General features: G+C 50.0%; 22 protein-coding genes across 63 annotated transcripts; 9 read left to right on the top strand and 13 right to left on the bottom strand.

Moving 5' to 3' along the window:
- Positions 1-32,094: 32,094 nt before the first annotated feature.
- SUGP2 (SURP and G-patch domain containing 2) lies at positions 32,095-65,292 on the bottom strand. Of its 11 annotated transcripts, none has more exons than XR_012501600.1 (12): positions 64,884-65,015; positions 63,316-63,447; positions 58,888-60,495; positions 55,895-56,015; positions 47,104-47,591; positions 45,935-46,046; positions 40,592-41,109; positions 38,694-38,755; positions 35,655-35,791; positions 34,547-35,017; positions 34,260-34,353; positions 32,095-33,431 (listed from the first exon to the last, which is right to left on the bottom strand). XR_012501600.1 is itself a non-coding variant. In XM_074350353.1 (11 exons), the coding sequence occupies exons 1-10, from the start codon at positions 64,912-64,914 to the stop codon at positions 34,897-34,899; spliced, it is 3,330 nt and encodes a 1,109-aa protein (XP_074206454.1). In that variant the 5' UTR covers positions 64,915-65,015; the 3' UTR covers positions 32,095-34,694. The 11 variants fall into 11 exon arrangements, 6 of the variants coding, with proteins under 6 accessions (XP_074206454.1, XP_074206455.1, XP_074206456.1 ...); XR_012501601.1 differs by having other exon boundaries at positions 32,095-32,349; XR_012501602.1 differs by having other exon boundaries at positions 34,897-35,017.
- Positions 65,190-82,719, top strand: ARMC6 (armadillo repeat containing 6). Its single transcript, XM_074350364.1, has 8 exons — positions 65,190-65,329; positions 70,943-71,112; positions 72,233-72,315; positions 77,162-77,735; positions 79,460-79,605; positions 80,113-80,244; positions 80,611-80,748; positions 81,932-82,719. The coding sequence occupies exons 2-8, from the start codon at positions 70,986-70,988 to the stop codon at positions 82,142-82,144; spliced, it is 1,413 nt and encodes a 470-aa protein (XP_074206465.1). The 5' UTR covers positions 65,190-65,329; positions 70,943-70,985; the 3' UTR covers positions 82,145-82,719.
- Positions 82,720-87,359: 4,640 nt separating this feature from the next.
- On the top strand, positions 87,360-122,609 carry SLC25A42 (solute carrier family 25 member 42). 3 transcript variants are annotated; one of them, XM_074350366.1, is made up of 9 exons: positions 87,360-87,493; positions 106,840-106,953; positions 110,355-110,460; positions 112,167-112,192; positions 112,861-113,027; positions 113,391-113,507; positions 114,004-114,155; positions 118,187-118,275; positions 119,363-122,609. In XM_074350366.1, the coding sequence occupies exons 2-9, from the start codon at positions 106,873-106,875 to the stop codon at positions 119,552-119,554; spliced, it is 930 nt and encodes a 309-aa protein (XP_074206467.1). In that variant the 5' UTR covers positions 87,360-87,493; positions 106,840-106,872; the 3' UTR covers positions 119,555-122,609. The 3 variants fall into 3 exon arrangements, with proteins under 3 accessions (XP_074206467.1, XP_074206466.1, XP_074206468.1); XM_074350365.1 differs by lacking the exons at positions 118,187-118,275; positions 119,363-122,609 and adding an exon at positions 115,361-117,684; XM_074350367.1 differs by lacking the exons at positions 87,360-87,493; positions 106,840-106,953; positions 118,187-118,275; positions 119,363-122,609 and adding an exon at positions 115,361-117,684 and having other exon boundaries at positions 110,350-110,460; positions 112,167-112,269; positions 112,863-113,027.
- Positions 122,610-123,164: 555 nt separating this feature from the next.
- Positions 123,165-134,335, bottom strand: TMEM161A (transmembrane protein 161A). Of its 3 annotated transcripts, none has more exons than XM_074350361.1 (12): positions 134,257-134,335; positions 131,376-131,479; positions 130,685-130,765; positions 130,412-130,509; positions 130,143-130,299; positions 129,095-129,246; positions 125,574-125,634; positions 125,330-125,473; positions 125,114-125,227; positions 124,794-124,968; positions 124,576-124,672; positions 123,165-124,243 (listed from the first exon to the last, which is right to left on the bottom strand). In XM_074350361.1, the coding sequence occupies exons 1-12, from the start codon at positions 134,257-134,259 to the stop codon at positions 123,990-123,992; spliced, it is 1,440 nt and encodes a 479-aa protein (XP_074206462.1). In that variant the 5' UTR covers positions 134,260-134,335; the 3' UTR covers positions 123,165-123,989. The 3 variants fall into 3 exon arrangements, with proteins under 3 accessions (XP_074206462.1, XP_074206461.1, XP_074206463.1); XM_074350360.1 differs by lacking the exon at positions 134,257-134,335 and adding an exon at positions 132,702-133,554 and having other exon boundaries at positions 130,602-130,765; XM_074350362.1 differs by lacking the exon at positions 131,376-131,479.
- A 5,011-nt stretch (positions 134,336-139,346) lies between these two features.
- MEF2B (myocyte enhancer factor 2B) lies at positions 139,347-156,112 on the bottom strand. Its single transcript, XM_074350352.1, has 9 exons — positions 155,971-156,112; positions 143,377-143,459; positions 142,646-142,849; positions 141,508-141,642; positions 140,868-141,015; positions 140,562-140,695; positions 140,382-140,475; positions 140,102-140,213; positions 139,347-139,798 (listed from the first exon to the last, which is right to left on the bottom strand). Exons 1-9 carry the CDS (start codon positions 156,110-156,112, stop codon positions 139,573-139,575), a joined length of 1,278 nt encoding a protein of 425 aa, XP_074206453.1. The 3' UTR covers positions 139,347-139,572.
- A 4,120-nt stretch (positions 156,113-160,232) lies between these two features.
- On the bottom strand, positions 160,233-171,229 carry BORCS8 (BLOC-1 related complex subunit 8). 4 transcript variants are annotated; one of them, XR_006720802.2, is made up of 6 exons: positions 170,643-171,207; positions 167,818-167,930; positions 167,279-167,343; positions 163,806-164,206; positions 162,610-162,685; positions 160,233-160,658 (listed from the first exon to the last, which is right to left on the bottom strand). XR_006720802.2 is itself a non-coding variant. In XM_010972194.3 (6 exons), exons 1-5 carry the CDS (start codon positions 171,100-171,102, stop codon positions 162,652-162,654), a joined length of 783 nt encoding a protein of 260 aa, XP_010970496.2. In that variant the 5' UTR covers positions 171,103-171,208; the 3' UTR covers positions 160,233-160,568; positions 162,610-162,651. The 4 variants fall into 4 exon arrangements, 3 of the variants coding, with proteins under 3 accessions (XP_010970496.2, XP_010970492.2, XP_045364180.1); XM_010972194.3 differs by having other exon boundaries at positions 160,233-160,568; positions 164,096-164,206; positions 170,643-171,208; XM_010972190.3 differs by having other exon boundaries at positions 164,096-164,206; positions 170,643-171,205.
- Positions 171,230-171,296: 67 nt separating this feature from the next.
- RFXANK (regulatory factor X associated ankyrin containing protein) lies at positions 171,297-176,437 on the top strand. Of its 3 annotated transcripts, none has more exons than XM_010972187.3 (9): positions 171,408-171,689; positions 172,337-172,531; positions 173,761-173,841; positions 173,981-174,046; positions 174,303-174,403; positions 174,556-174,681; positions 175,069-175,135; positions 175,506-175,622; positions 176,213-176,437. In XM_010972187.3, the coding sequence occupies exons 2-9, from the start codon at positions 172,345-172,347 to the stop codon at positions 176,281-176,283; spliced, it is 816 nt and encodes a 271-aa protein (XP_010970489.1). In that variant the 5' UTR covers positions 171,408-171,689; positions 172,337-172,344; the 3' UTR covers positions 176,284-176,437. The 3 variants fall into 3 exon arrangements, with proteins under 3 accessions (XP_045364177.1, XP_010970489.1, XP_010970491.1); XM_010972189.3 differs by having other exon boundaries at positions 171,442-171,689; positions 175,542-175,622; XM_045508221.2 differs by lacking the exons at positions 175,506-175,622; positions 176,213-176,437 and adding an exon at positions 175,352-175,490 and having other exon boundaries at positions 171,297-171,689.
- Positions 175,939-177,995, bottom strand: NR2C2AP (nuclear receptor 2C2 associated protein). Its single transcript, XM_010972186.3, has 5 exons — positions 177,602-177,995; positions 177,325-177,415; positions 177,006-177,111; positions 176,862-176,929; positions 175,939-176,608 (listed from the first exon to the last, which is right to left on the bottom strand). The coding sequence occupies exons 1-5, from the start codon at positions 177,637-177,639 to the stop codon at positions 176,489-176,491; spliced, it is 423 nt and encodes a 140-aa protein (XP_010970488.1). The 5' UTR covers positions 177,640-177,995; the 3' UTR covers positions 175,939-176,488.
- A 121-nt stretch (positions 177,996-178,116) lies between these two features.
- On the top strand, positions 178,117-209,277 carry NCAN (neurocan). Its single transcript, XM_010972198.3, has 15 exons — positions 178,117-178,666; positions 187,680-187,759; positions 188,656-189,069; positions 190,723-190,897; positions 191,008-191,135; positions 191,712-192,005; positions 192,859-193,455; positions 193,654-195,126; positions 199,298-199,414; positions 200,736-200,849; positions 202,173-202,331; positions 203,680-203,762; positions 205,612-205,756; positions 206,505-206,687; positions 206,923-209,277. The coding sequence occupies exons 1-15, from the start codon at positions 178,617-178,619 to the stop codon at positions 207,054-207,056; spliced, it is 4,146 nt and encodes a 1,381-aa protein (XP_010970500.3). The 5' UTR covers positions 178,117-178,616; the 3' UTR covers positions 207,057-209,277.
- Positions 209,278-210,543: 1,266 nt separating this feature from the next.
- HAPLN4 (hyaluronan and proteoglycan link protein 4) lies at positions 210,544-218,287 on the bottom strand. The gene is made up of 5 exons (XM_074350350.1): positions 217,375-218,287; positions 216,272-216,389; positions 215,622-215,984; positions 213,738-214,070; positions 210,544-213,339 (listed from the first exon to the last, which is right to left on the bottom strand). Exons 1-5 carry the CDS (start codon positions 217,375-217,377, stop codon positions 212,948-212,950), a joined length of 1,209 nt encoding a protein of 402 aa, XP_074206451.1. The 5' UTR covers positions 217,378-218,287; the 3' UTR covers positions 210,544-212,947.
- A 370-nt stretch (positions 218,288-218,657) lies between these two features.
- On the bottom strand, positions 218,658-225,366 carry TM6SF2 (transmembrane 6 superfamily member 2). 3 transcript variants are annotated; one of them, XM_010972201.3, is made up of 10 exons: positions 225,157-225,366; positions 223,479-223,582; positions 222,976-223,073; positions 222,803-222,906; positions 222,313-222,395; positions 221,586-221,710; positions 221,305-221,406; positions 220,879-220,971; positions 220,103-220,222; positions 218,658-219,155 (listed from the first exon to the last, which is right to left on the bottom strand). In XM_010972201.3, exons 1-10 carry the CDS (start codon positions 225,249-225,251, stop codon positions 218,949-218,951), a joined length of 1,131 nt encoding a protein of 376 aa, XP_010970503.1. In that variant the 5' UTR covers positions 225,252-225,366; the 3' UTR covers positions 218,658-218,948. The 3 variants fall into 3 exon arrangements, with proteins under 3 accessions (XP_010970503.1, XP_074206452.1, XP_010970504.1); XM_074350351.1 differs by having other exon boundaries at positions 225,121-225,234; XM_010972202.3 differs by lacking the exon at positions 220,879-220,971.
- Positions 225,367-228,117: 2,751 nt separating this feature from the next.
- Positions 228,118-257,094, bottom strand: SUGP1 (SURP and G-patch domain containing 1). The gene is made up of 14 exons (XM_010972203.3): positions 256,937-257,094; positions 255,030-255,201; positions 251,517-251,617; positions 250,105-250,305; positions 247,975-248,098; positions 247,546-247,646; positions 246,453-246,576; positions 239,816-240,171; positions 231,560-231,666; positions 230,529-230,706; positions 230,025-230,131; positions 229,072-229,217; positions 228,600-228,729; positions 228,118-228,310 (listed from the first exon to the last, which is right to left on the bottom strand). The coding sequence occupies exons 1-14, from the start codon at positions 256,968-256,970 to the stop codon at positions 228,284-228,286; spliced, it is 1,908 nt and encodes a 635-aa protein (XP_010970505.1). The 5' UTR covers positions 256,971-257,094; the 3' UTR covers positions 228,118-228,283.
- Positions 257,095-257,277: 183 nt separating this feature from the next.
- MAU2 (MAU2 sister chromatid cohesion factor) lies at positions 257,278-286,624 on the top strand. Of its 2 annotated transcripts, none has more exons than XM_010972206.3 (19): positions 257,278-257,604; positions 267,497-267,514; positions 267,897-267,962; positions 268,759-268,854; positions 270,320-270,414; positions 272,202-272,229; positions 272,551-272,706; positions 273,868-274,014; positions 274,101-274,191; positions 275,310-275,413; positions 275,980-276,057; positions 276,410-276,475; positions 277,856-277,939; positions 279,002-279,051; positions 279,253-279,330; positions 279,544-279,655; positions 282,312-282,402; positions 283,212-283,339; positions 283,706-286,624. In XM_010972206.3, exons 1-19 carry the CDS (start codon positions 257,329-257,331, stop codon positions 283,778-283,780), a joined length of 1,839 nt encoding a protein of 612 aa, XP_010970508.2. In that variant the 5' UTR covers positions 257,278-257,328; the 3' UTR covers positions 283,781-286,624. The 2 variants fall into 2 exon arrangements, with proteins under 2 accessions (XP_010970508.2, XP_010970506.2); XM_010972204.3 differs by having other exon boundaries at positions 277,856-277,942.
- Positions 286,625-297,703: 11,079 nt separating this feature from the next.
- GATAD2A (GATA zinc finger domain containing 2A) lies at positions 297,704-390,231 on the top strand. 9 transcript variants are annotated; one of them, XM_074350343.1, is made up of 13 exons: positions 297,704-298,034; positions 334,047-334,135; positions 353,546-353,809; positions 375,473-375,605; positions 375,726-375,857; positions 377,109-377,198; positions 377,868-377,999; positions 378,167-378,334; positions 380,188-380,467; positions 382,853-383,151; positions 383,789-383,863; positions 384,164-384,359; positions 386,714-390,231. In XM_074350343.1, exons 3-13 carry the CDS (start codon positions 353,547-353,549, stop codon positions 386,842-386,844), a joined length of 1,899 nt encoding a protein of 632 aa, XP_074206444.1. In that variant the 5' UTR covers positions 297,704-298,034; positions 334,047-334,135; position 353,546; the 3' UTR covers positions 386,845-390,231. The 9 variants fall into 9 exon arrangements, with proteins under 9 accessions (XP_074206444.1, XP_074206441.1, XP_074206449.1 ...); XM_074350340.1 differs by having other exon boundaries at positions 353,541-353,809; XM_074350344.1 differs by lacking the exon at positions 297,704-298,034 and adding an exon at positions 309,819-310,018 and having other exon boundaries at positions 353,541-353,809; positions 382,856-383,151.
- Positions 390,232-393,151: 2,920 nt separating this feature from the next.
- Positions 393,152-394,787, bottom strand: TSSK6 (testis specific serine kinase 6). The gene has a single exon (XM_010972213.3). It carries the CDS (start codon positions 394,123-394,125, stop codon positions 393,304-393,306), a length of 822 nt encoding a protein of 273 aa, XP_010970515.1. The 5' UTR covers positions 394,126-394,787; the 3' UTR covers positions 393,152-393,303.
- Positions 394,788-394,815: 28 nt separating this feature from the next.
- Positions 394,816-402,584, top strand: NDUFA13 (NADH:ubiquinone oxidoreductase subunit A13). Its single transcript, XM_010972212.3, has 5 exons — positions 394,816-395,070; positions 400,339-400,417; positions 401,636-401,707; positions 402,104-402,173; positions 402,393-402,584. The coding sequence occupies exons 1-5, from the start codon at positions 394,848-394,850 to the stop codon at positions 402,510-402,512; spliced, it is 564 nt and encodes a 187-aa protein (XP_010970514.2). The 5' UTR covers positions 394,816-394,847; the 3' UTR covers positions 402,513-402,584.
- A 142-nt stretch (positions 402,585-402,726) lies between these two features.
- Positions 402,727-411,004, top strand: YJEFN3 (YjeF N-terminal domain containing 3). Of its 4 annotated transcripts, XM_074350337.1 has the most exons (7): positions 402,727-403,169; positions 406,600-406,708; positions 408,600-408,710; positions 409,101-409,214; positions 409,292-409,363; positions 409,671-409,905; positions 410,699-410,967. In XM_074350337.1, exons 1-7 carry the CDS (start codon positions 403,111-403,113, stop codon positions 410,902-410,904), a joined length of 906 nt encoding a protein of 301 aa, XP_074206438.1. In that variant the 5' UTR covers positions 402,727-403,110; the 3' UTR covers positions 410,905-410,967. The 4 variants fall into 4 exon arrangements, with proteins under 4 accessions (XP_074206438.1, XP_074206439.1, XP_010970513.1 ...); XM_074350338.1 differs by lacking the exon at positions 409,671-409,905 and having other exon boundaries at positions 410,699-411,004; XM_010972211.2 differs by lacking the exon at positions 409,671-409,905 and having other exon boundaries at positions 409,292-409,442.
- A 73-nt stretch (positions 411,005-411,077) lies between these two features.
- CILP2 (cartilage intermediate layer protein 2) lies at positions 411,078-419,886 on the top strand. 3 transcript variants are annotated; one of them, XM_074350334.1, is made up of 8 exons: positions 411,078-411,650; positions 412,680-412,775; positions 413,607-413,879; positions 414,439-414,594; positions 415,653-415,931; positions 416,298-416,406; positions 416,570-416,727; positions 416,975-419,886. In XM_074350334.1, exons 1-8 carry the CDS (start codon positions 411,587-411,589, stop codon positions 419,308-419,310), a joined length of 3,471 nt encoding a protein of 1,156 aa, XP_074206435.1. In that variant the 5' UTR covers positions 411,078-411,586; the 3' UTR covers positions 419,311-419,886. The 3 variants fall into 3 exon arrangements, with proteins under 3 accessions (XP_074206435.1, XP_074206436.1, XP_045364165.2); XM_074350335.1 differs by lacking the exon at positions 411,078-411,650 and having other exon boundaries at positions 411,683-412,775; positions 415,866-415,931; XM_045508209.2 differs by lacking the exon at positions 411,078-411,650 and having other exon boundaries at positions 411,683-412,775.
- A 10,899-nt stretch (positions 419,887-430,785) lies between these two features.
- On the bottom strand, positions 430,786-468,274 carry PBX4 (PBX homeobox 4). 3 transcript variants are annotated; one of them, XM_045508186.2, is made up of 8 exons: positions 467,985-468,274; positions 452,558-452,631; positions 437,225-437,472; positions 436,758-436,948; positions 436,369-436,504; positions 433,026-433,182; positions 432,547-432,653; positions 430,786-431,477 (listed from the first exon to the last, which is right to left on the bottom strand). In XM_045508186.2, exons 1-8 carry the CDS (start codon positions 468,125-468,127, stop codon positions 431,391-431,393), a joined length of 1,143 nt encoding a protein of 380 aa, XP_045364142.1. In that variant the 5' UTR covers positions 468,128-468,274; the 3' UTR covers positions 430,786-431,390. The 3 variants fall into 3 exon arrangements, 1 of the variants encoding a protein (XP_045364142.1); XR_006720774.2 differs by lacking the exons at positions 430,786-431,477; positions 432,547-432,653; positions 433,026-433,182; ... (1 more) ...; positions 436,758-436,948; positions 437,225-437,472 and adding an exon at positions 449,155-452,367 and having other exon boundaries at positions 467,985-468,050; XR_012501598.1 differs by lacking the exons at positions 430,786-431,477; positions 432,547-432,653; positions 433,026-433,182; ... (2 more) ...; positions 437,225-437,472; positions 467,985-468,274 and adding an exon at positions 458,254-458,310 and having other exon boundaries at positions 448,367-452,631.
- Positions 468,275-471,071: 2,797 nt separating this feature from the next.
- LPAR2 (lysophosphatidic acid receptor 2) lies at positions 471,072-477,628 on the bottom strand. 4 transcript variants are annotated; one of them, XM_010972215.3, is made up of 4 exons: positions 477,558-477,628; positions 476,122-476,188; positions 472,707-473,448; positions 471,072-471,981 (listed from the first exon to the last, which is right to left on the bottom strand). In XM_010972215.3, the coding sequence occupies exons 2-4, from the start codon at positions 476,134-476,136 to the stop codon at positions 471,668-471,670; spliced, it is 1,071 nt and encodes a 356-aa protein (XP_010970517.1). In that variant the 5' UTR covers positions 476,137-476,188; positions 477,558-477,628; the 3' UTR covers positions 471,072-471,667. The 4 variants fall into 4 exon arrangements, with proteins under 4 accessions (XP_010970517.1, XP_074206433.1, XP_074206434.1 ...); XM_074350332.1 differs by lacking the exon at positions 477,558-477,628 and having other exon boundaries at positions 476,122-477,551; XM_074350333.1 differs by lacking the exons at positions 476,122-476,188; positions 477,558-477,628 and adding an exon at positions 474,540-475,071.
- GMIP (GEM interacting protein) lies at positions 475,209-484,839 on the bottom strand. 2 transcript variants are annotated; one of them, XM_074350330.1, is made up of 21 exons: positions 484,680-484,837; positions 483,648-483,732; positions 483,128-483,203; positions 482,957-483,014; positions 482,528-482,653; positions 482,381-482,445; positions 482,164-482,271; positions 481,646-481,726; positions 481,399-481,569; positions 481,167-481,304; positions 480,636-480,823; positions 480,209-480,315; positions 480,057-480,134; positions 479,453-479,530; positions 479,227-479,381; positions 478,819-479,007; positions 478,571-478,708; positions 478,272-478,468; positions 477,558-477,945; positions 476,122-476,188; positions 475,209-476,009 (listed from the first exon to the last, which is right to left on the bottom strand). In XM_074350330.1, exons 1-21 carry the CDS (start codon positions 484,696-484,698, stop codon positions 475,639-475,641), a joined length of 2,883 nt encoding a protein of 960 aa, XP_074206431.1. In that variant the 5' UTR covers positions 484,699-484,837; the 3' UTR covers positions 475,209-475,638. The 2 variants fall into 2 exon arrangements, with proteins under 2 accessions (XP_074206431.1, XP_074206432.1); XM_074350331.1 differs by lacking the exon at positions 479,453-479,530 and having other exon boundaries at positions 484,680-484,839.
- Positions 484,840-486,389: 1,550 nt separating this feature from the next.
- ATP13A1 (ATPase 13A1) lies at positions 486,390-501,735 on the bottom strand. Its single transcript, XM_074350329.1, has 26 exons — positions 501,307-501,735; positions 499,039-499,128; positions 498,732-498,922; positions 497,283-497,355; positions 496,926-497,081; positions 496,753-496,822; positions 496,567-496,673; positions 495,854-495,983; positions 495,674-495,729; positions 495,027-495,153; positions 494,809-494,946; positions 494,609-494,729; positions 494,104-494,261; positions 493,621-493,796; positions 493,437-493,547; positions 492,265-492,390; positions 491,352-491,460; positions 489,625-489,824; positions 489,446-489,542; positions 488,811-488,971; positions 488,626-488,740; positions 488,344-488,540; positions 487,333-487,475; positions 487,043-487,154; positions 486,814-486,957; positions 486,390-486,728 (listed from the first exon to the last, which is right to left on the bottom strand). The coding sequence occupies exons 1-26, from the start codon at positions 501,697-501,699 to the stop codon at positions 486,618-486,620; spliced, it is 3,612 nt and encodes a 1,203-aa protein (XP_074206430.1). The 5' UTR covers positions 501,700-501,735; the 3' UTR covers positions 486,390-486,617.
- Between the last annotated feature and the right edge of the window lie 33,406 nt (positions 501,736-535,141).

The following is a 535,141-nucleotide window of genomic DNA, read 5'->3' as shown; positions in this document are numbered from 1 at the left end:
CACTTTTGGGAGGTAGGTCGGGGCCCGATTATTTTTGGCTGTGTTGTCCTTGAAGGCTCCACCATCCGCCCATGTGAAGGGCAGAAAGTGGGACAGAAAAATCACGGCCGCATCAGGAGGGACACGGGGAGACTTGACAGTCATGTTGGCCAGGAACTCCCTGTGCGGGGGGTTTTGGGTCTAAGGACTGAGGGTCTCTGGCATCCACTGGAGTGGCAAAACCTGGAGAGGCTGAGAATCATTCATCTCCATGGTGGACTGGTCTGGAAGCCTGTTTTAAATGTGACACAGTTGGTGGGAGAGGGCTTGGGTCGGGGGTAGTCAGACAGGCCTGTTTACAACTCCTGACTCCCACCGACTTGATGTGTATTCTTGGGCACATGACCTCCTCTCTTTGTACATTTCCTGAGTGATTGAATGGGGATAATAACTCACAAAGAGTGCTCTGGGCAGAGGGCACAGCATATGCAAAGGCCCTGAGGTGAGGATGGGCCAGGTGTGTTGGAGGAACAGCGGGAAGGCCAGAGTGGTCAGAATAGAGTGAGTGCGAAGGGCAGAGGGGGTGCTAAGGGCTAAGGGGATCACAGGAGTCAGGTGGGACCTCATGGGCAGTGTTGAAGTGTACGTGTTTCCTTCTGAAGGTACTGGGGAGCCATGGGAGAATTCAGAGTCAGAGAGGGAGGGATGTAATCAAATTTACACTGCACGCTCCAGATAGAGTTTCAGCTTTTAGGAGAGAACCAGGTGTCTGCTCATGTGCAGAATAAGGGCAGACCCTGACTTTCTCTGAGCCTGTTTCCCAATCCTAGTCAGAGTCCAGACGCTTTGGCAGCCCCCGGAAACACTGGACCCTCAGGCAGGGAATCTCCTCTTCCCCCAAGCTCCCAAATTCTGGCCAAGCAGCCTACATGGCCTCCCTCCACCTGCCCTCTCCTCCTACTCTCCTTCTGTGGCCTTGAAGGAACAGCTGTGGGAACAGAGAGCGGGAGGCCTTGGGGAAGGCTGCGTGGCGGGGCTCCGGGGGCAGTGTTCCTGCTTAGTGACAGCCCACATGGGGCCGCTGGGTGCCGAATGTTCTTGCAGGAACCCAGTGATTCAGATGCTGCAGTCTCCTCCCTCAGTCTGCCAGGGAAGGCTGTTCCTGGTCTCCAACACAGGTTAGAGTCAGGATTCACCCCTCCGGGCTGTCCCCCAGACCAGCATCCCCACTGCCAGGATCCTTTAACTGGCTGCATTGTTCACTTTCCTGCTCCAGCACTTTCCACGGCTCTCTTGGAGGCCTTAGAGGGAGAATGTAGCTTCTCATTGCCATTGGCCAAGCTGCTGGACCCCATCTCTGAACCTTTGCACTCAACCCCACCTATGGCCTAGAAAGCTGATTCCAATACTTTCTCCTCCAGGAAGCCTTCCCAGACTGTCTCCACTCCCCCAGCCCTAACCCCACAGTACAAGGGGGTATCTGTGTCTGGCTCTGCCCCAACCCCAGACTGGGGATCCCCCAGAGTCCGAACTTGGGTCAGTGCCTTTCAGGGACTCCATCATCTCCCAGTGTAGGAGGGCACAAAGGAGAAGGAGGATGTCTGCTGTGGCAGCCCAAGGCAGGACCTCACAGGCTGCCTCCTTGGTCCAACCCTCATTTCACTTTTTTTCTCTCTTATTTATTTATTAAAATTTTTTTTCTCACTTTATTTTCATAGACAAGGAAACTGAGGCTTAGGGGGCTTAAGCCAGTTCCCCAGATTAAAAGCTGGCCAAATGGAAAAGCTTGTCCTTGAACCTGGATTTGACAGGCCAGGCCCTGTCCCCTGCAGACTTTGGAGGCTTATTTACCCATAGGAGGGGGAGAGGGGCATTTACTTGCCCGCAGGTGGATTTGACACAATCTGGGCTCAGACATGAGGGTTCCAATGGCCAATCTCCATGGATGCACAAGGGGCTTCCCTGGGCCTCTGTTTCCTCCTCTTTAAGATGGGAGTTCTTCATTTGTTAACTCATATTTAACTACATGCTCAACACTGAGGGAAGCTCTGCCCTCAGAACACTCACAGCTTTCTGGTGGACAAAATGAATGACAGAGAACAGAGTAGGATGACTTCTGGCAGGATTTTACGAAGGTAAGAAAACCAAGCAAAGACAGGTGGTTGGCAAAGGCTGCTCTGAAGAGGTGGTGATTCTGGGAACAGCATGTGCAAAGTCCCTGTGGCTGGAGCAGGGTGAGCGGGCGGCACAGTTGGGAGCCAAGTGGGCAGGGAGCACCATAGGCTGGGTCACAGGGTGCCTTCTGATCCCCAGTGAAGAATGTGAACTGGGGAGCCATAGGAGGCCTTTGAGCAGGAGAGGGACAGGATTTGCTTTTCCATGTTGAGATAAGATTCACAGGGTTCCACATGGCAAATGGATGGAGGTGGAGGATTCTAATCCTTTCCTCCTCCGTTATCCTGGGCTGTGCTTGATAAACAAATGGCATTGTTATCAGCATTAGGGATGCTGGTATCTTTAGGGGTGGCCACAGGCTCCGAGCTCCTATCTCTCCCAGGATCTTCGGGAGGAAGCTCATCTCAGTAACTCCCTCTCTGCTTTGTCTGGCCTTCCTCTTTCTCTCTCTCAAAAAATCTTGACGCTAGCCCTGGTCTTATCACTGAAATCCCAGACCTTCTACAGGACGGAAACATCTGCTTTCCGGACCACGTGGGTCCTGCAGCCCCAAGGGAGGTCACAGAGGAGATTGCTTTGCCCTGGGCTGGAGGAGGGGGACCACTAAGGGCAAGAGAATGGGTCACACATTGGACACCAACTGCATCCACAGAGGAGACACTACTTGCAGGTTGCAGTCAGGGGCCCGGGTTCAAATCCTGCTCTGTCTTATTCTGGCTTAGAGGCCTGAGAGCAGCAGCTTCACACTTCCGGGGAGGGGAATCACGGTCTGGCCTGGCTTGTATTCACCTGGAACAGCATAAATGCTTGTTGATTGATGCAGCAGGAACAGCATAGCCTGCATGATTCACAGGACCCAGCGCACAAGGAAAATGCAGGGTTCCTTGTCAAAAAACTTCAGAACTTTAAGACTGTGACATCACAGAATTAAACTCAGAAGCCAGCCCCAAGTGAGAGCTTTTGCTGCCACTTTTTACAGCCTGAGAAACTGAATCTAAGAGAGGGAAGGGGACATGTCCAAGAGCAAGGGACCCACGGGGGCCCTTCTACTTCCCAGAACGGTGCTAAGTGTAATGAGTGTAGTGGGGGCAACTGGGACTCAGCCTCCTCGTCATCTCTTGGGGATCTGCAGAATTCTGGGAACTATGGTCCCCACTTCTCAAAATTCTTTAATTCTCTATTATAACAAATCCCAAACTGAGCACAGACAGGGGAACTCAGACCCTGGGGAAATGGTGTCAGTTTTGTCACATTTCAAGGTTTCTTGTCACGTCTTGGGGCCCAACTGGGATTTGTCTAGTGGCTGGGCTGAGTCCTTGGGGGTGTCTCTGCTGTTCTGGGGGCAACTTCCAGGGAGAAGAAGAGCAGATACAAGAGGGAGGAGGGGCTGAAGGACCCCCACAGGGTCTGCCAGGTGGTCAATACTTTGGAGTGGGCTGCCTTGTCTTATTCACCCACCCCCTCATCCACCTATTCATCCACCCACCCACCCACCCATCCGTCCATCCATCCACCCACCCACCTATCCAGCCAGCCACTCACCCATCCATCAATTCATCCACCATCCAATAAACCCACCTACTCACACATCCACCTACTCACCTATCCATCCACCCACCTACCCATCCATCTACTTACCCTCCCAGAGATGCAGGCATCATCCATGTTCCACCCCCAGCTCTTCCATCCATGCATGCACCCAGCTCGTCTTCCATTTCTCAACCTAGCACACTTCTACTCATTCTCCAAATCCCAACTCTGCATCCCCTCCTCCATGCAGTCCTCCAGATCTTTCAGACAGAGTACCTGGCTCAGGCCTGATCCTACAGAGAAGAGAGAAAATGTGTCTGATTTGGCATCCCCAGGCCTGAGGCCGAGGCTTCTTGGGGAACCAGCAGCACCAGCATGAGGTGGTTGGGAAGGAGAAGACCAGTGATTTAGAAATTAAACACTCCATGTGGGGTGCAACTCCCCTCATCAGTAATAAAGCCACTATCATACAAACCCTAGGCTTGGCCTGAGCCCATTCCAGGGAACAGAAGGAACTCCGGGGGCAGACAGCTTCTGCTGGCACCTATGTGCTATGTGACGTTGGACAAGTCACCTTACGTCTCTAGGCCTCAGTTTCCCTATGTGGAAATCTTTCCATCTCATCTTTTTTTAAAAGCTTATTTATTTTTAGGAGTGATAATTAAGTATACTTATTTATTTTTAGAGGTGGTACTAGGGATTGAACCCATGACCTTGTGTATACTAAACATGCACTCTATCACTTGAGCTATCCCATCCCCTCCTCTAGCTCATCTTAATTGCACATTTTCTAGGAGCCCAGCCCCTCAGACCCCAGGAGTTGGGATGTATCAACCCTACTTTCATTGAGAGGCCAGGAGGAGCTGGGCTGGAGGAAAGGAGGCGGGGCCAGGAAGACGGACATGATGAGGAGCAGGGAGGGGATGAGACACATACGCATGTTTCCTGGTGGAGCTAGCTTTATGTGTTCTCTCTTCTGATTGCCAAAGTAATATACTCAGTGTAAAAACAGTTTCAGAAAACACAAACAAGCATAATGTAAATAATATAAGTAGGTCCTTTTTTATAGCACTTAATTTCCTGAGTGAATTTTTATTATGCACCTGTGATGTGCCCGGTGCTCCTTGTTAAGTTAAAAAACACTGGCAAAGAAGGGCTGGCACACAGCGGATGCTTTGTAAATATCTGTTGAGTGAATGAAATTTTAAAAATAAAATCAATACCCAGAAGTCACTGTTACTAACACAGTGGTCGATGGTCTGTTTCACTTTAGATTTTCTTTCTTTCTTTCTTTTTTTTTCTCAGTCACAATGGCATTACACTGTACACCTGATTTGTCAGTCAAGACCCACTTTCCACACTGATCAACACCAGTCTACCCTCTTGTGTTGAAAGACTTCATCACTGTCAACCTGGGGGCTCTTTCATGATTTATTTTGTTTTGTTTTATTTGGAGGGGGAAATAATTCAATTTATTTATTTATTTAATGGAGGTATTGGGGATTGAACCCAGGACCTTGTGCGTGCTAAACATGAGCTCTACCACTGAGCTATACCCTCCCCCAACTTTTATGATTTATTAAACTGATCCCCTATGGTTGGGCATCTTGGTTACTTCCTCCAGGGATGCTTTTTGGGGCTAGCCTTAAAAGTGGAATCACACATTTTCAGGGTTTCTTATGGATACTTAGGGCCATACCAGCTTCCACATTTCTGTATGGGATATGCATATCTTATTCTGCTCCCAGAGGTTGTGGGCAAATGTGTCCATTTCTTTGAACCTCTGCCATTTTCAAACAAATATTAGAGACATTTATTTTGCAAGATGTGGACTAAAACTGAAGGCCCCCAAGGGGGAGGAATGGGGAGTGACTGCTCAGTAGGGATTGGGTTTCCTTTATTTTATGTTTTTAATTGAAGTATAGTTGATTCACGATGTTGTGTTAGTTTCTGGTGTACAGTATAGTGATTCCTATATATATTCTTTTTCATATTCTTTTCCATTATGGTTTATTACACGATATCGAATATAGTCTCCTGTGCTATCCAAGAGGACCTTGTTGTTTACCTACTCTATGTATAGTGGTTTGTATCTGCTAATCCCAAACTCCTAATTTATCCCTCCCCCACCCCCTTTCTTCTTTGGTAACCATAAGTTTATTCTCTATGTCTGTGAGTCTGTTTCTGTTTTGTGAATAAGTTCATTTGTACCATATTTTTTGGTTCCACATATAAGTGATATCGTATTATATTTATCTTCCTCTTATTTGCTTATCTTTGACTGACTTGCTTCATTTCGTATAATCATCTCTAGGTCCATCCATGTTGCTGTAAATGGCATTATTTCATTCCTTTTTATGGCTAAGTCATATTCCATTGTGTATATATACCACATTTTCTTTATTGGCATGGGGTTTCCTTTGGGGGAATGAAAAGTTCTGGAACTAGAAGAGGTGTTGGTTGCACAACATTGTGAATGTACTAAATGCCACAGGATTGTACACTTTACAATGGTTAATTTCATGTTGTGTTAATTTTGTGTCGTGTTAATTTCATAATTTTACATCAAAACCAACAAACAAAACAGAGGCTGCAACTGGGGTCTCTGGCTTCAAGAAAGCCCCCAAACCTCTGCTCAGATGTCCTCCAGGAAGCTTCTCCTCGCTACCACACCCAAGCCCTTGCACCCTTTCCAGCACTTTCCATCTGTCCTCTTTGCCTTCATAGCTCTCACCTGTCCCTGGTATTGCTTCATTCATTCATTTATTCATTCATTCATTCACTAGCCAAGCTGGGCATACAGTACATTCTCAGCAAATATTTGTTAAATAAGTGTTTATGAAATAATAGTCACAATCCAATTATTGCTGCCCTGCCCAATAGAAAGGCCAGACACCATATATGACAGAGGAATCTTAGCCAGGCAAGAAAAAGCAAACTCCACCCAGAAAGATGAATTCTAGGTAAAGAGGGTGGTGGCGGGGGAACTCCTGGGGAGTGGAGGTGGCTCACACAGTTCTCACCCCTCCCTGCTTCATTGTATTTTCCTAATTTCTGTCTTTATAAAAAGCTAGAGGGCAAATGAATCATGTGCATTTAATCATACAGAGTATAGGAAATGGGCAGAAATTTTTCCAGCGTGGCTCCCCAAGGTTGGGGAACAGGGAAAGAAAGTGTCCTTGGTGACAAGCTGGGGACCCCTGCCCGAGGGAGTGATCTCCGGGTCTTGAGTGGCTGGGCAGCAGGGCAGCTGAGGGCAGTGACCAGAGAGAGAAGGGTCACCCTCTCCCGTGGCTTGAGATGATACCCGCATTTGTCACCAAACACAAAGCCCAGGCCCTGGGGCTCCTTGATTGGTTTTCCTGGTACCTGGACAGCATTTACACTCTCTGGACAAAGCTTTTTTCTATTAAAAAAAAAAAAAGTCCCTGATGGGACTTACATGGAGGTAGCACAGGCGTCTCTCCAACAGGTATCCCCCTACTAGCCAGGGGACAACCAGACATGCTTCCCTGCTGGCTGCTCCAAATTAATCACCTCCTCCTCCAACCCCCCCCCCCCAAAAACAAGGATGAAGCAGGCTGAGGTGGGAGGGTCCCACCTCCACCCTGCCATTGCCAGCTGCAGGACAGTGTGTTCCTAGCCTCAGTTTGCTTGTGTGAAAAATGGGGATGAGCCCAGTCTTCCAACGACAGCAAACAGCACTTGGTGCCAGGCGGCCTGCATGCATGCAGTAGGTGCGCAATAGATTCTGGTAGTGGTTAAGTTTCATTGAAACCCCTCTGTGACCCCAGCTCAGCTCCCTCTCCTGCTCTTCCCTCCAGTTAAGTGAAATCAGAGCAGGTGCTGACCTCAGAACCCCTCTGCCCTCTTCCCACCACCACACCTTTGCCCACGTAGTGCCCTCTGCTTGGAATGCCCTTTCTCCTTCCGTGTTGCAGAACCATGCTCAGCCTTTGAGGCCACTCAGAGCCTGCTCCTGAAACAGGTTGTCCCTAGTTTTGAAGCCACTCAACACTTGTCAGTTATCGTGATGGGCTTATAGGAGAGTGGTTAAGGCAGCTGAGGACCCTGCATTCAGCGTTCAAATCTTAGTGTGCAGCGATGCCCTAAATCCCTTGCCTGTCAAATGGGAGTGTTCTATGCCCTCAGTTCCTGCTTCACTGGGCCAGTCAGGACCAGGGGAGGGAGGCCAGGCCAGGCAGATGCAGTGGGCAAAGCATGGGGCCTTGGAGCAGTAGGGAGGGGACTCAGGCCAGCCAGAGCTGGTAGTGGCCCCAGGCTACAAGCCAAAGCTACAGCTCTCAACTCTGTTAGGATGAAAGTGGGAAGTCTTGTGGGACGGGACTGGAGGGCTGCTGAGTTGCAGGCTGCCTCTGACCTCTTTCTGTGGCCCAGCAGCCTTAGGATGAGTTGGGCGAGTTGAAGTCCAAGGACCTATGGCCTCTTCTCTGGCCTCCTCCCAGGCCTCCTGGCCCCCAGTGGGCCCTACACATAGGGCAGGGACTTGAGGTGAGCAGGACTGAGACAGAGCCCCCTTCTAACACCTAAGGATGCTGGGGAGCCATGAAGGTATGGGAGCAGGGGCGGTCAGGCAAGCATGACCCTCCAGGGTGAGCCCAGGCAGGGTCTGAGCAGGAACCTGGGAGGCTGTGGGGACAGCCCACGGGATGGAGGCGAGAACTAAGGAGGGAGAATTGTCAGGACCAGAGGCCTGAGTGAATGTGGGTTTGGGAGGGAGAGGCATCAGGGGCTCCACCTGGCTTCAGTCTCAAGGGTCTGGAGTGGATGAGGAAGATGGCCTGAGACCAGGGATGCTTTGGGAACACATGGCACTGAGATTCAGGGAACTTCTGGCCTGAGATTCTGGGAGGTTGGTCCTTTCCCAGCCTGCAGCCCGGTAGATCATGTGGGGCACACAGTCACTACTCAGTTAATGTTTGCTGGGAGAAAGAACAAGAAGGCTGCCTGAATACACAGGGAGGTCCTGGCCCAGGGAGGGTGGTGGGCAGGGGAGTTTTATTCAGCATGCAGAGTCCTACAATGTGCCAGACTTAGGTTGAGGCTAAGATGCCATTGGGAGAGACCTGGGCCTGTCCTCATGGAGAACTGATCCAGTGCAGAAGATACAGTCAGAGAAATAAATGTCTAAGTTTGAATGGAGCTATTTGGAAAGAAAAGAACTAGTTCCATGAGAGCTTATATCAGGGGCCTAACCTGGACTGGGGAGTTGGGGGAGGTTTTTGGTGGATGAAGATCTAGGTGAAAGGGACAGGCACAGCAGGTGTTTCTGATAGAGGGTGTTGCATGTGCAAAGGCCCAGCAATGGGAATGAGGACATGTCAGTGTGACCAGAGAGAGGCAGAGAGTGGCCTGAAGTCACTTGGGGGTGGAACCATCGGGAGGGGCAAGATGGGGCAAGGTCTTGATGGGAGATGGGACTGGGGAGCCACAGGAGGATTTGGAGAAGCCCCCTGCAGCCAAAGTAGGAAGGAGGAGGTTTCAAGCACAGCTTGGGGCCTCCAGAAAGAGACTGGGGCAGCGTGAGTTGGGGTAGCGTGGGTGGGGGCATGGAGATGAAAAGAAGTGGACAGATGTCTTTGGGGTAAGAAGATACCTTATAGTCATCCCTCGATATCCATGGGAGATTGGTTCTAGGACTCCCCTTGGATACCAAAATCAGCTGATGCTCAAGCCCCTTATATAAAATGGTGTAGTGCTTGCATATAAGCTACACATATCCTCCTGCATACTTTAAGTCATCTCTGGACTACATATATTACCTAGTACAGTGACTCTGTGGTTCCTCCCACACTCCAGCTATGAGATGGAGAAAGGTGTGGCACTTGCAGCACCTCCTGCCTCACGTCCTGCAGCAAAGCTGCGTGAATGTGGTGGCAGTAAGGCCTCTCCGTGCCACCGAGTCCAACAGCCCAAGCCGTTGGAGCTGTGGCTGGTGTGAGAAACTGAAAACACACAAAATATACTTGGGCCAAAGGAAAGACAGCCCTTGTTCTTGGACAGGACAACTCAGCCTCTTAACGATGTCAATTCCCCCTAATTAACATATTAAAGTACAAAAGAATCCCAGTAAAAACACCATTTTTTTTTTTTCTGGATCTGAATAGAAACATGACACGGAGCAGAGCCAGCCTGGGCCCCCCTTGGCTCAGGAGGAACTCGGCTCCTTGCTCTGTGCCTTTGCTGGCAAAGTAATTTCCCTGAGCCTCTGCCCCCTGGTGTCATCCATAGCCTGTACTGGAGAGGCCCAGAGACGCATCACTTGGAAGACCCCTGCCTCAGCGGCCTTCTCAAGGCTGGGCAAATAGGGAGGCCTTTCTGGACCTCAGTTTCCCCTTCTGGGCTGCTGTGAAGCGCAGGGTCCTGTGGATGTTCCCTTACTGGGATGAGGTGGGATGATGACCCCAAAGCCCCAATTCCCCATCTAGTGTCCAATTTCAGGGTTCAGTTAGGACAGTGGGGGCCAGAGAGATGACACATAAACCTGGGGCGGGAGGAGGGAAGGCAGAGAGAAACATACGGAGCTCTACAAAGAGCCCAAAGGAGGCATGGAGGGTACCCATGGCTCCAATCAGCATCAGCTGTGGCCCCCAGGCCTCCTGGTTCCCTGACCAACCCAAGACCTGCTAGGGGAAGAGATGGCCTGCCTGAGCAGGGGGAGAATTAGGCCAAGAGGAGGAATGTTCTAGAGGCTGAGGGAGAGGAAAAATCTAGGGAGACTCCTAGGTATTTGGGTGTTGGATGTTTGCTGGAGCCACTCTCTGATTTGGGGAGGCTTGGGGGGTCACTGGGCCAGTCTGAGAGTGGCCTCGGAGCCTTATGTTCCCATCTCCCAGTGGATGAAAGTGCTAAATGTAGACATGAGATTGAACTTCCCCTTGGTGAAGTCACGCTGGACCTTCAGCACTGGGACTGAACACGCAGTCTAGATGTCCACCTTCCTTGCCTCAGAAGAAAGCAGGAAAAGGAAAAAAAGTTTAAAAGGTAGGGTCGGGGGAGCAGGAGACAGAGTGAGATGTTTCGCCATCCCCGCAGGAAGGAAGCAAGTTTGAGCTGGCCTGCGCCTCCCCACCCTACTTCCTCTGGCAAATGCTCTAAAAAGCCATTCCATTTTGCTGACAGGGCAAAGCGTGCTGGGCTGGTTGGCCGTTAGGACAGGCCCCCAGGGGACCTGGAGACTGCTCTGGGCTGAGTCAGATATTTCTGGGTTGAAATTTCTGCCCCAGCACTGGTTACCTATGTGAGCCGGGGAAATGGATGGGTTTTCAAGAAACTTCTCTGGAGAAACTGGATACCTACATGGGACAAACGAACCTGGATCCCTACCTCATGCCATACACAAAAATTCACCTTTGTTTCCTCTGCGCCTCTTCTGGGAGATGGCCCCCAGCTTGCAGAGCTGTGGTGGGACTGGGTCTCGGCATAGGCCTGTTGTGTAACTGACACTCAAATAATTACTGCCATTATTGTTATTATTATTATTTCTTTAAAATTCTATGAGGTACATGCATAAGGGCATGAACAACTGGAGAAATATGAATAAAATCTATCCATTGTATCCTGGTTGTGATAATGTACCATAATCAGGCAAGATGTTCCCACTGGTAGAAACAGGATGAAGGGTACCCCAGTTCTCTCTGTATCTTTTCTTTTTTTTCCCACCAGTTTTACTGAGGAATGCATACAGTTATCTGAAACTTGATGTCCGGGGAGGGGCACAAAGGAACTTGCCAGGTTGACCTGGGTGGTGGTTACCTGGGTGTGCCCATAATAAAAAAATTAACCAAATTAACCAAACTCCACACCTAAAATTAATGCACTTTACGCACATTCCTGGGGGTATACCCTACTGCAGTAATAGAGAAAAAAGAAAAAAATTTTACATTTCACCAAAAACTTGAAAAATATTATAAAAAATGTTAATGGGGGTTTAGTGGTTCATTTAAGGGAAAAAAATGAAGTAGACCTATGTGTATAGACATGTACATATATTCACAACAGAGTGTGAGAACAAAACAATTTCCAGATTAATAGGTAAAGTAGAATCACACTTCTATAAAAACAAGAAAAAATATATATAATTTCTGCATTTGTATATTTATACTTGGCAGGTATAAACTACTTGGAGGGATGTATGTCAAACTGCTCTCAAAATGGCATAGTGGGGGTTCTCTCTTTATTCATCAGGACTCTGCAAATTTGAATTTTTCACACTGAGCATATATTATTTTTGTATTTAAAATAAAATAACAAAAGTGAAACACATTTAAGAATTATTCTGGGCCACAATTTCCTCTTCTCTAAAATAGAGAGAAATAATAGCCTCTATGAGGATGGATTTGGTTTTGTCAGTCTAGCTCGCTCGCCTCTGGGCTAGACAGACTCTGGGGTGCTGTTCACGCTCCAGGGCTCCCTGTGGGATCAGGCTGAGGCTGGTGTCAGCTGGTCTCCTGCCCTAACTTGCTTTAGGCTGGGCTCTGCTGGGTGGGGCTGCCATCCCTTCCCTTCCTATTAGCTACCACTGTGTGTGCGTGTGTTTGTGCGTATCTTTGTTATGTGGTATGCACATCTTATTGTTGCAAGCAGAGGAAAGAAGTATAAAAATCAAGTTGTAAAAAATGTTCTGAATATGAAAATGGATATATATATATATGTATAACTGGGGCATTATGCTGTACACCAGTTGACACATTATAACTGACTATACTTCAATAAGTAAAAGAAAAGAAAAGAAAAAAAGTGTTCTGGGCACTATCCCAATCTTCACTGTGTCTTTGGAAGTTAGCACGATGATCACCCTTCTTATTGTATAGATAAGAAAACTGAGGCCCAGAGAGATGAAGCTACTTGTCCAAAGTTGCACAGCCAGAGCGCAGAGCTGGGACTTGAACTTGAGTTCTGTTTTGTTTTTTGATTTTTAAAATTGAAACATAGTCAGTTTACAATGTTGTGTCAATTTCTGGTGTACAGCATAATGTTTCAGTCATACATATACATATGTTCCTTTTCATATTCTTTTTCATTATAGGTTACTACAAGATATTGAATATAGTTCTCTGTGCTATGCAGTAGAAACTTGTTGTTTGTCTATTTTATATATAGTAGTTAGTATCTGCAAATCTCAAAATCCCAATTTATCCCTTTCCATCTCATTTTCCCCTGGAAACCATAAGTTTGTTTTCTATGTCTGTGAGTCTGTCTTTGTTTTGTAATTAAGTTCATTTGTGTATTTTTTTAGATTCTACATATGAATGATAGCATATGGTATTTCACTTTCTCTTTCTGGCTTACTTCACTTAGAAATGACAACCTCCAGGTCCATCCATGTTGCTGCAAATGGCATTATTTTATTCTTTTTTATGACTGAGTAGTATTCCATTGTGTAAATATACCACATTTTCTTTATCCAGTCATCTGTCAATGGACATTTAGGTTGTTTCCATATCTTGGCTATCGTAAATAGTGCTGCTATGAATGTTGTGGTGCATCTATCTTTTTGAATTAATGTTCCCTCTGGATATATGCCCAGGAGTGGGATTGCTGGATCATATGGCAAGTTTATTTTTAGTTTTTTGAGGAATCTCCATACTGTTTTTCATAACGGCTGCACCAAATTACATTCCCACCAACAGTGTAGGAGAGTTCTCTTTTCTCCACATCCTCTCCAGCATTTATCATTTGTGGACTTTTTAATGATGGTCGTTCTGTGGGTCCAGAGTTTTTGCTCATAACTGTTTGCTGTTCTTTGTCTCATGACTATTCATAGTATGAAAAGCCATAGAGTTAACAGAGCTCATCTCTGGGTGGAGGAATGAAAAGAAACTGTTCTGCCTTTGGTTTATCTGTATTTTCTAAATTGTCTGCAGTAGACCTGAAGTGTTGCATAGTAAGAAAAATAAATACTTCACTCTAAAATATAGAGAGTTCTTGTTTTGGAAATTATAGGTAATTTCTGTTAATTTTTTTCTTTCTGCTTATCTTGTTGGTTGCTTATTCTCCAGGAGAGTCACATTACTTGGATAAGAACAAAAATATAATAAGGCCATTTTTCAAATGCTGAGAGGCAGTACATGAAGTGCCAAAGGAGATTATCTTTGCACTGAGTGACTGTGGGAGAGGCTTTGTCTTTTTTGGTTTGTTTTCTTTTCTGCTTCTTTGATTCTCCATCAGGAAATTGTTCAACATTTTTATAATTAGAGGGAAATGATCATATAAAACTCTTGGGGTGAAGCAGTTACTCCAGGTGCACCTTCTGGTAGGGATTGACCTTGAAGATGGGTCTCAGCCCCTGGCCAGTTTGAGCTCCGGAGGTTGTGGGGGAGATGGATACAAGGACTCTCAAATGCTCCTGCCCCGTCATTCCTCTAGAAGCAGCAGTGAAGCTTCGGCACAGTAATGCACAGCACGGTGAAATTTTCATACTGGGGGAGAATTGGGAGCGGCCCCCAGACCCAACCCAAGAAGCCTGGTGAAGTAAATGTATACATGACAAACCATTGTGTGATAAGGGGAAAGCTGGAATCAAAACATTCCTTGGTAGGTGGGTGGGTATAGCTCAGTGGTAGAGCGCATGCACGAGGTCCTGGGTTCAATATCTAGTACCTCCATCCAAAAAAAAAAAAAAAAACCCAAAAGTGATATTAAAACAAAAAGAAAACACTTCTCACTTGTAGGAGACCACACCCAGGCCAGCAACACCCCTCCTGGGACTTGCCCCACGGAAAGGTGACACAACTGTTCTAAGCAGCACCATTCTTAGTCACCTCTACCAGAAACCACACAAAATGCCTAGCCACAGAAGGATGGAGACACTGCTTGAGGCATGCTATGGATGTTACACAGCCACAAAAAGGAGTCAACTGCCAACTTGCAACCACGTGGCTGGACGTCACAGACATTGCGCTGCAGAAGTGACGCTTCCATTTCTGTGAGAAGGCAAGACTAATCCACACGTGAAAATTGATCAATGTGACACCCCACCTTAACAGAATGAAGGATAAAAATCACATTGATGCAGAAAAGGCATTTGAACTCAATTGACGCAGAAGAAGCATTTGACAAAAATCTGACACCCTTCATGGTAAAAACATTTAACAAACTAGGGATAGAAGGAAACTTCCTCAATAGGATAAAGGCCGTGTATGAAAACCCCACAGATCACATCACATTCAATGGTGAATAACTAAAAGCTTTTCCTTTAATAGCAGGAACAAGACAAGTGTCCTAGTCAGTACGGGCTGCTCTAACAAAGTCCCATAGCCTGGGTGGCTTATAAGCAACACAAACATATTTCTCACAGTTTTGAAGGTTGGAAGTCTGAGATCAAGGTGCCAGCATGGTCAGGCTCTGGTGGAGACCTTCTTCTGGCTTGCAAAGGGCGCTTCTTGTCATGACCTCACGTAGTGGGAAGAGGGCAAGAGAGCTCTCTGGGGTCTCTTTATAAAGTCGTAAATCCCATTCAAGAAGGCTCTGTCCTCATGACCTGATCACCTTCCAAAGGCCTCACCTCCTAATAGCATCACATGGGGGTTAGGATTTCAACACACGAATTTGGGAGGGAGGCACGCTCAGCCTGTAACAACACGGATGTCTGCTTTCACCACTTTTATTCAAGTTAGTACTGGAAGTCCTAGCCAGAGCAATTAGACAAGAAATAGAAATAAAAAGCATCCAAGTTGGAAAGGTAGAAGTAAAATGATCTCTGTATGCAGACAACATGATCTTATATGTGGAAAACCCGAAAGACTACACACACACACACACACATGCAAGCCTGTTAGAACAAAGAAATGAATTCACCAAAGAGTCAGGGTACAAAATCAACATGTAAAAATCAATTGTGGCTTCTATGTATTAATAATGAGCAATCCAAAAAGGAAATTAAGAAAACAAATCTTTTTACAATAACATCAAAAAGACTAAAATACTGGACCTACTATAAAGCACAGGGAACTATATTCAATTTCTTATAATAAGCTATAATGGAAAAGAACCTGAAAAAATATATGTATGTGTATAACTGAATCGCTTTGCTATACACCTGAAACTAACATTGTAAATCTACTACACTTCAATAAAAAATAAAATTAAAAAAAGAATAAAATACTTAGGAATAGACTTAACCAAGGAGAGGAAAGGCTTGTACATTGAAAACTACAAAATTTTGCTGAAAGAAATTAAAGAAGACATAAATAGATGGAAAGTCATCTTGAGTTCATAGATTGAAAACTTAATATTGTTAAGATGACAATACTACCCAAAGAGATCTACAGATTCATTGATATTACTATGAAAATTGCAATATTTTTTGCAGAAATAGAAAAACCTATTATAAAATTCATATGGAATCTCAAGGGACTCCAAATAGCCAAAACAATCTGGAGAAAGAAGAACAAAATTAGAGGACTCAGACTTCCTGATTTCGAAACTTCCTACAAAGCTACAGTAATCAAAATAGTGTAGCACTGGCATAAAAACAGACAAATAGACCAGTGGAATAAAATAGAGAGCCCAGAAATAAACCCTAAAATACATGGTCAAACGATTTGCGTGTGTGTGTAAATTACAACTTTTTATTTCTGAATGTTGATTATTATTGTGACAGGAATAATACACAGACCATGTTTCTTATAAAGGTTAAGTCTCTCAGCAACTTGGTCAAATGATTTTGACCGAGATGCTAGACCATTCAAAGGGGGAAAAGACAGTCTTTTCAACAATGGTTCTGGAAAAACTGGATCTCCACATGCAAAAGAATGAAATTGGAACCTAACATCATGCACAAAAATTAACTCAAAATTGGGGTGGGTATCGCTCAGTGATAGATCACATGCTTAGCATGCACAAGATCCTGGGTTCACTCTCCAGTAACTCTATTAAAATAAGTAAATAAATATTACCTCCCCTACCCCCCCCAAAATAGCTCAAAATAGATCAGAGAGCTGAATGTAAAAGGAAAAAAACAAGAAAACATAGGACAAAATCTTCACGACGTTGGATTTGGCAATGATTCCTTGGATATGGCTCCAAAATCACAGGCAACAAGAGAAAAAATATATAAAATGAAATTCATAAAAATTAAAACCTTCTGTGTATCAAAAGGGAACAATCAAGAGAGTGAAAAGGCAACCCACAGAACGAGAGAAAAGATTTGCAAATCATATATCTGATAAGGGATTAATATGCAAAATATATAAAGAACTACAACTCAATGACAAAAAGACAAACAACCCAATTTAAAAATGGGCAAAGAATTTGAACATTTTTCTCAAAGATGATATACAAATGGCCAATAAGCACATGAAAAGATGCTCAACATCATTAGTTAGCAGAGAAATGCAAATCAAAACCAGAGTGAGCTATCACTTCACACTCATTAGGATGGTTATAATAAAAACAAAGGGAAAATAATGAGTTCTTGAGGATGTGAAGAAATCGGAACCCTTGTGTATTACTAGTGGGAATGTAAAAAGGTGCAGCTGCTGGGAAAAACAGTCTGATGGTTCCTCAAAACAGTAAACACAGAATCACCACGCGATCCAACAATTCCACTTCTTGGTGCATACCCAAAAGAACTGACAGCAGGGACTTGAAGAGATATTTGTACACTGTGTTCATAACAGCTTTATTTGCAATAGACAAAAGATGGAAGCAACCCAAGTGTCCATTGATGGATGAATGGAAACAAATGTGGGATATCCAGACAGTAGAATATTAGCCTTAAAAATGAATGAAGTTGTTATATAAAACAGATAAACAACAAATTTCTTTGGTATATCACAGGGAACTATATTCAATAGCTGGTAGTGACCTATAATGAAAAAGAATATGAAAACGAATATATGTATGTATATGTATGACTGAAGCATTATGATGTACACCAGAAACTGACACAACGTTGTAAACTGACTATGCTTCAATTTTAAAAAAAAGGAATGACGGGGAGGGTATAGCTCAAGTGGTAGAGCACATGCTTAGCATGCACAAGGTCCTGGGTTCAATCTTCAGTACCTCCTCTAAAAATTAATAATAATAATAATAATAATTAATAAACCTAATTACCTCCCCCATGGAAAAAAAGAAAGAGAAATAATTTTTAAAAATTTTAAACGGAATGAAGTTTTAACACATTCTGCACCACGGGTGAACCTTGAGAACATCACACTGAATGAAGTTAGCCAGTCACAAGAAGACAAATACTGAATGATTCCACTTAACATGAGGCACCGAGAGGGGTCAGATTCATACAGACAGAAAGGATGGTGGGTGCCAGGGGCTGAGGAAGGTAGGAATAAAGAGTTATTTAATGGGGACAGAGTTTCATTTTGGCATGATGAAAAGAGTTCTGGAGATAGATGGTAGTGATAGTTAAGTGAATATACTTAACTCTGCTGAACTGTACACTTAAAAATGGTTAAGATGGGGGAGAGGGCATAGCTCAGTGACAGAGAGCGTGCTTAGCATGCGTGAGGTCATGGGTTCAATCCCCAGTACCGATAAATAAAAGAACAGAAGAATGATTAAGATAGCAAATTTTATGCTGTATCTATCAAAAAAATTTTAAGGACAAATGCTTTGTGATTCCATTAATTTGAGGTACCTAGTATATTCATAGAGAAAGAAAGATAATTTACCAGGGACTGCGGGAGGCGGCAGGGAGTTAGTGTTTAATGGGGACAGTTTCAATTTGGGAAGATGAACAAGTTCTGGAGATGGATGGTGGGGTTGGTTGCACAACAATGTGAATGTACTTAATGCCACTGAACTGTGCACTTAAAATGGTTAAGATGATAAATTTTATGTTATATGTATTTTACCAAAGGACAAACCAAAAAAAAATAAAAGTAGTAATGTAACAGCAGTATGAGGGTTGAGGCCCTACTACGTGCTGCCTTGTACAGACTCACACAGCATCTCCTCACCAAGTCTGACCGTGGTTCCCACTGCTCAGGTAAGGGAGTTGAGTCTCAGTGACGTCCTATGTCCCTCAGTGGGTGAGGCAGAGTCCAGGCTGGGACTCTGCCCCTGGGGGCTCCAGCATGTGGATGTGCTGCCCCCGGGTCTCCCTGAGCCTATGATTTCTCATCTGTAAGATGAGGCCCCACTGGGGCTGCTGTAAGTTCTTATAGCACCGCGTCTTAGGCAAGATCCTTCCATGTGATCAATAAAGCCTCTTGTAAGAATGCTCGGGTTTCGAATTATCATCACCAGTCTTGCTGAGCAACTAAGCCTCAAAACTTCAGGACATTCCTGAGAGGAACTGATTTCTCTACTTTCATGTCCCAACGATCCCCTTCTCCTACGTGGGACTTTTAAGCCTTTTCACATTCCTTGGAGAAAAGTTGACAAATCTCAACAAACAGGAGAAGGATCCTAGCTTCTAAAAGAATCACAACTCCTTGAATTTAGTCCCAGCTGCAGAAGGGAGGGACATGCCTGGGGGCTGTGCAGCAGCAGGTGAAAGCTCTGAACTCACAGGTTCACATAGAAATGTAAAAAGTCCTCACAGGCAGAGATGGGACTGGACCGCAAGAAGGGGTCCAAGAGGCATCTGTCCTAACTCTGCTTGACTAAGCTAGCCAGATGCATGCCTGTGTGTTTGACAGTCTGGACCCAACATGGAAACCAAGAAGAAGTGACTCAGAATGTGATTCTCAAACATCTGACTACATTATTACTAGCATTAATGTTGGTGTGTGTACTGGTCTTTTCATTAAATAAGTGATGACGGGTGATCCATCTTTCATAGGTGATATCAAGGGCCTCCCAAAAGTCCCTTGGGCTCTGGGGGACAGAACTAGACACAGACACCCCCAGAGAGGAGTGAGGGCTCTGTTTGAGTGGTAGGAAGTGCTCCTGGAGGAGGGGCCATTTGAGTGGATTCTGAAGGGTGAATAGGAGTTCACCAAACAGAGAGATGGGGAAGAGCAAACCAGGCAAGGGAACAGCTTATGTTTGGAAAAGAGTGAGCAATGAGACAAAGCCCAGTTTGAAGAGCTCTGGAAAATGGGAAGAAGGGTTGGAATGTTCTCTTGAAGGCAACTGGGAGCCATAGAATGTATGAGAGCAGGGGAGGCCTGCAGCCAGAGTTGCATATTAAAAAGATCCCTCTGAAGTCTGCTGTGGAGGATGGGATAGAAGGAATGAGGGTGGAGGCTGCAGGAATGGCTCAGGCAAGCAATAGGAGAGGACCAGGGAAGCAGTGGGAGCAGTCTCTTTTTTCCATAATGACATCAAACTCTGGGGGGAGGGGGTGAGAAGAAATCCATGATTCCAAAGTCATGGTTTAAAGTGTATGAGATGCACCCCAATGTTCATAGCAGCATTAGTTACAATAGCCAAGACACAGAAGCAACTTAAATGTCCATCAACAGATGACTGGATAAAGAAATTGTGGTATATTTATACAATAGAATACTACTCAGTGATAAAAAAAAAAGAATAAAATAGTGCTATTTGCAGCAACATGGATGGACCTGGAGATAGTCATTCTAAGTGAAGCCAGAAGGGGAAATAAAAATACCATATGATATCATATGTGGAATCTAAAAGAAAAAAGAGACACTAATGAACTCATCTACAAGACAGAAACAGACTCATAGACATAGTAAACAAGCTTATGGTTACCGGGGGAAAGAGGGTGGGAAGGGATAAATTTGGGAGTTTGAGATTTGCAAATGTTAACTACTGTATATAAAAATAGATAAAAAACAAATTTCTTCTGTAAAGCACAAGATATTCAACATCTTGTAATAATAACCTTTAATGAAAAGGAATATGAAAATGCATATATATATGTATATACATGACTGGAACATTATTCTGGCTGTACACCAGAAATTAATACATTGTAACTGACTATACTTCAATCAATCAATCAATCAATCAATAAAAAGTGTATGAGAATGTTAAGAAGGGGCTGCAGGTCTTTATTTACTCACTCAACAAATGGTTACTGAGAGTCATTGATGTAGAATTTATGGATGTGGTAGTGATCATGGCAGAAAAAATCCTGCCTTCATGGCCCCCATACTACAGAGAGGGAAGCATAAAAGAAAATAAAATTGTTTCAGATCCTGGGAGGTAAAATAAATGATGTCATAGCAAATGACAATTGTGGAGACAGCTTCCTGGAAGAGGTGAAGATTAAGCTGAGCCTGGGGGATGGGGAGAAACTTGCCATGGGGAAAATGATGGGAAAAGCATTTCAAAGGAAACCACCAGTGCAAAGGCCCTGGGGTAGGAAGAAGCTTTCTGTGTTTGGGGAATTGCAAGATGGAGCCCGTTTTCCCTGCCAGGGGAAGGGGTGGTCTTTTCATTGGGAGCAGAGACAGGAGGCAGCCTTCTCTACACAACAGCTCCCCAGTTGTCCCACAGCAGGTGGGAGGCATTGGTGCCACAGACATTCAGGGGCAGGTCATTGACCTTGTGCAGCACAAGGAGGTAGTTTCTGGTATGGCTCCTGAAGGAGAGCTGAGGCCTGAACCCATAGTCAGAGCTCAGCATGATGGTTTAGCAACTCAAACTGATGCATCACAGGCTGATGTACCTGAAACCTCTTAAATTGGCCCCACCCTTAACCCCACAGTCCTTGGCCCAGGCCTTGACATTTCCTGTCTGACCCCAGCTCCCTGCTACCTGGGAGTGCTGAGAAACCTATAATAATCAGTGACAAGTTTTTCAGTGGTTGATTTATCTAACCATACTCCTCTCCTGCTATAACACCTACTTTGGCTCCCTATGGCCCTGTGGCAAAATCAAGATCCTTGTCTGGCCTTGGAGTTCTTGCCCTGGCTGACATCTCCACTGCCTTCCCACAGATACCCCACATGCCTGCCTTCCTTGCTCCACTTCTGGTTTCCTCCATCCAGATGCAGCTGGTCAACATGCCTCTTTGTACTCTCCTTTGTGGCTGGGGAACATCATGGAAGTCTTCTCATAGGAGGTGGCATTTTCATGGGTGGTTTGTAGTGGGGAGGGGACGTGGAAGCACACTGATAGTTAAAATTTATGTGTGAACTTAGCCAGACAATGGTGCCCAGTTGTTTGGTCAAACACTAGTCTATGTGTTGCTGTGAAAGTATTTTCTAGATGCAGTTAACATCCCCAATCAGTTAACCTTCAGGAAAGGAAGTTATCCTCGAGATTCTGGGTGGGCCTTACCTAATCAGTCGATGGCCTTAAGAGCAAGAATTGAATTTCCTGAGGAAAAAAAAGAATTCTCCTCAAGATTGCAACATAGGAAACCCCCCTGAGTTTCCATCCTGCTGGACACAGATTTCAGATTTACTAACCTGCACAATCACATGAACCAATTCCTTAAAACAAATCTGTCCATATATATAATATACATACATCAAGTAGATTACATTTCTCTGGAAACCCCTGATTGATACAGGTACCCAGAGGCCTGGCAGTGGATGGAGGCAAGGCTTGCTTTTTAGAGATTGTATTTCCTTAACAAAGAATGTCCAGAGGCAGGAGTTCAGCCTACCTTGGCCTATCCTGGCTAGACACAGGCCAGGCTCTTGGCCTTGGATGCCACCGAAGACCCCTGCAGGCCAAGGACATGCATTCAAGGCCTCAGATTTCATGGTCCTGGGCAGAAGTCGCCCTCAGCATGCTGACCCAGCCCACAACGCTTGACCAAAATAAACCCAGGGCAGGGTGCCATGCGATCAGCTCCCCCAAAGCCCCAAAGGCTGACTGGGGTCACAGATCTGGGTGTTGCCCGCTCCAAGGACAGGGCCGTCCTTGGCCCCAAAAGCCCTGAGAGGTGGAACAGTTGGCCTCAACGAGCAAAAATTTCATTTTGGAGAGACCCAGAAGTGGGGAGGTGACGGCTGACAACAAAGGGCACTTTCTACTCATGGTGCCCTCAGGCCTCTATGAGGTGCTCTGAAGTATCTAGAAGCCTCTGCAGTCCCCATCACAGATGAGCCAGTCAGGGCAGATTCCTGATTTCCAAGTCTGTAGGGTTCATCTACCCAACCCAGATGACTATTTGACTTCAACAGAGTTTAGTATAACCATTAGACATTTATTGTCAGTCCTCAGGATGTACCCAAGAGAAATAAAAACATATGTCCACACAAACTCTTGGACGTATGTGTTCACAGCAGCACTATACACAGCAGCCAAAAGGTGGAAACAACCCAAGTGTCCACCAATGGATGAATGGATGAACAAAATGTGGTCCATCCACCCAATGGAATATTATTCAGCCACCAAAAAGAATGAAGCGTTGATACACGCTAAAATGTGGATGAAATTTGAAGAGATAGTTAATGAGAGAAACCAGACACAAAATACTACATGTAGTATGATCCTATTTATATGATCTTATTTACATGAATTTGCCATAACAAACAAATCCATAGAGGAAGAATATAGATCAGTGTTTGCCAGGGGTGCAGGTAGGAGGAGTGGCAGTGACTGAAAGGGGCACAGGGTTTATTATAATTATTCATTATTTTATTTTTTAATTGAAGTATAGTTGATTTACAATGTTGTGTTGGTTTCTGGTGTACAGCAAAGTCATTCAGTTACACACATATAATTATTCTTTTTCATATTCTTTTCCATTATAAGTTATTATAAGATGTTGATTATGGTTCCATGTGCTATACAGTAAGACCTTGTTGTTTATCTATTTTACATATAGTAGTTTGTGTCTGCTAATCCAAACTCCTAAATTTATCCCTCCCTCCCTATTGTAACTATAAATTTTTTTTCTATGTCTGTGAGTCTGTTGGTCAATAAGTTCATTTGTATCATTTTTTAGATTCCATATATAAGTAATACAATGTGATACTTGCCTTTGTCTGACTTACTTCACTGAGTATGATAATCTCTAGATCCATCCATGTTGCTGCAAATGGCATTATTTCATTCTTTTTTATGGCTGAGAAGTATTCCATTGGGTGTATATACCTCATCTTCTTTATTCAGTCATCTGTTGATGGACATTTAGGTTGTTTCCATGTGTTGGCTATTGTAAATAGCGCTGCTATGAACACTGGAGCGCATGCATCTTCTTGAATTAGAGGTTTCTCCAGATACATGCCCAAGAGTGGAACTGCTGGATCATATGGTAAGTCTATTTTTAGTTTTTTAAGGAATCTCCATACTGTTTTCTGTAGTGGCTGCACAAAACTACATTCCCACCAACAATATAGGTGGATTTCTTTTTCTCCATATGGCACAGGGTTTATTTTGGGGGTGGTGATAGCATTCTAAAATTGACTGTTGTGATGGTTGTACCTTTTTGTGAATATTCTAAAAACCATTGAACTATATCCTTTAAATGGGCTAATTGAATGATATGTGAATTATATCTCCATAAAGCTGTTTTTTTTTAAATGTCCCCCCAAAGCTCTACATTTACTGAATACTCACTATATGCCAGTCACTGAGCTGGGTGCCAGAATAGAGCCCAGAGATGGAGACAGAGTCATAAACAGATGACCATAGTACTGGAGGAGTCTTCTCTTAACAGCACAGAGAGAGGAAAGATGTAGCACTTGTGTGGACATATGAGGGGTGGAGGAAGGAGTATGTGTGTTGGGTTTTGAAGGCTGAATAGGAGTTTGCCAAGTTGAAGTTGGGGGCTGAGGGTGAATTCAACTTCATAAACTCTAATAAACAGAATAAAATAAACATTATTTTAAAAATGAAAATGAGTACATCCTTATTTGTCTACATGAACTGAAGGAGTGTTTATATTCAGAGACTTTAGAACTCACCTTGAACCATACTTATCTCACCCAGGTCAATTTCTGAGTGACATTGTTCATGTCCATTGTCAACACAGTGCTGTAAATGGCATGTCAATCTCTTCATTCATCAGGAATGTGGAGGAATTGGTAAATTTGGCCGCCAGCTCTCCTCGTTGCTGTCTATGAGGATAAACAAAAGATCAAGGGCCAGGCCTGACTGAGACCCTCCCCCTAGGACCCGCCTTCTCTCAGCTAGGCTGGATTTTCTCTGGCCTCCCGTCTCCCAGTGTGGCCAGCGCATGGCTCTGGCAGGTGGCCACGAGAATGAGGAGGACCAGCATTCTCATCCAAAAATAAATTGTGGCCCTGAATGGGTAAACAAGAAACTAGGGCGGAGGAGGAGGCTGGGGAGGGGCTGAGGGGAAGGAGAGAATTGTGACTTTCCTGGGAAGATGAATGCAGCCTTCAGAGGCTGGCCTCCTAGTGCTGGGCTAGCAGCCATGTGATCTGCCTCTGCTGTGCCCCCAGCTGCTCCCAAGCACCTGACATGGTCCCTGCTGGGTCTTGACCGTTGAGCCTGATATCTCTCCCAATGTGGACCCCATCGTCCCACAAAAGAATCCTTTCCTTGCACTCTTAATGCGGATCTCACTTTCTATAAACCCAGTGTGACCTTTGACGTTTCACAGAGTGCAATACACTCCCTCCCTATGGCCCATTTTACAGAGGAGGAAACTGAGGCTCAAAGAAGGGGAGAGATCGGGCATTGGGATTCGGTGGTGAGGGGCCTTAGGGGTCCTCCTCAGGCCTGATTGATGGTGATTTTGAAGTGGGAAGCACCTGAAGGGGTGAATGTGCTTGGTCAAAAGCAGCTGAGATTGGTACAGCTCAGGAAGAAGGCTTGGGTTTCGACCCTGGTTCTGCCCACCTGTGGGCTACCTTCCTGCTGCTTCTGGGAACAGCATCTTGTGTGTATAGGGCTGATCCTCGCCCTTCTAAGTGAAGTCTCCCAGGCCTTGCCAAGCAGTGTATTTTGGCCCTTTAGCCACTGTGATTGGTTTGGAGAGAGGCGTATGCCCTCTGGCTAGGTCAGTAAAATGCAATCTTGGTGCTTCTGCTATAGATATCAGATCACAGAGCTCCTTCATATTGCTAAGTGGATACCTGTCAGCTCAGAGTTGCTTAACCTGAAGCTATCATTTTCAATCTCATTAATCAATCAGTTCCCTTTTGGCCTTATACAGTCAAGAGTTCTGATGGATACGGTCCTTATTAGTAGTGTGATATGGATTGTTAAACAACCTCTCTGGGCCTCAGTTTCCTCATCTGTAAAATGGATTGTGCTTCTCTAGGTTGAAAAAAGCATGTCTGGTGAGTGCCCTGTGCTGTCTGGTGTTATAAAAACAACTTGTTCATCGTGGGCTCCTCCTGACTCAGATATGGGAATGTTATTATTATTATTTTTATTTTGTTGTTGGTGGTGGTAGTGGGGTAGTAATTAGCTTTATTCATTTATTTTTTAATGGAGGTACTGGAGATCAAACCCAGGACCTCATGCATGCTAGGCATGCACTCTACTGCTGAGCTATTCCCTCCCCCATTATGGGAAGGTTTTTTGAGGGATTCAGTTGAGCTTGGCTATCCCTGCCCTCTGCAACAATTCATCAAGAACACTGAAGGCCATAAGGAGGGAGAGAGTAGACATCTTAGGCTGGGCGCTGGAGTCAGAGGTTCCAGGGTGGGCAGTGGGAGAGACGAGCCATTCCCAGAAGGGGCAGGCTGGCTTTGGATTCCTCAGAAGTGACTTCCCCCAGTCACATTGTCTGCAGCCCTGTTTCAGGTCATGGCCTGAGACTGAGGCTTAGTGAGACAGTAGCATCAAAGCACTGATGGAACTGCTTGAAAAATCCTTCCTGGTGAAGCCATTGGGTTGTTTTGCCAAACAACTGTCCAGCACACTGGGTCTTTGGCCCTGTGTCTCTTGGCCCACTTCCAGGCAGGAGTGGTATGCACATTGGCATGGAGGACATGATACCCTCGGCCCTGGCCTCTTGTATCGGTGGCTGGCCCCTGGAGCAGAGCCTGAGACGAAGATTTGTGGCCAGTAATTTTTTAAAAAATTCCATGAGGACAGGGAAGAAAAGATGTGAAGCAGGTGGAGAGAGAGGTGGGTGGGGGGGGAGAACAAGTAAGGGTGTGCATCCAGCAGAGTCCCTGGAGGGCAGCTTTGGCTCTGTCCTGCTGGGAGATCTGGAAATGCCTTATGCCATTGGTCAGGGCTGCCTTGGGGGATGTCAACTCAAGGCACTTCTGGCCCTCTGGTAGGCATGCAGGCAAAGGGTGTTCCAGCAGCCCAGGGCAATCACACAGGTGACTTTTGTTAAACAGAGAGAAGGATGGAGGGGTGTGGATGGAGCAACACAGTGCCTACTGCCCTTCCTGCCCTTCCAAGTTGCTCTTTTAAAAGTATACATTGGAGGTTACCGGGGAAAAGGGAGTGGGAAGAGATAAATTTGGGAGTTCAAGATTTGCAGATATTAACTACTAACTATAAAAATAGATTTTAAAAATTTCCTCTGTATAGCACAGAGAACTGTATTTGGTATCTTATAATAACTTTTAATGAAAAAGAATATAAAAACTAATATATATATATATATATATATATATATATATATATATATATATATATATATATGACTGGGACATTATTTTGTACACCAGAAATTGACACATTGTAACTGACTATACTTCAATTAAAAAAATATATCCATTGGAGAAGTCAGATATAAAAGGTCACATATTATATGATCCCATTTATATGAAATGTCCAGGACTAGCAAATCCAGAGACAGAAAGCAGACTGGTGGCTGCCAGGAGCTGAGGGATGGGGAATGGGGAGCGATTGCTGATGGGTATGGGGTTTCCTTTTGGGATGATGAAAATATTCTGGCACTACATAGAGGTGATGGTTGTCCAACACTAAATGCCATGGAATTAAACACTTTAAAATGGTAACTTCTACCTCATGTAACTTTTACCACAATAAAAAAAAGTATAAATAGGGCTATGCACCTGCTGTACTATGAAGCCTCCCATGGTTGCCTACTGCCTTGGGATAAAATCTGTACTGTCGCCCACTCCAGAAACTCCAACCCTCATCGCTTTCTCCTCTCTTCCTCTCCCTCCTCATCCTGCAGCTGAGATCATTTGTACCTCAGGGCCTTTGCACATGCCACTCCCTTTGCCTGGCATGCTCTTCATCCTTCAGGTCTCTAGCGAAATATTATCTCACAGACCAGACCATATGGCCCTTTATTTGTGCCTTGGATGTTTCCTTCAAACCACTGACTGCAGTTTGTAATTTCACTGTGAAGGAGCAGTTAGGTGTTTATCAAATATGTAGTAAATGAATGAGTGAGTGAGTGAATGAATGAATGAGTGAGTGAGTGAGTGAACCAACAAGTAGATGGACAGAGGCTACTGAGAGACTGTCAGAGAGATGCTGGAGGGATTTTCATGGCAGCCTACGAACAGCAATCCTGGAGGAAGCAATGTTTAATCACCCATTTGACACAGGAAGAGACTGTCTAGATTCACACCTGGTGCTTTTTTCTCCTAAGACCACAGCTGCCTCTGAAACAAAGACCGACGATTGCTGCCAGCACATGCTTCGTCATTTGTTACTTCCTTTGAATGTTCTTCAATGAGTTTTCTTTTCAAACTGCACGGGTGTGCACTCTTGGTGTGCCCGGGCACACGGCTGGGGACAGGGAGGGAAGAGCTTCCGCCCTACTCCCACCACTTTCCCAGATACTCAGTTTGGAGCAGACCCTTCTCTGTACATGGGGTATCTGCTTACATTTTACAAAATTTCTACAAAAATCACATCACACTTTTGCAATTTTATCCTTTCGGATTCTACAAAAATCACATCGCGCTTTGGATTTTGTCTTCTGGGACCGAACTCCGTTGTGAAAAGGTTCATCATATTTCACATTCAAAGGTTCCTTAACATCTTCCTACCTTCCCTCTATTTGCTTTGTTCCCAGGATTCCGCCTCACATCTGTGGACATCGAGAGTCATGCCCTGGGTTGACCTCAGTGGGTTTGCCCCATGAGGGAGAGGATCATGGCTTTTAAAGACATTGGAGTGTGGCACAACGCCCTGGAAAACAGCTTGGCAGTTCCTAACAAGATTTAATAGAGAGTTGCTATATGATCCAGTAATTCTACTCTTAGGTATAGACCCAAAAGAATTGAAAACAGATGTTCAAACCAAAACTTGTACATGAGTGTTCTGAGCAGCACTATTCACAATTGCCAAAAGGCAGAAACAATCAAATGTCCATCAACAGATGAATGGATGAACAAAACATGGTCCAGCCAGGGGTGGGGTAGAGGGTATATAGCTCAGTGGTAGAGTGCATGCTTGACATGCATGAGATCCTGGGTTCAATCCCAGTGCCTCTGTTAGTGGGAAATAAATAAAGATTTTTTTAAAATATGGTCCAGCTGTACAATAGACTATTACTCAGCCATTAAAAGGAATGAAGCACTGATACACACTACAATATGAATGGATCCTGAAAATATCATGCTGAGTGAAAGAAGCCAGACACAAAAGGCTGCATAGTATATGATCAATTTCTATGAAATGTCCAGAACAGGCAAATCCAGAGACAGAAAGCAGATTAGAGATTCCTAGGGGCCGAGGAAGGGAAATGGGGAAAAACTACTCTAATGGGCATGAGGTTTCCTTTTGGGGTGATGGGAATGTTCTGGAACCAGACAGAGATGGTGCTTGCACAACACTGAATGCATTACATGTCACTGAATTGTTCACTTTAAAATCGTAAGTTTTATGTTATGCGAATTTTACATCAATAAGAAACAAGACAATTGCAGTGATCCTCATGGAAGCCAGCAAGGAGGAAAGTGCTGTTCCCACCAACACAGGCAAGCACTGGGTACGAGCAATTCTAACATGTACTTGGGCTTGTAGTCAGCGAGAGGATGCTTCTTAGGTAATTATCGGCTGCCTGCATCGATCTCCTCCAAATCCTTTGCTCACACACACTCTTTTCAGCTGATGATCCAGGATGGGGTAATATCCATATTCTACAAATGAGAAAACTGATGTTCTAAGGCGTGAAGTGAATTTTCCAAGATCACCCATTGTGGCCCTTCCATCACATCATAGGGTTCAGGCAAGTACTTGGAAACTTTATTTTTAGAAGGAACAGGCCAACAGGAAGCCTCAATGATAGGATCCCAGTGACACAGAATGACAGAAACAGTACAGTGAACATTTGTGATCTTCGCAGCATGTTGGCGCTGACTCTCAGAAGCCTGGCACTAGATACTGCCATTGTCCCATTCTATAAATGAAGCAACTAAGGCTCAGAAATGTGGATCACTCGTTCCAGGTCACACAGCACAGGGAGGACATGTTAGGACCGAAGATTCAGACCCTTGGGTTCTGCTTTGCTCTGAGCTACCTCTGGGCAAAAGCAACTCATCAAGATGTGGACACTGAAATCTCGCAGCTGAAACCTCGTTTCTCAGACCTGGACCAGGAACTTGAGGAACTGGGAGGTGGCGAACCCACGAGTCCAAATTGCACAGCCTCTGGAGGAAAATCAAGAGAAGCTCAGCTCGTGAGGTCCCCCTCCTGGGTCTTGAAGGAAGCAGCTGGTGCCAGATTCATCTTGGAGCTGCGATTCCTGAGTGTTCAAGTCCTCAGGGCCGCATGGGCTTGGTGTGAAATAGAAATGGTATGTATGTATGTATGTATGTATGTATGTATGTATGTATGTATGTGTGTGCAGGTGTGTCTGTGTATATATGCATGTGTCTTTTGAGTCTGCACATGCATGTCTTTGTGTGTACATGCACACATGTGTAAACAGGGAGCTTCCAAACCAGATGAGACCAACTGGAAATCCAGGCATTTAGTGTGAGTCTGGAGTCAGACTGTCCCAGGCCTCAGTTTCTCCACTGGGGAATGGGCCAGCTTCTGCTGGATGTGAGGATTAGAGTCCAGAGAGGCCACTGATTATTGAAGATCTGTCACAGTCTATAGCCTGGGTTACAGGCTATGAGGTCTTTATTTTTTATGTTATTTTTACATAGGAGTGGGAAGGAGGGAAAACTTCTGTGCTTTGTTCTGCAACTGAGTTTTGCATTAAAAAAATCTTTTACGGAGAAAAGATACTTGTGTTGCTTGAACGTGCATGTTTGCACGTGTTACATGTGCACAGGTCACATACGTCCGTGTGCAGGCAGGCATAGCAAAGGCCTGCTTTAACACTGGAGCTTGCAGCTTCTCAGGCAGCACCCTCTGCCTCTCAGGGTCCTGGGGTGTCCAGAAGGCTTCTGCGGGGGGGGGTGGTGAAGGGGAAAGATGAAGGGAGGGGCCCTCCAGGTTGAGACTGGCATGTTCAGGTTGCAGGTAGCCATAAATGACAAGGGAGCAGAAATTTACCTTCCAAACTGGAAGAAATTCTTCCCAGACTGCGAGGGGAAACTGAGGCCTGAGGTGGAGAGACCTGCTTGAGGTCAAAGCCTGAATGGTATCCCAGGCTGGAGAACCCCACTCCACGTGTCCTCATCTAAGTGACCTTCCCCAGCCCCACGCAGGAATAAAGAGGAGCTGGGCAGGGGGGCTGCTGGAAGCTATTCCCCACTGCTGTTCACATCATCTGTGGTCTCCCAAGAGGGAGGGGGGATGGGGTTGGTCCCTGTAGGTTCTGAGTGACTTTCTCAGGGAGTGGCACTAAAGCCCATGGTCAGACACCCATGTCCAGGGCTCTCATAAAGATGAAGGCAAATGTGTGGGAGGATCTTGGCTGACAATAGCTCCCATCATGGTCATGTGGGTCCCTGTCACTCCTCTGCGTGTCCTCTGGGACACAGTGGGGAGAAGGCAGGTTCAGGGGTCCTACATCAGATTCCTAAGGGGCCCTGCCTCCTCTGTCCTCCTCTAACCTGACAAAGCCCCCAAAACCTCTCCTGGGCTCCTTTCTGCCCTGGGTACAACCACACTCTGGGCTCCTGCCCATCATGCCGTGCTCAGGTGGAGGCCCCACAGGTCCTGTAGGTGCCAGGCTTGCCAGCTGTGTGCTCTTTACCCTCCCTCCTCCTAGGGAAGGTCAAGGAGCTGCTGATGGAGGAATCAGACACAGGCAGGGCAGCACTGGGGATAGCATGGAGCTTTGAAGACGTCCCATGCACTGCTTATTCAGTCAGGGGGAAGCCCAAGTGGGCCTTGGTCTAACTCTGGCAGCTGGAACCCTGACCTGCAGATCAGTAAGGTCTTGAGGTGGGCAAGTGAATCACGGGTGGCTCAGGTAAGGCTCCTACGTCCCGATACCCTCTCAAAGGCAGATTTCTGTGCCCAGCAATAAACTCTCCTCCCCACAGAACAGGGTGCACCCATCCACTGTGCTTGGCCCTGATCACTACCCAGTCTCTGGCACCTCCTGGGCTTTCCCGGTGACCTACCAGGCCCTCCAGCTGTGGCAGGCCAGTCGGAGAGGCCCTGGTAGGCAGAAGGCGTGCCTGGGAGGCCGCAGGGTTTACGGTCGTGTTCCATGTGGGCACTACAACACCTACCACGCATTCTCCAACCAGTCTGATTTAAAAACACATCAATGGAGACCATGGAAAATTGGGTTTCCTCTACATTTATTTCAACCGCTAAATGATTAACAACATTCACAACTTCTTAGATTAAAAAAAAAGAAAAAAAAACTTCCACTTTGTAACATCACAAACATCTTCTAGGTTTTACCAAGGACCAAAAATGCTAAAATTCTCTATATATGATTTCCAGTGATGGAAACAAGGCAGAGACAGTAAGCACCCAAAGTGGCGAGTTAACACTTTCCGGATGCCTGTCGTCCTCACGGAAGAGACCCTGGAACTAGAATGACAGAAAAGACACTGTGACTTTGACAAGGCTATGCAACTGCACATCGCGCTCGCTTGCACGCCCGCTTCCTGCAGAATGGCCTCTGCTGGAGAGAGCGAGGGCAGGTGCAGAGAGCCAGCGCACTGGTCTCCCTGAGGACGCACCACCATGCTCCACCCCGGCTCCCACAATGCCTGCACTGCCTCAAAGTCAACTCCATAGAAGCATCACCTGAGTGCTCACAGGACTTTCCAGGCTCAAGAAGTAGGTATTCCCTTTGACATCTGCCAAAGGCTCACAGTGTCAGCTCAAAGCAAGACATCCCCAGGGGGAGGAGTGGCTGGAGGCTGTGGGAACAGGGCTCAAACCCTGGGAATTCCTAAAGTATTTTACTCATAAATAAAAGCAGAGAAAGCCAAGAATAAGCCCACTAAGACAAAGGGAATATGATAGTCAGAGCTATGCTTGAAAGGGCCAGAACCCACGCTGGGCAGGGTGCATGCATCACTTAGGGCCAACAGGTGCTCTGTGAAAGGCCACAGGGGACCAAGGCCCTGTTCTCAAGGTTCTACCACTGACCCACAGCCAACATGGAAGGCTACAGGAAGGATTAGCAGAGAGGAAAAAATGAACCTCGAAACCACACCACGCCTGCCGGCTGTTTCAATTCTGCTAAGGCACCTCCAGCGTGTTGTTGGCCATTAAGATCTGCCAGTTGCCAAAGCAACAAAAGTGACCAGAAACAAGCAGAACCCTAGGGACTACACCTGACATGAAGAAAGGCAGCATCAGGTGGGCACATGAGATGCTGACAGGCCTGTGACACTGTGCTGATGAGCGCAGGCCAGACAGACAAGACAGAACCAGAGGAGCCTGGGACTTCAGCCCAGGAGATCCGCGGCTTTGAGAAAGCAAGGATTTCTTAACAGCCAATAAAAGTGGCCAACAGGGTAACTCACTGCTGTGTTCCCCAAGCTTGCAGTATCAGCAGGATCCCAAGTTTTCCAGATTTTGGCACATATTTAAAACTTCAACACTGCTGCTTTACGAGGAAGGGTTGAGAGATTCCCACAGCCTGAGAATTTCGCATGTAGCTGCAAGAAGCAGAGTGCGGGAAGCTGGAAGGGGCGGCCATCGTATGCCTTCAAATAGCAAACAGCTGCAGAGCCCACCCCAAGAGGATCCTTTCTGCTCTGTACAAAGGCCCTAATAAAACAACTCTTTACACTGCCACATATGCAAAAAATGAAGTGTCTTGAAGAGTTTACACCTCCCACCCCTTTGTAGGAGACTCCATATGTGGTTTAGGGAAAAAAAAGAAAAACAAGTTTGCTTTGTGGATTCTAAAGAGACATGTAAATTTGGGGAAAGTTTCATCAGTGTAATGATTACTCCCCACTGAATATAGCTGCTGAATACGTTGCTGAAATTTCATTAAGTCTCTTGGGATGCATTTAAGAGATGAGACTCCATAAATAACACGTTCATTGAACCAAGTATCTCCACTCGTTCAAAGGGCTCCAGCACTCCAACTGACAGGCTGTGGGACCAGAGTATGGACTTCATTATTACTGATTTACGTTCCCTATTTAAATTTGAGAAGATATGATCTGTGATTGTCTGTTTCAGCATCAAGTTTGCTAACAGATCACTTTTAGAGAGCAACATGTCCTGGGACAGGAAAACCGACAGGAGGTCCTGAGCACTTAAAAGGCACTGGTGCTTTCAAGGGCAGCCCCACCTTCTGAGGGGAACCAGGGAAAACTTGGAGAGGACCTGCTGCCAGAAGCATTTGGAAGAGGGGGGAAAAGGCCAAAGCAGACTGATGGTGCATTCTCTTTTTTTAAGAAAAAGAAAAGCCAGCAGGTGGACCCTCTGCACCAGAAACTGCAGTTTGTTTTCCACGTACACACCAAACCTACTTGGGCACTGGTTCCAGGGCAGATCCGGGACAGATGTGGCGTTATAAGAGTAATTGCTGCTTCAAGCTTATCTTTTTTCACCAAAGGTTTTCATCTATTTAGGGAGAGAATGATTTTGTTCAAAACTGAGTTGGAAATTAAGGGTGGAGAGGGCAACTAAAAAGAGGAGAAAGATGAAGATACTTATAGGCCAAGAGCCCTTCAGAAGGAAAAGGATTTGAAGACCCTCAGAAAGGCATGAGGCAAAGTGGCATCCTCTGCTGTGCCAGCTTCGAGGTCACCCTTACACTTGCAGGACACAAGGCCACTCCCGTGGCAGCTTGTTTCCACAAGATGGCCACGTGCAGTCGAGCCTGGGAGCCCTGAGCTGAGGCCCCGCCATGGGTTGCACGCAGCTGCGCTTGGCAAGCATGGGGCTCGCTCCTTCAGGCAAACCTGGAAGGTGAGAGGTGGAACACATCTGCATCCAAACACTCCTTTTTTTTCCCTCATGGAATTTTTTCATTTTTTGGGGGGGTGATATTTTGATGTTTGGTTTTTGAGGAGTGGGGCACACCAACTCTTCTGGAGGAAGCTTCTCTGCGAACCAGAACGTCAGCTTAGGCAGTCTGCCCCACACACTAGCTCACACACATACCTATTTGTTGGCCCGTTTGTGTCTGTACATCTGCATCATCCTCTGACGGAACACATCAAACGTGTCTTCTTTGTGCTCCTGCCCGTCGGCACCCAACCCCTCCCCTTCTGAGGCAGTTCCCCTAAGGAGCAAAATGGAGAGTTAGCCACACCTGAGCCCAGAGTTGGCCACCAGGAGACCGAAAACAGCCCGAGTAGTCAGAGTGGGACAGAGGTATGAGGGACACATAACAGTGACAGCAAGGGAAAGGGAAAGTAAAGACACAATTCACTGTGGGGAACAAGGGGTACTCACCTGTGCAGGTGTGTAAAACTTCTGAGGGGCATGCTCAGAAACCAGCCCCCGATTATAGCAGAAAGCCTCCCCAGCAGGTGATAAGCTCAGTTTTAACTGAAATGCTTGTTGGATGTTAATGGGGCTTTAACTCTGGGCCATGTTCTACCCTGGACCCAGGCTAGTCTGCGTATGGGTTCTCGGAAAAGGGAAGCAAGTGGTTCTTAGTGTAACTACCCAGTATTACTACTCCGCTTTTAGGACAATAATGAACGTGGCCAAATGCCAGGGACCAAGTCTACTCAAGTGCAAGGAGCTGTGTGAACACCTGCATGTGTCAATGATCTGCTTCAAGCCATGTTCAACATGAGAGAAACCAAGAATCAGGATGACCAAAGGACTGAGGACAAGAATCCCACAGAAAGCCTCATCTCCCCAGGCACGCTGCCCATCCCCACCCTTGGCCCCCAGCACCCGCTGCATACACGCTGACGGGCTCCCTGATGCCCTTCCCACAGGAGCCCAGGCCGTGGCCCTCCTTCCAGCCCATCTTCTGTAGCATCTGGAACCCCAGGTTCTTGTCGGTCAGCTTCTGCTGGGTGAAATCAAAGTCCTTGGGTTTCTGAGGAGAGAGAAGAGTGGCACGTAGGGTGGAGTGAAGAACGAGGGTCTGCCCCAGGTTGCACCTGGACATGCCCCAGTACTAATACCCCTAATGCCTCCCTGACTCCCCAGACGCTCAAGATCAAGCCATGGTCACCTCCCCAGTTCCTGGCAACATTCCCTGGGTAGGTTGAGGCTGCTAAAGATTGGAGGTCACCCGCCTGAGGTGCCCCTACAGAACTGAGCTGGATCAGCCTCTTAAGGCTTCACCGTGACCACTCTTACTGCCGTGGTAAGACTGTGAGTTCAACTTCATGAGGGGATGTGGGTCCTGGCGCCAAGGAGTCAGTAGGAAGAACCCAGAGTGGAGACCTGGATAAATAGGGTGGCCCTGTGATAACCAGAGGGCACATCCCAGGCTGGGAAAACAGGGCACAGGCCTTGAGGCAAGAAGGCCCTGGAGTGCAGGAGTCAGAGTGGAGGCAGGACTGAGGCAGGAGGGGCCAGATAGGTGGTGGAGAGAGGCTGTGCAGAAAATTGGCTCAAAGGGTCCTTCCGACTTGACCCCCTGCCCCGTCACCCCATTGCTTCATTCATTCCTATGGGCTTCCAGAACTATGAACAGTGTGACTCCAGCCTGGAAGCTTCCCTGGATGCCTTTGGGCACTGCTCAGCAAACCTGATTGACTCATGTGTGTCTGTCTGTCTGTTCCTTCCCAGGTCTGGAGCTCTGAGAGCTTCCTAAGGACAAGGACTGGGTTTTACTTGGACTTGGGAGTCCATGTCTACCACAGAGCAGACCCCACTGGGAGCCAGTGCAGCTGGGCAGGACCTTACAGGTGCAGCGGTAAGGAGACCTGGAGGAGATCTGGGCTCCAGAGCTGGCTGTGGGAAGATAAGTTAAGAGGCCTGGAGGCCTCTAGAGGAGGAGCCTGCCTAGGATGAGCAGAGGGGACTTCCATTCAATCATGAATATTCATCAGCATCCACAGTGTGCTGGAACTGCTGGGCAGCTGGGGGCTCAGTCCCTGCTGCCTGAGCCCGTGTTTCTCTTACCGATTTACTTAACACTCAACACAGCCTGAGGAGACCAAGAGGGTCTTACACACTCCTGGGAGAGAGCCCCTCTGTCCTGATCAAGGCAGCTGGAGTAGCAGAGGGGGTCTGAGTAGGGAACAAATGTGGGAGGGGAAGAGGGTGGGGGAGGCAGAGGAAAGGCTGGCCACGGGTTCCCCAAATGTCAGGAAAGCCACTCAGGTGGGAGCAATGGGAGGGACAGGGATCAGCTCAGCCTGGACAGATCTCTGTGAGTTTTCAATTTGTGTCTAAGAATCACCCTGCCTGGTCTCCTGGGGCTGGAGAAAAGCCGTGCACCACGGGCCAGGCTGAGGTGCACACAGAGAGCTGCAGGGGAGGTCTCCTACCTGCCTGCAGTCACCCCCCCAAAAAAACACCCACTTTGCAGGACAGCGGCTACACACCAATTAACATGCATTTTGTTTAATCCTCAAGGTATCTCCTACCTGCATGGTAGGTATAGCTGCCCCACTTTACAGATGTACAAATGGAACTTCAGGATTCAAATGCCAAGATTAGGTGAGCCTGAAATAGCTGTCCCCTCACCAGGCTGCGCCTTCACCCAGGCCACCAGAAGGGTACCTGGGTGCTATCTCAGCTTAAAAGCCAGCACACCATTTAGGACCACAAGCTTCGGGCACAGGAAGGTCCCTGCTCCCAAATGTAACTGGGGTCACACTGATACTTCCTCTGGCCATTGAGACTGACACAATGCACTTGGGTCTGAGCCACTACACGGGCTTTCCTCCCAATCTGACACCAGTAGAGACCTCACCAGCTACCTTACTTACCTTCCTGATCTCTAATGATCTGTGGGATCCTTAGATGTCCCCACATATATCCCTGGTTACCTTGCTCAGCTTCACCTGCTCTGACAGACGTCCAATCAGCTGTTTGGAGTGTTCCCCCATCTCCTTCCAATGACATGCCCCCCAGAGGGACTCCCCATTTCAGTCAATGGCAGCTGCATCCTCCTAACTGCCCAGGCTGACAACCCTGGAGTCACCCTGGACTCGTGACTTTATCTGTTCCACATCCAACCCATCAGCACGTCCCACCAACTTCACTTGGTCTCCCGAGTCTGCCTGGCCCCCGATCCCACAGGTTGCTCTCAACACAGCAGCCAAAGTGGCCATGCCTTCCACTCAAATCTCCACCATGGTTCCCTGAGAGTGTCTCCCAGAAAAGGGGCCACAGTGCTGACATCCATCTACAGACCTTAAAGTGACCTGAGTGCTTGCACCTCTACTTCCTCACCTCACCACCCCCATCACTCCACTCTAGGCATAAAGGGCCCCTGCTGAAATATGACTGCCCTGAGGCTTCTCCTAGGCCCCCCTGGTTAAAGAGTACCCCTCAACCCACATTATACCCCATTTCCCTTTGACCTGCTTCTCTGCACCCACAGCACCCCGATGACTGGGTCTTGTACATTTCTGTTGCTGCCAGCCCTGCTCACTGCTGCCTCTAGGTGGGTAGATGGGCTGGGCACATAGGAGGTGCTGATCAGTTAATGAACACACACGAGCGCGTGCTCCACTTACTAGCAAAGTAGTGCACTCTTTTAATCACAACTGTAGTTCACTAAATCTGAACTTCTCAATGGTTGAGACATCTTGTTCATCTCTTCAGACTCACCCATCCATTAAATGGACTAATTACTCCCTCCTTGGACAAAGCAAAACAGTTTTAAGAAGCCCCTGGAGAGAAAAGGGTGTGTGTTGTGCTTTGTACATTGACACCTGGCCTGAAGTATGAGTATAGCTTAGTCACAGCCACAGTATCCTTTGAAACGCTGGCAAACTCTGACTACGTCACACGGGAGGACTCACAGTCATGCTCACCTTCTTCTTGGACACGGGACGACCCCGAGGCCTGTCATAGGCGATTCGAACTGGTTCATGAACTAGAAGACAAAAGAAATATACACACACACATATATATGCGCTTTCCCCAAGTTACTAAGAAAGAAAATGAGGGTGCTGCAGTTTTGGCTAAGAGCCCCTCTGCCGACAGAAGGTGGCTCAGAGCTGCACCACAACACCAGCCGTTTGGCCCTGGCTCCTCTCAGGAATCGTGTGACCCACAGAGCAGCACAGAGGCAGAACACCGCCTCAACTGAGGGCTGCCTCACTGTGGTAGAGTCTACCTAAGTGTGACTCCCACATTTATGATGAAGGACTGGAAGCGGGGATCATTTTCCATGTGTAGGAATATATTTTGTTTCAACAAATGAACTATTTGCAACACTGTGCCCTCCTTGTGTCTCTGGGACTGTTCCATAGGTAATTAAAGTCCACGTATAACTTTCCAGTAAAACAACTATGCTTTTCCTACAGAGCGCCAAATCACATTATTATTATAGTTATTATCATATTTACACATGTTATCACAGGGGAGATCAGCAGGTCTGGTATTGTCTCATCAATCACCCTATCAAGCAACTGAGAACTTCTAAAACAGAAAGAACTCCACGTTTCCCCCATGGAGACCATCTTAGCAGTCATTCTGATGTGCTACCACCCTTTGTGCTAAGTTCTGAAGGACAAGATTTTGGCAGAACAGTCAGCAATCCATTGCAATGCCAAGGTTTCTAAACACAAACCACGAGAACTGTTCCATCAGCAGGAGAAACTGACACTAGTGGGGGTGAATGTGATGGCCTCAATAACGTGAAACACACAGGTTCCACACACACGACGGGGCGCTGTTCACCAAAACTGCCTCACACACAAGTACTGAAGCATCAGCCCTATACATGAAACATGGCCCAGGCCTGGCTGTGTGGAGACACCTGGGTGGGCAGCGGGCAGCCTAATGAAAGGCAGCACATGATGATGCACCAACTGACATTCTAGAAAAAGCAAAACCACAAAGCCAGAAAGTGGCTGCCAGGGCTGGGTAGAGGAGGAGACCCAAGAGGAACACAGAGACATCTCTGGGATGGGCTCCACCTCTGCCGTACTGGGGGCGGTTCATGCCTATGTACCTTTGTCAAAACTCCTTGCACTGTCCACTTTTTGAAAAGGATGCATTTTGTTGCTAGTAAACTGTATCTCAAGAAGCTTGACCCTCCCAACACATGAGCAGGAGATGGCCTTCCATGGCCAAGGCAGGCAGAGCAGGGAGTGCACAGCTCCCACTAACGACTACCCGAGACTAGTCCTGCTCCACATCCTCCTGTCTCATCGTCACTACCCTGGGGCCTTTGCGGGGTTCAGAAAGCTGGGCACCCCTCAAGATCACAGACAGCAAATAGCCACAAGGTGACCCAGGCCCATTCCTTCCACTGCCAGGATTCCTCTGCTGGAATCTGAGCAATTATGTAAAATAACAAGCAGCATGTGGGGCGCCAAAAGCCAAATGCAGTGTCCCCCTAGAGTGCTGACTTTAGACCAACTAGAAATGTCAGTTTCTCATGACATTTTGGACTGGTGCACAAAACTAGTAGCACTATTTTAGGTTAAAAATTCAAGACCAAAGAACCCCATGTTGTGTTGGCCCAGGGGGGATTCTGAAAGGTAACGTCCACATTAGCCAAAGCAATCAGAGGCAGGAAGGGTGACAGGGGCCAGCTGGTCATCTCACAGCTGAACCTGGGCTGAAGGCCAGTAAATTCTTCAAAGCAGTCAGGCAACGTCTCCACGATTTTCCATGGCCCACAATCAAGCACCATGACTCCTCCTCAGGTGTTAAACAGAAGACCCTTCTGAGGGCGCTGTGCTGATGGCTGTGTACTCACCTTTTGGCTCCTGGATGAGACATAGTCTCTTGGGAGCCGGAATCATGCCGACCTTCAACGACTTGCTGCTGACCCTCTTCCGGGGAAAGCAGGCCCCTGAGGAAGCATGTGACAGGGCGGGCGCACCAGCAGGGCCATCCTCGGCCACTTCACTCAGGAGGCCATCAGCAGGGGGGCTGCCCTCAGAGCACTCGGACTTGGTAGACCCGCCCACCGGCCTGGAGGCCTCTCCAGGAGTGGGGACCTCCTCACCCCCCTCCTCATCCTCCTCCTCTTCGTCCTCCTCGTCCTCGTCCTCCTCAGGCATCACTGGGCTCTCCAGCTCGGCCTCATGCTGAGGGGGTTCATCCTCAAACTCTCCTTCCCCTTCCATGGGTTCTAGGGGGCTCTCCTGAGAATCAGCGCTCTCGTTGGCTTGGAGGGTCAGTGGAGATGATGTAAAGCAAATCGATGGGCACAGTTCAAATACTTTCTTTCGATAGAATTTGAAAGCTGAACTATTTTGGTCATGTAGAAACCTGGGATAAAGATGAAATACACTGGTTATGGTTAATCAGACGGTTCTCTGAACACTCCCATTCGCTGAAACTTCCAAATGGACTCAACAAAGCTGGAGGTGGGACAAAGAAGCAAATAACATGACCTCTTTCTGCCAGCTACAGTTGATGGTCAGCTGTGCAATGAGATAGTTTGAGGAGTATTAGTAATTTAACAAAGGAGCCAGAACGTAAGAGGCCTAACTGCTTTTCAGGGGAGGGAGGTGGAGGAACAAGGTATGCAGGGACGACCAGGGAACATGCTAGTATGAGCTCTAACACTACAGCCAGAAGATCCGACTTGGGCCTTACCTCATCTTTCTAATTACATCACCGGCCACTCTGGGCCTGCGTTTGCTCACTGTTCCTCCCACACTCCAGCTATGAGATGGAAAAAGGTCTGCCACTTGCAGCACCTCCTGCCTCACGTCCTGCAGCAAAGCTGCGTGAATGTCATGGTAATATGGCCTCTTTGCACTGCAGAGTCCAACGGCCTGAGCCACTGGAGCTGCGGCTGGTGTGAGAAACTGAAAACACACAAAATATACTTGGGCCAAAGGAAAGACAGCCTTTGTCCTTAGATAGGACAACTCAGCTTCGTAATGATGTCAATTTCCCCTAATTAACATATTAAAGTATAAAAGTATCCCAGTAAAAGCATCATTTTTTTTCTGGATCTAAACATGATTCTTAATTCATATAGAAACACGGTGTGATTCTTAAGTTCATACAGAAACATAAATATGCAAGAATATCTGGGAAAACCCTGGACAAGATCAACAAGGGGTCCAGCTCCAATGGATATTACAAGGTGTATGAAGCCTCTATAGTCAAAATAGCAGAAAACCGAAACAAAACAAAGTGAAAAAAACAGCATGGTACTGGTCCGTGGACAGACAGACCAAGAGAAAGGCCAGAAACACAGTATTTGATGAAGGTGGCCTCTCAAGCCACTGTGAAAAAGAATCTTTTAAATGAATAGTGTTGGGACAACTGGGCAGCTTTTTTAGAAAAATATTTAAGTTGGATCTATGCTGTACTTTTTGCTCCTAAATAACCACACAAAGATTGGAAATCTAAATGCAAAAACCAAGCCATACAAGTAGTGGGAGAAAAAGTATAAATGTCTTTATAATCTGAGTGTTGGGAGATTCTTCCTAACTGTAACTTAGTATCCAGGTGCAATAAAAGAAAAAAATTGATAAATTTGACTACATAAAACATTTCTGCATTGCAGAACATACCATAAGCAAAATGAAAGTTAAATATCCAATTAAGAAGGAAATAAATGCAATTACATTACAGGTAAACACTCGTAGAAACTAAGAATAAATCCAAAAAGCCCAATCGAGAAAAGGGCAAAGATTAAGAACTTCTGCCCTCCAAAAGACTGCTAGAATGAGAAAACAAGTCGCAGACTGGGAGAAAATATCTACAAATCACATATCTGATAAAGGACTTGTATTAAGAATATATAACAAGCTCTCAAAATTCATTAATAAGTAAACAAACAACCCAATTAAAAAATAGCCCAAAGATCCAAAAAGACATTTCACTAAAGAAATAAATGAGCACATGCAAAGATGCTCAACACAGTTATCTTCAGGGAAACACAAATGAGAACCACAGTGTGAAACCCCCTCCTCCACACTGGGAGGGCTAATGTGAAAAAGACTGACACTATCAAGTGCTGGTGAGGATGAGGAAGAACCAGAACTCTCATCCAGGCTGCTAGACATGTAGAACTGTGCCACCACTTAGAAAGGCAGTTTGGCAGCCAGCCTTTCCCTGACTCAGTATTTCACTGGAGAGAAATAAAAGCAGACCTTGTAAATAACTGCTCACAGCAGCTTTATTTGTAATCATCCCAGACCAGGAACAACTCAATGCCATCAACAGCTGAAGGAGTAAATAACTGGTCCAGCCACACAATGTGATACACAGCATTCAAGAGTGAACTATGGATACACACAACATGGCTGAATCCAAGTAATTATGTGGAGTAAGAAGTTAGACAAAAGGAGAGAACAAACTGCATTTACATATAATTATAGAAAATGCCAACTATTTACAGTAAGAGAGCACGGATCAGCAGCTGCCTGCAGGAAGGGATGACAAAGGGGATAAGGGAACTTTTGGGTCATGAATGTGTTCATCATCTTGATGGTGGTGATGGTTGCACAGGTGTAAATACGCATTAAAACTAATTAGACAAATATGTGAAGTTTATGGCATGTCAATTATACCTCAACAAAACTTTTTTCTAAGAGGATGAAACTTTTTTCAAAATAACAAAGAGCAAATGATATGAACAGTTTACATAAAGATATAAAAATGACACTTAAGTTTATGAAAAGGGGTTCAAAATTTTACTTAAGAAAAATGCAAACTAAAACTTCATTGAGAAAATGAGGAATGTCTCATAATCCCACTGGTTCAAAGGCACATCAAAAGGTGGGGGGAGTGCGGACAGGCACTCATGATACTGCTGGGAGAGTGGACCCAGGGAGGAAAACCTGCACTACCTATCAAAACTTAGTTTGCATTAATCCCCCTTCTGGAAGATACCCAATGGCCACAAACACAAAGCAACTGTGCACGAGGCTAAACAAGCTACAAGAGCGTGCTGAGTCACTACTGGGTCCCAGAAACGCTCCAGGAAATGTCAAGTTTTAAACTGTATTCTTTTTTTTTTTCCCTTGGGATGGAGGTTTAAATTTATTTATTTATTTTTAATTGAAGTACAGTCAGTTACAATGTGTCAATTTCTGGTATACAGCACAATGTCCCAGTCATACATATACACACATATATTTGTTTTCGTATTCTTTTTCATTAAAGGTTATTACAAGAAATTGAACATAGTTCCCTGCGCTATACAGAAAAACTTTTTAAAAAAAAAAATCTATCTTAAACTAAGGCATGCCTCTCTAGCACACTGGGAGCAGGTGTGGCTGCATGTGGAGGATGACACAATGGAACAGAGATGAGGGTATAGGTGGGACAGGCAGAGGGGAACTTCTAGATATGCTGTAAAGGGAAAAAATCAAGGTGCAGAAGAGTCTATTACACATAGACGACTACTTACTGGTGTAAGAACTATGAGGGAACATACATACACACACACACACACAAAAATGAATGAAAATGGTATCCCATTGATGGGTAGAGGGCATGAGACTTCTCTGAACTTACCTCTTCTAATTTTTACTTTAGAGCCACATAAATGCTGTACTTATTTTAAAAACTGTTTAAAAGGATGTGGGAAAAAAAGCACCCAAACTGAATTTCAGCAGAAACAAAGGAACCTGAGTGTGTATCAAATTGATGACAACCACAAACACAAAATGAATTAACTCAAGCAGCTAAGGAGCACCTTAGAGATAAAAATTTTCTAAAGGAAAAGAAAACACAAAATCATTTGGCCTTTACTAAACAGGTGTGCTGTTCGGTGAAGTCTTCTTCAAACTATTCTACAAGCACTGGGGGACAGAGTAAATCACCTTATCTGATGCTACTGTAGTTTCCTGGGGTCTCCATGCGGGAAAGGAGGAGAAAGTGCTATCTGAGGAACACTGCTCAGAAAAGGCTGTCAGAGGGTAAGGAATAACCCCAATCCCTGGCAGTGCCAAGTGCCCAGGATAATGCAGAGTTCTCTTCCAAACTGTAGTTTTCACTGGGGAAAAAAAGAGAACTGATGAAATGCTCCTGGTTGCCCTTCACTGAGGTGTCCCCTTTGCCTGGTCCTGCCAGTGTAAGGTCCCTCATACGTGGGCAGCCCAACTTTGAGGTCTGTAAGGCCCAGCAGCCCCCAGGTCTGTAAAAGGCAGAAGCAGGCTGAAGTCCAGCAAGGCCATCAGTGCTCCATGTAGCTGGTCTGAGTCCCACAGGAAGGAGGCAACCCCAGTGCATGACTCACTCAAGGTCCCAAACAAGCTAGAACTGCACGCTTAGTTACCGCTGGGCCCCAGAAATGCTCCAGGAAACGTAAAATTTTTACCTGTATTCTTAATTAAACTAAGGCACAAGTGTCTAGCATGTTGGAGCAGGGCAAGGGTCTAGATTCCCTAGCCAGCTATAGGATACAATCCACAGAGCACGGGAACCCCACTCACTTCAAGGGGAGCCCAGCAGGGTTATGGCTCAGTACCAGGAACACATGGCCCTAGGGGGCCTTCCCCTGAAGGAGAACCTGCACCCCACAGGCAGAGTGGGCTCCAGCCCTGGTTCTGTCACCTTTGGGCTGCGTAGCGTTGAATGGCCACCCTATCTGAGGAATGGAAAGGACAATGGTGCCCCCTCTTGGCACAAGGGTGCCAGGCCTCCACACGTGGAGATGCTTGTTGCTCACACCCAGACCAGGACCCATCCATCATAGTACATGAGCAGAACATTCTCATCCTGCCCAGAGCTGCCAGCAAGACCAGGGACAGTGTCCACCCTCCTCCTCAGACTCACAGGCAAGGACACACCCTCCTCTTTGCCTCCACACAGGTTCTAGGGAACATACTAGTCCCTCTGCTGAGGTGTTCTCTCCCCCTTGCCCTGGCAAACATCCATTGAGTCTTTGGATCTAGCTCCAACTCCCCTCCAGGGAGGCTTTCCTGATGCCCCAGATGAGGGCCAATCTCCCAATAACCCAAACAGATGCTTCTCCCTAACAGCCCTGAGCTCAGTGGAAGTGAAGTCATGATTTATCCTGGGCTGATCTGTGGGGCAGGAGTGCATCTGCCAGGCTGTCCTGTGGGCTTTCAGGACACACATGGGGTGAACACACTCAAGTCAAAGGGGCATGATGGGTACGTACCACAGGTCAGGGTTATCGGTGCTGTTTTCTATGCTGAATTGTTCAATCTCTGGTCCCACCTGAGCAACAAATTTAGCAAGTTTCTCCGCAGTCTCCATTGTTTTCACATCAACTACAAAACAAAGCAATTGTCATGTATCAGTTCTGAGCTGTCAATTCCCATGTGAACATTATGGGGCTGTGGAGACCGACTACAAAGACGGCCCCTCATTGCAGCCTTGCCCTTTGCCACGTGACTGTGCAGCTCTGTCCAGAAGAGGTGAACTCTCTTTTCTCTCCTTGAACTGGGGCTGGCCCGGGGACTCTTGCTGGCTGAGAATGGGACAGAAATGTGGAGACCAGGCTTCAGAGGCCTCAAGCACCCCACTGCCTCTCCAGGATGCTGAATCCTGACTGTCAGGTGAACAAACACAATCTGGCTGCTAAAGGGGGACAGGCATGTAGCCCAGTCATCCCCATCACCTCAGCTGGCAGTCCCAGGCAACTACTCTCTGCCTGCAAATGCATTTGCAGGCCCAGCCCAGCTGACTCGGAGCAACACCGGATGTCTCCTCTTTGAAGCCACAGTTTGGAGTGGCTCGTTACATAGCAACAGCTAGAGAATGAAGCTGTTGGGTAGATTTTTTCCCTCTACATTCCCACTTAGTGCTGAATGGAAAGCACAGGCCAGGGGGCAGGCCTGTTGTGGAAGGAGACGTTAACGGCTGGGAGAAACATAAGAAACTGTGGGTCAGATAACCCTGAGAAGGGAAATAGAGGGACCCTGGCAGGGAAGAAGAAGCAGAATGAGAACAAGGGCAGCCTTACAGAACATACATGGGCAAGAATAGAGAGAAATGGATCAAGGAGCTCAAAGGCCCAAGCATGGGCAGATGGCACACCCTGCTGGCCAACAGGATGACCTTGAACAGAATCACTGGGCAGCACCTCATGTCAGCTCCACACTCAGGACAGGAGGAAACATGCAGTGGGATTCTAGGGCTGGCCCCTCAAGAAAGCAAGGAGAGTGCCTCTGTGAGCACCACCCTGGCCAGGTTCCTTTCACTACTGCCTGCTGCCCAGCCCAGTGCAGCCCAGCCCACTGAAGCCATCCACCTCAGCAGAGACCCCTGGACGTTGATCAGTGTTGGGGCTGGGGCTCAGAGAAGGGGAAAGGAGTGAGAACTCACTGTCAGTAGACGGGCAGGGAGAGGAAGTCTGAGGGGCTTCAGAGACATCCACGCCTACTGGCTTCGGGCATGGATCTGAGGCTTCTGGGCTGGGGTCCCGAGGAGAGGGTCTGGCAGGATCTGGTGGATAATCCTTGGCAGCATCATTTCCATCTGGCTGAGGCAGCTTTCCCTGCAAGAAGCCTGGAGCCTGCCGGCCATGGTGTTTCAACCTGGTGCCTGAGGAGAGGAGGGTCTGGGTCCCGGTGGTTGCTCTCCTCACCTTCCAGCCCCGGAGTCCTTGAGCTCGAAGCAGCCCCCGCCGCCGACCCGGGAGGAGTCTCTTCTTGAGGCTCCGAACTGCCCGGGCATACAGCATGGCCCGGACTGCACACTCGGCCGCCATCGGCTTCTGATCTGATCCTGGCAAGGTCTGGCTCATTCGCTGCATTTCTGCCAGCTTCAGCTTGTAATATTTATACTCCAGACTATTGTCATCAGACAAAAACCTATATAACAAAACACGCACAGCAGGACATTTGTGAATACACCAGCACGACCAAATTGTTGCTGTAAACATATTTCCGTAAACCTTTTGTACTTGGTTACCTCCCTGCTTTTGGAGAGTCCCTGCCTGGCTCCAACAAGTACCCAGAGCTGGGCCCTGGCCATCCATCCTGCTCAGAGTGACTATGGGGGAACCAGGAGATATGATGGAGCACTGGTCGATTCCTCCTCAATTCCTGTCATCAGCAGCCATGAAGGAGTTTGCAGCTCCTGGTGGCCTCACGAACCAGTCACCCTGGAACCATGGAAGCACTGTCCTACTAGGGAGTGGCAAGCATTGTTCTTGGACACTGTTTCTGGGAGGTGATGCCCTTCAGATGGTGGACACTCAGTGATCTTTTAACTGAATCGAGGCCAGTGTGGCACTGCTGTGAAATCATGTGCCAGAGTCATAATGAGAACAGTATAGAAAAAAGGAGTTTGAGTTACAAGTACTGACACAGAGAGAGATCCACAGCATGGAGAGCAAGCTATAGAAGAATATCAACATCAATACAGACCATGTGAAACTGCACTGTGTACATACACATATATTTGCCTTTTTCACATACGCTGAAAGAACACAAAACAAACTTAAGAATTAGCTCTGAGGAATGGGTTAGAAAGGAGCATGGAGAGGGACTTTCACTTTATTTACTTTGCTGACCATTTCATTAGCACCTTCTTTCATCTCTATTAACTCTTCGCTTCTAGTCTCTGGCCTTTTTTCACCATTTCTTTCTAGCTTCATGAGTTGAATGCTTATCTTCGGTCTATTTCTGATAAACACACCCAAGGTCGCACTTTTCCCCCAGCTGTTGTTGCGGCTGCATTCCATATGCAGTGCTCTCCTTGCTACTTCCTTCTGAAGAGCTTTTAACTTCAATTCTAATTCTCTTTCATTCAAAAGTTATTTACAAGCCTGTTTTATTTTGGCTGTTGCTGGTTGCAACTTTTATGCATTGCATAAAGTGGCCCACGTAATTCCTTTCCTGGGATGTGCTGTATGTAACTTTCTCCATGTCCTCATTCATAACAAGTCTTTTGTGAATGTTCGTTTTCAGTCTGTGTTAAAGAATGAGTATTGTTTGGTGAATACAGCAATACTTCATGTGGCTTTCAGACTGCCTGATGTTGAGATCACATTAGATGAGGTTCCCAATTACCAATAACAGAAGCTGACTGGAAGCGAGGTGGCAGTGCACAGCAGGATGCTGGCAGCACCATGTGATGCAGCATGTCCCTGGTGAGCAGCTCCATATGAAGCTCCTGTTGATGCTCTCTGCACAATTAAGGTCTGGGTGGATGTGAGGAAACAGGCTGTGTGCTGGCTCCTCCACTGCCCTGGACACTCTGTTGGCCAACAGCAGCATCCTGCAAGATTGAACCCTAACAAGCAAGTGTTCCCACATAAGGGAAAGCTGATCAACACATGGTTCTCAAGTCAAACGCAGCCCCAGCAAGGCCACTCCTCATCCAGGGCAGAAAGCACAGTCAGTGCCCAGGTGACCTGGATCCCACAATGTAAGTCCCTTTCCCCTGGATGGTTCTGATGCCAAGTGCAGTCTGAGAACATGAGTCACAAATCCATCTCCCCCAGTTCTAATGGAGCACATCAAGAGCACAGAATACTCCCAAGCTAGTCTGCCAGGTTCAAATCCCAGTGTAGCCACTTATTAGCTGTGAGATTTATGAATTTTTCTATGCCTCAGTTTCTTCACCTGTAAGGGACAGGTAATAATAATAACCTACTTATGAGGCTTGAGTTATATACCTTTCATTTTAAGGAAAATGCTTTGAATACTGCCTGTTCAACAATTATTAGTACATCATCTCTATTCATTTATGACCATTCTCTGTATTCTAAATTTTCCACACCTTTATTTGGATGACATCTACCCATCTCAGGGAAGTATATTCAAGTCTCCTACCACAGTAAGGATTTCCAGTTCCTCTTATACTTCCAAATGTTTACATAGCTCATAGCCACGTGTGGTTCCAGCAGTGAGATTCCCAACCATTGAAGCTCATGATGACTTTCCCTTGTCAGTAACCTCTTTTTGCCCCTTTGAATGTCCTTCTGTTTTGTCTGAAGTAACATTTCCATATCTCCTTTCTCTTCAGTAGCATTTGCTTGGTATATGTGTTCCATCTTTGTGTTTCACTCCCTATGTTTTAAGTGACTCTGATGAGGAACCAAGAGCTGCTGCTCTTATTGATTGATTGATCTACAATGTTGTGTTTATTTCTGGTGTACTGCATAGTGATTCAGTTACAGATACATACATATATTCCTTTTTGTATTTTTTTCATTATAGCTATTACAAGGCATTGAATATAGTTCCCTATGCTGTACAGTAGAACCTTGTTATCTGTTTTGTATATAGTAGTTAGTATCTGCAAATCCCAAACTCTCAATTTATCCCCCCCATCCCCTTTTCCCCCAGTAACCATAAGTTTGTTTTCTATGTCTGTGAGTCTGTCTCTGTTTTGTAAAAAGTTCATTTATGTCCTTTTTTTAGAGTCCACATATAAGTGATACCACATGGTATTTCTGTTTCTCTTTCTGGCTTACTTCACTTAGTGTAATAATCTCTAGGTCCATTCATGTTGTTGTAAATGGCATTATTTTATTCTTTTTAAGGGCTGAGTAGGAGTCCATTGTATAAACATACCATAACTTCTTTATCTGTCAATAGACTTTTAAGTTGTTTCCATGCTTTGGCTTTTGTACATGGTGATGCTATGAACAGTGGGGTGCACGTATCTTTTTGAATTAGAGTTTCCTCTGGATATAGGCCCAGGAGTGGTACTGCTGGATCATAGGATACATCTATTTTTAATTTTTTAAGGAATGCCCATACTGTTTTCCATAGTGGCTCCACCAAACTACATTCCCACCAACAGTGTAAGAGGGTTCCCTTTCCCCACACCCTCTCCAACAGCTGCTGCTTTCAAACTTGAGTCTCTGGCTAATAAAGGCAGCATCAACCTGCAGAAACTTGTGTATTCCTAGTAAGGCTGAATAAATTCAAACTCTTGTTTCCTATCTGCTGCTCTTTTCTCTTCATTTTTTTTTCTTTTTTGACTTTTCATTAGACTGAGTACCTTTTGCTTTCCTCACCCTTTTATACTAGTATGGAAGTTCTAAATCCCATTTCTATGCCTTTAATGGGAATAAACATTTAAGCTCTTATTTTCTGTTACTGTCCAGAGTTACTCACTAGCTGTATCCTTATTCTAAACAAGCCAAGAGCCCTAGCATCCACTTCCCTTCTTCCCCTTGCATATTTAATATTTAGATAATGTGGGATTTTAGGGTTTTTCTCCCCTAGCATCAATTATTTAGATTTTTGTGTTCCCTTTGGGGCCCTTGGACAACCTTGCTGAGGCTAAACAAGATTCTTGGCCACCTATTTCTTTCTGAGTCTATAAACACGTGGACCTAGTGGGCTGTCCCTGGAGTGCATAGTCCAGGAAAGGTAAGGGTCATTCCAATCCCAGGGACAATCTAGAAGATGCGAGAAAACAAAGCATAACATGTTCCTTCAGCTCTACTCTTGCACTGTTGGGACCATTCTAGAGGCTTGTTGCTCCACAATGTCTCTCACAGAAAGCGGAGGATGTCTACTTCTTGGTGCTCCAGATGAGGAAGCAAAGTTTGTGTGGTATCTGTCTGTACTACGGACATGCTAGTGCACCAGAGAGGCAGGCCTCTTTGGCAAGAGGCAGCAGTCAGTTCTGCTCACAAGGCTTGGCTGTGAGGCTGTGAACAAACCTAAGTTCGCCCCTCCTCGTGGGGAGAGGGAGTCACAAATTCCTGCTGGACCTCGGAGGGTGGAAATAATAGAAACCCTTCTTACATCTGCTTCCTAAGGTCTGTCCTAACTAATAAAAAGAAACTATTATTAAAAAAAAAAACAAACCCTATTTTCGAGTTGGGAATCTCCTGATCGATGATAGAATTCCTCAAACACTGGGGAGGAAAGTAAGCTAAATCCCCATCTATCTTCATAGGGTGTCAACACTAGTGCATAAAACTGGTAGATCAGCAACCTAAACGTCTACTGACAGATGACTGTGTGTTTATACACACATGTGCACACAAGTGTAATGGAATATTAATCAGCCATAAAAAAGAATGAAACTGCCATCTGGAGCAACATGGATGGACCTAGAGATTATCATACTAAGTGAAGTAAGCCAGAGAAAGACAAATATCATATGTTATCATTTACACGTGGAATCTTAAAAAATGATGCAAATGAACTTATTTACGAAACAGAAAGAAACTCACAGACATAGAAAATAAACATAGGGTTACCAAGGAGGGAAGAGGGGTAGGTGGTATAAACTAGCAGTCTGGGACTGGCAGATACAAACTACTATATATAAAACAGATAAACAACAAGGTCTTAATGTATAACAGAGAACTAAATTCAGTATCTTAAAATAACCCATAATGAAAAAGAATATACACATGTATATATTTGTATAACTGAATCACTACATGAGAAATTAACACAACATTGTAAATCAACTATACTTCAATCAAAAAAAAACTCAGACTATACATTTAAAAAAAAAACCTGATAGATCAAGAAAAGGTAACAGGCTTATCATTTCTAGAGATACAGAGGTAACTATTAAAAGCAGCTTAAGGAATTAACAGTGACCGCCTCCAAGGAGTGGAATTGGCATGGGAATGGATTATGGTATAAATATTTGCCGTTTGTGATTAGTTTAATTGATTTGGCGGGGGGGGGGGGATCACAAACAAGTACTACTTTGACTTAAGAGTTCAAACATACACACCAAAAACCTAAGTTTACTAGTTTCTTAACATTGGTTTTTTTTTGCATCACATTCTTTCTCCTTATGGTCTCGGGGTAATTTCTCCTGAAGGAGTTCACAAGTGATCAATGCTCAAAGTTTAGCCCCCTAATTTATTCTTCAACCAGGTCTATTCTACTAGCTAACAACTGAGATTTTTAATTCAACAATGAGATTTTTTTTTGGCAGGGAGGGTGTAACTCAAGTGGTATAGTGCATGCTTAGCATACATGAGGTCCTGGGTTCAATCCCCAGTACCTCCTCTAAAAAAATAAATAAGCTTAATTACCACCCCCCACCAAAAAAAATAATTAAATAAAACAATAAATAAATAAAATATTAACAAATAAAATGTATTTAAAAATGAGATTTTTCATTTCCAAGATCCTTAATTGGTTCTTTTCCATAACAAGCAGTTCCTGTTTCATGGATACAATATATTATTTTCCATTTAAAACTATTAGTTACATATATGCATTTTTAGACAGTCTTCTTTTTCTTATAGTAACTCTGTCTTCTTAGGTGTCAGCTCTATTGAGTTTGATGATACTCCTTCATAATGCTGATTTTCCTCAAATACTTGGTTTTTAGCTCAATGCTTATTCTGATTTGTACACCCCTCCTACCACCACCACCACCACCACCACACACACACACCTGACTCTGGCTATGGTTCTGTTTGCCATCCCAGGCTGTCAGTGATCATAAGCCTGCTGGCTAGTGTGCAGTGGTCATGCCCCCAGTCCTCTCTGGATCTGCTTCCCCTTTAGCCCAATCATCTCAGCAATCACCTGGAAATTGCCCCTGAGTCTTCCAAGTCTAGATGACATCATACCCAGAGGATTTGGTTTCTGCTTTCATCTGTCAGTCTGAGGCTATCTAGCTTCCTTTCTTCAGCATGAGCACTGGTTAAGCCCACAGAGCCTGAATGTGAATCTCAGCTCTGTCCTTTACTAGCTGTGCATCCTTGAGGCAAGAGACCTCTTTTGAGCAAGTTTTGTCTGTAAAATAAGGATGACAACATATCTACCCCAAAAGGTTGTTTATGAGGGTTCAGACAGCTTCAATCAGTAAACTGCTTAAAATGGTACTACATGCACAGAAAACAAGTGTTTGCTAAATAAAAGTATTCAATAAAAATGAATACACATATGTTCATGTATGACTGAAGCATTATGCTGTACACCATAAACTGACACAACATTGTAAACTGCCTATACTTCAATAAAAAAATACATATACAAAGACAAAAAAAAGTATTCAATAAATGATACTGGAGCAATTAGGTTATTGGTGTTTTTTTTAAAAAAAAAAAACTTCTAAGTTACATGCTTATCTTATTCAATACATGAACATAATCTAGATGAATTCCAGAATTCTGCAAAAATAAAACCATAACAAGTTCCAACTCTTCTGGTAAATCATGCTGGTTAGGACCAAAGCCCTGGTACCATTACACAGAAATTTATACCTTTCAAGCACCTTTAGTAATTACAACAGCAAGAATAGTTTGGTATGGATACAATGTTGACTACATCAGACCTAACAGACCACTCAAAAAGAGGAACTACAACTACAAGTTCTATGAGTAAACACATAATCTCTTTAATTAACAAAAGAACATAAGGTCAAACATCACACTATGAAACTATTTTTAAGTCAAAACACTTCTGTGAGGGCACGGAACATGTATGGAGCGGCAGTGAGAGTGTCAACTGGGACAAATAACGCATGGAAAGGAACCTGATGATAAAGACCAGTGGTCTCCACCAGGAGCAACTCAGTCCCCCAGGGGACACTGGGCAATGTCTGAGGTATTTTTGACTGTCACAGCTGGGATGGAGGGTTCTACTGGCATCCAGTGGGTGGAAGCCAAGGATGCCCACGACAGTTCCCACCACAGAGAATTATCCAGCCTCAAATGTCAATAAAGCTGCAGCTGAGAAACAGACAGATCAAATGCCTCTAAAACGAGCTTTGCTTTTAAACCAACAATTTCATTCCCAGATATTACTGTAATAAACTGACAGAAATAAAAGCAAAACTTTGTTCATCATGTTATTAGAATGTAAAAATCCACCAATCAGCAGTGGTTTAAGTGTAGGGTACTGTGTATGAAGGAATAGTACACACTAGGCAATAATAAGGACAATTATGTTAAGTTTAAAATAGGACACAACAACTGAGCACACACTATAGGGAAAAAAATGGGAGAGCTCTGAGTAACTCCATCTTTGCCTTTTTACTATTCTCTATTTTTACAAATGGCATATGCCCCTTTGATCTTTTTTTTTAAGTTAACAAAGCATAAAACTTTTCCACTTCCATCAATATAATCTAGAGATAATCCTAAACACACATGAAAGTGTGACACATTAAGCTTTTCTAAGAAAAAAAATTTTAAATAGTGTACAATCAAAAACATTCCCAAAGACCAACAAGAGAGGAATGGCTAAATAAACTGATCACCTATTCTATGGATCAGTAAATGCAGCCACCTGAAATGTTTACAAAGAATAAAGAATATGAGCATTTTCCTATTATCTAAAAGAAGCAGGGTATATTGTATCACAGCTATGTTACACATGTAACACAACTATGTTAAAAACCAAACAGTCCCTAATGAGCAGAATGACTAGAAACAGACACCCAAAAATGTCAATGGACGTTACTAGGCACATGGGTGGCTTCCCCCAACTTTCTGTTCTTCTTTACTTTCTCTAATAAGCAAGTACTATATTTATGGTGAAAACTTTAATTTTAAAAAGTTGTTCTGTTCAGGTGAAGAGACAATAAGGCAAAAGGAAAAGACAGTTTAGCCAACAGTAGCAAGAAATCACAACTGCTGTGACATATTCCTCATCTTACACTTGCTCTTTGCGTGCACCTCTCATGTCATCCTCAAACCAGCACAGCAGGGACAAGGAGCTCCACACCCACACAAGAAGCCACAGGGCAGGTCAGCAGCAGGGCTGGAGGTTGAACCCATGTGAATCTGACCCATCCTCATGCACTCCCCACTGACTGACACCACCACTCAAAATAAGCATTCTCACCCTCGGCTCTGGACATCATCACAGCAACACAAAACATTGCTGTGCACTTTATGGGAGGGATTGAGAAGAGCAACATCAACTATCAGAAGTGCTCAGGAGTCCTTGGGAAAAAGGAACAGTGTCAACTGAAAAACTGTATCAATCAGTGAGGAATGGAGGTATAAAACTATATGGAGAGCCCCAGTATTTAACGTACAAGGAAAAACTGTCTTTTCAATGGATGTCTGAAGGGCTGTACCAAACCAGGAGTCTAAGTTACACATCAGAAGAAATTGATACACTTGGGGGTGTTACTGTTTATACAACCTACATAAACATGCAAATTTATTCTCAAAAAAATAATAAACAAACAAAAAAACAAATAAATAAATAAATACCAGTAAGCAGGGTCCTCCTTAAGAAGAGCTCTCTCTTTGGGAGACAGGCTGCCTCCGACGATTCGTGTGACCAGCTGGTCAATGGTGTCCACCACCTTGTGATCTGCTCGCTGGGGGACCGCTGGAACATACAGAAGAGCTTTTCTGAGAAACGCACTTAACCACACAGGGCCTGGGAAAACCAGGACAGAATCAGGGGCTTAGGACAGAACCTAAGCAGGCACCAGCAGCTGAAATCCTCGTTCCCAAGAGACAAGCATTCAAAGGAGGAAAGGGGCCTGTTATTCCAGAAACCAATATGCAAACTATCCTCTCAAAAGCTGTAACAGCATAATCACTAGGAGAGAAACAGTCACAAAGTTACAATGACTGAACAGAGCAATATATACACAGTCTAGTCTATAGAAGGAAATGATGTGTAGCAACTCCGTACCACCTTTTGCATATAGTTCAACTTGAATGTTCACAATATTAAGGGGAAAATAGAAAGATAAAATGTATCTAGGTAAAATAGATAAATAGCAAGGTCCTACTATGTAGCACAGGGAAATATATTCAATACCTGTGGTGACCTCTAGTGAAAAAGAATATAAAGGAGAATGTACATATATGTAGCTGAATCACTGTGCTGTGTTCCAGAAACTAACACAGCATTTTAAGTCAACTATACTTTAATTAAAAAAAGGTATCTAGGTATAAAATATGTAAAAAGTATACTAGGTTGCGATTTCCAATACGAAAGAAGAAAGAAAAGATACATAAATATAGACACATAGAAAAAAGATTAGAAGGAAATATACTAGAAAGTTAACAGAGATTATCTATGGGTGGTAGATTTATCAGGGATTTCATTTTTTTTGTGTGCTTTATCTATAAAAAATAAACACACATGTGTTTTGTAATCAGAAAACACACATAAATTTACAAAAAAAAAAAACCTTCCCAATTAAAAAAGTCAATGGTCCCAAGGTAAGCGTTGACAGAAAATACCTGCTGAACGTATGAAAACATTTTTTAAAGTGTGTATTTCCTCCAATATGACTTGTAATTTACAATGCCACCAGCCAACACAGAAGTGCATTATATTCTCAAATACTAAGATTGTTTAGGTTTTCTGATATTTGCTAGTTTTACTAGCACAGATGGTCTATTTATTCATTCATTCAATAAAAATCACCCTTGAACTGGAGAGGTTTCCCAGTTTGTTCTGTGGAATGGTATTTTAAACATCAGTATGAGTTCTTAACACAGGATGAGTCAGTCCTTCAACTGTAATGTTATCTCCCCTCTGAAACTGCTTTCCTTTTTTTGTTACTGGATCTCATTTTATAGAACTGCTATTTTTACATGATTCTACAAAAGAATAAGAGGTTCAAAGTCAGAAGCTTTCAAAGACAATGAAATTTTGTGGATCACTGCAACCATCTCTAGAGATGACCATAGTCAGAAAGTAGGTCCTAGCTTTGACGCAGCAATTATTCTGAGAACACCTCCTTTAAAAGAGGATTTTTTTTTTAATTTTAGTGAAAATAATAGTAATAATAAATTCAACCAAAGAAGCATCTCTAACAGAAATGTAAGTAGTGGTAGGGCAGTGCCCCATAAAAGATGGACACTGGTGCCATCTACCTGCTGACCAAAGAGTCAAGGCTTGCAGACACCAATTACATGAGAACCCAGCTCTGCTCAGCCTCAGAAGCCTCTAGTAAAAAGCAGCATGAAGCCAACATCAAGGGAGAGGCGAGGTAAATTTACATTAAGTCAAATCATGACGCAGCAAATGCTGTAGAAATACAGAAAAGTATGACAAGACTGCAGCTACAGGCAGGCCTGCATAGCAGCACAACCAGGGGATGGTGGTGGGAAACTTCAGGTTATGGGGGACTTTTCTGTCCTTCCTACAAAGTTCTTCAGTATCATTGTTATACTGACTTTCCACCACACTACTTTGGGGGTGTGGGGAAGACGGTCCTGCTTCAGCCCTGAGCCCCCTTCTGGAAAGCTCCCTGTCTGGGAGTAGGTGTGGCTGCCTATCCATGGCAGGACCTACTCAGTGCCTGCTACAGTCAGGGCTCCACTAGGGTGGAGAGGATTGAAGAGATTCAAGGAAAAATGAGACTCCCCCACTTGGCTGGGGCAGTGGAAGCTGAAAACTCTATCGGGGGAAAAGGCACTTCCTCACTGGCCACATGGCCACTATGTATACACTTAACCTCTAGGATGTCTGGGCTGTGAGAACATCCAGGGACCTAAGAGGGAGAGAAAAGGGACACCAAACAGCCAGTTGTTTCTATTTCTATTACCTTCTTCTTGGCCTTTCCCCTTCCCAGTAAGCCAACTGGTTAACTGCAGGTTACCAGGTATACCTAAGTATCTCTCAATCTCCAGCCAGTCTAGAAAAGTGAGTGAATGAAAATGTGCCTCCACAACCTGGATCAATCTAGCTGATTTCTGCCTGTCCCTCAAAACAGCTCAAACATGGCCTCCTTGACTCCCCAGGCCGGGCTAGACTGGGTTTTGTGATTTCCTTCCCTCACAAGCCTAGGGAATCATTAGGGACAGTGTCCAGCATTTACTCTCCTTTCAGTAAAACCTTGGCGGGGGTGGGGGGAAGGGAGGGAAAGGGTGCTATTAGAATAAGCTTCTTAACCTTGGCTGCACGATGGTACAAACACCCCAGAAAGTGCAAGCAAAATTGTGCACAAACACATGTGCATCTTCTCTGGCAAGGACCATAGCTTTTCATCAGATTCCCAGCCACAGTCTGTGACCCAGAAAGCCTATGGACTTCTGTGGCAGACAGAAGATTCCTAATACATGCTTATAGAATGAATGGCAGATGGGTATACTGGTCACTGTGAGTTTTCTACTAAAATTCTGATTTGTTTCAGCTGGCTAAAGAACTTCAATGTACAAATCTCAAAGCGAATGAGAGACATTATAAAACATGAAAAACAATCACAACAAATAGAAACTTCTGTTACTTTCCTTACCATCACTCAGACCACCCAGAGCCTTGGCCTGAATTTCGGGTTTGGCAGGAGGAACCGTTTTCTCCTCATCTCGAGTTGGCTCGGTTTCGGCTTTCTTAACCTGGAGTGGACACCCACTGCTGACCAGCCAGGCCTTCAGGTGATCAATGTACTCTCTTCCAAACAGAGTAGAGTCCTCGAAGTTTGGAAATGAGGCAGGAGAGGGAGCTACATCTTGGAGGCCGACAGCTTCTAAGATTTTCTCTTGCCGGAAAGAAGAGGCCAAGGAGAATGTCTGTCCCAAAAGGGCTAAAGACTTCCGGCAGAGAGAATTGGTGGTCTCCAGGGCAACAGCCAAGTCCAGAGGGTTACTGAGGGTCTTCATCTTGACACTCAGCTCGTAGGCATTGCAGGCCATGAGCAGTGGTGTGACACTCTTCAGAAGCCGGTCTTGAAGCCTCATTATGTATTTATCAAAGGGCTTTATGATTTCAAAAAAGCAATTTTTGGTCTTCACAGCACCTTTGTCTAAAAGCATGTTTAAAAACTCATTATCAACTCTGGGTGTTTTCAAAGCAGAGTGCTTTAAAAATTTGATAGTAAAAAAGCAAAAATCTCTGTGCTCTGGTTTTAAAGAACATTTGAATGAGGCAAGCATTTTAGCACAGGTTTCGGTTTCAAGTTCAAAGAGAGTCTGGAAAAGCTGGGAAAATTTAACATCATCTTTTATGGTGTGGAATCCTGCCCATTTGATTATTTCTATCCCAAATCTCGAAAAAACATCAGACTTATCTATGAGGTCGAAGCTCATCTTTCTTCTGGGGAGCCGAATATCCTTCAGATTAAGCCCCAAAGGGATTTTCTGAGTGGGGAATTGGATATCTCCTGTTGCTGGGTTTGTCCCCAGGGTCACATCAGGACTTGGGGTGGTTTTCTGGATTTGGTTAGTGCCCTGAGTTTTGGGAGTGATACGACTTAGAGTGGGTACCTTTTTGGTGCTCACATTTCTCAGTGTGACAAGTTTCCCGACTCCCGCTTTAGGCGTGAGCAGCCCTTGGGTCTCCCCCTTTCCTAGGAGGGCACCTTCCTGGTCAACAATGTTTAGACCTCGGCCTCTGCCCTGGACTTGGCCACCGGCCCTGAGCACAGAGTCTGCCTCCCCTGGACGGTCCACGTCATAATCCCGACTCTCTTTCTCCAAACACTCTTTCTCAATCAGCCTGGAGGAACCAAAGTCCCCCAGTAATGCAGAAGGGCCAAAACTATACTCCTGTGACCAAGAGGATTCTTGAGAAACTGCGTGGCCAAAGTCTTGTTCCCAAGAGCCACGGAGTGCAAACTTCCAGTCCTGAGAACGGAAATGTCCCAATTTCCGGTGGCCAAAGACCTGGTCTCGGGAATCAGGGTGGGAAAATTCCAGCTCCCGGCCACATTCTTTGCGAAAATAGCTGTCGTCACTTACTGAAGAGTTGCTTGATCTGAAGGAAGGTCCTGGAAATACATCACCTCTCAGGCCTTCTCTCCCAGTGTCTCGAGGATGAGCTACAGATCCCCCCAGAGTGTATCTGCTGTCACTGTGAATGTCATCATACATATCTGCTCTGGCTCTTGGGACTGTCCTTAGAAGCTCTGAAATAAACAATCCAAAAAGAAATACAAAGGTACTTTAGACCAGAAGTTGCAAACAGATGGTCCACAGTCCAACAGCCAGGAGTACTTTATCAGCCAGAGTGCATTTTAGAAATGCATATTTGATGCCAACATTTAAAATGTGTGTGGTTTCACTTAAAAATCTAGATTTACTACTTATAAAAACAGAAGACCTACAAGCACTGGGCCTGCATTTGCCCTGACAAGTCCATGGAGGCTGGGCAGCAGTGCCCCTCACTCACTCAGATCTCCTGCCCTGGCTCTGTTTCACGAGCCCTCTTTTGGACTCAGGGAAGGACGTGTGGTCCCCCCAAAAACCTGGACTTTATCGTGACCAGACCACTTGTGTATTTCTATTTCTATCAGCAGACAGGTTTTCTAGAGGCTGCCTGCCTTCCCCACTTCCTAGGAGGAACTCTCAGCCCACAGTGCCACTGAGGCAAGAGCCACATCTGACACTGCACCCACTACAGCTGGCTAGGCCATGGCCGAGCACCTGACCCAAAGTTGGCTGACAGGCTCCCTCAGAAAGGTCCAACACTCTGAAAGAACAGAGACTGAGGCAGATAAGAGGGAAGGCAGAAGCTAAACAAGCCACAACAGCAGAGGCCATAATGGAAACTGAACAGTGTGTGCTTTTGTCCTCTTCTGTGTGGAAATGAGGAAAATAGGAAACTATATTTGCATTTTCTCATTCATGCATAAACTGTACGAAGCTAGGAACAGAAGTGAACTATGGGCATATGGCAACAGTGGGTCTCAGGGAGACTTTGCACAGAGTGCCTTTCTTATTCTCTGGCTTTTGAATCAGAATCTACTACCTCATCAAAGTCAAATGAAAAGAAAAGTGAGCGAGAGAGAGAGATGCTAAGAAGTAGTGATGGGCCGAGAGGCCACAGGAAGCCAGGGCTTTGTATAAATCTAAGTCTTTTTGTCCAACAAGTACTTACTAAGCACCTACAGTGTATGGGCACTGAAGTTACAGCAGGGAAAGGAGACAACAAAGTCCCAACCTTCCTAGACCTGTTAGTTGAGTAAGGCAAACAATAAACAAAAAATTCTTCAGGTGCAAGAAAGCACCTATAAGAAATATCAAGCAGGCGGGAACATGAAGAAGTAAAGCCACTTTCAGACAGGCTGGTCAGGTGGGCAGCTCTGACAACAATGTACCTAAGCAGCAGAGGCCTGGTGTGAGAGGCTAGAAAGTGCAGTTATGGGGAAAGCCTTCCAGGTAAAGGGAATGTGAGGACAAAGCCCTGAGGTAAGAAGAGGAGGGGACAAATGTGGCCAGAATGGAACAGAAGGAAGGAGAGGCAAAGTGGTAAGAAGGCAGCACCTAACTCTGCTGCACACTGAAGTCCCTGTGGACCACCCCTCTCAACCAGGCATTCTGATTTAATTAACTAGGATGAGGTGTGACTTGGGCATTAGGGTTTTTAAAAGGTAGAGATGTTTCCAAAACCATCTAGCATCCTATTGGGTTCATAGCCTCCCCTTCCCTCAATCTTTCTTGAAGTAACTAAGGTATGTATTGGTATATGAGTCTCTAGGAAAAGATAAATCAAAATTTTAAAATATATATGTATATACACAAACGTGTACACATACATATACATATGTATATACATATACACAGATATTTGGATGTATATGTATGAAAACATGTAAGTGTTTAGGATTATATACATAGGGCTAAAAGAATTGAAGGATGCACAAAATACCACTGACACGGTTACTTCTGAAGAGTAAAAGCAAAAAGGCTTTTTATATCCTACTCTTAACTACTTAATTTTTCTAGTCTTTTGAAATAGGAATGTTTTTGTGTACCATTATATAATTTTTGAAAACTCAGAATCTGGAGACAGTCTCTGAGCTTCAGTTTCTCCAGGTCCAAAGCACTTAGACTCATTCAACCAATAAGGAGGAAGCCTCCTCCACAGCTATACTAGCACAACAGCAAGCAGCACAGGCCCAAAGCCTGGATGAGGCCAGCCCAAGGCAGAGGAGCAAGTACACAGTGTAAAATCAATGCCAAGGCTTACTAAGGTCTCCTAGGGGGAGGCACCTGTGAGCTGGGTCTTAGTGCCTGAGGGAATTAACCACACAGAGCTGGGATGAGGGATTCAAAACACAGTTAGGCACACTATATCACAGAAACATGAGGCCCAAGGCAGGGGATGAGGGCTAGGAGCCTCGTGTGCCATGGTGAGGGACCTTCACACTGTCCTGCAATCTTTGCAGGCACCATTTTTGATTCTGCTGGTATGATGTTTCAAAACTTTGCAAAGGAAATGTTTTCAGGCAGAGCCTACACTCAGCAGCTCCACAGCCCCTCTGCACCCCACGCTCTCCTGTCTTGTATACACCAGTTACCTGGCTGCTCCTGTACTTGTCTGAGGCTCTAAGCCCAAAATGGGGAGCCCCAAGAGTCCAAGCAGATCTGTGGGGAGGGCAGATTCAAGGAGAATGAAGCCAGAAGCTGAAAGACCTTTCAGGAGGAGATTCTGCAATAATTCAGGTAAGAACTAGTAAGAGCTCAAACCTGGGTAGTGATGGTGAGCCAGGAGATTTAAGAACCCTTCTTTAGGTGGGGGAGGGTGCCTAGGGAAAAGCAGCTCTGGATAATGACAATACCTCCTTCTATATAATGATTTGACAGGTGGACCAAGAGAAAATTTTATCTCCCCTTAACAAATAAGAAGGTAGGATCAGAGGAGTTGCAATTTGCTTACAGCATTGAAATCCTCCTGCCCTGACCCTAAACACATGCCTCAATCCCTCTACCCCCAAAAAATTTACCTTGAGCTTTAAACTGAAGAGCTTCACCTACAGCCTCACCACTGGGGTCCATATGATATCGGTTAGCCTTTTCTTGCAATACAGCATCAAAAGTCTCCTGTGTGATTCTCCTTGCTGCCATGTTTCTCTGACCTGTAGTGAGAAGGGGGAAAAAAAGACACTAAGAGTGACAACTAATGCTCACAGAGCCTGCTCTGTTTCACCTAATCCTCAAAGTAACAAGGCAGTAATCCATAATCTGGCACGGTACTTCAGAGGGAGGCAGAATTAATTTGAGGGGAGCTCTGCCCTCATGAACCTCAAAGGTGTGTGTTGGCTGAGGAGCAAGGCAAGCATGTTGAACCTGGACAATTTATTCTGCTTCTCGGAGCCTATTTCCTCAGCCTCTTAAAAGTAGCTCTATAAAAGCAGTTTTGTCTCCTGGGGTTGCTGGAGGACTGCATGAAGCAATACACGTAACTGAACACAACAGTGTAGGGGAGTAGGAGCACAACCCCTGCAAATGGTGGTTAGGAAAGATGTGATCTTTCCCATTGCTATTTTCCCGTTTCACAGAAGAGGCTCTGAGAGCTGACTTCCCTCTGAGAGAGGCCTCTCAGTGAGTGGGTGGAAAAATCCCTGACCAGTGACCAGCTTACTCTGTGTCAGGTCTTGCTGCAGGGGAGGGACTCCCACGATCCCATTCACTTCTTGGAAACAACCCAGTAAAGAAGTGGGTCCTATTATGAATGAAATGATACAAAACTGGAAAAGGGAGATTCAGGCTAAGTGACCCACCCAAGGTCATCCAGCCCAGACTGTAACCTGGCAAATAGGGCACTGGTAGTGGGGACAAAGCCCTGAGGGCTGAGAAGAAAGAGACTGAAAAGCAACATTGAGAAAGCCAGTGGCGGTGTCCTTAACCACCAAGATATCCCTTTCATCTTGAAATCCCAGCTTCAAAACCCAAACCTATCCCAGCCATATAGCTATTTCTTACAACCATCACCCTCTTTTCCTATCCTTCCGTCCTTTTCGTGGGGCGCCCCTTGTTCTCTGCTGTCGAAGGTCAGGGTCTCCCAGCCAGGTGGCCTGGGATCAATTCAAGCGACCTAATCTTTCTGTGCCTCCGCTTCCCCATCTACAGAATGGGCAGCTAATGGTGGGGGTTGCTGTGGGGATGGAGCCAGTTTAAAAAATGGCAAAAAGCCAGATACAGCGCCCGGCCGCCGTTATCGCCCCACCAGAGGGGCTGCTCCGGGCTCAGGTGGAATGAATGAATGAACGAATGAACGAATGAACCCCTCTGGGCGCGGCCCGCCTCCTCTTGGTCTCCGAGAACGAAGAAAAGGGGACGTCGGGCCCGGGAGGCCTAAGACCGCCCCCCAAGCCGACCCGGCGGGACGCGGCCACAGCGCAGCTCAAGGGCCGAGCCCGCTGCGCCATAGCGGGGACCTGGGATTCCTGGGATCAAGCCCAAGCCCCCCACTCCGGGGCCCACCCGTCGACGACGCCCGGGCCCGGGCCTCACCCCGAGCCCACCGCGCGCGGAGCCGCCCCCGCCGTCGCCGCCTCCTCAGGTTCCTCACCCGCCGCCGCCACCGCGCGAGGCGGGGACATGCAAATGAGTCAACGGTCTCCGCAGCGCCGCGCCGCGCAGGCGCAGGCCGCCGCCGAGCTCTGATACACAGGCGCAGACAACCGCCGCCAAGCCCTACTTGCGCAGGCGCACTGCCCCGTCTTGCGGGCGGACACTCCCGAGGCAAAAAACTTCTCTGCCGGGGGCGGCGGCAACGGGAAGCGGCCCAGAAAAGGAGGCTAAGACGCGGCCGTCGCAAATCTGTTGGCTCTCTCAGCTTTACCTGCACTCGCGGTCACCGTTGGTCACGTCAGGAGCGGTTCACGGGACTAAGGGAGGCCGAGGCGACGCGGCGCCAACGCGCCTGCGCGCGTACGGCGGCCGAAAGGGACCGAGGCGGCGCAGCCGGTGACAGCCGCGAACCCCACCCTTTCCCCACGTGGCCACGAAGACCGGGTGAGAAATGACGGCTGCCGAGCCCCGTCTCGCGCAGGGCAGGGAGTGGACGCCGCGGGGTTTGTCTAGTAGCTGTGGAGCGACGCTCGGGGACTTGGTTTTGGGTAATGAAAGACTATTACGGAAGCCGCCCGGGGACAAAATCGCCCACCATCCCTGGCCTTCGCTTTCTTTTCATTTATTCATTCATTCATCACCTATGTATGTACTGAGTGCCTGCTGCATGTCCAGCCCCACCCTAGGCCGTGGTGGGGGTGGGGAAGGTGCTTAACAAAACGGCCCCAGCTCTCATGCAGGATAAATTTCTTTGGGGAGGAGGCTAGACAGTAAAAGCAAATAGATGAACCCTTTCTCTCCATGTTGAGATAATGTTAAAATAATAAAAGAATGTGATGCGATAGGAGAGCGGGGGCTGCTTTAACCAGAGTGGTTATGATGACCCTTGGATAGCTGGGAAGAATGAAAAAGAAGTGGAGAAGCACAAGTGAAAGGGTCTAGGTAGGGAAAGTCCTGGTAAGACTTGAGTTTCGTTCTGAGAGCATTGGGAAGCCACTGCAGGATTTTGAATAGGTGAGTGAGGTGGTCTCTGTGCTTTCAAGTCCCCCTCTGGCTGTCTTGCAGAGAATAGAGGCACAGGGTATGGCAGGGAGAAAGCAGATGAGGCCCCCTAAACCAGGGTGGGTGTGGCAGATGGAGGAAGATGAATCATTGAGAGTCCTTTGAGTCAGGGCACCGTTTTCTTGATAAGCAAAACCATGGCTTAGAGAGGGAAGCTAGCTATCAGCTGGGGACCTTGATAACTCCCTTCCCTACAGCATGCCTTGGATGCAGTTTGGGGGCTGGTAATACTGTTTCTCTCCTCTCCTGGCCTAGGCCGTTCCCCAGGTGGCTCCCAGATGTCCATTCCCAGGCACCATCTTTCTCATGAACTCCAGATCTTTACTTTCATCCCTGCCCCCACCCCCTAGGCCTATGTTGGACCTAAGGGACTGGCCTAAGGGGTTGTTCCAAAGCCAGACACTGGCCTCTCCAGCTCAGGGATCTTAGGGCTGGACAGAGGGAGGTTCTTGTAGGGGTGGGGAGAGCTGAGAATACACAGACTCTGAGTGGCCAGGGAAGGTGTCCAGGAGGAGGTGGCTTGGAAGGGCTGGCCGAAGCTCTGCAGAGGACCGAGGTGGAGGGAAGAGGTTAATAAGACAGGCTAGCATGATAGGGTCCCTGGAGAAAAGGGGTTAATGAGACGGGATAATATGATAGGGTCCTGGCCAGGCCTCTTATTGTTTCTCTGAGCTTCAGATTCCTCATCCTTAAAGTAGGCACAATGACATTCCCCTTTTAGGACTGTACTTCTGTGATAAGGGTAGCCAGTCACCATTGGCCCACTTGGGTCTGAAGCACGACCAGGGTGGTAAAAGCAATGTCTGGTGGCAGAGCCAGGAGCAGAGTCCCTCCAGCAGCACCCAGACCAGAAGTTCCTGCCCCTCAGGTCTGGCTAGGACCACTCCATCACTACCAGCCCAGGCTCCCTGCTGAGAAGCTCTTTAGCTTGAAACAGAAACCCTTATTCTTTTCCTCTAATTTTGGTCTTGGAAATTCTTAACTATTCCTAAACAGACTCCCTGTTCTTCTGGGGAATAAAAGGCAGGGGTATCTGCAAGGGAGTGAGGTGAGGTGTTTGATGCCTTAGTCCTCCACCCCGACAATAAACTGGCCGAATTACCTCTCAAACAGCAAGAAGAGCAACTAGGTGATGTTCATTGAGCTCTGTGCCATTCCTGTTCCAAGTGCTTTGTAGGAATTGATGGGTTGAATTTTCACTCCAGCCCTATGATTACATTCTGTATTTGTTCCTGTGTCACACATGAGAGAGTTGACCAACAGTGAGGTTAAGTGGAGGGCCTGGGATTTGAGTCCCCCTGGCTGGCCCTGGAGCCTGTCCTCCCACCTTTCCCACCCCAGGCATCTGCACAAACACAGATGGAATATTCGCATTCAATGCTACGTCCACAGAGAGAAGCGAGGGCTTGAGTGGCTCATTTCCCACACAGCCCAATGTAGCACATTCCCATACCACTGCCCTAGCTCCCCCTACGCCTTTGTCCCTGTAACACACTTTCTGTGCTTTCTGTGATTCTGGAATGGATCCAGGACCAGAAAAAAAAAAACCAACAAATTGTTTTAAAAGACAATATTGTGACAATCAAGAAAGTCCATCATGTTATGGACTTTCTAACATCATATGTTCTAACATCATATGTTAGAAAATAGTATTGCATCATTGTTAGATTTCTTGTGTTAAATTTCATTTGCGCTGTGAATGTATAAGAGAGTGTCCTTTTCTTGGAAGAGTCATGCTGATATCTGTAGGAGGGAAGGGATCCCATGCCTGAAGCATGCTCTCCAACAATATACGTGTCACACACTCACATAGGCACACACTCACACTCACACTCATATAGAGGTTATCATGCAAAATGTTAACCATTGGTGAAGCTACAAGACCCTTTTGTATAGCCCCTAGATAGTGCTCCTTGTACTATTCTTGCAACTCTATTATAAGATTAAAAAATGACGGGGGAAAGATAGCTCAGTGGTAGAGCACATGCTTAGCATACGCAGGTCCTGAGTTCAATCCCCAGTAACTCCATTAAAAATAATTAATTAATTAATTAAAAGTGATGTATTTTAAGTAGAAATTTGATATAATTCCAAAATGGAAACATGGTATTGCTACAATAAACAAGGTAGATACAGTAAAACAAGTAAGATTTTAAAAGTTGTTAACCTCTGTTAGGCTCTGGTCCTGAGGCCTGTTTGCCCTCTTGTTAAAAAGAGAGTATGGCAAATATTAGATGTTAAACTGCTTGCACCCTGGGGACCTTCTTGTCAAGACCATTGGCTAGTTTACTGAGGGTTTTGCATTATTTAATTCTATGATGTGCCCCCAAACCCCCAAAGGAGAAGTGACTGCCCAAGGTGCTGGGTAATCTAACTACTGATCCTGTTCCCTGGCTTCCAGTGTGTGCCTGTGCTGGGTTTCATTTGGGGTTTGTTTTTTACTGGAAGAGTATTTTTTAAATTGAACTGTAACTTACATACCATAATATTCGCCCACTTAAAGTGTGCAATTTAGTGATTTTAAGTATATTCATAAAGTTGTATAATCATCACCACTAATTCCAGAACATTTTCACCACCCCAAAAGGAAGCCTTATCCCCATTAGCAGTCACTCCCCATTCCCCCTCTTCTTCACCTCCCCCAGCTCCTGGTAAGCCCTCATCTACTTTCCGTCTGTATGGATTTGCCTGTTCTAGACATTTCATATGAATGGGTTCATACAACATGTGGCTTTTTGTGTCTGACTTCTTTCACTTAGCAAGATGTTTTTGAAGCGCATCCACCTCATAGCATGTGTGTCAGGGCTTCGTTTTTTATGGCTGAATAATATTCCATTATATGGACTTCACATTTTGTTTATCTTTTCATCTGTTGATGGACCCCCAGTCCTTTTCACTGTTCTTGCGATTTATTTGTTGAAAACGCTAGCTGTTTGTCCTGTAGCTGAGGTTCCCCTCCCCAGCCCCTTCCATGGGGATTTTGCAGATCACATCCCTGTGGTATTGTCTGTCTGTCCTCAATTTCCTATAAACTAGTCATTAGCTCTACAGCCTCTCTATCCAGTATGACAGCCACTTACCACATGCAGCTATTTACATTAAAATGAATTAAAATTAAATAAAGGTACATATTCAGTTCCTCAGTTGTATTAGCTCCATTTCACCTGCTCAATCCCATATGGGACTGGCAGCTGCCACATTGGACAGCACAGAGGTAGAACACTCCTTCATCGTAGAAAGTTCCATTGGACTCACAGTCAGATTCAGGTCTGAGTTTTCAGCAAGATGACTTCACAGGTGCCTTTTATTCTTGTTGGGAGGTAGATGGCATCCAGTTTCTCTTTTGATGACATGGAATCACACAGTGGATGCAGGTACTGTCCATCTGTTATCAGGTTCCCCATCAGTTTTGCACCTCACGGTTTTGCAGCCCGTGGAGATCGTCATCTAGATCTGTCCTGTCTTGGTTGGTTAGCTGGATTTGTGGCAAAGAATAACTTTCCCTTGTCCTGTCTTTATAACCTGGTGTCCACTTGCATGAGGGAGGCAGGATTAATGCTGGATTCTTTATATGCCCACTTTCAGAAGAATGAGCTGTTTCTTTTAGTACTATTGTGAATACACAGATTTTGATTTTGGTATCTATTGGTTTTGTTTTGTTTTGTTTTAATGCTCACTTATCCCATCTTCCTTAGCTAGTAGGTGCCCTTTAGGGTAGTCTGAGTCCTTTGATGTGACCCCAGTGGCCTTTAGAAGCTTCTTTGCTTTCTGGCCTCACATGATGCTCCTGGCTCATTTGGCCCATTTCCTACCCAGACATAGACTCAACCATTATTCCAAGACCCCTGGCTTCTTTGGTGGAAAATGGTATATAGAGACCACAGCTGGTATTCAGGGTGCTCATTACTGCTGTGGTATCATTTCCTCCAGGCATTCTCAGTTCATATTAATAGAAAATTGGTTCTTTGTTTGCTCAAATGAAAATGCGTAATGATTCATCTTGTATTTCCAGTTCGAATTTAGGAGTTTTGAGTTTTTACTTCTTTGATTTTATATTAGAATCTTTTTTCTTTTATACTGGTTCCTAATGATACAAACACTACTACTTACTTGCTACATCTATAATAGTAGTTTCTGATAACATGATTACTGAAAATTGTTGAAGATTTTCTTTTGCGATTCTATCCTTAGAGTAGATCCCAATAAGAATATACCGTTATAAAAAAAAAAAAGAATATACAGTCATATCACTGTTTTAAAATTGCATTAAGTGATCCATGAAGATAAAATGTTAGATTCATTAGTTTCATTTTGCCCTTGAGTTTTAGGGATTGCTTTTATTTTTATTTTGGTTATTTTGGCATATTTATTTTCCTAATCACACAAAGCATTTATCTGAGTTCCAAATTCAAACCTGTAAAATGAAGTACTTTAAGACAGAATAATTCAACTTCTGTTCCTGCTCTCATCACCCTTTCTCTACCTCCTGTTACAGGTGACTATTTCTGTTAGCTTTTAATTTACTTTCATTTTTATTATTATTATTATTAAATTTTATTTTAAATCTTTATTGGTATAACTATATGCTATTGTAACGTTTTATTTCATTATGTAATTACATGTAAAGTCTATAACTGTATAACAGAGTAATATGTGAATAAATATGAGTAATACATATAATATTACAATCATGTAACATACAACATAATATTATTAAGATATTATTTTATCTTTATTATTACTACTTTTTACTATAAGGACATATGTTATATTAACATTCCTCATTTCTTAGATAAAATGTGGTAAACTACCTGCCCTCTTCTGTACTTTAGATGTTCTGTGGATGTTCGGATATCACCCTTTCCTGTGACTCAGGCTGTAAGAATTTTTCCAGGGTGGTTGTAGGCTGTGGCCCCTTGGTAGATGCTCCCTAAATGGTGGCCAGGTTCTCAGTTGCCTCTCCCTCTTGATGAAGCTTTCTTCTTACCTTCTTAGCTTGGGAGCAACTAGTGGATGTCCTTGGCCCCACGAGGAGAAGATGACGATGGCCTCCAAGCGTATCACCCAGGAAACCTTCGATGCAGCCGTTCGCGAGAACATCGAGGAATTGGAGATGGAGCCGGAGGAGGCAGTGAAAGAGGCTGTGGAGCAGTTTGAGTCACAGGGTAAGGCAGTGTGGCCCGGTCTCAGCGCTGCTGTGGCTCTTTGCCCGACAGTCACCTCCAGTCCGTGGCTCTTAACGTGCAAGAATGGTGTCCTGCCACGACCCCATCCCTCCTGGCATGGCAGCTCTGGGCTCTGCCCCAAGCAGGCTGGCCACACACTCCCACCTTGCTTGACACCCACCTTCTACTTGCCTGGACCTTACCCTGACATCTGAAGGGCTGGGTCCTTCAAGTTGGGTCTCATTTTAATTGTTGCTTTCTTGAAGAGACTTCTCTTGACCACCTCCCAAGAAACAGGGCCACCTGCCTCCCTGCCCCACCTGCACCCCAGCTTGAGTTCATGGAGGCAGAAGAGGTGTTGATGACCGGCCCATGGAAATAGGTGGCGTGCTCAAGCCAGGCCATGGAGGAGAGTGGTAAAGAGGGAGCTCTTTGCAATAGCATGAGCAAGGTTAGGAGACTCTGCCAGGCACAGTAGGGACTTCCCCTGCCCCATGACAGGCCATCGCAGGGGAGGAGGGTTACCTGACAAAGACAGAGGCAGGAAGCTGGGAATGAACACCCCACCTTCCCACTCCTCCTGCCCCTGATCTCAAGTCCAGCTTCCCATTGGCCAAATCCAGTCAGATGCCAGGGAGCAAGGGAGGCCGGGGATCCAGCCTTAGAGTTCAGAAGCTGGCATCCCGGGCACAGAGTAGGGTATAGACACTGGACAGGGGCTGGAGGACCATCTAGAAGTGTTCTGCACAGTAGGGGCTTCCTTTGGGGGTACCAGAGAGGGCAAAGATGCACCCAGGGTGAAGAACAGTGGGAGCCCCAAGGAAAGAGGTCATGGGTTCCCTTCCCCTCAAAGCCCACCAAACAGAATGTGTCCCTCACTGCAGCAATGGTGTATAGCCTCACTGCTCCTCTGTTCCCACTAGCTGGATGGGGCCAAAGCATTTGGGTGTGGCTGCTGGGCCCTGCCTGGGCAGGGAGCGGGGCAGGATGGGGAGCTGGGCAGATCTCTGAAGGCCCCCGAAGTAGGCTGGTCCCAGCAGAAGGGACTTGAGGTGTGACTCTGGCAGGCCCATGGGGGTGATGGCTGTCACTTGTTTCCTGACTCCCCCACCACCCACAGGAGTTGATCTGAGCAACATTGTAAAGATGACGCTGAAAGTCTCTGCAGATGGACTCCAGGAGCCCACACATGACGTCCTGCAGGTATGAGGGGGCAGCCCATGTTGGCCTTACATGCTGAGTCCCACATCACCTCTTAATTCTGTCAGGGGCATCTTTTCCCTGATTCCCACTGATTCCCAGTGGCAGATACAGACTCAGAAGGTCAGAGCCTGCCTGGCAAGCACAGGCAAGCCTGAGTTTGCAGCCAGGGCTCCCAGAGTCAACGTCTGAGGGCATCTCAGGGGTCGCCATGCTCTGCCCACCCACCCACATGCCACAGTCTGAGTTTGGAGCAGACGGCGTAGACAGGAGTGGATAGCACTCCAAGCCTAAGGGGTAGACAGTGTTCATTTTTGTTCTAGTGTTGGGAGCCTTGGGGTGGAGGGCGCCTTGGAGGAGCCTCTCTCCTACCTCCCAGTCACTGAGTTTGCTCAGAAAAATGGACAGGAATCCCAGGAAAAGAGAGTGGGATCATAGTAAGGCTGTCATTTACTGAGCACTGACTATTTACTGGCAGGTTACAGCCCATCCCCTTAGCACTTAAACTGGCCTGTGAGGGTGGTGATGTCATCCCTGGCTTTCTGGTGGGGAAGCGAAGGCCCAGAGCCTGCCCTTGCTCTCCAGTGATCCAAACAGGGAAAGCACAGCTCACAGAGGTTAAGTCCTTTCCTTAAGTTCATCCATCAAACTGGTAAGCTGTTGGTAAAACGTAGAAAGTTCTAGTGTTTATTGAGAACCAGCTGTGGACTTAGTTCTATGCCAGGCACTTTCCTCATGCTGTCTCAGTTATTTTCCCAAAGATACCTGCAAGGTTGGGCTTATTACCCCCATTTAACAGATGGTAAAATTGAGATCCAAAGAAAAAATATGATGCACTTTGCAGCAAAGAGCATAGGGGTAAAAGAGGAAGTTGGAGGAGACAGTCCTGGGTGTGAACCTAATTCTACTTCAGGGCAGTTGCTTACTTCTCCCTGTCCTCAACTTCCTCACTATCTCCTACCTTGCAGAGGTTTTGTGAAAATTATCTTGTTGTCTTTTGACTTTCTTTGCTACTGAGGATGAATATGTTTTAAATTGAGCCTCTCTCCTGGCAATTTTTCTATTGGGTTGCTCATGTTATTGATTTGTAGATGTCCTTTATATATGAAGGCTCTCAACAAAAATAGTCTCTAAGAATCAAAGTACTTCTTAAGTACTTGACATTGTGCTAAATTCTTAAAACATGTTATCTCAATCTATGATTAGTCCATTTTGCTGATCAGGAATCTGAGGCTTCCCAAAGATAAATGATTTACCTCTGGTGAGGGATAGAGATGTGTCCAGACCCAGGTCCCTCTCCCAGTGTAGCTAAGCTCAGAGAATGGCCCTGCTGCCTTCTACCAGCAGTACAGGAAACTCCTTGTTTGTTTACAATCTTTGCCCTTTTATTCTTTTTAATTTGACTTTTGAAATTTTATTTTATTTTTTAATTGAAGTATAGTTGATTTACAATGTTGTGTTAGTTTCAGGTGTAGAGCAAAATGATCCAGTTGTACATATGTATACATATTATATATATATATTCTTTTTTATAAAATTTTATTTTTCATTGCAGAAGAACATGAACACATTCTTGGCATAAAAGATTCAAACAATATTCAAGCATTTGTAGTAAAATCTGAAAGTCCCTGTCCTGTCCCTCCTACCAATCCCATTCTCACCTTCCAGAGGGGTGGCACCATGAGCATTGAAGTTCACATCCAACCAGAGAGAAATTAGAGAATTAGAAAACTCTAGTTCAAAAAGATACATCCACCCCAGTGTTCATAGCAGCGCTCTTTACAATAGCCAAGACATGGAAGCAACCTAAGTGTCTATTGACAGATGACTAGATAAAGAAGATATAGTGTGTGTGTACACACACACACACACACACACACACACACACACACACACACAGTGGAATACTACTCAACCATAAAAAAGAATGAAATAATGCCATTTGCAGCAATATGGATGGACGTAGAGATTATCATATCAAGTGAAGTAAGTCAGACAGAGAAGGACAAATATATCACTGATACGTAGAATCTAAAGAATGATACAAATCAACTTATTCACAAATAGAAATAGATTCACAGACATAGAAAACAAAAGGGGTTACTAAAGGGGAAAAGGATAGGGAATAAATTAGGAGTTTGGGATTACCAGATACAAACTACTATATATAAAATAGATGAACAACAAGGACCTACTATATAAAACAGGGACAACTATATTCAATATCGTATAGTAACCTATAGTGGAAAAGAACCTGAAAAAGAATAGCTATATATATATATATATATTTAAAAATTTTTTAGGGGGAAAGCAAATAGTTTATTTATTTATTTATTTGTTTGTTTGTTTAATGGAGGTACTGGGGATTGAACCCAGGACCTCATGTGTACTAAGCACACACTCTACCACTTGAGTTGTATCCTCCCCCTGTATATTTATATATATACACAACTGAATCACTTTGCTGCATATATGAAACTAACACAATATTGTAAGTTAACCATACTTCAGTGAAAAAAATGGTTGCCAGTAAAACTGGGATGAAGTCTGCAACTCTTTGAATAGAAACTAGTCCAGTTTTATATGTGAAAGTTCCAGAATAAAAGCCATCAGTCACAGAGACACAGAAAATGACCCCCAGGGTTGGTGGCCCAAGTCCCTGTCACCATGCTGACTTGTCACAGATGGAGCACAGCTGGCCCTACCACCTCTGCTTTAGCAACTGTGCTCTCCTCATCCAGTAGTGGGGTCTGGGGGAGTGACAGGCAGCACCTAGAGACCGTGGAGATGATGACCATAGCCAGCCAACTCAAGGACTGGGCTTTCTAATAAGATCCAAGACAAGAAGAGATTTCCTGAAATTTGACAGGTACTAGTGTGCAAATTTTGCTCATTTTCTTTGCCTTTCTTATCTGACTGAACATACAGTGGTTGTAACTCCAGTATTGTGTGTTCTCAGTGGCACTTGTATCACAAGCTTTTCAAGTTTCTTGCAGTATTTCTGCCAAAAGGCCACATCCTCTTTTTGGTTTTGGTTTTGTGGTTAAATATTCATAACATAAAATCTACCATCTTAACCATTTCTAAGTGCACAGTTCAGTGGCATTAAGTATATTCACATTATTGTGCAACCATCATGCCAGACTGAAACTCTGTCCCTGTTAACTAACTGCCCATCCCCCTCCTCCCAGCCCTGGCATCCACCATTCTACTTTCTGTCTCTGAATGCGACTACTCTACGGACCTCATACAAGGAGAATCATACAGTATTTGACCTTTTGTGACTGGCTCATTTCACTTAGCATAATGTCCTCAAGGTTCATCCATGTTGTAATATTTGTCAGAATTTCCTCCCTTTTTAAGGCTGAATAATATTCCATTGTATGGATATACCCTATTTTGTTTATCCATTCATCCATTAATGGACAGTGGGGTTGCTTCTGCCTTTTGACTCCTGTGAATGATGCTGCTGTGAACATGGGTGTACAGACATCTGAAACCCTGCTTTCAGTTCTTTGGGATGTATACTCAGAAGTGGAATTGCTGGATCTCCTTGTTTAATTTTTTGAGGAACTACCATACTGTTTTCCACAGCAGCTGCACCATTTTATATTCTCAGCAACAGTGCACAGGGTTCGAATTTCTCCATATTCTCACCAACACTTGTTATTTTCAGGTCTTTTGTGGGTTTTTGTGTTTTGTTTTGTTTTTTCTTAGTAGTAGTCACCATAATGAGTGTGATGGTGTCTCATTGTGGTTTTAATGTGCATTTCCCTAGTAATGTTGAGCATCTTTTCATATCCTTAGTGGCCATTTGCATATCTTTTTTTTTATTTGTTTGTTTTCCCTTTTGAGGGGAGGGGGTAATTAGGTTTTATTTATTTATGTTTTTAATGGAGATACTGGGGACTGAACCCAGGACCTCATGCATGCTAAGCACGCACTCTACCACTGAGCTGTACCCTTCTCTCTATGTATCTTCTTTAAAAAAAACATGTATTCAAGTCACACACTCTGGGGTTAACCTATTTCTTAATATTCTGTTTCGTCATAACGTATGCTCAGTAAAGTCCACTAGTCTGAGCTCAGCGAGGGTTGACCGAGAAGCATTCTTGTCTTTCATGGTAGTCGAGGCCAAATCAAAGCCCTTTGGACTGATGATGTCTGTAGACCCACCCTCACCAGAGCTGGATGCAAATGATACCTTAAGCTCCAGAGGTGCAGGCTCCTCTTGAGCTTGTGACTTTCATTATAAGTTTTTCCCCCAAGGGCTTAGAGTTGACTGTGGGTGAACCAAGTGTGTGTATAGTGTGGTTTCATTTGGCAGATGCTTGGTAAATATTTGTGGAGTGAATGAGAGAGACAAACAGGAGACATCTGATAATGTGCAAGGCCGGTGAAGGTGGCTTTCGCCTCCCTGGGAGAGCTGGCTGTTGGCAGGTGTATCACTTCGTTATGGCTGCATAACAAACAACCCAAAACAATAGCCATTTGGTTGTTTCTTGTGATTTGGTTGGGTTGACTGAACTCAGCTGGACAGTTCTTCTGCAGGTCTCACTTGGGTCCTCTCATGCCACAGCACCCAGGGCTAGAATGTTTAATACGCCTGCACTCATGTGTGTGGCTCCTTGGCAGGGACACAGAGGGTGGGGCCTCTCTCTCTACGTGGCCTCTCAAGCTCAGGGCTCCTAAAAGCACAGGTGCGGAAGCTGCCACAGCTGGAACTGGCCCCACCAAACTGCCACCACAGGCCCAGATCCCAGGGGAGGGAATCCCACAGGGATGCCACACTGTCCCCGTGGCCCTCTTTGGACTGAGCTGACATGGAGGATTCTCCCATGTCCTGTAGGCCCTGGATGACCTGCAGGAGTCTGTGGCCCACTCTGACCTGCAGGAGGCGTCAGCACACCTCACCCGCTTTTGCGAGCAGTGCAAGCAGCACAAGGCCTGCCGCTTTCTTGCAGCTGAGAAGGGGGCCTACCCCATCCTCCTTGCCACCTGGAAGTTGGCCGCCACAGGTGACCAAGGCCTCCTGCTCCAGGCCCTCAATGCCCTGTCAGCCCTGACTGATGGCCAGCCCGACCTCCTAGACTCCCAGGGCCTGCAGTTGCTGGTGGCCACACTGGCCGGGAATACCGACTCGACCAGTGTAACCTGTTCTGGGATCCGCTGTGTGCGCCATGCCTGCCTGAAGCACGAGCAGAATCGGCAGAGCCTGGTGAAGGCTGGTGTGCTGCCCCTGCTGACTGGCGCTATCACCCAGCACAGCCACTGTGCCGACGTGGTCAGGGAGGCTTGCTGGGCCCTACGTGTTATGACCTTCGATGATGACATCCGTGTACCCTTTGGCCATGCCCATGACCATGCCAAGATGATCGTGAAGGAGAATGGAGGCTTGAAGGTGCTCATTGAGGCTGCCAAAGGTAGGAGCAGATGTGGCAAGAGTGGGAATCAGGGCTTAGGACTGCTTCAGGCATGGCTGGCTCCAGGCTCCACTTGTCTGTCAGCTTGATCCCACTTGTGTGCCAGCCCTAGCAGAACAGTGTCCTTACTCCTGGTTGCTCCAGGAAAGTTCCAAGCCAGTACTCAATGGCCAGGACCAGGTCCCATGCTCATCTCTAGTGCCATTTGGGGAGGGGGCATGGCTCTGTCTAACAACACAGACTGAGAGAAGGGAGGACTCACCAAAGGGAAAAAAGAAGGGTACTGTTTCCTGAAGATGGGAAGTGTTGCTGGCACTCACCGTGGCTGCTCCCAGGTGGAGGTTTACACTTGAGTTCATACTTGGCCACAAATTCTTGTGCATGTCCATGTGCCTGACTCTGGGGTGACCCTGATGAGACAGCCATGGGAGGTCACAACACTGACATTTGGGCACCAGAACCCCTGCCCCCTGCCCACTGCATCCACTGGAAAAGGCCTGACTGGGGTCTGCTGCACAGAAGGTGCTAGAAGAATGAGTTCCCCTTCTCAGCCTAACCTGTGGCTCTGGCTCTGTGGCCAGGCCTATGTGCATGACTCTGGCCTTGTATATGGGGGAGATGGGCCTGCCTTGGTCTCCTCTCCACACCTCCGGAGAGGGTAGAAATGAGGCCTGACCATCTGCAAAATCAGGCTGCTTTTCCAAGGGAAAGTTTCCATCTTCCCTGTTTACGTATAGGAGCTCATATCAGTCAGGATGCTATGAGAGAGACAGAACCTTTAGGATGTGTATGTGTGTATACGAATGTGTATTTTTGTATATATGTGTATGTATATGTGTGTATATATGGGGGGAGCAGAGAGAGAGGAGAGAGATTTATTGCAAGGAGTTGGCTCACGTGGTTGTGGGGCTTTCGAGTCTGAAATCCATGAAGCGGGCCAGAGGCTCAGGCTGGAGCCAACACCTCAGTCCACTGGCAAGTTTCTTCCTCTTCAGGGAGACCTCTGTTTCCCTCTTGAGGCCTGCAGCTGATTGGATGCAGCCCACTCAGACCATCAAGGATCATCTCTTTTACTTACAGTCAGCTGGTCATGGATGTCACCACATCTAGAGAATACCTCCATGGCTCACCCAGATAGTGTTCATGGAGTCACTGGGGGCTACAGCCTGGCCAGGGGGACATATGAACTGATCATTACTGAGCTCTGTGTCACTGTGGCTCTCTGCATCCCCCCTGCCCCACACTCCCAACCCCCTAACTACCCCCTCATCAGCCTCAGTCGGGCCTCTCCTTGGTGCCTCTGAGCTCTGTCTTCAGCATCTGTGTTCAATTTTGCCCCAGTCAACTCTACCCATATGTCCCTCTGCAACTTCTAGGTGTCCTGTTGCACTTGGAAAGGTCATTCCCAACCCAAGATAACAAAAATAGTCCCGGATGTTTTATTATAGCACTATTATGGATTTCTTTTTTTAGTCAAGATCATCAGTCTGTCTGGAATTTATCTGGGACACTGTGGAGGGGAAGGCACATTCCTGTGTCTCCCCAAGGAGCCAGCAGGGGGCACCACAGGCCCAGGCAGCCTCTGGTGTTTCCTGGGGCCCTCCCGGTACAAGTGGCCACATGGCCAGGCAGAGGGGCCAGGCTTCCCGGGCAGAGCAGGATTCGAACCATGGCTGGTTCTCCCCCTCCTCACCCCGGTGGCTTCTTCTCCCCACTCCCTGCAGCATTTCCTGACAACCCCAGCATCCTGAGTGAGCTCTGCAGCACCCTGTCCCGCCTGGCTGTCCGCAACGAGTTCTGCCAGGAGGTTGTCAACCTCGGGGGCCTCAGCATCCTAGTGGCCCTGCTGGCCGACTGCAACGACCACCAGGTGGGCATCTGGAGCAGTATGAGGGAGCAAAGCCCTTGCACCTGAGTTTCAATTTGTCATTTCTCTCAGTCCCTGGGGAAGGCTCTGGGCCTCCCAGTGAACTCTGCCCCTTTGGGCCCCGGCCAGCCAGAAAGGCTTGAGTCAGAACACGCTGGCCCTGTCCACTGACCCCAGAACCAAAGTTCGATTTTCACTTCTCATGACCCATGAGCCACATGTCCCTTTCTGTATGTTGAAGGGGTGGTGTCAAAGTCATCCAAAAGCAGGTGGCCTGAACTCCAGGGTCCACCTCCCCAAGCCTCCCCTGCCTTCTCTACACAGAAAGTGATAAATAACCTTGCTGTTATATGCTACCTGCATGCCCCAGGGTGACCCCACATGTTGTCCAGGCAGCAGACATTGAAACAGCTCCAGACCCTCCCTTTAGACCCACCCTCAACAATCCAGCAACCAAACAGTTAGTGTCTGGGGCTGGCTAGGGGTGACCTATGTGTCACCTCCCTTCAGGACCTTGTGAAACAAGTGCTAAGTGCCCTGAGGGCCATCGCAGGCAATGATGACGTGAAGGATGCCATCGTCCGCGCCGGCGGGACTGAGTCCATTGTGGCCGCCATGACCCGGCACCTGGCCAGCCCCCAGGTACCCACCTTGGGGTTGGTGGGGGGCCACACAAGGTAGGGCAGCATGGCTGGAGTCCCATATCAGTATCTGTATCTACATAATGGCCTTTCCCATCTCCTGAAGCGGGGCGAGGCCTAGGATGAGGCCAGCCAGCAAGAGGCTGGGGGCAGGGTGACGGTGAGTGAGGGCTAGGGTGGGGTGAGCAGGGGGCCTGGGGTGAGACTATCACCCCTAAGAACTTGGTTGATGCACCCTGGCATCCTTTCTGGGTCCAGTACACAGCAGTCTGTCCAGGTGAGGTCACAGGGCACTCACCTGGGGAGCTGGTGATGATGGGGGGGTCTGTTTGCCTCCTCTCAGCCATCCTCGTGACCCATCCCACAGGTGTGTGAGCAGAGCTGTGCTGCCCTGTGCGTCCTGGCCCTGCGCAAGCCAGAGAACAGCCGGGTCATTGTGGAGGGTGGCGGGGCCCTGGCCGCACTTCAGGCCATGAAGGCACACCCGCAGGAGGCTGGTGTGCAGGTAAGCATGAGGGACAGGAGGAGGGGATGGGAGCCTGCTGGGCAGGTGGGGCAACAGGCTGGCATGCTGGTGGGGGAGGGGGCAAGGATGCAGGCCCTCTTTGTCCCTGTCCCATCTCCATTGTGACCCAAGCCCCAGGGTTTACTTCCTCCTCAGCACCTGAGGTCCTCTATCTACTTTCCCATCCTCCTAAAATGTGCTGAATTCTGCCTGCTGTTGTCTCCTTTCCTGTCCCTTTGCTCTATTTGTGTTTGTTCTTTCTCTTTCCTAACAGTCTCTTTAGAGGGATCTGGGGAGGAGGAGGAGTTGGAGGTACCAGCCGATGGAGATCTGCTGGCGTTTGGGGAAGGTTCCCTGCCCCACCTTGGGCTACTGCTTTGTGTTTTGCATGGTGGACCACTGTCCACACGTTGCTGAGGTGTCAGCAGAGCTGAAGTGTAGACAAGCAACGCACATGCCTGCCTGATACCCACACTCCTCCCTGCAGCAGCCCCCAGGGCATTCCCTGCCTCCCACCCTTCATCCCTTCCCAACCCAGGGGCCTCCTTGTGGGTCCTTAGACACACCAGGCTCAGTCCCACTGGGGGCCTTTGCTCTTGCTGGTCCCTCCTCCAGGACACTGTGCCCTTGGCTAGCCCATCCCCTTATCCATCCCTGACCACACTGGCCAGGCAAGCCCTCACACCTCACGTGCTTCTCACCCACTCTCTGACTGCCATGTTAGGATGCTTCTCAGCACCCATGCCCGGCAGATACACAGAGCACAAATGTTGGCTGAGTAACAGTATAATGGACAGATGGACCCTGGGCACAAGCCCGCTCTTCCCACTGTCTCCCTGCCCTTCTCCCCTGCAGTCCCTGCCAGGCTCTTGCCAGCCTCAGGGGATATTGCTCTGAGACTTAGGGTCCCATACCTGAGGGATCAGTCCCACCTGGCTACACCCTTGGCTATCCTGAGCTTCAGTCCCCTCACCTGGGAGATGGGGGGATTAGCCCTGCTCCCCAGGGCTGACAAGAGGATGAAGTGGGGACATGAGTCTAACCTGATGAGTCATAGCCTAGGCACCCACTGAATATTGGCTGCTCTCAGGTTGTGTTATGAGGACTTTGAGGTCAGAGTGGACTCCACCCCTGGGCCCCACCCGTCAGCTCACAGCCACTCACCTTCTACTCTCCCTTCTAGAAACAGGCCTGCATGCTGATCCGAAACCTGGTGGCCCGCAGCCAAGCCTTCTCACGGCCCATCCTGGAGCTGGGGGCCGAGGCACTCATCTCTCAGGCTCGTGCTGCCCACCGTGACTGTGAGGATGTGGCTAAAGCTGCCCTGCGTGACCTGGGCTGCCACGTCGAGCTCCAAGAGCTGTGGACTGGCCAGAAGGGTAACCTGGCACAGTGACCCCAGGCTCAGCCTGGGCCATGACTCTGGGTGAGTCATGTGACTCAGGAACGGTCAGGAGTGGAGGGCTGGGGCGCAGATGGGAATCCAAGTCCTGCCACTCTGCCCCTAGATTCCTCCCCCACCAAGGAGAGGTGTTTTCTGATGGGGACCAGGTATAAGCTAGGGGGTGGGAAGGGAGCATTAGTGAGGTGCCTCTACAGCAGAAAGCAGCCCCTGGGTCCCAGCCTCCCTTCACCCTGTTCCCCTCACCAGCTGACAGCATTGGCATCATTTGTCTTGCACTACCCAACCCTGCCGCCCTTTCCCAGTAGAAGAGCCCCCTCAGCATTGCTTGGGGCCAGATGTCTGTCTGAAATAGGGGAACCATTGCTGGCCAGTCTCAAAGCAGGGTAGGGATCCCACTTCTGTTCCTACAAGTCTGTTCTCATCCCTGCTACTGTTTTTCTCACCTGTAAAATGAATCAGAAATGCCTTGCTCTGCTGAACGGAGGTCAGGGACCAGGGCTCATTTGTCTCCAGGGGTCCCAGGCCAGCCAGTGGTGCCTGGTAATAAACGACTGTTGGTTGAACAATTGGGAGGTCTCTTCCATAGCATTGTGGGGCATGGGGGCTGCAGCCAGTGGCCTCAAAGAACAGAGGAGGGGTGGATGCTTGGGGAGGCCACACATTCACTGAAGAAAGCAAAGGGTTTTGAGAATAGCTTGGGATATATGATTTGCTGTTACCCTCAGAAGGGTGGGCTTCCAGGGCAATGGTCAGACCTGGGATCTGTGGGCACCAAGGTCGCTGTTTCTGAATGTGCATTGCCTTGGGAGGGCTAGAGCGCTCAACATGTAGCCCCCACTCAGCTCTGTGGCCTTGAGCTAGTGACATAACCTCTCGGAGCCTTGGATTTGATCCTCTGTAAAATGGAGAGTAGGGAGGGGATAGAGTCCCCTCTGAGGGGTGTTGGAGCAGAGCTAGGCACATGGGAGACACCCAATTGTCTAGCTTCAGCACCTGAGTCACCCCAGGAGAACCGTCCTGTGCTCTCCCACCTGGCCACGTCGAGGTCCTTGCTCACTGGATGGCTTGGGCAGCCCGCGTTCCCTCTCCGAGCCTCAGCTTCCCCATCTACAGGATGTGTATTGCTGTTGCTGCCCTCAGTGCCCACCCTCACATGTGTCCTGGGGGTTCTCAGGCAGTGGTTCCTGGCAGACTGCTTCCCTGCATTCACACTCGGGGTCATATTGTGGTCGCCTGGCAGCTCCTGTGGCCCACGTGGCCCAGTCAGTCAGGATAGCCTCATGCCCCCTGGCACCATGCCTGACACCTCTAGCCCACACACTGGGAGCCCCTCTCATCTCCTCTAGTCCCCACCCCCCTGCTTGTCATTAGTCTCCTCTAGACTGAAGAGTGTCTGAATTTGGTCCTTGACATCAGCTCAAACCCTTTCACAGAAGGCACCAGTTTCTATGGAAATAGCTGAGGGTGGGTAGGCATCACCCTGGAATCACCCCTCTGTGGTGTCCAAACCTCCCCCACCGCCAGCTGAGTGGGCCCTGCCAGCTCAGTGAGGCTGATGAGAACCTCTGACCCAGTCACTCAGCCCTGACTCCCATCATTGGGGACTCAGCCCACGTGTAGAAGGATCTCACATCTGCTCCAGGCTGCCCTAACTTGACTCTTGGCGTGGCCACCGGTGTGGCCTTGGGTCAGTCCTATGACCTTGGAGCAGTCCTCAGCCCTGTGAGCCTCCTGTTTCTTCAGCTGTCTCACAGGGATGGGTGCTGGTAGTCCACTTCGAAGGAAGCCTGTGGTGCCAGCCCCAGGTAATTCCTGCCTAAGCTCTGCTCTCAATCCGCCATTGCCCTCCCCATAAAACCCAACTGTCCTCCAGGCCCTGCCCACCTCCCACCCTCATCTTCTCCATGCTCCCCTTTGATCATGGTTCCAGTCAGACCAGCCTCCCCACGGCCCATGAGCTCCATCGGGGCAGGCTCCTGTCTTCCTGCTGTGCACCAGCTTCCCATAAATATTTTTGAATGTACACCTGAATAAATTAATAAGTACACAGGGCAGTTGGAGGGAAAGCCTCTGCCCAGCAGAGCCAGTCCCCTCCCAGTTCCCAGGCTCCTTCCTGGAGGGGTGGCTCCTGCTTATCAGTCCTTCCCAACTTGCCTGAGGGTGATTTAAGTGGGTGTGGGTCCAGGCCTGTTCAGACATCCCCAGTCTGGGTGGGGCCCCACCTCCAGCTGAAGACCCCACGTTTCACTGAGGTTGGCCATGCCTACATTCCAGTCCCTCCTCTGCCACCTCAGGTGAGCCTCCCCCTCCTCAACTGAAATTGGGCTAAGTGTGTTGCTGCACAGGGCCACAGCCCCCAGTAAGCCTGTCTCAGTGCCCCTCTAAAGAGTGCTTGGCACCCTGTCCTTGTTGATGACAGAAATGTGCGGAGGAGGAGACTGCTACAAGGGAGGGGCCAGCACATCCAGTTCTACCTCTACTGCTGTGTGCTTTTAGAGTGGTCAGACCTCTCTGAGCCTCTAGGAGGCTGAGTGAGGCTGCCTGAGTGAGGCAGATTGCCACAATTAGAAGGCTTGATGTCATCTCTGTTGTGTCCAGGATGTCAAGGATCTGTCCCTCCAGCCAGGGAAAGGCCCAGGGTCCTGGGAAAGGAACACTGTTGCTTTTTCACTGCAAACACATCTCTGAAAGGCATGGCCTGTGAGCACCATTTTCCAGATGAGAAACAGACTCACCGGCTTTTGAGGGCCTGGAGTGGGATGAGAACCCAGCTCGGCCTGCCTCCATGCCCCTCCTCTGTTGCCAGTGTTGCTAACCTGACCTTGGGCAAATGGCTCTGTAGCCTCGGTTGATTAAACCCTGTCACTGTGCCCAGGCCTGGCTCACAGCCGTCGTGTCAGATGATTCCTGGGATTCCCAAGAAATAGAGAAAACTTGGTGGGAGGTGGGTACAGAGAGTCAGTGTCCTCCCCAGGGAAAGCCAGGCAGATGGGGAAGAGCTGGGATCCCCCAGACACCCTCGCCAGGTACTGCAAGGTGCCCATGGTGGGGGGTATCAGTTGCTGATGCCAAGAGATACTGCCTGCCATTGTTGGAAGGTGGCAGAGAGGTTGGCTGGTGCCAGCTTACTGACAAGAGAACAGAAGCCAGGGCCCAGCCAGCGCCTCTGGCACCATCAGGAGAGACAACCCAGTGCTGGGCCACTGCCTGACCCCTGCCTCAGTCGGCACTGTCCCTGGGGGTACTGTGGAGCTTCCTGCCTCCCTCCCAAGGCCTGGCAGGTAGGCACTGCGGGTGGGGACTCCTCCAGTAGAAACATCTCCCTCTTTGGGTGGCAAACCACACCCATGGTTAGTCTATGTCCACAATCCATCAGATGCTATTTACAGAGAGGGAGACAGAGGCCCAGAAAAGGACAGTTTATCCAACACTCAGTGAGCACTCAATGGAGACCAACACAGTTGTCTTTTGCTTCCATTCATTTTGTTAATGCTCCCATCAACCCTGGGGACTAGTTGGAGAAACCAAGGCAGGGAGTTTGAGTCACCTGCTGAAGATTCTGTGGCTAGCAAGTCAAGAAGAGCAGGGATTCAAACCCAGCCCTGGGCCCTTCCAACAAGGAACACTTGTTGCATGAAGCTCAGTTTTCTCACCTTTAAAGTGGGCACCATCACCCCTATCTGGAAGTCAGGTCATGAGATGGCCTTTGAGAAGTGCCTGGCCCGGTGCGGTCCTAACACTCAGTAGGTATTCAGCAGACACAGCTTCTTCTTCTCCAGAGGGCAGACCACAGGTGGGAAATATTTGAGAGGAGACTCAAATATCAAGCGGGAATATCAGCAGTCGGACGGTAGCCTCAGGTTCCTGACTTCCACTTGTGAGCCCCAGGCATTTCCTCAACAGGGGCCCTTTGAAAAGTTATGGATTAAGCATTTAGCAGGGGTCTTGCACAGCCCTGAAACTGGAGACCTTATTACGTCCTAGCTCAGTCTTGCTCCCTCCTAGGATTTCCTGGTTCTGTACTTGATCTCCACCAGCCCCAGCCCACACCTAGAGGAAATAAGAGCCAGTATCTGGGAACATTTGTAATCCTTTCTGCTGGAGAGGTTAATGGAGTGCACTTGGTGAATCAGAGAACAGGGTGGCCAATGACACAATGAGACACTGAGGTGTCTCCCTATCGGCAAAGAATCCCATGACCCCACATCTTACAGAAAAGCTGGGGCTCACAGGCAAAATGTGACTTGCTGACAGTTAAATGCTTCCACCAGGTTAAAGCAAGTTCTGGAATATAAATTCTCTCAGGCGAGCAGCCCCAGAGAGGAAAAATCAAAGTGTAGGATTCATTGTCCCGTGAGGAAATCGAGGATCATAAGTGCCTTGCTTAAGGTTATGAGGTTGGACCTCATGGCACTGTGGTTAGGATTCAGTTAATTCATCAAAGTCTTAGCAGGGAGGTCCAGCTACAGGGATGTGGAAATTTTGATCCTGAGGAGAAGCTTGAACTCGCAGAAGTCAAACATTTCCAGAAAATCATAAAGCGCATTAGTAGGATTCCATCTATTTCCACGTCTTCGCACTACCCGGAGCTGCAGATGGCAGCTGAGTGACCTCCAGCGAGACTCTACCCTCTCCGTATCATTTGCAGGGGAATACAAGATAGAAAGAAGATGAAGAATTATCTACGAGTCCTTCGACTGTAGTCCTTCACGGCCCAGCTTGGAGGTCCTGCTTCTGCGCTTGGTGGCCAGAGAGCCTGACTTCGCCACAGTCTCAGGGGACCCTGTGCGGGACGTCCGAGGCCACCTCCGGCCACCGCGCTCAGGGCCAAACTCTGCAGCTCCTACGCTCCAAATCTTGGCCAGGGCGCACCGCCCATGGCCCCTGCGACTGGTCGCGAGGCTTGCCCATCTTTGGTTTTGCAGCCAATCTCCGTCACCCTCCAGGCTACGCCCTCCGTTCCTCTTGTGCCAGTCGCGCCAGCTTCCTCGGAGCCCCGCCCTTGCTCCCCGACGATTGGTCATTATGGCTGCCCGTTTTCTCCCAGGGCTCCAATCTTCACCTGCCCCCAGGCCCTCGCCTCCCAGCTCCTCTCATCCATCGGGACCACCCCCGGCACCCACAGTCTCTCCCAGTAGCCCCGCCTCTACCCGTGATTGATTGGCTTCAGGGGCTGTCCTTCTGTTTCATGCCCACCAATCTCTGCTGTCTCCAGAGATGATTGGCTAGAATCAGAGTCCGGCGAGGACCCCTCCCGCGGCGCGCGCCGAGGGTGCGCGAGGCGGGGCTGTGGTGGCTGGAGGTGGCGGCGGCGGCGGCGGCGGCGACGCGTCCCAGCCGGTGAGCGGGCGCGAGGGGCCCGGGGAGGGCGGGGTGGCGCAAGCGTCGGTGGGGCTTGCGCCCCTTGGGCCGACCTGGGGCGAGGCACAGTCTTGTCATGGCCCCGGGGCGGGGGCGAACTAGGCGGGGCGTGACAGCAGCATCGCGGGGACTGGGAGGTTAAAGCCCACCCCCCGAACCCTCATACCGCGCGTGTGGGGGTCCCCCACAGCCGAATCTGAGCCCTTCACTGTCAGCTCGCACACACCTAACACCACATCCCTTCTCGTTGACAGCTCCCCTCACACATCTGAGACTGTCCGCCTCGCTGACATTCCCCACACCCCTGGAGCCGTGCCCCTAGGTACCCCGCACAGTTGAGTCTACGCTCCCACATGCACCTGAGTCTGTGCCCCCATTTATATTACCCTTCACACACCTGACACCGCGCCTCGGCTCATGAACACCCCCACATCATCCTTCGATGATACCCTCACACCACAGAGCGATACACCACCAACCCCCCCGCCCCGTCCCCCGCGCCACCACACCTTGGCCTGCATCTACACACCCACACCTGAGCCTGTGACCCCAAACTCATCTGGACCAGTTCATATCTCCTCACTGACTTTTCTCACATCCAGTCCTGTGCCCCTCTCACTGCCCCCTCCCTTAAATAATCTGGGTCAGTGCCCTCAGGTACCCCCCAACACTTGCACACACTTGCCCTGTGCCCCTGACATCCCCCTCTCACTTGCACGCCCCTAGTCTGTGCTCCCATTCTTCCACAAGCGTCTATTTGTGACCCCTCCCCTCACCCTTTGCAACGCCCCTTCCCCCTCCCGGCTTCCAGCGTTTCACCCAAGCCTTGCTGTTTCAGGATCACTGCACCCTCCACCCTCTTCCAATTAGAGCCCACCCAGATGTTATGTTTTCATTTATGAAGGTCTATAAGATGATTTCTTAGCTAAGAATAATCCCATCGGCCAGACAAAACCGGAATTATCTCCATTTTACCAGCGACAAACCTAAAGCGACTTGAATTGGGGAGACTTTGCCCACCCCTTCCTGAGCATTGCCGACCGTTCTTTGCGAACCTCCCCCATTTTTGCCCATCTGTTATGTTTATCTCTGAGGGGTTGGCAGGGGAAGGGACCCCCACCCTCCCTGCAGCTGTTCCTCGGGAGTCATGACTTTGACTGGGTCCGGAAAGACTGAGCTGGAAGGGGCGGCCCCTGGTCGCTCTCTGAGCACATGTCTCAGAGCCCTGGGTCTGGTGGGGGCGGGGGCGCTGTTGGATCTGGGTTTCAACACCTAATATGCTGCGGCCCAGCTGGTCGGGTTGCCTGGGGGAAGTTGACTGGCTTCAGGCCTCTGGCTTCAACTCTTGCCAGTGGGCGGGGGTCCCTGGCTGAACCGAGAGAGCTCCTTGGGCCCTTGAAGCCAATAAACCACCGAGAGAATAAGGAAACACTCTTCAGAGTGAGAAAGCTAATGCTTCAGCCACTTAGAGATAAACTGCAAAACTGGAGTTTGGCATAATGCTGGGGATAAAGATTTTTCTGGAACTTTTCAAGTTCCCTGGAGTGTAATTTGCAAGTGTGCAGCATGGAAGGAGGCTGGTGGCCTTGTTGTTTTTTTAAAAAAAAGCAATAATATGTTGTTTCCTGTAAGGCTTATATAGTACTTCTTGCCCCCACGCTTGTCTGTCCCTGCAAAGATGGTGCTGGAATCTTCTGGAGGGTCACATCACCGTCAGCTTTTTCTGTGGAAACTGAAGCCATTGGAGTTTTCTGTCCAAATTCAAAAGGAGTCATTTAAAATGTGTGTGTGTGTATATGCATATGTGTAGATGTATATATGTATACACATACACACATTTTATATATACATATGTACATACATGTATGAATATATAAATAAACTTTGACAAGGTTATTGATGTGCATGGTAAAAAATAAATATCAAATAGTACAAGAGAGCATAACAGTAAAAACCAGACAGGTGTCTCTGTAACCTGTCCCCCACTGGAGGCCCCCATTGTTAATAATTTCTCCTGTCTTATAATGTTGCCTTCTAGAGATAGTCTATGGCTCTGTGGGAGGGGTGTATAGCCCCCCTCACCACCCCTTTTAAACCACTGGTAAATTTATCAGATTTTATCAGAAGGGTGGGTGATTTTATAACCAGTCCCTTACTGATGGCTGTTTAAGTTGTCGCTCATATTTTGCTTTCACAAACTAAGTTGCAATAAATAGATAGAAACTTGCATGAGCAAGTATGTAGTGAGCGTGTGCGGGGCTTCCAACAGTGCACAGACACTTCAAAAACCTCTCTGTCTTCATGGAGTTTAACATCCAACTGCAGCAACTTCCTAGGAGTGGCCAGGCCAGAGGGCATGTCCATGTAAAAGGCTACTGTTCCTCCAATGGAGGCTGTCATCAGTATTCTCTCAGTTGGGAAGTTGGAATGCTTGTTTCCTCCCCCAGAGGGCAGGACGGTTATTATCAAGTGTTCTGGTCTCTCCAACCTTCCTATCCATCTCTTGGGTGTTCTGGCCCGTGTGGTGGTGATTAAACATTACATTTCTGTCTCTCTTCCACAGTCTAAAGTTCAGTCCAAGAAATATTTGAGTCCCTCCTCTGGAAAGCTCTGAAGGAAACCTTGGGGTGGGGGGTGGAGGAGGCGGTCCTTTTAAGTGAAAGAGATATCTGCATTGCCTGGAGTCCCAGGAAGGGATATCTGAGATATTGGCTGTTGATTTTTTTTTCTTTTCACTTGGATCCAGCAAAAGAATGAGGGTGTCATGAGACTGAGACAAGTCAGATGTTAAATCTATTTGGGAAGCTATCTGAAGATTTTCTTGAGTTGTCAGCGATTTCCCACTGTTGGTCCAGGTCGGGGGCGTCACCAGACTGAGGTCGAGCCTTTTCCCGTGTGTCTTCCCATTTTTCTTCTTCCCTTCTATTTTGGTAATTTGACATTAGAGGACTATTGAGATGATCAGAGCTGTTACTTTGTTTGGGTTTTGCAAGCCAGCTCTTTTAAAAAAATGCATTGTATTTTTTCATCTTAAGTATGAAATACTTCATGAAAGTATGTAATGTGCACATGAAAAGAGAGTAGAAAGAATAATGAAACCGACACCCAGTGTAAGAAGTAGAATGTTGCCCCCACGGCCTCTCCCGGTCACTGTGCTATTTTTAAAATATGCTTGTCAACATTTGTTTTCTTCACTGAATACCTTTTGCTGCAGCAAAGTGCTTGGGTTCTAGGGTCTCAACCAAGATCGGGAAAAGCCAAGTTTTCTGTTGAAGCTCTGCCAGCAGGGCAGCCTGTGAGGTCCAGAGAAGAGTGCAGTGGCTTCAGAGCATGAGCAGGTCACTAGCAAAGGGGCAGGACAGCACTGGGTAGTGTGGTCTCAGAGTCCTGCTGTATTAGTGTTCTGGGGCTACCATAACACATTACCACAAACTGGGTGGCTTAAAACAACAAAAGTTTATTCTGTTGCTGCTGTAGAGTTCCGAAGTCCAAAATCAAGGTTTTGGCAGGTGCTGTATAGACTGAATGCTTTTATCTCCCTTAAAATTCACCTGAGACTTAATCCCCAATGTGATGGTACTAAGAGGTGGGGTTTGGGGGGGGGTTATTAGGTTGTAAGGGGGGAGCCCTCATGAATGGGATTAATACCCTTATGAAAGAGACCCAAGGGAACTCCCTTGCGCCTTCTGCTACATGTGGACACAGAGGAGTGGCCATCTGTGAACCAGGAAGAGCATTCTGAACAGATACTAGATATGCTGCCATCTCGATCTTAGACTTCTCAGCCCCCAGAACTATGAGAAATATATTTCTGTTGTTTGTAAGCCACCCAGCCTGTGGTATCTTTTTTTAAAAATTAATTAATTAATTAATTAATTAATTAATTTCTTTTTTTGGTGGGAGGTCATTAGGTCTATTTATTATTAATTTTTTTTAATGGAGGTACTGGGGATTGAACCCAGGACCTCGTGCATGCTAAGCATGCACTCTTACCACTTGAGCTATACCCTCCCCACCCCCGGCCTGTGGTATCTTGTCACAGCAGCCAGAGCTGACTAGGACAACAGGGTTGGTTCCTACTGGGGCTCTTTCCATGCCTCTGGTGGCTGCTAGCAGTCCATGAGTTCCTTGGCTTGTGGCCACATCACCCAAATCTCTGCTTTCATCTTCACACAGCCTTCTTCCATGTGTGTCCTCTTATAAGGACACTCATCATTGGATTTAAGGTCCACTCTTAATCTAAGATGATCTCATCTTGATAGCCTTACCTATACCTGTGAAGATCCTGTTTCCAAATAAGGCCACTTTCTGAGGGTCTGGGTGGAGATGAACTTTTGGAGACCTCTTTTAATCCCTACAGCTGTGAGGCCAGCATTCCTGTCAGGGCTTATCCAGCTGTCACTGCTGTTTCAGACAAGATGAGGCTGGCAGGGTTGTAGCACACTTCCCAGCCCCTCTGAAGGCCCACTGTGGGCTCCCTCACTCACCTGCCTCCCTGCTGGAAGATGGGGACATCTGCTCAGAGCTAGCAAGGTCCTAGACGAGTGAATGTTCTATCTTAATTTTGCCCTTTGCCACCCTTTGGCATGTGCTTACCGGACTATGAGCTTGGTCTTAGGTCATACCAGTTTTACAGAAGGCTGACAAGGCTTCAGGGGGCCTTTGCCCAAAGACACATAGGGAGAATGTGGGGGCGCTGTGACAGACCTCAGTTGTCCTGCATCCAGATCCCTGTCCTCCTTCAACTATGTCACCCTTAGCACCATGCTTTCCACCCACTATTAGACACAGACATTTATAAACCATCCTGGAATGCCACCACCAACCTCCAGGAGTGGCACTTGAAACTTTGCAACACAATTGTTCTATAATCCATAAATTTCTGTGTGCCACGGTCAGGGACAGGTGTGGAGGAGGCAGAAACACGGCTCAGAAGGTTAGGGGACACGGATGTGGATCAGATCTTCACCAAGTAGTTGGGGTGCTATAATTGATTGATCCTGAATAGAGGCTAGAGGTGCTCATTCAGGGGGCCAGGAAGACTCCCAAAGACTTGAAAGTCAGCAAGGAGTCAGCTAGGTGGCAAAGTGTTGTGAGCAGAGGGAACAAGTGAGCCTGGATGTTGTGGAACCCAAGTGAAGGCCGAGTGGCTGGGGAGCATGAGAGGGTCCTGAGAGGGAATTGGGTTGAAGGACCTGGTCCATGGTGCTGGTAAGAGAGGCAGGGACGGGCTCACATCAAGGCCAGGTTGCTATGACCAAGCCATGGTTAGTAGAGCCAGGTTCAAAGCCTCTGACCGCTTGTGCCTCCCCAACTGAGATGAGGACCAGAATGGGGAACTACCCCGTGAGTGGCTTTGAGGCTTCCCTGATGAAATGTGCCAGCAGAGCTCCTGACAGATGTCAGAGCCTCTAGGCTGTATACCTTTGCCGTGGCATGAGTTGGAAAAGTGAATATGTATGTTTCAATTAAGTATTAATTAGCCATGCTGACCCAAGACCTGCCCAGTCTACAGTATTTGTCAGCACAGCTAATCTTGCCGTTATCCTGTCTGAGAGTCTGATACCTGGGTCTCACTCTATGGTGGCTCTGATTTGTCTGGGGGCGGGGGAGGGGTGGTGGCATGAGTCTTGCACAAATGTCCCCAGAAATTCTGGGACAGGTGCTCCTGGAAATACCTGGCAGAGTGGCACAGAGCTGGGGGTTTTAGACCCTGCCCCTCCCCTGCTTTGGGCAGATTCCTGCAACCCTGAGAGGGGAGGGGATGGGGTAGAGCATGTGACTTGCAGCTTTGCTGGTCACACCTTAGCCAGTGGCTGATCTAACCTCTGTTAGTGATGGGATGCATAAGAGCCAGGCTTTGAAGAACCAGCAGGTTTGGGGCCTGTGAGCAGCCCCTCTAGTCTGGAGTACATTGGTCAGAGCCGTGTGTTGACCAGCCGGAATGTCAGAGTTGGAAATGCACTGCTGGCTGTAATGGGCAGTGGTGGCCACATGGCAGAGTGCTTGGTAGAGCTCAGGCATCTGGCGGAAAGACCGTCATTTGATGGGCAGTGGGATGCCGCTATCCAGATTTTGTTTAGCACTTTGGGGAGATGAACCTGGAGGAGGCAGAACTGGGGGCTGGACCCCATTGGCCAGTGCTCAGCCTTAGAGGCCCCAGCATGGGGGCATGTGGGCTACATGGTGAGATGTGGGAGCTGGGGAGGCCTGCTCCGTAGGGCCAGGTTTTGGCTTCACCTGACTCATTAGGGAGAATGATACTTACCAACACCAGTGACCCACTTGAGCAGCACCAGCCTCAGAAGATAGTGACAGATGAGGAAACTGAGGCCCAGGGAGGTTTAGTAACACATCCAGGGTCACATGCTGGGCTCCACCTTGCCACAACACCAGCTTGGCATGGCAAGGAGCCTCAGCTTGCTCCAGCTTGGGGAACGAAGCAGACTGATAGAAGAGGCACTTTCCAGCTGTTGGGTGCATGATGCCTAAAGGATAGAAGGACAGACAGCAAAAGCACCTGTCTTCAGGTGTATGCCTCTGGCTCTTTGCTAGGCATGGACACTAAGCTTGACCCTGGCCCTTGCCTTCCAGGGGTCCCAGGTTAGCAGGGAAGGTGGGTGGAAAGCAGCCCCTCACAACACAACAGAGAACTACAGAGTGCTCAATACAAGGCAGAGCACCTAAAATTGGGGAGGTGAGGCCAGGACATTTAGGATGGGCTTTGAAGGATGCAGAGGAGTTTGCCAGGCACAGGGTAGGGGCAGGGGGAGGGGGAGTACAACAAAAGCAGAGTTAATTCAAATAATTGAGTAAGTGGGAGTGCATGCTGCAAGTGTCAAGAACCAAAGGCTTTGGGGTAAGGATATTACACACATGTACCCCATTAGCAGAGAAGTATGAGTACCTTTGAGTGCCTCAGTTTGTTTTAGATCATTTCATGTGCAGTTGGCCACAGGAATTGGCAGCACTGTCTGCAAGGACCAAGGACGGTGATTACCCATAGAATGTTCTGGATCTTTACAGACGTGGATATTTGACCCATTGCAGCACCAGGTTGCAATGATTGGGACTTGTCTGAAAGGCAGACACAGAAGAAAATGCAGCAGCGAGAGACATGCAGCAGCCAGTTGGGTCGGGGTTAACAGGGAAGACCGTTATGTAAGATGCTTCCCCTTTCTTAGGCAGAAGTTAATGCCCATTAACTGGAAAAGAAAACAGCCTTTATCAACAGGCCGATAGGATGTTAATTGGTTTCCCTTTAATTTACTGAGAGATTACGGGATCTGTTCCATGGCTGCTTATAGACCCCGTCTCCTGAGAAACTGCCCCTTGTTTGTGCAAACATTTACCTTGTCCTCCAGGGTGAAACACACAGCTCTTCGGTGTCCCCAGCACACGCTGGCATGACCAGTGGCCCTGGTCAGGGAGTTGCCTCTGTGTATATTTGTGTGTGTATGTGTGTGTGTGTGTGTGTGTGTGTGTTAGGATGGCTGTGGACACGGAGTGGCTGCACTGGGAGACTCACAGGCTGCGCTACCTGAGATCCTGTGACCCCAGGTTCACATTAACCAGTGCTGGTCAGTAAGTTACAGTACTGCATTGCCCCCCATCCCCACCCTACTTCACTTGATTTTTTGTTTGCCGAGTGGAACAGAAGTAGCCTGTGAAAAGATGAACGTTTGTTATTTGGGGCTGGCCCCTCTGCACCTGGCCCCGGGTTCTCAGCCCACCCCTGGGGAAGACTCTGGCACCCACATCCCAGTCTATGGGTACTCATTAAAGGTACCTCGAGAGCCCACGATGAGACCGGGCCCACTGGGGCCACAGGATGCCATCATCTGTGGTTGGAAACACAGCACAAGGCTGGAGGAATGTCAGGGAAATACACAGTTCTGGGCTCTGGGAGGAGCAAGGGACAGAAACCCATCCCAAACCGGCTGAACTGAAAGAGGGCTTTGTGGGCTCCGGGGTGGAAAAGTCCACGTGCTTCCAGCATCTTCCAGGTTCTTTCGGCACCATTGGGTTCCAGGACACCCCAAGTCTGCACACATCTGCCTCCCCCTTCTGTCCTTGGCTCTGTGTCGACTGCCCTTAGGCCTACCCATTCTCCTCCCTGGAGAAGAAGGACTTCTCTAGCACCAGGGGCTCCCTTGAAAGTCCCAGTCTTTGAATCCAGCACCCTGGACCCAAGATTGTGAGCTCTTATGACCCAAGTAAGGTCACCCAGGTCACCCAAGTCACCCCAGAGTCAAGGAGAGGGTCAGCACCCCCTTCTCCAAGGTGACAAAGAGTGGAGTGGGTGGCTGCCCAAGGTGCTGTCTCCAGAAGGGGGCTGGATGTCCATTGCACGTGTGGCCCACCTTCCAGAAGCCTAAGCATCTCTGGACTTTTAGTCATTGCCCAAGTCATCAGCAAGTGTTCTCTCAGGTGGAGAGGAAGGTGAGTAGTAGCGAGCAGTACATGTTGTCCCCCAGGTGCTGTCAGAGTCCCCAGGGAATTAGGAACATGGTGCTTAGGCTCCAGGTCAGCTGGCCTGGGTGGGTGGGCAGGAAGGTTTGTTTCTGTTTTGTTTTACTGCTTAAAATTTTTTACTGCAATATAACGTACGTCCAGTAAAGTGCATTATATAGCTCAAGGAATTTTTACGTTTGTTCACACACAAAGCCTGATCAAGATACAGAGCAGTTCAAGTCCCCGGCTGGCTTCTCCACACCCCTTTCTTGTCATACCCCTCGAAGGTAACCCCATTCTGATCTTTATCACCACAAATGAGTTGTCTGTGCTTGAATTTCATTTTCAATTGTGATAAGATACATGCAACAAAATATGCCATCTTAACCTGTTCTGGGCGTACAGCTCAGTGGCATTAAGTACTTTCACACTGTTGTGTACCCATCACCAACATCCACCTCCAGAACTTTTCCATTTCCCCAAACCGAAACTCTGCCCCCTTTAAACACTGTAACTCCCCATCCCCTTCCCTCAGTCCCTGGCACCCCTCTACTTTTTGTCTCTACGGATCTGACTGCTCTGGGGACCTCATGTAAGTGGAATCAGACAGCATTTGTCCTTTTGTGACTGGCCCATTTCACTTAGCACAGTGCCCTCAAAGTTCATCCATGTTGTGGCGTGTGTCAGGATGTCCTTCCTCTGTGTAGATGGACCACACTATGTTACCGTGCTTGGATTTTATTTTTGGTACACAGTCTTTTGTGTTGGCTTCTCTCTCTCCACCATTATGTCTCTGAGATCTGTCCCTGTCATTGCAAGTGGCAGCAGCTTGTCCTGTGTTGTCACATGGTCCCCACTGGGTGACTGTACCACCTGTGCAAACTCATTCTCCTGTGGATGGCTGTTGGTGTTTTGTCCATGAGGCATGCTCATCGGCTGTGAGAGCAGGGTTCAGAGCTCCCACGTGACCCAGATTCAGCCCCAGGGTCAGTGAGGAGAGGCCCTGGGAGCAGTGTGCAGGGAGGGATTCTGGCTGGGAAGGGGCAGAAGCTGAGGTCCAGAGGTGCGAGGTCCGGCAGCAGTGCCGGGAGCAGGTGGGGGTGGGGAGTTCTGTGCTTTCCCACAGCAGAGCCTTCAGTGGCCCACGCCTGCATTTATTTCCCTGGTCAGCCTGAGTTCACTCCCCGGGGGACGTGCTGGGAAGCGGGGGCCTCCTCCTTGCTGTCCTGGCATCAGATCCCAGGACAGCCCCCTGCCTTGCCCTCCTCATCTCTCCATCCACACAGAGCTCCACTCAGTGTCCTCCCCGTGGGGGTCATCTGCCCACACTCCCTACCCTCTTGATGGTGCCACCTCCCCAGAGTGTGTACAGAGCAGGCACCCAGTCAACCTGACCTGGGGGGGGGGCGGGTGTAGCTCAGTGGTAGAGTGCATGCTTCTAATGCATGGGGCCCTGGGTTCAATCCCCAGTTTCTCTATTAAAATATATATATAAATAAATAAACCTAATTACCTACCTCACCCCCCCCCCCAAAAAACAGCTAACCTGACTCAGTTAACCTAGTAAGGAGGGTAGGGTCGATGAGGAAAGGGAGGCCCGAAGTGTGACCAGCCTCCTACCACCCTGGGATCCTGATGGATCAGAGAATAGCCTCCCAGGGTAGTTGGAGGGCCAGGGCTGTTTTTTCATGTAAGATACCCATCGCTTAAAATTTACCATTTTACCCATTTTAAAGTATACAATTCAGTGGCACATGCAGCCACCACTTCAAAAGGAACGTTTTCGTCACCCTAAAAGGAAGCCTTGTCCTTATTAGTACTCACTCCCATTTCCCCCTCCCCCAGCCTCTGGCAGCCGTCAGTCTGCCCTCTGTTTCAGTGGCTCTGCCTCTTGTGGATGTTTCATGTCCAAGGGACCGCACTACACCTGGCCTTTTGTGTCTGGCTTCTTTCACTTGGCATGAGGTTTTCAAGGTTCATCCATAGTGGAGCACATGTCAGTGCTTCATCACTTTTTCGGGCTGAATAATGGACCACATTTTATCTGTTCATTTATTGATGGACATGTGGGTTGTTTTCACCTTTTGGTGATTGTAGCTAGTGCTGCTCTGAGCATGGTGTGCAAGGATTTGTTTAAATATCTGTTTTCAGTTCACTTGGTACAGGCCTAGGAGTGGAATTGCTGGGTTACAGGGTAATTCTATGTTCAACTAGTTGAGGGGCCTCCAGACTGATGTCTGCAGCCACAGCAGCTCCATCGCACATTCCTAGTATATGAGGGCTCCAGGTTTTTTGGACAAGTTTAGGCAGACTTTGGCAGAATGAAGTCGAGATAACATGATTCTTCGTTTGGGCTCACTCACCCCAGGTGGGTGCTGCCACCAAGCGCAGCTCACAGGTCAGGAAGCCCAGGTCCCCAGGTGCTGGGGCACCTGCCCAAGGGCACTCACCTGGCAGCCAGCCTTGACCCCATGACTCTGCCTTCTGGATTACACAAGGAGATACTTCCCTGACAGGTGACAGCAGGGAGGCCAGGGTGTGGCTTTCCACTGCTGGATCCATGAGGAACCCCGGGGATAACCATTACGACCAGCCTTGGGGGGTGGAGGTGGGCAATGAGGCAGAGCATGGGCGGAGTGGGTAAGGGGAAACATCACCCCCAGACAAGACCTACACTGAGTGGTTTCCAGTGTGAATACACTGGATCTGTTTTTTGTTTTTGTTTTGGGGGGGTGGAGAACAATCGTTTATTAGTTTAAATGAGTCTTTACATCTTAATTGCAGCCAAACATATGTAAAATGTTGAGAGACTGAAAAGGCCAAAAATATAAGACATATTGATGTAGGTTTGAAGTTCCAAGCACAACTAAGTTCTCAGTTTAATGAAATGCCCCAAAGACCAGAGATTTAAAAGGCTGAATGAAAACAGGAAATGATTGTGCTTACAATTTGAGAGAAAACATCACTCCATTAATAAATTTACTAATTATTTCTTTTTTATCAACCTCACCTTCCAAAGTAGGTAATTCTTTTTTTTTTTAACATTTTTTTAATTAAGTTATAGTTATTTTACAATGTTGTGTCAAATTCCAGTGTAGAGCACAATTTTTCAGTTATACGTGAACATACGTACATTCATTGTCACATTCTCTTTCGCTGTGAGCCACCACAAGATCCTGTATATATTTCCTTGTGCTACACAGTACAGTCTTGTTTATCTATTCTACATTTTGAAATCCCAGTCTGTCCCTTCCCACCCCTTGACCCCCTGGCAACCACAAGTTTGTATTCTATGTCTATGAGTCTGTTTCTGTTTTGTATTTATGTTTGTCTGTTTGTTTGTTTTAGATTCCACATATGAGTGAGCTCATATAGTATTTTTCTTTCTCCTTCTGGCTTACTTCGCTTAGAATGACATTCTCCAGGAGCATCCATGTTGCTGCAAATGGCGTTATGTTGTTGGTTTTTATGGCTGAGTAGTATTCCATTGTATAAATATAGCACATCTTCTTTATCCAGTCATCTGTCGATGGACATTTAGGCTGTTTCCATGTCTTGGCTATTTTAAATAGTGCTGCTATGAACATTGAGGTGCAGGAGTCATTTTGAAGTAGGGTTCCTTCTGGATATATGCCCAGGAGCAGGATTCCTCGGTCATATGGTAAGTCTATTCCTAGTCTTTTGAGGAATCTCCATACGGTTTTCCTCAGTGGCTGTACCAAACTGCATTCCCACCAGCCCACTAGATCTGTTTTTAATTAAACTTAGGTGCCTTTTCTGTTTTGCCCTCACATCCTTCCTGGTGATGTAATAGGACCACAAGGTGGGACCAGAAGGCTTGATAACCTCTTCTCATTTGAGTAGCTCAGACTAGGGCATGGGCAAGAATCTGCCAGGGGTGCAGCCCTAGGAATAGGGGCCACCTGCCCTACTGGCCTCCTTCCCCTCACATTGGCCCCACCCAAGCCACTTCAGCCCAGAAAACAACCCCACCACTCCAGGGCCTCAGGCAGGCTCCTGAGTCTCCCTCAACCTCCCTGCATCAGACCCCATCATCTTACCTGAGTGACCCCGCGGGCCTCCCAGCCCTGCTCGCTCCCCCTCACTCCACCTTCCCAGTTCGCAATCTTTGCTCTCACTGGCTGACTCATTCTCCCCTGGGGCCTTTTGCACTCCTCACATCTCACTGCCTGGAATGCAGCACTTGCCAACCACTCCAGCCTCAGCTCCAGCACCCTTAGGGAGGCCAGCTTGGCCACCCAGTCTTGAATCTGGGCCCCCACCACTCGGTCCATCTCCCTGTTCGCTTCCTTCATGGCCTTTGACAGTTCAGCTCCCTGAATTGTCTCACTCGTTGCATGAGTGCAGGTGTGGTGCCTGTTCACTGCCAGGCCTCCTCTGTAGGATGCTCTGAGCACCTATCATTATGTGAATGACCGTCCTCCCTGGGGGCAGCGGTTGGGCTGCCGTCAGTACTGGCAGTCCTGGCATTTTCATCATCTCATGTCGACCTGAAATCGGCCTCCTTGTGACTACCCTGAGCTGTCGCACAGGGCCACCGCCCCAGCTTCCTCCTGACAGCCTGTATCGGTTTACCTTGGCTGCTGTAACAAACGTCCACACACCTGGAGGCTAAAAGCCACACAGGTTTGTTACCCTTCAGTTCTGGAGGTCAGAAGTCTAACACAGGTCTGCAGGGATGTGTTCTTAATGGAGATTCCTGAAAATCTGTTTTTCTTCTCTTTTCTGGCTTGTAGAGGCCACCTGCGCGCAGCCACCAGAGTTCCCTTCTACTGCCTTCAAAACCAGCAGTACAGCATCTTCAGATCTCTCTGAAATCTGCCTCCATCACCACATGCCTTCTCTGACCTTCCTGCCTCCCTTTTAAGGACTTGTGATGACATGGGGGCCATCCTGAGACTCCAGGACAGTTTCCCCATCTCAAGATCCTTAACTTGATCACATTTGCAAAGTCCCTTTTGCCACATACAGTAATATCCACGGGTCTCCTCGGCAAAGTGGGGAGATAAACCAGAGATTGTGACACCTCAGTCATTAGCTGGAGTGATTACCACCATAGCAGTCTCCGGCAAGGACGCATGCTTCCCCATCTGTAAAGCAGCCCCCATGCTCGTTGGTTAAAGCTGGCCGGATTAGAGAACACAGGGGCAAAGGGATTCAATAAACAATAGATGCTATCGTGCCATTGTGTCGAGCACCTGCCTTCACCCCATCCTCACCCCAACATGCAGAGGCAGAGGGTGAAGGCCTTGGCCCAGGACCCCACAGCTGCTGACCCCCAACGCCCTGCTCTGAGAAGGGGCCAAGGTCAGGGTGCACCTGCCAAGAAGGGTGCTGGTCTCCCCTCCAACTAGGCAGCATTAATCCCTCACACAGGGCTCCCATGACTGCTGGCATAGTTCCCCAGCTCCAGCCCAGGATGCAGAGACCCTGGCTCAGAGGCCCCAACAGGACAGGGAGGAGCCAGGTCCCCGGGCCAACCCTCCATAGCCACAGACATCTGAAATGTCTGGGATGTGCCAAAGGTTTCTCTGAAGCTCCTGGTTTTCTCAAAGCTTTAAAAAAATTTTTTTATTTTGAAATAATTTTAGACTTATGGAAAAATGACAAAAATAACTGAGAGTTCCTGATACCCTTCGCCCAGCTGCCCCCATTGTTAGCATCTTACACAATACAGTTATCTGAACCAGAACATTAACACTGATGCAGCAGTAAGAATTCATCTCCAGACTGAATTCTGGTTTCACCAGCTTTCCCTGTAATGTTCTCATTCTGGTCCAGGTGCCTATGTTGTACTTAGACCTTGTGTCTCCTTAGTCACCTCCGATCTGTGATGGTGCCTCGGTCTTTTCTTATTGTCCTTGACCTTCACACACTTGCTGAGAACTGCTCAGTCGCTTGAAGAGTCTGCCTCCTTGTGGTTTGTCAGGTGTTTCCTCATGATCATACTGGGGTTGTACATCTTTGGCAAGAATCCCGCAGAAGTGATGTTGTGTCCTTCCCACTGCATTGTCAGAGGTACAGTCTGTCACTATGTCCCATCACCAGTGGTGCTGACCTTGATCATTTGCTCAAGGTGGGGTCTGTTAGGTTTCTCTGCCCAAAGAAATTACTAAGTGTCTTGTGGACAGATGTTTAGAGACCACCTAAGTACCCCATTTCTCATCGTATTATCACTCCCCCATTTTAGCATCTGTCCGCCTGTGGCTCTTGATGGCAATAGGGAATACTGACATTTGCCTATTGGTGATTTTCTGTGTCCGTCACTCCTCGTACATTTCTTAAGTGAAATTCTACTATAAGAAAGAGCTATCTCTTCTCCCCTATTCATGCAGTTACCTGTGGGAATAAACTAAGGCAACCGAAATGAGAACAACAGAGGCTTGCTAGAGCCAAGGTGTCCGCTGCGTTTGGCTGAGACTCAAAGGCCGGCAGGAGAGAGGGAGACCGTTATGGTGGAGCATAGGCCCAGGTGCGCCTGTTGGAGGCTGTTGGTATAAGAAGCTGGGGGCAGCTGCCAAGAAGCAGTTGCCTTATGTGATTGGTTGTGAAGGGTATATTTTTTTCCTTCTGGTTGTCCTGAGTTGGAAACAGGAACAAAAATTAGGGAAAATTAGGGAAGCTGCAGTCACTGACCAAGTCCCAGCTTTTGGGGCCCATTGCTAGAGGAGTTGTGATTTACTTCCCTGGCTGGGTGCTACAGAGGTGGTGGGTCAGAGTTCCACTGTCACACATAGCCTGGCCATTGTCCCTCTGTATATTCTGTCTCTCTTATCTGAAGGTTTTTGGGGCTTTATTTTGTTTTGTTTTGCATTTTTTAATTGAGGTATGATTGACACGTAACATTACCATCATCCCTCAGTATCTCCAGGGCATTGGTTCCGGATTTACCCCTGGATACCAAAATTCAAGGGTGCTCAAGTCCCTTATTATAAAATGGCGTAGCATTTGCATATAACCTACGCACATTCTCCTGTATACTTTAAATCATCTCTAGGTCACTTATAATACCTAATACAATGTAAATGCTTTATAAATAGTTGCCAGTGTATAGCAAATTCAAGTTTTGCTTTTTGGAACTTTATGGGATTTTTTTGTTTTTTTCCCAATCCTCAGTTAGTTGAATCCATGGATGTGGAACCTGCAGATACAGAGGGCCAACTGTATATTAGTGTCAGGTTTACAATGTAATGGTTTAATATTTGTGTATATTGTGTACTGATCACCACAATAAGTCTAGTTAACATACATCATTGTACACAGTTACAAATTTTTATTTTTTGTGTGCTGAAAATATTTTTAAGGAACAATCCCAGTGCCCTCCCTTCCCCTAAAAAACCCTCACATAAATCCTAAGCCCCGTAAAAAAGAAAACAACCCTTACTTAAATCCTGTCCCCCCTACATTATTCTTCATGGACGCCTGTTCTCTCTGCACCACCTGAAACCAAGCCGGTGGCTCACTTTAGAGGTCCCTCAGCTTCTACTCTGGATTGAGGAATGTGCACTTGAACTTAAAAAACAGATTCTCTTTTGGAAGTAAAGCCACAGGGCAGCGGGTTCGGCAGAGTGATGGCCAGGGCGTCATTTGGGGTAAATATTAACAGACATAACCTCTAGCCACAGAGCCGCCACGGGGCATGGGATGTTCAGGAGCTGTGGGAGGAGAGCGAGCGCGGGTCTCCCAGGTGAACGGGCACCCAGAATGTGGGACTGAGAGGTGGGCTCCCAGCCTGAACGCGGAGACCCTCAGTGTGACAGTGTCACCAGCACGAGGAACAAGAATGCGTGTGTCCATCTAGTCCATGAGATCTAGGCAGTTGTGCACCAGACATACAGTGTCACAAGAGGTCAGAGATGCCAACAAAGGAGCTGAGAGAGGGCAGCAGGATGTCCCTACTGCTGGGGGTCCTGGAGGGACACTGAGGGCCAGAGCTCTGAGCTGTCCTCTGTCTTCTTTAAAAGATTGATTTTTTAGGGGAAAACATTTACAACTGGCCTAATTTAATGTTCCATCCCCTCTCCCTACCCTATGTACTATTTTATATAAATACATCTTTGAACTTGGGAGTGACTTACATTTTGAGAAGGCCGAGTGTGGGTTTTGAAGCAAAACCAAAGATCTGTGTTCCCCGCCCAAATGATGCCTACGAGGTACTGTCTGGGTTTCACCTTTTTCCAAAAGTCCTGGCCAGGTGTGCATTTGCTTGTCAAGGAGCAAAACTTGAGCAAGTGGCTGCCCCGATCTTACCCTCACCCTCGTCCCCAGCACCAGGCAGTGACTTGGCTTCTCCCCTTGAGCTCCTGACCCCAGAGAACACACAGCATCCTCTGCTGTGATGAGAGGCCCAAAGGCGACTCCTGGGCCAGGTTCCTCTGAGATTCCCCAGGGACCTCCTCCCCCAGTTCTGCCGGCTGCACCTCCTGTTCTAGGATTCACTTCTCAGTGTTCTGACTTATTCATCTAAAGGATATTATGTAAATAGCAGAGACTGCAGGGGAAGAAGTCAAGAGGGAGGAGGCTCCAGGTTCCCAGCACCAGCTGAGGCCACCTGCCATACCCTGGGCCTCACCCTCAGCCACATAGGCCATTGGTCACTATGTGACCAGTGAGGATCTCCAGATAACACCCGAAGGAGCCCATGTTCTTGGGCACAGACATGGGGGGCCCAACCTGGGGCTGTGTGTAGAGAAGTTCTGACTACGATGTCCCTACTGGTGGAGGCCACTGGTGGCCGAGGAAACCTGGTGACTGTCCTGAGCATGGATGCTGTGTGGAGCAGTGGGAGCCCCAATTCAGGGAGGTGGGGGCCTTTTTTTGGGGGGGTGAATTCAGAATCATGTGACAGTTTCAGGGAAAGGGGCCAGGAGGGAGCATGGAGGGGATGCCTTAGGGCAGTGGGAGGGGTTCTGACCAAGGAAGGGCCACGCGTGGGTTCGGTCCTCTCTCTGTTGTTAATGGATAGGTAAGTGGGGGGCAGGGAAATGCCAACTGCAAGAGAGTCTGTACATCCACAGTTAGGCTCCCGCCTATTCTTGTCTCCTCCCATGTCCAGTAAGTCCCCATCACTGTTGACAGCTCTCTATAAACAACTGGACTGTTTCCAGGTCTTTGCATCTGGACAGCATCCCAGCTGGGTCCAGGTAGGTCCCACTCATTAGTGACAGGCTGGGTGGTGTTCTCCCTTGAGGGCTGCTGTCACGTGTTCTCCCTGTCCCCCACCCCCTCCCCCACCCCCGTGGCTTCCCATCCAGACCTTCATACTTTCACTGGGACCAGCACCTGGCCATGGCCTCACTGGCCCACGAGGCTTCATGCTTACCTGTTGGGGGCACAGCAAGGCATTTGCCAAGTCACCTGCAGAGAGGCGCACCCAGTGGCCGCTCCCTTGCCCACTCGCCTCATCCACCAGTTGCGTTACTGTCCCTACACAGTAACAGATCAGCCCTGTCCTTGTGCACTGTCCCCACATGTGCCAACGCCCCCCACTGACAGTTAAACCCAACTTTCTCCTTATGAGTGCAGTCAAGTACCTGTCATATTTTTAAGTTGTTGCCTTCCTGGTAACTTGGCTGTTTCTTTGCCTTTTTTGTCTTGAATTGTTTTTGTTTTTGTTTTGTTTTTAACTGATTTGAAATAGCTCTTTATTTCCTAGGAAATTAGCCTTTGACCTGAGAGACAAAATCTTGAGCCCTTCCCCCAGGGCAGAAATCCCCTCTTGACCCTGCAATCCTGGAGAGCTGCCTGGAGGCTCCAGGCCCTGGTGGGAACAGCTTGTGGGCTGTGGCTGCCCCTTCTGCTCAGGGTTGAGGGGGCACAGGGCAACCCAGATTCTCCTCAAAGAAGGGCGTTTAGTCTTAGTTTCCTGTTGCCGCTGTGACAGATCACGACAAACTGGCTTAAGACAACAAAACTCTGGAAGTTCTGGCACTCAGAGTCCCCAGTTAAGGTGTGTGGCCATGCCCTCCGGGAAAGCTCTAGAGGAGGATCCTTCCTTGTCTCCTCCAGATTTTCTGCTCCAGGCGTTCCTTGGCTTGTGTTATCACTCCAACCTCTGTCTCTGTCTTCACAAGGCCTTCCCATTTGTGTCTCTTTTTTTGTCTCTTATCAGATTACTTGTCATTGATTTTAGAGCCCATTTTAGGTAGGAAACAGTCATTGGGTAATTTTAAAGCATGGAAACGGAGACCTCCAAGCATACTGGTGCCCAGCGGCATCTCAATGACACCAGGCCTTCACCCTTTTTTCCTTCTGGTCCCCTCCGTGCAGTTGGCTGAGCTTTACCTGTGCTTCTTCTGGGAGGTTCCGTGTGGGTTTCCAGGGAGGAATCCTCAAGTATTAGGACCCTTTACTGTAAGCTTGGCTGCAAAGAGCAAGCAGCCACACAGTAGGAAAAAGATTAATTTTCTTAAAGTATTTCTGTGGACAAAATCTCAGATCTAAGATGGCATAAGCCCAGAAGGCATTGGGCTCCAGGCAGGTGGGGCCCCTCCACACCCCACAGCCCTGCCTCCTACTGTGACCTTGCTGGCTGCTTAACCTGTCTGAGCCAATTTAGACGGTTGGTACTAGGTGAAAAAAACAGACGACACAGAGGCCTGTGTGTGAGAATCAAAGAGCCAATGAGAAAAGCTTTTGTAAACAATTAAGCTATCAGCGTGATCAGCACAGGGGACTGGCATCAGGATGCAGGCTTGGATGTCTTTCTCCTGCAGGGAGACAGAAGCCAGGTTAGGAGGAGTGTGCCACTGGTTGGCGCGTTGCTGGCATCACGGGATTTGAGGATGAGTCACAGGCCCCAGGCCGGTGGGGGAGGCCACCTTTTTACTTTGCTCCCTCTTGCTCCCCAGGACCGAGTCCCCACCGTCCTGAGCAGGCCTGGAATGGGTAATGGTGTGAAGGAAGGCGTGGTGCGTTTGCGTGAGGATGCTGAGTCCGTCCTGCCCTCATCTGTCTCTTCAAAGGCAAGTACCCCAGCCTCCCCATGGGCGTTCTCACCACGTCCCTCTTCTGTGCTCGCACCATATTACAGATCCCCCTACACACACTGAGGGCGAGGCTGTGGGGGATGACACAGGCTGCTTTTGATTCCATTTTTATAGCCCCATTTGTGCTGTGGATCCGGGTGGCCCACCACCTGGCCAAAAAGCCAAAACCTCACCCACATTTGGCTGGGATGTCAAAGGTATCCTTGTGCCCCTTTTCTGTCTCAGGTTTGCCAACACAAAAGAATTAGCCAGAGGTGGGGTGGGCCTCGGGGGAGGGGGCTGCGGTGAGGAGTTTGCTCTTAGCTCTGAGGTTCATCTGCGATTATGCCCTTCAGTTGAAGAAGAAAAGGTTTATTCCCTCATAAAGAAATTGGATCAGCCCTGTCCTTGTGCACCAGAGAAGCTGTTAGACGTTCTCCCAGCTGAACCTCGAACACAGGCTGACCTAGCCCCACAGAGAAACCCACTTTCACTGCCAGGCTGGCTCAGGTGCCTGCAAGCAGTGTTCAAAGTCCGTGGGCTCAAAGGCCAAAGCAGCATCATCCCCGAATTCCACGTCACCCTGTGGAGTGCCAGGTGGGCAGAACTGATTCTCAGGGCCAGTGTCTGGGTCCACCATCACCACACTGGGCGGTGGGGGGCGAGCTCCAGAATGGTCACCTCCATCCCTCACAGTTTAGTGAACTTCCCAGCAGAGTATAAGGGAGACGTAGCCTTCCCTCCATCGGCCGCTGGATGTGGATCTCACCAAGCAGATGTGCCCAGCAAGGGCCCCCATGCTGGGCATGTGCTGGGACGCACACAGCACTGGTTTTCCCCCGTGCTGGCTGGCATGACCCACATCAATCTTGGTCTACTTGGCCAGCCCAGTGCAGGGAGCTCACTGTGCCAAGTCCCATTTCTTTGGTTAAGGAGCCGGGCATCTTCTTGTGGTGTTCACATGGATCTGGTTTGTGGATCATCCGTTTCCTCTCCATCGGACTGCCTGCCTCATTCTTCACCTGCAGGATCTCTTCATATGATGGATATAGAGACACTGACTGTTTGGTGATGCCGATGCCAAGCTCGTTAAAGAATAAGCGGGGCTGTGGTCGTTTACAAATCCCTGGAAGGGCATCCAGAGGCGGCAGTGGTGGCCTCCTCCACTGAGCGTGTGTTGTGGGCTTACAGTGGGTCCCCGGAGCTCCACATCCAGAGTTTGGGTTTAAGGACATGTGTGTTCCCGATGTGCAGAGCTGGCCTGTGATTGTAAGAACCCAGACTGCACAGGAAGTAACCTGGTGAAGGAGATGGAAGGGACACATTGGCCCTCCTTCTAGTGCCCACGGGGTGCACAGAGGGAATCCTCTGCTCACAGTGGCTCGAGGTGAGCAGTCACCACACTGATTCACAGACAGGAGATTAAGGCAGAGGGCCGGTTGGGCCTCGGAGCTGGTGCCAGGAACACCACCGAGCCTTCTGGCATCTGATGTCCACACCCCTCAAAGCCAAAGGGACCAGACACCCAGAACCTTCCTGTGTGACCCAGAAAAGGCAGGGGTCCCCAATAACAGGCCTGTGTGAAGCAAGAAGATGGACCCCCATGGTGAAGCTCAACCTCAGAAGCTGTGGGAAGTTGTTTGTTGTTTATAGGGACAGGTGGGCTGGGCTGGTGGAGGGGACACCGGGGGCATTAAGGGAAAAGGGCCAGGTTGTGGGGCACATGGCCACTGCGAGCATCTGGGACACTTGGGATAAAATCTGGGACCTGGGCCAGGAGACAGCACCTCACTGTATCAAAGATGAGGAACAGGAGACCAGAGGGGCCATCCCGTCACTGTGGTTAGTCAGGACAGAGCCCAGACTCAGGCCAGGATTGTGGACAGACCCAGCCCTTCCCCCTGAGCCTCCTGCTGAGCTGAGCAAACGTGGAGGCCCAGTCTGGACGCCGGCGTTGCCAGCTGTACCCACCCAAACCTCCTCATCCCTCCCCGCTCTCAGCCGCCCTGGTCCCAGCCTCTGCTGCCTCCATCCTGGGCTTTGCTGGAGCTGCCTTTTCTCTGGTTACAGTTAAAACAGCCTGTTCCCCTTCACACTTCTCCATTTCTCTTTAGGCAAAGACCAGCCTCCTTGCCCGGCCCCCCATGCTCTGTGGGGTCCAGCCCCAACCAGATTTCATCTCTTTTCCCTGTCAGCCACCCTGCCCACTTTGTGGTCCCCCAGGGCCCCCTACCCCTTCTCACCACTGCCTCTGAGTGTTCCATTCCTCCCCGTCTCTCACACACACACCGCAGTTAGCTGCACCTCATCCTTCAACCTCAGCCCCTTACCCACTACCCTGCATTCTCCCGGAACCCTGAGCCCCCTCCTCATAGCCCCTCCGAGACCGGTGACTGCACGCATTTGTCTGAAGAATTAGTTCATGTCTGGCTTCCCCTGTGGACTGGCAGCCTGGTGGCGGGGGGAGGGGGGCTCGTACATACCCCTGCCCCTCACTGTGTGTCCCCAGGCCCTGAGGGCACCTGGTCCTCATGGACTTCGCAGATTCCTGGGATCACTGAGCTCTCTGCTCCTCACCACCCCTGCTCGCTGCCGAGTGAGGACAGGTGGGGACAGGTTCTGTGGCTGAGTCAGCAGTGGAATGGAGACACCAACTGGATGAGCCAGTGGCTTCCTGTGCAACGACTCAGGGCTCCATGGGCCTCAAAGGAAGAAGGGCTGTTTGAGCCAGGGCTCAAGGAGCCTCAGGAAGACCTGGGAAGGCACTGGCTCTGAGGCTGGCCGCAGATTCACACAGTGCCAGTCAGCCACGTCACTGTCACCATCACCCTCGCCTTGGTTGGATGAAGAGCCACAGACATCCACCCTAGAAGTCTTGATAGAAAACTGTGGAAAGAGGACACGCTGAACAGAGTCAGGATCTGCTTGCCTGATACCCCCTGCCCAACCCCCTGACCACAAGGATCCTTTGCCCTGAAACGCTGCAGCGTGAGAGTCCCTCACAGACAGGCAGTGGGTGGAATCAAAGCTTCCAAGTGGGACAGGCCAGGGGTGACTCTTGCGTTTGTAGTCGGTCCCATTTTAGGCTGTCTCTGAGGACTTGGAACCTCACAGAGCAGCCCAGCCAGTGCATTACCTCTTGTGTGGATGGTCCCTGTGGCTCAGGAGGCTTTCCCTGTGGCACACCAGGCTCCGTGGCCACTGGACCCACCACAGCTCACCCTGTGCCCCAGCATGCCCAGGGCCCAGCAGAGCTGTGTCACTCCAGCCACAATGTATCTGGCAACCCTGGACCAGGGGGAGAAGGAAAATGTTCCTCCTGGAAATTGTCCTCAGCAGAGCAGACACCTCTGCTCCCTCTCCAACAACAGACCGCATGTCCGTGTGTTTTCTTGCAGAGTGATCACAGGCAAGTTCTCCGCTCCCTCTTGTCCGGGGCCCTGGCTGGAGCTCTTGCCAAAACAGCAGTAGCTCCTCTGGACCGAACCAAAATCATTTTCCAAGGTAAATGCTGCCTGTCATCTATGCCATGCAATAGAGAAGCTACCAGGCAGTCACCCTCCTCCATGGGCCCCCAAACTGCACTGCAAATTGGTTTTTAAGATGCCTCTTTAGAATCCACTTAGATAAATCTGAAATATGTGTGGTTTACTGTACAGGAATTATACCACAATAAAGGTGTTTTTTAAAAAACAAAAATCAACTTAGAAAGTCTATTAATGTTTAGGACTGGAGTCACAATGTACCACAAATCAGGCAGCTTAGAGCAATAGGAATTTATTCTCTCACTTTCTGGAGGCCAGAATTCCAAATTCAAGGTGTCTCTAGGGTTGATTCCTTCTGGGGCCCTGAGAAAGTATCCTTCCTCACCTCTTCCAGCTTCTGGTGGCTCCAGGCATCCTTGGCTTATGGCCGCATCCCTCCAACCTCTGCCTTACCCTCTGTGTCTGGACCCTCTCCTCTTCTTATAAGCACACTGTCATTAGATTAGGGCCCACCCTACTCTAGTATGACCTCAGTTTAATTTAATTACATCTGCAAAGACCCTGTTTCCACTTAAGGTCACGTTCATGGGTGCTGGGGATGAGGACATGGACGTATCTTTTGGGGGGTCAGAGTTCACGAAACCATCTCCCTCCTTCCTTAGGGTTAAGCAAGCACAGGGTCCCCTGAAGATGAGGCCTTTTTGTCCCACAGATGGTGACCAGTGCCTGCACAGCGTCAGGCAGAAGGACAGTCACAACCTGGGACCCTTGCCCCCTCAGCTGTTTGGGAGGAGAGAACTGCAGGCTCGAGCCAGTCCCTCCCCACTTCCTCAAGCTGGTCCCCTAGCCTCTCTGGGCCTGTTTCCTCACCGTAAAACAGAAACATTGCTGTCCCCACAGAGGAGTAAGCTGCCATGGGAAAGGGCCGGCGTGCAGCTGAGCACGCACGCCCTCCATCGGCTGTTTTGTTACTGGAACAACCGCTCAGTGTAGCACCCCTCAGGGAGCTGTGTTTAACTTCGAAGACAGGAGGTGTGCACATGTCCACGCAGATGGGAGTACAGGGGTGTCCTGGGAATATGGCAGACACTGGGGGAGTGAGATGGGGGCATTGCAAGACAGAGACCCCTCATGGCTTGTGTTTCTGGGTCCTTGTGGCCATTGTGGCTCCAGCCCCTGGTGACAGAGCTCACCATGGAGTGGGGGCCGTAAGCCAGGCAGCCATAGACGGTAGGATATGGGGATTAGGGCAACCTGTCCCAAGCCTTGGAGAAGACGGGGCAGACCCCAGATGTTCTGAGGGAGCCAGAGGCCCTCGGCTGACCCCGGCGTGGTTAATGGCTGGGACACCTCCCCCAGAGGGGTTTGGTAGAATTGGAGTCCAGTCAGGTTGGGGGCTGCTGGATGTCCACCCCCAAGAGATGCATCCTTGCAGCTCCTGCAGAGAACCTCACTATCCTGGAGGGTCAGGTGGCAGCTGGACTCCCCTTCCTGGGGAGAAGTTGGTGTGCAGAGGGGCCTGGCCGTGAAGAGGGGAGAAGGTTCCTGGGAGGAGGGTGACTTTGCAAGGTTGCCCCCACCTCAGCCCTTGTGGGGGTGGGGGGCATCCCCAGGGGTTGCTCTCACTCCCCATGCTCAGACCAGAACCCTGCGGTGGGGGTCAAGCAGCCTGGGGTGTCCCATCCTTATATCTCACACTCTGTTGTGTTTTTGGTTTTTTTCCAGTGTCCTCAAAAAGATTTTCTGCCAAGGTGAGCCGCTAGGTCATGGACCCCGGCTCTGGGGCCTTCACCTTCCGCCCTGCTGGGCTGGCGCAGGCAGAGAAGGAAAGTGGTGGGGGTTGGGGAAATGCTTTTTAAGGTGCTTTTTCCCATTGGTTCCCCCTAGGCCCGGGCCAGCTCCAGGGCTGCTGCTGGGTGACCAGGCCTCTCCTGCCAGGCACCAGGGCCACGGCCACCTGTCTCACACCCTGAGCTCTGCCTGGACACAGCCCACCCTGGGAATTGACAGGAGACCCACCTATCCTGGGGGCAGTGGCAAGAGGACTTGACAGTCTAAACTCAGTTTTCATATCTGATTTATTTTTAAGCACAGAGCAGGTGTCATCTTCTTAGTAAAGGAAAAGAAAGTAGTTTTAAAAGCTAGACTACCAAACACCAACAACGTCCTCTGGGCAGGGCTGTCAGTCTACTTTGCAAATGTGGTTCCAGGCTCACTTTACCATTCCCAAGGCCAGAGGATTGGCTGGGGCGGAGGGGGTTGCTGTCATGCTGGGCCCAGAGAATGCGGGGGAGGGGATTAAGGCGAGGTGGGCAGGGGAGGTCCGGGCTCTGCGCTCTGCTAGCATGGGCGATGCTCGGGAGAGGCAGGTGGAGGCTGAGGGCGTTGACCTTGACCCTCTCCCCTGTTCTCCCCCCAGGAGGCCTTCCGGCTCATCTACTTCACCTACCTCAACGAAGGCTTCCTCAGCCTGTGGCGCGGAAACTCGGCCACCATGGTGCGCGTGGTGCCCTACGCAGCCATCCAGTTCAGCGCGCACGAGGAGTACAAGCGCATCCTGGGCCGTTACTACGGCTTCCGCGGAGAGTGAGCCACCCCCCACCCCCCAGCTCTGCCGCATCTCCCTGGTCTCCGGTCTTCCGCATGGTCACCATGTCGGAACTTCTCTGGTATCCGCGTCTCCCCGCAGAACCTAAGTCCCAGGAGGGCCAGCGATCCCAACTGCCCCAGAGCGGGTGGGAAGGGTGCACGTCATCCATTAACTCGTACACGGAAGGGACAGGAAAGGCAGCCAGGGGAATTTAGAAATGAAGTCCATTGAGACCCCCGCCCACCCCGCCCCCGGCAGCTCAGCAGCCAGGAAGCCGGGCCACGCCTGTTCTCCCATCCCTCCCCACCCAACCCTGTGGGCACCGGCCTCAGGTCTCACCTTCTCCCCACCTCTTTCAGAGCCCTGCCTCCCTGGCCCCGCCTCCTCGCCGGTGCACTGGCTGGAACCACAGCCGCTTCACTGACGTACCCCCTGGACCTGGTCAGAGCACGGATGGCCGTGACCCCAAAGGAAATGTAAGCCCTACCACGGTGACACTAACACTGGCACCAGGAGCTCTGTCTAGTGGGGCTCCCAGGTTGGCTGTCTCCATCAAGAACCCTGGGGTTTGGCTCCAGGCCTCCACATCCGACAGCAGATGAAGCGGTGCCGAGACTGCCGCCCGGACCTTGCCGGGTACCATGGGGCAGGCCAGGTGTACAGCTCTACAGCAGTTCCAGAAAGACAGTAATTGGATCTCTTAGCTTGGGGGTCAGTTTCTGCTTCCATCAAACCCAAAGTCTTCATGTTGAGTTGGGCACAGACATGTTAAAAATGCATCCGACCAAAAGACAAGGGCTGAGCACAGCAGAGTGATGCTGATGTTGAAGGTGGAGTATGGCCTTAGGCCGCACGGCCCCCTCCAGTGGCAAAACTTCTACCAGGGGGTTCTGTCAACTTCTGGCCCCCCTGAAGTGGGAGGAGCCGAGAATTAGAGAGTCTCAATCCCAGTTGAGTCTCAGTGTCTTGCAGGTACAGCAACATCTTTCATGTCTTCATCCGCATCTCCCGAGAAGAGGGGCTGAAGACTCTATACCACGGCTTCGTTCCCACGGTCCTGGGGGTCATTCCCTACGCCGGCCTGAGCTTCTTCACCTACGAGACGCTCAAGAGCCTACACAGAGGTGAGGGGCGGGGAGCCAGGGCAGCACCTCCCTGGTCACACAGACCTGGAGGCGGGTGGAGGCGGGTGGGGGTGAGGGGCACTAAGGCTTCTCTGGGAGGGGCAGGCTGGGGGCCCAGGGGCTGGATCAGGAGAAGATGTATCCAGCCAGCCCTGAGGAAGCTGGACTCAAGACCTTTAATGCCTCATTTTGAGAGCAGCCTTGTGAAGTCCAGTGTCACTCAGAGTGCTAGCAGCCACTGGTGCACCCAAACACAAACCGGGAAAAACCTACATGGAGAGGAAGTGTCCTCCGTTTCTTTTGATAATTTTGAGAAACTGGAAAAGTACAAACACCATAACCCTGCTTTGTACCTGTCGCTTGGTATGATCAGGCATTAATATTCTGCCTTATTTGCTCCAACATGTTTTCTGTTAAAATGTTTCACGTAAAGCTGAGGTTCCCTGTAACAGATCCCCAGCCCCCTCCGCATTGAGGCCTCCTTATTAGGGGTTGGGCTGCTATTTCGGGTTTCTGGTGATCAGCTGACATCCCAGGCGCTCCTCTCTGTGTGGGTGTGAGACCCTGTTTTTGGTTTTCCTCTCCACCCTCTCCTCTTCCAAGGGCTGCGCTTGCCCTGGGGTCCTCCCCCTGACCCACGTCATGCCCCTCGTGGTGCTGGCAGGTCCCTTCATGTTTTGCCCGTCTGCTGAGGGAATAAGTAGTCTCCCTGGTTTTTAAATCCTAGTTTCAAATTTACAACACATTTTTAAAGGACCCCTGTTGATCTGTTGCTGCTCCTTCGTCCTTCCTGCCCACATGTCCTCACAGCGCCTGTTTGGATGGCTCCCGTAGGGCTGGCCAGGTGGTGGAGAGGGTTATGGACACAAGTAATGCTTTCCTTCTTTGCTAGACCCAAAACAAGAATGACTGAGTATGAGCTCGTTCTGGGTCTCAGGACTTGGTTATATAATTCTCTGTGCTCTTCTGTCTTAAAATCTTTTACTTCTCAAATTTGATTACAAACAAGTGACCTGGAGGTGTGGGAGTAGTGAGGCCATGGCCCAGGTGGGAGGACCCAGGCAAGCTGGTTGGGTCTTGAAACGCACTGTGAGTGCGGGGTGCAGGGGTGCGTGTGGGTGCCAGCACCTGTGGGTGCCAGTGCGCCTTTGGGTGCGTGCCCCCTCCTGCCACCCTCACCGCCCCTCCCGCCCCTCCCCCTGCAGAGTACAGCGGCCGCCAGCAGCCCTACCCCTTTGAGCGCATGATCTTCGGGGCCTGCGCCGGCCTTATTGGGCAGTCAGCTTCTTACCCACTGGATGTGGTGCGGCGGCGCATGCAGACAGCCGGCGTCACAGGCCACCAGCGCACCTCCATCGTGCGCACCATGCACACCATTGTGCGGGAGGAGGGTGTGGTGCGCGGCCTCTACAAGGGCCTGAGCATGAACTGGCTCAAGGGTCCCATCGCGGTGGGCATCAGCTTCACCACCTTCGACCTCATGCAGATCCTGCTGCGGCATCTGCAGAGCTAGGGGCCAGTGGGGTCGGCTGCTTTCAAGCTTCAGTTGGCGGTGGACCGCTGACCCCTTCGTTTCTGAGCCCCGGGAGCGAGGATACGCTGGGTTCCATCCCGGGCCGCACAGATGCACCTTGTGGAACAGGCAGGGGTTGGGGGGACCTGGGCTCAGTGTGGACAGGTCTGACGGAAAAGCCAGTGGCCCTTGAAGTGCATTGTTGGGACTGGGGGGCCAGGGCTCCCATGCTTTGCTCTTCCAGCCTCAGCAGGGCTGGGGCTGCCCCCGGAGGTATTACCCTAAACGCCCTGAGTCATGAGTTGCCAGCACTGCCTCCTGGTGCCCTTTGTGCCCTTGGACAGGCTCCTGATTCTAGTGACCCGGTCCCCACTGGGCTCAGGGCCAGACCTCGCCCGCCCCTTGCTGTTCTGAGTCTCTGCTCAGGGGTGGGGGAAGCTCCAGAGGGTGTAGGGGAGAGGCCTGGCCTCCTGCCCTGTCCCCAGTGAGACCAGCCTCCTGCTGAGCTATGGCTGCAAATGCAGCCTCTCCCTCCCCTGTCCTGCCCACCCCGCCTTTGCTGTCTTCACCATTACTTCCCAGATGACATGATTCTGTCCCCAGAGCCTCCCACTGGGGAACAGCCTTCTCCCAAGAGTGTTATCCCTATCCCAGACTCAACCTAGGATTAGGTCTTCCCCTCTGTTCCCCCACACGCCCCCCACCCTGGTTTGTAATGTTCCCAGGAGGGTCACGCCTCCTCCAGTCAACAGGGTTTGAGGAATCGCAATAGGTTTAGGTCTGAGCCCCAAGCTAGGGGCATCTGCCTGGGTTGCCTGCTCTGGGCCCAGAACTTCCTGTCTGCACCCCACGGGCTGCACTAATGGAGGCCAGGGCTTGGGCCCTGACCCTCTGCCCTTAGGCACAGTGGCTCCTGAGGGAGGCTCATGGCACCTGGCATATCCCTGGCTCCCCACCTGAGCGGTTACTTGGCTGGGACATGGGACGGTTTGAGGCCCAATGGCATTGTCTGGCTTCCCGTGAATGGAATACACAGAGGCAGCTGGCAGCCTCGATTCTCCCAAAGTGACAGCCGCTGAGACAGCGCCTGGCCTGGGGGCAGGAAGCTCGAAGAGTCAGAGTGCCCCAAGGAGCTGGTCTCACAGAGGAGCCCCCTGGGGCCTGCTGGGGACTCCGAGACACCTGGTTCCTAATGATGTTTAGAGTTTGATTTTGGAGGGGTTTGTTTTTAAATTTGACTGGCCCTGGGTCTAGACACAATAAACCTTGATCAGGTCAGTCTGGGTCCAGGACCAGGGCTACCAGAGGGTCCATTTTCACAGTTGGCTTAGCAGCTATGATGTGTGAAAGGGTCCGAGACGGTGTGTTTGTAGCCACACACGAATTTCCAATTGTGATTTTCATTTCCTCCCTTCATTCTGCCCCATTTCTGTTTTTCATGCCTTAGTCCTGTGGGCGTGAGGACCGCTCTTTCTGTGCTGCCTGCACTTTTCCACCAGCCAGCCCCATCTTTGTTCCCAGGGGCCTGGGCAGCCTGTGATGGCTGTCCTGTGGGGTGAGCGTTCAACCACCTCCTCCCAGCCTTGCCCAGTGCTCAGGGGAGGCAGAGGTGCCCTTCACAGAGAGATGGGATGGGGACTCGAGGGCATCCAGGCGAGAGCAGCAGTGATGGAGTCCACCCCAGGCGGGTGAGACCAAATGGATGGTTAAGCAGCGCCCCCTGTTGAACTGCAGGCTGGGCCGGAGCAGGGAGGGTCCCTCAGGATGACTGGCCCTGGCGTGCCTCCCCGAGGTGGCTCCCAGCCAAATGGGCCAGTGTAGCGCTGCCCCTCCCCCCAGCCCTGCACACAGCCGGGCAGGGGGCCCCCCAGTAGTCACACTGCTCTCCATTGGTTGCCTGTCCTGATTTGCAGTTACATTTTGATGCCATGAAGACACTTTGTTTATATATAATGTTTATATATTTTAAAGATTTGTGCCAAGAGAGTATATTTAATAAAAATTAAAATGACTTTTTCTCCTGCCCATGTCTCTTTTGCTCTTACCCTCACCCTCCCCAAACCAAAAACAGGTTTGAAGTTATTTTGGCAGATTTTTGAACAGAGGCTTCAATAAACCTTTTTTTTTTTTTAATGTAACTGTTGTATGGATTGTTAAACCAGTTTATGATTTGCTACAAAGTGCAAACTGCACAGTTTACTATGAAAAGTAGGTCTGCCTCCCAGTTCCCTTCACAGGGGCTGTTACCAGTTTCTCCTGTCTCCTGGAGAGATCCTGCGTACACACACTTGTCGCTTTGGATGTCATTCTGGATGGGCTGTGTCCTGCTTCAGTGAGCCCTGCCCAGAAGTCCTATGATTTCTCTCTTCTGAGCCCCTTGTCGGTGACCTGCTGGGGGCTCTGCTCCACAACTGGCTGAGGCTTCGGGCCTCAGTGTCACGTCCTACCCCAGGGTGGCTGGCCTGGATGAGGCCACCAGAGAGCTCCCAGGGGCCACTGAGACTCGGTTCCTCTACAGCCCATTGTCCAGGACCACTTACAGGGGTCACCCAGCCAGAGGCGGACAATGGGAACCTCCCTGTGCTCGCGGGCAGGCAGGGCAGCCAGGTGAGCACTAGTGTCTGCGTGTGCGCATGCGTTTGGGGGGCTGTGTGTGTGTGCGCTCGCATGGTGGTACGGGGTGCTGGGTGGCTCCACTGAGCTTCCCCCTTGCTGCTCTGCTCTGGTGATTTCATCCAGTTTATTTCTTGCACATTGGTCCCTGACGTGTACAGGTCTCACTGTTTAGTGACAGTTTAGTGTTTTCCTGGAGGATGGCCTGTGATGAGATCCACCAATCCCTGATTGACAGGCAGCTCGGTTGTTAGTAAGTTGTTGCCATGACAACATGGTAGTGGCTCCTGGGGGCTGCTGAGCTCACCCCCAACATCCACCCCGATTTCTGGTCAGCCCCACTTCTCGCACCAGCTCCTGAGCCTGGGGGGGGGTCAACACCTCCCCATTTCCCACCACCACTGTGGCATACCCTAATATGCAGAGGTGGGCACTTGACCCCAGCTGGGCCTGTGACAATAAAGATGTTTGCTAGCCTCTTCCAAGGAGAGCTATGGGATGCAAACATCCTCTCCCACTGGTCCCAGGGGAAGAAACCCCAACTCCAGGTGGTTGTTGGCACTATCTTGTGGCTGCAAAGTAAGAACAAATCCCAGCACGAAGCTGCTCTACTGCAGAAAGTAGAGCAGAGATGAGCAGAGAAATTGGATTCTTGGTGACATTGTCAGGGCTGCTGGATTCAGCTTTACCTGAAGCTGAGCTGCCTCTCAACTTCCAGCAACATGTCACTTTATCCTCTATTTAAAACAGGGTTGAGTTTCCTGGCACTTTCAATAAATTTCCTTGTATGTGAAAATTTGGCATTTAGTTCATAAGCTAGTGTGCCTGTGGGGTAAGCTTCTAGGAACAAAATTGCTCAGTAAAGATCAAGGATATATTAATAGTGTAGCTTATGTTGCCAGTGCCAGTCCCAGCATTTATAGTTCCCGCCAACTGCTCTTCCCTGGAAGCCACTTTGACTCAGCCTGGGGGCTTCCCCACAGGAGCTAATGACTGTAGACAGCTGGAGGGTACGTGGTGCAGCCCCTTGCCACTGGGGTGGAACGACTCTCAGGCCGTGTGCTATGCTTGTGCCCCTCAGGTCTCCAGCAGGACCCAGTCTAGATTGCCTAGAGTCACCTGCTCATTGACGCCCCCTGCAGGGCTCCTTCCCTCCCCGTCTCACATCCTCACCTTCATCGCTGCTTCCTGGAGTCACCTCTCAGGTGAGCCAAGGGCCCTGAATCCTCAAGATAGGGTCATCTTTGGGGGGAATCTATCCAAAGAGAAATAGAAATGCCAGATACTCCTGCAAGGAGATGGTGTCCATTTACATCACATGCCTTCGCTGTCCGAGTTTCCTGTGGCCACCGTGACAAAGTACCTGGGTGGCTTAAAACAACAGAAATGTATTTTTTCACAGTCCTGGAAGGCAGAGGTCTAAAATCTTCCTTCTGAGGCCACAAGGGAAGGATGTGTTCTAGGTCTGTCCTTGACTTCTAGCTAGAAGTCTGTCTTCTCTGTGTCTTCTCCTTGTCTTTCTTCTGTGCAGGTTCATGTCCAAATTTCCTCTTATAAAAGAAAATTTTAGTGGGGAGTTATAGCTCTGTGGTAGAGTGTGTACTTAGCATGCCTAGGTTCCTGGGTTCAATTCCACAGTACCTGCACTAAATTAATAAGTACACAAACAAATCTAATTTCCTCCCCCTCCAAAAAAAAGATAAATAAAATAAATTTAAATTAAAAAAATTTTATAGTAACCTATAATGAAAGAGAATATGAAAACGAATATATGTATGTATATGTATGACTGAAACATTATGCTGTACACCAGAAATTGATACAACATTGTAAACTGACTAGACTTCAATAAAAAAAGAATGTCAGGGGGAGTTTATAGCTCAGTGTAGAGCACCTGCTTAGCATGCAAGAGGTCCTGGGTTCAATCCTTAGTACCTCCATTAAAAAAATAACAACAACAACAACAACAACAATAATAATAATAATAAAATAATAAATAAATCTAATTACCTCCTACCCAAAAAAGAATGCCCTCCCACAAAATAGTGGAAACCAGAAAAGAAGTTTGCATTAAAAACAAAAACAAAAAAATGTTTTTTTCCTCTTCTAAGGACACCAGTCTTATTATAGGATCAGGGCCCAACCTAACGCCCTCATTTTAACTTAATCGCATCTATAAAGACCCTACCTCCAAATAGTCACATTCTGAGGTCCTGGAGGTTTCGGACTTCAGCACAGGAATTTGGGGGAGAACGCAATTCAGCCCATAAGCACCCATGGCTGGTCACCAGTCTTTTTGGTCTGCCATAATCTGACAGGGAAAAAATGGCATCTCATGACTTTACAGTGCTTTTTTACTTGTTTCTCCCCTGAGTCCATCTGGGAGATCTGTCCTCATAAGCGGCACTCAATCTTTTGTGTTCCTACCACCTACATAGTTTCTCCCAGGTGACCTACTCATTCCCAGGTCAGCTTTTTGCCCTCAGATGTAATGCAGTGAGGGTTGGGGTATAGCTCAGTGGTAGAGCGTGTGCTTGGCGTGCGCAAGGTCCTGGATTCAATCCCCAGTGCCTCCAGTAAGGGAAAAAAAATACAAAAATAAGTAAAACCCAAGAAAGTAAGAAAGAAAGAAAGAGAGAAAGGGAAAAAGGGAGGAGGGGAGGAAGGGAGAACTCAGTGCCTGCCGCCTTTGCACGATTCACCCATGGGCAGGAATCTCCCCAGGATGCGTCCCTAAGGAACCCGCTGGCCATGGGGTCACCATTTCCAAATGCTGCCAAAACACACCCCAGCGAGACTGTGCAGCGCAGGCACTGACCAGCCACATGCAGAGGTCATGGGTGTGCGCCGCGCGACGTGGCGTCTCCTTGCTGCTTTGCGTTGCATCCTTCCATGATCTCTTGTAAGGCTGGGCATCACTCCGTGATTGCTGGCCATTTATTCTTTCTTCCCCCTTCTCTTAGTCGTTCTGTCTGTTGCAGCCCCAAATACCAGGCCTGGTAGGAGAGGCAAGAAATGTCCTCAAAGAATATGAACAGGAATTTTGTGAGTGTGTTGTGTTGCGCCCTAGAGGACAGGAACTGGTGTGATATGGTGGGCCTTGTGCCCCTCTGGGAAGGGGCAAATCAGGGTTCCCAGACTTGAGTCTACCCTGAGAGACTTTCTCCACGATGGGCAATGCAGGTGGGTGATGCTACTCAGGCTCTTGCTGCAAAAAAAATTTTTTTTTTTTGCAGAAAAATTTTAATATGAAGGGAGGCAGGTGGGAATCCTGGAGGGCAGCTGACCTCGTGCATGCTAAGCACGTGCCCTGCCACTTGAGGTATACCCTCCCCCCAACAAAAGGATCTTGCCCACCCCCTTTCATCTTCCATATTTCCCTCTGATGGTGGCTGCACCTTATTTTTCTCATTCTTACATTCTTTTTTAAATTATGAAATGCGTCACATGAGTCTATAAAGAGCCTATGTGGTTTAAAGCACAGCAGTGAGAGCCTGGGACCCATCACCGGTGATCCCTGCCTTGGCCATCCCATGTGTGCCCCTCCCCCATCGTGCCTACTATGCTGGTGTCAGTCACCCTCTTGCTTTTTTTCGTTTTTATAATTGGAGGTACTGGGAGTTGAACCCAGGACCTCATGCATGCTAAGCATGCACTCTACCACTTAGCTATACCCTCCACCTTGCTTTGTTTTTAAATTGTAGTATAGTTGGTTTTCAATGCTTCAGGTGTACAGCAAAGTGATTCAGTTATACATGTTATCTAGATAGAGGTATATTCTTTTTCAGATTCTTTTCCATTCTAGGTTATTACAAGATATTGAATACAGTTCCTTGTGCTCTACAGTAGGTCATTGTTGTTTACCTATTTTATATATAGTGGTGTGTATCTGTTAATCCCAAATTCCTAATTTATCCCTTCCCCTCCTTTCCCCTTTGGTAACTATAAGTTTGTTTTCTATGTCTGTGAGTCTGTTGCTGTTTTGTGAATAAGTTCATTTGTATCATTTTTTTAGATTCCACATATAAGTGATATCATGTGGTATTTGCCTTTCTCTGTCTGACTGACTTCACTTAGTGTGATAATCTCTAGGCCCATCCATGTTGCTGCAAATAGCATTGGTTTATTCTTTTTTATGGCTAAGCAGTATTCCATTGTATAAATATACCACATCTTCTTTATCCAGTCATCTGTCGGTGGACATTTAGGTTGCTTCCATGTCTTGACTATTGTAAATAGTGCTGCTGTGAACATTGGGGTGCATGCATCTTTTCGAATTAGAGTTTTCGTCTTTTCTGGATACATACACCGGAGTGGGATTGCTGGATCATATGGTAACTCTATTTTTAGTTTTGTAAGGAATCCTCTTGCTTTTCTTTATGGTGTTTCTACCTTCCTATGTGCCCCTAAATTACATGGTGTTGAGCTCAGAGAGCGGAGAACATGCACAGCCCTGGCTAAGCAAGCGAAGGGCCAGGTGGCCTGAGGCACCACTGCAGGAGGGGCTGTGCCCTGTGGGGTCAGCACTGTCAGAAAGTCCCTGGTGACTCCTGAGGTGCTGGGGAGATAGAGCAAGGAGACAACACGCCATCATCTCTGGTTCCTGAGCCACTAGATGTCACTGTTGTGTCCTTGTTGGGAGCTGGTCTTCATTCTGAAACTTCCCAGAGGTGTGCCTTGGGATGGGGCTTTTGTCACCCAGCCTCAGGCACCTGGAAACTTCTGGTCCCAGGAATTCCCTTATTTGGCATCCCTGGACCAGGCGGTCAGTTGTGGCCCTCTCCCCCTTAATTCCTTACTTCCAGAATGTTCTGCAGCCTCTGTACTTGTACTAGGGTTTTGGACTGGATGCAGCCTGATTCATGAATCATTGAATAAGCCAGTAAGACCTTTAAAATTTACTCAGTTGAATTTTGTTAAACATGTACAGGAGGCTACACACATGTGCACACACACCAGTTTCCCACAGCTGCAGGAAAATGCTGGAGTCAGTAATGACCCCTTATCCTCCCTCCCCTGGGTCACCATGGCCTCAACAGTGTGCCCATTTGCTGTGTGTGACCTTGATATGAAAGCAGTCCCCCTTGACCTGTGGCAGAGAGTGGCAGCCACGGTGGCCCCCTGCCCAGCACCATGGGCTCAACGCCTCCCTCTCCCCTCATTTCTCTTAGTTCTTGCCATTGGTACATTTCATCTCTTCTCCTTTCCTTCTCTCACTTCTTTCTCCCAGGCCTTTGCTTAGGGTCACCCTATGCTCTCCCTCCATTGTTCCCTTCACTCAGCACTGAAGCCCCCGATGACCTCCCATGGCCCCCACCCATTCTGCACCCATGTGGCGGGACAGCATGCAGGAAGCTGCCTCCCATACCACTTGGATCCAGTTTGTAAAAAGCGGCTTGCTCCTTTATTTGTTCGGAAGAGTCTCCTACCCCCACCCCCCATTCCTGCACTGCAGTCTAACGGGCACGTGCAATCTAGGAACGATGGCTGGCCCTGGGACCTCTGCGGCTGGGCCTGGGGAGTCAGTTTCTCGAGGCAGAAGCTCGGTGTCCAAGGAGGGCCACGGCTCAGGCACTGTGGTGAAGGAGACGGGCCAGCCGGTGCAGCAGAGACTCCCAGGACCGCCTTGCACCTGGGGACACTGAGGGGTGGCCTGCTCCCGCTGGTCCAGGACCAGACCTTGGGGCCGCAGGAGTGTCTGCAGGTAGCTAGGAGCCCACCAAGTGCTGGTGGAAGTACAGGCCGAAGAGGCTGGAGAGCAGTTGGCAGGCGGCGATCCACCAGATGAGGAAGGAGAGGACACCTCGGAGGAAGAGGGGTGTGAGCAGGCTGCCCAGGGCCCCGGCGATCAGGGCCGCCGTCTGCTGGGCCTCGTCCTCTTCGGGGCTGACCAGGCCATCGCTGATTGAGGACGGGGTGGGGGACAGCGAGGGGACCGGGCCCAAGCCCCAGGAGTAGCCGCCTGCGAGAGGAGGGTGGAGGCAGGGATGAGTGGAGGCACTGGCAGAGGCACATACGGGGTTTAGGGACTCCTCCACCGTTTCAGACACTCACCCGCCCTGCCCCAGGCTCCGCCTCCCGCTACCACCCCCACCCCCCACCCCAGGGCCCCAGGCTCTGCCCCCACCCCAGGCTCCGCCTCCGACCTCGCCCCATCACCCCACCTCCACACCCCCAACAGCCGGGCTCCCCCGTCACCCATCTATCTCCTGCCCTCCCCTCCATGCACCCACCCAACTCCAACTCCAGACCCCGCCTCAGGCCCCGCCCCACCCCGCCCCGGCCAGTTCTCACCCAGCGTCTTGAGCAGTAGCGTGCAGTTGAGGGTGAGGATGAGCGGCGTTAGGTACTGCAGGCTCACAACCGTCACGTAGCAGTACACCCGCACCACCTAGGAGGCAACAGCCGTGGCTGCAGCCGGGGGCCTTCTGGGCTCCGGGTAACCCCACGCCCGAGGGACCGGGAGCCCCAGCCTCAGCCCCCGGTTTCCTCCCGGGCCCGGGCGCCAGTACCCGCCGCTGGATCTCGCGGGCCTCAATGCGGCCCGCCTCCCTCCTCAGCTGCTCCACGCGGGCCTTGGCCAGGCACAGGTAGGCCTGCAGGTGGGGCCGGGTCACCCCCAGCCGTAGCAGGCACAGCGCCACCAGCACCCAGAGGCGCAGCGAGTCGAAGGCCGAGTCCGACAGCCTGCACGAAAAGGGGTGACAGGACTAGTGAGACCGCTCTCCGCCCCAGGCTCCTCCCCCAGGACCACGGCTCCTCCCGTAGTCTAAGACTGCAGTACCAGAGGGGCCCCAGCTGCCCTCTCCTCCCAGATCACTCCCATACGCACAGACAGAAGGACGTGCTCCCAAGGGGCGCCTGGTGCAGAAAGTCCCGTGCAATGGGCTTGGTCCAGAGCCACAGTACAAACAGCGGGGACAGGAAGCTGGTGTGCAGGAGGAACCTGGTGGCAAGGGTGCAGAGGGAGTAGGCTTGGGCATCCACCATTCCCACAGCCCCTCCCCTAGGCTCTCTGAACCCCCACCCACCCGGCCCTCCACCTAACTGCAGCATGGGCCGGTCTTCTGACATGGTCAGCGCATCATGGTGCGTCTGAGCCAGCCGCAGGCCTGGGAAGGTGAGGAAGGCGCCCAGCATGGAGCCCACCACTGCCAGCCCCACGCGGATGGCCAGCTTGGCCAGAGGAAGACTGGGGAAAAGAGAAAGGTCATGGAGCTCGCTGAGGCAGGTCAGCACCCTCCTTGCAGGTCACAGCCAGCTGCTGCTCCCCCTCCCTTCCCAGGACTCACGTCCAGTCCCAGCCCTGTGTCTTCAGAAGTGGATCCAAGTTCTGGGTCATACTGGCCAGGCCTGGGGAAGACACAGAGAAGGCAGTGTCCAGTAGAGCCCTGGGGCCTCAGAGCCTACTCTGTCCCCACTCCCAGACATCCTTTTGCTCCCTAGGTAGGAACATATTAGTGGCAGCCAGGCCCTGTAACAAGCATAAGGACAATTTTGTTCTCCAGTGATGTGCACCTCAGGAGAATGTGCCAGGCAGACACCCTTGACCGGACTGGGGGGACATGGGGGCAGAAGGCACTGAGCCTGAGCTTCCTGTATTATACCAGGAAGCTGGAGGGTCATGAAGGGCTCCAAGGAAGAAAACCAAAGTTCTGGAGAGAATTCTCAGTTCAGGCCCCCAGATTTTCCATAGAGTAAAAGCAAATAAACAAGAGCTCACAACCAAAATCACCAAACACACAAGTAAAGAAATCACCATGAAGGTGGGTCTGTAGGGAAAAAACAAGACAAGTTTAGACCCAAGGACCTCAGAAATTGGCATTATCAGTTCTGTGTGAAATGACTGAGGGAAATAAAAGCTGGAATCACAGAACGGGCGACATGAGACCACCTCAGGTGACCAGGAGGGTTTGCAAAGAAACCAGTTAAGCTCTTTCAAAGGGAAAATATAACTACTGAAATGATAGGTTGTTAAACAGCATATTAGAAACAGCCAAACCAGATTCCAACCCAGAGACAAGAAGATGGGAAAAATGAAGAGAGATTAAGAGATAAGGAGGACAGAATAGAAAGTCCAGTGTAAGTCAAGTCAGGGCCCCAAAGGGAGAGAGGAGAGAAAATGAAGGAGAAGAGATATTGGAAGAGAATGATTGAAGAGTCTGCAGAATGGATGATACAGACAAAGTATATCAAGTCAGATAAATACAAAGAAATCCATACCTACACACACTGTGGTTAAACCGCGGAATACCCAAAATAAAGAGATCACAAAGCAGCCAGAAGTTATGACAAATCACCTACAAAGGAAGGACAATTAAGCTGGCAGCCATTGTCAACAACAATAACAGAAGAGAAACAAATAGAAAGGGGAAAGTAAGATGGTAGAAACAAGGCCAAATATGTCAGTGATCACAGTAAATGTAAGCAGATTAAACTTTGAAGTTAAATGACACAGACTGTCAGACCTGATTGAAAATATCTAGATATACATATATTTTAAAGTAGATACACCTGAATGTGAGATCACTGTAAGGTTGAAAGTAAAGGGATGTAAAGAAGATATAATAAATACTAATTAAAAGAAAGGTGGTATTTTATATTTGAAAGTTGCTAAGAGAGTAGATCTTGAAAGTTCTCATCACAAGGGAAAAAAAGGAACTATGCGTGATGATGGATATTAACTCAACTTAGTGTGGTGATCATTTTTCAAAATACACAAATATTGAATCATTATGAGGTATATCTGAAACTGATATAATGTTTTATGTCAATTATGTCTCACTTTAAAAAGAAAGGAAGGAAGGAAGGAAGCTGGAGAGGCTATATTAATATAAGATAAACTAGACTAAGATGGAAGTATTATGAGAATCAGAAGGGGTCAATATATCAAGAAAAAATGGCTAATTTGCCAGGAAGGTTTAGCAATTTTAAACTTGTAAATACCTTGTCAATTATCCTCAAAATACATAAAGAAAACACTGACAGAACTACCAAGAGAAAGTGAGAGCTCCACCATCCCAGAGGGGAGGTCAACCTTTAAAGACTGATATGTCAGAAATAAAAGTTAGGAAAGACGGAGATTTGAATTTATTGGACACTTAGAGGCAAGGAATATATGTTAATGAAGAACATGTGGAGTACACTTACATGGTCAATTAAGCTATAACAAAGGAGGCAAGATTATACAATGGGGAAAAAACAGCCTCTTCAATAAATGGTGCTGGGAAAACTGCACAACTACATGCAAAACTCAGAGTGGACTACTTTCTCACACCATATACAAAAATAAACTCAAAATGCATTAAAGACTCAAATGTAACAGGTGAAACCATAAAACTCCTAGAAGAAAACATAGGTGGTATGCTATTCGATACTGGTCTTGGTAGTATTTTTTTGAACATGTATTCTCAGGCAAGGCAAACAAAAGCAAAAATAAACAAATGGGACTACAGCAAACTAAAAAGCTTCTGCACAGCAAAGGAAACTATCAACAAAACAAAAAGGCAGCCTATTGAATGGTAGACGTGGGTAATGAGTGTTTACATTATCTGGTTTTGTAATTTTTATGTGTTTGTGTGTGTGTGTATTCATTACATAATTTAAAAATTGAAAGGTGGGAAGAATTGGTGATGATAAAGCTCAAGTAGTCAGCAGGGCCATGTTGGCCATGGTGAGGATTTTTATCTTTACCCAAAGACCATCAGAGTCTGGTGTCAGGCAGAGAAGTGATGTAATCCAAATTGTTTTTTAAAAGATCATTCAAGAAATAGAGAAAGTCCAAAGAAAAAATATTTACAATTCCTATCACACGCAAAGACTAAGTACCTTAATATATAAAGGGCTCCTACAAATCAATAAAGGATCAAAAGTCCAGTAGAAAACTGGGCAAAAGAACAAAACTTTTCTGGAAGGGAAATATAAATGGCTCTTCAACATATGAAAAGATGCTCAACCTCACATATTCTCACTCATCAGATCACTCAAGACAAAAATGTCTGAGGAACACATTGGAGACAATGTGGGGAAATAGGCATGTTCACTGATCTCTTCCTAAAAGGCAATTTTGCAGCATTATTAAAATTATAAATGCACTTTCTTGCACAGGGTCACATGCACGGGGCTGTTCTTGTAGCAACATGATTTCTGTGCAACAGCATTTAATAGTGGAAAGACTTAAATAAGTCCATAACTCAAGGCCTGGTTAAATAATCACAGAAAATCTATAAAGTGACATATTGTGTAGCTGTTACAAAATGTAGTATCAAGTTACTGTTACTATGCTACTGTAACATACAAGGGACATAGCATCAAGGGACAGTAATATTTATTGTTTTTAAGGGAAAAAAAACAAGGTGTAAAGCCAGATACACTACTGTTTGATGAGAGTATGGGAATGTGGTGCCCTAGGTTTCCTCTGGGGAGAACCAGTGTGGAAGGGTGATTTTCATTCTGTACCTTCTTGTATTTTACCAATTTTATACCATTTACCTATTTCCTCCCCCACATTAAATTAGAATAGGTAAATATTAAATCACTCTGGCTGCTGGGTAGAAGACAGACTGGAGGGGAACAGAAGTGCCTGTGTGAATTTACAGCTGCAGGCATTCATCAGGGACAGTGAGATGGGGTGTCTCCTGTCCTCAAAGCCCAAGGGGGTTCCCAGGGTGGCAAGCACCCATGGAGACCTCTTGGGCCCCAGGAGTCGCCTTCTCACCTACTGTGTGCAGGTGGAAAAGCCACCTAAACTCCACTCTCACCAGCTTACACGAGAGAGTGAGGGAGGTGATTCCAGGACCCAGACTGCACATACCTGGCTCCAGACCGAGCTCAAGGGTCTCCTCCTGTACCACCTGCACCAGCATGGCCAGGAGTAGGAAGAGGAAGGCAAATGTCAAGCAGACGGAGCGCTCACCCCCCTCCTCCGCACTGAAGTACAGTCGGGTGACCGTCAGGAACACCTTGCTGGGGGCAGCGCTAAGGAGGCCTCCAGTGCCAGTGGTGACCCCTCCCCCATCCACCACCCCACTGCCAGTGATCCCCCAACCCCAGAGCACAAACACTGAAGTTCAGGTTTAGAATCCCAGGGAGCAGGGGAGGGAGCCAGAAGAGTGAGGCTCTGGGCAAGCCCAGGACACGAGGCTCACTGCTTTTGGGGCCTGAGCGAGGCCTCCAGCTGGGCCTCACCACACTGCCTGTGTTCAGTTGGACATGGCCACCAACTCTGTCTCTTCAGGGGGTCAAGCTTCCCTGACCCACTCAGCCTCCTTCACAGCTTGTGAGTTTCCCATTCCTCTGAGAAGCTAGAGATACAAGGCTCTATCTGCAATCCGCCCTGAGAGACCCCTGGGGCAGTGTGGGCTGCAAGGTGGGCTTCCCTTCTTTGCGAGCCCATCCCACAAGGGCGTTTTTCTCCGACTTGGGTCCTCAAATTCACAGTTTTGCCTCTGCTCTCTATGCAACTTAAAAAAATTGCAGAGGGGACCTCTCTTTGCCAGCCCCTACATCTGGGCTGAACTGGTGACTTGCTTTGACCAAGAGAATGGTTAGAGATGGGATGTCACGACTTCAGGCAAAGCCTCAGGAGGCCTGCAGTGCCCCCTCTTTCTTACTGGCCGCTGTGGTGAGGAAACTTGGTCCAGCCTCCTGGAAGGTGGGCCCACCTAAAGCACAGGGAAGGCAAACTCGCTGAGTCCGGCCCAGAAAAACAAATAAAATAGCGACTACTTTACCCCACCGAGTTTTGGGGAGGCTGCGACACAGCAGTCGATCACTGATACACCGATTTAGCGGGGCACAAGAAACCTTGGCTCCAGCCTCCGCACGCTCCCGCCTCCCCAGGCTCCCAGGAGGAAGGATACATAGAGAAGGCGACGGTGAGCAGACACCAGAACACCGCGATGTTGGTCTCCTTGGCCGGGCCCAGCGCATAGTAGTAGGCCTCTGTGAAGAGGTACACGCCGCCCGAGTACACGGCGAAGTCCACAAACCACTGGTACTCCAGGAAGAAGCGCAGGACTGCGGAGAGCACGCAGTCAGCCCTCAATAGCCCGCCCAGGACACCCCCCCCACCAGCCTCACCAGGGCATGGGCCAACGGAGGCGAGTTGGGGACCCAGTTGAGCTATTACCCAGGGCATCAACGGCTGTGAGGGGGCAGGTCTCCAGCTGGAAGGGGGTGTCCCGGGGCACAGACAACGGCTTCTCCTCACTATAGCCATTGGCCCACCTGGGGGGAGCGGGGTCTATGTCAGAACAGCATCCTCCATTCTCCATTCTCAGCCTGGGGTGTCCCTGATTCTCCAGTGCCCAGAGCAGTACCTGGAAGAGGGCAGGGCAGGCCCTGTGCCCTCGAGACCACTCCTGGAAGGGAGCCGCTCACCTAAGGCTGCGGGTTCACTCACCGCTCCTTCTTGCCTCTGGGCTTCTGCTTCCCCGCCAGGGCCCGAAGCTCTTCCTCGGAAGGGTGCTTGTACCGGAAGAGACTGAGGGGAAAGAAAGACAGGCAGTCAGGAAAGCTAGGGCACAGGGGAATCAAGGCAGTGAACCTCGAAACTTGGGACTGTAGTCAGAGGGAAGGCTGGCCCTGAAAAGCCTGAGGACAGGATGTGTAGGGGCCATCCAAGGCCAGGGTGAAGCCTGGGAGGTGGGCTGGGGGTGGGTTAGGGGAGTGCAGCAGGGGTCCTAGACACCCCTGAATCTGCTGGCTAGCTCTCTCGGTGGAACTGGCACATGCATTGTCCTGGAGAGAGAGTTCACAATTTCCACCAGACTCTCAGAAAGGGCCTGAGACCCACACCAGGACAAAAAGTTTCAGAAACAGATCTACAGCTAGAGAAGGGAGGAAGGGGAGCAGGAGTGGGGGAAGCAGCCACTCTTCTGAGTGTGGAGATGGTCTCACCGGTGTGTACAATCTGTCAAAATAGATCCAACAGGGTAATTCAGATATTTGCAGTTTACTGTACATCAGTCATATCTCAATAAAGTTGTTAAAGAAAAAACTCAGCATGCAGGGCGTGAGGTGGGGCCTGGGGGAAGCCAGGGAGCGGGGCACTTGGGGTTCCTCCTACCGCCCAGGGAGGGGGCGCGGCTCACCTCCCATTGCAGAGCAGCCAGCGTGCAAAGGAGCAGTGAGGCGCCAGCCTGTGCATGAGGGTGGCAGTGAGCAGCGTCACTACCAGCTGCACTCCAAGGACAGCCTGGGGGAAGAGATGTGAAGGGCAGTGCCTGCCAGAGGGTCAGAAGCTCATTTCCTCGGAACCCGGGCTATTTATAGAGATGCTGGGGCCAGGTGGGGGAGGGAGGGCCTCCCTGGCTCCAGCTGAGTGTTAGAGAAAGGTCCTGAGGTCAGACCCAGCTGGGAGCCCCAGCAAAGTGCAGGTCCCACCCCACCACCTGGCTGGGGTGTGGGCTAGAGGAGAGCACATGCTGGAACAGAGACTGGGGTTCACTTTCAGCCTCTGCTAAGGATTTAACATATTAATCTCTTACGAGCCTCAGTTTCCTCATCTGGAAATGGGATGAAAGTGGTCTATTTCTGGCCACTACCTGTTTCAGAATCCTTACACATTTGAGGGGGATGACTTTTTTTAATTAGGAATTTTCTTACCAGTTTCTACTGACAACCTTTGAAACAACAATTCAACACATTTTCATACACTCATTTTAAAACGTTTTAGAGGAAATGTTTTTGGTAATCAGTCTGAAGCTGAAAAGTGGGTTTTTCTGCTTGAATGCAGTACATATAGATTTGCTGTCAGTAATTATGTAAAATTACATGCTCCGGAGAGCTGTCTGCTAGTATTACGGTATTATAATTAACAACTAAAATGAAATTAAAAAAAAAAAAAGAACAACTAAAATGAAACTAAGATTACATTAATATAAAAACCAATTATTAAAATTATCCTTTAATCAGGCAAAAATAAGCTAACTTTAATGGGAAAAACTCTAGTGTGATGGATATTGGGCTAGCACTGTACTTCAGAATGACTGCTGAGAAATCATCATTAAAATCACTAACAGGATATTTTCTCTATGCCTGTGACTTGTAAACTGAGACCAGGAATATTTTTTCAGAAGTGAGTTTGGGGTGCCATCTTTCTGGTCTCTAAATCTCACTAGTCTCCTAGTCCCACTCCCTACCCTCCCCTCCACCCAAGTGCAGACTGGTTAGCAGACATTAAAGACCCTGAGTTGGGTCAGGGTTGGGCCCCTCCAAGCCCAGTGGGCGGGCCCTCTAAGCAGCCCCGCCCTTCCTCCTAGGACCCCCTAGTCTACTCCTCCCCACAGTTCCCAGCACCTCCCATCAACTGCTCTCCAGAGTCTCCCTTGTTTTCCAGACGCCTCTCCCTTGTGACCTATCCCCTGGCAGGGTTTTAACCACCCACCCAGCCCAGCACGACTCCAGCTCAGCGGTACCTGCAACCTGGACCTCTCTGCCAAGCTTGAGAACCATGCCTCCTCCAGGCCCTTCCCAGGAGGCCCGAGCACCTACTCATTACTCCCATGGACACAGCTCTTGGCTCCTCTAGGCAGCCCAGACCTTTCCAGTCTCATAGTAAACGTCCAACTCCACTCCTCAGCCCGCAAGACCCTGCAGGCCTAGCTCAAGACAACCATGCCTCACTGCCCAGCTCTCTCCCACCGCTCCCCTGTGCCCAGCCATTCAGGTCTCAGAGGCCCTCCCAGACCACCAAGCTCTCCATCACTGACCCCATTACCCTTGGACACCTCCCAGGGAGGAGACTTGTAGTTCAAACTGCAGTGCTAGCACCTAGGAGCGGAAGGACAGAAGGAAGAAGAGGGAAAGAAGAAGGGGAAGAAATAAAGGAAGAAAGAGGGAAGGATGGAAGAAAGGATGAAGGAGGAGGGAAGAAGAGAAGGGAAGGAGGGAAGAAAGGCATGCATCCCTCCACTTAAGTCTCCAGAGGTCTGTCCAGGGATGCTTCTCATGTCCCTGCTCCCAGCAGCTTCTCGTCTTGGGGTCCACGGTATGCAGATCTCCAAAGATCTCTGGAGCCTCCTATCAGCCTATGTCCCTCCTCTGCTCAAAGCCCTTCCCTGGATCTATAATCCCAGAATCCAGAATTTTACGCAGTAGGATCAATGCGACCTTCCTCCATCCTGTTCTCGAGATCCCTTCCCCTCACCTCCCACAGGATCTTGCGCCCGGGCCTGGAACGATGTTCTTTCCATTAATGCTCTTACTTCAGGCCCACCTCCAACGCCCTCCTTGGTGATCCCCCACCCCCCGACCCCAGGCAAGGTGAGGCCCCCTTCCCGGCCCCCTCCAGCCTGTCCCTCCCTCTATCCAGTCCGAACCCCTAAGGGCTGGGGACGGGGGTGGGGAGGGTCTCCGCCCTCGCCTCGCACCAGCCAGGCTGAGCTTTAAGAATAAACTCAATGGGTTGGACCCAGAACCGCGTGAGACCTGAGGATTCCAACTGTGCTGTTTCCAGTTCTGGAACCCTCGCCTGCCCTGAAGCCACCCAGATCCCCTCGGCATGGCCCCCCTCCTCTCAAGATTCTCCCTGGTCCTTCGGCACAGCCCAATACCCGTAGGGACACCCAAAGGATCCTGTCAGCTAGGCCCCCACGTTCCCGCTGGAAGCCATCCCCAGAGTAGGCCGCAGGGGGCCCTAGATCTCCCTCGCGGGGCTCCGAATGTGTTCAGATCCCCAGTCCCCTCCACGGAACGACCCCTCGGCAGGGCCCCAGGCCCCTAGAGGGTCCCCCAGGGACTTGTCAGAAGCCCAGAACGCTCAGAATCTTCCAGTCCCCTTGTACAACGCCGAACCCCCTTATAGATCCCGCAGCGAGACTCTGACCCCAGAGAGGGACACATAGCCCTCAGACCGACCCCGAGACCCTCAGAGCGCTCAGTCCCCATAATGGGACCCTCGTCTCCTCAGTGTCTCCCTGGACCCCCTCCGCGGAACCCCCTGCCCCTCAGGGCTGCGAGTTGCAGGCTCACCATGTTGCTGGAGGGAGCGCTGTGCCCGGACCCAGGGGCATGGAGCGAGGAGCACCTCGCGGAACTAGACCAATCAGAACCCGACTTTGGTCTGACAAGCAGCCGGTCCAACCAATCATCAGGATTGGACCCGGGGCAAATCACGAGGCACAAGGAGCTGCTCACGTTGCATGCCGGAAGTTGTAGTTCGAAGACTCTTGACGAGCTCAGTCCGCGGTTGAGGCGGGACCGTCTCTGGGACTCCTGTGTGGCCACTGTCTCTGAGATTGTCTCCTCTCCTGCGCCTATTTCGCAGGTCTGCGGTGAACACACTAATTCATCCACTCACTGTCTCCCGCTGGAGAGGTCTGAGCGTGGAACTCCCCTGATAAAGAACTTTCGATGGCTCCTACTGACTAGACTTTCAGTTGCTCAGACTGAATTCAGACCCCTTTGCCTAATTTCAGTCTGTCTCCAACACTGTTGTACGCAGTATAGTACAGCTAGCCACCGACCATGGTTTCTAATCTCTCCAGGCCTCTGTAACGCCATCTTACATCTTGGAATGCCCCCTTTCCCCCTCCTTCTCTCTCTCTCTCTTTTTCTTTTTCACCTGGCAAAAGTCTTATTCATCTCTATCAGCCAGAACTCTGGTTGCAAGACCCCCCCCCCCAAAAAAAAAGTCCAACTCAAATAGGCACCAGCAGTAAAGGGAAATTTTTGGCTCATGTAACAGGAAACTGTAAAATCAGTATCAGCTTCAGGCATGGCTGGATCAAGGACAAAAATGTCAACCTCAGGAATCTGATGTTTTCTGTCTTAAGGCTTAGAGGAAAGGGCTTCAAACCTAAGTTTTGCCAGCTATGTTTCTATGGATAATTATGTTTGCTTGATTGTGGACGTATCATGTGGATGCGACTAAAAGTCTGAGAGTCTTTATGGGGCCTGTGAGTGGATCCTGTATAGTTGACTGCCTTGTCTCTGTGGATGTTTTTTTCTTTGTTTATGAGCACATGTAGATGTCTGTTTGCAAGGGATTCACTATTTGTTGACTTTGGTCCTGTGGATTCAGTGTGTCCACTTGAGAGACCGTGGGTCATGAAGGCAGTGAGGATCACTGAGATTTCCCAGGACCTACGCGGCAGTCATGAGATGCCCCTCAGGGCGGTAGCATCCAGATAGGATCCAGGGAAGCTGGGATTTGTCAGAGAAGAGGGACCAAGAAAAGGCGGGGGGGGGGGGGCGTTTGCTGCAGGCCCACTGCATGCCAGGATGGGGGTGCTAATCAAAGTGCTCCCTTCAGCATATCAGGATGCTAGGACAATTTTCACCATTAAATTGATAAAGATACTGAGGCTCTGAGTGGGCCAGATCTCTCCTTCACACCCAGACTTCTACCCTGGGCATAGGATTATGAGTACAGGTGTCACAGCACCCGGGCCACAGGCAGCTCACACACATCCTGGCCCCAGGAGCTCGGCAACTTCCCTCTGCAGCCTCCTTACTGCAAAGAAGGCATCTCCGTCCTCCAGGTGCTTATCCCCAAACTCTGAAGTTGACCTTGAATTCTCTCTCTCATTCCATAACTAATCTGTCAGCCCCTCCTGATGGCTCCATCTTCCAAGTATAACCGTTGTCTCATCCAACCTCACTTCCTTCACAGCCTCTACCCAGTTCAGCCTCCATCATCTCTTACCTGCAGTCCTCTTCTCCCTGGTCTTCTGTGGCTTCCATCCCCTCTTCCCCACCCCACCTCCCACAGTCTGTTTTCCCCTGAACAGCTTGAGGGCAACTGTTAACACTTAAGCCAGACCATGTCCCTCCTCTGCTCCCACCATCCATGGCTCCCACCTCATACAGAGCAAATGCCAAAGTCTCCTCCTGGTCCATGTACTCCATCTTTCATTGTTTGCTCAACATCTCTGTTCTACATTGACTGTTCCTCACTCCCTGTTCTACGTTGCACGTGCTATGTTGTCTGTTCTCCACTGGGCATTCTTCACTGTCTAGTCTCCCTTGGGTGAATTCACATTCTCTGTCCTACACTGGGTATCCCATTTTCCCTGACCCTCATTGGACACTCTATGTCTGTCTACGCTAATGTCCCACATTCTCTGACTACACTGAGGTCCACACTCTGATTTCTCATTGGCTGTTTCACCATCTCTATTTATGGTGCCTAAAAAATGCATCTCTCAGATCTCTGACCTCCATCATCATGTTTGCACCCAGTCCATGCTTCCCATGGTGCTTTCAAACAGTGTCCAAGAGCTCCCGGGACAGAGTACCGCCTCTGATGGTTACGTTGGCCTTGGCCAACATCACCAGGGTGTCCTTAGAAAGACTGGTGGTAGAACACTTCCACAAAGCCTCCTTCTTCCTCTTCCACAGAGGCAGCAGGGCAGAGCTAGAGTCTACACCTAGAGGCATTTCCTGAACCCGGTAGCATGCCCACTGTCCCTAAAGGCCCAGGACACCCCAAGCTGTCCACGTATAACAACACACACCACATGTGATACAGCCCTTTTTGGTGTCTCCAGGCTCATAGAGAGACTGAAAACATGGGGTGAACTCCCTGGAATCCAAGAGAGATTTTATTTATTTATATTATTTCCACTTTATTTTCAAATTTTCAGTGGGGAATTCAGAATCCAAAGCACTCTATTGGGTGCCACCTAGTGGCAAATGCTGGAAGTGCAGCCTCCCAGGGATGGAGATGCAGAACCACACCCAATGGCCCTGGGGCCCACCCCAGCCTTTGAAAGCAACCCACGTTTTTATGAACTCCACTCTGGGCACTTAGCCTGTGGGCACTGACTTCAGGGACTGACCCACCTTCTTACCCATCGTTGGAGTGAGATTCAGAGGCTGAAAAGGGGCCCACTCTGGTCATGCCTCTGTTTTCCCCAGAAGACCAGCTGGCTTGGCTTCTCTCTTCCTCTTAAGCCCCTCCCTGGTCCTGTGTCTGGTTGTATGGGGAGCTGTGACTGCAACACTGTGGAAGGCCACCAGGTGGGCAGTTTATCCACCCCATGTGGATGGCCAGGGTCCTTGAGACCTGAGGAAGGGGATCCCCAGAAAGGTAACTGAGATGGAGAAATTTGCACCTGCATGGTGACCATGGTGCATGTGGTGATGGTGCTGCTGTGGCAGGGGCTGCGTGCTTGGCTGGATCCCCAGAGTCCACTGTCATGGGTTGGGGTGGAGATAGTGGCTCACCCCTCCTCTGAGGGTAGGCAGGGACAGAAGAGAGCAGGTGGGGATGATTTAGGACCTGAATCTGAATTGGGTGAGAGAATATTCCAGCCTAACTCAGACACTCCACAGATTTCACCCCACACCCTCTGCATTCTCTGCTGCCTTCCCTGTGCAAGAGGGGGCAGCAAGATGCCAATGACACCTTCTCCCCTTCACCCCACATCCCAGCCATCTGCGGGTCTGGTGCCTCTCCCTCCAAACACACCATGGGGTGTCCCTCCATCACCCCTCAGCCTCCTGCCTCTTTTTCCTCTGGACCTCAGTTCCACCCCACTGCCATAGAAGTCCCAGGGAGGGTGGCTTTTTACAAACTTTCATCATGCCATGTCCCTCCCCTGAAAACTGGAGCTCCAGAACCCCAGCTTCACTGGGGATGAAAGTGTCGAAGACTGGGAAGCTCAGAGGACAAACCCCAGCCTGGGTCTGGCATGTGAATGGTGCTATGTATATGGCCACTCAAGCAAATGCTCTCACTTCACCAAAAAGTCCTATCACTTTACACATGTTCCCTTCTCTCCTTGCCCCTCTAGGGAGTCCATCCAAATTCCTGGCTAGGGAGGGGGAGTACAGGAGAAAGGGAGGTGACTGATTTTGAAGCCTCTTATGCCTCTGTATCCACATCTAGGTCTGTGTGCCCTAAGGGTAAAATCCAAGGCATTGGAAAAAATCCAATTCCTTGCAAAAAGCCTTGGAAAAAGCCCCTCTGAGGAGCGCTGGGGTGACAATAGGGGACAAGTCTTGAAATTATTGGTCAAGCTGACTTATTCACCCCAAGCCAAACTGGACCAATCAGCTTTGGATCTTGGTAGAATGATGGGGAGAAGGGAGGGGACACACAAACCTTGGAAACACTGATACTAACACCGTATTTTTTTTTTCACATTCCTGTCCAAATCAGTGATCTCCACTAAGCAAACCCTTTGAGAATTGTCAGAGCTGTTTCTCAGTGTGGGGCAGTGCAGAGGGCTTCCTGGAGGAGGGAACATGGAGCTGGGCCTTGGAGGGTAGGAAGCAGTCTAAAAAGGAGGCCAGTTGGGAGTTGTGGGAGGTGGCCCAGGAGGAAGGACCAGCACAGCCCTAGCTTGGAACAGTAAGTATTTCTAGGGGCCTCAGGGCAGAGGACAGAGTGGGTGGGGGCAGCCAAGGAGTTCCAGAAGGTCAGGGGTCAGATCCAAGCGCTATAAAGATTCCACTGAGACCTGGGAGGTAGCTGGAGGGGAGGAACAGATGGAGCAACATTTGGCACCTGGACCCCCAAGTCTGCCCTCACACAGGACAGGCCAAAGTGGAGGGAGTTTGCATCATGTGGAAGTGGGTGGATAAATGACTGGGTCTCTCTTCCCTCCAGTGCAATGAAATTGTTAGGTCCAGAGATCAAGGGATCTGCCCATTTTAAGGATGAACAGTGTAGTGGCTGTTCCTTCACGCATACTGCTCAACTGTTTTTCCCTTGTTCACGTTTCTTAACTGCTTCTTGCTACAAGCAATTGTGACCTAGCCTGGGGCTTCCCCCGAGTCCTCCACTGGACACCTCCAGGAGTCGGAGGGTAAATAGTCCAGCTTCTTGCCCCTGTGGTGGAACCACTCTAGGTGCACACTCTCAGTGGTCCCCTAGGGCCCCCAGCGGGCTGAGCACCCACTGTCCACGGTGTCACCTGCTTGGTGTCACCTGCTCCTTGGGCTCCCTGCAGGGTTCCTCCCCTTAAGTCCCGGCCCCCACACCCCTACCAGCACTCCCAAGTCTTCTCAGGGTCAGATTCTGGAGGAGGTACCCCAAACCAAAAAAAGGCAAAATTGAGGCTCCTGGGGAAGAGATGAGAAGACCCAGGCAGGAGCGTGGCTCTGAGCCCCGACAGTTTCATCCACGGATGCCACGTGTGTTTTATTGATGGATACACACACAGGAAGGGGGAAGGAGCCCAGAATTGCGAATCTGAACCCAGCCTTCCCCTCTTACAACCACGGAGAGGGTCGCAACTGTTGGGTCTTCTCCAAGGACACAGGGAGAGAGGTTGAGACCCCACATGCCCTCGCTCCGCCTGGCCTGGGGGGCAGGATCGGTGCCACCCCCCGGGCCTACTACCGGGGCCAGCCTTCTGCAGTGGGCAGCCGGCGTAGCGGGGGGCCGGGCCGTAGGGGCTCTGCCAGCGGCCGGGCCAGGAGCAAGGGGTAGGGGAAGGTCTTTGGAAAGTCGCTGGGGCCTCCGGGCACCGGCGAGAGGCGCTCGGACTTGATGCTGACTGGGGGGGTGGGCGGGGAGGCGCCGCGGGCCGGGGGGCCTTCCTCGCCCAGGCTGCGGCCCCCACTGCAAGGAGAGAGAGAGAGAAGGGGGCCCATGAGCTCAGTGAGGAAAAGAAGGAAGTCAAGGAGGTGGCATGGCTTGGGCAAAGATTGGGCAGGAGGACCTTGGGAAAGGAGGGGGCGGCGATCCCTCTTGGGGCCTCCAAAATAGCCGCCCGTCCCCACCAGGACCAGTCGGGAGGGGCAAAGTGCAGAACCAGGAGAAGCCACCAGGGGTCAGCAGTGGCTACGGGCTTCATAAGGTTAGAGGGGCCCCACCCATGAACTCGAACTGGGGGCGGGGCTGGGAGGCAGTCCGGGCACTTACCTGGGCTGGGCGGGGGCGGCCGGGGGACCATCCCCCCTGGAGGGCTGCCAGGGGGCCAGGGTAGGGGGCTGCAGCAAGCCCGGGGGCGGAGGGGGGTCTCCAAGGCCATATTCTGAGGGATAGAAGGAGTAAATTGAGGCCCTGACCTCAGGGATCCCCTTAGTCAAGCCTGACCTACCCCACCTAGTTCTGGTGGTGGGGGGGGAGTATGGACCTCACCTCCCTTCCCAGGCAGGTGTGTGGATGCCTCCCACGGCAGGGCAGGTAGGGGGGTGCATACCTGGGGGGCCTGCAGGGAGAAAGGGGAAGCTCCCCAGTGGAGGTCCTGGGGTGGCAGTGGAGCATGGACTCTGCAGGCTACCATACAGGCCTCTCTGTGGGAAGACAGGGTGAGGGGGAAACTGAGGCACACACCCAGCTCGCCTGCCCCCACAGCTCTCCATACCTTCCCCTGACTCACCGAGGTGCTCAGTCCCCCTCGGGCCCCAGTTAGGCCACCAGGGAGGTCTGGCCTCCGCCCATCTGCTGCCAGGTACAGTGGGGGTGGTGTCTTGCTGGCGAGGTGGCTTGGTGAGAAGAGAGGGTGTGCCAGGCCTGGGGAGCAGGAGAGCCCCAAAGAGAGGGCAGGCGGCCACATCATCTAATGAAGTCTGAGGTCCAGAGTGATGCCCACAGCCAGGCAGTACCAGAGCCAATGTTCCTGCCCTGCAGAGACCCCCTGGGACCTCCACCTCCTCCTCCCCCAGGGCCTATGCCCCATGCTCACCTGGGGGCCCAGCTTTGGGTGCTGCTGGCCGGAATGGGGATGGGCGGCTCTGGGCAGGCACGGCCTCCCCAAGCCCACTGGGGTCACAGCTTGGTGGGGGCAGAGCCCCATATACCATGTCGGGGCTGGGCATAGTGGGGGCTGCTGGCTGAAGGCAGAGAGGATGGGATTGGTTGGAGGAATGTAAGGATGAGGGCATCAAGTCCAAGACAGAAAATCCCAGTGAGTTCAGGGGCCAGCCTCTACCTTCTGGAAGCTCTCACTACTGCTCCAGCTCACCTAATCCCACATGGCTTGAGGAGCCTACATCTGGCTCTGTCGTTCCTTGATAACTCAGCCCAGAATTGAGGCTTCTGACTCATCATAGGGTTCGCCCTAAAGGTGCTTCCCAGGGTGTTTGATGAATCAAATAAATAAAGAAGGAAGGACCTGTCTGCCTGTTGAACTCTTTTCCATCCTTTAAAGTCCCTGCTATAATGCCCAGCCATCCAGAAAGCCTTCCCTGCCCACCCAAGCAAAGATCTGCCCCCAAACTCTAGGCTTTCTGGCCCTAGGTCCCTCTCTCAGTCTTAGCCTCAACCACATAGGCCTAGGAGATGTGGGGAGGGCCCCATTCATGGAAGGGCAGGGAGTCACTTACATAGAGCCGGGGTCGCGGCAAGGCTGGGTCACCCCCGTCACCTGCCAGCCTCCGTAGCTTCTCTCCTGGCCCCTCAAGCCCCTCATCTGGCTCCAGCTCTGGCCCATCGAGGCCCACACCCCTCCGCTTCAGTGTCTGTGGGAAAAAGAGACATCAGGGTGACTCTTCCCCGATCCTAGCCAAGGAACCTGGCTCTACGGGAGAGGGGAGGACCCATCCCTTCCAGTTCTGTGGGCAGGCAGAGCGCGAGGAGAACAGCCTGCTCCAGCCAAATCCCACTGATGAAAAACCCCAGTGAGTTACCACCTAGTAAGTTCCAACTGTGTGTGAGAGAGGGACTGTCCTGCCCTGGGACCAGAGAGGCCCAGGTCACACAGGAGGGACGGAGATCCACCCAGCTCTGCTGGAGTTATCCAAACACTCCTCCTGAATGGGATTCGGTACCTCCACTCTGCACCCATGTGCAGCCTCACAGCCTGGTGTGCAGTCAGTGCTTAATGAATGATGGCACTCAGCACAACTTTGTAGGCTCTCCTAAGCTCCCACCCACCTGGGACCAGTGACCTGCACCCTCCTGGACCTCTGCTTCTCCTTTGCCAGTTTCTCCAAACCCTGTGCCACATTGGGCATCCCAGGTGCAGTCCTAGCCCGCTGCTCTCTTGAGCCCTGTAGCTTTAGCTTCCTGTCTGGAGTAGAGATTTCCACATTCAAATCGACAGTGATCTCACTCCTCCTGGGTAGTGGGTGTGAGGGCTGAACCAGCCAGTGCAGAGGTTCTTTCTCCTGAAGGTACAGCAGCTCAGACAAAAACATTCCTGGACCTCAGTGAGGTCTGTTTGCTTTGCGGTATCTTTTCTTCTCTGTTTCTGTACTCACCAAACGGGGAAGAGGAGCAAATGAGGTGATGTGTGCGAGGGGTGCACAGTGCAGCCCTCAATGCACAATGGTTGATTGTTTTTACTTCTGCTCTCGAGCCAGCTGCCCCTAGACAGGATCCTCCATTACCCCAAACCTGCTTTTATTGGCGGTAAAGCTGAAATGCAACACTCATCTTTCGTGCAAACCAAGAATCCCTAGGCTCTGAGCAAGCAGAGTGTGCTGGGCTTCGTGGGGCCGGGGAGGAGTGTCCCAGGGGTACCTCGAGGATGTCGGTGTTGGTGCGGCTCTCGTGGGGCTCACTGTACTCCGTGTATTTCAGGAGCACACGGTCCATGTCCGTGCTGGCGTACTGGAAGAGGCGGTTGGCGCTGTTGAAGATGATGAGGGCGATCTCACAGTCGCAGAGCACACTCAGTTCATAGGCCTTCTTCATCAGCCCGAACTTCCGCTTGGTAAATGTCACCTGGACCCAGGACCCACAGTTAGGGTGGGAGAAGAAAAGGATGTGGGTTTGTGTGGGGAGACCTGAGGGTGCCTGACTGTTCCCTGAACATACCTCACAATTCCACGCCTTTGCATGTGCTGTTCTTTCTGGCTGTTCTACTCCTTGCATCTCAACCTGGCAAACTCCCATTGATACTTCAAAACCCAGTCCAAATGTCCTCTCCTTTGGGAAGTTTTCCTTGGCCTCCAGGCAGAGCCCACACTCTCACTCTGAGCTTCCCCATTTCTGGGCCTCCCTCTGGTCCAGTGCTTTGAGTTGGGTGTGTTTGTGTTGAGTTCCATCTCCCCTGTGACTGGGGCTCCCATCAACAGGGAGAGTAGGTGAATAAATCATCATGAGAATGAGTAAATGCTACATCTCAACTCCCGATCCTGTATCAAGCCTCCTCATTACCTTGTAGTTCCCCTCAGTGAGGCCTTTGCCCAGGCCATGTCCTCTGCCAAGAATGCCCTTCCCCCAACCATTCTTCTACCCAGGAAACTCACCTGCCGGTTCCTTTGGTCCAGAATGCGGGAGATCTGGATTTTTTTCCTCCCCATTGTCCCTGGCTGGGTGGAGTGACCTTGGTCTAGAGGTTGGGGAGAAGGAGGAGAGAAGAGTGGGGAGGTGGAGAGTGGGGACAGGCACACCAGCCTACCTTCTGGCTGCCCCTGCCCAGTGCTGAGAGGGAGATGAAGGGGTCCCCACCCTTGACCAGCCCAGGATGCAGTAGATGCTCATTGAACACCTTTGGCCCAGGCCTTATAAGGAGAAGGCTGACCAAAGGGAAAAGATTGAGAGGTGCAGATGCTCTCACCTGAGGCTCTAAAGCGAGACAAGCTGGTAATTGTGGGGCCCCCTAGGGCTTCCCTATTTGTGCAGTGGTGATAACAGTGTTGTGCATTGCCAACAATGAATGCTAGAGAGGGTGTGGAGAAAAGGTAACCTTCTTACACTGCTGGTGGGAATGTAAATTGGTGCAGCCACTATGGAAAACAGTATGGAGATTCCTTTAAAAACTAAAAAATAGAGTTACTGTATGAAGTTATCGTATGATCTTACAATCCCACTCCTGGGCACATATCCAGATAAAACTCTAATTTGAAAAGATACGTGCACCCCAGTGTTCATAGCAGCACTATTTACATCAGCCAAGACATGGAAACAACCTAAATGACTATCGACAGATGACAGGATAAAGACGATGTGATATATATATATACATACATATACATACACACACACATACATATACATACACACATACATACACACACACACAATGGAATACCACTCAGCCATTAAAAATGAATTAATGCCATTTGCAACAACATGGAATGCACCTTGAGATTATCATTCTCAGTGAAGTCAGTTAGACAGAGACAGACAAATATCATGTGATATCACTTATATGTGGAATATAAAAAAAATGATACAAGTGAACTTATTTACAAAACAAAGACAGACTCACAGACGTAGATAAAAAACTTATGGTTACCAAAGGGGAAAGGGAGGGGAAGGGATAAATTAGGAGTGAGATTAGCAGATACAAACTACTATATATAAAATAGATAAACAAGGTCCAAGTGTAGAGCACAGGGAACTATATTCAATAGCTTGTAATAACCTATAATGAAAAAGAATATGAAAAAGGATATATATATATATATGGATATATATATAATATATATATATATATATGGATATATATATATATATATATATATATAACTGAATCACTTTGCTGTACACCAGAAACTAACACAACATTGTAAATCAACTATACTTCAATTTAAAAACATAGTGTTGTGCACTGCCCAATGCTCTTGGCGGGTAAAACGAGCTAACCCACATAGGGCATCCAGGTCTGCCCAGAACACAGCAGGTGCCACTTATGCGCTGCTGTTACGAACATAGACAACAGCCTAAAAGCCCTTCACAGGCCGGGCTGGAGGCTGAGCTAATGCCGGCACCCAGCGGTGCTCAGTGATCCTGAGACACTGAAAGTGAGCCTGGTCCACACACCGAACACCTTTTAACTTGTGCAATCCCACAATAGCCCTCCAATGAACAAGGCTGAGGGCTGTGGTTACCAGAAAACACACGTTAAAAATATATAAAACATATATTTAAAAAATTGCATTGAGAGTGGAAAAAAGACTCGAAGGAAATGCTCATGCTGGGAGTCACCGCTGGGTGGAAATTTACGGGTGAGTTTTTTCCCCGTTTTTAAAAATTGAGATGCCAGTCACATAATATAACATTCACCATTTTAAAGTGTGTGATTGAGTGGCGTTTAGAGCATTCACGACATTGTGCAGCCATCACCTCTGCCTAGTTCTGGAAACTTTCATCCTCCCAAAAGTAACCCCCAGACCCAGGAGCAGTCACTCCCCATCTCTCTCCTTCAGCCCCTGGCAACCATAATCTGCTTTCTGTCTCTGTGGGATTTGCCTGTTTTCGATGCTTCTTGTAAATGGAATCATATAATGTGTGGCCTTTTTGTCTTTTTTCTTTCTTTCTGATAATTGAAATTTTCTAACTTTTCTCCCTCAGTGATTATAGATTTCTTTTTTAAAAATTTGGAGGGGAGAACATAACAGAAACCCCAACCCCTGCCCCACTTTCCAGCAGGAGGAGGGGGAATGCCTTGGAAAGACCTTAGGCTTGGAGCCTTCAGACTGGGGGGCTTTGGGCCCAGGGCAACTGGGGAGAAACCCTGGACCCTCCTCATGGGGATCTCGAATCTCCCTGGCGGGGGCCCCATGGGTAAAAATGAACAGCTCAGTGAGGACAGCTTATCCCCAAGACAGGGTCCGGGCCTTTCCCCATGGCCCCCATGCAGGGCTCCTCGGAACCAAGGAATCATATTGCCGGTCCTGCAGCACCCACCTCGCCATACAGATGGCCACCTCGTGGCCCCCAGGACCTGAGACCCACCTCTGCCAACTCTACGACCACACTCCACCTCTCAGCCCTCCCCTGTCACAGGTGACTGGGATCACGCCACAGGCTTGCCCAGGGTGAAGTGGGTCTGAACTCAGGTCCCAGCCAGCCTCTGACCAGATGGACAGTCCTCAGCAAGGGAAGCCTCTCCCTTGGCCTCACTTTGCTGTTCTGTGAATGGGGTGGGCATGAAATGCCCAGTACCCAGAACAAGGCCTGGGGATGAGTTCTTGGGAAGCGTAGGGAAATGCAGGCCTGGCTGGAAGTAGCCATGCCTGCTTCCCAGACCCCAGCCCATCATTTGCAGCCCGCTATGTGACCGCAGGCACACCCTCCACCTTCTCGGGCTGGATCTCTGAGCGGTCACGATGAGGCAGCGCCCAGGCGGATGGAAGCCCCCATCTTAGCCCCACAGCTCCAGCTTGACTTGCTAAATTTAACCTCTGGGGCTAATTTTAATCCCCGGCCGGAATCAGGCTAGTTCCCACGGCTGGGATGCATTAGCCCCTCCCCGACGGGTCCCTGGGGACAGGAGGAGGGCACTGGCCCGGAGGTCTCCATGCCAAGATGACTCCGGAAATGCCCCCTACGCCTGGGGTCCCATGGGAACATGGGACTAGGACATGAGTCTCTGGGCCTGGAAGATCCAACCCTTGCCCCTTCTCCATCTGTCCCCATATCAGAAAAGGACATCCTGGCCAGGGCAGGGTTCACATAATGGGGGAGCACCAAGAGCTAGAAGGTCAGAGGAGGGTCTCTCTGAACTGAGACCCAAGAGTCAAGACAGGAAGTAAGTTCCAGGCAGAAGGAACGGCAGGTACAAAGGCCCTGAGGAGGGAGGGGACTCATCAACAAGGCTGGAGTGAGGAGGATGGGGAGAGGATGCTGATGCAGGGACAATCTGGGTCCTCTGAGCTGCTGGGAGAGCTGTGGGTTTTGGTCTAAGAGCAATGGAGAGCCATGAAGGGTGGGGTTTGGGTAAGAAGGGATGGGGTTTGATTCATCATTGTAAAACTTGGCCATGGCCATGGCTGCCACGGGGAGCAAGACTGCTGGAGGCAGGGATAGAGATAACAGGAGACTGGAGGGAGGCCAAGGCTGTGTCCGTCTGGGCAGAGTTGGGGGTGAGGCCCCTCTGTACTTGGCCTGCACCATGCACTTTAAGTCACTGTTCTCCAGGGCTCCTTGGGTCCTCCAGCAGCTACCAGAGCCTCTGCCACCCCTGGAGCCAGGCCTGAAAGGCGCAGATGGGCTCATGCAGGGGTTTGACTCTTCTGACCCTTGGTGACCTTGGAATTCCCAATCCTCACCCAGGAACCAAAGTCATTCCCAGCTCTGGCCTTTGAGGGATTTACCCACCACACGGTTCTGATCATGCCCCTCCTGTTCACAACTCTTCATGGCTCCTCACTGTCCTCAGGAAAAAGGAAGTCTCAGCCCCCAACCTGGCATTCGGGGTCGTGCCCCAATCAGCCCTTGCCTACCTTTCTTTACCTTTAACAAAATGTCTCTGCCTAAAAAGTCCCTTTGCCTCTTCTGTACCTGGCCAACTCCTATTCACACTTCAAAGCCCAGCTCAAAAAATCAATTCTTCCAGGAAGCCTCCTCTGCCCTCACTCTGGACTCCCACAGCCCCTGTCCTGCCCTTCCAGCTCTGACCCTGCGGGCCTGGGGGTGCTGTATATCCAGCTCTCCCTCTCCCCCAGACTGGAAGTCCCTCAGGACCAGACACAGGGGTGACAGGGAAGACCTGGTAAATGGAGCAGGTCAAGAGGGACACGTCTGAACTCCCCCCAGCTTCCCTCAACAACTTCCTCTCAGACTCCCCCAGCTGACTCCTTACCCAGAAATACACGCGCATGCAAATCCAGCCACGCAGCGTTGCCCTGCCTCAGGCCCAGGTGTAAAGGGTCAGCCAAGGAATGCGGAGGCGGAAGGCCCAGGGTGTGCATATATATTTGTACTCACATGCAAATCCCCACCCTGAGCCGCAGACAGACCTGGCGGCCCGTTCTCCAGATGTTGGCGTGATCGGAACTGCTGGGGGGAGGTGGCAGTGTGTGCTAAATGTGCAGGGCACGAGGGAGAGGCTGGGGTTGGGGGAGGCTGAGGTTGGGGGAGGCTTCTTCTGTGCACATATTTCCCCTACCCCCACCAATGTCCAGGTAGAAAGCAGAGAGCTTGTGGCATTGGCTCAGCAGAGAGGCAGAGAGATGGACCCAATGATCTGGGAACAGAGCAGGGAAGAACAGTCAGGAGAAATCCAAGAGGGCATCTCCAAAGAGGAAGCACATAGTTGGGCCTCAGTGGAAAGACTTGACAGGGGTCTGAGCAGATGGGGCCAAGAGTCCAGTATCTCCTCACCCCTTTCTTTGCACCTCCTACTTAGCATTTATCAAGCATCAACCACGTACCAAACATTGCGAGAAACTCACCTGAAAAGACATAGAAAGCTTAAATAGACCAATGACCATAGAAAATTAGAAAAGTGATTCGAGACCTACTATTAAAAGGGCAACATTCTTTGAATGGCCTCAGACCTTTGAAAACAATGGGAACTGCCTAAGTCATGATCTCTGAAGAGGTGACATTTGAACCGAGACTTGAAGCACAAGAGGGACATAGCCAAGCAAAGGAAGAGTCAGTCTGAGGACTATCTGAGGAAAGAGTGTTCCTGGCAGGGGGAATTGCATGGGTAAAGGCCCAGAGTGATCATCAGTTTGGCATCTTGAAAAAAGCAAAGATGTCTGTGTGGCTGGATAGCGTGAGCAAGGGGGAGACGGAAGGGGGATGGTGGTGGAGACAGTTGTGGGGTTTGGACCATGTAGGTCGTCGTGGGCCACAGTGAAGAGTGTGGGCTTTTTCTGAGGGCAAGAGGGATCCATGGAGAGTTTGGGGGCAGGGGAGGGTCAGAATGGGATTTAACAGTTTGCAAATCCCCTTGTACTTTCACGCATTGCTGGTGGGAGGGGAAACAGGTAGAGCCCCTCTGGAAAACTCTCCAGCATCTACTAAAGCGGAACACACATCTGCCCTCTGACCCAGCAACCCTCCCCTCAGTATTCACCTAAATGGGTCCATGTTTTACCAAAGGACACAGACAAGAATGTTCTCAGCAGCTTCGTTTGTCATAGCCCTGAACTGGAAATGACCCAAATGCTCTCCATTCAAGAATTGGTAAATACTTTCTGGTAGGTTCCATGGCAGACGGACTATATACAGCACAGGAAAAGGATGCATTCCAGCTCCACGCAACTACACAGGTGAATCTCCCAGACCTTGTGCCGATTCAACATTGGGCTTCATAAAGGGGACACAACATGTGATTCCATCTGTGTGAAGTTCCAGAACAGACAAAGCTCACGTACAGTGACTATCAGCACAGTGGCCCCGACAAGCAGACACTATAACAGCACAGCGGGAGTCTCAGGGCTGGGGTGTTCCGGTCCCTGATCCAGGGCCTGGGTACACAAGTGTATTTAGCTTGTGCAAACTTTTTAGCACTACTCCAATCATCTTTGCATTTTTCTCTGAGATTTATCTCAACCAAAAGATTTTTTTTAAAAACTCCCCTCTGCTCCTGGCTGCCGTGAGGAGCAGCGCCTGTCTGGGCAGGAGTGAGGTGACAGGGAGAGGCTGGGGCAGGTGTCCTGGTGGGAGATGTGGGGCCTGAACTGGGATGGGGGCCGCAGGCAGGCTGAAACAGATGGACTGTTTGGTGACGAAGGGGACAGGACATGCTAGTGGCATATGCCTGGGGTTTGGAAGGTGCTTGGGGTTTTAGACCTGAGCACTGTTCAGGGGAAAAGTGGGGGGATGAAGGAAGATTTCTTGAATGCCTGGAGCATTGTAAACTCTCTTAGGTGATACCTGTGGTCAGTAAATTCATCAACAAACACCCGTGGGGTTCTTCAGGCCATGACTGTCTCCTCTCTCTAAGATGCCTTTCTTGGAATTGGAGGTGGGGGGCTGGAAGGAATCCCACCCTCTCCTTGACCCTTCACTGCTGGACTCTCTCCATGGAAGGACTCCACTTTCTTGCCTGTAAATGGAAGTGAGAATTCTCCCACCAGCTGGGGAGGAGGGGGCAGTGGAGGGGGTTCTATGGACCTTGTCTTCTGGCCTCCCATTAGCCAGAAGGAAGAGGGGCCTTGGAACTGGGGATGCTGAGTCAACATGCCATGTTGCAAGACCCCGGTGACAGTCACTGCGACATGCTGGACGACAGCAAACCCCCATTTCCTCCTCTATAAAATGGGTCACAGCATCCTGATCTCAAAGGTTTTGCCATGAGGCTGTGAGAGAAAAGACCAGGAACAGTCAAGTTCCTCTTCTAGGCTCCCAGTGGGGCTTTAATGGAGGGCCAAGTGGCAGAGTCACGCTGCCAGACCCTTGAGCCCAGAGGCCTCAGCTTGGTGGGGGACCCAGGCCGGGAAAGGAGAGGGGGAAAGGAGAAGTGAGAGGCAGGTGGGTGGTGGGGGGGAGGTGAGGGCCTGCGGGACGCGGCGAAGCGGGGAGGGGGCGCTGCTCCTGGGCGCTGCAGCAAATCAGGCCTGAGGCCCCGCCTCACGCAACCCAGGCGGTGGTTTCATCACCTGCTCCCCAAGTACCTCATTACAGGCGACAGGAAGAGCCCCTTGGAAAGTCGGGACCCCCCCTCCCCTCTCTTGAGGGCTCAAGCAGCTCCGACCCCAGCTGCTGGCGACCCTCCCCCACCCCAGCCGGGGCCCCTGAGCCGCCTCTTCCCCTGGGGGCCTAGGGAGATGGTGGCCCAGGTGGGGGGGCATTGTAGGTGACCTAGGGGCTGGCTCAGCCCACAGCAGCCCCTCACCTGCCCTAGGGAGAGGGCGGGCTCTGGCAGTGACTCCTGTGTGGCCAAATTTCTCCAGGCCTCAGTTTCTTACCCCAGAATATGAGGAGTGGGGGGCACATCCCTGAGCTGGGGAGTGCTCTACAGTAGGTGCTCTGGAAGTGGCATATCTCTCCTTCCCTATGCGGGTGGCTTTTGTAATCACTGGGCCCTGACCTGTCCCAGAAGGTCTTGGGATCACTTCTCCCCAGCCCTGAGTGCCCAGCTCAGAGGGCCCCCTGCAGATCCAGGAAGGGTGCTGGGGCAGGGGGGCCAGGGAGAAGCCCTTTCCTCATATGTACAGTTGGGGGTGAGTTTGGGAGATTCTGCTCACAGGGAGATCCTCAAACACATGCATCACCCCAAACACACATGGATCCCTGCATACATGAGTCCCCAAAACACATGTAGTGCATGATACATGTAGACCCCTCCCAGACTCACACGGCTCTCCAAACACACATATCCCAAAACACACTCAGGTCCCCCTGCACACGCGGATGCCCAATTACCTGCAGACCCCCCGAGACACACACAGAGCCCCCAACACGCCAATCCCCCAAATGCCCACAGACCTCCCAACACATGCAGATGCCCCCAAACAGACCAGCTCCCCCACAACATGCAAACCCCCTAGACACAAGCAGATCTCCCCAAATCTGTGCTGGTCCTCCCATTACATGCAGGCCCCCAGACACAGGTAGGGCCTCCCTCCCCTGCAGTGGTTTTGCCCATCCTCTGGCTTCCTGAGGCAGGATGGGAGCACCCCCTGGGGGAGAGATGTGGGCTGGGGGGTGGGGGTCCTGAGGGTGAGGTGCCAGGGTGATGATCTCAGGGACCCCCATATATGGACCGTGCATGGGGACCACAGGCTACGTTGGTACAGGTGGCAGGGGATCATGGGGATCTGTGGGGTATTTCTGGAGACCGTGGGGGTCTGCGGGTGGGGTGTGTTACCCTCATGTGGCTCTGAATCCTAAAAACCCAGAATGTTCCAGCTGGAGAAGGTCCTTTGGGGGTCCCTTTGTGCATAGGTCTCTCTGGCATCCATGGGGAAACTGAGGCCCAGTGGGGGACCTTCAGACCTTCCTCCACAGACCCCTCCTTGGAGGGACCTGCCATGTGTGGCCATGTGCTGAGAGGTACGTGGGCCTGGCTGTGACTGTGGGTCTGGCTAGACCAGTATTCATATCCTGGCTCCACTCTACACTCAGTGCCTGACACGTTCCGAGTCTCAGTCTCCCTACTTGTACCATGGCCCCCTGGGGCTCCTCAGGCATCCATTCACCCGCCCCTCCTCTTTAGGGAGGCTTCATCTACTGGCAAATTTCCAGCTCACCTTCTGCCCCTTTCCAGACACCTGAAACACCCCCCAGACAGACCTGCCGCTTTCCCATCGCCAGGCCTTTGCCTGTGCTGCGCCCTCTCCCTGAAACACCCTTCTCAGACTCACCCAGGTCTGAGAAGCTGCTACACATCCTTCGAGGCTGGGCAAAAATCTCTCTCCCCAGAGGTGCGTATTTCCCCAGATCAGACTTCTCTCTCCCTGTGGCACTTAGTTCTACCAGATATTTTCTGTGCTTCTATGCTACTTTCTTTGATGATCATGTCGCCCTACTAGGATGTCGGCTCTATGAGGCCAGGGATGGAGGCTTCCCTACACCCGGCACACAGTAGGCTGGCAACCACCTTTCCTTGAATGAATGAGCAAACAACTGCTTAACAAACGGAAGAAACATTGGCAACTGGTTTAGTTTTCCTTTTAACACTTCATGGCTCACAAAACAAATATGAGGCCCTGTCTGGTCACCAGTTTGAGACCCCTGCTCTCAACAGTCAAAAGCACACCAGCCAACTGGATGGTGCTCACACTTCTCTCAGGCCAAGGGGCTGACCCTGTGAAGGTTCCAGCGCCCATCTCAGAAGGAAACTGTCATAAGGACATGCAGTACCCGGCTGCCCTCCCTGTCCACTGCCAACAGAGGCTCACCGCCCCATCCCACCTCCCATACGGCCTGGGACCCCTACCCCTGGGGCTGGGGGAGACTCCCCAATCTGCCATCTCACACAGATCAGAGCCCTGGGCCACCCAAGACCCTCAGTGATGTCCCCTAAGCTGCAGTGGCAGCTGCAGGAACAGCCCAAAGTTTATCTCTCTTTGTTCCAGAGAAAGATCTCCCTGTAGGGCCCCAGAAATTCATCCCCAGAGGTCCAGGCCTCCCTGCTTGGGAAATTAGCACATCTGTCAGCACTGGGCAGAAGGGACTCGGCCCATAGCCCAGCAGACCCAAGACATGGCCAGTGGGGAACCTAAGATGGGGCCTTTGGGGCATCCCTGGTCCCCACTTTCTTCTCCCAGAAATGTCTGGGAGCTTAGCAAGGTGCCAGGGATACAAGGACAGGGAGTGGAGAGATCCAGCCTGGACTTCCCCATTGCCCAGTCTGGTTGGGGAGACAGACACATAACTGTGTCAGGGACAGAGGCCTCTGATGAAGAAATTCAATAGGGGGAGGCAGTGGGGAGGGGTGGCAGGGAGGGAGCTGCTTTGGACAAAGAGGCCAGAAGGGGCTTTCTGAAAAGGGAACCTCAAGGATGAAAGGAGACCAGCCACAAAGGGATGTGGGTGAGAGATTGCCTGGTGGAAGGTATGGCAGATGCAAAGTCTCTGAGGTGGAAACATGCTCAGTGGGTTCCAGGTATGGGGGTGGCTGGTATGGCTGGGTATGGATGGGTGAGCAGGGGGCATCTGGAGACAGAAGAGGGCAGGGAGGCCACAAGGGGCCTAAGAGATCAGGTAAGAGAGTGGGCTATAGAGCAGTGGGGAGCCATGGAGGGTGTATGAGCAGGGGAGGGAGGGCTGTGGCATGATTCAGGGTTTTCAGAAGACCCTGTGGCTGCTGTGGGGAGAAGTCCTATGGGAGCAGGAGGCCAGGACGGCATCCAGCGGGAGATGGCAGAGTCTTTGGTTGTGGAAACTGAATAGAGGCAGACCTGTGCCCACAGCAGTGACTCGTTATGACAACCTGCTTGGATTGTTCCCTTCCAAGGACTCTACTTCAACCTCCAGTGAACGTGAACCTGGAGGAGATCAGGACAGAGAAGCTGAAAGGCCTGAGACTGCTTGGCCCCATGGGGAGCGGGCGGTGAGGGTGGGCCTGGATGGGGCTCAGAGGCACGTCCACTCGATCATAGTTCAGATGGCACATCTTGTTGTTGAGTGCCTACTGTCTGCCCGGGCCCACGCTCCACCTCATTTACACACAGGACCAGCCTGACTCAGATAGCCCAGTGAAGCGGAGACAGCTGACCCGGTTCTACTACACAGGAGGAAGCGGGCTTCTCCCCAGAGCCACTCGGCAGGACCCCAGATCCTCACTCAAGCGTGGGCGTGTACCCCAGGGTTGTCCGGCTGCACCCCTAACTCACCCTCCCCGCTGCCCAGTCTAGAAAGTAGGCCTGGGCATCAATGGGGTCCAAGACACTCATTCTTGGGTCACCTGGGGGCAACAGGCAGCCTCACAAGCCCCTAAGATGCAGGCCTAGGGAAGCCCTTGTGGGGGCTGAGAAATGGGACCCAACCTCTGTGTACACCCCATGCGGATTCATGGGCCAGGGCTGGGGTGACCTCTCTGACCCCAAATGGGATCCCAGGCATATGATAAATCCTCTCCGACAAATGACATCTGTCTCCATGTGCATATGTGCCTCGAATCTTCCGGAAGGTCAGACCCCCAACATGTCTACACTCATTGCATCTAAGTTGAGGTGACAAATTATTTTCATTCCCTTTCTCCTCTAATTTGCATTCTCCAGACGTCTTCCTGGTTGGGTAATGATTTAATGAAATAAATCATTAGTTGGAGATGGGAAGTAAGATTGGGCTCTACTTGCTTTCAGGTCACAGGAGCAGCCAGAGAGCTCAGAAAGGGGCAGCGATCTGTCTGAGGGGAGAGAGGAAGTTGGGGCTCCTCATTCCTAGCTTTTGTTCTCTTAGGAACTGAGGGGCAGCCGTGTCTCCACCTGGCCTCAGTTTTCCCTCCTGCCAAGTGGCAGCTTCAGACCAGATAACCAGTTTCCAGCTCTTGCAGGTGAGACCCCAGGACCCTAAATGTCCCCAAATTCCATTCCCTGGAGGCCAAGATTCACTCCTTGACTCAGACTGGTGGTGGAAGGCAGGTATGGGGACAGGAGGGAGCGAGGCTGACTTCTCCCAAAGCCCCTTTGACCTTTGGAATCAAACCCCACACATTTGTCCTTTCAAGTCTAAATACCTTTTTGAACCCCATTTTCTTCACCCCAAGAGCCTGAGAGTTCTCATCCCTGGATGCCAAATCCAGAGGTCCTGACCATCCCCAGTGAGGATTCTCAGCAAAGCCAGGCATGAGGCCTCAGCTATTCCTGACTTCCTGGGTATGAAGCTTGGGGACAGGGAATAGCCAGGGACCCCAGTTGGTGACATCTGCTGCCCTGGACTCTGAGAGGCAGAGGGTGGAGACCATGACCATGAAAGTTACGCAGCCACCAGCTTGTTATGTGCTGACACTCAGAGGGCTATGACTATTGTTCCCATACCCATGTCCCAGATGGGGACACTGAGTCATGGGGAGGGGGTGGCCCAGGCAGCTGTGGTCTCCCACTCAGGGCTCCGTGCCCACTGCCCTGCCCCCAGCTACACAGGTACCCTGAGTGCCCAGCTGAGGCCCCACATTTGCTGTATGAAGTGCAGGCCCCATGGGTGGGTGAAGGTCATGGTGGTCACAGGCACATGTGGATGTCATGCCACATGCAGGCCTGGGGCCTTGACACACGAGGGCATACCCACAGCAGGAAGGCATGCGGTTGTGCACAGGGGCCTCTAGGATGTGCAAAGGAGTGTGCCCCAGGAAATGGGGACACTGGAGCTTACTGACATGCAGCTCACAGACGCATACCAGGGGCTCATGGCAACACAACTTTATACACACAACTCCCGAACTGACATGAAAACCCTCAGACACATTCCCCTTGGACACACAAGCCCTCAGACATGATACATTCTCCTTCAGACATAACTCCTGGACATGAAACTCCTTGGACACTCATCCTTTGGTACACACAACCTCTCAGAAACACATCCCTTGGACACACACCCTTTGGACACACAACCCCTGGGACACACAGCCTCTCAAATTCCCAATTCTAGGACGCACACTACTTAGACAACTCTCCGATGCATAGCAAGACATCCGGACCTTCAAACTCAACCCAGCCCACAGAAGCTATTCAAAGGACACGGCACAGGCCTCGGCCCGACGCGACACGCACCTGCTCCACCTGGACCCTCGGACGCTCGCGCACCGACCCGGCGGCAGCGGCACAGAGCTCCGAGCACCCCGGCGGCCACAGGTGCCTTCAGAGTGGGAGGCCCCGCCCCCAGGAGCTGATTGGCCGGGGCGGTGGTTTGCATGGAGGGCGTGTCTACAGGCGGTGATGGGCGGGAACTTGGGCGTGGCCCGGCATCGCGAGTTCTGGGGCCCGGTACATAGACGCGGGAAGACGCAGAGGTTAGGGGAGGAGAGTACAGTGAGGGAAGAGGACCCGGGAGAGGGCTGGATCAGACGTGCCAGGCTTCCTACCCTGTCACTGGTCACTCCTGACCTTACTGCTGACCCTGACCCTAATTCGGACCCTGACTCTAACCACTGCTAGCTCCTGGACTTACTCCAACCTGACTTACTCCAACCTGAATGAACTATATCTCCGACCCCGGACCCTGAGGCCCCAGGGACCGAGGGCTTCTCGAAGCCATCCCTAACTCTTGCTCTTTCAAATAGAAGGACTGCAGAAAGGGGCTCTGGGGTCGCTGTGTGGACTATTCCAGCTGTGCCTCCTGCAGCTGGGCCAGAGGGGTCAGGGAGGGCTGCCCCCAAACAGGGGGCATTTGTACTGGGCCTTGAAGCATGAGTAGGAGTTTGCTACTGGTTGAAGGGTTTTCTAAGAGGGAACAGGACTTGCAAAGATGCAGAGAAAGACTGCAGAATAGTCTTTGGTGGAGGAGGATGAGGGAGATGAAGCCAGAGTAGTGAGTGGAAGCAGACTGAGCTGGGCATCCACGGAGAGGCTTGGAGATGAAGCCACGAGGTGGGATGGGGAAGTCCATTTGGGGCAGATGAAAAGGGGAGAGCAGGTGGGTTGCAGTGGCTGCCTGATGTCCACCTTCTCAGAAGACAACAGGAGATGGCTGGGCCTCTGGACTTGGTGGGGAGCATGTGGAGATATCAGTGTGTAGGGGACACTGGGGAAGGAAACCGAGACCTTAAGAAGATTTTGCCTCTCCCCACACCTCAGTTCCCCCACTGTGACATGGGCACTGTGGACCTCTAGCCTGGGCATGGATTTCTCTTTGGATATAAAAACTAGAGTTTGCACTGTGTCATAAAAAGGTGGGATTAGGGGTCTGTCTTGCCTCCCCCACCCCACCCTTGCTGTCCCTCAGTGCCCAACACCAGACACTCAAGTGTCCCAAGGCCACACCAGGGCCCAGGCCAGGTTGGGGGCTTCTGCCTGGGCTCCAAGCCACAGAACAAGGCTTGGGGATATTGAGGTGGCTGGGGAGGCCCCAGGCCCCTCGAGGGCCGCTCTGTTTACCCAAGGCCGCCCGCCTGCCTCTGATGCAATAGGCAGGCTCTGGTTACGTGAGGGCGGCAGCTGGAGCAGCTCTGGGAGCAGCCCTGGGAGCGGCCTGAGCTGAGCCGGCTGGGGCTGTCCACTATGGGCCACACCTCTTGCCTCCCATCACTGGGGCTCCTTCCCGTGTTCTTGCCCCTGCCATGTTGCCTCCTTCCACCACTCATGTTCCCAAACTCCCTTCCCATTTCTATCATTCTATCAATTCCATTTCTATCATTCACACTATGATTCCTATAACATCCCCTCCTTTTTGCCTTTGCCCCTCTTCCTGTACTGTATTCTCCATCACTGGCTATGTTACCCCATGTGGACCTCCATCCCCCACTGGGGCAATCAAGAGGTTCAACCTCAGTCTTCTCAGATGAGGGGATACCCTTAGTTGCTGGAATAAGAGGTTGGAGTGTTGAAAGGGAGATTTAAGGGGAGAAGGGAATGGAAAAGGCCATAGAGGGAGATCTGGGAAGGGGGCCTGGAAGATAAGGAAGGTAGGGGCAGGTGGAGGCAGGGGTGAGGAGGTGAGGAGATACAAAAGCTGCTCCCTCCCAAGTCTCCCTCCTCCAATCCTCTCCAAGAATGTCAGCAGGGGAAGGCTTTGAATGACCCTCCAAGGTAAGGATAGTGTGGTCCACCAGGTAGGGCTTCAGGGCTCCAGAACCCTGGGTCCCCATCCCAGCTCCGACTCCCACTTGCTGTGCAACCTCTGGCCAGTCACTTCACCCCTCTGAGCCTGTTTGCTCAGAGGGCAGGATCCTCTGAGAGTGCAGAGCAGGCCTGAAATAAAAACCAGGATTTGGATCTAAGGGGCTAAGAACAAAAAGCCAAAACTCTTCAATTAAAAAAAAAAAAAACGGCCAAAACTCAAGTCTGATTCCCATTCTGACCACCGTGACCAACCAGGGGCAAGTCGCAGCCCTCTTGGGCCTCCTTTTACTCCATCCACAGATGTGAAGGAGCCCAGGTGGGGCATCCAACACGTTACCCAGGGATCCTTTCCAGGCGGCCCCCACCCTCATGGGTGCTAGACTCCCTGCTTGAGTGCTCTGTGCCACGGGGAGCTACCTGCCTCTCTCCTGGCCATCTACCTATTTCTGGGAGTTTTAGTGAGCAGGATCTGGGAATGCCCACTCCCTCCACTCTGGGGAGGTAAGGCTGCCAGCGCATGGGAGCTGGTGCGAGGTCTTGCTGGGTAACCTGGCCTCGCGGAGCCTTGGTTCACTTTCTGAAGCAAGGACGTATGAGGTGAAAAAGGGCAGAGGGTTACGATCCACCCTCCAGTATCAGCCAAGACTGAGGACAACGACCGCTTGGAGGCAGAGTGCTGGGCCAAGGCTTTGCCTCTTGCGTCCCCTGGCGGCCAGCAGGGGCAGGACACTCGCCAGGCACGAAGGGCAAGGCGGCATAAATGAAACGCAAATTAACCATTACCTCTGTAAGCCCTAGGACTTGGGGTGGTGGAGAATTTGACAACCTAGAGTCCTCCACAGACCTCTTTGAGAGGACATATTAGGCATGGGCTGAAGTCGCGTTCAGGGCTGTGCGTGACAGGGAGCCCTAGGAAAGTCTAGGACACCTCATGACTGCCCCCCACTAGGCTCACAGCACCTGACCTGTCCAGGGCCGCCCCTGGGTAGTTACCTCACTGAGCTGCCCCTATGTCCCTTGGGTCTGTGCCCTGGGGCCATGGTTGGCCTGTCTGGCTCATCAGGACATCCGCTGGAGAGGCAGGACCCAGCTCAGAGAGGGTGGCCAGTGTTTGCTGGATAAATGGCTGCATGGTAGAAGGACAGATGGACAATGAGAGATGCCTTCGGAGAGGGTAAAGAGAGGGAGTGACTCTATGGGGGTCACACACCAGTCAGGGCCTAAAATAGGGTGAACCTGAGGCTCCTCCCTCCTCCTAAATTGAGCTGGGGCAGTGGGAAGGCAGGATGGTGGCAGGCTCCTAGTACACCTTAGAAGAAAGGGCTGGTCCTGTTGCCTGGTGGTTGGAGGTGGTTATTTCTCAATACCTCCTGTGTCCCTGAACCCCCTGCCAGGCCCTCAGTCCCTCCACAGCCCTGACACCCCCTAGATACACCTCTTGGTGTCTTTGCCACCCTTCTCTCCAGATCACTTCACAGTGCCAAGCTGGGGGAGATCCTCCCAGAGCAGTGGGCCTGGGACCCATCCTGGCTATACCCTCAACGACTCCATTCTGACCTTCCCGATACATTTTGCAGGGCACTGTATTGGCACACAGCTGGCTCTGGACGTGTACAAACCATGGGCCATGATCTCCCAGGCTTGGAATTCCCAGGGATCAGTGCAGGCTTTTCTGAACTCAGCAGAAACAGACTCAAAACAATTCTGGCAAAGAAATTTTAGAGACTCGTGAAACTGAAGAATTGGAATTTGCTAGTATCAGGTACAGCTGGATCCAGGGCGCCATGCAGTGTTCTCAGGCTGCCCCTTCTATCTGCCCAGCTCAACAACCACAGAAGGAAGATGGTACTTTTTGCACTTTTCCAGCAAAATTCCCAGGGGAAACCTCTCATTGGATCACATGCCCATCTCAAACCAATCACTGGGATTGGACCTGGGAGATGGGGGATTCTGATTAGCCAGGCCACCCCTGGAGCTAGGGTGGCTTCTCCATATGACCTGAGCTTGTGGTGGGCATTTCTGCTTGAGGTAGAATGCAGTCCAGGCAGGCAGGTACACAAATGTCTGCCTCAGCCTGTAAAGAAGGTCCAGTCCAGGGTTCCTTGTCCAGGTGGAAAAAGGTAGGACCAGAGAGGGTCAGCACAAGGCCCCATATCACACAGCATGTCAGAGGCAGAGCTGGGGCCAAACTAGGCTGGGGTCTGCTCTCTCTAGTTGTGTGACCTCACACAAATCATGCCATCTCTCAGAGCCTCTCTTTTCCCATCTGTATTTGGGGTGACATTTGCCTTACAGGGCTGTCTGAGGATGAAAGATGGCCTTGGTGAAGTCCCCAGCACAGCCCTGGGCACATGGCAGGTGTGTGATCAGGATTGTCATGGTGGCAGTTATTGGTCCAAGGGGCCATGGCAGTGTCCATCAATGGGCAGGCAGGTAAGAATCCAGGGGCAGCAAAGCCTTGTCTCAGGACATTCACAGCTGGCCTGGAGGCCCCAGGCAGGAGCAGAAGGAACACGCTGGCCACACTTGCTTGGTCTTCAGTCCCCTCCAAGTCCCACAAGGCTGTGTCCGAAGGCCCAGCTCTGGAGGAGCTGGGGGGCAGGAGATGGGTCAAGGCAAGGTCTGAGAGACTCCCCAGGGTGGCAGGGTAGCCCTGATGAGGTGGTAGCTGAGGCAGGGTCCTGGGTGGGGTCAGAGGAAGAGGTGAAGCACTGGGGGTTAGAGGGTCTGGGTGTGAATCCTGGCATTTCTGGTCATGGGCAGTGACCCTGCTTTGCCTTTCTGAGCCTCAGTTTCCTCTTCTGTAAAATGGGGCTGTGTGTGCAGCCCTGGGCCTGGAGAGGTAGGGGAAACCAGGGAAGGCCAAGACTTGACCCTGTGAAGGTCACCTACAACCCCAGGGGCAACAGGTTGGGGGAAAGTGGGGGTGGAGGCTCTGAGAGAGGAGAGTGGGGCCGCAGTTCTGCAGAGCAACAGAGCAGGGTCTGTAGGGACAAAGGTGGGATAGGAGCCCCAGAGCATTTTGTTCTGATGGGGCACAGCAGTGGAGGGACAGCAGATGATCCAGCATGTTTCTAGCTGGCCTGGAGGCTCCAGGCAGGAGCAGGAGGAACACATTGGGTGTGAAAGGTGTGGGAGGGCAGCAGGGCAGCATCCTTGAGGCTCGAGGGTGAGAGGGACCAGGGCACAACGTATAGAATAGGGAGATGGTGGGGTCTGGGCCCAGGGCTGGTGGGCAATGGGGTGGGTTTTCTGACCCCCTTGGCAGCCCCTCTTGCTCCAGGCCCTCCCAGATGTTCCCCAGGCGATCCCACAGCCTGTGGGATTCCTCGCCACCCCTCTTCCCAGAGCTAGGCCCTGCATACAGCAGGGGCCCAGTAAGACTCTCTGACTGCACACCCATGAATTCTGCTGCCTCTTGGCTCTTGGAACTGCTGTTCTAGGTGCTGTGGGGCCCTCTGCTCACCCATGCTTCCCCTGACCCTCTGAGAGGGCCTCCACAGCACGGAGAACCATCACAGCAAATGGGCAGGGGGCTCCGAAAGCTACACAAGTCAGGGGCTCCGTAAGTCCCCTGGGCACCTCCAATCTGCCCATGTTTGCCCGCATGAGCACAGAATAACAAGACACCAGGCTGTTCTTGGCGCCATGCTCTCCTCATATGGTCAACTACACCTCCCAGTCCTGAAGCCCTCCTGCAGTCCTCGCCCATCTGGTCCTGGTTCTGGCCACGTGACTGGCCGTGACCAATGGGACATCTGTAACCGTGAAGCAAGGGGAGGCTGGATGAACATGTGTACAACTGGGTGCCCAACCCCCAGGAGAAGCCTGGGCTGGCCTGCTGGAGAGGCCATGTGGAGAATTAGACCTGTTCCCTGACCTCTGCAGCAGACCGCACCAGTCAAGGGCCAGATGTGAGGCTACCTCTGCCTATCTGGCCCCATCAAGCTCTGACAAGAGCCACAAGTGGCCCCCAGTTGAGCCCAACAAAACTGCCTGGCTGAGTCCAGCCCAAATGGCAGAACTGTTAGCAGGCAAGTGATTGGCATCATAAGCCACAAAGTTTTGGGATAGTTTGTCATGCAACAGTAGCTGACTGCTCTAACACACATCACTGTATGCGGCAGCACCCTCTCTGCCACCTAATGAACCACTTTGACAGAAAGGAAAAGCAGAGACCAGAGTGGGGAGGGACTCGCTCAGGGTCACACGGCAGGTCAGTAGTGGAGCGAGGATTCCAGAGAGGGGTGTGGATACCTGCTGTGCTGGGCTCTGCCTGAGACAATGCGTGTGGGTAAAGCAAGCAGCTAGCATGTGGCCAGGCTGGGGAAATGTGGGCTCACCTCCCTGTCCTGGGGACAGGGGTCCTTTGGAATGGGACAGGGCCTATGGCCTGGATAAGGGGCAGGAAGATGGCAGAGAGAGCACAAGGGAGATGGGCTGACCAAAGGACTGAGCAGCAGAGGGCACAAGGTCCCCTTCCCCTCCAGCCTCCCACTAATAAAACCATCTTACAAGCTTAGGGAGAAAGCCCAAGTGGTTAGTCGAGCAGGTCCCTTCTTGGATGTCAAGAGGGTGGGTTAGTTTAGAGCACGGAGCACAGAAAGGCTTACAGCCCCGCTTGGCACTGACCTGGGTCAGAGGGGCCAAAGCACCTCCAAGTCTCTTCTGGGATCAGGCCGAGGAGGGCGGGGGCAGTTCCTCAGGGCTGGAACAAAACATGTGCAGTGTCCATGAGACTGAGGTCAGAGGCCCCGAGGCCTGCTCGGCTAGCCTGGACTGCACATTGGGGTCGTGCTCCAGTCCCCCAAGACCCCTGGCCTGAGCCTTCAGGGCAGCCTCTGTAAAAATGGGACCAGCCACCCACTTTCAGAGGTCATGGCTGGTACTCACGTAGGACTGGGGGCTTCAAACTCCCAGGACTTGCAAAGAGAGGTCTTAGCAGGTAAACAGCTACTACTCAGGCTGCCACTAGTGTCTTTCAGAAGCACGTATTTTCACAACAGCAGGCACAAGGAGGGCTTTTTGGAAGCACTTGGGAAACTGAGTTGAAAGTAAAGGCTATGGTTTTCGAGGACCTACTGTGTGTAGGGGTGTGCTGTGCAAAGCGCTTTACATAGTGAACTCCAGTCCTAATGGCTGTCACCAGCCTGGGGCCGAGCAGCCAGAGCCAGTTGGTTATTTGGTGCAAATGATCCCAGGTGAATCCCTCTTCATGCCACCCTCATGTGCAGGTCACCACACATCCATTCTTACACATTCACAAGGCTTTTTTGTTTTTGATGATTCTTGTGTCTTGGTTATCACAAATAGCAACACAGAGGGGTTTTTTTTCTTTCTAAATGCCTGGTCGGGGACAGGCATGCCAGAACCCGAAACTGCAGGGCCAGACACATCTCAAGGCTTACAGCATGTGCATGTATGCACAAATGCATGTTTATTAAGTTACAATGAAAACAAGACCAAAAAGATCTACTTCTCCAAAATCTCTCTCCCCAGTCGCAAGAATTATAAATACTTTTGATTTCTAGACCATCTGGTCATTGGCTCAAAGCCTCTTTCAGCTCTGGGCAGCCTCCTTGCTGCCTTCAAGGCCCCGCCCAACTCCCTTACCTCGCCTCCCCCTTGTGCACCCACTCCAGCCACACCCAGCTCACCAGGCCTAGGGCTTCTGCCCCTGCCACCACAGTGCCTGGAACACCGACCCTGGGTCACCTCTGCCCACATGTCATTCAAGCCTCTGCTCACACCTCTGTCACTTCCTCAGAGAGACCCCCGCAGCCCTCTTCCTTTACGCACGTCTGAAATGTTGTCTGTTCCGTGTTTACCTGGTTGCTGTGCGTCTCCCTGTGAGACCATGGGCACACCTGTCTTGGTCGCTGCCATGTCCCCGGCACCCAGCCCAGGGCCAGGCACCCGGCAGAGCTCAGGAGCTGGGTGCTGAGAGACTGAACTCTCCTGCTACAGACGCCAAAGGGCGAGAGGAAGTCACGAGACACCGTGAGGCGAAGAAAGGGAGTTGTCTAAGGAGCGAGCAGTGGCAATTCCTGGCTGAGCAGCGGAGGTCCTGACAGCAAGGAGGCTGAGAGCAGCAGGGGAGGGTGGTCCCGGGAGCTACCTGTGGCCCTGGGCTGTGGCGTTCATGTGGTCTCGGATGTTGATGGCCTGTTTGAGGAGACCCTCCACGCTGCGGAAGTAGACGCTGCTGTCGACAAGGTTCTTCACAGCACTGAAATGGGAAGATGGACTCAGTTGGCGCCATGCTGCTTCACCCCAGAGCCAGAGCTCCATGGACGCCCGCACCGGTGTGTGTCAAGCACCTGGGGAGTCCATGGGCTTCCCTCAACGCTCATCGTGGGCCAAAAGTTTAGTTTCCCTATGTGACAGAGCACTCAATGGCAACACGCAACTTCCACGCTGAGGCTGCTAGACCATCTAAAGCTTTGAAGGAGCCGTAAACGTACAAAGACGACCTAAAAAAATCTTACTTTCCTCAGGTCACCTATTCCTGCCCCTGAAGGAAGCCTGTCAACTCAACTGTGAAAAGCTCTAAGAGGTGAGTTTAGACTCATCACCATTTGAGAGGCGCTACCACAAAGCTGTGCTAAGCTCTGGTGTTGGTACCACACTGATGAATGTCTAACGAAAATGCTCCGGTTGTGGGGAAGAAGGGATAAACTGGGAGTATGGGACTGGCAGACACAAACTACTATGTACAGAATTGAGAAACAAGGTTCTACTATGCAGCACAGGAAGCTATAGTCAATGGGCTGTAGTAACCTGTAATGAAAAAGAATATGCAAAAGTATATATATATAACTGAATCACTAGGCTGTACACCAGAAACTAATGTAATATTGTAAATCAACTATACTTCAATTTAAAAAAAATTTTTTTAAAATGAAAAAAGAAAAAAAAAAGAAAAGAAAAGAAGGAAAGTGCCCCTCCTAACAGCACTACAGGAAAATATTCACCAAGCCACTCTGGCCTTGCTAACGTCAGAAAGCTGCCTGTGCAATGATACCTGCAGTAAAAATAAAAGGGTGGTTTTAAAGTCCTTCTATTAAAGACAAAGAAATCACTCCCATTTATTACCAGTCAGGGACCTGCTTGAAAATGGCCATGAGATCAAAGAGGGGGAGCTTGGTTGTCACCTGCTCTGTTGACAAACTCATCTGACACCAGCAAACAGGGTCAGCTTTTCTAGTGTCTGTTCACCTTGATAAAAAGCTGTCTAACTTATGTTACCATTGAATAGTAACAGATTCATTATTACAGCTCACTATTGAATAGTTCACCCCTACCAATATGCCATTTTAACATCTTTCAGATTATTTTTTAAATTTTAATTTTTTTTTTAAATGGAAGTACTGGGGATTGAGCCCAGAACGTTGGTCATGCTAAGTGTGAGCTCTACCACTAAGCTACAACCTCCCTTCACATCTTTCAGTTCTACACCAACCATTAAAGCATTTCAAACAACTAAAAGGGTGCTTTCATGTCTGTAGAGGAAATACAGTCTTTCAGCATTAGAGAAATTTACATCTCACTAAAGAGAAGTGCTGCGAGGACACTGGCCCTCTGCCTGGCCCAGGGCAGTCCAGTGGAACAAATGATGGACAAATCCTTTATCCACTGAAGTTGCTCTAAGCACCTGAAAGGTGGCTAGTGAGACTGAGGAGCTGAATCTTTCATTTTATTTCATTTTTATGCATTACAATTTAAGTGTGAACAGCCACCTGGGGCCAGGGCTCTTGTACCGGACAATGAGGCTAGACGAACTGGGACGAAGTATAGACTTCGATCTGTTCTTCCTTGAACGTGGGCCTTTCTGATGAGCCCTTGGCTTTCTGGGAGCTGCCAGAGAAACTCCCCTTTCTTTTCTCTCTTTCTTGAGCTATAAGGTAGGTGTTTGCGACCACCACCCTCAGGAAGATGTCATCTGTCTGGGTCACCTTCCCATCCCAGTGGAGAGGCCAAGGCTGCTGATGGTAGAACTCAGCTCAGTGCCCCCAGAAGCAGGACTTCCTGTCAAGGGACCTTCGACCACACAACAAACAGGCAAGCAAACCCCACAGCACCACACACAAGAACTGCTAGGGAGTGTCCAGTCTCCACCAAAACAATCCACAGCCTGTACCGGGGCCAACAACACTTCTAAGAAAAGTCACCAAACTCCCAAAGCAAACAGAATGAGCCAGAGCATGAAATACAATCATGGGGAACCAACAGAATCACAGGAGGCGAGGCCGGCAAAGCTGCTCTGATGGAGAGAAATACCAACTACTGCTTTTTATTCTCAGGCACAACTTTCACTTGGGGTTAAGAAAAAATATCTGAATATCTAGAGAAAGTTAAATCAGCAAAAATAATAAATGGTGTACCTATGTTCATAGCAACTTTATTCATAGTAGCTAAAACATGCAAGCAACCCAAATGTCCATCAACAGATTAATACATAAGCAAAATGTGGTCCATCCATACAATGGAATATTATTCAGCCCCCAAAAGGAAGGAAATTCTGACACAGGCTACAACATGGATGAGCCTTGAGAATATTATGCTAAGTGAAAGAAGACAGTCACAAAAAGAGAAATATTGTGATTCCACTTATGTGAGGTGCCTAGAATTATCAGATTCTTAGACAGAAAGCAGAATGGAGGGTGCCAGGAACTGTGGGGTGGGGAATGGGAAGTTAGTGTTTAATGGGGACAGAATTTCAGTTTTGCAAGATGCAAATAATTCTGGAGATGGATGGTGGTGATGGTTACACAGCATTATGAATGTATTTAATACCACTGACCTGTACACTTAAAAATAGCTAAGATGATGAATTTTATGCTATGTGCATCTTACCAAAACACAAGAAATTGGAAAGAAATAAAAATTTAAAAATAAACAGTCATATTCGGGTTTTGGCCCGACCAGCTGCCATCCACGCCCCTGGCCAGTCTGTGGTCTTCACTGTCAGTGGGAAACGCTGGCCCCTCGAGGCACCGGCTTCCTGCCCAGGTGGCATCTCCCGGAATCCTTATCACCTCCCCCTCCTATGACAGATGGGGAAGGACTGAGTGCCAGAAAGAAGCCTGCCCCAGGCACATGGGGGTCAAACGGTGAGAAGCTCAAGTCTGGGCTGGAACCTGCCCTGTGGCCAAGTGAGTCCAGATCCATATGCCTCTACTCAGATGGGTTCGGCAGGGGAGGCTGACAGGGCAGTGGGCTGAGATGCCCCTGCAGGCGCAGGAGGTGACCCCAGGGCATAACAGGGCAACCCTGGCAGTGGGGAGGCTGTGGGGCTCACCTGCAGGCATACTCCACTGTGTAGATGGCTCCCTGGCTCTGCTCCTCCCACCGCTGCATGTCAGCCTGTTGGGGTGAGGGGGCTGTTAGCAGGGGTGGCTGCTACTTCCATCCTCCCAGCTCTCTGGGAGGGCACATCTGATCACCAGTCACCATGGCTATAGAGACCGGTCCCCTCCAGCCCCTGATCTTTCCTCCTCAAACTCCCATCCCTTACCAGTCTGGGCTTTCCAGGAACACATGGCAACTATGCCTCAGGGCCTTCACACAGGCTATTTCCTTTTCCTGGCACATCCTCCCCTTGGGTCCTCATATGGCTGCCTCCTCCTCACCACACAGGTCACAACTGATGCAGACCCTGCTGTTCTCTTCTTCCAAATCTGCCCCAGCTCTTTCCACCCAGCTCCAACCTGGGTCAGTGACCATGTTCCCTGACACTGGTGTCCCAGCCTTGACTGCTAAACCAACAGCCCCTGCTCCACACAGCAGGCCCCAGGCCACAAGGTGCAGACCTTGGGAGACATTGGGAGTAGGGCTCACCTTATGCTGGGCCAGCTCAGGCAGAGAGCGTCGCACGTGCTCCTGCAGCCGGTACAGGGCCACGGATGGCTCGTTGGCCAGGACATAGATGCTCTCAGTGAATTTGTCTGTGACTGGGTCCAGGATCGACAGTTGGCAAAATGGGGGGTGGGGGGTGGGGGAGAAAAAGAGGGACAAGGAGACAAAACATCAGACTCCTGATTGCTCATGAGTCCAGCTAGAGTAGAGAAGAGTCCAGTGTCCCTCCCAGCAGCTGGGTCACCTGTGGCCCAGGTGATGCGTTGTGGGAGTTGGTCACAGCAGGGCCTCAGTCTTGAGGACATCAACCTGTCCAGTGAACTCATGATCTTTCCCTTCCCAAACCCACTTGTAGTGGACACTGCTGCCACCCACTTGTATCCATTCACATTCCCTTTACCCCAGTGACAAAATTCCAAGATTCTTCTTCAGAGGATGCCCACTGGCTACTGGACCCAAAAGTGACAGAAAGTTGACACCCATGGATGGCTCTCAGCCATGACTAACCACCGAGGGGTATGAAAACCCATGTCCCGTCCTGTGTGCTGGAACATCTCAGAGGCACAACTCATACCTGTGAGCACCCCTGAGGGAACAGGCTGAGGCCTCCCTCTGTGCGATTTACCTGAGGTCATTCCTTGCTTAGCCTCTTCCCTGGCCCTGTTTTGTCTCCCCTTCTCCTCTGTGGGGTTCTCTTGGTAAGTTAATCGCACACAAATCCTCATCCCAGGGTCTGCTTCAACAAACAGCAGCTAGCTGGTTGTCCCCGCCCATCCTACCCCACCAATGAGCAGATCCTGCTGGCTGAGTCACAAAACAAAGCCCCAAACTCACTCATTCTTACCACTGCTCTGACCCCACTGATCTAGGTGTAGCCTGTCCCACTGAGATGGCAAACTCAGCTCCTCCCTGGTCTCCCTGCTTCCCCACCTGTCAACAATCCAATCCTCACGAAACAGATGGAATGAGCTCCTAATAAACATATTAGATATGTCTCTCCTCTGCTTGAAACACTCCCATGACTCCCAGCAGCCTGAGAATTAAATCTGCCTTCCTTAACATGGCCCAGAAGGCCCTATATGTCTTGCCTGCTGTTGCCCACCTCTGCCCCAGGCACAATGACCTCCTGCTTGTTCCTTACACTCTCAGCAGTGTCCAAGAACTTTCTGAGATGATGGGAAGGTTCTATAATCTTTACTGTCCAATATGGTAGCCATATATGGCTACTGAGCACTTGAAATGTGCTCACTGGGTCACTGACGTGACTCAGAATCCGAATTTTAAATTCTACCTAATTTAAATTAACATAAATATGCATAAGCACAGTGACCAGTAGCCAGTGTATTGTGGCACAGTTCTGAACACTCTGCCACCTCAGGACCTTTATACCTGTTGTTCCCACCACTGACATTGCCCCCACCACCCCCTCGTTTCTCCTCACCCCTCATGTCTCAGCTCAAATGTCACCTCCTGGGTAAAGTCTTCCCTAATTACCAAGCTTAATCAATCAGATGTCCCTTCAACTTCATTCTCAACCTCAGCACTTTGTTCATTTCCCTTATACTTAAATTCTCATTCTTTGTTAGGTTACATGTTTACCTAAAACTTCATTTGTGAGGGCAGGGGCTTTGCTGAGCCTCAGTTTCCTCATCTGTAAATATGGAATGATAACTGTACCCACCTCAAGGTCTGCTACAGAGATGGACCCACACTACTGCCCAGGGCATTGTGGTTGGTGAGGGAAAGAACCCACATGTGTCTGGGAGTCAAGAGAGGCTGTGCATGAGTCTGCCCAGTTTAGATGTGTCCAGTGTACCACTGTGCCCTGAGTTGGGCAGAGCCCAGCCTGTCACCTCCAAACTCTGTCCTCTTACTCTCTTAGGCCTCCTCATTTTGAAAGTGAGTGTAGTACTAATAGCTTACATTTCACAGTGTCATTATGGAGAATGTGGAGTTAAATGTACTTGTGACTTTTTTTTGGAAATAATAATAATAGCTATTATTATGATTGTTGTTGTTGTTGTTATTATATTATTATTAAGGAATCCACTTCTATGATTGTCATGAAGCCCAAGCTGGGTTAACAGTGACAAGCTCTGGAGGTAACTATAACCCACTCTGGACGTTCTGGTTATAACCACTGTCTCCTCTATCTCAACTGAAAACCCATACACATGAAGCCTCAATCTCGAACTTCTCTTCCTGGAAGATGCCAAAGCCAACTATGTGAGAGGTTTTATCAGTGGAGAAGACGACTATGTCTTCCCAGAAGACAAATCCTCTACTTTGCTTTATGAGGCAGATAGCAACCCCAAACCACCAACAGGTTGGGACCTGCGCAGGCCTCAATTAAATGTACTTGTGACTTCTAAATAATTAACTAGTAAAAACGTATATAATACAGTAACAAAAACATTTATACTTTAAAAATAGCTTGTGGCATTTTGTAACTTGTAACTCGGTCATATTGGATAAGTCAACGTAAACACACAAATGCGTAAATACAAGGGAAACCATACACATAGCAATTGCCACACCCCAAACGTTCTTCCAATGCTTTACAAATATCAGGTAACTGAATTCTCACAACAATTTTGTGGGGAGGAGGGAGACTATTATACTCCCCATTCTACAGATGACAAAATCGAGGCACAGAGATTTTCTAAAGGTTTCAAAACTAGTCAGCGGCCGAGTCAGGATTCCGCAGCAGCTCAACCACTGCCCCCTGAACGCTCTCCCTCCGTGCCTTGGCTCCTTCCTGCCCCCAGTCAGGTCGCCCTTCCGCCCCGCTCGGCACCCCGCACCACCTTTTTTCCCCTTGAGCTGCATCTCAGGTTCCTCCATCGCGGCCACGGCCTTGTTCCGACGACCAGGACCGGAAGTCAGGAGGTGGGGACAACTGCCTAAATCTTCCCTGCGAAACTGGATTCCGCACCTCTCCAGTTCCTGTGCTAATTGGCCCGCCTTCCCAGATCCTTCGTCTACCCAGACAGAAGAGGGTCCGTGAGTGAGAGACTGGGGAAAGAGGCACTTGGGAAGTGGGTAAAGAGAGGACAGCGACCCCTTGAAGTTCCAGGAGGGACACTCAGGAGGGGGACGGGAAAGGGCGCCCTCTCTTAACGAACACCTTTTTCGGGGGCAGACGAATTGGGGGAACACTCCACATATTGCCCACTTTAGGCCGTATAAACTCCCTTCTTGTACCCCTCCAGCTGCCATCAAATCCCTGCACATGCTCCTGAGCCTCCAGGATCGCAGAGGGCACATTGTTATGGACAGGGGCGGCAGTGGTGTCGCCCCTTTAAGTCCCAGACGCCCCACCTAATTCCCTCCCGCCCTCCTACTGGAGAAAGCCCGACCCGTGTTTCCGAAGGTGGAGCCGAGTGGCTCTGCCTGAAAAAAAAATCTGTGGGCCGAACTGGAGGTGAGGGAGGACAAGCGCAGTGAACTCTAGTGAGCTCTCTGAGGCCCCGCCCATCTCCCCGAACCTACTGGGCTCCCGCCGGAGCCACTAGGACAAGAACGCGCAGGCGCAATTGCATTTCTATTGCCCCCAGCGGAAGCCACGCCCCTCCCCCGAGCCTTAAAGGGCCAGAAGCAGCACCTACTGCTCCGGCCCTTCCGCACTTTTGTGGGGCTGGGTGCGCAGGCGCAGTGGGGGAACTCTGGAGTGGGGGTAGCGGTCGCGTATCAAGTTGCTCTCTGTCCGGGCAGAAGAAGCCAGGGCGCAGAGGGTCCAGGCTCCATCTTGCTCCCCCCTACATCAGTTGGAATAGAAAAGTTTGTGAATTGGGCCCCCAAGTTTGGGGGGACCCGGGATTGCGGCGTGGGGTGACAAAGGAGGCTCGTTAGAGGTGAGTGGACCTCCTCGATCGGTTTGGGAGGGGCGGATGGGATGCAACCAATCACATCTTTGTTGAGCCCTCACTCATTAACAGGGATTTCGACCCTCTCCCAAAAAAAACCCCACACCGAACATTTACTAAGTTCTGTCCGTGTATCAGGCCTCCTGCAGACATGATGTTTACAGACATGATTTTTTAGGCCTTATTTCTCTATTTTATTAATGAAGAAACTGAGGCTGAGAGAAATTGTCATGTGCCCGAGTTTTCACAGCTATAAAAGTGGAAGGATTCGACCCAGATGGCTGACCACAGAGCCAAGGCTTTTAAAGCAGTACATATTGTATATGTTCTGATGGTGCTCTGGGGAGGAGTGGGTCTGAGAAGCAGTTGGACTCTGTTGGGTTTTTTTTTGGGGGGGGGGTGATTAGGTTAATTAACTTTTTAATGGAGGTACTGGGGATTGAACCCAGGACCTTGTGCATGCTAGGCATACACTCTACCACCGATCTATGTCCTTCCCAGTTGGACTCTGGTTTTAATTTGCTTCTGAGTCCAAGTTTACCCACACTCACTGTGCAAGGCCAAAGTATGCAGTCAGTGCCTAATTAACGAGCTGATAATTATTGCTATCTCACCCTGTTTGGCCCTTACACCAGCTTCCCCCATGGAGCCCACCCAGCCTGCAGAGGATCTCAGCCTGACTCAGCAGCCTTCCACCCCAGAATTTGGGGACCCTGAAGACCCTCAGGATGAGGCCCCTGATGGCTCAGACACGGTGGTCCTCAGTCTCTTCCCCTGTACCCCGGAGCCTGGGAATCCTGAACCAGATGCTGGCAACTCCTCACCTCAGGGTACGGTACTTCCCCTGTACTCCTGCCTCTGGGGTGCAAGAATGGTGGAATTTCAGACCCAAGATGGGACCTCTGTCATTATGTCCCTCTCCACCCAGTGAAGGATTGCTTATCTGTTTGTTTTTTTTTTATTGTGGTAAAATCCATATAACATAAAAGTTACCATTTTAACCAGAATTGCTTATAATTCAATGGCAGTAAGTACATTCACAATGGTGTGTAACATCTACCTCTTCGTAGTTCTAGAACATTTCCATCACCCCAAAACAAAAACCCCAGACCCTTCAGCAGTCACTCCCCATTCACCTCCTCCAGCCCTTGACAACCAGAAATCTACTTTCTGTCTCTCTGGATTTGCCTTTTCTGGATATTTCATATAAATGGGTTCATACAACATGTGGCCCTTCCTGTCTGACTTCTTTCACTCAGCATGATGTTTCCAAGGTTCACCCACATTGTAGAGTGTCAGTGCTTCATCCCTTATATAGCTGAATAATATTGCATAGTGTGGATGGACCGCATTTAGTTTGTTCATTCAACCGCTGATGGACATTTGGATTGTTCCCCTTTTAGTGACTGAATAGTGCTGCTGTGAACATGTTTTTGTCTGAAAACATGATTTCAACTCTTTGGGGTAGATGCCTAGGAGTGGAATGGCCAAATCAGATAATTCTATGTTTGACTTACTGGGGACCCAAGGATTTCTTTTGATTGGAATCTAACTCAGTCTAACTGGAGTCTAACTCAATCTAACATGTCTAACTCAGTCCCCCCAGGGCCTTTGTCCCTGCTGTTCCCTCCATGTGGAATGGTCTTCCCACACCTCTCCCCAGGTTTCTTCAATTGGCCAAGCTCTCAGTTGGTGTCACCTCCTTGGCGTGGCCCTCCCTGACTACATTCTCTCAAAGAGACTCACCCCCTGCCCTCCCTTCTTTCCACCTCATTCTGCCTACGTTTCATTTCTCCTGAATGTGTATCTCAACTTGAGCTTTCATTCTGTTTCTCTGTTTCTGTCTGACTCCACGGCTTGTCCATGGGCCCCTTGAGGGCCTTTTGTATGCGCAGAACCTCGCCAGGCGCGGAGAAGTACATACCCTGGGTATCTGGGAGGGTGGAGTGAGTGGATAGTGGAGTCAGAAGCTGTCTTTGGTAGTTCCAAGCCCCTAGGGTCTGGCCTGAAGCCCAAGACATACTGAGGGGAACCTGAGGCCCTCCCTCTCTCCCAACAGGCAGCTCCCTGAAGCACTCCACAACCCTCACCAACCGGCAGCGGGGGAATGAGGTCTCGGCCCTGCCGGCCACCCTGGATTGTGAGTGGGCCTCCGGTCCCCAAGGGGGAGAGAGGTAGTGGGGTGGCAGGGGCTGAGAGGAGCAACTCTGGACAGGAATAAACTGAGGTGTGGAGCAGGGATGGGACAGGTGAGGACTCTGCCTCTCTCTGGCCCCCAGCCCTTTCCATCCACCAGCTCGCGGCCCAGGGGGAGCTGAGCCAGCTGAAGGAGCATCTGAGGAAAGGTGTGTGCCATGTGCATGTGCCAGTGTCTCCATGCCTGTATGACCTCGCAGGCTGGTGTGTGCATGTGGGTGCTGACGTGACCTGAGTCTCCACACGTGTACCTGTGTCTGTGTGTTTGAGCGCGTCCACGTATGTGCCTCCACATGTATGCCCCCCCAACGTCTGACCCCAGCCGCCTGCCCCACCCCAACTTCTGCAGCGTTGGGGAGAGTGGGCAGGGGTGCATCCCAGTGGTACCACCCCCCCTCCTGCCAGGCGACAACCTCATCAACAAGCCGGACGAGCGAGGCTTCACCCCCCTCATCTGGGCCTCTGCCTTCGGAGAAATTGAGACCGTCCGCTTCTTGCTTGAGTGGGTGCGTCCCAGCACGGCTGGGGGCTTCCTGGGGACTTGAGGGCGGGCAAAGGTCTCAGCTGAGTCTGCTGGTACTGTGTCTGTAAGACAGAGCTGCCTTGGGGACCCCATGATTGCAGGGAATATCCCCACACCTCACTCTGCTCCCTTCAGGGTGCTGACCCCCACATCCTGGCCAAGGAGAGGGAGAGTGCCCTGTCACTGGCCAGCACGGGTGGCTACACGGACATCGTGGGGCTGCTGCTGGAGCGTGACGTGGACATCAACATCTATGACTGGGTGAGGCGCCACCCACTGGCCCTGGGTTCCTCACAGGGTACCAGGCCTGCTCTGGGTGATAAAAACCCAAGACAGACCCATCCCCAAGCCTTACAGAGCTCCCAGTTTTTTGGGGTGGGGGTAGTTAGCAGACATATAAACAGTCAGCTCAGATGCAGTGAAAAACACTATGTTGGCAGATAAGCAAGACAGCTAGCTACAAGAGCCCAGAGGCCACCTGTACAGCCAAGGGAGGTCAGGGTGGGCTTCTTAGAAGAAGCTGAGACCCACAGGAGAAGCTAGTTGGGCCAAGTGTCCAACAAGAGGGGGATCCACATTAAATTGGAGGGTGTGGGGTTTTGTGAGAATCTGGAAAAGATGGAGTGTTGGTTGCCCCTGCCCCTACAGAATGGAGGAACGCCACTGCTGTACGCTGTGCGTGGGAACCATGTGAAGTGTGTGGAGGCCTTGCTGGGTGAGTGGGAGTAGAGGCTGGCCCTAGTGGCCTTAGAGCCCCAGTGGGCCCTGCAGGGATACTGAGGGCCAGGGATGGGTTTGAGCTCTGCTTGAGCAGCTCTTGGGATGGGTGGTCACTGCCTGCTTTCCCCAGAGGATTGATAAGGGGACAGGAGGTGGTAGGACAGCCCAGGGGTTTGGCCGACTGGGTTGAGCACCCACCCTCCTGCCTCAGAGACCCTGGAGGTGGAGATTCTATTGGCCACGTTCATCAGAGAAGTTAGGCTCTCATCTAAGGCCACACAGGCAACCGGCAGACCTGTGGCTGCATTGTGGTAATCACAGGACCATCCAGGTCTCCATGCCCAACCCAGGATCCCGGTCCCCAGGTCCAGCCCACTCTGTAGCCCTGCTCTGCTTTGCAGCCCGAGGAGCTGATCTCACCACGGAGGCAGACTCTGGCTACACCCCGATGGACCTCGCCGTGGCCCTGGGATATCGGAAAGGTTGGCCTGAGACACGTAGGGGCAGTGACAAGGTGCTGTAGGTGGGATGACCACAGAGGGGAACACAGGACATCACATCCCTCTTGGATGTCAGCAAACATCAAATGCCACTATGTACTTGGCCTTGGCACATGCTAAGCCCAGCTCCCAGGGCCCCTTTAGAAAGTAGGAAGATCCTAATGGATCCAAACCCCTGGGGTCACGGTGGGGCTTGGGAAGTATCCCACTTTTTCCTTCAAGGAGTTTTATTCCATGTGAGACAGAGATAATTCCTCGCGGTCCCTCTCATCTTTTCATAAAAGTCACAGTTTGCCAATTTTGTTTGGTAAGGAGTATTTTTTATAACTGAAAAACCTCAAAAATGCATTTTTACAACTTCAGGGAAATTAAGGTTCTTAGAATGGGGGCCTCTGTCTTCCTAGCTGTGTTCTGGCAAGAGTCTGAATTTCCCTGTGTATGAAATGGGTCCTCTGTCCAGGTTTTAGAGCTGAGAGGCCCAGATTCACACACTGAGCAGAGGTTACAGGTTGGCCTGTGCCTCTGCAGCTGCAGTCAATTCATGGCCCACCTTTTCCCTATCCTGTTTCCAGTGCAACAGGTGATCGAGAACCACATCCTCAAACTCTTCCAGAACAACCTGGTGCCCGCCGACCCCGAGTGAACACCGTCTGCCGGGTACTCAGACACTCAGGGAACAAAATGGTCAACCCAGAGCTGGGGGAACCCAGACCTGGCTTCAGAGGCAGCTCCTGGACAGACGGTGGGAGAGGGCCCTTTCTGAGAGGAAACAATAAACCTTCTGTGCAGAACTTGAAGAGCTTTGCTGTGCTTCCCGGAGGGCTTCCTGGAGGAAGCAGCCACAGGCCTCACACCTTTTTTTCTCCTAGTACTCGCAGGTGGTAGATGACTACTCGGCCGAAGAAATCAGTGGTGTTCTCAAATGTCACTTTCAGCCGGTCCACCTCAGCAGCTGGCACAGGGAAGGTGTAAGCAGAGCAGTCAAGGGAAACAGGTGCCTCACTATTTCCCACCTACCAGCCCCAGCTCAGATACCCCAACATGCTGGGCAACCTGGCACGCTATGGGCCACTCTGAAGCTCTCACTCAGAACAGATTATTATCAGCCCATTCTACAGATGAAGCAGTGGAGACCTAAAGGCATCTCGCTCCAGGTCACACACCAGGTCCCACAGCTTTCAGAGGCACAGACCACCCCACCCAGAGGCTGGAGCAGGATATCTGAAGCGAGTTGTTGTCCTCAGGGTAAAACTCCACAATCTTTCCAAAGGCCTCACTCCCCTGGGAACCTGCAGGGTAGAAAGGAGCAGACTGTGAGGTCGGTGTGCCCCCTCCAATCCCCCACCTTCTAGGACCTTCCGGTACCTTCCAGGCGGCCCTGGTGACAGGAGAAGCCCCCTTGGAACTGGATCTGCAGCTGGGAGACACAGATGCGCTGGGGAAACTCCAGTATCACCCACTGGGAGGGGCCCTGGAAGCAGATTGAAACAGAGGCCCATGGTCACTCTGGGCTCAGAGCCCTGCTATGCACGTCTCTCATTCACACAGTCTGTGGTGGGTGAGGGGGTACACAGGTTCCTTCCCTGGCCAATCTGACTGTGCCCATCTGGGGTGCCCTGAAATTCTAGGACCCTTGATTCTAACTCACACTTGGGGTGGAGGGTCCGGAGAGAAGGTGCCTCACCTGGTCTGAGTTCCAGCATGTCTCCTCGTCCTGGTCGAACAGGTGCTTCTTTCCAAACTGCCTAGTGTTACGATTCAGCACCGAACTCACCCTGGAAGCAATCAGAATCAGGGCGTGGAGAGGTGTTGAGCCCAGCGGCGAGGACCCACCTGCTATCCGGCCCACCCCTTCCTCACCACCGGTTCCCCCATTTCTGTCCACCCGGGTCTAACCGCAGGCCAAGAGCCTCGCCCACCATTGGCCGCCTCCGTTCACCTAACCCCACCTGGGCTCTCACCTGCTTACTGTCTCTGGACAAACCAAAGAGTGGGTCATCTCGGCGCCACAAGGCCTCGCAGGATTCAGGGCTTCGCTCAGCCCCGATTTGAATCTCGGCGCCAAAGCAGCCGCAGGGGCGCGATCTCATTCACGTCTCAGAGTCTGCACGTCCTCACCTGTAACACGGCACAAGGACCGTCACTGCCCCGTCACTTCACTCCTAAATGTCGCCGTTATCACCCCCTTGCCGGACAGATTAGGAGTTTCGGGGAAACTGTCAATGACTGAAGTCCAGAACTTTCACAGTGGGTCCAAGGAGGGGAAACAGGTTTCCTGAGGGGACAACTGCTCCCTCTCCGAGCCTCAGTTTCGCTGCTAACAGCTCGGGGAACCAAAACCCAGACCCGGAACCGCGTCAACACTGCGCAGGCGCAGTGTTACTCAGGTTCGCCCAGCCCGCGCTCCCGGGGCGCGGTTTATTTTGAGCCCCGCCCCCTCAGCGCCCACCTCTTAAAGGGCCCTTGTCCAGTGATTGCGTGTCCCTCGGAGTTGGAGGAAGAAGGCTGGCACCTAAAGCAAATGTGTTACGACTGTGTGCGGGGCGCTGTCCTTTGGTGCCCGCGGGCATAGAGCACTAGTTTTGGAGTCCGAGAGATTTCTTATAATGATGTCTTCCTACCGGCAAAATGAAGTCGGCCGGATTCATTCCTTAACTGCAACTGGAGCCTGGGAACCCCTGCACCTCACTGCCTCCCAGAGGCCGAAGGAAGAGTTGAGGAAGAAGCCAAGATGTTGCGAGTACTGGGAGTCTTTATCAGCCTCATGTGTCCCCAAATCCGTCTTCTCAGTTAATGCTGCCAGGGACAGGCGTCTTGGAGGAGGGGGAATGCGAGGTGGATTTTGAAGGATGAACAGGAGTTTACCAAACCGGATTACACAAAGCCTCAGATACATGGCTAAAGATTTGTTTCACTGATTCATTAAACAACTGCCACTCCCTTACTGCCCAGTCCTGTCCTGGGTGATGCTGGAGAATGAGAGAGGCCTCAGCTCCAGCCCCATACCTGAGGATCTCCCAATGTGGGTAAGCTAGACATATACACTCTCGGCCCTATGGGGCCAGGGCTGAACCAGGGGGGAGAGAGAGAGCTGGGATAGCAGGGGCTATACTTGGAGAGAGGGTTTCCTGGGAGAGGCGATATTAGGCCTGCACTTTAATGGATGGGCAGAAATTCACCAGGGTGAGGAAAATGGGGAGAGAGGCGTAGGCAGGGAGAACAGCATAAGCAAAGTCCTGGTTGGATGAAAGACCATGAATTTGAATAAAATATGTGGAGCCAGATCCTGCTAGGCCTAAAGCAGTCACGGAAGGTGTTTGAGAAAGGGCGGTTCACCATCCAGTCTGCATGAATGGAGGGCTCTGAAACAGAGCAGCCACTGGCAGGAGGTTGCAGTTCCTGGCTTTAACGGAATGGTCTGGGATCCAACCCCTTTTTTCAAGGGCTAGGGGAATGGTCCTCCTGGCATCCTACTAGTGTCTGGCCAAGTCCACACCAGGAGTGGGGGCTGGCTGGGAAACTGGGACACCAGCGGAAGGGCCACTCCATCAGCCCCTGCCTGCCAGGACTTCTTGCATTCAGTCATGGCCTGGTGCCATTCAGACCTCGTTCTCGTCTCAGGGCCGGGGCTGGGGGTGTCAAAAAAACACCTCCCTACCTACCCCTGGAGGAATTTAGGAAGAGCGTGGACTCCAGAGGGCTTAGATCTGGTTCAAATCCTGGTTGGGTCACTCACTCATGAGCTGTGTGATCTTGGACAAGTATGTTGAGCTCTCTGAACCTCAGTTTCCTCATCTGTGAAATGGAGGGGATTCTATTTACAGGACTGCTGGAGAATTCAGTGGGCGCTTCAGGCTGACACATAACAACAGTGGCTGACCTTTGTTGAGAGCCTACTCTGTGTTTAAGTTGAAGCCACGTTTTGTCTTCATCCATTAAAAACCTGACTCATTAAACCTGCTGTGCTGGTCCCAGTCACCACATTTTACAGCTGAGGATATGTATAGCCGCTTGGTCAAGGTTCCCAGGGACGATATGCATGGCCCCAGGGCCCTTCTTGCCAATCCTGGTCTTGGCATGGAGCCACCTCACCCATTGGGATGAAGCCAGCCTCATACCCTCTTCCCACCTCCCCACCCCACCGGCGCCTGGGCATGAAAGAGCCTCCTGTTTCTCCAAGGAATTAGCAGCTCTAAGCTCCCAGCAGGGCAGCCAAAAGTGGTCCATTCATTTGTCAGAGTGAGAGGAGACTAGGCACTCCCTCCCCCCTCACCCCAGGGGACGGGGTAGAGAGAGCTCTAGAAGAGCAGGAGCTGCAACTCTGGTTTAGTGAGGGAAACTGAGGCACAGAGAAGACATTTGGCTGAGGTCACCCAGGGGAACCGGGATTCAAGCCCTAGTCTGACTCTGGAGTTCCCACCACTGAATTGAGTTCTGCATTTTCAGGAGAGGAAATGGAGGCTCAGAGAGGGCCAGGGATTTGCTGAAGTCACACAGCAAGTATGGCTCAGCAGGGACTCTCTTTGAGGAAGCAGCCACACTCATGGCAGAAAACAAATAGCAATTCCCATGGATCTGTCATCCCAGAGTTGGGGGAGGGAGAGGCCCTGAGATAGCTTAGAACCTCCATTTCCCCCTGGGGAGTAAGTGTAATGGTTGCCCTAAGGTTCCAGCCTAGAGAGTCTATGATGGTGGCTGTGACAGAGTCTCCTGGGCTGGCAAGCCCCATGGGGCAAGTCCTGGTCTGATTTATCCACAGGGCCTGCATAGGTCCAGCAGGGCCCAGCTCTGAGTAAATGGATGCTCACTTCTTTCCATCTGGAATTGTCGGTCCTGGCAGGGTGCAAGCCTGGGTAAGTGGAGGTGACAGTGACATGAGAGCGGGTGGTGAGGCATGAAGGGATTGTGCTGAGCTCACATGGGAACACCCAGGGCCAAGATCGGGTGTGTTGAGTGGCTGTGCTGTGAATATGGCCCAGGGGGGACTGTCTCCATGTTGGTGACATGGTATCAAGTGATCTAGGTCAGGTGCTGGCTGTTTGTAGTATGCCCACGGCCATAAGCATGGCTGGGTGTAAACAACATGGGACAAATGTGGGCTGTGTTTGTGGCAGCAGGAAGGCTAAGTTTCAGTGGGTGTGCACAGCAATGGGTGTGTTTGAGTCTGAAAGGACTCCTGGTGTGGCCAGGCTCACAGCTGTGAGTTTGGTTGTGCAGCAGGCCTGACCTGTGTGCAACCAGTTGACGTTGTGTGTGGCCAGGGTGATCTATATGTGGCCTGGCCGGTATGGCTGTAGATGATCTGCCTATGCTGTCACTGTGTGTCTAGTGTATGACTTGGTATTGGTGATTGTTGGTGACATTGTATGTGACAGATGTGAATGTGGTTGCATGTGCCCTGTCTGTATGTCACCTTGGGGAAGTGAGAGGCACGTTGGGGGACACTGTGTACTCAGAGATGCAGCTCTCCTGGAGGGTCCTGCCTCCTTGCTCCTGCTCCAGCCCACCTGCCCCCTTCCCTGCTCCCTCCCCCACCTGCAGCAGCCCCTGTGGGGGCCCCAGATAGGGGGGATAGAGAGGGCACTCAGGGCTGGAGAGGGGGGAGCGGCTGGCCCATTCCCAGTGCAGGCCTATAAATAGCTCTTTGAGCCCAGCAGATTCCCAGGCGAAGTTGCCTCATTCAAGCCCCCAGCAACAGCCTGCCCTTGGGCCCCAGGCCAGCCCCTCTAAGCTCAGCCCTGGCACCAGCCAGGGGAGCCTGGCGTGGGGAGGAGGGGGGAGTGGAGGGGTAAGGGGAGTCAGGGTGGGAATCAGCTTGGTTCTGAAGGCATAGACCTGGTTCCCACTTGACCCTACTCATACAGTGCAACCAGCCTCAGGCAGGTGGTCCAGTCTCCCTGACCCTCAGTTTCCCCAGCTGGAATACGGGCCGTATCATGGTAGCAGCCCCCAGCTTGTGTCTTTACTTCCCATTTCATTCTCCCAGCAACCCTGTAAGGTGATTGCTCTTAATTATCCCTGTTTTCGACAGGGAAACGGAGGCACAGAAAGACAAAATGGCTGGTCCAGAGTCACAGTGTTAGGAGTTGCAGAGTTTTGAACTATGGACTCATGGAGGCCAACCTGCAGCTCCCACACACATCACACAACCATACCCAGACTTCTGTCACTGCTGCCTGTCACGTGCAGATACTTAATCAGTGTGATCCCCAACTTCCATCCCTCCTCTGTGTTGAGGAGTTGGACAGTAAGCATAGCTCCCCAGTGTCACTTTGGCCCTTAGGGCCACCACTCTCCCACTCCTGGAACAGCAGGCTGACAGAGATGTTCCAGAGCAACCTTGCTCCCTTGGGCTCTTCCCCCATCCTTCACTCATTCCCACACCCTTTTTGGTAATTTTGCCAAAAACATCTTGTCCTCCATTTATCTGTATCCCCCCACCAGACCAAGACCCACCCTCAGAGATGGGCATGTGTGCACACGCACGCACATACACGCACACACACACAGATGCAGGACACAAATGGAATGCACAGACCCTTTGCCCAGTGCAGCCCATTGTCAGTATTGAGAGACTAACACCCGGGAAGGGGCTGACCTCTTTAAGTTTTTGTCCTCCCTCATTTCCATTTTTCATCATGGTAAAATACACAGAACATAAAGTTTTCCATTTGAAGGCATACAATTGGTGGCATTAAGTATATTAACATAATTGTGCAGTCATTGCTACTATCTAGTACTAGAACATTTCCATCACCCCAAAAGAAAATCCTGTACCCATCTGCAGTTACTCCCCTTTCCTCCTCCCCCAGCCCCTGGTAACCACTCATCTACTTTCTGCCTCTGGATTTGTCTATTCTGAATGTTTCATATAAATGGACTCATACTGTGACCTTCTGTGTCTGGCTTCTTTCACTCAGCAAAATGTTTTCAAGATTCCTCTATGTTGTAACATGTATTAGTACTTCATTCCTTTTTATGGCTGAATAATACTCCATTGCAGAATTTTTAAGATTGCGGTTCTCCCTGCAAAGACACACACGTGCCCCCTGCTCAAAGCAAAAGTAACAACAGTACCTGGTGCACAGCAGTTGCACCATAAAAGCAGATTAGATAAGGAAATGAATGAATGAATGATAGTTCTGGCTGAAACTGTTTCTGGTGGCAGAAACAGCTCTGCGTGTGACACACCTGGGCTCTGACCCTGCAAGTCTTTTATCAGTGGTGTGACGGAGGGAGCTTTTGAGCTTCTCTGAGCCTCAGCTTCTTCTCTATGCATGGGATAAAATAGTAATTGTAGCCCAAACTGCTTCAAGTTTGAGCCCTGGAGAGTCAGGCAGGCCAGGGTTGGAATCCCAGTTCTGCTCTTCCCCTCTGCGTGACCTTGGGAGCGACTTCATTTCCCTGGGGCTCAGTTTCCCCATCTGTAAGATGGAGCAGGCCCCATCATGGGGAGTCCGGAGACACTTAACATGGCACCTAGGAAGACGTGAAAGGAGGAGGTCAGGCGCTGTCTTCCCCTGGGTGGGATGAGTGGTCGTAGGAGTAGGGAGAGGGTTTTAGGCAGGAGGAGCCCCCTCCCTCGCTCAGTTGGAGGCTTCGGGCTGGCAGGGGCGCATGCGCAGCGCAGCCCCGCAGCCCCTTTATAAGCGCTGAGGCGGCGCTGGGCGAGTGGAGCGCAGGGCCCAGGGGTGGACCCGGCGCGGATTGAGCCCAGCTGGAGCGTCCTTTGTGCCAGTCGACCGCCCCGGGATGCGTCCGAGCTAGGAGCCAGGTGGGGATCTGTCGTGGGGAGGAGGCCCCGTTGAGGGAGAGGTCCTCGGGATCAGAAGCAGAGCTTGGGTTTGGAGATGGAACCTGGGATCAGCGAGAAGCCCCCAGAATAGGGAGGGGGCTGAGAGGGGGAGGGAAGCCCCGGGGTGGGGAGGGAAAGCAAACTGGGAGGGAGCTTGGGAATGTCAGGGGGATTCGCGTTTTGGGAATAAGGTTGTCCAGGGGAATGCAGAGAGAACCCCGAGTTGGGGAGGGGGCCGGGCTTGGGGTGGGTCTTAGAATTGGGGAGGAGGCGCTGGGAGCCAAGGCTAGGGAAGGGCACCCCGAGTTAGGAGAGAAGACAGGGACACCCACATACTGTGTGTGGGACTCCGGAACAGGGCACCCTGGTGTCTGAGCTGAGACACCCCAAGATTTTAAGTAGGGATTTCCAATTTGCAGATGAATGGAGGAGTCCAGGCTGAACTGCAGCCGGGAGGGGCCCCCCAGACTAACCTGAGCCCAGTGGAAGGGGGTCTGCACTGAGAGTGAACCCTCATGGGGAAGGGTGCCCTGCAGTCTCCCTGTCTTTTTGGTTCAGATCTTGTCACCACAACCTGACTCAGGGAGGAGGCTCTGGAGGGGGTCCATTCCAAGGTGGTCCCTGTTGTTCCCTGGACCTGGAGTTGGGGTGCTCTTCCTTCCTCCAGGGAGCACACTGGGTCTCCCAGGTGAGTGCTGGGTCAGAGTCCCTTAAAGCCCCCAGTTATTGATCCCAGGACCAATAAAGGGCACCCAGTCCCAAGAGGGGAGCCACCCTCAGTACTTCCACATCTGGCCAGGTCCTCACAGCTAGACACAGACCTTTGCCTCACCCCTTCAGTTCCATCTGTCCATATGGATGCATGTGGAAGTCCTGGCTTGGCTTGGGGGCACAGGCGCTGGGAAGTAAAGGGCTGGGACCCCCAGCCCAGCCTGGGCAGGAGCGACCCCCCTCCCTGCGCCTGGGGCTTTGTTCCTCTCAGCAGCATTAATGGGAGACAGCCAGGCTGAGGAGAGGGTTGGCGCTGGGCCCCAGTGGGGGATGTGGGGGAAGGGCAGGGAGGGAGGACTGGGCAGACCGTGGGACCCCAGAACCCAGCAGCCTCCCTGGCTTGTGGATATTCCCAAATGGAAGGGGCCCCCCAGGAGGTGGTGACTTTGTGTATGTGTGTCTATCCCATACTGGGAAAAGGTGTGTGCTTATGGGGGTGCCTGGGGCCCTCTGTGAGTTGAATGTGACCCAGGTTGTGTCTTTGTCAGGAAACTTGTGCCGGGGGCCATGTCACCAGGTTGCAGAATGATGTGTGCTCACCAGTCAACAAGGCCACAATTTATCCAGCCCAGTCTGTGCCAGGGGCTGGCATCGATGTGTGTGAGTGTGTGTGAGGAGCTGTGTCTGACGGAGTGGCCTTATCGAGGGGTTTATGTGGGGAGCCTGAGACTGTGGGTGTGTGTCTTTGTGCAGAAGACGTGCTGCCTGCCTTGTAAGTGCCCATATTGTCTCTCTTTGTTAATGTCACTGTGACTCTGTGAGTGTGTGTGTCTCCTAGGCTCTGAGCCTAGAGTGTGTGGCTATGTATGTGTCCCTTGTGTACAGCAAGGGTCCTCTCCATGTGGTTGGCAGTGTGGACCCTGGGCAGGGGAGTGTGAGATGTGGTCTGTGTGCAGAGTTTGGGAGCTAATGTGGGAGACATTGGCAGGAGGGTCAGATCTCCAAGGGGGAGCCTGGGATGATTTACTGAGCCCAGCTTTCTTTCTCCTCCAAGGAGTTCCATGCTCACACCATGTACACAAATATACCCTGATTCCAGGGCTAATAACACATACACACATGTACTCATAGCTCCTGCTGAGCTCCACATGCAGAGACCACACTGGGTCCCCTACACCCCACCCAGTGCATAGAGCTGCTGTGGACTCTTGTACACTTTCACAAACCATGGAGCAAAATCTCATGAATATCCTTGCCTGGACACAGCACCCTAATGCACACCCAGTCACAAACACACAAAAACACCTGCTGGGAAACTCACCCTCACTCAGTGCCTTCTGAGACAGGAGGTGGGTGTGAGGGAGAGGGACATACACACATACACACACACACATACTTTCTCTCTCTCTGCTATCGCTCTCCTTCTGGGCCACCCCTCCCCCCAAACCCCACAGGCCCCTACTTGCATATGTATGAGGCTCATGCATTATTAATGAGGGGACAAGCCCCAGACAGCTGTGTAACTGCTCACCTCTGGTGGCCCTGGGAAAGAGCTATTTTAAGAGAAAGGGGGTGGGTGTGTGAGGGTCCAACTGGAGGGGAGTGGAGTGCATGTGAGAAGGCCTGTGTGTGGGCAGGGAGGGTGCATCTGAACCTGTGCCTGTCACCTTTTTGGACCCTATTCTATATAAGAGTATGTACACAAGGCTTTGTGTACAAGAAGCTGTTAGCATTCCGAGTTAACATTTCTTGGATTTCACAAGTCTTAGCTCATTCCATTCTCGCAATAACACTATGAGGTATGTGCTGGGTTATCCCCATTTTACAGATGGGGAAACTGAAACACAGAGTGTTGAAGCAGCTATCTAGGGTCATGCAACAAGTAGGGAGTACAGACAGGGCTTGAAGTCAAGTCATGTGGATGTAGTCTGAGCTCTTAATCTTTAAGAGTATGTATGTGCGTGTGTATATATGTGAGAATTCTCTGCACTTGCCCTCTCTTAAGGTCCTTCTGGAGCAGACACAGCCCAGAGTCCTGCCCCACCTTCTAATACCCATTCAGGTCTTGAACAGCCATCAGGGGATGCCGCTCTTGCTTGGGGTTCCGAGGGGGAGAAGTGTGGACAACCTGGGATAGAGACAGAGGTTGCGCAGGTTTACAGATTGGTAGTTAGGGATTATCATCCCAGGACCTGGCCTCTGACCTGCTGTGAAGCCCTAGGCAAACTACTAGCCCTCTCTGGACCCAGAGGCACTGCCCTAAGAAGGAAAGGAGGAGATCAGGAGGCAGTGACGCTGCACAGCTGCCCCAGAGTTCAGCACCACGGACAGGTCCCCCGGTTTCTCTCCCTACCGGGCCTCTGGGAGCTGGAAACGGGGCGCTGAGGAGGGGGACAGCTGTCCCCCACAAGACCCTATTCTGGACTTCATCCACACTCCCTACTCAGGGATATTCTTTTATCAGGAGGAGAGTGCAAGAGTTGGGTTTGTAGGTGATGTTCTAACTTCCCATCTGCCCCCACCTTAAGAACCCCATTGGCAGTATGAGGGGAGCAAGGACGTGGGGTTCCAGAGGAGTGGGAGGCTTTAGGGAGGAGCCCCTGGGTTTCTAGTGTCTGGGAGAATGTGAGAGCTGGGAGGGCCCTGCTGTGTCCCAATGTCTGTAATTGGCTTGGCTTACAGGTAGTGCTTATTATTTGTCCACATTATGCTCATGGGCCACAACCTCTATAGCAGGCTGGACACACAACTGTAGTTTCTCTGTGAACCTAGGAGGCATCTTCTCCAGTCAGTGTGAATTCGGGGGGTGGGGTTGGGGGTAAGGGCGAGGCCCCTTCCTCCAGCTGGGACTTGGCAGTGCCTCAAAAATCCCAGAAACCAGGAATAGAATCTTGGCAACAACCAAATCCTGGAATTGAAGTTGAGAATCGTGTCAGTCAGCAAACCCAGATTAAAGGCTAGCTTGGAGGCCAGCCTGTTGCCAGAACTGGGACCCTAGGCAGACTGGGACTGGCTGCCGCCCTCTAGGAGCCTGCAATTTGATTGGGGAAGCTAACTTGAAAAATAGGATTTTCATCTTGGCAGTGTTAAGGTTAATAATAACAGCTGAAATTTATTCCTTCATGCCAGGCAGTTCGAAGCATTTTATATGTATTGACAATATTGACTCATCTATTCCTTCCAACTGCCTGATGTTATCCCCATCTGACCTGCAAAGAAACTGAGGTATAGAGAAGTTAAGCTACTTGCTCAAGGTCACACAGCAAGGAGCAGGCAGAGAGACAATCCCAGGTTTGATTCACTCTAGCACTCATGCTCTGACCATAAGACTTTACTGCTGGGATTCTGAAGCCAGCTGGTCCTGGGTTCAAATCCTGGCTCAGCCCTTGCTTGCTGATTGTGCAGCCTTGAGAGACAAAGTGGCCTCTTTGAGCCCAGTTTCCAGATCTACAGAGTGGGAGGAATTGGTCTTTTCATGCCGACTGTCTAGGAGGGTTGTACTCACCCTTCCCTCCCTCTCCATCTTGTTTCAGGTCCAGGATGGGGGCCATGTCTGTCTGGGCTTTGGGCCTCCTGATTCTCCAGATGCTGCTTATTGTGGCTGGGGAACAGGGTGAGTTGGCTTGGGGGGTGGGAGAAGTCGGGATCTGGGGAATTGACAAGATGGGGCAGCTTTTTAAATTGAGAGCCTTATCCTGCTGGTTCTCTGGCTTGGTCTGGAAAATAAAAAGAGAATAGATGAAAAAAGTCTTTGAACAGTCAAAAGTGAACAAGACACCTGAAAGGTTATTTTTAGTCATTGCCTGCGGAGGCTAGAGGTTCCCGCCTCTCACTGTTTTGCTGAGATGAGCTGAAGAGAGAGAGAGAGAAAAGAGAGAATAGTATGAAGATTGATTAGTGATGCCTGCCATGGGTGGGGCAATAGAAATAAAGGTCTATGTGCCTCTCCCTAGCATCTCCCCAGTGGTGGTCAAAAGCCCAGACTTTAGAAATGCCTCCTGATTTGCTGTGACCTCAAGCAAGTGCAATGATATCTCTGAGCCTCAATTTCCTCAAGTCACCCAAAAGTGGATGAGCCATGGCTACCTATGCAGATGGTTATGAAAATCAAATGAGCTGATTGCTATTTATAAAGAGCCTGTTATATAGAAGGTACTCCACAAACACTACTCCCCTTTCAATGGCTGCCTCTCATTTAACTTTTGGGGAAACTGTGGCTCAGAGAAGACTTTCCCATGGCTATGTAGTGAGTCAGTGACACTGAGAGTCAAATCCCTGGCCCAGAGGATCTGGACTTTGAGTGGAGGCAGAACTATGAAGGGATTTCACCCCATTATTTCTTTTCTGCTCACAGATCAGGGTACAGATCACAAATCTGTGCATTGTGATGTTGTGTAGACAACCTAACCTCTGTGGCCTCAGTCTCCCTATCTGTAAAGTGAGGAAAATAGTGGTGTTTGCTGGCCCTTGCCACTGACTCAGGCCCTCTCTTCGCCTTCTCCACCCCAGGCACACAGGACACCACTGCTGCTGCTGCTGCCGCTGCCGAGAAGGGGCTCCACATGCAGAAGGTGGGGTCTGGGTCGGTGCGGGCCGCGCTGGCAGAGCTGGTGGCCCTGCCCTGTCTCTTCACCCTGCGGCCACGGCCAGGTGCAGCCCGAGAAGCCCCTCGGATCAAGTGGACCAAGGTGCGGACTGCATCAGGCCAGCGGCAGGACTTGCCCATCCTAGTGGCCAAGGACAACGTGGTTCGAGTGGCCAAGGGCTGGCAGGGACGTGTGTCACTACCTGCCTACCCCCGCCACCGGGCTAATGCCACGTTGCTACTGGGGCCACTGAGGGCCAGCGACTCCGGGCTCTACCGCTGCCAGGTGGTGAGGGGCATCGAGGATGAGCAGGACCTGGTGCCCCTGGAGGTGACGGGTCAGTTGGGGGAAGGGGAGGGACCAAGGCTGGGACGGGATGCCCATCCACTGAATGTCACCTTAGAACAGTGATGCGCTTTCAGTTCTTCTGATAAAGTCACAACGAAAATCCCTATGGGTCTTTAAGAAAAGTCTTTAAGCTAAGAAAGAGCAGCCTCTGGCTCAGTCTCTTATGACCACAACATTTCACAGGATTTCATAGCCTTATTTTAAGTCCATTTCATGGTTACCTACTTTCACATAAGGCAAAAGATATTGGCTTTTTACTTAAAATAGGAATACAAATTTCCTTTTAAAATAAATACATGTTTTTTAAAAGTGTAGTTCTTTTAAAAAAAGTCAATTGAAAATACATATTAAGTAAATAACAGTCCTCAAATACCTCTTTAAGCAATTCCTGTATTAAATTTTTTATGTTGAAATATCCAGTGTAGTTTGTTTTCCAAACTGATCAAGGCGAACAAGGCAAAAAAAAAAAAAGTTTTTTAATTATTAAAGCAAAGTCCTAGAACAGGACATGGCACACAGAAGATGCTCAACAGTAATTTGATGAATAACACAACAAATGTATTGTTGTGTGGAGAACATCCGGTGGACTCCTGGGAAGTCAATTTCCCTTAACCTATGTTGGCCATGGGCAAAGTCCCTGCACCCCTTGTTCTGGTGCACAGTGTTTCCCCATCCAACAGTGTCTCACTACATATTTGGGGGGTCAGTCATCCCCTTTCCAAGACCCTGGTTCTCATAACTGATAAACTTCGAAGAAAACTAAATGGTGAAAGAAGGGAATGCTACCTCCAGATTTGTTCAGTTCATTCATTCAGCCAAACATTTATTGAGCCGCTACCAGATGCTAGCCTTGTGCTGAGGACATGGCCATGACTGAAATGGAGGTGCTGCCTTCCAGGAGCTCTCAGTTTGATAAGATGGAGCGAAATGTTTAATTCCATCATCTTGCTTGGCCATTTCTCTCAACCTTAAGTCAGAATTTGAGTCACAGTGAACCCTGGCTTACACATCACCTCCTTCAGGAAGCCTTCTGTGACTCCATTTCTAAGTTGGGCAAGAACCACATTTGATCGCCCATTGCTGGCTGTGCTTCCCCTATCAGTGCATGTACTTAATTCCAAAAAGGCAGAATCTCTCTCTCTCTCACTCTTCTCCATGCCTCCTGTCACCTCCAGAGCCTAACCCTGGGCATGAAGAGTACTATCTTTGGAGTCAGATCTTCCAGGATATAAATTCTGGCTTCCCCTTATAATACTAGTGTGACCCTAGACCTATCCCTCACCCTTTCTGACCTTAGTTTCTTCCTCTGCAAATGGGGATAATCACAGGGTTGTTGTAAGACTTCAGTGAGATAATGTTTATAAATGCCTTTTACATAGCAAATATTTGACAAATTCTAGCCCTTTATGGCCATTGTTAATCAGTTTCCTCATCTGCTAAATGGGGGCATAGCAGTCTCACTTCCCATCATTCCCCATAGCGCTGTCTCTGGTGCTGAGTGAACAGATGTGGTACAGGGCAGTGTAGGGCAGTAGGTCTCTTATTATCAGACTGGGTAGTGGCGGGGCATTCTGCAAGAGGGAGGTCTGTTCTTGAAGATTCCAGCATAAATCAACCCTCTATCCTGGATGTTCCCCCACAGGTGTTGTGTTCCACTACCGAGCAGCCCGAGATCGCTACGCGCTGACTTTCACTGAGGCCCAGGAGGCCTGCAGTCTCAGCTCTGCCACCATTGCAGCCCCGCGGCATCTGCAGGCTGCCTTTGAGGATGGCTTTGACAACTGTGATGCCGGGTGGCTCTCTGACCGCACTGTTCGGTGAGGGGGTACACAGGGTAGGGAGATGGAGAGCTAGCCCCTGGAGAAAGATGGTCCTTGGGGGCCCCAGGAGCACACATCTGAGAGGGACCCCCACCTTGTCTTGTCAGGTATCCTATCACCCAGTCCCGTCCTGGTTGCTATGGTGACCGTAGCAGCCTTCCAGGGGTGAGGAACTATGGGAGGCGAGACCCACGGGAACTCTACGATGTGTATTGCTTTGCCCGTGAGCTGGGGGGTAAGTCTGGGGCTGGCAGAACCCCCACCTTCCCTGAGCTCTTTTACCCTCCCTAACCCCCATCCTTCCCTAAGTCCTTGCCCAGCTCTCCCAAGTCTCATCCCTCTCTAAACCTGCAGCCAGCACCTGGGCCCACCGGTTTCCTGAGCTTTCCTCCCCGCTCTGAACACCTCTCTTTCTCTGTGCCCCTTCCATCTTTCTGAGCCCCTTTCCTCTCTGAGGACTTTTCCCCTTCTCTGAGTCTATCCTCCCCCCGTCCCTGCCTCACTTTCCCCTTCCTACTCACTGAGCCCCTCCTCACCAAGCCTTTCCCTCTCTCTGATGTGCAACCTGTTGAAGGGCCTGAGTTACCTCACTTGTAGAAAAGAAACTGAAGTCCCCCCTCTTAGCACTGAGTGAGAGGTAACGGCATCGTGATGCTGTGGTGAAGGGGGTATGCAGCTGCGGCTGCCAACGTTTCATTTAACCACAACCCAAATCTGACCAGATCAGGGCTATCTGGAGTGGAATCCCCTTCCCGGGCTCCGGAGGAAGGCCCTTGGGGCCCCTCTGACCTTCTCCCGCGCCTTCCCACAGGCGAGGTCTTCTACGTAGGCCTGGCCCGCCGCCTGACACTGGCCGGTGCACGTGCCCAGTGCCGCCGCCAGGGCGCCGTGTTGGCCTCCGTGGGACAGCTGCACCTAGCCTGGCATGAGGGCCTGGACCAGTGTGACCCAGGCTGGCTGGCTGATGGCAGCGTGCGCTACCCGATCCAGACGCCGCGCCGGCGCTGCGGGGGCCCAGCCCCTGGCGTGCGCACCGTCTACCGCTTCGCCAACCGCACCGGCTTCCCGGCTCCGGGAGAGCGCTACGATGCCTACTGCTTCCGAGGTGCGTGTGAGGCCACGCCCCTTGAGGATGTGTCCCCTAGTAGCCACGCCCCAAGGGCATACATCTTGGTAACCGCCACGCCTCTAGAAGCTTGGCTTTCTGGTGGAGGCTAGGCAGGGGAGACACACGTGAAAACTTGCTCCGCCCCCTGGGGAAGGTCACGCCCCTGAGACAGTCTTTCTGTAGGACCCCCGCCCTGCGAGAGGACGACCCCAGGGAAAGCCAAGCTCTGGTGGGGGAAGTCCTGTTTAGCGGCTGAGGTCCCTGAGAAACACCCCTGGATGGACCGTTTCTTACTGGAGCCACGCCCATGAGTACCCCTTAGGAGGAAGCGATGCCTTGGCTAGCCACGACCCCTGAACGAGGCCCCACCCCGAGAGACAGGACCGGGGATGACCCTTCGGGTCGAGCCACACCCTCAGAAGCTGCAAATCTCAACTCCAAGAAGCTGTCTTACGTGTAAGAGGGGGAAAAAATCTCTTCGTCGGAAGGCCATGCCCATTAGGCTCTTCCTCTCCCAGGGGAAGAGCCATGGCCCTGGTCTGACCGGCCCCCCTGAGAGTTGTCCACTGCCTGAGCTTTACCCACCAGCCAAGCTGTCTCTTGATCCTTTTCCATGACCAGTTAACAGATCTTGACAGTGGGCCCTAGCCCGAACAGTGGGGATGATAACTTTATACCTCCATCTTTCAGTCCAGGGGATCCCAGGAACAAGCCAGAGTGACAGAGGGGGCATGGAGAGACAGAGATATAGAAGATCTGTGCTGCAGCATGCTGCAATGTGGGTAGACTTCAGGCAGAACATACCAACAGCTCCTGGGCCTAACACACCCTCTTCTGCTTTCTCCCACAGCTCATCACCCTACATCACAACATGGAGACCCAGAGACCCCCTCGTCTGGGGATGAGGGGGAAATTCTGTCGGCAGAAGGGCCCCCTGCCCAAGAGCTGGAGCCTAGCCTGGGGGAGGAGGAGGTAGTCACTCCCGACTTCCAGGAGCCTCTGATGTCCAGTGGGGAGGAAGAGCCTCTGATCTTGGCAGAGAAGCAGGAGTCTCAAGAGACCCCCAGCCTTGCCCCTGGGAGACCCACGCTAGCCTCAGTGCCTGCCCTGGAGGCTGAGGAGGAGTGGCTGAGCACTGTGGCCCCCAGCCCCAGCACCGTGGAGGCAGGCACTGCAGTGGGCATGCACACAGAGGCAACCGCAGCCAGCATCATGCCCAGGAGGAGGGGGCGCTTTAAAGGGTTGAACGGGCGCCACTTCCAGCAACAGGAACCCCAGCGAGGGCTGAAGGGGGGGCTCGAGGCCAGCATCCAGACCCCTACTCCAGAGGTTGCTGGGAATTACGTGGAGCCTCCCTTGGCCACAGAAGCCACAGATGCCTTGGGGAGTGGCCGGAGCCAAAGCCCCTGGGCTGTGTTGACCAATGAGGTGGATGTGCCTGGAGCTGGTGAGTGGGGTCCAAGGGGGAGATGGGACCTGCCTGGGAATCTAAGGGGAACAGGGGAGGAGGCTTTGAATCACACCTGGGTCCCCTGGCCTCACCAAGCCTCCAGAAGACCCCTCTTCCTCAGGCCTGGAGCCAAGGAGGCACTCAGCAGAAGAAGCTGCAGAGAGATAATTATGATTACTGTTGATATTTTTGCAGGTTCCCCTGGTGGCAGGACCCCCCCAGAGTCCTGGCTGTGGCCCCCAACCATGGTCCCACCCATCATCCCTGACCCCAGCAGAGCCCTTGACCTGGAGCTAGAGGAAGCCAAGGGCCCCAGTGTGAGGCCAGCCATCCTCGACCTACCCTGGTCTGCCTCAGAGGCTACTGGCTCTGCTCCCAGCCCCTTGAAGGGCCCCAGCACTGCCCCCTGGGAAGCATCCCCCATGGTCATTTCTCCAGACCTCCCTGTCATGGCCATGCTTCGTGCCCCCAAACTGTGGCTTCTATCACACCCTACGTCTCTCCCCACCGCCACTGGGGTCAAGGAGTATAGTGAGGCCATGGTCGCTGCCCCACCTTCCCCTGACTCTGACTCAGAGACCAGCCTCCAGGACCCCATTCATCCAGAAATGTACTCCCTGCCCTCCTCAGGCCTGACAGGACAAGGTGGAGAGGCCACATCCCTGACGTTCAGCAGCCACAGAACAGGGAGTACTACAGCCCCTTTGCAGGCAGCCACAGACACACGAGCTGGAGCCAGTCCTAACTCCCCCGAGACAGACTTCAGGAAAACGGAGGGAACTAGCCCTACTGGGCTCAGCAAAGCTGAATGCCCCAGAATCAGCCCACAGACTTCTGTGGACAGGAATGTGGTGCCAGATTCCACTCCCACTGAGCCTGCCAGTGAGCCCGTGGGAGCCAGAGGCATCTCAGGGCCTGAGTCTGGGGTCTTCAGCACAGCAGAGAACCCCACTTCCAGCTTTCAGGCCACCATGGATGAGGTACAGGACACATGGTCCTCACCTCACAGTGAAGGGCTAGACCCCCACCCCTCATCTGCAACCTCGGGGGGTCCTGGAGTCTCCCTGATGCCCAAGGTCACCTCAAGTTTGGAGCCTTGGGCTGCTGTAGATGGAAGAGCCCCGGTGGGTTCCATGGATACCACGGCCACACTGGATCCCAGTGATGCTGGTGGGATTTGGGAACCTGGATCCTATGTGGTTGAGGGAGCTGAAAGCCCCACTGTGAGCCCTCAAGTGGCTGTGGATACAAGTATGGTGACTTCCCGCATGTCCCAGGACCTGGGGGGCAAGGTTGGGGTCCTGGCCATGGCCACAATGGCCTCCTCAAGCTCCCAACCCCACCCAGAGCCGGAGGGCCAGGTGGTGACTCAGGAAACCCCAGGAGCCTTGGCACCTCTGGCTGACGGCAGCCCCCCAGGGGAGCCCGCTCTTCCTCTTTGGACACCGACAGCAGCCAGCCTGGACGAGCCCATCTCAGTTACCTCGGGGGAGCCTACCATGCCTTGGGACTCCTCCAGCACCCAGCTGCCTTCCTCCCTGGGCCCAGCGGAATTTGAGCTGGAGGTCCTGGCAGGGAGTCCAGGTGTGGAGGGCTTCTGGGAGGAGGCAGCAAGTGGAGAGGAGCCAGCCCTGCCAGGGACCCCTGCAAATGAGAGTGCAGAGGAGGGTGAGTTCAAAGCTTGCGGTCTCATCCAGGCCACTGTGGTGGTGCTTGGGGACCAGAGGCTGGGGTAGCCCAGAGCTGGGAGGAAGGGTTGTTCTTGGGTGTCTGGAAATGTTTCTAGCAAGGGATGATGTTGAAGGTGGGAGTTTATCAGGCAGAGTTTGAATTGCAAAAAGAGTGTTCCTGGCAGAGGCATTAGCCTGGGCAAAGGCCAGGAGGTGAAGTTGTATTTGGTGTGTTTCATGCACAGCGAGTAATGAGAGAATGATGAGGTGTTGGGTGGAGTTTGGTTTTGGGGATGAGTACGATCAACAAATCACGTTCATGTCCACTCTGAGCCAACAGTGCTGTGTATGCTCGAGTTCTACCTTCAGTGATGCCTCAGTCTGGGGAAGACAGAGCTGGACACAGACACACGCCCCAGGGTGGGGCTGGAGGGAGGAGGGATGGCAGGAAGGGCTTCCTGGACAAGTGAGAATTGCAACTGGAATTCAATGGTGCAGATAACCTCAAGCCACAGGGAAAGTGGGTGCTGGGAAGGAGTGGGAGTGGTGGGCATCACCCCCATTTTGTAGACAGCAAATTGAGGCTCTGGGAGATATAACACTACCAGCTAGTCGTGATTGAACTTCATTTGGCAACTAAGTCCACACGTGCCCAGCGGAGTCCAGAGAAAGCCTATTCTCCTAGGACCAGGTCTGCCCACAGCTCAGCCTGCAAATTCCAGCCCTTTATTTTTAAGGGCCTGCCACATTGAGCTATTTTTCTGGTCAAGTGAGCTTTAAAAAAAAAAAAAAAAAGAAGAAGAAGAAGCTAATTAAAAGGCACTTTTTCTGAGTTGGAGAACACTCTTATTAACACAATTGGTTTTACACTTGCTCCTTTTTTTGAAGGCAAAGTGTCGTGGTGATGGAAATAGCGGATACAGGGTTTCATCGCCCACCCTGTCATCTCTGGGCTGTGTCTGGGGCCACATCTCTTTTTTAAAAATTCTTTTTCACATCCTTCATATAATTTTTTTGTTCTGTTTTGTTGAAGGGGAGGTAATTAGGTTTATTTATTTATTTTAATAGAGGTACTGGGGATTGAACTCAGGACCTTGAGCATGCTAAGCACTCACCCTACCACTGAGCTATACCTTCCCCCTCAAATCTTTTTTTAAGATGCCCAGGAGGCAGGCGGACCATGGGCAGGGGCACAGGCATCAGTAAAGTCTGATGCTTATCAGTGACTGCCTGTGTATGTGGCTTGTTCTGAGCACTTTACTGGAATCACCTTGGTTAATCGTTTTAATGGCCCTGTGGAACAAGTTCTAGTATGGTCCTCACTTTACAGATGGGGAGACTGAGGCACAGGGAGGTCAAGTGACTTGTGCAAAGTCATGCAGCTGGGGAGTGTCAAGGATAAGATTTGAAACCAGGCTGTCTGATAGCAGTCTCGGTCTCAATCACAGAAATAAGATGCTTATTTCAAGGGTGGGGGGTATAGCTCAGTGGTAGAGCGCATGCTTGGCGTGCGTGCGTGTGCGCGCGAGGTCCTGGGTTTGATCCTCAGTGCCTCCGTTAAGGGGGGAAAAGGATGCTTATTTCATTGTCATTGAAAACAAAACAAAACAAAACCCTTGGGCCTTGGGGAGGGGGTAAGCTTACCGGGGTAGCTAGAGAAGAGACTGGTTGTGGGGGATGGGCAGAGGGAAGGAGGCTCCTTGCTAAAGGAACTAGAGAAGGGATGATCAGAAAGGCGGGAGGGAAGCCATGTAGAGGGATGCTAAGGAAGGTGCTTTGGGAGGAGCCCCCAGGGCCACAGCTGAATCTGTCTTGGACATTGCTGGTTTTTTGGCTCCAGATTCAAGCCACTGGCAGCCAGGGTGGGAGAGGCAGCCAGTGCTGGGGGAGACCCGGGTGCCTACCCACCTACTGCTTGCAGCAGAAATGCTAATGAAGCCAAAAATAAATGCAGCACCAGCAAGCGACTGAGTCACCGCCAGTCCGTGGGCAGGTGTCAGCAGCTCAGGGCACCTGGCGGGGCTTACACATCCCCACGCCTGGCAGTCCCACGCGTGTACATGCACGTGCTAGGGTGGCACCAGGCACAGACATAGCTACAGCCCTCTCGGCCATCCCCCAGTGGGTACATGCCACTGCCCTAAAGACAGGCTTCAGCCACTGCAGGAGGGACAGCGTCTACCTTCGTTCAATTAGCAAGCAACTATTGAGTGCCTGCTGTATTCCAGGCACCATGTTGAGACCAAGTCCCTTGTCTTCTGGGAGCTGACATTCTAGAGCAACACTCTAGAACTTTCCCAATGATGGAAATGTTCTCGAGCTACACTGTCTAATATGATAGCAACCAGCCACCCATGGCTACTGAGCACTTGAAATGTGGCTAGTGAGACTGAGGAACTGCTTTTTAACTTTTATTCCATTTTAATTAATTTAAACTTAAATAGCCATATGTGACTGCCATGTGGAACATCATTGCTCTGGGCAGAGACATGGATAAGAAACAATGACCCTAATAAATTATATTGGAGGTTAGAAAGTAATAAAGACAAAAGAGAAAGGTAAAGCAAGGAGTAGGGGATGCTAGTGGGTGGGTTTTGGTTTTGGAAGAGGGATTAGGCTGAAATTTGAGCAAGCCTGAAGGAGGTGAGGGAGGAGCCATGGAGAGATCTGGGGGAAGTGCAGTTCAGACAGAGGAACAGCTTGTACAAAGGCCCTGAGGTAGGCCTGTGCTTGGTGTGTAGGAGAAACAGCAAAGCCAGTGTGGCTGGAACGGAGTAAGTGAAGTGGGTAGAGGAGGAGAGGAGAAAGTAGGGCAGGGAGATATTGGAGAAGACTGCACAGGGCCCTATAGGCTGTGGTAAGGACTTTAGCTTCTCCTGTGAGGGCAATGGGGAGCCATGGAGGAGTCTAGGCAGAAAGAAGGACATGACCTGACTCAGGTTTACATAGGCTCCCTCTGGCAACTGTGGGGAAAACAACCTGTGGAAGGTGAAAGTAGAGGCCAGAAGACCAGAGAAGAGGTGACTGCTTGTGATCATCTCAGTTTCTTGTGAGGCCCCAGACCAGGACAAAACAGAAACAAATTCTAGGTTATAGGGGCTGGAGAGATGGCCTTTAACTGGGCTTCCAGAGTCCTTAGGCTTTTGTAGTCTTGGCTCTTGTACTGTCCCGCTATGTGGCTTTGAGCTAGGCCCTGCCCTTCTATGGGTCTCGGTTCTAGTATTTTGTGGTGGAAGGGTTGACACTGCCCTGACAAGGGGTGGATGTCATCTGGGGTACATGGAGGGATCTTGCTCTGCTCCTCCAAAGCTTCAGAATAGAGACCACCCACCAAGGCATCTGGGCCCCTGAGATGGGGAGGGGAGACCCTTCTGCCTCCAGGGAAGCCCAACTGCACAATGATGAGAGAAGGGGACAGGGCCTCACATTCCTCAATGTCCCCTGGGTGCCCTGTCCATGGTAAGCAACACTGAGTCCCCTCAAGAGGCCCCAGGCTGATATACACAGAGCCAGATACGGCATTATAGTCAGAACTGGGAGACAGGGAGGAGCTATTTTTATTTCCATTTTGTAAATGAGGCAACTGAGATTCACAGAAGTGATTTGCCCAGGGTCCCCTAGTGAGTGGCAGAGGTAGGGATTGAACCAGCCTCTCTGATTGCTCAGCCTATGGTTGTAACTGCTATAATCCACCACTTCTCCACACTATAACCACTGAGGTTGCATCAGCAGAGGTTGAACCACAAGGATGAGGGAGGTGATGGTTCCCTCTGGTTCCAGAACTGTTCATACCCATCTGGAACCTATGTCCCCTTTTTTGCCCCAAAGAATGAGAAGCACAGTGATCAGTAGGGCATGTCTAGATGAGGGAGACAAGTCAGGGGGGCACTAAACCCATGTTCTAGGAGACTTCCTAAGAGAGGCTGCAGGAAGCCCATTCTAGTTCAGTCCAAGGAAGGCCTATGCCACATGCAGATGCTTTGAGGCAGTTCCTAGAAAGAGTAAGCTCATCACAGGGGCATGCTAGAGGAAGTTCACAATCATTTATTGGGACGTTATAGAGGGGACTCCACAGAGAGGGAGAATGCCCTTAGGGGTCGGAGGTTTGGATTCCCAGAAGGCAGACCTGGCGGTCCGACTCCTTCCTGCAATGTCTGTCCATCCTTCAGTTCCCTTGGATCCGTGTGAGAACAATCCTTGCCTGCATGGGGGCACCTGTGAAGCCAATGGTACCATGTATGGCTGCAGCTGTGACCAGGGCTTCACCGGAGAGAACTGCGAGATTGGTGAGTACCCTGGACTCAGGATCTGAATGTAAACTTGTTTGACCCAGAGCCGCCATCCCCATGAGGACTCAGTGATCACAGAATACTGGCTTCGGATGCTCCCTTCCCCTCCCTCACTCTTTGGCTCCAGTAAATCAGCCCCAGCACCAACCAGCTGAGCTTTCATCCTGGGGGAATGCTCTGGTGTGCTACCTCCCAGTAGTACCAGGCAGGTGTCAGGGAGGGGACGACAAAAGGATGGTAAGGTTTAGATTCCTATGAGCAAAGGGCCCCAAGGGATCTCCCACTCTATCCTGGGTGGGCAGGGGTATAGGCACCACCATCAGAACTGTTGGATACTAGCCCCAAAGCGTAACACAAGAATTACAACAAATTATGAAAGTATAACAATAATTATAAGCAATATAATTTCTCGAGCTCTTCCATTGACTCTCCACTCAACTACCATTGAGAAGGTGTCATTTTTTAAAATATTGTTAATAAAGTGTAACATACAGACAGCAAAGTGCCCAAGTTTTTTTTAATACAGTTTTTTGTTTGTTTTTATTTTTCTAATGGAGTTGTTGGGGATTGAACCCAGGACCCTGTGCAGGCTAAGCACATGCCCTACCACTGAGCTATTCCCACCCCCTTGAGAAGGTGCCATTATTATTACCACTTCAAGAAGAAAGAAAGAAAGAAAGAAAGAAAGAGAAAGAAAGAAAGAAAGAGAAAGAAAGAAAGAAAGAGAAAGAAAGGGAGAAAGGGAGAAAGAAAGGAAGAAAGAAAGGAAGAAAGGAAGGAAAGAAAGAAAAATTGATTTTGCCAAAAAAAAGAAGAAAAGTTCTCACAGACAGGAAGTGACTGGCCTGGCATCATACATGCCTTAGGCAATAACTACCCAGGGATTGGTAGAAGGGGTGTTCAACTGATAGCTCCCTCTACTTACAAACAGCTTTGTGACTCTGTGAGTCCTTGCAGACGCTCTGGAGCCCAGTTGCTCTAGGTTCCGCATTCTGAAAAGACTCCAGCTTCGACATTCTATGGGTCTGTTTGCCAAGCCCGCCTTCACTGTCCCGGAGTCAGGTGGGACGTAGCGCGCACTCTGGCCTTCAGCCCACCCAGCGGCATCTGCTACCATCGGTGCTACTTCATGTTAGTGGTGTGAGATTCCACCCTCCTGACCTCCAGAGTCACTGGGCCATCTGTGCAGACCACTGCCGTTGCACTCAGTTTCTGGGATAGATGGCAGAATCGTGACCACATCATCTGCCTGATTCCCCAGGGGGCCTGGGAGCCAAGGGGAGGCTGACCTCTGACTCGGCCCCACCTTCCCCTCCAGATATAGACGACTGCATCTCTAGCCCCTGTGAGAATGGAGGTACCTGCATCGATGAGGTCAACGCCTTTGTCTGCCTTTGCCTCCCCAGCTATGCGGGCAGCCTCTGCGAGAAAGGTGAGTCTCTGTGAGGCCCCAGAAACAGTACCAGAAGTGGGGTTGGGTGCTGGGCTGCCAGCTTCCCACACATGATGCTCCAGGTCTCTGCTTCTGGTTCCATGGCCGTGGGTCAGACAGGAGGCAAATTGTTTTCTTGAGATAAAATTCCTATAATGTAGAGGTAATTTTTCAGAGTGTGCAATTCAGTGGCATTCAGTACATTCACAATGGTGTGCAGCCACCATCTCTAGCTAGTTTTAAAACGTTTTCATCATCCCCAAAGGAAATTCTGTCCCCATTAGCAGTCACTCCCCATTCCTCCTCTCCAGCCCCTGGCAACCACTAATCTACTTTCTGTCTCTGTGGATTTGCTTATTTTAGATGTTTCATATAAATGCGGTTATACACTATGTGTCTTTTTGTGTCTGGCTTCTTTCACTCAGCATAACGTTTTCCAGGTTCATCCACATTGTAGCACGTGTCAGTGCTCCATTCACTCCTTTATGGCCGAATAATATTCCATTGAATGGATGGGTCACATTTTGTTTATCCATTCATCACTTAGTGGAAACTTGGGTTGTCTGCCCCTTGTGGATAATGTAAATAGTGCTGCTATGAAGGTACAGGTTTTTATTTCAACACCTGTTTTCCATTCTTTTTTTTGCCACATCCTTTTTGGTGTCTACGCAGGAGTGGAATGGCTGGGTCATATAGTAATTCTGTGTTTAACTTTTTGAGGAGCTACCAGACTGTTTTTCACAGCGGCTATACCATTTTACATTCCCACCAGCAGTGCATGAGGGTTCCAATTTCTCCACATCCTCGCCATCACTCATTATTTCCCTTTAAAAAAAATTATAGCCATCCTAATGAGTGTGAGGTGGTGTTCCATTGTGGTCCTTATATGTTTCCTAATGATTCACAGCGGTAAGCATCTTTTCATGTGCTTCTTGGCTGTTTGTATATCTTCTGGGGAGAAATGTCTATTCGAGCTTTTTCCCAGGAGGAAAATTTTAGGCCTTCCAGAGACCATTTCTTGAGTTCCCAGGTCCACACAGAGAGTGTGGCCAGATCAGAGGAGACATCAGAGTTGGGATTAGAGTTGGGATGGGTGTTAATGATCTTCCAGTTGAATCTCTTCCTGCAACAGAAAGAAGTGAAAATGGGAGGAGAGAGGTGAAAGGCTCGGAGGACAAAGCAGGGGGTCGGGACAGGCCCAGGGCGAGGGGTCATCTAGCCCCGCAGTGACCTTGGATTGGGCTCTCTCCCTGGTGGGCTGGCTGTGCTCACGGCTGGCTCTGCCCAAGGCCAGCCCCTTTATACTCCCTTCCCACTTCTCAGACACAGAGGGCTGTGACCACGGCTGGCACAAGTTCCAGGGCCACTGCTACCGCTACTTCGCCCATCGACGGGCATGGGAGGATGCAGAGAGGGACTGCCGCCGTCGAGCTGGCCACCTGACCAGCATCCACTCTCCGGAAGAACACGGCTTCATTAACAGTAAGAACTCTGGGGTGCACAGGGGTGGCCTTTGCAGTCCCTTTGTTAGGGCACCCCCCAGGGTCCTGAAGACACCACCTTTCTGAAGCTGTGTTCGTTGATGCAAGCTCTGACCACTTTTTACTTTTTGAAGTATAGTCACTTTACAATGTGTCAGTTTCTGGTGTACAGCATAATGTTTCAGTCATACGTATATCTATATATATTCCTTTCCATATTCTTTTTCTTTATAGGTTACTACAAGATATTGACTAGTGGCCTGTGCTATATAGTATAAACTTGTTTATTTTATACATGGTACTTAGTACCTGCAAATCTCGAACTCCCTGACCACTTATTAATTCACTTGTCTATTTTTTCACTTGTCAGTTCATTCATTCGTTTCATTCATTCATTCACCAAAATATTTACTGAGCACCTGCTATGTGCCAGGCACCATTCCAGACACAGAGACACATTGTCCTATCCTTAGGGAGTGATGTTCTTGTCGGGGATATAGGCAAACAAGTAAATATCTAACTAAATAAGTCTATACTATAATTTAGCTGCTCCTAAGTGCACCGATGACAATTAAAATGGGGCCAGGGGATAGAGACAAATGGAGAAGCATCTGTAATTTGAGGGATGAAATGAGGAAGGAGCTGTGCAGAGACTTAGAGAAAGAGAAGAGTGTCTCATTAATTAATTAAATCCAGCATTTATTGATTTACTCCTTACCCCTTCTGCCCTTTTTCATCTGTTTATTTATTCATTGTCCTTCTCTGGTCCTCTGTTAATTCTTCCATTTGTTCATTCCCTGGTCCGCTGGTTTTTTTCCTCAGTGTGATCAAACACACACTCATCCAGCTGCTTCCTCCTTCCTCAGTGACTGACTGGGTCATTCAGACTCACCTGTCTGCCCTGTCTGGCCCCATCCACTGGCTCTCCTATCCCTTACTGTGTCATTTCTGCAAAGATATGACTTTGTTTATTTCTTCCTCGGGCATTTTGTTTAAGCCACAAATAGTGGCAAGTCTGGGAGCTTAACTCTATCCCTTACTGTGCCCCTCCTCCACTCCCCAGGTTCGAGGGCAGCCAGAGTCCCAGACTGCTAGGGAATGGGGTTATATGGCCTCCAGCCCACGGCCCCCAAGCTGGGGTCCTCTCCCCCCAGCTCATACTCGGAACTGGGGGAAGGGTTCTGGGTACCCCCTCTCACTCTCACCTCCATCCCCTTCCCCTTCCAGCCCACCTCCAGGCCAGGGATGGGGCTAGGTCACCCCTCCCATGCTCCCTGCCTGGCCTCCAGCCAGCAACCTAGGCTGGAGGAGGAGCAGGTGCCCAGCTCCCACGACCCCCTACCCTGCAGGTTTTGGGCGTGAAAACACATGGATTGGCCTGAACGACAGGATCGTGGAGCGAGATTTCCAGTGGACAGACAACACAGGGCTGGTGAGTGGCGGTAGCCTGGGGGCCTGGGTCCCTGCAGTCAGACTGCAGACCAGGGTCCTGCCTAGAGTGGAAAGTTTCAGGTAAGCTGCAACGCCTGCCCTCTGGCTTCACTTTACCCACTTATGCAAAACCACCACAGGTGGCCATCAAAGGCCCCCAGTGGCTCTGAGATGCCGGGGTTGGCAAAGAAGCTTCAGCAAAGCCCCACATCACTCCGACTTCCCAGCCCTGTAAACGGCCAGTCACCCAGTGACTGAGGCTACAAACCTAGGAAGGGGTTTGACGCCTCCCTCTTGCTCACTCCACCTGGTCCTCCAGCCAGAGACTCTCAAGTGTGTCCATTTCCCTACATCCCCCCCCCCATGTGGCTTCCCTCAGCACTTACTTGGATGCTGCAGCAGCTCACCTGCACTCCTGTCCCTTTACCTGGTGGCTCTGGGGACTTTTTAAAAATTTATGATGAAATTCACCTAACATAAAATTAATGTTTAAAGCATGTAATTCAGTGTCTTTTAGTACTTTCGCAATTCTGTGTAATGATCTAGTTCCAGAATATTTTCAGCACCACAAAAGGAAACCCTTGTCCATAGGAACCATTTAGAAATTATACATCAGATCAGGATTCTCCTGGCTTCAAGCCCTCCCAAGATAAAAAAAAACCTACCTCCTCCTGCTGTGGAAAACAGTCTGGCACTTCCTCAAAAAGTTAAGCCTAGAATTACCAGGTGACCCAGTAATCCTGCGCCTAGGTAGATACCCAGAAGAAGTGAAAGCAGAAACTCAGATACTTGTACACCCATGTTCAGAGCAGCACTACTCACAGTAGCCAAATGGTGGAAACAATCCAAATGACCATCCATGGGTGAATAGATGAACAAAATGTGGTCCATCCACACAGTGAATACTATTCAGTCATTAAAAAGGAATTAAAAAGGAATACATGCTACAGTGTGGATAAAACTTGAAAACATTTTGCTCAGGGAAAAATGCAGACATTAAAGGCTTCATTTGTATGATTCCACTTACATGAAATATCTAGAATAGGCAAATCCATAGAGACAGAAGGTAGATCAGTGGCTGCCAGGAGCTGAAGGGAAGGTGGATGGGGAGTGATAGATTAATGGGTACAGAGTTTCTGTTCAGTGTGATGAAAAATTCTGAGAATAGACAGTGGTGATGGTTGCACAACATTGTGAATCTAATTAATGCCAAAGAATTGGACACTTAAAAATGGTTAAAATAGTAAATTTTATATTATATATACTTCACCACAATAAGAAAAAAAAATCCACCTCCTCTCCTCTACCGTGAGAACTGGTCCCTACCCACTCTCTGATCGCACCCAAACTGGATCCAGCAGCTCCAGCCCTCCTATCCTCTGTTCTGTTCCTTAGACATAACCAGCTCAGTTCTGCCTCTGGGCCTTTGCACTAGCTGTTCCCTCTGCTTGGAACTCTGTCCCCTGCCTGCACCATTTCTATCCTTGAGTCTTCAGCTCTCCTGTTTTCTCCTCAGGGAAGTCCTCCTGGACTTCCAGCATGAGGTCACCATTTATTCAACTATTTACCTAACAGCAAGTGACCTATGTGGAAAACAGACTATCAGGGAGTGAGACAGGAGGCAAGAAGACCAGAGAAGAGGGCACTGCAGCCACACAGCCAGAGGAGGGTTGACTCAGGCTGCAGTGGTGGTCAGGGCTCCTCAGGTAGAACAATGCCCATTGTAGAGATGGGAACACTGAGTCCTTCCGAGTTTGAATGGTCTGGCCAGGAGAGTCCCGCAGTGCCAGTGCCAGAGCCTGGGTCAAGATGCAGGTCCCCTGAGCACCTGCTGCTCCCCATTCTTACAGCAATATGAGAACTGGCGGGAGAACCAGCCCGACAATTTCTTCGCCGGAGGAGAGGACTGCGTGGTGATGGTTGCGCATGAGAGTGGCCGCTGGAATGATGTTCCCTGCAACTACAACCTCCCCTATGTCTGTAAGAAGGGCACAGGTATGCTGCCACTCTCCCTTCCACCCCTTCCCCCTACCTTCCCTCCTGCCTTTCAGACTCACTGGTTCATTGTTTTATTTAATTTTGGAAATGTTAATAGTCAGTTCAGGCCAGTTTTCACTCTTCAGCTCTATGTGAGAGTGCCCATTTTTTCCCCACCGTTGCCAACTCTGTGTGTTCTCAAATTTTTTGTTTTTTGTTCATCGAAGTGGTGAAAAAACAGTATCTCGTTGTTACCATAGTTTGCACATCTTTGAGGATGAGAATAACCAACTGTTTATATGTTGATAAGCTGTTGGTATGTAGTCAATTTCCTGTGACTTGCCAGTTTATCTTCTTTGCCTAGCTTTCTACTGGCTCATTAGTCTTACTGACTTGTAAGAGCTCTTCATATATGAAGGAAACACTTATATGCCTTCTCATGTCTGCCTTTCTCTTATACTTTTCTTCATTCTTGCTTCTGTTTCTTTGCCAATTTTCATGTCCTTTCTTCCTTTCATTTGCTCAGATTATTCTTGCCTCCCATCTCCTACATTCCCATCATGCACAAGAATTAGGATGTGTCTAGGAGATTCCTGTGCCTGAGAGTCTCCTGGTTTGGGTAGAGGAGATGGACACATTTACTTCCAGCCCTTTGAGGTCACAGCCGGGCAAAGGGTGGGACATGTTAAGGGTTCATCACAAGAGATGAAACCAGTTCAGCCTCAGTCCTGTCCATTTCTCTAACTGGAGGTTCCTCTGTCCCCAGTGCTGTGTGGTCCCCCTCCGGCAGTGGAGAATGCCTCGCCCATCGGTGCCCGCAAGGCCAAGTATAATGTCCATGCCACTGTACGCTACCAGTGTGATGAAGGATTTGCCCAGCACCATGTGGCCACCATCCGGTGCCGGAGCAATGGCAAGTGGGACCGGCCCCAAATTGTCTGTACCAAACGTAAGTGGCTTCCCCCAGACACCCCAGCACAAGTTTCCACCTATCTGTAGTCTCCAAAACATCTCATCCCTGCACACATTGATCTGGCTGAATATCTGCCTTGCAGATAAGTGAGAACTTACCAGCTTGCTTGCTGTTTCCTTCATTTACCCTCCCCTGCGGAGGCCTGCTCCATCAGCGAACCCACCTCTAATCAGCTTTTGCCACTTTCCTACCTTCCCTCACTTCCCTGCAGCCAGACGGTCCCATCGGATGCGGCGACACCATCACCATCACCAGCATCACCACCACAAATCGCGCAAGGAGCGCAGAAAACATAAGAAACACCCAGCAGAGGACTGGGAGAAGGAAGAAGGGAATTTCTGCTGAAGAACCAGGCAAAAGAAAGCACAACCCCCTTCCCACACTTCCCCTGGAGCCTTCACCTGGGGAGACAGAGCCCAGAGAGAAACAAGAGGGTCCGAAAGCCCCTGAGCCCCAAACCACATCACCCCCCCCCCTTACATAACCATTTGTAAAAAGCTCCTCTCTCCTCTTTCTTACATACACAAGGTCCTCTTGGCAGGTGTAGCCATGTGTCTGAAAAATCAGTTCTAGTCGGGCTGAACTCTGGGAGCATTTTGCAGCGGAGGGAAGCGCAATCGGCGAAGACCATTCTTTGCACTTGTTTAGACTTTTGTTGGCAAGGCTGCCTGCCAGTTGTTGAAATAAGGCTTTGATGAGGGTGCAAGGACATGTGTTTGGATTCACACTAAGGAACTGCTTTTACCACCAGAGATTCAGATTCAGTAAACTGTCAGATGTCCTAAATGCAGGCTAAAGCCTTTAGTGAAGGTCACTGGCTTTGGGAGTAGGAACTACATGGAAGTACACTGAACTTGATGACTGCTCTCCTTTTACCTTGGACTTCAGCCCAAGTTTGGTCTTTAGTCTGGGTGGATAAACTGAGTGTGGAACTCGTAAGTACTGAATTTTAGGAATGTTTTTAGAACAACCTCCCTCCATGCCCTCAGAATTAGAGGTCAGAATGGTCAGAGCAATTTCTGGGCAATGATGGGATGGGAAGATGTATTGCTTGCCCTCCCAGGTCTAGTCCAGCGCTAAAATTTGGTGGTTCTGCATGTATGGTGAATTTTACACACACACACACACATACACACACACACACACACACACACACAGATGAGAGGATGTTTAGGGCTCAATGAGTCCAGATTTCTTCCCCCTCCATCTCTCAGGGAGACAAAGAACCTCCTTCCTGGACCAAGGAGGTGCCAAGTTTTCTAGCTCAGTGCCCATATCCATCCCTCAAGCAGACATTGGTAGCGCCCCTGCCCGGGTTCCACCCCTACTCACCCCATCCCTGCCTCCATCCATTGCCTGGTGGACTAGGAATGCTTAACACTTGAAGTAGTGACATCTACCTGCCGTCATGTAGAGGGATGTGCAGGGTTAAAAACTAAACACACACACACATTTTTCTCTCACAGTTTTTTAAATTTTTTAAGTGGTAAAGAACTCACTTTGCCTTCCTCCCCCAAATCTGCGACCTGTAAAAGGTCTTCCAAAGCCAGAAGTCAGGATGTAGCTTCCTGATCTCTGGCAGGAAAGAGCTACAGCTTTTCCTCCATGTTCTTTGTCCACTCTCAACTACCTAGTCTGGGTAGCATCTGTGGATTAGTGTTAAGAACCACAGTAGAGAATGGCCCTCTGTAGGAAAGAAAAGAAGCAAATATATGGTCCAGCTAAGAGTTCGGTAAAGAAAGAAATGTGTTGCCTGAGCATATATCCCTCCCGGGAAGTAGTAACTATGGAGTAGGTACCATGCTAAGGACTTACACACTGTCTCCTTGAATCTTTGCAACAGCCCAGTGACCTAGGAACCATTATTTTCCCACTTTATACAACACAAAACTGAGGCTCAGATTAGAGAAAGGCACTGGCTTGCAAGACAGGAATAAGGATTTGGTCCTGCCTCTGTCTGACTCCAAACCCACTCTCTCTGGGGAAAGGAACTGAAACATAACCACACTCTAACACACAGGAAGACTTAGGAAAAGATTGAGAAGTGCAAACAAGACCCTCATCCTTGGCTGTGGTCTTTAGTCATCCCTAAGACATTATCCACTTATCCATCCATTATCCAGGGATATTGGTTTGTCTTCTAGCTTTGATAATTCCTCTTGGTTTAAAAAGTGTAAAAATAGTAACACATCTTCAGACATCCATGTCACAAAAGAATTTCCTTTTGGAGTGGGGGGGCCTCTGGGGATGCAACTTTTTTTGGGAGGGTCTTGGTTTATGCTCCTTGCCCCTGGCCCCCTCAACCTGCCCCTACCCCTACCCCAGCTCCATGGTGGGAGGGGGCTCTGATCTTTTCTAAAGTGGGTGGTTTGTCTTTTGGTCTTTCCCTTTGAGATGTGCGTGTGTTTGCGTGTGCCACGTGTGAGGCATGCGTCTGAGTGTGTGTGCGTGTGAACAGCTTTGGGTTCTGTTGGTTTTGCTGTCAGCTGCAGTGTTCCGTGGGTCTGTGGTATCTGACACTGTGGACATTAATGTACTTCTTGAACATTTTAATAAAAATTTTTAACAGTTCAGCCTGCCTCCTGACATCTTCATTCATTCATTCACTCAGCAAGGACTTACTGAACTGCTATTATGAGCGATGTACTGTGCTGGATGCGTGGGGAGATAGTGGTGAACAGAACAGATATGGCCCCTGGGAGGTGATCAGGGAAGGCTTCCTAGAGGAGGTGAATGGACTCTAAAGGAAGAATAGCATTAACTAGATGCGGAAGGGAAGAAAAGAAGTTTCAGGCAGAGAGAAGAGCAAAGGCAAAAATCCTCTTGCAGAAGGGAACATGCTTCATTTGAGAAACAGCAAAGAGTAAATAAATCTCACAAGAGCGGGGCCTTGCATTGATCAATAACAATGTACTTGAACTGAGAAGGATTTATGATTTATTCAACTGCCTGCACCTCAGGTCGAAATGAAGGATGGTCAGCTTCACATAACAAGTGAATTGCAAGTGGCAACCACAAGGAGATATTATGTGTCACCTATCAGGTCAACTAAGGTAAAAAGTGATAACACATGATGCTGGTGAGGATGCGTGGAAAACAGGTAAGTACATCTCCAGGTGAGCCTGCAAGATCTCCACTCCAACAGTGCAGACCCCAGCAGAAAGAAGGTTCCCTTGGTCCTATTGGTCCGTCAAAATCCCAGGGACTGCATCTCATTGGTCTTCCTGGGTCCATGTCCCCCTGGGCCAATGAGGGTTGCCCAGGAAGATGAGCCACAGCATTCACTGTCCAGGGAGTCAGCCCCTCTGACTCTCACGGAATAAGAGGAGGGAAACTTACATACTCGAGGCAAAACCAGGATGCTGGAACCCGTGGAAGGGAGAAAGGATTTCAGCGGGGAAAAAGTGGGATGAAAGAAATCTCGTGCATTCATCTCCAGAAAAATACCCATTATCATTCCCTTATTCAAGGAAACTAAGGGCCAGCTGGAGCCCAAGGCAGTTTAACCAGGGGGCTAGACTGTGGCTTCAGACGAGTGGTTTGAGTCTCTAGGAGCTCTGTCCCATCTGATACTGAAGCATGAGCAATTAAATCGACCATCCCACTTCTATAACCAAGTAAGACTTTTACACTTCTTTTCTCTTGTCCCTTTCTTTGTGTCCCAGAAAGTTCCAATAGTCCTCAGCCCACCCTCCCCCAACACCACCCTCAGCCCCAAACCAGGGAAAATTTGCAACTTCTCTGCTTTCCTGGTGCAGGAACTCATCCAGTTTCACATACTTTGTTCCCAGGGGACTGAGAGGAACCACTGGATTTGTTAGTGACCCAATTAGGACAGGGCTGAGAAGGACCAGACTCATGGGAGGTGATTCAAGGAAGAGAGTGAGGGCAGAATAGGGGGAAGGGAGAAGAGAGAAAGACTGAGGAGAGGGGATGGTCCTGAAAAATGAAGAGAGATGCTTCCCAACCAAGTCATTCCCAAGCATCCCCAGCTGGGAAACACTGTGTCCACGGAAGTGCATTTATGAAGCAATTAGCTTCATAACCCACCAGCTGCCTCATTCATTTAAAAAAAAAAGAAAAAGAAAGAAAGATTTATTGAGCCCCTGCTGTACATTTTACACTCACTGGGACCTTAGAACAGCCCTGGGTACAGAGGAGGAAACAGGATCAGGGATTTTGTCATTTGGTCACAGAGGCAGGATTCGAACCCAGGCATACCTGGTTCCAAAACCCACAGATGGGTTTCCTGGAAATGAATGTAACAATAAGGAGAGCTCCAGGAGGGACCCCAGTGCTACTCCAGGCAAGATCTCAAAGCTGAGGTCTCCAACAGCTGGGGTGGCCTTGTTCATGAACCATCTCCCTGAGCTGGCTCTTAACACTGGGAAGTTTGACAGGGTCTTGACTTCTTGGCACAAATCACCCCTTAGAACCTGGAGCTCAGGGTGGGTTTTGAGGTTTAAAGACAATTCCATCTCTCCTGGATCTCTAAGGAGGGAAATGTGGGGGGTGAGAGATTAGGGGAAGAGAGAGGAGTTCAGTGAGTATGGGGATGTGGTCTCAGAGAAGAAAAGGGGAGCTTAGTGCTTGCACAGCACAAAGGGTAGGGGCACACCAGAGCTTCAGTTTGCTCACCTATACAGTGGCAGTGAAAACACCTGGTTGTCGCAAGGGTGTCTCATGCACATCTGTTATCTGGTATAGTTAGCGTGCAAAAGGAGGGTGTCCAGCTGCTCCAGAAGTCCAGCCGGGTCTGGGGTGCTGCCTAGGACTGGGCCCATCTGGTGAAGGGGAAGCCATTAAGCCCTATTGTGCACAGTTTCAGCCCATGGCTAGAAGTTCCTGAGAACTGGGAAGTCAGTTGTCATGAGGACAACGTTGACAGTCTCTGTGGTGACAGTTTGGTAGGGCAGGCTCTGCAGACAAGGGAAAGCCTAGGGGGGACATGTGTTCTATTACCTCAGACACCGGGATTTGGTCTCCATGGCAACGCTGGTCCAAGCCGCTTAGGGGCGGAGCTTGGAGGGTGGCAAGGAGCTGGGGCGCCCTGGGGAAAGGAGCAGACTGTTTCCACGCTGAGGCGAAGATCCAAATGTTGGGTCACTCTCGGCACAACGGGGGAGAGAGTGGTCTCTATGACTGTTGGTCAGGGTGAGGACAGTGGAAGTGGAGTTGAAAGGGTCTCTGGGGTGGAGGCCTGTGAGATGGGAAACGTGTAGTATCCATGGTTACAGCTGGAGGGGGGAGGCACTATCTCCATGGGTGTGACTGATGAAGGAAGGGCTGTGTGACTCTAGGTGACAGGTAGAAGCTGGGATGGTTGCCTTGCTAACAATGGAAAGTGGGGCAGCTTGTCTCCATAGTGAATGCCATGGATTTTATGGGTCCCTGGGCCCAGGAGATGGTCTCTTTGGTGACAGCCAGGAAAGGGGCCGTCAAGGCGGATTTGCTCCCTCCAGAGAGATACCTGAGGGATGTCGCATGGCCGCCAGTCATGACAGCCAGCTGGGGCGTGTCAATTTGTCTTAACAGTGACAGACAACGGTGGTTTCCCCTGAAATTGGAGGGGTGGGTCTATTCTCCACAGAGACCTGGGGACATAGTATGTTACTCTGGGAACTCTGGGGGACTCATGGGAGAAGGGGGGAGAATGGGAGTAACCAATCTCCAGGTCACCCTAGGGAAGAGGACAGGAGCCCACAGTCTTCATGTGACCACAGGGGCATGGTCAATTGACGAACTCTGAGGTTTTTGGTTCCTCTTCAGGTGATGGGGAGGAAGGGTCAGTGTCCAGATGACCTTAGAGGACCAGTCTTCAGTCTTCACAGAGATGTAGAGGATGTGTGGTCAGTCTCCAGGTAATCCCAGGGGTCCAGCCTCCAGGTGACCATGGGGGTAGTTCCAGAAGACCTCGGGGTCTGTTGGTCTCCAGGGATTCTCAGAAGGTGTCCCCCACCTCCTGAAGAAAGTTGGGAGAGGAGGGGAAATCCACTGTCCGGAAGAGGTGAGGCTTGGTCGGTCTCCAGGGGACTCCAGGGGACTTGGCTCCTGGGACTGGCCAGTTTCTGGGGGCCCTCAGAGGGCGTGGCCAGGGTTCAAGGACCGCAGGAGGTCTGGTCAGCTTGCAGGGCACCACAGGGAGCATGGCCAATCTCCAGGGGTGTGGTCCATCTCCAAGGGACTGTAGGACACTCGGCCAGCCGCCAAGTGCCCCAGCAGCCCACGTCCTGGACCTAGACGCGCAGCGGGGTCCAGGCGGCGGGGTCGCGCGCGCCTCCGGCCCACCCGCCGCCTCCAGCCCAGCCCCAGCCCCAGCCGCCGGGTGCGGGGTCCGGCGCGCCAGGAGCACGGTAGCAGTAGACGCCAAAGAGACGGCGCGCAGCGTCAGGAAAGCCGAGGCTGCGCACGCCCGGCCGGCTACCGCCGCAGCGCGGGCGCGGGTTCACGATGGGGTAGCGCGCGCTCCCGTCGGCCAGCCAGCCTGCGGTGCAGCGGTCCAGCAGCTGCAGCTTCCACGCGGCGAACAGCTGCCCCACCTTGGCCACGGCCGCGCCCCGCGCTGCGCACGCGCGCGCTGCTCCCGAGAAGGGCAATGGCCTCAGCGGCTTCAGGAAGAAAACGCGCCCTGCAGGTGGGTGGGGAGGAGTGATTAGAGCCGCTCCTGGGATGCGGCTTACTCAGGATTCAGGATGCCCTCCCGCCTGCAGCCCACGGTCTCAGCCTCAGGATTCGGAAACACTCCCTCCCCCTCAGCCCGGGACCCCAGCCTCGGTTAGAGCGGTGTTGGTGCCGGGCGATGCTTGATTGCTGCGCCCTGGCAGTACAGGGGAAGGGACCTTCTGGTTTGGACCACCGAAGGCGGATGTGGAGAGGAAGGGCGGGGAGAGAGAACTGGGCAGAGTGGGAAAGAGTACTAGAGGGAGGGGTACCCGGGAGAGGACTTTTGGGGAGGCCTTCAAGGGCAGGTCGGGTCCCCGGCGTGCGGTGGGCGGGACCTTCTTCCTAAGGGTGGGACATACGCACCTGGGAGGTTGGATGTGAAGCAGAAGGCGTCGTAGCGTTCCTCCGCGTTGTGGCGGTAGCCGTAGTTGCGCACACCCCCCGAGGCTCCGCCTCCAGCCCCGGCGCTCCCGGCCCCTCCCAGGCCGCCGCAGGGCTCCCGGGGCTGGCTCACCGGGTACTGCACCGAGCCGTCGCGCAGCCAGCCAGCGTTGCACCAGTCCAGGCCATCGCGCCAGGCCGCGTGCAGCTGCTCAGCCGACGCCAAGATGCCGTCCTGTTCAGCACACGCGCGTTGAGCCTCCGTGAAGGTCAGCTTGTAGCGGCCTCCACGGGGGTGGTAAGGGAAGACAACGCCTGAGAGGACACACGAAGGTCAGCTGGGGCCCCTCAGCTCGCTCCCACCCACCTGACATCTGGGGTACTGTGTGACTCTTCAACCCAGACCTTCCAGTCCATTCCTCACTGTGGCCTCAGACCTGACCATGCCTTTCCCCCAGTTCACATGCCTCATGACTCTTTGCCTTAAGTTTGGGATTCACTTGACCCTCCCCCTTTCCACCACTGGAGACCTTTGTTCATGTTCTCTCCACCTTTCCACCTGATGAACTACTATTCATCCTTCAAAATCCAGCTCCCACAACCCTCCTCCATTCAGTTCTATGAGCTTCTGACATCCTCCCAGCATTGGGACCTTCCTTCTAGCTAAGTCCTGAGCCCACAGAGCTGACTCCCCCACACAGGAAGCTCCTGAAAGTTTGACCCTGGGCAAAGACCTCTGATCTCCACCATTTTCCAGGAGAGTTCCCATTGGCTTCACTTACACCTTCAGTTCTTACAACTTGTCCCTTATCAGAATCACAGTCAACTCAGGTCACAAGCGTTCTGTTTGCCTGTGTTTGAGGGGCGGACTTTGAGGGTGCAGATGCAGATACATCTCTCAGCAGATGCAGGAAGGATCAAACAGGGGCCAGAGAGAAGAGCTGGAGCCTGACAGACCAGAGCTCAAGTCCCGACTCTGACTCTCATTGGCATGTGCCGTGGTCAAGGCGCTAACCTCTCTGAAACAGTTCCCATCTGCTAGTAATAGTGTCTCCCTCAGGGTTTGGGGGAAATTAAATGAGAGACTCCAGAGAGCACTTTAACCAAGTGCCTGGCACATAGAACACACCCAATAAAGGAGAGCTGCTTCTATTATTGTTGTTGTTATTTGCTATTGTTCAGCAGGTGAGGGCTCTGAAATCTCTCCTAGCATCTTCTAAGGTGGACTGAGGAAAGAAACCAGATGGGAGGGAATTCTTCAGATAGAAACCTCCCAGCTCCACAGTCAGCCAATCAGAGCATCCCATCTTCCAGGAACAGTGATTGGCTCATGGATAGGCACATGACTCAAGCTGGACCCATGAGGGACAACTCTGGGACTCTACCTAGCACTTCTAGGAAATCAATTGTCAAGCTGGGAGAGTGGAAGCCTGGCACTACTTTTTGGTTCCATCAGCGGAAACTTGTGCAAGAAAAGCCCACCCAGGGAAGCAGAGCTGAGGGAGTTTCTCCTGACATGGTGCGGGTGGCTGGCTCTCACTGTGCCTGGATCTTACCTCAGAGTTTCCCAATGTCTTCACTATTGACATTTTGGATTGGATTATTGTTTGTTGTGGGGGGAGTGCTCTTTATGTTGTGGGATATTTCACAGCGTCCCTGATATCTACCCACTATATACCACCACAACCTGCTTCTAGACATTGCCAATATCCCTGGGTAGCAAAATCACCCCAAATCAGAACAATTATCCTGCCCTACCAAGCCTCTAAATTCCTTCAGGCCAACTTGATTTGGTTTCTGCCCTTTGCAACACCCTTCCCTCTCCTCCCTTAGAAATGCGCCTCATCCTGCCCACAGGCTGGTCACCTTCCAGGTCCAGCTTGACCATGCCAGTGTCATCCTCCAGCTCGTTGGTGACCTCGCACTCATATCGCCCATAGTCCTGCAGCGTGACGTTTCGGAGAACCAAGGAGGCATCCCCGGGCCCATCGCCCTGCAGCTCAGCCCGCCCGCGGTAGCTGCCAAACGCCCGGTGCTGGGGCCCCAACGCCACGAAGACATCGGCAAAGGCCAGCGGATCCACCACCTTGGTCCACTTGAGGCGGACGCCGTCGTGGCCGTGGGCGGCTGCCTCGTAGTGGTAGCGGCAGGGCAAGACAATGGTGCCACCCCGGTGGCTGACCACTTGCCCTGGAGCCGTCTGCACCACCACCGAGCCCGACTCCCCCTCTGCGGGCAACCAAGGAGGGTTAAGAAGAGATCCTAGAGGCAGGCAGGAGAACCCAGGGAGGGGGACCCTGGGAAGATGTGGGAAGAAAACTTGGGTGGAGGTAAAGGGACTCAGGGAAGGGACTAGGGAGGGGGCGGAGATTCAGAGTGGGAAGAACGGAGAGGGAGGGGATTGTGGCCATCAGGAACGCCGGGGACCCTCCCTCCTCCCCTCTCCATGAATTCCGGCGATCCTACTTAGTCCCGGCTTCTGCGGGACAAGATCAGCTTCCAGGGCCCTGACTCACCCAGCACGTGCACAACCTTCTTCCGGCCGCGCTGCGCCTCCGCGGCGGCAGTGAGCAGCAGGACTCCCCATGCAGCGGCCCAGAGCGCCCCGGGACCGAGGGCCGCCGGAGCACACACCTGGGGGCACAGGGCGCTCAGTCCAGCCTCCTGGCCTTTGCCTTTCGGAGGAATAGCTCCCTGGCCTTCCTTCCCCGCGGCGAAGACTTCTTACTCGCCCAGGTCCCCACTCCGGCCAGGGTCCCAGAGGACTCCCTCAAGCGGAAAACTAGCAGACTCTCCCACCGACCCCCAAATCTCCCGGGACCTCACACCTCGCCCTTGAGCAAAGCCCACGCCCTGGCCTCACTATCCCCTAGTTCTGCACCCGCAACCCGCCTGACCCCCTAACCCCAACACCGGAGGCTCGGAGCCCCGCCCCTTCTCTCAGTCTCTGGCCGGGGCCGGGATTCGGGAGGAGGGAGGAGGAGCTGGAGCAGCGGCAGCGGCAAGGTTATCCGTGCGCCAGGAGACTGCAGCAAACCCGTGCAGGTGGGGGTGGGGGGCGAGGGGGTGGTAGAGGCAGAGAGGGAGAGACACAGAGAGAGGGCAAGAACAGGGAAAGAGACAGAGACAGAGAGAAAGGCAGGGAGAGGTGGAGACAAAGAAGGAAAGAGACACAGACAAGAGGAATGAAAGACGGAGAGAGACAAAGGGAGAGACAGAGAAGAGTGTGGGAGGGAGAGAAACACAGAGAAGGGTTAGGAAAGATGGAGAGAGACAGAGACAGAGAAACTGAAAGGGAGAAAGGAGAGAGCAAGAGGGAAGGAGAATAGGGAGACATAGGGGTTGGGAGAGACAGAGAGACTCAGAGAGGAGAGAAAAGGATCAGAAAAGAGAGAGAGAGGGAGAGAGAGAGAAAAGTAGGGAGAGACATAGAGGAATAAGAGAAGGAGAGGCAGAGAGAGAGTGGGAGGAAAAGAGATACAAGAAGGTGAGAGGGAGAGAGATGGGAGAGATGGGAAGGGGAGAGTGAGGAGAGAAACACTGAGGGATGTAGACTCAGAGACACAGACAGAGACAGAAATCCCAGAGAAGGATCTACTGTGCCCTTGGCCCCACTCACCATCCTGCTGGTGCGGCCCCCCGCCAGTGGGTCCCAATGTGCGGGGACTGCGCTCCCCCGCACACCCGGGAAGGACTGGGCAGGTCCCTGCAGGCGGCAGCGCAATCCTGGCGTCTGCCTGCAAGGGGAGGAGGGAGGCGGACCTGGGAGGGGGGTGCGTTAAAGGAGACGTGGTGTCACTTGCTCTGGAGAGAGGTGACTGTGGGCATAAACAGAGGAAGAACCACCCTGGACAGTGAGTGCAGAGCCAGGTCCCAGCCCCAGCTGGCTGACCTTAGACCAGCAGAGGAATGTCTCTGGGCCTCAGTTTAACTATCTTTAAAATGGAGGAGGGGGCCTGATGATGCCCTCATGGGCAGGAGGGCTGAGTAACCTGGGAAAGGAGCTTGTTTTCCCATCTGTCACTGGGTGACCATCAAGGGGTCCTGGGCTCTGGCAGCCAAAAGGTGCTCACTCTGTGGAATGGGGGGCCTACAAAAGTCACACATTTGGCAGAGGGGACCTGTAGCAACAGGTCCAAATCTGACTCTGCCCCTCACTCTATACCTCAGTTTCCACATCTGGGATATGGATTGCTGGGTCTTTGGGAGAAGATCCAATGGATAGACATACAGTAGGTGCCTAATAAGTGTTGGAAGGAGCTGCGATCAGGGACATCTGATCAAGTCCCTGACCCACTCTGGGCCAGAGTCACCCCTGAAACTGGACCTTCACTCAAGTTCAAAAATCAAACCAGGAAACAATGAGCCCTTCCCCCAACATTTTGGCTGCCTCCCCAACTTCAGTTTCCTCAAAATAGGGGCCTGCCAGACAGCAGAGGCAGGGTTATGGGCTCTGTGGTTGAAGGGGCTGGGGTTCGGTCACTAGCTCAGCTGCATCCAGGAGGCATGACCACAGACCAGGACCTTCACCTCCTGCAGGCTTAGTTTCCCCATACAGAATATGGGGTGAGATCCAGCATTGTAGCATGTGAGGTTAGGCATTGGCATGGTATACAGTAGGTGCTTAATAATTCTGCCACACTGTTAGTTATTATGATTTATTGGTGGAGCTTAGACTTTGGACACTTCTCTCCTGATTGTGACCTCAGGCCAGTCTCTGATCCTCTCTGAGCCTCAGTTTTCCCTATCTGGAAGATGGGGCTATGCACACAAACCAGAGGCAGACTTCTGCTGTCTGGCACCTCCAGCCCCTGATGGTTAAGCTGGCAGTGATAAGCGGGTCCTTGTGGGGTCTGAGAAGAGGATCCCTTGCCCCTGCCCACCAAAACACTCAGAACAAAATTTTGTGCATCAAAAGGGCTTTTACTAAAAGGATCCATGGGAGGATGATGGGTAAATCCTGGGTGTTCTTGTGGGGTTTAGAGGAGGTGACAGCTGAGCATGGCTGTGACCCTCTCTGCTGGAACACCTGGACTTTGGATCCCCCATCCCACCCGCTGGCCTGGAATCACCATAGCCAGAACTGAAGGCACCCAGAGATGCATCTTCTGCCTCTAAAAAACACAGCCCACCCTTCCAGGGGCAGGGCTCGCTGGGCATGTAAACGGAGTCTTGGCGTGTCCCACAGCCCCCTCAGTGCTGCTTCTTGTGGTGGGCTGGGGAGCCAGGAGGTGGGCGTAGGAAGAAGGCAGGCCACCATAGGCAGCGGCAGGCCAGCAACTGGGGGCCCAGCGCATACAGTAGGTTGCTCACAAAGAAGCAGGTCCAGGCATCCTCAGGCACACGGTAGGTGAAGGGCGTGCGCAGGTGCATGGAGGCACCCATGTGCGAAAACTGTGCCTGGTGGCCACAGAGAGAGGATGAATGTCACAGGTCAGGAGAGAACAAGTCCCAGCATCACCAACATCTCATCCTGGGGAGCCCAGAAGATCCCATCACTATCTTGCTAGCTTGGCTGACCTGTCTCCCCTCTTCAGTCCATCTGTCTCTAAATATCACTGTCCCCACATGTCCTGTCTATCCTTATCCATCTAGCCGTGAGCCTCTCCCCAGCTGCCTAACCAGAACCATCTTCACTCCATCTGCTGGACCCTCCTCCCTAGCTCTCTGACCTGCATCCAGCTCCTCCTCCTGGTCCTCCCCACCCCGGGGCAGCTGCCCTTGACACAAATCCTGTCAATTCTACCCCTAACAGAGGTCCTACTGGTCCCCATTGCTCTGACCTGGGCCCAGCCTTTATCACTTCCCACCAGGAACTTGGAAACAAGCCCCCAACTCCAACGGGACCCTCCACTGCTCAAACACCTTCCACGTTCCCCATCATTCTTAGCACAAGCCCTCAAGCCCGGAATTCAAAGCCCTTAGCATCTAGCTGCCAATTTATCTTGCCTCTGCCTTTACCCACATTATGGCTCTGCTAAATCCCTGTCCCCCTCTGTGCGTTTCTTTATGCTGTTCCCACTCCTGGAATGTCCTTCCCTGCCTGAAGAACTTGTACCCATATATCAAAGCCCAGTTCCTATGCTCCCTCTTCCGAGAGATCTGCCCCCTCTGAAATCCTTCTCAACCTCTGTTCTTCCCTTTTCAGTTCTGACCCCATAGGGTTGAGGGTGTCTGTGGCTCTTTCTCCACCACACTTGGGAATCCTGGGGTACCAAGCTGGGTCTGGGACCTGTCAGGGACCTAGCATCATCCTGCCCAGGGTGAGCACAAAAGCAATTGATGAGTATGCAGAAACTTGCTACCCTATGCACCCATTTACTACACCACATCCCACCCCACCTCACCTGGCCGATGGCTCCAGCAAACACCAAGGTCCAGTCTGGCAGCCAGGAGCAGCCGGGAAAGATGAGGGCATAGGCAGCCAGGCCGTAGAAGGGCAGAACATAGAACATATTCGCCAGCATCTGGGGGACACAGAGCTGATGGAATGAGTGGCTACCCTAGTTGGGTCTCCTGACACCCTTCAGGTGGTGGCCCCAGGGAGGATCTGGCCAGCCTCAGACCCCACCCAGGGGGCTCTGCACATCCCACCCCTGTGAAAACTGCTCCTTTGTTTCCCTTGGGTTCCCCCTCCTCACTCCCACACACTGAGCCCACCAACTTTACTCCAGAAGTAGCATGTGACCCTGACCTGGCCAATCAGAATACCCCCACCCCCTGGCCAGAATAATCAGCTATGGGCATGTGATTTAAACTTGGCCAGTCAGAGCCTGCCTAAGACTTGTACTTAAGCTCTGAGGAATTAAGGTCTCACTCCTCTGTGGTGGCTGAGTAGGGAGAATAGAAGCCTGGAGCTACCCTAGGCTGCTCTGCCATACTACAAAGGTACTACCTGGGAGTGGAGCCCATGCAAAGAAAGCAGAGACTAGAGACAGAGCTATCCTTGAGCTCCTGGATCCAGCCATACCTGAAGACCATATTGTACTTCTTTGGTAGGACAATAGATTCCATTTGTGCTTCTGCCAGTTTGATCTGTGTTTCTGGCACCTGCTTCAAAGGGGCCCAGTGGACCCCTAACCATGGCAAGACTGTGGCCCTCTCCTCCCACCTGCTCTCTCACCTGCACCTTTGGATAGGCCACAGGGTCCCGCAGGTATGGCTCATACTGATAGATGTAGACAAAGCAGGCATCCATGGGGCAGTCAAGCACCACCTGGGGCCCACAGACAAACCAACAACCTACCTCAAACATCCCTCCCACAGGAAGCCTTCCCCACCCTCCCAGGAGGGGCCCACATCCTTCGCTCTGGCCTGCTCCAGCCTTGGCTCTCTCCTCTGGCTGAGAATCCACAGATATTTGAACTGGGGAGAAGGCTACAGGGAATAGGGCTTTGTGACAGAACGTTCAGGTAGGCTTGATGAACGTCCCTGGATGATCAGGTGGGAGAGAAGTGACCTTTTTGCACTGGATAAAGGGACACAAAGGAGGGAGGGATGGACTAGGGCTTGGGGCTGGAGGTAGGTAGGCTGGCCAGCGCAGACTCACCAGGCCCCGGAAGAGGGTGAAGAACGCAGCAAAGACGAGGTAAATGATGAGGCCCAGGTCAACTGGGCGCTGCAGAAGCCCTTTCCTTTGCTCCTCTTGCACCTGCCCCATGAGAGACAGTGTGAGAAGTCTGGGATCCAACAGGCACTCAATGAAGACTCATCCCTTCTTCCCTAATGACCAAGACCTTTTCAAGAAGACAATGTCTTTGACCAGAAGCAACTCAAATGGGGGACATTCAAGCACTCGGCACAAGGCCTACCTGGGGGCAAGGCACTCACCATATTGGAGGTGCAGCAGGTTGGTGCCTGAGTCTGGTTGAAGACCCTCAAGCCAGCCCAGCATGGAACCAGCACGTAGGGGATGGTGAGGAAAAAGGCAGGCCTGGTCTCTGAGCTGTATTTGCCTGCCATGGTAGGACAGATAGGGTGACACTCAGTGAGGATCTCCCAGGCCTGGTTGGACACTTTTAGCTGGATCAGAGCCCCTGGCTGGAAGCTGTGATTCACAAATGCTATCCTTGTTCAAGCTCTAACACCTCCAACTCCCCAGTGCCCATAAGATGATGTCCATGATCCTCAGCCTGGCCTGCCTCAATTTACCTTCAACATGGCTCCCATACTTCAGCTATTCTTTGGTATTCCTCTTGCAAGCCATCCCCACATCCCTAACTGCCTTCTCTGCTCTACCTTCCAAGACTTACCTATGAAGCATTCATTCTGCCTTCTGGATCCCCCTTAAAAATTCCTTCTTGTGTCAAGAGCATTCTGGACTAAGTCACTGGGGTCAGGGACCAGCAGCCCAGGAAGGAAGTAGAATGTGCTTCCACTCCTCCAAGAGGAAGATAGGGAGAGGTTGCAGAAGGCTGCTGGCTTAGGCTGTGAATGGAGAGGCTTGGGGGGCCCTCCACAAACACTGGGGAGGATATGGAGGATCTGGTGGAGACTTCCAGGCACAGGGAAGCAACCCATCCCAGGGAGACAGAGTTCCTCAGAGCCAAGTCCATACCAAGGATGTTTCCTGGGAGGAACACCAGGATGCTCATGATGAAGGATCCCAGCCAGTACAGTCCAAGGTTCCGGTACCTCTTCCTGGGCAGGGGATGAGGGGTGACCAGTAGATACCTGTCTCCCAGTCTCAGAGCCCCAGCCAGGGCCCAGAGACCAATCTGGGCTTCCCAGCTCTGGGTCCCTCCCAGTTTCACTTAGGACAGATGGGACAACAGGGAGTTGAGTGAGGGAATGAACAATCAGATTGTCCATCCAAGGACAATAGCGGCTGCCCAGGCACAAGGTGGTACAAGAGAAGAAACCAACCCCCTCTGGCACCTGTGACATTCCCTGGATCCTTCTTCTGGCCACCCCTGACTAGAGCCCTAGAGAGGCCTCCAGGTTTCCCATACAGACACTTCTAGCTTCACCCTGGCCTGGGATCCCTCCCGCCTGAGGACTCAACTTCCTTCCCAGGGTCCAGGTGCCATGCTGCCCACCCCACGCACCTTTTACGGATGGCACCTGCCATGGCCAGGTAGAGGAGGTAGTGAACGATGCCATCCCAGTAGCAGATGAAGATTCCATGTGCCGTCCGCAGGTACGGCTCACCCTGCAGGAGCAGGTGCAGGGCTCAGGCAGGCAGTAGGGCAGGGGGCATCCCAGGCTGCTCCCTACATACCTCCTTGGTGTAGAACTCCATGAAGCCACTCGTGTAGCCATCTTCCTGGAGAGCAATAAGGAGGTCCACCACCGAGGTGAAGGCGAAGACTGCGAAGACTATGGGGAGAGTAGACGGGGCATGGGCTGGGTATGGGCAGGGCACAGACCAGGTATGGGTGGGCCTGAGACTACAGGTTAGGGGCCCAGATTCCAGGCAAGCACTCTCCACAAAACTGCTCCCAGGCCCCACCCTACAGGTCACACGACCCACACAGCTCTGCCTCATGATGAGGCACAGACCCTGCCTTTGGGGGTCCCCAGGCTGATGGAAAAGGCACTGTCCCTGCCCTCAGGAGCCCCAAGTCAGAAGGGGGAGGTCCCTTGAGGTTCCCCACTCAATGGGGGTTCTCCAGTCTATTTGAGTTTCTCTAGTCTGATGAAGGCCCTTCAAGAGCTGCCAATCTGATGGAGGGGGCCCTTGGCCAGACAGTTTTCTTCCCCAGGACCGTCCCACCAGCTCACCAGCATACAGTGGGTCATAGTAGATGTCACCTCGGGACAAGCTGTATATAGCCAAGAAGAACAGTCCCAGGATCAAGGCGCTCATCAACACCACCCCCAGGGGGCTGTGGAGAGGAAAACCAAGTCAGGGAGGCCAGGCCCATTGCTGAGGCCCCACGCATCCTGGTAACAGCAAAAGCAGACCCCAGAAAGCTCCAGGTGATGAGCATCTCTCTGTCCAGGAAAGTCCTTGCCTGAAACTCCCTTTCCTCAGCTGTTTCCCTCTCCTGGAAACTCCTTCCAAAAGTCTCCTTTCCACTTGGCAAACTCCTACTCATCCTTCATAGCCCATCTACATTTCTCCTCCAGGAAAGCTCTCTCTGACTCCTCAGAAAGGATCATTGCCTGACTTGGGCCAGGTACAGAGTGAGCATCTGTCAGCCTCTTCTGATTATACAATTTAGCTAGTCACTTGCTCATTCATTCAACAGCTCCAAGACTCTCTGTTGCCAGAGTCAGTGCCCACACCTGCTAGAGGGTCTCTAGTGCTCAGCTCTGTACACCTCATTGTCTGAAGCTCCTGACCCCTCCCAGGTAAAGTCCAAACGCTTCCATCAGCTCCACCCCAATCCTGCGCTGATCTGTCCCCATCAACCTGATAAGGCAGGTCAACCAGTTGTAGAGATAATAGAAGCCAGGACTCTGGACAGCCCCCAACACTTGGCAAACCAAGGCCCAGAGAGGGCAGGAGACCTATCCAAGGTCACACACTCTTCCCCATATTCTCTCCAGGCCCCTACCTTCTCCTGAATCCCTCTGATCCCTAGGATCCCCATTCCTGGCCCAATCCAGCCAACAGTGACAACTATAGTAATCAGATTAGACCACACTAGCATCTCGGCACACAATTCATAATCCTTAACTGTAAGTATGGGGTGACATCTAGGATTATGTTCATTACACAATGAAGAAACTGAGGCTCCCAGAGGCAACCTGGCTCACTCAGGATCCAGGGGGAATTTGTACCCAAGGAGCCAACTCCAGAATCAAGACTCCCTCTGCCCCATGTCTTGGGTTGTGCTGGGTTTTGGAGTGTGAAGGGCTTGTAGATGCCCAGTACCCATGACTGCGTGAGGTCTAGAGTTAGGAGATAGGGACGGGGGTAGGGGGAATTGAGGCATGCAGGGGAAACTGAGGCTAGGGACAGGGTGGGTCAGCCCTGAAGAGAAGAAAGTCCCAGGCCTGACACAGGCGACGGAGGGACTACATGGTAGGGGTGGTGCTGCAGACTGTGTGTGTGGCAAGAGCCGGGTCACTAGGGCCTTATCTGGGGCAATACTTTGACCCTTGGCGACTTTGGAGCCTGTGCTGGGCACATCCCTGGGAAAACTCCAGAAACCTTCCAAAATCCTGCTTTGTTGGGGGCTCTGCTTCTCAAAGTCCCTCCTCCCCAGGCCCTAACCATTCCAGGAGGGCCCCCAACCCCACCTCACAGCTCCAGGATGGCTGGAAGGGGGTTTCCGGTTGGAGGTGGTGAGGTTCCTCTGACCCAGCTCCCATCCTCCTAGGCCGGAGCAGCGCCAGGGCGCAGGTCTCCGGGGGGCCCGCGCATCCTCTCTCCCTCCCGGTTCGTACCCTGTATCCGAGCCCCGCCGCCCCTCACCACGAGGAGGCCGCCCCGGCCCCTCCCCGCACGCACTACGAGAGCGCCGAGACGTGGTTGAGAGCGTAGGACAACGGGAGTGCACCGAGCGACAGAACTGCGATCTTGCCCGCCAGCGGCGGGATGTCCATAGCGGCGGCGCCCGGACCCCGGCTTGGCTTCTGCTCCGCGGTGCGTCTGGGCGCGGAGTTGCCAGGGACCCAGACCCTCCCGGCCCCGCCTTGCGCAAAGGTCGCCACCCGCTGCACCCTGGCCAGGTCGCCGCCGCTGTGACTGCCCTGCGAGCTCCCGGGGAGCCTCCAAGGCCCCTCCCCCTCGACAGCCTCGCCGGACTCTGCGCGGTCCCCACTGGCAGTCCCTATCGCCCAGCCCGTTTCCCTCTCTACGAATGCTAGCTAGAACACATTCCTCAGGATGCTTCCGCTTCTGCGACATAGAGGCCCCAGCCAGCAACGTTACTCCAAGGGAATTCGTTCTTCGGGCCTCGTTCTGCACTTCTTTCTCCACCCTAAGGCACCAGCGTCCTATCTTCTACCTCTCCTCCCGAAGAGGACCGTTTTTAACTCATCACACTCCCTAGAACTCCCTCCTGCCCAGAATCAAGCATTGTCTGTGCGCACTGACAGAGGAAACTCATCCGCTTGGATGGAGTTCCCTTTAGTGCCCTTGGGTTTGAGTTTTCATGCCGTGGTCACAGACAAATTTAAACACGTGTCCGAGTTGAATTTTTTTTTCCCCAGATGTGAAGCTTTGACTGGGCGGGGGTAGGCAATTCAAGGCAGAGGGCCACAGCCCTGGGTTGGGGGTCCCTTGAAGGACTCCATGCTGTGCTCCTTCCAAGTAGTCTGCTCACATGGGTAGGGTCTAAGAGATGGTGCCCAAAGTGCGGCTGAGATTATTAAGTGGGGATGGAGCCAGTTTGGTGAGTTTGGGAATGGTGTTCCTGGCAGGGAGAATAGCTCAGGCTTGGGGCTGAGCAGCAGAAAGGAGGTACTTAGGGCTAGGGGGTGGTGGAAGGTCATGGAGCAAGGTAGGGTGGGCTTGGGAGGGTTCTGAACAGCCTGGAGAAGGCTGGGTTCCATCCAGGGGCAAATGCAAGGGGGCAGGGATGGACACAGGTGTCTCAGGGTGGAGAGAGAATTAGGAGGCAGCTTTTTGTCAACCCAACTAGCCTAGGATTCTTGCCTTTGTGGCACTTGTGGCTGCAGGAAACAGGGTGAGTGATGCCCACCTGATTATTGCCCCCTGGGTACCCAGTCTATGACTAGGGGAAAATTGTAACCCTCACATCCCCAACCCCAGTCCAGCCAAGGCCCCTTCTCCATGGGTCAGTTGGGTCCCATCTCTTAGCCTGGGTGACAAGATGACCTGGTCACTGAACTGAGAGCCTCCCTCCCCAAGTGCCAGGTGCCTGTTGGGTGAAGTTCAGGTTCCTCTGGGCTGACCTGAGTCTACAACCTTGTTTCTTGACCTTCCCCAATTCTAGTGGTGCCAGTACCCCACAGACTTCTCTCCCGTGTCTGCAAGATGGAGATATCTTGTATTTCCTCACCCCTTAAAGCAGGCCCCAGTGTGTCCTCCTCCAGGTAGCTCTCCCTGCCACTCCAGCCCCACTTCTCCCCCTGGAAGAGTATCTGGCCCAGCTCTTTCTAGGGGCCTGAACTTGTACCCCACATCTGGGAGATGCCTGCACACACATGGCATTTGGAGGCCTCCTTTTCCAACTCTCCTCCTGGCTAGGGCTAAAGTCCACAGTGAGTTTGGCAAGCCTCCTGGTCACTAAGAATTAAATTGAATATTGACTCTGACCTGGACAGTGGGGTGTTTGGGACCAATGCCCAGGGTCCCCATCACAGAACCTCTGGCTGCCGAGCTACACCCTTGTACTCAGGACTCCAGCCTGCCGGGCAGGCTCCATGTCACCCCTTTGCCCTGAACTGGATACAGTATCCATGGAGGGGAGACAAGGTTGTGTGTCACCTCAACCTGGGATTTGCCACTGAGACTCCCAGACCCTGGGCCCCCCTCATTGAGACACTCCCCAGGCCACCTCCACCACAGGTCCTGATTTCTCCATACAGCATCTCAGTCTCAGGTTGTGCTAGGGGTTTATGGCCACGTCCCCGGCAGACTATGGCTGCCTGGGGCAGATCCCATCCATCTGGTTCACAGTCAGTGTTCCGCGTTTGCTGAATGACCGTGTGAACTGCAGGCTGGCTCAGAAGCCTGATGCCAGCTAGAGTCCTCAGACCCTGTGAGCTCAAATGAGTTGAGCAGGGTGCATGTAAGGGGCAGGTGGGTGAGTTATAGGGGCCCCTCAGTTCCCCACACCGATACTCCAAGCGTTGCTCGCAGACTTCTGAGACCCTGCCTAAGATGCTCACGCAGCAGCTGCAGCTGAACAAGATCCCCAGGTGGTTTCTGCACTAATGTGAGGCACCAGCTCTGGATACGTGGTGAGCCCTTGGCACACACCTTGGCCTGGGCTACCCATTAGTCTCCCCTCCCCTAGGAGGTATGTCATATCTTGGTATGGTGTATCCGTCACAAAGCTGTCCCCCAAAGCCACAAGCCCTGGGGACTCATGTGTCCACCACGCTTGTAGGACCTTGGGCAGCTATGGCAGCAGCCATCACCAGCTGAGTTTGCTGTGTATAGGGGGCCCTGTCAGCGCCATCTATCAGAGGTCAGGGGCACAAGTGTGCCCTGGGTCCACCCGCCTTGCGGGTCTAAGGGAGGACCGGACCCTGCCTGGAGACCCTTCCCCAATCTCCTCCTGCAGTGCAGTGCTAGGCTGGGAGGTCCCTGAAGCCCCTGGCCCAGAAGCAGCCAAATCTTGGCCCTCTCTACAGGTCTTCCCCTCAACTCCAACCCAGGCCCCCAGGAGCAGACAAAGGTCAAGGTGGTTCTCCAGGGTCCTTGCCGCTGGGTAGCCTTCACAGAAGCAGCCTGTCCCCAACTGCCCAGTACGGTCCTGCTGCTAAGAAACAGAAAGGATTTCTGGTGATGGCAAGACCAGGCTGCCACGGCAGGCAAGAACTGGGATTTTAATACACAGCACGACACTCGAGACAAGGGCGGGCAGAAGTGCAGGCCAGAAGACTCCACAGTCCAGGGACGGTTGGTCTTTTGGAAAGTACATTTGTGCGTTTCTCCAGAATACTCAGTAGTAAGGCCGCCTTGGGTTGTTCTGTGGGAAGCAAGGTAGATAAAAAGGGGAGGTTTTGCTATGTTAAAGAAAGATAGCAGTTCCTCCCATCTAGAACCTACTGGGAACAGCTGAGCTCAAATCCTCTAAAAGGGAGGGCAGGAAAGCTCGAACACAGGTGGCGAGCTGGGGGTACGGGTTTGCTGGTGAGCCTAGCTGGACTGAGGAAGGACAGACACTCGTTACTGGCACCACCACCCATCTACAGTGGACTGTGAGGAACTGTGGCGGCATAGCCAAATGCAATATAGGGGGATAGGGACACACGCACCAGGGGGTTGGGCCGGAAGCGGTAAGCCAGCATCATCCTCTTGCGGAAGGCCTCATACTCGTCATCTTCCTTGGAGAGTTCAGCTGGCCGGTCAATGCCAAAGCCAGCACCATCTACCGTGGTGGTGCCCCTGCATGGGGGCAAGAGGCAGTGTGAGCAGGAGAGCGGGCTGGCACCAGCAGGAGAGAAGGTGAAGGACCTGAGCTTGGGGCAGGGAGGCCTTGCCTGAACTGGATGGGCTCAGCAGAGCACCCCAATGCAGTTTAATGTGGGTACTACACTGGGCTTGGCAACATCCATCCAGGACACTCCTGACATTGTGGGAAGATGGAGAGCCTAAGATAGCCCAGCCAGCAGAATCCATGCCCCTGACTGCCAGCCCAGCAATAGGACTGGACCCAGGCCCTGAGCCCATGTGTCCATGTGGGTCCATTCTTCCTGCCCTCCCCCTGGCACTGGAGGCCATACTCACTTGTTGACTGGGTTCTTGATGCCCTGGCCCTCTGAGCCCAGCCCATCGCCCTCCTTCCAGCCCATCTTCATCAGCATCTGGTAGCCAATGTTCTCTATTGTCAGCTTGAACTCCTTGTACTCTGAATAGTCAGGTTCACGGCCCTCCTGTGGGGGAGGAGGTTGATGATCATCCAACAGGACTGCAGCCATGCCCAGTCCCAGCTCTGGCCTGAAACCCTACCCTTACATAGCCTCAATGGCCGCTGGGACCACCTGCCGATCTGCCTCCCCACCAGCAGGTCAGACTCCTTGCGAAGAGATCAAGCTGCTCCTTCTCAGGGTCCCCAGGGCCAGAAGTAGTGCTGAGCTCCCTAGTGGCCTAGTCAAAGGGGGCAAGGTGATAGGTGACACAGGTTTTATCCACCATGGGAAAGATAAATGGTTCATCAATAAAGAATAAAATCCCATGTTCTAAGAGCAATTTAACACAGAGTGCTAAAAAGCAGCTGTGGTCAAGGAGGTGATGAGATTATGTAGTACAAAACAGTTTTACAAAAAACCCCAAAAGATGACATGGGACACTCCATGTGAGACCTCTCCTCTTAAGCACGAAGGCAGTATGGGAGGACTGTTAAGTTTTCATTCTGGAGAGCCCAGTACGTGGGGCATCTGCCTGAGAAATGCTTTGCCTGTAAACTGCACTTAATTGGCTCCACTGGAAGCAGTATTTCCCTAAAGCCCCAGGAAATGTTTCTAAAGCGGCAGCTGAGCTGCTATTTGCTAATTCCCTACACAGATGGTATTTGTCATAAACAGATGCCTCCCGTGGCAAGAGGGCCCAACTCCTACTGTGTGCATGGGGGGCCGTGAGGCTACTGCAGGCGCCTGCCGCGCGAGGAGGCTGCGGGAGGAGAAGGCCGCCTGCTAGTCAGGCCTACAGCCGGGGCTGGTGCCAGAGCCCTCCCGGCCTACCTTCAGTGCCTTGAAGGTCTCCATGAACTTCTCCAGCTCGTCTGGTGGCAGGAAGTCCCCGATGAAGTGCTTACCCCGGCCCATCTTCGTCAGCTGCTCTGCCCATTCTGCCCAGAGATGAGGTAAAGGTGAGAGGAGGATGGAGCGTGTGGCAGCCCCACAGCACAAGTATGAGTTCTGAGGGGAGTCTTGGGCCATGGGGAACGAGGCAGCCGGCTGAGACCTCGACCTGAGCCCCTGATCTCCCACGCAGCCCTTCTGTGTACCACGTTCAAATGCCAGTGAACTATCCTTTCACCACTGAAGAAACTGAGGAACAAAGAGGCCAAGTCTCCTGCCCAAGGCCTTAAGGCTGGGCAGGTGACTTAAGACCCCAATGTGGTGCCTCCAGGCACTTCCTGGGCAGGTGAATGGGGCTTCCTGAGCCTGCAGAGCCCTGAAGGCAAGGTCTCAGCCACACACCCCCTAGCCCACCCCATCCCTGTGATTCGCGCCTTGGCCCACCCCGAGTCTTGTCCATCTCCATGCGCCGCAGCTGGTGCTCCCAGGTGCCCAGCTCGCTGTCCACCTCCTCATCACTGTCGTAGCCGTGCTGGTGCTGCTGCAGTGCCTTCTCCCACAGCAGCTGCATGTCCTGCATCGCACGCTTGTGCTGCATGATCATGTCGTACATCTGCTGCATCTGTGGGTGGCACATGCCAGTGAGCAGGGCCGTGCACCACACATGCAGGAGGCTAGCCCCCACCTCCCGTGCATGCTGGGCACCCCTCTTCCCAACTCCCTGAGGCAAACTCATGAGTAGGACTTGGAGCAAGTGTTCAGAAAGACACTGAGTCCTGTGTCAGGACATGCCCTGGGTTCCCTGAATCTGTTTGGAGCAGGGAGGACACCTCTCTGCCTTGCCCATAGCCTAGGGCCTGGCCTGGAACCTGGAACATCATGGGCATCATCACTGTGGACCAAATGAGGGCGAGGTGGCTCCTGACCCCTGGGAGGGTTGAGGGTGATGTAACAGGGCTGCCAGCCTGGAGGAGGTGGCCCGGGTAAGCTGTCCCAGCTGTTCTGTCTTGTGTCCTGGCCACAGAGTTGTCAGCTGAGCCATCCCTCATTCCAACACTACCCAACACCAACTGAGCAGCTGTCCCATTGTTCAGGGTACCCAGTGCCAGACAGGCCTATCCTGTACTGAATGCTGTAGGGAACTGGAAGGAAAACCAAAATGGAGACTGTTCAGCTGGGACCAGCCCACAAGTGTGGTGGGGATTAGCTGTGGAGCACTGGCTGCAGAGGCTGACCAGGTAGCGCGACAAGACCTGGGCTCTGGGCTCAGCTGTGGGCTGGGGAGGGCGCTCACAGGTGGCATGCCATTGTCAGGGTACCTGCCTGCCCAGGAGCGTCTCCCTTGACCATAGGATCCAACTGGCCAGGGAGGTTCAGAAAGAATACACTGGGATCACTGCACCACAGGGCAGGGAGGGAGACAATATCCCACCGGCCCCTGCGGAGGCTGCCTACCCTGCCCTCCAAGGCCTTACCTCCTGCTGCTCCTTCAGCTGCTTCTTCTGAGCGTCTGACAGCTCTGTGACACCCACCAGACCCACAGGCTTCCCCTTCTCGTAGCCGAGGCCCTTGAGGTCCTGAACTAGAAACAAGACATAGGCTGGTCAACAACAGACATTGGCCTAGCCTCGCACCTGCATGCGAGGCAGAGTCCACGTGCTGATGACACCTGAGGCACCTGGTGCATGTGGCAAGGCCTTTAAGTTGGAACAGGTGGTATGCATGTCACTTGACGACCTAGGGGGGCCTTGCTCCGTTCTATTTGTGTACTTAGTTTCATCCCCACACAACCTCTCCGGGTAGGCTCTAAGACTCCATGCTGGGGATGCTGACACCAGAACCTGAGAGGTCTGGAGCCTCAGTAAAGGTCACATGGCTGATGGGTGACATGGTAGGGAATTTGGAAAGTCCAAGATATGAGAGAAGAGGTTTGTGTGTGTGTGTGCGTGTGTGTGCATGTGCACTGACTCTTGGAAGTTAAGCCCTGTGGTGAGCACAGCTGGTGTAGACACAGGTTTGGCAAGACTCAGCTGTGTGGCTCTGTTAGCTCCTTCCAGGGAAGCAGCCAACCATCTTTAAAGCAACTGACATTTAATTTGGCATCAGCTTCTGAGCTTGGTTGGAGACAACTAATTCACATGAAGATGCTGCAATAGCCCCATCTGGGTGGTGGAAACAACCATCGCTCAGGTGGTGGCTTCCTGAGGAAGAAGCCAGGCAGAACAGGGTGCAGAGGTCCCTCTGGGAGGATGGAAAGAGCCAGATCCTCCCAGCTCACCAGGGCTTGGGCTTCAACTGCGAGAACCACTCACAGGTGCTCCTGGAACCCTATGATTGTGCCCCAACCCCTCCTTGGGCTGTGGGGGCTCTGAAGGATGTTGGGCAGCCCCATGGACAGAACAAGGGAGCCAAGGTCTGAGCAGCTTGCTGTGTGCCTGGAGCATGTCCACAGTGCCTTTCCTCCATGGGCCACTCCCCCAGCGAGCAGGCAGGCGGGGGCTGCCCATGCCCCCTGGGGTGATGTGGGCTAGTGGTACCTGAACCTGAGACTACAGAGTCTGTACCTGTCCCCCACATGATGAAGAACACATCTTCACTGGCGGGGAGCTGGGACTGGACCTCGGGGACATGATCTCAGAGCTGGGGAGTGTATGCATCAGAGCAGCACTCACACTAGAGCACCCTCCTTTGCAGCAGGTACCAGCTTCGGCACTTGAGTGACAATCTGACCCTAGGTGTCCTCAACCCTGGGGAGAGGTGCTATCTAGAGCCCCAGTGAGTACTCAACTCTCCCATCAGTAGCTTTTCTCTTTGGGCCAGGGAGGCACTGAGCAAGAGACCTCTCTCAGAGCTGGGCACGCAGGGCCAACAGGCCAGCCCTGTGACCTGGGTGAGCTGCCTTCTCTCTCAGCCTACCCTTGTACAGCCGATGTAGGCACTGGCACCAGGGTGCACATGACTCCTCTGTGTGCCTCTGTGGCCAGTTCCAGGCAAGTTACAGGTGAGGGAGGTTGAGAGGGTTCTGCCCATGGTGCAGGCTGCATGGTGGGGTAGTCAGACAGATGGCATGAAACGGCCAATTATTAGTCACCAATATCATCGGCAAAATGTGATGACAACAGACACCCACCCTTGTGGGTTTGTGACAGAAAATGAGAAATGAAGCCACACAATGGCTGGGCCTGAAATTGTTGTCAAGGAGTAAGAAGTTGGAGATAACTGCAAAAATGACTGTAGCAATTATTGTGCTTGTCACTGTTCATTTCGTGAGTTTTCTGTGATAAGAATGAATCTAAGTACTTTAAAGCTTAAGAGAAAACAGGATTATCTATTTGTTGTCTATAAGAGACTTTAGACACAAAGACACAAATAGACTGAAAGGATGAAAAAAGGTTATTTCATGCAAATAGTAACCAAGAGAGAGCTGGGCTGGCCATACTAGTATCAGACAAAATAGACTTTAAATCAAAAAAGGTTATTAAGAGACAAAGGAAGATGTTATGTATTTACAAAAGATTCGATACAGAAAGAAGACATAACAATTAAATATACATACACAGGAGAACTACAAAACACTAAGGAAATGAAAGATGATTTAAAGAAATGGAAAGATATTCCACGTTTTTGGATTGGAAGAATTAATATTGTTAAAACGGCCACACTACCCAAAGCAATCTACAGATTTAATGCAATCTCTATCTAATTACCCAGGACATTTTTCACAGAACTAGAATCCTAAGATTTATATGGAATCACAAAAGATCCAGAATTACCAAAACAACACTGAAGGGAAAGAATGAAGCTGGAGGAATAACCCTCCCAGACTTCAGACAATACTACAGAACTATAGTAATCAAAATAGCATGGTATTGGTACAAAAACAGACATATGGATCAATGGAACAGAATAGAGAGCCTAGGAATAAATCCACAGACTTCTGGTCAATTAATCTTTAACAAAGGAGGCAAGAATATAAATACACAATGGAGTAAAGAGTCTTTTCAGCAAATGGTGTTGGGAGAACTGGACAGCTGCACATCAATAAAGTTAGAACAATCCCTCACACCATACACAAAAATAAACTCAAAATGGCTTGAAGATTTAAACGTAAGACAAGACACTATAAACCTGTTAGAAGAAAACATAGGCAAAACATTCTCTGACATAAATTTCAGCAATGTTCTCCCAGGGCAATCTACCCAGGAATACAAATAAAAGCAAAAATAAACAAATGGGACCTAATCAACCTTAGAAGTTTTTGCACAGCAAAGGAAGCCAGAGCAAAACAAAAATACAACCTATGGAATGGGAAAAAATATTTGCAAAAGATGAGACTGACAAGGACTTAATTTCCAGAATATATAAACAGCTCATACAACTTAATAATTAAAAAAAGCAAACCACCCAATCCAAAAATGGGCAGAAGACCTAAATAAGCAATTCTCCAATGAAGACATACAAATGGCCAATAGGCACTTAAAAAAATGCTCAATATCACTAATTATCAGAGAAATGCAAATCAAAACTACAGTGAGGTATCGCCTCACACCAGTCAGAATGGCCATCATTCAAAAGTCCACAAACAATAAATGGGGGGGGGGGTGGAGAAAAGGGAACCTTCCTACACTGTTGGTGGGAATGTAGTTTGGTGTAGCCATTATGGAAAACAGCATGGAGAGTCCTCAAAAAACTAAAAACAGACTTACCATATGATCCAGCAATCCCGCTCCTGGGCAAATATCCAGAGGGAACTTTAATTTGAAAAGATACATGCACCCCAATGCTCATAGCAGCACTATTTACAATAGCCAAGACATGGAAACAACCTAAATGTCTATCGACAGATGAGTGGATAAAGAAGTTGTGGTATATTTGTACAATGGGATACTACTCAGCCATTTGCAGCAACATGGATAGACCTGGAGATTATCATTCTAAGTGAAGTAAGCCAGAAAGAGAAAGAAAATACCATATATAACTTACATGTGGAATCTAAAAAAAAAGACAAATGAAGTTATTTACAAAACAGACACAGACTCACAGACACAGAAAACAAACTTATGGTTACCAGGGGAGAAGTGGGTAGGAAGAGATAAACTGGGAGTTCGAGATCTGCAGATACTGACTGGTATATATAAAAATAGATAAATAACAAATTTATACTGTATAGCACAGGGAACTACATTCAATAGCTTGTAGTAATGTATAATGAAAAAGAATATAAAAACGAATATATGTATGGATATATATGACTGAACTATTATGCTGTAACCAGAAATTGACAGAACACTGTAAACTGACTATACTTCAATTTTTAAAAATTTATAAATACATATATACATACATACACACACACACCTAACAACACAGGCCCAAGATACATGATAAAAATTGACAAAACTGAAGGAAGAAATAATATAGTAACTGTTGGAAATTTCAATACCCCATTTTAAATAATGGACAGAACATATGAACAGAAGATCAATAAGGATATAGAGGACTGAACAACACTATGAACCAACCAGACCTAACAGACACCTATTGAACAAGCAATCCAACAGCAGAATATAGTCCCCTCAAGTGCACATGGAACATTCTCCAGAACAGATCATAGGTTTGGCTATAAAACAAGGTTTAATAAATTTTAAGACTGAAATCATACCAAGTATGATTTCTTTTCTGATCACAATGGAATGAAACCAGAAATCAGTAACAGAAGGAAAACTGGAAAACTCAAAAATCTGGAAATTAAATAACACACTCTTAGTCAATGGGTCAAAGAAGAAATCACAAGAGATCAGAAAATGCTTAGAGATGAATAAACACAAAAGCATAACACACATCAAAACTTATCAGATGCAGCAAAAGCAATGTCAAGTGGGAAATTTATAGCTGTAGATGCTCACATTAAAAAGAAGATAGATCTGACTCAATAAAAAAAAATGTTAAAAAAAAAAAAAAGATAGACCTGGGGGCGGGGGTAGTTGGGAGGAGGGTATAGCTCAGTGGCAGAATGCGTGTTTAGAATGAGTGAACTCCTGGGTTCAATCCCCAGTACTTCTATTAAAAACAAATAAATAAAGCTAATTACACCCCCAAAACAAAACAACAAAAAAGGAAGACAGATAACCTAACTGTACATCTTAAGAAACCAGCAAAAGTAGAGCAAACTAATTCCAGAACCAGCAAAAGGAAGGAATAAAGATTAGACAGAGATAAATGAAACAGGAAATAGAAATAAAAGAGAGAAAAATCAATGAAACCAAAAGCTTTTTAAAAAGATCAACAAAATGGACAAATCTTTAGATAGACTGCCTAAGCAAAAAAGAAAAGACTCAACTACTAAAACAAAAAGTAAAAATGGGGCATACAGTAGTTCCACTTTATCTGCAGGGGATACATTCCAAGATCCCCTAATGGGTGCCTGAAACCACAGATAATACTGAACCCTGTGTGTACTATATACATACATACCTATGATAAAATTTAATTTATAAATCAGGTACAGTAAACTCAATTAAAAAAGTTAAAAAAAATTAGGCACAGTAAGAAATCAACAACAATAGCTAATAATAAAATGTAATAGTTACAGTAAAAATTATGTGAATGTAGTTTCTCCCTAACAATATCTTACTGTACAAATGTAATGCCTTTTCCATCTTAACTAAACCCTCAGCACACAATGTGGCCATAACTTTTGCAGTTTGAGGTATAACAGCAAAACTAGCATGAATTTCCTTTTCCTTCTTCACAATTTCATGGATGGATGATTTGTTCTTACTGTAGATCTTGGTAACCCCAGCTTATTAGGTCTTGGCCACCTCAGCTAATTAACTCAAGAATTTTCACCTTTTTACTTAAAGGAAGCAATTTATGGCTTCTCTTTGGCATGTTCAAGTTGCCAGCATCACTATTCATGTGCTTTGAGGCCATTATTAAGTAAAATAAGGGTTTTGTGAAGATAAGCACTGCAATACCATGAAAGTCAATCTGATATCTGAGTGACTAGGAATGACTAACGGGTGGGATACCCTGGGCAAAGGGATGATTCATGTCCCAGGTGGGGTGGAGCAGATGGCACAAGATTTCATCATGCTACTCAGAATGGCTCTCAAAAACGATTTACATTTTAATTATATTATTATATTATTTACTCCTGGAATTTTGCATTTAATATTTTTGGACCATGGTTGACAGTGGGTAACTGAAACCACAGAAAGCAAAAGCATAGATAAAGGGGGACTAGTGTGTTACTAATGACTTAACAAAAATAAAAGGCTTATGAGAGAATACAATAAGCAACTGTACACCAACAAACTGGATAACCTAGACAAAGTGGACAAATTCCTAGAATGGAACAAATACCAAAACTAACTCAAGAAGTACAGAAAAATCTGAATAGATTTATAACAAGTAAGGAAACTGAATCAATAATCAAAACCTCCCCCCAACAAAGAAAAGCCCAGAACTAAATAGGATCACTGGTAAATTCTACCCAAGATTTAAAAGAATAAGCATTAATACCAATTATTCTCAAATTCTTCCAAAAAAATTAAAGTAGGGAACATTTCCTAACTCATTTTATGAGGTCAGCATTACCCTGATACCAAAGGCAGACAAAGACAACATAAGAAAATTACAGACCCATAATCCTTATGAGTATAGATGCAGGAATCTGTACAAAAACACTACCAAACCAAGTCCATCAGTATATTAAAATAATTATTTATTCCAGGAATGCAAGGGTGGTTCATCATACAAAAATCAATGTAATACTCCACATTAATAAAGTGAAAGAAAAAACCACATGATCATTTCAGTTGATGCACAAAAAGTCATTGACAAAATCTAACAGTCTGATGATAAAAACACTCAATATACTAGGCACAGAAGGGAATTTCTTCAATAAGACAAAGGCCATGTATTAAAAACACAGCAAACGTCATACTTAATTGTGAAAGACCAAAAGCTTCCCCCTTAAGATCAGGAACAAGGCATGGAGAGATGCCTGCTTTTGCCACTTCTATTCAACATAGCACTACAGAGCAATTAGGAAAGAAAAAGAAAGGAGAGACATCCAAACTGGAAAGGAAGGAGTAAAACTATCCTTATTGCAGATGACATGATCTTATAGGTAGAAAACCCTAAAGACTGTTACACTAATAAATAAATTCAACAAAGGTATAAGACACATAATTAACACACAAAAAAATCAGTTGTATTTCCATACACCCAAACCAAATAATCCAAAGAGGAAATAAAAACAATTCCATTTGCAATAGCATCAAAAATAAAGCACTTAGCAATAAATTTAAATAGCAATACAAGACTTGTACGATGAAAATACAAAAACATGTTGAAATAAATTAAAGAAAACCTAAGTAAATGGAAAAACAGCCCATGTTCTCAGAGTGGAAAACTCAAATATTGTTAACATGTCAATACCACCCAAGCAACCTACAGATTTAATGCAATCACTATCAAAATCCCAACAATGTTTTTTGCAGAAATGGAAAAGCCCATCTGAAAATTTATATGAAAATTCAAGGGACCTGAAAGAGCCAAAGCCTGAAAAAGAAGAACAAGTTTGGAAGGCTGACACTCCCAAATTCAAATTTTACCAGAAAGCTACAGTAATCAAAACAGTGTGCTATTGGCATAAGAAGAGACATACAATCCAGTGTAATAGAATAGAGAGCCCAGAAATAAACCTTTACATCTATGGGATTTTTGACAAGGGCGTCAAGGCCATTCAATGGGGAAAGAACAACAGCTTCTCAACAAATGGTGCTGGGAAAATTGGATCTCCACAAGGAAAAGGATGAAGTTAAACTCTAACCTTGTATTATATATAAAAATTAACCCCAAATGGATGAAAGACCTAAAACTATAAAACTCTTAGAAGAAAATATAGGGGGAAATCTTCAAGACTCTGTATTTGGCTGGGGTTTCTTAAATATGACACCAGAACCACAGGCAACAAAAGAAAAAATAAACTGAACTTCATTAAAACTGGAAACTTTTGTGTATTAAAGGACATTAAGAGGGTGAAAACACAGCAGATAAAATTAGGGAAAATATTTGCAAATCATTTATCTGAATAGGGTTTAACATCCAGAACATATAAAGAACCACTACAATTCAACAACAAAAACATAAACAGCTCAATTGAAAAATGGGCAAAATAGACATTTCTCCAAATAAAGTATACAAATGACCAAAAAACACATGAAAGGATGCTCAACACCATTAGTCATTAGAGAAATGCAAATCAAAACTACAATGTGATTTCACTTTACACTTACTAGGATAGCTTCAATAATAAGGTGAGAGTGTGGAAAAATTGGAACCCTTGTGCATTGCTGGTCAGAACGTAAAATGGTGCAGCTGCTGTAAAAAACAGTTTGGTGATTCCTCAGACTTACCACATGACCCAGGAATGCCACTCCTAGGTACACACAAAAAAGAATCAAAATTAGGGATCCAAATAGTACTTGTAGGCCAACGTTCATAGCAGCAATACTGACAATCGCCAAAAGGTAAAAACTCAAGCTTTAACAACTGATGAAAGGATAAACAAAGTGTTGTCTATCCATATACTGGAATATTATTTGGTCATAGAAATGAATGAAATTCTGACGTGTGCTACAACACAGATGAATCTTGAAAACATTACGTGAAGTGAAAGATGCTAGACCCTTTCAATAGGCTGGGGGAGGGGGTCGGCCCACCTGACAGAGGCGAGGGAGAGGCATCCACATCCCTCTGCACCAGCTCAGCGGGTGGAAGCTCCACCTTGTCTTCTTCAGGCCCCCACCGGCTCTTTCGTTTCCTCTTCATAGTGGCTGTGGTGGCGAGCTTCCCTGGGGCAGCTGGAGACGGGCTGACGGCGGGCAAGGGGGCAGATGAGGTGGGGCATGTAGTGGCAGTGGGCATGGACCCCAATGGAGTCTCAGGAGGAGATCTGTGCTTCAGGCCAAGGTCAGGTGCTGTGGGGGTGCCTGTGGGACCAGCCTTGGCTTTCCGGAACTCCTCAAGCTTCTGGCGGTAGTACTTGTACCCTTGGCTGTTGGGTTCATACAGAAAGCTGCAAAGGAGAGTGGGAGGAACACCATCATTGAGCCTCAGTCCCCTACCCCTGATGTAGGGCAGGAGAAGTGTGGGCCTTGCATAGGCACACTCAGGTTGGCCAGGGTCACTTCAGGATCATGTCAAGATGGAGGTCTCTATCATGACCTCCTTCCCTGCCTAGCCTCAGTGGGTACTGGCTCTGGTGGCCCTAACTTATCGAACAGTGTGACATGCCCACAGTCTGTCATGATGCTGTTCCTGTGAGCTGTGAGCCACTCCAAACCCCGATTCCATCTTTACTGTATGCCCGTTAAACTATCATTGATCCTGTGCTTTGAAGGAAAAGGTGTGGACTCTCTCAGACCTTCCCAAGGCTCTGCAGGGATTTTTCCCCTGCTGCCCTAGACGAGTGCACCAGTGCCCACAAACCAAGAAATCCTGAATTGCGAGAGACACCTGGTGCCAGGAAGGGCAGGATTTGTCCCAAACCTAACAGCTGGGCACACTTGTGCTCCTTTCTGAAGCATCCTTAAGAGGCATCAGGAGTGGACAGAGCCAAAACAAAGACACTGAACACTGGAACGAACAGGGAACTCACTGCCAGCCTCGCTGGAAGCTGTGGGTTCCCAAGTGCAGAGCAAGTGGTGCTGGGTTCAGAGCTGGCAGAGGCTGCAGCTTCCTCTGCACCTGCCCGGCATCTCTCAGACTATGCACATACTGAGCCAACAGTCCCAACTCTGGGGTCCACACCAGAGAGAAGAGTCACAGCCCAGTTCCATATAGCAAAATCTATACACAGCATAGATTACACAGCCCTTGACAAGAAGAGGCTACACCTGTACTCATGAACCTGGAGGGACAGTCATGGCACAATGCTGTACTACAAGAGCAACACGCAGGCTCGAGGATGCTATAAATTCCTTCTATATAAGAGAAAGTTAGCAGAAAAAACCCACAGACTATTTCTACATGACAGCTGGGAAAGGGATGGAAGAACTCCTAGGTCTGTTAATAACATCAATACCTAGAGTGGGATGGAGGGATGGGGAGACTGTGGCCTCTATGCCACAAATCTGGTAACCTAGATGAAATGAACCAATTCTTTGAAAGATACAATCTGCCAGAACTCACACAAGAAGAAACAGACAATCTAAACAGGCCTATTTCTATTAAAGAAATGGAATCAATAATTAATAATCTTCCCAAAGTTCACTGGTGAATTCTACCCAACATTTAAGGAAGAGATCACACCAATTCTGTACAATCTCTTTCAGAGGACAGAAGCAGAGAGAACATTTCCTAACTCACTCAATTACCCTAATACTAAAACCAGACAGAAACATCACAAGAAAAGAAGACTACAGACCAACATCCCTCGTGAACAGAGATATAAAAATCCTCAACGAAACATTAGCAAACTTAATCCACCAATGTATAAAAAGAATTCTACACCACAACCAAATGGGCTTAATTTCAAGCACACAATGCTGCTTCAACATTTGAAAATCAAGTAATGTAATCTGGTGGGGGAGGGTGCAGACTGGTGGTAGAGTGCATGCTTAGCATGCATAAGGTCCTGGGTTCAATTCCCAATATCTCCATTTAAGAAAATAAATAAATATCCTAATGACCTCCCCCCACCAAAAGAAGGGGAAAAAAAAGTAGTGTAATCCATCACATTAATAGGCTAAAGAAGAAAAATCACATGATCATATCAATCGCTGCAGAAAAAGCATTTAACAAAATTTAATATCCATTCACAAGAAAACTCTCAGTAAACTAGGAACATAAGGGAACTTCCTCCACTTGATAAAGAATATCTATAAAAAAAAACCTATGTCTTAGATCATACTTAGATAAGAAACTTGAAGCTTTCCCACTGAAAACAGAAACAAGGCAAGAATATCCCACCCCTCCAATGCTTTTCATCATCATACTGGAAGTTCTAGCTAATGCAGTAAGATGAGAAAAGGAAATAGAAGATGTACTGATTGAGAAGGAAGAAATATGACATGATCATCTACATAGGAAAAAAACCAGATCAAAGACCAGAAAACCCATCCTGGAATTAACAAGCTATTATAGAAAGGTTGCAGGATACAAGATTAATATACCGAAGTCAATCACATTCCTACACACCAGCAATGAACACGTAGAATTTGAAATTAAAAACATTTACACTAGCATTTCTCAAAATGAACTACTCAGATATAAGTCTAACAAAATATGTATAAGATCTATATGAGGAAAACTAAAAAACTCTGATGAACGAATTCAAAGAACTAAATAAATGAAGAGATTACATGTTCATGGATAGGAAGACTCACCACTGTCAAGATGTCAGTTATTTCCAACTTGATTTCTAGATTCAGTGCAATTCCAGTCAAAATCCCAGCAGGTTATTTTGCGAATATTGACAATCTGATTCTAAAGTTTATACAGAGAGACAAAAGCCCTACAACAGTCAACACAATATGGAAAAAGAACAAAGTTGGAGAACTGACACTATCACACTTCAGGGCTTACTGGTTAGGAAATGTTCCCTCTGCTTGGTACTAGTCACTCTGGAAGACAGTTAACCAGTTTCTTACAAAACTAAATGTATCATACAATCCAGCAATCACTTCTTGGTATAAAAAGAGTTGAAAATTTATGTCCACACAAAAACCCTGCACACAGATGTTTACAGCAGCTTTATTCATAATTGCCAAATCTTGGAAGCAACCAAGATGCCATGCAGGAGATGAATGGGTAAATAAACTATGGTACATCTAGACAATGGAAAGTCATTCAATCTAAAAAGAAATGAGCTATCAAGCAAAACAAAAAAAAAAACCCCAAAAAACCACAGAAAACAAAACAAAAAAAACAAAAAAAACCAACTTTGGAGCAACCTTAAATGCATATTACTAAGTGAAAGAAGCCAATCCAAAAACGCAACATACTATGACTCCAATTATATGACATTCTGGAAAAGGCAAAACTACGGAGTCAGAAAAAAAAAATCAGCGGTTGCCTGGGGTTAAAGGAAAAGAGATGAATAGGCAGAACACGGGGAATTTTAGGGCACTGAGAATACTCTGTATGACACCACAGCGATGGATATATGTCATTACACATTTGTCCAAATCCATAGAATATACAGCAGGAAAAGTGAACCCTAACATAAACTATAGACTTTGGGTGATTATGATGTGTCAATACAGGTTCATCAACTGTAATAATTATACTACTCCAGCGGGAAATGTTGATAATGGGGGAGGCTCTGCATGTGTTGGGGCAGGGGGCACATGTGAAGTCTCTGCACCTTCCACTCAATTTTGCTGTGAAGCTAAAACTGCTCTGAAAAATAACATCTTAAAAAAAGTTAAGAGACAAAAGCAAGAAATCATTCAAAGAGGGAAGGGAGCAGATGGCTGGATTTAAAAAAGACTCATGGCAACCAGAGCATGGATTCAAAGCTATCCGGTTCCTCCAAGCAAAGAAGACTGGGGGATTCGCCCACTGGGGCAGGTGGGCAGCTCCTGACGGTGTGGGTCTCCTCTCAGCTCACAGGCTTCTTCCTGGCCTCAGCTGCCTATTCACACTGAATCTCCTCCAACCTGCCCTGAGAGCTATGCCTGTCTGTGAGGGGAGGAACAGCTCACTGTGGGCCCTGGGCACAGGTGCAAAGACCCCCTCTAGTAGGAGTGATCCCACCCTCAGGGTTAACCAAAGTTAACACTTTGGTGTCTTTCCTTCCAGACTTTTTTCCAGTGTGGATTTATATGAACAGAGCCATGATTCTATTTTCCACATCCTGATTTTTAAAAAATTTCTTAACTTGACAACGTAAGGCTTTCCTTTCCCGTTAGAATGCAACATAGCATGGTGGTGAAAGCACCTCCACTGACTGGCCTCCTTGCCTCGGATTCCTCACCTGTAAGAGGCCAGCATGCCAGGTTGTTGTACAGAACAACGTGGTTCACCCGGGTGATGTTAGAGCCACATGTGACTTGAGGTGTGCTGGCTGCTATCACCTTCTCCAACTTGCCTTCTGATGGCCACAATTCCACTGGGGAGATGCAGTTATAGAAGTTTAGCCCACTGGGGCTGGATATTGAATGTGTTAACTAATTTTTCATAACTATGACAGTACTACATATAACATTATTTCTGGGGATGGCATCTCTGAAGTGGGATGGCTGGTCAAAGGAATAGGTATTTCCAGCTACTTTATGGACACGTATAGCTGTTAACCATTGTTTTCCAAAACAAAGAGCTGCTGGGGAATCAAGAGGGCAGGAAAGGACCAGCAGTGGCAGGAACTTGAGGTGGCTATTAGATCTCGGGGTGCCAGAGGAGCTGCCTTGCACCTGACCCCTTGTGGAGATGTAACAGTCTAATTGGTATGAACCTACATGGCTTGCACAGGCCCGGACACCTGATCTTACCTCTTTCACTCTTCCCCAATGCAGAGTGCTGACTGTGGTTCAGCTCTGACATGGAAATGAGCTCGCCCAAAGCAAGCTGGTCAACCTCAGCTGCTTCTCTGCCAGGCACCCTCAGGGTCTGTCCTTACTCCTGGCTGTCACCACCCAGCATCCATCAAGGCCACACTCAACAAGCTGGATGCCTGCCAGCCATGTCCCACAAAAGGTACCATGGAGGGCCTAGAGCCACTTGTGGTAACATCTCTTTGCTTTGACCCCAGGGGAAAGGCTCAGCTGGAGCTGCTCAGCCCTGGGGCCCCTCTGACCAGGAAGAGCCACCTGGGCTCTGGGCCTTCTACAGAATTCCATTACCTCACCCACTCTGCCTATAATAGATTTTTAATCAGCTCTTCTCATGATGAGTGACAGTACACTACATTCCCCATTTAAATAAACTTATGTAAATGAAAAAAAAATAAGATGTGAATTAAAGTAGAATGTTAAGTAAACACTGGTTTGGGTAGAGTAGAGTGGTGGTGGCTGGTATCACTATGTTGTGGAGATCCCAGGTCTCCTGAACTCTAGACCCAAACCCCACAGCCCCCACAAAAGCTCCTAGCTGGCCATGCACCATACACAGGTACACCTGAACCCTTCAGCCACCACCTGATGATGCCCTCATCTGCCTCAACCTGGTGTGTCTGACCACCCTTCGCAGCTGTGGCCAGATGACCCTGGAAGCACAGCTGACCCCATCACTCCCTATGCAGACCCTCCAAAGGTTCTCAGTGAACACCTGAGCCCTCTGGGACTCAGCCCTGCCTGGCTTCATGGCCCGTCTTCACCATGCCAACACTCACCCTGAATCCCCACCATGGTGGCACAACGCCCCCATCTCTGTTGCCTCACTTCCGCAAGGCAGTCCCTCCAAACGCCCTTCACTTTGTCCCACGTCTAGCTCACGCTAGCTTGCATGTAGTAGATGCGACTGGCTGCCTGCCCAGCATCCACTCCTGCTTCCTTCTTCCTGAGTCCCTGATGGTGTCTAGAGCTGCTGAATCAACCAGCCCAGATGGCTGCTGCTCTGGCACTTTTTGTTACAAGCACCATCACATCTCCTCACTGACTTACTGGGGACTTGTGTTACTTGTGGCCAAAAGTGTCCTTACGGGTGCATCGCCCTCACAGCGAGTTCAGTGTCCACTTCACAAACCTCTTCGAGTCCCTGCCCTGCAGCAGCAATTGCCTCACCCCCACCTCCCCACCGCCCCCATCAGCCTTCCCCAGCAAAGAGCAGGTACTGAACCCACCCAATAAATGGAAGAGCGGGTGAGCACAGACCCAGTCTGAGGGGCTGGGGTGTGACTTCATGGCTGGGAACAGCAGGGATGCCAGGTGGCTTGTCCTACCCCCTCTGTGGAAAGTACACACAGGCTGGGGGTTGCCCCTCCCCAGAGTCTGAGGTACCACATTCCCCATTATCATAAAGATGAGACCCCAAAAATGTACACAGTGAACAATTCCGTGAGTTTCTGTTTGAAAGCTTGGCCTGCCCCCAGCCTGGAGCTGCTGTTTCTGGTATAAAGGGAGCAAGGCAAGTGCTAGAGACGTTCTCTGTGAGGCACCCAGAAAACACAAGGCCCCAAAGGTCCCCACACAGCCGCCTCAAGAGCCGATTCAGGGCAGCAATGTGCACTCAGGGAATGCTACGGGGTGGCAGGCCTAAAACCCTGTGGTCAGAACCTCTTGGACCTGAGTCCTGGCCCTGCCAACTTCTTGCCATGGGACCCTAGCACATCTCAACACCACACCAAGCCCATTTTCTCAGCAGGGAAGCTCTGACTAGGGTGAGGGATCACCTCCCCAGCAGGTCCCCTACCCTTACCTGAATGCCTGGTTCTCGCGGTTGTTCTGGAGGGCAATGGTTTCCACCTCGGGACCCCCATCTGCTATGAACCTGGCCAACTTTTCTGCGAGGTTCTTGACCTCTTCGTCCTCTGGGGGTGAAACTTTAAGCAGGCTGTCAGTACTGAGCTCAACTCACCACACCCAACAGCCTAATTTCTGCTAAGAACCCCACAGGCAACAAGAGGGGTTTATTTTAGGAACAATACAAAGAAAAACAGGCAAATGGGAATCAGATTACTGTACTGGAACCAAATACCATAGTTAACATAATAATATATCTTAAGCCTCCGCCCCACCACACCCCGACTCTTCCCACCCCACAGGTCTGTGGGCTTTGGGCACACACTAGGACATGGGAACAGAATGTAAGGGAAAGTCTGGGTCCAGGCTGGAGAGGGGATGGGAACCCCAACATCGGTCTTGCTGCTGGGAGCTGCAGCCCCAGGTCACATGGTAGGGGTGGGCCTGGCCCTCCTCTCTTGAGGACATCAGGGCAAGGGACTGCAAGTGACAGACACAATGAACCAACGTCTGTGTCCCACATTTAGCTTAAACATCAATACCCCTGCTGCCCACCAGCGCCTGGCTGTGATTTCACTTCATTACACCTGGAAACCAGCTGGCATCTCCCCCTCCCCTGACACATCCCACCAGGGTCTCACCAGCTGACCGTTTCTGTCCCCTGGCCCCTCTTCAGTGTTAGGCACTGCTTGTCTCTAAGTGTCCTCAGTGCTCAGCATGCAGCAGGTGCTCATTAGCACTTGTGAAAGTGACCATGAACCAACAAGGGGCAAGTGTACCTCCCCTATGCCCCCTTTACATGCACAGGGCTGAGCTCCTGGACATGATTCTGACCTTCACCTTGACCCTTAGATTTCCTTACCCTCAGAGTACCAGCAGAGAGCACAGGGCCAGCCCCAGCATGACCCCGCTGCCTGGGAGGGCACAGACCTGTGCTGTTGATGCCACCCTATGCCACAGCAGGCTCCAGGAAAGGAACCCCCATTCCACATGGGGTGTGGTTTGTCCACACGCCTCCCTAGAACCTCCCACCCCCTTCAACCGCCTACCTTTCTGAGAGGCTGCCTGCAACTTCTGTGCTTCCTTTCTTATCTCAGCCACCTTCTTTCTGTAGTAGAGGAATTCCCTGCTATTCTTATCGTGCAAAAACCTGGAAAGGAATTGGGCAAAACAGAGAGTGGAAGATGAGCGACGGGGATGGGCAGACCCATGAAGCTTCTGAAGACACGTTGTGCAAAAGCAAGCTGGTGAGCACAGACACCTTGATGGGGCCCAAAAGTAAGTCTCCACGCCATACTGGAGCCCCTTGCAACCTCCGGTGTGAGTAAGAAAGCACTCGAACAGTGTCTGGCTTGCGCAAGTAAGCACCCAGCCCCGGCCAGCCTGTCACCACTACGGCTTTACAAGAACGTCTGCATGTACTAACGTGTGACAAGAACATGAAGTAGCAGTGGCCTTCCCCTCCCAGAAATACTTACGAAAACGCCGGATTATCCTTGTAGTTCTCCATAGCTACTTTTTCTAACTCGGGGCCTCCTTCTGCCACAAAGCGGGCCAATTTCTCTATCACTTTCCGAGTCTCGGCTCCCTCTGGGGGTGAAACTTTAAGGAGGCTGTCAGTACTGGGGTTCAACTCACACACCCCACAGTCAACAGGCACACTCTCTCTACGGACCACAAGGACAGAGGGGTGGGGGGAGAAGAGGGTGAAATGCGGGAGGTTGTCGGGCGTCCCAGGTCCATGCACAAAGCACCATGATGAGGGGTGAGTCGGTCTAGACAGTCTGCGAGACACGCTGAGGGGAGAAAAGTGTGTAAGCCTCCCAAAGGCCAAGTCAATCCCCAGGCTGGGAGAGAGACGACAAAAAACACAGCCAGCCTCCCCTTCCTTTTTTGGAATGGTCAATTTTTTTTTTTAAACCAGTGTTCAGTATAATAAATTACTCCACTGTTATCCTTCAAAAATGACAAGTTCTTTTTTAAAAATATCATTACAAAGTCAGAAGCCCATCAGTAGGCTTAACAATGTCATCACAAAAGCTCAGTCAGCCCCTCTGTGGCCAGGGGGCCTCTGCAAGCTGGCTCCTGAGGCCTTTGGCCATGACCCCAGGAGTCTCTAATGGCCTCCTCACTATCTGCTGGGACAGGGTGCTTCAAGATCATCTCAGACACTTCCTGCCCAGACCTAGAGCCAGCCATTTCTCCAAGAAGCCCTGGTTTCCGTGAGTTAAGTGTGTTTCCAGACCAACATCCAGGCACCAGGGATGCTCACTGCAACAGGCTTAATCACTACTTTACAAAATCTTCAGTGAACAAAGCTATAAAAATATATTTTTGTACTTGTATTAGCCTCCGTTTTGAGCCACACGGAACTTGATTTTGTATTTATTACTGGCCTGTTTCTGAGGCTATCTGTCAGCCACCATACAGCTCATGCCCCTTGTATGAGAACTCCCAGGAGAAATTTCTTGATGTCAGTCAGTCCTTAGGAACATTTGTTCCTCTTGACAACGGGGCTAGACACTAAGCTTGTGGCCAATTTTATTCCCCCTGTTGCTTGTGCTGCCAGGAAGCTCAGGGGTGAAGTGAGGTGATGGTACGATGTGTGGCCTAAGTGGTCCTAGAGACATTCTGTGCCCAACTTACCCCTTAGCCTCACTTCCTCCCACATGCCTGGCAATGACCCTGACCTGGTCACTCTACAAGCACATGTGCTTTTTTGAGGTCACATCAACCGCAATCCATAATAGGCCTCAAGGGCCTCGAGAGACACCCATTGCCCTTTGTAAGGCGGCAGTTCCCAGCAGGGTACTGTTGGAACTGCCTGAGCATCTCTCTGAGGAAATGCCACCCTCACTGGCTCCATTCAACTAATGCTCCAAAGTTTGAGGTTGGCCACAGAGTTGCTCAGATATATGGCCTGAAGCCAGCACCCTTATCCAGAGCAAGGGGTCTAGAGGCTGTCATGGCATAACAATGTGGTCACTTCAGTCTGTTCTCACTGTTAGGGAGATATGACTGTGCCAGCCATCCTGGAGCAGAGGTGGCCCAATCCTCCACATAGCTTAGGTGGCACTGAGGTCTTGTTCTGAATGTGGACAAGGCTGGATGCACAAGGAGTGCCTCCGCTGCCACCTGCCTCTGCCCTCCTCCACCATGGGGCCTGAACTAGCTCACCCAAAGCCAATGACCATCCTTCCCTGGGCAGGAGAGCACATGCTCCAACCTGCAGGCTTGTTACCTCTGGCCCAAACTGCTGGAGACAGGTTAACATTGAGGAGCTCCTCCTCTAGCACTGGATGAGGACACAAGTGAACACTGCCCTGAGATCCCACCCCCCACCAGATGGAGACCAGCCCCCACGAGTGGACAATGGTCCCACAGCTCCCAGAATGAAGCCACATTCTGCAGCCCCTCCACACTACCCTCTCCACCCCATCCTTTACCTTCACCCTGAAGGGCTCCACCCTGACCTGTGGCTCAGCCTGGAGGCCTGGCAGCACCTCCGACCACAGCTCCAAACACGCTACGCCCCTGCTGACCAGGGATCCTGCCTGCGGAGCTGGAGGAGCGACTGTGGACAGAGGGTGGCAGCCCTTGCACCTTACCTTTGATCTCCAGCCACTGCTCATAGTCCTCCTCCTCGTCCTCATCAGGAGACTGGAAGACACTTGGGCGGCTGGCCACAGGCAGCTGCTTGGCATGCACGTAGTTCTTCACCTGGCCCAGAGGGCTGCTGATGAGGGGTGGCCTCTTCCCAGTGCGGGGGAGCACACGAGGTGGGGCACTAGGTGCACTGGGGGGGGCATCTGGGGATATAAGGAAGGATACCCATACTCAAAGTCTGTGGCACAGGTTTCCCCATCTTCCTGCCTAACCTGAATGCCCTAAGCCCCCGGGGCTGGGTTCTGAGCATGCAGCACAGCACCTGGCAGCCAGGGAGTGCTCAGAAGCACTCAGAGGATGCCACCCCTATTTTACAGATAAGCATGAGAGAAGCTCAGAAAAGAACAACCGGTCGTGGTCACCCAACCCGGGGAAGCCAGCCTAGGGCTCTGTATGTGGCAGCTCTGGCAGTAGGTGCCTTTGACACCTGCATCCACAGCCTATGGATGCAGCAGCTCTTCCAGATAAGACCCAAAGCCCACATCCAGCTTACAACCATTCCCTCTGGTTGTCAGTAGTGGGCTGAAGCCAGACTATTCGGGGCTTTGCTTTTCTTTTTAAAGCAAAATCTATTTATTTTATTATTAATTAATTAATTTTTTGAAGAGATAATTAGGTTTATTTATTTATTTACTGATTTTTTTTTTTTAAATGGAGATACTGGGGATTGAACCCAGGACCTCGTGCATGCTAGGCATGTACTCTACCACACTGCTATTACCCACCTCCCCGCTTCCGGGGTTTTTCAAGCAGCCTGAGACCCTGCAGTGAAGAGCTCATACAGCCCTTCTTCCCTCTCTGTGGGCAAATTAGACCTTGGGTTAATTTTCTTAGCTGTTACCTGGGAAACCTGACAAAGGTTGAAGGTCAGTTATTTCACCAACAACTTTCTTACGATAAAAATGAGACTGGTAATTGCATAACCAAAGATATAGGTGGGCTCCCCACAGGTGGTGATTATCACAGCTGGCATGTCCCATGAGGCTCCTGTCGGCCAGCTTACCACCCCCAGAACAGGATCCTGTTCCTTGCATCTGACTGCGGCTTTAAGTTAAACCACAATCTCATAACCCTGGGGCATGTTTAGTCATGGCCCCTACTACCCCGAATCAAACCCTGGCTTATTTGTCTCCACTCCTTTGGGGTAAGAACCGAGAAGGCAGGGTCTGCACTCTCCTGCTGGGCATTTAACGTGGGGACAAGCAGAATGAGGGCACTCAATGAACGAGGGATGAGAGGAACAAGTCTGAGGCAGGACCTGCCACTTCTGAGGTGCTGAGGGACCCTGGTGAGAGAGAGCCGGCAGATTGAGCTCTAGGAGGAGGTGACATGGGACAGGGGTGACTGCACTCACCTGTACTGGTCTGTGCCTTCTGTAACTTCAGAAACTGCTGCAAGAAGCTGCCGTCATTGGCAAACTTGTTGGAAACATTAGAGTTGTGTGCATTTTGAATTCTAGACCCAAGACAGAGGAAGAGAGGGTAAACTTTGAGAAGAGGGGAGGGAGCACACCTTGCCCATCTTGCCACCCTCCCCTGTGCTGTGTTCTCACCTAATGGGACCCAAAACAGGCCCCTAAAGATGTCGGGAAACTGAGTGCACAAAACAGCCTTCAGAGTTGCAAGATGGAACAATCTTGTTCTAGTCAAAGCAATACTACCTACACTGATGTCATCTCTGCCTGCATGTTGACCCCCAGGTCCAAAGGGCCTCCCCAACAAGAGGCTCAGAAGCACCTGTTCACCTTCTGTATGGCACCTGTCGTAACTTTTTTTTTTTTTAAAGTTATTTTCTGGGGTGGGTGGGTGGGTATTTATTTATTTATTTAGATACTGGGGATTGAACCCAGGACCTTGTGCATGCTAGGCACATACTCTACCACTGAGCTACACCCTCCCCTCCTCCTATTGTTAACTAATTTTCTGGGCTATCACTGTTTCCAAGTCTGTCTTACCAGCTAAATTTTAGAGCTCTCAAAGGCAGTGTCTGTACTTGTGTGTGACTGTAGTTCGGGCCTGGGTCAGCCAGTGCTTCTGTGGGTATCACATGTGCACAAGAAAACACCAACAGCCATCTCTTTGTGGGAGAACTATAGGGAGATTTTATCTTTTTATTACTTTTTCTCTCTTTTCTTTTTGCAGAGTATGTTTTACTTCGAAAATAGAAAAATTTATTTTTAACAAAGCACAAGAGCAAACCCAAGTGCCTATGTTTAATTCAAATTCATTTTTCATTATCATAAAAGTAGTAGAGGCTCATTATGAGCAAGTGGGAATGTGGGAAAACAAATATAGAAAGCAAGGAGAAAAAACAGCCCCCAAAATCTCCTCACGAGAGTCACTATTAACACTTTGGTATATTTTTTTTGATTTGACCCTTAGATTAGAAATAAGGCTGTGATTATAGTACACAGCCTACTTCTTCCATTTTCAGCTGTCATGTACCATCCTGCTCCAACCTCAGAAATTCCTCGTACGTGCTGCTTTCAAGGCCACATCCATCATATAGACACACCCAGTAATTGGTAAAAGCTCAGCAAGCCCATGGGTCTGAACCTTTTCCTTTAAAACTAAGTTTCATCCTTCTAGAAATCTGTTCTAATGAAGTAAAAGTGGAAAAAAACCTAAGTAGTCAACAAGGGGCATTGGTTAAATAAATTATGGGACATCCACAGGGCAGATGGAGGGGCCCTGAGAAGTTAAAATTTTATAAATAAAGCAACCAAGCACAACATTAAATGAAAAACAAAAAGGCAAGATATAAAACAGTATCTACAACATGGCCCTACTTATGTCAAGATATATCTGATTGAAATTACAAAAACCCATTAAAAATGTAACCAGCACTTGTCTGTGGGTTGCAGGGTTACAACTGAGTTTAGTTTTTCCTCATTTTCTTCCCTATTTCCCAGATTTTCTACCACACATAAAAATTATATTTAAAGCTAAAAAAAAAGTTAAAAAAAAGTAGTAAAAGTTATTTTATATAAAATGAGAAGATCCTGCTGATAACCAGCCTTGGCATTAAACAAGCAGGGTCTTCTAATGACCCTGGCCCTGTTCTCATGCTGTGTGCTCCTCCCTTAGGAGGGACAGAAAGAAGGCAGGGACAAAGACAAGAAAACACTCTAGGGCAACAGCACATCAGCAAAAGAATCCCACTTGAAAACCACTCATAACAAATGGCAGGAGGTATCACACAGCTGTTAATGATGGCTCTTGATGAACAGATAAACAAAACACAGTCCATCCACACAATGAAATATTATTCAGCTGCAAAAAGGAAGGAAGTCCTGACACATACTATAATGAACCTTGAAAACATTATGTCCAGTAAAAGAAGCTAGACACAAAAGGCCACATGTTACACAAAATATCCAGAATTGGTAAATCCACAGAGAGAAAATAGCTTAGTGGTTGTCAGAGGCTGGGGAGGTGGGTATGGGGAGTGACTGCTCATGGGCATGAGGTTTCTTTTTGGGGTGATAAAATGTTCTGGAATTAGTGGAAACAGTTGCACAAATGCTGTGAAAATGTTGGAAATCATAAACTATGTCGTTTTAAAGATCAATTTTATGGCACATTATATCTCAGTAATAAGTAAAAGTTAAAAACTATCATAGTTCTAAAGATTTGTAATGCAGCTGGGGGAGGAGCTTTTCCTTTAAAATGTTGGGGGGGAAGCATCACATGAAACTGATCACAATTTACTAAAATAAAGCAATGACATGGGAAGGGAATATATCAAAATGGTTTTTTTTTTTTTTTTGAGGCAACTTGAATGATTCTTATTTCTGCAAGAAATTCTAAGGTGCTCCACCCTTTTACAACCGGGAAAAACAACCTTATTTCCAAAGTTACCTATACCATGCACCCACCCACCTGATGTTCCCTCTTGACTGATTCTAGCACTGGGATGGTGCAGCCTCCAGGGGACCCTCTTGGAACCAATCCTACAGGCCTTCCCCATCTTGGTGCAAGTCCTTCATAACCCCAGGGGCGAGAACCCCCAAGCCCACCCACAGATCACTCAATATCTAGTCCCCATGTTCCTGAGAGCCTTGGAGGTGCCAGGTCCTGGTTGCAACAGGAATAGGGTCTAAGTCTCACTCTCAAGAAGCCACAGACTCTTAGAAAAGGTGTGAGCTAGAACAGAGCTTTCATACAGGGTTAACATGCTCTAACTTCAGACCACGGAGAAAGGGGCTTACCTGTCAATTTCCAGCCTGAAATTCTTGGATCCTGTCACCCTGATCACACACCTCTGCTCAAAACTCTTGGATGCCCTCAGAGTTTCTCAGGAAAGTCAGGAGGAAACCTTGCCTGAGCTATCTCCCACCTGGCTCAGAAACAGCCCCTCTGGCCTAGCAGCTCAGGCTGCCTGACATACAGGGGCTCTCCTCCCTTCCTGTCCTCTGCATCCTTTCCCTGCTTCCTCAAAGGGTTTGGGCCTTCAGAATGCAGAGCCTCTTCTGCATCTCTATGGCAGCTGCTGCATCTGGGAACACAGTGCCTCATGTTACCCACTGGCAGCTAGAGGGGTATAACTGGGCCTCATTTGCTAATAGACTGTGAGCCCCGTAAGGACAGGGATAGAATCTGGGTTTTCACTCTGTGCTATATTCTTGGCCCCTGAACCACAACTGGTCAGTGGTAAATAACTGCTGAGTGAAATGGTTGGCAGCCATCCTCTGGGCTTCCACACACCCCTCATTTCTCTCCTGCAACACTGAGCCTCCTTAAAGAGTGCACCTGTGTCACTCCTTGCACTATCAGGCTGTGGCTGGATGCACCCTGACTGCTCTCCCAAGCAAAACCCTCTGCTGGTGATCCTCTAAGACCCTAACCCAGCTTCAGGGGGGACTTACTCGCCAGGATGTGGGGGCTGAGGGCTGGCCACCTGATTCTGCTTGGCTTTCTGCTCCATTTTGGCTTCAATTTCCCGTTTCTTCTGAGCAATGAGCTCTTCTTGATGAAGGATGTTCATGTTCATTTTTCCAGACTTGGGAGGAGCAACACCAAACCATCGGTTAGCCTTTCCTGGGGAGGGAAACAAACACATCAGAAATCACCTTTACTCCACAAACATGTCCAGCAGCTGCTATGGGAGCAACCCAGACGCTGCTGCCTGCAGCAACTGACATTCAGATTGATGTTCACATGTCTGTTCCTTCATTTATTTACCAAACATTTGCTGAGCTATGAACCAGGTGCTGTACTTGATGCTAAACAAGGCAGATGGGGTCCCTGTCTATTTGGGATTCACTTCTGGCTGGGGAGACAACAGACTTGTAACAAAAAGTAGCTGCAAAATCGTGATAAGAGCTCTCTGCTGGAAACCAAAGAAAGGTGAGAAAAAATAACAGAGGAGCACCTATACAGCTAGGGCTGTAGCCAGAAAATAACTGTTAGAAGAGGGCACCTTTAAGCTAAAATCAGAAAGGTAAAAAGCCAGTTTCCTAAAAAGTCACATGGGGAGTGATCTGGGCAAAGTAAGAAGCAAATGCAAAAGCCCAAGGCTGGAAGAAGCCTGGTGCATCCAAGGACCAGAAAGGGTCCAGTGTGGCCACAGTGGATGATTCCAAGGATTGGCCGGGGAGGGCAAGATAGGGAGTCTGGGTTTAACTTAAAGGGCTTTAAGAAGCAACTGGAGAGTATTAAGCTGACAAGATCCAATTGGTATTTTTATTTTTAACATCATTCAGGCTACTGATTAGACAGAGTGCACAGGCAGCAAGGAGACCAACGAGGAGTCTTACTGGCTCTAAGCAAAAGATGATAGTGTCTTCAGACAAGGGTGGTAGCTATGGAGACGAAGAAGACACCAGGAAGGTTCCTCATGGGACTCAAAATGAAATCCAAATTCTCAACGTTGATTTTCAAGGCTCTGCCAGAGATGGCTCCTCTCTCCACTCCCACTTTATCCCTGACATTCTTTAAAATGACAAGCATTCAAGGCCTTTGCACTTGCTGTCCCCCTCTGCGTGGAAGGCTCTGCCCTGCAGGCCTTCCCATAGCTGGTATCTTCTCATCTCAAATGTCTTCTGCTCAAAAAGGCTTTCCTTGACCACCTAGTATCAGTAGCTTCCGCCCCTACTCTCTCACATCATTTTAACTTTCCGTAAATATTTCCTTTTTGGTGCATTGTCTGACACCCTAGTAGAAAGTAGCCTTCAGGAAGACAGGGCCCTGTTTTGGTTATCACTGCATCCTCAGAGCCTAGCACAGTGCCTAGCACACAATGAATATTTGCTGAACGCATCCCAGTCTGGGGAGGGGGTGGTTAGGGCTGGGAGAGAGGGAAGGACAAGGTCTGTGGTAAAGTGGGGGCTCAAAAGACCCAGGAAAGTGTGCACAGGGAGTCCGAGTGCAATTCAGAAAAGCAGCTTTTCCAGAAAGCGGGATACAGGCCAAACGGCAGCTGCTCCTAAGAGAGGGGCGCAGGACAGCCCAAGGTTGCCGCTGGCTCAGAGAGCTGAGCTCGGAGAAGCCCTGAAGGCGGCTATTTCGGAAAGCCGGCCCAAGGTACATCTGGGTGGCTGCCTTTAAGGCAAGCAGGGAGTTCTCAGCAAACCAAGCGCGGGGGGAGGGGAGGAGGGCAGCAACTAGGTCTGGGGTCTCGGGAGATGGGGGTGGTGCAGAAGAGGCTACTTCCGGCCGCCCAGAAGCTAAGGCGAAGGGCTTGCGGGCTGACACAGGCCCTACGGGAGGGTGAAGCAAAGACGCGTAGCCTGAGGACCCGGGCGGACGCTTGAGGGGAGAAGGGGGCTGTTACCTGCAACATCCCGGTTGTCCATCTTGAGACTCATCCAATCCCACAATGCTCCGGCGCCACCTGAGGGAGGCTTGTTATACTGCGCATGGCCTGATGGGAGATGTAGTCCGCATCGGCAAACCACACCATGCCATTTCGTGGACGCCTGCGGTCTCCCTAAACAGGAACGCAAACCTCACCCTATCGGCAATGTCTGGTCTCAGTCCCGCGGGCCAGAGTGTGTCGCCTTTTTCTCAGACCTTCCTGAAGCCGCGGCCACACCAAATACAAACTGCTTGTTCCAGGATGCTTGGTGTAGCAGCTCTCGCGAGAGACGCAAGGCGCTCCCAGCCCCGCCCCGTGCGCCTGCTTCCGCCTCCCTGTGGCGGCGGCTTGTTGTTGTGGAGGCCAAAATGGCGGCTCAGGCCGCGGTGGCTGCCCAAGCGGCGGCGGCCCAGGCAGCGCAGGCCGAGGCGGCCGAGTCGTGGTACTTGGCGCTTCTGGGCTTCGCTGAGCACTTCCGCACTTCCAGTCCGCCCAAGATCCGCCTGTGCGTGCACTGCTTGCAGGCCGTATTCCCCTTCAAGCCACCACAGCGCATTGAGGCCCGAACGCACCTGCAGCTCGGCTCGGTGCTCTACCACCACACCAAGAACAGCGAGCAGGCGCGCAGCCACCTGGAGAAGGCGGTGAGCGCTGGCCGGGTCGCGAGGGAGGAGGCGCGGGCTCTTTTCCGGGATTGGACTGACGGGCCCGCGACCCTGGCGGGCGGGGGCCGCTTTGGCCGTTCCTCGGGGACCTGGAGCGTGACTTCCGCACGAGCAGCAGGACCCCGAAGCTGTCAGCCTTTCGGAAGACCCGAGGGCCTCGCCTGTACCTTACTTAATGTATCTGGTGGCAGGCAGAGGTCTAGGACCGCGCTCAGGGTACTCTTAGAGGAGCAACAGGCTCCCCAAATTCTTCGGGTTTTCAGGAAAATGTCATCTTTGGGCACCCGTGGGGACGCCCCAAGATCGGCCAGTGGGTCCAGCAGCTTCTAGCTTCTCAGGGCTAAGGAGCGTCAGCCTGAACTGTCCTTTCTGAAGTCACTCGGGATAGGGGAGGGTCCAAGTGACAGTCCAGGCATCTCCCGAGAATCTGAAGTTTGGTCTCTGAGGAAATCTAGGAAAGCATCCTCTCCCAGGACACGGAAGTCTGATAAGGGTCTGGAGGGTATTGTGCCTCCACTAGTGATGCAGAGGAGTCATTGGTGGGAGACAGAGGCCCAGAGTTTAGAGTCGGTCAGTTGAGGTCCTTTAAGGAGGCAGAACTGAGCGGGGTCTGGATTCCAGGAGCAAGAGCTTCTTCTTTCTTCGTATCCTCCCATGATTTATCTTTCTCCCACTGCCCACTGATCCGCCCCCTTCAAAGGGCAGGCCCTGTCTCCTCATGTTAACTTGTGGGATCTTGGTGTCTCAAAGAATGTGGGAAAGTGGTTATCATTCTGCCCTTTCTGGCTGTGGAGTTGCTTCTTTTCACTGTGCTCCTGTCAGTGTCTCCATTTGCCATTTGCCCAACTCTATTCTGCTTAAAGGAAAAACATTTTGAATAGAATCAACTTCGATTTGAAAAGCGTCTTGATCTGAGGTAAATCTGAGCCCACCTGTAGCTAGTAACAAGTTGCTTCCGGGAGAGCAATCAGATCTTGTTTTGCAGACTGTAAAGTCCTTGCTTGATCAACTTCTTTGTTTAGTCCTTGCTTGATCAACTTCTTTGTTTCAGGAGTGAGGCAGTATGGGCCCAGAGGGGTAAAGTGATTTTCCCAAAACCACACAGCAAGTTATTAACAAAACTGGGCTCAGACCTAGGCTCAAGATCGCCAGGTTCCATGTCAAGACCATAAGTCATTGTTCTTTTTGTGAAGTTTTTTTCCTTTCATTCATTCAGCAGATATTTAATCAGCTCACATCAGATGCCAAGCCCTGTTCTGCCCACATAAGCTTATGTTTCTGTGAGGGAGACAAACAATGAATGTATAGTAAAAGGTTAAGCAGTGATAGGAGAGCTATCAAAAATGTGGACCATGATGAAGGGATGGAGTTGATGAGAGCTAGTTTTGGCAGAGATAGGGAGAAAGTCTTTATTTGTGGGAGTGACATTCAAACAGAGGACTTAATGGGGTGGTGGGGTAAGCCTTGAGAACCTCTCGGGGTATGAGGTCAGTCCCTTGCAGTGCCCAAGATATCAGTGACTGGTTGATGTCAGGGTCTTTCCTGGGAAGTGACGAGGCTTCAAATGAACTGTTAGGCTTCCTTGGGTGTTGGGGGGAGGGGGTGGGCTGGCGGCTGTGACTGCCCAGGCCTTGTGACCCAATACCTTTATGAAGTGGATGTGCTGATTCTGAAGCTCTCCCTTCTCTCAATTAACAACAGATCTTGCCACCTCCTTCCCCTTGTCTCAGGGCCATTCAGCCTATTTTTTTTCTTTTCTTTTAATTAAAATATAGTTGACATAAAGACATTGCGTTACCTTCAGGTGTACTGTGTAGTGATTTGACATTTGCGTGCATTATGAAATGATCACCATGATAAGTCTAGGAACCATCATTCCCTGTTCAGTTATTACAGTATTATTGACCATGTACTTTATGGTATATATTACATCCCCATGGGTTGCTTATTTTATAACTGGAGGTTTGTACCTCTTAACTACCTTCACCTGATTCGTCCATCCCCACCACCCAGCTGCCATCTGGCAACCATTGTTTGTTCTTTGTATTTATGAGTCTGTTTTCATTTTGTTTACTTATTTGTTCTGTTTTTTAGATTCCACATATAGGTGACATCATGCAGTATTTGTCTTTCTCTGTCTTACGTATTTCATTTAGCATAATACTCTCTAGATCCGTTTATGTTGTTGCAAATGTCAGGATTTTATTTTGTTTTAATGGCTGAGTAATAGTCCCTTGTATTTATATACCACGTCTTCTTTATCCATTCAGCTATTTGTGAACACTCAGGTTGCTTCCATATCTTGACTATTTTAAGTAACGTTGCCATGAACATTGGGGTGCATATATATTTTCAAGTTAGTGTTTTTGTTTTTACTGGGTAAATACCCAAAAGTGAAATTGCTGGATCATATGGTAGTTCTATTTTTAATTTTGGGGGGAAACTCCATACTGTTCTCCATAGTGGCTGCACCAATTTACAATCCCACCAACAGTGCACGAGGATTCCCTTTTCTCCACATCCTCACCAACACTTGTTATTTGTTGTCTTTTTGATGATAGCGATTCTGACAGGTGTGAGGTGGTATCTCGTTGTGGTTTTGATTTGCATTTCTCTGGTGATTAACATCTTTTCATGTGTCTTTTTGTCCTTTCGTGGCCATCTACATGGCTTCTTTTAAAAATGTCTGTTCAGGTCCTCTGCTCATTTTTTAATTGGGTTTGTTTTTGTTTTTGTTACGATGTTGAACTGTATGAGATTTTTGTATATTTTGGGATATTAACCTCTTATCGGATATATCGTTTGCAAGTACAATCGACCCTCCATATCAGTGGATTTCACATTCGCAGATTCAACCAACCAAGGATTCCAGGGCTGACTGTATTCATTGTACTACACCATTTTATATAAGGGGCTTGAGCATCTGTGGATTTTGGTATCCTCAAGGGCTCCTGGAACCAGTCCCCTGAGGATGCTGAGTGACAGCTGTATCTCCTCCCATTCAGTAGGCTGCCTTTTTGTTTTGCTGATTTCCTTCCCTATGCAAAATCTTTTGTAGTTTAATGTAGTCCTATTTGTTTATTTTTGCTTGTGTTTCCATTGCCTGAGGAGACAGATCCGAAAAAATATTGCTAAGAATGATATCAAAGAGCGTACTGCCTATGTTTTCTTCTAGGAGTTTTCTGGTTTCAGGCCTTACACTTAAGTCTTTATCTATTTTGAGTTTATTTTTGTGTGTAGAGTGAGAAAGTAATCCAGTTTGAATTTTTTTGCACATGGCTCTCCAGTTTTCCCAACACCATTTATTGAAAAGATTGCCTTTCTCCATTATATTTTTTTGCCTCCTTTGTCATAGAGTAATTGGCTATATAAATGTGGGTTTATTTCTGGGCTCTGTATTCTGTTCCATTGATCTATGTGTCTGTTTTTTGTGCCATTACCATACTGTTTTCATTACTGTAGGTTTGTAATATACTTTGAAACCAATGATACCTCCAAGATTTGTTCTGTTCTTCTTTCTCAAGATTACTTTGGCTATTTGGGGTCCTTTGTGTTTCCATATAATTTTAAACATTGTTGTAGTTCTGTGAAAAATGCCACTGGTACTTTGAGAGGGATTGCATTGAATCTGTAGATTGCCTTGGGTAGTATGGTCATTTTAACAATATTAATTTTCCCAATCCATGAGCACAGTATTTTTTTCCCATTCTGTTTTGTTGTTTTCAGTTTCTTTCACTGATGTCTTAATAGTTCTCAGAGTGCAAGTCTTTTATCTCCTTGGTTAGATTTATTTCTTTTTGATGCAATTGTAAATGGGATTGTTTCTTAATTTCTCTTTCTGATTATTATTAGTGTATAGAAATACAACAAATTTCTGTATGTTAATTTTGTATCCTGAAATCTTACTGAATTCATTTATTATTAGTTCTAATATTTTTGGCAGCATCTTCATGATTTTCTATGTATGGTATCATATAATGTGCAAACAGTGACAGTTTTACTTCTTCCTTTCCATTCAACCTGTTTCTAGCAGTGGTTCATAGTTGTTAACACCTTTCTTTCAGTCAGGTGCATCCCCAGCTGGAATTTTGTCCAGATTTCAGTTAAAGGCCATTCTCTGTGACGTTTTCTTTCTGCAATTGTTTGTGATCTCCTTTTGCATTACAATGCAGGCATACTGTCTTTAATCTTCATTCTTTATTAGTTGTGCATTTTTTCCAAACCAGGCAGCTGTCAACTTTTATTCTTTCCTTTCCCAAACTTACTAGGTAAAGAATCACATGTTCTCCATTTAGAAGTGGTTTGCTAGTTTCTAGTCCTAAAAAACACATGGCCAAAGAGATTCCAATTTCTCTTCAGGGAGCCAATCCAGAGCAACAACAACAACAACAACAACAAAAACTAGCAACTTTTTTAAAAAGAAGGTAAATGACTCTCAGGGATTTGGGGACTGTTTTCTTCTTGATCATTCCCCTTGCTGTTCTAACTTATAAGTGCTGTAGGTAAAATTTTAAGTGGCCTTGGAACTTAGTGTACATTCACCTTTACCTGTTTTTTTTTTTTTCTATTGTTTTCATTGTGTTTTTCTTTGTCTGTAAGAGACCTTAACCGTGTTGGTAATTGCTTTTATATATATTTAAGGTTAGATTATTAGTTCTGTTTCTTCAACTGTCTTTGTAAACTTTCTAGAAGTGTGTATATACTCATACTCACCCATCTGCTTTATCAATTCTACCAACTTTGAAGGAATCATTTGTGAAAGGTTCCTATCAGAGGGATAGAGGGTATTTCTCCCTTTCATCAGCAGCTTTATTGAAGTTGCAGCCATTGGTCTCTGTGGTACCTGCCTCTGCAGGCCTCATTCCCTGGGTCTGCTCAGCAGATCCTATAACTATTATGGTGCATGACAAGACACTTTACCTGGGAGCCTTCCCTTTTTGATTACGGTTTTGGCAGTGATGTGGATGTATCAGTAGGATCCTTGACTGCTCTGGGTCTCCTTTACTAAATAGTTCATCATTCTAAAGGATGCTTCTTTACTCAGAAATCTCTTGGCTAGATAATTCGTGAAGCTGTTTCTGCAGGTTGTATCAGATTGTGTTCTTCTTCACTTAATTTTTGCCTTGTTATCTTTCCTTTTGCTGCTCACCTATTCCTGTGTGAATTTTCAGTTTTGTCTTGTCTTATAGTCACTGTTTTTCAAGCAGACAGTCCCTTTTCAGTTATTTGCCCTTCCACTGTGGAATCAAGAATCTGCATGTCTGTACTTGGATATATATTTATCTCGCCCTTAACTTTCTTACTCTTGATTACTTTCCTTTTTATCCCTTGACCTGGAAAGTGCATCATCATCTTTAGACTCTCCTGATTTGAAAGCCACAGAAGAATAAGTACTATTTCTCTGGAATGGATTGTTTGTTATTTGTTATAATCCAGGCAGTCATTCTTTCCACAGTGGACTTTTCTGACTGCAGCATCCATGTTGATACCATTAATTGCTTTCTCTGTGTGTTTGCATTGGGGCAGCTTTTTAGTGATGGTTTTGCTTGTCTGACTTAGAAAGCAGTTCCAAACTGTGTTGGTCAGACACTCCTTAATTCTGTTTCCAGGTTAGGCTGGCTACCTTCCCAGCAAGTGATTAAATGCCTCCCTTTCTTTCTTAAGGCCTGAAAGGGCTCACTTCTGGACCTTTTATCATTAGGCACAGCTGGAGCAGGTTCACAGCTGTGTCCTGCTAAATTCCTTGCCACATCAGTTGGGAGCAGAACCTGGTGCAGAAGCCGCGTTTTCATGAAGAGTGGTCTGTGCTCCCTCCTGTTTTCATTTTCTTCACTCAGTGAGTCTCCTCTGACTTCAGGATGTGATACGTGTTCAGGAACCATCCCTTCGTGGTTCTACCAACTTGCCTCCTGCCTCCCCTGCAACCCCTAGTTCTTCCAGTTCCTGCCTGGGAATTGAATTACTGTAGTATTATTGGTGCCTTCCACATGCCAGGCCCTACATTCATGCTTCTTGGAGCATTGTCTCTTTGGATCCTCAACAAACCCACAAGGTAGGAATCACTTCCAACTTGCTGATGATACTGACCAGAATGCTTGTAGCCATGGTCACACAGCAGAGAGAGGCAAGGCTGGCTCCTAAATGCTGTGCTTCCATCCCAGAAGAACTGCAACTGATAACGATTTCCACACATTTTGGTGACTTAAAAAACCTGATTTTTTTTTAAAGTTACCTTAGTTTCAAGGTACAAGAAGCCTTGAAATGCTCTCAGCCCTAAACTGAATACGTTAGGGATGAAAAGTGTGCTGATTCCAGCCCTTCCACCCTTCAGGGCATGCGCTGGCCCTGTGGTGACCCTTGCTTTTCCTGAGAATCCCAAGGTGACCCCAGAGGCTTCTGGTAGGGTCATTCACATGTCTGCTTCACACCTGCCGGCTGCCTGGCAGTGAAGGGGTTCTTACTTTGGCTATTTTCCCATGACAAAGAAGAAAACATAAAAGCTATATTTTAACGTTACAAAGTGAAATACATGACAAGGTCACAACCTTTGGTAAGATATCCTACGTACTTTATTTGTGAGATGGGCATACTTTCTAATATCTATAGATTTCTGATTCATGAATTTATATTGCAAATGTTAAAAGATACAAAAGCAAAGTGATTTGATTGGCGTCTGACTGAAAATCCCAGACATTGGTCTAGTCCTGCAGCTTCAGGAATGGATCATCTCAGGGACAGCTCCAGACATCACTGACACTGATGCCTGAGCAAGAAACACTGATGTCTGAAGTTAGGGAGATGTCTGATGCTGTTTAGGAACTAGGATTTTGTGTTTGAAAGGCATAAGCCTCAGTTGTGTGACCATTTGTGCGTAAGGAATCCTTCATTTCCTGGTGATGCTAGATGAAGTCATCATTCATGCAACAATTGTTTCCCAAGTACCTCTTGTGTTTAAGTCCATTCTACGTACTGAGGACACAGAACCATGATGAGGCACATTATGGGGCATTATCTAACATCTCCCATTGGTGTGTGTTTAAAGTGGATGCCATGGTATATGCATGAGAGAATGGTGGCAGGTCATAGCCCTGAGAATGGATGCTAAGGACCACTAGGATCCAGCCCCTCCAGGTCTTCAAGTGTTGCTAACTCCCGCATGGGTCCACACCTCAGACTTCGTCCTCTGGCCCCTAGAACAGTGCTCCTGGCACCTCCTCACATTGGTAGACAAGGCCTTCGAGAGGGTTTGAGTCTTAGACCTTTGGACATGTTACTTTCTGGCTCTCCTGGTGGTCACTGAAGTCCCCAGGGTGATGTGATGCTTTCTCCTGCCCTCAGGTCAGAAAACAGAGAACTGGCAGAGACAGAAACTGATCATTGACAGACACATTTGGCTCATAGAGAAGAGATACAGTAGGGCCCAGCCTAAGTGTCTGTGGAATAGATGTTAACCACACAAAAGCCCCAAAAGGAGAAGGGATAAAAAGCCATAGCTATTAGGAGACATTTGATAGGCTCATTTAGTCCTGGGCCTGGCAACACAGGCCAAGGCACTGGAGAAGTGGGCAACTGGCTGTGTGTCCCTTCTCAGTCTGCCCACCATGGACGTGCCTTCGTGGACTGTCCTTGCCTCCAGATTTGGAGTGTGCTTTGTGCAGCAAGGAGAGCATCTCTGGGCCACAGACTCGAAAGGACGGCTTTTTTGCCACACCTCTTGTTGCCCTCTTCACTTTGGTTGAGGGGCAGTGACACACAGGTGAGGTCAGCGTTATGCCAGGTCCTGAGGCATGGCCAAGCTTGACTGGGAAACTCAGCTGTGCGTGGCAGGTTTACTGAGCCCACTCTGCCTTGGCTATCCAGGCTGGGTTGTTTAGAGCAAGCCGCACGGAGCTCCAAGTAGAAAGCAAATGCTTCTCACGTGTGTCAGAATTCTTTTTATCCACCCTGTACTCTCTCTAAAGGGCTCCCCTTGAGCCTGGAGGCCTTGTCCAAGGTAGGTCTTATACATGGAGATTGAATCATGGAACCGCAGAATCTCAAAGTTGGACCAGATCTTAACATGTCCCTAACCCAGTTTTTCAGTCACACAGTTACCTTCATGGTGTCCCATCCCTCCTCCCAGTTGGTGGCCTTCAGGAGTGTCTCTTGCTGGACTACCCTTCCCCATGGGGAGGAGTGACTTCTGTAGAAAACAAGGCCTGACTTCTGTGTTTACCAGCTTCGTGACATCATATATGTGTGGCTAGAGCCAGGCCCATCCCCACTCCACTCAGCCTCCAGCTGAGGAGCCTCATTACTTCTGACAGCAAGCACTGGCTCTGTTCTTCTGGGGGCCCTGAGTGCTTCCTGACCCTGTTGCAAGGGGCCTTGGGAGGGGACGCTCGGGCTGGCGTCCTGGGCTCTGCACACATGCATGTGTGCGTATGTGTATGTGTGAGAGAGAGAGACAGACCGGAGCCTGGTGGCTCTCCAGCGTGCTCTCTCTGTTCCTCTGTACCTTTCTTCCATTCCTACAGCTCCTCCTCCTGGCCCACCTGTGTCTTTCAGGCAGCTGGTCTCCAGACCAGCTTCAAGTCTTCCCCAGACTCTTTGGTGATTTCCCTGGGCACTGCTCACTCAGCCCCAGAGACATCTCTAGTCCCAAAGCTGCCCGCCTGGCCTCACTGGCCCTTCTCCCTGGTAGCCAACAGACTAATGAGCCTTCAGCCTCTGGCTCCTCTTCCTCCTCCCTCTGCATCCTTTGCTACATTTAGAATGCTCTTAAAACTCAGATCTGATTAGATGCTTTTTTTTTTAATGCCTCTGACTGGGTCAGTCTCCGGGGGTGACATTGGGGCATTCTGACCCACAGTCACCACTGCCACATGAGTGGCACAGAGACCCAACAGGGCTTCCAGCCTTACCTCCCTGGCCCTCTGTGCCATTTTCATAGGCTCTTCTTTGCCTAGAGAACCTCCTGTTCCCACTTTGCCTGGGAACACCTATCCTTGCATCCTTGCCCTTCAAGGCTGAGCCCCAGACACCCCCAACCTGCACACACACTGTTCTCCCACAGAGCATAGCAAGTCAGAGTCATCTGTTGGGCTCTGGATATGCCTTCCAACAACCGCCAAGGCTCTGTGAATGTTTGCAGGACGAGTGTGTCGGCAGGAACAGCATTAGGCTTGAGTCTTGGGTGGTCAGACAGACTACGGTCGGTGTTGTGTGCGGTGGACTGCCCTTGGACCTCTCTGCCTCCTGTTGGAATGTGAAATTCCAGGGCACAGTTATCCCCAAGCAGGAGGATGTCGTGTGAACCACGTCCCTGTATGTGTACTAGCAGAGAGGGATGGCGAGCTCAGATCTCAGAATCATCTCTGCCACCTTTGGCCAGGCACTGCCCACATCAGTCCTTCCTGGAGTTCTCCTCCCTCCCCTCTGAAGCTAAGTTTGCTCATTTCCCAGCATTTTTTAAATGTCATTTCTCCAGGAAGGACTGAGACATACCCTCTAATTGTAATTGATTGCTCATGTCATGACTTGCTGTTGGTGTACTGCAGTGAGTAGCATGTGGTGGCCCCTCTGTGCTCCTTCCCCTCCTGAAGCACTGCTGCTGTAGTAGGAGCGGGCCCCAGCTCTCACTCCGGAGCCTGGCAGGACAGGAAGCCCATCAGTAGGGGAGCAAGTGTATGTTCCCCTTCCCCCAGGCCCACTCTGCTGGATCAGAGGAAGAGGGAGCCCACCCTCTCAGGCTGAGCAGGCCATCTTTCTGCTTAACTGAACACCTGCAGCCTTTGGTGACAAGACCACCTGTGTAAACCCCAAAATGGAGCCAGTTAAGTGGGCACCAAGCATTTGGCTCAGGATTAATCCTTTTTTCTTTCTCTTTCAGTGGTTGATATCACAACAAGTATCCTTTTCTTGGTACTGTTCCCTGTAAGGAAAGCTCCTTCTAAGTAAAAAGAACTTGAACTTGAATCCCACCTATAATGCACCCTGTGGGTTTGGTCTTTGCCCCACAGACTTCCGGGAGCATCCCTGCTTGGCTGTGGCTACTCCTTCAGACCAACAGCTTCTGGGTGCCGTGTTCCTCTTCATGCCCCAGCATCTAGCTCCACACACAGCCAGCAGCAAGCTCAGGGATCGCTGGGGTGCATATGTGAACTTGGGGTTCCAAAGTGGGTGGGGATGTGCCTGTCCGGCCAGTCTCTGCAATATAAGAACCTTGAACTGTGGCCCTTTTAAACTGACCTTTTTGCAATGTCTCTATTTCCTCAACTGGACGTCATTAGATCCCACAGTTTGAAGATGTTAAATTTGAAGCAGCAAGTCTTTTGTCTGAATTATACTGTCAAGAGGTAAGAACATATGATGGTTTCTGAAAGCAGACTTCCTCTTCCTGTAGCAGAGACACAAAGGCAAATTGGGACTCTTAGGACTGGACTCCCTTCTGGCTTTTAACACTTCCCATCACTTTCCTATCCTGCACCTGGCCTAGGGTATCCATGGGTGATCCCTTGCAACAAAGGCCAGCCGAATCTTTTTCTGTCGAGTACTGTTGGAAAACAGCCTTGTTCCTAGGCTAAAGATGATTAGTTCCTGAACAAGTTCACATAGCTTACCTTCTTGATCTGTTTCCTGATACCAGGTACAGCTGAGAATCATCTTTCTCCCACTTTGAGCAGTATCCGTGTTTCATGACCCCAGCCCCTCTCTCTGGTTGCAGAACAGGAAAGATGACAATTGTTATCCAGTTTGATTTTGAACTAAAGCTACTTTTAGTTTAGTTGAATGGGGAGGGGTTTTTTTTTAAGTTTTTTTTTTGTGTTTTGAGGGGGTAATTAGGTTTATTTATTTATTTTTAATGGAGGTACTGGTGATTGAACCCAGGATCTCATTCCTGCTAGGCACTCACTCTACCACTGAGCTATATCCTCCCCTATATGGGGAGTTATTTTAAGATCAATGCAAAAACTTCCCAGCCAGTGAGTCTAATAAAATATCTTTTCTTCTTTAATAAAGCAAATTGGCAACCCACAGATCCTTTGGTAAGTGTGAATAGGAATGGCCTTCTGTCTCTGCAGCTGCTGCATAAGGAATCCAGCTTGCTGCCAGCTTGTTTTTTCCTCCCCAAACTTGACCATTTCCTTTCAGAATTCTGTTGATGCAGCAAAACCACTGCTGAGGAAAGCAATCCAGATCTCACAGCAGACCCCATATTGGCACTGCCGCCTGCTCTTCCAGCTCGCTGTGAGTACTTGGGGCCTGGCTGAGATGTTTGGGTGCCTGTTGGGGGCCATGACCTTAGGGCACAGTTGCCCCAAGTACAAATAAGCAGACTCCGGGACATACAGGTCTTCCTCAGGATGCTGCTATAAGCAGGTGGGGATGCAGGAATGTTTCTTTGAACCGCTCACAAGTACCCTTCAGACAGGCCTCTCAGCAGCACTCAGGGTGTTGGTGGGAGCTGACTTGGGGCCTAGTCATCATGTTCCCCTCCCTCCTGGTGCTCCCTTTGGCCTGCATTAATCAAAGTATAGGGAGCATTTCTTGCCAGATCCACTCTGTCTTCTAAGAGCTGTGCTGAGATTTCAAAGTGCTGCCTCTTGGGCAGCAGATGCTGGAGTCAAAGCTTTTCTCCTCGAGCCCACTTTTGGGCCTGCTTGGGTATGGCCTCACCCTGGACTCCACACAGTCCCTCTGCCTGCAGTCTCCCTTAAGCTCCTCAGATGGAGGTGGTGCCTGGTCCCTGTGGTCTGAGATTCTCAGGTGGTCGGGGGCTCTCTGGGCTGGGCTTTCCTGCTGCAGTGGAGGAGCCTGCAGGCCAGGGTCTGGGTTAGGCTCCACCGTGAGGAATGCCTCTTCATCCTGGGCTCTGCCCATACCTCCCCTTCACTGGCCAGCCTCCAGCCTCTCCTGACCCTGACACAGCCTGCCCACCAGGCCACCTCTTGCCCACCGTCCATGATAAATTTTAGCCCTTATCATCTGCCTGTGCACACGGTGGGCCCTGGGCTGGAAGTGTCCCCTGCCCTCTGGGGGAGCCCTTTATTGCCATGAGATTTGGCTCAGAGGATCCGCTTCTGAGAAGAGCTCACCCAGCCAGGGTCTACCCCTCGGGCTAGCTCCTGCCCTGCACCTGCACCTGCAGCATCTTCCTTTAATCCTCCCATGTGCTTTTGTGCCTGTTGGCAGAGGAAGAAGCAGGCCAGGCAGTGAGTCACCCTCCTCAGGTCACCGAGTTGGTGAGTGCTGTGAGCATGCAGGAGCCCAAGATCTCAGCCAAGGCCCTGCAGGTGTCCCTTCCTTTCATCTTGTTAAGGTTTCTAGGTTAGAAACTCCCATAGACACTTACCCCTGAAAGAGTCCCTCCTTGTTTGAGGCCCCTCTGGTTGCTCTCCTAGCGACTGGCCCCTGGAGGCAACCTGTAAAGCATGCAGGCACACTCACACAGCCCTGGAAGGGTCTGCACCCTTAAATGGTAACTACTGGCTCTATGAACTGTTAAGCTTAGATGATAAACACTGTAGGCAAAGTGGAATTCAGTACCCAAAGCAATTAATGTTGATGAGATAATATGCTTAATTTAGCTCAAAACTGACACTGAGGCAATTTTGTTGACGTGGGGAGTTAAACTCGCCAACAAAGCAGTAAGGTCAGATACTGTAGAGCAGACAATTTGAAAGTGAGGGTCATTGCTCTTTCTCCTTTTCAGCAACTGCACACACTTGAGAAGGACCTGGTGTCGGCCTGCGACCTCCTGGGTGTGGGAGCCGAATACGCCCGGGTGGTGGGATCCGAGTACACACGGTAGGCACCCTCTCCCTGGGCGCCTGTTCCTCTTACTTGGAAAGAGTTTGGCCGTCTTGATCCTGGACAACAAATAGAAGTGGCATTTCAGCATAAAATGATGGCCACTTTTATACATTTGCACAGACACACAAATTAAAGTAGCTCCAAGATGTCTTTTGCCCCCTCAATATTTGCAATGAGTTGTTGAATTGACTGAGGGTGAAGGGCAGCTGGCACTCTCAGCACCATTAGCACTTGCGTGTTTCTAGTACTTCTTGAAATAGAAAGGGTTTATATGGTTTGCTGGCCTGGTCCCCTTCATGGCTCAGGTGCAAGAGTGGTATTTGTAGAGTGTGGGCAGAGTGCTTGACAGCCAGTGTCCCCACTCAGGGGACACCCAGGAATTTTTAGATACATAAAAGGAGAAAGAGTAAGTGGACACTTGTGTAAAAGAAGGGACATAGGTTCATGTTATGCATGAAACTGCTCAGACCATCTGAGGACTAGTTCCTTGGAGTTGAAGTCAGGGGTCAGAGGCCACCAGTATTTCACTGTGTGCCCTCTAAGAGGGCCTCCATTCTGTGTCTTTTTTCCCCAAGGAGAAGAATCCTCTGTAGTAGACAGACTCCAGGCAGCAGTGCTTTTATTTTGTTGTGTGCATTGGGATTTTGGAAAGTTATATAACACAGAATCCAAGCTTGTCCCATGGGTTGCTGGTACAAAACAGCCCCTAATTCCGTTCTTTGAGCCCTAGACTTGTGAGTGCTCACAGGGGTCCACACAATTCCCCTTGGGCTGTCATCCCTCTGCCACCCTGCCCTGGGATGACCCCGTGTTCCTGGCCCTTTTTGTACCCCTTGTGCTGCAGCCATCACTAGGTACAGGGTGACACTCACACCTTGCAGGGGATGGAGACAGCCACACACTGCATGTGTTCACTCACAAGTGTCCTCAGACAGGCCTCCGTGCTGCCATAGGTGGGCAACCTGGGTGGACTTCACCAAGGTGTGACGCCTACAGGTGCCTGATCTCAGAAGTACAGACTAGTGATGTGACAATTATGGAGACCTTGACATGAAGTTCCAGGCCTTAGATTTCAACAGTCAGATGGTAGACCCTAGAGTGTTCATGCCATGAGGGAGCAACAAGGAAAATGGCAAGGTGGCCAGGAGTGTAGACGTCTCTCACTGTATGACTGTGACCCACCCCCTGAGCTCAGTCTCCTCACCTGGAGTGATGCCCACTGGATAGGATGTCAGCTGCAGTACACAGGGACTCTGCACAGACTGGCAGGACAAAAACTTAGGTATTGAACAAGTGGGAGCCCTGCAGACTTTGCAGGACCACAGCCCCACAGCTGATCCTAAAAGCAGTGGTCCTGCCCTGACGCCAATGCACTAAGGAGCCCCTGGGGGCTGGGGTGGGTCTGGACTGCTCTGGCTCCCTCCCCTGTTACTTTGGCTGTTTCCTAAATGTTTTAATGTGTTTGTTTTATTATGTTTTTTTTCTTGCTGATGACAGTAGTACATGCTCATTTAAAAAGTATAGAAAGATTTTAGAGAGACAAGAGAAATCTGGCCTTGCCATCCCTGAGGGTGAGGACAGTGGACAGTGAGCCTGCTGGCGTGCCTAGGCTTCCTGAGTTTCATCCCCTCAACCCTCAGGAGAACCTGAGGGGGCTTGGCTGATTATAGGCAAGGAAGTGGGGTTACAGAGGGGCCACGGTGAGGCATGGATTTGGATTCAGGCACTTGGGCCTGATCACTCACCCCCCTTCTCCCTCTGACTACCCCTCTCTTTTCCAGAGCGCTATTCCTACTCAGCAAAGGGATGGTAAGTGGAGACTGGGTGGGATGGGGCCAGTGTGGTGGGACACAAGGCTGGGTCCCCACGGGTTTATCATGACCTTTCCTGCATGCCATAGTGTGGCCCCTTGGGCAGCCGACCCTCACACATGGCAGGCAGTTGAAAGGGGCAAGCTCCTTTCCCCTAGCTGGATTCAGAGGTAAAACTCAGATTCCAGGTTGTGAGATTGGTGCTGAGGAAAGAGCAGCCTGGGTTGGAGCTGCCAGCAGTCCCACAGTGGGTGGGTGGGTGGGTCGCAGCCGTGTCTACCAGCAGGGTCTCCCAGCACGTGCGCCTCTCCCTCCCCAGCTGCTGCTGATGGAGCGCAAGTTACAGGAAGTTCACCCGTTGCTGACCCTATGTGGACAGATAGTTGAAAACTGGCAAGGGAACCCCATCCAGAAAGAGTCTCTGCGTGTCTTCTTCCTGGTGCTTCAGGTGACCCACTACCTGGATGCCGGGCAGGTGTGTAGTGCCTCCCACAAGAGGGCTGCTGGGGAGCAGATGGGTGGTAGGTGGGCCTCGGGCTAAGACATCAGCTGTGTTGTTTCTTCCTATCCCTCACCAGCAGGCACGTCTGTCATTTGGGACTCAGTTCCCCCATGGCCCTGTAGTGCTCTGGCATAAGGGCACTCCAAGAGTGGGTCTGTCCCATTCCTGTCCTCGTAGCAGGAGTAGATGTGGCCTCACACACATCCACTCAGTGCATTAGCGGTCAAAGTCATCTAAGAGCATTTTAGGAAATACATCAGAATCAACTGGGGACTCTGGCATGGTGCCTGGCATACAGCAGGTACACTCCAGCATTGTCTCTCCACCACCGCCCAGCTGATGACAGCTTTGTGGGGTTCAAGTAGGGACTGACAGGGTCAGTGGTGTCTGAGACACAACCCTGTAACCCTCATGTGGCTGAGGAGCAGCTGTACCTGTACATGGGTGAATGTCTCAGCCTTTTGGAGGGGTGCTGCCCCATCTACCCTCTCCACCCTGTCACAGTGACCAGCCATAGGTGGAGCCTGGCAGCAGTGAAGGCCCCAGAAAGTGCAGAGTGGGTCTCTCACTGGTAAGGGGCTTCCTTTGATCCCCCCGCCCACACTTACCTTTGCCTGTTGCCCTGAGCACTTCACTCAACACAAAGTAACACAAAACAGACTCTCACAGGGTGCTGACGGCTACGGAGATGGCCTGTAGGGCCTTGGAATGGGGCTTCCTGGTGCAGAGGACCCAATCTGTCCGAACCACAACACCTGCAGGCTTCCCAGTGGCCACTTCCCATCCCCTAGGGTAACCAGCCCTGCCTGCTCTTTTGGAGTTGCTGCAGGAAGGAGGAAACTGGGCTGGAGCAGGGTCTTTGGACAGGCCTCCCTCAGGCCTTGGTGTCAGGCCCAGCAGTGAGTGGTAGTGGAGCCTTAGTCCCACAGATGACCTGCCTGGCCCTGCTGGTGCCTTGAAAGCTGGCTGACCCAGCTGGGTGTGGCAGGAGCTCCTGGGAAGGAAGGGTTGAGGGGTCGATGGGTGGGCAGGACCTGGCTAGCTGCCATTCTGGGGGCCTGCCTCCTAAGGGTGGGTGGCACCTGATAGGAGCAGACAGGCGCTCAGGTGTTCAGTGCTGTCCGCCTACTACAGGTAAAGAGTGTGAAGCCTTGCCTGAAGCAGCTGCAGCAGTGCATCCAGACCATCTCCACGCTGCACGATGACGAGATCCTGCCCAGCAACCCTGCCGACCTCTTCCACTGGCTACCCAAGGAGCACATGTGCGTGCTTGTTTACCTGGTGAGTCCCTGGAGGGTCCAGGGACCAGGGGCCCAGGTGAGAGAGGAGAGGGCCCTGGTGACCACTGCTGTCTGTTCTTGTTACAGGTGACTGTGATGCACTCCATGCAAGCTGGCTACCTAGAGAAGGCACAGAAGTACACAGACAAGGCCCTCATGCAGCTGGAGAAGCTTAAGAGTAAGTTAGGCTCTGTGGGGCTCAGTGGGTCGACTTGCCCCCTGGTGGGCAGCCGGACTACCACCTCCTATGCCGGGCCTGACGAACCTTGAAAGATGGCAGCATGAGTCCCTGCCCCATGGGTCTTATTACCCCAGTTGGCAGATAGGGGTGATCTAGGTTCTGGCAAAGCAGGCCAGGCCTGGGCTGGATCCTTGATCAGAATGGGAAGGGGTGCAGGGGAGTGTGTCTCTGTCCTGTCCCCCTCAGTGCACAAGATAGCCATGAGGGTTAGTGGGACCCCATCCAGGCCCGCTGGGGCAGCAGTGCTCAGTTGAAACAGGTAGTGGCTGCTTTTGCTGTCTGTCATCAGTGTAACATGGATCGTGCTTAAGATGAGGACTGGATTGGAACTGACCAACAGCAGATCCTCTGGAAGTGGTGGTTCTTCCTAGATGCTTGGCTAATCCATTCTCTGGGATCAAAAACCTTTGACTAGCAGGAACCCAGAGCCGCACGTGTCTCTGGCTGGCTCGGCACCCTAGTTAACTTCATTCACTCCCTGTGCCCTTGGCAGTGCTGCTGGGGAGGAGGCTTAGAGCTGGAGAACCAAAACCCGGAGGGACTGCGGCTCTTTTCCTCTAGATGAGTTGGGGAAGTGCTGTCTGGTTCCAGTGTGTAGATAGCGCTCAGGGCAACAAGAAGCCTGGGGTTCCCCAGTGTTGCCTGAGGCCTGTTGCAAAGTCTTTCCTGGGAGACTTCAGTGTTTGTAGAACCTGTTGTGTCCAGAGTGCCTTTGAGCACTCAGCTGGGTTGGGATGGGATGAGGATGGAAGACAAGCCCCTCCGGGAATTTCTTACTCTTAGAATACTCTGGTTACCAAAAGCTGACCGTGAGCCTGTTTCAACTGGACAGGGAGATGAACCCCCTTGCCTGAGGGTGCTTTGGGCACTGAGTTAGGTGACATACTGGGTGCTGGGCCATGCCCAGGAGGACAAGTGGGCTCAGACCCAGGTAGCCAAGGGGCCGGTGTGGCAGGAGGGCTTAAAGCCCACAGGAGGCATGGCTGGGACCAGTGTCTCCTCAGTTGTCTGCTCCACCTGAGCTTTGAGTGCTTACCCCTGCCTCTTGCTCCCAGTGCTCGACTGCAGCCCCATTCTGTCCTCCTTCCAAGTGATCCTGCTGGAGCACATCATCATGTGCAGGCTTGTCACAGGACACAAGGCCACCGCGCTGCAGGAGGTGAGGCCAGAGGGAGCCACACAAGATGGGAAGGCTGAGGAGTAGGGTGGTTTGAGTTTGCTGGGTGTTGGAGGCTGTCACACAGGAGAATATAAATTTGCCCAGTGCATGTTAGCAAGACGGTTTCTGTCATTTGACTGTAACATGACAGTTTACAACCCTAATGGACACAGTTAATCAGAGAATCTGATACAAAAAGCAACTGGCCTTTCCCTAAAAGTTTGCATGCCCAAGGAATGTGGGGTCTGGGGATTTAGGATCCCCAGATGGCAATTGTAGCTCCTCTCTTGCCTTATGATCTATAATCCCTAATGCCTACCTTCCTGAAAGGGCACGGGAGCCTTGAGTAGGGTGAAGGTGCTCTGTAGCTGAGACACAAGTTGGAGAGGGAGAAGGCAGGTGATGGATAAGGGTCACCATCCTCACAGAGGTCAAGGCTGCATCTGGCCCTCACAGTGGGCAGATCTGCTGGAACTCTGTGCCCGGGTTAGCATAGGTGGGACCTTTGGGGACACTGGGTCCCATGGTACAGGTCACGTGACATCAGACATGCTCTCTCCCGGCAGATCTCCCAGGTCTGTCAGCTGTGCCAGCAATCCCCTCGGCTCTTCTCCAACCACGCAGCGCAGCTGCATACACTGCTGGTGAGTGTGTGAGGCCTGCCAGCCCCCAGCCCCATCCCAGTGAGTAACCCCGTGACCACCACCCTAGGCAGGATCTTGAATCTTTCTAGTGAATAACTATGACTACCACCCCAGGCAGGATTGGGAACTTTCTCAGTGGACTTCATTCTGACGAGCATCTCATCAAGTCCAAGTTGACTTAGGTCCCAGGAGGCAGGAGTGATTAAGCATGCCAGCTTTCTTCCTCTTCGTCAGGGTAAAGCTCAGATACGGCTGGCTCAGTAGAGTCACGTCTCAGGCTCGCTTGGGTGCAGCTGTGTGGCCCCAGGCGAGCTGCACGTGGCTCCCAGCCTTCAGCACCTCCTTCTTCCAGGGCCTGTACTGTGTCTCTGTCAACTGCATGGACAACGCTGAAGCCCAGTTCACCACAGCTCTGCGGGTAAGGTGCCGGCCCTCACTTTATGGGGCAGGCGTTGCTTCTCAGTAAGGAGTCGGGCCTGGTCTGTGATGAGGACAGTGGCCACACAGAACCGTGGTCAGCGGGTGACTCCGCAGCATCCAGCCTAATGCCGGCTGTGACAGTGATGCATCGTTCATCCAGGACTTTCTGGGTCAGGCCTTGTACTGCTCAGATGCAGACAAGGCCAGCACGGGCAGCACAGCTTGCTGAGGGATAGCTGTGAACAAGGGGGCTCCTGGCTAGCCTGGGCGGGGTGTCCCCAGCTAACTCAAGAGGGCAGCTCAGGAGGAGATTGTCTGGGCAATAGGGATGCCATTTGGGCCAGGCTGGTTCAACCACTATCACTCAGGATTCTCAGTCCTCCCAACAGCCCACCAGGTGGCATTGACTTGTGTCACAGCTACTTTGGGCCCTAGTCAGCTGGTGCTGCTCACTACAGTGGTGCCAGGACCACCCCATGTTGCCCGTGGTTCTGTGAAGGTCTCTTAGTGCCTCCTTCCCCATCTTACCTCCTACAAGTGGCTGCTGCTGCTTTGGTTCAACATCAAAATTCCCAGCGGATGGTGTGTGCTCTAGCAAGTCCTCCCCAACAGGCTGGGAGGAAATGCAGCCAGGACTTAGACCCAGCCCCCTCATGACCCCAAACACATGCTCTTCCTGTGGCCCTGTGACAAACATCTCAGAGCATCTTTGCTCACTTCAGAAGACCCTCTGGACCTCCTTGGCACCTGCTGAGGTCCTTCAGCTTGGGATCTACGCTTCCTAGGCGCCCTCGGCCTCTTGTACAACTGTGCTCACTCAGCCCCATTGACAGCACTCAGCCCCACAGGGTCTGGACTGTGTGCAGGCTACACAGATCAGTCCCTCTTATGGCCATTTTTGTTTCTCCAGAGGAACCGGAGACAATGATCTGTCCCCCATTAGCCTTTGGCAATATTTCTGGCCAGCTTCGGCTTCCTTCCACGCGGGCTCCTTGCCTCCCCCAAGATCAGTGTGTCAGCACACACTGAGGTCCTGGGGTCACCACCTGTGGTGTGGAGAGGGGAACCACCCAGGTCTCAGTATTTAGAGATAGCAGAGAATAGATCCAACTATAGTGTGTTCTGAGGGCAGGATTAGAGGCAGCTGGCTTTTCTGTTTCCTGAATTTCCCATAATGTGAATGATGGTTTTATAATGAAAAGAACTAACAGTTTTGTTGTCCTTGGGTTCAGGAGGCAAGGAGTGTATGTTTGGAATGGAAAGAATAAGGAGATTCCAAGGTAGCCTCTGGAGTGTTTGGGTGGCTCTGATGTCACCAGGCAGCCCCTAGGTGACCTGACTGTGCCCAGCCCCCTAATGCCCTGTGTCTCCATTCCAGCTCACCAATCACCAGGAGCTGTGGGCCTTCATCGTGACCAACCTGGCGAGTGTGTATATACGGGAAGGAAATAGACACCAAGAGGTAGTAGGTGACATGCTTCATGTTTGGTATCCTTTCTTTCAACTCTTACTTGGAGGCGGGTGTTTGGGGGTGTTCTCCTGGGCACCAGCAAACCTCAGCAACCCCAGGGTATTTGCCCTCCAACAAGGGGTTCCATGCAGTCCGAGCACAGGTGTGGCTGGGGGAGTTCAAGTCTAGGACAGAAACATTTCTGTAGCCAATTAACACTTCTCCTTACCGAAAACCAGCCAAGCTTTGTTGAATCCCCCAGGAAAAAAAACCAAATTCTTCTACCCTGAGCTGTCTGTTCTAGAAAGTTAGTGAGGCCTTATAGCTCAGTTCTGAGGAGCAACAGCTTGGGCAGCCATCTACACTAGACTCCTAGGTTCGTATGGTGTCCCAGCCTCCTGGGGTGGGGAGGTAGGCTAGAGCTTGGCCTCGCAGGATGAGTACCCTAACACAGGGTTCCCCTTGTAACATCCCCTTAGCCTTGTGATTACCCTCCAGCCCTGGGATCCTGCCTGTGGAGTATCTCAGATTCGGCCACTTGTCTCTACCCCCGCTGTCTTCATTTTTTTAGTTCAGGCCACTATCATCTCTTGGCTATAAAAAGTCTGGCTGACCCCCCAGATTCTTGGTTGGTTTGGATGCTTTGGGCAGAAAGCCCAGTCCGTTGCTCCAGCAGTCAGGAAGCACAGTGGGCAGGGTCATGAGGGCCTGGTATGGCCTTGGTGGGTCTCAGAGGAGTTTGGCTCCCTTGTATCTAGCCCTGACCCCAGTGTCCGCCTCCTGAACAAACTGTAGGGGTTACTGGATGCAGCCTCAGCCCACTTCAGCCCTCATCCCCCACCTTCCCTCCATACAACAGCCAAAGAGGACCTAAAATGTCTGCGCTGTTGCAGGTCCTGCCTCTTCCCCCAGAAGGTTGCTCGCAGGCAGGGGATTTTAGGTAAAGGCACGTGCTGTGAGATTGGGTCAGGAAATTGCAGGCAGCCCTAGTCAATTTACTAGCATATTTGGGGCCAGACTCTCTCATGCTTAGAAATGTGGAATCATCCTAACTTGCAGATGTTTCTTTCACAGCTGTACAGTTTGTTGGAGAGGATCAATCCAGACCACAGTTTCCCTGTCAGGTAGGTGACTCCAGGCCCCAAGTTCCACTTTACCAACTATCTTGTGCTTTCTCTCCTCTTTGGGGTGATGTGAGCACTCGTGGGGTGCCAGACTGCCCCATGTACCCCAATGCCTCACACACACCCTGCCCACTCCCCTTTTGTAAATCTGCTGCTTTCACAAAAACTCCACCAAGGTGTGATACTCCGCTCTCCCCTCAGCTCGCACTGCCTCCGAGCAGCCGCTTTCTACGTGCGTGGGCTCTTCTCCTTCTTCCAGGGACGCTATAATGAGGCCAAGTGAGTACTGGGAGAGGGCAGGCGACCCCATACCCGGTACCTCCCGGCCTGGCTCACTGGGTGTTTCTCTTCTCCCAACAGCACATGCCCAGGTCCCCTGTCCCACCCTTCCCATCCCTCGCCAGGCAGGCTCTGCTCAGGGCCCCAAGGCCACTGCAGCCTTTTCCTCCCCAAAGCCCTCCCCATGGGGCCTCAGTGTCTGTTCTCACGTAGGCGATTTCTGCGGGAAACCCTGAAGATGTCCAATGCAGAGGACCTGAACCGGCTTACAGCCTGCTCCCTTGTGCTCCTGGGCCACATCTTCTATGTGTTGGGAAACCATAGGGTGAGTATTGGGGGCCAGGCTGAGGGACAGTGAGCTGGTGTGGTGCTTAGTGAGGCATGAGGGGGCACCAAGCAGCGGAGCGCCTCCCATTCTGTGCCCTGGAATGATCACATCTCAGTGACCCCTCGCTCCCCATTGTTCCATTAGGCTCAGCCAGGGCAGAGGCAGCCTGGCCAGGCAGGGCTGGGGGAGTTTGGGATTCCTGGAGGATGCATCTCTGTGCAGATGGGGCCAGTGTTGGCCACAGGCAGTAGTTCAGCAAAACCCCAGGGCTCGGTGGAGCTAGAGCTGGTCAGGCTGCCCAGAGCTGGCAAGACTAAAAGCAGGTTCCCCTTTCTGTGTTAATACCTGGGGGTGAAGAGGTATGTCCTCTCAGCCACAATCCCAAGGATTCCATCTCTGCCCATCACATATGGTCACCCTCACCAACAGTGCCCCCTGGAGCTGGTCCCCACCCATACCAGCTAGTCTCTGATGTGATCAGTTGACGCTGACTCTCCCCACCTAGGTGTGTACATTGTTGCCTGCTCTAACCCATCAACCTCACAAGGTCTTCAATTTTTTTAAGAAAATATTTATCGGTATAAAATATGTCATGTTCATCATAGAAAGTCTGAGACACAAAGGAAATCATCAGGTGCTTACTGTCTCCCAGATCTTTCCATTGCCCACCCCTGCCCATGTGTAGGTTTTATCAGGCCATTTTATAATTTTGTATCTTGTCTTTTTCTGCACCACTGTGTCAGAGCTTTTTTTTTAATGGCAATGAGAATTTTTAAGTGATATCAGCTCCATAGTTTAGCCAAAGTCACTTTAGCTGTTTTCATGGGATAGATAATGTAGGGCACTTGTCTTGGCCCATAAAATTTCATCTGATCAAACCCCAGGACTTCCGAAGAATGAGGTTTTTTTTGATGAGCATAGAGCATCCCACCTCCCCGCATTCGTGTGACAGGCATTTGCGAGGGCAATATGCCCTGCAGCTGTGGCCTGAATTCTGGGATCATCACCACCCTGAAAGGAGGAGGACCAGTACTGGGTTCTCCCTTCTGAATGTAGCTCCACTCCTTCTAGAACACCCCAGTCACTGAGCAACAGGGAAGGCAGTGACCTCAGTGTGCAACTGGGTGTTGAACAGGGACAGAGGGCTCAGCAGGAGGCCCCACTAAGTGCAGGTTGCCTGCCTTGTATGTCAGTGTGTGGCTGTGATTACATTTCTGAATGGGGAGATTAAGGTCACATAGCCCCAAACTGCAGACCCAGGCTTGGTCTTGTTTGTTCAGAAGCTTCCAGAAGCCACCTTTAGTGGAGCAGGATGGGCAGAACAGCTCTTCAGCTGTGGCTTCTGGTTCATGTTCAGAGCAGTCCCAGAGCGAATTACAGAGCTTATTTGGGAACCTTCCCTGCTCCCTGTGTACCCGGGCCCATGTTGGGTAACATGGAGCTACCAAGAGCCCTCAAATCCAGGCCCTGCCTCACACTACTCCAGGTCTGGGGGCAGACACAGCCTGCCCTGGGCCTGCCAGGCCAGAGCATCCACAGGCATTGCCAGTTTTGTGGATGGCCTCATGCAGGCCACCTGTCAGGATCACACCAATCTCTGAAACCAGATTCTGTGCGGGCAGCCCCAGACTGGCATGGGGGAGCCTGCCTGGGAGAGCCAAAGGGGACTCTTCCTCCTGGCAGCTTCCCGAGGCCCAGCCCCAGGTCTGGAGGAAGAGAGTAGTTTTTTCTGTTCTGCTGTACATTCTGAGGTCTTGAAAGGGTTTGTTTCAATTTTGAAAAGTTCTGAGACCCACCTGGAGCTTATCTTCAAGGTGCTGGCCAGGGGGCAGCATAAAGTCATTGAACTTTTGCGTCACTGTGGAGGCATACCCTGGACAACCTGGCTGTGTTGAACCTGGGTCCTCCAGAGTTGGTTTTAAGGATTTATATGTCTCTGGGCTATGTTATAAGTGTCCCCAGGGCTGCATGGGGTTGCCACATGGGGAGTTCTCTCTGAACCCAACATTTAGGCCAGCAGGCTTGTGGTCTGTAGGTTGGATGGAGTGAAAGCAATGCTGCTGGTCACTGTAGGGTCAAGGATGGGAGTTTACAGCCCCCAGTGGCTCTCGCTCAGCTAATCCTGGGGACTGAGAGGGGTGGCACTGTTGCAGTCACATGGTGGTGTCAGGGTTAGAGGGTTAACACATCCTGGTGCCCCACAGCCCCATGTGTCTGAAGTGGCTTCCTACAAGAGCTGGCTCCTATGTAAAAGGAGCTTCTCTCTTTTGTCCATTTAGCCCTTATCACTCCGACCAGGACAGACTGCTGCCTCTTCTCAGCCTTGGGACCCTTGAATCTGTATTTCTAATCGACTCTTGATATGGGTCCAGAGATGACTGCCACCAGTGCCTTTTTTCTCCAGTTAGAAAGACACATAGAGTTGCCTGTGGCTGTGTCCCAGTGAGGAGGCACATGCAGAGTCAAGGAGTGGGGGCAGTTTATTTTACCCCGAGGCGGTCGAGGAATACTTCAGAGAGGGTCCATTTGAGATAGGCTCTGAAGTAGGAGTAGAAATTTGCCAGGTTGTAGGAGGAGGTCACAGGTGGGGCCCAAGCTGTCCCTGCCACCAGCCCCAGCCACCCCCAACTTTCCTGCTGCTCTTGATTGACAGGAAAGTAACAACATGGTGGTGCCGGCCATGCAGCTGGCCAGCAAGATTCCAGACATGTCGGTGCAGCTGTGGTCATCAGCCCTGCTAAGAGGTAAGAGATCAGGACTTCTGGGCAGAGCCTAAGGCTAGAAGATGCTGGGTAAGCCCCGCTCGCCTCTGCTTCAGACTGAACCTCTGCAGGCCACAGCCCCAGTTCTAGCACATTCTCAGGCTTCTCAGGAGGCCCTGTTTGAGGGCAGTAGGCTCATTCATGTAGTGAGATCAACACAGGGTCTGATTCAGTCTCTCTAGGACCCACAGGGCTGGTCCTTGGCATGTGGGTGAAGACTTGGGCTGTGAGCCCTGGTGCTTGGCCTCAGTTTCCTTCCCATGAATGGAAGGATGCTCTCAGTACAGGGAGAGCACTCAGCAGGTGTCACTGTTGTTACTGCTGCTCCCCCATTTACAGATTGTGAAACTAAAGTCCAGAGACATAACCAGAGCCCTGGAGAGGAGGTAGAGGACAGGTTGCTCACATCTGCAGTCGTCCTGCCTCATAAGTGAGCATTGGGTGCCTTGCTCCCAGCTAGCCCCTGGGCGCCCGAGAGCTAGCCAAGAGATCTCTGGGAGGGCCAGCTTTCACTGCCCCACCAACCCTTGTATCTGCCCCTGTGGGCCTTGCTGCTCATCCACCTCCAAGGACATATGACACAGGAACATAGGAGGGCACATGTGAGGGCTGCTGGCAAGTAGGCTTTGCTGACCTTGAGACAGGGCTTAGGACAGGTGATGCTCCAGGCACACAGAAACCCACTGGTGGAGCTGGGGTTTGACTTAGAACTCCACCCATACCTGAGGGGAGGGCATGGGTGTGGTGGCAGGCCAAAGCAGGCCCATCCTGTGCGTGTATCCCACCCTCAGACCTGAACAAGGCCTGTGGGAATGCCATGGATGCCCATGAAGCCGCCCAGATGCACCAGAACTTCTCGCAGCAGTTGCTCCAGGACCACATCGAGGCCTGCAGCCTCCCTGAGCACAACCTTATCACGGTATGGGCATGGGGTGAGGGATATGAAATGGGGGTGCTGGTTGGCTCCTCGGGGCTAGCTCACCTGGCCTGTAGCCCGGGGGGCACGCTGCTGAGGCGGGAAGTACACACTTGGCGACCATCTCCTTGCATCTCTCCAACAATTCCTAACTTAGCCTGGCCTCAGGAGCCCCCTTGGATGGGCAAAATGGCACCACATGATTCAGGCTGCTTCCTGGGGTCTCATCTGACTTGAGTGTGGAAGACAGAGGGCCCTGGCTGGTGACCAGCCCAAGGAGGGCAGTATTCCAGGTGCAGACATGCAGCCCAGCGTACCCCTGCTCCTCTCTAGGAAGGACCTCACCTGTGTGTCCTCTCCCTCCTGCAGTGGACAGACGGCCCGCCCCCTGTGCAGTTCCAAGCTCAGAATGGACCCAACACCAGCCTGGCCAGCCTCCTGTGAGGCCCCTGGAGGCCACTCAGCTTCTCGGGGCCTCCGTGGGACCTGGTGTGTCCCTGACTTCCACCCAGACAGCAGTTGAGCTTTCCTTGGAGGCGTGCTGGCGTGACCATCCCCAGGCTTCTTTCCTGACTGTCTCCAGAGCTTCCAAGTCCCTGGGGAGTGCAGAGGGCTGATTCCTGTCCTCCCAGGAAGGGCCTGCTGGCCATTCTTGCCACGTACCAGGATCCAAGGCCTGCAGGTGGGATGTTGGAGTCGACTTTGCAGAACCATCCTTCAGAGTGGACTTGAACTGCCCATCCTGCTTTTACATCTGAGTCATCTTCGAGGGAGTGTTTCTGGGTGGGGACTGGGGTGCCAGCCACTGGCTAGGTCCTGATCCTGCGTGCCGAGACAGTTGGTGCCCCCAGGGTATCACCACAACTTCCATCGCCTAGACCTCTATGCTGGGCTAGAGTGTTTGCTCATGGCAGCTTACAGTGCCTAAAGGCAAGACACCAGTTTCTGTCCCAAAATTAGAGGGAAGAAGAAATTGCGCAAAAAATGCGTGTCTCACAACAGTGCTTTTCCCAGCTTGCCTTTCTCTCCAGTGTCCATCCTTCTGAGAGCTGGGGCCTCTGGTTAAGGACTCTGGGGGACCCAGGAACTTGGCTTCCAAACATCTGCACCTTGACTGGATTCACTGTCCAGCCATGGGAGTGCACGTGCTTGTATGGGGTGTGCATGTGTGTGCGTGCATGTGTATGCGTGCGTGTGTATGTGTGAGGTAATTCACAGAGCTGGAGCCTGTGTTTGCACCAGCTGCCTTCCCCTGTCAGTGTCCATAATGTGGGGCAGGAAGCAGGGGAGAAGGAGAGGACCTTCCTTAGCCCAATTCAGGGTGCCAGATCAAAGAGGCTTGCTTTCTGTCAGCTCTGCAGCCTCCTTTGCAGAACATTTGCAGATGCCTGAAGCTCCGCCAGCCTGCAGGCAGCAGCTTCCTTGGCCCCCTGCCCTGCTTTCAGGGAGAAGGAGGAGGAGACCTCCCTGCCCTGGTCTCAGGGCAGCATTGAAACCTCTTCTTAAGCTGGACCCCAGGAGGCTCTGCCAGGCCCAGTCAGTGGTTCTTGGTTCTGTATTCCTCTTGGATATTTGAGGAGGGATCCCAGGTGATGGTGGCATTGGAGGCAGTCAAGGCCCCCTTTAGCTTCTGGCTCCTGGGAGCATCTCCCCGCTGAGGGATGGTGAGTGGTTTTGCTAGTCAGGGCTGTTTGTTGGTTCAAGTCTTGTTACCCAGCACTGTGAGGGCTGCCTCTCGAAGCCTGTGTCTGTGACGGAAGGAATGTTGGAATCGCTCAGGTCAGCTGCTTGGGCCCTGAGGCCTGGGTGTGCCTTAGCCACAGGCAGGGCTGTCAGCAGGCCTCCCTGCCCTGGGCCACTGCCCTCACCAGGCCTGCATCGGGGCTATGCTACTCACTTGGGGGCCAGCAACAGGCACACAAGTGAACCACCAGTTGAAGGGACAGCTGGCTGAGTCTAGTCCTAAGGGGACTTGCCCCCTCTGTGTCATCCTGGGTCACCCAAAAGAGCCTGGCGCTGTCCCATCTCCATGTGGCTGCCCCCTCGATGACACCCCTGGGCCTTTGAGGCCTGCAAAGGAGGGTGTGACACCTGACTACAAGCTGTCCCCATCCTGTCTTCCTCCCCGCTCGAGGGTGCCCCTCAGGTCCTCTCCTCCACCCAAGGGACAGAGCCCCGGTCTCACTACAACTGCATCTGCAGGCCCAGACCCCACACTGTCCGACCTCTTCCGACCCACATTTCTTCGATCACGCTTTACATCATGTTTGTCTCTGCGTATTTATTTAAGCCTTTCTTTGCTTTTAGGGCATTTTGTACGTAGAGCTGTTGACGTTAAGAACCTCAAAACTTAACGTCTGTCCTGATGTTGAAGTGCTTTCAGTGACCACTCTGTTATCTATGTATATGTAAAGTTAAGGATAAGTTCTTAAGTTTACAGTTAAAAATTCAGTACTCAATATTTAATATTCCACTCTAGATTTATGGCAGCCAAACCGCGTGTATGGGCATGTGTGCATGTGTGAGCTTTGAACCTCCCCTTCGCTGCAGCACCTTTCAATTACATAAAGCTGTCATAAATACCTTCCTGTGAGTCCAAATTCAGTGCCTCACAGTTTCTCAATCGTAAGAATTGAAGACAGGCAGCAAGCAAGCCCCCAAGGAGACATTACACCTAATGCTATATAGCTAAGTGTTAAGAAGAAAACATAAATAAAAGCTCCAGATCCTTCAGCATACAGGGTTGTGAGGGAGTAGCAGAAAGATTCCTGTTGGCAGGTAAATTACTGAAAGCTGGGTCAGACCCCTTGTGTGCTTCTCCCACTTCCTCTTATCAGCAGTGGTGGCCCTCAGGGCCTCTGGGTCTGGGAACACTGATCCAGGAGGCACCTGACACATAGCTGCCTCCCCCCAGTTGGGTCACCACAGTCACCGATGGGAGAGGCAAGGGTCCTCTCCCTGGGGTAAGCACTCCCCATCCCGCTAACTGGGAACACAGGCAGGGAAATCAGAAAGGGCTGCCTGGCACAGTAGGTAAATACATTGATTGTGTTGTCTTTGTTTATCCTTAAAAGAATTTTAAGTATGTTTGGCATAATGTCTTTTAATGCATTTGTTGTAATATCTTCTATTTTTAGCAGCCTGTAACTTCAGCTGGTGCTTTTAATCAGGAAAAAAAAATTGTAAATATAAAACCTTGTTTAAAAGATACAACCATAGAACATAGCTTCTCGTTTGTAGATTTCTTTTGCTATATATTCAGAGTAAAATAACTTGCAGGAGCCATCACTCACGGTGTCTTTGCTGTGCTGTCTACCCCTCACATGTGCTGCCCCAGGGACTCTGACCTTCCCCACCCACCCAGCAGGGCCGCAGGGACTTCTGCTCTAACCTACAGGGTGTGAGGATACAGAGCCCCCCTATGCTGGACTGCCCGACCTGATGGAAACCTGAATCTTCTTCCTCTCTGATGGTGATATGCCTCAGTCCAGCCCTGCCTAGAGGGGAGGGAACCCTGAGACATTGCACACAGGCCCACGGCGTTGTCTCTTCCTGGTGCTTGCCAGACAGTCTTCCTCACGCGCCTGGTGTCCTAGTCCCTGTATTGTTAGAAAACACGTGGGCCAGCATTCATGTGGGTTTTTTTCAGTTTTGTTTTTGCTTTTTCCTTTTTGAAGTGAAAGTCACGTAATGTAAAATTAACATTTAATATTTATAATTTAGTGGCATTAAATACATTCACCATGTACAACCAGCACTTCTGTCTAGTTCCAGAGCGTTTTCATCACCCCAAAAGGAGACCCTATCTCCATTAGTAGTCACTCCCCATTCCCCTCCTCCAGTGCTCCCCGCCTCCCCACACACACTAACCTACTTTCTGTTTCTATGGATGTGACTGTTCTGGGCATTTCATATAAATGGAATCACGTAACATGTCATTTTGTGTTTGGCTTCTTTCACTGAGGCTAACATCTTTTCCATATTGTAGCTTGTGTTTTTCCACGTTTAGCTCCTATCAGTTCTTCATTCCTTTTTTGTGGCAAAATAATGTTCTGTTGGATGATGGATGGACCACATTTATCCATTCATCCATTGATGGGCTCTGTGTTGCTTCCCCCTTGTGGTTATTGTGAGTAGTGCTGCTGTGAGTGTGCATGTACATTTTTGTTTGTTTGTTTGAATGCGTGTTTTCATTTCTCTTGGGTTGTGCCCTGCTATTAATGTGCATGGATGGTGCCAGGCTGCTGCCCATGTTGCATCAAAAGCCTCATGTTGCTCTTGTTCCTGTGCCCCAAGATGACGTCTAGGTGGCCTTGACTGCTCCCTTCCAGGGGCACATCAGAGGACTCCTTTGGGCCAGGGTCCCAGGTCAGAACTGTGGGCCACTGGATGTGAGAGTGATTTGACACAGCCCTGACTGAAATGATCCCCAGCATAGTGACATGGTGCACAGAAGCTCTTGGGGTCTGCAAAACACACTTGGAAAGCAGGTGACAGGAACTCAGCCAAGAAGTGTCCACAGGGCTGAGGGAAGGACAGGAACAGGCTTCACAGAGGATAGCAGGTGGCCAGGGCAGCTGGCCTGAGCATCAAATGGCTGGGGAAGGGGTCACTACTAGTCTTAGACACACAGCCCCAATCCTCAGAAATCCTGCAGGTCACTCTGCCCATTCCTAGCCGTTTTGCCATCTGTCTGAGCCCCAGTCATGTCTCCCACCTAAATGCTGCCCAACCTCCTCCCTGAATGGTCTCAGAATGTTCTGTGGTCATTCCCAGCTGTCCCCCTGCCAGGGGCACTCTCCCTGTGGCTACTGGGTAACACTGGGGAATGTCCTGGTCCAGGCCTACCACATAGTGGGTGGGTCCATAGGGCAGCCCAGATGAAAGTGTGCATGGCCCAACTCCAGACAGGTTCAGCAGATGCCATCGTGAACTCCCGCCCACAATGACTGCAAGTGTCAGCATGCCCAGTCACTGTGGCTGGGTCCCCTCCCCCCCCAGAAATACCAACAAGTCCCTGACATCCTGCAGGGAATCCTGACCTTACCCCCACAAGCTGATGGGGGCCTGGGAGTTTAAAATATTCCTGATGTGTATTGGCTTCCCTCCTTGGCCTCCTTGAGCTCTTTGGATTTACATTTCCCCACAAAGAAAGCTATTTAGGGAGAGTCCTACCATGTTCCAGTGTGTCCAGCACTTAACATCGTCCTTGATTTGAACCACGCCATCTTCTTCCCCCAGTACAATCCCAGTCAGCTCAGAGCTGCCAACTGGAGACTAACCCCTGCTGGGGTCAGAGTAAGGCGGGGCCCCCACCCCACTGGGGACAAGGGGCGGAGGCTGGGTGGGCGAGGGAGTTAGACCCTGAGGGCCATGGGGGCCCCCTCCCCAACGCTCTAGGAAGGGCTGCTGCTCATTCCCAGAGGGTTGGGGAGGGGAGGAGGGATTGCTGACAAGTTAAAAGTTTATCTCACCACAAATTCATACTCATGTGATGAGATTACACTGCGATTGGTTGGGAAAAGAAGAAAAGATTCATTTCTATGTGAAGTTTATTTTCTTGGTACTTTGATATTTTTGATACTTGTTTTGCAAAGACTCAAAAATAAAGGGACTATTGCAGTGATGCTTTATGAAAAATACAATAATCTCAATGCATTAGAGCTGTGACAACAAATGTAATTTTCAAAATCACGACATTCTTATACTAAATTAGGAGTTTGTGGAAGACAGATCAGCATTTGTTTGTCCCATTCCTATCTGTATACAGAAAAGCTCTCTGAAACAGATCCCTAGAGATGGTCCACTTTGTCAGCGTGTGTTTGTTTAGCTTTGAGTGTCACTTCTAACCACGATTCTGAACATCTAGTGTCTATGCAACTTGGAGTTCAGGCTCCATCTGCAGTTAGGCTTGCTCTGTCCAGAGCAACGGTCTGTGTGGCCCTGAAGGATGTCTCACTACTACAGGGTTCAAAGGGTTAAGTACAAACTGCTCAGAAGTAACGTCGTGAACCGGAAGTGTATCTACCACTCTGTCATCTACGTGTGTCACCAGCTGCAGCTGCTGGCCCGGCCCCTCCATCTTCAGCCACCAGGGGGCGTGGGCACCCTGGGCAGTGTCCCCACTTGGCAGGACAAGCAGGCTAGGAAGGCTGGGCTGGATGTTGCCAGACTCCAATGTAGCCTGGCTCTGTCCTCATCTGCAAGGATGTGGACTGACCTTTACCTCAAGGCCTCTCAGTTCCCCTCCTGTAACATGCTGATCTCTGTGTTTCTCCAAGTGTCAGGCCTACACCATTCCCTCATTTACTCGCCAAACATTTATTTGGCACCTACTGGGTGCTGGGGACACAGCAGGAAGCACACCAGACAAAGTCCCTGCCCTCAGGGAGTGGACATTCTATAGGGAGCTCTATGATGGACCTCAAATGAGCAAGTGCTGGTCTGCCTGTGAGAGGAGTAGCACACTGTAGGATGGAACAACCAGGAGACAGGTTGGGGGCTCTGTGACAGGACAGAGGGGAGACCTCCCTCAGCCAAACCAGTGGGAGCTGGATGATACTTCCAGCTTCTGCTACACAGCCACTAAGACCATGGGGAGGAAATCGGCCAGCCCTCAAGTCTGGCCAGTCCAGATAAGATGCTGGGTGTGCATTGGGACTGCCTGTGGCGTTCCAGAAGGCAGGGGCTGCCGCCCGTGCCCGCTGCCATCTCAAACACAGCTGATGCCTGGGTCATGTCCAAGAGGACATTGATCGATATAGGCAAAGTGACTGAGGCCCCTTGTCCAGGCGAGGGTTCGAATCCCTGGGTCCCCTCAGGTTCTTCTCCCCTCTAAACTAGGCCCACATCCTGGAACCCAACTCAAGGGTGGAGGTGGTGCAGATATGGCTGAATCTGAGGCAGGGGTGTGGGTCAGAGGGTGACAGTGACAGAGATGTGGTCACTAACCCCCATGAATAACATGGACTCCAACAGTAGGTGACCAATAGCCAGAGCGCCCCTGACACTACCAGGAACTAACCAGAGTAGATGCCTCAGAGCTGGGTCCCCAAAATGAGTACTGTACCCCTAACACCCTGCCCAGTGGCCACCGTGCTGTTTCTGGAGACACCCCCTCCCCAAGAAAAGGGACCTCATCTCTCCAAGAAGTTCTTCCTGCCTGCGGAAAATTCCTCTGTCTTCTGGCATCAACAGAAGGAAGTCCCAGCAGGGCCACACCCAAATCCCTCTTTCATAGGATCTGTTTCTCTCTTAGCATCTAGTTTTCCTGAGACCTAAAACTTTGACTTAAGGAGATTATTTTTCAGGGATTATTTGCCCCTCCCTGGCTGTGTTCTGGAATAGCCACAGGTCATGCCCGGGGTTGCCCTGGTTGTGGGACACCCTTGTACCTTGTCTGCAGGGTACAGGGCCAGGTGGGCTTTGCACAGAGACAGACCCCATGGCAGCATCAACTCAGTCCCCAAGATAAGATGAGGAGCCCATGGCCACATCATCTCTCTCTGGATTCTTCCAACCTTCAAAACTTCACCTCCTCATTACTCACAGCCATACCCTTGGTGAGAATGATGGGTGAGTGCTAAGCATGCTCCCCTCTCCTCATAGTTCTCATGAAAAAGGCCAGAACCTATATCTGGCCACAAGAAACCTCCCCACACAACAGGATACATGTTAGTGATGCAAGGGACACCAAAGGCATTTTGATCGATGCCATGTAGGCATCTGACAAGCGTTGGGGCACCCAAAGGAATCACCAGTTCAAGGTCACAATTTGGGACCAAGGTAGATTTTTTTAAGCCAATTAATCTCTTTCCCAAGCCACACCAGACTCTGACCTTCATGTCTAACCAATTCCTCTGAAGGTACTAGGTTGTACTGTCTCCCTCTTCCAGATCTCTTGTCTATGTTTCGGCAACAATCCAGGAGAAAATTCTCATAAAGAGGGCCAGGGCCTCGGTGAGCAGATGTGTTAGAGGCCGAGCAGCAGCAGGAAGAGCCTGGCCTGGTCTGGGTGGAAGCCAAAGGCAGCGAGCCCTGATGGCTGCTTCCCCGCAGATTGGTCTGGAGGCCTTAATATGGAGGCAGGAAGCAACTGGGCAGTGACAAGGAAACTTCCCTCACAAAGGCACACAAGTGACCCACGGGGCGCGGCCCATGACTGCCCACTGGGGACTCCTGAATTCCACTTAAGACAGCAGACAGGACGCCGCCTGTTCTGCCACTGGAGTTTAACAACCACGAAGGTGCAGTGAGTGTCTGTGGTCTTTGAGATTCAGGCTGGCTCTGCCAAGAGACCGGCTTGGCTCTCGCCTTGCTGTTGAGCTTGCTCAAGTCATAAGCTCTTTGCATGCTCCTCATCTGGCAAATGTTGAAGATGGACTAGCTGATTTCTGAACTTCCTCTGGGTCTGACAGTCCTTAACATTGTATTATGTACAAGAAGAGGGGACCCAAGGGGGAGAAATGAGCAGGCATTCAGAAAAGGCAGATGATCCAGGCATTTATTGTTTAAACATAGTCTGCCGTGTATATATTAAATGTATTTGTCTACTATGTGTGTGTTGAAGAACATTGTTCTATCCTCTGAGAATGTGTTATCTAGTAGAGAAAGAAAGAGAAAGAGAGAGAGAGAGAGAGAAAGAAAGAAAGAAAGAAAGAAAGAAAGAAAGAAAGAAAGAAAGAAAGAAAGAAAGATGGAAGAAAGAAAGGCAAGCCAGCCTACCCACGTTGTGTGGTCACTTAATACAAAATGCACAAAAACGAGGATTACAAAAAGAAAATGTTAGTTACCAACATGCTCGTAGCCCTAGCTGGTAGAAAGGCTCTACAGGAGTCTGAGATTTTGTTCAGAATTGGAATTCAGACCTAGGTTCTGGTTTTATTTATTGGTGACTCTAGCTGAATAAAAAACCCTGAGCCTCAATCATCTCCCCACCAAAACAGAGCAATGTACCTTGACCTCACACAACTACTGAAAGAGGGCGATGCAGTAAGGGAGGAAGAAGCTGGCTTAGACAAGGGCAACGTGCTGAGCCGAACCAGCCCCATTCAAACCATGAACCATGTTCTACCAAATAAGAGTTCGCCAGGATATTAATGGGTGTTCTTAGAAAAAGGAAACAGCATGTGCTCAAGAGGGGTTGGAATATACCATAACAACATGTATTCTTAATATTAACAATTTAGTGAAATCTTCTTGTTGAAAAAAAATTTTTAAAGGGAAATTCATTACAGAATCCCTACTGATATCTTGAATCATTCTGATGTCCAGTGGAATTCAGTGTGGGAAATTTTGCAGTAATCAGCGTAAGGTATCATTCCTGAAGGAAGCATCCCAGGAAGAAACTGTAGTGAAGGGAGGGGCAACGAGAGGGCTTCAAATGGCAAGCCAAGATTCAGCCTTTATCTAGTTAATTTTTTTTTCTTTCTGATTACAAAAGCAACACAATACAGCCTCCCTAAAAATCAAAGTTTTTTGAGTAGGAGTGGTACATGTCTGATAGTTTGCACATAATAGTCCAGGTATGGGTGGTAACAAGAAATTGAAAAGAGTAGATAGAAAAGTGAGGGGACACCTCACAACATTTAGCAACTAAGTTTGAGCTTGGAGAGTGACGTTAAAAAACCTCTAAAGATTTAAGCGCTTTCTGTCTAGAACACTGGGAAAGTGGCACTGGTGCAGAAAAGAGAATGACAAAGGCCAGGTAGTTTAAAGAATGGGAGATGGGTCAAAGAGAGAGATACCAACCTTGGTGTGATATTTGGTTGGGTTTGAGTCACATCTTCATGGTACTATCTGGAGGCAAAGGACACCCTAGACAGGAACTTGGGTAGAATGGGAATACAGATCTGGGAGTTCTTACAGAGTCCCACTCCACCAAGGGACTTATTCTCTGAAGAAACAGAGAGGGCAAAGAGTTGCAAGAGATGAACAGCCTGGAAGAATTTCCAGGTAGAAGTTGCATGGAGACTGAACAGGAGACCAGAAGAGTCAAGTTCCCCAGGAGCCAATGAAAGACATTTCAACGGAGGAGGGAGTATCTTTTAGATGCTGCAGGTTGGAGAAAATGCACACCAAGAAGAGTTCCTAGAAGGGGGATCATTAAGTTCTCAGTAACTTGAGAGAGATTTTAGTGGTAGGATTAGACACCAGCCTGACAAGAGGAGAGAATGGTGAGGGAACGAAAGCAATGGGCTCCAACCACAGGCATGATACACATGCCACTTGGAATCACTTCAGTCCCTGGGCACAGAAAGGCACAGAAAGGTTGAGGGAAGGGTGTGAAATGCAGCAGGATGAAAGCCCTGACCTGGGTTTCAGGCTCAGATGTAAGTGCGTGTTTGGGATGCTAAAAGCCTTCAGATCCAACAGAATCTCATGGTGAATTCTCCACGGGCAACAGTGAGTCTCCATTCGACTTCTCCTTTCTGCATATAGTGGCCACACGTGTCTAAGATGAAGTCTCTCCTATCAGAAATGCTTTTCTTCCTAGATGGGGAAGTCACCATTTTGGCTTAGAGATCTTCTAGGCTGCAGGCATGTAGGTATACACTACATTTTTTTTTTTTGCCTCAGAAAAGGGTTATCACTAATTCCACTTAATTGTGTCAATAAGAACCAGGTAAGATCTGTTATTAGTCCAGGTTTTTGACCTAAAGATCTATTAAAAAAAAAAAAAAAAAGTGAAAGGATGCCTGAATTCCAACTGGACTCTATACTAGATTGTCTAGTCAACCAGTACCACTAAAGCTACACTCAGTTCACATATGTGAACCTCACAGTGCTTTATTGTGTGTACCTGAGTGGCTACTGTCATTGAGTGACACTAGAGGGCTTTAATATCTGCACTTAGTACCCTTCCCACTGGTATCAACCAGCTGTCATTCTTCTTTGTCAGTGGGCACTCTTCCTTGTCCAAGGCCACAACACCAAGAGAAGGTCTCTGCAGGCTGGCACCCACCAAGTCCTCATTTTTCTAACTACCACTGAGGCCCTGCCTTCTTGCCGCCTGTGCATTCACCTGGCTCAGTTTCCATTTCCCTATTTGGATGTGAATGTCACTTAGCCAGTTTGCCCACATGATTTCCCAGACCCAGGAAGGGACACGCCTTGATGCTGAGAGATACAATCACTGCTACCACCATGGAAAGGAAAGCCCATCCTTGGTATGGGTCACATGCTTTTCTTTTCTTTTTTATGTCAGAAGCTGTGCTCATGTCATCCATTTTGGTGGGGCATTTCTCTCTCTCTGACGAATGCTCATTTGCCTTTGATTCTTTGAGGATACAATTTTCCAGCCAAATGGGACTCTTGTTTATGCTTAGGATTCCAGACTTCAGGGACATCCCTTAATCCAACATCTCTGCCTCCAGGCAATGCCTTTTTCCAGAGAATCTGAGAAATTCTGTACATTCTTAAAATAAAAAGGTGAGATGTAATTATAGGTCCTGACATTTCCAGGGAATGATCTGGAAATTACATAGAGTAGTTCTGAAATAACCTCACTTCATTTGCAATTTCCCTTTGATAAAGTTAATTTAGGTGGTCTTGACCCTGGTCAGCGCCCCCACTTGCCCTTTTCTCTTGTGTTTGGGGACTCTATTAGAGCTATGTCTAGAACCTTCTCACAGCTTACTTAAGAGAGAGAGAAGGCTCAGGGAATTTGGAGTTCTTACATGACTCTGCTTTGCACAAGGACTCAAGGGCACAGGGCTCCTTCCTTCTCAACTTTCTACACATAGGCCCACAGTGAGATTAAGTCCATGCAAGTTTAGGATCCAGCCATAAAGTAGTAGTGGGATGTGAACAAGTCACAGTTGCCCTCTGGGGCCTCTCAGTTTCTCATGTGTAAAATGAAGTGGTTGGACAATGAGCTGCTCTTTCTTTCTGGTTCAGTTCAGAAAGCTAAAAGCACTGAGGGATTACTTAAATGATAAGGCTGGATTCTTGCTCTTGGAAAGTATCTTGATTAGTGCCTGGAATGAAACAAAAAGCTCTTGAGCCCTACTGCGCACGCACCAGGTACCATTCAAGGAAATTTGAACTCACAATTCTTAGTGCAACTTTTAGAGACAGGTGTTCTCATTTCTGATATGGCTAAGGAAAGTAACTGGCCTAGCTAGGCAGTGGCAGATGTGGGTTTGACCCCAGTTCTGCTAGTCACTAAAGTCCAAGTGTTTATTGTCCACCCAGACCATCTTAGATACTTGCAGAATGTGATAAGTGCTACAACAGACATGCAAACAAGGCACTCTGGGAACATGGTGTCTTCATGTTTCCAGTGGCTTCCTTCCCTAGCCAAGGACTCAGTCTTGCTGCTTGTGTCCTGGCTGAGCTTATTCAGGGAGTCAGGCATCACACAGCTCTCTGCCAACCTCCCATCACTCTGATGCTCAAAATAGAATTTATTTTTTACTTTTCTTCCAGGAATGTCAGCCCACTTGTAACAATAACAATAATCCTTTCTACACGGGTACACTGCTTCAAGGTTTACAAAGCACTTTTGCATCCATTATCTCATTTAATCACTCCCTCCTCTACATTCGTACGACATATTCTTGGTATCTCTGAGATATTGGTATTATAACAATCTGCCTTGTCTAATAGGCCTATTGTCCTTTATTGTGTTCATCTTGGCTCACAAGTTCGATCCCATGCTTCTATGCACAAAGTAGGGGCAATAAAAGTTCGCCATATTGAATCCTCAATGTGTGGATCCTTCTCATCGCTGCATTCATTCCCCCTGTGATTCAATGGATGTTTGTTTGCCTATGAAGGGCATGACTGGGTTCTTTGGGGGTAAATTAGGAGAGGAGAGGAGAGGAGTACAGACCAGCTGGAGGAAGACAGAAGTGAAGGCCTCCGACACCTGGTAGGCCATGGTGCATACTACAGCAGAGTCTGGAGTGACTATTTAGTTTTGTCTAGGGTAGGTGGGAAGCAAGAATGCTTCTTGGAAGGGCCACGCTCAGCAGAGATGGAAGGTGGGGGTGAAAAGACTGACAGGAGACACAATTTGGAAGGGCCACAGATTTGATCCTTGGGAAAGAGTAGGTAGCTGTTGGAAAATTATCCTAAAAAAAAAAAAATAAAGGGAAGGAGGTCTAAATGGGTAACTTTTCTAGGGCAGAGGAGTCAAATGCTTGCAGTTCTTAGGAAAAGAGGAACTCCTGCAACACTCAATTAACGCTTAGAAAAAGCGCAGGGAGCACAATTGTCTGGCAATTCTTTAGTAAAAAGGGTGAGGGGCCATCAGTCTCCTGCAATTCCTCTCTGTAGAGAGGAGTGCTTTAAGTTCCAAATTTCTTCTATGGTCGGAGGAGGGACAAGTTAGGAATTTTCCAAGTTTTCTTCAGAAATGAAGGCCGGGGGTATGCAGCCCCTACTGCCCTTCAGGGGAGGGAGCCGCCCAGTGACCCCCACCATTGCTCAGAAAAGAGGTATGTTCCCCTAAAGACTTCCAGGAAAAGCAGCGGGCCCTGAATTCCCCAAATTCTCCTTAGCAAAGGGGACAGGGGTCGGAATCCCGACAAGTTTTCTCTGAGCACAGAGCTTAAGTTCCGAATCTACAAAATCATTCTGTTCTTGGCAATTCTCTTCATAAAAGTGGGCAGCGCATGCATGAATCAGTAAAACTCTTCTCAGAAGGGGCCAGGGGCAAGATTCTTGAAGGTTCTCCTCAGAACGGGGGCTGGGGGGCAAGAATCCCCATGATTCTCCTCAGAAGAGAGTAGAACCCATGACTCTAGACAGAAAAGAGCCCAGAGGCAACGAAACCCCTCGGGAACAAGGCCGGGCCACAGCTCGCCCAGTGTCCTCAGAGCGCGCCTAATGCGGCCCCGCCTACCTCCCGGCGTAACCGCCCCACGCCCGCCCGGCCCAGACAGCCTCCGGTGCATTGTGGGTGGGGCGCCCCTGCTGAGCACTGCGGGGAACCCCCTGCCCAGCCAGTTGTCGGCCGCCGGGCAGCCCGGCGGAACCCCCCTCCAGTGTCCGAGCTAGCCGACCACGGATTGACGCGTCCCGTAGGCCCCGCCCCCTGAGGTGTTCCCGCCCCAAACCTAAAGTCCCGCCCCCTCAGCGCCCTGACTGGACCTGAGGCCCGCTCCACTCTTCCATTGGCCTTCCGCCCGTCAGTCACCTCATCCCGCCTCCTTGGGTCCGCCCAGGCCCCCGGCGCGATCCCGAGGGCTAGCCGGCACGTGCGCTCATTGGCCGCTGGGTGATGTCCGTCATGAGCCTGGCCATGCCCTCACCGGGGCGCGGATCCCGGGAACCCCGGCCGGACCTCATTGGCCTGCGGCGCCGCCACTCGGTGAGACGCGTCTCAACCCGGAAGTGTGCGAGACGAAATCTGCCTAGCAACCGGGGAAGCCGGGCTGCGAAGCGGGCAATTTCAGTGTGAGACGGTGCGGCGAGACCGAGCGGCTGCTCCGAGCGCTGCGCAGCGGCTCCTCCCGCCCGGGGTCAGCGCCCCGGCGCGCGCACGCGCACCCCCGCCGCCCGAACGCGGTCCGCGTCGCCCGCGCAGTCCGTCCGTCGACCGTCTGTGGTCCTGTCGCCGCTGCCGCCGCCGCCGCCGCGGGCGCCACCTGAGGGAGCTGCCGCCGCGGGACCCGAGCGGACCGGACCAGACCCCGCCACCCGAGGCCGGCCGGGGCCCGGCAGCCACCCGCAGAAGCACTGAGCAACTTCGGTGAGTGAGGGGCCGGCGCCGCCGGTGGCGGGTCCCCGGCTTCCGGTGCCCTGGGCTTCTCAGGGGCTTCCGCTTCTTCCAGGGGGCCGTCTCCAGTGCGTGGACCCTCTTGTCTGAGGGAACCCGCTTCTCTGAGGGACCTCACCTCTTTGAGAGGAGCTTCCCTTCCCAGAGCGACCCCCCCATCTCTTTGAGGGACCACTTCCCCGAGAGCCCCGCCTCTCTGAGACTACCCCTCCTAACTTCTCTAAGGGGACCCCTGCTTCTCCTAAGGGTTGCGTTCTCTGAGGGACTCCCTGCCTTTCTGGGAACCCCGTCTCCCTGGGGATACCCTGCTTCCCTGAGGGACCCCCGCTTCTCTCAGGAGACATCTCTGCTTCCAGGGGACCCTCCCCCTCACTTCTGTGGGGGACCCCCACCTCTCTGAGGAGATCTTTGCTTCTCTGAGCTGTTGTCCCACTGTTCTGTGTTCCTTTTTCGCCCTTGCATTTTTAAGGTGTCCCCCCCCACTTTTCAGAGGTCCCCCCCCCCAGCCTTTCTGCGATGCTCTCACTGCTTTTCTGTCTCCACTTCTTTGGGTGATCTCTTTCTTTCCCCAAGTATCCCCCAACTAATCTGAGGTGCTCTTCTGTCAGAATCCTTCTTGGAAATGTTCCCCACTTTTCTGAGCTGTCCCCATTTTTGATGGGGTCCCCTAATTTTTTTTTTCAGTGGAGATACTGGGGATTGAACCCAGTACCTTGTGCACGCTAAGGACGCGTTCTACCCTCAAGCTATTACTCTCTCCTCCAGCCCCACTTTTTGATGAGTACCGCCATTTTCCTGAGGCGCCCCCCACCCCCACTACTCTGAAATGCCCATACGTCTAATTGGATCCTTATTTGTCTGAGGAAACATTCCCACCTTTCCAAAGTTTTTTTGTTTTGGGGGTCCCCTGCTAATCTGTGATGCCACAATGTTTAGAGGCATCTCCAGAGGTTCTCTCCCTAATATGAGATGTCCCACTCCCTGTTAGGTTCCTCACATCTCTGAAATGTGCCTCCACTGTTCCAAGATACCTCGTCTCTGATGGAAGACACGGTAGATTTCTTCATTTCTTTGAAGGGACCCCCTGCATTCCCGGGGGTTCCTCTTCCACTTGTCTGAGGACATACCCCCTTTCCTGAGGTTCCCCTTCTGAGTCTCTAAGGGAGAAACTCTTCCCTCTGTTCTCCTTGGAGCCCCAACTTCAAGGTTCCCCTACTTCTGTTGGTGGTACCCACTTCTCTCCATTCTGGAAGGAGGGATCAGAAATATTCAAGCCCCCCTGCCCCCCAACCCCAGTCTTCTTGGAATGCCAGATTAGGGATATTCTCTGAACTTTTACCTCAGCTTTCAGGGACCTGGAGGATTGTGTGGCTGGAAGGAAAATTGGGAGTCAGGCGAAAAACGCTGTTTTCTCTTACTCTTTAAGACCTGCTAGGTTTAGGGGAGCAGGAGCTATTGCCAGATGACGGTCTTGGTTACTCCATTTTGAGCCATGAAGCCACTGCAGTGTTGTCAGGCGAGTGTAGAGGTGGGAGGGACAGGGCTGGGGCATTGTCCCCCCATTATCACACTTTCAAGTTGTGGGACCGACCCACTTCCTGTCCCATCCCTCGGTTCTCCCTCTGCCTAGTGTAACTCACTTCCCCCACCACACTCCCACTCCTCCAAAAAAAGGAGAAGAAAAACACTTCTTTAGGCTTTCCTGCTGTGTTTTCTCTCCCTAGGCCCTCTGATTTACCCCTTGATCTCTAGAGAATCCTCAGTTTGTGGGCCACTCTGGTTTGGAAGGCAGGGCAAGAAGCAGGAAACGGGTCACGTTAGATCCAGGAAGGGTGGAAGGGAGGCAAGGATCAGGGGATTTGAATTCATTTCTCTACCTTTTAGATGACTTCAGCCTGGCCCAAAGGAAGTTTTTACGTGGCCTTTACAAATCTCATGTGTACTTTTTTTTAATGGCCCACCCTGGATTCCAAGTTCACTCCAGTAGCTAATTTTATCTGTTTTGCCAAACGCAGAGCTCTCTGGAGCCCAAGTAGATGAATGCTGGCATTGAGAGATGGTCCAAAGGACAGGAATGAACTCAGTTTGAAACCTGAGTAACTTGTAACCACTTCGTGTCCACATACAAGTCTCAGGCTAAAAACGTGGGGAGAATGTTCCTGAAGTGGAGTTCTGAAATAGAGGCTAAACTTCTGTTTAGTTTAGCGTTTCAACAAGTTCCTCCCTCTGACTCTGCTAGAACTGCAGGTCACTTTACAGTTTGACTTAAGGCTGTCTCTCTCCTGTTCATTTCCATCTGGGTCTTGCTTAATTTGAGTCCTTTATGAAGACTCCTGCCGAGGCTATAATTTGAGTTCTAAATCTGTCGGTGGACCATGTGGACACAAGTTTCAACTCGAGCTATTTTCTTCTGTGGAGAAGTGCTTGGAGAGTTTCCTGGGCCCTCTGCTCCTGGGGTAGTCAAGTCCAGGCAGGAAGCTGCTTCAGACCTGGTTGCTCTTCTACCGCCTCTTCCTGGTCAGCTGTAGGCACTGCCCTGAGGGGAAGGGGAAAGATGGTGGGGGAGCTCAGGGCTTAAGGTGCCTTGTGACAGGGTAGAGAAGTGCTGGCACATATTTATGATTTGAAATGAAACCATTAGGACTAGCATGGTGGGCTGTTAGGGAAGGGGGATCTTTGAAGTCAGAAGGACCTGATTCAGTTTCTGGGTCTGTTCTTCCTAGCCATGTGGCCTTGGATAAGTTACAGCACAAGATTGTCATGTTACTAAATACTTGAGGGGGTCACATTTCCATGAATGTGTGTGAAGGCGCCTGCAGATGGGAAGTGCTTCGTAGACGTGTGAATGAATGAATCTGAGATAATGAACAGGAGGCAGCCAGCACAGTGCCTAGCACATGGTTGGTGTGCAGTAAAGGTTGATTGTTGTGCTCAGAAGATTAGGGTTCTGGCCTGGACTCCCAGAGCAGGAAGCACTTGACATTTTGCCAAGCTAGATATGCCCTAAGAGCAAAGAGAAAGAAACTTGATATGTCTCTTGAAAAACCCACTGCCCACCTGGGTCTAGTAACATTTTTCTGTGTTCAGAATGGCAGACGTGAGATGGATTTGCTATGTGGCAAGGGTTTGTGTTTGCTTTGGCCTTGCTTCCTCCCTCTGTAAAATGGGGTAATGTCTGAGTTAAGGCCAAGGAGATGTATTGCTATAATTAGATCACAGGCAAAATAGAAGATAACAGTGAACTTGAATTGTGGGAAGAAAAAAGAAAGTGAACCATAAACCTAAATATCCATATTTTGGGACTGCTTGAGTGAGTGATATGCAGCAATGACCTGGTGAGTGATCTCTTCTTACACATTAGAACCTTGAAAGAAGAACCATTCTTTTAGGGTAGCAGATCGGATTTGGGGATAAAAGACTGGGAAAGTGATGGACAAAGTCATTTTTTGCCACACAATAATAGTACATTGAGTTTGTGGCTTAGTGACCATGAGGAAATCAGAATTCACCTTGAGGTCTCAAGGATCCAGAGAGCTGTGAAGATGCTAACTTAACCTCTGGGGGTGGGGGCTGGGGAGGGCAGGACACTTTTTTTTGCTTTTTTTTTAAGAGGGTTCTTTCTTAGCAATTAGTGAAAGCCCATCATGGCTGGTGAGTTGGGCCCAGCCCTTTTCACTTACTCATGTGGGGACAGATGTCACTTGCCCCTGATAGCTAACACTTTGGAGGTAGGGGGAAATAGTGGGTGAAAAATCTGTTAAGGCTTTCACTGCACCACTCCCAAGTTTGAAGAAAAGATCTTTCCCCCACCCCTTAAAATATTCCTCTCGCTCTCGCTCTCTCGCTCTCTCTCTCTCTCTCTCTCTCTCTCTCTCACACACACACACACACACACTGAGTTTACTATTGAGCCCAAGAAGTATCTGCCAATCTGAAATAAATGTTAATTCGTTTAAAGGCATTTATTCCATTGTATAATCTTAATTCTTTTAAAGACATTTATTCCATTGTATAGGAAAGGAGCAAAGTTTATTATTTTTAAAATATAAATCATAAGGTAAACAACTTTAAAGGGATTATTATCCCTTTTGAAATTATGCTGTATCTCTTGTGCACCACAGACTTCACTCTGGTGGATGGTGGCGCCACCACCGAGTCTCTTTTATCTAACAGGAAGTTTTTTAAACTTTTTTTTTTTGAATTGAAAGATCCTTACAGCAATAAAAACCCTTGGATAGTTAGAAATGATATTGATCTAGGTACATTTATTAGATGTAATGTAACGTGGTTATCCGTTGGTGGGCAGCTCTAAAAGGCCTGTGGGTCCCAACACTACTGCTCAACTTCTAACTTGGGACGATAAACTGTTGATTTATATAACTGAAATAGCTAGGGAAGTCAGGGTTTCCTTCCTGTTGGAGACAGCACTTGGGGCATTAAATCCCTGTGGGATTTTGATGATAAGAAAGAAGTTGACCTCTTTTGGAATTGGGAAATAACTACTCTGTGGAGTTGTTCCATCCAAATAAATGGATGTTGTTATTTTCAGTTCCTAGTATTAAGTTTGGCTTTATCCTCTCTGCAGCCCGGCTGTCTTTATTTATACTGATGCATCTTTTGAATATGAATTTATCCCTCCAAACTGGCCTGTAAGGGACATTTGAACACTCAAGTAAGGGCTTTACTTACCACAGATTTTTCTGTGTAGCCATAAGATAGTTTTTTTTTTTAATGCAACTTAAATTGGATTGAAAAATAGAAAATGTTAAATCTTCTGGCTCATGTAACTTCCTGTGCCAGCAAATAATTCAGCAATAAATGTCTGCGTGCCAGTGATGCACCAGGCACAACATGCTCAGCTGGGGGCCTAGCAGAGAGCTGGACAGTGGCAGTCAGCCCTCAGGGAGCTTACATCCCAAGTAAGTAAACAAACGAATGAAAGAATATCTCAGAACTTCTTTGGGAATATCCCTGGATGTTTGGAACTTGGGGTGGAGTTTCTTGGAGGTTTGGAAGTGAAACCTATTACTCTTCTAATTTCTTCACTAGAGTTCCTTTCTTCTGTTTCCTCCCTCTGAAAGGAAGCAAAAATTATGGTGTTTTCCTGGTTGATTGTTGGCTGTTGGCACCAGTTGATCCAGGATGACTGACTGTGGTCTTGGAGAAATAAGAGAGAGTCTGGAATGGTTATTGCCAGGAGCATTTTCAGCTTTGCTTTTTCTTGAAGTTGGTGGCAGTGTGTTTTTGGAATCCTGTGGCATTTCTTCATGGCAGTGTGTATTATGCAAAGAGATAAACAGCTCTAAAAGCCCTTCCCACCTTATTTGAAATCTTAAAAAAAAAAAAAAAAAAAAGAGTTGCACAGAGTTTCCTCTGCTTAAGTGTTCCCTCTGGTACTGGGACTGGGGACCTGCTATATTGACTTTCCTATGTTTTGGCCGGATTTGATGTTAGTCCACATAGGTTAACTGTGTGACTGGTGCTTCTCTTAAGTAAGTGAGTAAGTGCACTTGTGAAGGGTGGAGCCAGAGAGCAAGGGTGGATACTCATTCAGGACCCAGGCTCCAGGAGAGAGGGAGCATATTATAAGGAGAGTTTCTGGCAGTCTCTTCTTTTTCTTTCCTTCTACCCAAGTACTGACTCCTGAGGTGAAGAGGAAGGCCCAGGCCGGAAGTGGGCGTGGACAAGTAATGCAGTGTACACGTGACCAGGCTCCCACCTCTGGGCTCTGCTGCCTTTGGGAAGTAGATGCTTGCTCTCTCTTCACTTCCTGTTCCCCGCCCTCCAGGCTGGGTTGTTGGGCTCCAGCTCATTCAGGTTTTCACTTTTTGCTCAGTAAGCTGCTTCGTCAGAGCTGGGAGCCACCAGTGGACCTGCACTTAGCAGTTCTGGGGGTTCAGCTAATGTACCCACAAATTCAGGACTATCTGGCAGGGTGGTTAATGGGATGGTTTCCTATTGTATTATCACAACGTTCCCTGCAGGAGCATGCCTGCAGAGGGCTGTTCTGAAGATGTGTATAGAATTTAAGGAAGCAGACAGTAGATAAGTCCTTCTGCAGGAGTGTGCTCTTAAAGACTGTTTGCTGTTGTCTTTGTTGCTTTGTAAAAGTACCATGGGAGGCCCTGTGTGCAGTAGAAACTTAAGAGCCAGAGAGCCAGATTCCGCCACTTGCTTGCTTAGTGACCTCAGGAAGGTGGCCTAACTGCAAGTGGCCTAACCTCTTTGAGCCTCAGTTTCCTCATTTGTGAGATGGTGATGGTAAACACCAGGCAAATGGCTGGATTGCTGTAGGTGCCTAGTAAAGGTAGTTGTTACAGAATCATAACAAGGCTGACTGTCCCTCTTGAGGTTGGCACCCAAGTTTGGATAGCTATCTATGGCAGTTAATACTGCCCAAGAGCAGATTGGTCTGCACTGGGGCCACAGGCTGCTATTTATGACTGAGGGACGATCTAGAGGTTCTTGGATTGGCTGATTTTTCTCAGTATGTTCCCTTAGTTCGTTGTAGCCTTATACTGCCACTGCTGGCAAATACTCATTTACCTTGCCAAGGGTCAGGCACTTGGCTGGACACAGAAACTCATATGCTACCAGGAAAAGACAGGTTCATGAACTGGTAAGTGCAGCAAAATGCTGCAGTTGGATTGGGGAAGGAGGGACTATTTGGAGAACCTGCAAAGGAAAGGGCGGTGGGGAGAGCTACTTGTTAGGTGGCTAGGCACTCCCAGAAGAGGAACAGCATGGGCACGGTCAGGGACCTAGAGGAGAAAAACAGCCTGGTGAGTTCCCTTGATCTGAGGAGTTTTTCTCATGTAAAAGTCAGAGTTTGAACTGAGCACCTTTGGCAAGAAAAGCCCAAAGTTACCTTTAGAAGTAGAGAGTCTTATAAAATACGCCATAGTAGGATTCAAAATTGAATTCAAATTAAAATAATGTCCCCCCAAGTAAATTAAAATAATATCTAAATTAAGCTCTGAATAAGCATTTTCAATCAGAAACCAATGATGACCAGTGAAATCAGACCATGTAGACTCTGTATGAGGTCAACATGGAGTTTAATCTCCTAAGGAACTTCCAGAGAACAGATAAGGGGGCTGCTGAATATTTTTCCTTTGAGAATTGTCGTTTAAGCTGGTCTGAAATTCTTAACACAGCAGAATGATTTTTTTTAAACTTGCATGACATTTTCAAGGTTTAGGCTTTATATTTGTATTTATATTTATAAATCTTTCAAATTCTTATTTAACCTCTTAAAGTATCTCTATTGAAGATTGACTTTTGACCTAGATTTGAAATAAAGATCTTACTGCTCCCAAACCAGGAGTTGGTAAAATTGTAGGCCTGTTATCAAGCGGTAAAGGAGAAAACTAGAAAGACCCGCCTCCTGTATTTTCTATAGTGAAATACTGGGCACCAGTAGAGGAGGGAGTACTCTTCCTATTAGGAAGACTTCGGGGAGAAATGTTTTCCTCCTTCCTATATCATTTGGAAGATCTGCCATTTAATAACTGGGGAGGGTGGTATGAATTGGATACCAGGTTTTTAAAACATATTTTCCTTCATGTCTAAACCAAGGATGTTTATTAGCAGACCGATGATGTGACTAACACTCTTTGCTAAGCAGGTTTGAATAGGTTGATCTTTAGACTTGACTGTCATGTAGCATTTTTTTTCTGGTGGTTTTCTGATTTTTTTTTTTCATTTTAATTCTTTAATTCATAGAAAACATGGTTCACTTGCTAACTTTTCAAAGACTTAAAATTGATCTAAATTAGGTGTGCATTTTTTTTTTTTTTGTAAGCCATGTATAGACACAAAAGAGATATTCCTTGCCAACTGGTGACACATGCAGATGAAGACAGAATGGGAGATACACTTCCGGTTCACAATGATACTTCTGAGCAGTCTGTATTTAACCCTTTAGGGAAGCATCTGTGCTCAGAACCCTGTAATAGTGTGTTATCATGGCTACACAGAGACTAACTGCAGATGGAGCCTGAACTCCATGTTGCATTGACACTAAGTGTTTAGAATCGTGGTTAGAAAAGATACTTAAAACAAACACATGTTGACAAAGTGGCTCATCTCTAGAGAGCTATGTTTCAGAGAACTTTTCTGCATACACGACAGGGATGGGGCAAACTGGTGCTGACCTGTCCCCCCAAAACTCCTGATCTAGTGTAAAAATGTTGTGATTAAAAAAATTGACATTTGTTGCAGCAGCCGTAGTGTTGGGAGTATTGTATTTTTCATAAGGCATAGCCCCTTTAACTATATCCTGATCCTAAAAAAAGTACCAAAAATATCAAAGTTCTAAGGAAATAAAATTCATATAGAAATGAATCTTTTTCTTTCCCATCCAATTGCATTGTAATCTCAACATCTGAGTGTGAATTTGGGGTGAAATAAGAAACTGTAAAATAATCCTCTTTTAGAGATTGTGATTACATTGTCCCTAAACTCAATGAAAACAGTTTTAGACTTCAGAGTACTAAAAATGTGAAGCATGGAAAGCAGTCAGTGCTTTTCTTCATAAGGATCCCTTTTTAAAAAAAATTTTAACATGGTACACTTTTGAGTGAACAACCTGTTTATTCCTTGGAGAGTATCAGAAAACAAATGGGAGCCTAATATCATTGTTTGATATTAGAAATCTAAAAATTGGTTAAAGTCTACATAACTAGGTCTGCTTATCTTGTAAATTTAATAAGTGGTTGACAGATCATTCTGTGTTCTGAGAGAGAAAGCCATCTAGAAAGTTTAAAGGATAATGAATCCATCCCTTTTCAGCCTTTTCTGCCCTAAAGCCCTCACACTCCGGGAGTAGCCAGTTCTGGTCCTTGTCTCTGCTGTTCTGGATGCCTGGGATGTTCATCCATTAAGAGATGGCTCAAACGTCACATCCATAGAGATTTCCCAGACTCCTCCTCAGGCAGGGGAGCAGCCCCTTCCTCTGTCATTCCTATCTTTCCTATGAATGCATCTCCTACATTGAAATCATTCTAAGTCTTTCTGTGCCACCAGCTTGTGAACTTCTGGGGCTGGTACCTGCAGGCTCCCCAGCCTCAAAACCCTTGGGATGAGTGGTCTTTTAGACAGTTCTTCTCGATCAGTGTTTTCACATAAGACATCTTAAATTTTGTCCACCAGAAAGAAACCTTAAAGAAAATTTCTGATTAAAACCAAAAAGTACAGTACCTTAAACATGCAATAGGTGATGCTACTGTTTTTCAGTCAGTTTCACACTACTGTGGACCAATTTCTGCTTTATAAAAGAGGACATGAACATTGAATTTGGCCCAAATTTGTTTTCTTCAATCCCTCTGTTGTAGAAGAATTAGCTCAGATGATGTTTAAAAGTTTATCTAATAGATAATATTAGAAAGATAATTAGTGTATTTCTGCCGTGGTTAGGGTGGAAGGAGGTTTGCCTATTGCTAACAAGGATTTGGTCTAAAGGATATGAAGTGAATTTGGCAGGAAGTTTTGTTTAACTTAGTAACAGAAGTGTTTTTAAAGGATTATATTAACTGGTATCCATAAGTATTAATTGACTGCCTTGTTCTTAAGGCAGAGGGAAAACTTCAAGAGAAACATGGTTCTTGTCCTAGTTGTCTCTTAATTAGAGTTTCTTCAGTTTTAGAATGGCATCTGAAGATGATTGCATCATATTTCATAATCACCCAGCTGAACTATTTGCTGTTTAGTCTGGTACTAGGCACTGAGGCAGCAAGGTCTTTAAGCCAAGCAGCCTCAGCTTTCACCTACCTGAGCATCAGGGACCCCAAAGGTATGGATTCACTATGGTTTTTTCCATCTACACACTTGGCCCTCTCTTCCTATCACAAAAATAAAGTCCAACTATTTCACCCCACCCTCACCCCTGCTTTTCCAGCTGATGTTGGCACTGTCCTCTGGAGCAGCCCACCTGTCACCAGTGCACACCTCAGTCCACGAGGGTGTGTCATTAATATGTCACAGCTGATGCCTCCCTCTTTAAAACAGGATGGTTGTCATCTTGGTGAACTCGCACAGGGTTTGCAAGCTCAGTCTCTGGAATCCCTACGTCAATCTCAAGTCTTGGGTCTCCCACCTGACCACACTTTGCTCTGTTTGTAGTTAATTAAGTTGGCATTAATCAAGACCCAGGTGAGGAGCAGTGAGGTAATATTTTGCTTGTATTGCTTTAATATACATCATCTGATTAATCGTCCTAGCATAAAGCAGTTCTCAAAATGTACAGCTGCTGAATTAGAATGAAAATCATGGATATTTGCTTTAACCTATCTTTGCATATGGGATCAGGGAGCTTCCTACATTCCTATACTAGGTCACCTGTTTGAGAATAAGACTTTTTTGTTTGGTTTTTGAATTTGTACATTTGAATTTCTTTGTAGCAAAGCAAACTGTTGACAAAACTGGGTCAGGGAAGGTGTTTGGGGGTCAACAATTTGTATTTTGTATCATTTTTCCCTTGAGGAATGCTTCTCTTTTAGCCTTGGGGAAGGCATGCCAGATGTTGGCACTAAGCTGTTGGAAGATTTTGGGGGTGTAGTAGGGGGTGGAATCAATGACAAAAAGTTGCCAATTAGGTGTGGAACTCAACACAATTAAAATGGGATTTTTTGGAACTTCTTTCTGGGGTGGGGGCTCATAGCAGAAAATTTTATTTGTAAAACTTACTCTACATTGTTTTTAAAGTTTGGGGTCAAGACCAATTGTGGGTCAGAATTACATTCTCTTTTTAAAAATGAAATAGAAAATATCACTACATTGCAAGTGGTAAACGTATGTTTGATGAAACTTGTTTCATTTGTATGAATATGTATTAGGATGTGTTATAAAAATTAAAAGCCGCTATTTAGGATTCTAGGTGTCTCATTATGAATTATTTGTTTTAACACTGTAAAAGAACGTGGAAAGGACCTTTTTGGTGATTCTTCAGAACCTAATCTTGATATTGAGAGCCTTCTTGTGATACTAGATATTTTATTTTCCCTATTAAAATTGTGTTTTGTTTTATGTAGTTTAACATCTCCAAAGCCCATCCTCTCTTAGGTCAGACTGTGTTTCCGCCAAGTCACTGGAGAGGGAAGGGTACAGATTTGTTTTCTTGGGAGGTTTCACCTTCTCCCAGAGGCAGATTGGGAGGTAACTAGAGAGGGAGAGCAGTCATCCCCCAAGTGTCTTTTCAGTGAGTGGGTCTGGATCTTACTTTGTAGAACTCTCTTCCCTGCGCTGGATAAGTGATGGCTTAGCTGATCCCCTGGAATGGAACTTCTGTGTGACGACCCCGAGGGGGTGGCATTCTGATTTTGGTTTTCAGAAGCAGCCAAGTTGCTTGAGGTCTCGCAGCTCAGTTGGAGCGAGGTCAGTAGTGAGCGCGTCGTGAGTCAGCCCTGGGCGCGGCCCGCCCTGCTCTGCCGCGGGAGAGCTGGCGACGACCCCTTGGCCCTGCGGCAGGAGCCCGCCGGAGCCCGCGTGGGAAACCGACGCACGGGGTCTGGCGTCCAGTGGGGCGCGATCAGGAGGGGCGGTGCTTCCGGGGCGGTGCCGGCCAACACGACCCCGCCCACATCGCCAGGCCCCGCCCTCCAACCGCCTGGCCCCGCCCAGCCGGGCGCGGGCGGGCGGCGTCGCCTTTAAGAGCTCCCCGGTGTTTTGGGGGCCGCGGGCCGGGCGCGCTGACCTGGTGCGCATGTCCCGGGCGGTGACGCCGGCGCCGGGCTCCATGTGTGCGGCCGAGGGGCGCATTATCTGGCCGGCGGCGCGGGCGGGCGGGCGGACCGGCGGAGCGAGCGCCGCGGGCCCGGGCGGCCCCACAGGCGGAGCGAGCGCGCGCGGCCCGGCGCCCCCGGCCCCTCGGCCGCCCGGCCCCGCAGGCGACCCCGACCCCGGCCCCGCGGCCCCTTGAACCCGCGCTCTGCTCTAGGGCCCGGCCGGCCCGCGGCCCGGTAAGTTCCGGACCAAACTTGGCGGGGGGCGGGGGCCGGGGTCGGGGTCGGGGTCGGGCAGTGGATAGTGGAGCGGCGGGGGCGGCCCAGGGTCGGAGGGTCGGGGGGCTGTGAGAGACCCCTGTGTGAACATGGAAAAGTGAGAGCGAGCGAGTTCTACTCCTTGTATTCAGGGAGCGCCTTCCTCGCGCTTCCCCGGAAAGTTCCGCGCTCCGACGCCGACCGGGCACGTGGGGGCCGGGCCGGGCGGGGGTCCCGGAAAGTCGCGGCGTCGCCGCTCTACCTCCTGCGTTTCCTTCGGGGCCGGGGGAGGGGCCGGGCCGCGAGGCGCCGCTTCTCAGAGGCCGGGACGCGCGGGGGGGCGGCGGCACGTGGGCGCGCGGGGCGGGGGTCCCGGGAGGGAGGCGGGGGTCGCGGGCGGGCCGGGCCGCGGCGCTGAACCCCGCGGCGACGGCGACGGCGGCTGCGGATCCCGTGTCAGAATAAGAGTCCCCGCGCGCCCACGCCTGCAGGGCCAGCCCTCCCCCCCGCTCGCGCCCTTCCTGCCTGACCCCCTGGAGCCCTGGGACCCTTCCCCCTCTCTGGGTTCCAGCCTTTCACAGGGCCTTACACTTTAAATTTGCCTCCCCATCTAGGCGGTGGCTGTATTGATTTCCTTTTTCCCACCTGGAACGGGTCGGCATCAGTGACTAGACAGCAGCAGCTGGCCTTTTAAAGGGATTATTGCCAAGAATCGGAATTGATCACTTCAACAAGGAAAGGCTTATGGGCAGGGCCCAAGCTTAGAGTGTGACTGACACTTGGTGTTTGCGCATACACTGGGACCCAGAAATGAATGAGGACCCCTCCTTTAGGAATTCGATGACACCTTAGGTGCACGTTTCTGCCCTACCCTGGGAGTTTTGCAAGGACTGCTTAATTTTGTGTATTTGGCCCTACACCTTTAGGTGTGTAGTTCATTCTTATCGTAAGAGCTTTGGATTCTTTAGATCAAAGTCCGAGTGAGTCACTTGAGCCTTTAATTTTCTCTCTTCCTCACCCTTTTACTTCTCTCAGTTTTCTTGGAGTACACAGTACTGGTTAAGTCTCTGGTTCTGTGTGTCCATTTCACACAGTGACACCTTCTGGCTGTGGTAGCACAGAGAAACGAAGGGACAATCAGCCTTGTGTGTAGTTGCTTCAGTCTTGGACCTATTGTCCTTTTGATGTTCTTTTTCTTCTGGTAGTGGTTACAAGTTTTCTTTTAAGTTAGATTGTATGAAATAATGTTTACTGGCACCAGATCAGTACATCAAGATCAGTAGCTTGTTAGATCTGACAGCAAGCTGTGGTGGAAAGCTAGTAGATCATACTGGTCTGGATTCTAGTGCCTACTATGTGTCAAGCTCAATGCATAGACATATTTCAGTGCCCCTAGCAATCCAGTGGGAGGGGAAAGTATAGTCCCCACTTTATAGATGAGGAAACTGAGGCTTCTGAAGGCCAGGCTGCTTGCCCAAGATTGCTGAGTAGTGGAGAGGCAGAGCTGGGCTTGCGTCTTCCCTGCGGGGCAACAGAGCCCAAGAATGCTCCTGTTTGCGAGCCCAAGGTGTGAGTATTTCCTGAGGGCTCCTAAAACAGAGGGACATTTACTTGTCCAGGCTCCAGTGCACCTCTCCTTGGAGTTGGGGAATGACCTGGTGACACCATTTCTAGCCCTGTTTTGTCCTCAGAGAGCAGAGTTATAACAGCTGACTTTTAAGAACCAAGCCACAAAGTCACTCCTTTGCTTTGCTTCCATAGCCTACAACTCAGAAAAATTGGCCCTTTTCTAGGAAGCAGTTTAGATTGGGGATTTTGAGAGTGATTTACTAGACCCTCTTCTTACATACTCCCTCCACTCTTCATCTTTCATCTTCTGTTTGTCCCCTAAAATTCTGAAGCTGTTTTTACAGAGGATTGCCTCTCATCTTGGATATGGTGTAGAGAATGGGATGGCTTCTGTATTAATGATTTGGATGCATTGTTATTTCCATTCAGATGACATCATTTTTTTGTTAATGTCAAGTCATCTCTATTAATGCAGTATCATTCGGCATGTCCTACAATCTTATATTTTGATAGTGAGGAAAGAAGTAATGCTGCTCTTGGTAGAAAAAATCCTGGAAGGATTTGTACCAACATGTCAACAACAAAATCTTTGGATTAGGGTTAGCAGTAGGGTTTTTGTTTGTTTATTTGTTTTTGTGTTTTGATTAAACTTTTTGGTATCTCTATTTTCTGATTTTTTAAAAGTCAAGGAACATTGTTTATTTCTGTAATAAAACATTTTAAAGACTCCAATTCTCAATTCTTCAGTAATTCTCACTTGTTTTGCATCATTTATTTTGTGAATTTCTGGTGTTGCAAGTAGTGATTTCTGGATTGATTTATTCAATAAATGTAAGTGTGAGTACTGTGCCTCCGGTGCTCAGTGGAGTTTGCTGTGAGATTAGTGGGAGAGAAGTCATAACTAATCTCATAAACTTGGGGAAACTTACAAAGGCCAAGGAGAGAGGACACTGTGACCTGGTGAGCAAGACTTGAGGGGGGCCTTCAACTGGGATCAGAGGATGTGTAGGAACTAAATAGGTTAAAGAGAAAAGGGAGAGCGTTTCCGGCAGAGAGAGTGCTTGGGACTGAAGGAAGATTAGTGTATTTGAAGCAGAGAGAGACAAACAGGCAGTCAGTCCCCCAGGGCTGAGGGGGTCTGGAATTTACCTTGAGAGTAGTGGGACCCCATTGAAGAGGATAAAGCAGGGACTGGTGCCGTGAGGAAGTGTTGGGGATCATAACTAGGACCTCATAGACCTTAGATAGCAGAGGACTGAAAGATGCACCTGAAGGACGTGAGTGGGGAAGTAGCGAAGCCTTTCTGAAATGTTGGCATTTTTTTCTGGTGTTTCATTCTCGGGAGAAAATCAAGAATGACCTGCAAGGTCTTGAATGTGTCAATTTCCCTGAATCCATTTAAGGACTGTTGGTGTGCTAATCTCTGAAAGCGTGGGCAACTCAAATGATTGTCTGGACAAAACTGCCTGTTTGGAGTTGGGATGTTTCTGTGCCATCAAATGGAACGGACAAGGCTATTTTCCTTAGGCTTATTTTTTTCCCCCTGATAATTGAGTTAATTTATGCTCGCTGTAGAAAACTAGGAAGATTATGAAATAGGTGAGTAGGTGAGGTCTTTATGAGCAGTTGTCCTGGGGGTAATAGAGCATCGTTGGGATTTGCTTGTAACAAGTGTCAGGTCGGGAAGTGTGGCAGAACCAGAAGAACGAGTTGGCAGTGTCATAGTTGGAGGCTTACAGAATTGTGCTGCCTGCTAAGTGTCGTTGTTTGTTAGAATGGATGCTCTTGAGTTATCTGAACTGTTTTAGGAGGTGAGTTAGATAATCTGGCCTCAGATTGCTATTCTTTCAGGTAATGAAACTTGTTTCAGGTGCTAACTATGCAAAGCTATATCTTTGCCTTGAATTAGGAAGGTAACATGTTAAGACAGTTGAGTTAAAAAAAAAAAAAAAAGACAAGGGACCTGAAGTGGTGGCAGTGAGGTGGAAATAGTGAGATGGTGTTATTAGAAACAAAAGTACCAGCTGGGGACAGATCTTGCATACTTGTGGATTCCAGCAAACATGATCCAGGACATTTTAGTCAAGAGGAATGTCAGACCACGGGCTTCTTGCCCCTCCCCTCGCTTTTTAGGCTGTATTTGTGACCTCTTTTTGTCTGATGAAAATGTAGGTTAGTCTTTTAGAAGACAAAGGAACTTACTCTAATTAAATACCTGCAAGTAGCCCTAGGAAGTGACTGGGAATCATCTGGGAACCCTCCAGGGTATGTGGGAAAGGGTCCTTGCAGCTTCAGTGTGCTGCACCCACTTTCTCTCTCTTTATCTTCCCAAAGGTACTTGTTTCACAGGTGAGTTTGTCAGAGGCCTTGCTTTCCTGTTCTCCTGATTCCCAGTTCGTGGATTCCTTACATAAAAGGACTGAGGACTTGATATCTGTCCAAGGAACAGAGGCCAGCATCTAAGGTAGAATGTGCTGGCAGGGGATGGGTTGTACCTGAAAGGGGGCTCCCAGCAAGTTGAGGCAGGACTCTGGGGGAAGGATAGAGGCTATAAGACTTTGAGGCTGCTTGGCCTCAAAGATAGACAGGTGCAGCTGCAACTGAGGGCAGAGAGGGTGGAGGCAGAGGCAGCACGGGGGACTGGGGAGAAGGTCTTCATTTGTTTGTGGTTGAAGAACCTTTTTGCCATTCCTCCTGCAATTCCATCTCTAGACGTGACACTACTTGACCCGCCTTGCTGGCCAGGTCTTTTGATTTGAACCTTCAAACATAATTAATCCTAAATGAGGTAATGCCTTTGGGCACACTTAAAAAACTCCTGCTGCATTATAGTGGCCAACCAGCTCCTCCTGGTGCCTGGGAGGTTGTTCCACATCCAGTGCCTGCTGCTGTTTGCCAGGTGGGGCTGTGGGCCTGTTCCCAGGCAGCAGGTCCCTAGAGTGGTGTTGTGGGCCAGCTCAGGCTTTGCCTTAGGTTGGGTGTGAGTGAGCTCCACCCGGCCACTTGCTTACGACTTGACCTTAGTGAACCTTGCCTTCTGTTTCCCATTTCTAAAAAGGGAATAGTAATGTCTACATTGAATGACAAGAGTTGGGAGTGAGATAATAAATGCAAGTGACATAGCACAGCACCTAGTGTGTGTACCTGCTCAGTAAACTGGAGTTCAGTGAGTGTAGCATCGTGACTAGAATAGAGGAGGCAGAGCCCCAAAGCATGAATGACTGCTCTGCTTCTCTTGTGTGGAGCATCTCCGTGGGAGAAACTATCACTGTCTGCTCTGTGTCCCTTGGAGCCACAGCCTTTCCCCACATTTCAGATGGAAGATGAAGTCCTTACAGAGGGTAATACTTGCCAGGATCACTTTGCTGATTTTTCTACAGCTGGCATTGGGCCCTAGCCTTTCTGATGTCAGACTATGAATGTTTTTGCCACCAGCCTTAGCACCTCCCTAGAGATACAGAATGGCTGGGTTGGTGATGCCTCACCAGGGCAAAGGAGCCACAGCCCCTTTTCCTGACCTGGGGCTTGCTGAGCCCCACATTCTGACTTTCAGGGAGAGCCCCTCCATCTGTAAGATGGGAATATGTTTGCCAGGCAGCTCTCTCATGGGGTCCTGCCTTTGAGAACCAAGAGGGTCCCCTGTACCTCTGGTTTTATCCTTGAATAGACTCTGGCCAGGGATGGGAAGTGTATTGCTTGATGGTGCTTGCAGTGACAAATGGGAAGTTCTGGGCCCAAATCTTGTCCTTTTTTCACGTTTGCACTTACAGCTCTCTAGCCAGTTTGGGAATTTGACAGGTCTGGCTTTGTCATTGACTGCAGCTTACTGCGCTTCAGCTTTGGGTGGGTTGCCTGGCCACCTGGCTTCAGCTTTCCCATCCATAGATGGGGATTGTATTTTTAACTTCATGGGATGGCTGTGAGGACAAGTGGGAAATATTTGAAAGTAGTCAGGGGTACCCTAGCCCTTGCTCCTCTATTCACCTCTGAGACAAAATCCTTCTCCCCCTAGTAGACAACTACATGATGATCCCCCTGGGGTGTTACATCTCAGTTGTCACACACAATGAATCACTCAGATGGAGGAACTAGATTTTCTTTATCATAAAATCGCACCGCAGCCTAACAATTTAGAGGTCTTCAGGACTCATTGTAAGGAAATCTCGACCTTAAAAGGTCAGTCAGGTTATCCCAGAAAGGAAGTGAAAAAACCCTGTGGCTTAAATCTACATATAATCCCAATGTAACATTTCCTTCAATCCCAGTTGTTCAGTGCTGTTAGCCTTTGAGTCAGTAGCTGTTAAACTTGACAACACATTCTTACCTTAGAGGCAGCTGCTCACCATAATCTTGGAGGTGAGTAGGTTTCAGGCCAATATCTTCACTTTAGTTTCCGTATGGTGGGATTTTGTAGCAGTGGCAATAAATTTTTAAGTTTTCTTGTGTATTTTGGGCAGGTTCAATCTGTCAGCCAGTTCTTTTGTTTGTTTGTTTTGTTTGGAGGGGGAGGTATATAGGTTTATCCATTCATTCATTTATTTATCTATTTTTTTAAACGGAGATACTGGGGATTGAATCCAGGATCTGGTGCATGCTAAGCATGTGCTCTACCACTGAGCTATACCCTCCCCCTGCCAGCCTGTTCTTAAGACTTTGCTGCTACAACCTTCATTCATCCTCAGAGGAAACACATTTTTCCCAGTTGCCGAATGGTTTGGGGAAAGTAGGAACAGGCAAACTGAATTCTTGGTTTGAAGGCATTGATTGAATTGGTTCTGTCACCCCAGACCTATAATGTTCTCAGGACTTGCATATTATTGACCGAACACATGAGCTTCATTTTCTGTTCTCTCATCTCCTATTGTGCATGTAAAGGGTTAATGCCCACCCCCTTCAATGGCAGGCGGTTCTTTCAGAGGATTCTAGAGTCAGATTCCTCCCTGGGATTCTCTTATATGCACTGGAACCCTGGGATATTTTGAGGGTTTGATTAGTGTTTTCCTTAACACTTTTATTTAATTAGCTGACCTCAGCAGTTTTGTATGTGGGTCATCTGTCTTTTGCTTCCCCTCTCCAAACTTTTTAACTTTTTATTGTTGAGTTTTTATTGTCTCTTTCAACCTTACAAGTGACATTTCCTGATGCTGAAGTCTGAGGACACCAGAGTACCCTCAGGTGTCAGTAGTAGGTACTGCTTGGTCTGCTTTTGAAACTTTCTTGGTCGAGGATGTTAACATACTGAGTCCAGATTGAAATGTAATTGCAGCTTTACTGTCAATTTATATTTTGTCAGGCAGAGCGTTAGAAATGTAACCATTTTTGGTCCTTGGGCAGCAGATAAGTTTAACATTCACCTGGAGCTGGCTAGCTTGCTTGTGTGTGCTGTTTTGTTGAAACCAGCGTGCAGCATACAGACTTCAAGATGAGCGGGGTATCTTGATGTTTCGAACTGGAAACTAAGGCCTGAGAGGAGGAGTGGCCTACTGTGGGTTGACCTGCAGAGGAGGAGAACATAGATCTCTGTTCCCTCCTGGAGTGGTCTGATCTCTGTCATTCTTATTTCTTCATGGCTTGGTTAGTTTAGTATTTTTTGTTTTTAGGTTCTTCTCTTTATTTATGTAGTCCATTGGCAGGTTTCCTTGTCAGGGCCTTGTCTTTTGGGGTCATTGTTGTGTTTCTAATGTGAAGATGGGTCAGGGCACAGTGAGGAATTCTGGAATTCTTCACTCAGGGCTGGTTCTGGAATCTCAGGGCTGCCTTAAACAAACAAACAAACAACCCCCCCCCAAAACTCAATTCCTGTTCTGAAATGGAGTGGGTGATGGCTTTCAATTTTGAGAGCATTAAATTGCTTTTCCTCATCTATTAAAAAAAGTAATGGCACTTATTATTGAACTTCAGGGGAACCATTTTGGGTGATCATTTCAGGATTCAAAAAAGCAACCCGTATAAATTAAATAAGGTGGAATGGGCTAGACGTCAGATCCTGTATCAGGTTCTGATAGTCAGCTGTGCAAGAGTTCAGGGCAAGAGTGAAGGGCCTTAGCACTCAGATAAGGGTGAGTCTAGAACAGCATAACCTAGCTGCTAAAAAGCTTTGAAGGAGGTTATTTTTCACATATTCTTTATATGTAGGGGAGTATGTTCTGCTTGCTGAAGTGGTCCTTAAACCATATCACAAGAGAACTGGTTAGAGGAATTGAACATGTTTTTGGAAGAGACAGTATTGGGGGTTGGGAGTGGAGAAGGGGTTCTAGGAGGCCCATTGGTGAGTTGGGATCTTGGCTCAGGATTGGCCGGTAGGCCTTTCCTCCTGCTGGTGCCATTAGGCACCCACTCACCCTCTCAGGGAGGATGGAGAGGTTCCTCTTGCTTTCTGTAGGTAAGATCAGGTGACCTTGCCACAAATGGCAGCAAAAGTGGACAGGTCACCACCTGGGGAAGGTGCTCAGCTTTGGGTGAGCAGATAAGAGACATGCACTGGCCTTTTAAGTGAAGTTTAAGATGGTGGGAGCATGTGTACTTTGTTGCCTTGGTTTATAGCAGAAGGGAGAAGGATACTTAACTTGCTTAGAAAAATTAGGGTCACTTTGATCAGTTTAACCAGTCTTTTGAATCTACTGAACCAGTGTTGGCTTTTTTTTTTAAAAAAGCTATTTTAAAAAGTTAACCCACTGACATTAAAAAAAAATCTTCTGAGCGTGTACTTTTTTAAAAAATATTTTTATAGAAGTATAGGCAGTTTACAATGTTGTGTCAATTTCTGGTGTGCAGCATAACGTTTCAGTCATACATGAACATACATTTGTTCTCATATTCTTTTTCACCATAAGTTACTGTAAGATATTGAATATAGGTCCTTGTGCTGTACAGTATGAACTTGTTGTTTATCTCCCATTGATGTTTAAGAGCAGAAACTACTCAATAGATGCCACATGGAGTGAAATGCAGCACAGGCTTCTCATTACCGCACAATGGAATGACCAGAGTAGGAGACGCTGGCTGTGTGATTCTCTAAGCAGAGCTTCTGAGCCAACTGGCTGAGATGAGTGGCAGGGATGTAGAGAAGTCCTTGTGACCAGGTGGTCCCAGCTCCAGGCCAGCTCCTCAGGCTTTGAGTAGCCCTCATTTTAACTGAAGTGCATTGTACAAATATAATTTTTGTTACATGCCATGACATGAGAAAGATGGGGCATCTGATTTGTGCCCTCCATGCACACTATTCTGAGGTGATTTTTCTTGGTCTTGGGTTCATAGATTCTGTGAAGAAGGTTTGTCGTGCTGGACTAAACTGTTCACAAGGAGTTCCCTGCACCGGAGTGTCAGTAAGGGATGGAGTTGGCGGATCAACTTCCTGGACCTCAGGGTTTATGGAAAGTCTTAGTGGAAAATAAGGTTGAGGAATGATTATTGTTGATGACCTTAAATGGAAGACTCTTTACACCTCATCCTAAAAGCATGGAGAGCCCTCAACATTAGTGAGGAGGAGAATGTCTGTTTGAATTGGTCAGGGAAGCCAGTGAGGTAAAAGGGTCATTGATAAGAGGCAGGCATGAACTAATATGGCCTTGAATTAGCCTGGTAGGGAATGAAAGGCAGGGACAGGTGCCAGAGACACTGTGTGTGGAGATTGGGTGGTGATTAACTGGATACCAAGGGCTGAGGACAAGACATCTGTCTATCCAACAACTGGGGTCCTTTCCCTGCTGGGCCTGTGCTGTGCCCCTGGGTTCTGGTGATGGGTGAGATGGCCTATTCCTATCCTTGGGGGTCTTACCACGAGACAGGGCAAGATGCCCTGGGAAAGAGGACGGGTAGGCAGGAATATGTCTGAGAGGTGGCAGCTGAGTGAGGACTGGAAGGTGACACAGGTCCTGAGATAGTGGGTCTTTGGTTTTAGGGATGCTGAGTTTGAGCAAAGGTGAGATGAGCTGAGTCGTGGAGAGGGTGGTCTGAGATGTGTCTACTGCCTGGGAGAATGGGAGTATTGGTCAGATAGCCTAACCTGTGGCCCTTGATGGCTACTCCCTGTTTCCCTGGGCTGGGAGAACACAGTGGGTTGAGGTGTGGAGGTCCTATGTGACCATCAGGACCTAGGACCCTCATGAACTGGAGGGGTATGTCTTTGATCCTGGCACATCTCAGCTGGCTCTGGAGGCTGGGTGCAGAACTTGATTTGTCCTTGTGTTTCCTCTTCCCCAAACTAATAGTGCTTTGTGTTAGATGGAAGTTTGATAAATAACAGGCAAAAGAATAAATATCTGAGGGACTATCTCATATATGAATTTGGTCTGCTCTGGAACAAGAATGAAGTAGTAACAAATGGATGGAAATTAGAGGGACATAGCCCTTAACTTAGCCTGAGAAGGAGCTTTGTGGCAATTAGAGGGACCAGGAAGAGGCTCGATGTAATTTCTGTGTCCTGGGAGCTGGTTGGTAACCAACATTTTCTAGATTCTGAGGATTTTCCAGCTTGAGGTTTTGGACACTTTTTCAGACAGACCTAGAGTGATTATGATGCCTCTCTGAAACATCCACATGAATTATTCCAACAGCTGCTGCTTCCTAGTTTGAGAAAGTTTCCCTACTTCATGCATTGCTCAAATGTTTTCAGATCCTGGCTCTTCTGGCAGAATTCAGGGAGAAGACAAGTGGGTGTCCTGCTGAGTGACAGTACTGGTGTTGAGAGTAGGGAGGGGTTGTCACAGGAAGGAAAGGGGCCTTGGGGATTTGGTACTTGGGAAAAAAAATGACTTGGGTCTGAGACTAACATCTGCCTGGTGATGACCAAGACATCATCAGGGTCCTGATTTTGAAGCCAGGGGTGGGAGCGAGGAATCAGGTGAGTTAGGTGATGGCAGCAGCTTGGTGCCTCATAATGTAGAGCTGGGAGGGCCAGCACATGCTCTGCCCACTACCCACCTTAGGAAGCCATCCCTATAGGGCCTGGGCTGTCCCCCAAGCTCCACGTCCCCTGGGCCTTGTGTCTTCCGCTGTTCTTACACTCTTCTTGGCTGTGTCAGTGGCCAGGGGATCTGTCTTCTTCCCACTGGTCTGTGTCTGCTCTGTTCCCCGCCATGTGTGAGTGCTCTGCTGTTCTAATGGAAGGAAAGAGTAAGTCTGTGCATGTGCTCCTTGCCAAGGACCCCTAGTTTGCTGTGTGGCATGCTAAGAGTGTGGTTGGCTTGTGTGTACATCTCATTGGAAATGAAGATGAAAAGATCCTGTTTTCTGGCCTTGGGGGCAGTTTTGTTTATTTGTTTGTTTGTTTAATTGAAGTTTTGTTGATTTACAGTGTTGTGTTTCTGGTGTACAACATAGTGATTCAGTTATACATATATATTCTTTTTCATTATAGGTTATTACAAGGTATTGAATGTAGTTCCCTGTGTTATACATTAGGACCTTGTTTATCTATTTTATATACAGTAGTTTGTATCTGCTAATCCTAGACTCCCAGTTTATCTACCCACCCCACTTCCCCCTGCTGGCTGTGTTGATCAGGTCCTTTAAGCCCCTTCTCTTGGCTTGTACCCTTCCAAGTTAGGGGCTCAGAAATACGTGCTTTGTCAACCTCTGAGGGTTTTAGCGTCTTTTACAGAATGTTAAGATGCACACGAGTCATGGAATTTGCTGTTTCGTCCGTGGGAAAAGGGTTTGCACAACAAGGGTCACTCCTCCAGGAAGTTTCCAGCAATTCAGTAAAGGCCTAAGTTTTAGTGTACTCTTAGAAGAGGAATCGAGGGTGTGCTGCTCTTTGCTTTAGGAAGTTTTTCCAGAGTCTTTGGAAAGATCCAGCCTTAGGATGGTTTCAGAGTCAGGTTGTCCTGGAAGGTGTGTTAGTTCAGATTTGAGCCTGGGCCTGGGAGATGGCTTATCTGGGTCTGGATCCCCATTTAACTTCTTAACCCTGTGACCCTGGCCAATCACCTTGACTTCTCTCAGCCTCAGTTTTCTCATCTGTCAAGTGTGGGCATCAGTGGCAGTCTCTGTGTGAAGTGTGAGTGGGAATAGTAGTACCCCGTGTGAAGTGTGGGTAGCATTGGTAGCACCTCATTCTGTGGTCATAAGGATTAAATGAAACCAAGCATGTAAAGTACTGGCACTACACTTGGCACCAAATGAAGAACTCAGTAATTGTTAGCCACTGTTGCACTTTTCTTTCCCTCCTTTAGTAACAAAATCTCTTGTCAGTGTGTTAAAGATGATTCTCTGGATGTTCCTGATATTGTCAGTAGTCTTTTCTGTGGTGGTTTGAATCTGTGTGCCTAGCAGTAGCTTTTTTTGTGGAGATGAGATTATGTTCATCTATTTATTTATTTACTTTTTTTTTTAATGAAGGTACTGGGGTTTGAACCCAGGCCTGCATGCCAAGCAGGCACTCTACTTACTGAGCTGTAACCACCCCTCTGACGAGCTTTCTCAAGAGTAAGGCCCTCCCCTCCCTGTTCTACCAAAGCCTGATAAACACTGACAAGGAGTCCTGAACCTGAACCCTCACCCTAGCAGTAGTGTCACGGGTCTTGGGGACAGACCTATGGGGCCTGGGTCTCAGGCTGGATCTTGGTGCTGGGTGGTTGGGTAGGACCTGGGTCTGTATGAGGCAGCTGGAGATAGAACATGGCAGGAGGGTGGGCCTTAGAGAAGGCCAGAGGGTCCCCTGCAAGGCTGGCCCAGTAAAGGCCGGGTGAGTGAATGCCCCCACCCTTGCCCCTGTGGCATTGCCCCTCTTTCTCCTTCCTTGCCCCTTTTGGCCTGTGCTGGCCTTGCGGCTTCCTTGCAGAGAGGGCTGGTAACCTGGGATATGAGGTGACTTCCCAGGAGGTGTCCTGCTTGCTTTGGCTTGTACTGGCAGGACTGTGCTTTGAGGATATTGGGATGAGGTGGACTTTGTGGGCTGCTTGAGAACCTGACCCCACTTAAGACAGTATTTCTCTGGGATGTGTGGTCTGCTTTCTCAACAACTGACAGTGGAAGTGCACATTTGCCTTGAGGACAAAGTGCATGCTAGCCTGGTGTGTGCACATGGGCTTGTGCATGTGCACGTGTGTGATGGCTCTGTATGTGCTTGCGTGTGTGTGCGGGACCTAGTGGCTGGAGTTGAGCCTGACACAACCACTCTGGTGTGTGCAAATGAAGGAAAGACATTTCAGTCCGTGATGAACATGGGCTTTGTGTGGCAGAGTCCTTCCTTTTGTGGGGCCCCTGGCTTACTCTGGGCTTGATGCTCAGGTACAGGCAAAGTCCCACTGAGGGCACAGCACAAGCCTGTGTGGTCCTTGCAGATTTCTTCAGACCTTATTTTAAGGCAGAGATTCATGTGACATTTTCATTGTACCTCACGGCCACATCAGTCTTTTTTTTTTTTTTTTTTTCTTTTCCCTCCTCTTGTGTCTCAGCTGACCTCTCAACTGGAGAGGGGGCTCCCCAGGGTGAGGGCACTTTTTCTCTTTCACCACTTCCTCCCATGGGTGCAGGTCCCTTCCATATTATCTTTTTTCTCTTCTTATCTGGTTTGGTGAAGATTTTTCTTATAGCTCCGCTTGTACAAGATCTTTTGCTAGAGTTCAGTAGGTGTTCTGTGAGAATTGGTCCACTTGTAGATGTATTTTTGATATATTTGTGGGAGAGGGTGAGCTCCCATACTTCTATTCTGCCATCTTGAAGCCTCTCTGAATTTTCTCAAGGCACATCAGTTTTAGTACTGGACTCTCTTATCAGCAAGGAAAACTCTGACTCAAGGCAGCAGCAGCCAAGCATATTTAGAAATTCTGGTCTCTTTGCCATTGCACCCCAGGAGGCAGGCCCTTCACTTTTCTAAAGCTGCAGTGGGGGTTGGGAGTTTGGCCTTTGCTGCTTCTCTCCTCTTGGAGCGGGCTTCTCCAGGTGTCTGACCCCCAGAACAGTTTCCTTCCTGCTTACTCCCTAGATGCTGGCTCTTTGGCCCAGTTGAGCAGAACTCTTCTCAGCCAGCAAGGCTCTGTGTCTGCCCAGTACTTCCTCTCCCCAGTGTGAGGATAAATGATGGGAAATGTTCATGCAGGCTGCTGGGAAGCTCTGATGGCCTAGAGAAGCCGGGTATAGCCTACCCTCCCCTCTTCCCTGCCTCTTCTGAGACTTTGGGGAGGCTCTGCTTCTTCCATCCTGGGCTCAGTCTGCCCTATAAGGGCTGAGGGCAGTGAGAACAGTTTGACAGTTCTCTGAAGCCCTCCCTGAGGAGCCACTCTATTCCTGACATCCTCTGATCATACTTTTATTGTTGGACACATTGTCAAGGAGATGTGGCCTCTTTTCATGTCCTTTCTCAATTTGCTCTTAATTGGCTTGCATAGTGCAGGCCATGATTTAAGATAGATGTGGCCATTGTTGCGGTTTCTTCCTTAGAACTTTCGCAGCATTTTAGTCAGTCACACAGTTTTTGTGATGGTTGTGATACATCATCAGAGTTTGTGGCAGTGATGAAGCTTCTGGGGCTGGGAGCTGGCTTATTGGCCTGGACATTGCTGTGAGGCCTTCGGACTCCTGGGCTGAACACGTGGCCTCAGTCTGGCCATCAGTGCTGCACCATTGCTCTAGTCACGTCTCAGAAGTTACCAATTGATTTTGACTGTTTGACCTGGCCTCTGATAGACAGTCAAAGAAACTGAATTCTGCCTCTTAAGGAAGCTTGGTTGCTCAGATGATTGTAGGTTGTTTTGTATTTGAAGACCTAGCATTAGATTGGATTTCTAGAATTCTACCAAGGCCTCCCTCCTGTCCAAAATTCAGCTTGGGGGCATCTGGAAGTTTTGTAGGTGGATGACACTGACCTTGCCACTTGCCTGGATACTTACTAGCTGCCCTGGATTTGGATCTAGGTGGACCCTTTGGTGTTCTGGAAACTACCAGCTTATGTAGACCTTGGTCACTCCTTCCCAGTGTCCTGTTGCCAGCCTGGAGGATCAAGATGGCAGAGGCCACCTGAGGCTCCAGGTCTGTCCAGCTTCAGTGGGACTGCTGGTGGGTGCTTTCCTCAGCAATGAGCAAGCAGTAGCCTTGCCTCCTAGGAAGTACCCAAGTGCCACAGGGACTCTTCTGGGCAGAGGTGAGGAGTGGGGTTTGGAGATGAAAACTGGAGATCTCCCCCCTGGCTGTGTGGGTCTGCCCAGTTTACATTTCTTTGATGATATTTCTGCCCATCCTACCTGCTGCTCCCGGACCAAAATGTCTTATCTTGGACCTTACAGGGATAAGCTATGTGAACTGCTATAGGTAGAGTTTGTTTGAATTTCAGAACCATGAAGCTTTTTCCTTTAAATTATTTATTTATTTGTTTGTTTGTTTATTTTTGTGGCGGGGAAGGTAATTAGATTTATTTATTTTTGGAGGAGGTACTGAGAATTGAACCCACGACCTCATACATGCTAAGCATGCACTCTACCACTTGAGCTATATATACCTGCGCCCCCCTCCCCAAGGTTTTTCCTTTAGCCCAGGTAGGTCTTCATTTGTATACTGTGGAGCCAGCACCGAACGCTGCTCCTGCTGCTCCCTCACTGCTCTTGAACAATAGCACGTTTCCTCTTTTTTATTCCAGTTCTGGAAAGTAAGATACTGGTTCTTAAACTTGTGGGGAGCACCTGCCCTAGGTTACCAGACTGCACTGGATTTAGCTTCTTGTTTGCCAGGACCACCTGTTTGAAGATGGCTGGTGAAGAAGTAAACTGGGCTCAGAGTACGGCTTTCATGTTGCTCCTCAGAGAGACTTGGGATAATTTGCTGGTCTTTGCCCTTCCAGGAATATGCAGATCAGGGTTGGTGCCTGTGCCATCACAGAGAGTTGGGGTCTCTCTTCTTGGCATGGAGATGGTGCTCAGCTCGTGGCTTTGCTTCCACCTTCCCAGCACACACGAGCCCACGGCCACTGGACTTGGGTTGAGGCAGCACGTGGCACCTGTGGCCAGGGCTGGAGGACACCCTGTCCATTGGTGAAAGGATTCTTGCCTTTCCAGGAGATTGCCTGTGTGATACATAAGGTGTTGCTTTTTAAAAAAGAAACTCAAAACTTGCCAGAATAGAATGGCTGGAGGTTTTATTTCTTGACGTGAAAATAAATGTGAATATAGCTAATACAGCTAATACAGCTGGTTGAGATGCTGTGTGACATGGAGGCTGCCTTGGATGGTGCCTTGTTGAAAACGAGGCCCACTGCTGTGGGAACCTCCTGTTCAGGCCTCCTGCTACAATGGAGGTCTTCTGCAGTTGGGGCTTTTTGTGATCCTCACTCTAAAGTTTTTCTGTTCTAACTGGTCCTGGAGACTCAGTTGCCCCCTCAAACTTCCCTCCCTCCTTGTTAATCCTCTCAGGAGGACCCTGCATATTTTGCAGTCACAGGTCACACAGGGACATGTCTGTTTGGAAAGGAGACTGACTGCTTCCCAAGCCAAACTATGTAGAGAACCCCAGAAAATCATTTTCACCCCTCTCCTTATTCTGGAGCAGTTAACCAAAGTGGCAGTTGGGGTGCTCTGGGTGTACCTATCTGAAATGATTGGCAATGAAATGCCCTCCCTCTGTGTGAGTTGGGTGCCTCATGTGGGATCACTTGGTGTTACTAGTTTTCTACACAGCGTCCACTGACTTGGCCAGTGTGGTGACTCCCCTGGGCCTGGCTCTGCCTCACAACATAGGTGGGCTTGGTGCTCACACCTTGATGGGGGAGATGCAGTGCTTTCCTCTTCAGTTATGTTGATTGGTGGGTGCACTGTTTGGACTAGTTGTCTGTGTCTCCCTTGTCTAGAGTTTGACCTGTTTGGAACTCAGGGCTCATACTCCCGGTAGGCCTGTGCAAAGTTTCTTAAGTCTAGCTCTCAACTGCTCCAGGGTGTAGGTTTGGGTTGTGCTGTGATATCTCTGGGTTCCACTTACAGGAAAAGATTGTGCCCAAGATGAGCTAGTCATCTTTGTCATTCATCTGACAGGCATTTCTTGACTCCCTTGGTTCATGCTGTGAAATGGGGCTGGAACGGGTATGTCCTGGGGAGACAGAGTGCTTTGGGAGGTAAGAGCTGGGGTGAGACAGGCGTACTTGAAGTCCATCTGAGGTATTAGATGCCGCTTTCATCTCACTGTTCTAAGTCTTTCCAGTACCTTTTTGTGCAGTTTATGTGGGGAGTGGAGGAAAGGAGTAGTTGATAGTGGAGCATGTCAGGGACATGGCTGGTCTGGGAAGCAGGGCTCTACAGCCATATTTTGGCTGTGGGTATACCGGGCCTATGGGATTTGTTCTGTACACACTTAGGCCCCAAAAGGTTATAAAATGATTTGTTCTGCCTTGAAGAGACATTATGCTGAGTGAAATAAGCCAGACAGAAGAGGACAAATAGTGCATGATTCTACTTACATGAGACACCTGGAGTAGTCAGATTCATAGAGAGAGAACAGAAAGTAGGATGGTGGTTGCCAGGGGTGGGAGAGTGGGGAAAATGGAGAGTTAGTGTTTAATGGGGACAGTTTCCGTTTTGCAAGGTGAAAGAATTCTGGAGATGGATGGTGATGGTTACACTAAAGTGTGAATGTACATATCACTGCTGAACTGTACATTTAAAAATGGCTAAGACAGTAAATTTTATGTTATATCTATTTTACCACATTAAAAAAGGAAACCTTTCTGAATTCAGAAATACCCTTCATCCTTACAGGAGTTACCCTCCAAGAGTTAAGCCTAGGAAGAAAGGAACAAAAACTCACATTTTGTCTACCTTATGCCAGGTACTAGGGGATTTAAAAAAAAAAGTATGGTTCTAGAAGGCTCATTGTAACATCATCTTGGGAGCATGATTCCGTGGGTGTTCTTTGGTTCCCAGGGATGGGGCCTGGATGCACTTCCTCCATTTGGTAGGGTGACACAGAACTGGGGTCTACAGGGGATTTTGGGAGAGCGGTGTCCAGGAACATTTGAGGTCTTCTTTGCTGCAGTGCTTAGCACAGAGATCGCAGGTATTCCTTGTTCTCCTGTGGCTCGTTGTTAGAGAATTCCCTTAATACGATGCATATTGGAGGATATACACAGAGGGGAGACATCAGTTTGTAGGTGCTTGTTACTAAGACAAATTATTTCCTCTTTTGTTCTTGTGACATTTTCTTCAGGGTGTCCTTTAATATCCTAATGCCCAAGTGCTAACCACTTCAAACACGTACCAAAGTCTCAGACTTGTCTAGATGTGGACATGTGATTTCTGGGCATTGTAAATATGGTTTATCTGAAGTTTTGAACTGCCAAGTGGACTGCCTGGGCAGCTGCTGGTGAGCGAGTATGGAAACGCTGAAAGGAACCTCGTTTATAAGGAGTCAGAATATTTTGAGGAACAACATTAATCACATTAGTAAAAGTAAGAACTAGTTGCTTCTGTTTGAGAGCCTGCCTGGAGCCAGAGCCTATCACTTTGTACTTGGGATGGTCTCGAGGCCTGAGGGGCTGGGTGGGCTCCCACGGCTGGATTTGGCCGCAGACTGGATGGACTGTTGAACTATCAGGAGGGCAGGTGGTGGTGTGGGATTCATCGTGGGACTTGCTCATCAGCATCGTCAGGATGGTCTGGTGGTGTGAAAGAAAGGGATGCCTGGAATGTTCAGGAGAGAGGAGGGATGTAGTGGAGTTGAGTCTTCAAGAGGGCAGGGATCTGCTGGAAGGATTGTTGCTGGGTTTTTTAGGGAGGGAGGGATATGGGATCTTGGCAGTAGGAAAGGGAGGGGAGCGCAGGGTGTGGGTAAATGGGTGCTGTGGTAGCTCACACTACTCAGCGGTGACAGGGGAGGTGCTTCCAGATACAAGGCCATTGAGGCTTGTGGGACCCTCCAAGCACCTTTCTCCAAACATCTGTGTGAGGGAGGTGGGGAGAGCTCCCTGCTTATAAGTTCTGTCCCCCCTCCTGAAACGGGCTGTGATGATGCTGTGGCCTTGCCTGTCTCCATGTTGCTTCTTTCTGATGTTGACTTGATATTCTAATTAAGGATAGAGTTTATATTGTTATGTTTTTGCGTCGTTGATGGTGGAAACATAGTGGTTGAGTATTTATAACTCACAGAGGATGCCATTTTGCCATTTCTTCCTCCATGCCTCGTTGGGCCTTGGATAAGGAGATGAACAAGAGCCCTTTCTCTTATGGAGTGTAGTAGTTTGGGGGAGAGAACCTAGTGGGATGCTTAATGTCAAATGTCAGGATAAGCTATTCCAAGTGATGGGGCTGTAGTCTTCAGGGATGGAAGGGGAGAGGGTACCTGAGTAACATGTTTTGAGTCTGAAAGATGAGTAGGGGAAAGGAAGGACTTTCCTGGTGGTGAGAACAGCATGTGCAAAGGCCCAGTGGTGGAGGCAGGCAGATATGGTAGGTATGACGAATCAAAACAAGGCCAGTGTGGTTGGAGCCAGGAGCATGCTGTGTGTGTACATACATATGTGCATACTAGATGACTTCATAGGGTCACTTGGGCCTTAACCTTAACAGACAGCGTTAAAGTTCATGGTGAGGTGTTGGGAGCATTGCAGGGGCGGAGGGTTAAGGAGCTTTAGGAACAGCTGCATTGGCACAGTGTGGGGAGTGGACAAGTCAGTCCCTTGGTGAGGCCATGGTTACCTAGTGAGACCATGGTTACCGTGGCTGAGGCAGCACAGGTAGGGACAGACCAGAGGCCTGGAGAGCACATACTGGGTTGTTACCCCAGTAGAAGCTTTGCCTCGACAGTGGAAACCAACCACCTCTGGTTGCCAAAATAGGCTCGTGCAGCCGGCCTCACTGCCAGCTCCTTGGCCCTCGTGGGGCTGGTTCTTTGCTTCTCTCGTCTGCCTAGTCATGCTCTCCCTCACTCTGTGGGGAATATAGGGTTAATGAGGCCCCGTGCCTTGGGGAGAGCAGGTACTGCTTGGTCCCCAGGGGCTGACGTGTAGCCAGAGCATCTCTTTGCTGTCCCTCTGCTTTGACTTGTTGTCTCAGGCCTGCTGCTGTGCCTGAGTCACCTCTGTCCTCTAATGCTCAGCACAGCCTGTTAGGGCCACAAATTAGGTAGCCAGTATTTTTGACTTTGGGGCCGTATGGTCTTTGTCGTTACTAATCAGCCCTGCCCTGTAGGTGAAAGCAGCCAGTGCATACTTAAGTTGGCATGGCTGTATCTCAGGAAAACCATTCACCAGAGCAGGCCCGGGCAGTAGTTTGCTGACCCCTGAAATAGGGAATAAACTCTGGCCCAAGTTAATCCTTCCCTCACCAGGAAGTACATGTTGGAACAGTGTCACCTTGGGGCTTCCTTGAGATAATCCACTCTTGCCCTACCTCAGTTTCTCCCTTTCTGATGATTGGGCTGGCTAGGGAATTTCTCTCCTTGACAATTAGCAGTACAGTTGCTAAGACTGTTGGCAGAGAAGGTCTAGGGTGGCTGTTTTTAGGGGGTGCTCATTTTGTGTGGAACATGTGGACTTTGTGAACCTAGGGGTGGGAGAAGGTGAATGGTATTGTTGGGTTTCACCTTGGAGTTTTTTGGCTTAATGTCTTGTTCCCAGGACTGGATTGGAGCCAGTGTAGTAAATATTTGGGGGCAGATGCAATTGAAGAATTTTAAGAACAGGGCAAGTGTTTGATGAGTGCAGACTGATAGGAGGAGACCAGAGGTGTGCAGCTTCCATGGGGCCAGGCCTCAGAAGGGATGATGGGGCCCTCTGGGGTTGGGCACCTTGGAGAGCCCGGGTTTCCCTATCAGGTGCCCATGACCCCTGAGAGCTGTCTCTGGGTTGGCCATGAGCACTGCAACTTGAGCGTCTCTGTGGAACTGGAGCTCCCTAGACAGCAGCCAGTGTCTGGCCAGGGGCTCCTCTCCTCAAGTTAAAAAGGGAGCCAGCCTCACTTGTCTGAGCTGGGGAGGGTGAAATGGCAACAATGGACTTCTGTTGCCCAAAGTGCAGTGACTTGATTTCATGTAAATCACTAATCACTGCCTTCTCACCAAGCATGATATCCCTCAGATTGGAAATTCTTATGTTTGGGTAGGATGCAGACGCGGGGTGTTGTGTGTGTGCGCATGTAAGTAGAGTACCCAGGTGCAGGGTCAAAGCCAAACCATAATGATTTATCAAGGGAGCGGAAGAGTCTCTTATGAGTTGGTAATTGTGTACTTAAGGGTTACTTGATACTGTTTTAAATGTATGGGTTGGAAATAAAAACAGTAAAAGCTCTCTAAACCCAACCAGTGCAGGGTAATGGCAAAACAGCCCAAATGATATATCAGTGAATAGTGATTATAGTTTTAGAGAAATACGCCCAGTTCTGATGGTGCTAAGTGGTCTCTGCTTGGTTTCTGTTCCTTTGTGAATTTTGCACTAATTGTATTGAGGGGCTGCTGCTGTGTGAGCTCCTCAGATTGGTTCTTTCTCCCTCGATGTTTAACCATCTCTGTTCATTCATTCCATAAATATTTATTGAGCACCAGTATGTGTCAGACAGTGTTGTAGGTGCTTGAAATAAAATTAGGCACCAGGCAGACAGACACCACTTTCCTTGTGGCATTTATGTTCTTGCCAGGTAAGAAAGTCCATAGATATAGTAGCTGTGTTGTGTGGAGTTTGGGAAAGGGCCAGGGCCGTGAGGATGAAGGGGGCAGGGTGAGCAGGGTGGGCCTCTTCGAGGGAGACATTTGAGCAGTGATTTGGAGGTACACGGAGGAGTTAGCCATCAGGGGCAGGGTGATGGAGGAAGTGGGTGCAGCTAGCACAAATGCTCTAGCAACTACTGGTAGAGCAGGCAGTATACAGACATTTCTGAGAAACTGTGAAGCTGAATATGGACTAGGCGTTTGTTGACACTTAGGGATTATCATATGGTAGTTATGTTTTCAAAGGTCATTTTCAACTTGGGATACAAATTGAAGAATTGATAAAATCATGAAGTATCTGGGATTTTGTTGAAAATATAAAAGGACCCCAGGATGGGAGGGTGCCTGGTGTGTTGGAGGCCTGGCCATGTTGAGGCCAGCGTGGCTGGAGGAGAGTGGACAGGCCTCTGGGGCTAGGAGAGGATAGGGCTTCACTCTGAGTGAACATAGGGCCTTTGGAGGGTTTTGAGCTGAGGAGTGAAAGCAGGGGGTCCAGTTTGCAGACCTTTTCCTACCAAGGGGGGGAGGGTAATGTGGCTAGTGGAGGTGTGAGAGGTGGTTGGACCCCAGATATGTTTGGCAAAATCAGTCAGATTTCCTGATGGATTGAGTGATGGGTAGGTAGTCCGATCAAGAACGCAACTCCAGATTTTAATTTGAGTATCTTGGAAGACTGGATTTGCCATGAGCTGAGATGGGTAAAGCTATGGTGAAGCTTAAAAGTCTCAGGTGACCTTAGAACTTGCATGTTATATTCTGTCCCATGATGCACTGTGTGCATTATGATAGCAGATTAAGGTGACCTTCCTCCTCGCAGGGTTAAATTAACCCTTTAGGGAAATGTATGTCTTATGGTCTCGCTGAGTTAGGGTACTTGGCTCTTTGTCAAAAATCATTTGTCCACATGTGCATGGGTGTATTTTGTTCATCTATCTACTTGTCTGTCTTTATGTCCGTATTACACTCTATTGGTTGCTGTAACTTTATGGTATGTCTTGAAATCAGGTTGTGTTGTCTTCCAGATTTGTTTCTGTTTTTCGGTGTTTCACTGTACTAGGTCCTATGCATTTCCTTATAAATTTTGGAATTTATAATTTTTTTCCTGCAAAAAAGCATCCTTATAACTTTTGATTGGGGCTTTGACTCTGGATCAAGTTATGGGAGAATTGACACCTTCTGACCCATGGGAAGGTCCTCTATTTATTTAGGTTTTGTTTCATTTCTCCTAATGATACCTTACTGTAGTTTCAGGTTATAGGTCTTGCACATCTTTTTAAAGTCAAATTTATCCTTAAGTATTTCTCATTTATGCTAGTATTAATAGATTTTTTTAAAAAAGCTTTGAGTTTTGGTTGTTTGTTGTCAGTGTGTAGACATACTGTTGATTTTTGTGTATTGACCTTGAGTCTGAAGAGGGCAGGTGCTTGGAAAAGCCCAGGGCCCCTGCTTCTGAGACTTCCCCCTCTATGGCAGAGAGAAACCTTGGCTTGGAAGGTATGAAGGAACTAGGATTAATGGCATCCACTGTGTTTACCAGTCTGACTAGGGCCAAAAAGAGTGGCAGAAAGGGCCCCTCTCCCTAAGCAGCCCTGGTGGTGGCTGCAGCCAGCCAGCCCTGGGCCTCACTAAGGACGATGCTGTGTGTTCCTTGGTGCCCAAGGGTCTTTCCATAGAATTCACTGATACTTGCTTATTTTGCAAGTTCTCCTGTGAGAGTGTTTCTCGCCATCCATGAGCTGTGAATTGCTGTGAACCCAGTTTAAAAATAAAGGTTTCATATCAGAGCAACCTCCTGGTAGTCATGTGGATGCAAAGAATGACAACAGAGGTGATATTGACAATGTTCGGCAAGCTACAACTGACAGAACTGCCTGGGCACCTGAGATTTGGCTAGTTTGCTAGATTCAGCCTCTGTGCCCAGAGCCCTGGACATCTGACATCATAAAGGAGGGGAGTTCCTAGGGCCATACTTTCTCTGTGACCTTGGGAGAGTTCCTGAACATTCTTGAGCCTTAGTTTTCCTATCTGTGAAACAGGCAGCCCCTTCCTCCCTGGGCAGTGTAAGCCCTTTGGAGATGATCCCGTGGTGAAACTTCCAATTGCCCTGCAACAGTGAACCTGCCTCCATGTGAGAGGTGAAGTTTGCTTGTTCCCAGCACCTCATGCCCTCAGCTTCTTGAGGACAAACCCAGTACTGCCTGAAATGGTGGGTGGTTTCCTTGGGGTCTGTGTCAGGGAGTAGGCACTGGGAAGGAGAGAGATCATATCTAGAGAGGAAGACCTGGGTGACCCTGGGCAAGTTCCCAAATATCAGATGTGTTAGGTCCCTTATCTATAAAAGGGAGATGATTGTATAACTTACCCCTAAGATTGTCCTGGGGATTCAGAGAAATACTGAGTTTTAGCATAGTACCCAGAACTAACTAGTGAACATCTATTAAAAGCTAGTATTTTTATTTCTATCATGTGTCATTACTGTTATAGTCAAAACCTTGGATCATTTTCTGTGTGTTCAGTATGTTGGCATGTGCTTGTGTACTACCTCTTGTCTCCATCCATATTACTAAAGATGGGATCTTTAGTGTCTAGCATGTTAGTAATTTATTGGTTAGCACATTTTATTGGGTTATATGCCAGAGACTGATAGAAATTGATTTCTCCAGCTTGCCCTCCTGTGGAATGTAGCAGAGGCATAGTTCTGGTTGAAGTCTAGAAATTGGCTGTGTAATTCCAGGGATTGGAGACATTTAAAATTGCTGATATGTTCCAGAAATTTTCCTTGCAAACTCAGTGTTTCTTCCTCTGTCCTTTGCTTTAGGTTGGCCAGCACGTTGACAGAAGTTGCCTTTTGACTTAGTGCCCACCATGGCCGGTTGGTAGGACCATCGTCCTGTGCTCAGAAGCCAGGTGAGTGCTTAGGGTCTGACATTTGTGGAATGGAGGCACTGACTTGCCAGAAGGCCTCATTCAGGCCCTTGGACATTTGAAATGGAGTGCTGCTTCAAAAACTGATGGCCGCCTCCTAGAGGAGAAGGAGGAAGGCATGTCTCTCTGGCATTGCACGGTGGGCTATCTCCATGGGGCTGCCCAGGCCCTGCCTCTTCCAGGATAGCCATTTGCTCTTTCTTCGCTTCTCAGGGGTTGCTTGAAAAGCCCAGACCCAAGTAGGATGAGTCATACTCTGTGAGGATCAGGGGCAGAGGATAATCCTGGCCAGGTGGCCTTTGCCCTCTGGCTATTCCTGTGATTTCCCAGTGCTGATGGTAGTGGTTAGAATTTATCCTTAACCACCAATAAGTGGTGCAGGGCCCTGGTACCAGTGCTTGGAGTTGATTGCCCTTACTGAGCTATCCTCACACTGCTTAGGACTCACAAATAGAGACTCTGTCCAGGGCTTTCGGGACCCAGCAGGGCAGAACCTAACCCCAGGTGGGATTTTGTCTGTTATTATCAGGGCCTGGCCAGTGATGTTTTGGGCCAGGGCTGCCTACGTGGGAAAGAACATAGAACTGAAGAGACATCTTAGAACATGGAGACAGCTCAGAGAGCTATAGGGTTGGTTAGCTGCTTCCTCTTACAGGCCAGCCGGCTGGTGACTTTCCAAAGGTTGTATACCCTTCTGACAGTGTCACAGCTGCCCGGGGTGAGAACTGGCTTCTCAGACTTGTCTGCTGAGCTGAGCAAACTGTGTGACAAAGGTTGGGTGTTGATTTGTGAGGTTTCAGCTTTTATCTGGATATAGCAAGAAAACAGGGGCATGGTCAAGTAATCCTGAATGAACAAACTTCATTGGTGTTAAAAAAACAAAAACAACTTTAAAAAAAATTGAGATAATTTGCATATGGAACTTTTTACATCTGGAAAATGTCTTACCTGCAGCCCAGTGGGGTGAGTGACCATCCCTTGTCCTGCAGCCCAGAGCATTGTCTGAAGGCAGTGAGCTGTCTTAGGGTTCTCTGAGGTCCTGGGCTGGGTGCCCCTGCCTTTGCCTGGTCTTTTGTTAACTAAGAAGTACGTGGTCCAAACAATAAGTACTTGCTGAATGAATGAATGAAAACTTCATTTCCTATCACAGGGCCAGTAAGGAAGACACAGCCATAGCATTACAAAGCAATCAGTTTGGAGGTTCAGGAGGGAACTTTTGGAAGCCATATCTGGGAGCCTCTTGCCCTACCTCTCCAATGCCCAGTGCATGAAGGGGCTTGATGGGAAAGGATGGTCTGTGAATGGTAGTGGCAGGTGATGGTCAGTGTCAAACAATCAGAAGCAGCCTTGAGCAGTTATTTTTTTAAAGATGTATAAATATGTCAGCTTGTGTACTTTCTGTTGTGGGTGTAAATCAGCCCAGCAGATTGATTGATTGTTCCACTTTCAGTTGAACTGTGGCATGTGGTCAGCTGGGGTCTCCCCTCCTGCCCAGGACTCAGTGGGCACAGAGGAAGAGCAAGGCAGGAGGAGGGCTGGGGCCTTGAGAGTCCTTGAGGCCCACCCCACATTGTACATGGCTGTTGGTGTACGCACTGAGGGTCAGGCTGCCTGCTTGGGCTAATGGAAGTGGTGTCCACCCTTGAATTTTGCCTGTTAGTTGGTCCTGTTCGTTCAGCAGCTACATATACTGTTCACGTGCCAAGAGACTGCCCTTTTGCTTGATGTTAAGGATCAAAAATGGGTATGACTTATAGAGAGACAGATGATTTACAAGAAAAGCAAATGCAGATGACCATGGCATGAAAAATACTCAGTCTTTTCTGATACTAAGGATAATGTTCATTGGAGCTTCCCTAAGACAACACTCTGACCTTTTGTCCCGAGAGGTGGACACCGTTTCATTGGTGGCAATCAGGCATCACCATATGTTGCTTTTGCAGGTTCACAACTCCTCACAGGGGGATTTGCTTACTCTTTGGTTCAGCACATCCACTTCTAGAAATGTATCCCAAAGAGACACTGTCAAAAATAAGGATTGTGACAAGGCTGTTCATTACACCATTCTGAAGTAGCAAACTGGAAATGACTAAGATGTTTGTCAGTTGTGGCTGGGACTGATGGGGGTACATCTGCCAGTGGGTTGGAGCCAAGGCCCTGAGCAAAGGAAGGAGGGATGTCTTCGTGTCACAGTGACAGGATTTCTAGGGTAAAATGACGAGTAGAAAAAATAACATGGTGAAGGATAAAGAGATGTATTGCACTCACTTTTATTGCCCATCGGGAAAGATGGGGTGGTAGATAGCCGTATGTGTATTTGTTTATATTTAATTTTTTTTAATGGATATACAGACCATAAATAAACCACACTGTCACCTTCAGAAGGAAGAATGAGAAGGGGATAGGGTTGTCAGGAGACTCCTTCCAGTTTTCTTTCTGTGTAGCACCAGATGCATGTTTTACATAATTAGAAAACAAAATTATGTCATTTGTTGGGGGAGGGGATTCCTAAAAACCAAAAGCAGACTGAAATAAATGAATCTAGGTGCATGTCAGTTGTTCCTCAAGTTGGTGATTTAACCTCTTAGGATTTATTTCACATGACTTTAAAACAGTAGTTTGATTTGTAAATGTTTTAGTGAGATACACCATAAGGGCAACAATTAAAAAAAAACTTTATCCTTTTTTGGGAATCATATTTTTGGTGTCAGGTCAACAGTGCCAATAGTCTTACTAGTATATGTTGTAGGAGAAGACAACTAATTGATGTCTTTAAGGTCTAAAATTTTTAGGATGAAAGAAATATGCAAATAAAAGATCAAAGCACTTAAATTAAAATGTTTTAATTCTAAATCTGCATTGAGAACGTCCCAGTTGTGTACGATGGTACCAGGGTTGTGTCAGAAGGAACCATGGGGACTCCCCTGGTTAAGGGTAGGGCAGGTGAATGAGTTGAGAACGAGTCCCTTAGTTGAAGCATCAAATGTGTTTTAAAAAAAAAAAAAAATCCAGAGTTCATGTTGCTGCACAGAGGGAAGGAAGAGACTCACTGATACCCTTTCGCAGGTTAGGGAATCAACTCATTTTGAAAACTGATAGAGGAAAAGATGCAAGCATTTATCCTACCTCTTCTCTATGGACTGAACTTGCAAGGAACAAAATAGTGGGTAGGGGCAAGTTTCCCTCAAAGATGGATGGATGCTGCCCTACAGAATTTTCCAGGATGCTCTGTACTCACACCATCCAATGTGGTACCTGGAATATTGTGATTGAGGAAGTCAAGTTTTAATGTTATTTAATTTAAATCTATTTAAACAGCCTCATATGAAAAAAAAAATAGCCCTATGTGGCTAATGGACAGTGTAGCTATTGACATATTCTGGCTAATTAATGTGAAGTGATGGAATTATAAGTTCATATATTTGCAGACAACTAATGAAATGGTGGGTCAGGACAATGATTCTCAGTGGCTGCCAGCCCCTGAGGAAGGATGCACATGCTTCCAGAGGGATGTGTACTTGGTCGGGCCTCAAAATCTAGTTTATGGGAAATTGGGGTCATGTTACGTTGTACAACAGGGATGGCACTGACAAAAGCCAGTTGTGGGAAACAGGACAAATGGCCTAATTTCTGCAACATATGATTGAAAGGAAAGGGGCAGGGAAGCCTTTGGATTTCAACCAACTGTGACTTTGACAAAGATTGTGGAATGATTGTTTAATTGTTGACGATGTGATCATGGGATTGTGTTTTTGTGTCCTGTGGTGATAAATACTGAACTGTTCACTGATAAATAATGCATAGGATTCGCTTCATAGAGGCTGGTGGGTGTGAGGTGTGTGGAAGACCAAGGTTGGTCATCTGATGACCATGGAAGGTGGGTGGTGGGCCAGGGCAGTTAATTGTGCTGTTCTGTCTGCTTCTTTGGGTATGTTTACAATTTTCCATAATCAAAAGTTTGAAAAATGGGTTTGACCCTCAGGGGGCTTTATGATGCATGCCACCTAGATCAGGGGAAACACCTGTTTACAGAAGTGAGGGTGGTGGCCACTTGTGGCTAGTTTAAGTTCAAGCAGAAAACCTTCAGCAGAGATTCTGGAATGGCTGTGGAGGTCTTTGACCAGTAGCCTGTCAGGCGGGCCAGCCTCCCATTACAGCATCCTTATTTTCTGTAAAAACAGCACTCACAGTACGCTTCCTGGAGCCCTTGGAGAATTTTAGTGATACAGTGAATGCTGTTCCCATTTCACAGGTGAAGAAGCTGAGGTGCATGAAGGTGAACCAGGTATTCTGGTTTTGACCCGATGTACTGTGATGCCAGTGGCACCTTCTGTTCTTTGAGTCTCACCCCCCCGCAAGTACCTAGAATGCATCTTATCACCACATGTGCTTCTTCACTTCAATACCCTGATGCAGTAACATCCATAAGTTGTTTTCTGACATAAATTATATTGATTAAAAATCAGTCTCACCTCTCCATTGGTGTCTATCCATAGCAGCTGTAAATTAAGAGTGAATAATGAATAAAGTATGTAGGTAGCTGGTCTTCAACATGACTTTGTTTTATAAAAAGTAGTGTTTTACAAGTTTGATCCTTATGTGTAATCTAGGGATTACTGCAACTCCCAGTTTGGGAGGGACCTAAGTCCCATGTCTCTGCTTGCTTTGTGTCCACTGCCCACCCTACACATCTGTGTGTCTCCCTAAGGGCTTCCTCGGGCTGTGCTGCTCACCCATAGCAGGGTGAGAGCCTTTCGTTGGAACCCCCAAGGGTGTCCTTGGGGCCCACTCAGCCCCTGGTCCCTGGGAGAAGCTAAGCACGTGTGGGGATGAAATGAATGAGTGAAATACCTGTGAGATTGAGGTGTTTGGCACAGTCCCAGTGTGAAGCCTGTGACAGGCCTGACTTGAATCCTGCTCTGTGGTGGTGACCCATGTGACCCCAACCATCAGACATCTTGCCCTCTCTCCAAGTTGGCTTCCTGTTGGTAAATTGCCCCATTTGTGTCCCATGTGGTCACACCCCCATCTATACGGTGGGCTTGCTCTCTGGCCCCCTTAGTTGCTGTGCAAAATTGATGGTTGTTGCCTGTGGAGGGACTGCACCCAAGTGGACAATGGCTCTTCAGTTGTTTGGGATCTTGTTACACAGAGAAGTCTTTCCTTGAGGACTCTATTCTGTGTTCTTGGGGTCATAGTGAACCTCCTTTTGCCTTTTAGTAGTTTAATAACTGTAGATGGGTTATGGCTTTTGGGGTTAAGATTGTTTTGTTTTTATTTTCCTGCTTAAAAAAAAAAACTAAGGTAAAATCCACATAACATAAAATTCACCATTTTAACCAATTTAAAGTATATAGTTCATTGGCATTTAATATAATCATAATATTGTGCAGCCATCACCTCTAACTCTAGAACATGTTCATCACCCCAAAGGGAAACCTGTACCTATTAGCCTGTACTCCCCAACTCCCCCACTTCTTTGCCCCTCAGGGCCCTAGCAGCCACTAATCTACTTTCTGTCTATGGATTTGCCTGGTGCTGAGCATCTCAGATAAATGGAATCATATATAATATGGCCTTTTGTGTTTGGCTTCTTTCACTTAGCATATTTTCAGTTTATCTGCATTGTGACGTGAGTCAGGAATTTATTACTTTCTATGACTGAGTAATAGTCCATTGTATGGATATAACACATTTTGTTTGTCCATTCACCTGTTGATGGACATTTGGGTTGTTCTTACTTGTTGACTATTGTGAATAGTGCTGCTTTTTAACATTTGTGTACAAGTTTTTGTTTGAATAAGTGCACATCTCTTGGACGTATACCTAGGAGTAGAATTTAATAGCTGTCCTAGTGGGTGTGAGGCGGTATCTCATTGTGGTTTTAATTTGCACTTCCCTGATGACTAATGATTCTGAACATTTTTTTCATGTATTTATTGGCCATTTGTGTATCTTCTTTAGAGAAATGTCTCTTCAGGGCCTTTGCCCGTTTTTTGAATTGGGTTTGTTGTTAAGTTATAAGAGTTCTTTATATGTTCTGGACACCAGACCCTTATCAAAGATAGGATTTCAAATATTTTTTCACATCCTGTGAGTTTTTTCAATCTCTTGCACAAAGGAATTTAATTTTGATGAGGTCCAATTTATCTTTTTTCTTTTGTTGGTACTGAGCTTTTGGTGTCATATCTAAGAATCTATTGCCAGAGTGAAGATCATGATTTACCTTTATATTTTATTCTAGGAGCTTTCTAGGTTTCACTTTTAATATTTAGGTCTTTGACCCGTTTTGAGTTAATTTTTGTATATGATATGAAGTAAGGGTTTTGTTTGGTTTTGATCATTATATTTTCTATTGACATTGAAGACATCTTGCCTTATTTAACCAGGAAGGGGAGTGCCATAGTTCAGAGTTCTGAAAGTACTTTTTCTCATCTGTTTTAACAAATATGTATTGAACATCTATTCTGCCCTGGGCCCTGGGATGGCAGCACTGAACAAGGAGTTATTCCCTGTTCTTGTAGGGGGTGGAGGGATACATAAACAGAGAGATGAGTAAATAGATAAAATGTAAAGTGATGAAGAAGAAAGGGGGATAGAGCCCCATCGAGGGCCATGCGTGGAGGGGAGATAATGTCACTTTGTTGTCTCAGCTGAAACTTGAAAGAAAGAGAGTGGTATATGAGGCCTGGGGGAGGACGTTTCAGGTAGAGGGAGCAGGAAGTATAAAGGCCCTGAGATGGGAGTGAACTTGGCTTTCAGAGGAGCAGCTGGAATGTCAGTATGGCCAGAGCTGAGAGAATGGGGTTGGTGGAGGGAGGGGGAGGGGCGGGTGGCAGTAGACTGGTCAGAGAGGCTGGCAGGACCTTGGCTGAGGTGAGGCCTTGCTTTTACCTTGAGAGTAGCATGGTTTATAAAATGACCACTAATACCACTAATGTGATACGCTCTAGGTCAGCTCTGCTATTCCCTGGAGCTTGGTGTAGGTGTCTATACCCAGAACCAGCCCCCTGCCCAAGGGGTAGATTCCCACTTCCAGGGTGGAGGAGAGAAGTAGGATTTCTGTTCCAGCTCTTACAGCTGTGCAGGAAGTGTTGTGAGAACTGTTCATCGGTAGGAAATGTTTCTTAGGCCCATGGGCTTCATTGAGACCAGAAACTTACTTTCGTTCTAGAAGTAGGTTTCCCTGCTGGCTCTGATCCTTTTGGGGCGGCTCAGCCACTGCAGGACGCTGCAGGACGTGTGCAGGGAGGAGCTTGACAGTGGAGCCCAGGCAGGGCCTCCAGGCGATGGCGTCACCACATTGCTGGGCGTCCTGATGAAAATGACAACAGATGCACACTTGGCTCTCCCACTTTCCACTCACGTTTCCTCTCAGGAGTAGAGAAGGCTCTTCAGACCCTTTCTGGAATTTTCTGTGCAAAACCTCGCTGCCATTCCAGCTTAATGGAGCTGGTGGTCAGGGCTGCACCTTGGCCAGGCCCTGAGGGAGTCAGCCCTGGAAGGGTTAAGGACTCTCATTTTGTGATGTGACACCCGATAGGCATATTGCAGATGGCATGGAAATGGCAGATGTAACCCTTTGTGGGCTGAGGGGACTCAGCCTGGGAGGCAGTTGGAAGGGGACAGAGGACTGGGAGGGAAACTCAGCCAGCCATCTCTTACAGTGATACCCTGTACCAGAGGGTATAAATGATCACCATTTCCCTGTGGACATTTAATATTGTTCAGATTCCCCTCCATAGGTGGCACCTTATTTCTGTGTTATGTACTCCTCTAGTAGCATCTGTTTATCTCTCTGGGGCTGCAGGGGTTGGGCTTTGGGCACAGGCCTTGGCCATCAGAGGCTCAGTCACCCATGTGGGGCCACTTATAGGTGGGCAGCGTTGGGTGCTTACTGACCACTTCTGAGAGCGTTAAACACAAAATCCAAGTCCTCATCTCCAGGGTGAGCCTGGGTTGCTGTCAACAGTTTTAAAAACACTTGGTACTGATCTCTCTGCTTCTTAAAACATTATCAATTTTGAATTTGACACATTGTAAAATGACTATAACTCAATAAAAAAAGTTTAAAAAAAAGTTACCAGTTTAGGTGTACTTCGTCCTGCTGTGTGCTTGATTTGGAGATGCAGGCAGGCTTTCATCTCATGTCACTGGGAAGGGGCACTCAGAAGTCAGGGCATGGGGCTGAGGTATAGAAGGAGTGGAGTGGGATCTGCATGGCCTGTCTGGTCAGCAGTGTTCCTGTTTTCAGAAGTTTTTAGGAAATTACCTGTGTCTGGGGGAAGATAAAAACATACACCATCTTCCCCAGACGGGATCTACACTTTCTCTAGGGGCACCTAGAGCCCAGGAAAGCCTGTGGGAGGCCCAGTCATCACTGCTGGCTTCTCACACTGAATGTAAATGGCTTCTCTACAAGGTGGGGATGTTTTTTTCTTTGTAAATGACCTCATTCCATGTAAAAGTTGTTCATGTTTTGATCTCCTTTTATTTGATTTCGTTTACTTTTCTTAGAAATGGGTTTTCACATGCCTGTGTATTTCTGCCACTTCACCTTTTCGGCTACCATTTCTCTTTCCCTCTTCCATCTCTGCAAATCCAGATTCTCCTCTTGGGGCTCAGCTCAAATGAAGCATTTCCAGATTCTTCCCCTCCTCTGTGGACCAGCAGGGTGGATTCCTTTTCCAGTGTTGTAACAAAATGGCGATTGGCATCCATATTTCATAGCCCTTACATCTATGCTCCCATGAAAGTGGGGGACTCCAAGCTGCTGCTCTTGCCCTCTACAGAGGTGGTACCCCAGTGTCACTGGCCTCTTGAAAGTCACCATCTGGCACAGAATCAGTATTTGGAGTCTTTTGGCATCCACATCCTGGGCCAGACAGACTGTGAACCAGAAGGGTGTCCCTGGTCATTAGTTACTGACCAGATACCTTGGTGCTGTAGAAATTCCCTTCTGGGTTCACATATCACTCAGATAAACAACAGTAAACAGAAGTCAGTTCTTTCCCTTCTCTGGAAACTTAAATTACTGTGTGCACAAAGTAGTAGAAATGAGCATGGTTGCAGTGCTAGTGATTTTAAAACGCTCTGCTGCTCCACCCAGGTGTGAAATTGTTTGTCTTGGAGGAAGTGTGGGTTGGAGTGGCAGAGGTGTGCAGGGATCGAGATCCACACAAGGCCCTGCAGGGCTCTGGGCTCTTGCACATACTTTAGAAGTTGGTGATTCTGGTCGCTGTGTCTAATCTCATTTCCATACTTAATGGTTTTCCTTCTTGAGACAGTTGGATCAGGAGCTGAGTGGACACTGATCACCCAAAAGAAGTGCTGTTCTTTTGCTCGTGAATGAACAGAGAAGAAAGATCTTTTCTGAGATAATTGGACAAAATTCAGAAGTGGGAGGAGGGGGTGAAAACTGCACACATGAGTGTGTGTAGTGTGCATGTATGTTTGAGTACACTTGTCTAGGCATGAGTGTGGGTGTGTATTTGTGTGGGATTTGCTTGGTGGTCATCTAGCCTGGTGTGCTACATTTTGGGGGAATAGGGTGGTGTTTGTCACCCTGGTTTCCTGTGTCCATCCTCTGTCAATAGGATATCCGTCAAGTGGAGTCAGATGCTCCTCATTTCTTTTACTCCCTTCTTAACTGCTCCAGTCTACCCAGAGCGCAGGCACCGCTGACCACCATTAGAGGCCAATGGTAAGATTGCCCACCTTGTGAGAAGCCTTTGAAAGAGCAAGTGAGCCCCTTCAACAAGTCAGAAGAATTTGTTGGTCATGTCTTTCATTTTTGTAAAGTGACTGTCTACCTGGTGAGTAGCATTGGCTTCTTGTAACACTAGACAGAAGGCTCAGAAAACCTGTATCAAGTCCCCAGGTCCAGGGAGCCCCAGTGTGAGATGGACAGGATGCCACCAGGTTGGGGGTGAAACGATGTACCCACCAGTCAGGCCCAGTGTTCACATAAAGGTTAGGAGAATTGAAGGACCAAGGTGTTGATCGGGTGGAGGGTAAGCCCCAGTCAGGTTCCCAGGGTTCTCCTGGTGTTCCCAGGCTGGGGCTGAGTTGTGGAGCTACAGTTGCAGGCAGAATGCACCGAGGTTCAGGATGTAAGGTGCAGGACTGTGACAGCACTGCCCACCTGCCCTGGAGTGGGATAGTTGGGGGCAGTGTGGTGTGGACCTGTGTCCTCTTGGATCCCCCCTCCCCCCAAGAAACCAGGTAAAATGCCTTTCTTAGGGCTTCCCTGGTGTAGATGACCCCCTTCCCCTCCCCAGCCCTCAAGGGCAGGGGTGAGTCCTGGTTACTTGGAAAAGTCTGGCCCTGTGGCTCTTCCCAGGCGCCCCCAAGTCTTCAGCAACTCAGCCCCAGTGTGCTTGATCCACACTCTCCTTCCTGCCTCAACCCTCCTCTGCCTAGTCATATCCTTCTCAGCCCCTGTGCTTTTCCTTAGAGTTTTGGTCTGATGCTCAGGCACGTAAACTGAGGAACCACTTGTTTCTGTCTAACTGGGTTAAAGTTTCGTACACTGCAGTAGTGTATGAAATACAATTTCCTTCTCCTAGGGACCTATTTATCTTGAGAGTGTGTAGGATTTTTAGGATGGTATAAAACTGACCCGTGTAGTGGGACAGACTGACCCTACAGTATGCAGTCTGCACTCAGCACTTTCTGAACTAAATTTCTTCTGACTTATAAAGGGGTTAACCTTGAGTCCTGGGCTTGGATTGAATTTACACATTCACATCCTTTTTTTTTTTTTTTGAAACTGATTTTTCTCTGTAGTCAGTTTTGCTATAATGCTTGTTTTAGAAAAACAGATTTGTTCCAACACTATTGATGTATTGGGGCACATTTGGAGCATAACACACACGTTATGTTTGGTTATGTGTGATTTTGTCTAGGAGAAATGCTAGTCTAGGGGTTGGGAAGCTGTGGCCCGCAGGCTGGTTGCCTGTTTGGGTAAATAAAGTTTGATTAGGACACAGCCATGCCCATTTGAGAACATACTGTCACAGTTGCAGAGCTTGAGTAATTAGGGCAGAGACTGAATGGCCTGCACAGCTGAAAATATTTATTGTGTCCTTTTAAGAAAGAGTTTGCTGACTCCTGTACTAGGTAAATCCAGAAAACTGCTCCCAGCTAAAAAAGTACCTGCCGGTAACCCCAAGTCAAAATACATGTCAGATGTGTATAAAGCCTGTTGAGCCACACCCATCCCCTTCTGGGGTCAGACAGCCTCCTTCCAGCATATCATAGTAACTCAGAAACTGCACCCCACCCACAGTCATAGCAAACACCAGGACTTCCCCCAGGTGAGGCATCAGGCTTTAGGCAGTATTTGTGTATTTATTAGCTGTTTAACATGCTACCATTTTAAAATCAGTTTCCTGCCTTTATGTCACTGATGAAGTTTTGGAGTATTGTGCCCTAATCCCATTGTTCCCACAAGCCCTGTGTTTTTACTGCTTGATTTTGTACCATGTGGCAATTTTTAGGAGTGCATATGTTGTGCTCCAGCAGAACTTAACTGTACTTTGAAAGCAAACAGCGAAAGGTGTGGTCCTACTCATAACGCCCAATAAAGGTGTATACATTTAATATCTCGTCTGGACCCCATGGAGCCAGAGCAAGAAGTTAAGCTCAACATCCTCCTTATGAGGAGCTTCTAGATAATTGACAGAGTGTACCTGACTTGTACCTGACTCTAGATAATTGACAGAGTGTTTCAGTGGGCACTGTCTGAAGGGGCATTGGCTTCAGTTCCTGGCACTGTCCCATCCACTTGCTGTATGACCTTCATCTGCCTCAGTTTCCCTACCTGTAAAATGGGCTGATGGTAGCACTTACCTTGCAGGTGGTTGTGAGGATTACCTGAGATTATCCACGTTGGGTAAATGCTCTGTCAGTATTAGGTATTTTGTCTGTAAAAGAAGACCCTGCATTTGTTGACAACAGAGGAGCATTAAACTTGGATTGAGATCTGAGGATCTCAGTGTTGAATGGGAGCCTGAGGTGTCTGATCCGTGTCCCTCTGCCCCCTCCCCAATCCCCTGAGCATCTCTCTGTAAAACCTACATTTGTTCATTTATCAGATGTTTTGAGGTGCACCTACTGTGTTGCTGGCACTCTTGAAGCTGGGGATACACCAGGAACATTGATGGTATGGCCATGCTGTCACATGGCCTATTGTTACCTTGTGGGTGGTAGTGACATCTGAAGACAGGGGGCTCATTCCTTTCGGTTCCAGAGGTCTTCCCTGGCCAGGCCTCACCATGAGTGCTTCTATAGCCACTGGCAGGACAAGTCACCTCTGAGGTGAGGCTGCCGTGGAGGCATTTGAGGACAACTGTTCTGTTCTGTCTTCCTCCCCTCTGGCAAGTGTCATTTTAGCCCCAGCACAAGCTTGTGTATCCAGGTGAAAACAGACAATTTAAACATGATTAACAAAAGGCCTTTAGATTGTACAGTGGAACATTCCATAGTAGGCAGCTTATAAGAATGCCAGGTAGAAAGAGGAATGTTCACTTGGGTTCCAGGCCCACCTAGACGTGGATTTCCCCACGATGACAGGCTGGTCTTCTACTCATAGAGGCTGTGGATGAATGGCAGCTGTTCCCCTGCCCCTGCATGTATGGATGTGGCCTGTTCCCACTGAGGTCACAGGAGTGCTGCAGGGAGAGTCTATCCCTCTCATCTTCTCAGTCCAGGTCGTTGAAGGCCAGAAGGCTGACCCAGGGGCCCTCCTGATGATGTACAAGAGAGAAAACACTTGTTATTTCTGGAGCATCTTAAGTTTTCAGACAGCTAAGTGTTCAGAACCCAAACCTTTAGCACAGGACTCACTGTGGCCTCCCTTTCTCTGCCTGAGACTCACTGCTTGGTGGCTTGGCCTGGGCTGTTTCTCTGTCTGGACTGTCTCTCTGGATTTCCACCTTGGCCTCAATCTGTGAGGCTCCATGTCAGTATACTTGCCTTCCAGAAAATTAGAATTCAGAAGTTTTAATGAAAGCACTTGACTTGTTTGCTACATTTTTGCCTTGTCGGACAACCTCAGGAATCAAACTTCATGAGGCTAATTTATAGAAATGTGGTTTTAACTCAGTAGCACGTACTGAACATGTACTGTTTGCTTCCCACTCTAAATGAAGATAAAAGGGAAAAAGCTTCTGCTGTGGAAGAGTTTAACATCAAGCTAGAAGAGATGAAGCCCCTGAGTTATATGGGGGTGGTTGTTGCTGTGGGCTGTAGGCCCTCAGAGTGAGCCTACACTGATGCGGTGGCCTGGTGGCCACTTAGGACAGCTAGTAGCCCAGGTAGAAGGTGGGCTGTGGGGATGAGCTGAGGGGCTTGGGTTTACTGCTTAGGCTCAAGAGTCACTGTAGCAAGTGACATGGAAGGGGGACTTTTAAGCTACGTGAACATTTGCCAGTAGCAAATGGGAAAGTGACAGTGGCATCCCCTCTCAGTCCACCGGAGGTTACAGTTCGTCTTGTGTTCCTGTTTTGCCTGTTGGAAGAGCTGGCCAAGTGTCCTCCCTACATCCCTGCTACCTTCTGCCCAGGCCTAGGGGGCCTCCCTCCCCTGCAGGGCCTTCCTCCCTCACTCCTCCCCCGTAACACTTGTTCTTTCATTTCTCGCCCTCTGTAGGTGGGAGTGTTGTTTTATCTAGCTTTCTTTTTTATCTTTGTTTTCTTTGAATACAAAGAAACTGAGAGTCACTATTAAGGGAAATAGTTTAATGCAGAAAGGCTTAATACAGACAGTGAAAGTTTCTTAATAATCCACTCTTCAGAGATGAGTGTTGTGGATTTTAGTCCAGTTTCTTTCAGTTTCGATTTTAGCGAACTTTCAGTTTTTTTTCCTGCAGGTTATAAGCATTTTAAAACCATATGTATGACTGACTGGTTTCCTACCATTCTGCAACTTGATTTTTTCAGTCAAGTTATTACTAATGTCACTCTTGTCTTTTCACATAGCCCATCTGTGAGGTAGTGATGGAGAAACTGAGACTCCGACAGTGACAAGTTCCCCTGTCTGTTGCTCCCTGAAGTCCAGCCTCTGTTCTCTGCTATGTTTGCTGGTAGGATCTGGCTGTCGGGTTCAGTTTTTTAATTCCCAAGTTAAATTGCTTTCCTTATGCTCGGCCTTAACGAGATTTGACGTTTAAAACTAGAGAACTGGTGTTTTTGGTGTGAGTTCTTTCCAGAGCACAGCTGCTATATCCCTGCCACTGTCCCTCAGAGATACGCATCAGGAAGTAGCTCAGGTGTGAGCAGTGAGGTCTGGTCTCTGTTGTGGAAGGGAAGACTGAGGGCTGCTGGCACCAAAATACAGCCTGTGCATTCTCTCCTTGACCTCTCCCCAGGTACCTGGATTTGACTTTTGAGAACATGGGAAGCCCTGGAGGGTGTGCAGATCAGGGACTCGGTTTTGGGAGCCTCCTCAGGCCACTATCTTGGGTAGGGTATATGGGGTTCCTGGGCCTGGGGAGACCGTGCAGAGAGGTGGCACAGTCCCAGCCTGGGGGCCACCAAGGCACAGAGATTCACCTGCAGTGAGCCCTGCTTGGGGGTACTCTGGCAGTAGGCACCTGGCTGCAGGCCTGATGGAGCTGTCTGCCTGTGTGTTGAGAGTGGAGCTTGGCCAGTGGCTAGTGAGGTTGGCATCTGGAAACCGTCGTCACTCAGCTCTGTGCTCGTTGCGTCACAGGCCCTTCTCTCCATGCCTGAAGATGGTGGCTGCACTGTGTGCAGGCCTCCACCTGTCAGCAGACACTCCTCAGCCTCTCTGCGTGCCAAACTGTCCCACTCCCAACCTTCTTCCCCCAAATCTGCTCCTTCCCCGTCCCATCTTTCCAGTTGCTCAGGCAAAAACAAAACGAAGCAACCCTCTCTCACCTCACTCACATCCAGCTGTTGGCATGTTGTGTTGTCCATGTCCTCCTAAAGTACGTCCAGCATTTGGCCATGTCTCCCCATTGCTCTGTCCCCTTCCCTTCCTGAGCCATGAGATACAGAATTGCCCTGACTGTTCCCTCTGTTACCCCCTGCCTTAGTCTATTCCCAGATCAGCCATGGCTGCAGATCCCACCCCACCCCTGCCCTGTGTACTCCCCATGAGGTCAGTCTACACTTAGCACCCTCTTTCTGCCACCTCCTCTCGCTCACTCCCTTCTTTGGGCTCTGGAAAAAGCATCCCACGTGGTCAACTTTTTAGAGCATCAGCTCTATCATTTCTCCTAAGCACATTTCTAAGCTTCACTTCCCTCACGCTTGAAACAGGAGTATTACTAGTAGTGTTCCTGCTGCTTGTTAGTAACAGTGTAGTATAAATAGCATTTCCTAGTACGGAAAGTATTAATGATAATGCCTCAGGGTTCTGGCTCTATGACTTGTACTTATTTACTCTCTCTCTCTCTTTTTTTTTTAATCAAGAAACATTTACCTGGCCTGTGCCAGGGGTATTGGTCTCTTGAGTCCTGTTTAAAAATGTTGGTTCCTGCCACAGCATGATTCACCCTTTTGGAGCTGTTTTAGAATAGATTTTCCACCTGAGGTCCTCAGACCAGTTGGAAGGTGACATTTTACTAAAATAAAGCATCTTTTGGTAGAAGCAATTGAAATCTGCATCTGACCCAAAGCCCTGTGTCAGCATTCTACCTGGGACTTGGTAGCCCCATCATCCTGGGATTGGTCTGTGCTTGTGAAGCCTAGTGTGGCTGGAAAATGATCTTCCTGGGCCTGAGGAAGACCTGGGCTGCATCTTGTCCAGTCGCCACCCGTCCAGCCGGGATGTGTTTGGAGAGTGAGAGGGAGGGACTGAGGCCACCTGGGTTCCAGCCCTGCTCCCTATTTAGCAGCCTTGCAGCCCTGGGGGCTGCATCTTTACAGTGGGCATGCTGCTGACGGGATCTGCCCCTGCAGGCAGCAGCCAGCACAGGATCCTGCCTCAATAAGAGGGGGCTGCTCTGTGGGCCAGAAGTTCCTCGGCCGGCCTGTGGTGGAACTTACGCTGCCATCCCTTCGTTCTTCCCTCACTTGCCAGGAGTTTTGAAGCAGATCCTAATTTGCCAGTTGGGGTAATACAAACTCTTCGTCTGCTCTTTAGAAAGGGTTCTAATGCACCCCCTTGCTGCTTTTTGCAGAAATTGTTGGTCGTGCTTCATTCCTAGGTCATACTTTATTCTTTGAGGCTGGTTTCTTCTTGACAACTTTTTTTTTTTGCTGTCCCTGCAGCTGCGCCTGCAGGGCGGTGGCTGCCAGCCCTGATGTTCTTGGGGCATTGCTCCTTCCTGTTGAGAGGAGGGAGGAGCTGCTCCTTACCAGCACCTGCCCTCCCTAGGAGCAGTTGCCTGGCGGCACCAGGGATTGGTCAGTGGCAGGTCCCATGTGGACACTAGGGCAACCGCCTTCCTGTAGAGGAGGCTCCACCCAAGGAGGGGGAGGTCAGAGCCTGAGGCATCGTCCCCCATGGCTGGCCCCGCCTCTTCCAGCTGTGCTTGTCCTTCCTGTGGTGGGGGAGGGGTGCAGCAGGCCTCCCCCCCACCCCCCCCCCCCCCCCCGGCCTGCCAGAGGCACAGGGCGTGCCCTGGGTTGGCAGATTTCCAGCCCCTCAGCTTCCGAGCGAGCTGCCCTTATACTGCACACAGAGCACAAGCAAGCAGTCTCCCAGGTCCTCTGCTGGGGACCCTGACCAGAACCAGGGCCCTGCAAGGGCCCTGTACCCTACAGTGGTCCCTGGGACTGGAGGGAATGGCCCCATGGGTGTGAGGCTCTACTCTAGCCCCAGGAACCACATGTCGTACCGGTGATGATGAAGTGAGGTCACTTGGGCACCAGCTTGATGATCTGGTGACCTGATGCACAGTGACCTCGTCGGTCTCCCCCTTTTCTGGGCAGTTGGGAAGAAGGACTTTATGCCAAGTTAGGGGTTTGAGTGAGCTTCATAAATTGGAGCCTGGGGCTTACAGGGCTGGAGACTGTGGTGGGGGTGGGGGCCCTGCCAGGCTGGAGCAGCGGCCAAGTGGGGAAGCATGGTGGAGGGGATTCTGTGCAGAATTGAGGGGTGCAGTGTTGCGAAGTGGGGATTCATTCTCCTTGTTTATCTTGGGTCCCCTTCCCACAGTGGGTACCAGGCCATACTGGGAGCTCCTCCATTAGGGGTAGAATTACCTCTGACTCCAGTGGGGGCCCTCCTTGCCTGAGCTCCTGGTCTCCCCTCATCTTTTACCCAAGTAGCCTCCTCCCCAGTCCTGCTGTCCAGTGTGGTTGCCGAAAGTACTCCCCATCTAATACCCCAGACATTCAAGAAGCTCCTGTTATTCAGGCAGGGCCCCAAGGAAAAGTGACCCATCCCTCCCACAATGAGGAAATGGAGGGGAGGGTGACTGACACTCAGGGCAGTGACTTGTCTGCAGCTCATGGCGAGACAAAACAGACAGACTCAGTGAGCAGGCTGACAGCATCTGTGGTGAAGGCATGTTGAAGGAAGACCGAAATTAGAACTTTAGGCTAAGAGGGACAAGAAAGCATCCCTCACTTCGCTCGGACAGTGAGGAGACCTCCACACAGGGAGGTAGAGGAGAGACTGGGAAGATCTGGGTGAGAACAGAGGGATGAGTTGGTACAGGGTGGGCGGCAGGCATAGGCTGGGACGCCAGGGAGGCTTGGAGGCAGACAGAGGCCAGGTTGATGCCCTTGAGCTTCAGAGTTCCCAAGCCCTGCCTGGAGTGGGGAGCACCCCGGCAGTGACATGGCTATAGGGAAACCTGCTCAGTTCACTCCTTTTGTACTGCCTGTAGGAGCAGATGTCTGAGTGCCCAGACTGGACCACGCTGGCTTTACACGTGTCAGACGGCCGCTGTGCCTCCCGTGCCAGCGGCATGAAGCAGCTGTCACTTTCCTTCCTTTTCAGTCTCCGTCCAAGGCAGGGCCCTGCACTGTTGCTCATTTGTGGAATCAGCTCCTTTAAGGAGGTTGCAAGTGAGTCTGCTCAGGAGTGTGTCTCAGATGTGATGATGTGGCCCCTTCATTGCCCTGTGCTCCCTCTAGTCTCCCAGAAGGTGGGCTTTGGGACTGGGTTTGCCTGGCAGTACCTGGGACAGGCCTCCCAGGATGTTTGCTGCAGAGGAAACTGAGGTGCTGGCGTCCCTGCCTGCTTGGACAAAGACAGAGCTGGGAGAGCTTCAGTGTAGGCAAGCTGCAGGTGTTAATTGGGATTCGCTGAAGTGTTTGTATAGTGTGCTCCTCCCCGGGCCCCATGTTAGTGGATGTGGGTGCTGACTGTTTTATGGAGAATTGGTACTTCGAGAATTGAGGAGTCTGGCAGCCAGATTCTTTTTTTGTCCTCTAGTGAACTCTCGCATCACTTTTTAGACCCTGATTGTCCAAGTCTGGTTTCCTGTGTCCTGCCCTGTTGGGACATCAAGGCTGGGCCCCTTTAAAGCGGCCCCTTTAAGAGCGAGTGCTCGAGTCCCAGACTTGGTTGTGGAATGCCAGCAGTCTCCCTGCAGACAGACATCACTGCGGTCTTCCCTCCTGTCTCTGTGAGGGTTAACAACACTTCAGCTTGTTGTCTGGAACCGGTTCAGACTGGTTTTCTGGAAAGTGCTTTGTCTCTCAGACTGAATCCTGGGAAGGGTCATGTGGAGCCCAGTGATGTCATGGGATCAAAAACTGACTCAGCTGTTCTTTCTTTTCTTCCTTCTTTAAATCAAAATTTGTGTATGCTGCAGGTACAGGGTGCCGGCACGGTGATGGGCCAGGCCTCAGCCCAGTTAAAGTTCACCTTGTTGGCATTGGAAGGGTTAAATGTGACCCCCCACTCCTCACCCCCCTGAGATGAGCAGGGAGTGAAGAGGCCGCCTCTCACTGAAGGGGAGAAGAAGGGTCAACTCGCATCAGCGCAGTGCAGGGCTAAACCCAAGCTGTGATCCTGCTCCTGGGACAGCGTAGTCTCTGCTTCCTGGATTCCAGATACCTCCAATCCAATGTAGGTGCGCAGGATCCTGTAGGCAGGGAGTTCAGATCTATAAAGTTTTCTTCTATTTGCTCTCGAGTCTGGAGTGGAGAGATTTCCTCCTTCTTTCTGATAAACAGCCACTTTTTCCATTATTCGTGTCCAGGTCCCTGCTGGTCTCTGACCCCAGAGGGGTGGCACATAGCTTGGCTTCCCAGATGCTCTGCTGCTCCTGTCCTAGTCTTCCCCAAGGCAGGGAAGAAATGTCCTGGGCACACTTAATGGGCCCTTTGTTTGTTGTACCTACTTCTTCCATTGTCACATGGCGAGGAAAACACCCCATGCTGACACTATGAAAAGTTTCTAAGAAGGTAACAGCTTCATTATGTCAAGTTAAATGTCATGTTTTCTCCTTCCCCTAAAGTTCAGAATGACTGAAGAAGCATGCCGAACACGGAGTCAGAAACGAGCACTTGAACGGGACCCAGCAGAGGACGATGTGGAGAGCAAGAAAATAAAAATGGAGAGAGGAGTGTTGGCTTCAGATTTAAACGCTGACGGAGATATAAGAGTGACGCCTGAGCCAGGAGCAGGCCCAGCCCAAGGGTTGCTGAGGGGGGCAGAGGCAATGGCTATGGGCAGAGGCGAAGGACAGGTGGGCGATGGGCCCGTGGACATGCGAACCTCACACAGGTGAGCAAGAGGGGACAGGAACCAGGGAGAGTCCTGGGTGGGAGGAGGTAGGGGTGAAGCCTCCCTCCAGGCCTGCTGGAAGCAGCTTTTGGTGGGTTATCATGGAGATGGCTGTGGGATCCAGCCCTGTCACCTTCTCCATCAGTGGCCTCTCCCACCGTCCTAGCCAAGAGACTTCCCTCTTGGGGGCCTGGGGCCTAGACATCAGTAGCATGGGGTGTGGGTCTCACAAGATGGGAGCCTCTGTTGGCTCCTCTGCTTGGCAGCAGATCTTCACTAAAATTGTACTTGCTCTCCAACTCTGTGCTTTTGATTTGTAGGAAAACTTGAATTTTTCATTTGGTCCTGCCTCCCTGCTTTTCAGGTTTGGGGCATGGGAGACCAGGGATGCTTCATGCTGCCTGGGTCACGTGGCTAGGGGCAGAGTCTGGAACCCAGCCCAGGGTACCTCTCACATGCGCCACTGCTCCTCCTAGGCGGTGCATCATGGAAGAGGGGTCCACTCTGTTCAGGTCTTCTGTAAGATGCTCTGTTGGTTCCTCCTTAATCGATACTGATTGCTTCAAGAGTTAACTTTCCCAATCTTCAGCTTTTGTGAAGTTCTTAAGGAAAAAGTTTGAAAGAAATAAGACTCAACGTACCACCCCATTTCTTCACTCAGAAACCTTTCTCCCTGTAAAGAGAAGTTCAGACCTAGGTCCTGCTCCTGCTGTCACTCCTCCCTTCAGAGCTCTGTTGAGAATCAGAATGTTCACACCTAGATGTCCCATGGTGGGTATGTGGGTGTGGCCATGGCCTCCTGAGAAGCCCCACATCCTGTCTGGTCCAGTTCATCCCTATCTCCCTCAACAGCCTCCCCTGCCGACCCTCCTCCACGTCTGTTTGCCCCGGGTAGGGTGAAGGGTAGTAGGTGCAGACCTGGGGAATCTAGGTGCTCCTTGTCATCTTGTGCTGACTGACCCCACAGAGGGACTCCTACTTGTAGTCTTTGTGTTAAATTCATTTTGGGGCCCAGACTGTTGGCATCCTAAGGACTTCAGAGATTATTTGACCTAGCATTTCTTGGCTTTAAAAATTCTTACACCCTCTTGATAAATGGGAAAAATCTAATCCCCTCCTACTGGAAAAGCATCTTAGTCTGGGGGTATGTGCTTTGTGTTCCTGCTACCCAGAAAGGCCTTTCCTTCTGGGTCTGCTTTCTGTCCTTCCTGTTCTAAAACCAGAGATCTCCTTTAAAGTTCTAGAAATAAAACTGTAAATCTGGGTCTGCTTCTCTCCCTCCTTAGCAGTGTCTCAGGTGAGTGAGAAGGACGAGCCCACATTTGTGGGGGTTTACTGGGTCCCTCTTGTCTTCCTAGGCTTCTGGTATACATTTTCTCCTGTAATCACCATGCTCCCCTGCAGGACAGGCCAGTAAGTTGTGAGGAAGAGGTTAAGAGTTGAAGGAGCATAGAATAATTAATGCAAGGGAGCAAGAGAGAAATTAACCTGAGCACACAGAACAGGGGTCCTCCTGCAGGACTAGAGATACCACAGGACATCCATGAAGCAGTGTGAGATTGTGGAAAGAGCCCAGCTTTGGCAGAGTGGGGTAAGAGCCCGGCTTTGCCTGATTGATCTTGGGCAGATGATCTTAGCCGGTGCTTCTTCATTTGTAAAATGGGTGATAATTTCTGCTTTGCATCTCTGGATGACAGATGTATATCCAGAATTAACCCTGGTGCATGATGTGTGGTGAGGGAAAGAAGTGTTGGTAACAGCTACCCTTCAGTCTTAAGCTTCGCTTAAAATAATGATGTCGTGTATGGAGCATGTAGAGCTAGTGTCTCCCTGAGTTCCCACAGAGAACATTTTGTATAGTTTGTTGGATAAGTACAGTTGTGAGTTTTGACAGAATCATAGGATTAAGTCCAGCCTACAGTCATTCTAAAACTGTAATCCTTTCTGGAGTGAGTGGTCACAATTTCTGTGTTAGAAGCAGGCAGTCTTTGGATCCTTGTTGAGAGCGTCTGGCTCGGGACATCCTGTGGGAACCTCCATATAGAGAATTCCATTTAATTGAGGTATAGCATACATAATAAAAAGTACACATGTGCCACTTGATACATTTTCCAAACTGAGCACATCCTTGTAGCTCAAATTAAAAAACAACGTTACTAGCACCCTCATGCCTACTTGCTGTCACTACCCTGCAAGAGTAACCACTTTCTTGACTTTGAAGTTTTTCCTTCCTGTTTTTGTACTTAAAATAATTGAAATTATATAGTCTGTACCCTTTGCTTGCTTTCATTCAATATAATGTTTGTGAAATTTACTCACATTGTTGAGTGCAGGAATAGTGAATTCATTTTCAGTACTATATAGTATTCTGTTTCTAGAATTTATGTTTGGGTCTAAAACTGCCTCATTCTTTCAGGCTGTCGTATTCTTATGACCCCATTTGGGAATATTGGAGATCAGAGGGAGTTTCTGGTGGCTTCTATTATAGAGAATTTCCTTTTTCTTTAAGGAAGTGGCTGGTGAATTTAAATCACCAAGATACAACTTTTTTTTTTTTTAAACTACATTGGGGCTATTTAGAGTATGCAGAGATAGATAAAGGGGTGGGAATGAGTTCTCTCCTTCTCTGTGGTTCCCCTCTCCATCTCTCTTTGGCATTTTTTCTGACTTAGTCTTCCAATGTGTGTGTGTTTTACTTTCAGAATAAGGTTGGAGGACAACTACCAATAGTGATTGAGTGAGGAGAGACTGTCAAACCCTTTTCCTCCCAAAACAGTTATAAAGTAGGACAAAATTGACCCCCAAAAGTCAGCCATTTCAGCACTGTGGTAATCGACCAGAAGCAACAACAGCCTGAGAAGTGTTTGTGCTTAAGAAATGGCTGGATTTTGGATTACAACAATGAGAATCTGTGGTATTTGGCCTGGGGCTCTTCCCATGCTTTCTCCCCAGCTTTGTGGGTACGGAGGTTCTGCCTAGTCAGTGCAGGCTGTAAGGACCAACAGCTTTTCTGCAGGGGTGAGAAGGGACTCATTCAATTTAGAGTGGTCAGCAGTGGCCCTGCCAATGGTCTTGTTAGTTGAAGTGACAGTTTTGGAGATGAGCAAGTGGGGAGGGACAGTGACTTGATTAGCCCAAGGTTGCAGTCATGGTTGGGGCAAGACAGAAAAGCTCTCTGAAGAAAGAGTGGCCAAAAATGTGTTTGAGAAGTTTATCCAAGAAGCTCAACAGACCTCAAGTAGCATAAAGTACCATAAAGAGATCTATACATAGACACATCATATTCCAACTATTGCAAGCCAGAGAAAAGGGGAAAAGCTTGAAAGTAACAAGGGAAAAGTAATTCATCAAATACAGGAGAAGCATTAATATAATTAACAGCTGACTTGTTGCCTGAGACATTCAAATGGAAACCAAAAGGGAACTGAATGACATTCAAAATATTCAAAGAAGAAAACCGTCAACCCAGAATTCTGGATGCATCAGAACTGTCCTTCAGAAGCAAAAGCAAAAGGGCATTTTCAGATAAACTAAAACAGAATTTGTTGCTGGCAGACCTGCAGGTTCTTCAGGCTGAAAGGAAATGACCTGTTGGTAACTTATGTTCACGGGAAGAAATAAAGAGCACTGGAAATGGTAAATATGTGGGCTAATATTAAAAACTTCATCTTTTTCCTCATTTCTTCTTAGTTAAAAAGACATTATATCCTACAAAGCATTAACCATAACACTGGATAGAATTGATAAAAACAACAATTTTAGCTCTCTAGAAATTGACCAAAAGCATACAACAATCTGTAGATGTAATATGTGTGACAACAGTAGTATGAAACAGGAAGAATGAAATGGAGCTATATTGGAGTGAAGTTTCTACATTTTACTGGGGTCAAGTTAGTGTTAATCTGAAGCAGATTGTGATAAATTAATGAAATGCTTATTATAATCCCTAGAACAACTGTTAACAAAATAACTTTTAAAATATAGTTTAAAAAATTAGATGAACAGAAGAGTTTAGTGGTACATTAAAAAATATTTAACACAGAAGTCAATGAGGGACAGAAGAACAAAAATGGATGAAGATATGTAGAAGACAAATATTTGGCAAAATGGCAAATGTAAATCCCATCATATTAATAATTGCATTAAATATGAATGGTCTAAAAACCCTCATCAAAAGGCAGAGATTGTTAGAGCAGATAAAAAAGCAAGATACAGCTTAATTATGTATTATCTATAAGATACTCCTTAGATCCTTAGGTCAAAGAATAGGGAAAGAGAGACTGTAAGTAACCATAAGAAAACTAGAATGACTATTAATATCCAGTAAAATTGACTTTAAGACAAAAAATTCTGAGAGCCAAAGAGGGACATTTTTTAACGGTATGTTAGGAAGATTGGACAGTCACAGGTGTACATTCACCTAACCACAGAATCCCAAAATACCTGAGGCATAAGCTAGTAGGATTGCTAATAGAAACAGACAGTTCATCATTTATATTCACAAATTTCAATACTTCACTCTCAATAATTGGTAGAGAAACTAAACAGAAAATCGGCAAAATTCTGGAAAACTTGAAGAGCACTGTTGACTCATTTGGCTTATGGGAGTCTGTAGAAGACTCCATCTGGTGAAGGCAGAATACATCTCACGTGTGCATGGAACATTCTCCAGGGTGGACCATATGCTTGGCCATAAAACAAATCTCAAGGATGGCTGTAATAAAAAAGACAGTAGTAACAAGTGTTGGTGAGGATGTGGAGACACTGGAACCCTGATTCACTGCTGGTGGGAATGTAAAATGACATCAACAGTTTGGCAGTTTCTTAGGAAGTTAGACATAAACTTTCTCCATGACCCAACAATCTTATCTGAGGAAGGTACTCAAGAGAAATGAAAGCATGTCCACCCAAAGACCAGTACCTGGGTGTCCATAGCAGGATGATTCATAATAAGCAAAAAGTGGAAACAGTCCAGATAGCCATGGATAAACAAAATATGCTGTATCCATGCAGCATATTACTATTCAGCACTAAAAAAAAAGGAACACCAGTTTGTGCTGCAATACAGAAGAACCTCTCGACTCACTACGCTAAGAGGGGAGACACCAGACACAGAGACTACATATTATATACTTTCATCTACAGGGAATGTCCGAAAAAGCAAACTTACAGAGACAGACAGCGATCAAATGGTGGTCTGGGGCAGGAATGGGGGTGGGTAAGAGCAGTGATTAACAGCTCACAGGCACAGTGAATCTTTACGGGGTGATGGAAGTGTTCTAATATTGGATTGTGATGGTTGCACAACTCTAAATTTATTAATAATCATTGAATTATACTCTTACAATGGGTGAATTTTGTGGTATATAAGTTTTACCTCAATATGGATATTAAAAAAAAATGAGGTTAAACTAGTTTAGTTTCCTTTCTGGCATCCGTAAATGTGCTCATGGAAAAACAAAAACCCACAGAGGTGGAAATTGGGCCTGCTGGTCTTAAGGGGCCAACCCAAAGGTCATGAGCACATGCTGCCCTCCCCTGACCCCAAGTTGGGACCATTGGATGGGGCTGGAGCTGGGGCAGGTGGAGGAGGGTGTTTGGGGTTCTCTGTTTTGTTTCTTAGATAAGTAGATTCAACTCTACTTTTGTATAGATGAAGGTCTCTGTCACAAATTGTTCATCTTAAGAAATAATCTGGGCCAAGCACAGGTGAGGACAGCTTTATTTTCCCCTCTTGGGTGGAGGAATGTTTAACTTAGTAAAACATGAGACTCTTCTCCCGAGGTTCTGCACCTGAAAGGTAAGGACTGGGTCTCTTGGTTATGCCGGGCCTGTGTGGGGTGGAAGCTTCATGATTCTCCATCCCCATTTCATGCTTCACTGAAAACGTGTTTGTGTGTGCCTTTTTCTGAGGTGCCAACTCTCCCTGGATTGTCTGTGACAAGTACCTTGCTTGTCCCTAGGGGCAGAAATGATAGGACAGGACCTAACTTAATTATTTTCAGGGATACTGTTTTATGAAAGAACATGCAGAGGTGTTGGGGAGACTCGACTTTAGTGACTCACCAAGGGTGGAAGTCACTGGGCACCTAAGCAGATGATGTCTGTTTCCTTATTTTACCTGGGAGGAAGTAAGGCTGGGGCTCCTGGGGTCTCACAGGCAGGGCAGGGGCAGATTCGGAGGCCCATTTCTGCTTATTAACAGCCTGCCACATGGGCCTTGGTGGATGTGTGGGGCAAGTGTCCTGGTGACTGCCGCTCCCTGGCTTCCACTGGGGTGCATGGCCTTCAGGCAGCTGTGTGTCACCCTCCTCTCTCCCGTTTCCCCCTTTGCATCATGTGTCTCTCTTTCTGTGGGACTGAGCTTCACCTGGACCAAGGATCTGCCCCATGCTGTGGGTGGGAGGGACTCTGATGTGTATTCCATGTGGCCTATTGGATGTAGGCAGTAGCAGTAGCATCTGAGCTGCTAGAGCTGTTGTTTAGTTTTTCTGGTTTTCTGCCTTCTTGCAAGCTTTAACACATTATAAAATGCATCAGAAGCACCCTCTGTTTCCCGGGCCTGCAAAGCAGGGCACCTTTCTTGAAGCTGGAATCCTTGATGACAGAACCACTGCCCCATCTTTTCTTTTGGGACTTTGGTAGTAGGGAGCAACACATCCATATAGGAGCCAGTCACCTCTTCCTCACCCAGGAATCTCAGTGGCTGATCATTTGCTATTAAGACAGGGCTTGGCGACCAGCAGTGGTGAGTGTGGTGTGTGGGGCACATTCTCCACACCCACTTTAACGCCCGGGTTCTCTTCCAAAGCGAAAATGAATCTGAAAGTAACATGATAGTGCTTCCGCCTGTCGTCTGTAATGTGGGGCTGTGTGGATGGCCTTATTCTGTTCTGTGTAGAAATGGAACCCACATGTATGTATGTATGTATGTATGTGCATCACTTAACTTTTTCTAGGTGACTCCACGGGTTATAGGTAGAGTCCTTGTTTGAGTGGACACTCTTTGCAAGCGGCCTGTTGGGAGAGGAAGGATACAGTAATGCTGGGGTTGCATTACCCTGCCAGGAGGTACTGCTGGTGCATGCCTTGTGAACCTCTCCTGCTGCGGTTTTCACACATGCATCCACCTGTGTAATCCAAAGCCTTATTAGGATACGGAGCTTTATCACCCCAGGAAGTTCCCTGGAGCCATCCGTACATTTACTGCCCTCCTGGACTGGGTGTATTCTGCTTTCGACTTATCTTGCCTCTTCTCAGACTTCCTATGAGTGGAATCATGTAGTATGTGCTTGGTGCTTGGTGGGGTCTGCCTTCTCTCACTCCATGTGATTTCAGATTCATCCCTGTTGTGTGTATCAGCATTTTGCTGAGCGACTCCTGCATGGGTATGCAGTTTATCCACTCAACTGTCCTCTGATACCGTGTGGTCTCCAGTTTGGGGCTGCTGTGATCATTTCTGTAGAAGTCTTCACATGACATTGATCATCATTTCTCTCGATAAATAACTAGGAGTCGAACTGCTAGGGTCACAGTGTAGGTGTGTGTTGAGTTGTTTTAAAGAAACTGCCACACCTTCCCCCCAAAATGTCTCGGTTGTTTTATTCTTGCAGGTGTGGAGGTCCGGCCACTTCATCCTTTACAGTTTTAGCCATGGGGTTTCCAGAGAGGTCTGAGTCCGGGTCCTGGCCTGTTTGTGTGACTGTCATCGCCCCCCCCCCCCCCCCGCGCCGACAGAGGATGTGGCCAGCAATGGTGGCAGTGCTGGCTTCCTGCATGGGGGTGGGTAGGGGTCCTCCACAGCTATGTGCAGACCTGAGCCCCCTCCCACCCTGTTCTCTCGACCATGCTCCACTGCAGCTGTGCCTGACCCGCCGGCCAGCTGTCTGCTGGAATGTGCACCCTTGAACGATTTGGGGGAATGTGACACAGCTGTGGGCGTGATGGCTCCGGAAAGGGCTCTGGTTCTTGCACAGCCTCCGTAGGTGTGGTTGTGGCCCTCACCCTGGCTCTCTTAGGTCTTCTCGCCAGGGATTGACCCCCACCCCGCACCCCTGTCACGTGTGAGAAGTTTGGAAGTCCAACAGGCAGAAGCCTGTTCTTTTTGTGTGATCTTCACTTCCCTCAATCGCTCATTGGGGGGCTCTGGCACTCTGTGGGAAGGTCTCTGGAGGCCAGCCCCTCCCCAGCACCTGTTGTGGGCTGGCCTTTTACTTGCTAATACTCTGTCTGCTGCTGGGCAACTTCCAGGAGAGGCCGGGAAGCCTCAGGGAGTGGCTCCATCAGCTCCAGCTAGAAATCCATAGCCTTGCTTGCGTTTCAGCACGTGGGAACTAAGAGGTACGTTCCTTCAGAAATCGGTTCCTCAGTCTGGACTCCCCTGCCTCACTGCTACCCTGCCAAACCTCTAACCCCTCTCCTCTCCTCTCCCCTCTGGGCTCCCGATCCCAGTTCTCTGTCCACCTACCTTTACTCTGGACCATATCTTATACCAGGTTTGTAATAATTGAAATTTGAAGAGTTCACCTGTGCTTCTAAAAATCATTAGATTATTTTGGGGTATCAGAGTGACAGACTCTGGGTGCCCTGTTTCTAACTCTCAGAGTGACTTAGCTCATACCCGGAGCGTGAGCCAGCCTGGTGACTGTCGGTAAGGAGCTCTACAGTTTTGCCACTTCCCCATTGCCTTTATGGCGCCCTCCTCTGACTGTGGAGGGGGTAGTTTCTGGGGGGATAGTGCCAGCTTTCTGGGCATGTTTCTGTATGGCAGTTGTGACAGGAACCAGAGACCACTGTGTACAGTCATTGAGGTAAGTACCTGTAAGTGCTCGTTCGTTTATCAGTCAAGAACTCCTCTTCACACACATGTGAGTTAAGCAGATTTGCAGATTAAGGAGATCATTTCCTTATTTTGAAAATATTTGGTATAATTCTGCAGTTGCAGTTTCTGATACCCTCTCACAGCACGTATTCCTGTTGCTTTGTTTGTCACACGCTGACGGGCTCCTCATCTTGTGACTGGTATCCTGACTGCTCTAGTGGATCATTTAAATGTTCTACCTATGGGGGTGTATGAAGGAGAGTCTCTGACCAGCTGTCTGCCATGGAGCCTAAAACCACTTTTATGTGCATTGCTTTTTATCGTGCAGCCTGTTTCTCTGACTTGATGAGAGCAGGTATACCAGAACTGTAACCAACCTGGGACGTGGGGATGGCTGGCTCAGGGGATGCCATCCTGTCCTTCATGGCCACCTAATCTGGTGAAGAAGCAAGATGAAGGGAGCTCTGTATAGAACAGGTAGAAACAGGAGTGGATGCCTGGCACCTTCCAGGGGCATGTGTGACCCCACGTAGGGTAGGCAGGAGTTTCACCAGGAGAAGAGTATTTTCTCAGTTAGCAGAATGTGCCTTGGAAGAAAAAGAGAGCTGGCCTGGTTGCAAGAGATTTCTGGTTTTTCTCCTCAAGAAGATGGGTATGTGAATTATAATCTGTGGGCCTAAAGGGGGCAGAGGGGCAGCAGCTGGTTAAAAAAAAGAATATGGGTATCTGACAGCTTGATTTCACTCACGCCCCTGTGTAGCCTGGGACATTTTGCCCTACCCTCAGCGCCCACCATCTCCTCTAAAGTGAGGTTGGTCATTCTCAGGTCTCAGAAGCTCCCAGCATGGTCCAGTAAGGTTTGTCACAGTACTGATGGGAAGGAGCCTTGGGACTCAAGGGTGTCTAGGAATGGAGGGAGAGGGGAGCTGGGTTCCCAGTAGCTGATCCAGCTCTGTGGATGCTTCCCCCCAACCCCAAGAGGTGGGGGTGATGTTGGTAAGGAGTATTTGATGTGTGGGAGACATACCAGACGTTACTACGTGTCCCCTTCCTTGGGTCCCAAACCATAAGAGTGCTTATTTTTAGAACTTAAATCTTAAAAATAGTTGTGATGTAATCACATTGAAAAAAGCTTCAGGTCTTAGGGGGGACTGAGACCTGGTGGCATGCAGAATTCCTTAAGGCAGGGCCTTGATAGCTTTAAGAAGCAGCTTTAATGCAGTAGTGCTCTAAAGAGAACAACCAGTCCAGGCACATAACATTTTCTTCCTTCAGGAGGACTTGCGGTATCCGTGGGCAGTGTGGGAAATAGCAGTTGGGTGGCATGTTCTGGGGAGCTCAGGGGTTCACGTCCCTGGAACCATTGGCTTTGCTTGGACTCAGGGCCTGAGAAGGCCCACTGTGGTGGAAGTAGGGCCAGGTTGTTGGGCTGGAAAGAGTGGGTCATGGACCACCCTCTCTAGGGGGGGAGAGTTGATGCTCTGGTCCTGGTTGGAGCTCAGAAGCTTGCTGGATGTCTGCATGTGAGAGCAGAGGTAGACACACTGGAGGAGGGAAGAGTTGCCTTTGCCTGGAGAGTGGCAGTACGGGGTGGGAGTGGGGCATGAAATGCAGGATAGTGTCCTGGTACTGGGGGCCTGGGGTGCCCAACCTGCCTTCACTGGAAGTCTCTGCTTGGCTTCCCTATCTACAGATGCAGGGTGTCTGGACCACCCCGGGAAGTGCCAAGTTCTCTATGAATTGGGTAACTATGGGGCCTGTACAATTGCCCCTTTTAAGGCCACAGAACAGGGTTACCAAATTTTGTTGGCTTATAGCTGAATAGATTTATAGGGAAATTACAGCATATCTGTGGGGTGAGTCTGTTAGATTTTAATACGTCTTGCTTTTCAAAACAACTTTAGCAGCAAGAGAAAGCCACGTGGGTTGTGACATGCCAGGAGGACTCCCATTTGGGAGTCTTCGCTCAGACTGGCATCTGTGATGGAGTTGGGAAACCCTTTGCCGAAAACACTGGTGCAGCCCCTTCTCCATCTCTGGGCCCCAAGGACATTTGGTTGTGTGGGAAATATCTGTTGACATTTACTGTGTTAGAAAATTAGACAATACTTACTTATTTAAAGATGATAGTAATAAATTCATTACTTGTTAGCATGAAGAACTCTTTTAAAATAAAAAATAACTATTTTGCAGATCTCCTTTATACTTGGCTTAATAAGTAGACAGCTGGATTCTCTTATCTGCTTCTGCATTTAGTTTCTTATGGTATGTTGTTAGGGTTGAAGCGTGTGAAGAAAGTCCAACCTCACACCGAGAAGCAGTTGGAGCAGGGAGGAGTGTTTGGTTCGTCTTTTAGGATAATTGTGCGTTTCTTGCTTTAATGTGACACCAAAACACAAAGTGGCCATTCCTAACAGTTAGTTACACTATAGACTCTGAAACCTTGATTATCAGTGACGTTTTTGTTCTTGACTGTGTTAAAGTCCATCCGTCTTTCTTGCACTTTGAACAGAACATTTTTTTAAAAATAAACTTTACATTTTAGGATTGTTTTAGATTTACAGAAAAGTTGCAAAAATTGTTCCTGTACATCCCACCCCAGTCTCCCGGTTGTTAACAGATTACTCTGGAACTTTTGTCACAAGTAGTGACCCAATGGCCCATATGTTACTATTAACCAAAGTCAATACTGTCTGTTCAGATTGTGTTTGAATCTGTGTTCAGACTGTGTTTTTACCTTTTCTATCCCAGGATCCCATGTGGCATTTTGTCATCATTATCTCTTTAGGCTGGGCTGAGATGGTTTCTCGGACTTTTTTGGTTTTGACAGTTTTGAGGAGAACCAATCAAGTTTTGTAGCATGGCCCTCGTGTGGAATTTGTCTGGTATTTTTCTCATGGCTGGACTGGGATTTGGGAGGAGGACCACAGGTGAAGTGCGTTCTCATCACACCATGTCTAAGGCACATGCCATCAGTGTAACTTATGAGTGTGATGTTGACCTTGATCATCTGACTGAGGTAGCATCTGTCGGGTGTCTCCACTGTTGGTTAGTCTCTTCCTCCCTTAGGAAAGAAGTCACTATTTACAGCATACACCTAAGGGATGGGGAGTCACATTCTACCTCCTTGAGGGTGGAACTTCTACACAAATTATTTGGGATTCTTCTGCCTAAATTTGTCTTTTCTCCCCTTGAATGGTCTTTTACTTATGTTTGAGTTTATAGTACCATTGAACATTAGAAAATAGTAGTTTACTGAGTGACAGATCTTTCATATGCTGACACATTTCATTTTTCAGTATCACGAAATCAGATTGGTTAATTATCTGATTGGCTTGGCTCACAAGTTTCCCAAATACTACATTTTGTTTGTTGGAAGCTCAGACATTGTCATTGGTGACAAATATTATCAGTTGTTTTCCTTGAAGGAAAGAGGCTTTGCTTTGACCATTTTGGGGAAAGTGTGTGACAGACAACCAAGTCTGAATGACCACAGCATGTCTGTCAGTCCTCGTTCAAACATTGTCAACGCTCAAACGTGATTTTTTTTTTTCCTGGATGACTGTTCTGCTTTGGTACACAGCAAGAGTGCTTTATCTTGTCACAGAATATTAAAAAGACATGTACATAAGGGTTGAGTTTTAATAAAATCAATAGCTTGTACTTCATCCAGGGCATTGCCTACAGCGTGATGACATTTTGAGTCTTGGCACAGTTCGGTGCAACTATGCCAACCTGATGAAAAAGGCAAATCAGTGTTGCACCAACCAGGCAGAGCCCCTGAAGGGGTCCTGAGGACCACCCTGGGAGGAGCGCAGGCAGGTTAGAAACGGACTGCCCAGTGTGGGCACAGGCAAGGATGCCTGGCAGGGCTCTGAGCTCACGTCTCAGGCAGGACAGTGGTTAATGGCCTGCTGGGGTCAAGCTGTGGGAGGAAGAGAAGCCCTCAGCCTGCCACCTTGTCCCCAGAGACCTCAGATTGCAGGGCAGGTGGTAAGATAAATTAATTCAGAGCTAAATTAAAGCAGAAAAGGGGATGGGGACTGCCCTGAGTTGTATATTACGTTCTGCAAGGATAGGAGCGAGATAGGGTCATCATCCGTTGACTAGCTGCACTTTCTATGCTTTTTGTAGTTCACAACATCCTCTCAAGGTCAGCAGTGTCCCATTCTGCAGATGAAGAAACTGAGGCTCTTTGAGGTTTGGTGACTGGGTCAGGTCCCCGCAGCCACAGAGGAGTGCCTATCCCCAGCCCGCCACCCCATGGTCCTCGTGGCTGACTTGGAGGGATTCTCCCAGCTGTTTTGCTCAGAGCATCTGGAGCAGGTCTGGTGGGGCGTGGGGACACCTGAATCATGCTGGGAGGACATCCCCTGGGATTTGCCAGGGGCTGGTGGAGAAGGATCCAGCAGTGCAGAACATATTTAGGAGGGAACAAGAAACTTCCAGGAATTGAGCACTTTCCATTTATCATAAGAGTTTGTGGTCTTTGCAAGCTAGAAAGCGGTAGTATTTGTTTCTCATGGGTGGTTTCATCCACACACAGGTGACTTTTCTCTTGCTGTGAGTTGGTGAGGAAGCTGGCAACCCAGGAGGTGTGTTTGGGTTCATCTGATGTAGGGAATTGCCCTGCTCTGCAGAGTGCTCCTGAGCTCCTCCCTGGAGGAAGGTTGGTCTCGCATGTGGTTACGGTGACAGAGGACGGAGGGGATGCTAGTGTTGGTACTGTGATTGGCAGTTGGGGTCCCCCACTCCTTCACTTACCAGGCCTGGGCCCTTTGGAAGCTGGATTCCCGAGTACTGAAACTCCACCTAACTTCTTCAAGCAGGCAGCGGCCCACATGTAGCAAGAGTTGTTTCCCAGTCGAATCCGAGGACCACATCCATGTCCTCACACTGTCATCTCTTTTATCACCTCAGGGACTTGGCATGCAGATGCTGCTGGCTGTCCAGGATCCTTCAAGTATAAATAAAGCATTTTCCTCTTCAACCTAGCCCCCAAATGGTATTTGATAACCCGAGTTAGAGGCCTCAGAGTTGACAGTTATGTGGAACCCATTCACTCCCTGCGCCTCCTTTTCTAGGATACCATTGAGCCCCCTGCAGGCCATGAGTGCCCAGCTGGTCTGACCAGGATAGAGAGCCAGGACCCAGTGCAGTGTGGTGTGCCAGAGTTGGGCAGACCAGCCAAGTGTCCTGCAGGAGCCTGGGTCTGGTATAGGCCCTAGTTATCTGCGGGCCATGGGCATGGATCCTCAGGAAGTTACTCTCTTCAGACTCTATCCTCACCTGTGGATCTGGGTGACAGTTGAGCAGTTAAGAGGCTTACACGTGCATCTGGGTGGTTGGCGCAGAGATGGCTGTCGTAAAGGGTCAACAAATGTCCTGGGTGATTTTCCAAACCTCACTTGGTCAACGTTTCAGTTCTATGCCTGTGGTCATTTCTAACAAATGCCCCTTCCTAAATTTCTAAGCAGAGAGCGTGCTGAGTTGGATTTAGCCTTCCTGGTGGAGTCCCAGCTGGAACATGTTGCCTGCTGGCAGTGTCAAGCTGCAGTGACCTTGGGTGGGTGCTGGCCCTGTAGGCTGCCCCGTTGCCATTTTCTGTGGGGCCACTGCCAGCTGTGGGCCCAGGGAGCACTCTCTTCTGCCCATCCTTGGAATGTTTCTACAGTGACTCCACACATCCCCAAAACTGGCCCCCATCCCTGTTTTCAATTATAGTGAGGTCCTCTAGGTCTCCCTGGCCAGGCTGCGTGACTTCCAGGGGCTCCCATGTTCCTAGAAGGAGCCCCAGCAGTACAGATTGAATGCCTCCTGGTCTTGCTGATGGCACAGTGTTCTTCCACTCCAGCTGCCTGTGCCCTGGGACTGCCCGCCTCTGTGCTCGGGGCCCTGGATGTGGGGTGGGGGAGAGGGGCCAGGCCTTGGTTACACGTGCTTCTCCCTTTCTTCTGAGATGTTTGGCTGTATCTGAGGTAGGGTGGGCCATAATGGAGTCCCAGAGCAATAGCTGGACCTAGAGTCTCCAGGAAGAATTATGAGTTGGTTTCAAAAATCTCATCTCAGCTGCTCACCTCTATGGCCTCAGTGGCCTAGAAGCAAAATGTATTCTGACTTCCTGGCCCCCACAAAGCAGGCTCTGGGCTTTTGTCTTGACATCCCAGCCAACAGGGTGTCAAGTTACAGGGCTGGGAGAAGTGGTAATGGATGCCAAGAAGGGAGTCTAGGGAATCGCAGGGGGGCTGAGGGAGCTGAGTGAATCTCTGAGGGACTGGGGTGGGCAGGCGGGAAGCAGGTGGGCTCCAGGGGTGAGGCAGGGACCAGGCACTCGTCAACACCCACTAACCCCAAGGGCGAGCAAGTCTTTGGCTTAGGGGGTGCAGCCTGTGTCTGTGTGTAGCAGAATTCTCTTTCTAATTACATTGACTGTCTGAGTGAACAAGGCCACTTTGGAAAGGAGAGTGGGGTGTTGTGAGGTCCCAGGAAGAAGCTCCCATGCCCAGGTTCCTGTGAAAGATCCCATGAACATATCTTGAGATGTCCAGGATGCAGGGGCCTGCCAATGAAATGTTACCAGGTGGTAGGACTAACCCATGAACTGGTGATAACTGTCTTATTTTTCTCTCTTTAGGACTTTTCTAGCAGTATTTCTCAAATGAGGGTGCTTACTGGATAAATATGTGGAATTCCTTTCCAGCTTTGACTCAGTGCCTGAAGCCACCGGTGGTGGCTCCCAGGCCTGAGGATGGCCCCCTCCTCTCCTGTGGGACCCTCTGTTCATCCCCTTTCTTCGTTGGGCAGCTCTGTGTTCCTCCTCCTGGGCTTTCCTGGAGCTGTGCTCCAATCTCCTCCCAAATCTGCATCTGCCATAGGCAGCCTTTGTGTACAGAGAACTGCTGCTGGTCCTTGTGGTGGTGGTGGTGGGTTGTTTGAGGTTCAGCAGGGGTGGTTACTGGGTAAACCTTTTCTTTCTCGCCTTCTCTCTCCCTGCTTTGTCCCAGGGTAGTGCCTCGAGTGGGTGACCTTGTTGGGTCAATGTGAGGGAGGATGTGGAGTTACAGTAGTGTGGGCTAGCTCCCTGGGGGCAGAACTGGGCTATTAGCCCCATTAGTCGAGTGGCTTAAAGTAACTATATCAGTGTAGCATAGTCTGTCAGATCTGCTGGTTGGCTGGTCCCAGCTGGGCCCTGCTTCTTGGGCTCTCATCTTTGTAGTCCCATGTCAGCTGGACTGGATGTCCCCAGTGGCTTTGTCACTCACATGGGTTGGCTGGGCCCATCTCCATGTCTGTCTCTGTGACCCTCTTTCTGTGCAGCTAGCTTGGCATCCCACACCAGGGTGGTCTCAGCACAGTCCTAGTTGCCTCCCAGAGCATATGTATTCCAAGGGCCCAAGCAGAAGCTTTCAAGGCTATGACTGTTCTGTGAAAGCTTGCATCGTTGCTTCCTCTGCGTTCCTCACTCCTAGCCGCAGAGTGAGCCACAGAACTAGCCCAGGTCCTAGAGACAGAACTGACAATGAGAGTCTGAGCATGAGCTGCCTCCGCAGTGCTCTACAGAGCTGGCAGGGTGCCCTCTAAGGGTGTCGTGCAGTGGTCCTCTGTACAGGGTTGTGTCAACTATGAGTATTGGGACTCCTCCTTAATATCCACCAGAGTCCTGGACTCATCGGTTAGGAGTTGGACTTCCAGGGCTTAGCACTTGAAAAGATATAATGACACAGAATTCAGAAATCCTTTTAAGTGAGAATGCACATCCTTTAGTAATGCTGTATCTGTGTGCATGTGGGGAGAGCTGCCCACATGTGCAGGGTGATCAGTCAGTCTACAGGCATTGCAGATTCCTCACGAACTCACAGACCCCATCCTGGAGCTAGGTGCAGGGAAGAGGAGGGGGTAGGTGCATACCAATTGTGTCTCCTGAGCACCCATAGAGCAAACACAATCCCTGTCTTCACTGGTGGGTTTGAGAATATTCAGGTGTTACTCTTGGCGGCAGATTGATGGCTACATGTCAAGTTCACATTGACAGCCAGCAGCTCCCTACTGCTTTAGGAAAGGTTAGGCCCTGAACTGCCCTGATGGCCTCCTAGGGTGTCTGAGCCTCCTTGGCACCGAGGTCTCACCTCACCCAGCAACCCTGAGGGGCAGCAGGGCAGGAGTGACTATCCCTATCCTTGTAGGAGGCACAGAGAGGGAAGTGTCCTGCCCTGGGCTTTTCACTTGAGAGAGGCAGAACCAAGTAAGACCTGGATTTGTGGGAGTGTGACATCACCCCCCGCCCCTCAGTGTGTGTACAGAACCTTCTCTGGGAGGGGGCCCTGTGACCTGTCTCCCACCCAGCATGGCACCAGGAGGAAATTCCTCCCTCTCTGGCTTTGAGGAGTTAGGGAGCCTCAGCCTTTTTTGCGGGTTGTGGAGTCACATCAGGGCTGGACCTCTCTCTTTGCCCTTTGATTGCTGGGCCACCCTGGAAACATTCTGGCCTTTACTAGGAGCTGCAGTTCCCTGGCTTCGTGGAAATAGACCCCAAGTGGGACAGTGGGTCCCTGGCTGCTGCGCCTGTGATGACCCCTGCTTAGGATGGGGGAACCTGCTTGTCAAATGGGCAATGACAGCATCACCCTAGGAGGCTGTGAGAGGGTGAGCTGATCTGGCACAAGGCCACCATGATTATGCCTTATAGGAAGTGAAGGCACTTTCCTTGGATGAGCTTACTGGGGTGAGGTGAGTGAGCTGGTTGCTGGTGGGAGGGGTTCCTCTGCTCAGGCTCGCGCTGCCCTTGAGTGGAAACCCTAAGTTCTGCCTTGAGCTCCCTGCCCCCAGGGTGGGCAGTTGGAGCTAGGGCTAGGAAGGTCCCTCAGATGCACTGTTTTGCGGGGCCGGTACCATGAGTGCAGTGGAGTACTGCTGACTATGCTCCCAGGGCTGGGGTGGGGGGGTCGGGGTCAGGGGGCTGGGTCAGCCAGGGACTTTTCTAAGGGCACAGATGGTTTGAAGTGCATCTTGAAGTGTGAGTTGGGGCTCACAAGGGAGACTGGAGAGTGTAATGGAGGGAATGGTGGTGAGGGCGGGTGGAGCCCACAGCAGGACATACCTGTGAGCAGGAGCTTTGGCCTGGGAGGTGTGAACAGGCTCCAGTGGGAGGAGAGTCTTGGGGGAGGGTCTGGTGGGGCCAAGGCTAGTGTTTGTAGGAGCTGGTGAGACTGATGCTGGGTCTAGCAAAGCCCCTCACCCCATCTTTAAACACAGCTAGCAACCACCTGCCTCTCCCCGCCCAGCCAGCCCCAAAAGATGAGTGGACGAGGGAGGGTTCTGAGAGGGAGTAGTTGGCCCCAGCCCTGCTTGTCTTGCTGGGTCAGCCCTGAGGAGGAATTTGTTATCTTGAGGCCTCATTGGGCCCACAGTGATCCCAGACTTCTCCAATGTGTGTGCAGAAATCTCAGGGATCTTATAAAAATGCAGGCTTTGATCCAGCAGGTCTGGGGCAGTAAGGTGCTCCGGTGACGCTACCATTTTGCTCTGGGGGCTGAGGTGGGTGGTGGTCCATTCTTACCTGTGGATACACCCCACCTGCGCCTCTTTCTCCTGGCTTTGCATCTGCCCCTCCTGGTGGACCCTAAGGACAGAACTGCTTTTATCCAGGGGTTTCTCCCCACTTCCTGGCACAACACCTGCCCCTTAGGTTAGTTTTCAACAAATAGGAGTGAGCGAAGAAATGAATGAGTGTGGATCAACTGTGCCTTCCCTGGACATCAGGCAGGCCCGTATAGAGAATGACAAAGGTCAGATCTTCTTTTCCTTGAATGAAACCGCTTCCTCTGGCACGGGCCAAGGGGCACTAAATATTAACCTTGCACTGACCATTAATTGGTAAGCAACTGGGGTAGTAGTCTGGTGCTGTGGGTGAGGGATCTAGTCATGAGTTAAGTTTATAGTCCCTGCCTTCTCTCCAGGAAACTTGATGGAAGTTCCTGGCAGGTAACAGAACTTTGGTGTTTGTTTAGCCACAGCCGGCATACAGGGGAGGAGGTAGTGAGACTTTTTTTTTTTTGCTAACAGCCTGGCCTGCTTCCAGGGATTTTCATAGGTCACGTAAAATCTCTTCTGATTGTATTTTACATAAGGGTTCCCAAGGTGGGCATGATGGGCTTGTCAGATTTGTCCTGAAATCAGATAGCTTCCAAATAAACTTGGTGCTCGGGCACCTGGCCGTGACACTGTTCCCCTGGCATATTGGGCTAAATTTCCTCTGCTTTATTCTCCTGGCCTAAATGGTTTTATAATTTAAAACGCTTTTTAAAAAAGAATGCCCATAATAATTCTGAGCCTTTGTCAAGTGGGTATTTTTTTTTTTCCTGAATTAAAAGAACTCAGTACTGGGAAAGTACTGAGAGACTTGAAGCACCTTTGCTTTAAAAATTGAGTATAGGAAAGTTTTTTGTGTTGGAAACTAGTAGGGCTGGTGGCCCTTCTGTTTTTAGAAGAGGTGTCCTAGGTCCCAGTAACACAGGAACGGTCCCCTGTGGGCCGGCACCACACAGGAAGTGCCTGCAGCCCAGCAGCCCCAGGGTGATCTGGGTGCCTCCATTTTCTGACAGCACCTGAACCCTACCTCACTTCTCAAAATGAAGTCTGCGTGTCACAAACTGGTTAGAACTGGCTGTTGCCATGGTTTTCACGTTGGAAGGCACAGTTAAAGGGTCACATGACCAAAGAGGGAAATGCCTTTGTCACATGACTTTTTGGTGCCCTGATTAGCATACAGGAAGTTCACTCCCTGCTGGCTGCTGGGATGCTGAGTGATCATTGATGGGAGGTGATGTCATCTCTTGGAAGAGTTATTGATTAGTCTCAGTCCAAGATGGGACCTAGGAGTACTGTAGTCAGAGTGGCCATCTCAGGGAGCTTCAGCCTCCAGATGGTCTCAGTCCCTAACCCTCCCTGCTTCCCTCAGGCACATTTGAGCTTTATTAGACATCTCACCTTCGGAAGATGTGCATGTCCTCAATGAGGTAATAAAAAGTGATAAATCCCTGTAGATTACTGTTGTCTCAGTGTGCTTTTGCTCGGGAAATGCCTCCAGTCTGTAACTCTAGACGTGATTCTGCCTGTGTGCAGCCTCCTGGGAGCCCGCCTGGGAGCCCTGCTGGGCTGGGACCAGTGGCTGCAACTCCTGTGCTGGAGCCATATCCATATGTCTGCTCAGTGTCTGGGTGTGAGTCTGGAGAACTTGGAGCCCTGAGGTCATCTTTAAAGTTGATTTTGGGGCAGAGTTGGCAGTCAGCAGGGAGACATGCAGGCTTGAAAGAGTGGTGGTTCCCAAACTGCACTGGTTTTTAGTTTGAGGAGGCCCTAGTGAGGCATCCTGAGTTACTTTATAGACAGCCAGCCAGTTTGTGGACTTGAGAATGCAGACTGATAACCCTAGTGAAGGGATTCTATACCTTGAAATGGAAGCCTTTTTGTCCACTCTCCTGGTCTCTTGTAAGAGACCATTCAGCAGCTGTGCTGGTTAAATCGGATCAGGACTGGGAGTGTTGAGGTGCAGCAGCCATGCAACTCTGGGAGGTGGGATTAGGAGGGGCTGGGGGAGTCAGTGAACCGTCAGCATCTGGTCCTCTGTGCCCATCCTTCGTTGAAGACACAGCTCACTCCAGGAATGGAAAAGGCAATTCATTATACTGTTAAAATACCAATTTTCCATCTATAACTCTGTCCCCGCTCAGCTGGGTTATAGTGGAAGGGGTGGGACAACTTTGAGCTGTTACTCCCAGTTAACTTTATCGAGTTTGTTCTCTGGGTTACAGTGCCACCTAGTGGACACAGTCAGTTCTTGACAGGTTTTCCTCCTGATGGAAAGAAGGATTTGATTCCTTCAATACAAATGCAGAGGCCAGATATTAAGGGGAAATTTTACATTGTGCTCTCAGCAAATGGAAATGCTTGGGGGTGAAGCACCATCTCTGGGACCCAGTGGTTCTCATGTGTGGTGACAGCAACACCATAGCAGAAGCCCTGTAGCACTAGATCTGCATATATGTCCTAGGGGACTTGGGTGGTAGGATTGAGGTAAGAGTAATAGGGCAAGAGGGTGATGGGTAGGGGTGGCTGGGAACTAGTTTGTGAGCAGATCAGTTGAGTGGAAAGTACCCAGATCTGTGAGAGAAAAACATATTTTGTGTTCTAGTCAGTTTCAGAACATGCAGCCACTACTGCCACATTGCCACTGGCAGGATCCATCAGGCAGCCTTGGCCACCTTGGGAGGTGGTGACACCCCATGTCCAGGAGCTAGACTGTAGACCAACAGCATGTGTATCAGCCCTTCCATCTCCTTGGGGCAGGTGGGCTGTCAGTGATACCGAGTTGAGCAAAGAAGGCTGATTCATATGGGAGCCAGACTCCCCATCAGGTGGCTTCCAACATGGGCAGGTAGGAGCCCCAGCAGCAGGCCCATCCAGGACTGAATGTTTTTATTCAGTGTTGAGCCACATTGTAAAGGAAGGAGCTGTGGTGTTTTCCAAAATGACACTGTCAATTTTAGACACAAAGGCATCTTCAACCCTGGGGATGCAGAAGTGGGCACCTAGAACAGTCCCAGTGTTTGAGGGGCTCAGCCACCCACTGGCAGGTTTGGGTGCCACATGGTGAGTGTGGTGGGAGAAGGCAGCCTGGGCTGGCATGTGGTAGGGAGGTCGGGCGAGGCAGCCCTGCTTGCCGCCACCATGCTGTGTTTGTGTCTGAATCCAGGCATCTGTGGGGTGTGGGTGTGGAGCTCTTGGAAACGCTGTCCAGCACAATCTGGGCACTCTGGTAACAACCTGCTGTCCCGGCTCCACAGCGACATGAAGTCAGAAAGGAGAGCCCCTTCGCCCGATGTGATTGTGCTTTCTGACAACGAGCAACCTGCGAGCCCAAGGGTGAATGGGCTGTCGAAGGAGACCTTGAAGGAGACCAGCACCGAGGCCCTCATGGTGAGCCTTACTGACCCTGAATGAGCCTTGAATGACCCCGCAGTGGAGCTGGTGACAGTGGGGCCTGTGTTCCCTGGCCCCCAGCCTTCCCCCTCATCCCTTGTTCCCTTGCCCTTGTAGAAAAGCAGTCCTGAAGAACGAGAAAGGATGATTAAGCAACTGAAAGAAGAGTTAAGATTAGAAGAAGCAAAACTCGTTTTATTGAAGAAGTTGCGGCAGAGTCAAATACAAAAGGAAACCACCACACAGAAGGTATGTGTGTGTCTGTTCCTGCCTCGAGGGTCAGCCATTTAGAACCAAGTACGTAAAGACTGGTCGTGAGGGGGTCAGGTTTCCTCAGGGCCGTGAGGGTTAAAGTCTGAAATGGAAATTTGCAAGCTCAATTCATGTTTTGGATTTAGCTAAGAGGATATCAGAGTACATTTCGGTCTAGAATATTCCAGATCTGAGTATATAAAGCTCAACTCCTTGTGGACTAAAACAATCAAGGAAATAGAGAGCAGATGTCTTTGAAGGTGCTGGAAGCACATTTCTGGGGTTAAGAGCTCTGTCTTGAGCCCATTTCCAGAAAGGCCTCCTGCCCTCTGGATGGCTGTGCTGTCCAGCAAGGGCTGCTGTGGTTTTGTGGACAGATTGCCGAATACCACAAGGTGCACCATAGCACTGCCCCAGAGGCCCTGTCTTGGGGCTTCTGCTCCTGTCACCTCTGATGCCTCAGGCTCCTTATGCTGCTCTTAAATGTAGCTTACTAGGTAGGGAAGGTCAAGTTTGTTTTGTTGGGTTTTTTTGGTGCTCATTCTGGGAAGATTCCTGGACAGTGATGAAGCTACCCTTTCTTATATTCTAGAAAACCACTCTCTCAGTAAATCAGAAAATAAAAGCATCTTGGGCAGTACAAGTTGACAGTGTATAGAATGCATGTTCTCTTAAGGGAGCAAGACAGGAGGACACTCACTGGTCTGACTTGGGGATTTGCTTGAGCTCCCACCTGCACCTAGTAAACAAATGGACAAAGCCTGGCATCTGTTAATATCCTGATGGATAGAGCCTGCTCAGTACTTGTTTCCTTGTCAGTTGCTTAAGACTTGGTGAGGTGACCGAGTCTGTTACTCTTCCTCCTCTAGTGGCATGTGTGACTTTAAGAAGTGCCAGCATTTTCTCACTAAGGTTGGGATTATCCTATCCAAACCTGGGTCCTTAATTCAGCCACAGCTACAACCAGCCAGCCTTTCCTGTCCCCTAGAGGGCAGAGATGGCACCTGAACCACAGTGATGCCAAGTCCCTTTGAAGGGGGCGGGTAAGGGGTGCTGGAAAATCTCTTATTTGCCTTTTCCAAACATGTCAATTCCTGCTGCAACGAACTTGGTGGGTGGGAAGCAGAATCTTTGAGAGCCTGATGCCTTTGGAAGAGGAGGAAAAGCAATGCTCCTCTGCCAGAATTATGTGTGGGAGGAGCAGGGTTGGTGGCCCTCTCATTTCTCTTGTGTTCTGTTCTCTTGCAGCCCACAGGCTCCACTGGGAGCTCCGTGACCACCCCTCCCCCGCTTGTACGGGGCACCCAGAACATTCCTTCCGGCAAGCCATCGCTTCAGGTCAGTGTTCCCTCTGCATCCCTCCTGAGCAGTCCTGATCCAGTTTCTGCAAAAGGCCACCCCTTCTGATTAGACTGAAATGAAGTCTTCCAGCCGCAGGCCCCAAAATAAAGCATATTTGTGTTCCCACACCCAAACCCCACTGACATCTTAAACAAATCATGCATAAGCTCTGAGTGCCCCTCCCATTGCTGTCCCCAGTGAAGCTAGAGAGAGGACCAAGATCCTAGGCAGACTAGGTTTCCTTCAGCTCGACTCCCTGAGGGCAATTGTGGGGTCCAATGGGCCTTGTCCCAGCACAGCTCACTGCCTCCTCTGGCCACAGGGTGAGGTGCAGAGCTCCTGTTCCCGGCCGTAGGACAGAGCTCTGGCCGTGGCCCACCTCCCCTCAAACAGGCCCAAACCCCCAGCTCATACCAGGCAGGTTGTACTGTCCTGGTTAGCTAGACTTGCTGTGGTAGGACCGTGACCTGAGTGAGCCCAGGTTTGCATGGGTCTTGCCAAAATCTGTGTTCCTGGTTCTTTTCGTGTTTAGAATACACATTTTAGCTTTTGTTTTCTCTACAGCCTTACTTTTTCTTTTTAGTAATGAGCATGTACCTTTATAAAAACAGCAAACCTGTTTGTTTAAAAAACCATGTAAGATCTGAGAGTTGGTGTTGTTGACAGACCTCTTCAACTCGGATGCCTGGCAGTGTCATCCCACCACCCCTGGTCCGTGGCGGGCAGCAGACGTCCTCGAAGTTAGGGCCTCAGACAAGCTCACAGGTCGTCATGCCCCCGCTCGTCAGGGGGGCCCAGGTGAGCAGAGCAAGTGCTTAAGGAGCAGGGGTGCATCTAGGCAGCCCCAAGCAACCATCCACCTTCGAGAGAGACCCTACCCAGTCCTCTGTTTGGGAACCTTTTCTCTGTGCCTTCTTCTGTCATCCCTCTTATCGTTTTATCTCCTCCCCACCGCACCCTGACAGCAAATCCACAACATCAGACAACATTCCAGCACGGGGCCACCGCCACTCCTCCTGGCTCCCAGGGCATCGGTGCCCAGTGTGCAAATTCAGGGACAGAGGATCATCCAGCAGGGCCTCATCCGCGTCGCCAATGTCCCCAACACTAGTCTGCTCGTTAACATCCCACAGGTGAGGGTTGCGTATGTGCCCTGCAGCTACCCCTGTGATGGCCTGCAGTCCTGGGACATAGTCGTGTCTCCATGGTGTGTGACCTGCCTGCTCCCTGGGGGCCAGGCAAGGCCTTGGATAATCTAGCCCCATAGAAGTTTGTACTGTAGCTCCTTGGAGCCTGTTGGGACGTGAATGTCATGAGCAGGAGTCTTGTGTTCCTACCTGCCATCCAGCGGAGCTGGACAGCTGCTGAGAGGGTGAGGGGTGCACATCTCAGGGTGAGTTGAGATATAGGAAGGTTGAGGGGTGGGGAGAGTCGGCCTGTGGGACACAGCAGGTTTTAGGGGATAGATGAGGCCAGGCGAGGTGTCCGATGGACGTGGAGAACCTGCTTGGGGTGGGGAGGTGCACTGGAGCCTTCCCCGCCTACAGGCACAAGCATGCAGGGAGAACGCCTGCAGATGTCCTCACAGCACCAGCGCGTCTATTTTTAGTTCTGTGTCCCTTCACCTCTCTGCAGAGCCTTTGAGATGGAAGGGTTTGTCCCCACCCAACAGAGCAGAGAAGATGGAACCAGGGGTGGCAGGATGGAAGCAAGTTCCTCATTGGCAGATAAAATTACTGGGTCTGCAAAGGCTTTTGTTGATGTGTGAGTTAGCGTTTCTTCCTCCTTTGGCATGGTGCGTCCTTGCCTGCCTTTCTCAAATAAGAGCATGGCCAGCAGGGCTCTGGGCAACGTCCTTCCCTCCTCTAAAGTCAGGTTCAAGTCCAGTCCTCCCACTCAAATGGGGATCCTGGACAGAGCAAAAGACTGACCTGTGTAGGCAGTTTCATCCACTCCATAAACGCTGATGAAATTCCTGCTGTGTGCCAGACCCTATTCTTGTGCTGTGAGGACAGGAACCGGACAGGCAGCGGTGGAGCCTGTGACTGCTCCTTGTGGGGCCAGGGGAGCCTGCAAGGGGGAAAGGAAAGAAATGGCTGGTCAGCGGCCAGAATGGCCAGGCCCAGGTGCTTGTGATGGCATCCTCTGCATCAGGGAGTCTTGCTCAGCTCTGGAGAACCTTTGGATGGGGTCTTGGGAAAGTATCCTGGGCTCCTTGAGCCCCGTGATGTGTTAGGTACAGGTTGTCAGGTGTGTGCGTTTTCCAGGGGGTGGTATGTATACCCAACTTTTCTTGGATTTCTGTAAGAGTTCTCAGCCCCACAAACCTAAGGGCACTGGCTTGGTCAACTGCAGGTTTGGGGAAGAGCACTTGAAAGTGTTGAGGGGCAGGTGGACTGGAGCAAGGAGATGATGAAGGGTCAGTCACTGGGGTCCAGATGAAGATGATAAAGTAATGTAGGAGCAGTGATGGTCAAGAAGGGTCAAGGGCAGAGCCACGCAAAGATGAGAGAAATGCCATTGATGCCACAGTGAGCCACCATTGCAACCTTTTGAGAAAGCAGGCCGCCCAGACCTCTGCTAGAAAGAGAGCCAGTCCATAGTGACAAGACAGTGGCCAGGGTCTCTGGGTGGGGGGCGGGGGCATGGGCAATTGCCTGGGGGGTACCCACTATCCTGGTCATGGTGATGGCTTCATGGGTGTCCTCAGGTGGCCAAGCATAGCAAATTACAGACTTTAAAGTTATGGTTTATTAGATATTGTCTAGACCTCAACAAATGTATTTATAAGATTGGTCATCTTGTAGAGCGATGAGTTTAATACTCCTTTTCCTGTAGCCTGTCCATGTCAGGCAGCTGGGAGTTACTTTTATAAGGACTTGTTAGTGTAGCTACTGGTGCCAACCTGGGCTGTGGGTGCAGCATTGGAGTCCGCCTCAGAGTGGGCTCTACAAGCACTCTGACCCAGGTTGTTGTCTCTCAAAAGCCCTCCCCAGCATCGCTGAAAGGGACGACGGCCACCTCTGCTCAGGCCAACTCCACCCCCACCAGCGTGGCCTCCGTGGTCACCTCTGCTGATTCTCCAGCCAGCCGGCAGGCGGCTGCCAAGCTTGCACTGCGCAAACAGCTGGAGAAGACGCTGCTTGAAATCCCCCCTCCCAAGCCCCCTGCCCCTGAGATGAACTTCCTGCCCAGTGCTGCCAACAATGAATTCATCTACCTGGTCGGCCTGGAGGAGGTGGTGCAGAACCTGCTGGAGACGCAAGGTGAGGAGGCCCTAGGCCTGGGGCTATTTTCATCTCTTGCCTCTGAAGTTCCCATCATGTAGGTTGTTTCTGATGTGAGGCACATGTTGGCACGCCCTCTGTGTACTCACAGCTGTCTTAGGACGTGTTATGAAGGATGTTTTGTCATCAGTTCTTCACTTGCTATGAGGTTGGGATAGTTTTTTAAACATATCACAGGCACCTTCTTTCTGATGGGGCCACCTGTGAGAGCTGGGTCCTGGTGAGGCCCGAGACCCCTAGTATGTGTCCAGGGGAACAAGTGGCAATGGCCCTGTGATGTTGGTGTGCCACAGAGGGAGGCGAGGAGGAAGTCTGGAAGTAAAGCCTGCCAGACTGGGCTCTCAGGTAAGTGTGTGGTCATCATGCAAGGATAGAACTTTCTGGAGCTTTGAGTGCTGAGTCCCCAAAGTGGGAGAGGGACACACGTGCCTGGATCAGGTTCACTTTATTTATTTTGTTTCTTTGTGAGGGGAAGGTGATTGGGTTTGTTTATTTTAATGGAGGCGCTGGGGATTAAATCCAGGACCCTTCTGCATGCTGAGCGTGCGCTCTACCACTGAGCTGGACCCTCCCCCGGCCCCAGGTTCACTTTATTACCTTCCTTAGAAGCGGTTTGGAAAGCACACCTGTAGGTTAGGAGGTTTTAGGAATAAAAGGGCATGTATAGTGTAGTGATCAAAAGTGACATTGGATCCAGAGATGGGGGGCCAGATTGGCCCTTAGGGAGCCTCCAGCAGATGCTGAGCTGAAGACCTTACACCCTGGGTTTGAGCTGTGGTGACATGTGTTGGGCAGCCAGTGATCTTACCAGATGCTCAGGGCTGAGGAGGCAGCAGGGCCATAACCTGGTTAGGGCAGGGGATGGCCTGGTGGACTCTACCTGTCAGGTTGTCTCAAGGGATGGTGGGGCCTCAGAGCCAGGCCGGTAGGAAGGGATGTGGGCTCTGACACAGCCTGGGTGTGTCTGGATCCCTTTAATGCCTCCTCTGTGATGAGGTAGAGCTGGCAAAATTGCTGCTGCAAGGCTGGTGCGGTGCAGCAGGCCCAAGCCAGGACACCAGGTCCGCCCTTCCTGCACTTGCCTGTGCTGGCCGTTTGCTCTCCCAGATCAGTCTGTCTCTGCTTGTTCTCATCTCTGGTCAGTCACTCTCTCCTGTTGCCAAAATAGGACCTAACTGTGGGCAGAGGCTCTGAATCCTGCTTGAGATGTCTCTGCTCTGGCACTGGTCACGCAGGCCTTAGCTGCCTGGTGTGGACTGGACGCAGGTGCCACGTCCTCTGGAACTGGACTTGTAGAAGGAGAACACTTCTTACCAGAGTGTGTTATCTATAGGCTGGGGCTGGAGCTGGGGGTGGCTTGGACAGGTAACATCCTATCTGTTTATTTAGTGACTAGAAGTCAGATCTAGAGTCAGATCCACGCAGCTTCTCTGCAGTCAGGGGCAGCTCGGGCAGACCCAAGGTGGGATGGGGAGGCTGAGGGACTCTCAGCACCAAGAGTCCATAGTACCAAGAGGCAATTAAACTCTTGAGTGCTGAACACAGAAAAGATAGGGGGGAAATGCAAAAGGTACCCCTTATTGCACATTCAGTGGCAAAAATATTGACCCCACAGCTGAGTGGGCGCTTTTTGTGGCTTCCCCAGTCACCCCTCCTGTGGCTGATTAAGGAGATGCCGAGTTCCCATCTCCCAGGGCACTGGGTGTGCGTCCTGGCCCTGCCCCTGACTGGTTGTGTACAGGTTACTTCATCTCTCTGGCCTCGGTTTCTTCCCCAGGACAATGGGGTGAGGGTACCCTTTCAGAAGTTTCTTGTGAGAATTGGACACCCTGATACCCACAGGGCATCAGGCACAGTGCCTGTCGGCATGAGCACTCGCCTAGGCTACTAGTCCTTAGTTAACTTGCCCACTAGTAAGGGTGCCTGTCACAACAGGGTGGGGCCTGGAGTGGTCCTTGTCCCCTCTCCACTGGTGATGCAGTACAGGAGGGTTGGAAACGCTGCTTGTGAGGTCTCACATTGCACTGTGGGTAGGAGACACTATCAGGAGAAGCCAAAGCTGACAGCACTAACATCTTTGAGAGTTGGTACCAAGGATGCCTAACCCACGGTGTTTTCTAAAGTGCTTCAACCTTGCTTCAGCCAGCAAAGCTTCCCTGAGGCTGGCCCGGTGTTCGCACACATTTGGCACCCAATACGTGTTTGCCGAATGAACAATCATTAACCAAGGCTTCAGTTGGGCCACATGGCCCAGGATGCTGCCCCTGCTCCACCTGCATCCGCATCCCACCTTGAGGGTAGTAGGGGCTCTGGCTGTGATGTCACTGTTCCTTTGACATGAGCCACACCCGATTCTCCCTACAGCAGGCAGGATGTCAGCCGCCGTTGTGCTGTCCCGGGAGCCCTACATGTGTGCACAGTGCAAGACGGACTTCACGTGCCGCTGGCGGGAGGAAAAGGGTGGTGCCATCATGTGTGAGAACTGCATGGCATCCAACCAGAAGAAGGCCCTCAAGGTGGAGCACACGAGCCGGCTGAAGGCTGCTTTCGTGAAGGCGCTACAGCAGGAGCAGGAGATCGAGCAGCGCCTCCTGCAGCAGGGCGCTGCCCCCACGCAGGCCAAGGCTGAGCCTGCCACCGCCCCACACCCCGTGCTGAAGCAGGTGAGGGGCCAAGGCCAGAGTTGTGGCCTGGGAACATGGGCTGGGCGGCCTTGCCTTCCAGGAGAGAGGCCTCATTCCCTTGGCAGGGAGTTGTCGCTAGCAGGCAAGATGTTCAGACATTCTCTCCCACACTCGGCGATCATCTGCCTGGTTGTTAACTGTGCATCTAAATTGCATTTAATGGTGGCATTTGGTGGTGAAAATACTAATTTGCAGTTTCTTTAGATTTTGTAGCTTTCACTTGCAGTGTGCCGGCTGACAAGTGCTTCTTGTCTAAAAGGACTTTTCTGAAAGCCACATTGAGATACAAAAGGGGCGTTTGGAAGAAATGTTCTAGCTAAATTAAGGAGAGAAGCAAGTTTGAAGTCAAGTTTTTTTTTTGGCTGCTTTTTTTTTTTAATTGCTTTGCTTTCCCACCCCAATTTTTTTGTGTTCTTGGAAGTCATTTTGAAACTCACTAATAAACACATCTTCTCAAGATCCCTATGTAGTGGGTAGCTGTGCTGCCCTCAGGAAATTCCTATCCTGTGGGGACTAGGCCTCATGCAGCCACAACTGCTGCCCTTTGGTCACTCTAGGTCACCCTAGGCCAGCCTCTGGACAGTGCTGACCTCGATTTCAACCCCCATTTGTGTAGGTCATAAAACCCCGGCGTAAGTTGGCGTTCCGCTCAGGAGAGGCCCGCGACTGGAGTAACGGGGCTGTGCTACAGGTCAGAACTGCGGTGCCGGGAGCCCCCTGCACCGCGCCACCAACCAGCCCTCACGCCCCAGACCGTGACCACGTCCGTCGCCGACTGTCACGCTGCCTGCGTCTGTCTGTCTGTCTCTCTCTCTCCCTTCCTTCTTCCCCCCCTGCCTCGGTGTAACTTACCTAGTCTCCTGATTTTGGACTTTAGGGATCCCGTGTGGGTGGGGAGAGGTCAGCCAGAACAAGGAGAGGCCGCGCTGAGCATCTTGCCCTCTGTTGCCCCCTTCCCCACATGAGCTGTTGCACCCTCTCTCCACTGTAGGCCTCCAGCCAGCTGTCCCGGGGTTCGGCCACAACGCCCCGAGGCATCCTGCACACTTTCAGCCAGTCACCCAAACTGCAGAATGCAGCCTCGGCCACAGCCCTTGTCAGCAGGACCGGCAGACATTCCGAGAGAGCCGTGAGCGCCGGCAAAGGCAACGCCACCTCCAACTGGAAGAAGGCGCCCCTGAGTACAGGTGGGCAGCCCCATGGGGCTCAGAGCGGGGACCTTGCTGGGATTGGGTCCGTCCCTTCCTTATTTTTAACAAAGACGTGTGCACACACACAAGTGAATGGAAATGGCACAAAGGTTCCTGAACCCACAGACCTGCTTCCTGAGAGCAGCTGCCTCTGATTCTTCAGCTTTGTCTCTTCTACTCACTAAATAGGATCCCTGAGCAAGTGGTAGTCCTGTGTAAATACTAATCACCCTCGTGTCTCCACCCTCTACACCCAGACTCTCAGCGCTTGACCCCAAACTGGTGGCAGAACCAATTTAGGCAGCTCCATCCAAGATCAGTGCACTCTATAAGCATATATGCTCATTTCGCCAGCTCACCCCCTACCCCTCCTGCTATAGAGAATGCCTCTCTTTGCTGTTATAGTGTATCTTTCTCGGTGCACTAGCTTCATTTCTTGCTTATCCAGTGTCCTTCATTACCTGCTTTGTGGGAACCCTCTTCCTGCCCTTTGCCTTGAACAGGTCAGGTGGTGCAAAGTACAAAATAAAATGAGAAAGCAGGCAGGAGGAGAGGGACCCTGGGACGGGAACTGGGATTTTAATTGAGGTGGGCAGCAAAGGCCTCTGAGAAGCTGGCATTTGAGGAGCAGCCTCGGGGAGATGGAGACCCTTAGGTGGTTGTTCCCCAGTTTGCCACAGCCCCACTGTTCCTGGGTTGCTCTTGGGTCATCCTCCACACCATTTTTCCTGTTTTTTTATTATTTGCTGGTCTTAAGATGGAAGTTAAATATTTCTTGTGTCTATCAAAAACGGGAAAGTGAAATGTAGGCACAAAGCGCTGAGAGGAGGAGATGGGAGAGAGCTCGCAGTGGAGCGAGTGTCCTGTCTCCCCTGCCCTCCGTGGTCGCTGCATCCTTGTAGGAAGTAGAGGCACTGTTGTGAGGTCCATCTCACTAGTCAGAACTGGGAGAGCTGGGCTGTCTGTGCAAACAGAACACAGAGCCAGCTGTGCATGCAGCTGACCATGAGTTAGAAACACGCTCAAGTATCAGACCTTGCAGAGGAGAGTAAGCTCAGGCAAGTTCATCCAACTTCAGAAGAATTTGAGCTGCCTTCTTCAGAGATCAGAGAGCATTTGTAAACAAACCAGGCAGAGATACTTTTGCTCAGCATGTTTAAGATTATAGCTAAGAACTCCCAGCGGGTCAGAAATTCCTTTCATGGGAAATTTGAAAGTATATGAAATAAGTGGGTAAAGTCAAATACGAGTGTCCATGTGTATATGCAGTGATAGATAGTAAACTGTGTGAAAATTGTGCGCATTAAGGGTAATGTTTGAAAGGGAATGTGAAGGCATAAATAGTTGCTGTGTCCAACTATTTGTAGGATTGGAGGTAAAAGTGTCATGGCTTAAGAACAGCAATTCTCAGAAGAGTTCTGCTAGCACTCCTGGTCACCCTGGCTTTCTGGATGGTAGTTTGAGGAAAACTGGGCAGGACCTGGCCAGCAGGTTTCTGGAGTGCTGCCCTTGAATGCACAGGAAGGGCTCTGTGGTAAATTTGACTTTGGAACACTTGTTCCACAAAATATATTAACCCACCAGAAATACTTCTGGTGACACAGTGACTCTGGTCCCTGCTGCAGCTGGGACTCCAGGGCAGTCCTTACCCCCAGGCCAGCCCAGAACCTAAGTGTGCTGGTTGGAGGATGGGAGGGTGAGGTGGGGTCATTTCTTCATTTTCCAAGTATAAACGTGATTATGTGTTCACTGGAGATGTGGACAATACGGAGAGAGGATAATGGCAGGAGCTGTCATCTACACCAGGAGAGCAACTGCTGCACACAGGGACTTCACCCCCGTCTGCCTCTTCACTCGCACGTCACGTGTGTGTAAAGGCCAGCATGTAAATAATAAAGAAAAAAACAGGATGTGTCCTACAGAGGGATCATGCTGTATTTGCCATTCTGTGTCCTTCTCAATGTTTTAATGAGAGAATGTTACCATGTCATTAAAAAACTCTTTGAGGACGAGATAGGTTGTAAAGGCTATATAGTATTCCATCATACTGGATTGCCCTGTTGCACAGTTCAGTCATTTGTAGTTGTTTGCTGTTTTAAGTAGCACTGCGGTAAACACCTCAGTTTTCGTAGTTCTGGTAGCTGACGGAATCTCTGATTATTGCCCCACATGTAGGGCTACTGTGGCAGAGGCTGGGAACATTGTAAAGGCAATTGAGTTAATAAGCTCTCTTCAGCTTCAAGGATAAGATTTGTACCATCCATGCTCAGTTCGCCCAGCTGAGGCTGGGGTTCTCCCAGGAGCCTTCTCCGACTGGTGCCGTCGTGGCCTGTTGCTCTGCTCTGTTGCAGGTGGGGCCCTTGCATTCGTCAGCCCAAGCTTGGCAGTGCACAAGACCTCCTCAGCTGTGGACCGCCAGCGGGAGTACCTCCTGGACATGATCCCGCCACGCTCCATCCCCCAATCGGCCACGTGGAAATAGTGCGAGCCGGGCCCAGTGGAGGATAGGCTCCCTCCTCCCTCCCACCTGGCCCCACCACCCTCCACTTGGGAAGACACCCTGCTCCCCAAGAGGGCGAGCAAACGCGGGCCCAGCTGCAGAAGTGAGAGCTCCGATCTTGGCTGCAAAGTCTCGTCGCGGCTGGGGGGTTGCCGCTTCACAGGTGGACCAGGATTATTACTGGGGGACCTTTCCCGTGGGCTTTCTTCCTTTCTTTGCCTTTAGTTTGCCCAACACCAGCAGAAAAGCGGACCTTGGGGGCTGGTTCTGCTCCTGGCGCTCCCCTTCGGCCCCCATGGACGGCTCACCCTAGACACTGTGACACACTCGGGCAAGACTGGCGCCCGGGGCTTCTGAAGTTGAGTGGAGCGTTCTGTTTTGTTTTTGCTTTTCCCCATCTTAGCCTCCTAATCTTTGACTGCCTTCCTTCATGGCAATCTCTAGGTTGACAGATTTTTTTTTTTTAAATCACCTGATGATGATGGAGTTTAATGTAAACCATGCAGACCCAGGGTTCCCTGCCAGGCACGGCCCCCATGCCCTGGAGGGTGGGCCGCAGACCACCCAGCCCTTGCTCCAGCAGAAGGCCTCTGCTGCTGCTCATCCCGGAGACCCCCAACCTTCCACACTTAGCAGAAGAACAAACTGCAACCCAGACCCAGCCAGAGAGCCCGGGAACCTGGAAGCCGTGCGCCACCAGTGGAGGAGGGAAGAGAGAATTGGCAGCAACATCCAGAGCCTGAGTGGGAAGTTGGAGGGGCTGGCTGTTGTGTTTTTTTTTTGTTGTTGTGGTGGTTTATTTTATTAAATATCTTCCTTTTCTTTTCCTACTTATTTTGATGGACAACGTCCTAAACCCTGGCCTGTGCTCCTGTCAGGTGTGTCCTGGTGGGGAGGTGCCCCCCCCCCCCCGACTTCAGGGTTTATGTTCGGGTCTAGTTTAGAACCTTCCCTTGAAGCAGGGCCATGCTGCCAGGGTTTGCCTTCAGTTTTGTTTTTGTTTTTTTTACCCTCTAGAGTCTACAGAAATGTCTTACAAAGGATCAGGTCTGCTCTTAGTTGTGTTTTGGTTTGGTTTCTTCCACTCCTTGAAAATCAGTCCATGAGGAAAGGCAGAAGCTGTTATGTGTGTGCTGCACACGAGCTAGCTCTGTGCAGGTGCAAGGGTGTCATGTGCACGCACACGTGTGTGGAGATGGGGTACGCTGCTCCCCACTTCAGCCCCAGCCCTGGTTTTCCTATCCATGCAGTTAGGGACTTAATTTAAAATTCTTATTTTGTAGGGCCATATTCTTTGACTACACTGCTGCAACATTCTAATAAAGGCTCATTTAACCCCCCTCTCATGTTGTGTATCAGTGTTTAGAAAGCATTTTTGACATGCAGTAGAAGACCTAGTTTTGCAAAACGTTCTAATGTTTTGTTGTGTAAAACCTAAGTTTCTTACTGATTTTTGTTCTGAGTGCATAACGTAGACGGGCTGAAGGAGGGGAGGGCAGGAAAAGGGTGGCTTTCATTCCAAGATCCAGGGAATTGGGAGAAAGGAGGGAAACTGACCTTCAGGAGGGGGGTGGGGAACGGTGTGTTTTTACACCAAAAAATCAAGAGTATGCAAGCATTTCTATTCCTCGCATTTTTCTGTGTGCCTGGCAAATAAATACCTGTCTTATACTACTCTGAGCTGTTAGCTCTGTCTGTTCAATGACATGGGCCAGATTTTCCAAATCCTCCAAGAAAGAGTGCCCGGCTGGCCTCCCCTGGCAAACTGACCTCAGTTCTATGCAGCAAGTCGGGATCAGGTGTCTGGGCCAAGGTCACCTCTGCACTGGGAGGTGCACCACGGTTGTTGCACCCCCACAGGGATTGACTAGGTCTGTGACTCGAGGGCCCCGAGCCAAGCCACACACGCTGGCTCCCAACCCCATCTCCCTCAACCTCACTCTCCACCATGCTCAGGAACCACCTCACCTCACCTGGCCAGACTTTCCCAGGCTGTTGAATAGGCCGTGAGTTCAGTCTAAACTGATCACAGGCGGAGGGCAGGATGGCCAGGCTCTGACCCTGCCTCTGCCTCCTCCAGCCCAGCATTTCTGGAAGCATTCCCATAGGAAGGACTTGCTGCGACGTAAATGTAGCTTTTTAAAAAAAGGGGTCAAGAAGGTGAGATGCCTTAATCTTTATAAGTTCATTTCTACTGTCTCAAAACTTTTTTTTCCCCTTGAGTTTCCCCTTTGCACTGTAACTTCTGTGATAAGCCCCAAATGAAGTGGTTCTGTGATGAAATTTATGTTACAAGAAAAGGCGTTAAATACCTCTGGGTTTGGGAAGGACGTTAAGGGTATTCTCCCGGTCCCAAAGCCCACCCCTCAAAATCAGCCACAGCTCTGGGAGCCTGTGCTGAGAGGACCCGGTTCCCTGGAGCCATGAGAATGTGGGAGTCCCCAGTCCCAACTGAAGATTGTAAATCCCCAGTAATGTGTGATAGGGACCCCCAAAAGCAACTGGAAACTACTCAGAACCTCAGCTGTTACATGAACTGGGGTGTGGGGTTCACCGAGCTTACTTCCCCATTTTGACAGTGGGGGGAGCAGCTCTGAAACGGCTACATGTATGTGGGCCTGCGTGTACACGTGGATGCTCACACAGATGAATGTGTCTACGTGGAGCTGCCCACGGCTCTGGCCATCCTGACCATGTTGTGGGGAGTCCAGTCCCCAGTATCCCATGTGTGCTGTTGGGACCCACACCTTTGATATGGTCAAGAGTGGCTTTTCTCTGGGAGGTGGTGGGTGCAGGGATGGCTCTGCTCTTGTCTGCTCTAAGACCTACATGAAGCAAAAGCTCACTCTAGTGCAGAGGGAATGAAAGGCGACAATACACCCCTGCTGTGTCTTGTGGCTCTTGTGTCCCACATGTCACTCTCCTATGGGCAGAGAGACATGGGGAGGAGTTTTCTATATGATAAATTCTCATCACAGGGGTGTAAATAATGAAAGATAGTCCTTGCTGCTCTGCCATAGGGTTTTTCTTTGATACCTAGTCATGCTGCACATGGTGTTTGCCTAAAGAACTCGGATGAGCTTTTTTTTTTAAAAGGACCGCTTAAGTTTTATAATCCTTAACAAAGAAGGTGTACTAGACAGTTACACTAGTGTAGGATATTTGGGAGGTGGTTTGTTTTGGTTGAGGGGAGGAGGTTGTCACTTGTATTTATTGTGACTCTAAGTCTTTGATAATAAATGTGAAAAAAAAAAAGTCGGCCACTGAACCGGGATACGAGTTCTAATAAACAGACTGGAATCAATGGCTATACATTGTGTCATGAGGAAGTTTTAGAATCTGAAGGATAATAAAGAAATGGATGATGTGTTGGCTGTGTTTTTCTTTTGTCCCCTCCGCCCTAGTTTTCCTGCATTGTTTTTGTCCCCACTTTGGGGCAGCTTGAAGACTTGGGAAGGTACAACAAGGTACCTTTGTTAACAGGAAAGCAAAGGATAGGATACCCGCTTTTGGGCTGCTTTCAGACCTCACTTCCCACAGGTATGGAGTCCTCAAGCTTGCCTCTGGGCCTCCATCTCCACCAGAACCTGGAGCTTTGTGGCCTGTTTACCCACAGCATTGGGAGTGGGCTGAAAATCCAGTGGGTTTTGCCCCTCGGGCTGGCTCCTGGCCATCACCAGCCTCCGTCCCAGAGTGGTGGGCTTTTCTGGAGTGCTTTTCAGGCTTGGCATGGCACTGGGTCTGCTGCAGGACATGATGCTGCAGATGTAGATTCTAAGCACAGAAGGTGGGAGCTACCCAGCTGGCTCTGAAATCAACAATTCCTAGTGATTTACTTTTCACAGGCTGACACACTTTCAAGTTTTATTCACAAAATGAGATCTGTGAGCACTCTGACGAATTCCAAAGTGCATAAAATGTGACCCTATTTTCCTAGGTGCTTTTTGTTGTTATTTCATGTTACTGGGGCATCCCTGCCTGGGAGCTGAGGGCTCTCGCCAGTGGCCACAGCCAGCCTGGTCTCACCTGGGCAAGGCACAGAACTGGTAGAAGACATGACTGAAATTCAACCCAAGCCTGTCTTGCTCCTGTGACACTGATTGGTGCCTCACACCCCCAGAGACTGGCTGAGAGAAGCCCACCTCTGGGGCTCCAGTTAGCCCTCAAGTGAGTCTTTGCTGGATCAGGCACAGGCTCCCCCAGGGACCAAAGGCAAGTCTCAAGCAACTTCTCCAGCAAACAAATGGGACACAAGCCCTGGTCCCTGAGACCTTGTCCCCTCTGAACTGAGCCTTAAGTCTGTGGCCATAAGGTGGGAGGATCCCCAGGCCCATTGCTTACACAGATTAGTCAGTGCATGTGTCACACTCCAGCATTGGGATCGCACCTTGCGACAAGGGCACAGGAAGAAAGAACGGGGTGTTGGAGCGGGGGGAGGTGACCTTTTAGGCCAAGCCTTGAATGAAGAGAAGGGAAGAGGGCAGGAAGTGGGAGCAGTCTACACAAAGGGTCAGAGGTGAGACCACGCAGGGCAGGTCAAGGACAAAGGAGAATAGTGTGCCTGGACCTTGGAGGCAAGAGGCAAGGATGTGGGTTTTATTCTGAGTGTAGTTCAGAGCCTCAAGAAAGCTTGGGGGCACAGTCCTCCAGTGAGCCATAGCCCCTCCCAACAACCCTGAGGATGGGTTCCTGCTTCCATTTTCCAGGTTGGAAGCCTGAGGTATGGCCCTGGTCAGGAGAGGTGCTCTTCTAAACTAGGATTGGGTTCTTTGTCTCAGCTCCGAAATGAACCAGCCCAAATAGGAGCAAGGCATTTCCCCTCTTAGCCTCAGTTTCTCTGCAAAATGAGGGGGTTGGGGTCACAGCCTTTTTAAAGGGAGCGAGGGGGGAGTTGGCACCTGAGAGCCATGGAGGGTGAGTGAGCAGAGGTGGGGCATGGTCAGACCCATAAGCTGCCCACCACCCTCTTCAGGGACTGTGGGGCTCAAGTGGAGGCAGGTAGGATAAGGGCTTATGGTGGCATTTTCCATACACCCCAAATGACGACAACCATTGTCACCAAACCCAGTAAACTTATCACAGGCAATAACCCCCCAATCTCCCCCAGACCCTGTGGGGTCCCTCTCTAGGCACCAGACACACACCTTTCCCTCTGCACCTCCTTTCCCTCTCCATTCCAGCCATCAGAGCTTCCTGGCGTTCCTCAAACACACCAGCTCCATTCTGCCTTGGGAACACTTGTTTTCTGCAGTTTGCAAGTGTTTGATTCCTTCTGGGCTCAGCTCAAATGTTGCTTCAGTCCACCCCTTGGTCACCCCCACCTGGCATTTAGCACAACTTACAATTATTTTATTTCTACACTATTCTTTACTTTTGACTTGCTTCCTCACTGAAAGCAGGGATGGATTCAAGCCATTCTGCTGAGTCCCAGAGCCTGGCACACAGAAGGCACTCAAAAAATGCATGGATAAACAGAGTACACAATGAACCCGGCATATTCATGCCCCACCCTCGATTCTCCCCACCAGATGCTTACCCTCACCAAAGAAGGGACCCTCACTAAGGAGAGCGTCCACCACCTCCCCAACTCACTTTAGACATCTCTGGGTGCAAATCCCAGCTGTTCTTGAGCAAGTGATACCTATGAGGGCCTCAATTTCCTCTCTTGCAAAAGCTCAGTTTCTGTCGAGGCAGACGGTCTCCGCCCCTCATCGTTCCACCCTTAAAACACTAGAAGGGTGCTGGGGTCCTCTCTCTCTAGTCCAGCACCCACATTCCCAGGACCATCACAACGCCCAGGGACGACTCCAAAGCCCGCCAGGGTGGGGAGCCTGCAAGGTTCGGGTTCGAAACCTCCCAACTCCCTTTTCACACCTGGAACAAGAACCTCCACAAGCCTTTCTCTAAAATGGGGCTCCTGACCCTACCCCGGGAGCGATGTCCCCCGCCCCCGCACTCCGTTAAAGGGGGCCATCGCTAGAACCAGGTGCGAGAAAGAGCGCGTTTATTGCAGGTTCCAAGGGGAGCAGCGTCCCGAGCACGCCTTCCCTCACCGGCATGCGCAGCTGGCCGGGGACGGACGCCCTTCGCCTGCGTCCGCTCGCTGGCAGCTTCTCAGTGGAGCCACTGCCCGCCGCGTAGCCGCCGCTCATTCCGCGCAGGCGCAATGCTTCCGTCTTCTCTCGTCCCGCCCCCTCCCAGGGTCTTCTCGAGGGGGAATCGAGGAAGCGCATGCGCCCTCCTGCTCTCGGGATCCTGGAGGAGGAGCTAGATTCCAAAGCCAGGCGACTGCTGCGCCCGGCGTCTTGGGAGTGGGGAAGGGGGAAGAGCGCGTGAGCAGCGGCGCGCGGCGGCTTCGCGGCACTCCAGAAACGCGCTGCTCGCGCGTGCGCTGCGCTTGCGCAGTGCTCGGGGCGGCGGGAATAGTGGGAACCCCGGCTTCTAGCCGGAGTCCCCCGCACGTAGCCAGCCGTTGCGCGCTACTTGGCCCGCGGAGGGCCTGGCCGACGGGCTGAACTGCAGCAACTCGGCGATCAGGGCCTTGCAGCGCTCGGACAGCTCGAGGCCGTCGGGGTAGAGAACGCCGCGCTTCTGGCGCCGGGGCAGGCCTGCGATGTCTGAGTCGTCGAAGGGCATACACCCGGTGACCATGACGTAGAGCACGACGCCAAGGCTCCACACGTCGTACTTCTTGGGGTCGTAGGGAATGCCCAGGAGTACCTCGGGCGACGCGTAGGCGGCCGAGCCACAATAGGTGGTGCTCAGATCCGGGTAGCCATGCGCCTGACGGCCGAAGCCAAAGTCAGTGAGCTTGACGCGACGCTCATCAGGGCTCAGCAGCACGTTTTCGCACTTGAGGTCGCGGTGCACTAGGTGATGGTCGTGCAGGTAGCGCACAGCGCCGGCGATCTGCGCGAAGAGGTCGCGCGCTTGCCCCCCTGGGATACGCCCGTTTCGCTGCACGGCCTGTAGTAGGTCGGTGGCGGCAGCCTCCATCACGATGTACAGCTTCCCATTGCACACCTCAATGAACTCGAAGACGTGCACGATGTGCGGGTGCCGCACGCCTCGAAGGATGGACAGCTCCCGTGGCAGGAACTTGTTGACGAAGTCGGGCGGCGCGCGCCGCCGGTCCACCACTTTGATGGCCACCGTGCCCTTGTACTTTTTGGACGTGGCCACCTTCACCTTGGAGTAACTGCCCTCGCCTATTGTGCGGCCCAGCTTATAGCCGAGTTCGCTCAGAAGTTTGTCGCCCGACATGGTGGCGCCTGGGGCGCGTGGGGAGCAGGAGGCGGCTGCTGTCGGGGGGCGGCCGGACTCCGATCTCGGGCCTAACCCATGGTGCTTGGCACCTGCACACCCGCACCCCCATGTGCCCACTCCCGGGCCCCCGCCGCCGCGGTGTCTTTTATTGCCCAGGTAACAATTTCTGCCTTGTGAAGTGACCGCGGGCGTCACCCCCGCCTCGGGGTGGGGTCTCCCGCAGGACCCCGTCCCGTGGTGTCCCCCAAATCCCTAAGGCTTTGTGACTCATAATCGCTCTGGATGGTCTAGTTCCCGATGAGAGGAGACTAGCAAGAGGTCCCGACAACCACCGGGAGTGGAATCCGTGCCTGGGATTTGGGCGATTCCTCATGAGTCCGAACCTGAACAGCAGCCGCCCTCCAACTTAGTGTACCTAGCCATGACCCTGTGGAGCCCTGGACTGCCCGCAGAGCCTCCTTAGAGGGTAGAAAATGGTAAAGAGACCTGGCTCCCACCAGAGCTTGGGGTTTCCGACTGTCCCGCACATCGCTCCAGAGGGAAAGTGAATAGTAAGTCTTCTGGTGCAAGGACCTAGGCGACCAGACGGACTGCAGGCGTTGACACCGACTGAGCCAGCCCCATCTGGGAGAAGAGGAAATAAGAACTCTGCCGCCGCAGATGGGCCGCGCGGTCGACCCCAGGCCCCACTACCAGAACCCTCCCACGCACTGGAGTGGATGCACCAACGCCCTAGGTTTCCCAGCCGGGTCCGAGACCTGTGCGGCAGCTTCCGCCACACTCATCATGGCGGCGACAGTCGGTGCGTAACTTCCTCCCGCGACCGGAAGTGGAAAGGTACTGCAAGCATGGCGACATCGAAGGTGAAGCAGGACATGCCCCCGCTGGGGGGCTACAGCCCTATCGACTACAAGCGGAACCTTCCGCGTCGGGGACTGTCGGGTCAGTGTCGCCCTGCGCCGGGGTGTCAGGGTCTGGGTCTTCTGGGCGCCGCCGCTGGGGCGGGGCGCCGGGGAGTCTAGTGTACCTCAGTTTCCCCTGAGATATGACGGAAGGCGGAGCCCTGGGGACCCGGAGAGCTTCAGTAGTTACTACAACTGCTGCAGTTTGTCAAGCGTTTAGTAAGCCTTTTGCGTACTAGTTGTTCCAGCCCAGGAGGTCGGTCCCATTAATTCTCATTTTACAATTATATGGAGATTGATTTAGCCCGCACCCCAAGTCTTCCGCCACGCTGCCATTTCACAGGTCGGTAAACTAAGGCTGAAGAGAGGATGCGACTTTCCCCGAGGGCCACCGAGAGCAAAGCTGGGGCCGAAACCCGGAACACTGAGGGAATTTAAAAGATGTTCTGTACAGTGGTTCCTTGCTGGTGGCCCTCACCTACAGGATGTCCAAGGAATATATATTCTTCAAAATTTCGAATGTTCTAAGTAACGTTTTAAGCAATTTTAACACAAAAAAAAATGTACGAGAGAAAGTAAAAGGCGCCCATACTCCGCACCCAGGGTTAACAGGGAAATACAAAAAATAATGTGAAACAACTTAAGAATGAATACTTTGCTCTAACTCATCGAACTTTTCATTTAAAATGTGTGCATGTTATGCAAATTATGCCTCAATTAAAAAGCAAAAAAAAAAAAAAAAAAAAAACCGTGGGCATGGTTTAAAAAAAGTTGTAATTCAGACAGTAGAAAAGTTAACGTGAGGTGAAAACTCAAATCCTTTCCTGCCCCTGCTTGGCTTTCTTGTAAAGCAGAACAAAGGTTAGCAAACTTTTTCTGTAAAGAGCCAGATAAATATTTTATGCTTTGCTTGCTAGGTGGTCTTTATCCACTGATGCTGCTTTTTTAAGACTTTACAAACCTAAAAGTGTTCTTAGCTGGAGGACCATACAAAAACAGGTTACAGACTAGATTTGGCACCACATGGGCACTTGACTCATCCTAGAGCAGAGTCAACGAATATAATGTGATCTGAGTCTCCATTTCTTTTCTCGAAATGTAGCTACACCCAGGCCAGGGCACTCCTCTTGTACACTTGTGTGTGGCATGAGGTCTGTTTATGAATGTATACTTCTGTGACGTGAATCCAGAACAGGCTGCAGAAGGATTCCAGCCCCTGGGCCTCCCTGGCTCCCCACAGTTAGCATCTCTTTTAAGTCACAAATGTGGCCTTTATCCTGCTCCTCCTCCAGTTCATGACACAGCAGTGCCTCCCGTGTACCCTAAATGCCACTGCCTGGGGTTGGGTCTCCTAATCACAGCCCTTTTCACCAACTGTAATTATAGCACATACAGACTCACTCCAGTCTTTCCTGGCCTCAGAAGAGTGAGGAAGATAACCTCTTCTGGTGTGTAGTCTTTGTTTATGTACCTGCATTTAGTAATTATTGTTGACTTGGTGCTGGGCTCTGTCCTGGGGGGCTTATGGTCCAGCTGAGGAGACAGACATGTCACTCCATAATTTCCTGTTGTGGCCAGTGGTGAGGCCTGGGGTAACCAGGGCCTGCCTTAGCCTGAGTGGGCAGAAGGACCTCTCTGAGAAGGACTTCCCCAGGCAGGAGGAGCAGCACATGTAAAGGCCCTGTGTTCTCTCCTACACCCCACCCTCATCCTCTGTCCTGCAGGCCCTCTAGCCTTGCCTCTTTAGAGATATAGCCACAAAAGCTTTGTCCACGGCTGCCCCCTCTCAATCAGTCTTGCTCTTGTTAAGCTTGCCCCAGGCCTGACACCCACTCCCCTATTCTGCCTGGACCACTCACCGCCAGCATCCCAGAACATGCCAGGCTGACTCAGGCCACCTTTTATCCGTGCTGCCCCCAAAGTATCTGCTACCCCTACCTTTCCCTTCATCTCTCACACTCAGCTCTACTCACTCCTATACCTAGAGAGTGGCCCTTTCTTTTCTTCTTGTATTTTTAAAATTTTTATTGAGATTCACCTACCATACCATATAATTCACCCATTTCATGTGTACAGATCACTGATGGGTAGTATGTTCACAGTTGTGCCATCACCATGATCCAAATTTACATTTCCATCACCCCAAAAAGAAATCCAGGCCCCATTAGGAGCCCCTCCACATTCTTTTCCCCCACCCCTGACAGGCACTCATCTGCCTTCTGTCTCTATGGATTGGCCTCTTCTGGACATTTTGTATAAATGGGATCATTCACTGTGTCCTCTGTGGGTCTGGCTTTTCTCGCTTAGCATGATGTTTTTATTTTTAATGTTTATGTTGTGGTATGTTTCAGTGCTTCATTCTTTTTTATGGCTGAATCATATTGTATGGATGGACCACATTTTGTGTATCCATTTACCACTTGATGGGCATTTGAATTGTGTCCACCTTTTGGCTGTTAGGACCAGTGCTGCTGTGAATATGCCTGTATTCAGGTTTCTTTGTGAACGTGTTTCATTTCTCTTAGGTGGAGTGGAATTGCTGGGTCTCATGGTAACAACACATTTAACATTTTGAGGAACTGCCAAACTGTTTTCCAAATTAACTGTACCATCTTACATTCCCACCTGCAATGTATAGGAGTTCCAACATTTCTGCATGTGGACAACATTAATTATTTTATTTTATTTTTAAAAATTATTTTCTGTTTTTGAAAATTTTAGCCATCCTAGTAGGTGTGAGGTGGTGTCTATTCTGGTTTTGATTTGCATTTCTCTGGTGACTAATGATGTGGAGCATCTTTTCATGTGCTTATTGGCCATTTGTATAGCTTCCTGGGAAAAATATCTATTCAGACCCTTTACATGTTTTTATAATTCAGTTGCTCATCTTTTTATTATTGAGTTTTAAGAGTTCTTTATATATTTTGGATGCTGTTCCCTTATCAGATCTGTGATTTGCAAATACTTTCTCCCATTGTGTGGATTGTCTTTTCAGCTTGATGGTATCATTTGCAGCACAAAAGTTTTAAATTTCACTAAAGTCCAGTTCATCTGTTTTTTTCTTTTGTCACTTGTGCTTCTCGTGTCAAATCTAAGAAACCTTTGTCTTATCCAAGATCATAGAGACTCCTCTGTTTTCTAAGAGGTTTATAGTTTTTGCTCTTACATTGAGGTCTTTGAACCATTATGAGTTAATTTTGAGGGGGAGGAAGAAGGAGCACACTTTGTTCTTTTGCATGTGGCTATCCAGTTGTCTGATTTGCTGAAAAGACTATTCTTTCCCCATTGAATTGTCTTGGCACCCTTGTCCAGAATCAATTGACCATAAATTTGAGGGTTTATTTCTGGACTCTCAGCTCTGTTGCATCGATGTACATGTCTATCCTTACGCCAATGCCACAGTGTCTTGTACACACAGCTGTGTGAAAAGTTTTGAAATTGTGAAGTCCAAGTCCTCCAACTTTGTTCTTCTTTTTCAGAATTATTTTGGCTAATCTGGTCCCTTGCATTTCCATATAAATTTGACAACCTGCTAGTCAGTTTCTGCAGGACTTGGGAGGGGAAGTTGGGATTCTAATGGGGACTGCCTTGAGCCTATACCTCGGTTTGGAGAGTGCTGCTGTCTGAACCATGTTAAGTCCCAGTCCATGAACACAAAATGAGTTTCTGATTATTTAGGTCTTCTTCACGCATGGCCCACACCCCCTTCTGGGCATGCCCCTCGTTGGCCTCTCCGCAGACTGGCAGCTCTGGAGGCACAGACATCCTCTGAGGGCCTTGGGCCTCAGCCTCACCGCCATTAGCGAGGAAGAGATGAGTTGGAGCTGCATCATCATAAAGGCTGCCTTACCTCAGCCTTGGAATGTCTCTTAGAGATGAGCCCACATGTGGGTGCCAGATGTTGAGGGCAGGGACCTTCACAAGGACAGTCCAGGTCTATTCCCTGGGGCTGGGTCAGAAGAGGAAGGCCCTGGGCCTCTGTGCAGCTGTTGAAAAGAGTGAGGCAGCTCTGATGAAGCTCTCCCACCCAAGGAAGAGAACATTGGGTGCCCAGCACAGGTGGTCAGCCATCATCTTAGAGCCCTGGGTGCACTGGGAGTGGGTCCTGGGCACGTAGGCCTCTCAGGAGAGGTCCTGCCTCTGAGCACAGGAACCAGGGTGTGCTCGCTGCCATAGCCCCCATCATGTGGAAGTATCTTACCCGGAGCTCATGCTTTTAACAGGTTGAACTAAAAGGGTTAAAAAAAAAACTGAACCAGTTTCTCAGTTATCTCTGGATCCAGCAGAGGTGCCAGATAAGACTCCTGCCTGAGCCAAGCTGAAGAAGAAAGAGCCCCCACTTTGTACCCCCACGAGGCCCAGGGAGTGGCTTTACCCACTGCTTGCTGGTTCTTTACTGGGTGTTACTGGAGCTCAGCCTGGTTGAACTTGTCAGTTCATCCCAGCAACCAGGAGGTCTGTGCAGAGAAGAGACTGAGGCTGGAGAGATGAGGGGGTGTGGGAGAAGCCAGTCCCAGCCAGGCCCCGGCATCCAGACCTCCTTGAAGACCCCAGCAGGCCCACAGCCTGTCAGTCAGAATTACAGCACAGGTTCCCCTCGGGTGCTCAGTAAATACTCATTTTAGTCTCTGTCTCCTGGAGCCCTGGGAATGAAGTTCAACCCGCTGGGCTGGGAAGCAGCAGCACCCTGGGGGCCCAGGGGGTGGCTGGGTGGCTCCTGCAGGGCACTTCCTGCCTCCAGCAGCCCCATCCAGCCCCCTGTGGACAGCACACACAGGTGGCCCAGGCAGCCGGGACCACCATGGAGCTGGGACCAAGTGTGGACACCATCCTTCCCCTTGAACCGGCAGGCTGACTGGGAACCAAACAGCCTTCTAGTAGATGCTGGGGCCTGGATCACCCAACCATAAACATTTAGACCATCAGGCCCCCCTGCAGTCCCTGCCTGGCCCGTACCTTGCAGGAACCTGGTGTCAGGGCAGAGGTGTTACAGCCGCAGCAGCCTGCAGCCTGATGTCCCCTGCCCGCAGAGCCGGAGAATGGGATGAAGAGTGGTCTCAAGCTGTGGAGGAAGGGGGTGTCTGGGAGGGGGGCCGGGGTCCACAGAGACAGAAAAAGTAGTCTGAAGAAACCCACACTAGAGATGGCACAGGCCATCTCTGGGAGGGGGTCGTGGGGGCTTCCACCTTCTCCCTCATTTGTGTCTCTGGAGCGTTTGCACTATGACTGGATTATGCCTCACAAGAGGAAACAGCAAAGTGGCATGTCCCATGTGCAGGGGCTGAGCCGGCGTCCCCTTTCCCCACAGGCTACAGCATGTTCGCTGTGGGCGTCGGGGCCTTGCTCTTTGGGTACTGGAACATGACGAGGTGGAACCGCGAACGCAGGTAGGCTCTGCCCTGCTGAGGCACGTGGGGACGTGCGCCCATGGACTTAGTGTATCTCGGGGTGCACTCCTCAGGGAGTGCAGGCCATGACCCAGCAAGTCCGTTTCCGGGCTGTATCCCCAGGGAATGACTGGCCATCAGATGTTCACTAGGTGCCCCTTGACCTCCACTGCTGGGGGCCCAAGGGTCCTGGTTAGGACAGTCCCTCGGGCAGAAGTAGAGGCCCAGGATTCACTCTCCTAGCGAGTTCTTGTCAGTGGTGACCAGTGACGATACAAGGGCTTAAAAATCAGTTCACGCAAGCCATTGGCTGTGCCAGCCCAACAGGGCCTGAGGGACCCAGGCCTATAGTGGCCTTGGCTCGGACTCTGGCCGCCTCCAAGCTTGCCCAGTGCCCTGCTAGGTGGCTCCTTCTCCTTGGCTCCCGACTGCCTGCCCCCCTCCACCCTGTCCCACTCTGTGTTGTGTGTCCTTAGCACCCACTGTGGGCTTGCTTCCCCTCAGGAGGGCAATGCTGGGGGAGGCCCGGCACGTGGAGGGCATTCAGCATTGTTGAGTGAACTTAGGAGCACCTGTTGGGTGCTGGACACTAGGGCTGTGGTGGGGGCAGCGGCCTGGAGGGAGCTGCTACCCTGGGGGATGGGGAAGAGGTAGGGGGCACTGAAGTTTACCTAGTCCATTCCTTGGGCTGCCATGAGATTCCTGGTGATGAGGGGACAGGGCCAGAGGCCACTCCCTGGGCCACATCAGTGAGCACTGTTCTCCCCACTCCCCCTGGCTCAGACAGGGCTGGTGACTTGGAAGATGCCAAAAAGCAGGGAGAGAAAGGAGCTGCCTGTGTTACTCACACCCCATGGTTATTTTGAGATGAAAGGGATGTGGTTTTGTAAGGCCCAGAGCCCCATGATGAACGTCCCCTCCTGGTTCACTGCAATCATCAAGCCTGGGCTATTTTTAGGATTAAAAAAAGAGTTTTTAACTGAAAAGAAAATGTGAAGCCAGCAGTCTTGTGGACTGACGACGTCTGTGCCAGCTACGTGTTGCCCTCCCCCCGATCTTGGGCTCCTGGTGGGCAGAGCCCACCACCCAAGCCCTTCCCACTTGCTTGCCTCTTCCCCAAACCCCTTCCCAGGGTGACATGTGTCCATCGACCACATCATCTCCATCCACCGCATCCCACCTTGATCTGATCAGAGTGTTGGTTTTGGGGTTTCACAGGCGCCTGCAGATCGAGGACTTCGAGGCCCGCATCGCGCTGATGCCTCTGTTGCAGGCAGAGAAGGACCGGAGGTGGGCCGCTGGGACCAGGTTCAGGAGGTCACAGGCTTGAGTGCTTCAGCCTGCAGCGTGAGACAAGGCCAGAATGCACATGGGGACTGGCAGCTGTGTCCTTGCACACAGCTTCAAGGGCCATTGTCATCCTGGGAGAGGACCCTAAACTTGACTTGCAGCAGAGACCCGAAAGGGAGAATGGAAAGGCTTCTGGGGGAGGGGCATTGGGGCTGGGGCAGGACGGCAGTAAGTTTGCCGGGAGGAAGATAGGAAAGGAGAAGAGGGGTCAGCGTGTGCAGGGTTGAAAGCTGGGGGAGGTGATGGGGAGGTGGAGCAGGGACGGGTCTGGCAGTTTCCAGACAAGGGACCCTTGGGGTGGTCAGGCCTGTCCCCCAGCTCCCACTCTCGCTGCAGGGTTCTCCAGATGCTTCGGGAGAACTTGGAGGAGGAGGCCATCATCATGAAGGACGTGCCGGACTGGAAGGTGGGTCCTTGGCAGGGAGGGCAGGGGTCTAGGCCACTGCAGAAACGCAGCCTCCCCCAGAAAACCTTGGGCTGAGGGTTAGTGGGTGCCAGGTGTGAGAAGGGAAGGCAGCAGTTTTGGGTGTGGGCACTGTGGCCACCAGGCCTGGTGGGGTTCCAGCAGGCTGCATGGGCCTAAGGGGTTAGCTGCACCCCTACCCGTTCCCTACTCTCTCCACAGGTGGGCGAGTCCGTGTTCCACACAACGCGCTGGGTGACCCCCATAATGGGCGAGCTCTACGGGTTACGCCCAAGGGAGGAGATACTCAACGCCACCTATGGCTTCATATGGTACACATAGGGGCCTGCTCCCCTCAGACCACTGGACCTCCACCTCCCCACTGGGAGAGAATAAATGCTCTGGAGACTGCTCTGCCTGTGTCCCAGGGACTGAGTGATTTGGGAGGGGCAGCCAGGGGGTGTCACTGGAGGTGTGGGGACTAGGTAGAAGCTGCCAGTGGGATGGTCCCTGGGTCACCCTCCAGCCTCATCTACCAAATATGCTTGTACTTTTACTTCCACCCCTTTGGCAGAGGGTGGGGGGCTTCTCCACTAGGGTACCCGGTGGGTAGGGGGCCAAGGGGAGCAGAAGAGGCAGATCCCCTTGCTCCCAGGCCAGGATCCCATAGCAAGGGTAACCAGCCCGTCGCTGCCCCTCTGGACTTTGTTTCCCTTCCAATATCCGCAACTCTGGGATTCCCGCTGTCCCAGAGGGTAGTTACATTCCTGGCACAAAAGGGTTAAGTCCTCTTGCACTTTACAACCAATGGCTGCGCGCAGCGCCTTCGCGGCGTCTCCTGATTGGTGGGCACGCAGGGTGGGCGGGAGGAGAGGGTAGGCTCCCTCTGCCCAGGGACGCACTTAAAAGTGGCCCCACTGCGCATCAGATCACCTCCGCCATGAGCCGCGCAGCTGGTCCAGACCTAGCGGAGGCCTCAGAGGAGCGGCGTTTCCTCAGGTCAGCCGGGGAGGGGGACGGGAGGCAGGAGCACGACTGGAAGAGGGCCTGGAGGGCCTGGGGGGCCAGAGGTAGTAGATCAGAGGCAGAGGCATGGCCAGGATGGGGGGTCGGGGAGAATCCCAGGCCCATCCTGCCTTTTGCTGGAGAGACTAATCCTGCTCCTGCCAGCACCTCTGAAGCAGCGTTTCCAGGGAGACAGCATCTGCAGCAGGCCCGCCCCTCATGAATAATTCATCAGCAACACTGGCCGCACCCCCATCACCCCACTGCCCAACCAGGGCCCACATCCCCTTTCCATCTCTTCCAGGGACCCTGGAGCCTGTGCCCCTGGTCCTCCATCTGGAAAGAGCTCAGCTCTTTTAGCTCTTCAAATTCTCACACCCTCCTTGGTAGTCCACTGCTACTAATCTCTTGTCCAGAGAAGAAAACAGGCCTGGGGAGGGAAGCCACTGGCTGAGCTAGGGTGATACTTAAATACGTGGAGCACATGCGAGCAGGTGGATGAATTTGGGACCCGGAACTAGTGGCTGTGGTTGTGCCTTCCACCTTGTCCTGAGTCCTCCTGTGTCCTCCTCTAAACCCATGTGACATGGGACCCCAAGCAGGGCTGTAGACCTCACAGCAAACTAGATACATCCAATAGCCCCTGCTGTGGCCACCTGCCCACTGTCCACTCAGCCCCTCTTCTCAAGGCAGATACTGTGCAGTGACTGGCTAATGTCCAGACTCAGCCTTGAGACCCAGCACATCCTAGGCAGGGGGAAGAAAATATTCTAGAAGCTGGAGCTGTGACTCTTCACCTAGGGTTCAGGGGCTGGGGGGGCCTCAAACGCCAACTAAGGAGCGATGAGGTGCTGTGTCGTGGGTAGGAGAGGAACACGGGGAGAGGAGGCTGAGGTTGGATACATAATGGGGAGCAGGCAGGTACAGTGAGGAATATTCTCTGAATGCTGAGGATCTATGAGAAGGTTTGGGCTGGGGGTGGTGAAATCTGGTGTTCAAGTTTTCAAAGCCCTTGCAGCTCATGTTGAGTTTCGGGGGTGTGAGACTGCAGTAGGCAGCCGGGTGAGCAATGATGGAGGGCTGGTGGGCAGAGGCATGAGGGTGGAGAGAAGCAGGTGGAGCTGAGAAAGCAGCAAGTGTCACACACAGGCAGCCAGGCCTCAATCAGAGCTTCACCTCCAAAAGAGCCCCCTCCCGGAACATTTTGCCAGCATCAGGCCCAGTTGTCTTTGAAACCCAGTCACCTCAGCCCTCAGGGCTGGTGGGCAGATCATGGGGCCTCACAGCTCCTCTCCTCCAGGGACTGAGGATGGGAGAAGCAAGAGGCAACCTCACAAACTGAGCACTGCTCCCCAGTCCTGCAACAGTGCTGCCCTGTCCCGCTCCCCGCCCTGAGCAGCTGCTGTCCCCACACCCTAGGCTCCTAAGCCTGGCCCTTCTGCTGCCTGTGGAGTTACAGTTTTCACTCCAGTGACCGGTAAGGCAGGAAGATAATGTTCCAAGTGGAGGCCAGAGGCCAACAAAGCTTTGGAGCAGAGGAAGAGGAGGAGGAAGGGACGATCCTCTCCCAGCCCTCCTGTGGGGGCAGCAGCTAGAGCTGTCACAAGATGAAGATGGAGGAATGAGCCACATTCCCGAAGCACCTTCGATGTCATTCCTGGAGCTGGGCTGGCCTGCCCTGGAAGCGCTCTTCGTCTGGCCCCACCATGAGCTCCTTTTCCCCACCTGGTCCTTCAACCTCCTGCAACATCAGCTGCAGACAAGCAGGGGGTTGAATCTGGCTCTGCTCGCTGGAGTGACAAGGCATGTCACCTTGGCCTAAGCCTCCATCTCCTGCATTGATGTGGGACCCAGAAGTGTCTTTCTGACCAAATTTCTCAGCCTCGCTCACTCTGCTCTAGCAACACCAGCCTCTCTTTTGTCCCTTGAACCTGCTGAGTCCATTTCTACCATAGGGCCTTGACTTTCACTGTTCTTGCCACCTGGATTACCTCCCACAGCGCTCTAGGACAGCTCCTCCAGGAAGCCCTCCCTGACTCCCCATCCTACAGCAGCCCTCGCTTCCCACCTCCACCCCGCCTCTGCCCGGCCTGGTCACACCACAAAATTGGCCAAGGTTGTGGTCTCCTGCTCGCAGAATTGAAAAAAGGAACCTCAAGTTTCATCCCAACAAACCTCTGCCACCTGTAGGACTGCCTCTGCTTTGCTCACACCCCATCCATGGCTCTGGAGACCAACACCAGGGGTGGAAGGCTCAATTTGCCAACTTGCTGCGTGACTCTGGGCAAGCCATTTTGTTTCTCTGAGTTGCATGTTTTTCCAGCAGTTCTGGGCCTGGTCTTTTTTTTTTTTTTTTTTTTTATCATCATCATCATCATCATTATTACACTCTAGTATGTGCTGAGCTGGGGGCAGGTGGCTGTTCCCCAAGTGGAAGGGGTCTTGCCTAGGTGAAGCTGGCATCAGGCCACAGGCCCTGCCCAGCTACTCCAACCCCTGATTCTGGAGTGAGGAACATCTTCTGATCCTCAGTGCCAGCTCTTCCTTTCTTAAGCCCCCTAGCCCATGCCCCTTGGAAGGCTCCTAAGCCAGGGCCAGCTTGGGCCCTGCCCTTAGAAGGGCCCGATATTTGGTTTAATGCTCTCCCATCACCATCTTAAAATTCTTAATAACTTTTGATCAAGGGGCCTCAAATTTGCATTTTGCACTGGGCCTCAAAAATTATCTAGCCTGTTCTGCCTTCACTTTTGCAAAAGAGGAAGCAAGGCTCAGAGATGAGGCGGACCTCAGTCACTCAGCCACTTGGCTCCATCTCTCTGGCCACAATTATTTAAATTTTATCATTGCCCCTGAAGAGAGGTCCCCAAATGGGTCCCCTAGCGGCAGGTCCCTCATCCACCTCCCTCAGTGAGCCATCAAACTCCTCTGCAGCCTTTAAAACCCACCTCCCCTGGATTCCCCTAGTCCAGTATGCCCCCTCTAGTGTCCTGGAGCTCGCTCAGTGGTTTCCACTGCCTGAAATCCACACATCGCCCCCATCAATTAAGTCCTTCATGCTCCATTTCCCTTTCTGGGTTCCTCCCGCCTTGCGGGCTGGGGGCGTCTGGATCAGGCTTGATTTCCCAATGCTTCAGGGCAGCAGGACCAACCTGCGCCCCCTTGCGCTTCCTCTACCACCAGGGGGCTCCCGCGCCTCAGGCTCGTGCTCAAAAACTCCAAGGTCTGCGCGGGTTTCCATTCAACGGAGCTCAAGCTGGACGAGGAAACTGACGGCGGGTCTTCGGCTCGGGGCTCGGGGGTGAGGGGCTTCAAGGCCTGGATCGGAACATTGGTGGCACATCTCTGGCTCCATCTGAGTCTTTGTCTCTATGTCCTTCTCTCGATCTCTGTGTTACTGAGTATCTCTCACCACTCTGACCCTCAGCACGGCGGAGGCAGCCGCCCTGGAGCGGGAGCTGCTGGAGGATTATCGCTTTGGGCGGCAGCAGCTGGTGGAGTGGTGCGGCCATGCTAGTGCGGTGGCTGTGACCAAGGTACCTGACCCCTGACCCTTAACCTTGACCCCTTCCAGATGGGTAGCCCACCAGAGCAGAGGTCTAGCTGCATGACCCCCATGGCTAGGATGGTCATTTTTACCCTCAAGAAGCCCCTCTTTGGGGCCACCCCAACTCATCACTCAGATGGGGAAACTGAGGTCCAGAGAGGATCACCACTGGGCCAGGCCAGTGAGGGTCAGTGATGTCAGTGAGGGTGAGGACAGAGTTGGGGTCCCTGGGGATGTGGAGGCCACCACAGAGATCAGTCTGGTACCCTTGAGACATGACCACCCGCCCCTGCCGCCTCCTGGGTCTTGGGCACAGGGGACGTTAGCTCCTGAAGTCTGAGCACCCCCAAACAACTCCCTGCCACAGGTAGGGGAACTGAGACCCAGAGGTGAGGAGGGGTCTGCACACTGCCCCAGAGTGTAGGAAGCAGAGCTATGTCCAGCTCTGGAGCAAACCTCCAGGCCTGGAGGTTCCTGCAAGAGACGGGAGTGTAATAGCATTGAAGATACTAGTATCCAGTGTTGCCAAACCATGCAGGGCCTCAGTTTCCTCTTCTGAAGAAAGGATAAGCTGACACCAATTAGTAAACACAAATGCCTTAGAAAAGTGCCTGATCAAGTCAGGGCTCCAGCTTGTAATCCCTTTCCTCCTCTTCTCCTTCTTCCTTTTCTGATCCGTAGTCAGATGCACTATCCATTGTGCCACTGGTCCCCCTCCTTCCTTTTCTTACTACCACTGTGTACTTGAAAAAAAAAAACAACCCTCAATATCTTTCTTTATGTGGACTCAATTTTTTTTTAACTTAAATGTTCCTATTTCCAAGTGAAACATCCTGAGCGCGATGCTCAAAGGAGAGGAAAATGATGAAAATCCAAGCCACAAAAGCAAACTCAGTGTAGTAAACTCTTGCCTGGCTGCTGGTGACCAGCTGTCTGGTTTTTGCACTGAAAGCTTTGTCTGTCCAGAGGCTCTTCAGTCCTAGCCAGCCGGACAGTGTCACTCTCCCTGACTTGGTCTCGAGTCTGGGGCTCTGAGCATGGTGTGGTGGGGTCATAGGTACGATCAGGGTGGGTCAGGACCTTGCTGAAACCTTGGGGTGGAGACTCAAAAAGGAAATAACTTTCCCTCTGTGTGGTTAAAGGTTAGAGTATAGTTGGAGCCACCCTGGGCCTGGGAGAGGCCCCATGAGCCTGTTGGAGCCATTTTTCCTCCCATTTGATAGAAATGAACTGAGGCTGGGGGAAGGAGAGCAAGCTGGGGACCACGCAGAGAGTCAGGGTAGGGCTGAGACTCTTAGCTTCTGCGTTAAAGAGACAGACAGAGACACAGAGTCTGAGAGATACAGAGACCGAGAGAAAGAGAGACACAGAAGTGAAGACAGAGACACAGAGAGTCTGAGAGACAGAAAAAGGCAGGGAGGTGAAGACAGAGGCCAATGGAGAGGGACAGACGGAGACAGGGCACGGCGGGTTGGAAAAACACCCCCCTCCCCTGTCCCCCAACTTTGGGGCCTCCGGGAGGGACCGAGGCCTGGAAACATGGGCGGGGGAGGGGCAGCCACTGCAGTGGAAAAAGGTGGAAGAATGTCTGCAACTCGGGCCGAGAATAAACAAACCGCACTCCAGGCGCAAGCAGTGGCAGGAGGCACGTTTTTCTGCTCCTGCTTGGCAGAGCCTGAGGCAAGGACTCTGTGACTCCAGCAAGGAAACTGAGGCCTCTCTCGGCCCTGCTCCTTACCCATAGTGTCTCTCCTCCTGTCCTGCCCCCTCGTCTCCAGGCCCAAGCCCTATTCCTCTCTCTACTCCTGGCCTCAGTTTCACCACTGGAGTGAGGAGAGGTTCCAAGCGCCATGCTTTTGCGTTTGCTGTGCCCCTGCCAGGTGTTCCCTTTGCCTGCTGTCTCCCGGAAGCAGAGGACAGTGCTGGTGGTGTGCGGCCCAGAGCAGAATGGGGCAGTGGGGCTGGTTTGTGCCCGGCACCTGCGGGTGTTTGTGAGTAGCAAGGGTTCTCTCAGTCTCCCAGGGTCACATCCCCACCCCATCCCTGCATCCTTGTTGTTGTTGTTTGTTTGTTTGTTTTATGAGGGGAAGTAATTAGGTTTGTTTGTTTGTTTATTTATTTATATTTGGAGGAGGAGCTGAAGATTGATCCCAGGACCTCGTGCATGCTAAGCATGTGCTCTACCACTTGAGCTATATCCTCCCCTCTCATCTTAATGTCTTGATAGTGTCCCAGGGGGAGGTTGAGGCTGGACAGGTTACAGAATATGCCCAGTGCTTGCTCCAGCCAGGGTCTGCTGCCTGGTACCCAGATCTGGGCTCAGAGGCTCAGTGGGGACCCTGGGAGGGCTCCCAGTGCTGACCCCTTCCCGCTTCCCCCAGGAGTACGAACCAACAATCTTCTACCCTACACGCTCCCTGGACCCACTGCACCGGGACCTGACTACTCAGTGTGAGAAGATGGACATCCCCTTCCTGTCCTATCTGCCCATGGAGGTCAGCTCGGGTGGCAACTAGGGGGGAGGTAGGGGATAGTACCCCAGGCTGCCTCCTGACCCTGCCTGCCATCCCAGGTCCAGCTCATCAACAACGCCTACGGGCTGGTGGTGGATGCCGTGCTGGGCCCCGGTGTGGAGCCAGGCGAGGTCGGGGGCCCCTGCACGCGTGCCCTGGCCACACTCAAGCTACTGTCCATCCCCCTTGTGAGCCTGGACATTCCCTCAGGCATGCCAGGTGGAGGGGGGTGTTTCAGGGCCCTGGGGGGCTTGGGTGGAGGCACCCTGTACCCTGCTTCTGGTGGTCCCAGCCTGTCTGCCCACTCTGAGCCTTAGTATTCCCAGTGTGAATGGATCCTGCACTCTGGGTGAGGCTGAGGGTCACATCTATCCTTTGGATGGGGAATATCCAGGCTGGCACCCAGGTAACCCTCATTCCCCTCCCCTCAACACCCAGCACCGTGTGCCTGCTGCCCATCCTGGCCCGGTTGCCTGGGCAGACGTGAGCTCACTCGGCAAAGGCCTCACCCATCCTGGCCGCCGCCCCATGCCTGTTGGAGCCATTAGGCAACAGGCAGATGGAACAAACAGCCGCTGGCCAGCCAGACCCTCTATGGGGGTGACCAGACTCAGGGAGGTCCTCTGGCTTACAAGACCCCAGGGTCATACCAGCAGGATGCCACAGAGCTGGGGTTGGTACCCAAGGGAGGAGTGGGCTCCTTGGTCTGAGGAGGGGAAGCTGCAGGCTCATGTCTGAACAGGTAGCCTAGGACAGTGAAGGTTGCCCTGTTAGGTCAGAAGGGGTTATTAGGGGCCCCTAGTCTGAGGGTGGAGGCTAGTATCAGAGAAAGAAGGATTAAAGTCAGAGGGAGGTAGCTTTTAGTTAGTGGCCCAAGACAGGTCAGAGGCAGGAGAGAAGGCAAGGCCCCTAGTCTAAAGGAGGAGGTTCATTTGAGAAATGGCAGAGGCTGTGGCCCAATGATGGGGAGGCTTGCCTGAGAATGGAGACAAGTCTATCCTCTGAGTGGAGAGTGGGGATCTGGTCAGAGGGAGGAGGCTGGCCGGGAAGTCTGGGTGGAAAAAGGCTAGTCTAAGTGGAAGAGCTCAGGATTGATAGGGAGGGATATATGAGGACAGACATCAGTCAGAAGGCAGAGGCACGGGTCTGGCTGGGAAAGGGTAGCAGGTGGAAATGGTGTCGTCTGAAGACAGAGGCTGAGTCAGATGGAGGAGGAAGATTGGGTAGCAGCGATGGGAGCAGAGGCAGAAAAGTATGAGGGCAGAGGCTCTGGTCAGAGGACGGGAGAAACGAGGAGGAGGAGAAACTGGTCTGAGGGCAGAGGCTCCGTTTTATGGGAGACAGGTCTGACCAAGACGCATGTGTCAGAGCAGTCTGTGTCTGACGGGGAAGGGCTTCAGAACTCTTGTCTGAGGGCGAGCACCCCTCCTAGCTCCTGATCCCCCTTCCCATCCTTCCTCCTTCAGGCTGGGACCCAGAGACCGGCGGCGACGCCGAGGACGGGCTCCGGCCCGACGTGCTCGTGTCGCTCGCGGCGCCCAAGCGCTGCGCCGGCCGCTTCTCCGGGCGCCACCACTTCGTGGCCGGCAGGTTCGTGCCCGATGACGTGCGCCGAAAGTTCGCTCTGCGCCTGCCGGGCTACACGGGCACCGACTGCGTCGCGGCGCTTTGACTCCCCCCGCCCCGCGCCCACGCGGCTTGGACACGCGCCAATAAACAGACGTACCACCAACAACTTGTCTGAGCCTCCTCTGTGAGCAGGGTCTGCCGCGGGGGTGGGCAAACTCGAGGAGGAACCCACCAGCTCCCTGGTGGCCCAAGGCGGGAGGGATGGAGGGTAGAGTAAAATGGGACTTCCCGCTGGCCTACGAGAAAACTCGAGCCAGAAGGATGGAAGGCAGAATCAGGGTGGGATTTCTAGCTTGTTCGGGGATGTAAAGCCAATAGAATAAAAGTTAGACTCGATGGAGGATTTCTAGCCGCCTTAAAGGGCGGCCTAAACCATGAAGGTTTGGATAGCTTTAGGCTTCATTCCAAGAGGCACTTCTCGTAGGCTGCTTGGGACCCCACGTGGAGAATGGTAGGTGGGCTAAGGAAGGGACTTCCAGCCGGCGACGAGGGGACGCAGGCCAGCCTGAGGGCGGAGGTACAGCCGGACGCACCGAAGGGGGCGACTCAGAGAGGTGTCACCTCGGGCCAGGGAGCCTTGCTCGGACGGGGCGTGGCCTGGACGGGGCGTGGCCTGCGGTTGCGTCCCTCCCCCATCCTCAGCCCCAGCAGCCGCCAGACCCGCGGGAGTCCGACCCGAGTGCGCAGCGGAGCCGGGACCCTCCCTCTGACTTTTGGACCCGGTCATGGCGTCACTGCCGACACTGCTCTGCCTCTGTGTTGCCGCCGCGCACCTGGCGGGGGCCCGAGGTGAGGCTCCCCCAGACCCCAGACCAGCCCCCTAGGCGCCCGATCGTCTTGCAGAAGGCCTGGCAGGCAGCCGCGTCTGGAGACAGAACCAAGGGAACCCACTCGCTTCCCCAGGCCTGCATCCCCTTTGCCAGCCCCGGGGGTGGATTGAGGGGGGCAACGGAGAGAAGGAGCCCTGGGACCACCTGGGGCAGGAGCGGACCTCATCTGCTCTCTTTCCACGTCCAAGGGATGATAGGGGCATCTGGAGTGTGAATATGAACTTGGGGCTCCTCTGGGTTCTCGGGACTTCGAGGTGTCCATCTCAGTCACAGATTTGATCCTGAATCACCTGGTTCTGGTCCTGGTCCTAGGATGAAGGGATCATAGCTGTCCCCTCTCACCTAACTCCTCCCTTTCTTACACACACACGTACACCCCACTCAGAAGAGAAATTCCCATCTCTGAATCACTCAGTGGAGTGGGAACTGGGCCCATTTCTCAGATGAGGAGACTGAGACTCCAAGAGGAAAGGGACTTGTCTGAGGTCATTGCCCAGCCCAGCTATCTCAGATAACTCAAGGCCAAAGAAGCTAGGCTAGATTCCAAGGACTTCCCGCTGGCAGCTTGGGCCCCAAGTGATGGGATACAAGGTAGACAGAGGGAGAGACTTCCAGCCAGCAAACAGATGAAGAGGAATTCTGATCAACATGAGGAATTCAGATTACAGCCAGCTGAACTCAGCGATTGAACACACTTGGAGGAAACTGGGTCTATGGGAGCAGAATGGACACAGACTTCCCCAACCCATGGAGTCGGGGCTGTGTCAGAGGGAGGGCTGGGGATCTGGGAGACTGGGGGTGGGAGGGCGGGGGTCATAGGGAGGCTTCCTGGAGGAAAGTGGGCTGTAGTTCTTTGGGGCAACCAGAGCTGGATTCTGGCCTCTCCCCTGTGAAATGGGGATGATCATGGAAGCACCTTGTATAACAGAAGCTCACAGAATTTCCCATCAGGGCTCTTTCTTCCCCCAACTCCTCACCCCTTCCCCAGGCACCACCACAGAGGAGCCCACAGTGACTGTGTGGGGCCTTGAAGGTTCATCATTGCGCCCTGGCCAGCCCTCGCCAGCCCTGGAGGACTGGGAAGGTGAGTCAGCTAGGATCTGAGTCCTGGTTCTGCTGTGGACTCTGGCTGAGCTCTGGCTGGTGGGGACACAAGCTAGGTTGAAGAGCCCAGGATGGCCACAGTCCCTGGGCATGCCAGCCCCTGGAAGTGGTGCCCCAAGAGGTCTGTTTTAGGAGCGAGAGGTGAGAATCAGACTGTTTGTCCAGGAGGAAACCAGGGTAGGATGGGGTGGGGTGGGAGGTGGGACAACCCACCTAGTTCAGGCAGGGAAGCAGGAGTTCTGGAACCTGAGTCTCTAGCTTCCCAGCTAGGAAGGTTCTATTTGACTTGCTCTTGAATTAGAAGAGGAGTGAGCACCCCCTGGGGGATTGATGGAAGCAGAAGCTAACCTTTCTACCCTATGGCTTCTATGAAACAGAGGTAGCCTGATGTGTTCAGTGGGCAGCGAGCAAGATCCCACCTGGCCCTGAAGAGAGGGCTGCCAGGCAGCGGAAGGGCTGGTCTCGGGCCCAGCTTCTCGTGCTGCCTTTATATCCCCCCTCACCTCAGGAGTTCTGAACTCTGAGGGTAGGGGTTGGTAAGACAGTGGCAAGACCTCAGCGTGTACTCATGGGCCAGTTCAGGAGTCCAATCTCCCTTGATCCCTTTACATCTCCTTCTGCTCTCAAGGGCCCTGGATCTGGGCGGGCTGGGCAAGCCCCTGCAGTTTTGTGGGGAGGGAGGCCCGGCTTAAACAGCAGGTTAGGCCCTTACCATATAGATGGATGTGGGCAGGCCGCAGCCAGGGCCCCTGCATGCATTGATGGGGCCCGACCGACTGCGGCCCGGGTCCCAGCCATGCGGTGCCCGCAGAGGCCAGCGAGTGGACATCCTGGTTCAACGTTGACCACCCGGGGGGCGACGGAGACTTCGAGAGCCTGGCTGCGATCCGCTTCTATTACGGGCCGGCGCGCGTGTGCCCGCGGCCGCTGGCGCTGGAGGCGCGCACCACGGACTGGGCCCTGCCATCAGCTGTCGGCGAGCGCGTGCACTTGAACCCCACGCGCGGTTTCTGGTGCCTCAACCGCGAGCAGCCTCGGGGCCGCAGCTGCTCCAACTACCACGTGCGCTTCCGCTGCCCGCTCGGTGAGGGCGGGGCTCAGGGAGCGACGGGGACGGGCCATAGGTGGATAAGGCCTGACTGGGTGGTGCTGGGGAAGGGGCAGGGACGTGCGGATGTGGGCGTGGCTAGGATAAGGTGGCGTCCTTTAGGAGCAAGGCCCCAGGAGAGGGCGGGACCCGACAGGGGAGGAGCTGTGGAAGGAGGGGCTGGGAATGGCGGAGGCCCAGGTCCGGGTCAGGAAGGGGCCCCCAGGAACGTATCTCGCTCTCGCTGCCCTCATTTGCTCATCTATGACAGATCCGTTTGTGGGGGCGTGTTTTCATCCCCAGAAGTGTGTGAGCCGCAGGGAGAACAGCAGGGCTTATCTTGGCGGGGGCGGGGCGGTACCTCAACCGCACATTCGACTGGTGCGCCTGGGGGACCACTGATGTAGGAAATGGGCAGGACTTCTGTCTGGAGTACCGGCCCTCGGATGCTCGCGACAGAAGCGTCCTCCAGTCCCACGTTGTCACCAGATTTCCAGGAGGTGCTGTTCCTGGGGTGGGCGGCCAGCTGACCCCTCCATCCCTGCCCTCTCCGCAGAGGCCAAGTGGGGCGCGTGGGGTCCGTGGGGTCCCTGTTCGGGAAGCTGCGGGCCTGGCCGTCGCTTACGCCGCCGCCGCTGCCCAAGCCCCGCTGGGGATGCGTGTCCTGGGCGTCCCTTGGAGGCGCAGAAATGTGTGAGGCCTCAGTGTCCAGGTAAGAGGGGCGGGCCCTGGAGGAGAGGATTGGGTTATAGGCGGGGCCTAGGTGTAGGGGCGGGGCTGGTTGAGAGGAATACTTAGAGGAGCTAGTTGGGGTGGAGCCTGATGGGGAGGTGCCTGGAAGGAGGAGGCTGAGCCAGGGTGGAGGGGCAGCGCCTGGAGGGCGGGAACTTGCACCTCATGGAGACTGGCTTTTCCTTCCCTCCTGGGCCCTGAAGGACCATTGGTAAACGTGTGTATCTGGACGGGTGGACCCCATGGGGGTCGTGTCCAGGCACGGGCAGATCTGAGAGGTCGCTTCCTCTGTGTGCATGGCGGAGTGTATAGATGTCTTGGTGGACGTGGACAAACACAGAAGCTGGCTCACACACTCGGGGTGCACACACGCGTGGCATTCACAGGCCCCGCCCGTCCCCCACGCCCACGCGGACACGCGCTTACACCCTGGCAGACACGATGCCCAGGCCCTCCCAGGGCCAGACACCAGGCCAGCCAGGAGGCGACTGGAAATTCCAATCAGGCCTGGGCTCCACAAACACGGTCTGGACACTGCCCCAACCGAGCCCGCGGCAGGGTGGGGGAGCACGGTGGCCAATGGGGTGGTGGGGTCCCCACCCTACCCTGCTTGGCTCTGCCTTCTCTGTGCCTCTGCCCTGAAGTTTCCAGTGGAATTTTCCATTTTATGGAAAAACCGCAGGATTGGGACAGGAGGGAGATGTTCTGGGCCCAAGACCCAGCCCCCTACTGGGCCCCCAGCCCCTGCCTGAACACTTTCTCTCTGATGGAAGGAGACTCTCTGCCCTGTGAGACGCCTCTCCTCCAGGGCATCTTCTTCACACTGGGACCCTAGTTCCCTCCCCTTGGCCCAGCACTGACCACTGAGTCCCATGACCCCCTCACAATAAGGGCTGCTACAAGCAGGTCCATGCTGAGGACTCTGAGGGGCACAAAGTGGGGAGGATGTCTGGGTACCTTTGAGGAGTGACTGATCAAGAGGAAAGCCCTCCCTAGGAGGGGGTCAAGAGTCTCCTCTGCCTCCCTGTGTCCCCACAGGGTGTGGTCCCAACACCTGTGGGTGCCCCGACCACATCCTTCTGGGGTCGGTGGTCACCCCATCTGGGCGTCCGCTGCCAGGAGCCAGGGTCTCCCTGAGAGACTGGCCTGGCGTCGTGGCCACTAGCGATGCTCAGGGAACCTTCCGGATGCCTGGAGTCTGTGCCAGCAGCCGAGCCAACGTCAGTGCCCAAATGGATGGCTTCTCTGCAGGCGTGGCCCAGGCCCAGACTAACAGCTCCCTATCTGCTGTGGTCACTGTTGTCCTTGATAAGTTGGGTAAGTGCCTCAAGCCGGAGGGATGGGGGTGCTGAGGAACTGGGGAGGAAATTCTGGGTGACACCAAGCACTTGGGATGATGTGATGCAGAGTGAGGTCGATGGGGTGAGAAATAAGATGTAATGGTCATTGGAGAAGACTCGAGGTGAGACGTAGAGTTGCAGAGGGAAGCATTAAGACTAAGCATTAGGAGCACAGCCTCCAGCAGATGTGGGGTGAACTTGAGTTGGGGGAGACTCATCAGAAAAGGCCCAAGTGAAATAGGACATTACTGTAAGGGAAAGGATGGAGCCCTGCTCTTGGGGAGGGTTGTTGGGAGAAGCTGGGATGGGGCAGGGCTGTGACCTTTGCTGCCTCTGCTCCCAGAGAAACCCTATCTGGTGAAGCACCCCGAGTCCCGAGTGCGAGAGGTTGGCCAGAATGTGACCTTCTGCTGCAAAGCTTCAGGCACCCCCATGCCCAAGAAATACTCCTGGTGAGTGACCTGCCCCATGCTCAGGAGAGTTGTGCCTAGCTTTAGGGTTGGACTGGACTTCCCAGAGCTGCTCTGCAACCTCCTGTGTTGTATATGGGGTGGGACAGAGACAGCCCCTCCCTTGTGCCAAGGGCACCCATTGTATTGTTCATTCACCATCCAGGTTCCACAATGGGACCCTGCTGGACAGGCGAACGCACAGGTATGGGGCCCACCTGGAGCTGCATGGGCTTCACCCAGACCAGGCAGGCACCTACCACTGCAAAGCGTGGAATGACGCGGGGGCCGTGCGCTCGGGTACCGCCCGGCTCACTGTGCTTGGTGAGCATCTTCAGCACACCCTTCCCCCAACCCTGAGCAAGCCCTGACACCAAACTGAGCCCTATGTCCAGCTAAAACTCAACCTCAAATGGAGCCCCAACTTCAGACTGATCTCTGACCTGCTCAGACTGATTCCAGACCCCCACTGAGCCCTCAGTTTGAGCCTTTGACCCCAAACCAGGCCCCAACCTTGGCCTTGATGGAGCTCTCCCCTTTACCCTGATCTGGCTGATTTCTTGCTCCACAGTCCCAGGCCAGCCAGCCTGCAACCCCCAGCCCCGAGAACACTTGATCAAGCTTCCAGATGAGTGCACTCAGCCAGGCGGCAGCCCTGCCTACCTGGATGTAGGCCTCTGCCCTGACACCCTCTGCCCCAGCCCTGCAGGCTCGGGCCCCCGCTGTGGGGATACAGGCTCCCGCTGCTGCTCCGTGCGCCGCCTGGAGAGCAGGAAGATCCACTGCTCTGGCTCTCTCCTCCCAGTCAAGATAGTGGCTGAGTGTGGCTGCCAGAAATGTCTGCCCCCTCGGGGGCTGGTCCGGGGACGTGTGGTGGCAGCTGACTCCAGGGAGCCCTTGCGCTTTGCCCAGATCCTCCTGGGCCGGGAGCCCATTGGCTTCACATCCTACCAGGGCGACTTCACCATCGAGGTGCCACCTTCCACCCAGAGGCTGGTGATTACTTTTGTGGACCCCAGGGGCCAGTTCGTGGACACTGTCAGGGTCCTGCCTTTTGACCCTCGAGGTGCTGGCGTGTACCACGAGGTCAAGGCCATGCGCAAGAAAGCCCCTGTCATCTTAGATGCCAGCCAGAGCAATACAATATCCCTTGGGGAGCTGGAAGACGAGGACCCCTTAGGTGAGCTGGTCATCCCGCCGGGAGCCTTCCGCAGAGCCGACGGTGAACCCTACTCTGGGCCTGTGGAGGCCCGGGTGACGTTCGTGGACCCTCGAGATCTTACCTCAGCGGCCGCGGCCCCCAGTGACCTACGCTTCGTGGACAGTGACGGGGAGCTGGCCCCACTGCGCACCTACGGCATGTTCTCCGTTGACCTCCGTGCCGCTGGCTCCGGGGAGCAGCTGCAGACTGGGCCGGTGGCCGTGCGCGTGGCCGCCAGCCAGATCCGAATGGCCGGTCACGTGGAGGCCCTGAAGCTGTGGTCACTGAACCCCGACACGGGCTTGTGGGAAGAGGAGAGCGGCTTCCAGCGTGAAAGGTCGGCCGCCCCGCGGTTCCGCCGGGAGGAGCGGGTCTTCCTGGTGGGCAACGTGGAGATACGGGAGCGGCGTCTGTTCAACCTGGACGTGCCCGAGCGCCGCCGCTGCTTCGTCAAGGTGCGCGCCTACGCCAACGACAAGTTCACCCCCAATGAGCAGGTGGAGGGTGTGGTAGTCACTCTGGTCAACCTGGAGCCTGCCCCCGGCTACTCGGCCAATCCCCGCTCCTGGGGCCGCTTCGACAGCGCCGTCACCGGCCCTAACGGCGCCTGCCTCCCCGCCTTCTGCGATGCCGACCGGCCGGATGCCTACACCGCCCTGGTCACCGCCACCCTGGGCGGGGAGGAGCTGGAGCCCGCCCCGTCCCGGCCCCGCCCCCTCGCGGCCACCGTGGGCGTAACCCAGCCCTACCTGGACAGGCTGGGTTACCGCCGTACCGACCACGATGACCCCTCCTTCAAACGCAATGGCTTCCGCATCAACCTGGCCAAACCCAGGTCGGGCGACCCCGCCGAGGCCAACGGCCCCGTGTACCCGTGGCGCAGCCTGCGGGAGTGCCAGGAGGCCCCGGTGACCGCCAGCCACTTCCGCTTCTCTCGCGTGGAGGCTGACAAATATGAGTACAACGTGGTCCCCTTCCGCGAGGGCGCGCCGGCCTCCTGGACTGGAGATCTCCTGTCTTGGTGGCCCAACCCGCAGGAATTCCGGGCCTGCTTCCTTAAGGTGAAGATCCAGGGCCCCCAGGAGTACATGGTCCGCTCCCACAACGCAGGGGGCAGCCACCCGCGAACCCAGGGCCAGCTCTATGGGCTTCGGGATGCGCGCAGTGTCCAAGACCCTGAGCGCCCTAGCACATCTGCCGCCTGTGTGGAATTCAAGTGCAGCGGGATGCTGTTCGACCAGCGTCAGGTGGACAGGACGCTGGTGACCATCATGCCCCAGGGCAGCTGCCGGCGTGTGGCCGTCAACGGACTCCTGCAGGATTACTTGACCAGGCACCCCCCATCCCCACCAGCCGATGACCTGTCTGCCTTCTCCATGCTGGCCCCGCTGGACCCTCTGGGTCACAATTACGGTGTCTATACAGTCACTGACCAGAGCCCACGGCTGGCCAAGGAGATCGCCATTGGCCGCTGCTTTGATGGCTCTTCTGATGGCTTCTCCAGGGAGATGAAGGCCGACGCTGGCACAGCTGTTACCTTTCAGTGCCGGGAGCCACCAGCGGGCCGGCCCAGCCTCTTCCAGAGACTGCTGGAGTCCCCATCGACAGCGCTTGGTGACATCCGCAGGGAGATGGGCGAGGTGGCCCGGGCACAGGCCCGAGCCTCGGGTCCCCTCCGCACCCGCCGAGGCAGGGCCCAGCAGTGACCTGGGCCCCAGCCTTGCTCCTCTGCCTTGCTCCAGACTCCTCTGTCCCTGGGAAGTCTCACCCCTTGCTTCTCCAGACGCTTGTTCTCTCTTCAGGTTTCTGGGTACCCCCTTCCCCTGCCCAGATTCAGAGTAGGGCCTAATGGTGGAAATGCCAGGCAGGTGATTGTTGCTGTGTGACATGAAATGGAGTTCATCCCGTGTGGGAGCCAACATCCTGGGCAGACTGTCAGGACAGGTGTCTGAGGCCCCAAGAGAATCTTTCCCAGCTCACATTCTGGCTCTGATTTCATGTGTATTTTGACCCTGATTTCAGAGAGTCTGCCCCTTTAGATTTCTGCACTGAACTAAGTGCTTTATTGGGTCCAATGCCCTGAGCTCTGTTCTTGGGGTTATTTATTGAAACAAAGCCTGAAGGGCTGGTCACAGGTGTGAGTGGGGAGTCTGGGTGTGGCCCATTGAAGGTCTAGGGAAGGGGCTTCTTGGCTCTGGGGCTGGGAGGCATAATTCTCACATGTTTGGTGCTTGGAGATTCCCCAGGGGGTTCGGCGCAAGGAATCAATTAAAGATGCTTCATTTCCAACTCATGGTGTCAGTTTTAGGGAGAGAAGGACAGAGGCTGGGGCTGCCAGATCCAGACACCTTAGGCACCTTGGCAGGCAGGATCAGGCCTGAAACACACACGGACATGAGTATGTAAGTGGCACGGAGGCCCCCTTGAGGCCACGGAGACGCCTCAGGCAGGCATGTGGGCCCCAACCGCTGCCCAAAGTGTGTCTGTGACACGTGTGCACAGAGCCGAGTCATGAGTGGCCTGAGCCTGTGCAGCCCTGACCGCTGAACATAGCAGCAGCTGCTGCCCTGGCCTTCTCCTCCTCGCCTGGCTGTGGTCAGTGGCTCCCACCTGGCCACAGGCCCATGGGCTACAGTGGTCAGGGAGGGGCCCTGGCAGGAGCGCTTGCCCCAGGAGGCAGGAATTGAGGCCGCCCTGGACTTCCTCAGCTGGGGTCACAGCGGCCCTGCCCGGGGTCCCCCACCCAACTGAGGCTGGGCCACGCCTTGACCACACAGTGACTGGGCTGCCCAAGACCATGGTCCTGAACCCTCTGACCTCACTAGGCTCCTCAGTCTGGAGGTGCAGAACCATCGCATGCTTGCACTCTGTGCATGGCCAGGCGAGTTCTCCTGGCACCTCATGGGACAGGTGCTGTTCTGACCACACCCCCACTTTCCAGACTGAGAAATCGAGGTCCTAAAAGGAGAGGCGAAGAGCTGCCTGGGCCCTGGAGTGAATCCCGGCAGGAGCAGGGGCTCCCTGGATGGCCCAGCAGTCTCCTCAAGAACATGCCCTAGACTCCATTGGCCTGGAGACGTCAGCCCCTCGAAGCCATTGATGTGGCATTTCTGGGGGCCTGAGGTGGGGAGCATGGTGCTTGGCTGATTGCCCTGGGGAGAGGGTGATGGCAAGGATTTGAAGTGCGGGGTGTTCCCTTAGCCCAGCGCATGCTCAGGCCTCCTGCACACCTACCTGCCCGCCTACTTCCCCTGCTACCAGCTATCTGCCCTGCCCGCTCGCCTGCCCACCCCTAGCCCTCCCGTCCACCTTACCATGTGCCTGCTCAGCATTTAGAGGACAGCATTAAGTTTCAGCTCTGTGCCAACAATGGTGGCCCAGAGAAGGCCTTGGTGGGGAGAGTGGCTCACAGACAGACCCCGACATGCCTGTGGGGTTCATGCTCTGCCCATCGGAAGAACTCTCCAGTGGACAACCTCCAACCTCTCCAGCCCTCACGCCTTTACTCAGGCCATGACTTTCATGGGAACACCTTCCCCTGCCTAGGCGGCAGCATTAAGGGTCTGGAGGGTCTGGGAGAATCTGGCAAACCCGAGGGTACCAACCCATCTATGAGGGTGGCCCTCAGGGCTCTGCTTGGAGTCAAGGTTTGGAAGCCCCGGGTGCCGGCACCCCAGTCTCTCCTTGGATAGGCCGTGTTGGACAAGAGAGGGAAGAAAGCTTTGAGGCCCCTGGGAGCCAGGGACATGAGTATTTATCCAGACTTACTGTGTCTACCCCAAGCTGACAGGGAGGCTCAGAGAGGTAGGCCCCCACCAAGGCCGTGCAGACCCTGGGCCTGCCTACTGGGGTCCTGAGGAGCCACAGGAGTCGGAGGGGGTGTGCGTGGGGGGGGGGGCTTCCCCCTGCAGCCAGTAGGAGAGGCTGGCTTCTAGGCTGAGTGTGATGAGGTGTCAAGCCCTGCTGCCAAATACCTTTCATTGAGAGAGTGTTGGGGCCGTGGCCACTGCCAGGTCTAGGGCGGCTGAATTTGGGGCAGGCTGCTGGCACCCTGGTTCCCTAGGGCAGAGCAGGGGTGATGGGTGTTATCTGCAAGCCCCCTCCTCAACTGCTGTGGTTTGACGAGGCGTGAGAAGGGACTCCTAGAGGGAAGTGGGCCAGGGAGACTGTTCCAAGCAGAGGGCACAGCCCAAGAAAATGTTTGGCACAGGGCAGGGGCTGTTGCCCCAGTGACTCCCCATCCCTGCTGATGACTCTTCAAGAGGGCAGCACTTGGCCCCAATATTCAGATGAAGAAACTGAGTCTCCAAGAGAAGGAAGCCACGACTCTGAGCTGACAGCCTGATGCTTCTGGATGCTGCCTTGTGACCCCGTTCTAGCCTCTGAGCCAGGAGTCCCGCCCCCTCCCTCCTGGGGCGTTGGCCTCCTGGTAAATCCATTGCTCTCCCTCCAAAATTGTGGCTGCCAGACCATACCCCATCAGCCTTGGGCATGGGGGGCATGTGGCCCCCCCTGGAGACCCCAGCTCCAGCCACCCTAGGGTCAGCTCAGGGCATAAGGAGGCCCTTGGTCTCGCCCACGGCATTTTAGACTTATAATTTTAGAACCAGGGGTTCTTAAAATTCCTAGTACTGTGAGTGGGAGAAAAATCTTGGAACAGTGCTAAAATCAAGAGCATCTTCAACCCACAGAATCCAAGAGGAGGAAGATAAAAATGAACACGCATTGAGCACTGACTGGATACAAAGACTTCTCTGTCTCCCGCCAAAACCTAACTCAGTTTGAGGGCATTTAATGTATATTTATTGTCTTGGGGCCCAAATATGCTTTTAGGGAGGATGATTTTTCACACATACACACATCCATTTCATAGCTGAAGGGACTTGCCCAGGGTCACACAGCAAATGGAGACACCATGTACTGAAGGGAAGGACAGTGTTTCCCAGAGAAGGGGATATAGGCATGGGGTCTTGAAGGATGTGTAGGAGTTTGCCAGGTTGGCAAAGTAGGAAGGGCATACCAGGCAGCTGGAAATGTATAGGTGAAGGCTGAGGAGGGAAACTTCAAGCAGGCACAAAGAGCAGCAGCAGAAGGGAAACATATAGGGGAGATGAACAGGGCCTTGAATGCCAGCGAGGAGCTGAAGAGTCTCCAGTGGGTGATTGGGAGCCACAGAAGGTGCTGGAGCAGGGATAAGTCACACAATTTCTCATAACAAAGACTCCTCTGCTGGATTCAGCTTGTTGGAAACTATTTCTTTTATGGAACTAGGGTCTGCTCCCTCCCACATGGCAGCTCTTGCAGGGTCCAAACCGGCAGCCCAGCGCCCCCTCTCCTCCAGCTGCCTCCTGTCCTGGCTGAACGTTGCTGGCTCCTCCATCGGGGCCTCGTGGCCCTGGCGCGGCCACCCACCACTTCCCCGGCCCCGTCTGTCTCCCTCATCAGCCCTCAGAGTTGGGTATGACCCAGGCGCAGACCCCAAAGACTGGAGCCAGCCTGGCGGAGAGACCTGGCTTCAGTAGGGTGGGGGGAATGCTTGCATTTTAATAGTGGAAACAGAGGCGGGGTGCCAGCGGAGAAAGAGCTGGCCAGCTGAACGCTGATGTCCTGCTGCCTGACCCCTCCCACGGCAGGAGCTGAGGCCAGACCCCAAGGCCTAGGGTGATGGGTCTGGGCAGGCAGGAGGGAGGAGACCCCAGGGATAGGGGAGCAACAGACACCGATATTTTGGGATGGATGCAGGGAAACATCCACTGCCCTCCCCAGGGTCACAGCCACTGTGCAGCCAAGCGGATGTGACACACGGAGTCCAGTGTCTTCACCATGGGTCCCGCGGTCACACTGCCCTGGTGACGCCCTGTCCCTGTCATCCCTGGTCAACACTCCCTCCCACACCACAGGCCACCTTCTTGTCACTTATTGGGCTGCACTGCCTCTTAATTGCAGCCCCCGACAAGTCATCCCTTCAAAGTGCATGCAGCTGGATTTGCTGGTCACCCTGGATGCGACAGCCTGTCCAGATGCTGTCCCACCCCTCACAGCTGCCTGGGCAGACACTGTCGCACTGACACACAGGCCTACGGCAGGGTCCTGAGGGGGCGTGGGCAGCCGAGAGCACCTGTGCACAGCAGGGCATCAACACCTATAGTCACTCGTTGTCACCCCCTACTTGGGGACACTCTGGCCTGCAAACGCCCTGACCACCCAAGTCAGGGCCGATTCTAACCTGCCTCAAACCCTCACAATTCAGTCCCTCAAAGGAGACCGGGTGCAGCCAGGTGCATGTGGCACCTCCCACCCTCCAGCAGCCCTGGGGAGGGCGTGGGCTGGGGGTTGGGGGCCCCTCGAGGTCCCAGCTGCTTTTCCTGGGAAGTCCTGAATCCCTTCCTGCTGACTCAGCCCTGGGGGCTGGCTGGCTGGGTGCTGCCAAACCTCAGGTATGTCCTCGAAGGCTGCCTGGCGGGGTTTCCATAAAGGCAGTGGGGGGAGGCCCTCCCCTGGGCCCCAGCCCCTCCTTCATCCCAGATGGAGCTGAGCCATAATGGTGGGTCACAAAACATAGTGCCAGCGTGGTGGAGGCAGAGGCGGAGGCCAGCTGCTCACATCCCCAGTTCTTCCAGGCAGAGGGTCTGTGGACAAATGAGCTTCCAGCCAAGCCAGGCTTCCTCACAGGGGGCACTGCTCAGCCCATGCTCCTTGTCTCGAAAAGATGCCGCTGTCTCGGGTGGTCTAGGGGGAGTTGGCCTGACTGCCCCTCCCGGGGGCCCTGCACAGGGACAGGGACACAAACACACAGATGGCCACACATGGGCTCTCATGTGATGTCTCCATGTAGATCTGTGGGTTCAGATACCCTCCATCCTGCCCAGACTCAGCCCGGAGCCCCCTTCTGAAGAGAGAGGCAGAGCCAGGCCCAGATACCTCAGCCTGTGAGATCAGGCTTGGACCAGCAGGAGGGCCAGTGGCTGAAAAAATCCAGAGGAAGTTCCACAAAGGCTTTCTGGCAGAGAGGACATTTGATACAGGCTTTGAAGAGTGAATAGGAGTTTGCCAATTCAAAATTAGATGTCCAAAGGTCTTGAATGTTGGTTTTAGGATTGACTTTCTGTCTGTGAGAATTTTGAGCAGGGGAGAGACACCGTCAGATTAACTCCAATTCACTATCTCCTCTGGAGAGCCCAGACTCTCCCCTCAAGGAGCTTTTGGTCCGATGCAGGAGGAAGAGCCAGACCCTGGAGGCATAGAAGAGGCCTCAGGTTTGTGAAGCACCTGCTAGGCATTGGGTTGGATCCTGTCAACAACCTTTTAGGTAGGTTCTATTATTATCTCTAGCTTACAGCTGGGGAAAGCAAGGCTGAGAGAGAGAAATAGCTTGCCCAGGGTTCCGCATGGAAGCAAGGCTGTTCACAAGCACCCATGGCTTCTGATGTGCAATTGTGGCTGCTGACCTGGTCCCAAGTTGACCCTAAAATTTGAAGGTCAGCATTTATTGGGGCTCCAAGAAGTCAGCTTTGCCAAGGGTCGTGTCTTTATATCTGGGGTCCCGGCCCAGGAGGAAGGTCTCTGCTTATGGGACACACAAGCTCTCCTGGGCCTCCTCAGCGAGATCATGTCTCTCCCTTATTCTTTGTCATTGGCTGCTGAGTAGTTTTAATGAGCGGCTTCTAAGCAGAGGGATGTCTGAGCAGGAGGCTGGGGGTGCTTCTCCAGACCTTCTGGGAGGCCAAGGCCAAAGGCCCGCCGTCTGGCCCAGCTGAACACAAACACTTGGAAATGGCCGACCCGACGGAATCTAGGTTGTGGTCGGGCTGTGGCTGAAGAAGCCACTGGAAAAACACGCAGTCCACGGGGCCAGGCCCAACTTACGTTTTACCAGGCAGGAGTGGCCTGCCCGGCGCCTGGAGTGGAGGAATGTTCATTCTCTAGCTGCTTGGAACCTGCTGTCTCTGACCAGGAGATCCAGCTGCTGAGTGGTGCCACCCTTGGTCTCCTGTAGTCAGGCTGTGACCTGCCTCCTAATAAGTCCTTGGAGAATTAGGCCTCTTGGCTTGGGCCCTGGCCCAGATGCTGTTGGAGACTTCTTGTCTGCTTGCATGCCCCTAGCCACGGGGAGCTCACCACTTCACAGCTGTCATACCTGGAAGCTAGGAGCCTATAATTGGACCCATTTCCCACAGAAAGCTCTGGCTTCCTTAAGAACATGGAGGGGAGGTCACTAAAGCCTAGGCTCCCCTCACCCCACACCCCTCTGTGGGTCCAGCCCTCTCCTGGGTCTTTAGACCTTTTCCATGAACTTTGGATTCAGGGTGTTCTGAGTGGACCCAAGTGTCTCTTCCCAGAATGTTCTCCTTTCCCCCATGGCCACATTTCAGCACTGATCTGTCTGTGTACCTGCCTGAGCCACAGGCTGGGCAGGTGGCTTACACATCCATTGAGCACATACTGGATGCTGGAGCACTTTACAGGCATCTCTTCACTGACCCCTCCCAGTGAGGCTGTTCCTATCATTGCTCTCTTTACAGATGGGGAAACTGAGGCTTAGGGGGTTTACTTGGCATTCTGGGGTAGCAGGGGCAGATTCTGGAAGTAGGATCCATCTCCTGCTAGCACCAGGAGAGGAGCCTGGTGACCTTGTCTTTGGGGCTGGGGCGGCCCCTGGAGGCCAAAGCAGGGGGTGCAACCTGAGCCACAGGGGCCGGCCTGAGAGTCCTGGGCATCTCACAGGCTCTGGTCACGCCCCTGCTCACACACCCTCCACAGTTCTCATGATCCCTGTCAGTGGGGGCAGGGGTTTGAAGTGAACCCTTGCTGGGTCACCACAGAGACCTCTGAGCACAAAATTCAGCCTCTTGTGTCAAACCCAGGCCCTTCCCCCAGTAGCCCCATGGCCTCAGTTTCCCTAGCGTGGGATGGAACTGACAACAGCCTCTGCGTCTTCAGGTCTTGGTGCAGTAGATGCTCAGTAACGGCAATCATGACCCTCAGTAACATGCAAGAGAGGGGCAGGGGTTGCAGCTGGGCTGTCCCAGGCAGCCCCAACTCCCCTCCCTCAGCAACTGCCACCCATCAGGGCTTTGCAGTGGTACTGGATGGGGGAGATTAAAACCCCCCAAAGCACCTAAATCAGGGGCTCAATTTCTCCACTTGAGTCTGAGGGCCTCCAGACTTCCCCTAGGGCTCTGGGGTGGCTGGTCCTGAAATGCCTCCTGGAGTCTCGGGAAACAAACATCTTTCCTAGGGTTTACTAGGGTTTGGGGCCTCACTGGAACTGGCAGGTGCAAGTGCAGGAGTTTCAGGGGAGGGGGCGGGACCAGAATCGGGGGCGTGACCGAAGTCCCTAAGGGGTGGAGCCAGGGCTGGGGAGGGGCCAGATGAGGAGAAGGGCTGTAGAAAGGGTCAAGAATCTGAGTGTCGCTCGGAGGTTCCAGGAAGTGGATGGGTCAGGTGAGAGGTAGGGTCCAGAAGGACCGAGAATACGTGGCTGCCTGGTCTCCTGATTCTGCCCCGTCCCAGGAGAGATGGCGAAATTAAGCCAGAAGCTTTGGGGGACTTTGACGAACAGCCAACGTGGGGTGAATGAGGTCGCAGACCTCCCTTCCTCAGGACCGCAGGTCTCCTCACCTCTCAACCCTCCCCAGGACTCACTTTGGTCCCAAAAATCCCCATCAGCCAGGCAGGAGTAAGACTGAGGACCAGAGAGGGGCAGATCCTGGGTGGGGCTTGGTGATGCACCAAAGCAAGATTAACCGGAGCCACGCCCGCAGCTGCCCCATCTCTATTCCAGAAGAGAACAAGGTGCCAGGCAGGAGAAACCAAAACGCCCTTGGGACCTCACGTGCTCCTATCCCTTGAACACTGGCTGGCCAGTGAGGAGGGAGCGACTAGAGGGAGAAGAAAGCTGGGGAGGGGACAGTAGGGAACTCTGAGGGTCAGTGCGTGGGGAGAGCGGTTGTGGGGGAGCTGGATGGGAGCAGAGGTGAAGGAAGGGATAGAATAGTTAGCCTGGCAAAGAAGGGAAGAGGGTGCTCAGGCAGAAGGAACAGTCAATGCAAAGGCCCTGGGGTGGGAATGTATTTATGGGAGGGGTAGTGAGGGGGCCAGTGAAGAGGGAACTGACGTCAAAGACAGACTTCCTATGGGAGGAAAAGGTAATTGGATTTTGAGAGGGAGGTGAAACCATGGCCTGGTAAGTAAACAGTCCTGGATTGCATTCAAGTTGTCAGATTGCCCCCTGGTGGCCCAGTGGAGAACAGGCAGGGAGATGGGCCAGTCCACCCTCAAGTCTACCCTCTGGCCCTTACAGAGGCTCATAGAAATTGTGGCAGCCTGAGCCAGGCTGTCCTTGGTCAGACCACTGCCCTCCTGTCTTCCTGTCTCAGTGTCCCTCTTGGCAGAATGGGGACAAGATAAACCTAGACTCTCTGGGAACATGTACACCATCCTCAGTAATTTGGGTCCTCTGTACTCACGTGATTCCCACCAAGTCTTAGGAGGCAGGAGCTACATATATTTCCACTTCACAGGGGGAAGAACTGAGGCTCAGGGAGGACAGCTCATGGGAGGTAGAGGCAGGATTTGAACTTGGGCTCAGGCAGGGGTCCAGCCTCTCTTGACAGGTCTCCCTGGTGTGCGGAGGCCCTGGTAGGGCAGCTGGACCAGTGTTGGGAGAAGAGGCTTTCAGGGCCTGTGAGGGCTCCACGTGGATGTGCAGGGTAGGAGGCTGGGGAGTCCTGAATGTGGGGGATATGGCCTGCACACACGTCCCCAGGGCTAGCTCCCGTGCCTCAGTTTCCCCAGTGCTCTGGTTGAGGGAGTCTAGCAAGGATAGCACTAACTCCCTCAAACTTCCCCTTGCTGATTTTGGTGTCCACTGGCGATTCTAGTGGGAATCAGTTACGATCTTGGGCCAGGGTGAGGCCTGTCAGAGCTGCTCCTGTGTGATTTACTTTAAAATTCAGGTCCTCAGGCTCCTCCAAGTTTGGATGTGCATTTTGAGATAGAAAGTGCCATCCAGGGGGAGGGTATAACTCAGGTGATAGAGGGCATGCTTAGCATGCGCAAGGTCCTGGGTTCAATCCCCAGTACCTCCTCTAAAAATAAATAAATGAATAAACCAAATTAACCCCCTCAAAAAAACAAACAAAGATGTGTGGATTAGCGAGAATATTAGCAGCTCTCCCAACAAGACACCTGGCCAGAACTAGCCTCATCTGGGAGCTGGTAAAAATGCAGATTCTCAGGCCTGACCCAGCCCCGATGAACTGGAACTTGCCTTTAAACCTCCCTTGGGGTAGCCCCCTTTACTTGAAACTATTGTCTTGCATCTGTTTGCTTAGAACCCTGCCCAAGTTATGGTGACTTTTGCATCAGTGAATCTGTGGACCCTAAGCAGACAGAGTGTGCCTTCCAGGGGCTCCTGACCATGTGAGTGGAGATGCCATTTCATGGAACCTGGGGGAGGGGGAGCTTAACCTCTCAGAGGTGGCCCAGGACCTGGATCCCTAGTCTGTCTCCCATCAAACAGGCTTACAAAAGCAGGACAAGTCTACGAATAGCAACACTAATGGCATGCAAAGGTATGCAAATCCCACACATATTTCATTCAAATAAAGTAAGTCGTGCATAGTATATGCAAACGACAAACATATATGCAAATATGGGGGAGGGTGCCCGGGTCCAGGGTTGGGGGATGTCTGACATGTTGAGTATAATAGTAAACTTGGAGGTCTTATTTCCTGCTCAGAGCCCGGCCCTTTATATGGATCAGCCCTTCGACCCCACAGCTATAAGGTCTTATATCCTTGGGTCCCCAGCCCAAGAGAGGCAGGTCTTCCAGGCTTCCAGCTCTGTACTCTCTGCAGAGCCATGGCGACCCCTGGTGGAAAGTGGTGGGGAGACAACGGCTGGACCTCTCGTTCCACTGTCACCCTCATCTCCCTGTGCCCTGGTCTCCAGAGTTCTCTTTTGTGGGCCTCTTCTCTGGTAAAACCCCCAATCATGCACTTCCTCTGTGCTCCTGTAATCCTTAATAGCTCGATTACTGCTTTGTGGACACATTTAGGCATTTTTTGAATGGTGCAATATGAAGTGTTAGTAGAGTGTGACTTTATGGGCAGCATTTGCCCTTGGGAGTTTCCTGAAATTAAAACCCTCTTGGGGGGACGGTATAGCTCAAGTGTTAGAGCGCATGCTTAGCATGCACAAGGTCCTAGGTTCAATCCCCAGTACCTCCTCTAAAAATAAATACATAAACCTAATTACCCATACCCCCAACAAAACCAAACCAAATCAAACCAAACCAAAAAATCCTCCAAGACAAACAGCTAGAAGCTGGAGGCCAAGTGGACCAGCAGCTGCATACATGCCAAGGGCGCGAGTGAACAGGAGGCTCTTGGGACACCTGGGACCCATGAGTTGCTGCTTTGGCTGTTTCCCTTGGGACCGCCCCAGCATCATCATCTCCAGTACACACAGTCCATCTCCCCTCCAGTGGCTCTTAAAAGCCACAGAAACGGAGGACAGTGTGGTAACAGGCCAGGTGAGAGCAGCCAGCTGCTGCCCAGAGGCGGATGGGAGCCGCAGGGGCTGGAGTCCAGGGACCCAGCAGCGGGGCCGAGCTCCTCTGATCCCAGGAGACGACCACGCTCAGCCTTTCTGGGTGCAGGCCGGTCTTCCGTCATGCTGCATGGCTGTGACCTGGCAGACCCTCACTCCTGTGCCTCGTTTCCCCTCCGCAACCCTCACACTATCAGCACCACGGTGGTGGCACGCGCAGGGGTTGGAGGCAGGATGGAGGGATCTCTCAGGCCTGGGAGGCCTTGAGGCCAAGAACTGGGAGAACGGAGATGATTCAGCTGGCCGGGATCTGGGGGTGAGCTGGTGTGGAGGTGCACGGAGTCAGATTACTCTGTGTCCAGAGACCAAACACTCTGGGCAGAAGCTCTGATGCTGGTCAGGGTGGCAGCTGGCAGTGTGGGGTTAGGGCCGTGGTGACGCTGACAGGCCCCGAGCCGCCCTGAGCCCGGGCTTATTCAATTCTCCCAGCAGCCCAGCTCTACTGTCTTCATTCCTTACAAGGGGAGGTCCAACCTGAAGGCTGAAGCAGAGGAGGAACTGGGCGAGGGGACAGAGAGGGACACTGAGAGCCGAGCCTCGAGCCAGCAGGACTTCAAGAGTACAGGTGCGGGAAAGGTCTTGCGAAGTTTATTCTGTTCAATGACATTTCAGCTGAAAATGGTAGAACTTGTATTAACAGAAAAAAAGGAGGGGAGGGGTGCAAACCAAATCCCAGTAGAATTCTGAGCTTAGCACAGACTCAGGTCACAACCTTGTGAAATGACACAACAGAGGGAGTGTGGGAAGGCAGCGTCTGGGTGGGGAGGTGCAGGAAGGGACAAGTGAGCCAACAAAATCTCAACTCTCACAGTTGCGCCGCTGAGGCCCTGCGCCTGGCGGTCAGCCGTCACCAGGAACAAATCCGGGTGTGAATGACATCAAACTTAAAATCAGTCCAAAATTTAATGGGAGAATTTGTGCCAAGTCCTAGAGGAAACAACTCATAGTCTTAACCATAAAATTACTATTAAAAAAAGCCAAATGGAGTTAGGAGAAGGAGCAGTGTCTCCGCCCATTTCAAATCCCAGCTGACAAGCAGAAGATGGCATCATTGTCGCCTGCCACTGGCCCGGGAGCACCGTCTGGAGTCAGTCCTGGGTCTTCTGAGGTAATATGAAGGACAGAGAACCACGGCAGGTCACACCGTCCCCTTTTCTGCTTGTCCCAACATTTAATTAGATGCATCTGGGGTGACACTGCTGGGGTCTCCAACAAGTGAAGCGGTCGACCTTCGCTTCCCCCGCCAGCCGCCCCTGGCCTGAAAAGACAGAAACAGAGTCGGAGGAGGGCCAGGAGACTGACGACCCATCCCCGAGAAGGCTTAGAACGTGCTGAGAGCAGAGAAGAGGGGCCAGGAGACGGGGGAGGGACCAAGGGGTCAGTCCTGGGTCACAGCTGGCCTTGCACATGGCCGTGCTTCCTTGGCAGGACACTGGCCTCTGCAGGCAGGGATCTGGCAAGGGACTGATGTGGCACACACAGGGCCTGGAGCTGACTATGGTCCCCAAAACATCGTGGTGAGACTCGGTGAGTGGGAAGAGGCTCAGGAACCCGGCAGGACGCGGGTCTGGCTGGGTGGTCAGGAGGGCAGGGCCAGGGCCGCCGGGCATGGGGGCTCCGCCTGCAGTTGCAGGGACATATTTGGCACATGTGATCCTGAGATGTTTGTCCATAGGAGCCCCCAACCCACTGCCCATGGAAACCACCACTGACAATGGCTCTTCTCGGGCCGACTGCTCCAAGGCAAGTCCTGTTTGCAGCCCATGAGAGCAGGGCTGTTCCCCTTCCCAGCTCACACTCTAGGGGCAGCTCCTGAGCTGGCTGCTCAAGGCGCCTGGGCACCACACCCTCTGTGTGATCTTGAGAGCTCTGCTCTTCCTTAGGCCACAGCATGAACATGGTGGAGGGTCTGAGCCCAATGGGGCTGCACCTTCAGACAGTCAGGGCCTCGTCTGCCCACCCCTGGCCTCCCTGAGCGGTACAGACACCCTTGGGGAGGGAGGGATCCTTCCCAAAAGGCAAAGACCTCAGCGGCTGCCTCAAGTTATTGCGTCCTGAGGGGTGAAGGCACGGGGTCCTTGCCGAGCGGGCCCCACAGAGCAGTGCTCCCTGAGGGGGCTCCGCCGCCTGCATTCATCCCCAAGATGGACTGAGTGCCCCATGGGCTCACCTTGTTGCCAGGACCTTCAGGGGAGCCTGGGGAGACTGAGATGCGGCTGAGATGGCCAGTTTCAAGGACCGACCACCCACCTGGGTGGGCCCCAAGTGCGCCCTGTCACTGAGGCGGGGACGCCACAGGTGTCCTTGGGATTGTGCCCGAGACTCACCTGGGACAGAAGGCCGCCTACCCCAGGGGCGGGCCGGAGAGAGGCCAGTGTCTGCAGGGCGGTAAGTGCGCCCCCGGAGCTGGTCAGTGGAAAGGGACCAGAAGCACCTGGAAGGGATGGGAGAGATCAGGACAAATTGCCCTGGGGGCCACAACAACTCCTCAGGTGGGCTCTGCCAGCCCCCCAGCCAGGAAGGGGCCAGGAATGTGACGCCCATGGTCCCCCACCCCTCCCGCAGGCCTTTCCCTTCTCCTTGGTATTGAAGTTTCTGTCCCCACAGCACCCGCACAGCCCGCAGGGACGTGATCAGGATAATCACCCGTGGGAACAGGAACCCCACAGCATAAACAGAGGAAAGAGGTGTAGGCAGTGACCTGTCTGGAAGGGGCTGTGTGGCCCCCTCACTGCTTCCCCAAATGCAGCTCAGTGGGCCTGGCTGCGCGTGAGCGACTGTTGCTGGGCTGAGTGACCTCACTTACTGGAGCTGGGCATCGAGGGGCAGCTGGCCTGGCTCCCCAGGCCCCTGACTTTGGGGCTGTCCACTGCCGTCTTAGCTGTGTAAATGGTAGCCTCTTCTTGAAACTTCCCCATGTTCTTTTTATATCGGATTCTTTTGTTGCCAAACCAGTTGGAGACCTATGGACACACAGAGACAGAAGTCACTGGACGAGCTGACCTAGTGATGAGACACGATGTGGATGCACTTGAGGCTTCCACCGCCCAGGGGGAACACTGCTGAGGGAGACTGTGTGGCCCTGGGGTCGGGTGAGAGGATGGGACTGAGAAAGAAGGTGGCGCGCTGATGGAATCGTGGGCTCAGAGAAATGCTTGCAGTGGGCTGGGGACACCCCGGAGCTGGTGTGACTTGTAGGAGCCGGAGGAGACACACTGCCTGAGAACCAGATGCTGCTGGAACCTGGGCCCAGGGAGGAGCTGGAGGGAATACAGGCGTGTGGGGGACACGCTCGGATAGATGAGTGTGCGCTCACTGCAGGGACAGGAACAGACTGAATTCTGGATTCCTCCTGAGGCAAAGTAAGTGCCCGAGAGACACACATTAGCAACCCCATTTCTGGGAATTCAGCTTAAGCAAAGGATACAGCTGAATCCAAAACTTATCAAAGGACAAGGACCATCTGACAGGGCAGGGGAAGGTGCTGAGCACTGAACCGAGCGCCTGTGTTTGGTCCTCAAAGCCAGCTGGGAGGCAGCTGCAGGGACACACAGCCCCCCATCCAGTGAGCAAGGAGCTCGCCCAGAGCCAAGCGGGTCCGAGCCCTGCTCTGACTCCACACCTGCACCGAGACCTCCAGTGCAGGGCTTCTCCCTGCGGGTCACTCTCTGGGGTGGGGGGCTGCTGGGGAGCTCCTTGCTAAGGGTGCGGAGCAGCATCCCTGGCTTCCACCCACCAGATGCCAGTAGCGCCCTCACGTCCCCCAAGAATCGTGACAAGGCAAGCGTTCCCTGGGGGCAGAATCGGCTGGGTGAGACCCTGGGCAGTGCCCTCCTATGAGCATGGAGATGTGCAGCCTCCCAAAGTCAGGCACCTGGCCCTGCGGTGAGATGAGTGTGCATTTTAATAAACAGAAATAAACAGCTCAGTTACAGCCACAGGACTGTCGATGACCTTTTCTCCTTTAAAAATGAGTTTCTTTAACGTCCCGCCATAATCCTCTCAGTGTCAACCACGAAAAGGAAAAGCCCCGGTGTGCGCTCCCTGCTCCACGCCTCGGCGTCCCTTCCCTCCCGCCCCGGGTGTGAGGGCAACTTTCCTTAACCAAGCCAGGTAAGCACTTGGCTCCCACTTGTCTCTGAGGAACGTGCTGACAAGTCTTCGTGGAACTAAGTTTGCAGAAGAATGGCAGCGAGCAGTGTTCCATGTTGAATTCAAGTGGGGTTTTAGAGGAACCAAGGACAAACTTCCCATATGGGTGAGGGAGGGCGGCCACGGGGGATGTGGTCCGGGCCAGGTCTGCCCTCTCCATGGGGCATGTCCCAGCACCGGCACCTCATACAGGACTGGGATGGCCTCTCCGCCAGCTGTAGCTCCGAGCCACCAGCCACTCCCTCTCCGGTCCCTCTGGCCCCTTTGGCTGAGCCAGCTGAAGACGTCTGAGTTTGCTCCCATCACTGCGTGCTTAGGCTCAGCTCTCCTGCCCTTTTCCCCCTCAGGCCTCCTTAGCCTGGAGCTGCACTGATTCTGTCCTGAAAACGTCTGTGGCCCCATCTCCAACACCCTCTGCCCTTACGGTGCTCTCCCTCCCCACTACCTTCTCAGGTGAACCTCACAGCCTGCACAACATCCTACCATGAATTCGGGGCCCTCTCTCCGCAGACTGTCAGCTATTTTGCGCTGGCAGACCCACCAAAGTGGGGTGGGGATCTGAGCGTAGAATTCTGCTGCTGGTGGGTTGTGGGTGGAGGTCTCTGGTGAGTGGGAGCCCCTGCAATGTGGCTGGTGCTTTTCAAACTTTTGTCTGCAATGAACCCTCTCCTCAGATGAAGTCTAGACACAAGACCCATCTGCTCTCAGGAGGCGGCAGGCCCTGAAGTGAATCTGGCCATTTTCAGACAACTGCTCGTGGTGGGAACAAGCTTCCTTCAGCTCTCGGAGCCCCAGAGGTGCAGTCCTCCCTGCAGCTCCGGCCAAGGTGCTGAGGTCACCACTGCAGTCCTCGGGTGAGTGAGGTCCGATGTAACTGGGACACCTGTGAGGCTTTGCTGTCTGCATGACCCTGCGGGGCTCCCGAGTGCCCTTGTCCCCAGGTCACTGCTGGACTTGGCACAGACGGGGCAGAGGGTGCTGGCTGACGGCACAGGCTCTGGAGGCAGTCGGACAGGGCTGGAAACTCAGCCCCTCCAACTGCACAGCAGAAGGAGGTGGCTGCCTCCAGGTGGGTGGTGACATTCAGTGAGCCAGCGCATGCTCCAGCCCTCCCTGCCACCAGAGGGGGTGCTGCACACCTGGCCCCCACTCTGCCCATTCCCGCTGCCCTGTGGGTGTTGCCTGGTCCTGCCTCTCACTTGCGGGCTGCCTGAGCTTACCATTCTCACTTTAAAACCTTATGAAAGGTTTCCTGGACTCTTGCCTTAGCTCTGCATCCCTCACCCCAGTTCCAGTGAGAAGGGAGGCAATCCAGATGACCAAGGTTGCCCGAGGCTGTCCAAGGTTGTCCGGGTTCCTTCTCCAATCTGCACCACCATTCCCCAACTGGAGCCAGATGTCACCTGCCCTGCATGTCCCAGCATGGGCACCTTGTACAGGAGTGGGATGGCCTCTCCACCAGCTGTAGCTCCGAGCCACCGGCCATTCCCTCTGGTCTCTAGGGAGACTAGCTGAGTAACAAGCAGGCGATGCACACGCCTGAACTTACCCCAGTATAACTGAATTGGTACTTGAGCGCGAGAGCTGGTCTATCACTTTAAGTCCTGATTTTGCTCCAAGTTTTTTTCCTTCTCCCAAGTTTATACCCGATCCCTCTTATGCAACACAGCGCACCCTCAGATGCAAGAATGATAGTAAATCCTAAAGACCACAATTCACTGAGTACCAGATGCCACACTCGGTGGTGTCACCTCAGGGACCTCACAGTCCACGCTCATAGCTTCTGGGAGTCCCTTCACCTGGTGGGCGTGGCTTCCTGTCTGAGACCCACATTCATACAATAGACCCAGGATCTGGGCGCAGCCAGGCGACTCCAAGCCTGGACACCGGGCTCCAGCTCCACACATTTTATGAACTTTCCCTGAGTGTCCTCCTCACTGGGCTGAACCCTCCTTCCCTTCCATGTTCAGGGAGGCGGGGCAGGAAAGGACTGTCACCTGGGAGACCGTGATGCCACCCTTCCTGGCCAGCTCCTCTTTTGCTTCTTCGCTGGGGTAAGGATTGCTCAAATGGGAGTAAAAATACTCATTCAGCACTTCCGTGGCTTGCTTGCTGAAATTCTGCCGCTTACGCCTGCAAAGACAGAGCCTCAGCCGGTGTTCAGACACTGGGCCGCCAGTAGCATCCCTGACCCCCAGAGGTGGTAACAGCAGTGGTCAGCGCTTCAGCCATCTCCCAAGGCTGTGTGAGGGGCTACACCCGCAGCTGCGGCCAGAGCCCCTGGACAGGCTCGGAGGCCCCCCCTGACCGTAAACCCAGGTCAGCACCGACTTGGTTCCTCTTCCTAAGAGCCAACCCTGCAGTCGTGGGTGGGGTGGGGCCTGACCTGGCATCCAGGAGCCTGGAGCGCAGGGTCATCACGGCCTCGCAGGTGCTCTGCTTCAGCTGCATCTGGATGCTGCTGAACTTGCCGTGGATGACCCCTACCATGCGCTCGATCTCCTTGGGCGAGATGGGCCTGATCCTGCTCTGCTCCCGGAGAAGGTTGGTGACGTGCGTGGTGAACTCCCGGCAGGCCTGGGGTGGGGACACACATGCCAGCCAGTGACTACACAGCAGGCTGGCCCAGGGCTCTGTGTGGGACCAGCTCCCTGCCGCCCGCGACTCCCACACAGGCTGGCTACTGAGAAGTGAAGGCAAAGGGCTTCCAGTAAAATTGGCCACCTTTGCTATGAGACCAAGTGTGTGGACTGCCCGGTCTGCGCCACAGAAGGAAGGCGGTTTAGTGCTCCACGTTTTGCTTTGACAAATGCGCATTCACATGACAGAAACTCTTCCATGCAGAAAGATCACCTGTTCATATTTCTCTAGCTCAGAGTGGTAAATCTGTCGGATCTGGGACAGCTTGGCCCTGTAGTCAGAGTGCTCAAGGCCATTGTCATTTGGACAGCCACCTGGTGTTGCTGTGCTGGCCGCCGCCGCTGCTGCTCCTCTTCCTTGCTTCCCCGGCCTGCACACGCCCTCGGCCAACAGCATGTTATCCAGCCTCATGAGCTGATCGTCGGGGGGGCCCTCCTCCTGAATGCCACGAATGCTCAACACTGGATAAGAGAGAGGGGACCGAATCAGTGTCTGCTGTTGGAGCGGAAACAGCCACGGCAGAACATTAGCAGCCGCACTGCGTCTGAAAGAAAGTCTTTGTTTTATCTGGTAACAGACACTGTGAGGAGGCGCGTTCCAGATGCTCACACTAGCACAGGCAGGGGTACAAAGAAAGGTGCTGGCAGCCTGGTGTCAGACAAAGCTGTGCTAATGTGTGTCTGAGACTGAGTCCCCCCGACAGAAACTGATTTCTGTCACTGAGTTTTCAATCGATCCCCCTATCCAAAACTTTATCCCCTTTCTTGTCCCCTCTGACCTCAATCCTGTGCTCACTGAACATTAACCAACCACTCAGATGAGTAGGATTGCAATTGTTGATCACGTTGTTAATGTACTAAAATTGCTATTTAGATGTTGTCATTAATGTACAAACCCAGGTTGTTTCTCCAGGGCAAGATGAGCTAACAGACCCCCAAGCCATGGACGACCTGGCCAGAGAATCATAAACCAGAGACATTCTGATTCTCGAAACTGCTATTAAGAAATGTCACAACACGATTAATTCCAGCCTCTTTGCTCCTTCCCTTAAAAGAACTCCTCACTCCAAGACCAAAGTGGAGTGGATCTGAGGCTGGTCTTCTACTCCCTTGCCTGGAGCCTGTACTTTCCTTCACCACAACCCGGTGTCATTAGAATGACTACTGCGTATCGGGCAAGTGGACCTGAGTTCGATTCAGTAACAAGTCTGTTGTGTCCGTTTGTGTCTATTGTGTGTGTGTTGCGGGGAGGGTTTGTTGCTTTAGAGTCAGAGAGGAAAAGCCTGACCCAGAGGTGCCAGAAAAGATGAACTGAGAGATTTCAAGCAGAGAAACAAGACAATTGGCTTTGCAACTTGAAAAAGCTGTCACACCGGGCTGAATGGGCTTGGGAGGCAGTAGGGGGAGCTGCCGCCATCCAAGGGGATACAGGTCAGCTTTGGGGTGGTCAAAGAGAGAGGCCCCGGAATCCATGGCCCGGGGATGTGGGCGTGCGTGAGAGAAAGGAAGAGGCTGGGTGACCCCCACATTTGCCTTGGAAGGCGCCACTTTCTCCCAGGTGCAGCACACAGAGCAGCAGGCGAACAGGTGGAAAGACGGGTCAGCCTTGCCCCGACCCAGCTAAGCACAGATGTCTGGGTGGCTGAGAAGCAGCTGCTTCCTGGGAGCCGGGGCTGAGCTGACCAGTTGGGGTGGGAGACCGGTATACATGAGTCATCGGCATGAAATGTGTGTTGGGAAATCTGTAAGTGTCCACCTGTACATGCAGCCACACCTACGAGAAGAAGCCACGCCCCCCACCCCCACCCCCACCCCCACCCCGGGGCTGGAAAACCAACATTTAAAGGACAGGCAAGGGAGGAGACAGGAAGAGAATTATCAGGTAGGGTGAGGAAAAACCAGAAGTAGTCACAGAAGGGTGAAAGCATGGGCTTGGTCATCAGGGGAGTGCCGTTAACTTCTGCAAAAGCAGCCGCAGGGTACGGTGGCGCAGGACCTGACTGGCTAGTTCCAGGGCAGCGTGAGAAGCAGGCAGGGCGGGAAGAGGCTGCTGCAGGGGTTACAGAATGAGGCTCAGGTCAGAGGAGGGCGGTCCTGCAGGATCTGTGCTCTGTTTGCTTCCTCGGGAACGGAAGAAATATTTACAGCTCCAGAGAAATGAAGGCTAGGGGGCAGTTCCTGAGGGGATGGAAGGCAGGGAACAGGGAAGGAGGTTATGGTATATGATATCCATTTAGTTCTGACTTTCTAGAAAAACAAGGTTTAAACTGTTTCCTTGGAAACAGGCTCTCAATACTAACTACAGCTCCTAAGTGACTTAAGTGTTCAACTAAAATTTGAATGTAATCCTTTCATATCCATATTAATTATTTGTCCCTTTCTTGTTTCCTATGTAACAGACTAACCTTCTCTGTCAAAAATTCACAAGTGAAAACTGAGGGAGCTCAAGAGATCCTTGCAGGAATTTCCTATGAGACGAGGGACCTTCACCTCACACGCAGGGATCCCCAACTCACCCAAAGGAAGCCTTGCAACCTACTCAGTCCCGCGGGGTTATGATGGGGCTCTTTTTGAAATAACAGAAGGAAAAGTGCCCCTTTATTGGTTGCTAACCTTCCAGCTCACAGACCCAATTCTCTACTGACCTCACTTGGCCTCCGAGAAGCACCGGATATAAATGCTGGGCACTCCTGGGCAGAGAGAACCTGCACTGCCTGACCCTTATAAATAAGGCCCACACACTCCTAACCATTCCTAACCAGAGTAATAGTGGACGGCCTCCTCCTTCAATCCCTCTGTTTTCTTTTTTATTTATTGAAGTATAGTTAGTTACAAGGTGTCAATCTCTGGTGTACAGCATACTGTTTCAGTCATACATGTAAATACATATATTAGTCCGTCTGTTTTCAAATCCTATTGATTCTCCCTCCACGATCAACCCACCACCTGCCCCCCACCCCTCCTTAACACCATTCCTGGAAGCCCGCTGTGCTGACCCCTGTCCTGCCCTCGGTGACCTGTGAGGAAACCCTTCCCCTCTGCTCCATCGCGCACACCCAGCTACCTTCAAATGCTGTGTTGATTGAGCTGGTCTGTTGTTTAAAGACTTCAACCAGTCCCTGCATCCACAGTTAAAGCCTAGACTCTGACCCGTGGCACTCAGGGGCTTTCCTGACATCTTTCCAAGTCCCTCTTCATTAATTTTCTCTCTGCTGGGCCCTCCATGGTCCTCCACGGCACAGACACTCTGTGATTGTCTCAGGTTTACCCAGGAGCTCCTCCCGAGGGCCCATGGTCCCGGCCAGGGCTCAGGAGTGGCCTGAGAGGGACAAAGAGGACCTCGTCCCTCCCCAGAGGTCCCTCATCACACCCTGACTCCTGGGGCTGGAGAGGAACATCCTTATTACATTACAGCTTCCTTATTACAATGAGGGGCAGGAGTGGTTCAGGCTGGAACATGCGGCTGAATGAAGGGGTGTATGTGGGCACATGCATGTCTGTGTGTGTGTGTGTGTGTGCGCGCACATGGGAGTGTGGGTTCACGCGAGGGCAAGTATGTATCTGCGTGTGCGTGTGTGACTCTGGGCTGCTGAGGGGCACGTGGCAATCTTTCTCCTGTTCTTTTATTTATCCAACAGCAAGCATCTGGGAGCCCATCACAAACCAGGTACCCAACCAGGTGCTGGAGAGTTTAAAAAACACAGTAAAAAACCCTGGAACTTACTGTTCTCCAATGAAAGCTCTTAAATTACAAAGGTAAGCCACACGGATATATTGTACAACACAGGGAATATAGCTAATATTTTATAATACCTATAAATGGAGTTTAACCTTTAAAAATTGTGAATCACTACATTAGATGCCTGTAACTTACATAATATTATGCATCAACTATACTGCAATTAAAAAAATTACAAAGGGAACACCCCAGCCTTTTCTCATATATCTTTATAGGGTATGCATTGGTGTGGCCTTTTTTGGAGGGAGCTTTGAAATGCTGATTAACACTGAAAAAGCACATATCCTTTGTTTTTAAAAAAATATTTTAGAAGTATTTTATTTATTATTGTATTATTTTTTAATTTTTAGTTTTTTGGGAGGAGGTCATTAGGTTTATTTATTTTTAGAGGAGGTACTAGGGATCGAACCCAGGACCTCGTGCATGCTAAGCATGTGCTCTACCACTTGAGCTCTACCCTCCCCACAGCACTTATCCTTTGGTCTTCAGATTCCTGTTCTGAAAACGTATCCTACAGTAACACTGACATCAGGAGATGCTGTGTTTACGGGACACACACACATGACTACATCGTAACTGTGAGAAACCAAGGCCACCCGGAAACCCGTGAATGAGGAGACAGTCTGGCTGTCACACCCCAGGCCTGTGGTGCTAACAGTGCATATGTTATGACAGGCATTCACACACTACAGCTTTACTTCTTCAAGGCTGTACATTTTTGCAAATGTATGTGTATAAAGAGAAGCAAAACCTAAAAAAGCAAGTTACCCTGTGCCTCAGTCCCCTGCACCAGTCCCAGCTGTGGACACAGCCGTGCCAAGAGCTTTTCCTCTCTGTCAGAGGCCCCTCGCAAGCCCTGTGTCTCCCTCAGCGCCATGTATCTGCCTCCCAGCCCACGATCCCTGGCCTGATTATGGTCACTAGACACACATTACCGCCAATTACAACAAGCTCATTTCCGGTAGACTGTTCCAGAGCGCCCCAGCCATGCTCCCCAGCTCCCTCAGGGCCCTTGACTGGCGGGCAGGAGGCTTTGGAGACCGGGAGCTCAGCTCAGGGACACTGTCAGTTGGGGGCGCTTGGAAGAGGAGGTGGGATCAGGAACAAAGGCGCTCCCTGCCAAACCACCAACGTTCCTTCTGTCTCCAATTTACAGTGGGTGTGAAAACGCCAGTAAACCAAACAATGAAGTAAAATAGAATGATAAATCTCAACACATTATATTTTTTTGGAAGAAACAACATGGAACTGCTATGGACTGAATCGTGTCCCCCCAAATTCACACATGGAACCCCCAATGTATGTATGGAATAGAATCCATGAGGAGGTAATTAAGGTCAAGTGAGGTCATAAGTGTGGGGCCCTAATCCATAGAAGGGCTGTGGCCTTTTAAGAAGAGCAACGGGGGCCTCTTCCCCATCCCACCCACCTGTGAGAACACAGTGAGAAGGCACCAAGGCACCGGTCTGCAAGCTGGGAAGAGAGCCCTTTCCAGGAACTGAATCAGCCCTAGACAATAGCAAACCAATGAGCAGCTGTGTTCCAATAAAACTTTATTGACCAATACTGTAGTCTGCGACCCTTCTCCACAGAATGTGTCACAGAGCCTAACACGTGTCTGAGGAAGAACGTACGTACGTGCATGCAGGCCCAGGTAGGCCGACACCGCCCCACCCCTGCCTTCAGGTCCCCCCTTTCCTTGGAGGACCCTCTTGAGCTTTCCCCTTCAAGAAGAACTCCCCTTGAGTTCTTCTCTGGGTGCAGCACAAAGGATGAGATTTTAGCTCGTTTAGTTCAGTCCTAATCCAGGACGCCTTGAAAGGTGGTGTCTGGTTTGCCCTCTGTCTATGGAAAGGCCAACACGGACACAGAGGCTGCATGCAGGAACCTTCACGGCAACGTGACCGAGTAATTTTATGTTTATTGACTCTAATGGGGCTCTGGGGCTTATTCTTCTGCATGCCCTAACTTCTCTAAGAGGAACTGTCCCAGGGACTGATGTTAAGCAGGCTCTAGGTGACAGCAACAAGGAGCATCTTCTGTTAAGAAAGGTTAGTCACTTTCGTTTACTGGAAGCTACTGTGTGCCAAGCCAGTAACAGGGCTGGGACACACCGCAGGCACGCCTGTGCTTTTGTGGGCCAGCATTCCAGGGAGGGATCAGAAAACAAACCAGAAACAAAGGCACAAGACGGTTTCAGTGGATGGTTAAGCCCTAAGAGGAAGCCTGGATAGAGGCTGCAAGAAGGTGCTGCTTCACAGGCATCTGTGTCCGAAGGCCTTAAGCTGTGGGCTCGCTCTTCATCAGAGACCGGCCCCAGCTGAAACCCTTCAGTCCTTAAGTCGTCTTCATAACAGCCTTATAGAGACAGAATTCACATGACATACAGTTCACCCCGTTTACAGTGAATAATTCAGTGATTTTTAGTATATTCACCAGGTTGTGCAACCACCACCTAACTTTTTCTCCACCCCAAAAAGAGACCCCGTCCCCATTAGCAGCCACCCCCCCGCCCCGCCCCCAGCCCCTGGCAACCACTAATCTCTTTCTACCTCTCCTGCACATTTCACATAAATGGAACCACATACTATTGTGGCCTTTTGTGTCTGGTTTCTTTCACTCTGCATAAAGCTTTTAAGACTCATCCATGTTATAACCTCTGTCAGAAAAGTTCATTCCTTTTTATGGCTGGACAACATTCCACTGCAGAGAGGGACCACGTTTTCTTTCTTTAGTCGTCCTCATGGACGCTGGATTTTTTCCATAGTCTTTGATTTGTATATTTGTCTATACTCATCCATGTCTGTACAGCGGAAATTTCCCAGTGATGGAACATTCCAGATCTGCACTAGTATGGGAGCCACCAGCTACACATGGCTACCAAGCACTCAAAATGTGGCCAGTGTGGCTGAAGAATGCCTTATTTAGTTATGCTTGATTTTAATTAGCTCACATGTAAGTCACCCCAGAGGGATGGACCACAGCTCTAAACTCAATTCACAAGTCACCCTGCGACTGGAGGGCTGGGAAAGAACACTCCAAGCAACCTGAGAAATGACCCCCCAGCTCCAGGAGGTCTGTTCCCCGCACGGCCATAACGGAATACTGCACGTGGGTCTCAGCCCCCGGTCCAGCCACTCACAGAGGGGAGGAAGTCACACACTGGCCTGAAGGGCAGGGGCTGGGACAGACCCGACCAGAAGGCTGAAGCTATCCATAACGATGTTACGACTGCAACAGGCCTGAAAAGGAGAGCTGCACCAGTTCCAGGTGGCTGATGAGGAAGGGAAACAAAGGTGAAAAACTGCTGGATTACCTACGCCTGACAGCTCCCAGCCAGGCCCAGGAACGGTGGTGAGGAAATACGAGGGTGTTCCCTCGCGTGATGAGTTATTTACATCTACTCTGACAGGCCGCTGCCTGTGCTCCCGCAGCACAGAGAGTTCCTTGGCCCGAGAGCAAGGCTGGCGGAGCCGGCACTTCTCGTTCCTCAGAGACACAGCGAACCCGGAACCAATCAAACAGAGGCACAGATGTGCAGCTGAGACCAGCACAGGGGACAGTGACAGTTCAGAGAAGACAGAGCAGGCCCGTTTGTGCGAACTGCCCTGGATGCCGGGCAGCTCTTCACGGGGCTTGAAGCCACCTGCTCATCTGCAATCCAAGATCCAAAGGTTTTTACATAAGTTGGCACTCAAGTTCATTTGGAGGCAAAGCCTGACCCCACGCCGGTATGCGAGGCCCCACGCTGTTGTGCGAGGCGCCACACCAGTGTGCGAGGCTGTTCCTGCTCACATGCCAGAGGTCACTGCGCGAGTGCAGGCTCTGCCTCAGTCCTCGACAACACGATGGGCCTAAAATCCAAACAACACTGTGAATTCTGTGGGGCACCCAGCCCTGAGGGTTTCAAGAAAGGGATTGGGCTGGTTTTTGGTCCTCCCAGCTAAATTCAAAGCTCTCCAAAAATGGCTTATTTGTCCTCCTCAGGCCAGCTCCTCCAGATACCGTGGGAAGGATTTGGGAGCGGAGTGGACCCCTAGGGCTTCCTTGGCCAGCAGAGACTGCCGCAGGCAGGACCCCCTGAACGCGGCATAGAGGACACAGGTGGAGCCTGTACGCTGACCCTGGAAGATGCGCCTGCATCTCTCCTACAGGTCAGAGGAGGCATCAGAAGGCAATTCTTGGAACTCATAAGGTAGCGCTTCCAGGAACATCCACTAACACTGGGTTTACATGGAGGATGGCTTTCTTTTTACCATGATATGAACTATAAGCCTTGTGTTCATAGTCGGGCCCTAGACACACAATCTTCCTGAATCCTGTAGATGTACAGAATAAAAAGGATTTCACCTTTTCACCATTAATAGGTATCAGTCACCAGAAACAGTTCTTCATTCAACAAAAATATAACAAAAATATAAAGTCCATACACTGTGTGCCAAGTACCAGGGCACTCCCAGGACATAGCGCGTCCTAGACCCTGCACTTACAACCAAGGCTGTCACCCTAGAATCATACCCCTGCCCCTGGCCTCAAATGGAAACCAACTGCTCTTATCTAAGTTTCAGGAGAAAGCTGCAAATAGGGAAAAAAGAAAAAAGAACTGGTTAGAACAAACTAGGCCCACGATGGTGGAAGATCTGCCTTCCAGTGGAACTTGGGCCTCATTACACGCTCCTATAATACACCGGCATGCTCAGTGACATCTCCAGCCCCAAGACAGCTGACAAGGGGAAAAGCCCATACAAGGACTGAAAAGGAGAGCTGCACCAGTTCCAGGTCCAGACCACACCCTTGTTCTCAGGACACTCGTGGATGTTCCTCCCACTCTCTCCAATTCTCCCCTTTTACCTTGACCCTCCTCTATATTTGGTGTCTCTGCCTGATTTGGGTTGAGAAGTCGATTTGCAAACTAGGTTCCCGCTTCTCCATTCTTTGGCCATTGAGCAAAAGCCTGTGCTGTTCCAGTCTCAGCACTGGTTTCAGTGTTGGCTGCACAAATCTGATCAGAAAAAGAACCTCCCTGTCTCAACCTGGGCTGGGAGCATGGTGGGGGAGGTCCAGTCAACGAATGGGGTAACACACTCACTGGAGGAGACAGGTGGCAGAGGCCAGGAGCCACCGCGGATGCAGTGAGAGCAGCGGATGCACAGACAGCACCTGGACCTGTGGGTGCAGGGTTCCCTCCCTGAGCCAGGGCAGGGTGCAGAGGTAGCACGCAGCCTGGCTGTGGGTTACTGAGGTGCAACCCTGTCTCTCTGAAGCTTCACTCTGCTCATTTGTAAAGTAAGTGTCTGCCCTGAGGCTGTTGGAAGTTTGGGATAATGATGCCGGGAAGCTGGGAGCTGTCTGACTGTGGCCCATGCTCCACTGATGTCCACTGGGCTTTAAAAGCTCTGCGCAGATTTGGTTTTTTCCCTGAAGGCTTGCCGCAGACTTTAGCCAGAGGGGAATGTGAGATATGTAGGTTAAGTCAAGAAGCAGATGTGCCATCTCCCCACGTGGGCGCGCCAGGAGGCCCAGCCCGCAGGGTCGCTCATCGGGCACTGGCCGGGGAGAACCAGGGTCCAGGATCAGGGCCCTGAATAGTTTTCTTCAGGCCAAGACTTGGTCATCCCTGGTCCTGGGGTTGGGGGAAGCTGAGGCAGAACTGAGATCTCACTTACTTTCCTGCTACTGGTGGCCCATCCTGAGACTGGAAAAATGTGGAAACCCAGTGCTCCCGAGACTGCACTTCCTACTGGCATGAGAAGTCCCCTGGCCACACTGAACTTGACATTTAGGCAGCTGTAAGCAGCTGTGACGGCTTGCACTTTTCAAGGCTGAGCGGTGCTGCCCCACCTGTGCTGTGATGCCCCAAAATGTACCAGGCACCCCAATGTTTGAGCCTCTCAGTGGAAAGGAAGCATGGTTTTCTGAAGAAATGCTCAGATCTGATGTATGGCTCATGCTCTGAGCCCACAGCCGCCGTGGGACTCAGCCTGGGTGGAGTCAGAAGCCCCGAGTGTGGCCCTCGCAGGCTGGGAAGATGGGACAGGTCAACGGCGTGGGCAAAAATGGACACCTGAGCCTGTCCTGCTGGCAGAAGGTATCAATCCTTTCTTTTTGCCTGAAACCGCTGAGTTTGAAGCTGGCTGATGGCTGCAGTCACAAATACACGTCCAGAGTCAGATGGAGCAGACAGGAGGCGCGCCCAGACAGCACACCCACAGCTCTCAGGAACCGGTTTCCTGTTCACTCTCAGCATTTCATTGATGGGAAGAAGGTCGCCGAGAACTACAGCTTCCGGAGACGACAGCCGATTAAAGTACTTTTAAAAATTGCTTTTTATTACTACTAAATTCTGTATTTTGCACAGATGAGTTGTCAATAAAAATCTCAGGGGCCCACACATCCAAGGAGCTCTGATGATAGTCAACTTCTGGGGGCAGCGAGGAGGCCCCTAAAGGGCTGTTTTCCCCTGGGGGTATGGGGGCTGGGAGGAGGACAACACCTCATAGAGAGGGGCACCACCGGATTTTTATGAGGGTGATCAACACCACACAATTCAATGGTGCTGGGGCACTTGGCTGTAGCCAGTGTCTCCAGGGCTGGACACACAGTGGCGTGTCCCCTGTAGGCAGTTTCCTTCAGCCCAGAGGATTCTCGGGTTTTGTGGCTCCTGAAGTTGCAGGAATGCTGCTTATCTGGTTCAGACAGAGCATAAAGGGAGTGCGGTTGAGGGGTTGAGGGCAAGCTTGGTTAAACCCCAAAAAGCCCAGCCTTTGTTTACTGGAAGCCAGAATATGTGCTCCTTGTCATTTAAATAAGCAACAGACAACACAGGCCATTAGACTTTCAAGCAGCTGTGACAGGTGCCTGAGCAGGAGCTTAGCTTGGGACGCTCCAGCCCGACAGGGCAAGGGGCGTTGCGGAGGAGGGCGATGGGGCTCTGGGTGTTGGAGCCTAAGAAAGGCGAGCAGGGCAACATGTGTGAGCTGTCCACAGCGGCGAGCTTGCGGGGGACCCGGGTCAGGGGCTGAAGCAGTGAAAAGGGACCCATGTGGTGGAGGAGGATCCGGCACATGACGGGGGAGGGAACAACTGGTTAAATAAGTAAAAGAACTGAGGATAATGAGGACAGGGTTCTTACTGTCAGAGGAAGGAGTTTACAGATCCGGAAAGAGAGAAAAACAGAATGAACCCTCTGGTATTGAATAAGAATTAAAGGTACTGAAATGAACTCATGGTTTTCAACATATGCAGAAAAATATAGATGAGAATGTGTGCGTGTGCAGATATATGTATCACCCACAAATACTCCTTAGCTCTGTGCCCTGAGAGTGACCAGAGCAGTAACACCTCAACAGCAGTGAGCACTCCCAGGGCCAAGGTCCACTCTAAAGGAAGCCAGGGTTCCTGGGGAAACGGCCGATTCTGGCTGGGGCAAGGAGGGAAGAAGATGAGCCTGGAACATGTTCTGGCAGCGAGGAATAGTCCTCAAAGGCTGATGGAGACACGTCAGAAGGGCACAAAGCCAGCTTGAAGGGGCTTGCACTAGACGAATCTGGGACGGCCTGAGCATCAACACGAGTGAGGATAGTAACTGTGATAAGGCTCCATGAATCTACACTGATACAAGATACAAAAGTGAAAAAAATGGGAAATTTAATGAGGGATAGTCTCAGGGTACCTTCCACAGAATCCTCATTACAAAGGGGAAAGGAGCAACTGTGAAAAGGAGTCATCTGGCAGACACCCTCTCACTGGAGTGATCAAAGTCAATGTGACCAACAGGGACAGAGCAAACGTGGGCACCACTGACCAGCCGCTGCGTGAGAAGAGGCGTCGCCTCATTTTGAGGATGTGCAGTGGAAATCTAATCACGAGGAGACACCAGATAAACCCCAAAGGTGGGGCCTGCCTGTGATCTTCCTGACGGTCAAGGTCATGGAAGTCAAGGAAAGATGGGGGCTTTGTCACAAATGGAACAAGACAGAAGAGATGTGATAATTAAATTCAACTTGAGATGTTGCCCTGCGTCCTTTTCAAGGATGCTATTGGGACAACTGGCAGAGCTTGAGGATTCCCGGTGGTGGGTGTCAGTGTTCCTTTCCTGACTGTGACAGTTGTCTTGTGGGGAAACAGGACAATGTCCTTGTCTGTTGGAAACACGCTCAAGTGTGCAGGGGTCATGGGGAATTGTGGCAGCAACTCACTCCCCAATGAAAAGTTCAGGGAGAAAATGTATTACCACTATTCTTGGAACATTTATGTAAATCTGTAGTTGTTTCAAAGTAAAAAGTTAAACACATTCACCTACTACTGTGGAAACAAACGAATATATGCTTCTTCTTTTAAAAGGAAACTAAGAAATATGAATCTCCCTTCAAAGAAAGGAATTGACTTTTAGTTAAAGAAAACTATGAAGCAAATCACTTGACACTTAAACTATTTTGTTTATTCAAGCAGCAAATAGACTCTACCTGTGTAATATGCAGTGGTCCTCAAGTCAGGGCGTTGCTACCTTCTAATCTACATTTGGAAATTTACCTGGGGACATTTTTGGTTGTCACAGTGACTGGGGTGTGTCACTTAAATTTTGTGGGTGGGGTCCAGAAATTATAAATGTTATAATGTGCTTTATAGTTTAGACAGAAATTATAGAAACATAGTATTATTAGTATATTATACTGTATTGTGCTATATAAAATACACAAGATAAAGGAGAGTAAGTATATTGTAGTAGAGCATGAAGAAAGAATTGTTCCATCCCAACATGCCAGTAATGTCCCTTTTGGAAAATACTGAACTAAAGAATACGAAATATTTGCAACCCAGGGAGTTAATATTTGTTAATTAAATTGAGCTAAAGTTGCAAGTAAAACTAAATTTTACTCTCTTCTTAAAAAAGAAAAAATAAAGTTAAACACACACAAATGGACCTATGAGAATGAATGTCGGCCATGCAAGCTACCAAAGGCTTTTATGAAAGGAAAGTGGTGGTAGAGATAACAGGTAAAATGTTGGCTTCCATCTGGGTTAAGGAGGGATGCCATGAAGATCCATAATGAGATACTTCTTGAACTAATATGGCTCCCCACATCTGCTGTCATCAAACAAAGAGTCCTTAAAATACAAACAAGTATAAAAAAAATCATGTCCACCGCAATGAGAAACCATTTCATACCCACTAGGATGGCTATTATCAAAACAAACAAACAAACAAGCAAACAAACAACCCAGAAAATAACAAGTGTTTAATAGATGTGGAGAAACTGGAACCTCACGCACTGCTGGTTAGAATGTGAAGTGGTGTAGCTGCTGTGGAAAACAGTCTGGCATCTCCTCAGAAAGTTAAATATACAGTTACCATGTGACCCAGCACTTCCACTCCTGTGCATACACCCCAAATAACTGAAAGCAAGGTCTCAAACAGGTATTTGCACAGATATTAGCATCATTATTCACAATAGCCAAAAGGTGGAAACAACCACATGTCCTACAATGGATGGATAAACAAAATGTGGTCTATTCATACAATGAAATATTATTCAGCCTTTGAAAGGAAGCAAATTCTGACACATGCTACAATGTGGGTGAACCTTGAAGACACTGTGCTAGAGAAATAAGTCAGACACAAATGGACAAACACTGCATGGTTCCACGTATACAAGGTACTTGGAGCAGTCACATTCATGCAGACAGAACAGTGGTTACCAGAGGCCAGGGGAGTAGGGAACGTGGAGGTAGTATTTAATGAGTATGGAGTTTCTGTTTAGGAAGATGAAAATGTTGAGGAGATGGACAGTAGTGAAAGCTGCAGGTGTGAATGTACTTAATGCCACTGAACTGTGCACTTAAAAATGGTTAAAGTGGAGGGGGAGGGTAGAGCGCGTGCTTAGCATGTACAAGGTCCTCGGTTCAATACTCAGTACCTCCATAAAATATAAATAAAACTAAAAATTAAAAATAGATTAAAAATGATTAAAATGGTAAATTTTATGTTATATATATTTTAATCCAATAAAAAATATTCAAACTGGGTAGTGGGGAGGAGAATGTTACGTCCTTATAGCGTCTGGGTGAAACTTAAATGTAGGTTTAAAATGGAATTTCTCTTTCAGTCACCAGATTAACTACTGCAGGCCGGCACCACACCCATAGCCTTACATGTATGAACGCACAGTCTTCAGTAACCATGATCTAAGGTTTATCCATGTCCCAATTCACAGAGGAGGACTTGGGACAGAGAAAGGTTCAGTCACTTGTCAGGGTCATGTAGCCAGGGGCAAAGCAAAATTCAGACCCTGTCACTGCTCTCAGCCATTGTCCTCGTCAAGTGCATGTCAAGGTCACCCCAAAACTGTGATCAGAAAGAAACATACTTTTGTGTCACATTTGCACTTTCCACAAGCCCCAGCATCTCTGAAGTGCCATCCTCCACGGTGACACACAGCATTCAAACAGCTGATCTCAAGAGACCACTCAAAGAAATCAAGTGACAACCTTTTTCTTGACAGCTTTGTTTTTTTCAAAAGAAATTTTAAATATTTTTTGGGGGGAGGGATGTGTTTATTTATTTATTGGTTTGTTTATTTATTTACAGAGGAGCTAGGGATTGAAGCCAGGACCCCGGCATGCTAAGCACTTACTCTACCACTGAGCTAAACTTCCCCTCCCGCTCTTGATGACTTTGGTTTCAGTGATGTCTTCTTCTTATTTGGTGGCTTCTCTTGTAAACAATCTTCAAATTGTTATTCACGTTGACCAGGTGATCAAGGTCAGCACCACCAGTGACAGGACTTACTGGCGGTATACACCTCCGACATCATGTGCGGAGAAGGACACACCACTGCTTCTGTGGGACTGCGCAAAGATGCACAGCTCCAGTCTAGTCACGAGGGAACAACGGACAAACCACGCCGAGGGACACGCTATAAAATGACTGGGCAGTTCTTGGCCGAAGTGTGAAGGTCCTGGACGATGAGGAACAATGGAGGAAACGTCACAGATTGGTGGAGACTAAGGACACATGATGACTAAATGCAACGTGGGATCCTGGACCAGAAAAAGGACATTTAGGACAAAAACCGTGAAAATTCAAGCAGGGCCTGTTGCTCAGTGACAGAGCATCATACCCATGTTAATCTCCTGGTTTCAGTGACTGCACCACGGTTCTGAAGGTGCTGTCAGTAGAGAAAGCTGGGAGAAGAGTATACGAGAACGCTTTGCACTGGTGTTTCAACTTTTCTGCAAGTGTAAATTCATTCAAAATAAAAATATTTCTTGGGGTGGGAGGTAATTAGGTTTATGTATACATGCACGTATGTATGTATTTTTTAATGGAGGTACTGGCGATTGAACCCAGGACCTCATGCATGCTCAGCATGTGCTCTACCACTGAGCTGAAGACACCCCTCAAAAAGATTTTTTTTAACAAAAGGCTTTGCCTTGGCAGAAGCTTCCATGGGGATTACTCTGGATGCTTAAAACACACAAAACAAAATGATTATTCTGCTTTCCTAACCCTGTCACCTCAGATCCTTTTGTAAACAACGGAAGGCCTGGTGCTTCAGGTCTTGGACCCAGACTGCAGTGCTTGTTACTCACTGGCAGCAGGATTTCCCCGTGACAAGCTGCAAAATAAATGAGTGTGATACACCAGAAAGCAGGGCTCTGACAAGGCAGGAGTGAACCGTCCGCCGCCAGAGAGGGGATGTGATGAGCAAGATGGCCCATGACGCACGTCAGCGCTGAGCCAGGATCAGAGGTGGGAGGTTGTTGTGATCCTCAGTCTGCACAGGAAGTGACTTCTCAATGGCCTACCTGTCTTTTCCTTGATCTCACAGAACACACTGAAGAGAGCGGGTTTCATCCGATGGCAATTCAGAGCATGTTTTCTGAAAGAGAGGCAACAGAGGAGTATGTGAGAAAGAGTTATTCTGTGCATGAGAGTAAAGGTCTTCTATATTGAGTCTGCCAGGAGGGACAGCACCATAGCATTTCAAAGGAATTCAATTTGTACAAAATTCAGTGGGGAGGGTATAGCTCGGTAGTAGAGTGCATGCCTAGCATGCACGAGGTCCTGGGTTCAACCCCCAGTACTGCCATTAAAATAAAATAATAAATAAATAAACCTGATTACCTCCCCTCAACCAAAAAAGAAAAAAATTTGTATAAAATTCTAATAGAGTAATATACAACTATTTAAAACACTTCCCTTTAGACAATGCAAACAACGCAAATTTAAATAATGCAAATAACTCATAAAGAGCTATTGAAATCTCAAGGTCCAATAATCTGAAAGCTGGGTTCACACTGTTACCAGATAGCAGCACTCTGGTGCATGAGCAGAAGTCCCAGCCATCCTATCCCAGTGTCCTGTGACATTAATTGAGCAGGTGGTTAGTGAGCAGCTACAATGGGCCAAGTACAACCCCAGTGTCATAGCGACACAGACAGATAAGGTTCCTAGCCATGTGGCAGTCAAGATGGAGGTGGTGAGAGACACCACACACACATAAACACACACAAATGGCAAGTGTTTTGTGGTGACTTAAACTAGAGTGATGGCCAGAAAGTTTATGGGAGTTTGCATGTCTCTAAGGTGACACCAAAGCCAAGATCAAGGTGACAAGAAGTCAAGCAGGAAAAGGTCTGAAGAGAGTAAATATTTAGGCGGAGGGAACAGCCAGTGCCAAGGCCCTGAGTGAGAACATACTTGGCTTTTTAAGAGACCAGACTGCTGTAGAGTAAGGGGTTACAGAGAGCCATCTGGGGAAGTTAGAGAGGCATTGTATGAGTATATTTTGTTTATACGTTCATCAGTTGACGTGACATTTGGGGCTGACTGGAAAAGCTTTGTAGGTCAGGGGAATGACTCTGGCTACTGTTCACCTGTGATGGAAACTGTGGTTGGCAGAAGAATGGCCCCCAAAGATGTCCAGATGCTAATCCACAGAACTACTTACAAGGGAGAAAGAACTCTGCAGGTGATTAAAGATAAGGACCTTGAGATGGGAAGATTAACCTAGATTATACAGATGGGCCCAATCTAATCCCATGCATCCTTCAAAGTGGACAAACTCCCAACTGTGATCAGTGAAAGAGATGTGACCACATAGGGTCAGAGATATCACGTTGTAGGCTTTGAAGATGGAGGAAGGGATTACTAGCAGAGAAATGCAGGTGGCCTCAAGAAGCTGGAAAAGGCAAGGAAATGGACTCTCCTCTAGAAGGAAGGCCCTGCTGACCCCTTGAGTTTTAGCCCAGTGAGAGCCATGTTGGACTTGGAACCTACAGAAATGGAAGAAAATAAATTTATGGGTTTTTTTTTTTAGTTTTTTAATTTTTGTGTGTGTGTGTGTTTTTTTTTTTTTTTTTTTTTTTGAGGGTGGAGGTGATTTGGTTTATTTATTTATTTACTTACTTTTTAATGGAGGTACTGGGGATTGAACCCAGGACCTTGTGCACGCTAAGCATGTGCTCTACCTCTGAGCCTCCCCTCAAATTTGTGTGGTCATTTGTCACAGTGACAACAGAAAACTTACACAGGAAGCAATGGAGGATTTTACAGAGTGGTTAACACATGACATGTATTACATTTTTATTAGTGCTGATTTTCTTAAGATATAATTCAAACACCATAAAATTTGCCTTTAAGCGTATATACAATTCGGTGGCTTTTAGTAAATTCATGATGTGCAGCTATCACCACCACCTAATTTCAGGATTCATCACCCCAAGAAGAAACTCTGTTCTCATTAACAGTCATTCCACATTGTCCCCTCCTCCCACTCAGCCACCACTAATCTGTGTCTACAGATTTCTCTTCTGCACATTTCACATAAATGGAAATCATAGTATGCGGCCTTTTATGACTGGCTTCTTTCACATAGCGTGTTTCCATGGTTCGCCCAAGTTGTTGTGTATCAGGGCTTCATTCCTTTTATGTGGCCAACTAATATTCCATTGTATGAATATATTTTGTTTATACATTCATCAGTTGATGGACATTTGGGTTATTTCCACCTTTTGGCTATTATGAACAGTCATGTACACATTTTTGTGTGAGCACCTGCCTAGGGAAAATGGTTGGGTCATATGGTAACTATGTTTAACTTTTTGAGGAAATATCATACATTTGCATAGTGGCTGCACCATTTTACATTCCCATCAGCATATGAAGGGTCCAATTTCTCCAAATCCTCACCAACACTTGTTATAGCCAACCCAGTGGGTGTGAGGTGTGAGTGGGTGTGAGGTTTTGATTTGCATTTGTCTAACGGCTAATGATGTGGTCCATCTTTTTGTGTCTTTATCAGCCATTCTTCTTTAGAAAAATGTCTATTCAAATCCTTTGCTCATTTTTAAGTTGGGCTATTTGTGTCTTTATCAAATGTCTTTATCATTGAGTTGAGTTGTAAGAATTCCTTATATATTCTGGATACTAGACACTAATCAGATGTATGATGTGCAAATCTTTCCTCCCATTTTGTGAGTTGTCTTTTGACTTTGTTTATAGCGTCCTTTGAAGCACAAAAGTTTTTCATTTTGATGAAATCAAATTTACCGATTTTTCTTTTGTTGCTTATGCTTTAGGTGTCATATCTAAGAAATCATCGCTTAATTCAAGGTTACAAAAGTTTATGCCTATGTTTTCATCTAATAGGTTTTTTTTAAAATAGGTTTAGTTCTTACACTTAGGTATGTCACCCATTTCAGTTAATTTTTGTACATGGTGTAAGCTAAGGGTCCAACTTCATTCTTTTGCATGTGGAGATCCAGTTTTCCCAACACCATTTGTTGAAGAGACTATTCTTTACCCATTAAATGGTTTTGACATCCTTGTCAAATCGTTGGTTGACCATAGATGTGTGGGTTTATTTCTATACTTTCAATTCTATTCCACTGATCTATCTGCCTATCCTTAAGTGAACCACATTTTAAGAAGATCACTGTGGTTGTTCTCTGGAGCCTGGACTGAAAGGCAAATGTGGAGCCAGGAACACCAATTTGGAAGCTACTACAGCTGGAATAGTCCAGAAATGCTGCTGGCTTAGTTCAGAGTTATGGTAGGAGACACAAGAAGTAGATACATCTTTGGTTTGGGGAATGGAATCAACAGAACCTCCTGACTAACTGGTGGGGGGTTTTAGGGAAAGAAGAGATTCAAGGATATCTATAGTTTTAGGCCTGAGCAACTGCATCCATAGAAACACCATTAACTTCAACAGGGGAGCCTGGAGGGCGGCAGGTTTAGGGGAAGAGGGTCTAGAAAGGAGGCTTGTGCCTTGATCAGGTTACACTTGAGATACCTATGGGTAGCTACCCAAGAGGAGGTATCCCACACAGGCAGCTGGCACATGGACACGGACTGAAGGCTGGAGAGAAACAATGTGAAGACAGAGTCCTGGGCAGAGAGAGGGCACTTCAAGCCACAAGACTTGAGGGAATCACCATAGGAGAATGTAGGCAGAGAGGGGCCTGGGGCCCAGACTCAGGCACATTTCAGGGGTCAAGCAGATGAGAAAAGCCTGTAGGGGAGACTGGGCCACAAACTGCCTGTGAGGAGGAACCAGGAACAACAGTTTCAAGGTAGAAGAGTAATTTGTGAGAAGTGCTTCTGCGAGATGAAGCAGGAAACGACCCCGGAAGAGACCTTGGATTTAGCAACATGGAAGTCACTGGTGACTCAGCAGTGGGAGGAGAAGGTTGGGAGACTGTGGGTGGATATGGGAGAGGAAGTGGAAGTAGCGACCACAAACTCTTTCTTGACATTTGATCACAAAGGAGAGTAAAGAAATGCAGAAAACGCTAAGAGAGGGCGTGCGTTGATCCTGTTTTAAATGTTCTGTTTCTTATGATGTCTTGACATCCTGGGGCAGGGAGACGGTCCTTCTCAGGGCTAGCTAAATCCAGATACAGCAAACAGCTTGTCAGAGAGTGTGCCTTTCATATGCAAACGCAAATCCAAAACCTACACTCTTCCTTTATCTTTACCTCCTTATCTACCTTTAACTACATCCTTTAACTCTCAGCACCAGCCAACATCCCCCTCAGCCCTAAATCACCCCAGGGCCAGGTACAAGCAGAGGTCACTCCCTAGCCCAGAGCCTGCAGAAATTATTTAAACTATCCAACCCTAAAAGTACTCAAATTGTCTACCTTGCCTCCCTGGAAATCACAGTAAGGGCTCCAGGCCAGGCTTTCCCCTCGCTCCTTCTGCCTCCTAACTTCCCCACGTGGCCCTGTCAGGGGTGGCCTGCCTCCTTCTTTCAGGAACTGTAAGTGATGAACTCTTCTTTCAAAGTTGTCTCCTCATCTGACATCCTATCATACCTGATTAAAACAAACCCCAGGTACAAATCAGGACAGGGTGAGTCAGGGGAGGTTTTTGTTTCTCTGTGTGTTTTTAAAGATAGGAGACACCAGCACGTGTTTAAATGCCCAAGAGCCAGTCTAGGGAGAGAATTTGATCATGTGAGAGAGAGAGCATGAAGGTAACTGCAGTCTCGATGGTGTGTACACCTGTCAGAACTTCAGAGAACAGCTCTGATGAGTACTATGCCATTATTTTTAAGTTGACTATTATTATGATTTTAAATCCTGTAATGCAGTCATCCAAGCATCCATTATTAAAAGATACTGCAAGGGCCAGGTAGTGTACCTGAAAATCAGTTAACTTCATGGAGGTTCAGGGTGATTAACGTCATGAGAAAGATCAGACATCCACCACAACTGTTAAATCTATGGGAGGATGTCCTCATTTCCAGGTGCCTTCCGAATTCACCACGCGTCCCTGTGGGAGGCCCTCCAAAAGGCTAGAGTTGGGGTGCAGAACTCAGATACACGTCTCTGAACCCCAAATATGAAAATGTTCATGGGGGATGAGATTTGGTGTTCTGTAAATCGAAACCCAAACGCTAGTCTTTCTTACACAGTATACAGTAATTGATCACACATGGTATCATGCCAAAATGTTTTCCTTCCATAGAAGCAGTATTATCATTAATGAAAATGGACTCCAGTTAGAGTTTGTTATCTTCTGTAAATGTAATTTGAAAAATATGAGGAAAGAGAATGAAGTTGGCTGCTCTCCTTCCCAAAGGGGACTCTAGGAAGTTTATTCCCAGGTCAGTTTCCTGCTTATAAAACATCACCTTGTAATGAACACAAGAGTAATTTCACAGAATGTTTTTGTTGTTTATTATTAAAAGTACATAACCTTTTAGCATGTTCTTAACCTTGGAGCATGTTCTTAGCCTAGAGGCGATAAAGCAGCTGACAGCAAGCCATCAGTGATTAATTATGTAATTAATCACATAAAGTAGGACAGACCAGTGAGTCCACAGCATCACCAAAGGGGATGAATACATTTCTGTGACAGACAAACCCTAAGGTGGCCCCCACTGCATATAATCCTCTCTCCTTGAGTTTGGGCAGAATCTGTGACTTGCAAAGTGGCAAAAGTGATGACATAGTCTCTCTCATAATTATGTTAACATTGTCTATGACTTCACCTTAGTGGCCTGGAGAACGTCACCTGCTGGCCTTGAAGCCAGCTGCCACTTTGTGAGAGGGCTGGGGGTGGGGAACTGCAGGCAGCTTCTTGGAGATGAGAGCAGACCCCAGCTGACAGCCAGCAAGAAAACAGGAACCTCAGTTCTAAAACTGCAAGGAACTGAGTTCTGCCAACAACCCTGCAAGACAGGAAGAGGAGCCTGAGCTTCAGACAGGAACATAGACCAGCCTTGTGAGATCCTGAGCACAGGACCCAGCTTAGCCGAGTTCAGAAACTGAGGTCATAAACATATGTTGTTTTAAGCCACTAGGTTTGGAGTAATTTGTTACACAGCAACAGATAGCTGAGACAACTGAACAGACTGTAAGCAAGTGAATGGGGTCTGTGGGTAGAGAAACAAGGTCTGCCTGGCACCCCTAGCAAGGACATGCCATGTTCTACCCAACCAAGTATCTGCATTAAAACGAAACAAAACGTTAATGTTTATGAAGTAAATTCCACTGAAGGAGAAATAATAAATCTTTTCAGTAAATAGACATCTGAGAAAATCGAAATTAAAAAATGGATCTGTGAATATCCTTTTAAAATCAATGCTCAACAAAACCAGCCTGTAACAGAACTATTGAGAGCCACACAGAATCATGCCAGAAAATGAAAGCATGCAGCTGTATCATCCTCCAACGCCACTTATTCAATATTTACAGGACAAACGTTTACTGAAGGCACAACTGTATACTGGTCACTGTAGAAGGAGAAAGGAACGTGGGGATGAATAGAACGTAAGTCACCTCCTGGCTTCTACCAACAGCAAATTATAGCTCCTACTTTTAGCTATAATTTATTTTTCCAAATTACGGAACAATCTGCTTTCCTGAAAAAAGTATCATTTAATTTAATTTAATTATTTTGGGGTATTCACTTCTTTACTTATTTTGTTATTGAAGTATAGTTGACTTACAACGTTGCATTAATTTCAGGTGTACACCATAGTAATTCAATATTTTTATAGTTTATACTCTGAACAAAGTTACTATAAAATATTGACTCTATTCCCTGTGCTGTACATTACATCCTTGTAGCTTATTTATTTCATACCTAGGAGTTTGTACCTTTTAACCCCCTTCACCTATTGAGCCTCTCCCCGCCACCCCTTCTCCACTCTGGTAACCATGAGTTTGTTCTTTGTATCTGGGAGTCTGTTTCCGCTTTGTTATATTTGTTTGTTTGATTCCACATATAAGTGAAAACATACATTATTTGTCTTTTACTGTCTGACTTGTTACCAAAGAATGTGATTCAGAGATATACTCAAGAGATCGTATCCCTACAGCATAGGATCCTTCTTGAAAAAGCTTCTCTGAGAGCAACAAGGATTCTAACACCCCAACCAAAGATTGAATCAAATCCCTTAATTATTCTCATTTCTACGATTATCTTAGCTGACAAAAACTGTTAATAACATCATGTACCTCCTGGAGACAGACTTAAGTACAGAACAAAAATTAGAAGACATGTTCCTGACCCTGAGGAAATAAAACCTTGATGGAAAACCTAGAAATTCAAAGAGGATGCCAAGTTCCAGAAAGAAATGCAGCCCACGAGTCAGATGCCCCTGGCATTTTAAAAGAAGCTTCTTTGTAAGAGGGAAACTGGGAAGAATCAATCCGTAGTGAGTGTAGTGGGTGCGGTGATGTTTGTAGAGTCATTCTAAAAACAAACCTCCAAACAATGAAACAAAAACAGCTAAGTAAATGGGGGTTGGCAATGTGTACCGATACCCAGGTACAACTGTGGAAATTATTATGGTCATTTTAGCAAAATGAAGCTTTGGATCAGGGGCTGGCTTGGGCACCAGGAAACAAGGAAAATTATTTAATATGATGCAAGAAAAACCCTGCAGGACCTGAATAAAAGAGCAACCTTTAAATGAAGTAAGTTTAAGTCTGTGAAAAGTTCCTAACTTGCCCAAGGATTAGTCATGACCAACACTACCGCTAAATTTCTGACTCAAAACCACAACTTCTCATCTCTCGCCTCACCCAAGGTGAAATGGCTTCTCACTGCCTGTTCCAGTACACTCAGACCCCTTTGCAAGGTTTGAGGCTCTTCACCAGCGCCTCTCTGACCTCCTCCCTCCTCTGGACTTGGGGAAGTCCTCCTCTGACAAGTCCAAGGCTGATGGGTTGGCCTGTCTCAGCCTGGATTCATTACTCCCTTCTCTGTTCTGTTTAAGGCGTTTACCACGGCTGGCCCGGGCATGACGAAGGCCTCAGCCTACTCATTTTGGAAACAGCAGGCCGGCACCATACTTGGCACACTAACTGGGCAAAAGTTTGTTGAACTGAACTGAAGGAAAGGTAGAAGCTAGAGACGTCAAACTGGCAGAGTAGAAAAGAAGAGTTTGAAGGCAAATGTCTCTAGACTTAAGCGGGGCAAGTGGAGAAGTTAAAAACTCAGGTGAGAGCTGCTGGGTTCCACAGTCAAAGGAGGGAGCAGAAGCCAAGGCACATGGAGCTCGGCTGGGAGTCCCTCTTCTTGGTTTCTGTGCTAGGGCTGAGCCCACAGCGGGCACTCATCCGCTCTAGGAATGAAGGAGAAGAGTTAAGAGGTTTAATAGTGCTGCTGGAGAAAAGAGACGATCAAAAAGGACAATGGCCAAAAGATATTACATTTGGGCAGGAGGAAGTGATGAATAAAGGAGAAAGCAACTTTAATGAGAAGAGCAGGAGCCCTTAAACCACTGAAGGGCTCAATCAGAAAGATAAATGAGTGTCTCAAGACATGTCTGAAGAATGGATGGTAAAGAAGGGCTTATGACCATTCATCTTTCTTCTGATCCAGGACCAATACCTTAGAAAGGCTGGAGTAGTTTGAGAAGTACTTATACAAGGAATGGAATAAACTTCATGCTCACTCCTTGCTTAGTGAGGAGTTCAAGGCCATGCTGGATCAGACAGCAGCAGTCACCCTACAGAGTCTCCCTCCCAGTGCCATGCCCTCTACACACACCTGGTCGAACCACACTGCTCCATGCCTCCCCTGCACACGTGCTTGTCCCCAGCCTAGAATGCCATGCGTTCTCTGCCTAGACAAAGCCTCTCATCCACATCACAGTCATCTTCTAGGGGTGTGCTTCTGTCCCGCAGCCTGACTTCAGGTGGATTCTAGTGTCCCGTCATCCACACACCACAAGCTCTCCTCTGGCTGACAGGTTGTCTCCCTCTCCCTGGCTTCATCACCCATTCTCTGGTCACCCTCTCTCCCGTGTCTGCCTCTCCTGATTTGTGAGCTTTCAGGACTCCCTGCTGCATCCTCAGATCTGGCACAAAATGAAGGTTTACTGAGCAAGTGAGATTAAATTAGTGAGAATGACCTTTTAAAAAACATCTTCTGAAGCCTTAGCCCAACTGTCTACCCACTAATTGCACTGGATCACCTCTGAGCTCCTCAGAGCTGGAAGTGATGTTAAATACCAGTGAGCCTATTGGAGCACTGGGAAAGCAGGGAGGGTGGCAGGTTGGCACCAGAGTTCAAGAGAACAAGGCCAAATCTCCATCCAACCGCCATGTCCTCTCCACTAGTTGTCTGACCTCAGCCAAGTTCTTACTCATTCACGTCAAGTTCCTCATCTAGAAACTCAGTGAAACTACCCACTTCGTAGGGTTACTGGGAAATTTAAATGAGAGAAATCATGGTTTCCATTGTCATCAACAACCACTGTACTCTAACAGAGGCACTCAGTAACTGTCACTTAAATGAATGAATAGTACCTTCTCATTTACGAGACTTTTCTCAAACATTCTGCATGCTGCTTTACTTACTGATAAAACCACTTCAAAAGGGATTTTGCTGAGATCCTAGATAACTTTAGGAAACTGTTTTAAAACCAATAAAATCCAACTCTTAGGAAAAATACACCAAGGACAGCAAGACCTTCCTTTGGCTCTAGACCAAGCCAAGCTAAGCATGCTACCCTAGGAGCAAGGCTAAAACCTGCAAGCAGGCTAAGAACAAGGACTGCTGGGCACTAAGTCGGCTGGTATCTACCAAACCTCCCTAGGGGTGATGAAAAAGAAAAAGAAAACGTCAGCTCTGAAATCTACTTCCGGGGTTCAGACTGATAGATCCTCTCGTGCTAATGCTACCTGGCTTTAGGAAATTCCAAACCATAAATTCCTCTTCTGACTCCTTGCGTTCTTTGGTGGTTGTGCTGAAAGTTGGAAGCTCGCTGACGTGCATTAATGTGCATCCTTCTAAAGGTCTACGTTCTCGTATTCATTGTCCCAGAGATACCGAAGCAGGGGCACACCATTCAGTTGATAGTACACGACTTGCCACTTGGGTAAGTTCTAAGGGTAGTCAAAATTATGTCATTATCTCCTTTTAAGGTTCAGAATTTGATCCATATTATAAATAAAGTCTGCAGAAATACCGGAGGAATTAAGTAAGGCATGCAAATTTTTACTAGTAGAAAATACCTAAGAAGACATATATGTAAAAATCAAATTGAAAAAAAGTTCAGAGAAAATAATTTCCTTTTCTTCCTAAGGAAAGCTATGAAGGCCCTAAATGTAGTATCTGTTATGTTGTCCAGAAGCCAACTTCTACATATCATCTTTTTAGTTTCAGGTACACCACCCCACTACCATACAGCTTACTCCTAAAACACGTATAAAAGTGACCATTCTCCATCATAATTTTATTTGTTATATGTAAAGCTTCTTGCTCTAAAAACCTTATTACCATTCCCCAGTGGACTTTTTCTATTACACTCAAACTCTACAAACTAACACAAAGTTGAGCTATGGTTTTATAGACTACGTAAAGGAAATACAGAAACAACCCTGGAACCTCTAAAACCTGATTACCTTGGATTGAAAATGGAAATAGACCCTGAAACAACAGGGCCCTGTGGCCCCAGATCAAATGTTTCATCTAGAAAAAAATCAACTATTTTCTGAATTTTATTTGTTCATCTAATTTTCTTTCTATTTTAAGTGGGCAAAACAATGCTAATTTGTGACCCTTGTGATTAATTTAAAATCCATATGCCCACAAACACACTTTAGGCTCAAAAATAATTTCCATTTGTCAGATTAACCATCTACTAGATAAATTGATTTATGAAAATTGAAATAAATGAGACACTCTCATCTCCACTCCTGAGAGACCAACTTCTCCAAGTGTGGTCTGGGGTCAGCAGTGGCCCCTTTGGGAGATGGTTAGCAATGTGGACTCTTGGGCCCCGCTGAGATCTGCTACATCAGAACCTGCAATGCAATAAGGTTCCCACAGAGATCTGCTGGTCCCGCTGAGAAGCACTGCTCTAGAGCACCGCTGTCCAGAATTTCCTTTTATGAGGGATATGTTCATTATCTGCACTAATATGGTAGCCACTAGCCACACGTGGCTACTGAGCACCTGAAATACTGTTAGGCTAACTGAGGAGCTGAGTGTTTAATTTTATTTCATTTAAACTCATTTTAATTTAAAAAGACACATGGCAAGTGGCTACTGTATGGGACAGAATAGCTCTCCAGAGAACCCGCATGCACTTCCAAGTGAGGGGTCAGGACGTGGCCACTGGAGCCAGATCTGCCAACCTTGTGACACCACCACCAGAATGACTTGAAGGGCCAGCCCTCTTCAGGTGCCCCTCCCAGAACATCAGGTATGGAGCCTGGGGCTCCAGGACAACACTGCTGATCACTCTGCTTCCTTTTTCTCCCAACTTTTTTTCCCCCAAACTCACCCCTCAGCATTCCCAGCTCTAGAGTTTTCACACTGACTTCCTAGGAATCTCGCTACTAGGCAGAAAGTGAGTCTAGCAGCCTCCGATAAGTGGCAACTTCCAGGCCCCAGGGCAGTTGAGGCCTGTGGATTCTCAAAGGTGTGTTACACAAGCATGCTGTTGAGGGTGGTGGAAGACCCAGAGCTTGCCCCAGATTCTCCAACGGGCCTGTGATTCAAACACTGGTTAAAACCACTGGGAGGAGGGAAGATCTTTGGAGCCCAACAGACCTGACAGGCTTGACAGAGGAGCCCTCAACCCTAGTCTGATAACCCTCATGGACCCCTCAAAAAGGCAGTCAAGAGAAGCCAATGAAAAATATGAAAATGAATATATGTATGTATATGCAAGACTGGGACCTTGTGCTGTACACCAGAAATTGACACACTGTAATTGATTGTACTTCAATAAAAAAAAAAAGAAAATAACTAAAAATATAAAACTTTTTAAAGACAAAAAAAGTCAATGAAAAAACCTATGCAAACTGTAAAGTGTTATAAAAATGCATTATTGTAAAAAAAAAATAAGGCTATGCATGGTAGTGCAAAATACTCAGAAAAATCCTTGGCAAATGAGAGAAAATTTTCTGCTTTCTGGGTCCCATATAAGAAATGAACGAGATCAGGGAGGGTATAGCTCAGTGGTAGAATGTGTGCTTAGCATGCACAAGGTCCTGGGTTCAATCCCCAGTACCTCCATTAAAATAAATAAATAAACCTAATTACCCCCCCCAAATAAAATTTTAAAAATTAAAAAAAGAAAAGAAAAAAAAAAAAACCAAAAAACGAATGAGAATGTGATCAGTGATAGGTCCAAATCAGAAGACACAAAATTGTCCCTTCTCCAGGAAAAGCTCAGGCTGTAGCCAAAGAAGGTCAGAAGATCGTTCAAGGAGACTGGTTACCTCTTACACAGGAAGTCTCCGGCTGACTTGGGCTGAATTTAAACCAAAATGGTTCGTTCCAAAGTCCCCAGTGTCCCTTCACTATCTGGATAGCCAGAAGGAAGAGCAACAAACAGTTCTCTACTCTGAGACTATTCAGCTATAATGACAAAATGAATTACACACAAGCGCTTAGAGTTGCTTTCTTAATAATGCAGAAAAGTGTAAGAATCCAAGTTTAAGGAGAATAGGTGTGCATTCCTTCTTTAAACACAATTATGGTGACAAAAAAAGTTGAGAAGGCCTAATATCTGAGACAAAAAATTCTTTCTTGCTGGCCAGTTGAGCTAAAATTATTTCTTGCTGGGGCTGTGAAGGGGTCGGCAGGGCAGAGAGAGGGTAGCGTCAGAAAGACTTGCAGAGGCCTCCCCCACTCGGCTGATCAGGAAAGACACAATCCGCTTCCCCACCCAAGTGGATAATCTACCAGGCTGCAGGCTTTATTATTGAGGAAAAGATCTACCCAAGCTGTGTTTTCTCCAGAGTGGAGTAAGTGGCCCACCTGAGGACTGAAGACTGGTGTCTGGGCTTGGGTGACATTTAGGACCTTGAATTTATCTAAAGGCTATGCTGGGGGGAAGGGTATAGCTCAGTGGTAGAGTTTATGCTTAGCATGTGCAAGGTCCTGGGTTCAATCTCCAGTACCTCCATTAAAAAATAATAATAATAAATAAATAAATGAACCTAATTACCTCTCTCTACCTAAAAAAAAAATAGGCCTTCCTGGCTCTGGAGACAGCCACCTGCAGGTGGGGAGAGGAAAGCAAAGCTGGACAGCCCTGACCCTTAAAAACAAACAAACAAACAAATAAAACTTAAAAGATGATGCAAGGAGTAGGGCAAATCTGAAGCTTCCAAAGTCTCAAATAAAAGCCCAGGGGTCTTTCTACCTCAGAAAGAGACCAGGAACCAGTTGCCTAACAGCTATGTTGCCAAGCAAGTATAATGTTTCTTAGCCTTAAATGAAAAAGAAGTCTTTCTGAGAACAGCCAAGACAAGGGTGACTGGCTGCATTCCATTCTAATGCCTATCTTGGGGAGCCTAGGACCTCAAAAGACTGCTACCAGAAAAAAGTAGCAGCCTCGGGGCTGTGCCGGGGTGACCGAAGCCTGAGGAAGGTCACATCTGAGCGGAGTTCAGTCCTTGAGCAGCTCCTTGCCTAGGACAGAAGAAATACACCACTGGGTGGGTGTGGCTCTGCAAACACCCAGTGCACTGCCTCTGTGCTTCCGGACTGTGAAGAGCCCATTTCCCAGCTCTCCCAGCTACCACCAATCCGTCCAGAATCTAAGTGCCACAAAACTTTACCTAATGCTAGGTGCCAGGCATTGTGCACAGCCCTGGGAATACAAAGGAAAGTTACAATGAAGTCCTTGCTCTCAGACTGCCCTGTCTCAGCAGACAGGGCACCACAGAAGGGGACCCTCTCCTGGCCCAGCTCTTTTGTGCCAGGAATTATCTCTACTCAGCACATTTCTATTATGATGACTATTTATAAGTTAGTCTCTCACACACCCTACTCCTGAATGAGCTCTGAGAAGGCAGAGAACATCTTAGCCATCTTGGTTTCTGAAGTACCTAGCACAATGCTCCACTGGTCGTGGTGGTGGTGGTGATGGTGTGTGTGTATGACACTCTTAACTTCTCAGAAAGAGACCATGAAATTGTGGAAAGAGTCAACATTATACAAGAAACAAAGGAAAGAAAGTTTGAAGAACAAATGCATGCCATATCCATCTTTTACTTTGCCTCCTCCTTCCTGGGGCTGCTGTTCACCTGGCTTTGTAACCCCTCTTTACTAGAAGGTTCTAGGCACTGCCCAGTCCACACCACCAGGCCCTGGTCCCATCCACAGGGACCATCCCTCATCCCAAAACAGGTCCCATTCAACAAGGCCTCATCCTCCAAAAGGAGGTCATTCAGTGCTTTCCTACTTTCTAACAATTTAAGCAGGTCCCAAATACAATGGGTGGCTTTGTAAAGTAGATTCTACCAATCCTGGCTGCCTGACAAGTGGGACAGGTGATCTTAAAACTGCTATGATTTTTTCTACTGCAACTGAAATAAAATGCAAACTCCTTCCTGAGACTTGTAGGCCCCATGTGATCTGGTTCCAGACTCTCTTGGCTCTACTCAGGGCTTTTAGTCCTTGGTTCTGCTTTCTTCCCCGCCCTTTCCCACCTCCGGGCCTCTGAAGGTGCTGTACCCTCTCCACCTGGCTTCCCACAGTATGCCAGCCATTTACTTACAACTTTTCTCACAACTTACACTTGTTTTTGCTACTTATTTTCTCTCCCTCAAACCATGAGCTTGAGAGCCATGACTATGTCAGCACCCAGCTCAGTGCCTGCACACAGTAAGTGTCTAAGAAATATTTGCCAAATTAATTTTAAAAAAGGGTCTTCTGTCCCCACCCAGCTCCCCCATTAACCTTTTTTCCAAATGGTTCCCACACCGAATCACCCATCTGGACATTCCCGAGTCCTGTTTCCCACTACTAACTCTCCATTATCTACCCTCGAAACTTCCTACCTTCATAAATCCCACTGATCCATCCATTTAGTGGTCCATCCTTCACAGATCCCGTGTGCACCCATCTCTCAGAACTTACGCCTCCTCAACACTCTCTTTCCCTTACATGCCATAAACCCTGCAACCACTTTTCACCATAAAGCTCTCTTCTCCATCCACAAAATGTTCTCAAACCCATCCTTCTCACCTCAGGACGAGCTTCTGAAACCCATCACCCACTACTGAGCCCCATAAGCCTCCTTTCAATCCGTTCCATTTTACCCCCATACATCCTTCCGGCCTCGGAACCCCTCTTCAGTCCTCCTCAAGCCCCTCACATCTGTCCTCTCCCTCTCTGCCCAGAGACTCACCTTATCTCTCACCCTGCACCCTCCTCACGACCCAACCGCCCCGGCCCTGGCCCCTCGGTCCGCCCCCTTCACTGAAGCGACTTTGGGTGGCCCTCGCCGAGCCCGCGCAGCACCTGGCCTGTGCCTCGTCCAGGCTCTGGTCGGTGATGGCCATGATCTGCTGCAGGACATCACTCGTGTGGGAGTCCGGCGAAGGCCCGGGCGGCGGGCGGCGCGGGGCAGGGGGCGGCGGCGCGGGGCGCTGCGGGTCCTCCATGAGCAGCGTGGCCCGGCAGAAGCTTAAGGAGGAGCCGACGAGCTTGGAGAGCTCGCGCTAGCTCTATACCCAACTGCCGCCGTTTATGCTCCGCACGCGCGCGCGCACGCGCGCGCCCAGGCCCCGCCCTCCGCCACCGCCTCTGGCCAACCGCCGCCAAATAGGCGGCCGCGGCCCGCCCACGGACACACCCCACTGTCGCCGCCAGCCATCCGCCGGCTCCCAGGAGGCCGCGCACCGCCCACAGACACGCCCCTAACAGCCCGTCTCAACCTCCGGGACTCTGTTGGGGGTTGCCGAGGCAACAGCGCTTTCCACGCCCCTCCTCCCCTCCAGCCAGAGAGCGATGCTGGCTTTTCTCTGCTTCAGAGGCCCCCTACCCCCTACCCACTACATCTCTGCCTCCTGCACCTCCTCAGAGCAACCACTCCCGCTCAGGGGCACTTTACTCCTCCTCAGAGCCCTTCACGTCTCCTCACAGCCTCCACATCTCTTCAGAGACCCTCAAGTCTCTTCGGAGCCCCCACTCTTCCTCAGAGCCTCTACTTTTTCTCTTTAGACCCCCAACTCCTCAGGGACCCACACATCTCAGAGTGTGACTTCTTCGAGCACCCCACTTTTCTCCCAAGCCATCCCTTCCTTCTCAGCGCCCCCCATGCCTCTCAGAGCCCATCAACACCCCCTCATTGATCTCCAGAAGTCAAGCCCCAGACCCCTGCTCAGTCAGCCAATGTTCCCCTCATCCTCAGTCCCACAGCAGCCACTAGGGCTCCCTTTCTCCTGACTTCCCCTTCCCCGCCAGCACTCCAGAGGGGATACAGGTATATGCGGTGATGGTGGCCAGGAGGATAGAACTGAGTGATTTTCCCAGCCGCAGAAATCAATTTTATTCCCCTTTCAAGGTCTAGTTTAAGAGTGATCTCACTTGTTTATCAAGTTTTTTTTGCTTTGCTGCATTCCACTAGCACGTGGTTACTAAGTGAATGAAGGATGCTTGCTGAGAACCTACCCTGTGATGCACCCCAAATCAGAGTGGCTCTTCACAGGCCTTCGTTTCTAGCTGTTAGGACTCCTGGCATCAGAGAAGGATTCTTGTGAGAGAGAAAAGGAACAGATTGGACATAAATCACTTCTCCAGAGTCATGGGACCTCCTAGAGCCTCTTTGTTCTGAGGACAGACTCCAGATGCAGGTTCATAAAGGGACCTCAGCATCCTGGGAACCCTTCAGGATAGGGCCCATCTTCTTCCCATTGCTGCTGGAGAGGAAATGCAGACATCTCCATTCCCTTTGGGTTTGGACACTCCAAAGGTAACGGAAATGAGTGATGTGAGCTAGTGTAAGAACAATGTGGAAAGCTCCCTGATGAAGGAAACCCAACACTTGGCCCAGGAACCGGAAGTACTAGAACAGGTGGGGATCATGGAGTGCTGGTACCCTGTACAAAAGGTCAGCCACTAGTGTAGCACTACACAGGAGGCCTGAAAAGAGTCGGTAACTTTGGCGTCTTTCAGAGAACAGCGGTGTGGGGAGGGAATTGAAAGCTTCAGGGATCATCTGAGACAAAAACTTGAAGTCACCTGGTTGAGAGGAGAGGCCTCTAAGAGAGGGAAAAACTGATGGGACAAGATCCCAAAGGAGACCAGAGGATTGTAGGTTAAAACCTGGATGATGCTGATGCAAGAACAGCCGGCTCAGAGCAGGTGAAACAGAGCTACATTTTGGTGACCACTGGGGTTTGCTACGCTATAGGAATTGGTTGGCTGCCTCCGTGCCCTAAGTGATACTTCTGTCCAACAGGCCTGGAGCTAGCTCCATGGAGACAAGGACTGTTTCTTTCTTGGGTGTGTGCCCATCCACATGTGGAAGGTGCTGCCTGGGTCATCACTTCTGGAGTCAGGTCCCAGGCCCTAGGAGCCATGCTGCCCACCTTGGACCCTGGAGATGCACCTTGCACCCCAGTTCATTCTTGCCTCCTCACAGAGTTGTTGTAGGGCAGAAGTTTTCCCAAAGGGAAACGCAGCCCCATTTAATGTAGAAAGACCTACAGGTTTTTGGTCCTTCAGCAACACATGCTTTAGTAGTTTATGAATTCAGTCTCTGATGGGAGGCCTAGGTTCAAATTCTGGCTAGGTATGGAAGCAGAGAATCCAGACCCTGGTTTACACTATGCTTCACAGAGTGCCTCTGTAGTATCTGAGAGGGGGCTCATCATGGGTCTGGTACATCTGAGGCCTCAGGGTAAAGTTGGGAAAGCCAGGCTGTACTTATGGCCAACTCTGGACTTTGTGGGAATCTGAAGTCCTTTCCCCAGGGGCCTCTTTAGTCCCTTGATGCATCTCTGTCTCCTTTTGAAGCTGTGGAACCACAGGCCAGAGCTCAACCTCTGAGCCACTGTCCTCACGGAAAAATAAGTATAATCCCTATGCCACGAGATGCAGGTGTTGCTTAAATAATGCACCTAAAGTACTCATCAGTGTGCCAGGCACATCAGAGGAGCTTGAGAAATGGCAATTCTCAAATCCTGCATCCTGCTCCATGGAGATCACTACCCCTAGCCCACAGGTGTGTATGTAGGTGATGGAGTGGGGGATAATGGGATGAACACACCTCTGTTAACATCCTGGACTCAAAGGGGCAGGCGGGAGAGAGAGGGCTCACAGGGGCCAGAGACCACTCTGGGCTCCAAAGGATGAAGACAGAGGCAGGTGGCAAGATGAAGGCAGGGGAACAGGTGGAGGAGACGGAGGCAAAAGGGAACAGACACAAGACTCCAACGAGAGAGATGGAGCAACAGCCATGTAGAGACCAAAGGGGAATGAGAATGGGGCCAGGAAGCCATGCTGAAGGATCCCAGCTCAGTTTGAGCCAAGGTGGACGATTCTGGGACATAGAGACAGACAGACTGTATTAAGTTGACAACAGAAAATGCTTTGGAGACCTCAGAGTGGAAAGAAAGGTTTATTCCTTATATCATGCCCTCCTTGTAGACCCCCCTCAGTTCTAATGGGGACAGACAAGAGCCCTGGAGGCTGCAAGGGGCCAAAAACCTTTCCCAGCTGATGCTCAGCACTCCTCAGTCTGTGCTCCTAAACAATCAGCCTCAGGCAGATGGAGCATCCATGGTCCGTCCTTGTTACCCTGTTGCACTGGACAGTGTGGCCTGAGAGAGACCTCATCTTTCCCACTCTTATCACTCACACCACCAGGGACAAGGAAGCAGTCCACAGGGTTTACCAGGGATGTGCAGTAAAAATAGAAAAATGTCTGTTAAAAAGCCCCACAACCTGAGATGATTGAAGAGGCAGATTCCTGCACCCCACCTAACTCTCTCCTGTGTGCTTAGATGACTTCAAACCCCCAAGCCCTGGGGCAGGCACAGTTATGTGCCCAGGTAGGGGTTGGCAGTGGTTCCATGCCATTCTGGGCTGAAAGTCTGCATTTAAGTCTGGCCTGCGGGTTGGGTAGAGCCAGGCACATCCACAAGTGGCCAGGGGTTTCGATCTGGCATTCATTGTACTCTGCTGATGTCCAAGGTTAGTTAAAGGGTGGAGTCCATCAGGGGATGGCCATTCTCGGAAAGCATGATGCGAGTGCTGGTGCCTGTCCGGGTGGAGGGTGTATAGTGAGCAGACTCGTGGGTGGATCGGCGGAGGCACAGACAGCAGAGGAGGCGGCGGAAGGTGCGGCGCATCTCAGCATCTCGGCATGAGTATACCACGGCGTTGACCAGTGAGTTGGCCTCAGCCAAGAGTAGGAAATACTTCTCCACAGCCAGGACATTGCAGGACTTGCAGCCCAGACCATCCAGAAGGAGCACCACCTGGCCCGGCGTCCAGCAGACCACAAACGCCCCTGCGGGATGGAGCCTGACGTGAGCAGGGCCAGCTGTTGCCACAGCTCAGAGCTGGAGGGGTCTCAGAGCTTGGGTTGACAGCTGTGCAGTTTGCAGGGAAGAGCTGCCTGTCTTGCTGCCTTTGTGGTGTGATGGGGCAGAAATGCTAAGAGGGGAAACTTTCTCTGATTTGTCTGCCAGAGGGACACCTTTCCTAAGTGGGTACATGGTGGACCAGACCCTGGAGATTTCTACATGGAGATTTGTTCTGTGGGGGAAAGGAGGCCACTGTGGGACCAGCCAATTACTCGGTTGGGGGAAAAGAATGATTGGGAAGAGTTGCTCTTTGTTTCTTGGGGGTGGTGTGTGTGCCTCTCTCACTCAGACCATTATACTTTCCACAGCCAGACTGAACTCAATACTCCTGGCTAAGAACTCTTAAGAGCTTCCCACGGAACTCAGAACAAAATCTGACTCCTATCTGTGCCCTTCGATGTCATGCTGAACTTCTCTCCTCGCAGACCAGCCATGTGGGCCTTCTCTTTGGAGGTGCTGGGCTGGTCCTGGGCTGGTCCTGTCTGGGGCTCTCAGCTTCTGGTCCCTCTGCCTGGTAGTCTTCCCTTGCCCAACATTCAGGTCTCTGCTCAGGTATCACTTCCTAGGAGAATATTCCCCACCCAAATCACCCCTCCCATCATGCTCTATCAGGTCTTGCAGGAGTTGGGGGGAAGCAGGTGCCACTCACCCAGGATGATGACAACAGTCTTGACCAGGCTGAGCGTGGTTTCACGGTAGCGGGGGTGGCAGCTGACATGCTCTGCCATGCGCTGAACCCGCCGTCTTACATAGAAGAAAATGCGGGTGTAGACGGCCACCATGAGCAGGAAGACGAGCAGGCTGGACAGGGCCCAAACGGCCAGGTAGGAGCGGCTGAGTAGGGGGGCCATGCGTGAGCAGCGGTCCAGGGCGCAGAGGCAGTGCCAGGAGTGGGCAGGCAGCAGCCCCAGGCCCAGTGCCGCCACCCACACGCCCACGATGAGCATGATGACCCGGCCTCGGGGCAGGCGGCTGTGCAGCTGCACGGCCATCACGCTGCGGTGCCGTTCCACGGCAATGGCCAGCAGCGTGGCTACGGATGCCGTTAGGCTTGTGTCCAACAGGCCCTGTCGCAAGAACCAGCCCTCCAGTGAGAGCCGGGCTGTGCGCGGGCCCGTGTGGAACATGAGGAAGAGGTAGGCTACACCAGCAAAGAGGTCAGCTGCGGCCAGGTTGCCGAGCAGGTAGTAAATGGGCTGGTGGAAGCGGCGGTTGGAGGCGATGGCTGCGATGATCAGCAGGTTAGTCAGTAGCACCAGCACGCTGACAGTCAGCCCCAGTGTCACCACAACCACATCCTTGGGCCGCCAGTGGGAGCTCAGCTCCTTGCCACTGTTGTTGTAGAAAAAGCCGATGGTCTCGTTGTAGTAGCACTGGCCCATGGTGACCATCTAAGGGCACAGAGGGAGAGGTAAGGCAGCCCTGTGTTCTTGTGGAAGGACACAGGAGGGAACAGCAGCCAGAGGGAAGGTTAAGACAGGAAGGACAAGGGTCTCAAACTCAGATGCCTCGGGGCAAAGTGGCAGTGGTGGGGAGCAGAGTGACCTAGAAAAGCGAGCTCCTTGAGTTGGGGGGTTGGGTAGGGCAGCTGTTACTTAATTACTAATGATTTTTATAAAGATGTCACCCAAATCAAACAGCTGGTTGGTTTTGTTTTTTTAAACTAAAGAAGCAAAATAAAACCCATCTGCCCATGCACCACCAATCTGTGCTGGGGGCGGCTAGAGCAGGACAAAGGGGTGTGAGCCGTGAAAATAGGTAAGGGAGGGTCAGTTTGGTTTTGGGGGTCAGTGCAGGGAGCAGAGCCACAGGGTGGGGCCACTGCTAGGACCGGGCAGGCGGTCGGTGCTGGGGCGTGGAGGTGACCCGGGCAATCAGATTGGTAGTGAGTCAGCCCCATCAGTCGGGCGGCGGTCTTTGGGCGTGAACGCTCCCGAAGCGGACGGGGAATTGGGCCGGCCTGGGTGGGACCGAGGACCCCGACGGCCTCTGGGACAAAAGGGGCGGTCAGGGAGGCGGCGGCTGGCCGGGTCTCCCGGAGCCCTCAGGCTGGGGGAGGAGCAGAACGGAGGAGAGGAGGGGGCGGTGCCCGGGCCCTGCGGACACGTGCCGCACCCTCCCCGGACCCCGCGCCCACTCTCCCCCGTCCGTGCCGGCCTCACCTGGGCCGTCCGTCACGCCGTAGACCGGGCGGCCTCGCGTGGGAGACCCATGACCAGGAGACCGCCGCGGGAAGAGGAGTGTCTGGGTGCGCCGGGCGCGAGAGGCCAAGAGAGTGCGGGAGGCGGGGTCCCGCGCCCCGCCCCCGCCACCTGGGGGAGCCCCGCCCCGTCCCCACCACCTGGGGGAGTCACGCTTCCGCCTCCTTGGCGAGGACAGGGTCGCCCGGAACCACAGCTCCCTCATTTCCTCCCTGCCTCGCTGCCCCTCGGTCGCCCCCTCCACTTCCGGCGGAGGACCCCCACCCCTCGTCCCCGCACACCTCACGCGCCCGCAGTTTTGGGCCTTCGCGGGGTTGAGTCACTTGCTGCCGGAGAATTCCCGCCGTGACCTCGCGCCGCCGGGGCCCACCTCCGGGTGGTCTCAGGGTCCGCGCCCCCGCCCCGGCCCCACCCCTCCCGCTTCCTCGTGTCCAATCCGTCGCCGAGTTCCAAGCCACGCCCTGATCCGACCCGGCTCCCACCGCCGAGACCCCAGCGCCGCCTCGGCTTCTTCGGCCCAGAGCTATCGCGCGCTGCGGCTTCCCTTGCTCCGTGGACCTTCTGGCGGCAGCTGACCGTCCGACCACACTCAAATTTCTCGAAATCCCGCCCCTGGCAGCTCTGTTCCCTGCTCGGCCCACGCCTGTGGCGGCCCTGGGCTCCCACGGCCCAGAGCACACAGCCCCATTGTCCCAGTTATCTGCACTTTGTTATATTTGTTTGATTATGCAGGACCGGATCAGGGACACGGAGCTCTGGGAGGGCGGCCCCGATGTGACTCAGCCAGGTGCCCAGGCACAGCCCCTACTGCTGGTAGGTTCTCGTGGGTGTTCTGGGATGAAAGAAAGGGGGTCTGTTTTTCCTGGTCGGTAAAATGGAGCGGAAGGATTTCACCGACCTCTCCTCTGTCACTCTTCCCTAGCACTCAGGGGTATAAAGGCACTCAAGGGTATAAAGGACTCAGTTTATTCAGAGGCCACCAGACCCCAGGCACCACCAGGATGTTAAGTCTGCGTTGCTCACACCCTCCAAGAGCTGGTCACTTGGGATCAGCTAAGGAGGCAGACAGAGATGGGGAGTGGCCACAACCAAAGAAGCAAAAAGCACCTCTGTCCCAGGGATTAGAGACTAGGGTGACCTCAAGGATCCTATGACATGTTTTGACCCTGAATGTTGACCCTGAATGACCTTTGAACCTGAGTTGCCCTGATGCTTGACATTGACTTATATCTGTTGGGGGGATCCCTGTACATTGCCCCAAAAAAGGGTTTTAGTCCTCCACTGGGTGGTGTAGTCTTTCCACATAGGAATGCTCCGGACACCGCAACACTGAACTCCTGGGGAGAAGTGAATCCATCTCCTCAGTCCTGGGCATCTTGGTCAGAGATGGTCCTCAGCTTCCTCAGTCTGAGGGTCTGGGCAGCAGGTGGCCTTGGGCACAGACTCGTACAGCTTGGAGAGTAGCCGGGCTGTCTCCTGGGTAATCTCAAAATGCTTGGGCAGTGGAGTGCGGCGCAGAGGGCTGCCCTCACGGGAGGTGGCAGCAGGGCCCGGTCCTCGCCACCGCAAGCTCCCTTGGGGCACTGATGTGACAGGGGTTTCCTCGCACAATTTGGATGCTACTAGGGCCAAGCTGGACAGCTGGTGGGTGACAGGCCGCATGCCCCCCCGGGGATACTTCACAGGCTGGCGGCTGAAGTGGCCACGGGATTGTGTCCCCAAGAATGAGTCCTCGGAGCCTTGGCTGGACGCTGTGAGATGGAGTGGCCAGTGCTGAGCACCCCTAAGTCCTCTGGATACTCCTCCCTTTCCCATTGTCATCACTCAGCCCTAGAACCCTGGGGCTACCCCCAAAACACTCACCTTCCCCTCCCTCATTTTTGGTGTCTTTGGCTATTTCCTCTCCCTGGTCATTCTGCAGGGTCGGAATCTGCAAGGAGAAACCCAAGAATGAGAAACCCAGCAATAAATTCCCAGTTCTTCCAGACTCTTGGACCTGCCAAAGTTACTTTGCAGTTCTGATATCTGGGGAGAAATGATGTCCTTAAGAGTGTATTGCTCGCCCCGCTGCGAAGAGCAGTGCCATTAATCTCAACTGTGGACTCTGTGAGGGCAGGAATGCCTTTGTTCAGCAGAAGACCAGCCCAGAAAGTGACAGCCATCTCTGCATTCAGAACAAGTAAACTATGGTCTCCATCCTTCTCTGCTTTCTGCAATTTTAGACTTGCTTTTTAGTTTATCTGTATATTTTTTAGTTTATCCTTTTGCTAAATGCTAATAGCACTTGGAATTCTTCCTACATGTCGTGAGCACTTTCTGAAGTATTCCAGTTCTCAGAGCCCTACACCTTGTTGGCAGCCCCCTTTCCCAGCTCTGGGGTGCTGTAGGAGAGATCCAAACTCTCAGGAATGCTGGGTGTAGCTGGATCTGAGGGACAGGAAGCCCCCCATAGGTGTCTCATCTGTAAGTGGTTTTTACTAACGGTATTTGCCTCTCATGACACTTACTGGGCAAGCACCCATGCCTTATAGGCATGCAGCCAGTGGTGGTTGGAACACCCCTCTTTAGCCTCCCTTCCTGCCACTGTCCTGTCACTCATTCATTACAGTGTGGGGCTGTGCCCTGAACACACTAGGCATGGTCCCATCTCAGGGACTTTGTATTGGCTGTTCCCTTTGCCTGGAACACCCTTCCCCTGATCTCCACCTGGCTTACTCCCCTCTCACATCCTTCCAGTCTTTGCTCAAACCTATCTTCTCCATGAGACCCACCCACAGCATCCTATTTACTACTACAAACTGCCCTCCATCTCTTACCTTGGTGCCTTCCATGTCTCTTACCTTATGTTACCTTTTCTTTTTTCCATGGTACTCATCACCTTGTAACATCCTGTATACCTGACTTTGTATCATATTTATTGTTTATTGTTGGTTTCCTTCCCACTAGAATGTGGGCACCAAGAGGATGGGGCCTTTGAATATTTTGCTCCCTGATGTATCTGTCATGCCTAGAACAATGCTTGGCATATAGTAGGTGTCCAAGGTGTTTAGTAAATATTCTGATGAAGGATTGAATGATACCCATGTTAGTATCTCTGCAACGTTGTACCCAGTTGTCACTCCATTATTTCCTATCACTCTGTTCCTCACCTTTCAGAATGAGCACAGGGTAAATAAGGAGAGGAAGGAGGGAATGGAATAGAAAATTTTAAAGGGAAAGGAAGGAAGGCAGACAGTAGAGTGAGAGGATTAAATGGCGAGAAGGGTCTCCCCATTTCTGTGGGCCCAGCGGGTTCTTACCTCTGGAGGCGTGACTTCAGGATGCTTCTCCAGGGCACTAAGGGGCATGGGGTCTGGGTTGGGGTCCCAGGTTAGGGATGGGGGCAGGGAGTCCTGGGCAAGTTGTGGGTGTGGCAGCTGGGGACTGGGTGGGAGGATCTCAGTGGGTGGGCTGGGGTCTTGGGGCGGGGGCTCAGTGGCCAGGAGGAGCTCATCAGTCCCAAAGATCTGCTCATGGTGCACAATGAGGAACTCGATGAGCTGGGCCTGGTGCCCGGAGTCCAGCAGGCAGGTGACAGGGCCGGCAGTGGCTTCTCCTGTACCGTCCGGCGGCCGCAGCAGTGTCGGCCCAAACACGATGCCCAGGTTGTTGGCTGACATCTTGTTCTTCTTAAACTGTGCAGCCACCCTGGGGACAGTGTGAGGAGAAGGGTCAGGGCAGAGTGCATGGTTATTAGTGATCAGGTAGGACCTACAAGCCAGGCTAGTGGCGACTTGCCCAAGTCATGAGTAAGTAGTCTCAGTCATTGTTGGCAACTAGCAGCCACATGCCTAGTGATGGGGATTGGACTCAGCACCCAAAGTCAGGAGTCATGTATTGAGTTTCAGAGCTCAGAAAACACATGCAAGTCAGAGGTCAGTGTCAGGCGTCAGTAGTTGCATGTCCAGGGAAGGGGGTCACAGATCCGTGACTTAGGTCAGAAGTCTCATGTCAAGGTCAAGGACAGTGCACACCTGAACAGATGGGCCACCAGGTGCCGCAGGGTGTTGTAGTTAGAGTCAGGCAGCTGCACCAAGAGGGTCTTCAGCGAGCAGATAACCTCAGGGCTGGGGCTGGGGGTCCCAGGGTCTTGCCCAGGGTCTGCATGCAGGGTCTTAGCCAGAGAGATGAAGGCGTCGTAGAGGTGGAAGGGGACCACAGGGTCAGTGAGCTGGGGGTGGAATGGCAGGGGGGACAAGGGTATGGGTGGGCTGCAGAGGGTCCTCAGCCTGAGCCCACCTGGCCCCTGACTCCTGAGCCGCTGAGCACCCACCTCCTGGAGGAATCGCTTGAGAACACTCGAGACATCGTGAGGCGAGTTCCCTGACAAGTCAACCAATTCTCGGCCGTTCTCAAAAGCCTGGCATAGCCGTTCCACGCGGACCCGGGATCCGCTGACCCGATAAATGCCCTGCAGGGCAGGAGTGGGAAATGGACATCTGGCTTGCATTCCAGCCATTGAGAGGGCTGGATCACTATTGGGGATGGTCAAAGGTCAAAGGTCAAGGGTCAAGGTGGCACCTGCACACCCAGGGCACGCTGTTCTATCTCGGCCGTGCACCTGCTGATCACAAAGGGCACCTCCTCCGGGAAGACCCTGGGCAGTTGCAGGAAGTTGACCCCAAAGAGGGGGGCCCTGGCTGGAAGCCGCTTATGTCCGCAGAAGATCAGTAGAGTCTCAAGGCAGCGCTTGTGGCAGGTCAGAAAGCACTGAGGGGAAGATCACAGGGATAGGGAGGTCATCAGGGGTCAGTGGGGGAAGAGAAGGTCATAGGGATCCACAGCAGGAACAGGGGGCTCATAAGAGATCATCAGATCAGGGCAGGTCCCAGGGGTGGGAAGGTCTTAGGGATTTCAGGTCAAGGAGGTGCCTGGATTCAGGTCACTGAGGGTCAGCAGAGGTCAACAGGTCATTGGCCCAGGCCGCACCTCCTCGCACTCGGTCCCGCTGACCATGAAAGCCTCACACTCTCGGCACTTGGCTGGGCCCCGCAGCCGGCGCAGCCGGTGGGTCTGGGCTGCGCAGGACAGTGTCCATTTCTTGAAGGGGGTGCCTGGCCCATTGTCCAGCCCATCTCCCAGATCTGCGGGAAGACAGGGTCAGCGGTGCCTAGTCCATCCCCACTCCCCACCCCTTCACTGCTTCCAGCCTCACCAGGGTCTCGCTCCTCAAAGTCATCAGAAGATTCGGTGCCTATGGATGCGGCTTTCACCAGCCGCCTCGTGCCAGAGCCTGGTCGGAGGGGCACAGAGCTTGAGGGTCACAGAGGCCATGGGGAGGCACCACGGCTAAAGAGACATTCCTGGTTTTTAGCCTTCCAAAACCACCCACAGATGCCTTAGGGAAAGGGTCAGAAGTCAGGAAGAGGGTCAGACAGGTCAGGGGTTAGGGGCTGGAGAATAGGTCAGCAACCTGAGGGGGGTGGTTCAGAAGTTGAATCAAGAGAATGGGTCAAGGGGAGGGTGTAGCTCGGTGGTAGAGCACATACCTAGCAAGCACAAGGTCCTGGGTTCAATCCCTAGTACCTCCATTAAAAATAAGTAAATGAATAAAAACCCAATTACCTGCCCCTCAAAAACCAAAAAATAAAAAAATAATAACAAAAAAAGAGAATGAATCAGAGGCTGAGAAAATAGGTCAGGGGTGTGGGGTAGATCAGATGTCAAAGTGTGGGCTTGGGACTGAGGGTCAGAGCCTAGCCAGGGGCTGAAGGATGGTCAGAGGTTGGGAGTGGGTCAGGGCTAGGTCCTGGCCCCACCTGGGCTGGAAGTGGGAGAGTCCAAGGGCTGAGACTCACTGCTACCACTCACGCTGTCCACATCGCTGCCCAGAGTTCCTAGAAGGGGACAGGTCAGTTAGATACGGCCCCCTGTCCCAGCACCACTCCAGCCTGCCCCTCACTGCACTCACCCTGCCAGCCTGTGCCAGTGTCCTCCCAAGGGCCTGGCTCAGCTGCACTCTCATCCAGCCGTGGAGGTGGGGGACCAGAGAGCTTTTTTTTTGTGTCCAGAGGGGAACTGAAAGGAGATGTTTGAGGGCTCTGATAACTAGGAAACTAGGCTGGAATGACATCATCCAAGCAACCCATCGTGGACCCAACTCCAAGCACTTGGGTCTGCCAAGCCTTTACACCCATTAGCATTGTGGTCCTCAGTGCAGTAACCCCAAATTTCCAACCGTCCCAAGACTGGGACAACGCTGCCCAAATAAAGAGTGCTTGGCATTAAATCCAAGTACTGAGCCTCAGGGTTCTCACTCTGAGATTCAGCCCCACAGTGCCAATAGCCTGGCACCGTGTCTCCGGGACTCCTACCTGACCCTGCTCCTGGGGACCCACCTGTACATGAACTCCTGGAAAGAGAAGGCGGGTGGCGGGGGAGGCGGGGAGGCGGGCTGCAGCACCCGCACAAACTCCTGGTATCGCTGGCCGGGTTCGAAGGGTGCGCAGCACTCCGCCAGGGCGGCGAAGGCACGGGGGCCACGCTCTGCCTGAGCCCCTCTCAGCCGGAACAATCCCAGGGTCACCTGTGGGGCGGAGACCGCGTGTGAGAGGGGCGGGGCCTGACCCTGACAGACACCAGCATGGTCCAGGCTTGGGGGCGGGGCCCGGCAGTGGGAGGAGGCTTGGGGACAACAGCACGTAGCTGGGATGGGGGTCTGGTCACAACCCAGGTGGGGCATCCTGGAGGGGGGCGGGGTGTGTAAAACCCCATGGGAGGGGGCGGAGTGGGAAGTGCAGTCAGGGTCTGGGGGCAGGAACTGTCTAGAGAGAGGGAGTTGGTCCTGGTGCCCTGGAGGCGGTTGAGGGGCACGGGGCGCCCAGCCCGGGTGAATGACTGTGGCGGCAGCCTTCGGGTTAGGATCTCACCCGCCTCAGCACTTCGTCGCCCTGCAGCACCAGCTTGCGCACGTGTGACACAATCCGCTGCTTGGCGGCCTCCAGGTCCTGCTGCCGAGCATTGGCCTCCCGGACGCAGGCCTGGTACAGCGCCTCGGCCTCCTGAGCCTGGAGAAACCGAGGCCCCGTGCGAGTGTAGGGGAGAGGGTGGGGCGGGGGGCGCCGAAGCACGGGGGCGCGGGGCAAGGGGCCGAATTCTCACCTTGGCCTGGGCCTCCTCTCGCGAGCGCCGCCGCCGCTCCTGCTGCTTGTTGGGTCCCGGCGAAGCCTGGGGGCCCGAGTCTTCAGGGGATACCTGAGAGCGTACTCGCAGGTCCTCGCTGCGCTGCATGTACTGGAGCTGGGCCCGCCGCAGGGCCTGCACCGCCTCGTTCTGAGGGCCAGGAGAGACGTGGTCATTGCTTCTTCCTCTCCTCCAACAGCCTGCCCCCCACCACCCTGGGCCTCACCATCCGCTTCTGCTCCTTCATCCACTGCTCCTTGAACTCCTTCCGCCACTTCTCAATCTCAGTCCGTTTGGCAGCCAGAGGCTGGCAGGGATGGGGAACAGGGATGCTGTCTCAGGTACACTCGGTCTTTCCATTCACTGAGGCTGCGTATCTTTCATTGTCTGGACATTTTTTCTGGTTCTGCACTCTCCCTCCCAGGTCTTCTCCCTCAGATCTGCTCACCCTCACCCCTGTGTCTCCACAAAGCCTCAATGGTCACTTCATCCTTTGTGCCTGGACTCAGATGCCAAGGCTCTCTTCCTGGGAACACTCAGCGCTTTGCCCCTTGGTCCTCAGATAAACAAAAGCACAGTTTTGCAATCGCACAGGAAGCCTAGTTTGAATCTCTGCTGGGTAACCTTGGGTAAGTTCCTCAGCATCCCTGGGTCTCAGCTTCCTCATCAGCAAAATGGTGCTGATGGTAACAGTGCATCCCGTGGGGGGTAGTGGATGGAATGATGCATGGAGGGTCCCCTTACCTGATAGTAATCTCTTTTCTGCTGGGCCACTGTCTCCAGGGCCAGGGCTCCCAGGCTGAGGTCATGCTCCAGAAACAGGGCGTAGATGTACTGCAGTGGCATGTGGCTCTGGTGTGGGAGGGGGAGGGTGATGGGTGTTGGAGGATGCTGAGGCTCTAGGAGGGTCTGGCTGGGGTTCTGGAGGGCCTGGGCCCTGGGGAGGTCTGCTCATGGCTACCTGCTGGTGGATTGTCATTTTGCCAGCCTCAGCGATCTTCATGATGCTTTTGGCAAACTCCAGCTCTGGAGGCAGATAGCAGGGGTCTGAATCAGGCAGGGTGTGGACACTGCCTGCAGCCTGGGACCTGGCAGAAGGGGCTCTCACCATGGCTGGCTCTCTTCTCAGTCCAGGACAGCAGCTCCTTGGCATAGCGGCTCCAGGTCTTGGCATAGTCCAGGGCTGCATCCACGCCACCCTTGGTCCGAATGAGCCGCAAGTCCAGTTCCTCCCCTGTGGCAGACAAATGGACCTCTGACCTTTGAACTCTCCCTTGGACGCCTTTCCTGAGTCCTCAGACTATACTGGTAGCCCCTGTTCTACACCCTATGGCTCCCCAAACACCTCTTTGCTTTCACATGTCCAGGCTGAAATTTTACACTGATTATCCACCCACACTGGGAGCTCCCTGAGGACAGGTGTTCAGATCTGCTGTGTGCACTGCTGTCCACAATTCATGGAACAAGTAGTTGGTGATTACTTGTTGAGGGAAGGACCCTTTTCTGCCCCTACTCCCCTGGCCTCAAATTCTCCTACCTGTAAGGGGTGCAGGACCCTCTGCGGAGGAGACACTCCAATGGCTGGTTTCACTGGTCTGAGAGGGAGGGAGACAGCACTCAGGAACAAGCGGAGCAGGAGCCCCACCTCCGTAAATCTCCTCCTTCCAGAGGCCTCCCTCCTCTCTGCCCCCTTGGTCTTGCCCCTCACCGAAGTGGCTGTGGGGGTCTTGTCAGGTTCTGGGTCTCCTGAAAGCACAGGGTCTCCAGCCAGCATCTCAAAGGTCCTGGGAGGTAACAGTGTCAGGATGCCACCCTCCACCCAGCCTGTCTCACCTAAGGATGCTGGGGACCCCCAGGGCAGTTTGGGGTTGGTCCTGAATATCACCTCTGTGACATTTAGTGTATCTGGGAGTCCTGAGGGATAAGGTTTTGGGGGAGGAAGTAGGTGATTTTTTTTAATGGGACTTGAGATAGAATTTGAAGGGTCCCAGGTAATTTTGGGGTTCATAAAGTGGGGTAAGGTTCTCAAATATTTTAAGGGGGACCACTTTGGTGATTTCTAGTGGATTTGAGGGGTTGAATTTTGGGATCGTCAGGTGTTCTGGAGGGCCCTATCTTAGACTTCTTGGGTTATTAGGTAAGTGGATCCAGAAATTGCAGGTCCTTAACAGCGTTAGGGATATGGGGGATCCCGGCAGAAAATGGGGGTGACCCAGGCTCAGACTCACACGTTCCCCAGTGAGATCTCGAGGTTGTCCAGGCTCCGGAAGATATCGCTGTACCTCTTTCTGCTCTCTGGAGCCGGGGGTAGCCCTTGGGGAGGGGAGTATCACACATGGGCCAATGGAAGCCTCCCTCCACCCACAGCAGCTTGGTTGGTTGTTTGGCGGGTGAGAGAGTGAGAGAGAGAGAGGGAGAGAGAGAAAGAGAATTCTGGCCCCTGGGGGGGGGGGGAGTGTGGGATGGGGTGGGTATCTGAGCTGGGACAGAGGGAGCTTGGGCTTGGGTGGCACCGACTCTGGGCAGGCAGATGAACTCAGGCACAACCCAACACAGAGACAGCTGCTCAGAGAAGCAGAGACACCACATATGCACGGGCCCAGAAGCAAAGTGACAAAACAGATGTCCCAGATACAGCCATACTGTCTCCGGGGAGAGAGCTGGCTTGACAATGGGACCACATGGACCTCGGGCTAGACAGATGGAAATGCACGTGGGACAAACCGGCATAAGGGCCTGCGGCAGAAACACACAGGCAGACTGAAACCAGGAGAGGCATGAAGACCAGATGACACAATGTGCACAGCAGAGACACAAAGACAGGAAGAAACAAACTCGGACCTTGCCACATTTCTGCCGCAGGCACCCCTTCTAGGGGGCCCAAATCAGCATTTCCCCCTCCCGGGGCAATGGAGGAGCCGGGTGGGGATCCTGCCGCGTTGCCCTCTCCATCAGCGGTCGTGACACCCTGCCCCCATCACAAATATCAGAAGCAGAAGCAGCCACTTCCCCTTCCTGGCCCCCCTCCCCCAGGCATCAGGGGTGAAAACTCCAAAGGGGAGAGGGTCAGGGACTGGTGTCCCCGGCCCCTCCTCAGGTTGGGGGGTCCCCACAGTGGAGGATCCCCGTGTCCTGGGAATTCAGGAACTCCTCTCCCAGCTTTTGAACGGAGAGGGGCAGGGAGGGGGTGCTCATTGATTTAGTAAGGAGGGTATTGTCGGAGGAGGCCCCTCTCGGATCCCATAACCCGGACGGCCTACCCGGCTCCGTTGTGTCCATGGCCCGGCCTGAGGATTGCTCGGCTGGGACGGGGACTGGGATGCGATCGCGCGGGCGCCGTTGGGGCCCAGCCCCGATTTCCTGCAGCCGCCGTCGCCGCCAGCCGAGTCCCACGTCGCCCCGCCCCACACCGTGGAGGGCCCGCCCCAGACAACGCCTTTGCCGGTCGGCCACACCCCCTAGCCCCGGAAGCGCGGACCGCGCCCCCTGTCCCAGACGCGGGGAATGCGGTTGGGCCAGGGCCTTCTGAGGCACTGGCCAAAATGATTCCATCCCAGTCAGGGTTCCCGTTACCGGCTCTCGGCAGGTTCCCAAAACCCCAGCACACTCCCTCTATAGTGAGCCCACGGAGTCGGGCTGGCCCGAGAAGCCTCCTGTCGCCAAACCTTCCACATTTTATGACCCAGTGACGCCCCCGCCAAGGGTCTCTTGGACCTCTGAACCCATCCCAGCCCGACTGGGGCCATGGGAGCCCCCTAGTGGAGGTCGATGTCCTGCCGGATTCCAGCCCACTTTCAAATCCTCTAACACTATGCGGCTGCAGACACTACTAGGGGACCCCCGGTAATGCTCAGTGCTGTATCAGGCTCTTGAGGCCCTGATCACAGCCCAGCTAGAGCAACCCTAGCGCCCCTCTCAGGCACGGAGGGCAGAGACCGTTGTATTGAGCCCCCCCAAAATCCCCAGCAGACCCTAAGTCCAGAGTGCTCCCCTTCTGATGGCTTTAAATTGCCTTAAATTGTCTTCTGGATTCCACATGGCCACAGCAGCCCCTATGCTGGGTGGGGTCTGGCACCCCTACCCCTCCAGAAACCCTGGACAGTGCTCAGGGCCCACGTGATGCTCACAGCTGGTCCCTGCCCCTTCCCTGCTTTGGCTCCCAGGGCTTTCCTTGGGCTGTTTGCCACACTCTTGATGGGGAAGCCAGTCAGGGATGGGCTGCTGAGGATGACCAAGGGGCAAGAGCAGGAAAAGGCAGAGAGCTCCTCACTGAGCGAAGGGCGAGGTTGTCCAGAAGCCTGGGCCTGGGTTCCCTGGCCTAAGGTGGTCACATGCAGCTTGTCAAAGTTATAAAAATGCACCCACACCACATACTCTGGCATTTCTGGCTGGAAACAAAGTTTTTGGCTGTTGAGAAGGCAAGGAATCTGACTGTTGCTTCACTTTTGTGCTACCTACTCCACAATTCCTGAGCTGCAGCTGCGTGAGCAGCTTTTGAAAGGAAGGATAGTATCAGTAAAAGAGTCAGGCTGTAGGTCAAAGTCTGGCTGTGATGTGACAAGGCAATGGCACTCATGTGGCACAGAACCCTGAGTGGGACCTGAGTCAGTATTTGTAATGATTCAGACTAAACTTCCTCATCCTAAGACACCATGAGAGGAAGGCATGCTGTTATTTTGCAGATTATTGAAAAGGGAAAAATGCCAATGATCCTAAGACTCCCCTCAGTGCCTGAGGTTGTCAAAATGTGAAGCCAAGAGACCACAGAAATGTGGCAGTGCTTGTGAAACCAGGAAATGTGCAGAGCTCTCTGGGCTCTGAGCTTGGCCTGTCCAAGAGCTGAAATGTGTTGCAGAGGGAGATTAGAACTTCACATGGCCCAGGAGGGTGCCAGGACCTTCCTCAGTGAACACCCTGCCTCCCACCCACCCAATGACCCCTTCTGTGGCAGAGAGAGATGGAGGCAGAGCTTTTAAAATCATGGATGCTGCTTTATTTACCAAAGGTGCTGGCCCAGGGCTGGTTCTGCCAGCCAGGCCCTCAGACGGCCATAGTAGGTAGGGTGGGGGTGTCCCAGTTCAGTCTTGGTGGGCAAGGCCAAACCAGCCTCACCGTGGGGGCAGTGTTCCCTCCTGGGGCCCTTGTAGGGCTCCTGCCCAGCGGCAGCAGGGTGGGCAGCAGGTGCCAGCACCGCCGTCTCAGGAAGGCACTTTCAGCTTTGGGGTCCCCAGGAAGAACTGCAGGACGCGGTCGGCCAGGAGTGCCAAGCAGAAGTCCAGGAGCAGGACCTGGGCGATGACCAGCTTGAACTGTGGAGCAGGGAGTGCTGGTGAGTCGGGTGCCTGCTGATGGATCCAGGTTGAGTCCCAGGACCATGTCTAAGGGGCCACTCACCTCCACAGGGATGTCCACGAGTCCAAACTGGCTGTTGAAGTCAGGCGAGGAGCCAACTAGCAGGCCCACGATGGCCAGGAGAGACACGGCCAGGCTCCACACCAGAGGCCTGTTCTCGGGCAGGCTTTCCATGAAGGGTGGGCCCTGTGGGGACAAATGGATAGACAGCTGTGTGTTGTGGGGGCCCAGAGGGTGGGCAGGGTGTGCTCAGGCAGGGGCCAGGCCTCACCTTGTAGTTGATGGCGAAGGTGGCCATCTGCATGGCCATGGCCATGATGTACACTGTGCTGTTGACTAGGCTTGGCTCAAATTCTTTGTACAGGTCCACAAACTGCTCCTGCCTGCAGGGACACATGGGGGTCAGGGCCCCTGCAGAGAGCTAGGGCTCTGCCTGGAAGACCCTGCTGGCCTGGCCCTGGTCACCCAGGCCAACGCCAGTGTGTTCTTCCTGCCACCCTCTACCACAGGGATGCTGCCTACTTTGGGAACACCCCATCCTACCCCAATGCGGGAACTCACTTCTCAGGGCTCCGGGCCTGGGCCTCACTGTACAGGTAGACGAGACTCACGAAGTGCACGCAGAACTGGAGCAGGACCGTGAGGATGGTATAGAGGTTGAAGATGTTGGGCAGGGGCCGCTCTCGGGAGAGGGTCTTGAGGGGCTGCAGCAGCAGGGTGGAGGTCAGGGCCCAGGCTCACCCTGCGGTCACCTGCCTACCCTGCTTCGTGGCAGGACTTATAGAGAGTAGTCACCAAACTCTGGGGGTTATGGGTTGGCACCAGTCTCCAGAACCCTGTGCACCCTCTAGACCTGCAGCCCAGATGCCATCCCGGCTTTGCTCAATGCCTAGGCTCTGTGCAGCAGCCACAAGGGGCTTAAGTTCCACCCCATCCTGGCTCTGGAATAAACTTAAAGCCCTCATTGTGGCTTATGGGGCGTGCATGGTCAACCAGTCCACCTCCCATCCTCCTTAGCCACCAGGGCCTCCTCGCATCAGCCCATGACCATCTTCGGAACATGCCCTTTCCTCCTAGCTCCTGTCCGGCTCCCACATTGGTTATGCACTGGTCTGAATGTCAGCATCACACAGGCTTCCCTGACCCATCCTGAGGCCACTCCCCACAGCCCGTGTGACTCACTTGGTGTTTTTCTCAGCACTGCGTACTTTCTGAGTGGCCTTGGTATTTGTTTCCCCCAGCTTCCCTCCACACCTGTGTGGCCCACCCGAGAACGCAGCCTGTGGACAGTGCTGGGTCCAAGTTGTGACACTCTGAAGCGCCTCAGAGGGCACCTACCCTGCCCCGATTCCCATTTGTAACTTGGGGATGACGGTTCCCACCCTGAGGGCTGCTGTGAGAACAAAACGGACAAGCAGTGAAGCCTGCAAAAGCCTGCTCTGGCCTGAGCGTTACTGGTCATCAATCCAAAAAGCCTCCCAGCACCACCGGGGCAGGCGCTATGGCTCAGAAAAGCACAGGGCACTGGGGGCTGGGGCGGGAGCCCCTGCTTTGCTCAGGGTCCTGGCCCACCTTGGAGCGGGAGATGAAGAGGAAACAGCCGGCCAGCAGCAGCCCCTGCAGCGTGGCCTGGAAGTCACTGAACTTGACTCCCTCCAGGTAGAGGACACTCTGGCTGTAGGCCAAGATGAGGGCATTGAGCGCCAGGATCTTGAACATCTGCAGCGTGGTCACCAGCGTGCAGCGGCCCTGCTTGATCACGTGGCAAACTGTGAGGGAAGGCAGGTGTGGGCATGGGTCCAGGTGGGACGGGTCTAGGGATGGGACAGGGGAGGAGCAGGGAGCAGGACTCACTGCACTGGATGGAGGAGAGCTTGGAGGTGAAGGGCGCTGCGATGCTGGCATCCCCCAGCTTCACGATGGGTGTGCTCTCGTCCTCCAGGTCCCGCAGCACCTGGCTCAGGCGGTCCTGTGAGGCAGGCAGCAGGGGGTGAGACCTGACCACAAGGGGGCGCTAGTGCTCCCCTTCTGAGACTCACCCGATGGGAGGCCAGCTGCTCCTCTGGGGGTGGGAGCCCAGACCTCTGCTTGGCTGCCCTGGAGGTGGCCCTGCCTCCACTGTTGCTCAGGACGGGGCTGTCCCGGGGCCGCCGCCGCCGCTCGATGACCCGCTCAGGAGCGTTGGCCAGGAGGGCCACACCTGGTGGGAGAGTGTGTGTCAGGAGCCAGAGGGAGCCTGTCACCCCAGGCACCCCCGGTCTGCGAGGCCAGCATGGAGCATAGACCGGAGGGTCTGCTCAGTGCAGCTAGAGACCTCCCCATCTCACCCGACCACCCATCCCCAGAAGTGCCTCAGAGAGCCTGTCTTACTTTCCACAAACTACCTGAAAAACAAAACCCAGATAAAGCATGTAACACTAGATAGATCAAAACTGATTTCCAACAAAGGGGGTTCCCACTCTCCCAGAGGTCCTGGTGGCCCCTGCCACACTGTTCCTCACACACTTGTGTCCCTTCCTGGCCTTAGAGCCCTTCGGATCCCTAGTCCCACTGGCCCCTGACCCATCCCCTCACTACTGCCTCCTGGCAGAACTTGCCCAGTGATGTGTCCCTGATGCTAAGCCAGTGTTGGCAGACAGTTAAGGAAGAAACAGCCCTCAAGCCCACGGCTCACCCACGTCAGCGTGCTTCAGGGCACCCACGTCATTGGTGCCATCCCCACACATGAGGGTCACGTAGCCCAACTCCTTCAGGCTGGTGATGACAAACTCCTATTTGGGCAGAGATGGGCCAAGTGAGGGCTGTGTGCTGTCCCCAGGGCTCTGCCTGCCCTCTGCCACCCCTGGTACCCACCTTCTGTTTGGGGGCCACTCGGGCAAACACCTGCACGTAGGGGATGAGGCGAAGCAGCAGCTGGGGGTCCTCAGTCTGCAGGTGGGCCAGGCCATCGCCCGTGAGGCACAGTGCATGCTCCAGGGCCAGCGCCTTTGGGGAGCCTTGGGCCAGGGGCAGCACAATGCTGCCATCGATGGAGCGCCACTCGCATGGTTGACCTGCAGGGCCAGCGCCCAGGGTCAGGGATAGGGCACAGCTACTCAGGTGGACTTCCTCACTTGAACCCCACATGTGCAGTTCTAGCCTGTCCTCTCTGGAGCACCTTTGCGGCCCCCATCCCACCTTATTCCTCCCAACCCCGATCCATACCAACCTGTACCCCAGACCCTGGGCACCCCGCAGAGGGCATCCACAGAACCTTAGACACAGACAAAGGATCTGAAAACCCAGGGCTTGGGCCACTGACCTAAGATCATATGACAGACTCAAACTCAGGCAGCCTGACTTCCCCCTACCCCTGGGGCCCTGCCTGAAACTCTGTTCTCCTAGGGCCAGGGCACCCGAGACACTCCCCCTGGGCAGACTGCTTGTTAGCCACTTCCTGTTTCTAGCTGGCTGATCTAGGCACAGACACTGAGCACCGAGGGCAGCTGAGGGCAGCCCATCAGCCCTCTCAGCACTGGGCAGTTTGCCCTGAGCTGTCTCAGCCTGGAGGGAAAGCGAGCGCCACCTGGCTTTTGTTGTGGCTGTTTTGTTAGAGCAGCTTTGCTGGCCAATCAACAGTCTTGGCAGCCACCCCTGGGCCACCTGCCTACCATCTCCAGGCTCTGGAAAAGCCTAGAGCCTGGGACTAGGACAGACACCTGGGATCAACAGTGCAGACTGAGAGAAGGGCTGGAGATTCTGGAGCCCTCCCTAGGCCAGGCCACCACACCAGCGCCCACCCCTCGTCTGCAGCCTGGTGACACTCCTTAGGAACAAGGTATATCCTGCTCCTAAGCCATGCTCTGCACTGGGTGCCGTCCTATGGCATTTGACAGACTCCCTCCCCACCAGCCAGAGGGGCTGGGACTTGGATCTACCCCTTAACTGGTCCAATTCTGAGGCACCACTTGCAAGCAATTTGGTTACTCCGGAGAGGCCAGAGACCATGAGCTCTGGAGTCAGGACATCTGAGTTCAAATCCTTAGTTACAGTGTCACCAAGTGATGTAGGTGGGTGGGTTTACTTCTCTGTTTCGTTATCTTTAAGGGAGAGGTCCCAACCCCTAACCTGGCTGGCTTCCTCCTATGTGGTATGGAGACAGCAAGCCCTCCTGTGTGAGGTAAAGGGGCCAGCATGGTCTTCCAAACCAAGCCCTCTTCCCCAGGTCTGGCCATGCCAACCATGAGCACCAGCAGTCCTTGTGCTTAGGAGAGGAGCACTTGCTATGCACAGGCTGCCAGCCAGGCCTAGGGTGGGCGGGAGGATATGAAATGTGGGCTGGTGTGATTACAACCAACTGCCTTAAGATTGTTAAGTCATCGCTAGTCCTGGAACCAGTGACCGCCCACGTGCTGCTGCACAGGCTGGTGGGGGAGCTCCTTGGCCAGACAGCCCAAGCCTGAGCATGGGGCAGGGCTGTGATCCACAGGCCTGTGTCACGGGTACTGGATGCCACTGGGTGTGTACACAGGTAAGCCACTAGGTGGGAGCTGTTTCTTAGACTCAGGGTCCCCCCAGCTCCTGACCACACGAGGCCTCACCTTTCTCCGTGGGAGGATGCAGGATCAGTGTGTGAGCCTTTTCAATGAAGTGCAGCTCCTGAGCCACGTGGCAGGCAGTGAGGGGGTTGTCACCGGTGATCATGACCACCTGAAGGGAGAGGGTGGAAGCTCAGTGGGTCAGAAATCCAGCCTAGAGACCTGGAGCCAAGTCCCCTCTAAGGAAGCCATAGTGGGAGTTCTTGGTCCCCTGAGAGGGATTGGGCTTCCAAGGGCCACAATCTGCCCCACCTGGTGGTTTTTCCTACAATGGATATGTTTATGTGTGTCTTTCAAAGAACACCAATAGCCTTCATCTGCAATGCAAACTAAGACCCAGCTCTCGGCATGGACAGGCATGGGCACTCTGGGCTTCGTAGATGCCCTAGGCAGGGGTTGGGGATGGGTATGACACAAGCTCCAGCCTCCTGGCTTAGACCCCGGTGATGGGAACATGGGCCTTCACTGCTGAGGGCCAGGTGAGGACTAATCATGTCACCTCCCTGTTACACTGCCGGTTCACCTCCCACACCCTAAACTATATCCTGACTCCCAAACTAGACAATGCAAACCGCCAGGACTGACAGATAAAAGCCACTGGGTCAGACATGGCCTGTCTGCGTGCTGCCTCCACATCCTCCGACCCAGCCCTCATCTCCCAGGGATACTAGGGGCCCAGGAAAATGATGTGCAAAGGGTGGACACAGGCCGGGTCCCAGAGCATCCTCAGGCCCAGGATAGGACTAGTACCCAAGCCATGGTGGAGCTCAGCCAAAATCCACTGAATCTTTGCCTCCAACACCCGAGACACACTGAGGGTGGAACTGTCCTCTACTGTCACATCCCCCCTCCCTGTAAGGAGTGGCCAAGACTGCCCACCCATGGGGCTTGCTGGGGAGGGGTCCAGTGGCCGTACCCGGTGGGAGGCATTCTGGATCTCGCGGATCACAGCCTTGGAGTCAGCCTTGAGCGGGCAGGAGACCACAATGAAGCCGACGAACTTGAGGTTGCACTCCAGGGCCTCCCGCTTGACCTCTCGGGCCTGTGGATGAACACAGGAGTGCCCTCATGACCTGTCCCTCCCTCTCCATTTTCCAGGCTCTAACAGGGAAGGCCCCATCTTTGCAGGAGGGACACTAGAGGGTCAGAAGGTGACAGGTGTGGGGAGGGTGACAGGCACCCTGGTGGTAGAGGGGCTCAGTGGTGGCTGGATGGTCCTGGCCGCCCAATGGTGCCTCTATACCCCCTAGTGTGGACAACAGCGAGCTCCTCTGACTCAGCTTCCAAGACAGGAAAGTTGGGACTCTCCTTTGATGACCACTGAGCATGAGTTCACCCTCTATTTTATACCAGAAACCAAAAAATCTCCGCCTTCAAGGAGCCTGCCTTCTCTTGCAGGAGACATGTGATAAAGAAAACCACAGAAATCAAAGCACTGAGTACCCTGAGAGAGAAGGCAGGGGAACGGGGCAGAGAGGGTTGTGAGTGGCACAAAGCACGGTGGTTCTGAGGGTGTCTGTGACAAGGCTCAGGAATGGGCCTTGACTAGGGCTCTGAACACAGAGGTGTGACCTGGTTAGTGTATATTCTGGAAGGCTCTCATGGCTACTGGGTCCAAGCAGATGGGAGCCACTTGGATGAGGGCCAAGATGGAAGCAGGTAAAAGAGCAATGTTGGTGGTGGAGGTGGGAGGAGAGCCTACAGCCGATGGGACGTGGGATGTGACCAAGGGCTGGGGATGTCCCAAGACCATGCAGTGACCAGGTAGTTGGGCAGGGCAGGGGTGGAGTTGGGCTGGAGATGGAGTCCAAGGTGCTTCCAGGAACTCCCCAAGGTGGTGTGAGGATAGCAGGTGAGGCCTGGGTGTGCTCTCTAGGGAGCAGTCCTGGGCTCTGGGATGGGATGGGGTCTCATGGAGGGTGGGGCATGCATGGGAGGAGAAGGTATCAAGGACTGAGTGTCACTGGGGCCTCCAAGGTTAAAGTCTGGGGAGGAGGAAGACAAAATTGTACATGCTCACGGTGGTGCTACAGGGGACTTAAGGTGACATGGACGATGGGCTGGCAGGTGGGGAGCCTGGACCCTTACCTGCTGGTGGGTGAGGTGCCCCAACTCCTTGTACCCCAGCGCCAGGACACGGGCTCCTTCCCGGGAAATCTCCGTGTGGATGTGGTGGTAGTCATTTGGGCACTGGGCGAACTGCAGGGAACGCAGGGGGATGTCACCGACCGCCCCACCCCCCCCACCTCCCCCCGGGCCGGGGCTGGCTCACCATGGAGTGCAGGGTTTCGGGGGCCCCCTTCACGGCCGCGATGTAGCAGAGGTCGGTGGAGCCGAGCTTCTCATAGGAGGCGAGCACGGACATTCGCTTTAGGGCACTGGCAAAATGAAAGCGCTGGTGAATTTTCAGCCCCTGAGTTTTAATACTTCGGGGGAATACTTTCTCATCTGGAAACAAATAAGCACGAGTCCTGAGGGCCTTCGCTCCAAAGAGGCAGCCAAGCCCCCGCCTGCCCCCTCCGAGCCCTTCCTCCCTCCGCCCCCTTCCTCCCACATCCTCCAGATCCGGGGCCTGCAGGAACTCCTGGCTCCGGGAGGGGTCAGAGCTGGGAGATCTGGCCGTGAAGGACCCTACTCCAGGTCAGAGGTGAGCCTGTACCCACCCGCTTGCCCCTGAGCTGGACACACAGGTGTCTGAGAGGTACAGCCCGCCTGCATAAGACCTGATGGTGTGCCCGAGGCTCCAGCCCCTCACCTTTGGTCAGCGTCCAGTCTACGGCCGTCAGCATGGCTTTCTCAAGGGGGTCACCCACAAGGGTGCCGTCATCCAGCTGCATGAGGGAGTGGCACGAGGCCAGAGCCCGGTGTGTTTCTATGGGGATGTGGGACACAGGGGTCACCTCCTTCCCATCTCTGCAAGGATGAGGAACAGCTCGTTACAAGGTGGAAGAACCCCTGGCAAGTGCCACTCAGGATGAGGGACAGGCCCCCATGCCCCTTGCCAGTCACTGTGGGGAGGCTGCGGGGTGTTAGCTTGATCCTTGTGACAACTGCACCTGTCTCACAGATGCCCCCAGAGGTCACGTGGTTGTCTGGGGCCCAAGCTGAGCCCCTGCCACTGTCACTCACATTGAGGACTGCCTGGGGAGTGGACCTCTGTGGTAGGGTCTGTGACAGGCCCTCACTTCGAAGGCTTGGGCTGGGCAGCTGTCTGTCCCGAGCTCCCAGAAAGCCTCGCCACCCAGACTCCCCATGCTCACCGGAGCCCAGCCACTCCGCGCACCACCAGGCTATCGCTGGTCAAGGTCCCTGTCTTGTCGAAGCAGCACACCTCCACCTTGCCGGCGAAGGGGATCCGGAACGGCTCTGTGCAGTACATGTCTGGGAGGTGGGAGCCAGGGTCAGGGGTCCTGTCAGGGCCCAGCCCACTCGGGACCCCAGCCCTGCCCCAGAAACTCACAGAGCTTGGCCAGAGCAATGAGGGAGGTGTTGACGGCCAGAGACAGCTCAATGGGCAGCTCAGGGGGCACGACTGAGGTGAGGATCAGCGTGCATTCCAGAAACAGCTTGTAGCGGTTCCGGCTGGGGTCCTTGGTACCTGCAAAGACAAGGCCTGACAGCCTGGGGGCCACAGGCATGGGACCCGGCAGATATGGTGGAGGAGGTCATGATGCTTACCTTCGATCCACACGTAGGCAGCTGCTGCAATGGCAAAGACCAGGAGGAAGAGGATGAAGATGAAGGTCTCCAGGTTGTTCGCTGTCACCCTCTTGACCCCGAAGAGGATCGTGCGCAGCAGCTTGCCCTGGAGGGACGGAGGGATGGAGGTCTTTCCTGGGAGGGTGGCAGCCTCCCAGGCCTAAAAGCATCAGGGCCAGATTCTCCCTCTGCTGAGGAGGAGCGCCTGCCCTGGCCTGACACAGCTATGTGGGCAGCTGCAACCAAGCTTACAGCACATATAGAGTTAGAGACCAATGGCTGAAGCCTGGGGGTCAGGGAATGAAGTGGCCAAGATGAGGGGGATGAGTTATCCAGGAGGTCTGACCATCACCTCTACCAGAGAGCCCTCATGCCACCTGAGTAGAGTTTACAAAGACTGTGATCACAGATCCCCAAGCTTGCTGCTGTCTGTGCTCCTCACCAGAACCTGAGTGGGGAGAGCGGGCCTGGTCTGGGGCTTGTCTCTGCGCTCTGGCCCTCAGCCCAGTACAGGCTGTCAGGGAGACTGTGGGGTGGACATTCTGGGGTCTGAAAAAGTTGCCTTTGCAACTGTCCACCATCTGTCCCAGGGACCACCCTCCTCAGAAGTGGGCAAGGTGCCGCACCTGGGATGTGTTGAATCCAGTCCTCAGGACATACGCCACACACCCGTTGTCGACCGCTGGGGAGACAAAGCAGAGCCATCATTTATGTCTGCTTGTCCTGATTCTTTCAGAGCCAAGCAGATGTCGGAGGTGTGGAGACGGTGGGGCAAGGATACCCCCAGACGCCCCTGAGGCACCTACGCTTCAGGCCGGTGGTGGCCTTCTGGGGGGGGATGTGCTGAACCACCTTGGTGCCCCCAAAGATGACATGGAGCCGGGAGTCGGCCTGGAGGTCCAGAACTCGGCTGGGGCTGAGGTCTTCGATGGGCTCCTGGGAGGAGGGTAGGATGGTAAAGTCGATGGCTAGTCCCACCTTGGCCTCTTTCTCTGACCCCAGTCTGGAGAGCTGGACCCTGGGGCTGGGAGGAGCCCGCCTGACCCTTACAGGGCTCCCCACCCAACCTGGTGTACCTCGTCAGGGGTAGGGCCCCGCTTTCTCTTCTCTCCTGCATGTGCAACAATGACTCCCTGTAACCCTGAAATTGGACTCACCCCAGATTCACAGCTCCCCCACCCCACTCCTGTCAGCCACCTCAGCCTGAGGGCTCAGGATGCCTGATACCCCACGATGCTCCTGACCTCTTATCTTCATCCCTCTCCTTATTACCACCCAGCTCCCCTCTGTCCAGCGTGCTGACCCGCCAGGAAACCCAGCATCTCCATCAGATGCTGTGCCCCCTCTACCTGCCTCCTGTCTCCTGGGCTGGGGGCTCGTCCCTCCTCCATCTGCATCTGGGCAGGATCCTGGCCCAGCTACCTGCCCTTCCCCGGCCTGTTTCCTCCTCAGTGAATGGGACAGTGACATGCCTGAGCAGACTGAGGACCGCCTCTCTCCCCCACTCCTGACCCAGCACCTTCATCTGGGGCACTGACTCCCCGGTGAGCATGGCCTCGTCCACAATGCAGCGGCCCCGCAACAGCAGCACGTCGCATGGCACCAGGTTCTCCTGCGGGGAGCGGCCTGCAGGCCAGGGACGGGAGGTTTGTACAGAAGCCCGAGGCAGGGGCTCCCACTGGCATGGAGCAGGACTGGGCCTCACCGATTGAGACGATGTCTCCGGGAACAATCTCATCACTGGCGACGGGCCTCCACTTCCGGCTTCGGTAGACCTGGGCCAGGGTGGTGAATCGTCAGCTTTAGGGAGCACCCTCACCACACCCACCCCAAGACCGCAGGGACCCTCCTACCCACCCGTCTCCCTACTGGCCACACCTGGATCATGTGGGGCTTGTTGCCCATCTTCCTGATCTCTGACATGTTCCGCATCTGCTGCTGCACCAGGGAGGCCTCGAAGGCCACCAGCATGGAGAGTGTGAAGACACTGTAGTACCAGTACTCATCCAGACACCAGAGTCCCACGCAGAACACCTGCGGGACACGGGCCTGTCTGTTTCCGGGAACGCAGGGAGATGCCTGAGGACTGGATGGCACACCAAGGGCCGCTCTCCCCATGGGCTCTGACCACGAGGACAGGGAGAGGTTTTCAGGTCTGGAGGTGGACACAGGTTGCTCTGGCTGTGAAAGCCCCAAGGAACAGGGTGGGGGGAAGGGCCAGAGCTGCTGCTTTACCTGGAACACAAAGAAGGGCGCCGTGGCTCTCTCCTTGAACAGCTCTGAGAAGTCAGGCACCACCATCTCGGCCCTAAAAGAGATCAGACGCCATGCCCTGTTCACAGTGGGAGGACCCACCCGACACCTCTACTTGGGGGCACCAGAGGCCTTCTTGGGAAACTAGGAGCCCTGGCGAGCTTCCGGACACCTGGGATGCTCCATTCAACTACGGCTCTCCTCGTCCACGAGGCACTGGAGCAGGCACACTGACTGCCCCTCTGCGTGGCGCTGGTGCGAGGTGAGGGAGGCAAGATACTATCTTCTGGATGAATGACAAGGGAAGAGGAGAAGGAACGACGGACTGTGGGACAGGACCCCTGAAGCTGCACAGGGGAGGCCTGGCAGTGGGTGCTGTGGCAACTCCCTGGGGCCTGAAATACAGGGCCTGAGCCCCACCCAACTATGGAGCTGAAATTTGCCAAAGACTCCCTGAATAAAAGCCCTGGAATTCAAGGAGCGGGGCCCAAGGCATGTTCTGCAGCACTGTGTGTGGTGGCCCTGTCTGGCCAGGTCCACTAGGGCCACCTCACCCTGTCCTGGAGAACTGGAGGGATGTCCAGGACATGGGATTTGAGAAAAAGAAACTGCAGTGGCCCCACTGCAATAAAAATTAACGGAGCCCCACCCTGGATTGTGTGGGGTGCCTCTGCATAAGGGAGGGTGGTGTGAAAGGAGACATCTCAGGCTGCCGGGGGTGGCGGGAGGATCAGTAACCGTTTTCTATAAACCTTCCTATTAGGTCACTGGTTGTGGTAACGTGTTTGTAACTTGTGAAAAGCAATTAGGTGAAGAAATGATTCCTGAGAAGTTCTGAGCATTTTCAGGTCAAGGGCAATTATCACCATGACCAGGACGGGGGCTTTGAAATCCAGCTCTGATCTCTCCCAGCCTCGTGTCAACACTGGTGGTTTTGGGGGAGATTAAAGGAGTGTGTACAGAGCATCTGTATTCTACCCTGTACAAATCAGAGCTGTTCTGATTACCGACATCTTTTGAAATCACCATTCATAAAGTGCTGGGATATGTATGATTAAGAATGGCAGGAATTCACATTTATAGAAAGAATTTAAAAGAGGGAGTTTACAACAGCAAGACAAGGATGAGCAGCCCCGGGCTAGGCTCCGGTGAAGAGCTACACACGTGATGGGGAAGGGCTCCCAACTGTGGCCCTCCAGGGGGTTCCTATCAGCAGGGAAGTTTAGGGGAGACTAGACTAGAGCATGTTTCTCAAAGGACATCTGCCACATTACCTGGGATGTTCTGTTGAAAGGTGGACTCCTCCAAACCACAGGGCATAAATGAACGGGAAAGGAGCCACTAGTTGGGACAGGGACCTGACCTGTGACCACAAGGCAGAGCCCCAGCCCCGTGTCAGCAGGGGCAACGCACGAGGATGTCAAGACTCACTTGTTGCTCCCAAACTTCTTCTCGGCTGCGCGGATCTCCGAGTCCTCCTGGAACCCCCTGTTGCTCTGGTAGTATGAGAAAGCGTTTCCCACAGGAAAGGCCACGGGGAGGAAGCGCTTCTTCTCCAGGGCATCGTAGGAATACTTGATCTTCTGGAATTCGAAGGACAGCACCTCCTGCCCGTCTTCCCCCTGTGGGAGGTGTGTGTGTGGCAGAGGCCCCTGATCTGGGAATGGCAGTGCCTGGGGAATCCCACACAAGCCCCACACTGGGGAGGGGGAAGGTGTGTCCAGCAGGTGGTCCCTACCTCATCACGGTGCAGGGCCACGAGCTCTGTGGAGCCATTGTTGGGAGTCGGCACCACCTTCACGAAGGTCGCCTTGCTGGGGTCGTACTCCTGACAGGGGCAAAGTGCTGCTCAAGCCCCAGCTCCACTGCCTCCACTGGGGGGAGGTGGTGGGCCCTGCAGCCCTGTGGACATGTTCTGGAACACGCCCCTGGGCTCTGGGTGCTGGCTTGGCCACTCCCCTGCCTGACACTGGGACAAGGGACAGCACTTTACTGTGCCTCTGGCCCCGCCCAGATTGTAAAGCTAGGATCACGAACAGCACCCAACACCCAGGACTCTCCTGCTGAAGACCAACTCAGACAGGAAGAATGCTGTCCCTAGGAGCCAAGCCCTGTCACAGCCCACCTGGCCTGCTGCTCCTGCTCTGCCCTCCGCCCCCACTGCTATTCTTGCTGTTTCCTTGAATGACACGGGAGAGGCGATGAGGCTCATCCTTGCTCAGCGAAGGGGCTTGGCACATGCTGTTTTCTCTGCCTGGATCGCATGGTCACACACCTGCTTCAAAGGCCTTTGCTCCAACATCACCATCTCAGGAAGCTGCCCCTGATGCTCCATATAAACTTACCTCACGAAGTCCTGGTCCTATTTTCTGTCTTTAGAACTGACGGCAGAGTACAAGTTCTAGCACCCCAACTAATGCCAATGAAAGCAAGGAGTTTTGTGTTTGGTTCACTGCTACTTCCCCAGCACCTGATAGGTGGAGGGGCTGAATGGAGCTGAATTAGTGCTCCCTCATTCTGTGAGCTGCATCCATCCTAACTCTGCTCCACCAGAGGCGGTGACCCTGAGAAACAAAGCCCTGCCCCTCTAGGAGTTCACGGGCCACCAAAGCAGGCAGAACATAACGACAAAAGACATAACTATAAACTCTGGTGACGCCATGGAAAAAAGTGCAAAACCACGGAAAAAAGTGCAAAGCCGGGCAAGTCCATTTCAGGCGCTTTGCAGATGTCACCTCAGTTTCTTCTTACAATGGCACCCTGAGGGAGGTGTTATGGTTCTCACTTTACACAAGGGGAAACTGAAACCCAGAGAGCAGAAGCACCCGTCTGAGATCTCTCATGCAAACCCAGACCTGCCTGTCCCAACCCCATAGCTGCTTAGCTCTTCTTTCTTCTCCATCCCCAGAGAGGAAGTTAATAGTCACACTTTTCAGCTGCAGGCTAAAAAGCAGTTGGAAGTTTTGGAGTGTCAGCCCCCTTCTCCCAACTCCTCTCCTTTCTTTTGTCCCTTGCTGGGGTCTTAGTTCGTCCTGACTTGCAGCCACTAACTCCAGAAGGTTCAGTCCTGCCCCTGGATGAGAAAGATTTCGCTTTCTCAGAAGAGAAAGCGGATTCAGTCTACATTTGCAGTCAAAGACAGGGGGCTCCTTCTCTGTAGCCCTCGGTGCTGTTCTGTTTCTTCCTTCAGCAAACGCATGCCTGGGATCAGAGGGGAGGCTGGCTGGAGGTGGACCTCAGGGCCCATGGCTCCAAACAGGCCGGTGTCATCAGACACAGGCCCAGAGGGCAGTGACAGTCACTGATATCAACTGTTCATCCAGATCTCAGGACTAAGGGTCACGTGCACTACCTTGCTCTTGTATTCTGGGGGGAGTGCTCACTACCATCACCCTCCTCTTGCAGATGGACATAAAGAGACCCCAAGCAGTTAAGTCACTTGCTCACAAATAGCTCCTGCTCCTCTTAAACGCTCCTATTAACTGCATTTCAAGCTCATTTGGGTCGTGGTGGTGGGATAGGGGGTGGCTCTGAGCACTGGCCAGCAGTACTGATGCTCAGTTCTCAAACCACGCACCACAGACGGGAAAACCCATCCCACAGATCTAGCCTCACATCTGAAAAGCAAGATAGGAGACAGACAACAAAGAACGTAGGAACGTTTACGGGATAAACAACCGAGTACTCGCTAGCATGGGAGCTAGCTTTAACAAGCCCTACCAAAAGGCGACACATGCTAGGCCCTGCGCTAAGCTTTTAACAGGTATTACCTTATGCAATCTAAATGACCACCCCACGGAAGGGAAGTAACCTGCGCAGGGCTGCACAGCCAAGTCAGCAGCGGGGCCAGGACTTAGGTAGCGTAAAAGGGCGGAGGGTGCCGCTGGGGACCCAGGCCCTGCAGATTAGGGACCAGACCGGGATGGGGACGGACACGAACGCAGTGGTTGGGATCCGCGGTGAGACACAACCATGCCGGGGGTCAGGCTCGTGCGCTCGCACTTACCGGGGTGCAGGTGAGCGCGCAGTGCGCGTGCACGGACCAATGCCCCGAGAGGACGGTGAGAGCGTGCGCGAGGCAGATGGTGGCGAGCACGAGCAGCGCGGCCTCGGGGATCTGCACCCAGCTGCTGCCCCAGCCCCAGCAGCCGGCGGCCGCGGCGCCCAGCCAGGCTGGGTAGAGCAGCCCGGCGAACGGCAGCACCGAGAGGCGCCGCAGCAGCGCTAGCCGTCTGTACGGCCACACGGCGGCGACCAGCTCGTCGCCGCTCGCTATGAGCGCCGGCCCGGCGGCAAGGAGAGTGCGCGGATGCGGCTTGGGCTTAGGCTGCCCGGCGGGCCGGGCCCCGCAAGGCCGAGCCCCGCAAGGCACCGCATTGCCCGCCGCCGCCGCCGCCATCTTTCCCAGCGCCGTGCTCGCTTCCGGGCAGAGGCACCGGCTCACTTCCGATGTTTTACTTCCGGTAAACCCTGGGCGCCGCCATAGCAGCAGGGACTAAGAAGAGCCAAGGCAACGTAGAGGTCTGGGTCTGGGAGTGGCTGCTCAGGCCACCGCCATGACAGGCTGTGGCCGGAAGAAGAGTCAGGACGCCGCCATGACAGAGAGGGCTTGAAAAGGGCTAAGGCAGCCTGCTTGCTCTGCCACGCCGGACTGAGACCGGAAAAGACGAGGCAAGGCGGGCGGGGGGCCACCATGACAACCTAAACCGGAAGAGGCGAGTCCACCTCGGAGAAGGCTCTGTAGGGGTCATGAGGGGCGGAGCCTGGACACTGAAGAGGCGGGGCCAAAGAAGTACCAGTGTTCGGGGGCGGGGCTTGTTGTGAGGGCGGGGCTTGTGAGGGGCGGTGGTCGGGTGGGGTTCCAGGTCGAGCTAGACCGGCAGAGAGGCCCTTTCTTCGAGGTCTTTAGCTTCGGGCTGGTGGCCTTAGGGAGTGAAGACCGGACAGCCATACGTGACAAGAGGCATCATGTAATAAATAATAATTACACACAGATAACTATGTTAACCTAAGAATATGGAAAATTGGTGTTTATTTGAAATGATGCATTTTTCTGTATTATTTATTCTCCTGTTATGTAAATGCTATTGTTTGAACAAAACTACAAGTGTCAATTAGTGTTATAGCACTTAGATACTAGTAGAAAACACATCAGACAGTATGCTTAAGAAAAATGTGTCTATATATGTTTATAATGTTTCTGTCCTCTGATACAGCAATTCATTTGAACTACTTTTTAAACTCTGTTGGATATAAAAATTGTAGGTTATATTGTTGCATATTCTTAAGATTTTTAAAAACTTAAGTTTAGTTGATTTACGATGTTGTGTTAGTTTCTGGTGTACAGCATAGTGATTCAGTTATATATATGTGTTCTTTTTCATATTCTTTTTTCATTATACATTAAGATAGTGAATGTAGTTCCCTGTGCTATACCTTAAGACCTTGTTGCTGATCTATTTTATATATAGTAGTTTATATCTCCTAATCCCAAACTCCTAATCTTAAGATTCTTAAGATACAGTATGTAAGACTGCAAAAGAACATAAATGCTATAGGACTTAGATAATATTCTATAATTAATAAAAATAACATGACATTTCTTGCTGTCCCATATTACACAGTAGGATATTTTTACTCTTTTAAGTTTTCTGTTCCAGTAACACTTCTCTGAATGGACTGCAACCTTTACATTCTTTTCTTTTATGTAGTATTAATACTGAGATGACATCACTTTGACTTGCTTCTCTGCTCTTAGTAAGCCCGCAATTACTCAGATTCTCGATGTCATTCCAGTGTGATGACATCAAGCTAAATATTCTCCCATCTAAAGCTTTTCAGCATGAATTTTACTAACTAGCAACAATGAGCTTTTTGACTTGTAGGAGTTCGTTCAGAGGTCTCCAAAACAGGTTTGTTTTGTAGACCAGCTATTTGTCAGTCAGGTCTTTGCATCTATAAATTCATCATACACCACTCTTAGTGTCCAAAATATTCATCATTTTTGAACACTCCGAAGCACATTGGATACCATAAGTTTAACATCCCTTTTTTAGGGGGTATGGTTTTAAAGCACAGAGGCAATTTGAGATTGTGAAATCAGAGTTGGATTCCAAATAGTTACATTTTAGTAAGGAAACCGAGAATGTCGCATTTGACTGCCCCTTTCTGGTGACTTTTTGAATTCCCAAGCAGTCTTATTTAAAAATCTGAGTCAGTTTGCCACGTGAGTTTTTGTTACAATCAACACATAATGTCCAATTTAGGGGCAGTTAGTCCTTGTCTTGCCTCTTCAGACATCATCTAATTGTTTTGGAGAAACAGCATGTAAATTTCTGCTTAACTATAATTGTTTTCTCCATTCTAATTTTCAATACATTTTCAAATTAGAGAAAGACATTTTATTTTCTCCCACTGAAAAGAGATTTTATGGCGGGCCAACTTAATAAAAAAACCCTTTATTTCATGCTAGTTTATCAACATCCTCTACCAGAGTGGTACATTATTACAATTGATGAACCTACATTGACACATCATAATCGCTCAGTCTATAGTTAGACCTAGGTTTCACTTTTGGCATTGTACATTCTATGGGTTTGGACAAATATATAATGAGGTGCATCCATCATTATAGTATCATAGCAGTGTGTAGCCTTTTCAGACTGGCTTCTTCTCTTAGTACTGCATTTTAGGTTCTTTGAGGTCTTTTCATGGCTTGATAGCTCATTTCTTTTTATCACTGAATAAGATTCCATTATCCAGATGGACCACAGCTTATTTATCCATTCCCCTAATGAAGCACATCTTGGTTGCTTCCAAGTTTTGAAAACTATGAGTAATATTACTAGACACATCCATGTTTCCATTGAGATATAACTGACATATAACGTTGTATAAATTTAAGGTGTACAACATGGTAATTTGATACATGTATGTATTACACAATGATTACCATAATAAAGTTAGTCAATACGTCCATCACCTCACAGTTACCTCTCTTAGCAACTTTCAAGTATACAGTACAGTGTTTTTAACTATCATCACCATGCTGTATGTTACCTCCCTAGAACGTATTCATCTTATATTTGGAAGTTTGTACCCTCTAGCCAACCTCTCCTCATTTCCCCAACCCTTTGGTTTTTGGCGACCACCATTCTACTCTATGAGTTCCATGTTTTTAGATTTCACGTATAAATCATATTGATCATGCAATATTTGTCTTTCTCTGTCTGACTTTCACTTAGCATAATGCCCTCAAGTTACATCCATGGTGTCTCAAATGGCAGGATTTCCTTCTTTTTAAGGCTGAATAATATTCATATGTGTATATCACATTTTGTTAATATATGTATTTGTAATATACATATTTGTTATATCTATACATGTATGTATATATGTTTGTAATATGTATATGTTTCACATTTTCTTTATCCATACATTGGTCAAAGGACATTTAGGTTGTTTCCAGGGCTTGGCTATTGTGCATAATGCTGCAGTGCGCATGGGAGTGCAGCTATCTCTTTGGGATACTGATTTCATTTTCTTAGAGGTAGTGATTTCTTTTGCTTTGGATATATACGCAGAAGTATGATTGCTGGATCATATGTTTGCTCTATTTAAAAAAATTTGCTTTACATTTACTTATTAAAAAAAAATTTTAAAACAGAGATACTGGGGATTGAACCCAGTACCTCTTGCATGCTAAGTATGTACTCTACCACTGAGCTATACCCTCCCCTGGTAACTCTGTTTTTAATTCTGTGAGGAGACATCATGCCATTTTCCACAGTGGCCTCACCAATTTCCATTCCCACCCATAGCGCACAGTTTTCTCCACATTCTCACCAGCCTTTGATATCTCTTGTCTTTTTGATAATCGCCATTCTAGGAATGAGATGATATCTCACTATGATTTTGATTTGCAATTCCCTGATGATTAGTGATGTAGGACTCCTTTTCATGTACCTGCTGGTAATTTCTATGACTTTTGGAAAAATGCCTATTCAAATACTCTTCTCATTTTAAGATTGGATTGTTTCTCTTTTTGGCCATTGAGTTGTATGAGTTCCTTTTACATTTTGGATATTAACCCCTTACCATACATCTTGTGTGCAGCTATTTTCTCCCATTCTGTATGTTGCCTTTTTTTGTTATTTTTGTTGATTGCTTCTTTTACTGTGCAGAAGTTTTTAGTTTGATGTGGTCCCCCTCATTAACTTTTATTTTCGTTGCTTGTGCTTTTCATTTCATAGTCAGGAAATCACTATCAAGATCAATGTCAAGGAGCTTATTTTCTATCTTGTTTATACTGTATAGCACAGGGAACTATATTCGATATCCTGTAATAACTTATGGTTAAAAAGAATATGAAAATGAATATATGTCTGGTCCTATATGACTGAAGTATTGTGCTGTACACCAGAAATTGACACAACATTGTAAACTGACTATAACTCAATTTTTAAAAATTAATTAATATTTCAAGATGTAATAGTTTGACAACTCTATCAAATTCCAAAAAGAAAAATAAAAGCCATAGATAAAATTGCTTCCATTATCAAGTGTATTCATTACTATGTATTTGGTATTCAAGTAAAGTTCAGTTTTAGTTTATTAATCCCTGATCCTAGCATTTGTATCCTTTTTTTTTTAATTGATGGAGACTTGCATGCTCCAACATATATCATGGATCAATAAAAGCCTCAGAAATTAGAAATTAGTCTTTAGATTGCTATACTTTGACTAGCAAAATAAAAATGCCTTTTGGCATATAGCAACTGAAAAAACAACTCCCAAAGTTAGCGGAAGAAAGGAAATAATAAAGACCAGAGCAGAAATAAATTAAATAGAGACTTAAAAAAGTAGAAAAGATCAATGACACTAAGAGCTGGATCTTTGAAAAGATAACATTTGTAAAGCCTTAGTTAGACTTGTTGAGAATAGAAATGTGATGGCCAAAATAAATAAAATCAGAAATGACAAATTAGAAGACACAACTGAAGCCACAGAAATACAAAAGAGCTTAGTGACTACTACAAACAAATATACACCAATGCACTGCACAACCTAGGAGAAATGGACAAATTCCTACATATATACAATCTTACAAGACTGAATCAGGAGAGAAAATGAATAGACTGATTACCAGTAATGAAACTGAATCAGTAATTTAAAAATCCCCAGCAAACCAGATGTTTTCTTGGGTGAATTAAACTGATCATATAAAGAAGAGTTAACATGTATCCTTATCTATTCCAAAAATCTATTCCAAAAATTTGAAGAGGAAGAAATGCTGTCAACTCATTCTATGAGGCCATCACCCAGGTAGCAAAACCAGGCAAAGGTACCACATAGAAAGAAAAGTACAGGAAAGTATTATTTGTCAACATAGATGTAAAAATCCCCAACAAAATATTAGTCTACTTTATTCAACAATACATTAAAATGAATACCACAATCAAGTGGGATTTATACCATGGATGCAAGGATGGTTAAATACCCACAAGTCAATCAATGTGATATACCATGTTAACAAAAGATGCCCCTCAAATGTTAGAACTAAAACATAAATTTACTAAAGTTGTAAGATACAAAATTAGTATACAGAAATCTGTTGCATTATAAAACTAGGAGTGAAAAATCATAAAGATAAATTAAGAAAATAATCCCATTTACAGTTGCATTAAAAAATACCTAAGAATAAATATAACAAAGAGATAAAAGTTCTGTACTCAGAAAAATACGACTATGATGAAAGAAATTGAAGATGACAGAAACATTAGAATCACATATTATGCTCATGGATTGGAAGAATTAATATTGTTAATAGACTATACTACACAAAGCAATCTAAAGATTCAATGCTATCTCTATTGAAATACCTATGGCATTTTTCACAGAATTAGACAATAACTATAAAAATATCTAATAAATCTGAATGGCCAAAACAATCTTGAGAAAGAAGAAAGCTGGCGATTTAATGCTCCCTGTTTTCAAGTCAAACTACAAAGCTACATTAATCAAAACAGTATGGTACTAGCACAAAAATAGACACATAGGCCAATGAAACACACTAGAGAGCTCAGAAGTAAACCTACTTGTATATGGTCAATTAATCTATGAAGAAAAAAAGAGACAACGAAATACAGTAGGAAGAAGAACATTTTCAATAAATGGTGTTGGGAAAACTGGAGAGCTACATGAAAAAAAATCCACTTGGACTACTTTCTCACAGTATATATGAAAATGAACTCAAAATGGGTTAAAAACTTGAATGTATGATATGAAACCATAAATCTCCTAGGAGAAACAGTAAGTAGTATGTTCTTTGATGTCAGTCATAGCAAAATTTTTTAGCTAAGTCTCCTTGGACAAAGGAAACAAAAACAAAAGTAAAAAATAGGACTGCATCAAACTAAAAAGCTTTTGCACAATGATGGAAACTATCAACAAAAGGCTGCCTAATGAATGGGAGAAGATATTTGCAAACAATGTATCTGACAAAGGGTTAAAATCAAGACATACAAAGAACTCATACAACTCAACATCAAAAAACTTGTAACAATTTGATTAAAAAAATAGGCAGAGGACCCAAATAGGTATTTTTTCAAAAAAGACACAGAGATGACTAACAGATACATGCAAAGATGCTCAGCTTCACAAATTATCAGGGAAATGCAAATCAAAACCACAATAAGATGCCATCTTACAGCTGTCAGAAAAGCTATTATCAAAATGCAGTGAGTAACAAGTGTTGGTGAGAATGTGGAGAAAAGAGAATATTTGTGAACTGCTGATAAGAATGTAAATTTGAACAGTCACTAATGGAAAACAGTATGGAGATTCCTAAAGAAAATTCTAATACAAATATATGATTCAGCATTTCCATTCCTGAGTTTTTTCCAAAGAAAATAATCACTAAACAAGCCAACAATATTACAAACAGAACATCCAGCCATAACAAAAGCACTGGTAGAGGTCTGATTTACAGATTTGCCCTAAAGTATTATTTCACACATCTTTTTTCTTTTTTAGATTCCACATATGAGTGTTACCATATGGAATTTTTCTTTCTCTTTCTGGCTTGCATCACTTAGAGTGATGATCTCCAGGTCCAAAAAAAAAAAAAAAAAAAAAAAAAAAAAAAAAAAAAACAAAACCACACAAATGAACTTATTTACAAAATAGAAACAGACTCACAGACGTAGAAAACAAACATGTTTTTTCTTTTTTTGGTTTGATAATTTTCTTTTGTATTAGCTTGGCTTCTTTTTTGGGTTTTGTGACTCTGTTGTATGCTTTTGATTTGTGGTTAACCTGTTCTTTTTATTTTTTATTTTTAATTTAAGTACAGTAAATTACAATTTGTCAGACTCTGGTATACAGCACAATGTCCCAGTCATGCATATACACACGTATCTTTGTTTTCATATTTTGTGGTTTTTCAGATATGTTAACCCATTACTATATTTGTTTGCTTTAGATTGGTAGTCATGTAGGCTCAAACCCATCCTAAAAAGAACGAAGAAAAAAAAGAGAGAGAAAAAAATTTATATTTTCTTGCTCCCCTCTCCCACCTTTAATGATTTTGATGTCTTTTTTTTTTTTTTTTTACATCTTCATGTTTATTCCCTTGCAGCTCATTGTAGTTACAACATTTCCAATTATGGTGGTCCTCATCTCTATAGCTTCCTGTTTCTTTTCTATTTAGAGTAGACTTTTCAATATTTCTTTTAGCACAGGTTTAGTATTGCTGAACTCTTTTAGTTTTTGCTTGTCTGTGAAATTCTTTATCTCACCGTCTACTCTAAAGGATAGTTTTGCCAGGTAGAGTATCCTAGGCTGCAGCTGTTTCATTCAGGGCTTTGAATATATCTTGCCACTCCCTGGGCAGCAGTGTTTGTGTAGAGAAATCAGCGGAAAGCCTTATGGGGGTTCCCTTGTAACTAACTCTTTGTTTTTCTCTTGCTGCCTTTAGAATCATGTCTTTATCTTTAATTTTGTCCATCTTAATTATAATATGTCTTGATGTAGGTCTGTTTGAATTCTTCTTGTTTGGGACCCTCTGTGCTTCCTGTACGTGGATACCTGTTTCCTTCTTTAGGGTTGGAAAGTTTTCAGTCATAATTTCTTCAAATACCTTTTCAATTCCCTTTGCTCTTTCTTTTCCTTCTGGGACCCCTATTATGCTTGGGTTGGCACGCTTTATATTATCCCATATGTACCTTATATTGTTTTCATTGGTTTTTACTTGCTTTTCTGTCTGCTGTTTTGATTGGGTGACTTCTGTTATCCTGTCTTCTAAGTCACTTATTTGTTCCTCAGCTCTTATCTCAGCCATTGAGTTTTTTAATGGGATTTTTCTTTTTTGTGGGGGAGGTAATTAGGTTTATTTACCTTTAGAGGAGGTACTGGGGATTGAACCCAGGTCCTTGTGCATGCTAAGCATGCACTCTACCATTTGAGCTATACCCTCCCCTTTCAGTCATTTAGTTTTATGTTTTTAATTGTCTCCTCTTTATATTTCCTTTTTATAGTATTCTGCATCTCTATTCATAGTCTCTCTTATTTCCTTCAGTGCTTTTAACTCTTTTTGAAGTCATGATCTAGTAGACAGTTGAGGTATATCTCATTGTTCGTTCTTTCAGGGGACTTCTCTTGTTCTTTTAATTGGGAGTGGTTCCTCTGTGTCTCCATTTTACTTATGTTTCTCTGGCTCTATGGATTTAGGGGTATCAGTTATCTACTGCGGTCTTGAAGGGCTGTTTTTAATTTTTTTTTACTAATAGACTTTTTTTTCTAGCGCAGTTTCAGGTTCACAGTGAAATTGAGCAGAAAATACAGAAAGTTCACACATAGCCCTCCCCACCCACACATATATACTCCCCTACCTTCAACATCCTTCATCAGTGTGGCATATTAGGTATAACTGATGAGCCAGTGTGGACATATTACTATCAACCAAAGTCCATAGTTTGCAGTAGGATTCACTCTTGATATACATTCTATGGGTTTTGACAAATACATAATGACATGTAGCCACCACTATAGTATACAAAATAATTTCGTTGCCCTAAAAATCTCATGTGCTCCATCTATTCATTCCTCCCTCCCTCCCTCTCCCCAAACGCCTGGAAACCACGATCTTTTTATTGTTTTTGTAGCTGTGCCTTTTCCAAATGTCATTTGGTTGGAATTGTACAGTTTGTAGCCTTTTCAGACCGGTTTCTTTCATTTAGTAATATGTCTTCTAAGTTTATTCCATGGTCTTTCATGGACTGATAGCTCATTTCTTTTTTTTTTTTTTAACTGCACATATATTCTTAAATTTACATATATGAACTCTTCATTGTTTCTAAGAATGTTTAGAGCTGTAGCTTTTTAAACTTACATAGTTATCAAAGGAGTAAAACCAACCACAAAGTAAGAATTAATTCAGAAAGATACAAACACCCTGCTATTAATAGCAATGAAATAATTTAGGGCTGTTTTTAATTTAAAGTTTAAAGTTTTTTTTAAAAAAAATCTAATTCCTGTGTAGACTGTGTGAATCTAATAGTTTTGTTTTGAGGGCTGTTCTTAGTATGGATGGTTGCCACATCTTTCTTCCATGTGTGTTGGCTGTTATCCCTTTGATTGGGGGTGTGGTTGGTGTTGTGATTGGCGCCTGCCCTGATCCTTGTTGTTTTGTGGGGCCTCCTTTTTTGTTCTGTGGTTGTCACAGCCTTGATAGGTTGGCTCCCCTTTTGCTGGAATAGAGGCTTCTAGACCTGTGTCTGAGCTGCAGTGTGTGGTGGGCAGGGTTGGAGTGCTTTAGCTCGGAAGAAGTCGCTGAGTGTACCTCCACAGGAGATGTCTACCAGGAGGTGCCCTCTGTGGTGTTGTCTGTCACTTGTCATGAGGGTTTACAAAGTACTCTTTGTTGACGCTGTGCTTGTCCCACCATAGCTGTGGGAATGTTGGCCACCTGCTCTGGTGTTCCCAGGTTCTGGGCCCCCTGAACCACCAGCACAGCTCTGCCAGTGTCAGGTGCTAGGACCCACTGTAGTGAGCATGCAGTCACACACCTGAGTCTATGCTGTACCACAGGGTCAATGCCGACCCCAGCCCCGCCTCCGCATACAGTACGGTTCACTAAGTTACACTGGCCTGTTGTCAATACCCATAATCACCCACTCTGGGCGCCAGAACTCCGCTCACCGCCTGTCCCAGAGTTGCAGGTTTTCAAAGGCACCAATGGAGTAAATCCACCCTCTCTGCCTGGGGATCTAAACAAATCCCCCCTGTGAAGCTGCAGGGCCCCTGGCTAAGGGTTCGGCTTTCAGCCCCGCCTCCACGCAACCCCCGAGAGGCTACGACCAAGTCCCACCTCTCTTTTCGCGAGAACACGCCAAACATGGCGTCAGGAGGAGGCAGCGGCTACTAGGCGCGGCTGCTTGCGCCCCAACTCCGTCTACACCAGCAGTGGTGCTTTTCTATGGGGCTTCCATGGTGTTCTGTTTTGCACCACCCCCCAGCCAGAGCCCACAATGCCACCACCAGTCCCCTGAGGCTGCCTTATGCGGTGGGCCCCAGGGCTGCCCGCCCCCCCACCGGCTCATCACAGATCTCCAGCAGCCAGTACCAGCTCGTCCCTGCTGGCTTGTGTCCAGGGCTTAGGATCACAGGGACCCTCCGTTCTGTCTGCCAAGTGGTTGCCTTTTTCTCCTCTGAGCCTTGGAAACTCCATTTCTGTCCCTGCTGACCTCCCAGCTGGAGAGAGACCATCCCAGCGTGAGGGCGCTTTTCTTTCTTTGCTGCTCCCTCTGCACGGGACTGGTCCCACACCAGTTTCCTTTTTTCTTTTTTTTTTCTTACCGGATTTTGTGAGGAGAGACATCTTACATGTATTTTGAAGCGAGAGACATTCTGCCACAGTTCAGTAGGTGTTCTGTGTGACTCAGTGGGTCTACAGATGTAATTCTTGGTGTATTTGTGGGAGAGGGTGAGCTGTGTGTCTCTACTCCAATATCTTGGCACCTCTCCAGCAAAGAATTCTTTATACAACCAAATTATCCTGCAAAATGAAGGAGAATTTAACAGATTCCCAGAAAATCAAAACCTGAGAGAACTGATGAATGCCAAACAATTCTGAAGAGATTTCTTCAGGTGTAAAATATAGACGCTGTTAGTAACTTATCAGCATGAAGAAATAAAGAGCAACAGTAAAGATAAGTACATAAGTTAATTTTAAAAATGATAAAAATGTCTTTTTTTGTGTGTTTTAGTTTTAATATATTTTTAATAGAGGCATAGTTGATGTACAATATTATATAAGCATCAAGTGCACAGCATAGAGATTCTCAATTTTTAATGTTATATTTATAGTTGTTATAAAATACTGGTTATATTCCTTGTGTTGTACAATATATCCTTAAGCTTTTTGTACATTTATTTCGTACATAGCAGTTAGTACCTCTTAATCCCCTACCCTTTTCTTTCTCCTTTCTCCTTCCTTCTCCCCACTGCTAAACACTAGTCTGTTCTCCAGAATCTGAAGTCTGTTTCTTTTTTGTTATGTTCATTAGTTTGTTTTCTTTTGTAGATAGGTGATATCATACAGTATTTGTTCTTCTATTTCTGGCTTAATACCCTCAACGTCCACCTGTGTTCTGCCAATAGCAAATTTTCTTCTTTCAATGGTTGAGTAGTATAATGTATGTATATTACATCTTCTTTGTCCTTTCCTCTGTTGATGGACTCTGAGATTGCTTCCATGTCTTGGCAGTTGTAAATAGTGTTGCTGTGCATGTATCTTTTCAAATCATTGTTTTAGTTTTTTCCAGATATATACCAAGGAGAGGAATTACTGGCTCATAAGATAGTTCTGTTTTTAGTTTTTTGAGGAACTGCCATACTGCTTTTCACATTGGCTGCACCAATTTACATTCTCCACATCCTGCCAACATTTTCTATTTGTGTTCTTATTGATGATAGCCATTCTGACAGGTGTGAGGGGAAAATCATTGTGGATTTAATTTGCATTGCTTTGATAATTAACGATGTTGAGCATCTTTTCATGTGCCCATTGGCCGTCTGTACGTGCTCTTCGGAAAAATGTCTATTCAGGTTTTTTGCCTACTTTTTAAACTGCGTTGTATGGTCTTATGATGTTGAGTTGTGTGAGTGGTTTATATGTTGAATATTACCTCTTATCGGCCGTTTTATTTGCAAATATTTTCATTCAGTAGATTGTCTTTTTTTTTATTGATAGTTTCTTTGTGTGCACAAGTTTCTAAGTTTATTTAGTCCCATTTGTTTATTTTCACTTTTATTTTCTTTGCCTTAGGAGACATAAAAATAAGGGTACAATTTATGTTAAAGAGTGTTTTGCTGATGTTTAATCAAGGAGTTTTATAGTTTCCATTCTTGCCTTTGATCTTTAATCCACTTTTAGTTTATTTTGTATGTAGTGTTATAAAATATTCTAATTTCATTTTTTTACATGTAGATGTCCAGTTTCTCAGTACCACATACTGAAGAGTGTTCTCTAATGTATATTCTCGCTTTCTTTGTTGTAGATTAATTGACCACAAGTTTGTAGGTTTCTTTCTTTTTTTTTTGATGGTTAATTAATTAATTAATTAGTTATTGAAGTACATTCAGTTACAGTGTGTCAGTTTGTGGTATACAGCACAATGTCCCAGTCATGCATACACATACACATACTCATTTTCATATTCTTTTTCACTAGAGGTTATTGTAAGATACTGAACATAGTTCCCTGTGCTATACAGAAGAAACTTTTTAAAATTTAATCTATTTTTATATATAGTGGCTAACATTTGCAAATCTCAAACTCCTAAATTTATCCCTTCCCACCCCTTTCCCTGGTAACCATAAGATTGTTTACTATGCCTGTGAGTCTGTTTCTATTTTGTAGATGAGTTCATGGTGTCCTTTTTTTTTTAGATTCCACATATGAATGATATCATATGGTATTTTTCTTTCTCTTTCTGGCTTACTTCACTTAGAATGACGATCTCTAGGTCCATCCATGTTGCTGCAAATGGCATTATTTTATGATTGGGTAGTATTCCATTGTATAAATATACCACAACTTCTTTATCCAGTCATTTGTTGATGGACATCTAGGTTGCTTCCATGTCTTGGCTATTGTATATAGAACTTTGGGGTACATGTATTTTTTAGTTAGAGTTCCCTCCAGATATATACCCAGAAGTGGGAATGCTGGATCATATGGTAAGTCTAATTTTAGTTTTTTGAGGACTCTCCATACTGTTTTCCATAATGGTTGCACCAAACTACATTCTCATCAACAGTGTAGAATGGTTTCCTTTTCTCCATACCCTCTCCAGCATTGATCGTTCATGGACTTTTGAATGGTGGCCATTCTGTGAGGTGATACCTCATTGTAGTTTTGATTTGCATATCTCTGATAATTAGTGATAGTGAGCATTTTTTTCATGTGCTTATTGGCCATTTGTATGTCTTCACTGGAGAATTGCTTGTTTAATTCTTCTGCCCATTTTGGACTGGGTTTTTGTTGTTATTAAGTTGTAAGAGCTGTTTATATAGTCTGGAAATGCCTTTGTTAGTCACATGGTTTGCAAATATTTTCTCCCATTCTGTAGGTTGTCTTTGTTTTGCTTATGGTTTCCTTTGCTGTGCAAAAGCTTAAGTTTAATTAGGTCCTATTTGTTTATTTTTCACTTTTATTTTTATTGCTTGAGTAGACTGACGTAGGAGAACATTGCTGACATTTATGTCAGAGAATATTTTGCTTATGTTTTCTTCTAGGAGATTTATTGTGTCTTGTCTTATATTTAAGTCTTTAAGTCATTTTGAGTTTATTTTTGGGTATGGTATGCGAGAGTATTCTAACTTCAGTGATTTATATGCTGCTATCAAATTTTTCCAACACCACTTGTCTTTTCTCCATTGTAAATTCTTGCCTCATTTGTCAAAGATTAATTGACCATAGGTCTTTTGGTTTGTTTCTGGGTTCTCTAGTCTGTTCCGTTGACCCATATGTCTGTTTTTGTACCAATACCATGCTGTTTTGATTACTGTATCTCTGTAGTATTGTCTGAAGTCTGGGAGGGTTATTCCTCCAGCTACATTCTTTTTCTTCACTATTGCTTTGGCAATTCTGGGTCTTTTGTGATTCCATATAAATTTGATGATTTTTTGTTCTAGTTCTGTGACAAATGACCTGGGTAATTGATAGGGATAGAATTAAATCTGTAGATTGCCTTGGGCAGTATGGCCATTTTGACAATATTGATTCTTTCAATCCAAGAGCATGGGGTATCTTTCCACTTCCTTAAGTCATACTTAATTTCCTATATCAATGTTTTGTAGTTCTTCATGTGTAAGTCTTTCATCTCCTTGGTCAGATTTATTCCTAAGTATGTTATTGTTTTGGATGCGATTTTAGAAGTGACTGTTTCTTTGCTTTCTTTTCCTGCTAATTCATTGTTAGTGTAAAGAAATGCAACTGATTTTTGTATGTTGATCTTGTATCCTGCTACCTTGCTGAATTCTTTGATCAGCTCTAGTAGTTTTTGTGTGGAACCTTTATGGTTTTCTATATATATAGTATCATGTCATCTGCATATAGTGACAATTTTACCTCTTCTCTTCCAATTTAGATCCCTTTTGTCTCTTTCTTGCCTGCTTGCTGTGGCTAGGACTTCCAAGACTATGTTGAATTGAAGTAGGCATCCTTGTCTTGCTCCAGATTTTAGTGGGAAGACTTTCAGTTTTTCACTGTTGAGTATTATGCTGGCTATGGGTTTGTCATAAATAGCTTTTATTATGTTGAGATATGTTCCCTCTATAACCACTTTGGTTAGAGTTTTTATCATAAATGGGTGTTGAATTTTATCAAATGCTTTTTCTACATGGATTGAGATGATCATGTGATTTTTACCTTTTCTTTTGTTGATGTGGTGTATCACATTGATTGATTTGAATATGTTGAACCATCCTTGTGTCCCTGGGATGAATCCAACTTGATCATGATGTACGATCTTTTTTATGCGCTGTTGGATTCTGTTTACTAATATTTTGTTGAGGATTTTTGCATCTATGTTCATCAGTAATATTGGCCTGTAATTTTCTTTTTTGGTAATGTCTTCATCTGGCTTTGGAATCAGGGTGATGGTGGCTTCATAGAATGAGTTTGGGAGTACTCCTTCCTTTTCAATCTTTTGGAAAGACTGGTATGAGTTCTTCTTTGTGTGTTTAGTAGAATTTCCCAATGAAGCCATCTGGTCCTGGACTTTTGTTTGCAGGGAGGTTTTTTTAAAATTACTAATTCTGTTTCATTTCTAGTGATCAGTCTGTTCAAGTGGTTTATTTCTTCCTGATTCAGTCTTGGTGGACTGTATGTTTCTGGAAACTTGTCCATTTCTTCTGGGTTGTCCAATTTGTTTCCATATAGTTGTTCTGTGGGTTTATTTCTGAGCTTGATTTCTGTTCCGTTGATCTATTTTTCTATTTTTGTGCCAGTTCTGTGGCATTTTGATTACTGTGGCATTGTAGTATAGTCAGAAGTCAGGGAGCATGATATCTCCAGCTCTGTTCTTATTTCTGAAGATAGTTTTGGGTCTTTAGGGTCATTTGTGTTTCCACACAAATTTTAAAATTAATTGTTCTAGGTCTGTGAAAATGCCATTGATGCACTGAATTTGTAGATTACCTTGGGTAGTATGGTCACTTTAACAAAATTAATTTTTCCAATTCATGAACACAGTATATCTTGCCTTCTCTGTGTGTTGTCTTCAGTTTCCTTTAGTAACATCTTATAGTTTTATGAATAAAGGTCTTTCACTTCTTTAGGTAGATTTATTCATGGTTATTTTATTGTTTTTGATGGTAACAATGGGGTTGTTACCTTAATATCTCTTTCTGATAGTTCATTGTTTGTGTGCAGAAGCGCAGCCCATTCCTGTATCTTAATTTTGTACCCTATAACTTTACCAAATTCATTAATGAGCTCTAGAATTTTTTTGAGGGGGGAGCACCTTTAGGATTTTTTAATGTATAGTTTCAGATCATCTGAAACTGACAATTTTACTTCTGGTTTTCAAATTTGTATTCCTTTTATTGCTTTTTCTTGTCTAATTCCTGTGGCTAGGACTTCCAATAGTATGTTGAACAAAACTGGCAAGAGGAGGCATCCTTATCTTGTTCCTGATCATAGAAAACCAGGGGAGCAATAGTTATATCAGACAAAATAGAGTTTAAAATGAAGACTGTTATAGGAGAAAAAGTAGGACATTATGTAATGATCAAGTGATCAATCTAAGAAGATGTAATAATTATAAATATACATGCACCCAACATAGGAGCACCTAAATACATAAAGCAAATATTAACAGACTTAAAGGGAGAAATCAACAGTTACACAATGATAATAGGAGACTTTAACTCCCCCCTTACATCAGTAGACAGATCATTCCCAAAAAATCAATAAGGAAACACTGACCTTAAATGGCACATTACACCAGAAGGATATATATATCCTTGGTTGATATATTTCTTTGATTGTTCCTGGGAAAAGGCAATAGTATAATTACAAATTTCCTATATTAGGTGTTTACAGTGCTCCAAGTGTCGTATGTAAGGAAAGATAGCACCTCCCTTTTCTCGATGAGAAACCCAAAGCTCGGGGAGGTGACATCCTTGTGTAAATTTCACACACTACAAAGTGTCACAGCCAGGATGTTGATGAAGGCTGCCACATCAGAGCCTCTGTTCTTTTCACTAAAGTTTGTACTGGGCTTTACAATTTATAAAGCACTTTAACACACATTATCACATTTGCAGAACGTGGCTTTCCTGGTGAAGCAGATATATGAACCATAATTTTAGAGGTGGGAAAATGGAGTTTTCAAAAGATTGCTCACCTTGTCTGACCTCTGTGTCATATAGCTAGTAACTAGTGCGGCTGAGCCTCCAGTGCAGAGTCTCTCAAATAAAAACATAATTTTTATCTAAAACATTCATAGAAAGACACACCATCTTAGAAGAAAGGAAAGAAAAAAAAAATCCCGTGCCTCAGTTTCCCTAATGTGACAGAAAACAGAATAGCGTGCATTGAGGCCCACTCTGACTAATTCCCCTGCGCATGTCTTTGGGAAGCAGGAGTGAGCCCTTAAACACGGCCACTTCCACCCTCTGAGGCACAGTTACACTTTCAGATATATTAAAATTACATTGTTGGTAACTTTAAAAAAACCATCATGTATTTTTGCCTTGGGTCTTGCAGTATTACTAAGACTGGTCAGATTCCATCTGCCTCTGGGCAACAAGTGTGTTTTGTTTAAAAAAGTAATTTATTTTTTATTACATAAGTAATATGAATTTACTCAAGTGAATTCTGAAAATGCAGCGAAGTGTAAAAGGGAAAATTTTTCAATTAGCATTTTTTTTAATTATACAATTTTTTTAACTGGGAATTTGGAAAATTCAGAAAATCATAAAACAGAAAAATAACTGTCCACAAGCTTATAGATTACCATTTTGGCTTCTTTTCATTTTCACTTTTAAAAAACACAGTTGGGTGATCCTTTCAAAGTAATTTGTGTGTTTATGTGTGTGTGTGTGTGTGTTCTGTTTTTTGCTATTAAACATTTTGTCATAAGCATATCCTCATGCCATAGGATTTTTTTCATGCATTTTAAATGGCTGCATATGTAGTTCATGGAGTTCATGTGCATTTGTTTGAATGATAATTCCCCTCTTATCGGACATTTAGAAACTGAATCTCCTGAATCCAAGTCTGCAGCCTCCCCTCACCCCCGTATCTGATTTTATTTCCTTTTGGCTTTTTGCTTACATTGATTCAGGCATTATTTGTATTTACTTTAGGGGTATTTAAAAAAAAAGCCTAGTAACTTCTTATTCATTAATATGTAATGATACTAGTGTTAAGGATTTACTATGTGCCAAGTTCTATTTCAAGACCTTGAACAGATTTTTATTAAAGTTACCACTTCTCACAATAGTAGATACTGTTATTCTTCGCATTATACAAATGAGACCACAGAGGCACAGAGAGGTTAAATATCAGACTGCACTCATTTGTACTGAGTAAAATATCCAGATTACAGAGCCTTATACAAACAGGCATTTACTGTTCCTCATCCTGTCTGAAAATGCACAGCTATTGGCATTGGTTTGGAGGCTCAGTGACATTAAGATTGCTGTCACTGCAATCCTCTTCTCCCATGCCTCTTGGTTTTAAAATGGCTGCAGCAGCTCTGGACATCATCACATCACAATTCAGGGCAGGAAGAGAGTGAAACAGATGGTGCTGACTAATGACTTCTGCCCACTTTTCAGGAAAGCACATTTTATTCTCAGAACTCCCTTCTCCACTCGGCAGAATTCCACTTATGAATTACTGTGCTTTACATGACCACTGCCAACTGCAGAAAGGTCAAGGGAAAAATTTACTAACCCCCGGAGTGGAAGCTGACTAGATGGGAGGGATTTGGTAAGGACTGTTGGGTCAGTCAACCAACCATCGCCACCACAAGATACTTGCCAAAGTCAAGTGTTGGTCTTATTTGACCAGCCAGCCTGTTTCATATAGGCGCTAACACCTGTCAGCTGGGAATTGCTGTTTCTCACATCTCTGGCCTAGACTAGAACTGACCTGGGGTCTGCCAAACCTCATCTCTCGCTGAATGTAACACCATCTAACACATGCTAACATTTTTCATCAATATTAGTGTCATTGCAAAGAGCCGTCAAAGTAGAAGTGGTTTTCATACATTATTTATCTGCATTGTGTCCACCAAGTCATTCTTTTGCTGGAGAGCTGTCTTCTTGGCACCTACAAACTGAGTAACAAATCTGCAGCTCCCTGGGTTTGTATCATCAGGCTGTGGCAGAGCTGGAGAGGAGCATCCGTGAGCTACTTGGGCCAAGACAAGTTGCTGCCACTCTTTTCTCTCAGCCCCCAGGATGTTCATTAAGTGCCTGGTGGCATGTGCACCGGGCTAGGGGCTGCACAGTGGCAGTTCTGAAAATGATGGCTGTCCCCTACGTCTTAAAAATATGGCTTTATCTCATTAGCAGGAGGCTCAAAAAGGACCCATCATTTACCAGAACCTTTCAATTATGGTTATTTCTAGAGCAGAAGGATAAATAGCAATTAACAGGAGTGTTTTGTTCAGGGCTGGGACTGGGGTGAGTGAGGTGCTTAGGGTACACTGTGTAAAGGGGTGTTTGCTCTCATGGTCGTGTGTTACTTGCATGGCCCTGGTTTTGTTTTGTCCTCACTGGTTGCTATTATTTAAAAACTGGAATGATTATTCTACAAAAATGTTTTGATCACTTCTATGTGCTGGGCACTATTCTAGTCACCGAGGATACAGTAACGAGTCAAACAGTCATCATTGTCTTCATGGTACTCATATTCTAGTAAAGGGGAGATTTCATATAGAAATCTGGATTTTTGGCGTCTTCAAGTATCAGAAGAACTGACAGCTGTGGGCTGGCTTTTCTTCATGACAACCATCACTCAGATCTGAGGAGCTGCTGCCTCCTTTTAGTTGAGGTTTGAGTTCATCGCACCCTCCACCACTCCCTATTGTATCGTTGGAGCCTCACGGGATCTCCGTGAGGGGATACTGCTGTTATTATCATTGCCAATTATTATTATTGCCATTTTGCAGATGAGGAAACTGATGTTTAAAGAGGTAAAGTGACTGGCCCGGGGTCTTCTAGCTACAGAGGGTGGAGTGGAATGTGAACCCAGTTCTGTGCAGCTTCAGAGGTTGAGGTGGTTGGCACTGTGCAGAGCAGAGATTCAGAGGGGCAGGAACACAGAAATACCAGCAAGCAAAAAGCTCATATAAGAGCTTTTTATAAGCTCATATAAGCTTGTATAAGATCAAATTAGAGACGTGTATCAGCAGGAAACAGATGGCACCCTAGAATTAGGGTAGCTCAGGAAGAGTTTCATAAAGAAACAATTTACAACGGGCTGGGCAGCGTGTAGGGAAACCACAAGGTATAGTGCAGAACCCCAGATTCGTAGTAGCGAGGCTCTGTTGCCACTTCTAAGCCTCCAGGGGCAGGTGAGGGGGTGGGTGCCTGGAACTAGAGGGATGGGGCTGTAGAGAGGGCTGCCTTACTTGAGCTGAGACCTTTGGATGCAGCTAGCTCTTAGGGACCCCACAGGGAGGGAACTCAGAATAAATACATTAACCTCACCAAGTTCTCTCGGCTCCTTCTCACTGATTTCTTGCCAGTGCCAAACCCACCTGGAAGTCGGAGAGTCAGGAACCCACTGATACATCCCTCCAGCTTCTGGGGGTACAAAGCAGGGTGGAGAAGAGGGTGAGTGGCTCAGGAGGGGCAAATAAAGGCACCTAGCACAAAGGGTCAATGCCTAGGGCATTTTAGAGAACAGGCAGTGATGATGGGGAGGGGAAGAAACTAAGATAACGGTGCATCCAGGGTCAAGCTTTGATGGGGCAGGGGGATCTCTTCCTCCTCCCACCTGTCAGCCGTATTCAGCCACCTCCTGTACCAGAAAGATCATTGATCACATGCCAGAGATTCCTCAAGGTTGTAACACAGGGCTTGAGACTTTTGACGACTTCCCAGACGGACAAAAGCCTGAATGATGCAGGGAGGTGACTTCCACCAGTTTTTCAGGAGGGGGGCGGAGTGCATCGAATCCTACCTAGAGGGAAGCTATACCTTCAAACATGCAAGACAAGTCTGTCTGTTTTTAAATTGCTCCTCTAAAATCTATTCAGCTTCATCCTTCTTGTCAAACATGGTATATCCTGCTAAACTGAGCCATATATTACCACCACTAAAAATCATTTGCTTACTTGCTTTCAGAATTCTCAGCGTCTGAAATTAACTAGACCATGGCTTTGGATCTTCAGTGGGTTTTAATCGGTGTGTTTCGATCATCTTTACAGTGACATTTCCCACTAGCCATAGAAGGTGGAGTGGGACATGAACCCAGTTCTGTGCAACTTCACAGGCTTTTATGATTATCCCTGTTGGCATAAGCAACAGTAACAAAATCAGGAGCACTTTAATACCAGTAGTCTAGAAACCGAGTATACATGGCTCAGAAACAGTGCTTCTGAGAACACGTGGCGCAGGGGGGGACACAATTGCTGGGTGAGAACACTCATTAGAGGAACATGGTCTTTAGGGAACAGTTTTGACACCACTGGTTGTGTACTGATGAGCCTTTTACCTCCTTTTTCCTTCTTAGTAGAACCACAATATTGTTCAAAGAGTAGGCAAGCCATGTACCTCAAAGGAGGCATGCCTCTCCAGTTCCAGGGAGCAAATTATTTGTCCATTTGAAGCTGGATGACCTCGCCCCCTTTACTAATGATTGGATTAGTAGGAGCATGGAATGCTGTTCTAATAGAATGTGAGAAGTCTGCTGTGGATGTTTCTAGAATAAGTTCTTGTGAAAAAAAAAAGTCTCGTAGGAAAAAATAGTTTCCTCTTCTTTTACTGGACAGTATCTAGCAGCTTGTGATGCCTGGAACTGCAGCAGCCAGGTAATGCTGTAAAGGGAGCCACATCTCAAGCCGAGGATGGGGAAGTGCAAAGATGCTTTAGGATATCGTAAGTCAGTTAACCACTGAACTCACAACCCGGGTCCCGTCCTGCCTCAGGTCTCACCAGGTGAGACAGTGCGTTTCTGATGGGTGACGCCACAGACACAGGTGGCTCAGATCTTTATGTGTCGTAGAGATGCATGAAATTTAGGATTTTTAGGGAAGATTACCTGATGATTTTAACACTTTGTTTTCCTGAATTTTTTGGAATTCCAAAAGTAACACATACATGTAAAAATGCAATCAGAACAGAAATGTTAAGGATAGAAACTGGAGTAAATTCTGAGTTTTCATCACAAGAAAAATTTTTTTTTAAATTTTGTATCTGTATGAGATGATGGGTGTTCACTAACCTGACTGTGGGAATCATTTCATGATGTATGATTTTTTAAAACAAGTATAGTCCGTTTCCAATGTTGTGTCAATTTCTGGTGTACAGCATGTTTCAGTCACACATATACCCACATTCCTTTTCATTATTTTTCATGATAGGTTACTACAAGACTTTGAATACAGTTCCCTGTGCTGTACAGTAGGACCTTGTTGTGTATGCATTTTATATATAGTAATTAGTATCTGCAAATCTCAAACTCCCAATTTATCCCTTCCCACCCCCTGTCTCCCTGCCGATTAACTGTAAGTTTGTCTTCTGTATTTCATGGTCATTGTGCTTCACACCTCAAACTTACACAGTGTTGTATGTCAATAAAACTGGAAGGAAAAAAAGACAGAAGCTAGATGTCTTCTATAATTCTTCACCTCTGACCTACATACATTAGGATAATGTAAAAGAAAAATAAGATCCAAATAGACATCCTTAACAGAACATCCTGGCTGTCTGGTAAATGAGTACATGTTGATCTACCCCATTCTTTTTAGTAATTATGTAATATTCCAAAGTATGGCTATATCATACTTCTAAAGACCTGGTATAGGTGGTACTTTTAAAAAATGTGATCCATGGGGAAATATTCATCTCTGCCTCCAGTTATCTCCAGCAAGTTTTGCTGTGGTTCAGAGGGGCATGCCCAGAGAGCAGGTGACTGGCATACGGAGGGGACACAGGATTTGGGGTCGGACAGATTGGGGCTGTGTGAACCTGGAAAGTGATTAAACCCTTTATGTCTCAGTTGTCTCACCCTGCTCCCCCGCGAAAGGGATACGAAAACCTACCTCTTCAAGTTGCTGTAAGGGTTAGAAACAGTGTATGACATCATCCACCACCTAGAATGATACTCAACGAACGACAGCGATTGTTCTGGATTGTTCTATGAGAGGAGCCGCCTTCATGGACCAGCACAACTGTCTCTGTTATCCTCACCGAGGACAAATATGCATGAGTACTTGTGGGCCTAAAACAATTTCTTGAAATTATTGAGCCGTTGTCTCCCAAATGGTGCAAAGTAGTTCCATGGAAAACAGTCTAAATTCATGTTTGTGTTCTCCATTTCAGAGCGGTGGTTCTTAAAGTGTGATCCCCAAGCAGCAGCGGGGGCGGTGGCAGTTGTGTGTGGTTTGAGAATGGTTTGGGCCTGGTGGGTGGCAAGCTTCTTGTCCCTGGTGGTGTTCAGTGAGGGGGCTGCATGACTGCAGGTTGGTAGAGATTGTAGAGGGCTGTGAAGGCCGCAGGAGGCAAGAGGAGACTGAAAGAGGTAGTGGGAATCAGGAAGCCTCAGTACCAGTAAATCAGAAACAGTGATTGAGGACTGGCAGCCTAGGTCCCTTGTTGCCATGGTGACTCTGGGGGGCGGTAACAATTGCCATGGTGACAGTGGGGCTGGGGCGGTATCAAGCCAATTGGGCATATAGGAGTTTCAGGTGGGGCTTGCTGTTCCAGGCAGATCCACAATCCTCTATCATGAAACAAATCCTCACGTCTCAGACTGGGATCCCACTTTGGGATTTGCTTACTATCCCCGTCTCCAGATTCTAGCCCCTCATGAAACTGCCTTAAGCAAAGGCAGAGACCGTGATATTGGGGCAAACATGTGGAGGCAGTCTGTTCACTCACCCAAGCCTCTTGGGAGCGGCAGCTGCAAGTAGAATGATGAATACTACTATCCAACTGGCGTCTTGCATTTAGTGGGGAAGTGTTGGCCATGGAGTCAGAAGGCTGGATATGTAATTGCGTTACCTTGAGCAAGTGACTTCTCTCTGCCTATTTTTCTTGTCTCTTAAAAGGAGGCTAATACTAGTTGCTATCTTGTAGTATTGTTTGGGCCTTTGACTTGTCAGCCCTTTTCAGGAAGGCACAGCAGGGTGGCCTGGTGGCGTGAATGCTGGACCATATCCCCAGCTCTGAGTTTGGCTCTTTTCCCTTTGTTAAGGTTCTGCCATGCCCCCTGCTCCTCCCAACCTGCTTGGGGAAAGCTGATGGGGAACCCTAGGCCCCAGGCTGCTGGATCATCCCGCCTGGGGCACAGGACGGGGTTGAGGGGTGTACAGGTCACGGAGGTGTGGGTCACCGGCCCGGGGCCAATCTCCTTGGCTCTTACGCTTTCTCCTAGGGCCTCTGCTCAGCCAGCTTCTGGGGGAAATGTCGGACTCACTCAGCTTTAGTAATCCTGCCACCGTCCCAGCTTAGAGGAACAATCTCTGCGTTTATATTTATTACTATTGTTATTAAACTTCTTGAATGAACATTCTCTGACAAACACAGTGTATTCTTGGCTGACACCCACTTCGGTCAGGAGACGAGGGACGGAACCAGCGGAGAATGCAAGTCCTTCCCTGGGTCCGCTTGGCGAGCAGAGAAGGCTGTACACCGAGACCGCCCTCTGTCAGATCCCCTGACAAGGTTCAGGGGTCAGGACAGATTTCTTTGCTTGCTGCTTTCTGTGTCTCTCCAGCCTAAGTTTCTGGTTTCCCCTTTCCCTGGCCTGGAGTTTAAAAGGTTTTGCATGAAAGCCTTGGTGGGTTGCTTCTTTGAGCTTCCCTCAGCAGGGTCCTGCACTCTGGTGCCTGGAACTATTTAAAAATATCCCTATCAGTCAGCTCCTTGCTGGCCTATGCAGGCCTGAGAGTGTCCAGTCCTGGGAACTGACCACTCGTGAGTCTCTCCATCTCATTCTTAGGTGGTTCTAGAGGAAAGAGCAGAACTGGACTTTGTGGCCAGGGCAGTTTGAATGGACACTCCTAACCTCAAATTCTTCTTTCACTTAAAAATCCTCTGGGTTCTTGCTCTCAGGATGTCTAGGTCTTTGAACATTTCTCTTAGGGTCAGGTTCCCAGACAGCCATCTAAAACTTGGATGGGCTGGGCCGGGCCCAGTGCTCATGGGAAGGGGTATAAGTGTGGGAGAAATTCATCTGTCACAAGAGAGAATCAGGTAGGGGACTGACAAAGTGACTTCTAAGGTCCTGCCCTTATGCATTTGGGCTCCACGTCCTCTCATTCTCTCAAGAAGCTAGAGCCTACAATTTGGGGGCTTTACCCTCAGTGCAAGAACTAGCTGGAGAAGTTTCTGTGTCCTGGGATGAGCCCAGCAGCTTTCTTCCTTTTCTCACTTTGCTTCTCTCCTTCCGCCAACAGTTTCCTGCCTGTGGTGGGTAGAGCCAGCAGCCAGAGCTCCTGAGCCCTGTTATTTAAAATTCAGCCGTCACCATGGCAACCTGCATCCTGCTCCATTTCAACCAGAGATACAAAGACACAGTGAAAGGGAAAGTTTAATAAGATTTCTTTTTTTAAATGAATCTCACTGACAGTGTCCATCTTTTTGGGAAAGAGAAAGGTTGCATTTTCGGGGCGTTATCAAAATGCCATTCACTTTCTGCTCCTTGGCTTCAGGAGGGTCAGCCTCACTGCTTGCTGTCTAAGGCCTTCTAGTGTCATCCCTTCCCTTCCTTCAGAATGGGTGATGGGTCTTATCTGGCGTATCGGCTTTTTGAAAGGGTCTAGGGCTGGATGAATGCTAGAGCATGTCCACGGCTTTGTGCTCCCTTCCATTTCCCTGACATCAAACCGGAGTCACATGAGAGTATTCAAAGCTGGAAGTCCTTCAAGATCACTCACTCTGCAGAGTCATTTTTGTTTTTGCATGTCTAGCAACTCTTCCCCCACATTCTGAGAGTACTTCCTTGATCACCCCTGGGGGTGCCTGGTCTCTGGCCGTGTCAATCCATGTGATTCAGGTGGACTCCAGAACGTCCCCTGACCACAGTGACTGGCTCATGGATGAGCATGTGACCTAAAGGCACCTGTGAGGGCAGTCTGGGGACTTTTGTCTACTACTGCTGAGAGAACCCTCTGTTTTTCTGCTGTGAGGATGAAAGCCTGGAGCTGCAGGAGACCCCATATACAAGGAACCTGCCCACAAGGGGACCGACACGGAGGGAAGCAGAGCAGATGGAGGAGAGAGACCAGGCTCAGAGAACGTTGCTTGGTATCCTGGACTGAGTGTGTCCTGAATCCATGGCTTTTCAGCTTCATGAGTAATATACAACCCCCTTTTACCCCATTTAAGGCAGTTTAGGTTGGGTTTTCTGACACTTGAAAACTAGTGGCTTTGATTTTACATATCCCAAGATTTTAGAAATGGGACAACAGAGAGCCTGTGCAGGAGGTACTATCCAAGTTCACGCAGAGAGGCAGCCCCAAAGGTCAGGTCTCCTGATGTCCTGCAGCCTCTCAGCCTGCTGTCCTTCTGTTCTTGGGCTGATTTCCCCACCACGGCAGGCATGAAAGCTGAACCAGTGGGGGCTGACTGTTAATAAGTGCAATTACGGTAAAGACACCTGCCCAGTTCCCTGCCCTAAGGGTGATGATGAGCATTTGTGGGGAGGTCTCCACCCTCAGAAGATTTTTGTGCCTTTTATAGGCTGGAGGGGATCCCAAGTCATGCCAAGAAAAGCACTAATAACACAGCCAGAGCTGCTTAGCCTTGAAGCCTCGAGATGTAGCACGCTGCCTTCTCCACTGAGATGAGATCTGTTTTCCAATTCTGTAAACAGACGTCATACAGTCATTCAACTAACACTTGTGATTTTGAGTCCATTGAAAAGTATTCATTGAGAGCCTACTGTGTAGTAATCATTATTTTAGGGACAGAGATCCAGTAGTTACCAAGGTAGCCTCAGCACCTGTCCTCATGGAAATTAACACTTTAATGTGGGCATGAAAATAATCTGAGAAACACAGACTGATGGACTGTGAAAAGTCTTATGAAGAAAAAGTACCCGGAGCCAGGAGAGCATATGAGGAGGACCCATCTCGTCTGCTGAAGCAAGGGAAGCGCTGGGAAAGACGGGCAGAAGGAACAGGTGTTAGCTAAGCAGAGTTGGGGTCAGGATTTTGAATACTGGGCCGAGCCTGGGCAGAGTTAGGGAGCAGGGTTTTGCATTCATTCATGCCAGTGTTTGTTGGGGGGCACCATATGCCAGTGTTCCCCTCTTCTGCTATTTTAGTTCCTTTTGTTCCTGCCCCATCAGATTCTCAGAGCCCCGTTGGTCCCACGAGGTCTCGAGTCAGTTATATAATCTATCTATAACTTGGTGCTCTGGCCTCACCTCTCCATAGGTTCAAATCTGCTGCTGGCTACGTCTAGTCACGCTTTAGTGTGTGAGGTTAAAAAATTCTGCATCGTAACCAAACCTGCTTTTTTAGAGGATGCGGCTTGCCTTTATTCCTCCTCAAAAGTGTCTCTTTCTCACCCCATTTCCCTTTCATTTAACTGTGGAAGAATGTGGCTGCAGTGAAGTTTTCTGCCACTAGAGGGCAGGAGCGCCAAAGCAAAGGGATGAAGGCCTGGAACGAAAGCGCAGGAAGCCCGCAAGTGAACACGCAGCCTGTCCCACAGGGTTTGCGCTGCTGTGGGACCGGACAAGCTCCGGAGCTCAGGCTCTGCGCGTCTGGGTTTGGATACACCAAGTGTACTTCAGGGCTGATTCCCTCCTGCACACTGATCGCTACAGATGCCAGTGCCCGCAGAGAAATTTTAAAAAGGGGCTTTTGGTGGGGATGGTTCCTATTGTCTGTAAAACAAAGGATTGGGATCTTGGATTAGAATTTAACCTTTAAGAGTCTTTCAAAATGTGCATAGGGGCCAGAGAGCCCCAGTCCTGGCTCTCAGTGTGCTGTGTGACCTTGCTTAAGAATATAACTCCTCTGGGCCTTAATTGCTCCTTCATAAAAGGATGACACGATGTGACAAGTCTCTTCTGGTTCAAAGAATCTAAGTGGTGAAGACAGTTAAGACTGGAGAACTGCTCCCTCAGATGCCTCCTTGTGTAATGTCTAATTTTGGGGGCTTCACACCACAGCAATCAGAATATTCTTTTCCTTTGATGAGGAGGAGGCATTTGGCTCTGATATGGGAGACCAGCTGAATATCTTCAAGGAGCAAGTCTCTTCCTGATACTCAGATCAAACCCTCCATTATCCTGGAATCCAGAGCCTTATTGAACTGGCGCATGAGGCATCCAGCTTGAAAACAGCATGGAAATGCGACTGCTCTGGGACTGAGGGATGCTCTCTAAGGCCCTCTTCTGCCCTGTCATTCTAGAATTAGAAGATTCATGCCCAGACAAGACTCTCTGGGAGGCCCCACCAAGAGGTGGAGCGTCTGCCTAAGGCCATAGTCTTGCTCTAAGAGCCGCCCCCATGGGACTGGCCCCTGAGGACCTGTGCTGTCCACACAGCCCTGCTGCCTCGGGCTGGGGGAAGACGGTGGATGCGCCTAGCCTTGACACATCAGAGACAAAACACACACACACACACACACACACACACACAAAACACCAAAAAAACCCCCAAACAAACCACACCCAAAACCAAACAAATCAAAACAAGCAATAACAAAAGCCCTATATTCTCTGGCAGCACTAATTTCAGAGATTCACAACTTTGTCCCAAAATCCAGAGTGGGAGGGGCCCGCAGGGGCGACACGAGGCTTCCCTTGGAGTCTCCTTCCTCCGGTGAACCTTTGCAGAGCCCTTCCTGCCTTGGCGATCGCTCCCTCCCCTCCCACCACGGCCTGATTGACAACAGCCAGCTGCTTCAGGTGGCTGCTTCTCACTTAGCAAGACAGTATAGATCCCTTCACTCTCAATGAATATAGATCAGCACAACCGCTTGGTTGTCTCTAAAGATTATTTTAATATTGACGTACATTTTAATGGAAGCTCTTTTTTTTTTTTGGGTTGGGTGGCATCATCGGTATCAAAATTTGCAATGACTGCAGAATATCCCAGTTACGACTGCCCCGCGGATTTAACTGGCAGCTTCCCAACCACCCGACCCACCTCATCCCGTAGGTTGCTTTGCTCTGCCTTGTCCCAGGGGGAATGTCCGCACCTTCCACATCATCCTCTCCCTCCCTTTCATTTCACAAAGCAGGGACGTGGCTTCTAGCTGATGGCAGACCAGGGCTGGAATTCAGGTTTTCTGAGTCACCACCCCTGTCAGGCTTACTGAAGGCAGCCACGAAAGGAAGAAGAGAGGACTTCACATCCCAATGCCTGGCAATTCACTGATTATCAAGAAGAGTGTCCCCTCTTACACATTTTTGCATTCTCTTCCATGTTTCTACAAGTGTCCAAAATCCTGTCCCCAGCTGCTTGCTGATTAGGCAGATTTGTTCTAACCCTCCTTCCTGTGCCTGAAAGTGGCATTTTAACCCCCTCCTTCCTCTCTCTCCGATCTGTCCCACCTCTGCATCCCCCAGGATTGAATTTCCCAAGGGCAGGCGGCTGCCCAGTCACAAGGTGGCTAAGTAGAAACCATACAGACTGCAAGTAAGCCTCTGTGACTGCCTCCTCCTTTGTTTGGCTTGTGATCCTCTCAGGTCAGACTGGCAAGGAGGCACGCACCACGTTCATGCTGGGCAGGACCCAGTGGGTGTTCGTGTCCGTGTACCGAGTCGTTCCCTTCTCCATGGGGCAGGCCCTGCTTTGCAGAGAAAGCCAACAGTCCCCAGGCTTTGATTTCCAAAGCAAATCGCTGCGAATCACATCACTATTGGGAACAGATGCAACAGTCTGGCTGAGGGCTGAGTGCAGCCAGGGACAGAGAGACGTGGCATGGCGTGGAATGTGTCTTATCTTCATCTCCTCTGTGTCTTATCTCCCTTAGGGAAGGACAGGGAGGGGGGACAGTGATGTGGGATCTTGAGTTCTGGGCTGTACCGCCATCCTGGGACAGGACATGTAGAGACAGCGACCCTCAGAGGCACACGTTTTTAAGTGGAGACTTCTGATCAGTTGGTGATGTCTGACACGACCCCAGGGTTGGTGGGTGTGAACAGGCCCGCTGCATATTTGCCGCCTGTGTCTGGAGGAGACCAGTCTCGGCAGGTAGGGTTTCTTGGTAGGTAGGGTGGAGCAGTGGGTCCAGAAAGCTACAAGCTCAGCTGAAGCCTCAAACTGTCGTGTTGAAACAACCAGAGTGTTCAGGACCCTGGGGGTGGCTGGTTTCTCCAGAGATTTGAGATCCATTTTGAACCTTGGATAGTAATGGGGACAAGGAACAAGAAAGGACCTAGAATGAGCTGCTATCATGAAAGGGAGTGGGTGACCTCCACCGCTAAGCAGTCTTCATCTTCAGTGAGCCCTTATCAGCACTCGATACTACTGGCCATTTCTTCCTTCTTGAATTAATGCTCTTCCCTCGGTTAAAAACACTTTTCTGCTTTTCCAGAACTCTGTCTCTCTGGTCTCTCCTGAATTTCTCTTGAGGTTCATCTTCCTCTGCTCCACTAAATACTATGATCCCGCAAGACTTGTCCTAAGCCCACTTCTTTTCCCACCTTGTATTCTGTCCCTTGGTAATCTCATCCTACCCAACTTTTTATATAATGAACTACATGTGAATCCCTCAGCTCTGATGGCCTATTTAGCATATCTGCTTGGGTGTCTCAAACTCAACATGTTCAGAAACCAAGCCTGTGATCTCCCCTCTGTGCCTCACCTACCTGGATCTCTTCTGGTGTTTCTCATCTCCAGTTAAATAAGCCAGAAATATCGCCCTGAACATCCCCCTCCCCCTCTCTTCCCATGTCCAATCCATCACCTGGCCCTGATTTTTTTTTTCAATTTTATTGAGATATAATTGACATACAGTGTACCGACTTGCCGTGTAAGCCTGAGGGGTCCAGCAGGATGACTTGGCATGTGTATACTACAAAGTGATCACCGCAGTAAGTTTAGCTAACATCCATCTCATCTAGTTACAAAACTTTTTTTTTCCTTGTGATGAGAACTTTTAGGATTTACTCTCTTAGCAGCTTTCAAATATGTCATATAGCAGTGTTAACTACACTCATCATGTTGTACCTTAGATCTCCAGTATGTATTTATCTTATAACTGGAAGTTTGTGCTTTTTGACCACCTTTATCTAATTCTCCCCCTCCCCCGCTTCTGGTAACCACAAATCTGATCTCTTTTTCTGAGTTTGGTTTCTTTTTTTTTTAGATTCTCCATAAACATGAGATCATACAGTATTTGTCTTTCTCTGCCTGACTTATTCCACTTAGCATAACATTCTTAAGGTCCATCCATGTTGTGTAAATGGCAGGATTTTCTTCTTTTTAATGACTGAATAGTATTCCATTGTGTGTATATGTATCTATGTCTATATATATGGCTCACATTTTCTTTACCCATCCATCTGCTGATGGGCACTTTGCCTGTAATTTTACGTCATAAATATTTTTGAACTTGTCCACTTGTTCCTTCTATGGTCATCATCCTAGTTCAAGTTACTATCTGCTGTCATCTCTTGCTTGGACTACAAATGTGCTAAAACACTCCAGTTCCTTTCCTTAAATTGATTCTCAGCTGCCAAGGAATCACAAAAGGTCTTTGTCAAAAGGCACATTGGACCTCCTGCCCCCACCCCTTTCTACTCCCAGGGCTTCTGCTCTGACAGTGGCCTCTGTTTACCGTCAAGCTGAGAAGGACAGTTAGAATCCCAACATTTACATCATGCCTTCATTTTAAAAGCACTTCTGTTCACACAGTCACATTTAATTCTCAACTAGCCCTGTGAGTGGGTCACAATCACCCCATTTTCGGGGTCGGGATCCTCCCTGTCTTCCTGGGAGCCAGTCTCAGAGAGGTAGGTGAGCACTTCTCAGGTCATCCAGTGGTTGGTGAGGGGACCTGAGTCTTCTGACTCCTCACACTGCCCTCACCATTTCCCCCACTGCTCGAAAGAGACTTCTGAATGAACCAGATGTCCTTTAAGGCCTGTGCTAGCGCTAACAGCCTGTGATTCTGTGGTTTGCAAGGACCAAGAGGAAGTTGCAAAGGCATTTCCAAGAGAACTTTAGAGATGAGGTTGAGAGGAAAGGTTCAAAGTGAAACTTGTGTTTCTCCAGGAGTGAGTTTCAGATCTGAAGCCCAGAGACAACGGATCAGTTCTCTCCCTGTCGTGGCCGCTGCTTCTCTGGCCTCTCAGTGACCGTGACTGGAGGCTGACCTATGGCCTCATGGTTACCCAAGGAGGGCCGAGGGCTTGTGATCCTGCTTGGGGAGACACGGACCGTGGGAGGGATGAAAACCTCACTGTTTTGACCAAGAGGGTGATGAGAAGTGAAAACAGCTCACTGCGAAGGACCCTCGTGACAACCTGAAGCAGAAGCAGGTGACCTGTAAGGGTGACCAGGTGACGTGTGAGGGAAGAGAGAGTCAAAGCAAAGAAGGGCCAATGACTCCAGGTCCCTCCATGCAACCCACATCGGTTACGTTTGAGAACACACCGCAAGTTTCTCTTTGTGGCACAGGTTGCTGCGTCTTCTCTTAGGAGGTGAGAATTAAGGGCTTCTCAAGCTGCAAAACGATTGTTAATGGACTGAATGAACAGGAAGGACTTCCTTTGATGTGATAGTCATTCTTCATGAACTTTTCATTAGGCTGGAAACAAAAATAGAGGCATTTCCTTATCCTGGGCGTGAATATGACAAATGACCAGACTGTGGGCCATGTGGAGTAGGGGTGGGAAATAAGTTTAATTTCCTGTGGTTTCCCTCATGTACATGGTGGTAACTGTCTGTTTTTTTTTTTAAATTTAAATATATGAAATGTCCGGAACAGGGGAGACAGAAGACAGAAAGTAGACTAGTGATTGTTTAGAACTGGGGGTGCAGGGGGGCGAAGACTAGGAAGATGGTTGGTAAAGGGTACAGAGCTTCTTTCTTTTTAAAAAATTTTACCATTTGACCCCCCCTCACCCATTTCTCCCACCCCCACCCCTTGCCTCTGGCAACCACCAATCTGTTTTCTGTATCTATAAGCTTTTTTTTTTTTTTTTAAGATTCTATATATAAGAGAGATCATATTTTAATTTGTCTTTTCTCAATCTGACTTATTTCACTGAGCGTAATGCTCTTAAGATCAATCTATGTTGTTGCAAATGGCAAGGCTTCATTCTGTTTAATGGCTGAATAATGTTCCATTGTAGAGATATAATCCCAATTTCTTTATCCATTCATCCATCAATGGACACTTAGGTTGTTTCTGATATCTTGGCTGTTGTCCAAAATGCTAAAATGACCAGGGCGGGTGCAGGTATCTTTTGGAGTTAGTGTTTTTGCTTTCTTCGGATAAATACTGAGAAGTAGAATTCCTGGATCAAATGGTAGTTTTATTTTCAGTTTTTTGAGGAACTTCCTTGTTATTTTCCCTAGTGGCTGCACCAATTCACATTCCCACCAACAGTGCTTGAGGGCTCCCTTTGCTCCACATCCTTGCCAACACTTACTTCTTGTCTTTTTGATAATGGCCATTCTAACAGGTGTGAAGGGTGGTGGCTGTCCTGAACACTGGGATGGGAATTTTAAACCAAACATGGGCTTCATGGGGAAATGCGTGATGACTGGTTAGCAGTGTCTCTTACGGCTGACGAAGGCGGCGGTGGGAGAGCCAGTACTGACTTGCATCAGTGCTACTCCGGGTGTGCTTTGCAGGTGGATGTAGGTCTGCACATACTTGTTACTCATGAAGAAATGAGTCCAGAGATGGAAAGTAAGCATTCAGAAACTTTTTTAAAATTGAAGTAAAGTCCATTTACAATGTGTCCATTTCTGGTGTACCACATAACGTTTCAGTCACGCACATACATGCAGATACTCCTTTTCATATTCTTTCTCATCATAGGTTACTACAAGATATTAAATATCTTTCCCTGTGCTATACAGTAGAAACTTGTTCATCTATTTTATATATAATAGCATGCATTTAGAAACTTTTATAGCAGTTTGACATTGCTACCACATCTAAGTGTATAA

Source organism: Camelus bactrianus, chromosome 22, assembly GCF_048773025.1.
Source record: "Camelus bactrianus isolate YW-2024 breed Bactrian camel chromosome 22, ASM4877302v1, whole genome shotgun sequence".
Lineage (NCBI taxonomy): Eukaryota > Metazoa > Chordata > Mammalia > Artiodactyla > Camelidae > Camelus > Camelus bactrianus.
The sequence above is the reverse complement of the archived record's forward strand: the minus strand, read 5'-3'. Positions and strand labels throughout refer to the sequence as shown.

Excerpts from the sequence above, each read along its gene's own strand:
- SUGP2 (XM_074350353.1), bottom strand. The coding sequence starts at position 64,914 with ATGTCCCCGCCTCGCGCGGTGGCGGCGGCGG. Across the intron at positions 35,792-38,693 it reads GTCCCGTGTCCAAGAAGAAG|AAACCCAAGGACTTTGATTT; the intron begins GTGAGCATGACT and ends CTCTCTCCTCAG. Across the intron at positions 35,018-35,654 it reads ATCAGGGAGCCCGTCAGCGT|GGGAACTGCCTCAGAAGGGG; the intron begins GTATGCAGCGGG and ends TTTGCTCCTTAG.
- ARMC6 (XM_074350364.1), top strand. The coding sequence starts at position 70,986 with ATGACGATGGCCTCCAAGCGTATCACCCAGGAAACCTTCGATGCAGCC. Across the intron at positions 77,736-79,459 it reads GCTCATTGAGGCTGCCAAAG|CATTTCCTGACAACCCCAGC; the intron begins GTAGGAGCAGAT and ends CACTCCCTGCAG. Across the intron at positions 79,606-80,112 it reads CCGACTGCAACGACCACCAG|GACCTTGTGAAACAAGTGCT; the intron begins GTGGGCATCTGG and ends ACCTCCCTTCAG.
- SLC25A42 (XM_074350365.1), top strand. The coding sequence starts at position 106,873 with ATGGGTAATGGTGTGAAGGAAGGCGTGGTGCGTTTGCGTGAGGATGCT. Across the intron at positions 110,461-112,166 it reads AACCAAAATCATTTTCCAAG|TGTCCTCAAAAAGATTTTCT; the intron begins GTAAATGCTGCC and ends GTTTTTTTCCAG. Across the intron at positions 113,028-113,390 it reads TACTACGGCTTCCGCGGAGA|AGCCCTGCCTCCCTGGCCCC; the intron begins GTGAGCCACCCC and ends CACCTCTTTCAG.
- TMEM161A (XM_074350360.1), bottom strand. The coding sequence starts at position 132,738 with ATGGTTCTCAAGCTTGGCAGAGAGGTCCAGGTTGCAG. Across the intron at positions 125,635-129,094 it reads TGAGCTCGGTCTGGAGCCAG|GCCTGGCCAGTATGACCCAG; the intron begins GTATGTGCAGTC and ends TGTCTTCCCCAG. Across the intron at positions 124,244-124,575 it reads GCTACTGCTCAAGACGCTGG|GCGGCTACTCCTGGGGCTTG; the intron begins GTGAGAACTGGC and ends CTCCTCTCGCAG.
- MEF2B (XM_074350352.1), bottom strand. The coding sequence starts at position 156,112 with ATGCAAACCACCGCCCCGGCCAATCAGCTCCTGGGGGCGGGGCCTCCC. Across the intron at positions 141,016-141,507 it reads TGCCGCGACCCCGGCTCTAT|CCAGCAGCCCCCACTATGCC; the intron begins GTAAGTGACTCC and ends CTCTGCCTTCAG. Across the intron at positions 140,696-140,867 it reads ACCCAAAGCTGGGCCCCCAG|GCCTGGCACACCCTCTCTTC; the intron begins GTGAGCATGGGG and ends CCTGCTCCCCAG.
- BORCS8 (XM_010972194.3), bottom strand. The coding sequence starts at position 171,102 with ATGTGCCCTCTGCGATCCTGGAGGCTCAGGAGCATGTGCAGGGATTTG. Across the intron at positions 167,931-170,642 it reads GCAGCTCAAGGGGAAAAAAG|TCACAGACAAATTCACTGAG; the intron begins GTGGTGCGGGGT and ends TCCTGGACCCAG. Across the intron at positions 167,344-167,817 it reads CTGAGCTGGCCCAGCATAAG|GCTGACATGCAGCGGTGGGA; the intron begins GTGAGCCCTACT and ends TCACCCCAACAG.
- RFXANK (XM_010972187.3), top strand. The coding sequence starts at position 172,345 with ATGGAGCCCACCCAGCCTGCAGAGGATCTCAGCCTGACTCAGCAGCCT. Across the intron at positions 174,047-174,302 it reads GAAGGAGCATCTGAGGAAAG|GCGACAACCTCATCAACAAG; the intron begins GTGTGTGCCATG and ends CCCTCCTGCCAG. Across the intron at positions 174,404-174,555 it reads TCCGCTTCTTGCTTGAGTGG|GGTGCTGACCCCCACATCCT; the intron begins GTGCGTCCCAGC and ends TGCTCCCTTCAG.
- NR2C2AP (XM_010972186.3), bottom strand. The coding sequence starts at position 177,639 with ATGACCCACTCTTTGGTTTGTCCAGAGACAGTAAGCAG. Across the intron at positions 177,112-177,324 it reads CATGCTGGAACTCAGACCAG|GGCCCCTCCCAGTGGGTGAT; the intron begins GTGAGGCACCTT and ends ATCTGCTTCCAG. Across the intron at positions 176,930-177,005 it reads TCACCAGGGCCGCCTGGAAG|GTTCCCAGGGGAGTGAGGCC; the intron begins GTACCGGAAGGT and ends TCTACCCTGCAG.
- NCAN (XM_010972198.3), top strand. The coding sequence starts at position 178,617 with ATGAGAGAGGCCTCAGCTCCAGCCCCATACCTGAGGATCTCCCAATGT. Across the intron at positions 199,415-200,735 it reads CGGAGAGAACTGCGAGATTG|ATATAGACGACTGCATCTCT; the intron begins GTGAGTACCCTG and ends CTTCCCCTCCAG. Across the intron at positions 202,332-203,679 it reads AGAACACGGCTTCATTAACA|GTTTTGGGCGTGAAAACACA; the intron begins GTAAGAACTCTG and ends CCTACCCTGCAG.
- HAPLN4 (XM_074350350.1), bottom strand. Across the intron at positions 215,985-216,271 it reads GAAGGTTGTGCACGTGCTGG|AGGGGGAGTCGGGCTCGGTG; the intron begins GTGAGTCAGGGC and ends GGTTGCCCGCAG. Across the intron at positions 213,340-213,737 it reads CTTCACATCCAACCTCCCAG|GGCGCGTTTTCTTCCTGAAG; the intron begins GTGCGTATGTCC and ends ACCCACCTGCAG.
- TM6SF2 (XM_010972201.3), bottom strand. The coding sequence starts at position 225,251 with ATGGACATCCCGCCGCTGGCGGGCAAGATCGCAGTTCTGTCGCTCGGT. Across the intron at positions 221,711-222,312 it reads CCTCCCAGGAAACATCCTTG|GCAAATACAGCTCAGAGACC; the intron begins GTATGGACTTGG and ends CTACCATGGCAG. Across the intron at positions 219,156-220,102 it reads TTGCTGGAGCCATCGGCCAG|GCACAGTTTTCGCACATGGG; the intron begins GTGAGGTGGGGT and ends TGTGGCCACCAG.
- SUGP1 (XM_010972203.3), bottom strand. The coding sequence starts at position 256,970 with ATGAGTCTCAAGATGGACAACCGGGATGTTGCAG. Across the intron at positions 251,618-255,029 it reads CAGCCCCCACATCCTGGCGA|AATTCAAAATGCACACAACT; the intron begins GTAAGTCCCCCC and ends TCTTGGGTCTAG. Across the intron at positions 246,577-247,545 it reads GCAGGCAGCCTCTCAGAAAG|TTTCACCCCCAGAGGACGAA; the intron begins GTAGGCGGTTGA and ends GCCTGCTTAAAG.
- MAU2 (XM_010972204.3), top strand. The coding sequence starts at position 257,329 with ATGGCGGCTCAGGCCGCGGTGGCTGCCCAAGCGGCGGCGGCCCAGGCA. Across the intron at positions 274,015-274,100 it reads TGTGCGTGCTTGTTTACCTG|GTGACTGTGATGCACTCCAT; the intron begins GTGAGTCCCTGG and ends TTCTTGTTACAG. Across the intron at positions 279,052-279,252 it reads GACCACAGTTTCCCTGTCAG|CTCGCACTGCCTCCGAGCAG; the intron begins GTAGGTGACTCC and ends CTCTCCCCTCAG.
- GATAD2A (XM_074350343.1), top strand. The coding sequence starts at position 353,547 with ATGACTGAAGAAGCATGCCGAACACGGAGTCAGAAACGAGCACTTGAA. Across the intron at positions 375,858-377,108 it reads AGGAAACCACCACACAGAAG|CCCACAGGCTCCACTGGGAG; the intron begins GTATGTGTGTGT and ends GTTCTCTTGCAG. Across the intron at positions 383,152-383,788 it reads CACACCCCGTGCTGAAGCAG|GTCATAAAACCCCGGCGTAA; the intron begins GTGAGGGGCCAA and ends CCATTTGTGTAG.
- TSSK6 (XM_010972213.3), bottom strand. The coding sequence starts at position 394,125 with ATGTCGGGCGACAAACTTCTGAGCGAACTCGGCTATAAGCTGGGCCGC.
- NDUFA13 (XM_010972212.3), top strand. The coding sequence starts at position 394,848 with ATGCACCAACGCCCTAGGTTTCCCAGCCGGGTCCGAGACCTGTGCGGC. Across the intron at positions 400,418-401,635 it reads AGGTGGAACCGCGAACGCAG|GCGCCTGCAGATCGAGGACT; the intron begins GTAGGCTCTGCC and ends GGGGTTTCACAG. Across the intron at positions 401,708-402,103 it reads CAGGCAGAGAAGGACCGGAG|GGTTCTCCAGATGCTTCGGG; the intron begins GTGGGCCGCTGG and ends CTCTCGCTGCAG.
- YJEFN3 (XM_074350337.1), top strand. The coding sequence starts at position 403,111 with ATGAGCCGCGCAGCTGGTCCAGACCTAGCGGAGGCCTCAGAGGAGCGG. Across the intron at positions 403,170-406,599 it reads GAGGAGCGGCGTTTCCTCAG|CACGGCGGAGGCAGCCGCCC; the intron begins GTCAGCCGGGGA and ends TCTGACCCTCAG. Across the intron at positions 408,711-409,100 it reads CCCGGCACCTGCGGGTGTTT|GAGTACGAACCAACAATCTT; the intron begins GTGAGTAGCAAG and ends CGCTTCCCCCAG.
- CILP2 (XM_045508209.2), top strand. The coding sequence starts at position 412,586 with ATGGGGATGATCATGGAAGCACCTTGTATAACAGAAGCTCACAGAATT. Across the intron at positions 412,776-413,606 it reads AGCCCTGGAGGACTGGGAAG|AGGCCAGCGAGTGGACATCC; the intron begins GTGAGTCAGCTA and ends CGGTGCCCGCAG. Across the intron at positions 416,728-416,974 it reads CGCCCGGCTCACTGTGCTTG|TCCCAGGCCAGCCAGCCTGC; the intron begins GTGAGCATCTTC and ends CTTGCTCCACAG.
- PBX4 (XM_045508186.2), bottom strand. The coding sequence starts at position 468,127 with ATGGAGGACCCGCAGCGCCCCGCGCCGCCGCCCCCTGCCCCGCGCCGC. Across the intron at positions 432,654-433,025 it reads CCCCTCGATGCCCAGCTCCA|GTGCTTCTGGTCCCTTTCCA; the intron begins GTAAGTGAGGTC and ends CATCCCTTCCAG. Across the intron at positions 431,478-432,546 it reads TAGGCGGCCTTCTGTCCCAG|GCCAGGGGCGGCTGGCGGGG; the intron begins GTGAGTCTCGGG and ends CTGTCTTTTCAG.
- LPAR2 (XM_010972215.3), bottom strand. Across the intron at positions 471,982-472,706 it reads GACTGTTGTCATCATCCTGG|GGGCGTTTGTGGTCTGCTGG; the intron begins GTGAGTGGCACC and ends TCCATCCCGCAG.
- GMIP (XM_074350330.1), bottom strand. Across the intron at positions 482,446-482,527 it reads TGAGAAGAGAGCCAGCCATG|AGCTGGAGTTTGCCAAAAGC; the intron begins GTGAGAGCCCCT and ends ATCTGCCTCCAG. Across the intron at positions 479,382-479,452 it reads CTTTGAGGAGCGAGACCCTG|ATCTGGGAGATGGGCTGGAC; the intron begins GTGAGGCTGGAA and ends GTCTTCCCGCAG.
- ATP13A1 (XM_074350329.1), bottom strand. The coding sequence starts at position 501,699 with ATGGCGGCGGCGGCGGCGGGCAATGCGGTGCCTTGCGGGGCTCGGCCT. Across the intron at positions 494,262-494,608 it reads CGCGGAGTGGCTGGGCTCCG|AGATGGGAAGGAGGTGACCC; the intron begins GTGAGCATGGGG and ends TCATCCTTGCAG. Across the intron at positions 489,825-491,351 it reads GCATCCTCCCACGGAGAAAG|GTCAACCATGCGAGTGGCGC; the intron begins GTGAGGCCTCGT and ends CTGGCCCTGCAG.